At 52.5% G+C, this 500,638-nt stretch overlaps 193 protein-coding genes and 3 non-coding genes across 196 annotated transcripts in view; 94 read left to right on the top strand and 102 right to left on the bottom strand.

Annotated features, from left to right (window-relative positions):
* Positions 1-2,147: 2,147 nt before the first annotated feature.
* Positions 2,148-3,293, bottom strand: BKA58DRAFT_323586 (ribonuclease P 40kDa subunit-domain-containing protein; the record flags this gene model as incomplete). The annotated part of the gene is made up of 1 exon (XM_046167922.1): positions 2,148-3,293. One exon carries the CDS (start codon positions 3,291-3,293, stop codon positions 2,148-2,150), a length of 1,146 nt encoding a protein of 381 aa, XP_046021229.1.
* Positions 3,294-4,096: 803 nt separating this feature from the next.
* Positions 4,097-5,026, bottom strand: BKA58DRAFT_322864 (uncharacterized protein; the record flags this gene model as incomplete). The annotated part of the gene is made up of 2 exons (XM_046167882.1): positions 4,097-4,405; positions 4,466-5,026. 2 exons carry the CDS (start codon positions 5,024-5,026, stop codon positions 4,097-4,099), a joined length of 870 nt encoding a protein of 289 aa, XP_046021228.1.
* A 622-nt stretch (positions 5,027-5,648) lies between these two features.
* On the top strand, positions 5,649-7,183 carry BKA58DRAFT_323136 (DHS-like NAD/FAD-binding domain-containing protein; the record flags this gene model as incomplete). The annotated part of the gene is made up of 2 exons (XM_046167900.1): positions 5,649-5,871; positions 5,925-7,183. 2 exons carry the CDS (start codon positions 5,649-5,651, stop codon positions 7,181-7,183), a joined length of 1,482 nt encoding a protein of 493 aa, XP_046021227.1.
* An 859-nt stretch (positions 7,184-8,042) lies between these two features.
* BKA58DRAFT_392160 (uncharacterized protein) lies at positions 8,043-9,656 on the bottom strand. The gene is made up of 3 exons (XM_046170982.1): positions 8,820-9,656; positions 8,431-8,768; positions 8,043-8,370 (listed from the first exon to the last, which is right to left on the bottom strand). Exons 1-3 carry the CDS (start codon positions 9,500-9,502, stop codon positions 8,273-8,275), a joined length of 1,119 nt encoding a protein of 372 aa, XP_046021226.1. The 5' UTR covers positions 9,503-9,656; the 3' UTR covers positions 8,043-8,272.
* Positions 9,657-10,092: 436 nt separating this feature from the next.
* BKA58DRAFT_39673 (uncharacterized protein) lies at positions 10,093-14,353 on the top strand. The gene is made up of 3 exons (XM_046171378.1): positions 10,093-11,475; positions 11,528-11,904; positions 11,956-14,353. Exons 1-3 carry the CDS (start codon positions 10,359-10,361, stop codon positions 14,149-14,151), a joined length of 3,690 nt encoding a protein of 1,229 aa, XP_046021225.1. The 5' UTR covers positions 10,093-10,358; the 3' UTR covers positions 14,152-14,353.
* On the bottom strand, positions 14,353-16,550 carry BKA58DRAFT_39658 (uncharacterized protein). The gene is made up of 3 exons (XM_046171368.1): positions 16,044-16,550; positions 15,408-15,994; positions 14,353-15,354 (listed from the first exon to the last, which is right to left on the bottom strand). Exons 1-3 carry the CDS (start codon positions 16,457-16,459, stop codon positions 14,555-14,557), a joined length of 1,803 nt encoding a protein of 600 aa, XP_046021224.1. The 5' UTR covers positions 16,460-16,550; the 3' UTR covers positions 14,353-14,554.
* Positions 16,551-17,040: 490 nt separating this feature from the next.
* BKA58DRAFT_39678 (uncharacterized protein) lies at positions 17,041-18,460 on the bottom strand. The gene is made up of 3 exons (XM_046171384.1): positions 17,667-18,460; positions 17,460-17,618; positions 17,041-17,382 (listed from the first exon to the last, which is right to left on the bottom strand). The coding sequence occupies exons 1-3, from the start codon at positions 18,376-18,378 to the stop codon at positions 17,225-17,227; spliced, it is 1,029 nt and encodes a 342-aa protein (XP_046021223.1). The 5' UTR covers positions 18,379-18,460; the 3' UTR covers positions 17,041-17,224.
* A 1,871-nt stretch (positions 18,461-20,331) lies between these two features.
* Positions 20,332-21,918, top strand: BKA58DRAFT_39664 (uncharacterized protein). Its single transcript, XM_046171371.1, has 3 exons — positions 20,332-20,642; positions 20,758-20,962; positions 21,009-21,918. The coding sequence occupies exons 1-3, from the start codon at positions 20,459-20,461 to the stop codon at positions 21,802-21,804; spliced, it is 1,185 nt and encodes a 394-aa protein (XP_046021222.1). The 5' UTR covers positions 20,332-20,458; the 3' UTR covers positions 21,805-21,918.
* On the bottom strand, positions 21,838-23,300 carry BKA58DRAFT_39652 (Alpha/Beta hydrolase protein). The gene is made up of 2 exons (XM_046171364.1): positions 22,073-23,300; positions 21,838-22,016 (listed from the first exon to the last, which is right to left on the bottom strand). The coding sequence occupies exons 1-2, from the start codon at positions 23,154-23,156 to the stop codon at positions 21,871-21,873; spliced, it is 1,230 nt and encodes a 409-aa protein (XP_046021221.1). The 5' UTR covers positions 23,157-23,300; the 3' UTR covers positions 21,838-21,870.
* Positions 23,301-24,206: 906 nt separating this feature from the next.
* BKA58DRAFT_39640 (uncharacterized protein) lies at positions 24,207-25,276 on the bottom strand. Its single transcript, XM_046171355.1, has 2 exons — positions 24,987-25,276; positions 24,207-24,934 (listed from the first exon to the last, which is right to left on the bottom strand). The coding sequence occupies exons 1-2, from the start codon at positions 25,065-25,067 to the stop codon at positions 24,407-24,409; spliced, it is 609 nt and encodes a 202-aa protein (XP_046021220.1). The 5' UTR covers positions 25,068-25,276; the 3' UTR covers positions 24,207-24,406.
* A 795-nt stretch (positions 25,277-26,071) lies between these two features.
* BKA58DRAFT_39636 (uncharacterized protein) lies at positions 26,072-26,458 on the top strand. Its single transcript, XM_046171352.1, has one exon. The coding sequence runs from the start codon at positions 26,159-26,161 to the stop codon at positions 26,420-26,422; it is 264 nt and encodes an 87-aa protein (XP_046021219.1). The 5' UTR covers positions 26,072-26,158; the 3' UTR covers positions 26,423-26,458.
* Positions 26,459-27,647: 1,189 nt separating this feature from the next.
* BKA58DRAFT_367889 (pre-mRNA-splicing factor prp46) lies at positions 27,648-29,523 on the top strand. Its single transcript, XM_046168927.1, has 2 exons — positions 27,648-28,342; positions 28,397-29,523. Exons 1-2 carry the CDS (start codon positions 27,767-27,769, stop codon positions 29,318-29,320), a joined length of 1,500 nt encoding a protein of 499 aa, XP_046021218.1. The 5' UTR covers positions 27,648-27,766; the 3' UTR covers positions 29,321-29,523.
* Positions 29,524-29,662: 139 nt separating this feature from the next.
* Positions 29,663-33,646, top strand: BKA58DRAFT_367887 (PXA domain-containing protein). Its single transcript, XM_046168926.1, has 3 exons — positions 29,663-30,576; positions 30,622-33,410; positions 33,460-33,646. The coding sequence occupies exons 1-3, from the start codon at positions 29,713-29,715 to the stop codon at positions 33,527-33,529; spliced, it is 3,723 nt and encodes a 1,240-aa protein (XP_046021217.1). The 5' UTR covers positions 29,663-29,712; the 3' UTR covers positions 33,530-33,646.
* A 386-nt stretch (positions 33,647-34,032) lies between these two features.
* Positions 34,033-40,194, top strand: BKA58DRAFT_414192 (uncharacterized protein; the record flags this gene model as incomplete). Its single annotated transcript, XM_046172469.1, has 4 exons — positions 34,033-37,748; positions 37,902-38,517; positions 38,565-40,019; positions 40,069-40,194. The coding sequence occupies 4 exons, from the start codon at positions 34,033-34,035 to the stop codon at positions 40,192-40,194; spliced, it is 5,913 nt and encodes a 1,970-aa protein (XP_046021216.1).
* Positions 40,195-41,583: 1,389 nt separating this feature from the next.
* Positions 41,584-42,638, top strand: BKA58DRAFT_39573 (uncharacterized protein). The gene is made up of 2 exons (XM_046171321.1): positions 41,584-41,853; positions 41,993-42,638. Exons 1-2 carry the CDS (start codon positions 41,786-41,788, stop codon positions 42,474-42,476), a joined length of 552 nt encoding a protein of 183 aa, XP_046021215.1. The 5' UTR covers positions 41,584-41,785; the 3' UTR covers positions 42,477-42,638.
* Positions 42,639-43,953: 1,315 nt separating this feature from the next.
* On the bottom strand, positions 43,954-46,166 carry BKA58DRAFT_39499 (uncharacterized protein). Its single transcript, XM_046171240.1, has 4 exons — positions 45,661-46,166; positions 45,334-45,601; positions 45,143-45,274; positions 43,954-45,077 (listed from the first exon to the last, which is right to left on the bottom strand). The coding sequence occupies exons 1-4, from the start codon at positions 45,885-45,887 to the stop codon at positions 44,268-44,270; spliced, it is 1,437 nt and encodes a 478-aa protein (XP_046021214.1). The 5' UTR covers positions 45,888-46,166; the 3' UTR covers positions 43,954-44,267.
* A 1,463-nt stretch (positions 46,167-47,629) lies between these two features.
* Positions 47,630-48,893, bottom strand: BKA58DRAFT_323782 (uncharacterized protein; the record flags this gene model as incomplete). The annotated part of the gene is made up of 4 exons (XM_046167931.1): positions 47,630-48,278; positions 48,302-48,483; positions 48,535-48,629; positions 48,680-48,893. The coding sequence occupies 4 exons, from the start codon at positions 48,891-48,893 to the stop codon at positions 47,630-47,632; spliced, it is 1,140 nt and encodes a 379-aa protein (XP_046021213.1).
* Positions 48,894-52,012: 3,119 nt separating this feature from the next.
* Positions 52,013-52,817, bottom strand: BKA58DRAFT_39481 (uncharacterized protein). Its single transcript, XM_046171229.1, has one exon. It carries the CDS (start codon positions 52,621-52,623, stop codon positions 52,171-52,173), a length of 453 nt encoding a protein of 150 aa, XP_046021212.1. The 5' UTR covers positions 52,624-52,817; the 3' UTR covers positions 52,013-52,170.
* Positions 52,564-53,731, bottom strand: BKA58DRAFT_392135 (uncharacterized protein). Its single transcript, XM_046170981.1, has one exon. It carries the CDS (start codon positions 53,603-53,605, stop codon positions 53,012-53,014), a length of 594 nt encoding a protein of 197 aa, XP_046021211.1. The 5' UTR covers positions 53,606-53,731; the 3' UTR covers positions 52,564-53,011.
* A 340-nt stretch (positions 53,732-54,071) lies between these two features.
* On the top strand, positions 54,072-55,115 carry BKA58DRAFT_39472 (uncharacterized protein). The gene is made up of 2 exons (XM_046171217.1): position 54,072; positions 54,180-55,115. The coding sequence occupies exon 2, from the start codon at positions 54,315-54,317 to the stop codon at positions 55,077-55,079; it is 765 nt and encodes a 254-aa protein (XP_046021210.1). The 5' UTR covers position 54,072; positions 54,180-54,314; the 3' UTR covers positions 55,080-55,115.
* Positions 55,116-55,151: 36 nt separating this feature from the next.
* On the bottom strand, positions 55,152-56,436 carry BKA58DRAFT_443560 (uncharacterized protein; the record flags this gene model as incomplete). Its single annotated transcript, XM_046173990.1, has 4 exons — positions 55,152-55,575; positions 55,633-56,101; positions 56,179-56,222; positions 56,285-56,436. 4 exons carry the CDS (start codon positions 56,434-56,436, stop codon positions 55,152-55,154), a joined length of 1,089 nt encoding a protein of 362 aa, XP_046021209.1.
* A 929-nt stretch (positions 56,437-57,365) lies between these two features.
* Positions 57,366-59,453, top strand: BKA58DRAFT_39468 (uncharacterized protein). Its single transcript, XM_046171215.1, has 2 exons — positions 57,366-57,759; positions 57,833-59,453. Exons 1-2 carry the CDS (start codon positions 57,508-57,510, stop codon positions 59,438-59,440), a joined length of 1,860 nt encoding a protein of 619 aa, XP_046021208.1. The 5' UTR covers positions 57,366-57,507; the 3' UTR covers positions 59,441-59,453.
* A 329-nt stretch (positions 59,454-59,782) lies between these two features.
* BKA58DRAFT_392132 (uncharacterized protein) lies at positions 59,783-60,643 on the bottom strand. Its single transcript, XM_046170980.1, has 2 exons — positions 60,244-60,643; positions 59,783-60,198 (listed from the first exon to the last, which is right to left on the bottom strand). Exons 1-2 carry the CDS (start codon positions 60,553-60,555, stop codon positions 60,040-60,042), a joined length of 471 nt encoding a protein of 156 aa, XP_046021207.1. The 5' UTR covers positions 60,556-60,643; the 3' UTR covers positions 59,783-60,039.
* Positions 60,644-60,814: 171 nt separating this feature from the next.
* Positions 60,815-62,342, top strand: BKA58DRAFT_392131 (uncharacterized protein). The gene has a single exon (XM_046170979.1). It carries the CDS (start codon positions 61,287-61,289, stop codon positions 62,244-62,246), a length of 960 nt encoding a protein of 319 aa, XP_046021206.1. The 5' UTR covers positions 60,815-61,286; the 3' UTR covers positions 62,247-62,342.
* Positions 62,343-73,714: 11,372 nt separating this feature from the next.
* On the top strand, positions 73,715-75,537 carry BKA58DRAFT_448475 (uncharacterized protein; the record flags this gene model as incomplete). The annotated part of the gene is made up of 2 exons (XM_046174282.1): positions 73,715-73,740; positions 74,345-75,537. The coding sequence occupies 2 exons, from the start codon at positions 73,715-73,717 to the stop codon at positions 75,201-75,203; spliced, it is 885 nt and encodes a 294-aa protein (XP_046021205.1). The 3' UTR covers positions 75,204-75,537.
* On the bottom strand, positions 75,318-75,947 carry BKA58DRAFT_443554 (uncharacterized protein; the record flags this gene model as incomplete). The annotated part of the gene is made up of 3 exons (XM_046173989.1): positions 75,318-75,332; positions 75,382-75,888; positions 75,942-75,947. 3 exons carry the CDS (start codon positions 75,945-75,947, stop codon positions 75,318-75,320), a joined length of 528 nt encoding a protein of 175 aa, XP_046021204.1.
* Positions 75,948-76,184: 237 nt separating this feature from the next.
* Positions 76,185-77,168, bottom strand: BKA58DRAFT_39419 (uncharacterized protein). The gene is made up of 2 exons (XM_046171170.1): positions 76,731-77,168; positions 76,185-76,678 (listed from the first exon to the last, which is right to left on the bottom strand). Exons 1-2 carry the CDS (start codon positions 77,006-77,008, stop codon positions 76,465-76,467), a joined length of 492 nt encoding a protein of 163 aa, XP_046021203.1. The 5' UTR covers positions 77,009-77,168; the 3' UTR covers positions 76,185-76,464.
* Positions 77,169-77,552: 384 nt separating this feature from the next.
* On the top strand, positions 77,553-80,815 carry BKA58DRAFT_472585 (DDHD domain-containing protein). Its single transcript, XM_046175286.1, has 2 exons — positions 77,553-79,523; positions 79,573-80,815. The coding sequence occupies exons 1-2, from the start codon at positions 77,778-77,780 to the stop codon at positions 80,629-80,631; spliced, it is 2,805 nt and encodes a 934-aa protein (XP_046021202.1). The 5' UTR covers positions 77,553-77,777; the 3' UTR covers positions 80,632-80,815.
* Positions 80,816-81,791: 976 nt separating this feature from the next.
* On the bottom strand, positions 81,792-85,193 carry BKA58DRAFT_39371 (uncharacterized protein). The gene is made up of 4 exons (XM_046171115.1): positions 85,104-85,193; positions 84,976-85,044; positions 83,757-84,926; positions 81,792-83,709 (listed from the first exon to the last, which is right to left on the bottom strand). The coding sequence occupies exons 1-4, from the start codon at positions 85,116-85,118 to the stop codon at positions 82,033-82,035; spliced, it is 2,931 nt and encodes a 976-aa protein (XP_046021201.1). The 5' UTR covers positions 85,119-85,193; the 3' UTR covers positions 81,792-82,032.
* Positions 85,194-85,486: 293 nt separating this feature from the next.
* On the top strand, positions 85,487-87,359 carry BKA58DRAFT_39308 (uncharacterized protein). The gene is made up of 4 exons (XM_046171064.1): positions 85,487-85,865; positions 85,915-85,944; positions 86,572-86,813; positions 86,865-87,359. Exons 1-4 carry the CDS (start codon positions 85,635-85,637, stop codon positions 87,124-87,126), a joined length of 765 nt encoding a protein of 254 aa, XP_046021200.1. The 5' UTR covers positions 85,487-85,634; the 3' UTR covers positions 87,127-87,359.
* A 1,403-nt stretch (positions 87,360-88,762) lies between these two features.
* On the top strand, positions 88,763-90,434 carry BKA58DRAFT_322909 (aldehyde dehydrogenase; the record flags this gene model as incomplete). Its single annotated transcript, XM_046167883.1, has 4 exons — positions 88,763-88,821; positions 88,899-89,301; positions 89,350-89,939; positions 89,993-90,434. 4 exons carry the CDS (start codon positions 88,763-88,765, stop codon positions 90,432-90,434), a joined length of 1,494 nt encoding a protein of 497 aa, XP_046021199.1.
* Positions 90,435-90,738: 304 nt separating this feature from the next.
* Positions 90,739-92,093, top strand: BKA58DRAFT_39274 (uncharacterized protein). The gene has a single exon (XM_046171029.1). The coding sequence runs from the start codon at positions 90,792-90,794 to the stop codon at positions 91,860-91,862; it is 1,071 nt and encodes a 356-aa protein (XP_046021198.1). The 5' UTR covers positions 90,739-90,791; the 3' UTR covers positions 91,863-92,093.
* BKA58DRAFT_39273 (uncharacterized protein) lies at positions 92,094-96,436 on the bottom strand. Its single transcript, XM_046171028.1, has 2 exons — positions 94,391-96,436; positions 92,094-94,284 (listed from the first exon to the last, which is right to left on the bottom strand). The coding sequence occupies exons 1-2, from the start codon at positions 96,307-96,309 to the stop codon at positions 92,325-92,327; spliced, it is 3,879 nt and encodes a 1,292-aa protein (XP_046021197.1). The 5' UTR covers positions 96,310-96,436; the 3' UTR covers positions 92,094-92,324.
* Positions 96,437-97,437: 1,001 nt separating this feature from the next.
* BKA58DRAFT_405232 (uncharacterized protein) lies at positions 97,438-99,441 on the bottom strand (the record flags this gene model as incomplete). Its single annotated transcript, XM_046171896.1, has 1 exon — positions 97,438-99,441. One exon carries the CDS (start codon positions 99,439-99,441, stop codon positions 97,438-97,440), a length of 2,004 nt encoding a protein of 667 aa, XP_046021196.1.
* A 983-nt stretch (positions 99,442-100,424) lies between these two features.
* Positions 100,425-105,896, top strand: BKA58DRAFT_392114 (uncharacterized protein). The gene is made up of 3 exons (XM_046170978.1): positions 100,425-104,500; positions 104,554-104,645; positions 104,695-105,896. The coding sequence occupies exons 1-3, from the start codon at positions 100,440-100,442 to the stop codon at positions 105,618-105,620; spliced, it is 5,079 nt and encodes a 1,692-aa protein (XP_046021195.1). The 5' UTR covers positions 100,425-100,439; the 3' UTR covers positions 105,621-105,896.
* A 26-nt stretch (positions 105,897-105,922) lies between these two features.
* Positions 105,923-109,189, top strand: BKA58DRAFT_39255 (myosin-binding striated muscle assembly central-domain-containing protein). The gene is made up of 2 exons (XM_046171011.1): positions 105,923-106,043; positions 106,102-109,189. Exon 2 carries the CDS (start codon positions 106,283-106,285, stop codon positions 108,737-108,739), a length of 2,457 nt encoding a protein of 818 aa, XP_046021194.1. The 5' UTR covers positions 105,923-106,043; positions 106,102-106,282; the 3' UTR covers positions 108,740-109,189.
* Positions 108,885-109,900, bottom strand: BKA58DRAFT_39266 (uncharacterized protein). The gene has a single exon (XM_046171023.1). The coding sequence runs from the start codon at positions 109,677-109,679 to the stop codon at positions 109,029-109,031; it is 651 nt and encodes a 216-aa protein (XP_046021193.1). The 5' UTR covers positions 109,680-109,900; the 3' UTR covers positions 108,885-109,028.
* Positions 109,901-110,447: 547 nt separating this feature from the next.
* Positions 110,448-112,427, top strand: BKA58DRAFT_448463 (cytochrome P450; the record flags this gene model as incomplete). Its single annotated transcript, XM_046174281.1, has 3 exons — positions 110,448-110,549; positions 110,603-111,764; positions 111,828-112,427. The coding sequence occupies 3 exons, from the start codon at positions 110,448-110,450 to the stop codon at positions 112,214-112,216; spliced, it is 1,653 nt and encodes a 550-aa protein (XP_046021192.1). The 3' UTR covers positions 112,217-112,427.
* Positions 112,428-112,524: 97 nt separating this feature from the next.
* Positions 112,525-114,020, top strand: BKA58DRAFT_323113 (uncharacterized protein; the record flags this gene model as incomplete). Its single annotated transcript, XM_046167899.1, has 3 exons — positions 112,525-113,145; positions 113,244-113,589; positions 113,722-114,020. The coding sequence occupies 3 exons, from the start codon at positions 112,525-112,527 to the stop codon at positions 114,018-114,020; spliced, it is 1,266 nt and encodes a 421-aa protein (XP_046021191.1).
* Positions 114,021-114,156: 136 nt separating this feature from the next.
* Positions 114,157-115,479, bottom strand: BKA58DRAFT_39222 (origin recognition complex, subunit 6). Its single transcript, XM_046170987.1, has 2 exons — positions 115,254-115,479; positions 114,157-115,206 (listed from the first exon to the last, which is right to left on the bottom strand). Exons 1-2 carry the CDS (start codon positions 115,436-115,438, stop codon positions 114,303-114,305), a joined length of 1,089 nt encoding a protein of 362 aa, XP_046021190.1. The 5' UTR covers positions 115,439-115,479; the 3' UTR covers positions 114,157-114,302.
* Positions 115,480-116,451: 972 nt separating this feature from the next.
* Positions 116,452-117,188, top strand: BKA58DRAFT_39194 (uncharacterized protein). The gene is made up of 2 exons (XM_046170961.1): positions 116,452-116,819; positions 116,954-117,188. The coding sequence occupies exons 1-2, from the start codon at positions 116,563-116,565 to the stop codon at positions 117,078-117,080; spliced, it is 384 nt and encodes a 127-aa protein (XP_046021189.1). The 5' UTR covers positions 116,452-116,562; the 3' UTR covers positions 117,081-117,188.
* A 1,200-nt stretch (positions 117,189-118,388) lies between these two features.
* Positions 118,389-119,436, top strand: BKA58DRAFT_392106 (uncharacterized protein). Its single transcript, XM_046170977.1, has 2 exons — positions 118,389-118,700; positions 118,753-119,436. Exons 1-2 carry the CDS (start codon positions 118,635-118,637, stop codon positions 119,071-119,073), a joined length of 387 nt encoding a protein of 128 aa, XP_046021188.1. The 5' UTR covers positions 118,389-118,634; the 3' UTR covers positions 119,074-119,436.
* A 125-nt stretch (positions 119,437-119,561) lies between these two features.
* On the top strand, positions 119,562-120,754 carry BKA58DRAFT_392105 (U3 small nucleolar ribonucleoprotein IMP4). Its single transcript, XM_046170976.1, has 3 exons — positions 119,562-119,886; positions 119,940-120,159; positions 120,209-120,754. The coding sequence occupies exons 1-3, from the start codon at positions 119,604-119,606 to the stop codon at positions 120,591-120,593; spliced, it is 888 nt and encodes a 295-aa protein (XP_046021187.1). The 5' UTR covers positions 119,562-119,603; the 3' UTR covers positions 120,594-120,754.
* Positions 120,755-120,773: 19 nt separating this feature from the next.
* On the bottom strand, positions 120,774-122,927 carry BKA58DRAFT_367841 (cytochrome P450). Its single transcript, XM_046168925.1, has 4 exons — positions 122,326-122,927; positions 122,144-122,264; positions 121,047-122,087; positions 120,774-120,989 (listed from the first exon to the last, which is right to left on the bottom strand). The coding sequence occupies exons 1-4, from the start codon at positions 122,573-122,575 to the stop codon at positions 120,827-120,829; spliced, it is 1,575 nt and encodes a 524-aa protein (XP_046021186.1). The 5' UTR covers positions 122,576-122,927; the 3' UTR covers positions 120,774-120,826.
* A 104-nt stretch (positions 122,928-123,031) lies between these two features.
* Positions 123,032-123,887, bottom strand: BKA58DRAFT_345774 (uncharacterized protein). The gene is made up of 2 exons (XM_046168419.1): positions 123,550-123,887; positions 123,032-123,424 (listed from the first exon to the last, which is right to left on the bottom strand). Exons 1-2 carry the CDS (start codon positions 123,805-123,807, stop codon positions 123,182-123,184), a joined length of 501 nt encoding a protein of 166 aa, XP_046021185.1. The 5' UTR covers positions 123,808-123,887; the 3' UTR covers positions 123,032-123,181.
* Positions 123,888-125,009, bottom strand: BKA58DRAFT_392101 (uncharacterized protein). The gene has a single exon (XM_046170975.1). The coding sequence runs from the start codon at positions 124,947-124,949 to the stop codon at positions 124,143-124,145; it is 807 nt and encodes a 268-aa protein (XP_046021184.1). The 5' UTR covers positions 124,950-125,009; the 3' UTR covers positions 123,888-124,142.
* Positions 125,010-125,128: 119 nt separating this feature from the next.
* On the bottom strand, positions 125,129-127,719 carry BKA58DRAFT_472569 (pre-mRNA splicing factor ATP-dependent RNA helicase PRP16). Its single transcript, XM_046175285.1, has 2 exons — positions 125,499-127,719; positions 125,129-125,448 (listed from the first exon to the last, which is right to left on the bottom strand). The coding sequence occupies exons 1-2, from the start codon at positions 127,680-127,682 to the stop codon at positions 125,329-125,331; spliced, it is 2,304 nt and encodes a 767-aa protein (XP_046021183.1). The 5' UTR covers positions 127,683-127,719; the 3' UTR covers positions 125,129-125,328.
* Positions 127,720-128,048: 329 nt separating this feature from the next.
* On the top strand, positions 128,049-130,548 carry BKA58DRAFT_443533 (protein arginine N-methyltransferase HSL7; the record flags this gene model as incomplete). Its single annotated transcript, XM_046173988.1, has 3 exons — positions 128,049-128,165; positions 128,212-130,317; positions 130,372-130,548. The coding sequence occupies 3 exons, from the start codon at positions 128,049-128,051 to the stop codon at positions 130,546-130,548; spliced, it is 2,400 nt and encodes a 799-aa protein (XP_046021182.1).
* A 353-nt stretch (positions 130,549-130,901) lies between these two features.
* Positions 130,902-132,846, bottom strand: BKA58DRAFT_448459 (aspartic peptidase domain-containing protein; the record flags this gene model as incomplete). Its single annotated transcript, XM_046174280.1, has 5 exons — positions 132,383-132,846; positions 132,023-132,324; positions 131,560-131,976; positions 131,049-131,510; positions 130,902-130,988 (listed from the first exon to the last, which is right to left on the bottom strand). Exons 1-5 carry the CDS (start codon positions 132,468-132,470, stop codon positions 130,902-130,904), a joined length of 1,356 nt encoding a protein of 451 aa, XP_046021181.1. The 5' UTR covers positions 132,471-132,846.
* Positions 132,847-133,631: 785 nt separating this feature from the next.
* Positions 133,632-135,452, bottom strand: BKA58DRAFT_39092 (benzoate 4-monooxygenase cytochrome P450). Its single transcript, XM_046170867.1, has one exon. The coding sequence runs from the start codon at positions 135,258-135,260 to the stop codon at positions 133,725-133,727; it is 1,536 nt and encodes a 511-aa protein (XP_046021180.1). The 5' UTR covers positions 135,261-135,452; the 3' UTR covers positions 133,632-133,724.
* A 1,394-nt stretch (positions 135,453-136,846) lies between these two features.
* BKA58DRAFT_448455 (major facilitator superfamily domain-containing protein) lies at positions 136,847-138,801 on the bottom strand (the record flags this gene model as incomplete). The annotated part of the gene is made up of 6 exons (XM_046174279.1): positions 136,847-137,465; positions 137,527-137,851; positions 137,906-138,070; positions 138,129-138,290; positions 138,350-138,448; positions 138,510-138,801. 6 exons carry the CDS (start codon positions 138,799-138,801, stop codon positions 136,997-136,999), a joined length of 1,512 nt encoding a protein of 503 aa, XP_046021179.1. The 3' UTR covers positions 136,847-136,996.
* A 562-nt stretch (positions 138,802-139,363) lies between these two features.
* On the top strand, positions 139,364-142,238 carry BKA58DRAFT_323703 (FAD dependent oxidoreductase-domain-containing protein; the record flags this gene model as incomplete). Its single annotated transcript, XM_046167928.1, has 6 exons — positions 139,364-139,959; positions 140,011-140,129; positions 140,628-140,824; positions 140,884-141,273; positions 141,334-141,916; positions 141,964-142,238. The coding sequence occupies 6 exons, from the start codon at positions 139,364-139,366 to the stop codon at positions 142,236-142,238; spliced, it is 2,160 nt and encodes a 719-aa protein (XP_046021178.1).
* A 177-nt stretch (positions 142,239-142,415) lies between these two features.
* Positions 142,416-144,517, top strand: BKA58DRAFT_392092 (NADP-specific glutamate dehydrogenase). Its single transcript, XM_046170974.1, has 5 exons — positions 142,416-142,896; positions 142,955-143,230; positions 143,288-143,574; positions 143,627-144,128; positions 144,182-144,517. Exons 1-5 carry the CDS (start codon positions 142,857-142,859, stop codon positions 144,439-144,441), a joined length of 1,365 nt encoding a protein of 454 aa, XP_046021177.1. The 5' UTR covers positions 142,416-142,856; the 3' UTR covers positions 144,442-144,517.
* A 53-nt stretch (positions 144,518-144,570) lies between these two features.
* Positions 144,571-145,704, bottom strand: BKA58DRAFT_448450 (Sucrase/ferredoxin-like-domain-containing protein; the record flags this gene model as incomplete). The annotated part of the gene is made up of 3 exons (XM_046174278.1): positions 144,571-145,245; positions 145,298-145,356; positions 145,410-145,704. The coding sequence occupies 3 exons, from the start codon at positions 145,702-145,704 to the stop codon at positions 144,571-144,573; spliced, it is 1,029 nt and encodes a 342-aa protein (XP_046021176.1).
* Positions 145,705-146,917: 1,213 nt separating this feature from the next.
* On the bottom strand, positions 146,918-148,054 carry BKA58DRAFT_443525 (uncharacterized protein; the record flags this gene model as incomplete). The annotated part of the gene is made up of 2 exons (XM_046173987.1): positions 146,918-147,076; positions 147,131-148,054. The coding sequence occupies 2 exons, from the start codon at positions 148,052-148,054 to the stop codon at positions 146,918-146,920; spliced, it is 1,083 nt and encodes a 360-aa protein (XP_046021175.1).
* A 1,185-nt stretch (positions 148,055-149,239) lies between these two features.
* On the top strand, positions 149,240-150,660 carry BKA58DRAFT_448448 (uncharacterized protein; the record flags this gene model as incomplete). Its single annotated transcript, XM_046174277.1, has 1 exon — positions 149,240-150,660. One exon carries the CDS (start codon positions 149,240-149,242, stop codon positions 150,599-150,601), a length of 1,362 nt encoding a protein of 453 aa, XP_046021174.1. The 3' UTR covers positions 150,602-150,660.
* A 1,591-nt stretch (positions 150,661-152,251) lies between these two features.
* BKA58DRAFT_414157 (glutamate decarboxylase-like protein-like protein 1) lies at positions 152,252-153,977 on the top strand (the record flags this gene model as incomplete). Its single annotated transcript, XM_046172468.1, has 3 exons — positions 152,252-152,332; positions 152,385-153,578; positions 153,627-153,977. The coding sequence occupies 3 exons, from the start codon at positions 152,252-152,254 to the stop codon at positions 153,975-153,977; spliced, it is 1,626 nt and encodes a 541-aa protein (XP_046021173.1).
* A 655-nt stretch (positions 153,978-154,632) lies between these two features.
* BKA58DRAFT_392088 (MFS multidrug transporter) lies at positions 154,633-156,572 on the top strand. Its single transcript, XM_046170973.1, has 3 exons — positions 154,633-155,337; positions 155,391-155,538; positions 155,596-156,572. Exons 1-3 carry the CDS (start codon positions 154,884-154,886, stop codon positions 156,422-156,424), a joined length of 1,431 nt encoding a protein of 476 aa, XP_046021172.1. The 5' UTR covers positions 154,633-154,883; the 3' UTR covers positions 156,425-156,572.
* Positions 156,573-157,581: 1,009 nt separating this feature from the next.
* Positions 157,582-159,802, top strand: BKA58DRAFT_38958 (uncharacterized protein). Its single transcript, XM_046170755.1, has one exon. The coding sequence runs from the start codon at positions 157,902-157,904 to the stop codon at positions 159,741-159,743; it is 1,842 nt and encodes a 613-aa protein (XP_046021171.1). The 5' UTR covers positions 157,582-157,901; the 3' UTR covers positions 159,744-159,802.
* BKA58DRAFT_38968 (choline dehydrogenase-like protein) lies at positions 159,609-162,028 on the bottom strand. Its single transcript, XM_046170766.1, has 3 exons — positions 161,646-162,028; positions 160,777-161,588; positions 159,609-160,728 (listed from the first exon to the last, which is right to left on the bottom strand). Exons 1-3 carry the CDS (start codon positions 161,785-161,787, stop codon positions 159,862-159,864), a joined length of 1,821 nt encoding a protein of 606 aa, XP_046021170.1. The 5' UTR covers positions 161,788-162,028; the 3' UTR covers positions 159,609-159,861.
* A 1,419-nt stretch (positions 162,029-163,447) lies between these two features.
* Positions 163,448-164,629, top strand: BKA58DRAFT_414153 (uncharacterized protein; the record flags this gene model as incomplete). Its single annotated transcript, XM_046172467.1, has 4 exons — positions 163,448-163,549; positions 163,599-164,006; positions 164,056-164,150; positions 164,200-164,629. The coding sequence occupies 4 exons, from the start codon at positions 163,448-163,450 to the stop codon at positions 164,627-164,629; spliced, it is 1,035 nt and encodes a 344-aa protein (XP_046021169.1).
* Positions 164,630-165,039: 410 nt separating this feature from the next.
* Positions 165,040-167,294, bottom strand: BKA58DRAFT_392081 (heterokaryon incompatibility protein-domain-containing protein). Its single transcript, XM_046170972.1, has one exon. It carries the CDS (start codon positions 167,185-167,187, stop codon positions 165,208-165,210), a length of 1,980 nt encoding a protein of 659 aa, XP_046021168.1. The 5' UTR covers positions 167,188-167,294; the 3' UTR covers positions 165,040-165,207.
* A 510-nt stretch (positions 167,295-167,804) lies between these two features.
* Positions 167,805-168,794, top strand: BKA58DRAFT_38931 (SGNH hydrolase-type esterase domain-containing protein). The gene has a single exon (XM_046170729.1). The coding sequence runs from the start codon at positions 167,894-167,896 to the stop codon at positions 168,674-168,676; it is 783 nt and encodes a 260-aa protein (XP_046021167.1). The 5' UTR covers positions 167,805-167,893; the 3' UTR covers positions 168,677-168,794.
* Positions 168,795-169,137: 343 nt separating this feature from the next.
* BKA58DRAFT_405203 (uncharacterized protein) lies at positions 169,138-170,997 on the bottom strand (the record flags this gene model as incomplete). The annotated part of the gene is made up of 2 exons (XM_046171895.1): positions 169,138-169,995; positions 170,050-170,997. 2 exons carry the CDS (start codon positions 170,995-170,997, stop codon positions 169,138-169,140), a joined length of 1,806 nt encoding a protein of 601 aa, XP_046021166.1.
* Positions 170,998-171,227: 230 nt separating this feature from the next.
* On the bottom strand, positions 171,228-172,991 carry BKA58DRAFT_38923 (PLC-like phosphodiesterase). Its single transcript, XM_046170721.1, has one exon. The coding sequence runs from the start codon at positions 172,860-172,862 to the stop codon at positions 171,312-171,314; it is 1,551 nt and encodes a 516-aa protein (XP_046021165.1). The 5' UTR covers positions 172,863-172,991; the 3' UTR covers positions 171,228-171,311.
* Positions 172,992-173,293: 302 nt separating this feature from the next.
* BKA58DRAFT_392077 (NAD-dependent histone deacetylase SIR2) lies at positions 173,294-176,049 on the bottom strand. Its single transcript, XM_046170971.1, has one exon. The coding sequence runs from the start codon at positions 175,621-175,623 to the stop codon at positions 173,605-173,607; it is 2,019 nt and encodes a 672-aa protein (XP_046021164.1). The 5' UTR covers positions 175,624-176,049; the 3' UTR covers positions 173,294-173,604.
* Positions 176,050-176,619: 570 nt separating this feature from the next.
* Positions 176,620-180,006, top strand: BKA58DRAFT_345731 (mediator complex, subunit Med16). The gene is made up of 4 exons (XM_046168418.1): positions 176,620-176,955; positions 177,003-177,354; positions 177,402-177,648; positions 177,695-180,006. Exons 1-4 carry the CDS (start codon positions 176,813-176,815, stop codon positions 179,860-179,862), a joined length of 2,910 nt encoding a protein of 969 aa, XP_046021163.1. The 5' UTR covers positions 176,620-176,812; the 3' UTR covers positions 179,863-180,006.
* BKA58DRAFT_392073 (P-loop containing nucleoside triphosphate hydrolase protein) lies at positions 179,996-181,801 on the bottom strand. Its single transcript, XM_046170970.1, has 3 exons — positions 181,483-181,801; positions 180,865-181,422; positions 179,996-180,669 (listed from the first exon to the last, which is right to left on the bottom strand). Exons 1-3 carry the CDS (start codon positions 181,555-181,557, stop codon positions 180,121-180,123), a joined length of 1,182 nt encoding a protein of 393 aa, XP_046021162.1. The 5' UTR covers positions 181,558-181,801; the 3' UTR covers positions 179,996-180,120.
* A 35-nt stretch (positions 181,802-181,836) lies between these two features.
* BKA58DRAFT_367790 (PPPDE putative peptidase domain-containing protein) lies at positions 181,837-183,037 on the top strand (the record flags this gene model as incomplete). The annotated part of the gene is made up of 2 exons (XM_046168924.1): positions 181,837-182,508; positions 182,562-183,037. Exons 1-2 carry the CDS (start codon positions 182,170-182,172, stop codon positions 183,033-183,035), a joined length of 813 nt encoding a protein of 270 aa, XP_046021161.1. The 5' UTR covers positions 181,837-182,169.
* Positions 183,038-183,895, bottom strand: BKA58DRAFT_392070 (uncharacterized protein). The gene has a single exon (XM_046170969.1). The coding sequence runs from the start codon at positions 183,845-183,847 to the stop codon at positions 183,188-183,190; it is 660 nt and encodes a 219-aa protein (XP_046021160.1). The 5' UTR covers positions 183,848-183,895; the 3' UTR covers positions 183,038-183,187.
* An 80-nt stretch (positions 183,896-183,975) lies between these two features.
* Positions 183,976-186,132, top strand: BKA58DRAFT_367783 (uncharacterized protein). The gene is made up of 2 exons (XM_046168923.1): positions 183,976-185,037; positions 185,086-186,132. The coding sequence occupies exons 1-2, from the start codon at positions 184,055-184,057 to the stop codon at positions 185,759-185,761; spliced, it is 1,659 nt and encodes a 552-aa protein (XP_046021159.1). The 5' UTR covers positions 183,976-184,054; the 3' UTR covers positions 185,762-186,132.
* A 302-nt stretch (positions 186,133-186,434) lies between these two features.
* Positions 186,435-188,014, top strand: BKA58DRAFT_367782 (HotDog domain-containing protein). The gene is made up of 2 exons (XM_046168922.1): positions 186,435-186,760; positions 186,858-188,014. The coding sequence occupies exons 1-2, from the start codon at positions 186,577-186,579 to the stop codon at positions 187,640-187,642; spliced, it is 969 nt and encodes a 322-aa protein (XP_046021158.1). The 5' UTR covers positions 186,435-186,576; the 3' UTR covers positions 187,643-188,014.
* A 547-nt stretch (positions 188,015-188,561) lies between these two features.
* On the bottom strand, positions 188,562-191,629 carry BKA58DRAFT_38848 (uncharacterized protein). The gene is made up of 2 exons (XM_046170661.1): positions 191,594-191,629; positions 188,562-191,536 (listed from the first exon to the last, which is right to left on the bottom strand). The coding sequence occupies exon 2, from the start codon at positions 191,303-191,305 to the stop codon at positions 188,825-188,827; it is 2,481 nt and encodes an 826-aa protein (XP_046021157.1). The 5' UTR covers positions 191,306-191,536; positions 191,594-191,629; the 3' UTR covers positions 188,562-188,824.
* A 1,888-nt stretch (positions 191,630-193,517) lies between these two features.
* BKA58DRAFT_38825 (uncharacterized protein) lies at positions 193,518-194,114 on the top strand. Its single transcript, XM_046170632.1, has one exon. It carries the CDS (start codon positions 193,616-193,618, stop codon positions 194,018-194,020), a length of 405 nt encoding a protein of 134 aa, XP_046021156.1. The 5' UTR covers positions 193,518-193,615; the 3' UTR covers positions 194,021-194,114.
* Positions 194,115-195,885: 1,771 nt separating this feature from the next.
* On the bottom strand, positions 195,886-196,451 carry BKA58DRAFT_322824 (translation protein SH3-like domain-containing protein; the record flags this gene model as incomplete). The annotated part of the gene is made up of 4 exons (XM_046167879.1): positions 195,886-196,043; positions 196,097-196,190; positions 196,243-196,305; positions 196,356-196,451. 4 exons carry the CDS (start codon positions 196,449-196,451, stop codon positions 195,886-195,888), a joined length of 411 nt encoding a protein of 136 aa, XP_046021155.1.
* A 195-nt stretch (positions 196,452-196,646) lies between these two features.
* BKA58DRAFT_38734 (uncharacterized protein) lies at positions 196,647-200,657 on the top strand. The gene is made up of 2 exons (XM_046170548.1): positions 196,647-200,075; positions 200,147-200,657. Exons 1-2 carry the CDS (start codon positions 196,889-196,891, stop codon positions 200,467-200,469), a joined length of 3,510 nt encoding a protein of 1,169 aa, XP_046021154.1. The 5' UTR covers positions 196,647-196,888; the 3' UTR covers positions 200,470-200,657.
* A 112-nt stretch (positions 200,658-200,769) lies between these two features.
* BKA58DRAFT_443505 (Oligosaccaryltransferase-domain-containing protein) lies at positions 200,770-201,217 on the bottom strand (the record flags this gene model as incomplete). The annotated part of the gene is made up of 2 exons (XM_046173986.1): positions 200,770-200,981; positions 201,046-201,217. 2 exons carry the CDS (start codon positions 201,215-201,217, stop codon positions 200,770-200,772), a joined length of 384 nt encoding a protein of 127 aa, XP_046021153.1.
* A 142-nt stretch (positions 201,218-201,359) lies between these two features.
* BKA58DRAFT_323766 (uncharacterized protein) lies at positions 201,360-202,512 on the top strand (the record flags this gene model as incomplete). Its single annotated transcript, XM_046167930.1, has 3 exons — positions 201,360-201,951; positions 202,004-202,040; positions 202,113-202,512. The coding sequence occupies 3 exons, from the start codon at positions 201,360-201,362 to the stop codon at positions 202,510-202,512; spliced, it is 1,029 nt and encodes a 342-aa protein (XP_046021152.1).
* Positions 202,513-203,758: 1,246 nt separating this feature from the next.
* Positions 203,759-206,080, top strand: BKA58DRAFT_38760 (FAD binding domain-containing protein). The gene is made up of 2 exons (XM_046170580.1): positions 203,759-204,653; positions 204,706-206,080. Exons 1-2 carry the CDS (start codon positions 204,015-204,017, stop codon positions 205,957-205,959), a joined length of 1,893 nt encoding a protein of 630 aa, XP_046021151.1. The 5' UTR covers positions 203,759-204,014; the 3' UTR covers positions 205,960-206,080.
* Positions 206,081-206,181: 101 nt separating this feature from the next.
* Positions 206,182-208,482, top strand: BKA58DRAFT_392053 (uncharacterized protein). The gene is made up of 3 exons (XM_046170968.1): positions 206,182-207,778; positions 207,837-208,051; positions 208,119-208,482. The coding sequence occupies exons 1-3, from the start codon at positions 206,627-206,629 to the stop codon at positions 208,219-208,221; spliced, it is 1,470 nt and encodes a 489-aa protein (XP_046021150.1). The 5' UTR covers positions 206,182-206,626; the 3' UTR covers positions 208,222-208,482.
* Positions 208,483-208,716: 234 nt separating this feature from the next.
* Positions 208,717-208,821, bottom strand: BKA58DRAFT_t80. Its single transcript has one exon. It is a non-coding gene; the product is annotated as a tRNA-Met (tRNA).
* A 490-nt stretch (positions 208,822-209,311) lies between these two features.
* Positions 209,312-209,385, bottom strand: BKA58DRAFT_t79. The gene has a single exon. It is a non-coding gene; the product is annotated as a tRNA-Ile (tRNA).
* Positions 209,386-209,774: 389 nt separating this feature from the next.
* On the bottom strand, positions 209,775-210,817 carry BKA58DRAFT_38675 (uncharacterized protein). The gene is made up of 2 exons (XM_046170499.1): positions 209,949-210,817; positions 209,775-209,899 (listed from the first exon to the last, which is right to left on the bottom strand). Exon 1 carries the CDS (start codon positions 210,683-210,685, stop codon positions 209,981-209,983), a length of 705 nt encoding a protein of 234 aa, XP_046021149.1. The 5' UTR covers positions 210,686-210,817; the 3' UTR covers positions 209,775-209,899; positions 209,949-209,980.
* A 136-nt stretch (positions 210,818-210,953) lies between these two features.
* BKA58DRAFT_323070 (uncharacterized protein) lies at positions 210,954-212,213 on the top strand (the record flags this gene model as incomplete). The annotated part of the gene is made up of 2 exons (XM_046167895.1): positions 210,954-211,130; positions 211,182-212,213. The coding sequence occupies 2 exons, from the start codon at positions 210,954-210,956 to the stop codon at positions 212,211-212,213; spliced, it is 1,209 nt and encodes a 402-aa protein (XP_046021148.1).
* Positions 212,214-214,316: 2,103 nt separating this feature from the next.
* BKA58DRAFT_367753 (S-adenosyl-L-methionine-dependent methyltransferase) lies at positions 214,317-216,132 on the bottom strand. Its single transcript, XM_046168921.1, has 2 exons — positions 215,900-216,132; positions 214,317-215,753 (listed from the first exon to the last, which is right to left on the bottom strand). Exons 1-2 carry the CDS (start codon positions 216,014-216,016, stop codon positions 214,422-214,424), a joined length of 1,449 nt encoding a protein of 482 aa, XP_046021147.1. The 5' UTR covers positions 216,017-216,132; the 3' UTR covers positions 214,317-214,421.
* A 121-nt stretch (positions 216,133-216,253) lies between these two features.
* BKA58DRAFT_392045 (uncharacterized protein) lies at positions 216,254-216,917 on the bottom strand. Its single transcript, XM_046170967.1, has one exon. The coding sequence runs from the start codon at positions 216,773-216,775 to the stop codon at positions 216,317-216,319; it is 459 nt and encodes a 152-aa protein (XP_046021146.1). The 5' UTR covers positions 216,776-216,917; the 3' UTR covers positions 216,254-216,316.
* A 1,218-nt stretch (positions 216,918-218,135) lies between these two features.
* Positions 218,136-219,762, bottom strand: BKA58DRAFT_443497 (uncharacterized protein; the record flags this gene model as incomplete). The annotated part of the gene is made up of 4 exons (XM_046173985.1): positions 218,136-219,218; positions 219,267-219,507; positions 219,557-219,684; positions 219,739-219,762. 4 exons carry the CDS (start codon positions 219,760-219,762, stop codon positions 218,136-218,138), a joined length of 1,476 nt encoding a protein of 491 aa, XP_046021145.1.
* Positions 219,763-220,688: 926 nt separating this feature from the next.
* BKA58DRAFT_323172 (nucleolar protein-like protein NOP52 variant) lies at positions 220,689-221,573 on the top strand (the record flags this gene model as incomplete). The annotated part of the gene is made up of 3 exons (XM_046167901.1): positions 220,689-220,740; positions 220,797-220,904; positions 220,990-221,573. The coding sequence occupies 3 exons, from the start codon at positions 220,689-220,691 to the stop codon at positions 221,571-221,573; spliced, it is 744 nt and encodes a 247-aa protein (XP_046021144.1).
* Positions 221,574-221,775: 202 nt separating this feature from the next.
* BKA58DRAFT_443495 (uncharacterized protein) lies at positions 221,776-222,385 on the bottom strand (the record flags this gene model as incomplete). Its single annotated transcript, XM_046173984.1, has 2 exons — positions 221,776-221,804; positions 221,854-222,385. 2 exons carry the CDS (start codon positions 222,383-222,385, stop codon positions 221,776-221,778), a joined length of 561 nt encoding a protein of 186 aa, XP_046021143.1.
* Positions 222,386-223,095: 710 nt separating this feature from the next.
* Positions 223,096-225,700, top strand: BKA58DRAFT_38514 (uncharacterized protein). The gene is made up of 2 exons (XM_046170339.1): positions 223,096-223,253; positions 223,321-225,700. Exons 1-2 carry the CDS (start codon positions 223,146-223,148, stop codon positions 225,589-225,591), a joined length of 2,379 nt encoding a protein of 792 aa, XP_046021142.1. The 5' UTR covers positions 223,096-223,145; the 3' UTR covers positions 225,592-225,700.
* A 288-nt stretch (positions 225,701-225,988) lies between these two features.
* On the bottom strand, positions 225,989-227,075 carry BKA58DRAFT_38595 (Snf7-domain-containing protein). Its single transcript, XM_046170415.1, has 2 exons — positions 226,700-227,075; positions 225,989-226,643 (listed from the first exon to the last, which is right to left on the bottom strand). The coding sequence occupies exons 1-2, from the start codon at positions 226,745-226,747 to the stop codon at positions 226,008-226,010; spliced, it is 684 nt and encodes a 227-aa protein (XP_046021141.1). The 5' UTR covers positions 226,748-227,075; the 3' UTR covers positions 225,989-226,007.
* Positions 227,072-228,627, top strand: BKA58DRAFT_392035 (HSP20-like chaperone). The gene is made up of 3 exons (XM_046170966.1): positions 227,072-227,429; positions 227,608-227,936; positions 227,989-228,627. The coding sequence occupies exons 1-3, from the start codon at positions 227,408-227,410 to the stop codon at positions 228,352-228,354; spliced, it is 717 nt and encodes a 238-aa protein (XP_046021140.1). The 5' UTR covers positions 227,072-227,407; the 3' UTR covers positions 228,355-228,627.
* Positions 228,619-229,806, bottom strand: BKA58DRAFT_345672 (HAD-like domain-containing protein). The gene is made up of 3 exons (XM_046168417.1): positions 229,725-229,806; positions 229,629-229,675; positions 228,619-229,580 (listed from the first exon to the last, which is right to left on the bottom strand). The coding sequence occupies exons 1-3, from the start codon at positions 229,733-229,735 to the stop codon at positions 228,775-228,777; spliced, it is 864 nt and encodes a 287-aa protein (XP_046021139.1). The 5' UTR covers positions 229,736-229,806; the 3' UTR covers positions 228,619-228,774.
* Positions 229,807-229,854: 48 nt separating this feature from the next.
* BKA58DRAFT_38502 (uncharacterized protein) lies at positions 229,855-231,121 on the top strand. The gene has a single exon (XM_046170326.1). It carries the CDS (start codon positions 229,980-229,982, stop codon positions 230,781-230,783), a length of 804 nt encoding a protein of 267 aa, XP_046021138.1. The 5' UTR covers positions 229,855-229,979; the 3' UTR covers positions 230,784-231,121.
* A 1,612-nt stretch (positions 231,122-232,733) lies between these two features.
* BKA58DRAFT_392031 (uncharacterized protein) lies at positions 232,734-240,896 on the top strand. The gene has a single exon (XM_046170965.1). It carries the CDS (start codon positions 233,075-233,077, stop codon positions 240,485-240,487), a length of 7,413 nt encoding a protein of 2,470 aa, XP_046021137.1. The 5' UTR covers positions 232,734-233,074; the 3' UTR covers positions 240,488-240,896.
* Positions 240,897-241,510: 614 nt separating this feature from the next.
* Positions 241,511-243,226, top strand: BKA58DRAFT_324070 (major facilitator superfamily domain-containing protein; the record flags this gene model as incomplete). The annotated part of the gene is made up of 3 exons (XM_046167942.1): positions 241,511-242,238; positions 242,438-242,883; positions 242,976-243,226. 3 exons carry the CDS (start codon positions 241,511-241,513, stop codon positions 243,224-243,226), a joined length of 1,425 nt encoding a protein of 474 aa, XP_046021136.1.
* A 156-nt stretch (positions 243,227-243,382) lies between these two features.
* On the bottom strand, positions 243,383-244,779 carry BKA58DRAFT_414125 (uncharacterized protein; the record flags this gene model as incomplete). The annotated part of the gene is made up of 2 exons (XM_046172466.1): positions 243,383-244,673; positions 244,721-244,779. The coding sequence occupies 2 exons, from the start codon at positions 244,777-244,779 to the stop codon at positions 243,383-243,385; spliced, it is 1,350 nt and encodes a 449-aa protein (XP_046021135.1).
* A 1,041-nt stretch (positions 244,780-245,820) lies between these two features.
* BKA58DRAFT_443485 (uncharacterized protein) lies at positions 245,821-249,106 on the bottom strand (the record flags this gene model as incomplete). The annotated part of the gene is made up of 3 exons (XM_046173983.1): positions 245,821-246,385; positions 246,437-247,177; positions 247,227-249,106. 3 exons carry the CDS (start codon positions 249,104-249,106, stop codon positions 245,821-245,823), a joined length of 3,186 nt encoding a protein of 1,061 aa, XP_046021134.1.
* A 2,730-nt stretch (positions 249,107-251,836) lies between these two features.
* BKA58DRAFT_405172 (uncharacterized protein) lies at positions 251,837-253,334 on the bottom strand (the record flags this gene model as incomplete). The annotated part of the gene is made up of 2 exons (XM_046171894.1): positions 251,837-252,365; positions 252,436-253,334. The coding sequence occupies 2 exons, from the start codon at positions 253,332-253,334 to the stop codon at positions 251,837-251,839; spliced, it is 1,428 nt and encodes a 475-aa protein (XP_046021133.1).
* A 541-nt stretch (positions 253,335-253,875) lies between these two features.
* On the top strand, positions 253,876-256,850 carry BKA58DRAFT_367723 (heterokaryon incompatibility protein-domain-containing protein; the record flags this gene model as incomplete). Its single annotated transcript, XM_046168920.1, has 6 exons — positions 253,876-254,288; positions 254,341-254,429; positions 254,488-254,652; positions 254,775-255,968; positions 256,021-256,435; positions 256,469-256,850. The coding sequence occupies exons 1-6, from the start codon at positions 254,200-254,202 to the stop codon at positions 256,848-256,850; spliced, it is 2,334 nt and encodes a 777-aa protein (XP_046021132.1). The 5' UTR covers positions 253,876-254,199.
* A 41-nt stretch (positions 256,851-256,891) lies between these two features.
* BKA58DRAFT_38369 (uncharacterized protein) lies at positions 256,892-257,865 on the bottom strand. The gene is made up of 2 exons (XM_046170199.1): positions 257,228-257,865; positions 256,892-257,175 (listed from the first exon to the last, which is right to left on the bottom strand). Exons 1-2 carry the CDS (start codon positions 257,750-257,752, stop codon positions 257,062-257,064), a joined length of 639 nt encoding a protein of 212 aa, XP_046021131.1. The 5' UTR covers positions 257,753-257,865; the 3' UTR covers positions 256,892-257,061.
* Positions 257,866-259,941: 2,076 nt separating this feature from the next.
* BKA58DRAFT_38320 (transcription initiation factor TFIID 23-30kDa subunit-domain-containing protein) lies at positions 259,942-260,985 on the top strand. Its single transcript, XM_046170158.1, has 2 exons — positions 259,942-260,423; positions 260,477-260,985. Exons 1-2 carry the CDS (start codon positions 260,163-260,165, stop codon positions 260,882-260,884), a joined length of 669 nt encoding a protein of 222 aa, XP_046021130.1. The 5' UTR covers positions 259,942-260,162; the 3' UTR covers positions 260,885-260,985.
* Positions 260,986-261,127: 142 nt separating this feature from the next.
* BKA58DRAFT_323468 (uncharacterized protein) lies at positions 261,128-261,585 on the bottom strand (the record flags this gene model as incomplete). Its single annotated transcript, XM_046167917.1, has 4 exons — positions 261,128-261,170; positions 261,238-261,417; positions 261,468-261,483; positions 261,543-261,585. The coding sequence occupies 4 exons, from the start codon at positions 261,583-261,585 to the stop codon at positions 261,128-261,130; spliced, it is 282 nt and encodes a 93-aa protein (XP_046021129.1).
* Positions 261,586-261,863: 278 nt separating this feature from the next.
* Positions 261,864-264,241, top strand: BKA58DRAFT_323294 (Mre11 DNA-binding presumed domain-containing protein; the record flags this gene model as incomplete). Its single annotated transcript, XM_046167906.1, has 3 exons — positions 261,864-261,894; positions 261,947-264,111; positions 264,164-264,241. The coding sequence occupies 3 exons, from the start codon at positions 261,864-261,866 to the stop codon at positions 264,239-264,241; spliced, it is 2,274 nt and encodes a 757-aa protein (XP_046021128.1).
* An 881-nt stretch (positions 264,242-265,122) lies between these two features.
* BKA58DRAFT_323355 (uncharacterized protein) lies at positions 265,123-268,271 on the top strand (the record flags this gene model as incomplete). Its single annotated transcript, XM_046167910.1, has 4 exons — positions 265,123-265,225; positions 265,438-267,365; positions 267,483-267,550; positions 267,599-268,271. 4 exons carry the CDS (start codon positions 265,123-265,125, stop codon positions 268,269-268,271), a joined length of 2,772 nt encoding a protein of 923 aa, XP_046021127.1.
* A 1,235-nt stretch (positions 268,272-269,506) lies between these two features.
* On the top strand, positions 269,507-272,419 carry BKA58DRAFT_392005 (serine/threonine-protein kinase ppk14). Its single transcript, XM_046170964.1, has 4 exons — positions 269,507-270,694; positions 270,744-271,043; positions 271,091-271,475; positions 271,524-272,419. The coding sequence occupies exons 1-4, from the start codon at positions 269,818-269,820 to the stop codon at positions 271,918-271,920; spliced, it is 1,959 nt and encodes a 652-aa protein (XP_046021126.1). The 5' UTR covers positions 269,507-269,817; the 3' UTR covers positions 271,921-272,419.
* Positions 272,420-272,452: 33 nt separating this feature from the next.
* On the bottom strand, positions 272,453-273,295 carry BKA58DRAFT_392003 (uncharacterized protein). The gene is made up of 2 exons (XM_046170963.1): positions 273,127-273,295; positions 272,453-272,999 (listed from the first exon to the last, which is right to left on the bottom strand). The coding sequence occupies exon 2, from the start codon at positions 272,827-272,829 to the stop codon at positions 272,608-272,610; it is 222 nt and encodes a 73-aa protein (XP_046021125.1). The 5' UTR covers positions 272,830-272,999; positions 273,127-273,295; the 3' UTR covers positions 272,453-272,607.
* Positions 272,859-273,339, top strand: BKA58DRAFT_405165 (DASH complex subunit Dad3-domain-containing protein; the record flags this gene model as incomplete). The annotated part of the gene is made up of 2 exons (XM_046171893.1): positions 272,859-272,999; positions 273,127-273,339. 2 exons carry the CDS (start codon positions 272,859-272,861, stop codon positions 273,337-273,339), a joined length of 354 nt encoding a protein of 117 aa, XP_046021124.1.
* Positions 273,296-275,034, bottom strand: BKA58DRAFT_423806 (ribosomal protein S5, C-terminal domain-containing protein). The gene is made up of 2 exons (XM_046172877.1): positions 273,907-275,034; positions 273,296-273,831 (listed from the first exon to the last, which is right to left on the bottom strand). Exons 1-2 carry the CDS (start codon positions 274,952-274,954, stop codon positions 273,611-273,613), a joined length of 1,269 nt encoding a protein of 422 aa, XP_046021123.1. The 5' UTR covers positions 274,955-275,034; the 3' UTR covers positions 273,296-273,610.
* Positions 275,035-275,125: 91 nt separating this feature from the next.
* On the top strand, positions 275,126-276,990 carry BKA58DRAFT_392001 (S-adenosyl-L-methionine-dependent methyltransferase). The gene has a single exon (XM_046170962.1). It carries the CDS (start codon positions 275,164-275,166, stop codon positions 276,940-276,942), a length of 1,779 nt encoding a protein of 592 aa, XP_046021122.1. The 5' UTR covers positions 275,126-275,163; the 3' UTR covers positions 276,943-276,990.
* Position 276,991: 1 nt separating this feature from the next.
* On the bottom strand, positions 276,992-278,737 carry BKA58DRAFT_472521 (actin family). The gene is made up of 5 exons (XM_046175284.1): positions 278,603-278,737; positions 278,520-278,542; positions 278,193-278,467; positions 278,057-278,143; positions 276,992-278,006 (listed from the first exon to the last, which is right to left on the bottom strand). Exons 1-5 carry the CDS (start codon positions 278,635-278,637, stop codon positions 277,104-277,106), a joined length of 1,323 nt encoding a protein of 440 aa, XP_046021121.1. The 5' UTR covers positions 278,638-278,737; the 3' UTR covers positions 276,992-277,103.
* A 589-nt stretch (positions 278,738-279,326) lies between these two features.
* Positions 279,327-281,829, top strand: BKA58DRAFT_38221 (nucleophile aminohydrolase). Its single transcript, XM_046170082.1, has 4 exons — positions 279,327-279,627; positions 279,687-279,886; positions 279,936-281,192; positions 281,242-281,829. Exons 1-4 carry the CDS (start codon positions 279,452-279,454, stop codon positions 281,490-281,492), a joined length of 1,884 nt encoding a protein of 627 aa, XP_046021120.1. The 5' UTR covers positions 279,327-279,451; the 3' UTR covers positions 281,493-281,829.
* An 820-nt stretch (positions 281,830-282,649) lies between these two features.
* On the top strand, positions 282,650-284,126 carry BKA58DRAFT_431829 (uncharacterized protein; the record flags this gene model as incomplete). The annotated part of the gene is made up of 4 exons (XM_046173108.1): positions 282,650-282,777; positions 282,835-282,911; positions 282,945-283,124; positions 283,162-284,126. The coding sequence occupies 4 exons, from the start codon at positions 282,650-282,652 to the stop codon at positions 283,875-283,877; spliced, it is 1,101 nt and encodes a 366-aa protein (XP_046021119.1). The 3' UTR covers positions 283,878-284,126.
* Positions 284,078-285,028, bottom strand: BKA58DRAFT_323817 (Pyruvate/Phosphoenolpyruvate kinase-like domain-containing protein; the record flags this gene model as incomplete). Its single annotated transcript, XM_046167932.1, has 3 exons — positions 284,078-284,652; positions 284,718-284,898; positions 284,954-285,028. 3 exons carry the CDS (start codon positions 285,026-285,028, stop codon positions 284,078-284,080), a joined length of 831 nt encoding a protein of 276 aa, XP_046021118.1.
* Positions 285,029-285,373: 345 nt separating this feature from the next.
* BKA58DRAFT_38190 (uncharacterized protein) lies at positions 285,374-287,820 on the top strand. The gene has a single exon (XM_046170054.1). It carries the CDS (start codon positions 285,704-285,706, stop codon positions 287,351-287,353), a length of 1,650 nt encoding a protein of 549 aa, XP_046021117.1. The 5' UTR covers positions 285,374-285,703; the 3' UTR covers positions 287,354-287,820.
* On the bottom strand, positions 287,511-291,279 carry BKA58DRAFT_38183 (TUP1-like enhancer of split-domain-containing protein). The gene is made up of 5 exons (XM_046170044.1): positions 291,014-291,279; positions 290,873-290,947; positions 290,587-290,802; positions 287,834-290,536; positions 287,511-287,775 (listed from the first exon to the last, which is right to left on the bottom strand). The coding sequence occupies exons 1-5, from the start codon at positions 291,048-291,050 to the stop codon at positions 287,669-287,671; spliced, it is 3,138 nt and encodes a 1,045-aa protein (XP_046021116.1). The 5' UTR covers positions 291,051-291,279; the 3' UTR covers positions 287,511-287,668.
* Positions 291,280-291,301: 22 nt separating this feature from the next.
* Positions 291,302-292,626, bottom strand: BKA58DRAFT_423800 (U1 zinc finger domain-containing protein). The gene is made up of 2 exons (XM_046172876.1): positions 292,595-292,626; positions 291,302-292,544 (listed from the first exon to the last, which is right to left on the bottom strand). Exons 1-2 carry the CDS (start codon positions 292,616-292,618, stop codon positions 291,747-291,749), a joined length of 822 nt encoding a protein of 273 aa, XP_046021115.1. The 5' UTR covers positions 292,619-292,626; the 3' UTR covers positions 291,302-291,746.
* Positions 292,627-292,979: 353 nt separating this feature from the next.
* BKA58DRAFT_38117 (uncharacterized protein) lies at positions 292,980-295,825 on the top strand. Its single transcript, XM_046169982.1, has 3 exons — positions 292,980-293,592; positions 293,640-295,057; positions 295,106-295,825. Exons 1-3 carry the CDS (start codon positions 293,126-293,128, stop codon positions 295,723-295,725), a joined length of 2,505 nt encoding a protein of 834 aa, XP_046021114.1. The 5' UTR covers positions 292,980-293,125; the 3' UTR covers positions 295,726-295,825.
* On the bottom strand, positions 295,826-297,688 carry BKA58DRAFT_38128 (uncharacterized protein). Its single transcript, XM_046169997.1, has one exon. It carries the CDS (start codon positions 297,272-297,274, stop codon positions 295,925-295,927), a length of 1,350 nt encoding a protein of 449 aa, XP_046021113.1. The 5' UTR covers positions 297,275-297,688; the 3' UTR covers positions 295,826-295,924.
* BKA58DRAFT_38170 (magnesium transporter) lies at positions 297,663-298,713 on the top strand. Its single transcript, XM_046170031.1, has 2 exons — positions 297,663-298,105; positions 298,200-298,713. Exons 1-2 carry the CDS (start codon positions 298,050-298,052, stop codon positions 298,555-298,557), a joined length of 414 nt encoding a protein of 137 aa, XP_046021112.1. The 5' UTR covers positions 297,663-298,049; the 3' UTR covers positions 298,558-298,713.
* Positions 298,714-298,868: 155 nt separating this feature from the next.
* Positions 298,869-299,717, bottom strand: BKA58DRAFT_414107 (uncharacterized protein; the record flags this gene model as incomplete). Its single annotated transcript, XM_046172464.1, has 1 exon — positions 298,869-299,717. The coding sequence occupies one exon, from the start codon at positions 299,715-299,717 to the stop codon at positions 298,869-298,871; it is 849 nt and encodes a 282-aa protein (XP_046021111.1).
* A 1,623-nt stretch (positions 299,718-301,340) lies between these two features.
* On the bottom strand, positions 301,341-302,186 carry BKA58DRAFT_443464 (uncharacterized protein; the record flags this gene model as incomplete). The annotated part of the gene is made up of 3 exons (XM_046173982.1): positions 301,341-302,008; positions 302,070-302,113; positions 302,176-302,186. 3 exons carry the CDS (start codon positions 302,184-302,186, stop codon positions 301,341-301,343), a joined length of 723 nt encoding a protein of 240 aa, XP_046021110.1.
* Positions 302,187-304,703: 2,517 nt separating this feature from the next.
* BKA58DRAFT_405152 (uncharacterized protein) lies at positions 304,704-306,729 on the bottom strand (the record flags this gene model as incomplete). The annotated part of the gene is made up of 4 exons (XM_046171892.1): positions 304,704-305,464; positions 305,622-305,750; positions 306,039-306,128; positions 306,651-306,729. The coding sequence occupies 4 exons, from the start codon at positions 306,727-306,729 to the stop codon at positions 304,704-304,706; spliced, it is 1,059 nt and encodes a 352-aa protein (XP_046021109.1).
* A 609-nt stretch (positions 306,730-307,338) lies between these two features.
* BKA58DRAFT_37904 (glycoside hydrolase superfamily) lies at positions 307,339-310,793 on the bottom strand. The gene is made up of 3 exons (XM_046169779.1): positions 310,416-310,793; positions 309,980-310,359; positions 307,339-309,930 (listed from the first exon to the last, which is right to left on the bottom strand). Exons 1-3 carry the CDS (start codon positions 310,545-310,547, stop codon positions 307,404-307,406), a joined length of 3,039 nt encoding a protein of 1,012 aa, XP_046021108.1. The 5' UTR covers positions 310,548-310,793; the 3' UTR covers positions 307,339-307,403.
* Positions 310,794-311,711: 918 nt separating this feature from the next.
* Positions 311,712-315,329, bottom strand: BKA58DRAFT_38072 (fungal-specific transcription factor domain-containing protein). Its single transcript, XM_046169932.1, has 4 exons — positions 314,547-315,329; positions 313,426-314,435; positions 312,942-313,375; positions 311,712-312,895 (listed from the first exon to the last, which is right to left on the bottom strand). Exons 1-4 carry the CDS (start codon positions 314,934-314,936, stop codon positions 311,943-311,945), a joined length of 2,787 nt encoding a protein of 928 aa, XP_046021107.1. The 5' UTR covers positions 314,937-315,329; the 3' UTR covers positions 311,712-311,942.
* A 1,762-nt stretch (positions 315,330-317,091) lies between these two features.
* BKA58DRAFT_37897 (oxidoreductase domain-containing protein) lies at positions 317,092-318,557 on the bottom strand. The gene is made up of 3 exons (XM_046169768.1): positions 317,664-318,557; positions 317,473-317,574; positions 317,092-317,421 (listed from the first exon to the last, which is right to left on the bottom strand). Exons 1-3 carry the CDS (start codon positions 318,219-318,221, stop codon positions 317,332-317,334), a joined length of 750 nt encoding a protein of 249 aa, XP_046021106.1. The 5' UTR covers positions 318,222-318,557; the 3' UTR covers positions 317,092-317,331.
* BKA58DRAFT_38009 (HSP20-like chaperone) lies at positions 318,508-320,129 on the bottom strand. Its single transcript, XM_046169872.1, has 3 exons — positions 319,576-320,129; positions 318,979-319,510; positions 318,508-318,928 (listed from the first exon to the last, which is right to left on the bottom strand). Exons 1-3 carry the CDS (start codon positions 319,679-319,681, stop codon positions 318,616-318,618), a joined length of 951 nt encoding a protein of 316 aa, XP_046021105.1. The 5' UTR covers positions 319,682-320,129; the 3' UTR covers positions 318,508-318,615.
* On the top strand, positions 319,819-320,421 carry BKA58DRAFT_37972 (uncharacterized protein). Its single transcript, XM_046169836.1, has 2 exons — positions 319,819-320,148; positions 320,216-320,421. The coding sequence occupies exons 1-2, from the start codon at positions 319,954-319,956 to the stop codon at positions 320,327-320,329; spliced, it is 309 nt and encodes a 102-aa protein (XP_046021104.1). The 5' UTR covers positions 319,819-319,953; the 3' UTR covers positions 320,330-320,421.
* A 44-nt stretch (positions 320,422-320,465) lies between these two features.
* BKA58DRAFT_324174 (muts domain V-domain-containing protein) lies at positions 320,466-323,967 on the bottom strand (the record flags this gene model as incomplete). The annotated part of the gene is made up of 10 exons (XM_046167951.1): positions 320,466-320,814; positions 320,863-320,901; positions 320,950-321,064; positions 321,112-321,659; positions 321,710-322,103; positions 322,180-322,393; positions 322,482-322,559; positions 322,609-323,139; positions 323,186-323,532; positions 323,583-323,967. 10 exons carry the CDS (start codon positions 323,965-323,967, stop codon positions 320,466-320,468), a joined length of 3,000 nt encoding a protein of 999 aa, XP_046021103.1.
* Positions 323,968-324,109: 142 nt separating this feature from the next.
* Positions 324,110-326,898, bottom strand: BKA58DRAFT_37848 (P-loop containing nucleoside triphosphate hydrolase protein). The gene has a single exon (XM_046169697.1). The coding sequence runs from the start codon at positions 326,615-326,617 to the stop codon at positions 324,248-324,250; it is 2,370 nt and encodes a 789-aa protein (XP_046021102.1). The 5' UTR covers positions 326,618-326,898; the 3' UTR covers positions 324,110-324,247.
* Position 326,899: 1 nt separating this feature from the next.
* On the top strand, positions 326,900-328,325 carry BKA58DRAFT_37849 (elongation factor 1 beta subunit). The gene is made up of 3 exons (XM_046169698.1): positions 326,900-327,145; positions 327,373-327,758; positions 327,811-328,325. The coding sequence occupies exons 1-3, from the start codon at positions 327,066-327,068 to the stop codon at positions 328,038-328,040; spliced, it is 696 nt and encodes a 231-aa protein (XP_046021101.1). The 5' UTR covers positions 326,900-327,065; the 3' UTR covers positions 328,041-328,325.
* Positions 328,326-328,927: 602 nt separating this feature from the next.
* On the top strand, positions 328,928-330,998 carry BKA58DRAFT_324111 (major facilitator superfamily; the record flags this gene model as incomplete). Its single annotated transcript, XM_046167946.1, has 5 exons — positions 328,928-329,413; positions 329,493-329,798; positions 329,855-330,012; positions 330,074-330,701; positions 330,756-330,998. Coding segments are annotated over 5 exons (1,821 nt in total), but the record flags the coding sequence as incomplete, so codon positions are not given.
* A 566-nt stretch (positions 330,999-331,564) lies between these two features.
* BKA58DRAFT_37814 (uncharacterized protein) lies at positions 331,565-332,888 on the top strand. Its single transcript, XM_046169679.1, has 2 exons — positions 331,565-331,887; positions 331,943-332,888. Exons 1-2 carry the CDS (start codon positions 331,822-331,824, stop codon positions 332,822-332,824), a joined length of 948 nt encoding a protein of 315 aa, XP_046021099.1. The 5' UTR covers positions 331,565-331,821; the 3' UTR covers positions 332,825-332,888.
* A 242-nt stretch (positions 332,889-333,130) lies between these two features.
* Positions 333,131-334,330, top strand: BKA58DRAFT_448343 (uncharacterized protein). The gene has a single exon (XM_046174276.1). It carries the CDS (start codon positions 333,145-333,147, stop codon positions 334,144-334,146), a length of 1,002 nt encoding a protein of 333 aa, XP_046021098.1. The 5' UTR covers positions 333,131-333,144; the 3' UTR covers positions 334,147-334,330.
* Positions 334,324-336,315, bottom strand: BKA58DRAFT_37785 (glycosyl hydrolase). Its single transcript, XM_046169646.1, has 2 exons — positions 336,024-336,315; positions 334,324-335,969 (listed from the first exon to the last, which is right to left on the bottom strand). Exons 1-2 carry the CDS (start codon positions 336,172-336,174, stop codon positions 334,501-334,503), a joined length of 1,620 nt encoding a protein of 539 aa, XP_046021097.1. The 5' UTR covers positions 336,175-336,315; the 3' UTR covers positions 334,324-334,500.
* A 1,071-nt stretch (positions 336,316-337,386) lies between these two features.
* BKA58DRAFT_37793 (uncharacterized protein) lies at positions 337,387-339,752 on the bottom strand. Its single transcript, XM_046169658.1, has 4 exons — positions 339,563-339,752; positions 338,867-339,497; positions 337,968-338,803; positions 337,387-337,918 (listed from the first exon to the last, which is right to left on the bottom strand). The coding sequence occupies exons 1-4, from the start codon at positions 339,686-339,688 to the stop codon at positions 337,751-337,753; spliced, it is 1,761 nt and encodes a 586-aa protein (XP_046021096.1). The 5' UTR covers positions 339,689-339,752; the 3' UTR covers positions 337,387-337,750.
* Positions 339,753-339,995: 243 nt separating this feature from the next.
* BKA58DRAFT_37738 (arsenical-resistance protein) lies at positions 339,996-341,566 on the bottom strand. The gene is made up of 3 exons (XM_046169612.1): positions 340,925-341,566; positions 340,787-340,873; positions 339,996-340,735 (listed from the first exon to the last, which is right to left on the bottom strand). Exons 1-3 carry the CDS (start codon positions 341,333-341,335, stop codon positions 340,076-340,078), a joined length of 1,158 nt encoding a protein of 385 aa, XP_046021095.1. The 5' UTR covers positions 341,336-341,566; the 3' UTR covers positions 339,996-340,075.
* Positions 341,567-344,513: 2,947 nt separating this feature from the next.
* Positions 344,514-345,975, top strand: BKA58DRAFT_324100 (Zn-II 2Cys6 regulatory protein; the record flags this gene model as incomplete). The annotated part of the gene is made up of 3 exons (XM_046167945.1): positions 344,514-344,615; positions 344,670-344,749; positions 344,799-345,975. The coding sequence occupies 3 exons, from the start codon at positions 344,514-344,516 to the stop codon at positions 345,973-345,975; spliced, it is 1,359 nt and encodes a 452-aa protein (XP_046021094.1).
* A 4,020-nt stretch (positions 345,976-349,995) lies between these two features.
* Positions 349,996-354,961, bottom strand: BKA58DRAFT_367641 (uncharacterized protein). Its single transcript, XM_046168919.1, has 3 exons — positions 354,603-354,961; positions 354,297-354,549; positions 349,996-354,240 (listed from the first exon to the last, which is right to left on the bottom strand). Exons 1-3 carry the CDS (start codon positions 354,681-354,683, stop codon positions 350,351-350,353), a joined length of 4,224 nt encoding a protein of 1,407 aa, XP_046021093.1. The 5' UTR covers positions 354,684-354,961; the 3' UTR covers positions 349,996-350,350.
* A 543-nt stretch (positions 354,962-355,504) lies between these two features.
* Positions 355,505-357,445, bottom strand: BKA58DRAFT_324191 (uncharacterized protein; the record flags this gene model as incomplete). Its single annotated transcript, XM_046167952.1, has 4 exons — positions 355,505-356,777; positions 356,829-357,035; positions 357,089-357,284; positions 357,340-357,445. 4 exons carry the CDS (start codon positions 357,443-357,445, stop codon positions 355,505-355,507), a joined length of 1,782 nt encoding a protein of 593 aa, XP_046021092.1.
* Positions 357,446-360,964: 3,519 nt separating this feature from the next.
* BKA58DRAFT_37684 (uncharacterized protein) lies at positions 360,965-362,525 on the bottom strand. Its single transcript, XM_046169556.1, has 2 exons — positions 362,298-362,525; positions 360,965-362,248 (listed from the first exon to the last, which is right to left on the bottom strand). The coding sequence occupies exons 1-2, from the start codon at positions 362,412-362,414 to the stop codon at positions 361,256-361,258; spliced, it is 1,110 nt and encodes a 369-aa protein (XP_046021091.1). The 5' UTR covers positions 362,415-362,525; the 3' UTR covers positions 360,965-361,255.
* Positions 362,526-362,708: 183 nt separating this feature from the next.
* BKA58DRAFT_448331 (Sas10 C-terminal domain-containing protein) lies at positions 362,709-364,963 on the top strand (the record flags this gene model as incomplete). Its single annotated transcript, XM_046174275.1, has 3 exons — positions 362,709-362,901; positions 362,954-364,517; positions 364,574-364,963. The coding sequence occupies 3 exons, from the start codon at positions 362,709-362,711 to the stop codon at positions 364,764-364,766; spliced, it is 1,950 nt and encodes a 649-aa protein (XP_046021090.1). The 3' UTR covers positions 364,767-364,963.
* A 196-nt stretch (positions 364,964-365,159) lies between these two features.
* Positions 365,160-367,103, bottom strand: BKA58DRAFT_323545 (heterokaryon incompatibility protein-domain-containing protein; the record flags this gene model as incomplete). Its single annotated transcript, XM_046167920.1, has 2 exons — positions 365,160-366,522; positions 366,637-367,103. 2 exons carry the CDS (start codon positions 367,101-367,103, stop codon positions 365,160-365,162), a joined length of 1,830 nt encoding a protein of 609 aa, XP_046021089.1.
* A 307-nt stretch (positions 367,104-367,410) lies between these two features.
* On the bottom strand, positions 367,411-369,724 carry BKA58DRAFT_37625 (major facilitator superfamily domain-containing protein). The gene is made up of 3 exons (XM_046169502.1): positions 369,392-369,724; positions 368,001-369,184; positions 367,411-367,951 (listed from the first exon to the last, which is right to left on the bottom strand). Exons 1-3 carry the CDS (start codon positions 369,515-369,517, stop codon positions 367,615-367,617), a joined length of 1,647 nt encoding a protein of 548 aa, XP_046021088.1. The 5' UTR covers positions 369,518-369,724; the 3' UTR covers positions 367,411-367,614.
* A 3,026-nt stretch (positions 369,725-372,750) lies between these two features.
* Positions 372,751-373,673, top strand: BKA58DRAFT_37513 (uncharacterized protein). The gene is made up of 2 exons (XM_046169394.1): positions 372,751-372,953; positions 373,175-373,673. The coding sequence occupies exons 1-2, from the start codon at positions 372,842-372,844 to the stop codon at positions 373,351-373,353; spliced, it is 291 nt and encodes a 96-aa protein (XP_046021087.1). The 5' UTR covers positions 372,751-372,841; the 3' UTR covers positions 373,354-373,673.
* BKA58DRAFT_37517 (uncharacterized protein) lies at positions 373,582-375,691 on the bottom strand. The gene is made up of 2 exons (XM_046169399.1): positions 374,729-375,691; positions 373,582-374,679 (listed from the first exon to the last, which is right to left on the bottom strand). The coding sequence occupies exons 1-2, from the start codon at positions 375,320-375,322 to the stop codon at positions 373,993-373,995; spliced, it is 1,281 nt and encodes a 426-aa protein (XP_046021086.1). The 5' UTR covers positions 375,323-375,691; the 3' UTR covers positions 373,582-373,992.
* A 1,129-nt stretch (positions 375,692-376,820) lies between these two features.
* BKA58DRAFT_37493 (uncharacterized protein) lies at positions 376,821-379,120 on the top strand. The gene is made up of 2 exons (XM_046169379.1): positions 376,821-377,729; positions 377,798-379,120. Exons 1-2 carry the CDS (start codon positions 377,081-377,083, stop codon positions 378,961-378,963), a joined length of 1,815 nt encoding a protein of 604 aa, XP_046021085.1. The 5' UTR covers positions 376,821-377,080; the 3' UTR covers positions 378,964-379,120.
* An 814-nt stretch (positions 379,121-379,934) lies between these two features.
* BKA58DRAFT_423775 (uncharacterized protein) lies at positions 379,935-380,500 on the top strand (the record flags this gene model as incomplete). The annotated part of the gene is made up of 2 exons (XM_046172875.1): positions 379,935-380,050; positions 380,133-380,500. Exons 1-2 carry the CDS (start codon positions 379,990-379,992, stop codon positions 380,498-380,500), a joined length of 429 nt encoding a protein of 142 aa, XP_046021084.1. The 5' UTR covers positions 379,935-379,989.
* An 843-nt stretch (positions 380,501-381,343) lies between these two features.
* Positions 381,344-383,057, bottom strand: BKA58DRAFT_423774 (mitochondrial carrier domain-containing protein). Its single transcript, XM_046172874.1, has 3 exons — positions 382,945-383,057; positions 382,553-382,739; positions 381,344-382,381 (listed from the first exon to the last, which is right to left on the bottom strand). The coding sequence occupies exons 1-3, from the start codon at positions 382,975-382,977 to the stop codon at positions 381,525-381,527; spliced, it is 1,077 nt and encodes a 358-aa protein (XP_046021083.1). The 5' UTR covers positions 382,978-383,057; the 3' UTR covers positions 381,344-381,524.
* A 144-nt stretch (positions 383,058-383,201) lies between these two features.
* On the bottom strand, positions 383,202-385,370 carry BKA58DRAFT_391912 (uncharacterized protein). The gene has a single exon (XM_046170960.1). The coding sequence runs from the start codon at positions 385,071-385,073 to the stop codon at positions 383,529-383,531; it is 1,545 nt and encodes a 514-aa protein (XP_046021082.1). The 5' UTR covers positions 385,074-385,370; the 3' UTR covers positions 383,202-383,528.
* Positions 385,371-385,682: 312 nt separating this feature from the next.
* On the top strand, positions 385,683-386,531 carry BKA58DRAFT_443436 (uncharacterized protein; the record flags this gene model as incomplete). Its single annotated transcript, XM_046173981.1, has 2 exons — positions 385,683-385,870; positions 385,928-386,531. 2 exons carry the CDS (start codon positions 385,683-385,685, stop codon positions 386,529-386,531), a joined length of 792 nt encoding a protein of 263 aa, XP_046021081.1.
* Positions 386,532-386,788: 257 nt separating this feature from the next.
* On the bottom strand, positions 386,789-389,423 carry BKA58DRAFT_37429 (mitochondrial carrier domain-containing protein). The gene is made up of 8 exons (XM_046169317.1): positions 389,130-389,423; positions 388,997-389,077; positions 388,739-388,946; positions 387,955-388,559; positions 387,843-387,904; positions 387,707-387,797; positions 387,614-387,659; positions 386,789-387,566 (listed from the first exon to the last, which is right to left on the bottom strand). Exons 1-8 carry the CDS (start codon positions 389,254-389,256, stop codon positions 387,047-387,049), a joined length of 1,740 nt encoding a protein of 579 aa, XP_046021080.1. The 5' UTR covers positions 389,257-389,423; the 3' UTR covers positions 386,789-387,046.
* Positions 389,424-389,497: 74 nt separating this feature from the next.
* Positions 389,498-390,780, top strand: BKA58DRAFT_367612 (cyclin-like protein; the record flags this gene model as incomplete). The annotated part of the gene is made up of 3 exons (XM_046168918.1): positions 389,498-389,970; positions 390,018-390,224; positions 390,266-390,780. The coding sequence occupies exons 1-3, from the start codon at positions 389,811-389,813 to the stop codon at positions 390,778-390,780; spliced, it is 882 nt and encodes a 293-aa protein (XP_046021079.1). The 5' UTR covers positions 389,498-389,810.
* Positions 390,781-392,970: 2,190 nt separating this feature from the next.
* BKA58DRAFT_414081 (uncharacterized protein) lies at positions 392,971-393,622 on the top strand (the record flags this gene model as incomplete). The annotated part of the gene is made up of 2 exons (XM_046172463.1): positions 392,971-393,243; positions 393,317-393,622. The coding sequence occupies 2 exons, from the start codon at positions 392,971-392,973 to the stop codon at positions 393,620-393,622; spliced, it is 579 nt and encodes a 192-aa protein (XP_046021078.1).
* Positions 393,623-396,516: 2,894 nt separating this feature from the next.
* On the top strand, positions 396,517-398,550 carry BKA58DRAFT_448313 (major facilitator superfamily-domain-containing protein; the record flags this gene model as incomplete). The annotated part of the gene is made up of 3 exons (XM_046174274.1): positions 396,517-396,775; positions 396,849-397,302; positions 397,354-398,550. 3 exons carry the CDS (start codon positions 396,517-396,519, stop codon positions 398,303-398,305), a joined length of 1,665 nt encoding a protein of 554 aa, XP_046021077.1. The 3' UTR covers positions 398,306-398,550.
* Positions 398,551-398,595: 45 nt separating this feature from the next.
* On the top strand, positions 398,596-399,483 carry BKA58DRAFT_391902 (uncharacterized protein). The gene is made up of 3 exons (XM_046170959.1): positions 398,596-398,903; positions 399,006-399,118; positions 399,191-399,483. The coding sequence occupies exons 1-3, from the start codon at positions 398,795-398,797 to the stop codon at positions 399,275-399,277; spliced, it is 309 nt and encodes a 102-aa protein (XP_046021076.1). The 5' UTR covers positions 398,596-398,794; the 3' UTR covers positions 399,278-399,483.
* Positions 399,484-399,646: 163 nt separating this feature from the next.
* BKA58DRAFT_391900 (uncharacterized protein) lies at positions 399,647-401,682 on the bottom strand. Its single transcript, XM_046170958.1, has 2 exons — positions 401,194-401,682; positions 399,647-401,136 (listed from the first exon to the last, which is right to left on the bottom strand). Exons 1-2 carry the CDS (start codon positions 401,676-401,678, stop codon positions 399,762-399,764), a joined length of 1,860 nt encoding a protein of 619 aa, XP_046021075.1. The 5' UTR covers positions 401,679-401,682; the 3' UTR covers positions 399,647-399,761.
* Positions 401,683-402,460: 778 nt separating this feature from the next.
* On the bottom strand, positions 402,461-404,786 carry BKA58DRAFT_391898 (uncharacterized protein). Its single transcript, XM_046170957.1, has one exon. It carries the CDS (start codon positions 404,529-404,531, stop codon positions 402,477-402,479), a length of 2,055 nt encoding a protein of 684 aa, XP_046021074.1. The 5' UTR covers positions 404,532-404,786; the 3' UTR covers positions 402,461-402,476.
* A 117-nt stretch (positions 404,787-404,903) lies between these two features.
* Positions 404,904-406,980, top strand: BKA58DRAFT_391896 (U4/U6 small nuclear ribonucleoprotein Prp31). The gene is made up of 2 exons (XM_046170956.1): positions 404,904-404,952; positions 405,006-406,980. The coding sequence occupies exon 2, from the start codon at positions 405,116-405,118 to the stop codon at positions 406,769-406,771; it is 1,656 nt and encodes a 551-aa protein (XP_046021073.1). The 5' UTR covers positions 404,904-404,952; positions 405,006-405,115; the 3' UTR covers positions 406,772-406,980.
* BKA58DRAFT_391895 (uncharacterized protein) lies at positions 406,981-409,154 on the bottom strand. The gene has a single exon (XM_046170955.1). It carries the CDS (start codon positions 408,820-408,822, stop codon positions 407,341-407,343), a length of 1,482 nt encoding a protein of 493 aa, XP_046021072.1. The 5' UTR covers positions 408,823-409,154; the 3' UTR covers positions 406,981-407,340.
* Positions 409,155-410,515, top strand: BKA58DRAFT_391893 (uncharacterized protein). Its single transcript, XM_046170954.1, has 2 exons — positions 409,155-410,194; positions 410,264-410,515. Exons 1-2 carry the CDS (start codon positions 410,115-410,117, stop codon positions 410,460-410,462), a joined length of 279 nt encoding a protein of 92 aa, XP_046021071.1. The 5' UTR covers positions 409,155-410,114; the 3' UTR covers positions 410,463-410,515.
* Positions 410,516-411,656: 1,141 nt separating this feature from the next.
* BKA58DRAFT_37271 (uncharacterized protein) lies at positions 411,657-414,364 on the top strand. The gene is made up of 3 exons (XM_046169156.1): positions 411,657-412,615; positions 412,909-413,326; positions 413,375-414,364. The coding sequence occupies exons 1-3, from the start codon at positions 412,061-412,063 to the stop codon at positions 414,259-414,261; spliced, it is 1,860 nt and encodes a 619-aa protein (XP_046021070.1). The 5' UTR covers positions 411,657-412,060; the 3' UTR covers positions 414,262-414,364.
* A 1,332-nt stretch (positions 414,365-415,696) lies between these two features.
* On the bottom strand, positions 415,697-418,239 carry BKA58DRAFT_472479 (Inosine/uridine-preferring nucleoside hydrolase domain-containing protein). Its single transcript, XM_046175283.1, has 7 exons — positions 418,129-418,239; positions 417,873-417,976; positions 417,640-417,752; positions 417,523-417,579; positions 417,428-417,462; positions 417,069-417,374; positions 415,697-417,013 (listed from the first exon to the last, which is right to left on the bottom strand). Exons 1-7 carry the CDS (start codon positions 418,162-418,164, stop codon positions 416,195-416,197), a joined length of 1,470 nt encoding a protein of 489 aa, XP_046021069.1. The 5' UTR covers positions 418,165-418,239; the 3' UTR covers positions 415,697-416,194.
* Positions 418,240-418,704: 465 nt separating this feature from the next.
* On the bottom strand, positions 418,705-420,367 carry BKA58DRAFT_37195 (SURF4 family-domain-containing protein). The gene is made up of 5 exons (XM_046169078.1): positions 420,191-420,367; positions 419,855-420,123; positions 419,665-419,777; positions 419,037-419,595; positions 418,705-418,985 (listed from the first exon to the last, which is right to left on the bottom strand). The coding sequence occupies exons 2-5, from the start codon at positions 420,022-420,024 to the stop codon at positions 418,913-418,915; spliced, it is 915 nt and encodes a 304-aa protein (XP_046021068.1). The 5' UTR covers positions 420,025-420,123; positions 420,191-420,367; the 3' UTR covers positions 418,705-418,912.
* A 556-nt stretch (positions 420,368-420,923) lies between these two features.
* On the bottom strand, positions 420,924-422,568 carry BKA58DRAFT_37138 (uncharacterized protein). The gene is made up of 2 exons (XM_046169018.1): positions 422,271-422,568; positions 420,924-422,130 (listed from the first exon to the last, which is right to left on the bottom strand). The coding sequence occupies exon 2, from the start codon at positions 422,080-422,082 to the stop codon at positions 421,012-421,014; it is 1,071 nt and encodes a 356-aa protein (XP_046021067.1). The 5' UTR covers positions 422,083-422,130; positions 422,271-422,568; the 3' UTR covers positions 420,924-421,011.
* A 340-nt stretch (positions 422,569-422,908) lies between these two features.
* BKA58DRAFT_391882 (uncharacterized protein) lies at positions 422,909-424,487 on the bottom strand. Its single transcript, XM_046170953.1, has one exon. The coding sequence runs from the start codon at positions 424,211-424,213 to the stop codon at positions 423,371-423,373; it is 843 nt and encodes a 280-aa protein (XP_046021066.1). The 5' UTR covers positions 424,214-424,487; the 3' UTR covers positions 422,909-423,370.
* A 1,815-nt stretch (positions 424,488-426,302) lies between these two features.
* BKA58DRAFT_37134 (uncharacterized protein) lies at positions 426,303-428,643 on the bottom strand. The gene is made up of 3 exons (XM_046169012.1): positions 428,076-428,643; positions 426,814-428,016; positions 426,303-426,754 (listed from the first exon to the last, which is right to left on the bottom strand). Exons 1-3 carry the CDS (start codon positions 428,438-428,440, stop codon positions 426,547-426,549), a joined length of 1,776 nt encoding a protein of 591 aa, XP_046021065.1. The 5' UTR covers positions 428,441-428,643; the 3' UTR covers positions 426,303-426,546.
* Positions 428,644-429,298: 655 nt separating this feature from the next.
* BKA58DRAFT_391878 (uncharacterized protein) lies at positions 429,299-431,165 on the top strand. The gene has a single exon (XM_046170952.1). The coding sequence runs from the start codon at positions 429,651-429,653 to the stop codon at positions 430,944-430,946; it is 1,296 nt and encodes a 431-aa protein (XP_046021064.1). The 5' UTR covers positions 429,299-429,650; the 3' UTR covers positions 430,947-431,165.
* Positions 431,166-431,251: 86 nt separating this feature from the next.
* BKA58DRAFT_443418 (uncharacterized protein) lies at positions 431,252-432,531 on the bottom strand (the record flags this gene model as incomplete). The annotated part of the gene is made up of 3 exons (XM_046173980.1): positions 431,252-431,803; positions 431,866-432,220; positions 432,278-432,531. The coding sequence occupies 3 exons, from the start codon at positions 432,529-432,531 to the stop codon at positions 431,252-431,254; spliced, it is 1,161 nt and encodes a 386-aa protein (XP_046021063.1).
* A 1,559-nt stretch (positions 432,532-434,090) lies between these two features.
* BKA58DRAFT_37101 (uncharacterized protein) lies at positions 434,091-435,439 on the bottom strand. The gene is made up of 2 exons (XM_046168998.1): positions 434,226-435,439; positions 434,091-434,180 (listed from the first exon to the last, which is right to left on the bottom strand). Exon 1 carries the CDS (start codon positions 435,358-435,360, stop codon positions 434,227-434,229), a length of 1,134 nt encoding a protein of 377 aa, XP_046021062.1. The 5' UTR covers positions 435,361-435,439; the 3' UTR covers positions 434,091-434,180; position 434,226.
* A 556-nt stretch (positions 435,440-435,995) lies between these two features.
* Positions 435,996-437,550, bottom strand: BKA58DRAFT_391875 (Sec13 protein-like protein). The gene is made up of 5 exons (XM_046170951.1): positions 437,413-437,550; positions 437,309-437,347; positions 437,077-437,192; positions 436,571-437,020; positions 435,996-436,515 (listed from the first exon to the last, which is right to left on the bottom strand). The coding sequence occupies exons 1-5, from the start codon at positions 437,413-437,415 to the stop codon at positions 436,233-436,235; spliced, it is 891 nt and encodes a 296-aa protein (XP_046021061.1). The 5' UTR covers positions 437,416-437,550; the 3' UTR covers positions 435,996-436,232.
* A 154-nt stretch (positions 437,551-437,704) lies between these two features.
* Positions 437,705-438,536, top strand: BKA58DRAFT_322990 (uncharacterized protein; the record flags this gene model as incomplete). The annotated part of the gene is made up of 2 exons (XM_046167889.1): positions 437,705-437,976; positions 438,026-438,536. The coding sequence occupies 2 exons, from the start codon at positions 437,705-437,707 to the stop codon at positions 438,534-438,536; spliced, it is 783 nt and encodes a 260-aa protein (XP_046021060.1).
* Positions 438,537-439,419: 883 nt separating this feature from the next.
* On the top strand, positions 439,420-443,071 carry BKA58DRAFT_36979 (uncharacterized protein). Its single transcript, XM_046168974.1, has 3 exons — positions 439,420-439,920; positions 439,999-442,695; positions 442,747-443,071. The coding sequence occupies exons 1-3, from the start codon at positions 439,562-439,564 to the stop codon at positions 442,835-442,837; spliced, it is 3,147 nt and encodes a 1,048-aa protein (XP_046021059.1). The 5' UTR covers positions 439,420-439,561; the 3' UTR covers positions 442,838-443,071.
* A 695-nt stretch (positions 443,072-443,766) lies between these two features.
* Positions 443,767-446,419, top strand: BKA58DRAFT_36991 (kinase-like domain-containing protein). Its single transcript, XM_046168978.1, has 5 exons — positions 443,767-444,664; positions 444,711-444,954; positions 445,008-445,264; positions 445,311-445,790; positions 445,849-446,419. Exons 1-5 carry the CDS (start codon positions 444,051-444,053, stop codon positions 446,144-446,146), a joined length of 1,893 nt encoding a protein of 630 aa, XP_046021058.1. The 5' UTR covers positions 443,767-444,050; the 3' UTR covers positions 446,147-446,419.
* A 380-nt stretch (positions 446,420-446,799) lies between these two features.
* On the bottom strand, positions 446,800-447,267 carry BKA58DRAFT_443412 (DNA directed RNA polymerase; the record flags this gene model as incomplete). The annotated part of the gene is made up of 2 exons (XM_046173979.1): positions 446,800-446,824; positions 447,083-447,267. The coding sequence occupies 2 exons, from the start codon at positions 447,265-447,267 to the stop codon at positions 446,800-446,802; spliced, it is 210 nt and encodes a 69-aa protein (XP_046021057.1).
* Positions 447,268-448,016: 749 nt separating this feature from the next.
* On the top strand, positions 448,017-450,524 carry BKA58DRAFT_414063 (uncharacterized protein; the record flags this gene model as incomplete). Its single annotated transcript, XM_046172462.1, has 3 exons — positions 448,017-448,355; positions 448,481-450,409; positions 450,501-450,524. The coding sequence occupies 3 exons, from the start codon at positions 448,017-448,019 to the stop codon at positions 450,522-450,524; spliced, it is 2,292 nt and encodes a 763-aa protein (XP_046021056.1).
* A 2,095-nt stretch (positions 450,525-452,619) lies between these two features.
* Positions 452,620-454,056, top strand: BKA58DRAFT_423750 (3-oxoacyl-reductase-like protein). The gene is made up of 3 exons (XM_046172873.1): positions 452,620-452,870; positions 452,931-452,962; positions 453,014-454,056. The coding sequence occupies exons 1-3, from the start codon at positions 452,743-452,745 to the stop codon at positions 453,796-453,798; spliced, it is 945 nt and encodes a 314-aa protein (XP_046021055.1). The 5' UTR covers positions 452,620-452,742; the 3' UTR covers positions 453,799-454,056.
* Positions 454,057-455,696: 1,640 nt separating this feature from the next.
* BKA58DRAFT_472465 (uncharacterized protein) lies at positions 455,697-457,913 on the top strand (the record flags this gene model as incomplete). The annotated part of the gene is made up of 1 exon (XM_046175282.1): positions 455,697-457,913. The coding sequence occupies one exon, from the start codon at positions 455,697-455,699 to the stop codon at positions 457,911-457,913; it is 2,217 nt and encodes a 738-aa protein (XP_046021054.1).
* Positions 457,914-458,017: 104 nt separating this feature from the next.
* On the bottom strand, positions 458,018-459,957 carry BKA58DRAFT_367552 (MFS transporter; the record flags this gene model as incomplete). Its single annotated transcript, XM_046168917.1, has 3 exons — positions 458,018-458,728; positions 458,781-459,155; positions 459,212-459,957. 3 exons carry the CDS (start codon positions 459,955-459,957, stop codon positions 458,065-458,067), a joined length of 1,785 nt encoding a protein of 594 aa, XP_046021053.1. The 3' UTR covers positions 458,018-458,064.
* A 4,172-nt stretch (positions 459,958-464,129) lies between these two features.
* BKA58DRAFT_36918 (uncharacterized protein) lies at positions 464,130-466,511 on the top strand. Its single transcript, XM_046168957.1, has 2 exons — positions 464,130-464,329; positions 464,484-466,511. The coding sequence occupies exon 2, from the start codon at positions 464,500-464,502 to the stop codon at positions 466,099-466,101; it is 1,602 nt and encodes a 533-aa protein (XP_046021052.1). The 5' UTR covers positions 464,130-464,329; positions 464,484-464,499; the 3' UTR covers positions 466,102-466,511.
* Positions 466,512-469,082, bottom strand: BKA58DRAFT_36890 (uncharacterized protein). The gene is made up of 2 exons (XM_046168951.1): positions 468,301-469,082; positions 466,512-468,254 (listed from the first exon to the last, which is right to left on the bottom strand). Exons 1-2 carry the CDS (start codon positions 468,999-469,001, stop codon positions 466,922-466,924), a joined length of 2,034 nt encoding a protein of 677 aa, XP_046021051.1. The 5' UTR covers positions 469,002-469,082; the 3' UTR covers positions 466,512-466,921.
* A 1,771-nt stretch (positions 469,083-470,853) lies between these two features.
* BKA58DRAFT_t78 lies at positions 470,854-470,927 on the bottom strand. The gene has a single exon. It is a non-coding gene; the product is annotated as a tRNA-Ile (tRNA).
* Positions 470,928-470,975: 48 nt separating this feature from the next.
* On the bottom strand, positions 470,976-472,892 carry BKA58DRAFT_391850 (uncharacterized protein). The gene is made up of 4 exons (XM_046170950.1): positions 472,737-472,892; positions 471,897-472,674; positions 471,717-471,805; positions 470,976-471,647 (listed from the first exon to the last, which is right to left on the bottom strand). Exons 1-4 carry the CDS (start codon positions 472,852-472,854, stop codon positions 471,229-471,231), a joined length of 1,404 nt encoding a protein of 467 aa, XP_046021050.1. The 5' UTR covers positions 472,855-472,892; the 3' UTR covers positions 470,976-471,228.
* BKA58DRAFT_472462 (uncharacterized protein) lies at positions 472,856-474,195 on the bottom strand. The gene is made up of 3 exons (XM_046175281.1): positions 474,090-474,195; positions 473,464-474,033; positions 472,856-473,413 (listed from the first exon to the last, which is right to left on the bottom strand). Exons 1-3 carry the CDS (start codon positions 474,147-474,149, stop codon positions 473,009-473,011), a joined length of 1,035 nt encoding a protein of 344 aa, XP_046021049.1. The 5' UTR covers positions 474,150-474,195; the 3' UTR covers positions 472,856-473,008.
* Positions 474,196-474,582: 387 nt separating this feature from the next.
* Positions 474,583-476,131, bottom strand: BKA58DRAFT_36828 (uncharacterized protein). The gene is made up of 4 exons (XM_046168937.1): positions 475,725-476,131; positions 475,578-475,672; positions 474,945-475,529; positions 474,583-474,894 (listed from the first exon to the last, which is right to left on the bottom strand). Exons 1-4 carry the CDS (start codon positions 476,023-476,025, stop codon positions 474,697-474,699), a joined length of 1,179 nt encoding a protein of 392 aa, XP_046021048.1. The 5' UTR covers positions 476,026-476,131; the 3' UTR covers positions 474,583-474,696.
* A 1-nt stretch (position 476,132) lies between these two features.
* BKA58DRAFT_36820 (uncharacterized protein) lies at positions 476,133-477,858 on the top strand. Its single transcript, XM_046168935.1, has 2 exons — positions 476,133-476,589; positions 476,663-477,858. The coding sequence occupies exons 1-2, from the start codon at positions 476,234-476,236 to the stop codon at positions 477,678-477,680; spliced, it is 1,374 nt and encodes a 457-aa protein (XP_046021047.1). The 5' UTR covers positions 476,133-476,233; the 3' UTR covers positions 477,681-477,858.
* A 304-nt stretch (positions 477,859-478,162) lies between these two features.
* On the top strand, positions 478,163-479,712 carry BKA58DRAFT_36840 (cyanide hydratase). The gene is made up of 4 exons (XM_046168941.1): positions 478,163-478,420; positions 478,473-478,726; positions 478,781-479,342; positions 479,396-479,712. Exons 1-4 carry the CDS (start codon positions 478,391-478,393, stop codon positions 479,639-479,641), a joined length of 1,092 nt encoding a protein of 363 aa, XP_046021046.1. The 5' UTR covers positions 478,163-478,390; the 3' UTR covers positions 479,642-479,712.
* BKA58DRAFT_36862 (zinc-binding domain-containing protein) lies at positions 479,602-480,372 on the bottom strand. The gene has a single exon (XM_046168944.1). The coding sequence runs from the start codon at positions 480,248-480,250 to the stop codon at positions 479,783-479,785; it is 468 nt and encodes a 155-aa protein (XP_046021045.1). The 5' UTR covers positions 480,251-480,372; the 3' UTR covers positions 479,602-479,782.
* A 662-nt stretch (positions 480,373-481,034) lies between these two features.
* BKA58DRAFT_323331 (tRNA-splicing endonuclease subunit sen54 N-term-domain-containing protein) lies at positions 481,035-482,354 on the top strand (the record flags this gene model as incomplete). Its single annotated transcript, XM_046167908.1, has 2 exons — positions 481,035-481,138; positions 481,196-482,354. The coding sequence occupies 2 exons, from the start codon at positions 481,035-481,037 to the stop codon at positions 482,352-482,354; spliced, it is 1,263 nt and encodes a 420-aa protein (XP_046021044.1).
* A 188-nt stretch (positions 482,355-482,542) lies between these two features.
* On the bottom strand, positions 482,543-483,963 carry BKA58DRAFT_448249 (uncharacterized protein; the record flags this gene model as incomplete). The annotated part of the gene is made up of 4 exons (XM_046174273.1): positions 482,543-482,933; positions 482,984-483,250; positions 483,312-483,498; positions 483,661-483,963. The coding sequence occupies 4 exons, from the start codon at positions 483,961-483,963 to the stop codon at positions 482,845-482,847; spliced, it is 846 nt and encodes a 281-aa protein (XP_046021043.1). The 3' UTR covers positions 482,543-482,844.
* Positions 483,964-487,872: 3,909 nt separating this feature from the next.
* BKA58DRAFT_323629 (cytochrome P450 monooxygenase-like protein) lies at positions 487,873-489,523 on the top strand (the record flags this gene model as incomplete). Its single annotated transcript, XM_046167924.1, has 4 exons — positions 487,873-488,242; positions 488,295-488,363; positions 488,441-489,022; positions 489,075-489,523. The coding sequence occupies 4 exons, from the start codon at positions 487,873-487,875 to the stop codon at positions 489,521-489,523; spliced, it is 1,470 nt and encodes a 489-aa protein (XP_046021042.1).
* Positions 489,524-492,208: 2,685 nt separating this feature from the next.
* Positions 492,209-493,446, top strand: BKA58DRAFT_448245 (uncharacterized protein). The gene has a single exon (XM_046174272.1). The coding sequence runs from the start codon at positions 492,477-492,479 to the stop codon at positions 493,059-493,061; it is 585 nt and encodes a 194-aa protein (XP_046021041.1). The 5' UTR covers positions 492,209-492,476; the 3' UTR covers positions 493,062-493,446.
* A 366-nt stretch (positions 493,447-493,812) lies between these two features.
* On the top strand, positions 493,813-494,860 carry BKA58DRAFT_36735 (uncharacterized protein). The gene has a single exon (XM_046168909.1). It carries the CDS (start codon positions 493,953-493,955, stop codon positions 494,745-494,747), a length of 795 nt encoding a protein of 264 aa, XP_046021040.1. The 5' UTR covers positions 493,813-493,952; the 3' UTR covers positions 494,748-494,860.
* Positions 494,861-494,973: 113 nt separating this feature from the next.
* BKA58DRAFT_323192 (heterokaryon incompatibility protein-domain-containing protein) lies at positions 494,974-496,983 on the top strand (the record flags this gene model as incomplete). The annotated part of the gene is made up of 1 exon (XM_046167902.1): positions 494,974-496,983. The coding sequence occupies one exon, from the start codon at positions 494,974-494,976 to the stop codon at positions 496,981-496,983; it is 2,010 nt and encodes a 669-aa protein (XP_046021039.1).
* Positions 496,984-499,382: 2,399 nt separating this feature from the next.
* On the top strand, positions 499,383-500,462 carry BKA58DRAFT_36730 (uncharacterized protein). The gene has a single exon (XM_046168908.1). The coding sequence runs from the start codon at positions 499,646-499,648 to the stop codon at positions 500,390-500,392; it is 747 nt and encodes a 248-aa protein (XP_046021038.1). The 5' UTR covers positions 499,383-499,645; the 3' UTR covers positions 500,393-500,462.
* The window catches only part of BKA58DRAFT_36729 (uncharacterized protein), a 1,290-nt gene continuing 1,114 nt past the window's right edge, over positions 500,463-500,638 (bottom strand). Inside the window, exon 2 of the mRNA XM_046168907.1 lies at positions 500,463-500,638. This exon is cut by the window's right edge and continues 367 nt beyond it. Within this exon, the coding sequence (XP_046021037.1) occupies positions 500,533-500,638 (106 nt within the window). The 3' untranslated portion in view covers positions 500,463-500,532.

Raw genomic sequence — 500,638 nt, 5'->3', positions numbered from 1 at the left:
ATAGCGACAAGGTACTGTGCTGACTGAGGTCCGCAGCAAGGCTTCCCACGCTTGACTCGTGGAGACATGCACTGGACCCCAGTTCAGTCATCAGCCACTCAGACTGCATGCTTACATGTCTACCCACTGACACGACAAGGCCTGACCCAGCGGATCACGTCAATCTCTTGAAAGACGAGTGTGAGTGTCTAGGCAGCACTGAGTCCAAGACATTGACCGACTCTTCCCCCGTGGTTTGCAATGCTTCATCAAGCCACAACGATACTTTACGATCGGTACCATCGCCCCGAAGTCGTATCACGCTGACTGCTGCCTCTTCGTTCTTGAAATGGAAAATGGGCTCTCGTGTCAAATAGTTATTGCTCCACCCGGCGTCCTCAAATGAAGGCAATGCTGATACGAATATGCAGGCTCAGCAACATCGCTCACAGCCGCAGAATACGATAGTTCAATGAGCCCCGGATAGCCAGGCACAGCGGGGGCGCCCTTGACCTCGACCGAGTTCTGCGCCTGCACATGTGCTTCAACCTACTCATACCTCCGTACCACCATCGCCATCATCGATCCGTCCATACTAAACATATGCACGTAGTCACAACTCTAATAGAATCTCGCACACTCTAGCACCTGCACCTCACCACCCATCCCCCCCTCCCGAACTTCCATCACCCCATAGCGCCCCCACAGATCACACGAACTCCAAGCTCAACCCCCAAATCTAGACCCCCATAGCAGAACTGCCATCATCGCAATCTCAACCATAGACCCAAAGTACACCGAAGAACTAAGACTATCCACGTGCTAACACCCGCGATAGCATGACAATCTCCCGTCGCATTCGCTTCCCAAATTTCCATCTAGAACACCATTCTGAGCCTGCGCTTCGGTGACTACTCCGCACACATTCCGCGACTCTTGCACACCCGTGCGCCTCCGCAAGGCTTGCGGACCCGGACCTGGACCCTAACGACGCAGCATTGAGCCTCAACCGCACCGTCTCTGAAAGATCAGTTACTGATTAGTTAGTTGCAAATTCCCATGATTCAAGATTCCGAAACTACATGTAGCGCCGAGAATTGCGCCGTTGGGCGACTTGACTATCGAATCAAGCGTTTGGCGTCGTTGATGGTATCGAACTCTAAATTGCCGTAGCCACGTGCGACGGAGCGGGCTAGGGAAAGTTTGTTTGTTGCGAGACCGGCTACCCGCGCGATAGGAGATGGCGACGTGGAATGGAAGTGGAAGTTAGGAGGTGGGCGGCCATGTGGAAGCCACGCCGGCTAGGGTAGTGTGTGAGCTATCGTGGGTGTGGGTGTGTGCGTGTGGAGGGGTAAAAGGGTGTATGTGGCGTATCTATCACATGCCGAGAGAGGATGTTTGGGGGATATATTTGAGTTAAGTGGGAGGGTGAGGGCAAGGTTGCGAAGACGGGATAGCAGCGTGGTAGGACGATAGGTTGTGTTGGGTTGAGGGTATGCTCGCACCCCGTTCAAGGAAGAATGGAACACCCACCTACATCAGCGAACCTAGAAGTCTACATTGCCTTGAGATTCTGTAAATATTTCTTCTTATACTCATGGACTCAAGTAACGGTCCAGTGATGCAATAATCTAAGATGCACTTCTCAACCTCGTAGAAGCCCGTACAACCATCTAGACATACTACTACGGTCCACACACACCTTGGATCCTCAATCCCATCACCCCACCACAGTACCTGCGCTTTTCACGAACACAAGCTGTCGCAGGCGTACACCAGGACCCCCGCATGGTTTTCGGCAACGCTGTGTCCCACCACACACAGCACACACACCAAAGGTAGCATCAGCCGTCCCTTGAAGCCAAGAGAATCCGCATACTGCAGGGCCCAACAGGTCTCGGAACTGCCATCGTGTAGGGAATGCGTGATGGTTGCAAAGGGCGTGGTACGTGTGAACCCGGAATTGCTGGGCGAGAATGGATATCCCTAAAGGATGCAGGCCAAGCGTTGGTACTCGGAATGAGGCTCTGCTCTCCCGATTGAGGGCCCATGGACGGCGATGCGGGATGAGTACTCGTGCCCTTGACCAAAATGAGAACTTTCGTATGCGAAGCGAAATAGCTTTCTTGATTCAAAAGCATTGCGTTCATCGCATCCCCCACCCCAACTCAGCTCTCTATCTCCCAAACCAGCGTCTCTCGCCCTTCAAACTGCATCACCGTCCACGCATTCTTTCCCCCAAAAGCCTGTGCACTCATCGCGAACCAGTCTGTCTCTTCATCCTCCACCCCATCCCCTCCTTCCATATCCACATCCGTATACATATCTTGCGTCCCATTAACCTTCTTCTCTCTCCTCTTAAACCCTTCCTTCCTCGCCATAAGAAAAACCTCGCGCATAAACGCCGGTCCCATAAACCCCTTCCACCTGACCGCAACCATATTTCTCTCGCCCGTACCCTTCCCCAGATCAGGCACTTCGTAGCGCGACAAATGCGGGTTTATGTCATCGCCCGCCTCGACCCTTGGAGAGCCCAATGGAAGCATGTAAATCCACTCCAGTAACCCCGTCGCCTCTTCCTCATTATAAACATCCTTAAGCCCAGCAATCGACACTCGGGGCACCATCACCCCACTCAACCTCCTCTCTTCAGGTAGAATTTCACACACCCTCGGCGCATGCTTCTCAATCAGTTCCCGTCCCTCGCCCAGCGCCTCCCTCGACGTCAGACTCGCATTATAGAATAACCACGTCAAACTCCTATCCAAAACATTCCTCGCCGCCCATTCTAGACGTCCAAACCCTTTCTTCCCATGCTTCATACTGGGCTCACGGAGATTGTATTCCACGACCCAGCGCTGTTTCTGGTGTTTCCGCCCGCCGTCTTCCATCGGCACGCCTTGTAGTCCGCAGCGCTCGTACGTCGGTCGCGTGAGCTCCATGCGCAAAACACCGTTATGCAATTCGAATATATCGTCCAACAGCGGCCGTCCCTCGCTCAGCATCATGATGTTGCCCTGCTTGACATACGTATCCAGAAACTCGGCTTCCAGGATTTCGGACAGTTTCATGTGGACGCGTGCGTATTGTGCGCGGGCGGGGCTGTCAGCACGATGTAGTTCGTTCTTTACAAGCTCGTACATTTCTTCGGGGAGGATGAGGTCAAGTGTGTGGCTGTATTTTTGCGCGGCGAAGGCGGAGAACGGCTTCTTTTTTGTTGACACATTTTGCGGGTCGATGTACGTGGGGAGGACGCTGTGGGAGAAGTAGATTTTCGTGTCGGGTGCGGAGGAGGGGCGGTGGATATCGAGCATCGTGGGGAGGACTAGAAGGGTTGGTGCAGGTGGGAGTTGGTGTAGGTAAGAGTTGGTGGTGTTGGAGCTGCGCGAAGAATGCGGGCCGAACTTTTGTCGCGTGGGGTTTCGGCTGCGACGCGTTGCGCGGTGCTATGACGCATGGCATGGCGCGTTGACATGTGAGCCACGATTTGTAGTCTTGCCAATATTATCATCAAAACTTTGAAGGCTAATTAGATTGTAATATGTATCTCCAATCTAAATAGCCGGCCTCTGCGGCTGATGTGTATGGAGACACTCGTTCTCCATAAGTTGCGGGCATGACCATGAACGCAGGATGCGCTGCTGAAGGCACCTGCCCTTGAGCACGCATCATACGTAGTCGTTCAGATACAAACGCATCACGATGAGATCCAGGTAGTCATGTTACACAACGGCATAATCGCCAATGTATTCAAAGCGGCAATCGAAGCGTAAACTAGTAGGATGCCTACTTGAAGCTTAAGGAACAACCGTATCGAAATGGTATGCAATTTTGACATCATAGTCTTTTACAAGTAAACCCGGGTATACATGAGCCATGAATGCATTGGGCAGGCCTCATAGGAAACTTGTAGATGAAAAGATCTACAATGTACGCAATGGTGGACAAGGTGTATACCGACCACCTTGTGTATTTTGGGGTCCAGACGGTCGAAAGCAATCTGGATGTACGGTACATGAGATGTGCTAGAAGGATATGCGACATGTATTTGTAAGGAGAGGTTCGGTTCCAGCGGATGCGTTTATTGTTGTTGCGGTCGAGTGAGACTGCCGTTTACTCATGAAGATCGCGTCAAACGTCTCGTAGGCCGCTTCTTCGCGATTAAGCGAACAGATGTCTTTTGGGTTGGCCGCTGCTTGCCGATATGGTGCTCCGGTCTGAATCTGGTGATGGCACAGATGGAGCACGGTTTGCCGAATTGCTCCTTGCGGGCATTGTGGAACTCTCGAGTACGGTAGAGTTGTAGGGCAAGCGCTTCCACGTCGACGCGCAAGACCCATACTGAGCCGGGATTGCCTCTGATGCGGCGGGAGGCGAGAACAGTGGCTGTGGAGATATGGTATTGCATCTGTACTTCGTCGACTGTCTATAGATCTTTGTTAGCTTATGCAACCAAAGATGGAAAGAGCCAATAGAATGAACGCACCAAGGTCTGACGGTAGAAGCATCCTTCACAAGCCGTGATGAGACGCTTGACGAGTGGAAAAGGATAGGTGTCTAATGCCGCAAAGCAATAGATGCACCTCCGTGGGGCGTGTTGCAACCATAGTCTTCGATACACGATATGGCTCATATCCGGATGGACAGCACCGTACCTGTCCAACTGGGCGAATGGTAGATTGAACATGTTGCATTGTCGAACGAGATGCGAGCAGTAGCCCTCAACGAATTCGTTGCATCTTCTGGACGTGCACGACAGGGCATTGAAAGGGTGAGGAAGCACATGGAGAGAGAAGATATCGGCAGCCCAGCGATGACTGTCTGCACTTTGGGTCAGGTCTTCTTTGTTCTTAATGCTCCGCTTCTGCGTCTCTGAAACATCGTATCTGCTCTCAGTCTCGGTGAGGCCAGGCAAACGGCAATGCGGGTGGATGAGGTAGGACAGGATTTGGTCAACGATCTCGACGGGCAGTGTTTCCAGCTTGCTCAGCCTGCGGCGGGAGGGTGTAGGTGTGGCGTCGCTATGTTGAAGTGGATTGGGTAACATGAGTGCCCCGCGGTGACGAATTTTAGGCGAGGCCAGAACTGTATGTGGTGGTACAAGATTCTCGTGACCGTCAACCAGCAACCGTCCAGTGGCAGGAAGCGAAGAAGGGACCAGCCCTGGGGCAACGGTAGTGATGGAGGCCATGAAGAGCAGGAAAAAGAGCGACAGAATTGAAACGAGCAGACTCTTCACCTTGGTTATAGAACAGGCCGTGAACCTTATACAGGACGAAGGTCAAAAAGTGACGAGTAGAAGCATGCGGAACAGCGGAGTTTCCCACCAACGAGGGGAGAAATATGCAGAAAGCTGCATTGCAGCTGCTGTGATTTGTCTGTTGGTCGAGAATCCTGGGCAGCTGTGTACCAGTGTGCAGCTCATGCACATATTTTCGATACTGCATACTGATATATGCTGAGATTGGCGAAGAAGGAGACGACAAGTCGTGGTGCATGTGCACCGAAGTAGTCCGAGAGGATAGCAGACTAGCAAACAGATGCGGCCATCTCCGCCCGGCCCCTTATCGCCTAGCGTCATGTATCTCCAACTTACCCGACGGACCACCTTTCGCTTTGTCTGAGGCTCGTAACACTGGCCGACAGCAAGAAGCGCGGGAGACAACACCATGGCTGCCCATCCCGACGAGGGACCCGCCGTCGCCCAGCACCCCGCTCCGCCCCCGTCTGCGACGGTCAAGGCTGACCCCGGAGCGGGAGGCGCAACCAAGCCCCGGAACGAGGACGCGCCTGCGCCCGATCAGGATGAGGAAGATGGCGGCGCGTGGGACCAGGCCTCCCTGTACGAGGAGATTCTAGATGAAGTGGAAGCCTTTGAGTACTCGGACGATGGTGAGTCTGGCCAGTATGCGCCTTGCACGCCCACCACCATTGACACCCCATAGGCGTAGACACGTGCACCGCCGACGAGGCACGCCGCTTGCGCCAGCGACTCCATGAGATTGGCGCGAGCGCATTCGTCATGGAGAACATCACGAGCGAGAAGATGACGGCGCGCAAGCTGTGCACTGCCTTTGGCGTCAAGATACCCAAGTTTCTCGAAGAAGCGCCCGACGAGAGCTTCTACCAGCTGCTGGGACTGGCCATCAACCGCGAGTTGAACAAGCGGCCGCGGCTGGCCCAATACAAGACCATCGACGACGCTGCGAAACTGCTCCGCGAGCGCAAGAACATCATGGTCATCACGGGCGCCGGCATATCGACAAGTCTTGGCATACCCGACTTTCGCTCCAAGAACACGGGTTTCTACTCGCGGCTGCGCGAGATGGGCTACGACGAGCCCGAGGAGGTCTTTGACATCCACAACTTCGACGAGAACCCCCGCACCTTCTACGCGCTCGCCGGCGACATCATACCCGATCTTGAAAAGTGGACGCCCACGCACGAGTTCATCCGGCTACTGCAGGACAAGGAGAAACTGCTCACCAACTACACGCAAAACATTGACAATGTGGAGGCACACGCGGGCATACGCAAGGAGAAGCTCATCCAGTGCCACGGCTCATGGGCGACGGCAACATGTCGGAAATGCAAGTTCAAGGTTCCCGGCGAAGACATCTTCGGCTGTGTGCGCGCGCAAAAGCCCGCCGAGTGCAAACGCTGCAAAGACGAAATCGCCGCGCAGCCCAGCAAGAAGCGCAAGCGAACCTCCAACGGCAACGGCGCCCGCAAGAAGCGATCGAGCGACGAAGACTCTGAGTCCGACGGCGCCTTCGACATCCCGCAGCCCGGCATTATGAAACCCGACATCACCTTCTTCGGCGAAGCCCTGCCCAACGATTTCTTCGACCGCCTCAAAGACGTAGATAAAGACAAGGTCGACCTCGTCATCGTCATGGGCACCTCCATGAAAGTTGCCCCCGTATCCGAAATCCCGAATTTCCTCCCCCGCGACGTACCGCAGATCTATATCTCGCGCGATCCCATCCACCACATCAATTTCGATATCAACCTGCTTGGCGACTGCGATGTCGTGGTTGCGGAGTTGGCAAGAAGAGCGGGGTGGACGCTGGAACACAAGATGATACCCGAGGGGCAGACGACGGAGGTGGAATTGACGGATGAGGTGGATCATATTTCTACAGTCAAGGTTCACGTTCCTGTTATGACTACGACGAATGGTCATATCAATGAGCAGCCTTGAGCTTGACAGACGGCATGGCGTTTGAGCATACATATCGATGGCGTTGCAAGGGTATTTACCATGGAAGGGTGTTTATATGGATATCGGTTACTCGACCGCACGGATGGCGACCCCGTAGGATGGGCTCAAGATTCACAATATGGAGTTTCACATAGGCTTAGGGCGTTTGTGGTATGGATATGACAGGACAAGAACGAAGTGGAGGCATCGAAGATACCATGGACGAACTACATATAGTGGGGAAGCATAAGTCGCGGTCTCCTTGTGTTTATATCTTTTCCTTCGCGTACTTGCATATAGAGTCCCCTGCACAGAAATCCCGATTTGTTCAATTCAATGACAACTTAGTCGCAAATACAGTTCCGCAATGTGATACTTCGCGGTACAACATTAGAGTGGTCACAGATAGTAGGATGATTCCAAATAGATGAATGGAGTCGATGCCGGAGCAGATCCCACGACGAAATAGTAGTAACACAGTATAATACACGATAAAGGGTCTATATCCTGCCTCTTTCACTCAATAAATCAGCAGTGGATAGTAGGATGATACAGCAGAAGGTAAGACTCGGGACAGAAAAGCTTCGTCGATCATGGATGGCTGGCCATAGTTGGTCTGCTTCGACGTAATGGTGCAGCACATGTAAGAGGTGTTAGCAGCAGTCCATCCTATGAGCGAGTGCGTCTGGGATTCTTGTGCACGACACGTAGAACTTTGATAAGAAGATAGCGATTTACATTGGAAGAGAGCTCCACTGGGTGGAAGAGGTACTTACAAAAGAAGAATTCCCGAGGTCGTACCGTGCGGCGTGGGTTGCGTGCTAGCCCTCCCGCCTCCCCCTTGCTGAACGTCCCCAGGGTCTGCATCGCGCCTAACAACTTCACCTCACAAAAAGGTCCTGGCATTCATACAACAACGTCGCAGCATCAGTGTTTGTGGATTCAACAAAGTCGTTATGTCATAACACACGCGCTGCTTCCCTCTACGTCATCGGACACGCTCCTGCCCATCCAAACCTACAACCGAACGCGAACGCTTCTATAACACGAAATGCGATCATGAAACTACACAACATATGTGCAGGACAACTACGTCGACGATGAAATTGGCGAAGCCTGCAAAGCCTTTACAGCGACGTTGTATTGCAGGATGCTGTAGGCTACAGCGACAATGCCAACTAGTAGGCCTAGTAGACGTCAGCTATACCCCATCGACAGCTAATGGGGGAGATCATGGATATACACACTGAGGAAGCCAAGTAGGGCTGTCAAGAACAGGCCTAGGATAGCCACAGTCAGGGCATTTCGTTCCGACGTGTGCCTCTCGAACCATGCGACGATGCTGTTTGCTGGCGGCGGATGGTTCACTATCCTCAACAATGTCGCCAAGCGATCCCCCAAATACTTGTATTCGAACTCGTCTGGCAACGTACGAATATGTTTCTCGAAGTACGTGGCTTTGGGATCGAAACCGTACTTCTCGGTGAATTTATCAAGCGACTTAAATGACCTCCCATCGTTCGGGAAGAGAAGATACTGTATGGAGTCGAGGACCTCCAGCAGGAGCTGTGGTGGCAATGTTCCCCTGTGGAATGTGAGATCTGGGATCAAGCATGCATGTATGGGGATGAGCTACTTCTCCAGACTCTTCCGGAAACCAAGGTCAATATCCTCGTCACGCGATCGGCTAAGATGCGCTTTGAGGAAGCCAACCTGACGGAAGACATGAAGAATACGACGCTCTGGATCGAATACGAGGTGTTCGGCTAGGTTGTCGGTCGGCCGCAGCCTTACTTTGTACCTCTCTTTCAACTTCCAAGCTTTCAGCCTGCCTCGCTGCGCCAGTGCGGCCTGAGATTCTTGGCGGACTTTTCGGCTTTGGGAGGACGAAGGAAAGCACCGCTCCACAAAGTTGGCGAAGGACTGCTTCTCGCTCCATGTCCGAGGTACGTAATCGCCCACCCTGCGACCTTCTGGTAAGTTTTGCTTGGAGGCGCAGTCGATCATCAGTGACGCTTTCAACAAGGCTTGTATCGCGTGGTCCCGCGCTTCGGCGGCAACGTTTGTTGCGAAAAGGCTGCTGAAATCCGCCTTGGTCTGCATTACGTTCCCGATAAGCTTATTGAAGAACGAGATCACCTCCGCGTGACTGGAATACACCGGTGTCCCAACTCTTACCACGTAACCGCCGGTCGATCCTTCGATTGAAGCTTCGTAATGTTTGAAGAAGACCTCATGCTTTTCCGGTTCCTTCGCAGCCTCATCACTGAGGAATCTGCGCGCAATGTCCTTCTTTTCTGCTTGTGTTGGCGGTGCCATCGTAGCTGGGCATGCTCCTACGAAACTGCGTCAACGCTATCCACCTTATAGCGCCAACTTTTATGGCCTGAGGTCCTCCTTCCCGCCAACTCATTGTGCTTTTGGGCCCGTGGCTTCTTTCCATGTGGCTGTGTGGGCGCCACCACATGCGGCCTCTTCAGCTGATGCGTGATCCCCGCGTCGTCCTCCAACGTCATAGGACTCGAGCCGGCTGCCGCAGTTGGTTGCGACAACGAGCTGCGCCATCCCATATCCGCCACTCTTCTGCTTGCACTCGCTGGTTTGGTATTCCTTGAACCCGCTCAATTCACAGCCTTCTATTTCCTTCAACCCTTTCTTCGTGTCACTCCCTGTGTGAGCCACAGGCGAATTTGTTCAAGTCACGCAAAATTCGGGGCAAAGACACCGACAGCCGCTTCACGCTGTGGCTCATGTACGGGAAGACATGGCTACGTTAACCCCACTACAACCCGGCTCACCTCCCACGACATCTACGTCGGCTCCTCAGCAGCATGGGCAGTCTCAGTAAATGCTACCACAAACTAACGCGGGCTTCGCTGACAAAAAAAGGGCCTCTCCACCGAACACTACAATCATTCCGAATGCCCGAACTCCTCCTATCCCGAATGCGAATCGGACTGGCCCCTCACATGCGGTCGCGCATTCATCGACGAACCCGCTCACTACCCCGGCCCTCACTCAACCTATCAACACATCCCCACCCGATCCGCTGAGAAACCCCAAAGCACTGTTGGGATGCAAGCTCCAACCGACTGTGCATGAGTACGAGCACTTTCCGCCCAGCGCTGAACACTACGATGCTGCTCAGCATGTCCTCAACAGCTTGGGAGATGCCATGTACAAAACGAAGGAACATTGGATGACACCGACTTTAAAGACGAGGTGGCTTTCCGAGTATGCTCCACTAGTAACCTCCAAGTTCGCCATGTGTGGCACCATAGGCGCATCACCGCAGCCTGCAATCGTAGTGGAGTGCCCAAAACAGCTACTCAGTCGGGTGAAGAAATTATTCCAAAGTCGCCATATGAGGAACCAGTACGCTGCTGGCGTTACATCTGGCCCGGCATTCACACTCTACTATTGTGGTAGAGATGACCCTGCGTTCAAGAAAAAATGGTGCAGCAGCACTGTCTCTTTAAACGGGCCTGAGCAGTCTCTTTCTCTATGTGGAGCTCACATGTCATCAATCCAGGATATACAGACACCACCTTCAGGTGATGCAACGGTAGCGTGTCTCGTTGAGATCAAGGGCGATCTTTATGCTCTTGGTCCTGCACATCTTTTTGCCAAGAAAGATTCTACCAAGTCTCAAGAGCAATTGCTCGCCGAGTTGCTACAAATGGACGGAGGCGAAGACGACGACATCTCTTCCGAGGAAGACGACGACGATGATGATGATGATGACGATAGCGACGACAACGAAAGCGACAATGGTTTCTCCTCATTCAATGACATCATATCTGATGAAGATGCATTCGACTGCAATGCAGCATCACCCCATGGTCTCACCTCACCTCCATCAAGGGCTCCTGACTGTCCGAATATTGATAAAGAAGGACTTGAAGACCTCGCAGTCATGTTTCCTGGACCGAACGACCTACAGAATGACAATACGGACGGCGATTGGGCGGTCACACTCATCAAGAAGCCTGACCAACAGCTACCGAACCTGTATTTGGCTGAGCAGCAAGCATCCAAGCTGGACCCTTCTGAGCAAGAAGATTCTAAGCCCGAATCTCCCAAACAACAGGCTCACCAGATCCGACACATAGTACAAATTGCCGGAGAGCGGTCAAAGGACGATACCCGGCCCATAGAAGAGAAATCCGTCCATATACTCACCTCTTCCTCCATAAAGCAAGGCACGCTTCTCCCGGGAATTGTTAATATCTCCGGTCTAAGCGGACGTGGTCATTGCAATGTACATATTGTGTCGATCGGTGACTCTGATGGTAAGTACTTCCCTCGTGGCGGCTTCTTTCATCAACTGACTCCATGCTATAGGTATCGTAGCTGGCGACTCAGGGTCTCTTGTCGTCGATGCGCAATCTTCCGTGGCATATGGTCATGTCGTGGCCACAAACCCTCAAGGCTACGTCTACGTTGTGCCTCTCCACACAACAATCCGCCAGATGAAGGCATTTTTCGGGACCGCCAATGTCCGTTTGCCAGAGCCCCTACATTTATTATCCCGGATAGCACTTCACTACGTTAACACTAAGCATTTCTGCCAAGCTGAGGAAGCTATCATCGCGTTGACCGATCTCGTGCAAGACATTTGCAAATCTCGTCAATGGGAGCGACTTGCCCATTGGATCCGGACTTCCACGGCACGAGCTAGCCTGCTTGACATTTGGGATGATAAGCTGGCACAAGTTTTCGTAAGTCCATATCAGACAAGACCTGCAGAACTGTATCTAACGAAGCAAAAGTCTGACAAATACGAAAACCATTCTGTTAGGAAATGGTTGACGGTGACGCATGCCTTTCGAGAGCGGTTCCGAGCGGAAAACCTCAGCGTAGATGAATATCGCTTCACACCCCACCCCAAGCCCTTCTACGACTTTGCGTCGGCAGTACTCCCACAGATTTTGGAGGAACTCAGCGCGCCCTACAACACGACCTTACGAACGTGTCGGACGTATCGACATTCTCGCTATGACATCTTCGTCATCAACCCGCTTCTGAATACCGGTGCCGACGGCCTGACTTCCAACTCCTCGATCATCAATGCAATAATCACTCAATTGTTGTCTGCCTTGAACGTCACCTCTTTTAATCGATTCACTCGGCGCTCTGAGGTTCGACGTCGGTTTCTGTCAACGGGGTATCCTACTGGGCTGCAGAATCTAAAAGGTGCTTCTTCTGTATTCGACATTCACCTTAGCTTAATGGTGGCATGCTCAAAGGCCAGCCTTCAATGCGCCAACATCATGCCATTCAACGAGCGGCTTGAGTTTCTTGAACCGCTTACAAAAGGTACGCTCGCGTCTGTATACCGCGCGACGTCTTGGTGCGCAGATGCAAACGGAAAGATTGAGATCGCGGTGAAGAAGATCTCGAAGAGTACCACCACGGTTATCCGGTGGTTGAACGAAGAACGAATTCTCAAGCAACTACAGACATTCAACGACCCGCATATCGTCGAACTACTGGCATCCTATTGCACGCTGGATAGTTACGCACTTGTTTTTCCACTTGCGAACGGCAACATGGATCAACTCATGGAGCATGATCTTCCTACATCTAGTGCTGAGTTCACAACGACATGGGTAGTGGAACAGATGCAGGGCTTGGCTAAAGCATTGCAATATCTTCACACCGGGGACGACAAGAACAGATCCTACGGGAGACATGGCGATATAAATCCCGGGAATATACTGTGGTATTCCGCGGATCAAGAAGGGACACCTCCGTTGGGAACATTGAAAATTGCCGATTTCGGCCGTTCTGAATTTCGCTCCCTGAGTCAAAGACAACCGAGCATCCGCAAGGCTCTCTGTGAAGGAACCCCCCTTCATTGTCTCGATTATGCATACGGCACGTATGCTGCCCCCGAGTGCGACATACCTACAAATGTCTGTTCCGATCGCCGGGCCTCTGACATCTGGAGTCTGGGATGCGTATTTCTGGACCTCCTCGTTTGGTCTCTGGAAGGCGCAAAGGAAAGAACACGACTCCATCGGAAGCTACATTCAGACGTACCAGGACGTGGAATCTCTTTCTGGCACCTAGAGGTGACGACACATCAGCTCTTGTTCTCTCTCAAGCCTGCAATCAAGGAATACCTAGAGAGGCTATGGGAGTTAACGAAAGACAATGCTAAGCTACGGGCTATCACCGGTCTTCTCATCTTCGGGGGCGTACTAGACCCGAATCCTCATGCACGTCCGACGGCGAAGCAGTTGGGAGAACAACTGAGTAGCATTGGAATCGAGTCTTTGCAGTCTCAAACTGTTATCAAGCGTCCCGCATGGACACGATTGTGGATGTACATACCCGGATACACCTCCCAGTCCCGTCAGTCATTGGAACAGTACGACTACGAGCCCAAGGCTGTTTCTGGCACGCTGTTCCTTCCGTATCCCGATATGACGAGTGACGAACCATTTCTCGAGACCCAAACCGAGATCGATCCGGAGCAGTTCCAGAACATGAACGACGAACTGTTGTTGCGGGAATATGACAGCGATCTAGACAGCGGTAATGGATGCAGTCTCAGCTCGAAACGAACATGTCCTTACTGCCCTCTCGAAGCTCGCCCCGTTGCCCTCAAAGCCCACGCCAGGGCCGTACATCGTAACCGCACACTCCACGAATGTCCAGACTGTAAAGAGCTCTTTGCAGATATGAAGCAACTCAAGCAGCATCAACGACGGCTAGGGTTAACATGTCCCAGTGCGTCAATAGTCGATGGCAAAGACCTTTTCGGAAGAGAGCCGCAACTCTGTCCGCGGCTGCCTCGGACCGATAGCGCAACAAGTTTACGTGGGCAGCACGTTCCGGGCGATACTTCCTCTGTTCGATCGAGTACAGTTGCAACCGAGTACCCTCCTCAGATGCGCAGCGGTGGTCTCACGCATAGTTATCATCATCATGACGATGCAGGCGGCCCGTATGTGGAGTAATCATACAAAGACTTTCTCTTTACCTTCGGATGTGATATCTGCCGGCGTTTCTGTGGGCATCACGGGTGCTTGGCGGTAGCGATGGATGGTGTTGTTTACTGTTTATTTGTACATTTCTGTTGGTACTTTTGTATATGCGCGTTTCATTCTGCTGATTTGGTCGACTTGTGACGGCGTTCTCTTTGGCTCATTGGTTTTGGTTCGCTGTAGAACACAGCGTAAGCGATCAGAATTGGTGGTTTTATAATGTACTACTATTCCAGCTCAACGACTGATACCCCAATTACTTAATCTACGTGTGGCACACAAGGATTAGAGAAAGCAAGGAAAGCAAAGTGTTTCGTTAATACATGGCATAGGAAATCATATCTATCATCATAACGTCGTAACCCCCTCCACCCATTCACTCATCCCTAAACCACACCAACAGCCTTTCATTAAATTTTCTCACCCCCTTGAACGCCTCCGGCCCATTACAATCCGGAAACATCGTCAGCCTATCAAACATCATCATGAGGTCCTCATCAAACCCATTCCCAAGGACCCTTCCTCCCTCTTCCCCCTCCTCGGCATCCTTCAGATCAACAAAAGCCAAGATAGCCTCCGCATGCGGCACATCATCCAGCCCCCTCAGAAATTCCTCCCACTGCCTTCCCGGCGGGCCAAAGTAACCTGTCACACTGCGAAAAGCGGCGAGGCGGTGACGCATACTCATCCACTTTTCGAATGCGAGATGTAGACGGAGTGCGCTGTCGTTGTGATCGGCATACCAGGCATCCGCATGGGTACAGTGAAATTGATTAAGCAGGAAATCCATTCGTTCTTCAGCCGCGGAATCGTAGTTGGAGGGGTCGAAGTTCTTGATGCCATTTAGATAAGAGACGAGTAGTCTGTAGAGTTCGAGACGGTAGACACGTGTTTGACGGGTTGTGGAGGAGGGATCAGAGATGAGCGAGCGGATTATGGCGTCGGTGTATGCATCGCTTGATATGTCTTCGTCGTTTTGGTTGAGTTGGCCACTTGGAGGGTAGATGATGCCGTCTATTGTGTCGTTTTGCGTTTGTGTGTCTGGTATGACGGAGTCTTGTCTGAGCGGGTTTCGGTAGGTGCCTGATGGGCCGGCGATATTCTCGTTCTCATTCTCGTTCTCGTATTGTATCTCATCTGCGTTGGATGTAGCTATATCGTTTTGGATTTGCGAGTCTGATAGGGGTCAGCTTGGACGTTTGATGTCGCTCTCAGAGTAATAGACTTACCGACTTCTCCTGGATGAATATCTTCCGCATCGACCACCGTTTCCGCGTCTGCAGTCTCTTCACGAGGCGGCACCCAAGTCGCATCTGAGTCATACGTAGTCTCTCTTCGTCTTTCGAATGATGGGCGGGCTAGATTTGGGAACGCGGGCGGAGATGTGGGGACTGAGTAGGGATCGCGTTGCTGATGAGTGAGAACTGAGATCGTTCGACCGCCCTTTGAAGGCTTCGGAAGCTTCCCAGAAGGTGTTCGCTCATGAGCATACTGCGCTTTCCTCTTATTTGGTGTTATAGTCTTGTTCACGGAGCTGAAACTAGTGCTTGCAGTCTTGCCGTTGGCACTGGTGGATGCTGTATCTCTGCGCGGTTCCGGTGTTGGATACATACGTGGTGGCTCTGGCGCCCGAAATGATGCACCTATGGTTCTAGGGCTGTCAATTTCCGCGAGATCTTCCACGGTATCTTCATTTTGTTGGTCTTGAGATGGACTCAAGTCCCGGGTCCGACCTTTCGCTTTGCCTTTTCGTGGGGTCGCCCTGTACTCTCTGACCACGGTGCATATGATCCAGCATCGGATGTAGAATAGAATACTGTAAGGTAGTTAGTAAAGACGATTGTTATAACGCATCAAGTGCTCACTTCTTGCGGTCTTTCGGGTCGTCCCAGTCTTGCTCCTCGATCCCGTTTCCTTGTGATTCGCCTGAAGAGCGTATTTCACCATCTTCTATACGACCCCATATCTTCACTCCAAATTCTTGTCCGAGCCGGAGGACGTCGTCTGAGAAGGCGCTTTCTTCAGTTAGATAGTTGTGGAGCTCCTCAATGGTGCCACGATACGACGTAGTAAACGACTTTGCAATTCCCTCAACCACTCTTTGCAGTTCGTTAGCCTTGTCGGCTTTTCCCTTGTTGACAAAGTAGCCGTGTTGCTCATCGTGCAGCTTCTCACTGATCAAGCCAAGTGACTCCCAAGCATGCATCGCTTTCTTACGCTTATTGATACAAGCGTCCACGAACGCTGCACGGTCGTCTTGAGAGTTGAGTGGAGGTACCATAATGGAGTGAGATAAGATGATGAATATAGCATTTCAAGAACCGGTTGGAGTGGCGAATATATTCAAGAGCCCTATCGACCTTTTGGTGGAGGCTGCGCGAAACAACCTGTTGCACATGGCTGAGGCTACCCGCGCATAAACGAAGTTGTGGCGTTGACGATACCCAAAAACTGAATAAATTCATGCAATACACTCATAAACGTCTCCAAAAGGAAATGATATGCGCTGCCCAGTCGCTTGTTAGAACAGGGAACATATTTCGACTGGTTGTGTTGCTGCTGCCTACCCGACTGTTGGCGGGCTGTGCAGGCGGCGCAGCCTCGCGACGTGCGCCAGAACCCGGCTGCGCAATCCAAATCTTGTTACGGTTCTATCTTGGCACGAAGCCTGATAGATAATCGAGTTTGAAATCGCGATTAACTGTGTTTTTGAGGATGTCTTTGAATTTCACCCAGCATCCGTGTTAGACCTGGGGATGTACGTGGGGTAGCGGCGATGGTTACCAGTAAGAGGTGTGCTCTACGCGCCCTTACCCTGGAGAGTGACCGAAGTCGCTACACCTAGGCGAAGCGATAGGTTGAAGAATTCCGAGCCCATCACTGCCCCAGGAAGCCTCGCAGTAAATGCTTGATCAGTTGCTGGCTTCGCTTCAGCCCGCAGCTGACCAGCGAGGCGGCTCGGTCCGATGCCGGGCATTCTCCAGGCACTTCAAAGGCAGAGACTGGTAAACTTCGATGTCTTTCTTTTCGAGGCAGTGAGGATAGCTCATAATGTAATCCCGCTATGACTTTGTACGCCTTCTTCTACCAAGGTCTGGAGAAGCTTCACGGTCGTACTCGTGTTGTACCCAGTTTGCCGCTCAACCTCGTTCAAGACGTTCCATATACGCGCCTTTCTAGAGATCCCATGAATATGTTTTGCAGCTACAATACATTAGTGACCGCTCTGCTGTGATCGTAAAATCATCTGACTATGTTCAGCTGCAGGGATGGATACGCACCGTAGAAGAGACCGTGGGTAGAGAAAACCATCAACGATGGAGGGAAATCCGATATTGCTATGTCGGTAATCTTCATAGCCTGCTCCTGGATCAAAGGAATGTAGGCCTCGTCCTGAAGTTCTGGCTCTGCATAAAGCAAAATGTGTGTTATATGATACCCTGAATCTGTTAGATCACATTGAGCGTTGCGAGCTTCTTTATACGCACAAAACGCTGCAGCGGCTGCGGCAGCCACTGGGAAGTACACTTTGCAAAAGCCATCTTCGTCTTTGTCCCCGTACGCAATACCAACAAACGTGTCAGAAAGCCCCCTTCGCCACATTTCAATCTCGTGCAGGAAGTCTTGGCGCTGCTCTTTACCTGCTTCAGTTCGTCCATCGGGTCCGAAAATGAGATTGATCACCCGGGCTAATATCCAGAGAACATGGTTTCCTAATACATCCTCTCTAGTGTCACCCTCTACCCAAGATACCTCCCATTCTGCAGGATCTAGTATCAGAGGCTGCTCGCTCGCCATAGCTACGACAATCTCGTGTCGGATATAGATCCAGAAGTTGGCCAGATCAGTGCCGCTTGATTGTGCCGTAACATGACGCGATTTGATGAGTACCGTAAGGCCAAGAAAGTGACGCCGATAGTCCTCAGAACGCAAAGCTCCGTGAATCTCGTAGCTCAAGAGCAGCATACTTGCAGTCAGTGCATGTTCGTGCGAAGGCATGCTCAAAGCTTCTATGAGTAGGCGTAATGATTCGCCATAATGTTTGGAAGCTGTGACCTGCCAAGAAGGATCATGGCTCGAATTGGAAAGAGCTAGATAGTTGGCTGTAAAGGCGCATACACAATGAAACAGAAGCGGCGATCTGAGGACCAGCTGTGGGATTTTGTGCTGAAAGGTGCTGGCATGGTCAAAGATATCCATCCAAGCTGCGACTGTGCGTACGTAGGTCTGGAGCAGGAAGGCGCTTTCTGAGGTCAAGCGTACCTTCTCCAGACCGTTCGCTTCGTCGGACCCTGCTGACGTGACACCATTAGCAGGGATGTAGTTCTAACTTGATGACGTATCCTCAGGAAGGTCAAGATCATTCATCCGTGTCCTAAACACGTCAACGAGAAGCGGCGCATCATTGTTTGGTTCGTCCGGTGTGGTATCGACACGAGGGGTGGCCCATACGATCTCCTCGGATAGCTCGCAGTCGAGGTTGAGGCGTTCGCAATTCCCACATACTGGCCTTTTCTCGTCGCAGCGTGTGTGACGGCGTTTACAGGTGGCGCTGGGTTGACTTAATTAGCCAGAAGTACAAGTTTTCGCGAGGAGGACAGCAACTAGACGTACCAACCTTGATCGTATTAGCTTTATCTCAGCATAGCAGCAGAGTTTCACAGATCACGGCACATACCTGTTCTACTGCGCGGGCCGCCTCTCCGCTTCTTTTTCAATCTTGTATCGCCACTCATCATTGGTTGAGCATCAGTTATAGAATCGTGAATGGACAGTTACATAGATGCTTTCCGAGATCAGCGATCCGGCAAGTACGGATCCGCTCTAGTGCGACGCAGCCGTGCGCGTATGCGCGACATCCGCCGGGACGCCCATCGCATGCACACATCACATTTGGCAACCCCCACTCCCAAGGTTACAATGTGACTGTGTTCCTACTTTGACATGTGACCGAGCGAGAAGGCGACATATCACCACTAGTTGCAGGCAGAGATGGGCGGTCTAGCAAAGTCTCCATCGAGCTTGCGCGGGAGGAGCTGGCTGAATACACGCTGGGCGAACATGTCAGTCACCACACACCATTCACTCATATAGCAAGGGCCTAATAACGTGCCGCAGCTTCCTCTCCATGCGAAGCGGAAGGTTCTGCGCCTCTTTTCAGCAGTCTGGTGCCATTCGGCGATCGAAGACTACATTTGGATAGAAGTGCGATCAGCAGCATGGGCTATGACACGAAATTCCCCGTGGTTTAGGAGAGACCCCACAGCTGTTCGTGAGCTTCCGAAGTCAATCTGCTCAACTCATTCCTCGGAGCCACTGGTTCAGACTACTATGATTCAGCACCCCTGCAATCCCTGCCAGACCTGGGGGCCTGTATACCATTCTTCTTCACCAGGTCTCTCTTTCGAAGAGAGAAGAGAGGCGCAAGGCCCTGCTAATCACATCTTCGCATACCTCAAGAAATATCATCTTTGCATCACACTGGCTATGACTGTTCTCGGAGTGGGACCAGATTTTATCCGTGAGGAAAGAACAGACCAGTGCGACGTCGGCAAAACTCACCCTAGGAGCATCCGAAGCCAGGATCTTTCAGAAGAGCAAGAGAATGGTGCAATGGCGTTTGGCGGACTGTCGCAATCCCGATACGGCAATCTTGACTCCAAGAGAACGATGTCCAGTCAGACATTAGACTAGGATCCTCGCCAGGGGCAGCCAACAGGATTATCCGTTCGATAACGTGGCGTACGAGTGGGTGAAGCATGAATGTTGAGGTGTCGCGACATCTGGCAAGAATCAGCGAGCCATGACACCTGTCAGGTAGAAAAAGCAAAATACAAACCGGCCTCTAATACCGACCCTGTCCCTGACGGAGATATTTGAGAAAAACCGCATCCAACAGCTATTAGGAACGGGAGCAGCGGCACGCACGTGGATTTCCTACCGGGGATCTCGCATTCGAGGCCGAATCGGCCAGCCGGCTCCATCTCCGCATGACTAGTGTAAACCCAATCAGCCTCACGCAACATTGGAACTCGAGCAATACGATCGCCCCAGCGCCACAATACCTAGCAACTCCCGGCCGATCATAGACCTGACCAGATGATTTACGCAAGAAGAAAATAATGGAGCGTCAATTTGTGGGACCAAGACAGATGTTAGGTTGGAGATAGGGTCCAGTTAAGGACTCAAGGATCCCCAATCGTGTAATGTATCGATCGCGTCTTTCTTTCAGCGAACGCTCACGACTCGGCTCGCTATCGGTTCCGGATTTTTGTCAAGAATGAGGCTGTTCGCGTGCCTTTTCTTGATGCAGACGTTCGCTGCTCAAGCCTTCCCTGTACGGGCGCATGAAGAGGATCTTCGGAACTCGAACGTTTTTATCAACAATGGCGAACTTCCACAGGATAGGTCAATCTTCACGATCATATCACTGTTGTGCATGATGGTATGCTCGCTGTTACTGGGTAAGTTCTTCTTCAGTGCCCAATCGATCTCAAAGCCAGACGATGGCCTTTGCAACATGCATCCGGCTACCAAGTTTGGACCAGTCGTGCGTACACTTTCTAACACAGACCATAGGTTCGCGGTTGGAGAAACTCAGACGCCGTATTTTGAGAAAGCATCGTCTCATGTCTGCGCTCGTTTTCATGCTATACGTACTGGTCTTAATATTCATCATCTGCTCAGCCGTGCTTGTAGCAGGGCAGGGACTGTATACCTACGAGCTCTGCGTTGCGGGAACATGGGTTTGCTTGATCTTCTACACGCTCATCAAAGCTATCATGTAAGTGTGTATTGACGAAGCCCGGCTTCCTGCTAACATATGGCAGCTATATCTTCTTGGTCGAACGCATCCATGTCGTCCGCGCGCCTTTCGTCAACAGGCGGAAAGACAAGATATACCTTTGTTGCATGGCCATGATCGTCGTATTGTACGGTGCCGTCGCCATCAACTCCTATCTCAACCACGTCACCGAGTTGCACGAATCGGACGGACGCTGCCACTTTGGCATTCGCGGCATTGCATCGATACCATTCACCGTCGTCAACTTCTTTACGAATGTTATTTTAACTGTGGTCTTCTTTTACTTGCTCTATCCGGTCGTAGGGCTACCCGGTGCATCTACTCTTTCCAGAATATTCAAGAGGAAGTCGAGTCAGAATGAGGATACTGTGCACGGAGGGCAGGATACGCCGGCTAGGAAGAATATCAAGACACTGCTGTGGAAGAGCATCATTGGGTCACTCTTGATAGAGATACCAACGGCGGCGAATATGGTACAATTCTTCCTTACAAGGGGCGAAGAGCTGGGCATGATATGCCTCACCATCTGTTTGGTGGACGTGTGTTGGGACGCGCTTATCATCCACTGGCTTACGTTCAGCTCTTCGGCATCTGCCGCAGAGAAGGACTTGTCGCGATCGACATTGGTATCTAAAGAGGAGCTCGACCCGATACCGGGACGAACTTTCTCTCTACTCAAAAGTCGCGACGACGCCAGAAACATAACGCAATGCGCGGCCGAAAAGCCAAAAGATCCACATATGGGCGCATTGGACTTCTCGTGCGCAGGCGCTCGAGACTCGACGGCTGAGCTGATACGGCCGGCGCCTGTCAAGCAATGACATTAGATATAACATTGCTTGTCATTATATCGTTCCATCGAAATTGTTTCCATCCACAATCCCAGATCAATAGCCCGATTTCCCTGGTACAATACCGTAACACGGCCCGTCTTTCCCAAACATCTTCTGCAGATCCGCAACAATTACATCCGGCCTCTCATGCGCAGCAAAATGCCCACCCTTATCGTTGACGCTCTCATGAACAAGAGGGCCTAGTCATACGTGAGTCAGCATATGCCACAACCTCGTCGCCATGGGAGTATCTCACCTAACGTCTTCGCCCATACTCTCGGCACAACAGTAATCTCCTTGGGAAAGTGCGCAACACCCAACTTGACACGATCAATCCACGTCGTCGTCCGCTCTCGATTCGGAATCAGATCCGTAGGATTATGTTGCGCTTCGTAGTAGATCCTAACATGCGCATTGGGCCCTGCAGTACTGAACCAGTATACACTAACCCATGTGAGTACTTCGTCGTCAGTCCAGGGATAGCCATCCGTCCAATCGATAAGCTTCTCGTAGATCCATGCCAACAAGGCAATAGGACTGTCCGCGAATGCGTAAGAAAGCGTCTGTGGCTTAGTAGATTGCAACTGTCGATACGCTTGGCCCTCGGTGAGGAACCATTCTGAGCGCTCGATCCCTTTGCTCTCAGCTTCAGTGTAGGGAGTGATAGCGTGCTGCAGTGCAAGTGCAGGCTGCGATGTAAACGTCGGTGCTTGCGCGCGCACCATATTGATGTGACTAGCCAGGACATAGTCCGAATACAGTATACCCATCGATCTCGTGATCCAAAAACCCCAATCGCCACCCTGCGTAACGTATTTCTCGTACCCAAGGTCCTGCATCAACCTATGGCACGTCTCTGCATATTGCGACAAAGCAAAGCCAGGCTTGCTAATCCTCTGGCTAAACCCAAAGTTCGGCAAAGATGGCGCGACGACATGGAATGCAGGTTTACCCTCCTTCTCGCCAGCTTCGAGGAGTGGAAGTAATTTTGTGACTTCGAGGAAGGAGCCTGGCCAGCCGTGGCTGAAGAGGAGGGGTATGGCGTTGGGGTTTGAACTTCTCTTGTGCACGAAGTGGATATCGATTTGGCCGAAACCGTCAACCTGGACTTTTTTGCGGTAGTTGGGTAGCTCGTTCATCTTGGATTCGGCATCCCTCCAGGAGAAATTCGTTTCCCAGTGTTTTGCTAGACGCTTGATGTCGGGGAGGGGTGAGCCGTAGGGCCATTGGTCGGGTGTGTCTAATTCATCTGGGAAATCGGCATCTGATAGCTTTCGTTTGAGCTTTTCGATTGCCGATTCGAGCACTGATATCGTGTATGGTTCGGGTTCTGAAGCCATGATGAATGTCTACGAAGGGTTGAGGATGTTGAAGTTGTCGATGTTGCAGGTACGCCAGTCCGCTCTCTAGGTGATGCGACCCCTCTTTTACATCTCAAAGCACAACAGCACCCTCTTAGCTATCTATGTACGCAAGAATTGACGTCACGAATTAACTATGTGTGGTTGCCTTATCTGCTGCAGCGAGTAGTCATCTTTACAACGCTTACTAATGTCGCACTTGCAGCATGCACGCCGTTTAGACTTCCGCTGGGGTGGTTTTCCTTTTTCAGGATCATGTATTTCTTAAAGGAGTAAGCGCAGTTCTTGAAATGAGAGTTCTGTGGTCTTGAATTGCGCTGCTGATAGAGTTGTCACTCAAGCTGAGTATTTGGTGGTGGGTGAGATGACGCAGCTGGATATCGTCGAACAGTCGCTTAAATGTTGAGGGACTTGTTCTCTTTCAGTAGTATACCTTGCACGATCTAAGTAAGGGACCAGCTACCTGCCACAAAATTGCGATGTGAAAAGCTCCAGAGAAGTTCTGGCCAACAACAGCCATGTCTCCCAACAATTGGGCAGATACGGAAATCTCCGCAGCGTCGGTCGACTTCTCAAGTTCCCTTGACACACGTGTGATTGTTCATGATATTCGTCAACAGATCCCCAGCATAATCAATTGAGTCTAGAAGCCAACGCAAGAGCATTTACGAGAGCCAAGCCAAGAGTAAGGGCCGTCTACGGTAATTACCCAAGAAAATAGCAGTAGAAGAGCGCCTCTATCGCTTCCACTGCGGTGATTCTGCAAGAAGGCGCCGTGATGATTTGCATAAAAACAGTGCATTGAACATGCGCTAGCGTCTGTATACATTGACAGCCCGCGGGTAGCTTTAATCCGAACGAAGGCATGGTAACCCTTGTGTTCTCATTTTGGCGACACGATGGTGCTTACTATGACGTCACTGCGCTACTCCTCAGCTTCAGTTTGACCGAATGCAAAAAGCCACCGGAAGATTAGTTCTGACGCATTGGGGAGAAATTCTTAAGACCAAAACGGAAAGACGAGGTGGAAAGATACATCAAGCTTAGAATGTGAAACAAGGAATTGATTTGGAAAAAAGGCATCGAAGTTGGAAGTATTAAGTATCGCATTATCGGTTTTCGGTGGTAATACAAGATTCGATCCATCCATCCCAACGTGATTCCATTACATCCCGACTTTGACTAACCAGTGAATCCGTTCATGCTTGCCACCAAGGGCTTGAGGGTATCTACAAAGCGAGCATGGCAAGGGCGGCGGCACCGATGATACCGACAGCCTGGGTAGCCTGGGCAGCGGCACCGGTGAACTCGGACATGGAGGCAGAGGGGGTCATGCTCATCATGCTCTCGCTGGCAGTGGGGGTACCGGTCATCATGGCGGAGGACATCTCGGAGGCCATGGAGGAAGCGGCAGACTCAACAGCGGAGGAAGCCTCAGACATGACAGAGGAAGCCATGGAGGAAGCCATGGAGGCGGCAGAAGATGCCATAGAGGCGGCAGCGGATGTGGCGCTGGCGACAGCAGAGCTGGCCATAGAGGGAGCAGCGCTGGCGTCGGGGATGGTGATGGGGACACCAGCGGCCTTGCAGGTGTCCTGGACGGCGGAGATGGCCTTGGCCTGGTCCTCCTGCTCGCAAGCACCCTGAACACAGGGCTGGACCTGGCCGAGGAGCTCAGCACCCTTCTTGCAGTGGCACTCGAAGTCGGTGAGAGAAGAGCAGCCGTCGCTCTGGAGGGGAGCGAGGAAGCATTGAAGCTGGATGGTGTTAGTTTGTGATGAGTGCGAAGGTTATCATGGAGTGACGTACGGCGCAAGATGGGATGTTGCTGAGCTGGGCAGAGCCAACGGAGGCCAGAGCGGCGAAGGCAGCGATGGTGAAGGTCTTCATTTTGACGGTTGTCTTGGTGTTGATACGGTGATCGGTGTAGTGAAAGTTCTTTGATGTATGTATAACGACAGTTGAAGCTTGCAGGAACTCGAACAGAAGGCTCCCATAAGCTCTTTATATCAAGCGGAACCGTAGGCCACCCGTGTCCATGTGAGAAACAAGCTAGCACCCAAGTGGCTCCACAGTGGGCATGTTGTTCGCCCCCGTTCGAGATCTTCGCGCAGCCCCTGGAGGTATTGCTGAATCTGGTAGCGCGTGATGACACTACCCCAGACTACGCATCGCTAGCTGCGGCTCGTTGAGGCCGGACTTGTGAAGGTAGAGTCTATTGCCACACGGTAAGGTGCGCGGCGCCTTGCCAATGAATGGTCGTGAATCATGAAGAATGAAAGAAAGGAGACGGTACCGCGTAACTTTCTCTACATCTTCTTGCGTGTCATGTAGAAATTGCGAGGAGCGTGTAATACTATTGAACCGAGTAAGAAGCCATTCGATCGTCGATTGGATATCATTGGTGAGCATTGGCGTTGGGCGACGGCGAGCTCCAGCATAACAGGGATAGAACTGATCAAGGCGCCAAGAACCACGCCGTAGAGACTAGAAGCTTTTGCTGATTGGATATCATGCGGCCAGTGACGGTGCGGCCGTTCCCATCTAATCGCTTCCGGGACTAGTACGAAGCGAGAAGATCCGGGGCAGCCCTGAGTCTGAGAAGCTACGCAACGAGGCAAAACCAACTACTTTGCGCATCGTCGCTTTGCGCAGATCTTCAATCGTGAAAGTTTTTTTATCCAGTCCGGCTGGATGGCCATTGGATGGCGGCAAGCGCAAATGCGACACAGAAATCGATATATGGCGCAGGATCCAGCGTTACAAACCCCGCGACATCTCGACCATTCTCGGCCAAACATCCGGGATAATCCATGCTTACACCCTTTGGCTAAGCAGGAACATGGCTAACCCGCCGAACGGATGCGCCATCCGAACGTCCACCGCTGTCTGCGAAATTCCCGGCAAAAAGACGGTGGCATGGCGTAAGACTGGCGGCCTTGTTGTACCTGCATTCGTTTGTCTAGGCGGTTATCAGAAATATGCTTGTGTACTTATGTATTTATTCTCAAGGCAGAAGAAAGAGGACACTGTATCCTCTACTTGCTTTGCTATGGGTGTGCAGGCAATACGACCCTGTTGTTGAAGTGCAAGGATTTAACCGTTCCTGCGTCATTCCGTGCGGAGGTGGCTTTCCTCCTCTGGAAGGATCTGGCGACTCGGTCTGGGTCTCCATTCAACTTCCTCGGCAGCATGTGCTTGACCGCGCGCCGTTCAGCTGCTTTTGCGCAATCCTGGATCGATGAAGCGGAGAACCCGGAAGATCTGGGGAAACAAGCATCGTCGCGGTGACCGCTGGGTTTTCTGTATCCACACGTTCACGACAGTTTTGCGCAGTCCCAAACGTGTTCGTGTATACAGAGGAAATGTGTGCGATGCTGACAGCGTCTGACATCTGAGCTTTGCGGCGCAATATCGCAGAGCCATGCCGTACGAAGGAGAGGCTCACTCGCATCCCCTGCAAGTTCTGCGTTGTGTGCACGCGAGCGTTGGGCATTGGATCGTCTAGCCATGACGAGTATTGGACGATCCGATGTTGGTACCCATGTGAATAAGCAGATGAGGGCTCTTACGTACAAATTACCGGTCATGTAACCCCATTGAGCTTCCAACATTGCGTCCTGGTCTCCCGAAGACCAGTCGGCTCCTCCGCTTGGGATTCGTGCATTGGATTTCTCGTCCAATCGCGGTAGACCACCATCGTGTATTCGAAGCCCAGATTTTTTGCATTCAAGGCTTGCTGAGATGCTCAACTTAGATTGTGGGGCGACGAAGCAGTCGAAAGTAACATCAATTATATGTTGTAGAGTTCTTCCAACTTTCGCGCTCAAGTCCAATAAGCTTTTCATAGGTAGCTTGGGTTGGGTACTTTGTGTCGGTATGCTGGTGTTCGTTTGTAACGACTTTGAACGTCTTGTTAGAGCAGTTCGAGGTCTGGAATCATATGTTCATTGAAGGGAGTGATCAGGAGTTTGACAGGATGCTCTCCTCGAAGGGACGTTGGATATCAAGGATACGGTGCGGGCTGAAGCCAGGCGTCGTTCAAGGTCGGTGCGGAAAAGTCGAGGGCCATAATATATGTTCAACCTTAATACAGGTCCAATGAACATAAACGTCGCCTTCGCAAGATGGATTCAGTACCGCAAGATCACAAGCTCTGTGATGCTGTTCGAGACAGAGCCGCGTGACCGCGAGAAATTGCTCATTCGCAAGCGCACTAGAGACTTCCGCAAGACGGGTAATGAAAATTGATGTCTAGAAACGGCGGAGATCGCACATAGAACATGTAAGAGAGACTACCAAACCGAACAGCGCTGAACATTGTGTTGCGCGTAGGTTAATCTGTTGATGAGTGAGAGAGCGGGTGAGAGATCAATCAGATAAGATGGTGCTCGGCCCTAGCTCGGGTTAGCGAGCAAGGCGCGCTAGTGAAACTTCCGTTCGCGATGGAGTCGACGACCAGCGGTTGGCCTTCCGTAACACCATACCCGTCAAACGTGAGCTCCTTCTATCAGTGTCGCCTTAGTCGCGAAAAGCAGCAGCTAAACTTGTTGCAGTAGTTCTTTCTTCCCCAATATCACGTCGTCGCCATGGCCGAAACTGCAGCTTCGCGACCTCTCAGCACGGCAGAACAGCTTATTCGATCCTCATCGAAACGGACACGAGAGATATTCGCCGCCGATTTCGCGTCATCAACGGCGCTAGACCACGTTTCAAACGGCAGCTTCTCGATACACCCAACCACACCAGCGCCCTCGGCCGCTGCAGACCAGGCCAGCGTCGCATCACGCATCCGCAACGAATACGAGCATGTGCGCGAGCTACCACCTGCCCTAGCTGCAAAGATGGCCAGCGCAGCATCTACGGCAGCTGAGCGGCGCAAAAAGATCAAGGCACAGAACGCTGAAGAGAAGGCCTCGGACCCTAAGATGCAGAAGATGATTGAGGGTGTCTCAGAGAAGGCGGACAAGGCGCGCGATGCACAGTCGATGCAGTTGGCAGTGAGAGCAGGAGGCAAGGGCGCTGCACCAAATGCTCATGGACCTACGCCAAGTAGAGATCAGACATCGAGCGCGTTGGTCAGGAAGGACGTGGTTCGTCAAGCGAAGCCTGACTGGCATGCGCCATGGAAGGTCAAGACGGTCATTAGCGGACATATGGGATGGGTAAGTCATACAATAGCATTATGCAAGAGAGCGACAGCGACTGACTTTGTATAGGTGCGATCGGTGGCGATGGAGCCCGGCAATCAATGGTTCGCGACTGGCGCCGCGGACAGGACAATCAAGCTTTGGGATCTGGCCAGCGGTCAACTCAAGATTACTTTGACAGGACACATTTCGGCAGTCAGAGGACTTGCAGTGAGCCCAAGGCATCCATACCTCTTCTCTTGCGGAGAAGACAAGATGGTCAAATGCTGGGATCTCGAGACCAACAAAGTCATTCGACATTACCACGGCCACTTGAGCGGAGTCTATTCGCTTTCGCTACATCCGACCGTGGATGTGCTCTGCACCGGAGGACGCGATGGCGTAGTCCGCGTTTGGGATATGCGATCGCGTAGCAACATCCACGTTCTCGGAGGCCACAAGGGAACGATTTCCTCGATCCAATGTCAAGAGGCCGAGCCCCAAGTTTTGTCTGGAAGCATGGACAGCACAATACGACTATGGGACCTCGTTGCTGGAAAGACTCGCACGGTTCTTACCCATCACAAGAAGTCGGTTCGCTCTCTTGCAACACATCCCACGGAGTTCACATTTGCGTCTGGATCGGCGCAATCGGCGAAGCAATGGCTGTGTCCGAACGGCGACTTCATGCAGAACTTTTCGCCTGTTAACAGCATCATCAATACACTCTCTGTAAACGAGGACAACATCATGTTCGCCGGTAGCGACAACGGCGAAGCCTCGTTCTACGACTGGAAGACAGGCCATCGGTTCCAGCACACCGAAAGTATCGCACAACCGGGTTCTCTTGAAGCCGAAGCAGGCGTCATGTGCTCGACATTCGACAAGACCGGCCTGCGCCTCATCACTGGAGAGTCGGACAAGTCTATCAAGATTTGGAAGCAGGATGAGAATGCCACGGAGGAGACACACCCGCTCGACTGGAAGCCGACACTTGGACGACGGAAATTCTAGAAGGACACGAATCAGGCAAATGAAGAAGCTAGTGCATATTATCGGAGTTGGAACGGCGTCATAAATGTTCACTATTGGGATTATGGCATTATCTGCATAGGAGGTTATACCAAGACGAGGAGCCAGTCATTTTCACGGGTATTGGTAGCGCTTAGAAGCCTAGCGCTATATAGAAGATTCGTTAGGTGCCGATTATGTCTCATGCTCGTTGAGTAAACTTTGATGTTGCAGAAAGTAAGATACTAACGCTCGTATAATCGCTGAATACGATGTACGCGGGTCGACGTCAGCAGTGGTCTAAGCTTCAAAGTGGGTTGTCCAAAGAACACCAAGCCTCCCGCACTCTCAGCCATCCCGCGCAAGATGCAGAAACGGGCGCCACCCGCACGATTATGGCCCCCGTGAAGCGCAGAGATTTGGTCTTCGCCGCTATTGCCGTCTTCATCGCCTGGGGATACCTGACCCATTGGCAGCCGAAGCTGCACTACCTGCCCTACGCCTTCATCGCCGGAGTTCTTGCGACGCTTACCCTGCTAGCATGGCTCACCTTCACGATCGCCTGGGACACAGACCTACGAAGCGGAGGAAAGGTCGACTATGGGCCGCGCCATGTCGCTTTCGTTGCGCCGGACAGGTGGAAGGCTGAAAGGGAGGCTTTGGACAAGAGGAACATGTATATGATGGAGCCGCTATACCCCGCGTCCTTCATGATATCAGACAGCATCGACGTGCTCATCGGGCTGATACTGCGCGACTTTGTGAAGGGTTGGTACGGCAGTATCAGCAAAAGCCCAACATTCGTCAACGAGGTGGATAATGCGATACGGGCTTCGATGGGCGAGATTCGGGAACGCATACTGGCAGTAGATATGGTCGAGACAGTCGTGTCACGTATGATACCTCTCATTACCGATCACCTGCGGGCGTCATACGAGGCAGAGCGCATAGTTCGCGGACGCAAGCTGTCGCGGAATATCACAGATTCCGAGGAGCTTGATCTGGCTATTGCAGCCAAATACAAGGAGGGCCGGTTGCACCCGGCGGCGTCGTTGGCATACTCGAATACCAAGCCTATACAGCAGCAACATCTACGAAGCATCGTCACGCGACTACTGCCAAAGATAATGCCTGCGAACATGTCTACCAGTCCTGCCGTCAATGTACTGATCAAAGAGCTTGTGGCCTGCGCAGTCCTCTCTCCTGTGATGCAGATGCTCGCTGACCCAGACACATGGAACCAGCTTATGGAGGGCTATGTAAGAACTTACTCGCGTATGGTAGACCTTCACTAACATGGTCAGGGACGATCGTTACTGCAGGAAAGGAAGACTGTTCGCAAGATTCGAGCGGCTCTCGATGAACATGCTCCGCCCTCACCGAAGAACCCCAAGAACGTGCAGTTTCCGAAGCTTGCGCCCGGCGATAACGAACGACGGTTCGAACGTTTCATACGAGCCATCAGGCAGACCAATACCCTTGCAGATGCTAGACGATTTCGCAGCGAAGTGTCAAGTCAACTGCGGAAGGATTCCATGGTAGAAGATCAAGACCCTGTCTATCTTCGGCGTCTGGAAACAGCGCGACAAATCTTGGATACAAAGGTCAACAACCTCAGTGCTAGTGGCTCGGTTCGGGCAAAGGTTGCCGCACAGGAGAAGCCGAAGCACAAGCGTACTTCGTCCAAGTTCGCAAATGCGTCTCTGCGAGAAGTGCTATACGATGCCTCGGGGCTGTCTTGCTTCATGGAATTCATGGATCAGGCGGACCTGATGAGGCTGGTACAGTTTTGGATCGTGGTGGACGGCTTTCGCAATCCATTGGAAGTAGAGACTGAAGAAGCGCCGGATTACATAGGCTCGCTTCCTGCATGGACAGAGTCTGACCGTGCAGACCTGGCGCAGATCCATGACGGATACTTGTCGAAACCGGAGTTGAAGATACTTCCTGAAGCTCGACAAGCGGTCTCCGAGTTTCTCAAAGCCGGGCGGAAGGCGACTCCGCAGCAATATCATAATGCGCGGCGTTCTTTACTGCAAGCCCAGACGGCCGCGTACGAACAGTTACAGGAACCCTACTTTCGAAGGTTCAAGAAGTCCAACTTGTATTACAAGTGGCTGGCCATGGACGAGGCGGCGAACGCTCAGAACAGCAGTGTGAATACGAGGACTGTAGCGCAAACACTCGACAACTCGTCTACGGCGACACCTGCAATGGTCCGCACACAGTCAAGGCAGAAGAGCGCACTGCAGATACCACAAGGAGACTTGCGTCGAGCTGTCGCATCGTCATCAGATCTCAAGAGCCAAGGAGCCGTCAAAAACGCCGAGCCACCTGCACGGCGTTCTTTGGATGTACACAGGTCATCATCTACGCGCGCACCTCTCTTCGACGAGGACTACGACTCGGACCCTCTTGCACATTCGACTGCAAGCCTCAGCTCAGAATTTGGCCATGGCCGCTCTAATGGCAACAATACGCAGGTCGTCGATGCTATGCAGGCTGCCATCATCGACATTATGGATGAGCCTGAGGGTTCAATATTCTACGAGCCGGGTCTGAAGTCACCACTAGACGATGTTTCCATGCGAGGATCCGTCGATCTACCACGAGCGTCATCCCCAGCTCCACAAGCACAATTGCAGCAAAGCAAAGACAGTCTCAAGCCGAGCATAGCGTCCCTTGGCTTGGTCGGGGAGCCCAGAACGCGCGGTGTCTTTGATGATGACCTTTTTGGTGACGAAGAAAGGTTCATGGAGGACGAGATCGATGACCCAGTCCCGAGGAGTAAGGCAGAGGAGGAAGAGATCCACGAGGCAGCGCCTGGAGACCTGGGTCTCGCTGAAGCCATCGATGCGCTTACTGCTGATATTGAGCGCTTGGTATCCCAAGAGTCTATCGTCGACTCTCTTACATCGAAAGCTGAGTTGACAAACAACGCTGCAGAACTGAGGATCTTGCGAAAGTCGAAAGCCAGCCTTCAGCGAGAGATACAAAGAAAAGAGTTACAGCGTCAGCAATACATCGTTCAAGAGAGCGACAATAGCTTGTATGGACGCGCGACCGTGTTCATTCAATCAATCATGGTCGGCACAGAGGAAGACGGTAAGGAGTATGCTATGTACGTCATCGAAGTACGACGACGTGCCGGCGACCAGATGCCTGCCGCTACTTGGGTCGTCTCACGACGATATAGCGAGTTCCATGAACTGAACAAAAGGCTTCGCGCCAAATTTCCGCAGGTCAGAAATCTGGAGTTCCCGCGCCGGCAGATGATGCTGAAACTCCAGAAAGACTTCCTGCACAAGAGAAGGCTTGGGCTTGAGAAGTACCTGAGGGAGCTTCTACTCATCCCAGCTGTCTGTCGCAGCCGTGAACTACGCGCTTTCCTCTCCCAAGCTGCAATTAGCCCGGCCGATGCCTTGCGCAATCAAGATCCAAACTCCAACGACTTCGTAACTCGCATATACAACTCAGTCGCCGACGGCATGGAGGAATTCTTGGGCAACATACCAGTGCTCGATCAACTATCGGTGGCAGGCCAGAACCTCATATCAGCCGCGACGACTCAGCTTGCCAACACAAACGGCGCGACCGCCCAACCCGGCAATCTTTCTTCCTCCGGCGTCCTCGTCGCCGGCGAACCCAACAACGACGCAGAAGCGGAAGCAGAACTCCTCGCCTTCGAAAACAAAGAGCTCGAACCCTTCGTAAAACCAATCTGCGATATCTTCCTCGAAACATTCGAATTGAACCGTGAGAACAACTGGCTGCGAGGACGCGCCGTCGTCGTAGTCCTGCATCAGCTCCTCGGCGGCACCATCGAACGCAAAGTCCGCGAGTCCTTCGATAATCTGCTATCCGAGAACAATATCGTCAAATACATCGACACGCTGAAGGACAGTATGTGGCCGAACGGCAGGATGAAAGTTGGTGTCGAACGAACCAGTAAAGATAAAGAGAGCAGTAGGAAGGCTGCCAGCGAGGTTCTGAGTACGCTGGTACCGGAACTGGCGAGTAGTGTTGTGGGGAGACAGAATGCGCAGTTGGCGGCGAAGAAGATTGAGGGGACTATTAATAATACCCGGTTGAAGTAAGTTTACAGAGACGTTCTTGGGTGGATTAGGCTAACAGGGATGCAGTACGCATATTGCTTTTACGCTTCTGGACGAGATGGTGCAGGTTCTGTTTCCGGATGTTGGTGTGAAGTGATGCTTTCGCGAGCAGAGAGGGTATTGAAGGTGTTGCATAGCTGGAGCTCTTGTAAGTATATTGGGACCATCATGTTAGAGTTATGGATCCATTTGATATCGTATCTCTTTCTCGTTCTGTTTAATTGGTCTCTTCACTGCTCATCCTTGCTTGCTCCTTCCTTTCGGGATTATCATGGCGTCAGTCTGCAGTGCCTGCCTGGACATGCTGCAAGGCTGAAACATTGAAACGCTGGAATTGGCTGATAAAGGTGCCCACATGCAGATGCAGTATGCACGCGGGTTCATTCGTCCTTGACTGGTGCCCGCTGTCGTACCGCTTTTGCGAGGACGTCGTTATCTCGCCTTCACCTCTCACCACGTCGTGCAAGGTTTTCTCGGCGGCCAGCATCCGCACAGACAATACACAGTTGCTCCTTCCTAGCAGGAACTATCGTCGACACAATCTTAACAGCGACACATCTTCGCAAATCCCGCTCAAGCCTACGCCTGAAATCACTCACTATGTGGGAACGTGGCGGCGGGCGCAACACTCGTGGCGGACGTGGTGGAAGAGGTAGCAGAGGTGGAGATCGTGGTCGCGGTCGTGGTGGTGGTAGGCCTACCCAAGGCAGGCGCGACGGAAACTTACACTCATTGAAACCTGCCAGAGTCGAAGAGACGGAGGAGCAGAGAGAGGCACGAAGGTCTTACAGCTCATGGAAACGTCGCCTTGGTGAGGCAGAAATCGATCCAACGACCATGCGACGTCTCTGGGAAGGCGCCTTCGATATACTTGAAGCTGGAGACCGAGACTGGTGCCAACAACTCCCGCAAGATCTCAACGACGATTCGGACGATGAGAGTGGGCATCGTCATATCCTCGCCATTCTAAACTCGAAGGTCATCGGCACAAACTACGACACGTTCCTCAGTAACGCCCACCATTTTCTTTTGACGCTTACGCATTCCTCGCTCCTTCGATGTCTCGCGGTCGATACGCACGTTGGTTCCATCTATAACCTCTTTGGTGGTGTCGGTGGGCGGACTGCAGTCTCATATCTCCAGCGGGTTTGTAGGGCTCTACTAGCAGCTCGAACAGCTTCTTCGGCATCTACCAAGGACCACGAAACAACAATTTTCGCAATGTCGATGGCTCTATACGAGCTATTGAGACGTGAGCGTAGGGCACGGTTCCACGACGAGATCACACCATTGGTGAACTCTATCCAGGCTGTAAGCGACTTCTACAAGGATTTGGCATCGCTAGATACCTCGGGCTCAACACGAACAACCCATCGTCTCGATGATATTCGAGCCCTGGTAGCTAGAGCTCGCGGACTCCTTGCTGACACTGCGGGTGAGAACGAAATTGAAGACGACGACGATGGTGGTGGTAACGCGTCTTTCTACCCAAGAGACCTTGTAGTCCCCTCGGATCGTTTTGACAATGACAAAAAGGATATTGGCGACATGGTGGTCTTCCCTACACGGGACGAGATCATGAGCGATAACAAGGAGTTCCTGCCTTATACCGACCCCGACCAGCCACATTTCCTTGAGGATCGTGTGCAACGCCACATCGATACCTACTTCCGTCTACTGCGCCACGATATCTTCGGTGAGCTGAAGGGGTTATTGGCTGGAATCATGCATGCTGTATCGCAAGACGCCAACACGTTGCTTCACCCCAATCTCAATCTAGGGGATATGCGCGCCAACCAGTACACCAGCGCTCGTGTTAGCTACGTCACGCTCGATAAGCGAAGGGGCTTGCAAATCCAGATGGAATTCCTGCAACCTGCGATAATCTGCAAGAAGAGTGCTAGCAAGAAGGTGAAGTGGTGGGAGGAGTCAAGACGATTCGATGACGGGTCGCTTTTGTCTTTCATATGGATTCAAGACACTGTCGTACAACATGTCTTCCTCACTGTATCCAATAAGACTACTGATCCGACACAGAAGTATAGCTTGACGCACCACAACCAGATGGCCTACATCACCGCAAGCCTGATCACTCAAGATCGAACAACAGTCAAGATGCTCATGCAGGCCAACATCGGAGCGACTCGCGGCATTCTACTAGAGTTTCCGAAGGTCATGCCGGCGACCTTTTCACCAACATTGGAGAGTTTGCAGGCGATGCAGCGACTGAATTGTCTACCATTTCGGCAGTGGATCGTTCCGGACAAACACAGTGGCCGTCCATCAGCTGGTAGGATGCACAAAATTCCGCCGCCTCTGTACGCGCGTGCGCCTGGCTTCAAGTTCCCTGTCACCGCTCTCCTGAAAGATGGGAACAAAGGAGACTCGTTTTCTATCAAACCGACATCGTCGTGTGATGACCAGATATTGCTTGATAAGCTGGAAGCCAAGACGCAACTTGATCGTGGACAGTGTCGCGCGCTAATTGCTGCGCTAACCCGAGAGTTTGCCTTCATTCAAGGGCCACCAGGGACAGGAAAGAGCTTTTTGGGTCTCCAGATCATGCGGATACTGCTAGAAATCAAGAAGAAACGCGACCTCGGGCCTATTCTCATCGTTTGCTATACCAACCACGCCTTGGATCAGTTTCTCGAACACCTAATCGACATCGGCGTCCACAAGCTCATTCGGGTCGGCGGCATGAGCAAGTCCAAGAAGCTTGTCAACCATAATCTACGCACCATCGGCGAGTCGGAGACGAAGACCAAGTCTGAAAAGTACATGGCGGCGATGAACTATAAGGATCTGGATCAGAATGAGATGGAGGCCGAGATGCTCTTTGGTGGTCTCCATGGCTTATCAAAGCGTCCGGATTGGCATAAGCTCAAAGGTCACATGCACGAGGAGTATCCGAAGATCTATAATCAGTTCCGACCTGTCGATGATGAAGGCTTCAAAACGGCTGGCCGTCATCCATTCGATATTTGGATGGCAGGTACCGAGGTATATCAGTATGGTCCATCCCCGTCTCCAGGCGCGTTACGGCAAATCATTCGCCAGGCGACTACAGACGTATTCTCTTTAAAAACTGTTGAGAGAAGCGCGCTCGTCGCCTCCTGGGTGGCTGAAGCCCAGGGAAACAAGGTCAGTGAGCTTTACGAGATTGTGAACGGCGTCGCCAAGACCCAACGCCAACTGAACAACATCCATGAGGAGCTGAATCGGCGACTACTGGAGGGAGCGGATGTGATCGGTGTCACCACGTCAGGCTTGGCAAAGCGTATCTCGGTCCTCCAGCAGGTGAGGTGTAAAGTCATCATCTGTGAGGAGGCTGGAGAGGTCATGGAGAGCCACATGATCTCGACAATGCTTCCCGATGTTGAGCATCTAATCCAGATTGGTGATCATGAGCAGCTTCGTCCCTCAGTCAGCAACTTCCGTGACTTGTCGCTCGAGAGCGAGCGAGGAAAGCTCCATGCACTGGATCGGAGTCAGTTCGAGCGACTCTCGATCGGCGAACCCGGGCGGCCTCTGATGCCCGTTGCTCAACTGAATGTACAACGTCGAATGCGCCCGCAGATCTCTTCACTGATTCGCGAAACTATCTACGATAAGCTAGAGGACCACCCATCTACCATCGAGCTGCCTGATGTTGTTGGTATGCGCCGCAACGTCTTCTGGCTTGACCACAACAACTTAGAAAACGAGAAGGATGCAGATACGCACGATACAAAGTCAAAGTCCAACTTGTGGGAAGTCAAGATGGTGCATGCTTTGGTCCGACACATCGTTCGGCAGGGTGTATACAAGCCTGATGATATCGCAGTCTTGACCCCTTACACTGGCCAGCTTCAGAAGCTCCGCGCCATGATGAGTAGCGACTTTGAGATCTGCCTCAGTGATCGCGATCGAGAAGCACTTGAGAGGGACGGTTTCGCAGTAGTAGACGACGATACATCGAAGACCGCATTATCCGCCCACGAGAGTTACCAAGGCAAGCCGCTAGAAAAGAAGCAATTGTCCGAACTACTGAGAGTCGCAACCGTCGACAACTTCCAAGGAGAAGAGGCGAAGATCATCATTGTCTCTCTCGTGCGAAGCAACGATAGACAGAATGTGGGCTTTCTCAAGACTACTAATCGAATCAACGTCTTGCTGAGTCGTGCTCAACATGGCATGTATCTCATAGGCAATGCAGATACCTACTCTAGCGTCGACATGTGGCAGAAGGTCATCGGAATGCTACGTGCCACTGAATCAATTGGTAAGGGTTTAGCCTTGCGGTGCCCTCGCCACCCCGATACTGACGCCGAAGGGTAAGTAGCCGCCACGAAAACGTTTCAAGATATTTAGCTAACTTTTTGTTAGTATGTATCCTCCTAGCTATTTTACGCTGTCACGAGACTCCCTTGTTCCTTCACGAATAAGAAGTATTTCGTCTTACTGTGAAGTATCGTTTATGCTAACAGCTTGATAGTGCGGCAGCCGGACGACTTCCACAAGCTGAGCCCTGAGGGTGGCTGTAGGGAAGCATGCGCTGATCGCCTCGACTGCGGCCACCAGTGTGGGGCCCGATGTCACTCTGAAGCCATGCACGCGGTCTTCCTTTGCGAGCAGCTATGTCAACGCCGGCATCAGCCATGTGATCATGCTTGCCAGAAGGCTACATGTGGAGAACCCTGTGGGAAGTGCATGATCTTGATGGACCACGTACAGCTTCCATGTGGTCATGTCAAGCACGCCGTCGCCTGTCATCTCACCCAGAAACCTACCAGCATACCCTGCGACGTCAAGGTCTCGAAGCGTGTACCAGGCTGCAATCATGATGTGGTCTTGAAGTGCTCGGTAGATGTCTCCAAGAAAGACTTCAAGTGCCCTACACCGTGCCCTACACCTCTATCGTGTAGTCATCCATGTCTCGGGACCTGCGCTCAGTGCAACACTAAGGATATGTACGATCAACCGGTGGTGAAGCACGCTGCCTGCAGGAAGACTTGTGGAAGAAAGCATGGGACCTGCAATCATGATTGCATTCGCCGATGTCATGATGGTACGGATTGTGGTCTATGTCAAGCGCCTTGCGAAGTAAGTGATGCCTATACATTTTTGAACACCCTTCTAATCGTACCCAGGTACGTTGTAAACATACCAAGTGTCCACAGAGGTGCCACGAACCCTGTGCTCCGTGCGTTGAGTCTTGCACATGGTCCTGCGAGCACCAAGGCGATTGCAAGATGCCTTGCTCAGCTCCATGCAGCCGCTTACCATGCGACGAGCGATGCACCAAGCTTCTCCCATGCGGTCACCAATGTCCGAGCATCTGCGGTGAAGCATGCCCAGTCGATTGCTGTCAAGAGTGTGGCACGAAGTCAGACGAGCAGCCAGACATGATCATGATGTCTCGCTATGCTGATGTGGACCTGAATGAATCGCCTATCGTCGTTCTCGGTTGCGGTCATTTCTTCACCACTGAAACTTTGGACGGACTGGTCAGCCTCAAAGACGTGTATAGTGTCGATGCGAAGACAGGCGCCTTTACCGGACTGATTGAGGACGCCGAGCTTTCCGCATCAATTCCCCAATGCCCGAACTGTCGAGAGCCCATCAAGCAGTACGTTAGCCAACGATATAACCGGCTTATCAATAGAGCTGTCATCGATGAGATGTCCAAGCGCTTCATTGTCAACGGTCAACAAGACTTGCAGCAACTAGAAGATCAGCTCATGGAAATCAGGAAGGAGCTTGAAACGTCGCGCATGTCGGTGGTTCCGGATGAGCCAGTCAGGCTCCGCGGTGAGGAAGCTCACGAGTTCACCATGCAGTCCATCAACGACGAGATCATGAACCGTGCACAGGACACTGCTAAGCTACTGTACGCAATTAAGGCCTTTCAGCGTAGGATGGATATTCGACATCAACCAACGTACAAGCTGCACCAGGCGACTGTGCATAGTATGGCCCGAAGTGAAGCACTTGATATTGAGCTCGCAAGGTTAACAATCGACTCTTCCCAAAAGTCTGCCAACCGCGATCGCGATCAACGCATCACCCTCGGCGGTGGCCTGCTCGAAATCAAGTTGCGCTGTCTAGTCCTTGAGGAGAACTTCGAGGTTATGCGTACTGTGAACCAGAAGCATTTCCAGAGTACCTTACCTCTAAGCTTTCCAGGCGGATCGCCGTTGGCAAAGACGGACCAGTTCCTCAAAGACACGAAGAGACGCATTGATGACTGCACACGTGAGAGTTTGCCTAAAATTGCGGTTGAGGCAATTCTGCACTATGCCCGGATTGCCCAGTTCTTCGGTAGTGCCCAGTCTAGTCAGAACAACCATCGCGCGAAGGCTACAGACTACCGCAACACCGCTAAGGATCTCTTAACAAAGGCGGACAAGCTTTGTGAGAGTTCCTTCGGTGGGCGGGATAGCTTGCGACAAGCTGTCGTCGCTGCATCGAAGATGCTCAGCAAGGAGTTCTACGAGGCAGTATCCAAGGAAGAACTGGAGTCTATCAAGAAAGCCATGGTCAGCGGACGTGGCGGTATCGCGACTCACTCTGGGCATTGGTACAAGTGTGTGAACGGCCATCCAGTAAGTTTATCCTGTTCGATTTGACACGTCATAACCTAACACAACGCAGTTCGCCATTGGAGAGTGCGGCATGCCCATGCAGCAAGCGCGCTGTCCGGAATGCGGTCAGCCGGTCGGTGGCCAGAATCATACCGCCGTCGCTGGAGTATCACGCGCAAGGGAGATGGAGGATTGAGGAAAGACGGATTTGCGCTTCAGTGATATTACGAAGCTTTGTGCATCGCTCCAGCCTCATCTAAAGTGTTCTTTCGGTAGATGAGCGCCGTAAATCTCGATTATGTTCGCCCAAGCTCTTGAGGTGTAGCTGTTTACGCTATCATAATGCATCAGCACTGCTGTGAATCGTACTATCGTCGCAAAGGTCGCTCGTGAGTCGTGTTGTGAGTGAAACGATAGTACGTAATAAGGCGAGATAGCGAGAGCCGCGCTTTATCTTTGACCCTGACTACAAACAGTTCTCGTCGACGTCTTCCAGAACCAGGCCTGCGCCGTTGACGAACACCTGTAGAATTAGCCGTCAGCCGTTATGCGACGGTGCAAACACCCAAAGAGAATGCGTTCCGTTATAAACGAAATGTCGTATGCAGATCAATGCGATGGCCAAGTTCACGATGTCTTGACGGCAGATGGGAAGAAGGCGCTTGGTGTCTTGCTATCTAGGCAATAGTGCCGAATTGCCGGCGACTAATTGCGATGTGCGGTGTCGCTTGTCAGTTTTCCAATTTGGCAAACCTCCCTTGGCATATCGCGACGAACTTATGAGTTCGGCGATGGCTGGAGGAACAGCACGACAGGAGGATCTGGAGCGGATTCTCACTACGAGTGCACTCATGACGCAGCGCACGCCACGCACGCGACAAAACGAGGCTGCGAAGAGCACGATATGCACCTCATCCGTCCCTGCAGCACGCGAATTGAGGCCATGTGGGCTGCCCTGGAGACGGCACCTCGAACCCCTGCCATGCTTAAAAAGTGGAAATTTGACCCTTCCACTAGCGACGTCGCTGGCCGCTCTGATTGGCCTATGAAGAAGCTTCTCCGCGCTTCAAGGAGATGAGACACCTTGCCCCGAGCGCCGCCAACAGCCATCGCACGCCGGCGAGGCTATCGCGTGATCATGATCGAGTCGTGTTTGGAGTTGTTGTGGACGTCCAGCGGGCGAACAAACGAGTTGCGTGCAAAAGAAAGAAACTGCCAAACTGTCAAACGTCGCAAAATCCTGAAGGGCCCAACCAAACAGAAACACCACAGCATAAAGGAGTTACCGCGATCAGCGAATCACTTTCGCTTGCGCTGCCAATATCCCATTCCAATTACCATTCTCCGTCGCCCGCCTCAGGCCCCGTCACAAGATTGGTGTAGTAATCTTATATTTTTTTTCCCCATCCGTTAGCCGCTTTTCCCACGCCCCCCGTCCCCCAAGGGGAGCACACAGGCGAGCAAACCATCGTGAAGGAGCCAGCAGTGAGCCCTGTGCCCATAGTTTCAAATACAGCCGGGGATCCTCCCTTTGCTCATCTCTCGCTCTTTCTTCGTACCGCAAACCTTTACGCTCATTACTCTTCTTTGCTCCCTGCAGTTGTTACTGTCAGTCAGTTTGTCTGTTCAACGCGTCGTCATCAAGAAGCAGACTTTCTCCACACTCTCTTATTAAACTCAACGTCCATCGGTCCGTTGCGTTGTCCATCACGTCACACACGGGAGACCTAATCGCTCGCACCAACTTCTGTAATTACGATCATTCAACACGAGACAAGACTATCAAGATGAAGTACAACACTATTGCGTTGGCGTTGGGTGCGCTTGCTATGGGCGTGAGCGCTCAGGGTGTTGCGTAAGTTTGCCCATTCTCCACATCTTTTCATCTGCGCTGCTGCCTCACCCGCAAACGCGACGCGACTACCACGCGGCTCACCCGCGATAATCATCATGACTGCTACATGTAGATCCATGCTAACATGCTGGTGACGTAGACCCGAAGTCCAGTCCTCCGTCCTCATGGAGCTCGCGCAGGCGATCCCTTCTGATCAAGTCGCCTACGCGATCGCCTCGTCGTCTGCCTTCGCCGCTGAAATGGCATCCTCGCTCGCTGCCGGCAACACACCAGCCTGGTACCAAGCGCTCCCTACCGACGTCCAGAGCCTGCTGCCCGAGATCTACCCGGCCATGGTGACACCGACACCTACTCCCACCCCATCGTCTAGCGCGTACGTCGCGAAGAGCAGCAGCGTTGTTGAGACTTCCAGCTCTGCTGTGGTTACCCCTTACCCCACCGGAAGCAACAGCACCATGGCCATGCCTACCATGAGCGCTACCGGCAGTGTCACCGTCTCGCTGAGTCCCAGCGGCAGTGCTTCCCCGTCCCCGGAAACCCCTCCTTTCGAAGGTGCTGCCTCCAAGATGTCCGTCGGCGCTGGTCTCGGTGCCGCGGTCCTGCTTGGCCTGCTCGCTTTGTAGACATACCTTGGCTTGTCTATCAACTTGCTACTGTACCTTCGTAGCACTGGACCGCTGGGTACGATAGCGGCTGGTTGCTCCTCTTCACTCTAACGTTTCTTTACGACGCGATGCTCTTATCCTTCTTGGGAAAACGATTCGCAATATACCTTTTTGACTTTTTTTTTGCTTGACGAGGGGAGGAGAGCAAAAGGCAGGGTGGATTGATGCATCTTTATGCGGTGGGCTCTCCGGCTGGGATTGTCGTTGTCTGGTTTGGTGGATATGGAAGGCGAGGATGAAGCCGGATGGATGATGGTGGGTAGATAGTAATCCGTAGTAGCTTAATATTTAATCAGTCGACGCAGAAAGATGGAAGACCCGGTCATATGTGTGCCTGAGGATGATGAGATGTTCAAGGTGAAACGTCTAGTTATATAACGTTCGAGCACGTCCGTGAGGGGGGCTTGTAAGCAACACGCGTCGCCTCGTGTTGGGCTGAACCTAGACCCACGCCTATTCCCTACACTGACCCACATATGGCACTGACAGAATCGACGTCAGCTTGTTACGAAAATAGAACGATGTGTTGAGCGTACACGAAGGTTCAAGACTGACTTCCGTTGTAGCCAGTTCTGGTGTACTATACCTGGCTTGTGATGGTGTTGGAAGAAGCTGCTACGCATATGTTACTCTAAGTGTATAGCACGACAGCAGTGGCAGCTGAAAGGATTTGACGTTCATTACTTGGGCTGGAATGGTGATGGTAATGTGATTCCGGAATCTTGAAACGTGTGCAATCTGCGAAATTTCCGCATATACAGATATTGATAGTGGTGCCATTCGTGTGGATTGCAATTCACACTCGGCGCAGAATCGGTACTCAAGGCCGGGTCAAGACATACCGCAGACCGAACGGCGTCTTGGTTGCACGTAAGTCAGTGACTCCGCACGTGTGCATCTTCATGCCAACTCCTACAATTCATTCTCCTTCGCCCTCACTCCCTAGCCACACTAACCCTCCTCCAAATATATGCCCTACTAGCAACCTCTGTCCCATCGGAACCTGGTGGCCACCAGAGACGTGTGGTCTATTGGTAAGGCATCCACGACCCTATTCGTTAGGTGCAGCTCTCGGATTAGGGAGTCAATGGTCCTCTCGAATCGCGACGTTGCAATTGTAGTGGGGGATTGACGTTCGAATAGTCGCGAGTCCAGCTCTTTATCGTTCTTTTTTCTTGGCTGATGTGATGCTGTCTTGTAGTGACTTTAAGAAATTTGGAGAAGAGGAGATAGAGAAGGGTTCCATGATCGTGGTGAAGAGGGTACATTTTAGTTCAAGTTCAAATATCTACATGTCTACATCGACTCGTCCCGAACTAACCCAACCCATCATACAGCATTCCTATCTCTCTCTTTCTAACCCAGAATGAAACTCGTAATTACCATTAAAAGGCCCCTCAGCAGGGGCATGCAGGTCATAATCGTAAAGTCCCTCCTTTTCTGCAAGTGGCAGAACCCTCCAGGAACAACTGATCATGACGCTCATCGAAGGCGTGTAGGTATCATCATCTAAAGCGCGCAGAAAAATCGAAAACAGAGATCCAGCCGTGATATCATCGTCCGAATAGGAAACAGAAAACAGAAACAGAAACAGAGATAAACAGGTGTCCTCCAGGTATACACGCGCAGGTGTCGCAAATAGACCGAGGTCCAGTTCAGCACGGTATGCTCATCCGTCATGCAGTGCAATGTGGTACTCAAACCATAGCAACGGAATAGTGAGCGATCAAGGAAATTCGTGATAAGCGCTTAGAAGTACGTGTCGACAACATCGCGTCCACCGCGAATGGCCCATTCGACAATTTCCATGCCGCTGAGTCCACTAGCGTAGTACGTCTTCTTCTGGCCTTGCAGCTTATTCAGCTTAGCATACGCGCCGTTGGAAAGCGCGTCACCTTCAAAATGCGGGAAGTAATCCCACTTCTTGAAGGCCTTGACGTCGTCGTCACAGAAGGGCTGCGATGGCTCCGTGGCATTGCGTGGGTCCTTGTTGATTTTGGACAAGCTGTCGATCAGGAGGTTCTCGGCTGCGGCTTCAGTCTGGAAGTCGTAGGGGCCCCAGGACCAGGCTACGGAGACGTTGGATTCTTTGCTTAAGTGCAGGACGGCTACGGGCTCGCCGTCGTTGGGTGGCGGGACTGTCTCGTCGGAGCTGTTGGCGATGTAGGAGACGCCGAAGGGTAGTTCGAGCTCTACGGCGGAAGAGTAGTATTGGTGCGTTGTGATGTTGTTGAAGGTGTCGTGCTCCTGCTCTGTCATGTCTACACCAACGCGCTCGAGGTTCTCGATGCTTGGCGGGAATGCAAAAATGACTGAAGAGCATTCTTGCTTCTCCCAGGAGACGTAGCTGCCATTCTTCATGGGTGTAGTGTAAGTCACGACAGGGTGGTCGCCGGACCGGTCGACGCAACGCACTTCGGAAGAAGTGTGTATGGGAGTCTTGCACAACTGGTTCTTGGCGTACTCGACGAACATCTTGTGGAAGTCCATGTAGTACACGCTATGTAAGCCGATAAAGGCCGTGAGGATATCCGGGGTGAAGTACTGCAGAATGTACAGCTAATCACACGTTAGCGGCCTGCATGCGCGATCCCTGCAAATTTTTCTGGGGAGTGATGACGTACCGCTGGGACAATGTTGATATCGCCATAACCGTAGAGCGCGACAGGATTCACGAGAAGGATGGGCAGCGCAGTGAAGTTGTTCTGGCGGAACCATTCTGCGCCCGATACGGTAAATTCGTCTGGTACACCATTCTGTTCCTGCATTAGCCTACCCGGTTTTGTGCAACGGCGTACCACAACGGGTGTCGTACCTTGTAGTTCACGACACTAATCGGTCGGAAGCGCTGCGTCCACAGCTGAATGTACCTCGGAATTTCTGCAGATACCTGCGCGGTGAATTGCGGGGTCAGGGCGGGGTTGACCATGATGTCGCCGTCGGTGTAATTATAGCGGTACATTTCGCGCGCACCGGCAAGCGCAAAGGGTTCGATCGAGACATTGGTCTGGTTGAGGATGTCGATAGTGTTCGTGTACGTCGCATTGGAGAAAAAGGCGGCGCCGAGTGGGTGGAAGATGCCTCTGAAAGGGTGGTCAGCCGCGCCTAATGCGCTTGGAGGCGGACGCTGTGTAACACTTACTGGTCATCATACCAAGCCTGGCATTTACCACCAACTTCCTCTTGACGGTCGAACATGACTGCTTTGATGCCCTTCTCTTCTAACCGACCGGCAGCAGCTAGGCCGGCAGGGCCTGCGCCAATGATGCATACCGGGTGTTGCTCGCAATTGCATCGACGACCTTGAGGGAGGGCTGAGACTGTGAGCGAGGAAAGCGCAAGCAGCGGTAGCACTAGCGACGACCACATGTTGGTGCAGGTGAATGGGAATTGTGGTAGAGAGAACAATGGGGACAGCGAATGTTTGGGGAAAGGATGAGGTACCTAATGCTTATAATAGCAAGAGCGACGCGTTTGCAGGTCCCTGCGTGCCTTTGGGCACTTTCCACTTCGTTTGTAAAGGTGAAGGAAGGCATAGCTGGGGCAGGCGCTGCACGGTGCGTTGGCATTAAACGGGAAGGGGCCAGGCTAGCATGCTTTCTCGAAGCCAGATGGGCGATTTGCAAGCCTCATCAGGCCTAAAGGAGCATCAATGAGGTAAGTTTGAACGGCAACGGTCGTGCGGCGGAGCACTGAGCGCCGCTGTGACGTTTGAGACGAGGGTCTGCTACCGGAGCGTTGATTTTTATTAATCTTTACCCCTGGCATAGCTGTAGTCCAGGTAACCGCAACCGCCAGCGTAGAAAGCGCAGCTGCTATTCACAGCTTCAATTGCCGCTGAGTTGTGCCTCCTTGATGCGTCGGATGTTCGCAATTGCTAAATCCACACTGCAGGCGCTAGAAGCGGTGAACAGCTGTCTGCAGACATCATGCTGCAGCTGTATGCAGCCTGTCGTTGGTGCCAGTGGATTGGTGCCGAGGTTTGGCCTTCAGCCCTGCCACTAGCCTCCAAGCCACCGTTTGAGGCCCAGCCGCCCATATTCTCGGGAGTGGTTCCTGACTCTTGAAAAAGCTCCTATGCCCGACAATATCGCAAATGCGCTCGCTGTATGAGACACCATTTCCGGCATTGCGACATTGCGACAAGGCCATGATTCGGTATCTGACGTCCGTTGCGCCGTATGCCCGTATACACTGCGGCGTGGACGTCATCCCGGAGCGGGATCTCGCTGCGTTGGCCTTTCCGCGAGCCTGACAACTCACCGTCCAGCTCTGGGCGAAAACATGTTTAAGCCTCCACTGGATGGAAATTGCAGCTGCGATGGAAGGTTGCGTAGAACAGAGACAAGTTGGCAGAATGACGACATGCTCGCTGCACTGACCGACCGCCAGCCCAATTCGCGAGGCTGAAGCGACAAACTCAGGGTCCAGCTGGGATAGAAGAAAAGCAAAGTTCTGCCGTCGCACCATGCTCCAACTCTTCCACACCACTAACCTGTCTGTTCATTTCGACGATGTTCAATGCGCGCCGCATGACGAACCAGCCCCCGGTTTAATGATCTCACCGCATGATGACCGCTTCGGCAGTATCTTTCCGTGAAATCTCAATTGCCCGAAATAAAGCAGTAGACGACCTCTGAATAGTTTGCTTCCTTTCGGTACGAAGGAGGCAAAGCAATGCGGCAATGAGCACACCTTCAGTTTCAACTGGTGGCGCAGTCTTCGCGAGACGAAAAAGGAAGTTGCGGCATGGTTGTTGCGCGTCGCGAGAACACGTCGACACCGAACGAATCAGAGGCCAAACATAAAAGAAGCGACAGCCAAGAGAGTGTAGTGATCGTATGATTCGCTATCGTGCTCGACGCCTTTTAGGCGACGAGAAGAAGAAGCTGCTGCTGCTAAGAGCTTGAACTCGCTAAATTTGAGGAATCCGCCCAGCTGTCGTATCCGACGGGTATTGACAAGAGAAAACAGAAAGGAAAGAGATATAGTGAGGTAGTTGAAGAGAAGAGGCCCTTTGTGAGTCTGCTGCCTACAGAAAGCTGAAACATCGCTCGCTGAACGGATGCGCATATTAAACTAAATAATGTGAAAAGTACTGCGCCTCGCGATCAGTACATGAAGCTTTTTTGCTGCTCTATATCGATATCGAACCGGCTCTTATCGGTATCGTCGGTATCGCCACTCATCGGCCGTTCCGAGTGCGCACGGAAGTGGACCGGGGTGATGGCGGTGCCGGGCCGCGTCTCATCGTTGTCCGTGAGCTTGCGCGTGTCCATCTCGACTTGGTCAAGGACAGGCGTGATCTTCTCCTTCCTTCTGCTGTTTTGCGAGTTGTTGCCATACTTGGACCCTTGCTGTCTTGCCCGGTGCGGGAAGAGTAGAGGCTTGAGCGCTGGGATGCACCCGCAGATGACACCGACGTTTGTTTCAATGGCAGTCCAGACCCAGATCTGATACCCTTCCCACGTGGCATCGTATGTCTCGAAGAGTGTGTAGTGGACCCAGTAGGCGCGGAAGCTGCTTGCAACAACGATGACACCGCCGACCGAAAAGAGAATGACGAGCCCGATACGTTGGGTGGTCGGTAACGAGAGGCCGAAGAGCGTGGGAATAGGTAGCGCGTAGATCATGAAGTCGGTCACGACGTTGAGAACACTTTGCACAACCAATGGCGGTCCTTCTGGGATGCAGTCGCGGTGGTCGGCTTGGAGTGTCCAGTAGCTTGAGATTGGGCTATAGTCGTCAGTACTAGAATAACTTGATCACGTGGATATGCTTACATGCATTGTACCCAAAGTGCGACCAGGAACACGACGAAGGCGGCGAACACGAGGGCGAAGGTTGCCCAGACGAGCTTGCGGAAGAGCGACTTCTCTGGCGCGATGCGGAAATACGAAATGAGGATGGACATCTTGACGGTGGAAGAGGCCAAGACGAATAGTGTTTGGCCTGCCATAGAAGCCTAAAGCCGTCAATATCGGCGTGTGGTGACACGGGTTGCACACTGTCGTACCTGTCTACCGACCATCAGCTCGTGCGGCTTGAGGTCCCAAACGTGGCGATCCCAACCATACAGTTGGGACGCCATGATGACGATGACTGTTGTGCCTGTGGAAGGAGTTAGATGATAGAAGTCATGACAAGTTCGGGTTCCGTACCAATACTGAAGATCATTGCCACGATCATGAGGTAGTCGTCATACCAGCTCTTCTTGAGCCATGCTATCCGTACCCATAGTCGGAGGAAGACCACAATCATAGCAATGGGTAGTAATGTCAACTCGACAATCATGAGGCCGGAGCCCCGCGTGACGGGGTCGACGTAGTTCGGCTTGGGCCATGTCGCAAGGACCTCGGGTGGGGGAGACCTCATGGTGCTGGCGTATGTGTTTCGAAAGCCGTGAACGTTTGTTAATCAATGGTAGGATGAGACTGAGGAACGAGCGTCACCAGCGTTCAAAGAGCACGGGACTGGGAATGGACACGAATATAACCTTCACTCAGGGCGAGCCAGATCTCCACCCGTATGCTCCTGCTGCGCCGTGCACAAAGGCTCGAATTCCAGTGGGGCTTGGCCATCGTTGGGAAGCATGGTATGCTGGAGTAAAGAATGCTCATCTGCGCAGCACCATTGGCAGTGCACCACGGGAGCTCCGTTGCGGGTACGGAATGGTGTCGGTTTCGCCCGCAGGGGTCCAGGTACCAGCGACGTCCGTAGTCCCTTCAGCTCGCGCTGTGACTTGCTGGTACAAATGACCAGTGTGGATAGGTGACCAGTAGCCGGGAGCTGACTGTGGAGCGTTAATGTGACCGGGTTCAGGCAGGTTGTTGCTGCGGCTCATCAGTGGATAGAGACGCATTCCACGCATGGCCAATCGCTGTCCCGAAGCCGGGGTAGCTGAGCAGTAGTACCGAATCCGGCGTCTGGACGTTTTGCCGCAGGACAACCTGATTTGGAGGCCCGTATATGAGCCGATACTTTGGGTGACCAGCGGCGTCATCTAGAATACCGCATTGTGTCAAGCCGCAATGCTGCTTTTCCCACCATCGCGCGATTGTCGCGTGTCGTGAGCAGAGATCGAAGGGTCCAGCGTTGAGATTTTGCCTGTCGTGGCGAAGCGCTTTCGGATCGCCCGCCTAGCAGCAGGGGCCACCCCCGGCCTCGTTTATCTCAACGACGAATAACCTCACCGCATCACTCCAAGGTGTGATCCGCCTTCGCTCTGCGCGATGCCCTGCGGATGCGGGTTATGGACGGCGCCTGTTGCTGTCTCCGCTCTCTCGTGGCTTGCAATACTCCGCCCGCCGTCTTTTTCCAACTAACCTACTCGCCGACGTCTTCTCGCTGTCTAGTTGTCTTGGTGACGTCGCGTCTACGGTACCACCTACCCACTGTTTGTCGTCAGCACGTTGTGTCTTTGACCCAAGGAGCCACAGTAAGCGGTATCCCCGATCCAGCCTACCCTCAGGTACACATGGCTGTTGTTTCGAGACTCACGCGATCCACATTACGAGTCCCGTTAAGACCAGGGACGCCTGTGCGGGCGCCTCGGACGGCATCTATTGCGCCACGCAGAAACTTCGAGTTGGACGTACAAGGCCTCGATTGACTTCCACGCTCAAGAAACCTGATCCCGGTCGTGTGAAGACTTCATCCCTCTTCCTTGTAAAGATCACTCTATCCCAGCCGCTTCCCCGCCAGAGATTCCTGGCCTTTGGGAATACTCAGCCGTTACGTACTTCCACCGTCAAAACACTAATGATCCTTCCGCGGCTGTGCTCCACTCCCTGGAGGCATGCAGCTCATCTACCGACATGCACACGACGTCGTGTATACAGAGGCCACCGTGCTCGCTCGTTGGCAACGGTTTTACTTTTCAGCTCCCCAAGTATTGGCTACCAAAAAACCACTCCCACAACACGGGCTCAGCTCCTGTCCCTATCTCGGCACTCGCGTGGGTCCAGTGCTGTGGGGTACGGCCTGGAATTAGAGACCCGCTAACCTCAGCGGCTAAGTGACAAAGCTTCCCTTTCCCGTCTGGTGTCGGCTACAGCATACGATTGGACGTCCATTACATGCCCAAGCTGATCGATATCCCCTTTCGTCGCTCAACATGTTGTTGACTCCTCGGAAGTGTGTTTTGGTTGCACCATATTAGGACTAATTCAAAGCATCACAAAACCAGTCCCGTCCTAACGGCTAGATATGCGACTGCGGGACGGTTTCCAATTGACCAGCTATTGGCCCTATCATCACACCGTTGAAGACTAGAAACGTCCTCAGCAAGGGACATTGCTCTCAACAAGGATATTACGAGTCCACAGGAATGCATCACGGCCAGAGACGTGGTCATGATATCCACGGTGATCGATAATTGTCACGATCATCGCATCCGATCCACACTGCAATCTTGGTAGTAAGGTAGTTACAACTTAATACAGCATCTAGGAAATTCCCCGAAGACGGCGGCAACTATATCGGCTCGACATGCTCTGGCCCTTCCTTGCAAGTGCCACGCGGAAGGGTATGCGCGTCTGCACGTCCTTCAGTGTGCTGACTCTTGCCAGCCTCCAAGGATATCAGCGAATGACTACACGATACAACGTGATGAACGCCCCGTAAGGCCATCTCGCCTCCCCTGGTCAACCCATGTCGCCGACGATCATGAAGCCACACTCATCAGCAATGTCCCATGGCAAATACATCGGTAGTCGAGCACTGATATCGCGTTCGTCATGCATTGCACAGGTACCCGCGATCACGTACGGTTCATCACGTCGTCACCCATCGGTAGTTCTTCCGGGTTGGAAGCACGGTGGTATTTGCCTGGAAGCTGTCTTAGAGTTCTCTCTAGCATCTGGATATACTAGACGGGCGGTTATTTCGATCTGCCGACATATTAGTCGCGATAGTACACTTGGGCAAGGGGCAAGAGGCAAGACGGCAACTTCCAGCGAGTATCTCCTGAGTGTTCTATTTGGAAAATACCCACATCGCCCTCATGTGTCCGATTACTCCTTTCGAAAGTGCGGGTACTTACTCCGGCGGCCTCATCACCAACCCTTTCCACTCTGTGGGGTCCGTGCGAAGGCGATGCTAGAGTTCCATCTACCATCCCCTTCCCGATCCAGCACCCTATAACAGATCAGTAAGGCAATCTGAGCCCCCGTCCTAATCTCGTCTTGCGCGCATAGTGACGTGCCGACATCGTGGGGGGACTCCGGGTTCTCTCCTTTGTTTTCCTTCCCCAAGAGTTCGGATGCGCGGACGCCGAACGGAAAAGGAAAACAAGACACGTAGGCTGAGATTGCCACGAGGGAAACATAAAATGCATAGTCAGGTGGGTGTACGACTAAGCAGGACTAATGCAAGGTGTGGCTAATCTTGTCACTAAAAGGAAGTGAGCGTGGGAGTGATACTTGGGGTTGTTTTTCTGGGGCTATGGAGAGGTGTGCGACTATTACTATGAGATCGTGTAAATCGACCTCGCCGCGTCATACTCGTCGTTTTGTCCATCGAATCCGGCATCTTCTCGGTGCCAATCTAGGTGAGTAATAACACGACCGACTCGTGCAACTTAGATCTACCCTCTCTTTTCTGGTCCGATACTGTCTTCCGCAAATTGGTGATTGACGAACATCCTTGCTATCTAGCATAGCGATTCGCGAGCGTCTAGCGAGAATATTTCAGTAGGCCTCCAGACAGGCTCGTTCCACTCCTGCGGAAATAAGGTCCAGTCCCTCTGGTACCCCAAGTAAATACATTGCGTAGATGTTGCACGAAAGTCTTCCGCGAACTCGAGGAAACCGAAGAGTTTTGGAAAGCCAGGTCCGCCCAATGCTCGGCACTTGCAGCTATGAGACGACATTCTTGTCCAATCTTCCCTTTCGATATGCTGGCATATAGTTTGAGAGTTATCGCGCCAGCACCTAATCGCCATGGGCATAAGCTGCCGGATCTGCCGCAAAAGATCTCCAACGCGGATACCGTTCGCACGAAGAAGCCTTTTGACTGACTGTAATCCTTCAGGACTAGGACGCGCAGACTCCGGGCTTAGAGCATATATACCTAGAACCTTACACGGAGGACTTGTAAGAAACATGGTGTCAACGAGCTGCTCAAGCCTCGTAGGTAATGCATGATCTCTCAAATCATGCTGTAGGCGCAGCTCTATAGTGACGACGAAACTACCGTGGGTCAGCTGCAGACAATACTCAAACTAGTCGAGAAAATATGGGTTGATTTGAAATTAACTTAGATTCGTCCAACGGGGTCCACCTAACCGAGAGAGAAGCACCTCCACAAGGAAACGTCCACTCGTGTAGAAGACTGCGAATTGAGCTTCATAGAGTACGCGGAAAGCATTAGATGTTGATTGCGGAACCTTCTCTGCCTGCGGCAACCGGGCAGCGAGGAGGAAGGCATCGCCAAAAACTTCGGGCTGGGACGCCTGCGACAATCTGTCCACCGCTTACTGGAAATGTACGATCTCATCGTCGGATGGCTGCATCCAGCCTAATTTTTGGCGAAATAGCTCTACCACGATCGACAGGGTCGCAGGGATATGGACTGTGAAACCGAGTTTGCAAGATATAGCTCACCATGTCCCTCCAGCCTTTTGATACGTTCCATGCAGCGTACAGTGTGCATAGCGCTGCTTCACGGAGCATGTGTTCAAGCAGCTCTTTCACACCTAGGGCGCGATGAGGGAATCCATGTCCAGAGTCCGATACGGCCGAGCAAGTTGCAGGTCGAGAAGTCTTTTCGGAAGAGTCGAAGAGTGCCATGCGCTCGTCCATAATGCGTAGAGTTGACACTCGCCATTCTTCGACACCAAGCTCTATTTCTTCGCGCAGACTGGATGCTAGAAGAGGCCATGGTACCCGTGGCGGTGGTATCTTTAGTTCCTCTTGGATACATGCCACCTCGTAAAGTGCTTCAGGGTATGGGTTGTCTGCTACCTCCTTGGCGGTATAGCACTTGTAAATCAGAACGACGTGTGGATGGTATTTCTTTGGGTCAGCATACACGATATCGTCGATGAGGAGGTGACTTTCACCGTCGGCCATTATTTCGTCGGCCATGGCTTGGTTGTCAGAAGAACAGATGTAGTAATGGAGTTGGGGGAGAAGTAAGACTGCGGTGGTCGCGATAAACCGAGAGCATGTATGACTGCGTGCTACTGCTACCTTGCATACGTTGAGAAAATATTCGGGGTTTTGCTGCAAACCAAAAGTTGAGACCCCTCGAAGCCAAGGTTCCCGTGCGCACGTGCTGCTGCCTAATTGGGGTTTCATGGCTTGCCCGCAAGCACAGACCTAACACGTCGTCGCACCCATCACGACACCAGAAAACGGTACTGTGCCTCATCATCTACGAATCTCGTCTCTCCATCTTCCCGCTGGTGTCGTGAAGCCCGGCTAGAGCACTAGCAGTCATATCTCGACACAATGTTTGCAGTTCCTCCTGTATACATGCGGAGTCATGACGAAAGTCACCCACCCACCAAGGAAGGTCCTTTACACAGGCAAACGGCGTGACTACTGGAAAGGTAGGGATAGTCGCTGGGCACGTCACGCCTAAACACACTCACCACCAAGACGCGATCAGACATAGCCTGAGATGCCTCCAGCTAGCTTGGCTGACGAACCCGGCTAGCCTTGGTCCTGCACGTGCGCTGGCGTCTCCTCCGCGATTAGGCACCGACGCGCCTTCCCATCCTCTGGGCGGGCCAGTCTCCTCAGCCAGCAACAACTCGCTTGCATCCTAAAAAGAGACGACAGTTGCGCAACGATGAGCGGAGGGCTGGGGAAAATGGGTCGCATATATCGCGCCAAAATACACGTTCTTCCATTCACCGACCATGCTGGCAAAGAGGCGCTCATGGTGTTCAGAGGCAGAGAAACTTGTCCACTTCCTCCGCTCTACAGTTTCCACGTCTATTTCACCCATCAAGACGTCAACCCTGGGAATGTCCAGCCGGTCGAACTCCTCGAGGCTCTCGTCCGAGACACGCCGTACTTTGCCTATGGATGTCCCTATCGTCTGGAGTTACATTTCCTGCCTATGCCCGGTGCAACGGTCGAAGAATGCGACAAAGCCTGCATCGCCCACTATATCGAAGAGAAACGCCACCGAGGCGACTATGCGAGTCAAATCATACACCTTGAGACGTCCCTCATCCCCAGTGGTAGTCTACCTGGCTTCGTACCGAGTTACATACAATATGAAGATTGCGATTGGCTACGAGGGCGTCTCTACAGCTACCAAGGAGCCAGCTGGCCTATGGAGAAGCAGCCTGCACGCAGTATAAGCTTCGATCCTCTCCCGCAAGATCAGCTTCGTGTATTGGCCGAGGAAGTGATGGAAGAATGTGCGGTTGATGGTGTACTTCCGCCAAATCGAGTCACTCCACGAGCATTTCAAAAGGGTGAAGAATATGGTGTTGGCCCACAGCATGCGGGCGAGGATATGTATTACCTTTCCAACGGCGACACGCAAAACATCACGCTCGAGCCGTATCAGGAAGCGGTTGAGCGTGGTTGGTCAACGTGGTAGGACCAATGTGAGGAATCGGGTCGGTAGACGCCAAGAGAGATAGGACGTCAGGTTACCAATCGAAACCGAGCCTTAATTCGATACACTATTCGCGGTCGATACATCCCTCCCACTCTTTTCACTATCAGCGTCACATTTTCCACCTAGCGAGCCCCCGCGGTTCCCAGACATAATCACTGTATTCGTCACACCGTCTTCCACCCGAGTCAGCGGGTACTCATCATGCTCAATCCCAATCTTATTCCTCAACTTATTCCCTGAACCAATGCCTCCCGAGTAGCCCATATGGTCCGAGGTGCTGGCTTTGTTCGAAGCCCATAGCCGGGCAGGGGATATGAGTTTGAGCAACGGCCGGAGCGTCGCGATACAGCAATTTATGATGGCGATAGCGGGCTCGGCAACTGACCAGAAAGCCGCATCGTGCATGGAGTAGGAGAGGTCGGTAAAGTCGACGTGGAGCAGGACGTTGATGCGAATTATGGTTATGGCGGTGACACTACAAGATGGATCAGCTGACATCAATAATGATAGCGCGATGCTGGGAGTTACGCACAAGAGACCTATCCCAAAGATTGCCACCAATCCAAGCTTCGTACCAATAGCCATCTGCAGTTGCCTGATGAACGGTATAGGCAGAAACATGATGATCAAATCCGTAAGCATGTTAAAGATACCAATCGTAACGAACGCGACGTTGTAACTCGCGCAGTGTCCACCAGGGATCGTAGGGTTCCAGTTCATCTCGAAAGGCGTGCAGATGAGGAAGATCTGGAGCATGCTACCGAGCCAGTAGCCACCAACGAGGCCCATGCATATCCAGACCCATTTGCGAAAGGCCTCCTGGGGGAAGATGCGCAGGTAGAACCAGAGGTACGATAGCTTGACGCTGGACATGGCGGCGTAGTATACAGCTTGGTAGGCGACGAGTTGCTTGGCTATGAAGGTTACGTTGGCAAGGGGTAGTTCGGCGACGTGGTACCGCATTCCGTGGTTCGCGTAGGTGATGTGCATCGCGAGCATACCTGCGTTAGCGGTTAGTGTTGCGGTCTAATATCGTGGTATCGCATCGTGTAGGCGCGATGACCTGGCTCGTACATACCGACAGTGAAGACCAGCGAAGCCACTGCTGCAACATCATCCCACCTATGGTCTTGTCAGATTACATGTTCTTTGGGAAGGTAAACAACTTGTCAGTCTTCACATACCATACTTTGGTTTCGCGAAGTCGTCTTGCGACGAACCGCAACGCAACAAGTGTAGCAGCAAAAGCGACGAGAAAGAAGTTAGCAGCCAGCTGTTCAGTAACAATATCGAACTGAAAGATATCCGTCTTCGTCAACGGATCTGTGGGCAACATGCTGCGATGTCTCCCCGACGCGCAGGTGAAAGTATGAGAAGCGAACCACTTGCATTGGGCCTACTTGTTATTTGACAAAACTGACCCCATTCCTTGTTTGCATTGACACCACACAGACGGTACACCCGGTGGTCCAAAAACCCCAGCAAGTTGGTTCCTGCTTAAATCCTTCACGATGCGACGAGATCATTCGAGTGGAGCCATAACGGAAAGGGATATCGTCGAGCACAGTCCCGAAACGGAAACGTACCCCCACAGCACAAGCGCTGTAACGTCGCTTGGGCAGCACGGGTGTACGGCAACTTCCTGGTGGCTGGTAGACTTCAGGATGGAGGTATAAGTGTGCCGCTTGCTATCGTGTTGACCAACCACGACCATACGGGGACCAGATCATCCCCTCTTCCAGCGGCGTGTCGAGGTGGTTTTTGAGGCTGTAGTGGGTCGGGTGCGGGCCCGCGTGTTGGACCTGCATAACGCTTCGATATGAGAGCTGTTGGTTGAGCAGAGCTTTCCCGGAATCCGCGCCCGCCGCTCGGAGCGCGGGATGTCAGCCGCAACTTATCAAGGGTAAATCTCAACGTGTATCCAAGTGCAATTATGGAAAGTAGATAAACGTATATCTACCTTACTCGTAAGTATCCTGGGGGTTAGAATTTGCACTACTGTCGCAAGCCACAGGGTGTAATTGCATCTGTTCACCCTCATCTGTACACACGGTTGCCGTAGGTGTTGGGCGCTGTCTTGGAGTGTGTTGACGGAGACGCGGTGGATATCGTCCAGGAACATGACACGACAACGGGATTTTGAACGTGCCGTTGTGGAACCGCTTTCCCCGGTCCGTAGCTTTAGTGCGTTTTAGTCGTCGCTTGCCGTCTCCCGAAGTAGCAACCGCCCGTTGCGGCACAGTCGTGAATTGAGGCTACAACGGGTCCAGATCAAGAGCTCCTGTTCGTGCATGGGCTTGTCGGGCCTATGGTGGAATGGTCGCTTGGGCTTTTGCTATATACCGCGATGGTCGCGGTGCGTTCCTTGAGCCCACACTCGTAGGTACACTGTTTCACAACAAACACCATGGTCCAACACACCGGTTGCGTAACATCTATCGATGCACTTTCTACAGTAGAGCCTGACTTCATCGTCATTGGAGGCGGTATTGGTGGGCTGGTGGTCGCAAACCGCCTGACCGAGGATGCGGACAAGAAGGTGCTGTTGATCGAGGCTGGGGCCAATCGTCAAGGAGACCCCAAGATCGACACGGTCGGTATGCTGTCAACACTCTATGGAGACCCCAATTATGACTGGGACTTTATGTCTGAGCCTCAGGTGAGTCCAGCGGCACGAGCTGATCTTGTTGCGATAGGAAGCATCAGGCACAACTGACAATCGCATTTCAAAGACGCATGTCAACGGTCGGCAGATCCCGCATCCACGAGGAAAGGTTCTCGGTGGGTCTTCAGCAATCAACTTTGGCGCAACTGTGTATCCGTCAAAAGCCAACTTTGAAGCCTGGAAAGCATTAGGCAATGAGGGTTGGGATGCTGCCGGCATCGCGCCATACCTTCGCAAGTTCAGTCGCTTCACACCACCGAGTGCGGAAACGAAAGAACTCCTCAACATAGACTACATCAATGAGGAGCTGCATGGCAAGGATGGTCCTGTTCCGGTCACGATTCCGGATGTGTATGGACCGTTTCAGGCGTCGTGGGCCAAGACTCTGGACAAGATGGGCTGGTGCAATACGGATGATCCTATCGAAGGCGAGAAGCTCGGTACATTTGCGTGCGGACTGTCCCTCGATGCGGAGACGAAAACTCGCGGTTATGCTGCGTCGGCATACTACACCCCGGACGTTGCGAAGAGATCGAATCTCGAAGTCTTGACAGAAGCATTCGTCGAAAAGATATTGACGAAGGGCTCCGACAGCTCTGTAGAGGCGATCGGTGTAAAGATCCGGACAAAGGATGGGTCGACCCACGACGTCAGGGCGAAGAGAGAAGTTATCCTTTCTGCAGGTGCTATCCAGTCACCGCAAATCCTTGAGCTTTCCGGAATCGGCCAAAAAGAACTTCTTGAGAAGCATGGCATACCGGTAGTTCTCGAGAGCCCTGGTGTGGGCGAGAACCTCCAGGACCATGCCATTTCCGCCCCGTCCTTCGAGGTTGCCGACGATCAACTCTCTGGAGACATCATGCGCGATCCGAATATCGTGCAAGCCGTGTTGCAACAATACATGACTACCAAGACCGGCCCGCTCGTCGGTATCCCAATCAGCTTGACCATGCTTCCACTCGTCGACTCCAATGGTCGCATCAGCCACGAAGAAATTGCGAAATTGACAAAGGAATATATCAACGACAAGGAACTGCCCCTCTGGCAGAAGAAGCAGTACGAGCAGCTTGAGAAGCAGATCCTAGGCCCCAAGGAAGCAGCTGGATACGCGATGATGCTGCCACTGCAGCTGAACATCTCCTCCGGCGCCACACAGATGAACGCACTGCTTGCACCTACCCACCCCAACAATTTCATCACCATCATGGCAGTCAACAATCATCCCTTCTCACGTGGCTTCTGCCACATCAGATCCGCGGATCCAAAGGAGAAGCCCATCCTGGACCCCCGATACCTTTCTCATCCATTGGACCTGGAGATCCTCGCCCGGTACACGCAATACATCGAGACCATTGTCAAGACCGAGCCGTTCGCTTCTCTACTCAAGCCGAGCGGGCGCTTACCCGAGGGCAAGGAAGCCAAGGATTTGGATACCGCTAAGGAAATCGTCAAGGAGCGACTATTGAGCACCTTCCATCCTACGGGCACGTGTGCAATGATGCCGCGGGAACTGAATGGCGTTGTCGATAGCAGGTTAAAGGTGTATGGAACGAAGAATCTGAGGGTCGTGGACGCGTCGATCTTTCCAATGGAGACGCTGGGGAATATTCAGGCAACGGTGTATGCGGTGGCGGAGAAGGCGGCGGACCTTATCAAGGAGGATTGGAGGAAGTGATGGTGGTCTGTGAATGCATCTTGGCTCTAAGTATCGATCTCAATCTGTATCAGAACTGTCGTGCCAAAACTTCGTAGCTCTGAGGTGACGTCAATGTCTCGATGTCGTCCAAACAGACCACGCACCCGACTAGGCTTCACTGAACCATGTTCAGCTGTCAGACTCGAGTGGTGGAGCCCTGGGGATGTGTAGGCAACAGCGCAACACGTGCGGCAGTGCAACCCCTTAGCGGCCAGGCAGCAGTCACACGTGCGCCCGCCTAACGCAGCACGGCCCACCCTCATCGTCTACATAAACCCGCCCTTCCCCCGTCCCTCAGATGCCCGGTAGCTCTCTTTGCCAATCTGGCTTAGATCAAGTGTAGTATCTGTTCTTTATAGTTTAATCGCTATAATGCCACTACGGTGGCCTTTCCCGATAACAATTTTTGCAACCCGACCTCAGGTCCCTGAGCTCGCTCATACCTTGAGGCCACGGTGCCGCCAGTATCTCGCACTACCTCTGGCAGGCGCGACTTGTTTTTCATTGGGTGTTCTTGCTTGCGAGAACCTTGAGGAAGAAATATGTGTCTGCTTTGCTTATGTGCCATTTTCATGCCATTAGGCTGGTTCAGGAGAACTATACAGGCACGAGCTACTGTGAAGATAAGTACTCTGCGTAGTACTAGGCCAACATGAAGGTCTGCTTTCAAGGTGTGTCCATGTTGAAGCATGTACTCCGCACATTGCATGAAGTTTACCAATCGTATTCTTTTGGCACTTTCAATAGTCAGTACGGCTCAGACGGAATGAGCTCCTTTGTACCTTCTGCTTTGAACGACGCGTAAGAGCAGCTAGCGGAACGCGTCCCGCTGTCGGGTTTAACATGCGCCACACAATGGTGGCAGCAAGCGGCAGGACGCCTACCGATAGTTGCGAAGAACTTTCCCTATACATGCCCAAGCAGAGATCGGGCCTTACCATGCGACTCTGTTTTACTCCTAAGGGCCACCTAGACACGCGATACCTGCACGTTAATGTTATACAATCATCCTGATGCAGCGTGGCTCCTCCGTATAACGCGTGTATCACGCGCATGTCAGGGTCTCGAGCGCCATTTTCGTATCGCAATCGCATGCGCGATGAGACGGCAGGTAGTTGACTCGAAAGAACCGTTTGCGGAGAAGATGTGAGCAATCAATACATGTGCCAAGGCGAGCCCGACTCTTGTTCTGCCATAGCTATGAGCGAAAGTACGAGAGAGGGGTAGACAAGCTTCTAGTAGTGCCGAGCGTGCCGGGTCTGGGCGAGTTTCTATTTTCGGTCCCTGCCGACCTGACAGCGCGCTTCCAACAGCCTCACACAGCAGTTACGCGCCAACGACGCTCGCTGTCCGAGAGCATGAATGCCAACGGAGGGTTCAAGACACGGTGACCGAGATCCAGGAACGCGTCTTTTGTCCTGCATGGGACCCGGAGATGGGTACTTCGAGTCCATTAGGTTGGACCGATCGCACGCCGGGTTAGCTCGTATTCCCCTAGTGCCCACGGAACAGTGGGCGGATCCACAAGTCCCTGACCAGAACCTCGGATCCTCTTTGCCTTGACGGTACGATCGGATGTCTTTGGACGACTCCTATAAGGTGTCGGGAGTCGCCCCGATGATGGAGGAGGGGACGACGAGCGTACTGCCGTTGTCGTTGCCGCTTCTTCACCCACCACTCCTTACTCACCACCGTCGCTCTTTCACGCTGTGCCATCCTCCCTTTCTACACCTGATCCTACGACTACTCGGGTCCGCTCTTTATTGTAGTCGTTCCCTTACGCTCTCTTCTTTCTTTGTAACAATCATCATCTCACGACTTCAAAATGAAACTCTCTGGTCTTCTTCTGCTTGTGCCTTTGGCTAGTGCACGAGCTGTACGATACCACAATCAGATACCCATCGTTGAAGAGACCGTCAACGACCACACTAGCGCGGAAGAGCTCGATGCGACTCCCAGCATCGGCGTCCATTTCACAACATTACAAGCAGTAGCAGCTGCGCGGTACCCAAACGGCACAACAATCGACCTGGCCCAAATTCCCGGAGATGCCGAATACATAGACTTGATGTCGCGGTGGATGACACCACACTCGACGTTGAATTCTCCAGACGACAGCACAATTCTCACAACATTCCTGTCAAAAGTCCACACCACCCTCGAAACAGAACTCAACCACCCAGTCACAAACATCACATCAGCCATCACATTCCCCTTCTATGGATCCCATGAAAAGGACTTCCAAAACGCTCTACTATCCGCCGGCCTCGCTCCATCGGAGGACACCCCTCCGATACACTCTGAGGCATACGCCACCCACGCAGGATTACAACACGCCTCATGCGCTTCCGCAACCCTGCCCTACCAATACCAACACATCCTCGTCCTCGCCTTCGACTCCAGTTCCTTCAGCGCAAGCATGCACGAAACCACGTGCTCCCCCACCGCCACCCCCCAATCCCGCATGATTAACTACGCCGCGCGAACCGATCTCGGTTGGTGGAACCTCCCTGTCTACGAAGCCCCCCGCGCAAAGTTCTGGGCGAAGCTCCAGGAGGCTGTTGTTCATGCTGTGGCTGGGCTGGGTGTGCCGCCGGGGAAGATCGTGTTGCTTGGGAGTCATGGTCAGGATGCGGAGTTTATGGGAGTAGTGGAGCAGGCGCTTTGGAGGGAGTTGGAGGTTGATGTGGGAGCGTTGCTTGGGGGGAGACGGGAGGAGGGTGGTGAGTGGTTGCCTGCGAGGGGGGCGGCGGCGTTGGGATTGCGGAATCAGAATCGGAGGTGAAATGGTTTTTCTTTGTTTGGGCGCTGGGGAAAGGAAAATGTTAAGTAAAAAGATACCCATAATTTATAGCATCATGAACATTGTTACATTCATTTACTCCGCCTGATAACAAGTCATGCTACATTTGATACTACCCCAACAACATCTTCATAATTTCCTTGGGCGCAACCCTTTCCAGTCTTCGAAGTATTCCATATATGCGCCTGCCCATATACCACCAGACTGAAGTCCTTCGCTCAAGACCTTCTCTTCCCTTTCAACCACCTCTTCCCCTCTACAGCCTTAACCTCGAAGATCAAGATGTACGTGTCTACGAGCTGATCACGGACCCGTCGTGATCTCAGCTCATCTACGACACGCTATGCGTGCCTTGTCTGGGGTGCTCAAGCGGGCAAGCGCGTCGTCTTCAGTCGGATGGTATACCGTATGGGTATAACCGTACCGACAGTATCGCTTTCTGACATCTTTACTTTCCATGACTGGCGATAGTGTCTAACTGCGATACTAGACCCAATTGGGTTAGAGGTCGCGAGTTCGATCCACGACAGCGTTATACGAGAGACGGTATACAGCGTAGCAGCGCGAGTAGGTGTAGGAACGCGTTTTGTGTGAATCAAGTCTACAGCAAGACTTAGTCTGTCTTCGCGATAGGTCTACTAAGGACGTTGTTGTCGTGATATTATTATTGTCGTGTTTAGTGTCGTCGCGTTAAGTTTGGTAAGGGTGGCTGGTAAGTGGTAATGGCGGGTGAGTGGTGGAATACGTTATCTTAAGTAGGTTAGATTAGTAATCGGTTTGACGATCTCAATCTAGTGCCTACAGCCTACACTTCTTGCGATTACTATTTAAAGTAGAGCTTATACGTGCGTGAGGCTATTGCCTACCGTACCGCTTCCGTCTATATGTCATAGCTCGTTACTCCAACATTTTTCTACCTCTCTATCTCTGCACTGTATATCCCACGCGTATCAAAGTAAACACACGATGGAAGCTCGACACAAGCACGGCGGTGGCGACTTTACAGCCACACGCCATTCTACGACCTACGACTACATCTCGCCCTCTGTCACAAGACGCTACGAGCACGTGTTTAAGAGCTTACAAGAAGCGTTAATTGTAGCTACGTATAATATCTAGTGTAATACAAGACGTTGCGTAAGGAACAGAATAGAATGCAAAGTGTTACGGTAACCACCGTGGTTCCCCTAACACCTGAACGCACAGATTTCGGGTGGCTCGCCAGTCCACCCGAAATCTGTTAATTGGCCAGCTAAGGCCTGAGCGCCGCGCACGGCCCTAGCTATATCTTTCACCGCTTTGCATTCTGTTCTGTTCCTTACGCAACGTCTTGTATTACACTAGATATTATACGTAGCTACAATTAACGCTTCTTGTAAGCTCTTAAACACGTGCTCGTAGCGTCTTGTGACATTACGTTGCGTCACACCACTATGACTACTCAAGGGCAACCTGACGCGTTGCAATTGATCCTGAATCAGCTAAATGCTATCCAAGCTGATTCCGCTGCATTGAAAGCTAGCAACGAAGCACTACTTGCCAATCTAGCTGAACAAGAAAACCGACACTCTCAACAGATTCTAGAGCTTCGCCAAGAGCTTGAGTCTATTAAGACTAGGTCTGCTCCTGCTGCTACCCCAGCCATTACTCGAACCAGCGCTGAGGGAGATCAAGTTCGTCTAGAAGAGCTATCTGGAATTGGCTCGAATCCTGCGACGCCGCCCAACGCGAACCTGAAGGACCTTCCCCGAACCGACCGTCTGCCTGACCCGCCTCTGTTCAATGGCCGACGAAAGGACCTCCCTGCCTTCGTCCGCAAGCTTAGGTACAAGCTCGAGGGAAACGCAGACCGATACCCGAACGAAAGATCCCGCCTGCTATACGCTCACTCTAGACTTGAGAAGGACGCAGTAGCTCTTATCGACCCGCTTATGGACAAGGATATCCATAATGTAGACCAGCTTGTTACCTTTCTTGAAGCTACCTACGGAGACCCAAACAAGGAGCTGACAGCTCTTAGTCGATTAAGCGGACTCCGTCAAGGAAAGCGCAGCTTCACCTCCCACTTCGCCGAATTCCGACGACTAGCTGCTGACACTGGGTTAAATGAGATTGGCCTGATCGCGTCCCTCCGGAACTCTCTATCCCACGAACTTCAACGTGCAATGGTTGGAGAAGCCTTGCCTAGCGACCTTAACGATTACGCTAACCTGATATCCACGTACGATAATAACCTCCGTTTCCTACCAGACCGCCCACGACGCTACCCTGTAACCCACCCCGACGCAATGGAGATAGACGCATCAGCATACGCCCCCGCTGGTTCCTCCGAACGACAGAAGAGGATTAAGGAAGGCCGCTGCTTTAAGTGCAACCAGAAAGGTCACATCTCTAAGGATTGCAGCGCTCCCCTACCTACTCAGCATATCCGATCCTATAGCGCGCGTGACCACGACCGTACCCAGTCTACTAGTTCTGTCTCGTCAGGATCCTCGCGACCTTCGCGATCCCGAGGACGACGTTCTCGTAACCGATCCCAGAAGGGAAAAGCCTCGTCCCGAGGATAAGTCGCTCCCCGGGACTGCGCACCCACCGAATCTCTGCTGAACTCTGGTCTGAATCTCAGACTGATACCTGGAAACGTTGTATTACAATACCTTGTACGGTTCAACAAGGCGGTGTTAAGAGTAACCTTAAAGCCTTAGTTGACACTGGAGCTACTGGTATTGGATACATTCACAGAGACCTCGCGCGCAACCTAAAACTACGTCAAGACCCGCTGCCCTACGTTATTTACCCGACTGGATTTACTGGAACTGTACTCGACGGTGGAGAAGTGTCTCACACTGTCACCCTGAAGCTACAACACAACAATCACAACGAATCTATACGACTCTACGTCACGAACACCGGCCGTCATAATTTAATACTTGGCCAACCCTGGATGAACAAGCACCGAGTAAACCTAGACTACGACAAGGAAAGACTAATCTTCACCGCTCAACGATGTAAAGAACGTTGTCTTAGAACTACTAGAACTCCTGTTCTCTCTCCTGAGGTACAGTGGAGCAACAACAGGCATGATGAAGCCTACCCTCAAAACCCAAAACTTAAGCATGTGCCACGACAACGGCACGACCACTGGCTACCTAAGATGAAGCGCCAGTTGAACGAACTTGTACCCGAACCTGTACCCGACCCTGATAGTGCCCAGCCAACAGACGAGCAGAACGACTCGTCGAAGTTGCAGCCAGAACTCGACATCTACTGTATAGGTGCTGCTCCGTTTATGAGCCTAGCACGCAAAAGAGGCTATGAAATCTGTGCTGTTAGCATTGCCGACATTGACAAGGCACTAACTGAGAAGAAGCACACCGATCCACTCACGAAAGTCCCTCAGGAGTATCATGACCTGATAGACGTCTTTTCACGAGAAGAGTCTGATAAGCTGCCTGTACGACGGCCTTACGACCACAAGATCAAACTAATACCCGGCAAACAGCACGGGTTCGGCCCACTGTATGGCATGTCTCAGAACGAACTCAAAGTGTTGCGCAAGTACCTCGAAGATCACCTGTCGAAGGGATTCATTCGCGCAAGCTCCTCCCCAGTCGCCTCCCCTGTTATCTTTGTTAAGAAACCCGGCGGCGGACTACGCTTCTGCGTCGATTACCGTGCCTTAAACGCCGCCACTGTTAAGAACCGTTACCCAATCCCGTTGATCCAAGAGACCTTGAGCCGACTGAGCAAGGCCAAGTATTACACGAAGCTCGATATTATTGCTGCCTTCAACCGATTGAGAATTGCTGAAGGAGACGAATGGCTAACAGCCTTCCGCACTCGATATGGGTTGTTCGAATACCTAGTGATGCCCTTTGGACTAGCTAATGCGCCGAGCACGTTCCAACACTTCGTGAACGATGTACTACGCCCGTTCCTAGACGTCTTCTGCACGGCCTACCTCGACGATATCCTGATTTACAGTGAGAATCTCCATGAACATAAGGAGCATGTACGATCTGTTCTAAACGCCCTTCGAGAAGCCGGACTCCAACTAGACGTAGACAAATGCGAGTTTCACCAGACTGAGGTGACTTACCTTGGCTACGTAGTTGGAGTAGACGGAATACAAATGGATCCGAAGAAGGTGCAAGCTATTGTAAATTGGGAGTACCCAAACAACGTTAAGGACATCAGAGCATTTCTAGGCTTCGCAAACTTCTACCGACGGTTTATAGACGGTTTCTCCTACCTAGCTGCTCCGCTAGTAGCGCTGACTAAGAAGGATACTAAGTTCCTCTTCAATGACGACTGCCAGAAGGCTTTTGATGCTTTGAAGCATGCCTTCACTACTGCACCAATATTACGACACTTCGACCCAGACCTGCCAATTGTTATTGAAGCCGACGCTTCCGACTATGTTACAGCAGGAGTGCTGTCCCAATCTGGACCTGACGGCGTCCTCCGTCCGGTCGCGTACTACTCGAAAAGAATGAACCCCGCTGAGAACAACTACGAGATCTACGACAAGGAGCTACTTGCTATTGTTCGCTGTTTCGAACAGTGGAGACCAGAATTAGAAGGCGCTGCCTTCCCTATCGACGTGCTCAGCGACCATAAGAACCTGCAGTACTTCGCCACTACGAAGCAACTGAGCCACCGTCAAGCCCGCTGGTCTGAATACCTATCACGATTCCAGTTTACGATTACATACCGACCCGGCAAGCACGGTGAGAAGCCTGACGCTCTTACCCGTCGCTCTCAGGACCAGCTTGCTCAGGAGGAAGCGAGACAAGCTCGGAAACAGACCCTACTGCGTCCTGACCTGTTTCGAGAACCCGTAGCAATTAGACTGGTAGAGACAGATAGATCTATCCAGCAGATCATCGACGATGAGTACCGTCCTACAGGCGATGGGCTACCTGAAGACCTGTTTATTCGAGAAACGCTGAAGCTGCTGCGCGACGGCGCACGACGGTCTAAGACAGTTACACTTGGTGACTGCGAAGACCGTGAGGGTCGCCTCTACTATCGCAACAAGTTAGTGATACCTGACAGCGACGAACTTAAGATCAAGATCCTGCGAACAGTCCACGATTCCCCATCAGGAGGCCACCCTGGCCGAGGGAAAACACTTGAACTAATCCAGCGGGAATACTACTGGCCCCGACTGTTTGAGACCGTTCGCCGTTATGTTTCTTGCTGCCACGTCTGCCGACGTTCGAAGGCTTCTCGTGAGAAGTACCACGGCCTGCTGAAGCCGCTACCCGTACCCGAACGACGTTGGGCAGACGTCTCTGTCGACTTCGTCGTTGACCTGCCAGAATCCGAAGGATGCAAGAACATCATGGTCGTAGTAGACCGCCTGTCTAAGTACCGATACATGATCCCCTGCGATAAGATGGAGGCTTCCGACGTAGCACGTATGTTCCTGCGCTACGTCTGGTGTAATCATGGCCTCCCTGATACGATAGTCTCGGACCGTGGCAGACAGTTCGTATCTGCTTTCCATGATGAGCTGTGTGCTCAACTAAGGATAGACCCGCGCTTCTCAACCGGCTACCATCCTGAGACAGATGGACAAACAGAGAACGCTAACGCTGCGATGGAACAAGTCCTACGCGCGTATACGAACTATCAACAAGACGATTGGGTTCAATGGCTCCCCACCGCTCAGTTCGAAGCCAATAATACCGTCTCTGAGTCTACTGGAGTAACCCCGATGATGGCCTGCTACGGTCAGAATCCCCGAATGGGCTTCGAGCCGCCTACCAACAAGACACGTCCCGCCTACCAAGCTCTCCAAGCTCGTGAGGTGAACGCGATGGTGGATAAGATGCGCGACATTACTGAGTTCATCCGTGAAGAAATGACATGGGCTCAAGCCCTACAGCAAGAGTACGCGAACCGCAAACGCCTACCTGCGCCAACATACGAAATTGGCGACGAGGTATGGTTAGACGCGCGTAACATCCGAACGCAACGGGCATCTAAGAAGCTTGATTGGAAGAATCTAGGCCCGTACCGAGTAGCTAAAAAGATCTCTTCCCACGCGTACCGTCTCGAACTGCCCGATTCCATGAAGATACACCCAGTATTTCATGTGTCCTTACTCCGGCCTGCTGCGCCAAAACAGGAGTACCTGCCAGGACAACTTGTCCTACCGCCCGAACCTGTTGTTGTAGACAACGAAGAAGAATACTTTGTAGAAAGTATCGAAGACCTCCGTTACAATAAGCGTCGTAGACGACATGAATACTACGTTAAATGGACAGGCTATGACGAGATGACCTGGGAACCCGCTGCAGACCTGAAGGATAACGCAGCCGTAGCTGGTTTCCATAAGAGGTTTTCTGACATCTTGGAGCCACCCGAAGTAATGCAAGAGTAAGAGACATGATCTCTACTCACAGGAGCTCAAGAGTAAGAGGGGGGTACTGTTACGGTAACCACCGTGGTTCCCCTAACACCTGAACGCACAGATTTCGGGTGGCTCGCCAGTCCACCCGAAATCTGTTAATTGGCCAGCTAAGGCCTGAGCGCCGCGCACGGCCCTAGCTATATCTTTCACCGCTTTGCATTCTGTTCTGTTCCTTACGCAACGTCTTGTATTACACTAGATATTATACGTAGCTACAATTAACGCTTCTTGTAAGCTCTTAAACACGTGCTCGTAGCGTCTTGTGACACAAAGTAGTGAAAGATATAGCTAGGGCCGTGCGCGGCGCTTAGGCCTTAGCTGGCTAATTAACAGATTTTAGGTGGACTGGCGAGCCACCCAAAATCTGTGCGTTCAGGTGTTAGGGGAACCACAGTGGTTACCGTAATAGTACCCCCCTCTTACTCTTAAGCTCCTGTGAGTAGAGATTATGTCTCTTACTCTTGCATTACTTCGGGTGGCTCTAAGATGTCAGAAAACCTCTTATGGAAACCAGCTACGGCTGCGTTATTCTTTAGGTCTGCAGCGGGTTCCCAGGTCATCTCGTCATAGCCTGTCTATTTAACGTAGTATTCATGTCGTCTACAACGCTTATTGTAATGGAGGTCTTTGATACTTTCTACAAAGTATTCTTCTTCGTTGTCTACAACAACAGGTTCGGGCGGTAGAACAAGTTGTCCTGGCAGGTACTTCTGTTTTGGCGCAGCAGGCCGGAGTAAGAACACATGAAATACTAGGTGTATCTTTATAGAATTGGGCAGTTCAAGACAGTACGCGTAGGAAGAGATCTTTTTAGCTACTTAGTACGGGCCTAGATTCTTCCAATTAAGCTTCTTAGATACCTGTTGCGTTCAGATGTTACGCGCGTCTAACTATACCTCGTCGCTAATTTCGTATGTTAGCGCAGGTAGGCGTTTGCAGTTCGCGTACTCTTGCTATAGAGCTTAAGCCTATATCATTTCTTTACGGATGAACTTAGTAATATCGCGCATCTTATCTACTATCGCGTTTACCTCACAAGCTTAGAGAGCTTAGTAGGCAGAACGTGTCTTGTTAGTAGGCGGCTCGAAGCCCATTCGGGGATTCTAACCGTAGCAGGCCATTATTGGGGTTACTCTAGTAGACTTAGAGACGGTATTATTAGCTTCAAACTAAGCGGTAGGGAGCTATTAAACCTAATTGTCTTATTAATAGTTCGTATACGCGCGTAGGACTTGTTCTATTGTAGCGTTAGTGTTCTCTGTTTGTTTATCTGTCTTAGGATGGTAGCTAGTTAAGAAGCGCGGGTCTATTCTTAGTTGAGCACACAGCTTATTATGGAAAGTAGATACAAACTGTCTGCTACAGTCTAAGACTATTGTATTAGGGAGGCTATAATTACACTAGACGTAGCGCAGAAACATACGTGCTACGTTGGAAGCCTCTATCTTATTGTAGGGGATTATGTATTAGTACTTAGATAGGCGGTCTACTACAACCATAATGTTCTTGCATTCTTTGGATTCTAGCAGGTCAACAACAAAGTTAACAAAGACGTCTGCCCAACATCGTTTGGGTACAGGTAGCGGCTTTAGCAGGCTGTGGTACTTCTTACGAGAAGCCTTCAAACGTTAGTAGACGTAGCAGCAAGAAACATAATGGTGAACAGTCTTAAATAGTTGGGGCTAGTAGTATTCCCGCTGGATTAGTTTAAGTGTTTTCCCTCGGCTAGGGTAGCCTCCTAATAGGGAATCGTGGACTGTTCGCAGGATCTTAATCTTAAGTTTGTTGCTATTAGGTATTACTAACTTGTTGCGATAGTAGAGGCGACCCTTACAGTCTTTGCAGTTACTAAGTGTAACTGTCTTAGACTGTTATGCGCTGTTGCGCAGCAGCTTCAGTGTTTCTTAAATAAATAGGTCTTTAGGTAGCCCATCGCCTGTAGGATAGTACTTATCGTCAATAATCTACTGGATAGATCTATCTGTCTCTACTAGTCTAATTGCTATGGGTTCTCGAAACAGGTTAGGACGCAGTAGGGTCTGTTTCTAAGCTTGTCTCGCTTCCTCCTAAGCAAGCTAGTTCTGAGAGCGATAGGTAAGAGCGTTAGGCTTCTTACCGTGCTTGCCGGGTCGGTATGTAATTGTAAACTAGAATTGTAATAGGTATTTAGACTAGCGGGCTTAATAGTGGCTTAGTTGCTTTGTAGTGGCGAAGTACTATAGGTTCTTATAGTCGCTAAGCACGTTGATAGGGAAGGCAGCGCCTTCTAATTCTGGTCTCTACTGTTCAAAACAGCAAACAATAGCAAGTAGCTCCTTGTTGTAGATCTTGTAGTTGTTCTCAGCGGGGTTTATTCTTTTCGAGTAGTACGCGACTGGATAGAGAACGCTGTTAGGTCCAGATTGGGACAGCACTCCTGCTATAACATAGTTGGAAGCGTCGGCTTCAATAATAATTAGCAGGTCTAGGTCAAAGTGTCGTAATATTAGTGCAGTAGTGAAGGCATGCTTCAAAGCATTAAAAGCCTTCTAGTAGTTGTTATTGAAGAGAAACTTAGTATCCTTCTTAGTCAGCGCTACTAGCGGAGCAGCTAGGTAGGAGAAACTGTCTATAAACTGTTGGTAGAAGTTTGCGAAGCCTAGAAATGCTCTGATATTCTTAACGTTGTTTAGGTACTCCCAATTTACAATAGCTTGCACCTTCTTCAGATCTATTTATATTCCATCTACTCTAACTACGTAGCTAAGGTAAGTTACCTTAGTCTAGTAAAACTCGCATTTGTCTATGTCTAGTTAGAGTCTAGCTTCTTGAAGAGCGTTTAGAATAGATCGTACATACTCCTTATGTTTATAGAGATTCTTACTATAAATTAGGATATTGTCAAGGTAGGCCGTGCAGAAGACGTCTAGGAACAGGCGTAGTACATTGTTCACAAAGTGTTAGAACATACTCAGCGCATTAGCTAGTCTAAAGGGCATTACTAGGTATTCGAACAACCTATATTAAGTGCAGAAGGCTATTAGCCATTTGTCTTCTTTAGCAATTCTCAATTAGTTAAAGGCAGCAATAATATTAAGCTTTGTGTAATACTTAGCCTTGCTTAGTTAGCTTAAGGTCTCTTGGATCAACGGGATTAGGTAACAGTTCTTAACAGTAGCGGCGTTTAAGGCACAGTAATTAACACAGAAGCGTAGTCTGCTGCTAGGTTTCTTAACAAAGATAATAGGGGAGGCGACTAGGGAGGAGCTTACGCAAATGAATTCCTTCAACAGGTAATCTTTAAAGTACTTGCGCAACACTTTAAGTTTGTTCTAAGACATACTATATAGTGGGCCAAACCCGTGCTGTTTGCTAGGTATTAGTTTAATCTTGTAGTTGTAAGGCCGTTGTATAGGCAGCTTATTAGACTCTTCTTGTAAAAAGACGTCTATTAGGTTATAATACTCCTAAGGGACTTTCGTAAGTAGATCGGTGTGCTTCTTCTTAGTTAGTGCCTTGTTAATGTTGGCAATGCTAACAGTATAGATTTCATAGCCTCTTTTGCGTGCTAGGCTTATAAACAGAGCAGCACCTATATAGTAGATATTAAGTTCTGGCTACAACTTTAACAAGTCGTTCTACTCGTCTATTAGCTAGGCACTATCAGGGTTAGGTATAGGTTTAGGTACAAGTTCGTTCAACTGGCGCTTTATCTTAGGTAGCTAGTAGTTGTGCTATTGTTGTAGCACATGCTTAAGTTTTAGGTTTTAAGAGTAGGCTTTATTATGCCTATTATTGCTCCACTATACTTTAGAAGAGAGAACAGGAGTTCTAGTAGTTCTAAGACAACGTTCTTTACATTATTAAGTGGTGAAGATTAGTCTTTCCTTGTCGTAGTCTAGGTTTACTCAGTGCTTGTTTATCTAGAGTTAGCTAAGTATTAAATTATAACAGCTAGTGTTTGTAACATAGAGTTGTATAGATTTATTATAATTGTTGTGTTGTAGCTTTAGGGTAACAGTGTAAGACACTTCTCCACCATCAAGTACAGTTCTAGTAAATCCAGTCGGGTAAATAACGTAGAGCAGCGGGTCTTGACATAGTTTTAGGTTGCGCGCGAGGTCTCTGTGAATGTATCCAATACCAGTAGCTCTAGTGTCAACTAAGGCTTTAAGGTTACTCTTAACACCGCCTTATTAAACTGTACAAGGTATTGTAATACAACGTTTCTAGGTATTAGTCTAAGATTCAGACTAGAGTTCAGCAGAGATTCGGTAGGTGCGCAGTTCCAGGGAGCGACTTATCCTCGGGACGAGGCTTTTCCCTTCTGGGATCGGTTACAAGAACGTTGTCCTCGGGATCGCGAAGGTCGCGAGGATTCTAACAAGACAGAACTAGTAGACTAGGTACAGTCGTGGTCACGCGCGCTATAGAATCAGATATGCTAAGTAGGTAGGGGAGCGCTGCAATCCTTAGAGATGTGACCTTTCTAGTTGCACTTAAAGCAGCAGCCTTCCTTAATCCTCTTCTGTTGTTCGGAGGAACTAGCGGGGGCGTATGCTAATGCGTCTATCTCTATTGCGTCAGGGTGGGTTACAGGGTAGCGTTGTGGGCGGTCTAGTAGGAAACGGAGGTTATTATCATACATAGATATTAGGTTAGCGTAATTGTTAAGGTCGCTAGGCAAGGCTTCTTCAACTATTACACGTTGAAGTTTGTGGGATAGAGAGTTCTGGAGGAACGCAATTAGGCTAATCTTATTTAACCTAGTGTTAGCAGCTAGTTGTTAGAATTTGGCGAAGTAGAAGGTAAAGCTGCGCTTTCCTTGACGGAGTCCGCTTAATCAACTAAGAGCTGTTAGCTTCTTGTTTGGGTCTCCGTAGGTAGCTTCAAGAAAGGTAACAAGCTAGTCTACATTATAGATATCCTTGTCTATAAGCGGGTCAATAAGAGCTACTGCGTTCTTCTCAAGTCTAGAGTGAGCGTATAGTAGGCGGGATCTTTTGTTCGGGTATTAGTCTGCGTTTCTCTTAAGCTTGTACCTAAGCTTATGGACAAAGGCAGGGAGGTCCTTTTGTTAGCCATTGAACAGAGGCGGGTCAGGCAGACAGTTAGTTCGGGGAAGGTCCTTTAGGTTCGCGTTGGGCGGCGTCGCAGGATTCAAGCTAATTCTAGATAGCTCTTCTAGACAAACTTAATCTCCCTCAGCGCTAGTTTGAGTAATAGCTAGGGTAGCAGCAGAAGCAGACCTAGTCTTAATAGACTTAAGCTCTTGGCGAAGCTCTAGAATCTGTTAAGAGTGTTAGTTTTCTTGTTTAGCTAGATTAGCAAGTAGTACTTTGTTGCTAGCTTTTAATGCAGCGGAATCAGCTTAGATAGCATTTAGCTAATTTAGGATTAATTGCAACGCGTCAGGTTGCCCTTAAGTAGTTATAGTAGTGTAACGCAACGTAATATTATAAAACGCTACAAGCACGTGTTTAAGAGCTTACAAGAAGCGTTAATTGTAGCTACGTATAATATCTAGTGTAATATAAGACGTTGCGTAAGGAACAGAATAGAATGCAAAGTGGTGAAAGATATAGCTAGGGCTGTGCGCGGCGCTTAGGCCTTAGCTGGCCAATTAACAGATTTCGGGTGGACTGGCGAGCCACCCGAAATCTGTGCGTTCAGGTGTTAGGGGAACCACGGTGGTTACCGTAACACCCTCCAAACTGGATCTAGCCAGCAAGCATGTCTTGATCACTGGCGCAGCATGGGAAGATGGAGTCGGTTATGCCACAGCTATGGCGTTTGCGCGCGCAGGAGCAACTGCAATCGCACTAGCTGATCTGCATGGCGTATCAGACGAGTTGTCCACAACGTTGAAGCAAGCCGCAACGCAAGCTGGACGCGCCGAGCCTATCGTGGTATGTTGCACGGTCGACATATCAAAACTAGACAGCGTCCAAGCCATGCATAAAACCGTGTCGCAGGCTTTTGATGCGCGCTTTGACGTTGTAGTAAACAACGCAGCACATATGGAACCATACGTGTCGTTCCTCGAAACAGACGCAGATGTGTACTGGCGAAGCCACGAGGTCAACGTCCAGGGTCTGTTCAACATGGCACGTGTCTTCCTCCCCTTACAACTCTCAACATACACCACACACAACGGACTATGCATGATGATCAACGTAGCCTCCTCCGGCGCCCTAACCGCCCGTCCTGGAAGCGGGAGTTACCGCAGCTCAAAACTCGCTATCTTGAGATGGACAGAAACCTTACAGCTGGAGTACGGCGATAAAGGCCTCCTGGCGTTTTGTGTCAACCCTGGTGCAATCAAGACCAAGATTACGGAGACGGCGCCTGAGGAAGTGAGAAATAGGTTTCCGGATCGACCTGAGGTTGCGGGTGATACGATTGCTTGGTTGGGTGCTGAGCGGAGGGAGTGGTTGGCGGGGAGGTATGTGAGTTGTACTTGGGATATGGAGGAGCTGGTGAGCAAGAAGGATGAGATTGTGGGAGAAGATAAGCTTAAGATGAGAATGGCCTTCTAATTACATCGATTCATTGGCCTTCCCGCTACAGAAAGCAGGCGCGGAGCTTCTGTGTCTTCCTCTCACGCTGGCAAATGGGTTGCTCCGAATTTTTTTGATGGGCTGCCAGATATATCAACGAATACTGGTCTAGATCAAGTAAATTTCGATTTATTAGATAGCTAGAAGCTAGTCCTACAACTTTACTGGGCTTTGCTTGCTCATAGGCTTTCTTGATGACGTGTGCAATCAATTTTGCCTCAAGATCAAGCATGGATGTGAAGTTATATGAGGGTCCACTTCCACGTCCCAGGTGACCCATGAGAGTATGGAATTTGGGCATTGCTATGCCGAATAGAACATTACAATCCTTGTCTTTCCAGTGATCGGCGGCGGATACGCCGTTTTGTCCCTTTAGGATGCCATCTATCTTCTTAGCAGGATCTAAGAAGTTGGTAATTACGAAGCCGGTAGCTAAGACGATAACATCGACTTCATACTCGCTACTGTCGAATACGATGCCATTCTCTGGAAACTTGTCAAGACCCCTTCCGTTGGTATTGATCAGTGTGACGTTTGGTTTATTAAAGGTCTGGAGATATTTGTCGTTGAATGCAGGACGCTTGCACCAGCTGCCGTACCAGGGCTTTAACTTCTCTGCGGTATCCTTGTCCTTAACTTCGTTCTCTATGTGTTTCTGCAAGAACTTTGTGCGAGGGTAGTCAATTTCATATGGTTTGGCACCTGGTCGGAAGTGACAGGCATGTCTCGCGATCCGAGAAATCCGCAAAGGGCCCGAGACTGAGTCCAGCCATCTTGAACCAAATCGGGTCCTTGCCTACTTGTGCTGTTGGACATGTATGCGTTCAAATTGATCCTGCGCCTACGCTGCCACCCTTCCTCGGCTGCGATTATCCCCTACTCCTTCGCTGTAGTTAATTTCTGGTTGCGTGATCTAACGTACGTGGGCGTTCTCTGGACGACATACACATGACCAGCCCATTTGGCTAACTTAGGGACAACCTGGATAGCTGTTGCGCTAGTTCCAACGATAGCAATACGCTTTCCCTTTAGGCTAGTCAGAGCTGGCTTTGCCTGAGACCCGCTAGTGTAGTTGTAGTCCTAACGAGATGTATGGAATGCGTGCTTGTGTGCGCTAAATTCTTTCCAACCAGGAAGCTTTGGGATCTTGGGAATGGCAAGAAATCCTGCGGCGACAGGCGTCTACGGTAAAGCTTGCTGACTTTAGCGTTCTGCCTACAATACGTGTTATCTTTACAATTTAATGTTTCCGGTCGTTATCCCAAATCTGGGGGTCAATCTTTGTACAAAATTGACCTGACATTCCGTGATGGGACGCAGCTTGCTTAATCTGATTTCTGATCTCAGCACTATAGAAGTACTTATACTCTAGCATATATCCTGTTTCTTCAAGAAACAGAAGATAGCAGTAACCTTCAACATCGCACATAAGCCCCGGATAACGATTCCAGTACCTTTTATGATTAGCGTTCGACTAAGATTAAACGGAATGAGAACGCATCTTACCAGGTACTACCAAAGCTCTTAGCAACGTCAACAAGGACTGTATCTTTGCTGCTGAAACCCGCTTCAATCAACCGGCCTGCGTAATGAAGACCATTTAAACCAGCGCCGGTGATACGACACTTAATACTGTCGCCATCTTTGAGCGGGGGGCTTGTGATACGAGGATCGTTGTAATCCACCCTTGGATCCTTAGCAAGAGCATGCACTTCCTGTTCTCGGAAATTGGTATACTGTGCCATGCCATCCTTCCTTGGCTGCCCACGCTGCAATTTCGCCATCGTAGAATCCGGTGAGCTCGTCGACGACGCCTACGAGAGGCCCAGGAGATGGTGGCGGTGGTGGTTTTGGAGCAGACACACACAGCGTGTTACCCAGATTTCTTGGTGAATTATCTAAATGGACGGCACTTACTAAGGGTTAAGGAGATGATGGCGGTTTGAGGACAGACATGCACAGCGTGTGGCGCTGGTTACGTAGCTTTCTTGATAACATGGTCATGGTGGTGGTTGATGAGATGGTGGTGGTGTAGTGTGAATGTTGTGGTTTGCTCAGAGAGTCACCGAGAACGTTTGCTTGAGAATATTTATGTGGTGCCATGTTCAATATCTAGGTATGGTTACGATGTGTGGTGTAGGCCGATGGTGATGAATCGCTGACATTGCATATCGACGGTATGAACTTTGCATGCACAATTTAGAGCACATGCCACTTCGAATGGTTCGGCGCAATTTCGCGCAGATGTGGATGTTCTGTGTATAAGTTTGGTCGGTGAGGCGGCTGACGGACGGCTGTTCACATGTCGAGGCACGCGTCGTTTTTAGCGCGGCGGTTGCGTCAGTGCTCTGAATGCTGATCGGAAATATACCGCCCTAGAACAACAAGGAACAACATCCATCCTTAGGCTGCCACCTCCACGCCAGCTGTCTTCTTCACATGAACACGTGAGGGAAAGAACACACGCTAGCACCATGATATGATGCGATTCTTCCACGACTGCTTCTCTTGAAAGTTGCAGCTCACGCCCGACACCAAACCACGCCAGACGTCATGGCAGGCAACGAGCCCACACTATCGTCTCGCGCGAACCAGTACGTTCGTGAGGTACTGCACAACACCGAAGCGCCGCCCACGATACCCGTTCGCTACTTTTACACGTCGCCGCTCGCTATAGACGACCCGCTGTCGCCGCTCCCGCCGCCGCCCACGGGCGCCTCGACCGCAAAGAGAGTACCACCGCGGCCTTTCTCTGAATACGACAATGAAGCTATTCAGGAGTCGTGGCTGGAGCTGCGGAAGAAGATTCTGAAGCACACCGAGGAGTTTGGAGAGAAAGATGCGACGGGACGCGGGACGCCGACCAACCCGGCGGTGGAGCGGCTGAAGAGGAAGAGAGGCGCTAGTGCTTCGAGCGAGGAAGGCTCGATCCAGGGAAGAGACATTCCGTCCGGTCGGTCATCAAGCAGAGGGCAGTACTCGAGGTCTGCTGAGCTGGTGGACAAGAAGACACCCGGCTCTGGTGGTGGCAGCTATGGCCAGTCCATGTCTGGCTCGCTGAAGGCCTACGATCCCGGCCCAATATCGCCCCTCGAGCCTGCGACTACCGGCACGCCTTTCATCCGAGCCCCATCGAGAGGGAATCTGGCCAAGTCGTGGAAGCCTGCGCCTATGGAGGGAGGTCATCGGCCGACTATACACGAAGTGGACAGCTACAAGTGGGATGATGACATGGAACCTGCTCTGTCGACGGCGAAAGATAAGGCGCCTGCGCGAAGGTCCTCCAAGCCAAAACCAGGGCCTTCCGCAAAGGTGCCCGTGGGAGTCTCGAGACTGCATCACGTAGTCATGGACACAGAGTCAATACGAATGGAGCCTATATACTGGTCACCGCTTAGCGACGTCGCTCAGATAGTGCGAGGAACATGGTTCTACAAGGACAGCATGATGCCTGTCGAGGTGGAAGTCGCCAATATGCTCGAAGCTGGATACATCGAACTGAGACCCTGGACGCAGACGTGGACGGACGAGCTCAACAGTGCTGTTGAAGTCGGTGCATTTGGCGAGATGAAGATACTGCATCACCTCTGGCCCGAGCGACCGAGGAGAGCAGAGAGCAGGCCGTCGACTTCGCAACAGATGATGCAAACAGCAGGTCTCGTACAAAGCACCCTCCCCGAAGAGGATGATGACCCCGAGAAGGAGCGCAAAGAAACCGTGGAGAATGCCTGCGACTTGATCGACATCTCCACAGGTCCAGAGGGGCCAGATCACAAAGCAGCGGGAGATCTGGAGTACGGTGCCGACGGAAGGAAGCGCTTGTACCTGAAAGCGGGTGTGATTTACTCTAATGATAAGGAAGCTTTCATCCTCAAGCCAGCACTCCAGCCATCGGACTACTACGGGCGACGACCATTGGCGAACTACATCCGCAAGGGCAGAGCGATCGGCGTGCACGTAGTACGCGGTTTTGACCAGGCCGTCTGGGACAAGCTACATCCTAACAAAAATTCGCCTAAAGCACAAGCAGCACGCGAGGGTGTCTCGTCATCACAAGGCGGCGCGCCCCAGTATCGAAGGCAGAAGTCGGACCCCGAGCTCGCGCAGTCAGAACGACCCAAGGTGTCTGATTTGGTGCTGGTCATACACGGTATTGGACAGAAGTTGTCGGAAAGGATGGAGACGTTTCATTTCACGCACGCGATGAACGCCTTTCGAAGAGAGATGAATGTCGAGCTTGGAACTCCGGATGTCAAGCGGCACCTGCGAAAAGATATGGGAGGTGTCATGTGCCTGCCAGTAAGTCATCATCGCAGTGATCCTTGATCAACATACTAAAACAAGATAGGTCAATTGGCGGCACCGCGTATCCCTCGACGTCGATAACACCGAAACCCCCGAGCTCGAGGACCCTTCTGCGAACAAATATACACTTAAAGACATAACACCCGATACGCTGCCATCCGTACGTGGTATCGTTAGCGATGTCATGCTCGATATTCCATACTACCTCTCGCCGATGCACAACCCCAAGATGATATCAGCTTGCATAACAGAGGCAAACCGTATCTATCGCCTCTGGTGCAACAACAACCCTGGTTTCGCAGAGTACGGGCGAGTGCACCTGGTCGCTCATTCGCTCGGCTCAGTAATGGCCATCGATATCTTAAGCCAACAGCCGACCTATGTCGATCCGCAATTTACCGACCCATCGTTTCCCGAGGCCGACCTGCCCCAAGACCAGTTCATATTCAACACAACTGACCTCTTCGTCTGCGGTAGCCCCGTTGGCCTCTTTCTCCTCATGAAAAACGCAAACCTACTACCCCGTCGCGACAAAGAGAAGCCGGGTGCCGACTCATACGCCGCTCCCGGTATCGCCGGTGAGCAAGGCACATATGGCTGCCTGGCCGTCGACAATATCTACAACATCATCAACCCATACGATCCCGTCGCATGCCGGATAAACCCCACGGTAGACGTAGTCTACGCCTCGATGCTAAAACAAACTACGATACCATCAGCCTCGACATCCTATTTCGCCGCGCTCAATCCCTTCCGATCGTCCACCTCCTCCGCCAACAACGCCGCAAACGACAGGCCCACCACTATCCGTCTACCTAGCAACGTCGAACTCGAAACGCACAATTTCACCCGCGAGGAAATCGCTGAGAAAAGAGCCTATCTGCTCAATGATAATGGCCAGATCGACTACTACATGAAGTACGGTGGTGGGCCACTTGAGATTCAGTACTTGACTATGCTAGGCGCGCATAGCAGTTATTGGCTCAGCAAGGATTTTGTTAGGATGATTGTCGTTGAGGTGGGGAGGGGGTTGGGAAAGGAGGGCACAGTTAGGGAGATGAGGGCTGTGAAGAAGAAGATTGCTGTTGGTGGGGCGGCGTAGTGGCGCTATTGTGGATGGAGGGGGCTAGGTGGACTGTGGGGAGGTGATTGCATTGTGGTATCGGAGTTCGTGTTTGTTGACAATTTTAGAAGTTATACCCCGTTTTATATGTAGTTTAGTAGGAGTTCGCATTAGTGCTCGTTTAACTAAGATTAAAAGCAGTTTCATTCCTAGTCAGATGTCGTGACGAGAGTCTTCGAGATTTGTTGCAGGACACTATGATACAGTACAATCAGTCGACGAAGTCAAATCGCCAACATGAAAACGCAACCTGGAGGTATACACTATTGGTCTCTCAGTTCAGAGGCTGGTGTAAGACCAGGCTTGGAGTGCAGACACTTGATAGCATCAATATATTTCTGCCTCTTAGGCTTCGATAGCTTTGACCTGGATCAATGTTAGACTTGCAAAGATATCTTTGTATTCCTAGTTACATACTACTCTTTTCGTACTGACGTCGTCTCCGGAGTACATGTACCTGGGTTGGGAGAGCCGTTCTCGGCTACATAACGCTGGAGGTTTTCTAATCCAAGTACGGCCAGCTTGTCGTGCTCGGTAACTTTAATGGCGGTGACGCTGCTGGCAAGCGCCAAGGACGATATACTGAACAATTTCATCTCCAAATGGCGAGGAAGATGTTCTGTGTCTGTAAATACCAGGACGCGAGGTAGGAGCCGAAACAGATATTGATATGAGCACGAAAATACTCAGGTCTCGACGAGACGGCACTACAACGATCCTACCTTATATATCCCCATCGCTTTTAATATCTTCGCCGCTGCACTGATCCATCTTCTTGCATTCTCCTGCATGGAACTCTGCGATATGCAGCTGTGCCACAATGTAGATTTGAGAGCGGAGTTGCGTGGGATCCATAGCGCTGCTACTTGAACGTGAATAGACGCAGCTCCGGAAGCTTGGGCGAGAGGAGATGGAATATCACTTTCCTTGCGCACTCAACAATACTCTTTTACGTGTGGATGCCGGGGGATTCTGGCGGGTATTAAGCCCACATGCCAGGGGTCCTCGCCGGCATTGCCGAGGGTACGGTGTCTGATCTTGCGTTTGAAGCGGCACGAACTGATCTCTCCAGTAATGAAGGGAAATTTTGCGTCATTTCCTTTTGATGCTGGCAAACGGTGTTGATAAGGTGATGAAGAGCGCCTCGTGGGATGGTGAGATGGCGATGGGGATACCTAGTAATGGATCCACTGACACGGGCGCGGGCCGGTCGCCAACGTGGCACAGGCATCGAGCCGCATCCGCGGAAGGCGTTTAATATCTACATCAGATCGGTTGCAGAGTAAACTCAGTCTAGCTCACATGTATACTAACTCCCAAACATCTGATAGTTTCTCCGTCTGTCCCGCGTTGATACTAATTCTGTACATACCCAGGCCCCTAGTCCGCACCGCCAACCCCCATAACGCCTCTCCCAAACCACTCACTAATAACCGCAAACCCATCCCTCCCCCTCTTAAGCGCATCCTGGAAAAGATCATGCCTCTCCGCACTCTCCACCTGCGCTCTCCTAATCGCCTTGACCGTCGCATTACTCGAACTACAAATCGGACACTCCACCTCGGCATCATGCACATCCTCATCTGTACTCAAACAACTCTGGTGATAACTATGCTTACACAAGAAGTGCACAACGGGCAACTCGAGACTCTTCATGCAAACCTGACAGCGTGAGTTTTGAAAGACCGCGGGCTTGGTGTTGAGGTTTTCCAGCTCGGTTCTCTTGGTTGAGGTATCGGCGCGGAAGGTCTCGATGTTGCGCCGATTAGAGGCGATTTCGGCGCGCTCGCGCTCGATGGTGGTGCTGAGGTAGGCTTTTATCATGCCCATCGTTGCGACACCGTTAGTGGAAAGTGTTTGGATTACTTGAAGGGGCGCCATGAGGCCGTCTTCGTCAATTTTTTTGAGGACCAAGTCTAGTTCGTCGCCGGCTTCAGCGAGGATGGAGGGCGTGGAGGTGAAGTAGGCGAGCGCCGCGGGGTAAAGTGCTGGTTCTAGGGGACCGTACTTGCGGAGTGCGCGTATGGCGCCTTGCGTGTCGTTGGCGGCCGTGTATGAGCGGAAGATGTCGAAGTGGAGGCCTTGCTGTTCGCGAACAAGGATCGCGCCATCGCGGAAGTTGGACAGATGGGAGAGTAGCAGTACGTTGGACGTGTCTATGGGTATGTCCTTGCCTTCGACAAGCTTCTTTGCTTTATTCTCCCACTCTTGTCGCTCGCCGTCCTTCTTCGACGAGGCAGTGTGGAGGTACATCTCGAACAGGGTTGTGTAAAGGTCGACCTTGTCATCTTCGCGCAGATCATCGGATGCGATGCAGGCCTCGAGGAAGACTATGAGCTCTTGAGGGTGGTCAACGAATGCGGAGAACGCAGTCCGCGGTTTCGGTACTTTGTACTCTGGAGCGGGCTCATCTGAGGTCGTCTCAACGATCTGGGCTTGGCTCATGGTACTCTTCTGTTCACCACTTGGAGGCGATGCCAATGCGTTGGTGTTCATATATGGCAGCGGAAGTAGTGCAGCAAGGTTTTGTACAGCGCTAGAAGCGACTCCGAGACCCATACTCATACCACCGCCTCCTCCTGTTGCAGGCGTATTGGGTATGACTATAGCATCCTGCTTGGGTCGGAATGTTCCGGTGTAATAGTCGATGAACAATTGCGTCGTATCCTTGGGAAGGTGCTGCAGCAGTACTGTCGCGTACTTCATGAGGTTGAAGTAAGCCACCTCGGGCTCCAATCGCCATATGTAGGCAAGAGCTTCAGCGTATCGTTTCGAATCTTCGATCAGTACATCGACGACTAACTCGTGCTCACCGTGTTTCCGAGCAAGGAAGGCCGCTTGGTCGTAGTAACCGCCCTGTCGACACATCAAAATGGCGGTATCGAGGTCGAACTTCAGATCGTCCGGTGACTTGATAAACTCTTCAAGCTTCTCCACATCCTTCAACTTGGCATAGCAGTTTAACAGGAGCGTTGTATGATCTGATGTGGCCTTGTGATGGTCGTGGAGCTCCTCAAGGTACTCAATCAAGTTATGTATCCGTTGCGTATCAAGGAACTGCATGATGTTAGCATTAATCGTATCGCGATGGAATCATTGCATACCTTTCGGATGACCTGAGATGGCTCTGTGTTATCGATAGCCTTCAGATACTGCTGCATAGCTGTATCGTAATCTTGCTTCGAATACAAGTAATCACCGAACTTCCGAAGGATGATGTTCTGTTGTGACGAGTCTAAGCCGGCCTTCTGGGCCAAATTGATGGCCAAAACATATAGATTGCGCTGGTAGAGTATGTCGAGTTTCTGAGCGAAGGGCTTCTCATGGTATCTGAAGATCTTGCCGTCGATCGTGAAGACGAATAGGTCGCCCCATTCGGATATGACGGCCTTCACTTGCGAAGTCAACTGTTCCTGATGTGCGACGAACCTCAGCTCTGTGTTGAGCAGGGTGAAGCTCGAAGTGTTGAAGACGTCGTCGGCGGCACCGACGCCGAAAGCACGGAGAGGATTCGACCGAGGCATCGCATTTGATTTGGGGGGTGCGACTATCGCGACATAGTCCTTGAATACGGATATCATCTTCTTCTCACCCTCATATGTGTACGGTGGTCCGCGGCCGTGCTGACCGTAGTAGTATATGGCATCGTTTCGTGCGACGACAACATCCCGCGACGCCTTATCCACTGCCATGCAACCCACACCGCAGCCATACTCGTCAAGCGATTTGGCCGGCTGTCCTTGCCCCCTTCCAGATATTACAAGTGTCATTATACGTCCGGTCGTTGCGATATACAAGGTCGTGATGCTCCCTTCTCTAAACTCGATGCCTGTGATGGGCTCTTCCGACTCGAATACCGTCCGTTGTCGCGCGCCGCGGTCGTGTATGAGGTCACCTCGAACGACAGTAACGGCACCGTTGGCGAATCCAACTGCAAGTTGTGATAGGTCGTCGAGGGCTGCGAAAGCTGATATGGGGAACTGCTTGCGCCCGTTGTGAACGGTGAGAGTGCTCTGACATCGCGGAATGCCCGTCTTCTTTTCCAGTTTGTCCAGAGCCCATACTTTGAGTACTGGCTCGCCAGAAAGGTCTTCGGCAATCGTAACGAGAAGCGAGGTGCCTTCGACCTGCTTCATGTGGGTAATTGCGCCTGCGTCATGGGCCTTGAATGCGCGCACGACCTTGAAGGCCTGCGACACGATGCGGACGATGCCATCTGCGCTGCCGAGGAAGATGCTCTCTGACCCAGATACTATGCAAGTGATGTTCCCGATCTAATGGCATTTATGAGACTATGCACACGCGGAGGAGGTATCGTCATACCTCGGACAGGAAGGAGCTCTCGTCGTCGGGGAGCTTGACTTGCGAGACGTCGAAGAACTTGAACTGCCACTGTTCGCGCATTAGCCTGGACATGTTGTGAGACGAGATGTGGCTGAGCCAATACGCACCGGAGTGACTGCCATACTGCTATTGCTCCATTATCATCGCCTACTGCCTGAATGGCAGGAGCTGTCGCCATTCGCGACTCCCATGGAAGCTGCGGGCAAGTGCGTCCGTGCATGGTCGGCCAATCACCAGGCGGCAGTGCGTGGCAGTGTCGGGGCTTGGCGCGTCCCTCTGTCTTGACTGCTGCCTCGCGCTCTCCCTTTTCTTCATCTCACTCTCACACTCCTCCCACATAATACACCCACACCCATCTGCTCTTCATCAACAGCAGTTACCACAACCCGCGCAACTCACTCTACATTCGCGCAAGCCCACTCTGACTCTCCTTTCACGAGTCTCACCACCTGCGACGCGCCTTGTTATCGAACAGCGCGCCCCTTTGTCCTCAAAAACCTCACCGGTTCAGTCGCGCCTCCATCAAAGAGACTCTTAGCCTTCGCTACTTATCTCCTTCTACGTCGCCCACTCGACACGAGCGCGCCTTTCCATCAACGCCCGCTTACCCAAGTATTACCATCCCTCAACCACTCATCATGTCTTCAAACAAGATGGAGCAGAGCCTCGACGACATCCTCCAGGCTTCCAAGACCTCCCGCCGTGGTCGTGGCGCTCGCCGCTCTGGCGCTGGACGACCGGTTACCGCTGCCGCTCCTGTAGGCGGTGTCGCCAAGTCGACCAAGCAAGGCAACAAGCCATCAAAGCCTGCGCCCACTGCTCCCGCCGCTTCTTTCGGTGGCGAGACAAAGATCATGGTATCCAACTTGGTATGTTCAGCCTGACAAGCAGATATAAATCACCGCTAACATGTCGCAGCCACGGGACATTGACAACGTCCAACTCCAGGTATGTAAGACCGATGCAGGTCTTTGAGCCTACTGCAGCTTCGCTTTTGCAAGCATGAACGAGTTCGATCCGACGAACCGAGCCTTCCTACTCCGCACCGGTATGGATGTTGAGCCATAGCTTGCCCAAAGTCACTTCAAGATCTGTGTTGGGCACACAAGACAGGAAGAAGACTAGCAGCATGCGAACATTCCGAGGTACCGCCGCGACGAAAGTGGGTGATCCAAGTCAATATGCTGCACTTCACTGTGTCAGCAAGGACGGCAGCGCACCGGTGATATTCCCGGTAGCCTTGCAGCAACACTAGCCCGATACAGAGCAGCGAGAAGCGAAACCAATCCGTTCGGATAGCCTTTTGGCTTACAGATGGGTGTGGGCAGACACTAAAAGATTGGTTCGCAGCGTTTCAATACGTTACTCGCAACAACTGCTCTCGCGCTGAGTATGCTTCGTCTCACGGAACTTACGGTCATTGAAATCTGACCAGGACACCCACTTTCTGAGCGGTACCTTCTGACCGAGTATATGGAATCGACGACCACCCACCGCCGACGCCGGAACCTCATTGTCGATCTTGCTTTGCGCGCGTGAATGCTACCCTGGTACGACGACTAATACGCCTCATAGGAATACTTCGTGAATGCTGTTGGTGTAGGTCGCCCGAAGAAGGTTCTTCTCCAGTACGATGCCCAGGGCCGTAGCGTTGGCAGCGCTACCGTCATCTTCAACAAGCATGACCAAGCCGCCAAGGCCACCTCCCACCTCGATGGCGTCAAGATTGACGGCCGCCCTGTTCGCGTCGAGATGCTCGTCAGCGCCGCCGCCATTCCCGCCGCCACTCGCCCATCTTCGCTCGCCGATCGCGTAACGTACGTATCAAAGGTTCCTCGCTGTGTAATCTGCAACTAACAAGCTTTCAGTCAGCCGAAGAAGGATAAGCCCAAGCCTGCTACCGCTGAGAAGGCTGCCCCCGGTGCCGCACGCGGACGTGGCCAGACCCGAGGCAAAGGAAAAGGTCGTGGTGGTCGCGAGGCCCGTCCCAAGAAGAAGACCGTCGAGGAGCTCGATGCCGAAATGGCTGACTACTTCCCTGGTGGCGAGACCAATGCCGCTGCCGGTGGCGCTGAAGTTGCACAAATCACCGCCGGCGGTGACACTGCTATGGACGACGAGATGCTCTGAGCTCCTTTCGCTTCGAGACGCTTTCCACTCACTTTACTTGTCACGGTTTAATCCAGCATCCAACGGAATCGGTTCGACCCTTTTGCTAGTCGGTCTGCTTCAATCTTTCTTTTCTTGGAGGCGTCATCTTTTCGGAAAATGCGTTGTCACGAACTTCTGCTGCTGCCAACGGAACGTCAGCACCGCACACAATTCGGCTCTTGTACACTATTCATGGACGTTTATTCACGGCTCCTAAACTGCACGCTGGGTATTTGGTAGCTTCAATCAGAATGGCTATGAATCGGAAACATGATTATGAAAACTTATCTCTCGTCGACTTATCCATTGTGAAGTATCCTTATTCGAATGTCCACATACACCGACCTGCTCCCGACTCTCTCGATATCGAGGACGGGACGTAGCCATCGTGCTGGCTGAAACCTACCAAAATGAAGAGCTGCCACATTCCGAGAGTGTGGCAACATGGCAACACTGGGGCTTGCACGAACCCAAGATGGCAATGACATGCTTCAGAGAGACGATCATATAGAAGATCAGCAAGGCTTAGAAAGCTTGCTAGACAGTTCGACTCGGTACAGCGGAATCGCTCCGTGCTTTCCTCCCCGGAGTACTCCGCAACAACAAAATGTGAACTCTACTTGTGCTGACCAGGTCGGCGCTTCCCAGCAGCCCGGATCGCACCACCATCTGTTCATGTGTAATGCTCTCCGGTTGACAGCTATTCGGTCCTTGAATGCTCCTATTCGCGCCGCAGTACCCCTTCGTGCGAAGTTCTCACGCCAATGTCATTAGCTCAAATTTTGTCGCACCTTCCCCGCGATTTACTAGGTGGTGTGGAGGCCCGCGGCTACTCTAGCTTCTGACTAGGATTTGGCTGGGTGAAAGGAGCGTTCATCCGATGCAGCTGACGGACCGGATGAGCTGAGTATCTTGCGCTCTCAATGTTTGCAATCCAGGTCGCCCACGTGCATCAAGCGATTACTCTAGCTCGGGGGTGTGGATCAGTGTTATCCTCGCCATACCGGTGCTCGCTCGAAAAAGGGCCGAGCTAGCTGGGGGTACGATGATATGGTCCATAGGGCTGCCCCTTCGGCTTTAGCGCAGTGGCTCCGATGGTGGGTATGCTTTGCTTGGATACGTGTCTAGAGCTCCGAGCTTAGTCCTGCGGTATGCGTTACAGAAAGATGCTGTATCGAGATGACCACGCGCCGCAAGTGGAGAAATGCCTTTTGCGGATGCGCATGAGTTGCCAATAGGTGTCTATTCCAAATTGGAGAGTCCAGTACCGCGTGTAGCAAGGTTAGCTGCGGCTTCGACGACTTCCAGAGCAGAACTGCGGGGGAGGGGTAGCTTACCACTGGCTACGAAAGCGGGGCAAGAGCTTCCGCCGTTGCATCAAGCGCCACCCGGCCATGCATTGTCGAGACACGCAATAGGCTGCAGCGCTTTCCTGAGACTGGCTCCTGATGGCCGAGGCTGTCTGGGCGATCGTGCTGTTGTCCTGTCTCGAGTGGAGATAACCTCTAGTGTCGTCATGCGGAGCTCCTGAAAGTACTTAAGGATTTGCTGGTGCCTCTACCCCTCCCTCACTTCACAGCTTTGTTTTGTCCATATACCCCAATTTGTTTTCACAATGACATCTGTAAAGCTATCAACCCCCCAGACGGGCGAGTACGAGCAGCCCACCGGACTGTAAGTTAGATATCCAATCTCCGATATTCTTCGGAGACTTTGTCATGCTTCGGATTGCCCGTACTGACAGCTAACAGCTTCATCAACAATGAGTTCGTAAAGGCTGTTGACGGCAAGACCTTTGAGGTCATCAACCCTTCCACTGAGGAGGTCATCTGCAATGTTGCCGAGGCCACCGAGAAGGATGTTGACATTGCTGTCGCTGCCGCACGCAAGGCCTTCAACGGCCCATGGCGGAAGGAGACACCAGAGAACCGAGGAAAGCTGCTTGTCAAGCTCGCCGACCTCTTTGAGAAGAATGCCGACCTTCTCGCCTCAGTCGAGGCTCTCGACAACGGTAAGGCTTTCAGCATGGCCAGGAACGTCGATCTCCCCGCCGCCGCTGGTTGCTTGAGGTACTACGGAGGATGGGCCGACAAGATTGAGGGCAAGGTCGTCGACACAGCACCCGACAGCTTCAACTACATCCGCAAGGAGCCTGTAAGTTTCATGTTCAACCACTCCAAGTCCTGTGACTAACATCTTCAGATTGGTGTTTGCGGACAAATCATCCCATGGAACTTCCCTCTTCTCATGTGGTCATGGAAGATTGGTCCCGCCATCGCCACTGGTAACACCGTTGTCATCAAGACAGCTGAACAGACTCCTCTCTCCGCATACGTAGCCTGCAAGCTCATCCAGGAGGCCGGTTTCCCACCAGGTGTCATCAACGTCATTACTGGTTTCGGAAAGGTCGCTGGTGCCGCCATCTCCGCCCACATGGACGTTGACAAGGTTGCCTTCACTGGTTCAACCGTCGTCGGTCGTCAAATTATGAAGGCCGCTGCTGGCTCCAACTTGAAGAAAGTCACACTTGAGCTCGGAGGCAAGAGCCCCAACATTGTTTTCGCCGACGCCGATCTCGATGAGGCTATTCACTGGGTCAACTTCGGTATCTACTTCAACCACGGACAGGCTTGCTGCGCTGGATCGCGTATCTACGTTCAAGAAGAGATCTACGACAAGTTCATCGCGCGCTTCAAGGAGAGGGCCGCCCAGAACGCTGTCGGTGACCCATTCGCCAAGGACACCTTCCAGGGACCTCAGGTTTCGAAGCTCCAATTCGACCGTATCATGGGGTAAGCAATGCCATGTCCTGCAAAACTGAAGCTCATGCTAATATGAATTCTAGCTACATCGAGGAGGGCAAGAAGTCGGGCGCAACCGTCGAGACCGGCGGCAACCGCCACGGCGACAAGGGCTACTTCATCGAGCCCACCATCTTCTCCAACGTAACCGAGGACATGAAGATCCAACAAGAAGAAATCTTCGGCCCCGTCTGCACAATCTCCAAGTTCAAGACAAAGGCCGACGTCATCAAGATCGGTAACAACACCACCTACGGTCTTGCCGCCGCAGTCCACACCTCCAACCTCACCACTGCCATCGAGGTTGCCAACGCGCTCCGCGCTGGAACTGTCTGGGTCAACTCTTACAACACTCTCCACTGGCAGCTGCCATTCGGTGGTTACAAGGAGTCTGGTATTGGCCGCGAGTTGGGTGAGGCGGCGTTGGATAACTACATCCAGACTAAGACTGTTTCCATTCGTCTTGGTGATGTGTTGTTCGGTTAAGTGGGTCGTGGAGATGGGTTCGAGTGAGTACTGTGTATAGTTCAAGTAGTCATGGAGAATCTGAATGAATGTAAAGAATCATAAGAAGTTTTTCGATGTGTGATCTGCTCGCCTTTGATACGTTTTCGACGATATCGACCTACCTATCTAGGAAACCTATCCAGATTGACTTGACTCTGGAATGAGTCACGTATCACCTGCCCTATCCAGAGTTACAAAAATTCCGAGACAAGAGAAAGCTTATCATCCCACCCCACTTTCACTCCAAAACCCTAAGATGACACATTTCCTCATACACCTCTCTCATCCCCCATATCACCACCACCACCCAAACCACATTCACGAATCCCCATCACAATGCCCCTTCCACCCATTACCCCACCTCTCCTCAACTCCGCAAACCCATGGTGCACAACCGTTGAACAGCTCCAGGAACTTTACGACAGTCCACATACAGGCGCCATCACAACGCGCACATCGCTCCTAAAAGGCTTTCCACACGACCCCACGCACCATCAATTCACCTTTTTCGATCCTTCCACGCACAGTGTCAGCACGCCGAACAAAGACCTCGCCGGCGATGGGCATACGACGGGAAGTTTGAATACGTTGGGATACTCACCAATCCCCTTATCCGAGTATCTAGAATATCTAAAGACGATTAGTGATGCCATCCCCTCCACCCCACCAAACGGAAGAAAGACCTTCAAGCCAGTAATCGTGTCTGTAACAGGATCCGCGGAAGAAATAGCGGAATGCTATAGCCTCATCTGCGTCCACCAGTCTACCGTTAACATGCCACTAGCCATGGAAATCAACCTCTCGTGCCCCAACATCCCTGGCAAAACACCGCCAGCGTACAACCCCGCTGCTCTCCGCGAATACCTGACTGCGCTCAAAGTCGCCATCGACATTGGCTTGACGAAAAGCGGAGGCGTAACGCAAATTCCCGTTGGAATCAAAATCCCCCCTTACACATACAGCGAGCAGTTCGAGGGCTTAGTAGGCGTATTGGCGGAAAGTGGGGAGAACAGCATGAAACCCGTATACCTACCCACACCAATATCCTTCATCACAGCTGTAAACACACTCGGCTCTTCTTTACTCCTCTCAGATGGAGAAAGTACAACACCCGCCCTGAACTCCGCAAACGGTACCGGAATAGGCGGTCTAGCGGGCGCGCCGTTACATCCTCTTGCGCTGGGTAATGTGGCTACGTTACGGCGGTTGCTGGATGGGTCTGGCTCTGAGGAGTTGAAAGGCATTGTGATCATAGGGGTGGGTGGTGTGGAGGATAAGGGCGGGTTTAAGAGAATGAGGAGTGTTGGGGCTGGAGCTGTGGGTGTCGGGACGGCGTTGGGGAGGAAGGGTGTGAGTGTATTTGGGGAGATTGTTGGCGGTGCTGGTGCTGGAGGGGTGGTTGGGTAGATGAGTAGCTGGTCTTTTGTATTTTTTTTTTTAGGATAGGGCCGTGTTGAGCAATCTGTACATGATGTAACACCACTTCCACCACTAACATGACGAAAAAACTATCAATGTTCAAAACGCTGCATTAATGAGGCTAGCGCTACCCTACTCTTTTCATGATAATATACAAGAAACCCAACCAGACTCCAAATCACAAACTCGCCCTGTCTCGATAAAACCCAGAATGAGAAAAGCAATGCAAAGGATTTGCCGCCCACGAAATGCTATGCGCCGATGCATGCCAGAGTAGTTACCAATTTCATTACCTTTGTCTTTCCGTGATGCGCCAAAACGCCATGCTTGCATCCCCAAAGCCAAACACATATAAGTAGAAATCGAAAACGCCGGGGAAAAGGAAAAGAGGAAAGACGTGTCCGGAGACCGACTCTTCTGCTGCTCTGTTGTCTTCGCTCGACTTCTTCTTTAGAAGCTGGCATACCCTGTATCTTCACCACCAGCATCGTCCATCCAGCCTGCACCAACCTCACCTAGGCCAGGCCCATGGTGATGGTTGCGTGCCATACCCTCGCCTTCACCTCGTTCAACCCACTCTTCGTTGATGTCGTGCCAGATACGCTGGAAGTAGAGACGCAGCGACCGCAGACCACGAAGGTAGCCTCTATCAATACCGTCTGGGTTCTGGGGCGGGCAAGGTAAGTCGTCTGGTAGCGGATCTTCTGCGGTGACACAGTTGGCGAAATCGACAATCTTGAGCTTAATCTCTGGGAGTTTCTTAGGTGTCGGTTTGGAGGCGGTTGTCGGGCCAGGTGATGTGGGTCCAGACGCTATGACGGAGACGTCTTCGCTGCTCGGGTTTGATAGACCATTGGGGAGAGAGGGTTGCGCGTCTTTTTCCTTCGACTCTCCATCTCCACGATCGTAGAGCATCAACAAGCTACTTGCGTAGAACCGATAGCCTGGAAGCTTCCGTATCATGCGCTCCAGCTGACTGATCTTCTCCAATATGACGGGAATATGTCTTGTCGCTGCTTTGTAGCTTGTCCCATCCCAGAAGAATCGCTTCAGTGCATCCTGGAACTCTCTACCAGCCTTCAAGTCGCGGCCAAAATACTTGTCTTCAAAGATGTAGCTTTGAGTTTTGGCGTTCCAGATCTGCATGCCACAAACACGTACGCCGAGCTGGGCACTGGTGGTCATCTGACACTTGCGTCTTTGAGATTTCTGTTTCTTCTCATCGGCTTCCACTCCGTACTGCCGCGTGCCCATTTTCAGGTCCAACACACAGGGCCTGGACATGCCTGCGGTAAGGTCTTCCAGAAGGATGAAGTGCTGAACGCGCTCGTCGGGTTGTTGTTGCGCTTGTTCGGGATTAGAAGGCTCCTCGCCCAGCGGGGCGCCATTGCCATTTGGTGTGGCAGGGGCTGGTAGCATGGTGCCCTCTGATGGTTTCTGGAAATGGACCCCGTTTGTTGCGCCAGATGTTTGCACAGATCGGCCTCGGTGCTGATCTTTTGCGTCTGACATGGCATTGCGATCTTCGTCCATAGCAAATACTTCCTCCTCTGCGTCACCACCGTAACCATCCTCTTCGTAGTATTCCAGGTTGTGTCTCTGGACAGTATCTATTCCCAAGGGCCTTCTAGTAAGTCCGCTGCCAGAATGACGACGGCGGGGAAGATTGTTCGATGGCGGCTTCAGGGCATCGGCATTGGTGTCTGGCTGTCCAAGAGAGCTGGAAACGGCGGCATCAGCGCTCCTTTCCGAGGCAAAGCGGTGCGCTTCAGCTTTAAGAACTTGTTTCCGTGTAGACTCTTCTGTGAGTGGTGGATGCAATCCAGCTACATCTGTGCTGTTCCTCCTGATAGTAGGCGCAGAGCCAGCAACGTGCTGCGGAACATCTCCTCCCGTCTTACGAGATGAAATTCCGTGGTGATGATGGCGCGGCCGATGGTGAATGGTTGGCGGCGCGAAAACCTGCCGGAGTACCTCCTCTTGTAGCTTTCTGTTGATCGTCGTCACACCCCAGCTGCTAGCATGCTGCAGTGGGGGCCGAGTCGGGCTCGTAGAAATGTGACCATAGTCACTTTGGTTTCGCCGATGCTGTTGTTGCAACAAGGAAGCATTGCGCATCCATGGGTCTGGAGTGGTGGAGCGTGGTGGCACGCGAAACAAATTGTCTGGGATGATGTGCCGGTTGTTCTCAAAGATTACCTGAGGGATGGGCATGATTTGCTGCGAGTGGCTGACCACTCGAGGTTGTTCCGCGTTGCCCCGATCTTCGGGAGCCTTTGAAGCCTGTCTTGAGGCGCTTTCTGACTGCGTCGCAGAAGTGGTGGGAGCAGTGTCGGATTTCGCTTTGTCTTTGGCTATCTTCTTCTTCTTGGGTGCTTTTCGATAGGTCACGTTTAAGACGCCGATGTATCTTAAAAATGTCCACGTTAGCAAATATCCTGATCAAGAACCGAGGCGAGGGCAATGATCTTCGCTGATGTCTCAGCCTCGATCAATAGCGGGGGGAAAGTTCGTACCTTGGCAAGAATTCCAACAGCTCAGGATGCTGCCGCTCCACTGTTTCGTAAAACTCATTCTCTCGATTGTTTAGCTGTTTGCATACCGCTCGCCTAGAGAAACGGTAAACAGTAGAATGACCGCCAACTTGGTGATCGTATGGCTTCAGCTCCACAGCACCCAGTGGGGCCGGCGGCTGAGCCACCTGAGGCGCAGCAGCCTTAGCCTCCTGCTTGTGCGAAGTCGCAGTGGGCGTCGTTCCTAGGTCATCAGTCGCACTGGATTCATAACCAAGATATGATTGAGTAGACTCGGCATGCGACTCAGACTCAGATTCAGCTGAAAGCGCATCGGGAGCGGTCAGCGGCTGCTCTTTATCTTTCTTCAAGGAAGTCGCCGTGGAGATATCACCATGAAGGCATTGATTGGTATCTTGGGCCTTTAGAGAAATTTCTACTTCTTGTGGAGTTTGAACATCCTTCTCTGTGGCCCACCCTTTCGGCCCCGCAACCTCGTGAGTTGAAGCCCTCTTATCGACAGCATTCACCTCTCTATCTCGGTTCTGTGGTTCTGTAGGGATTTGCTCACTTGTCTTAAGTCGGCGATGGGGAAAGTAGAGGGCCGATGAGATCTGTTCTTTTTCCGATTCTTCATCCTCCTCTGAGCCTGGCGTACGTTCTTTACTGCCTCCGTCTTTAACCTGAAAGTAGTCGGACGGCTCGTCATAGGGTGTCGCTCCATTCGTTGGTGCGTGCGCGTGAACCTTTTCGACAGCTGATGTGGGTAGACTGCGAGAGAACGAAGACCGTGGGTCCGCACCAGGAGTCAGGTTGCCGAAGCCGCGAATATCCTCGAGAAGACGCCGTGGGAATTTGTGCTTGTCCTGAGAACTTGCGTCTGGTCGCGTGCTTCCGTTGGGAGGTGTAGAGGCAACGCCTGACTCGGTGCGAGGCGCCGCTTTCGCATCGAAGTATGACTCAGTCGGACCGCCTAGAGGCGACTGTATGACGGAGGAAGCTAGTGATGCGCGACGCAGCTGGTCGATGAGACCGACTGTCTCGGTCGAACCTTCCTCTGAAAGTGCAGACAGGGTCCTCTCAGCAGAAGGACGCTCTTTTGTCTTGTTGTCCTTCTTCTTCGGTTCTTCGGTAGGATCGCCATCCTTGAATACGCGCAGGTAGTGACTTGCTTTTCGACTGCGTGCGGAAGTGGGTTGTTCGGTCTTGGCAAGTGTTGCTTCAATCTTCTTTTCCATCTCCACGTCCATGACGGGCTGGTCTAGGACCATGTTGCCCTTAAATGGCACGGGCTTCCCTTCGCGCCATTCCCTGTTCCTGCGCCTCTCTTCGCTCTCCAGCAAAGCCTCGTATTGGAGCTCAGGACGTGGTGGGGTGGAGGGGTGTTGTACGGGCGAGTCGACTGGGCTCATGTAGGGCGGAGGACTGTGATGGATGGCGTCGAAAGCCATACCGGCTGCAATGGCTGCGCGGGGGTTAAAGGGGGTAGTCAGGACGGCTTGGTGGTCGATGGAAGAAGGCGGAGGGAGGGTAGAATGCTTCCTACGTATGATGGGCGGATCCATCAATCGCCTCTGGGGAGGTGCTGGCGCTGCCATCTCAGCCAGACTGTGTTCGGGAGCATCGTTGGAAGAATCTACATTGCGTGCGCTGGCCCGCGGGGAGGAGATGGGGCTGTCGGAGACTAGGTACGTGGTTGCGAATATGCTGTCGCGCTCATCGAGCTGGGGGCGGTCAATTGACGACTTCCAGAGGTTGCTCTCGTTGACAATGGGCGCGGTGCGTGAACGGCCCGTCTGCGCGAGGCTCTTGGGCGTCACTTGGTCGTGCTCGGCGTCGGGCGTGGGCAGTCCATGGCTGGCATTCGACCTCACCGATGCGGGGGGTGAGGTATTTCCTTTGGCGTCCGGCTGGGGTGACATGGGCTCGACATTGATTCGACCGTCAGGTAGGCACCTCGTGGCGGGATGGGTGGCAGATATTGCCGGGCGGGCGCTCAGGACGTTGGCCAGGATGCGGTCGTTTGGGCGCGGCGGAGACACAGCGGAGGGCCAGCAGGGGCGGATCTTCTAGATTAGCGTGCAGAGCACGGCGCTGGCGGATGGGAGGGCTGCAGGCGTGGTTCCAGGGTGCTAGCGAGCGACGAGACCAGTGAGAAGGGCGAGAGGTCCACGTTCTAATTCTGTGTGGTTTGGCGTCCAGTCCAAAGTGGCGCAAAGATTATCCCAAGCGAGCGGCCCAATGACGTCTGCCTGACTGCTACCGCGTAACAAAGCGCGTCAGTGCAGGTGGTCCGAGTGGTGGTGGTTGTTTCGCGACGCCGAGTGCAGTGAGTGGGTGCAAGTTTGTTTTGATGCAGTACTGAGGCAGTGAACAGGTGGCTTGTTGATAGCGACAAAGGCAATCGGGCTTGGCGGCAATTGCGCGCGCGATGCTGGCAAGTCTTGTCATGGGTTCCTGTCTGGTGAAGACGAGGAAGGAGCGTCCGTGCACGAAGACGATATCGGTTCACGGACAGCACTAGCACAACGTTGACGCTACAACCCACAACACATGCTGTCACGATAGGCCGGAGACATTCCCTGCCGCTTCACTTCGCACGTTATTTGGACAGCACTGTCAATTTCCCAAGCACCGCGACACAAGCTAGACATCCTCCCGCCTCCGCGCCCTTCTCAGCGTGGCCGTGCAAAGGCCCGTATACAAACTATGCGGTACCGGCTATACCGTCCCATCGCGATTGCCTCACCCCCTTTCGCCGATATCAATCCGTGCCCTACCCAAGGTCTGCTGCTTGCATCGACTGTGCATGGGCTCCAGGTGTCGACGACCAATCACTCGAGAACGTGGCCTCTCACCGCCTGCTGCATCCTTACGTGACTATCGCTGCACCTCGCTGTGATACCGGTACAGAATGCTTCTATCTGGCAATATTCAAGTGCCACGGCGCTCAAAGCCAGTTGTAGTACGTAGCCATGCCGATGCTTCCGCGGGGCTCCTACCAGGAGTGCATTGCGTGCAGAAATGATCTTGGTTCTTTGTCATAGTATTCAAGTGTCGTCTATATTGCGAAGAAAGCGATCTGTGAAATCCAGGCTACCGGTAGGGCCGAAGTCACCAAGTGACGTGTCGATATTCAGCGCTGGGAATCCGACCTCATTCAATACTCCTTGCGACCTGTCACCAAAGGATGCGTGAGATATTTGGGAAGCTTTGTCCGTGGTGAAGCTCCAAAACGACGTGATGTTGTCCTTGTTCTTCAGCGGGACCCGCTCAGCAGTAGGAGTGGGGCTCTTAGCGACCGCGTCAGCTCTCAATACCCCATCACTAGGGCTGAAAGCGAACCTCAAGTTGCTTCTTTGCGTTTCTTCCGGCTTCTTTTTCACAGTACTAAATGCGAACGGAGATGCTGCGCCGAAGAGGTCTTGCGTGCTAATGGGTGGGGCTTGGAGAATAGTCTCAGGTGCAAGTGGCTCGTCTCGCTGGACAGTGAAGGCAGAAAGAGGTGTGACGGCTGCACTGGCTGTGGCTAGTATGGGACGGGGTGTATCAAGAAGTGAGGTTTGCGAATCCAATTGGAGAACCTCCGGGGACATCATGGGGAAGGTGCTTTGCTGAAACTCAAGCTGAGCTCGCATCATGGCGGCTTGTGTAGACCAGTCAGAGTCTCGACTAGATCGACTCGTGCGCAGTTCAGAGCTTTCATTCTGGACCACGCTGGCATCTTCTTCGACTTGTGGAGACGCTTGTACATGGACTACATTTGCTTCTGTTGGATCCACCTGTAGCCTGTCGTCGGCGTCGTTGTGTGTGACGCCCGCCTCTGCACATGACTTCTTGGCAGAAGGAACTTTCTCTGGCGATGAGTCGAAATTGACTGCTCTTGGTTTCAGCCTGTTCTTTCTGCAAACTTTGCCAGTCGAAGAAGCCGGCAAAGGCGAGGTCACGGGACCGTGCTGTGGATCTGCAGACGTGGGCGCATCCTGCGTATTCCGACGAATGGAGCGCTGTGACTGTCTTTTTGATATCGATGCAGGTACTTGGCGGCCAAGACATTCTGCAGAATGCTGTACGTCTTGTCTTGCCGGCTTTCCTGGACTGCCCATTGAAGAAGTGATGATCGGTACAGTCCGTTGCGAACGTGGTGGGCTTGCAATTGGTTCAGGCTGAGCTTGACCATGTGTATTAGCATCCTTGGCCGGCGATGAGATGATCATCGAAGCTGAGGCACTTGATCTCCACTCCTCTTGTGCTGGAGTCTCGGGAGCCGACTTCTGAGCCTGGATGGGCGCTTTCGGCAGACTGAGCCGCAGTTCTGCAAGTGTTTGGGTTTGTGTTTGCGAGGCGCTGTTCCGCGACCGGGACCGCGTTGGGGACGTATCGGTATCCCTATTCGTAGCCTTGCGCATGTCGACTCGTGCTGACTCAGGGCGGCGCAACCAGAACGGGTTGGTCATAGGGGAGCGGTTTTGTATGCGTTTGTTCGTGTTTGTGCTGAAGGGCTCCGCGGTACCGGATGTGTCATCGTCGTCGTCGGGTAAGGGCGCTGTCGCGGGCGGGACTTCGATTTCGTCGAGGCTATCGTCGCGTTCGCGGTGGTCCAAATCGTCCCTGACAGCTCTAGATGTTTCTGGTGACGCCATCCGGGACGCAACATCTTCCACCCCATCCTTCCCATTGGCTTTAGTTAGCCTTGAGGTGCTCCTCCGTTTGGTGATCTTGTTGTGGCCGGCAGCGACCTTCTTGCTTTTGGCGTTCCTTGTTCCCGCTACCGTATTGTTCTTGCTTGATAACCCCCGCTTCTCTACTATAGATTTTGTCCACGGGTTCTTCCAGCCATTGTCGAACGGTCCTCGCAGCGCGGCTGTGATTATGACGGGCGGTCGGCCGCGTAGGTATCGGGATGCAATCGCCTCGATTCTTCGTCGCTTCGCTGCCCTATGCGCAGGGTCTTCGTATTCCGCCGGCGGTTCTTCGATGATGTCTTCAGGGTCGACATGGAAGGAGTCAAAGTCCAGTCCCCGCTTCAAATGAGGATGCAAGCTCGACGGCATTGCTCTGAAGGGCACAATCCACAGGCCCTTTTTTGTTCATGCAACCAACCTCTTTGAGTATAGTTCCAACATGTGACAGTATTATATGCGCAGTGGTGACGATGTTGTAAAAATGGGTGGGGCCAGGTAAGAGCGCATGTTCGGGCGGCGTGTGTGTATCGTGGCTGCTACGCGGCGTAAATAGAACAAGGCCTGGAGGAGCTCGGGTGTCAAGCGAAGGATATCGCCAAGACAGTTGTGGAGGATCTGCTACGCCTCCGAGAAGGAATAGCCGTTTTTTTCGGAGTGGCCTAGTTCTTTGGATTATCGGGATAGTCCTCATCGGCGCATTGTCGCGAGGCGGGAGATCGATGTGGTTGCCGTGGTGATGACGAGTTAGCGCACTCATTATGGCCGTGCAGTCGGGACGAGATGTCATAGTAGATGCTAGCCCTGGAGGATATCGATAAACAAGTCAGCACGACTCGTCGACGCGTTGCAGCACCTTTCCTGCGCCATTGAGACCGCCGCTGCAGAAGCAATGCCGTTTGCGCTAGCATAGCATTCTTTCGACGCGCATGGGGACTCGCCAACAAGTTTCCCTCTCACCGCATCTTCAGCGTCACCCTTCCGAGACATCACGGCCACCCGGCCTACGCGAGACAACCACCACCACCATGGCCACCAACACCCTCGCCTACCTCGAGGGCCTGTCCGAGGAGTGGGTTGACCAGCCCTCGCCCGACACAGTCGCCCACAATGCCCAAAGCCCGCCAGCGACTAAAACGCCCCAGAGCGCGTCGGCGAAAGCCCGCAGCCGTCTTCCCCGCATGCGGCAGTCCTCAGGCTCCTTCTCCGAGATCCAAGTGCGCAGCATCGCGAAAGAGCTGCGCCCGCCCAAGCAGCGAAATGCCCTCCTCGAGCGCAGCCTCAGCGACATCAACGTGCCCCCCGCCCCGTCGTCGCCCAACGCGTCACACGTCGAGCCCCCGCGTCGCGCCTCGTATTCGTCCTTTTCCATGTCGCAAGGCTCAGGCATGCAATTTGGAACAGTAGCACACCACACCGTCGCAAGATCACCAACGAAAGTGCAAGGGTCCCAGGACACGCCCGAGTGGAGGCGCAGGCTCGTCAACGGCGAAGTCGGCTACGGCAACCAGACCGACCTGTTCGGCCCCACGGGTCTCGAGAACATCTTCCAGAGGCCGGCTCCAGGCGCATCCGACGACTCTGCGCAGCCAAAGCGCAGGCTCGGACTGCTGAAGAGCCTGAGTGCCGTGCCGTTGCCGTCGAGTCCGCCGCCATGGCCCAAATCGCGACCCAACGCGCAGCAGACGGAACAAGACGAGGACGCCAGACTGGACGAGCAACAACAACAAACAGACCAGGAGGGACCTTCTCAAGACGGAACAGTGCACGAAGAGGGATCGTCAGAATGCACCACAAACCTCATGCCACCACCAAGCGATCCTGTTCGAACCGTCAGCGGCCAGATAGAATACGAGAACGAGAACTTCAGTCCGGTCTATCTCACCATGACCGCCAACATGAAGGTCAGCCAGGCTGCGAAGCCTGTTCCCAATTTCCGAGGATCCGAGCTTGCCAACCGCCTACGCCAGATTGGATCGCCGCCACCAGAACAGTACGAGACTGAGCACGAGGAGAGTGCTCTAGGACACAGTCGCGAAGACTCATCCTTCGCCAGGCTACAGGACGAATCGCTACCGGAAGGCCTCCCCGCCGGTACCCCAGACATGGGCGAGGTCCATCGCAATGTGGAGCTCCGAAGAGGCGGATACTCTAGAGATGGATCATTCCATCGGAAACCACTCAGCCCATCGCCCGAAAGAGTAGCTGGAGCACGACCGTCTAGCAGCCGTGCTGGCACGGCCCAGTCTAGCACCACCGCGAAGCACCCTACTCCTCCCCCAGCATTGAAGACCAACAACCCAACGACTCCACATCGTCGGCGCGAACAATTCCTCAGCCCGGATCGCGCAAAGGGCTCTGGAAGTCCTTTAAAACTCTTCGATGCACACGACACATTCACTAGCAACCGGATACAGCGACGACTTAGTCAGTTGGAGTACAAGTCCGAGAAAGCTTCCAGCGTGAAAGCCCCTAGTGTCAAAGAGGGCACAATAGAGTCAACCAAGGCGGCGCCGAAGCAATCGAGATTGACTTCTGTAGAAGAGAAAAGCTTCCAGAACCTCGATCAGGATCAGTCACAACTACCCTCCAGAGTTGTGTCTTTCGGTCAAGGTCAACTAAACCAATACGAGTACTCCGGCGACTATTCGGCGATATGTTCTGACGATGACTACGATGCACACGACGATAGCGCACCCGATGCTTCGCCTTCTACAGACATCGCACCCCCGGGCAGTCGTCAACCATTCAAGTTCCAGCTTGACGAATCACCAGGCAAGGTGGAACCTTCAAAGGCCAAGAGGCACCTGTCTAGCCATACAAGGAATTCTTCTAGGAATGTTAGTGCTAGTCGGCCAAAGTTCGTACCACACCGAAAGGTCTCTGAGCCTGAGCCAGAATCCTTCTCAGAAATCGTGCACGAGTACGCAGATGGGAAGAGAGGTCCGACATCTCCTTTCAAGAACCCGACGCCCAAGCGTAGAAGGACGATAACCGCCGTGGATGAGGATGAAGACGACGAGAATGCGGCTAGTGACGCTGAGCAGGGCACAGTACAACGCTCGCACGCAGCCATACAAGCCGTTGTTGGACGTACACGACAGGAAGCTGGCCAAGACCCCTCGAAGAAGATTGCCGATTCAGAAACACTGGCACGCAGACACATACTGAGACCTCGGAACCCTACGCCTAGTCAACGGAGGCGAGAGGAGATACAAGCAGAGATTATGGAAGCTACTGAAGCATTCATCCTGTCGTCACCGAAGCTCAACACCATCCGCGAACACCTAGACTCGTCAATCATGTCAGATACTGACTCAGAACGAGATCGGGCAAAGGCAGTTGCCAATCAGATTGCCGCTTTTACCTTGAAGAGACAGCCCAACATACGCGATAAGAACCGCAAACGATCTGTCACAACACAGGATTTCCTCGACGAAGCCCTCAAGATCATGGACTTCATCCGCACCAAGGGTAGGCCAACTAGCGGTTTGGGCAGCCTGGAGGAGACGGAAGCCGAGACGCAGCTGCTCGAGGAAGTCAACGACCATCCTTCTAGTATGTTAACATTTGAGAGGCCTCCAAGCAAAGAGGGCCGACAGTCCTCCTGGCAGGACCAAAGAACGCAACGCATGGATGCGGATATTATGGACCACCTCCGCAAGTACCAAGAGCACGAGAACGATACATTCTTGAACTCTTCAGTGAATTCCATACGAGTATCACGTCTCAGAGGATCTGCGACGCCGGAAGACGAAAGTGTGGTGGTTGAGCAAGATGATATCCGGATCACCGACAATCCCAATAGGCACCGGGCCGATAGCGAAGAGCGGCCCAGCTCTCAGCCTCGCGGAAATAACACACTTCTGTCAACAGCTTCATCATTCGGAAATACAATTGTCACAAACGCATCACGCCGTTCCGAGTGTGTCGCGACCCTTGCACCCGAAGCCGTCGCGCATCTGATCCCTCAGCAGGTAGCCGGAATGAGCTTTGATCGCGACAAAAATATCTGGGTCCGTCAGAAGAGCCCTTCCAGACAACAACACCTACTGGAGGACGAGCCAAGTGGCATGAACGCCAGCGAAGATGATCCCTTTGGCAACATTCCCGATCTGACAGTGGAAGATACCCATGACCAGGACAACAAAGCAGGGTCTCCAGTTCGCCTTCAGCCTACAGCAGAAACCATTCTTGAGGACACAGAAAGACCCGGAGTCGAAGAAGACTCGCGTCCAGTGACCCGTGAAGGCAAAGGTGTCGCTTACACAGATACAAGCTCGGCTCCTTCCAAGGCCTCTAACTTTGGGTGGAGCTTCCCTAAGACTGACACACGGGCCACTTCTTGGAGCACGCAAGCTCCGCGAAACTACAGTACACATAAGATGCCTCATGCACCTACAACATATGCCATACCAGAGTCGGAGGAAGATGGCATCGAACATGAGATCCAGTACTTTGAAGGAAGAGACCATGCTCCTGCAAGTGTGCAACGTCCGCGAGTGCGCAACGTTACTATTTCGATCGCTGAGCATGAGGCTCCTACGCGGGACCAGCATTCCGAAAGCGCACCACCACAGCGCCGCCAAAATCAATGGGGACCATCAAGTGCGCAGCAGAGGTCAGAAAAGAAACAATCTGCTTGGGAACAGACGAACGGTACCCGTATTGTATCGCATGGGCGGCCCAGTCGTTTGCCAGTTTTCAACGGAGATGGCGATCTGTCGATTTTGGACGATGCCCCGTCAAAGAACTATCGAATGCAGCTGTCAATGAACGTCGCGCCTCCGCTTAGACATGAACGACGAGACACACTTGTGGCCGCACCGTCATCACCTGTCAAGGATGTTACATTCATGCTCAGCGATCTCCCCGAGTTCACCCTCAACCAGATCGACGAGTTTGACCTTCCGGATCGAGTTGTCGTAAAGCACAACGGGAGTCGATTTTCCAAGGCCCTGGAGGACCGCTATGCACAGGGTACTGCGGAGCTCGTCAAGGCGCTGCAAGACGTGGAGCCTGATGAGCCGTACTGGGAAGATCTTCGCAGCGTCAATCTTCGGAAGAAGGATCTCAACAGCTTACACCGCCTTGATGAGCTCTGCTACTCACTCGAAGAGCTCGATGTTTCGGACAACAAGATCAATCAGGTTGAAGGTATCCCCTACACTATGCGGCGACTACAAGTACAAAACAACTGCCTGAACGGACTTACCTCCTGGACGGCACTCGTCAACCTTCAGCACCTTGATATTTCTGGCAACGACATCGATAGGTTGGACGGTCTCGCTGAGCTGGTGCATCTCCGAATTCTCAAGGCCGACAACAACAAGATCAAGTCTCTCCAAGGCATTCTACATCTCGATGGCCTGATGGAGCTGAGTGTTCGCGGTAACGAGATCGACATGGTTGACTTCACCCGAACGAATCTGTAAGTATACATGAACTCTATCCTGCTTTGCTCTTTGCTAATTCATGTGGTAGAAAATCTCTCACAGACTTGGATATGCGCAAGAACCGATTGCTTGAAGTGCGGAATCTGCATTGCCTGCCCCAGCTTCAGCATCTCAACCTTGGTATGTCTCTTCTTGCTACGCTCGTTCGACCATGACTAACTCCGAGAAGATGACAACGAAATCGAAGAGTTTCCTCTTCTTGATGGGCCTCTGAAGCCATGCAGATTCCTACGATCGATCCGGATGTGCCGAAACGGAACCACGCTCCTCGACGTCGATCAGTACTTCCCCAAGCTCGAATCTCTCTACGTCGACGGCAACTGCCTGACGCAAGTATCTGGGCTAGAACATCTCCGCCACCTCCGGACCTTCTCCGCCCGCGAACAAATCCTAAACTCCGAATCCGACATGGAAATGTGCGCAAGCAACCTAGTCAGAAACACCGAAGTCCGCAACCTCTACCTCTCCCTCAACCCAACCTACGGCCTACAGATATCTTCACACCTACTCAGTCTCCAACGCCTAGAACTAGCTTCCATGGGCCTGAAAGAACTCCCCGACAACTTCGGGCAGCTAACCCCCAACATCCGCTCCATAAACCTCAACTTCAACTCGCTCACCGACCTACGCCCCCTCCTCAACATCAAACGCCTCAGCACCCTCCTCCTCGCCGGCAACAAACTCGAGCGCCTTCGCGCCAACGCCATGGTCCTCGGCAAACTCGCCACCCTCTCCGCCCTCGACTGGCGCGACAACCCGCTCACCCTCCGCTTCTACGCGCCCACCTGCGAAAACCGCATCCTGTCTCTCCGGCAGAAACCCTCCGACGAGCAACTCACCAATCGCTTCGTGCTCCCTGAGGGCGAAGTCGAAGCTGATGTCCAGCACTTGCAAAGATTGGACTACGAAACCCGGATTAGGCGTAGGGTTACGGAGATGATGCTGGCGAATCTTTGTAGGAGTCTGAGGGAGTTGGATGGGCTGCCGTTTGATAAGACGAGAGTGCTTGTTAAGGATGATGTTTGGGAAAGGCTGTTGTTCCTCGGGGTTATTCAGAGGAAGAGGGCGGATACGGCGGTCGATGAGGGGAAGTAGGGGTGGTGGGTGTGGTGCATCAGAATTTATGAGTTTGGAATTGCGGGGGTTGGACACACTTTTTGCATAGCGTTTTGGTAGGGCGTTTTGAACGACACTCTCAGGGTGTTATGGGCGGTCTCATTGTTTTCATCGCAAAGCATTTAGTACTTGAGCATCTTCTGGGCGTGGGTATATATTTTTAGACCTCGCACGCTTCACTGCGGGAAAGCGGGGATTAGATCTTTTTAATGACGGGATGAGGAGAATTTGGTATTGAACTATACTTTTCAAACATCGCGTTCCAAGTGCATTTGAAGTGAGTGATGATGCCTTACAACAAGTCACCCGTGACTAATATCAAAGGGTGGGTGGGAGAAGCGGAGGGGAGGCGGCGGGGTGGAGGACGGGCGGAGGTGGAAGTCTCTTTCCTCGAGGTCTTTTGTAAGTTCAAATAGAGAGCACGTACGATCTATGGTTCATAGAGCTGATGTATTATCAGAGGTGTAGTTCCAAGGTTGCTTCTAGTGTAGAGGTGATCAGCATCCCCCGCGCTCCACTAAACTTCTCCGCTGAGGCCCGTGCGGCGTGCATCAAAACGATCCAGGCCCCGTGACACGTGGGCATCCATAAACCCACATGGCTGTCACTTAGATCGGTCTTCGTCCATCAAACAATCAACAATGGCCTCCACATCCGAAGAAGACAGAGCGGTGCAACTTGCCGAGAAGGCAAGCGAGAGCACCAAGTCAGGCGATTTAACCGTTGCAGCTCGGTACCTGCGTGAAGCTAGTACAATCGCACCCGAGCATCCGCGGATCAAAGAAGCATGGATTGCGCTGAAAGAAGAGGAAAACAAGAGCGAACTCCTAGGCCACTGTCGAGCTTGGGTACGCAGCAAAGACGAACACGATGGCGAAAAGGCACTCAAAGCAATACGATCGCACGGTCTGAAGCAGAACGAAGCAGAACAAGCAATGGCCATCCTCTTCGACTTCAAAGGCGAAGACGACATCCTCGACCAGGTCTCAGGCGAACTACTCCAGAACCCTGGAGCACAGATGTGGCTCGCCAAAGCCGTCCGCGAGCAGCCGACACGAATTTACTACGAGATGTTTGAGCGCGGCGACGACTCCATCGACGGTCTACTCAAGGTCCTGCTCAACCGAGCGCTCTGGCCCGACGACGAATCTTTCAAGACGGGGCATAGAGACATCTTCATGCTCAGTTTGGCGATGATGATGGAGGAAGCGCTTGAGCACCCAGAAAGGGCGATGAAGGGTATTGCGCAGCTACTTGCTCATTACGCGGAGCATCTTAAAGGTATCATCGATGCGGATAGTTTCGACGTTATCCTCACGTCGCTTGATATCAGACTGCCTGCTAGTCTGCGTAGTCAGGCCACTCTGGCGAGTATCAAGCTGTTTGAGCTTGCGCCGGAGACTGCTAGCGAGTTGATCTCGAAGTTTGTTACGCACCGGACGAAGAAGGGGGAAGCGAATGATCTGGTCATCGCTTTTTCGGCGGCTGCGGCTATATTTCCGGTAGCTGTCAGTGCTGCTGCTGCGCTCTTCCTCACAGATGGCTTTGTCAGCACGTTGGTGTCAAGAGTTCAGAGCAAGAAGTCGCACAATCTTGAACAGGCGACTTTAGAGCTGATCAGCGCTGCATGTGTCGACAAGAACTGTCGAGAGGCGATCAGCAAGAACTGCAGAGAATGGTTGGAAGACGTTGTTGCAGAAAGCCAGAACAAGAAGCGTGCCAACTTGGCCGCGCTCGTACTCGTCAAGCTAGGCGAAGAGCAGCCGTCTGAAGATGCACCAAGAATCGTGAGGGCGGAAAAGGTAGATCAAAGCGACCTGATCGCCAGCTTCAAGTCCATGGTCATAGGTGGCGACACATCCTCAAAGCAAGACTCAGTCGAAGGACTCGCCTACGCCTCGCTCCAACCCAAAGTACGAGAAGACCTCTCCAAGTCGCCCAAGTTTCTCAAACGCCTCATTGAAACCATGAGCGACCCTTCATCACCCAAGAACATCGTATTCGGCGGCCTGACAATCTTCGTCAACATCACACAATACCTGCCCCTACAATCAGAAGAAGAAAAACGCATGGCCCAACTCAAAGCCTACGCCAATGTGCAAAAGCCATCGACCCCCCACGTCCTCCTCAACGACGAAGACGTCGCCATACGCTGCAAACGCGTGCTAGACGCGGGCGTCGTCCCTCTCCTGGTACAAGTCTGCAAGAAAGGCTCTCCATCCATCCTCACCCAAAGCAGTCTGATCCTGCTCTCCCTCTCCAAAGACACAAAGTCTCGCGGCACAATGGCGCAACAAGGCGCGGTGAAACTCCTCATCCAAATCCACGACCACATATCTAGTACAAATGACCTCTCAACAACCGGCACCACGCCCTTCCCGCCCGCCGCCCTCCCCACAACAGCCCAAGCCCTCTCCCGGCTCTTGATTAGCATAAACCCCTCCCACGCTTTCAACGCCGCACTACCCAGCGCATCAGCTATCCGACCCCTCCTCAGCCAACTCACACGCACAGAGTCTTCGACATGGCAACTCCACGCCTTTGAAGCGCTCCTCGCACTCACGAACCTCGCTTCTCTGGACCGGAATACGCAAGACCATATCATCCGCCAGTCTTTCGACACAGTTGTTGATGATTTGTTGCTTAGTTCAAACACGATGATCCGCCGTGCGGCGACGGAACTCCTATGTAACCTCATGGCCTCACCAGTCTGCATTAGTAACTTCGCAGACGGCTCACCGCGGGCGAAACACCGACTCCATCTCCTACTTGCTATGACGGATGTCGACGACTCTGCAACACGATCGGCGGCTGGGGGTGCGCTGGCGATGTTGCTGAGTGTGGATCTTGCGGTGCTGGAGTTTCTCAAGCAGGATAAGAGTGTGGAGTGGTTGGTGGGGTTGTGCAAGGATGAGGATGAAGGGATTAGGTATCGGGGGATTGTTTGCTTGAGGAGTGTGGTGGATGTTAAGGAGGGGGTGGAGGTGTGTAAAAAGAGGGGGGTGGTGGAGGAATTGAAGGGGGTGCTGCAGGGGAGTCGGAGTCAGGAGGTGCTGGGGGTGGGGGTGGAGACTATGAAGATACTTTTGGGGCAGTAAAAGGAAGTCGACAGATATGATTGTGTGGTGAAGGAAAAGGAAGTCTGTATATCATCTCTTAGTAAAGAAGATCCATGTGTTTTCTGAGTTCTACCTATCTACGACAACATATTCTTTAGCCTATCATTTCCACGGTCCCGTTCCTCAATCACACAAACCAAGACTAGCACCTCATACAAAGGAAATACTAAAAAGGTCTGCAGATTACATCGAGATCAACACGTGCAAAGTAAGCGAGCCAACGTTAATGTAGACTCTAGGGTGCCCAGTTCTTCCCTAGGTCAACGTGCTAGATATCCAAGAGCCTAACATGTCTAGTATTCATCTCTTCAACACACTCCCCGGTATCCGCAGACACCCTCCCCTCCTTCGACTTCCCAAACTGCTCATACTCTCCCTCACTCCTCCACGGAAAAATCGTCACAAACACGTCATCCTCTCCCTCCTTCTTCCCAACACACCATCCACCTCCAAGTCCGCCCTCCCCAGCAAACCTATCCAGCTTCTCCTTCATCTCGCTGAACTCAACTTCAAAAGCCTCTCGCTTCCCAGCCTTGATAGTGTAATGAGCAATACTCCACACCAGTTCCCCTCTCACAGCTTTCTCCCGTGCCTCCTCACTCCGAGGCAAGGGCAGCTCCGCATTCGGCACATCGAGATGTTCGAGGTTGGAATCCACAGTAATATAATCTTTCAAGCTCTCCAGCAGCGCTTGGTTATCTGCGCTAGGAATAAAGTCGTGCAGGTGCTGGTCTAGCGAGTCCCATTCTCCCACTACGTAGATGCAGCTCGGATCGGAGATCTGCTGCAGATAGTAGAAAGTACGGTTTGTGTAGTTTTGCAGGACGGTTTTTGCGTGAGAGAGGTTGGCGCGGAGGGTGAGCGAGGATAGGGTCGTGCCGGGGGTGAGGTGGAGGAGGGCGAGTTCGGTGATTGGCATTCTGAGTGGATGGGATCGTTGGAACAGTGACTGTGGTGAGTAGGTTAATGCGGTTTTAGTAGGTGATTAAAGCGCATGTGCGACTCTTTATAGCAGAGATGAGATGAGTGCTGCGAGTTTAAGGTAGACATGGCCGCGTAATCGCGTTCAGGCAGAAGGATGGTTACGCGGAATGGGAGGAATCGCGTAGGAGCGCGTTGCATGACGCAACAGCAGGATGCCTGAGCTGGCTTAGTCAGCGGCCAACGCGACTTTGGTGTTTTCGACTCGCGTCAATGATCACTACGACATAGACACGTACGAAGTAGCTCGTTTCTTATGAGTGATACTATCCATGGTATTTCCAAGGTACAACACCTGCTTGTGCTACTTGAGTTGGAACTCATCGCGTATGTTCCCTGGGCACCTTCTTAGTCGAGGATGCCAGTCAAATCTCATACGGTTGCATCTACCCACCGGCTTCTTTCGGTAGTTGTACGCGGAAGAGATACTGGGCTCTTAATGACTTCTTCCGTATTGGCCAAGAGGCGATTCGGCGCGTCGCGCGGTCTCCAATGAACTCAAAGGTGGGAGCTGTACTGATAAGCAGCCCGTTATCTTCGGAACGTTTCCGAATACACCCCTCACGATCATGCATGAAAGCATTGGATGCCGGTAGTGCCTTCGCACACCTGGACGATGGCATCTATAAGTAACCGTTTTATTGCTTTGCTAACAGATATCTTGACTTGCTATTGACTTCAAGTATTCGTCTCACCAAATTCTCATATGGAGCATCTTCCGGATATCGTACCTCATGCTAGGTATATGCCCTCTGGCCACATAGTAGTGGTATCAATTGTTGCAGCTGTTGTATTTGTAGCGTACAAGGTACTCATTCTATTCGAATCCAGCTATCATCAGCCATGTTGACAGCTACTTAGGTACTCACTCGCACAGACATCCCTTACATACGCGGTATACCAGAGATACCAGGTGCTCTACCGATCACAGGTCATCTCACCCAGCTCGGCGATGACCATGCTACAGTATGCGAGAAGTGGTGGCGGCAGTATGGCAACTCGGTCTTCCAGGTTCGACTGGGCAACACACGCGCCGTGATCGTCAACTCCTTTGAAGACTGCAAGAAGATTTTGGTTTCGAACTCGCAAGGACTAATCGATCGGCCAAAACTATATACCTTCCATGGCTTGATCTCATCGACACAGGGATTCACTATCGGAAGTTCGCCATGGGACGAGAGCTGTCGGAACAAGCGCAAAGCTGCATCGACTACCTTGAGCAAGGGCATGATGAAGAATTACTACGACATGTTCGACTTGGAATCTTATTGTATCCTTCGAGATCTCAGCCGAGACAGCAAGGGTGGGGATATCGAAGTCAGCATCCGACCGTACATCCAGCGCTACGCCCTCAACACGACCCTCACACTATGCTACGGTATTCGAATGGACGCAGTCTACGACGATCTGCTCCGTGAGATCCTCGAAGTCGGCTCAGCCATCTCGCTCCTCCGCTCCGCTTCGGAGAATTATCAAGACTACGTCCCCATCCTGCGATACCTACCTAACAACGAAAAGAACCGGCGTTCGAAAGAGCTACGCGAAAGACGAGACAAGTACCTGAACGAACTTCTAGACAAGGTCCGCGAAATGATCAAGAACGGCACTGAGAAACCATGTATCAGCGCCGCCATTCTCAAAGACGAAGAAACCCGCCTTACAGGTGTCGAAGTGAGTTCCATCTGTCTCTCCCTTGTCTCTGGCGGTTTCGAAACCATACCGGGTACGCTAGTCTCCTGCATCGGTTCTTTGTCTACGCCTGAAGGCCAGATCTACCAAGAACGCGCGTATGCCGAGATACGCAAGATGTACCCGGACGATGCGGCGCTGAAGCAAGCATGGGCAACGGACTTTGAGAAAGAAACTGTGCCCTATCTGAACGCGATTGTAAAAGAAGCGGGGAGATATTATACAGTCAGTAACATGAGTCTACCGCGTAAGACGATGAACGAGGTGAGGTGGGGAGATGCTGTTATACCGAAGGGGACGATGGTGTTGATCAACGCTCAAGCTGGAAATCACGGTAGGCCTCTCTTCCACTATACTCAACTCAAACTCCTTTCGCAGAAGAACTAACAGCCCGCAGACACCGACTACTTCGGTCCCACAGCCGCAACCTTCAACCCCGAACGCTGGCTCACTCCCCCCACCTCCCCATCTTCCCTCTACACACCAACTTCCCACGCCAACCCCCCTCACCTCTCCTTCGGCGCTGGCTCCCGATCCTGTCCCGGCGCTCTGATAGCAAGCAAACTCATCTATGCTGCGCTGTTCCGTTTGCTCGGTCTGTATAAGATTGAGGCTAGTGTAACGAATCCACCAAATACGGATTACGTGGATTACAACGCTATCAAGAGTGCGCTGGTGGCTATTCCGAGGAACTTTGGCGTCAGGCTTGTTCCGAGGGATGGGGAGATGGTGAAGGCGGTGCTGGAGGAGGGGAGGGTGAGGACGGCCGAGTTGTATAAGGAGTAAAGCGTAGCGTGGCGGCAGCATTGGCTTCGTAGGTGTGGTTTCTGATGATTATGCTGCGATGTATCTCTTTTAGGACATGATGACCGCAACGCTTCAATCATGTTATATCTGACCATGATGTGACCTGATTTCACACAGCCTTGCGTCAGCAAGGCGATCTGTTCTCGCACCTGCTCATGATTCCTTCACTCACTTGACTGCTGGGTACGGTTAGCGTATACCGAGCGACAAACACTCTTACTTTGTCTACCTCTCTCCACCCAGTCTTCGATAACACGCCACCACTCACCCTGTAATTTCTAGTTATGATGTTGCGAATCACTCTAGCCAGCACTATCGCGCTCGCTGCCTTGGCAATCGGTAGACATGTTGATAGGTCTGTTGTTACCAAAGTCTTGGGTGTCGATTCCTCACAGGCTTCTCCTCGATTCAGTCCTCCTGACTTCGATGCTCTCGAGTTTAGTCCTGCCCTTGACGCCCGAGCCCCTGATGACTTCAATAAAGGCGTGTATGCCACTAAAGCTCTATGGAACAAATACTTGGATAAGGGAAACCGCTTGATGTGTTTCATGGAGGCCACCGATAGAGGCGCTGGGTGGCTCTCTCAAGATAATAGACAGCCGCCTTCTGCAGCGAGCAGATGGACCGGCGATCTCAGAACTGAGCTCGGAACATGGGGCTGGCGCGAAGGAGAGGTGGACAAGAGCTGGGAGTGCGAGTTCACAACGCTCGGGCTTAAAGAGACGTTCCAAGGCCTCAATCTGGATCCACGATCCATGTATGAAGAATCTGGCCAACCTCAAGAGGGAGCCAATGACTGCTACTATCTTCAACACTACGACGAAAGGTCTAAAGACTCGGAAGATGAAGATGGCGAAGCGGAGGAGATTGTAAACCAGAAGTATCACGTTGGTGGCAAGGAATATACTGTATGTCACCTCTAACCTAACAGCACGTATAGCCGTCACGGACTGCCATGAAACAGGCATTCCTTCAATTGTGATAGGACGTAGCTGATACGGTCCAGGCAACAGGCGCGTACTATAAATTCGCTGTCAATCACGGTGGAGGTATGATTGCTCAGAACATCGAGAGTCCAAGCCATGCCGTTATTATGCCGGGGTCATGGGGTCGACCAGCAAACCCTGGAGAGCTTCCTAAACTCAAGACCGCGTCTGACGTCTTCTGGGGATATTGGGTTCGTGATAACCCTGATGTCAAGAACTTCCGCGTCTATGGCGCTCAACAAGTCATCAACACGGATACTAATCTTCTGATCGCTCGGGCTTTAAAGAATGTGGGTAAAGCACAGTTATCGGTATGGCCGGGTGACGTTTTCTCTCTTGGAACTGATGAATTTCGAGCCTTAATTGGTAAGTTGATTACTTTTTGCAGCATACATTGTCCCTTGAAGAGTGCCTTTGACGTCTGGGATATCCTTGACGACCTCCCGGCATACTTTTCAGCTGACCGCCAACCTCGATACTCACATTGAATGTCTCCAGGCTCCCCTATCGGCGCGACTGCTGCGCACTTGCTCGTAGCACACAAAGCCGAACTCGGGATCAAACGCATCGCCAATGTGGTAGTTGTGACCGATACGATAAAACCGTACAAGAGTAAACGTCCTAACGATTCTTTGCATATGTTCTTCACTATGGAAGACGTACCGCCGGACGACGTGACCAAGCCAGGTGGAGATGCCGCTGCCGTCAAGAGAGAGACCGCACGAATCGGTTCCATGGTCATCAGTGTCAGGGATAACGGGAAAAATATGGTTCGCATGCATACCATGTTGGCCTAGAGCTGGGTGTTGCGCGTGGAAGGATGAGCATAGCTAGAGGGAGACAGTGGGCTTTTTATGAGTAAGAATGGACGTGGAACATAGTGCGGATACCCTCAGACTCTAATAGCACTTGCTGCAATCTCTTTCTGAATGACATCGGCATCCTGGAAGGGCTACAATGTGTGTCGTATTCTGCAAATTTATTGATAAGCCAGAAGTATACACTGCCTTTGGAAGTACACACTTATTAACATTTAGTGACGTGTATTCTGCATCACGAATTCTAGCCACATCCCACGACTACGCGGCTCCCTCAAGCTCGCGCACTCTCGCCAGAATCTCAGCCCTCCACCTCGTATAATCCTCCTGCTGGCGCTCCCCTAGATAATCAGTCGCATCCTGCATCATTGTCCCCAAACCAATATAATCACTCCCCCCAGATCTAAGCCCCATGCCATTCGCCTTAGCCACCGCACCTTCGCCCATCTCCACACCTTCCATCTCCTCCCCCTCGTCCTGCGGCTTAACACTATCGAACCACTGCATCTGCAGCCACCCCTCCTCCTTCGCCATCTTCATCGTCTCTTCTATCTTGGCTTGTAGCTCACCATCCCCGATATCCTTAGTAGCGGGGAGTACCAGAACGGCTTTCACGGCTTTTGCTAGCCATTCGTTGTATTGTTGGATGGAAACGTCGATGTCTTTCATGCGCGAGTATACGAGCAGGAAGACTACGACGATGAGGCTGAGAACGCGTGTGTCGCTCACTTCTCCTGAAGAGGAATCGGTGGTGGCTGTGGTTCGTTTTGGTCGCTTGCTGGGTGTTTCGGCGGCGGCGGCGGACATGCGGGATAGGAGGGGGTAGATAGATTCCACGCCTGTGTATACGTGTGGTATAAGACTGGTAAATTCGAACGTTTTAGCCAGGGAGCGAATCGTAGGCATGACCCATTCTGGTGCTTCGCCATTGTTGTCGTCAAGCCTCCTTGCAGTCCTCGGTGTTTTCCTCGCGCTCAACGGCGTTTTCGGTGTGTTGCGTGCTGATGCGGGCGCTGAGGTCGTTGGCTTCCGTGGTGTTGTTGGTTCGCGAGGCGTTGTGCTGTCGGGCAGTGCGCTGCTGAGGTAGTTGTATAGTTTCTTGTATATCCGTGGAGGACAAGGCGGCCGTGATGCGATGGTGGGAAGGTTCAGACGCTTCTTCAGCCTGCGGAGGTCAGCTTAGAATTTGGTGTGCCATGCAAATCTTCATACCTTTCACATGCTAATTGCGCGCATGCGTATGGTCGCGCGATCTCTTCATCTGGCTTCATGGAGGTCGCGACGCTTCGCGAACGCGTAAGCAGGGAAAGCGCCAATTCTATCAGTTCGGGAGGAAGAGGGCCGCTCAAGGTGGGTATTAGACCCGTGAGGGCTTGTTCAATGCTTGCTCGACTCATTCTGAAAAGTTGACAGGCTGGGTTTCGATGTTGACTTAGAGAGTTGGCTCTTTGTCGATATGTTGGCGCGTCAAGATCTCGCGCTATCACGTGCACGCCAAGGCCGCCCCTCCTTATTGTTTGCCAACTTCGATGCGTCTTCCTTCCATTTCTCCTGACCACGCCTACTTTACGGTCTACTCCACGCGTCACGTCACATCAACCTTTTCGCCGTCAAGACCTGGTCGTAGGTCTGGCGCAAACAAGCCTATGCGCAATGGCACATGTCCAGTCTTCTCGACGCCAATTCTTGATATCTAGAACACAGCATTCGCTGTAATATCACCGCTTTTCGTTTTCGGCTGTATTCGTCCTGATGCTGCTAAACTCGTTCGTAATACACCCGCATAAAGGATTGGTACGACTGCGTCAAGCGCTACTATTTTTCAGTCTCTTTCGTCATACCGTTGCAGTACCACCCATAACTATACTCACCGCTGCCGACATCCAATCGGTGATCGCGCTTTGGCAGAGACGAAGTAGCAAACCGCGCCAAGCACACCAAAGCTATGTTATCGACACAGATATTACGCCATACTAATGCTACTACTGTCTCGAATACATTCCAGCGTCGCACCGGAGAGGCGCGGTTCGGCGGTCAGGCTGCTCCCACTTCCGAACACGTCAACTCGGCTTGACCGACATATTGCGCATATGGCTCCTGATCGTGTTTACCGTGCTTGATAGGGCGCCGTCGTAGGCGCATTCGTCAAGATGGCGAAGGTGACATGGAATCGGTATATGTGTGCGACGCTCAACGTCCATGATAGGCAAGGGAGGGAGTACCAAAGCCACGCTGACGACGGGATCTTGCATTTTGACAGCTCGGTTACGACTGGCGAGAATGTCCGGGATGAGCTCATCGCGATTCAGATGTGGTATTTAGGTCTGCTTCGCATCCTCTCCGTTAATGCACCTCAGCCATCAATACACGCAAGTACATCCAATTGCGACACCAGAGCTATCTTGAAAGCCCCTCAGGTCTCTTGTTCCATCAAGTCTTGCTTTGCACGCCAAAACCGCCTTCAAAACAAGAATAGTTGCATATCCTATCCTTATTGAAGCAATACTCATCGACAGCTAAGATGTATCTTGCCACCTTTCTTACAAGCTTACTCTCCAGCTTGCCCATTACGCTTTCTGCTCCCATCTCAACCACCTCCGAACTCTACGGAGAGCCATACAACTGCGGTTATGTTCTCACCGAACGGAACAGCAGCACCTACGCCAGTGTTTCCGCATTCTCCGAGTGTACTGCAATCTACTACAACTACACGATCCCAGGATTCCAAGACGCGTACGCCTACAGTTTGTATGGGGGATGCCAATGTTCGTTTCATCTGTGAGTACAGGTCCCTTTGAGGAATACGTATCCTTCGACACCGCGCCTGTGCGAGAACATGACACTGCCTGACGACTACATGCACTTTGAACTCATCTTTAAGTGAGGTTATAATAGTGGCTGACGACTACTAGGAGCGAGGACGACTGCAAGGGATCAGCCAATCCACCCATGTATGAGGGACCGACTGGAAGGCCTGGCGAGGAGCCGTGTTTCCAAGACCCAAATCCCAAGTGGTACAAGTGCGCGACCACGGGTTGATAGTATTGCGGAGGGTTTGGATACGATCGGAGACATCGGCGGTTATTCCATTTCTGAGTATCTTATCGGCATGGTAATGGAGACTGGGGCGGCGGCTTTGTAGTGACGATGCTTGTTTACGGCGTTGGTAGGTCACATCATGTTTCACATAGCAGAACAAGATCTTTCTCGTCATATTCTCTGTCTTCACATAGGGGTGTGAGTGATACATTAGCCTAACTATCTTACATTCGACTCGCGATATATCAGCCTGACAGCGTCATGGTGTTGTCACCTGTACGTATAACGAGTAGATAGACTGCAAATATCTCCACGCTTCACTGAACCGCCCACGGAGATCTCTTGTCGCGACACGGTGTCCTCAAAGCCCCCTCCGTATACCACAAACAGGGAGCATATATTGAACGACTGGAGTACGCGAGCGCTGATCAATCCTTCAAAGGAACTTATCTGTAGTTCCCCGCACAGTTTGAACCCCGCGGCGCGGCCCGAGCCATGGGGTTCGTTTGCGCATTCCAAGTCTTCTCGTGTGATTCACCCATCGGCGCACCGCCTCAGATATGCGTATGTATACACGCGGCAAGGGACGCCTGGCACATTCCAACAAGTCGATACATAAGACCCCGGGGAGGCGCAAGGGTCGTCTCCTCCACTGTGTCCCATCAGCTCGACCATTCTACTGGCCGACCAGAAGCTTCCTGCCAACAGTTCAAACCCCCTGAAAACATCAACAACATGCACTACTTCTACTCCTTACTCAGCGTTTTCGGCTTTCTTTCTCTGACCCTCGCAGCTTCTCGATCCTCACGAGCACGCAGCGTTTTCGTTCGTGATGAATGCCACACACGAGGAGATATCTGTGCCGAGACCTGGATCGGAGACAAAGTCCATCAGCGCCTTGAATGGGGTGGCTGTATACCGGTAGCCAATTACAAGGAGATCAGTGGATTCAAAGCATTAAATTGCGACTGTAACTTGTAGTAGTAAGTGGTGCGAAATCAGAACGACCTACCATAGTGTACTAGTTCCCCTCCAGCGCCGTCGACTCGGGTACATGCAATGACGGCGGAGACGAGACTATCGATCAGTTTCCGCTTCGTAGCGGGCTTCTTACTAAGAAAGAGCGGCGTTGGAAGAAGGCGCCTAACTACTACAGCTGCTCGCCTGCACCCCTCACTCAGGGCTGAGGGCTGAGGGCTAGCGTGCGCATGCTATACAGGTTGGGGTTTGTAGCGCTCGGAACTTTTCAGGCTTGCCGAATACATACTGGCTACGCACTTAAGTAGCTACTTCGAGGCGCCGTTGTAGCTTCCAGAGCACGCTAAGACATCTTCTTTGTTTTTTTCTTCTGTTTTTTGCTTTATCTCGCGTTCCACGGTAACGGGCTCGTGTTGGGAAGGCGCTATCACGGTCTCGACTTTGTGCAACGCTGTAGCAGTAGTACAATGGGAATCGGCTTCCTTACACCCCAGGTTATAAACCTCGTTACAGTCACAGTTCTTCTTCTTCAGTTCAGACCCAGGAATCACACATTCTACCAGGCAATTCTCCACAATGATTTCCACACTATTCATCTTCGCTTCCGTACTCACCTCCTCCATCGCTATTGCTTCAGAGGCCCTCCCGTAAGCGCCTAAAAAACCTCACCTCAGTCTCAGCCTTACTAACCCACCTCAGCTCCATCGGCCATGTCACCGACTCCAACGGCAAAACCTACATGCTCGACACCACCGGTCAGAACAACGTTCGCGTCATCACACAGGACCGACTAGATGGCTACTACATCCAACCTGTTAGCTACCACGTAGACCCAGGGAGCACCTGCAATTTCTACAGCGAATCGACGCGTGGGGTTGGTTATCTCATCGGCAAATATTATGGTCCGGTGGACGCCGACTTTGCGGGTGACTGGGCTGCGTTTTACGAGTGCTGGGATGTAGAGTCTGAGATCGAGTATCCTCCTAGGCGGAGAAGGCAGAGCTTCAGAGCCTAAGTGAAGGAAAAGCGATGGATGGTAGCATGTGGATCTTCCAACGGTACGTGTAGTCTTCGAACGGGTATGATGCTGCAGCTTGCTGATCACACCTGCAGTAGTGGACGTGGTCTAAGCGGATCAACCTCGGACTTTGTGGTTGATGATTGCGTGGAATTCGAAGTGGATGTTTGATCTCGAGATCGGGTCTATGAGTATTCCTTCGGCCAGAATATGTCTAGAGCTACATGAGGGTTATGAAGGGACTGGGCTGGGAGAAGGAAGGCATAGAAGTTGACATTCTTGTACATAATTGAGCCGTGTCCGGCAGATACTTAATGCACATTCTGATAACAAACGTATGTAATGACGACAGTCTTGACCATCATGATGTCCTTTGAGTGAAATCGGAGGTCCGAGGTATTCGCATTGGCGTAGCCTTATCGATAAGCAGCGCGACCCACTTTTCTTTTCGTCGCCATGTCGCGAACTTTCCAACTTCCTACATGCGCCCCAAGTGACCTTTCCAATCTACACCACACACCGCCAACATGATCCGAAAACAAGCCCGAGAACGTCGCGACTATCTCTATCGCCGTGCGCTCACCCTGCGCGATGCCGAACTCGCCTCCAAAAGAGCAGCGCTGAAGGCTTCCCTCGCCAGCGGCAAGCCACTCTCCAAAGATGTCGCCAACGACCAGAACCTAAGACAAGACTTCAAGTACGATGAGAGCAGAGCGGATAGAACGGCAGAGGAGGAGCTTGGACTAGACGACGAGTATGCGCAATTGTCGGGTGTGGTAGATCCGAGGATATTGGTCACAACCTCGAGAGGTACAGAAACCCAGGAAGGCTGGGAAGGCAGAACAACACTAATGCTGTAATAGATCCATCGAGTAGACTGGGGACGTTTGCCAAGGAAATCAGATTACTGCTACCTACGTCGATACGATTGAACCGCGGAAACATGGTCCTGCCAAACCTCGTCGAGAGCGCCAAATCAGGTGGACTAAGCGACATCGTACTTCTCCACGAACACAGAGGTACACCGACCGCCTTGACGGTATCGCATTTCCCCCACGGCCCAACCGCCAGCTTCTCATTACAGTAAGCCACCTCCCCCTAAATCCCACCCCATCTACTAACACAATCCCAGCAACGTCGTCCTCCGCGCCGACATCCCCAACGCCTCGCGCGGCACAGTCTCCGAGTCTTACCCACACCTCATCTTCGAAGGCTTCTCTAGCAAACTCGGAGAACGCTGCGTCCAAATCCTAAAACACCTTTTCCCGCCCCGCGAAGCCACCGCCAAAGTGGGAAACCGCGTTGTCACGTTCAAGAATATTGAGGATACGATCGAGGTCCGGCACCATGTTTTTGTCAAGACGGGGTACCAGTCTGTGGAGCTGGCGGAGGTGGGGCCCAGGATGAGCATGAGGTTGTTTGAGATTAGGGCGGGGACGTTGGATAACAAGGAGGGGGATGTCGAGTGGCATCTCAATCAGTATACGAGGACAGGGCGAAAGAAGGAATATTTGTAGAGGGCATCGGAGAAAGCCAGAGCGCGTGTTTTGTGTGGAGGAGAGAAGAGGAGAACGTTTTTGGACGTTACACCAAGACGACGAATATGGCGCAAAGGAGATTTATTTTCAGTATGAGATACCACAAATCAAAAGCGATATCCGGACTCTGATAACGAACAAAGATTAGGAATTCTTTCTGCATGCATTGAGTGTTTTAACACATTTAGATCATAGGGTGACTATTTACTACACTATTCGATTGTAACCCTTACACCTCTATTATCCTTTGTCATCGGCACAAACATGTCATGATCATATGCCACATCCTCTTTTGTCGTATCGAACAATCGCATCTTCGGTATCACACGCAGCACCAAAGCGGCGAGACACAGGTTCAGCTCACATAAGGCCAGACTACAAGGTCAGTGTTAGTCATTCATCTCCAAGTCAGGATAAGCACAATCCACTTACTTCTTCCCCAAGCAAGACCGACTTCCTTTTGACCAGGAAAGTATACTGCGCTCAGGTTCTTTTCTCCTCTGATTGTTCTCATCCAACCACCGCTCAGGCGCAAATGTATAAGAATCGGGAAAAGCGCGTTCATCGTGGTGTGTAATGTACGATGACATGCCAATCGCATAGCCTTTGGGAAGAACGTGTTCGACAGGCTTCTTATTCCATTCGCCACGATAAAGCAGAGTCTCCTCCGTGGGAATACGAGCAGTACGGCTAGAGACGCCATAGGACAGTCTCAGTCCTTCCTGAATGACAGCTCCGAGGTAAGGCAGTGTTTCCAGGACGGTCCATCCAGGTAGGTGTTGCGGGTCTTCTACGACAGTTTGAAGTTCTCGAGTAAGCTTAGCAAGAATTTCAGGTTTGGTCAATAGATGGTACGTCATCACGGCCAACGCCCAACTCGTCGTCTCAGTGCCAGCACCCAGTACAGCCTGTGCCTCATGGACTAGGCGCACCACGCCCTTATCCCCAGCACCAAGGTCAGACTGTAATAGTGAAGCAAAGATCGTTGGTCGGTCGTACGTTATGCCCGCGTCTACATCCGCCTTCGCCTTGAGCACTCTGTTGGGCAAATCAACCTGTAAAGTCTTAACCATCAAAGCGATATCCTTGGGTAAATAGTCGATAAAAGTCGTCGCGAGCGAAGCACTAGCCGACGTCCAAGGAAAGAAACGGAATACAAAAACGGGTCTGAGGACTGCGGCTGTTGGCTCCCGAAAGTTCGGGTACCACCCTTCCTGGTCGAGAAATCCAAAGCTTTCGCCGAAGCTGTAACTGGAGATGGCGTCGGAAGTGAAGCAGCTGTATGCCATGGCGATATCGAACGCTTCGTTATCGCCGGATTGCCGCAGCAGTTTGTCACAGAGCTGTTGGACCAGGCTGTGGATTTCAGGTTCAAGCCGTGTTATCATGGCACGAGAGAAGAATTTCGCCAGGGGTACGCGCCGAAGTCGATGGAGATCGTGCTCGGTAGTGCTGAACCCGGATAACGTGATACTGGGAAAGGTTAGTGAAACTACCCGGCCGATATACTGGTAGAAGTAGAGACTTACGAAGAACCGTTGACCTGGTGCTTTGGCTTGTCGCGTTTTCGGCTACCAGTTGCATATATCTCGTCTGCGAAGCGGATATCGTCGCAGTGGACTTCGTTGGGACTGATTCGCACGATGGGTCCTGGTTAAGAATCAGACGATTAGCTTGCGGGCTGGTGCAAGGTAGCCGGTGATAAACTCACCATAAACCCTATGCATTTCACTGATCTCCTTGGTGTAACAGCCAAACTTGATGACATCGTGGTAGAATTCAGGCCAGTATGTCGCTGCTGCTAATCTTGGTCCCGGGATTGAACTCAGCGGGTGGAGGGGCGAGATGTTGTAGATGGCTTCTAGCACTTTAAACACTAGCCAGAGGACAGCAAGACCCAGGATCTGACGCGTTGATGGCAGCCATGTTGTTGATAGCGTCTCCGTGCCCGTTGGATTCATTTTGTACAACAATGTGAGGAAAAGAACAATACCCTCGCATGAGAAGACATTGCTTTTACCTTAGTTCTCTTCTCTTGCAAGGTAGAAAGCCGCTATGCCATGCAGCCGCTTCCAGCGGCATACGCTACATGTCTAAGTGGGGGGAAGTCCCGGAGCGTGTCATAATGGGAACTTGTTTGGGGGCCATAACGGCTATTTGTGCCCAAACGAGCGTTTTGGATGTGCGACATGTGACAGAGCAGAGCTGAGCGGAACGCCAGCACATACTTGGCTGGGATGGACGTTGAAAATGATGTTCTAGGCTTGTGGATGTGGGGTGCGGCTCGTCTCGAGTCATGGGAGCTAAAGATCTTGATCTGGGCTTGTCATTCGCGAGTGGGCGCAAAGGAACCAGTGTAGCTATTTTGATCTCACGATGTGTTTGTAAAGAGCTGATGTACGGTGAAAGATTTGAGTCGGTTGCAAAATTTGCCAGAAGCAATTCGTTGTCATTCATCATGTTCATAACCAATGATTTCGTACATCCCATGACATGCCAGACCTGCAGGCGGTATTCGATTGTACAACTGTACATTTCCCGGTCCCTCAACCTATTGTCTTCATCCATTACGCAGACCTGGGCCTAGGCGTAACCATCTTCCCCCTCGCGGCCAGCATGAGCCAACCAGCAATCAAACAAGCGCCACCAATCGGCGTAACGGGCCCCAACGACTTGTACTTCTTCGCATCCAGCACAAGCAGATATATGCTTCCGGAGAACATGGTCATGCCGGCGGTGAAAAGACCCATGGCGATTGTGTTTTGCGGCGCGACGACGGATGTCATGGTTAGGACGACGGAGTGGACGAGCTGTCATATCCATTGTTAGTATAGATCCATAATTGGCGAAAACAACATGAGATGCAATGTGCAGCGCGAAGAATACCATAGCAATCGCATCTTGTGAGTGATGGTGGCGGTGCAATCACACATACCTGATACTGCGCCGCAGTCCCCCAATTCGCCAACAGCGCGGGATCCCTAATCCTGCTCTTCAACCCATGCGCTCCAAACGCACCCAGCGCCACACTGCTCGCCCCAAGCAGGGTACCAATCGTCCAGAAAGGCGACATGCTGCTATACGTCGTACCGTAGGATCTGCTACTGCTGCTGCTGTAGCCACTCTCGTAGATGGGGTCGTGGCTGCGTGATTTGCGGGATGAGGAGGATGAGGATTTCTTGGATGAAGACATAATATGGTGGGTGAAAGAGTGTGGGTGGTTGGGGTTGGGGTTGGGGAGGGGAGGGTGGGAAGGTGGTGGGATGGGAGGGTTTGATGGGGGATACCGCGGTTTGGTGCGGCGGGCGACGGAGGTGTGCGTTGTCTGATTGGTCTGTGCTCATAAAGACGGGAAGTGGAGCGTTGATGAAGGGTGTTATATTTGTCTGTGGTGGTATCGTAGATGCTGGAATTCGCATCCTGTTTGTTCGATAACGCCATAACGCCGTCCTAATGCAATGACTTGTCGCGCATCTTGCAAAGTTTGCGACGAAATAGACGCATGTAAAGTGTCCCATCGCCCAACACCTAGTACGAATCGATCTCCATGACTTCTCCCTCTGCCTGCTTCGGTGGCTGTGCCTTCATCGCGCTCGTAGTAGCTTTCCTCTTCCCCTTGCCAGCCTTCTGTTGTGCCGCTTTGATCTCCTCCTCAGAAACCAGCGCTCCATCAACGCGCAAGAAACCCTTGCCCTTTCCTTTTCCGTCCATTCTGCCCTCAACGTCTCGTATCCTCACTCGTAGCTCTCCTTCCACCTTTTCACCGTCGCCGTTCACCCACCAGCCTCCCTCGTCCGACAGTTTACCATCCCAGCTCTGCTTCACTTGACCGGATTCTTCCGAATGCCACGACCAGTCTGAGGGCAGACATTCCCTGAGTATGCTAACGGGGAAAGTGTTGAGGTGTGCGAGTGTGAGATGTGTCTTCGCTTGGTCGGTGATGTGCGCGGTAAGGTATGCATTTCGGGTCGGGCGCCACACGACGAAAGAGGCCGTGACCCAAAGAAATGGCGCTGCGTATTCATCGACATGCCTGAGTAGTAACGGCTCAGCAGGCACGTTATCGTTGGAACTGGATTCGCTCTGTTGTTGCGACTGTGACTTGTTCTTGGATTTCGATGCCGATTCAGCTGGTGGCGAACTCTGCAAGTCTACATCTTCGTATGCGAGAACCACACCCTTTGCAGGTGGGAAATACGTGAGGAGCAGTGGTGATAGTACCGTTGCGCATACTGCCGAGAAGGGATCCGCGAGACATGAGGGTGGGATGCAGACGTATTGCGATATGCGCTCGATGTGAAATAAAGAAGCGTCTTCACTTTGTACTGGCGCCATTTTCGAGAAAGACCGAGTCTGTACTGTCGCGTAACGTGGTTTGCGATCGCGTTGTCGCGCAAATGCTGAGCTTAGAAAAAGTTGGAGATGTCGGCACGCGCAAATACCGACATGTGGGGGGTCAATGCTAGCGTGCATACGGTTAGTCAATACCAGCAGCAAGAGTGAAAGGTGAAGATGGCATAGTGATTTAATTAGAATGACGCTCATGGCAGCGTCCTGATCTTCATTCATGTCTTCTGATGCACAAGCAAGCCTAACGCCAAGCGGCATGACACCAGATATGAGTGCCGTCTATACGACGCTCATGATGCTACCAATGTTCAGCTCGCCCTGGAATTCTGTTTTACATTCGCTTTCACAGCGTATCCGGAGTTAATCATCTCCGTCCTCCCTTCTCCACCTCCTTGCGCTGGAGCTTGGTGACCACTCGCTGCAAAGCCGTCTTGATCTCGCCCTTCTTGAACTGTGACAAGTCGTAGTAGTTTGGTGAAATGTCCTGGCATAGGTCAGTAAAATGTTCGTTAAAGCAGGAAAGGATGCACTCACCATGAGCCACTCTGGCTTGACGGAGGTCACTGTCCGGATGTAGTTCTTGGTTGTCAAGACGAACTCGTTGTAGATGACCCATTCACTGTCCTCTGCGAGAACAGTGCTAGGGTGCAAGAGAACATTCTGTTCGTCCTTGACGGTGATGTAGCTCTTACCGTTACCATCGCGCTTGGCAACTTGCATGAAGAACCCGGCAACAAGTGCACGCTGAATGTTCTCGTAATACTTCTTGTTCTCGAACGGCGTCGACATCAACTCTAGTTCCTCACGCTCCATTATGCGCTTGAGTTGGAGACGGACGTTGTCAGCTTGTTGTAGCGCTCGGTAAGAGAGGAAATGGTCGTGGCACCACTGCTTCGGGTTTGCTTGCGCCTCCTCGCTCTTGAATGCATGGTAGACGTTGAGCATGGTAAGCTGGTCACCCTTGGGGTGTGCGAACAGCTCCTTCATCTCGTCTGCGCGCTTTCGGTTGTTGGCTGGACGGACGAAGATTTGGGGTACAGAGAGGAGCGCAGTGAGCGATAGGATCTCGTTTGAGCAGTAGAACTCAGGCGATGTGATGAGCATGACTGCCAATGCGGGGTCCAGAGGGAACTGCGAGGCGAGCCCTCCGAGTGTGGTCAGTTCACCCTCGTCATCGAGACATGCCAGATAGTTGAGCTCTTCCAATGCACGCATCAGGGTCTCGGGCGCAGGCGGGTCCATCAGATCGAAATGTACCAGATCATCGACTCCAAGCTTCTTCAACTCGAGCACGGTGCTGGCCAGATTTGACCGCAGGATCTCAGGGTAGGTCTGCTCGATGAGCTCTTTCTTGAAGGCTTGCTCGGTGTACAGGCGGAAGCATTTACCAGGACGCGTACGTCCGGCACGACCAGCTCGCTGTTGTGCTGAGGCCTTGGAGATGGGCGAAACGAGGAGGGATTCGACACGGATACGGGGATTGTAGACCTTTTGCTTGCTGAAACCGGGGTCCACGACGTAGACGATACCGTCAATGGTGAGAGACGTCTCAGCAATGTTGGTAGAAACGATGCACTTGCGTCCGGGGCGGCCGCCGGGTGTTGCTGGCGGAGGCGCAGGGTTGAAGATCTTCTGCTGCTGTGCGGGCGGCAAAGTTCCGTACAGCGGGTATACGACCAGTGGTCCAGCACCACCCTCGCGAGAAAGGTCTTGGGCCTCGAGATTTATCTTTCTGCACGCATCCTCAATCTCCTCCTCACCAGTCAAGAACAGCAGGATATCGCCTTCGGGTTCGGTGGCGTGGATCTGGAGGACGGTTCGCAGCGCGGCTTCGACGTAGTCTCGCTCGGGCGCGGGTGTGTAGAAGACCTCGACGGGGTGAGTTCGTCCAGGTACGGCGAGCAGGGGCGCGTTGTGGAAGTACTTCTGGAACTTGGTAGCGTCGAGAGTAGCACTCATGATGATGAGCTTGAGGTCCGGCCGCCTCAAGACGACCTCCTTCAGCAGACCCATGAGGATATCAGTAGCCAGGGTTCTCTCGTGGGCTTCATCGAGGATGATGGTGCTGTAGCGAGTGAGGTTGTGGTCGTTCATGGCCTCGCGCAGCAGCATTCCGTCGGTCATGTACTTAAGGATAGTGTTCGGCCCTGTCTTGTCCTCGAAACGGATGCTGTATCCGACCTCCTCGCCCAGCTCGACATCCATCTCCTCGGCGACACGCTGGGCGACGGACATGGCAGCGACACGACGCGGCTGGGTACAGGCGACCATCTTGGCATTCTCCTGCGGCAGGTCGTCAAAAAGGACAAACTGCGGGATCTGTGTCGTCTTTCCGGAACCCGTCTCACCGACAAAGACGAGGATCTGCGACTCCTGGTAGAGCTTGAGGAACTCGTCGCGCTGCTGGTGAACGGGCAGGTCTCGCCTCTTCTTGAGGATGCTCATGTAATTGCTCGAGAGCGGCCGGCCGGTGAAGGCGTTGTTGGGGCCGTCTTCGGCGGCGTTGGCCTGCGCAGTCGTCGTCGCATGCTTCTTGAAGCCCTGGAGGCCGGTGCCGGTGCCGCTGTACTCGCTCTTGACGGGCTTGTCGTCGTTCCAGTGCGCCAGGTAGGGATTCGCCGCTGCGTCCATCTTGCCCTCGCCGTTGGACTCCGTCTTGACGCGCTTGACACGGGCACTGTCGTCGTCGCCGTATTCGCGCTTCGTCATGGCTGTCATTGTTGTGCTGGCGGTGTTTGCGCGTGTGGATGGCGCCTGCACTCGCCGTCCCAGAAAAAGTTATGCGACGGGCCCAGTAGCTCCACTTACCGCGACTGCTCGAGCTTGGCGCAATCGACGACAGGCTGCAAGGCACCACAGCAATATCCACACGCCGCCATGTAGCGAATATACCTTCTCCACCGCTGGTGGTCCCTTCTGTCTACTCCACGATCTTGCCGCCGTGATCACGTTCCGCATCCCTGGTCGCGCGCCGCAGCATTGCATTCGCGACTTTGCTGACCCCGCGGTAGTCCGCAACATTCACCAACTTTTCTTCCACTAACACGTTTTCTCCATATTGGCCTGACTAACCCGGATACTGTTATGGACTACTCAGAAGGCATGGACGAACATGCGCCCGTATTTTATATTGGCCAACATGAGTCGAAGCGGAGCCTGGATGTCTCGCCCGAGCTGGTTCAGCATGCCCAAGATCTCGGAGTACGTGCCCCCAAGACTAGCAAGAACCCGTACTGACAACCTCCAGTATGATATGCTCACTAGCACCATCACCAACGACCACTTCCAGAACCGCGTTCTGAGTCTGCTAAACTCCTACACCCAAGCCCTCGTTGAGTCGCAATCGCAACCGCTGCCCTTGATACCTGCCCTGGACAACTTCGATACACCACTCAGCCCGAATGAAATCATTGGTCAACTGGTAGCATTCACTAGCTCGTGGATTGACCTGTCTTCGCCCGACCCAATCATCTCACATTTGTCGCGACAAATTTTCCACCTTGAGGTTGCCTATGCAGCTTTCTGTGGTGTTACCAATCTGGTCATCCCTGGACCAAGACTCGCTCACGGCCAGACCGGCGTATCTCAGTATGCTCGCTCTATCAAGGAGGCGCTTGTCACTGGATCTTACATCCAGCTGCACATCCAACTACCCATGGATGGAACGCAGTCAGACTCCAGCAAGGACGACATGGGAGACCTAGCGCGCTTCGCAAGATCTGAGTTCGAGGCGAGCAGTGAGTCGAAGAACATCGACTCTTGGAGCTCATGGGATGCTTGGAACACCATTCGATCAATTTGCAAGTACCACAACAGGTTAGCAGTCATGCTCGATATGCCGCGTCGCCTTCCTTCATTGGCCGTCCAGTCACGTTGGTTCTCTGAGCCTGTGCGACTTCTCAACTTGCAAGCTTCGTCTTTCCTAGTCAACGCTCGTCAATCTTTCGTCCTGTCCAAACCACACCAGGTGTTCATCTTCCGCTGTATGCGCCTGCAGCGCGGACCCTGGTTACTCATCTCGGATGTCGGCCCACTACCAGGTATTGATGACCCGGATATGATAATGTCGTACTCCACAGGCCACCTGTCTCCTCGAACTGTGGAAGATGCACCGAGCCCAGGTTCATCAGGCACGGTGGCACCAACGCCAGCTGAAGCAGCTGAGATCGCAAAGAAGCTGCCCAAAAAGAGCAGTAGCAACAATGACCCAACTCCTCACCTGAGCTACATGCGATACTTGCAGCGTAACCAGCCTCCTAAGAGTCAGATCGAACGGTTCGGTGGTGGATTCCAGGACTATCTCCAGAGCCCGCTGCAGCCCCTAACGGACAACCTCGAATCTATTACATACGAGGTCTTTGAAAAGGATCCGATCAAGTATGCTTGGTATGAGCGCGCTATCGCTCAGGCTCTGAAAGACTGGCACACCGAGAGCAGATCAACCAGTTCCAACAACGGCGCTGTCGTTGTCGCGGTCGTGGGATCAGGTCGAGGTCCGCTCGTGACGCGTGCGCTGAATGCCAGCGCAAGCTCCGGGGTACCCATCCAAGTCTACGCCATCGAGAAGAACCCCAACGCATACGTACTACTTCAACGACACAACATCGAAACATGGGGTGGACGTGTCACAGTCGTCAAAACCGACATGCGCGCCTGGAAAGGCCCAACACTCGCGGACGGCACATTCGGCAAAGTCGACATACTCGTCAGCGAGCTTCTCGGCTCCTTCGCCGATAACGAGCTATCGCCCGAATGTCTCGACGGCGTTCAACACGTCCTGAACCCCACTCACGGCATCTCGATACCCTCCAGCTACACCGCGCACTTCACCCCCATCTCCACGCCAAAGCTCTGGTCCGACCTGTATACTAGAAGTACCAGCGTCGATCCCAACGCTTTCGATATCCCGTGGGTCGTAATGCTGACTCAATTCGACTACCTCTCTACTTCATCTGAAGAAACCGTCGCATCCAAACAACTCAGCAACGGCACAAGAATGCACCATTTTAACCTCGAGGCGCCCCTCACACCCAATGTTCACACAGCCTGGGAATTCTCACACCCACTCCCTTCTGCTGTTCTAGCACAATCCTCGCTGAGAAAAGGTGGATCGGCGGTAGGTGGCGGTGGTGGCTTCAGCGGCGGCGATGGCGCAAATGAACACAACCTGCGCTACTGCCGCATTGCCTTCCCTGTCCGAGAACCGGGTGTGTGTCACGGTCTCGGTGCGTACTTCGAAACGGTCCTGTACAGCGGTTCGGAAGGACCGGTGGAGTTGAGCACAAACCCGGTGACTATGGAGGCGAAGAGCAAAGATATGATTTCTTGGTTCCCCATTTTGTTCCCGCTCAAGGTATGTCATTCACTGACCATGAGAATTTGAGGATGGTGACTAATCTGTATACAGACGCCCATGCAACTTCCTGCCAACTCCGAAGTTGAAGTCAGTTTCTGGAGGCAGACGGACGACCGCAAGGTTTGGTATGAGTGGCTTGTGGAGAGCTATCTAACAGTTGAGGGACGAAGGATACGCTTAGATGTTTCGGATTTGCACTCTAGCAAGTCGAATGGGTGTATGATGTGAGGAAGGGATGTAGTCTGGTCTCATGCATGGTTGTGTAGTTGGAGAAATGATAGTGGCGCGTTGACTTAGTGTCTGTTAGATGCCTCCTCTACTGTGAGGCAAAAGTTGATGCTTTCGTTTTCGAAATTTGGATCTGAAGTCAGTATGTGGAAGCGTCGTTACGAACATTCATATGACCATTCCGCATAGCATTCATTGGCAATAGAGGCATTCGTACTATACCCGAAACTACTTGCTGGGGCCTGCAACAACAGACCGACTACACATGAGAAGTGTATACACCTTCACATCACGGATCAGGTGAAACCGCAAGTCCGAGCTCATCATCTCGAAACGGCGTCCTTTACAATCCTCTACGAAGGCGGCGCATCCGTATTCTGGGTCTTCTCCTTCCTCTGCACCCAACCGAATCGCGGTGATCCATTGTTCATATCGAAGATCTGTCATACCACATTAGCCCAATACAACCACCGCCATCGTTCAGGTTCATCACGACTTACCGCATACATAGCCTTCAACACCGCGTCACCGTATATGTCCATATCCATGGAACCCCTACTCTGGATACTTCCATACACCATACCGTTTCCAGCATCAGCGAAGCCCAAATCCTCCTTCTGGAACGTCACCATCGCGTCTCCGATTGCAAGCTTGATCTCGGGCAAGTCGGCTGCGGAGGTGGAGGTGGGGAAGACGTAGCCTTGGTTGCTCTGGTCGTACTTTGCGCCGGGGATGGCTTTGTAGACGGCATCGACGAGGGCGTCGTCGACAAGGCAGAGGGTGGTACCCGTGTCCATGATGGAGGTGTTGCCGGAGCGGTCGACGGTCTGCCCGTTGATGGTAGCGGATGTGGATTGGATTTGCCAGAAGCCTTGACTATTGTCTACGTCTGCGTAGTTAGGTTCAGATGCGCCGGAGGCGGTCATGACGTCTTGGTCGATGAAACCGAAGGTGTAGAAACTCTGGGCAGATGTCAGAAGGATGTGTGAGTTAACGGTACGAAAGACTTACTTCTCCCTTGTCGGCCTCGTTCGTGTCGCGCCAGCTACCCAGATACGCGGTGAACAGCTGCTCCTTGGCGCTCTTCTGTGCAATGATGTTGTCGACTGGCGTCTTCTGCGGTGTGGGAGAAACAGTGTTGATGGAACTGAACGCCAGACCAAGGAGTCCGCTTCCATTGCCTTCGGCAAATTGCTGCGAAAGCTCCTTTGCTAGCTCCACAGCTTGGTTCTCAACTTTGAGGCCACCCAGGTTCACAACATCGGTACCGACGTCACCGCTTGCGGAAGAAGAGTCACCGTACGAGATCTTCCATGTCTCACCGTCAAGTTTCTTGAATGTGCTTGACTTTGAAGGGTCGAAAGCGACCTGCTGCTTCGAAGCATCTGCTGAACTCAGAATCTTCTTGGGGAGTTCAGTGGACCAGACCTGTGTATATTAGTAATAACACCGATGTCATCATAAGAAAACGTACCCAGAGATCTGAAGAACCAGTATCGAAATCAAGGTAGATCTTCTGCTCGGGTGTTCCAACGCCAACCTCACAGAGATACAACGAGTCATTCTGGATGTCTTCGGCAGGTACTTCACCCTCGGTCGGATTACCGTCGCTTGGAGCTGCGGCTTTGCTTTGCGCACCACTTGGTGCCGATGCTTCGTTGCGCTTCTTGAGAACGTAGCGTGATCGCATGCGGCCACCGATTCTGCCGAACTTGCCTTGCTGCGACATGACCTTGGCTTGGAAGTATGGGCCAGGCTTTGTAGGGTGGAAGCCATCTGCGCATGTCAGTTCAACAGTAAACGGGGGTAAATATGGAGAGGACAAGTGACGGACACTTGGTCATGGCATAGACGTAGCTCTTGACTCCAGCAGGCTTGTAGGCTGGGCTACGCTGGATCGCGAGGCGTCGTAGGGATGCCATGATGATGTTGGGTTGTTGAGTTCGAACGTTATTGTGGATGTCGGTGACGAGAATCTTATTACAACACTGAAGCAACAGGATAAAGTAGAGAAAGAATTACTTCACTCGAAGCAACGACGACGACGACGACGAGGCGGCATATGTACCTTCGTGCCCTCCACCAACGCATGCATCACGCCCGCCTTCAAAGAAGCAAACCTACTTGCCCAACTGCAAACGCTCCAATCACCAGCGCACGACCAGGAACAGGCGGTCACACCGGCCGGATTGTCGCAGCCGCGATCATGGGCCTACAAGCATGCGACCAAGCTTTCCAAGCTTTCATCAAGCTTTCGTTAAGCTCCGGGTGCCGCATATGGTGCGTCTGAAACAACGCATATGTAGATCACACGCACGATGATGCGCGATGGGAGTACGGCTGTAGCGTTTGCTGATAAGGACCCGGACAGCATGACAGGTACAAAGGCAGCTGCGGCTGCGGCCGAGGTATCGACGTGGTCGTCCCTGTGAAGGACATCGGATTGGGCGACCCGCGAAGCGTGGAAGTAATCTGATTGCTCCGAGAGCAATGGGAAGCCTGCTTCAAGATGCGAGTCGAGGCCCTATCGAGGGCCCCGCAGGAGAGCTTTGTCCCCGCGTTGTGGATGATCCGCGATGCCAGAATGTGGCCGCGTACTCCTACATGCGGAGTGTGCACCATAATACAGCGCAAGACGTGAAAGAAGTTCCTGGTTCGTGTAATGTCTTGACTTTGGCTCATCCTCGTGAAGCGTTGTGCGTACCTTGGTATTTGGTGGTGGGCGGTGTTTCGCAAGTCATGAAGTGACGTCATTGAATACGCGTCATCGCTCGCACCTACCTGTTGCGGAGTTAGCAGGCATCTTCTTGTCGCCAGCCACCACCACAATCATGCTTCTCGCCCACGAGTCAGTATCCCTTCGATAATATACCTGATGCACGTAGTATTTGTAGGAATCGGATGGTGAATCTGATCATGCCATAATGTGAGTAAAGCAAGGCTTGAATTTGACGTTATTTTACAAACTTTCTGTGCTTGTAGAAGCACCATCTGGGTATATCTTGTAGCAATTTGAATGAGAGGCACATCCGCTGCTTGTTAGAGACGATGTCCAGATTATCAGAGCCACTCATACAATGAGCACGCTTTGCTCAAGTGAGTGATGTAAGTACTAGAGGAGACAAAAAGAAAAAAAGGAAAAGAAGTTAGAGTGTCGAGAGCCATAACACCCGTCATCACGCCGTCCTGGGCTTGAAGATCAGATCACATCGATCGTGCCTGCTCCTGTATCCATTCGCCTCAAAGGGCGCCATCGCCTCCGGCGTTGTCTCCGGCGCAAGCTCAACCTTGAACGCCCTGAATGTAGCTGCCAAGATGACTCGCATCTGGTACGTCGCCATGTTGCCTCCAGGGCAGCGTCGCGCTCCTACACCAAAAGGAACGAGATGCTTCTTTCTCTCGGCGCTGTATTCATCCTCGACGAGCCATCGTCGCGGGTTGTAGGTATCGAAGTCGGGGAAGAGGTCGGGACGCTGGCGAGACATGCTGAGGGACTGTGTGGTGACGACCGTGCCAGCGGGCAGGTGATAACCAAGAACATTGATACCACCCTCTGGTACGAGGCGGGAACCTGTTAAAGCGACTGGTGGGCGGAAGCGCAGACCTTCGTTAACGCATGCACAAAGGAGCTTCAAAGAATCAAGCTCTTCGTAGCCCTCGTGGGCGGCAACTTCCTCGTACAATTCTTCTTGCAGACTTGGGTTCTTTGCCAGCTCGTAGTAAATGAATGCAAGAGCTGATGACGTAGTTTCAGTAGCAGCGAGCACCTGGCCTGCCATTTCCGCCCCGATTTCCGGGTCTGTCCATGAATCCTCGAGAGGGTACTTTGCGTCTGGGTCAGTGAAGAGTTTGAAGACGTTGGCGGTTGAGTCTTCGGCTACTTCCTTGGCCTGCTTGCACAGCGCTGCGCCTAGGTCGAAGAGCTTGTCACTGGATCGTACGCGGAAGCGCGCATGAGCGAATGGGCCGTACTGAAGCCATGCAAATAGCCATTCTGGGAGGCAAAGGCGCCAAACGACGAGGAAGTTGTACTCGCCGACAACGTGTGGGAATTCGCTAGACTCAAGATCGACACCCGTACCGCCCATGACGACTTGGGAGTTCTTGAGGGTGCAAATGCGCAGGTGGTAGACAATATCTTCGGACTTTTGGCCCTCTGTTTTTCCGAGATTGCGGACCATGGCTTCGATGTTGGTCACAAAGGTGTCGTGCCAGAACTTCATGTTCTTCGTTGTAGTAGCAATCATAACTGGGTGACGTCGTTGTCGTGCGATAGGGTGCTGTGGGTAGGTGACAGTCCAGTCATGGCCGCCGACGCGAAGGGCTCGGATAGATTTGGGCGAAGTGTCCAGATCTTTCCTAACGAAGATCTTTTCCACTGATTCGGAGTCGTTGAGAATGACGAGATTCGGCGCGATCCTGACGATGGGTCCGTACTTTGTCATGAGCTTGTCTGCCTCAAAGGACAGTCTGCCATGCCAACGCTGCCAACGGATCCAGGCAGATGTTGCCGAACTGATCCAAGGTCCGGGTATGGCCCGCAAAGGGTCGATGTGGGCTCGGTAGATCATTTTGGTGATCTGGGTGATAACTGTGGATACCAAAAGGGCCCCGACGAGCTGCCAGCGAAGCACGTAGGCGTTTGACAATACGCCTTGAACCATACTGGGCTTGTCAGTGACCAGCAGGTCGTGAACAGTTTCGTTCAACATGACGAATAATGCAAAGACTGATCCTCAGTGAATGAGGTAGAGATGGTTAACCGCGGGACGGCATTATATACTTTTTGTTGGGAGTTCAACCTGTATCACCGTTCCTCTACCTTTTGCCCCGACTGTGAACCATGTTGCTTCGAAGCTTGTCCTATCAGCCCGACACCCGGGGGTCCCTAATCCCCGCAGACCCCGGAGCCTCAAGGTTCGGACCTACCTCAAACCTTACACAAAAAAGGGTTTCGGTAGTTGATACGCTAGAAATAGCTGTACGCTAGAAGCGCTATAGCGGCCAGGAGCATAATACCAGGTAACGGAAGGTTCGAAGCGTCCTTGGCAACTTCTGCGCTTCGCGAAACGTTCTAGGTAATCTGATCGTTCCTTCTCAGGTTGTAAGTCTCTTGGATGAGGACAAATGGTCTTCGACAGTCCTATCATTGTAGACGGCAGTTGGGAGGAAGACATCTGCGCAGCCGAGGCAAGTGGCGACGTAAATCGTGTGGAGAGCATATAGACGGCCCGAGGTATTGCGACGAAGTACCGGAGCACCCGTGTACGTTCGCCTTGGGTACCCAGTTAGGTGATGATCGATCATCTGAGGGCTCTTAATGCTGAACGATCGCCCGAGTTCAAACGCGTAGCCAACAACGTAAGAGTTGAAGCGCCAATGCAGGTGCCGCAAAGCCCGGGGAGCAATCCGCCATAACATCCCCAGAGATCAGGGTGTATTGTTTAGGATCGCAGGTTGATTAATGCCCGATGTCATGGTGGCAAGTCGGTCTCCAAGTCAGCGCAGTCGAGATTACTCATGTTCACAAACGGTCCACGTCATGGTGATCGCTGACTGCGACGCGTAGTCGTTGTACCGTCGGCGCTCGAAGCTCGAAGGTGTAGGTAGGATTTGGCGAAATTGGAGGACTCCTATCCACGAGAACTCATTTCACATGGAAGACAGTACTTGTGCCCAACCTGGACCCATATTTATTTGACCGAAGTGGCGCACAATACGAAGTTCATGCTGCTGCTTCAAGAAGCGAGTGCTCCTAGCGCTGAGGTTATCGGACGGTGTCGTTTATGACACCGTGGGGTAAACAAAGTTATGGTGATGTAAATTATGCGGTCGAGGATTGGCTAATCTTCCAAGAGAGATCGATTCCTGTTAGAGAAGTCTAAACTTGTGCACGTGAGCACTGTCGCTGAAAGCCAACATCTAAGCGACGAACGCACAATCAGGTTTGTTTGCCTTGGGCAACGTTCTCACGTTGCGCTACCAGACGATATCCAGGAGCAAACAAGGACGTTGGATTGGAATGGTTTCAGTAGTACTGCTGTACGTAGGTGCGCGTTGCTGGGTTGTAGGCATCGCGCCGCCCATCCAGAGCGTGCCTACCAGAGTAGCCATGCGCGATCCGCATGAACAGGAGATTGGCAGGAGGGTTCGATGAATTGGAAACACCTGCATGTGTGGAGCCTGGAGACGAGCTTTGACATGGCGCTCGCGGTCGTTGTTGAGCTCACTAGGGACCTCGGAAGGCTGGGCAGGAAAGCTTGAGAACAGAATGCGCTTCACCGTTTCCGGCGCGCCCCGACACGCGTTCCGCGAAACCTTGAGAAGCTCGGACCATGAGACGTCGCTGACCCCCGTCCTCAAACCTCTCCCTCCCACCATCGCTACCATACCTCGCCTCATTTTCCATCGAACGCAACTTCCCGTATGCTTTTCGGTCCGTTTCAGATTACTCATCCCGTTTCTCGAGCTGGTCGCTGTCAGCAGTGTGGACCTCATGTCCGCGCAACATTCCATCAGACTGCGGCTTCGGTAGATAGGCTGCAACCACTGGCATCAATGCAGCGATCAACACGCCAAGCCACAGAACGGCAGTCGATACGGCAAATCCCTTCAAGTTGCGTGGTCCCTCAGCGCTGGGCCACAAAAAGCTTCCATATATAAAACTCGTGTGACCGAAAGAGTTGACCAACGCGATGGCTATGGATCGCTTGCGTGTTGGCTGGGACATGACTTCGCTCGTCCAGTTGAGAATCAGGGGTACTGTTGTGTACATCGCGCCAGTCTGAAGGCACAACATGGCATATTTGACTCTATTGTTGCTGACAAGGAGGGCTACTAATGTAGCAATGCCTGCGAAGGTAAGTAATCCAGCGTTGTGCCATCTACGGTCTTGGGTTTTGTCAGAAGTCCAGGACCTACCAGCATGAGTGCGGTTAGCGCGTGTCTCTTGCTGTACCTTTACAAGGGTATACTCACCAGAACAATTGAAACACAGCACCGCAACTCCAGATGGGTACCGTCATCCACTGGGCACTGGTGCTCGTGTAGCCCATTCCTCGAAGCATGGTCGGAATGAAGTACGAAACAGTCAAGGCCAGACAATTCGAGGTGTAGATGATCATGAACAGATATGTTCGCCCGTCTCTAACCACTGCAAGAAAAGCTTGAAAGGGTGTGAGAGCGGCCTCATCGGTATCCCAGGACTGGTCTCGATCGCGGAGGATGCGGACGTGAGCAAGAAGGCGTTGCTCCGGAGAAAGCATCTTCGATTCGATCGGCCAATTGGGAAGAATGAAGTACACTGACGTGTAGGCCATATTAGCAGTGCTTGCACCTGCGTGTAAAGATCACTTACGCCCAAAGCCACAGGCGATGGTAATGATACTCTCGATTATGAGCAACCATCGCCAGCCCGGAATACCACGAGCACCGTCCAGACTAGAAATCACGGCACCCGCCATAATCCCACCCAGCGCTGGCGATACGCAGCCGGAGGTGTAGAAGATGCAAAAGCGCTTGCCTGGGGAATCCGGTCAGCCACACCTCAGATTTCGAAGAGTCTGTGGCTAGGTACTCACCGACTTCCTTCTTCGTGTACCAGCAGGTCAGGATGAACAACGCGCCCGGGTACAGTCCTGCCTCGATTGCGCCTAGGAAGAAACGGCCAATGAGGAGTCCTGTTGCGCTCTTTGTCTGCGACATCCCGAGAACGACGCATCCCCAAACCCATACAATGGTCGCTAAATCGGCTTCGATCAGCTCTCCACTCAGTACCCTCCGGCTAATGGGGTACACGTACACAAATAGATCGACGGTTTCACTTTCATCAGGATCATGTTCGAAGGAACCTCAAAGATGACGTAGGCCACAAAGAAGAGCGATACCAGCATTGCATATTCTACGCACTGTCAGCTTCCTCACCTCCGACACTACTGTGTGGTCTTTATTGACAGACTTACGATTGTCCGATAGGCCAAGGTCCTCACTCATGCCCGCCGCGTTGGCGTTGGCGATGTTGCTCCTGTCGAGATGGGCAAGTATGTACATCCACCAAAGGATTGGGAGTAAGATGAAATCGATCTTTCGGACCAAACGTTTCTCTGCCACCGTACCCGGCACGTAGTCTTGCAACGCCGCTATCATAGCTGCGTCTTCCGCCTCTCCATCTTGTATTTTCGGGGTCTTCTCATCGCTTGGATCAGAGGCAGTTCGTTGTGCCAAACTCAATGCTTCACCATCTTTGGAAGTCATGGTCTTCGACTTTTCGAACTTGCAGAGGGTCGATAAGGCGATTTTGGTACACCACGAAAGGATAGTGAAGCCAGGCAACCGACAGAGACAACAGATCCAAAATGCGTACATATGTTCTAATTTGAATGGCTGCAGTCTTCCGGAAATCCATTCGCATGGCACCAGTCAACAGCTCGACGTTATCGCTATCCTACTCGCGACGTACTGAGACCGCCACTGTTGCGATGTCATAACCCCGCTTTCTATCTATTCCTATAGGCCTAGTGAAACCCAACAGGATTGCGAGTGGTCGTGTCCCGAAGCAATGCTGGTATTGTGCGGAGTTCGCCAAGACAAGGCCCCTACCCGGCCAAGATGCGTGTGGAGCAGTGCTTATCATGCCCGAAACTTCGCTCAGCTCTGTCCCGATATTATCATGGGATACAATGATCCGTCATAGCCAACCGAGTAATTCGAACTTGACCAACAAGCCCGGTCTGCTGTCAGCTTCTACCATCACCCACTCCAAAGACTCATAAACCACCACGGAGATTTCGATTTTTCGAAGCGCAACACTACCGTAATGTCTATACCCAGCAAACATGTAGTGTTCGATATTGTCGGCACCTGCGTCTCCTATGATGCCATATTCGATGCTCTGGACCACTGCTTAGGTGACAAGATGCGTGCCGAAGGCATCAAGCCACGACTATTCGGCTACCTCTGGATTGAAGTCACCGAAAGAGAGTACACTTATCTCAGCATGAATGGTCGCTACATCGCTTTCCGAGACGTCTTCAGCAGCCTGTTTTACCGCATGCTATACATGTCCGGCATCGAGGAACCTCAGACTTTCGCAAGCGACAAGGATTTACAATACATCCTAGAGCAGTACAAGAAGCTTGAAGCGCGACCCGGTGTGGCGGAGTGCTTCCAAATGCTTCGGGATGCTGGCTTTACAGTCTGGGCGTTGACGGCAGGGGACGTTGAGCGTGTTGGAGGATACTTCACGCACAACGGTATCCATATGCCCAAGGAGAACTTCATTTCATGCGACACGGCGAAGATTGGTAAGCCGGATCCAAAAGTGTATCAAATGATGATGGAGAAGCTGGGCAGTGATGAGAAATGGTTTGCAGCTGCGCATAACTGGGATGTTGCGGCTGCGAAGATTCACGGGTGAGTAGAGACTATCAATCTGCCTGCATAGCTTTGCTGACCAAGCGATAGATTCAAGGCTGCATATTGCACGATATGGGAGAAGATACGCTGCGATGATCTCTTTGGCGAAATGGATGTCACCGCGGATTCCTTTCAAGAGATGGCTCGTGGTATCATAGCTGCATCTGGTACCAGCTCAAATTGAGACGTTAAGTACTTGCAGCATGGCGATGTCGAAGGATCTGACGTGGTCTGGTCAGTCAATAAACCCCGAATTATCAACAGTCATGCCAAGTTATCTTCGTGCAGAAGGATTGCCCAGAACGCCGCTAAACATCTTTGTATACTTGATGGGATCATATGTGCATGAAATCCCCAGTCAAGCGAGTAACCACCCTTGCCGATCTACATCTCGGCAAATGTTCTCCGTTGCCGTTATCAAACACATCCCCCACTCTCTCATCGATAAGGAAGAGCAGAGGTCGCCAGGACCTCTAAGAGACTCCACACGTTGGAGACGCTCATGAAGTGGGGAAGTTACCGGCGCGCTTTGCGCCGCGGCCATCCGCGTGCACCGTCAAGGTGCATACATGCGAAGCGTAGTCAGAAACACTCCGTATTATGTCTGCAACCACATCAAGTTACCAGATAGACGGAAGGTTGATGGGCTTCACTTTAATTGGGAGTCCTTTTCTATCGGGCGCGAATCGGTTCACACAGCACATATCAACATCTCAACATGACAGTCGACCGCACACCGGTCGCGCAACCCGTACACTCATTCTGGACTTCTGAATCCAACCCTCTTGATGAACTACGGAGTACGGATGGTCTTCCAACCGAGGCAGACATCGTAATCATCGGTGCGGGATTTGCCGGAGTTGTGCGTCTCTATTGTGTACCATATTTTTTGACACATACAAGCTAACTGTATTCTACTAGGGGACAGCTTATAACATTATCACAGCCTCCTCGTCTCCAAAGCCATCCGTCCTCATTCTCGATGCCCGCAAGATTTGTTCTGGTGCCACTGGTCGCAATGGCGGGCACGTGAAGCCGGATCTTTACTTCAATGTCTCGAAATATGTATCAATGTACGGCGCAAGCGCTGCAGCGGAGGTTGCAAATTTTGAAGCAGCAAACGTGTACGCAATGAAAGAGCTTGTTGAGGGCGAGAAGTTGGATTGCGACTTCCATCTTACAAGAGCAATCGATGTGTATCTGGATGCTGATCACGCAAGGCAAACGGAAGAGGCGTGGGATAAGCTGAGAAAAGATAAGGTTGTCGAGCTGAGAGACGTTGCTTGTATTCCCAAGGAAGATGCTGAGAGGGTGAGTACCCCAGTCTTCTATAAAGATCTACGAAATATAAGACTGATCGTGCTTACGAAGGTTTCGGGAGTCAAGGGCGCTCAACTGGCTTTCAGCTTTACCGCGGCGCACTTGTGGCCGCGAAAGATGGTGCATCAACTGCTAGCGAAGCTACTCAGGCAAGACCATAAGCTCAACGTCCAAGCGAATACACCAGTAATCTCTGTATCCGAAGTCATAGATGAGACAGGAAAATGGACAATTGAGACACCGCGTGGTACAATCAAAGCCAGAAATGTCATTCATGCTACCAACGGCTACACAAGTCAAGTCCTGCCTGAATACACACGAAGCATCACTCCGATCCGTGGCGTTTGCAGCCACATCGATAGCCCATCGAAGCAGAAAACACCGCATCTTAACAACACATACGCACTTCGTTTCGACGGCCGAAATTACGACTATCTCATTCCTCGGGCAGACGGAAGCATCATCGTCGGAGGCGCGAGGCAGCGATTCTGGCACAAGCCCGAGCGTTGGTTCAACAACGTGCGCGACGATGAGCTAGTTGATGAAGCATCGTCTTATTTCGATGGATACATGCAGCGTCACTTTCGCGGGTGGGAGGAAACGCACGCGGAAACAAAGAAGGTGTGGACCGGAAGTGAGTATTGTAGTCTCCTTCCTATACGCAACTAACGGTGTGGACAGTCATGGGTTACAGTGCAGACTTCATGCCACATGTTGGTCCAGTTCCGGATAAACCTGGACAGTTCATCATCGCGGGGTTCAATGGCCATGGAATGCCGCAGATATTGCTGTCGAGTAAGGGTCTGGCTGCTATGGTGCGGGATGGAGTGCCGTTCGAGAAGACAGGGTTACCGCGACTGTTCGAGACGACGAAAGGGAGGATTGAGAGGCGTGATAGTCCCCTTGAAGACTCGTTCCGTCCGTTGTGGGAAGAGCATGACAAGTCGAAGCTATGACAATACCTAGGTGGTTTCTCCACGGTCGAGACAACTAGCCTGTTGTAGCCCCGGGTTCAGCAACTGCACTTAGTGAGAGAGTAAATCCAACTCGCAGCAAGTGAAATTGAGATGGGTTGTTACTGCGTAAAGACATGGCACGGTAGTGAGCGATGGAATCGGGGTGACAAAGGAGATGATGATATACGCTAACCTGATTTAGCTACCTCGGCATGAGCCACTGCGAAGTGGGGTCGTGCTGAACAGCCTCAACTCCTCATCTCCTTTTCTCTCCTAGACGCCTTTAACGATCCCTCTTATCAACATACACACTGGCTGAGTTGGAGAGCTCGCTAGTGATGAAGATGCCAACACATCCTTACCAACATCTGTACCCGAAGGACGCGACATCCATGTGCCCACTTCACAGCGCTGATTCGCGTGGTACAACATGCTGCAGTCAGCTTTCGCTGTTGCATGTTGCAGACAGCCATGGTCGATAGCGTAATAGCGCGCTATCCTCGTTCTGATCAAGCCCTTTGGGTATACATGTGCGCAAGCCGCCGGCGCGTCGTACATAATGGAGTGCGCAACCCTCGCTATTAGCCCTCTATCAATCCTGTCTTCGGTATCTACAACATGGCTTCCTTCGAACCGGAGTTCGATCAAGCCTACAATGGTGCGTAATGGATATTCATACCCATCATCGATGTGCAACTTCCTAATGCGCATCCCAGACCTTGCTTCGTCCCTCAAAAGCTCCACAGTGCTGAAATATCATCCGGAGTACAGAAATCCTCTCAGGGTATTTGCCATCCCCGAGCGCGTCATTCAATTTCGAGTGATCTGGGAGGATGACAACAACTGTGTGCAAGTCAACTACGGTTATCGTGTACAGTTCAACTCAGCATTGGGGCCATACAAAGGCGGTCTAAGGTTTCATCCGTCTGTCAACCTTTCTGTACTCAAGTTTCTGTCGCTGGAACAAACGCTGAAAAATGCTTTAACGGGATGTGAGTCTTGCATTTCTAGTCATCCATTATCCAGTCCTCTCTGACCATTTGTTACAGTAAATCTCGGAGGTGCCAAAGGAGGATCAGACTTCGATCCCAAAGGCAAATCTGATCATGAGCTTCGCCGTTTTTGCGTGTCATTCATGCGCGAACTGAGCAAGTACATCGGTGCTGATACGGACGTGCCGGCAGGCGATATGGGCTGTACACGACGCGAAGTAGGGTGGATGTTCGGCGCGTTCAAGGCGGCAACTACAAGATGGGAGGGCTGCATCACGAACAAAGGCGATGCGTTTGGTGGAAGTCTGATGAAGCTTGAGGCAACTGGTTTTGGACTAGTTCATGTAAGTCAAGCATGAAAACCATTAGATTTACTCACTAACAGTACAATCGTAGTACGTGTCTTTGATGATCGAATACGCTTCCAGTACCACCGAATCTATGCTCGGAAAGAAGGTTGCGATCTCAGGCTCTGGCAATGTCGCACAGTACGCCGCCATCAAAGCCATTAATCTTGGTGCAGTCGTCCTTACTCTCTCCGACAGTAAAGGCTTGCTGAAAGCTGTGTCTGATGAAGGCTTTACAAAAGACGACGTAGCACTCATTGCCTCAATCAAGGGGAAACGTCTCCCGCTTTCCAATATCATGGCAATGGGACAGGGTCAGAGGTTCGAGTACCTCGAAGGCGAAAGACCCTGGAAACATGTGAAGGAAGTTGACATTGCGTTACCCTCTGCTACGCAGAATGAAATGTCCAAAGACGAAGCGGAAGCACTGATGTCTGCTGGCTGTCGCTTCATCGCCGAAGGCAGCAATATGGGCTGCGCGCAAGACGCTATTCAACTTTTCGAATCGCGCAGGGCAGATGATCCGAATGAACGTGTGTGGTTTGCTCCAGGTACTTTGGCAACATCATCTTCGGTCTCATCAATTCGCTGACCCCGTGAATAGGTAAAGGTGCCAACATTGGCGGCTCGGCAGTATCAGGGCTCGAGATGGTGCAAAACAGTCAGCGCCTCACCTGGCCGGCCGCACAGGTCGAGGCTGAACTGTATCGTATTGTCGAATCATGCTTTCACAGTGGTATCGAAGCTGCCAAAACTTATACCGACATGCGCGCGGAAGAGTTGCCAAGTCTCTTTGTAGGGAGTAACATTGCTGGCTTTGTCAAACTGGCGGATGCAATGCATGCCCAAGGAGATTGGTGGTAAGTCAAAGTATCAGGCATTCAATAATGAGTGACTACGAGAGTATTGCGAGATCATATTATTCATTACTAGAACATCGGCGAAAAGCGCTTGCAATGATTGACAAATCGTGATGCTAAGAAACCCAAGTCATCACCAGCTCGTAACGCAACGCTCCCTGTCGAACCCACCACGCAACTGCCGATCAGGCTTGACAACTTTCCCTTGCAAAATGGTGTATCGAACGATGTTTTCGCAATCTTCAGGCCGCACTCTCGCCAACCATATACACTGCTTTGCCTCTCTCAGTGGAATTGATGCAGCACCATCCGTACTATCTCTAGCTTGATGAGGAAGCACAGGTGTACGACGATACACAATGACGTTCGCGGCAAACTTATGCCCACCAAAATGACTGACAAAGTGGATACCAACGCCACCAGGCCTCTCGTCAAGCAAGTCGCGATATAGATCTTGTTGCCGCAGATGGCGCTCAAATTCTTTCTTCAGCAGCGGTGCGGATTGGCCGCACCGAGAATCGCGAGTCCGGTGACTACACAGCAAGATCAGGTAGTCGTGCGGACAGGAGCGTATCTTTAGCCCTGATTCTGGTGGTACGCTAAGCGAATTCAGCGGAAGCAGTGAAGAGGTATTGCACGGGCTGGGGTTGACGAGATGCGTGATGAAATCCTGTGTGCGAGATGGTGTGACGCAGTCAACGATGACGAAAGCGGGAAGAAGGAGGACGGAAGAAATCGGTTCGTCGCCACAACTGTCTTCGCCGCCGTAGTTAGGTATGGGGATGTTGGATGCGGAAAGCATAAAGTTCTACAAGATGATATTAGTCACTATCCCCGTGATTTAGGGTGGGCTTTGGTACCTTCTCGACCATATGACCGTGTGTCTTGGCTATCGCTTCGCCGATGCTGCCTTCTTCACCTTTTACGTATGTCAGTGGCAGTTTTCAAGATCGGTGATGGTCAGTGACTCACTCATGAAGTTGTTGATCCAGTTGGCTTTGCCAGTCGCAACGAGGAGATGTCTCTCCCAAGGCATGACTGTACCGTAAAGATGCTCGGTCTCGTTGATCCTGAACTTCTCCGGGTATGTGATGTCACATGAGGAACAGTCTTGAATGCACTCCAGTCCGTCTTTTGCCGGGTTGGTCGGCTCGAACAGTGGTGGTGGTTCACGGCTCACTTTCGGAAAAAGATTTGTCAAAAGACTCTCAATTGGTGCGACCTTTTGCGTCACTGGGGTGATGAGGAGGGGGAGTAAAGACGCCATGGCAAATGATATAATTGTGGAAGGTTTTCAAAAGAGGCAGTAACTCGTGAAATGAGAACTGTGATTGTGTAGCTATTCGAAAGACACTATTATACTTTCTTATACGTCTACCATCGAGAATGACAGGCTCGTGGAATAGACGCTTTGATCAGTGACATCATAGAGCTATCCGATGGAAGCATCGTAATACCTATTAGTATGCGAAATGGGTTCATCAAGATCGCCATCACGAAGAGTTCCGATCTCACTGAAGGTGAGCGATGCTTAGGATGTTGCACGTCAAAAGTCCTCTTGAGGTGACATCATTCTGCCTACGCAGTCCCAGATCAAAAGCCTTACCTTGACGGACATCGTAAGCTTGGGCTTCGATCGAGACTAGAACTTACGCTATTGGACATGGTGGTACGAAGCTCCACGCCACAGTGTACACATAAAACTGCTCACGATCAGCAATGGGCCAAAGATATGCAGGCAGGCTGATCGACATTCAGCCAAAGTGGTCCAAGTCTTCATTGGGAGATCCCCCGCCGCCCATGCTTAGCCAAGCTATGCAAGTCGTGATACCTAGGTACGTATCAAGGTTGCACCGAAACATCAGCATGCACCCGATGCATGGGGTGAAAGTGGGAAGCTTATCCTGCACTCGATCGAACCAAACCCTCCGATGTGCTGCAGGCGAGCTCCGGCGTTTGTCATGCGGGGAAACAGATTGTCTTACAGATAGGCGTCAGGGGCGTCAAAAGGATGTGGCGGGATATACGGGTTTAGCATGCACTCACCGGTTTCGTTCCATACCCGGGCGTTTATCCCCAGATTCTTTGGCCCAAGTTCGATGCGAATAGTATCATGATCTAATAGCGGATCTCGTTTTGAAGTATACGCATTAGAAACGGTCGGGGTTTACTCGCTGCCCAGACTTATGTAGCCCTCAAGATCCAAGTTCACCCCATAACTAGCTTCAGACGCATTCCGACATACGTGCTCATCGGTGATATCGATTTGATTGCAGAGAACTTGATAGTGCATGATGTGTCTCATAGGAGAATTTCTTCAACGTAAACACATGTTTGTTGGTATGCTACCTATGCCGTCTACATGCAAAGAAAAGCCAAGGAGAAAGTGACCTCCTAGTGGGTCGAAGCAATCTTAGCGAGTGAGGGTAGACGAGGAAAGCCAAAGAAATGACAAATTCAGCAGGAGAACACTTATTCGCCTAATGGGCCTTGTGTTCCGTTGGAATAACACCCGCTCTTGCGTACACTTCATCGTACTTACCCCGGACGAAGTCCTCAATCCTGATGGGCCCAAACTCTGGTCCTACGGCGGGGTCGTAGCACGACTTCTTAGCCTCAATCATGTAATCAGGGTTGCCCTGTGAATCGTCAGCGGCTGTTCTCACTTCTAGAATGTTCGTGCTTGAACTTACGTGGTACAAGTGCGCAATAGAGTGGCGGTCGGTACCAGAGAAGTTCAGTACGCGGTGGACATTCGAAAGGTACTTGCTATTGGTCCAGCGTTCGAGCAGATTGCCGAGGTTGACGACAAAGGCGCCTTCCGTCGGTGGCACGTCGATCCAGGACTCGGACGGCGCGTCCCAGACTTCGAGACCGGGATTACCATCTTGCAGGAGGAGAGTGACGAAGCCAAAGTCTTTGTGTTCTCCATGGCCCTTCTGGCCGATGTCGTCCATTCGAGGTGGCTTCGGGTAATGGTTCATCTTGAAGTAGGTGATGGGCCCTTCGGTGAAGTGCTTGATGAATTCGTTGGTCTCTTCGACGTTGCCGTCTACCGACATGGAGACAGCTCGGAGTACTTCAACACTGAGGAAGTTGAGTTGCTCAAGGTAGTCCATGCAGACGTCCTGGAAATCTTGTCCGAGGCTTTCGGGCCAGTAGTTCGGTCCGTGAGCGAACTTCCCAGCGACAACTTGCGGGTGGTCCCACGATAGCTCAGGGCCAACGTAGTAGCCCTCCTTCAGATCTGGCGCTGTATCTTCTTCCTTGTACTTCTGCGAAAGAAGAGTCTGGTAGCCCCGGTTGTGATCGTTCTGGCGCTGATCCAGCTTTGCCTTCTCCTCACGTGGCAGTGTGAAGAAATCAGCGGAAGCTTTCAGAATGGCCTTTTGCGTTTCGAGAGACACAGGATGGTTGATGATCTGGAAGAAGCCATGCTCGACGCAGGCTTCGTGAAGCTCGCTTAGGCAAAACTTCACCCGCTTCTCGTCTCCTGACAAGAAGTCACTGAAGTCGATCGTCTTGATGAGACTAGGGTCAGGCTTTCTGGCCCAAGTTTTGATGATGCCTTGGGCTGTTGGTTCAGCCGGAGAGGTCAAAACCTGAGTGTTGGCCATGTTGCTTGTAGGTTTGAACGAGATGGGGCAGTGGAGAATGAATGAAATACGTCAAAGCTTGTTTCTGATACACAGATACACCTCATGTTTACCTATGGATCATTCATGTTATATGAGAGCTCAGACAAGACTGTGACGTCAGTAGTAAGTTAATGTAAATACAATATGCGAGGGGATATCACGAACTGGATTGTTGCGAGCTGTGTGAAGCTCATGTGTCTCACTTCCACGTCATTCTGCACCGGTGAAGCGGTCCAGACTTGTGCCAGCGCTACCTACGGAGTCCAATCTCCGCATTTATTACCGAAGCAAAATGTGAAAGCGCTTCAATCTCATGCCTCCAATAGCATTCAGGCACGATGAGGCAGTCTGAGTGCTCATCGCGCGAGACGCTGATGATGCATGCTATCGACGATTCACAGTACCAGCTGATGCCATATCAACCCAGATGACGTTGTATACGCGTCGACTGCTGATGGAGAGTCGACACGTATGTACTCGATCTGCTCATAATACTCGATGTCGCTGGAGAGCACTACGCACCTTCTTCCAACCGATGTCCCCATGGGGAATGAATGCACAACAGATCCATGGTCGGGTCTGTCCGCAGTGACCTAGCTTGGGGCTGACGCATGCTTTACCTTCCTGCATCTCAGATCACTTGATTTGTGCTAATCCTGGTGAGTACGCCTGCATCGAGAGGTGCACGTTGGGCACTGCTTGGTTGACCTGGCGGTCACACCAGATCCTACGGGGCGGCCGAGTTGCTCATGTAGCAGCTTTATTCGTTTGGAAAATCTAGGCTCAATGCAAGCCAACAGTCATGTTGACATGCAAGGACCGGATGCAAGTGCTTATGGTCGTACTAGGTAGACGGTTTGGCGTTCCGTCTGCGAAGGTTTCACCACAACCGGTGGACACCTGGTTACACAAGCGTCTCCGGCGTCAAGCCTCACGACATTTGCGGAGAATCTCACCTGCATCGCTATCGAAGCTAGATTACCTCACAACTCTCAATCAGTGGGGAAATTGATCAGTGATCCCATACTGCGCCGTTGGACTCATTTAAACACGAGTTCACCAGATGTGCTTTTTCATCCATGAACAAGAAGCTTCACCAGCTTCAGCCTTCAACTATAACTCACTTCTGATCTAATCATCATTCATCATTAACCTCCTCCAACCATGGGTTCGATTGACACATTGGACTCCTCTGTCACGAGGGCCACGATGTGCAAGAAATGCACCAATGGCAACAAAGTCACTATCGACTTTCCAGATGAGAGCTTCACCTTCCACTCTCAGTGGCTCCGCGATGCTCGTTTCGACAACGGTGCAGCCCGAAATTTCGAGACTGCAATGTGCCAGCAACCAATCCAGCTGGCCCAAGTCGAAAAGGTCCGCACTTCAAGCTACGGCCTCAAGGAAACGCTTGACATCAGCTGGAAGGATGGCATCAACACTCAGATCCCACTTCCTTGGCTTCGCGTCATGGCTCCTCTTGTAGCTGCTCCAGCAGATGACCTCACCGCTACGCCAACCCAAGCTGAGGTCAAAGGTTGGACAGTCGACTGTCTGGATATTCCAGAGATATCCTACTCGAAACTGTTTGCTGGGGAGTCAGAGCCGAAGGATCTTGAGGAAACCACTCTTTCCATCATCGACAAGATCCTAGGCTCTTCCGCGCCTGGTATCGTGAAGATCGTGGATCTTCCTGCTCCAAACATGGAAGAAGAGCACAGCCACAAGAAGAATATCAACACCCAAGTCCTGAAGCGTCTTTTTGGTGCCGTCTTCGTCCACCCAATTCGCGGTGCCGATCAGACTTTCAACGTCTCGAGCCACTCCGGCGATGCCAATCGTAAGATTGGACTACCCAATTACGATACCACTCAGATCCTTCTGCCGCACACTGACCACGCCTTCTACGACAACCCCATTCAAGTCCAAGGGTTCTATGGTCTCGAAGGAACTAGTGAGAACACGTGGATCTCATCCCTCCAAGCGCTCGAGACGCTGCGCAGCGAAGACCCAGAGTCTTATCACCACCTATGCAACGCTCCTGTAGCATTCGGGCGAGTGTCCAAATTCTACGGTGAGCCGCTGTATCAAGCGACCACTGATACGGCTGTCACCATGCACCCAGGCTATTCGGATCGCGTGAAGCGCGTGCGCTGGCATCCGAACTTGACTGGCTACCTGTGTAGCCCATATGCCGACTACAAGGCCCATCGGCTCGCGCATCAGAAGTTCGAGGAGATCATGAGGCGTCCCAGCCACCAACTTAAGATAGTGCTGAAGCCGGGAGATCTGTATGTTTGGGACAATTTCCGGCTCATGCATGGCAGAGAAAAGGTTCTGACCACGCCGCGTACGGGTGTTGGCCAGACGGTGCCTGAGAATGTCGTTCATGACCGATACCGGGCGCTGTGCGTCAATATGCTCAAGGGGCATATTGATGGTGATTGGCTGTGTCATATGCCCATGCAGCAACTGCGAGAGCTCGTCAAGCTTTTCCAGGGTGGCCAGGAAGACATCGGGATGTGAGACTGCAGATGAAAGCTCGTAAGAAGGTTGTTGAGGTATGCCTCTTCGGTCTAGATTGCGGAGATGAATCAAGCCCGGGCTTCCACGTACCGTGGTTCTTTTGCATTTAGTAGACTGACCCACACATTCTTTCACAACCACAATGCAAAACGTCCTCATTTGCTCGTGATTCATGGTGGTAGTTCTGCGTCTTGATTGGTACTGATCATTGTCCATTCTGAGCGATAGCTCCGTGGCTGCCGACTGGGATACGTAGATAATCAAGAACGATGTCTTTTTGCTAGCATTATCCGAGATGAAATGCCTATCATTATAGCTTCAGGCGTTCCACACGGGCAGTTTTGAACAAAGGCCAGCGACGCAGGATATCTCACTGGTCTAGACTACATCTTTCTCGGGTCCAAATTGGGAGCGATCCTCGTGGGACGGTAATGTTGTACATGGAAATAGGCCATGCACATGCTGAAGCGTCAATCCGCCACGAAATATGCAGATAAAGCCTAAAGCGCGAACCGAGACTTTGATGAATGCCATGTAGAGGCTGTCAAGGTAAGCGTATACAAGGATGAGCCCGAGATCTCCCTTGTCAGACTGCCTTCGGGCGCTTGACTCAATATGAGCTTCTGGATTTGTGTTGTAACTCTGAGCAATGGATGTTTGCACTTCCTGCGGAAGATCGGTCAGGATTAACAATGGCGCTCTGACGAAAGTTGGTGGACTTAAGCGTATGCGAAAAGCAGACTGTTAATATTGGTGGCTGAGACATCGCATTGTACTACACGCATTGTCGTAGTACCTGCTCATGCAATGGACGTTCGGACCACAATTTCGTCCCAGGTGACTGGTCTAATTGCTGCAGTCGAGCCCAGCGCGTGGACAGTAGATGGCACGCCATCTGGTACCAACGTAGTTGCATGGGGCGAGAAGCGAAGCAAGATAAGAACACGACGCTAGTGGTGGGCCTGACCGTGTTACATGAACCTGTGGCGACGAGTCTAGAGTTCCTTTGTCTCGGTCGCGTAATCCTTGGAAAGTTCTGACATGCAGCATGCGGGGTAGCACAGGATGCGCCTGTGGCGATGTTAGAGACAGCAACAAGCAAGCTGGCTTGGTTCGTTGTTCCGCTGCCATTCTTCTTCGGGTTGAAGACTAACTCAACTAGGGCAAAGACATGAGAAATACGATTTGCTTGGCTTGCTTGACGTGCTTGCGACATTTCTGCACGGGTTCCGTCGACCCCGGGCCGCACCGCATAAAGCTTGCATGGACGCCATAGCTTGGCTTTTAGGAAAATATGCATTTCGAGAGCAAAGTGCATGTTACCAATGACCATACTACTCTTAGCCACATGCGAGTATGATCACTGTCGCACAACCACATTCGACCGTGAACCGCAATCTCATCGGTATGGTTAGTGCCGAGCTGTCAGATCGCTTGACAGTGAAGCGTACCGTACGTCGAACAGATTGAACGCCATCATTGCATAGGCGAGGAGTATCATCAGCACCTACCGCATTCTGCTGATTGTCATGTCCGTCCTATGCATGGAGAGGAGCTCCATAGTAGCCAGGGAATGTTTTCGAAAAGATTTAAAAAGGAGGCCTTGTGAACCTGTGGCAGCTCAAAAGTTCAACACACCAATACTTCATCATGAGTCCTGCCACTACCCACGCTATCGACTCTACGGTAGATGCCAACATTTTGACCTCGCGTTCTGAAGAGGTCGGGAAGGTTAGCAGACCAATCTGCACCTGTGTAGAGGAGATCTTACTGACATTGGCAGTTGTTGGACCAAGTCCAAGATCTGATCATCCCTTTCATTCGCTCAGCAGACAATCACAAGTCTCACAATGACCTTCCGAATGGTCACTCCAACGGAGTGAACAAGAAGGGGTTGCGCAAAGCATTAGTCGAGCAGCATAGCCCGGAGGAACTGCAGAGGCTTATGGCATTGAGCTTTCCCACTGCTGGACTTCTTGAGGAGGGCTTCTTGGAGGAAGTCGACAAAGTCCTTCGCTACTCTGTGAATACCTGGGATGCTGGTTTCATGAGCAAGCTCTACGGCTCCACCGACGCACCCGGTCTAGCAGCTGAAGTAGTGTTGGCCTCTCTCAATACCCAAGTCCACACCTTCCAGGTATCGCCTGCACTGGCCGTCATCGAGAAGTTCACCGCACGCGCTCTCGCGAACCTTTTCGGACTCAATGGGGCTTTCGCAGGCGGCGTGACCACCTCGGGAGGATCAGGCTCTAATGCGACTGCTATGCTAGTAGCCCGTCATACTCTGTTCCCGGAGACAAAGCAGCTGGGCAACAGCGCTGGTGGGCTTCGACTTGCCGCTTTCACTTCGGCCAACGGACATTACAGCATCGAAAAGGCTGGGTTGATGCTTGGCCTCGGCACATCGTCAGTGTTTGCAGTGCCTGCCGATCCAACCACGCGTAGTATGGATCCATTAGCGCTTCGGTCTTGTATTGAGAAAGCTATCTCCGAAGGATATACCCCGTTCTTCCTGAATGCCACAGCTGGTACAACTGTATTCGGTGCTTACGACAATCTCCGCCCACTCCATGCTATCTGCAAGGACTTCGGGATGTGGCTTCATGTCGATGCCTCCCTGGGTGGACCCGCTATCTTCAGCGCGAAGCACAAGTACAAGCTGGACGGGAGTCATTTGGCCGACTCCATCACCATCAATCCACACAAGATGATGGGTGTTCCCGCAACTTGTTCCTTCGTGCTCAGCGCGGACATACGTCAATTCCACACCAGCAACACACTACCCGCGAGCTATCTGTTCCATAGTGCCGATAGCTCGGAGGAAGTGTTTGACTTGGCTGATCTCACCATGCAATGTGGGAGGCGTGGCGATGCGTTGAAGATGTACCTCAGCTGGATCTATCATGGCTACGAGGGCTATGCCAAGCAGGTTAACGCAGTCTTCAGTACCGCTGCATATCTTGCAAGTAGTATCCGTGTACGAACTGTTGTGAGAAACTTACTGACTTCGTATATCGATCTCTAGGCAAGGCTCGTAGAAGATCATCCAAACCTGGTATTGATCAGCCCAAACCCACCACCTTGTTGCCAAGTGTGCTTCTACTATGCGGAAGGGGGACGACTGAGCGAGGATGCCGGTCGCAATGAGGAAGTTACGAAGCAAATAGCGGCGAAGCTCGTGCATCGGGGGTTCATGGTTGATTATGCTGGCGGAGATACCCGTGGCGCGTTCCTGCGACCAGTCGTGAGCAGAGGAACTGGCATTCAGAGAGTGGAAGAGCTGATCGAGATCGTGGATCAGATTGGGTCCATGATCTGGGATAGCAACGTAGAGCCCATCATGGAGTACTCGACGGGTTCAGAGGCTTCACTCTAGCGCTGTAGTACTACTACCACTACTTCGTTTCTAGTTCGAACTGATGATAGCGCACAATACCACTCGTTTGCCACAAGCTTCATCTGCGGTCTGAGGTCAGCTGGATGTCCAACCATCAAGGAATGAGCTAGCCAGCGAATCAATGCCACTTGAGATGGAAACATGCGTACCCTAATGCGCATGCATGGACCATTTCCGCATGTAGCATGCCACCGCGAAGGAGGCATTCGGCTACAGGGCAATGCGGAATATGATAACAGTCTGTAGTGGTCCAGAAACAGGGGTACAGAGATCATGGTGACAAAGGCGTCACAGGCGTGTGGCAGTTGCTTACCCACAACATTACCATTGGTGTAGAAAAGGGGTCTGATCCGTGACAACGCCTCCGAACTCGGGGTACGGGTGGCAGAAGCTGCATATGGGCAAGTAGATTAAATGAAGGGCGTAAATGTAAACGCCATGTTGTCTAGATGCAAATGCGTGCTTAGATTTCGATGTAACGTCGTAGAAATATGGGTGATCAACAGGTCCGCGCGAGATATGCAGTTGGACGAGGTGCAGCGGCAGGGTCCGCGGGAAGGGTTAGTGCGGTCTTAGTGCGGGGCGATCGCCGATATGTGCACGAAACCATGCGCCAATCTCTCTACACGCCTCGCTTCCGTATCCTTCACGCTGTAAACGCTACGCCTGTCTTCTTTGGGCGATGACTGTGCCTCTTCCTTTGTTCTGGTCGTTGTTGTGCGACAATAGGCACCCGTTACGATGACGTGCGATGTCTGTGCGCGAAATCGCACGTTCACCGTGCCCCCCAACACTGAGGTTCGTTTGCGTTGCATCTTTTTATTTTGTCCTTCCAAACTGTGACGAAGATGCCCAGCGCACATCGTCTCGCTCACTCTCATCGTTATGGAGTCTAAACCACCTCTACCTATCTCAGCGGACTCGTATGTCTCGACTCACAGCACTGCCCTTGAAATAGCTAGTTCACAGGCTTTGGTCGGCGATGAAAACCCGCTCAACTGGTCGGCAATGCGCAAATGGCCCTTGTCCATCATCGTGATTATGATGTCAGCAACGATGGGCTACTACTCCGGTGTGCATGCTGCCTCTATCCAGGCGGTCGCAGATTTCTACGGATGTTCGGTACTCGCGTCCACGTCTGCAGTGTCATTCTTTCTGCTCGGATTTGCCATTGGACCTCTTTTCTTCGCACCGTTGTCTGAAATGCTGGGAAGGAATCCGATTCTTAGAGTCGCGTTTGGACTCTTTGTTATATCCAATATCGGAGATGCGCTAGCGCCTAACATCGAGACACTGTTGTTCTTCCGCTTCCTGGGGGGCCTCTTGGGAGCGCCGACAGGTACGGAATCAAATACAGGGAAAGGATACTCATATTGTGCTAAGATTTTGCAGTCACTAACACGGCAGGGTCCCTCACTGACATGTGGGCTCCTCACGAACGAGCTGTTCCACTTGCTCTGTTCACCGCAGCAAGTTTCCTGGGTTTCGTCATCGGTCCAATCTGCGGCGGACCGATAACGCAGTACGCGTCGTGGCAATGGTAAATAAATCCTCCTTCTACCAACTGTGCCGAAACGGCGTCTAACAGTACCTTAAGGGGCTATTGGACTTCCATGATCCTCGGCGGCATAACCTACATCTGCGCCCTCCTTTTTCTCCCAGAAACATACGCCCCACAACTGGTCCGCGCGAAGCAAATCAAAGCTGGTAGCGACCTCTCCAACGTTGACTGGAAGAAACGCGCGCGCGATAACCTGGTTCGTCCATGGGTTATGCTCTTCACCGAGCCCATCGTTTGGGCCTTGTCAACGTACATGGCATTCCTATACGGGATCATGTGTCTCGTACTCGTCGCCTATCCCATCGTCTACAAAGAATATCGAGGCTGGTCAACTGCCAAGATGAGCATTGGATACACAGGGCTGGCAGTGGGAATGGCTCTTCCAACAATCCTATCGCCTCTGCTGAACCGCGCTCATACACATTTTGTACGCAAACTCGGTCCGCAGCCCGAAGCACGCTTTCCACTTCAGATAGCCTTCACGTGGCTCACGCCCATCGGCCTTTTCTGGTTTGCGTGGACAGCGACAGCGCCTATACCGGCTGTTGTGCCCATCTTGGCTGGGGTTCCGCTTGGTATCGGTCTTCTGACGGCTTTTCTGGATATCGCAGCGTACCTTACTGATTGTTATGGTATATACGGGGCAAGTGCCCTTGCTGCAAATGGACTTCTGTGTCGACTCTTTGGCGCAGCATTTCCGCTCTTCTCGAAACGGTTGTATGAGAGCTTGGGTGTGCCGTGGGGAACTAGTCTGTTGGCTTTCGTCGCCACGGCTATGGCGCCTATCCCGTGGATCTTCTATCGCTATGGGCCGGCGATCAGAAAGAAGAGCGCATACCATCAAGCCGCAATGGGTCGTATATAGAATGCGATACGCGTTTCGTTGTGTTACATTTTGGAGACTGGAGAAGCATTGCGACCAAAACGTTTGAGGATCCTATGGCTTTTCTATGTTGCCTGTATCGTAGTCACTGATTGAACAATGCGAATGAACTGAGAACTGATGAACGCGACGGACCGTGTTGCTACACATAATGTGGTCCGTGCTCAAGCGCGTCGAAAGCCTCCAACCGCGCTCCGGCCAGGACGATTCCCTTTCTAGGACGCTTGCTCCCTCGTCACAACACTCCCATCCGCTCGTCACCAGAGAAAGCCTTTTAATTTCCTCAGGGACAACTTGCCCTCACCATGAAGTATCAACGCACACAATAGCTGGGCCTCATTCGAGCCTGTACTGCTCGACTCCAACGCGCACCTGATGCCACCAGCCTGGCAGAAGCGCCCTGTCCGAGCTTGTAACGTCCAACCTCGTACCGTTCGACCCCTACGACCTGTCTGGTTAAGATAATGGCCAAATCCATTGAGCACGCGAAGGCACCAAGTGCACAAACGGCCTCGGAAGTTCGTCAAGGTCACGATTGTCCCGAAGCCATTTCTTGCGCATCTTCTCCGTACAACACTGTTGACCAATTAACCATGATAGCGTATCGTCCTGGGCTTCGTCGCAGCCAATACCACCCAATAGAGTAGTTGCGGTTCCTTTCCATCGCCAGCGGCGTCCTGCTTCCTTCGAACCCTTACCACCGAGACCCCCGACAGCAGAAATGTTATCCTCCACAGAACGAATACCGCTTTCGCACCACGATAGGTGGAACGACAGACATGAGGGCATCTTTCGTATATAAGAATAGGGCAGAGACATGATACATCGGTCGTGATCAGACTGTGGGTCATGGTAATTCTATGTCTGCACACCATAGTTGGACATGTAGGCATCCTACATATTTCAACCACTCACTGTGCGGAGGTTATGATGCTGTCTGGTATCTGCCTTGACCTTTACTTTGTATACTCAATATGTCTTCGTTACAGCTACAAGTTGCGGACAGTTTTGCTGCTGCCGTTGCCGCTCAAACGTGGAAGCGGCGGCCCACGTGCTGCCGTGGACCCTGATTTTCACGCCGTTACTGTTATCCCCGCAAACGCCTCTCGCGACATCTAAAACACATAGCCTGAGTTCTAGATGCAGGCTATCAGTATACATTCTTCTCTGACTACCCATAGTGGTCTGATCCGACGGGTAAACTAACGTAGTTTGTACGCACTACTACTGAAGCAGCGGATCTGGGGGCCTAGGCTCCTCTTGAACGAATGGCACAAGCGCCAGGCGCGCATTAGACTCAGTGATTTCCACTTACACCTACCTAAACCTGCTAGTATATTGTAGTGCTTATCTGTCGTTTAGTCAGGGCGCAATGCTTAGTATTATTATGAAGTGGCCGTAGACGCCTGCGCAGCCTCAAGCTTTTCATCTCTCAACATCCACCATCTTTCTTCTAACAATGCCAGGCAGAGATCACACCGCCGAGGCCGAGATCTTCGACTTCATTTTGGTAGGAGCTGGATCAGCGGCATGCTTGATCGCGTCACGTCTCTCGCAACGGCTGCCCGATCGCCGAATCCTCGTTCTGGAAGCCGGGGAACATGTCCGGGATGACGCTATAGTCCAAACGCCCGGTCTGTCGGCGAGGCTGATGTCATCTGACTACGATTGGAAATACATCTCGGCACCGGAGCCGGGCCTAAACAACAGGAGGGTGAAGCATCCGAGAGGGAAGTTGGTGGGTGGAACCAGTGCGATTAATAGTCACAGTGTGGTGTTTCCCAATCACGAGTGGCACGATCGTGTTGCGAGCGAGCTTCTGTCAGATGCAGGAAAAGAAGAATGGAGCGCAAAGGGCATGGGAGACTGCTACAGCCGATGGCAGGCAAAACACCCCGAGTCTAAAGTGGACGATGATACAGGATCTCTGGATGGTATACAGACATCATACCCGCGTACCATGGACTATCTCCAATCTCGCTGGACGAAGGCCTTTGAGGAGCTTGGCCATCCAACGGGCACTACGGGATTTGCCGAGAGCTCTGCCGGCGCAGTCACTGTCACCAATGCGATCGATTCATCAAAAGGCGAGCGAAGCCATGCAGGCCAAGCATTCCTAGAGCCCGCCTTGAAACGGGGCAATGTGACAACGAGAACTGGCATAAAGGTCAATAAAATTGCTTTCGACGAGGCATTGACCGCCGAAGGCAAACTCAGTGCCACGGGCATTCACTTCACATATGAAGGCAGGGAATATATGATCGGTGGTCGAGAGATCATTCTCTGCGCAGGCGTGTTCGAGTCTCCTGCGTTATTGGAACGATCAGGTATTGGGTCCAAAGAGGTTCTTGCGGCCGCGAATGTCCCGCTCCTTTACGAGCTTCCAGGTGTCGGCGAAAACTTGCAGGATCATCTGAACTGCGGTCTATCAATCGAAGCTGGAGAAGACACTCCGACTCGTGACGACGGGTTGCGGGATCCTATGGTGCAGAGGGCTGCATTGGAGGAGTATGGAAAAAGCCGCACGGGTCGACTGGCGGAAGGAGGAGCATACAGTTTCGCTTTCACACCGCTGCAGTTACTTGAAACTCCAGAAGAGACGCAGGAGCTCACTCAAATGGTTAAGCATTCGGTGGAAGCAGAGAATAACCCGAACCTGAAAGCTCAGTATTCCGTCATCCAAAAGGCCGTCGAAAGCCCTAGCGAAGCGACAGCTACCACATTCATGCTTCGTTCACAACGTCACAGGGACCTTGAATCGATGCCTCCAAACACGCCATCTGTGGTAGATGGCAACTACATAACCGTTGTTGCCATGTTGGCGCACCCCTTCTCGCGCGGAAGCTGTCATATCTCCCCTGATCTTTCGTTTCACCCAGAGATCAAGTTCAACTACCTTACCCATCCTCTTGACAGGGAAATCTTCGCTCGCCACCTCCGTCTCATTGAGAGGCTTTTCCAGAAGCCTACCTTTACCTCCATGGCAAAACCGAATGGAAGACGGTTGCCGCGAAGCTTTCCCCACCCGGTAACATCGCTTGAAGATGCGAAGGGGATTCTTCCTATCAATTCAGCAACGAACTATCATCCTTCCAGTACTTGTTCGATGATGAGGGAAGATCTAGGGGGCGTTGTTGACGAAAGGCTGAAAGTATACGGAACGAAGAATGTGAGGGTTTGCGATGCTAGCGTTTTACCGATTATACCACGAGGAAACATTTTGACCGCTGTCTACGCTTTCGCTGAGAAAGCGGTCGAGATCATATGTGCGGAAGCGAAATTGGGTTCTTCAGCACCCTAAGGTATTCGCTCTTGGGTCAAGCATTTGGCTTGTCTACGACCATAGCTCGAAATTTCAAGCACCACTGCCGTGCGTCAAGAATCAAAACATTTTCGGACACAAAGTAGTTATGGATTTTCTAAGCGCGTTTCTTGATAATATCCGCCGCCTTCTCCGCAATCGCGTACATAGTGGCCTGTAGATGTGTCGCAGGAATCATTGGAATGATACTTGCATCCACGACACTCAACCCCTTTACACCATACACTAACAACTCATCGCTAACACATCCACCAAGCTCCTCGGGCATCATACTGCACCCACCACTCGGATGCGCAAACGTCGGTTGCAGCGAGCCGGATGCAACACCGCCCTGAATGATCTCCTCATCAGTCTGGTACTGAGGGCCAGGAGCTGTCTCCACAGGCTTGTATTGGGCGAGTTCCTTCGATGCCCAGTGTGCGCGATTGTATCGTGTAAGGGCTACCATGACGTCTGCATCAACGGGATTCTGGAACGTGTTCCATTGGACGATCGGATAGGCGGCAGGATGCGTATTGTTGAGTGTGATAGTGCCTCGTGAGAGTGGCTTATTGTTCGCGATACCAGAGAAACCCCATGGCTGAATGACAAGCTCGCCTACAGCGGCGTCGGTGCCCAAGAACTGCTTCACGAGGATATCGCGCTGCTTTGTGAAGCCGGCGAGGAGCTTCTTGTCCTTTGCGTAGCGTTCAGGGAGGAAGTTAGAAGCTAATTGAGATCGAATTTTAGCGACAGTCTTCTTGAAAGCGGTATCGAAGTGTTGCAGTGCGATGAAGACGAGGCCGTTGGCTTTGCCGACAGAGTAAGGGCCGGTACGCGATTTCAAGTACTGATCGTAGGCTGTTTGATTGAAGGCTGAATCTGTGCTGAGGGCGTTCATGTTCTCCGGGTTTAGATTTTGGAGGTCAAAGTTCATATAGTTGGCGATGTGGTCTTGAAAGTTTGAACCTACGGCTGGGAGATCCTAGGAAATGTTAGAACATGCCTCAGGAAGTATCACGACTATGCTTACCTTCTTTACGGTGATACCGGCAGCTGTCAGAACGTCCTTTGGACCAACACCAGAGTACATGAGCAAGTGTGGTGTAAATACGCCACCAGCAGCAAGAATGACTTCTTTCGCGGCGATAGCTTCAACCTGCTCATTCGTGTCTTTTGGTGTGTATTTGACACCAGTAGCGGTCAGAGCGCCTACTCTGTTTTTCGTGAAAGTGATCTTGTCGACATGAGTGTTTGTCAACAGCTTCAGGTTCTTCCTTGATACGATGGGATCGTAGTATGCAGTGCGCGAGGTACTGCGCATAGCCGTCGCCTTGTTGATTGAGTTTGGTGACCAGTAGTGACCGACAGGCTCCGCGAAGCCCTCCTGTGGATGCGGTATGTCGACATGATCCCACGAATGATAGATAGTCTTCATATCGGGGAACTGGTAGTCTGGTATTGACACTCTCAATGGGCCATTACCGTAAGCCTTGACATCATAGGTAATTCCAAAGGCCTTGGTTGTATTCTCCGAAGGCGCATCGAAGTCGTTGCTCTTCATGAAATATGGTTTCAACCCCTTCCAATCCCATCCTTTGTTTCCGAGCTGGCCCCACGCGTCGTAATCAGCATCGGCACCTCTGTCGAATTGCATTCCATTCACGTACGACCCGCCACCGACGACGTTACCGACTGTTACTAGGAAAGTTTGGTTGCCAAGATTTCGAACGGGTGCGCTGTAGATGTCGTACATAGCAGCGAGGTTGAGACCTCCCGAGTTGCCGGGGATGCTGGATAAGGTACCATTGTTGAGGGCGCCGTTTTCGATGACCAAGACCGTCTCTGTAGATAATGGTCAATTTCATTACCCGAAGCAATTCTGTACTTAGCGGTGCTTACTCTCAGGGTCTTCGCTTAACCTATTCGCAACAACTAAGCCTGTGGTACCTCCTCCAACAATGACATAATCGTATGTGGTTTGGGCTGATGCGGCTGCCAACACCGCTGCACCAAAAAAGGAAGGAACGATGAATGAATGCATGTCGAATTGAGTATGAGGTGAACGAAAGATACCAAAGAACTACGTCGCTTGCTGACCCGTACGGATCACGGCTGACTATGAAACTGAACGATTGACGGCGTGCAGAAGAAACCACGAGGCCTTCCTAGCAGCAATTTAAAGGCTCCCATCGCACCGGCCGCTGCTAAGAGATCATCGTGCGTGGTAAGGTCTGGACGTGTGGGTCCCTGGCTTCCATCATTTTTCGGACGCATGTTCATCTGCCGGCCTTAAGGTGGGAGTCCGAGGATGGCGAAGGACCTGCGCCTTCGAGCGATAGATTGAGGCAAAAGGCCGGGTCAACAGATGGCGTGTGTCAAACATCGGAGGGAATCTGCCGGAGAGAATGCTGATGTGTAATCGAAGAGACGGCACATTACTAGTCATGACCATCAATGCCATGAAGGACGGGACGCGGTGCCAATCCCGTGGAAATAACCTTGGAAGGGTACGCGGGGCGCCTGTCAGGCCCGTTTCCACGCGCAACCGGCAACGGAAACTACGAAACGGTCCGGCTGGTGGATCTCGACTTTACCACCATGTAATCCATCGATAGTGACGGCGATGGGTATCGTGTTCTCCTTCAAAGAAGGTCTTCTTCGCAGCTGCGTCGCCAGAATGCTGCCCAGTCTTAGCTTGCCAGTCGGGGAGTTCGCTGCACGCTCAATTGGGTATAGCGCATCTGACATCGTGCCCACCCACCCACGCGGAGCCAAATGCCGTCCCAGAACTCCAACCGAGCCGCCTCGCCAGGGGCGGGACGCAAGCCCGCGTGGATACTCGAAGACACTGCTTACCAGAAACACCCACGTCCATGAGCTCCAGTACCAGTCATTCAGTGAAGGAATGCATTTCGCTTCCAGGCCCGAGCCCAGCGAGGTAAACACTACACTTCTCTGGTGGCACGTAGAGCTTCAACACTCAATCACGGCAGTATCCTCTTCTTCCGAGGATAAAGACTAGAACGTATGGCCTTCGTTGTGTCACCTTAATAGGTTAACTCGCCGTCTGCAGGATTCAGCCACACCCTTGGAACGGCAATTGAGCGATGCGACGGCTTCGCTAAGACAACAGTCGCATGAGCACAGACATCTCGAAATGTCAAAGATTGACATACACTCCAAGATGCAGATACACATGTGCATCCTTAGCGTCCTCGATCCATGTAATCCCCGTCCGTTTCTGGGGTCGTTCTGCAAATAAGAGCATGCATTGAAGAGCCGCGGATGAGAGTGTGCCGGCACTGTGGGATGGAGGGAGCGATACTGTCGGCAATGTCCTTACACAGAAGTGTTGCAGGGTAATTGAAACGTAAAGCTGCGTGGGATTGAGTGGCTGGAGGCCTCGTTCGGAAACGATCAGGAGTCGGTTCCTACATGCAAGCCCTCGCAGGAGACTTTCTTCCTATAGGATCTCAGACGACTGGGTTGGTTGTTATCTTACGGCCTGGCCTCGTACAGGTTAGATATGCACTCCCGGCTACCTGTTTCCACCTCCTGAAAACACCTAGTCATCACTGCTTTATGAACTTCTCGCAGTTCCTTATTTACAAAGAAGTCTACACCCCTTCGCAATGGTCGATCCAAACTCGACTGGAGAATGGCCCAATCGAGGAGGAGAGCTCATAGTAACTTGCTCGATCATGGCAACACTCTGCACATTAGTGGCAGGTTGGCGCATCGTCGTTCGGTTCCAGATGAGGCCGTGGCTTGGGCTAAGTGACTGGCTCATGATAGGAGGTGTTGTATGTTGGAAGCTTGTTAGCGCGGTAACATAACGCTGACTATGTACAGATACTCAACTTCGTAGCGTGCGTCCCGTATGCCGCCCTCGCTGCAAAAGCTGGTCAAGGCCGCTTGATGGCGGATCCATGGTGGACTGTCCCCGGGAATACATCCAAAGAGCTACACTTAATCTTTATTACGCAGTGTCTAAACGTCTACGCCATGTTCTTGGTCAAGGCCTCGATTTGCGCATACCTCATGGCTCTGGACTTTGGGCGCAGCTACCGAGTTCTCATATGGGTATCCGTCGTCATCGTGGTACTTTGCAACTTCGTCATGATGTTGATACTGCACTTTGCATACTGCCGACCGTACTACTCTCGATGGGACTTCTCAGTACAAGGGGAGTGCTGGCCAGAGGCAGTGAGTGACGCCACGGCGTATGTACAGATTGCTTCGAACGTCTTTACAGATCTGGTAAGTAATCTGAATGCTTCTTCCGCATGCACAGACTGATGCGCTGTAGATCTATGCTGCTGCGCCGATCGTATATATGAGGCACGTGCAGCTCAGCAAGCAGACGCAATGGGGTGTCAGAATCGTATTCCTCCTGGCCCTCGTGTAAGTATCTCCTATAGTGTTCCCGGTTACCATCGCTTACGTACAAAAGTGGAACTGGCCTCTCGATCGCGAAACTCTTCGTCACGATGAAATTCTTTCGATCTCAGGAGATGATGTGGGACGCCATCGATCTCAGTATCTGTAGCATCAACGAAGTTTGCGTCGGTATCATTATTGCGAACCTGCCACCATTACGAAGGACTATACTCGGCCTCTTCTCAAGATTCCTTCCTTCGAACTACGCTACCAGCCTCGGTGTTTCGCGGAGGAATACCAGCCAGTTCCACCCAACATCCTCGCACTATACTTCCAAGCTGCGCACCAAGCTGGATAATGAGGGCGATGATGAGAGCGAGCGACATATATTGGAACTCGAAGACAGGATACAATGCGCAGGGATTATGAAGACGACGCACGTGAGCATTCGCGAGGGCGATGCGCAGTCACAGAGGACGCTGTCGCTCAAGCACAATTTTTGATGTTCTGCGTTCTCTTTTGTCGCGCATTCGCAGTACTTGATGCAGCACTTTTCTTGGTGTTCTTCATAGGTTATATTGATAACTAAATTTGTATGTGTTGATACGTACGTATCCAGGTACTGTACGGAGCCGACACCTGAAACCCACCTGGACAGGCTCTAGATGAGGAGCTCTCTTCTTCAAACTACGTTCTGCGTGAACACACCCTATTTTTATGAGCTTCGCGTGGATTGTACGCACATTTGGTTAGATCTCACAAGCTTCCGCTTCCATATGAGCCTCGATCCTTGCCGTACCGCGAACCCAGCCTTCGCATCTCCATCCACTAATCACGCACTCAACCACCCATTGGATTATAGTCATGCACACGCAGCCGAACAAACGGTAGGCATACAGCTGACAGGGCCCTTCTTCGATCGCTACAGCGCTAGGCTCCGGTACCAGTGAGGGGAGTTCATGTCGCGCCCAGCGCGCACTTGTGTTATTCAAAGGATGTGCAGACAAGAAATGATACGTCGCTAAACCTCATGGTATTTACACGGATATTCTGGGGCGAAGTATTCCGCACGCTTCAAGTTTCAGATGAGATACACGGTCCGTTCTTTCACCTCAGCTGTCAGCCACTTGGAGATCTCGACCCGCCCCACGCCAATCCGCTCGGATACACGCCGCACGTCTGTCTTAACGATCAGGCAGTTCACATATAAGGGCCCTTCTTGTTCTTCCCGATAGAACTCCTGCGTAAGACCCACCACTTCGATCGTGAATGCCTCGTGGTCATTGTAGGTCAAGAAGAGTGGCCGAAAGTCGCTGTGTTCCAAATCTTCACGAGATGATAATGACCCCTCCAGATCTGGGAGATTCGCAACATAAGTATCCAATACGAGAAGCTTGTCCAAATCACTCGCTAAAAGCTGCCGTGTATCAAAGCCGGATGCGTCGCTTTTGTGATCATTTCTTAGCGATAGGATGTCGATCTCGCACAAGGGGTATAAATCAATATTGGGCCCGCGGTCATGAAACTTCTGGTAACTCTTTCCTTGAGCGTGTGGTCGCCTCCAACCTAACCAGCACCAACTTGGGTAGTCGGGCCTTCGCTCCAATCCTTCACTCTCGAAGTCAAGACCGTCCAGCATGCGGCTGATAGGTGTGGCCCAGAAGAACTGTGTGCCGTTCTGCTCAAGCCATGCTATGACACCTCTGCATGCATTGAGAGCATCGGAATCGTATGTAAGCTCAAGCTTGCAGAAGCATTCTACAAAGGACAAGAAGTCGAAATTATCTCGGCTCGCTGGCAAAGACATCCGAATCGAAGCTTTTGCCTTCCAGATACGCCGCCCGCTGTAGTCGAAGTTGATGCTCTCGTCGTTCCACCCCCGATTACACTGGAAAACTACTCGATCGTTCAGGAAGATCAGACACCTTCTGGAGAATATGTGTTCCTGGAATGTCCAGCCACGCTGAGTCCAGCGTGCGTTCTCCAACGCAGCTCCTGGTGGTGTCAAAGCTTCAATCAGAGCCGTGCCTCTGATAGACATTCGTTGTTGCGACATAGGACGCGCTATCGACACACCGCTAAGGCCTGTCCACGATGAATTGGCACAAGCGGCTACGATGGTCATGACAGCCGCGTCATAAATCTCCGTCATTTTGTCCAAATGTCGTGGGAGATCCGGCGCATCTTGAATCAAGCAGAGAGCGTCGACCCAGAGGTACTGAATGCCGCATTTGATACAAACTCTGATGGCGTCCTTGATCGTTGTTGGCACCTGTTTCCACCGTTTCCTCAATGCGTTGGGCTTTGACATCGTTTTGACGTTTCTTTGGAGCAACTTCAGTTGTGTTAGGTGGGATGGGCCCCAGACATAGCTCAGGGCAGTGTACTCTGTTGGTAACAGCTTTACGTTCAAGCACATTGCCTTCACGTCTATCAGCCGAATTGTTTCCAATGTGTATGTCTCGAAGCGGCCCCTCCTACAATCGAAGTGAGACCCACAATCTCTTACCCACGATGATAACTCTGTGAAGTTACAGTACGGCTTGAGAAGCTTGCCTCCACATTCGTAATATGTACATGATTCTGGCAACACAGCGATCCATCCGCGGACAGAAGCCCCTTCGTCATAATCAGAGAAAGGGCTATAATGTGATGCTTCGGCGGATTGTCGATCGATTATTCGCAGATACAGAACACCGTGGTGCTTGTCCAACTGACCCTTGTTGAACTGAACAACGAGGTCTTTTTCTGAGTCCGAGGTACCCCCTTCTTTGATCTGACCTCGGGCAACAAGCAGAGCCACAAAGAAGCTACACATTGGGCAAGTCGTCGCAAGTCTGAGTGTCTCTAGGGAGCGGATATCCCAGAGCTGGTATTTTGAATCGTCTTTGATGACTCCATACACATAAGCAGGATATTCTTTACCACGAAACACGGCTGTACAGTTCCATTGTGCGCAGAGCTCGCATAGTCCACATATTTCCGCTGATTTCGGTATTTCGGCTTTGTCCTTGGATGTTAGATGCAGAAGCTTGTTCAGCCATGCGTTAATGGTGCGCATCTTCAGAAGTCTTCGATAGAGGCGCTAGAATCCGAGAAACTTAGGTAGCAGTCGGACGGGTCGGGCATGGGTAATCCGCGAGCAATGTTGGAAGAGTTACGGAGATGCTTGGTAGGCAACAAGAATCGCGCGCCTGCCTCAGTAAGAAGATGCTGTGTGGCTGGCTGAGTCAACCCGCCTCAAGCAAAAGCGTTCCAGGCCCACGCGAAGCCAGCCTCCTCATGACCAATTGGCTGACCACGCAGCAAGAGTTCGGCCAGCATCGACAGGTTTTAAGGTTGTCACAAACAGACAAATCATGCGCAATTCAACTTCGCGAAGCCAGGCGAACGCGAATCATACGTCTACCAGGATCCTTCCCCATTTTCCACGCGGTCGGATCTCCTCCGCAAAACAGCACCAAGGACGCAGGCATTTATTTTCCCGGGGCCGATTGGTGGAAATGGCCCAGCACAAACGTTGCAAGCTACCCCGGACGATCTACTCTACCGCATCGACCATCAGCGCCGAAAAGGAAATTATGGGGTAAAATTCCGGAGGACCGTCATCTAGAAAGTAGGTCATGTAGGGATGGAGCAGATCAGTTCATGGGTATATAAGTAATAAGCATCCTTCATTAAAACCAGCAGGCAAACCATCAGGGCGAGATTTGTCATTACATTCCAATTCTATTCATCTCACAGAAGCACATTCAAACAGCATCAACATGCATCTCCCAACAACCCTCACCTACATCACCCTCCTCGCCTCATCCTCCGCCCTACCCTCCCCCAAACTCAAACCCAGCGCCCAAAAACCACCTTACTTCCTCCTCGCCGGTGACTCAACAACGGCCGTACAATCCGCCGGCGGCGGCGGCTGGGGCACAGGTTTCTTAACAACCACCCTCACCAAAGGCGCTTCAGGCACAAACTACGGCCACAATGGCGCAACAACCGTGTCCTTCCGCCAAGGCGGCGACTGGGCCACCGTGCTATCCTCCGCGAAAAACGTCTCAAGCAAATACACGCCCTACGTCACCATCCAATTCGGGCACAACGACCAGAAACCCGATAAGAACATTAGCGCCGCAGATCTCACAAACAATCTGATTGCGTATGTAAACGAAGTACGGGACGTAGGCGCAACACCCATCCTCGTTACATCCTTGAGCCGGCGCAATTACGATGCCGATGGGAAGATTAAACTAAACCTTGCGGATGTGGTGGCTGCGACGAAAGAAGCGGCGAGTAAGAGCGGAGCCGATATCATCGATTTGAACGCGGCGAGTACGGCGTATTTGAATGCGATTGGCGCGGAGAAAGCGCATACATATAACCTCAAGGCGGACGATAACACGCATTTGAATGCAGAGGGGAGTGTGGTGTTTGGAAACTTGGTAGCGATGTTGCTGGATGATGCTGTGAAGAGTGTGAAGAAGTACGTCAAGCCTGTACCGAGTGTGCAGATGGCGCTACAGAAGGGTGTTTATATTTTCCCTGTTGTTTAGGGAGGGTAGGATAGTCTTTGCTATCATCGTGTAGCAGTGCAGGATTAAAGCACAAAGCCTCACTTCCAAGAAGAGTAGCTATCTCATGTGTCTGATGTGATTTGCGCCAAGTTTCGCATGACAGACTGAATGATGCTAGAGGACTTGTTACTTGTGGTATTCATCTGAACCGAGAGTACGCATCCCATTTGCCCCATTTACAGCATCACACTTGAATACTATCGATGTGCACCTCTCTACGATCTTAGCTTATTATCTCTCCTCTTTTGACAGCATAGTATGGTAGACTAAGAGTCAGCATAGAGATGGTCTCCACCACCGCCCTTCCGCCTTCCCCACCCACCCGGTTTACATATTCCCTGATGTCTAAGCCATCGATGACAGGTCTGTTGTGATGAGTTCTTTTGTACAAATAGTATACTACAATACCATGGTTCGATTTTATACAACGGTGGAGAAGCTTACTTCCCACCCCCCGTCAAACTCTCCCTAACCTCCTTAACCCCTTCTTTGACAACCGCACCAACATCCACCGTCTTCCCATCCACGCCCGCCCTCTCCTGAACACCCTGCTCAACATCCCCACCCTCTCTGTCCACAAAACGCGGCCTATTCTGCCACCCATTTGCGTGCATATACCCAGCGGTCACAAACCCCACAAATATGCCACCAAAATGACTAGCATGGTCCGCAGTCGACGCGCCCTTCTTCAACGCGTTGATAATCTCAAGCACGATAAAAGCACCCAGCAGCATCTTAGGCCAAAACGCCACCTCGCCCTCTTTCAAAAAGGGAATTTTGAGCTTCTCTTGATCGGTGAGGAGGCAGTAGAGAACGGAGATACCCCAGATAGCTGCTGAAGCACCAACGGAATGAGCAGTAATATTTCCACGGCCGAGATTAGCCCAGTAGAGGGAGAACAGCGTACCCACGGCACCGGCGGAGATATACGTTCCCATAAAGGTGCCGCGGCCAACGAGGTCGCAGCATGCGGGGCCGACGAGACAAAGCATCATCATGTTGGCGAGGAGATGCTCGTACTGGACGTGGCTGAAGACGTTGAGCACGCTTTGGACGGCGCGCGGGTAGCCGGGGACGTGCATGAAGTAGCGGGTTAGGATGGGCCAGAGGGGCATCACGCGCCATGCTACTGCTACACCGACGTTTATGAGTAGCAAGGCGCCGATGGTGGCGGTTGTAGGGCTGAGGTCGGGGAGCAGGCGGTAAGAGGGCGAGGGCGGGAGGTAGTAGTGGGCGAAGCCATAGCAGATTAGGACCGTGAGGAGCACGAAGGCAGACATGGGGTAGAGACGTTGCGCCTGCGATGAAGTTAAGAGGTGTCATTTTGAGTAAAGAGGGGAGATGATGCTTACAAGAGTTGTTTGTGCGAGCAACTCTTCTTCCGTCTTTGCATCCGTTATTACAGCAGCCTTGCTGTATTTCTCCATTTCCTCTTTCCGTCGACTGACTTGTTCGCGACCGAAGACGTCGACGTAGGCTGTTTGACCGGGCTTCATGAGCTGCGTCCCAGTTGGTGTACGCACATACTCTCCAGTCGCAAGTTTCTCCTCCATCTCCCTCTCTTGTTGCTCCTTCTCTTCTGCTTTCCGTGTAATCTCCTCCAATCGTTCTCTCCTCTTCTCTTCGATGTTGAGCTCAAACTGACTCTTGCCTGCGTGCAGTATGCCAATCTTCCGATTGTCCTCTTCCTGTTGTATCCTCTCTGCCTCTTCCTTCTCCATTTGTTCTCGGAAAGCGCGAGCGGGGTCTTTGTATTTTGACTCGGTTTCTGGGTCGGCCAGCCATAGCTCGTAGGCTATGCGGTTTGCCTCCTTCTCTGCCCATTCCTCTGCTGCACGCGCCTCATCTATTGGGTATTTCTCTCGCAACCACTCCAAGCCCTTCAATGCCGTATCTCTGCTCACGTGTGTATATTGCTTCCCCAGATTGTCTACGCCATAGTCGGCTAGCGAGCCTGCTGTTCTCCGATGGTGTAATATCCGTAGAACATTGTTGCCGTCATGGCCAGATAGTCTTCGCCCGAATATCCGCTGTATTGCTGCATCGCTGACTGGTCCTTCGGGTAGAGGACCTATCCTAACTGTGCGCTTGCGTGATTGGGGGATGCTCGGGTTTTGCGGGGTGTCTATAACTCTTGCTCGATAGCGGGGCGTGGAGACGAAGGCACGACATTGCGGTCGCGAAGCTCGATGTCGCTGTACAAGAGCTAATAAGGGCGACCTCAGGGTTTGTTCCGAATGCGATTGCGCGGTACAGAGTCGCCGCGCGAGAGATGCGCACGTTGGTCGGAAGAGTGACATGGTGTGAGATGCGCCGGCCCACCACAATCGTTGCACTTAGGGTTGGCGCTGAGTAGCGGCTATCGTCGAATTGTCTTGTTGACAGCCGTATTTGCTAGGGCCGAGCAATGCATGGTACGCACGTCGTGGGCTATGGAATGCCAAATGCATGATGCGCATCGCCAAAATGTTCCGTCGGCATCTCGGAGATGCACAGACGCTCCCCGTCAATCACTTGCACATAGCACTCACGAGCCAACATGGGGTGTAGGTGTGACCGGGATCTTAGATATCATATATACACATTTGTGATCTTCTATTGAATTTGTTCTTCGTCAACTCTCCCCCAGTGCTTTCATCTTCGCTAACACTCCCATGTTCATGCCCACGATCAGCTTGACCAACTCCCAGTCTCCATTCTCGCCCACATTATCCATGACAATAATACCTGTGCTTCCATCGCCACTCTTAGCCCTCCTCACTGCACTCTCTTCGCTCTCGTCTGTCACCTCCGGGTGGCGAGGCGTCGTATTTGGAGCCTCCAAGTGATGCCCCTCACAAAGCCACTCTTCCATGCCCCTGTTGACAATCTTGGCGATCGCTCCAGGCCAGCAAGATTTCTTCCAGAAATTACTACCAGAGAGAAAGTTCAGGTACAGAGGACCTGGTGGTACTGGGTTCGTGACATCGGTTGTTATTCCAGGAATGGGGTGAACCGCAGCAGCCGAACGCACGAGATGGTCGTTACAATGCTGTATCTTCGTCGGTATGATATCCGGTACTAGGACCTCGCAGAAGTCTTGCAGACAAAATGTCGGTGCGGAAGAGTGCGATGGGAATACGGCGTGGGTTGCGTTGTGCGGCCAGGCTGTTGCGTCAAGGCCGCCATTCTTGCAATTCGAAGTTGAAGATGAAGCCACAGTCCGCGCTACATTGTACCGCCGTACCAGAACCAGTTTACTCCTGACAGCCCCCAAGTACGGTATTGCGTTCTCCGTATACCAATGGCGCGCGTTGGGCTTGATGTAATGCTCCTCCAGAATGCGGGCAAGATGTTCGTCCGTCGCGCTTCCTACACCTTCTCGCTTCAAACTAACCAATACCGACTCGCTAGGGTTTGCTAAGAGAAAGTCGTAGCATGTCCTTAGGATAGGCTCAAGGTACTTCGGTCCTGTCAGACTCACAGGGAATGCGCCGTGTACTAGGTAAAGATCTTTCTTCGATGCATCCGTCGCGTGCGTTGGCTGTACACGTATATCAAGGAACCTAATCCCATTCTCTAGCTGTGCCTTTACGTCGTGGACCTGGCATCGAACAGACGGGAGGGCTCGGTAGTGTGTATGCGCATTGTGCGATCCTGGGATGCTTATGGCTGATAGAGGCAGATCATCTGGTAACGAGCCCATCCACGAAGAGTATTTGGGAAGGTGGTTAACATGGATCGAGAGATGGGGAACTGGCTTCGATGGATGAAAGAGGGCTTTGTAGGTTGTTGAAGAATCTGCGGACAGCGGAATAAATGACTGTGTTGCCTTTTGAGTATATGACGGGTGCGTATCAATGCGATGGCGTTCACCATTGGATGTCTGGATGGTGAGACGGAGGGTTGGATTTGATAATGTAGATGCGTCGGACTGCTTCGAATTTGCGACTCTTAAAGTGTACGACTCGAATGGCTGCAAGGTGGTTTCAAGGTCTTGATCATTGAAACTTTGTGCATGGCTGCTGAGCTCAGGTGAAGTCGGCGCCGCGGATGGAGCGCTTTGAGCACCGAAGAAGTACTCGCTTGCTTTGGACTGTAGCGTACTTGGGTCCTCAAACCGCTCAACACGCTGAATTGAGAAGATTGTAGATGTCAAGTTTCGTACGATAAGGGCTGAAGCCATGGCCGAAAGTTCCAGCTTCTTGCTGCGATATTTTGATGCCCTTGGTACTGCAAGGGTAAGATGTAAGGTCTCTCAAGACACGTGGGCGCGTGTGGAAGTTGACAAGCTTGAGATGCCGAATGAAGCTGTTGCAAATGAGTGACTTCGTTGCGAGGCTGGAGACTGCGATACGATCGAGTCTCGAACAAAGGGCACAGTCCTACCTCGCTAAGGTGTAGATGCACGAACAATGAAAGGTTGAGAAATGGTTGTCAGCCAATGTGCACAGGCCGAATCGAGCGCCAAGGCGCCAGTCCTAGGAAGGCGCGCAAGGGAGGCGCAATATCTGGGGCACAAGATCTAGGTATAAGAGAGAAGGGTGCAGTTATACGCGGAAAGTTCGTTCAAGTCACTAGGATCACAAACATCACATGGCTCGTCTCAACACGCTGTAGTAGTAAATATCTCGCATTTGTCACGAATATCAACAGAGGCCTAAGCCTTCAACTATCATCGGAACCACTACACTGCGTCGAAAAAGGACCCCAAAGCGTCCGATCTGCCTCTACCAGGGGTTCCTCTGGGTATCATGCAGCCAAAAGGTAAGATATGCATGTCCAACAATGAGAAAAGTACTGGTACAACTGACACCTCAACTGTACACTTGGAAACCCACAAACGCCTCTCATGCAATGCACCGCGCACATAGATACGGCGTCTGTCTGAAAAAAGAAAGCCGGCCAACGCCGAGAAATGCAGTTCGCTAGCAGAGAAGGTGATTCATGTTTTTGGGCACCGGGCCAGTTGGGCTCTGGATGATGTGCCGCTGTGCGCTGCCGGAAGATGAAGGACGAGAATCGCTCGTAGACGACGTCGCATACGCGTACGCCATTTCTTCCTGAATTTGAGCACTAGGTGTACGATCCTTTGTAGGTGTGAAGCCTTCCATTGGTGGTCGCTTCGGTGAATGGTTGTTGCGGCTGTCTGCACTCGAAACAGGCTGGAACACAAAGTCTGACTTTATCCTGGTCAATCTTGCTGGCTTCCTGGGGGTCGATGGAGTCCGTCGCTTCTCGATGTGAATCACGTCGCTGGCATCATCCTTCGGGTTGAGCTGAGTTTGCTCGTTGAACTTTGACTCGATAATGGTAAGGGCCGGATCGGATGCTTTGGCCAGAGGCTTGCCTGTAGGTTTGGCGCCGCCTTTGGTAGCCTTGAAGACATTATTGATGGCGGGAGCCTCTTTCTTAGGCTCCTTCTTTGCCTTGGTCTTGCTCGCTGCTGTTGCCTTCTTTGGCTGTGCTTTCGGCTTCCTTGCAGGTGCTCTGGTTGCGGGCTTGCCGAACAGATCCATCTGCCCGTCTGCTTTCCTCTTCGTGCCTTTCTTGGACGGTGTGTCTGGTTCCGCTTTGTCAAACGATAGTGGTAATATGCGGGGACTTTGCCCAGGTGTGAGCTGGCCTGCATTGCGTAGGACACCAGGTTTTCGAGGAGTTCCGATGATGACCTCTGCTCTTTGCTTCTCCCTAACTTTGTTGAGATCCTCTTCTGTGACCGTCTTGTAGTTCATTGGGTCGTCCCATCGTCGCATGTTGGCATGGCGCGCGACTTCATCGCAAGGACCTTTGACTACTAGGTCCCACTTGTCCTCGAGATCTTTACCCATCGGCTCGGGGTCGTTATTCAACCAGACGGTGACTCCATCCTTTCGGTCGCGAACGATGTTGCACATCTCGCGAGCTATGCGCCGCACACCGGGGACCTTCAACGTGGTTCCAGCCACGATAACAGCGTCTGGCCTCATGCGCATGTCATAGGATGCACAAGAACCAATCGACTCATCGTCAGGATTGTGTTCGTTGTAGAGAACCATACGAGGACGCAGCCGGCCAATGCCGTGGCTGCGCTTGTCTGCGACTTGGCGGATCTCATCGTTCTCTACACAGCTTGGGCAGGGAGGTGGGCTAGGCCCGTTGAACTGCTCGGCGTCGAAAGGCTCCACCTTTTGACACTTGGAGCACACCATGTAATCCAAACCACCATGCACTTGGACAGTCTTAGGCCAAGGTCCCTTCTTAGGCAAAGGCACCGTTGTGCTCAGAGGAGGTAGTGAGGTATCTATGCCATCGACGTTCTGGGTGTAAAGCCGCATGAGGCGCCCTTCCTGAGCTAGGGTTGCGAGAAGATGGTGGAAGGCGGTGGGCTGCGCTGATTTTGTGTGCTGGGATAGCGTGCGCACCATGTCGTGGAATGTCGACGTGGACGTGTCATCTTGGTATACAGACGCGTCGAAGAGGTCCTTTCCGGAGGACTTGAGCTTGTGCTCCTTCTTGAGCGTGTTGAATAGGCCAGTAGCTGATCGAAAATCGGGAATGCCTGCCGAAACCGAGATGCCTGCACCTGCTATAACCACAATCTTGCGCTTCTTGTGCAGAACGCTCAGCAGGCGTTGCAGCTGTGGTAGCTCGTCTTCTTCGACGTCTGACCTGGAAAGGTCAAGGTATTCTGCCGTGCGCTCCTTGGGCTCTGCCGTCTTCCTCCTCTTTACTGGACGTGGGTTGTCGTCGTTGCTGGAGGGGGGAGAAGGCATGTCTTCTGGCGCGGGTGACGTCTTGGCAGAGGAGCGTCGCGAGGAGGATGGGGACATGTATGCGCGACGTTGAGCGAAGGATTTGCTAAGCTCAGGCGGTGGAGTGGGCGACCGAGAAAGGATAGAGAGATCTGAATCCGAAATCTCGGTCAAGGGCGAGCTTGGCTCGTTGTTTAGCGTGCTGTAAGCCATGGTGAAGGAGCGCGGTGGGTATTGTGGGGTGGACAGCAACAGGCAGTGACAGCCGTGTGTCGCGAGGGAGGTTCAATGTCGAACGCAAGGCGCCTGACGGCTTTCAGGGACCCGGCGCGTCTAGTACTACAAGAGTCCTTGCAGCTTGATCAAGACGGTGGAATTCCGCATTAATTTCTGCGCATCTATTCGAGATATGCCGCGTGCGGAGAGTGTTTGGAGTCGTGATTGTATGCAGGGCGTAGGTTGGGGGCTGTCGGTCGTGGCTGCTGTGCTACCGCTGCTGCCGTCGTCAGATCGGGCAGGTGCGCTAGACGACCATTGTGACGCTTTGAGAACGCGCGATAACAATAGGGCAGGCGCGCGTCCGGAGTAGACGCGTTTGTGGGCGGTGGTGAAGGGGGGTAGGAAGGGTGAAGAGGTTGGCGGTGGATGCGATGACGGGCGAGCGCTCGTTGACCTGGACAACCATGGGCGCCGGGTAGGTGTGCCAAGAACAGAACCTAAACACTCGACCTGTTTACGTTTGCAGCACGTCTGTGCTGGGCCGAACATGACACTATCTGAACGGGAGCATCATTGTAGTGGTAGACGTAGAAGAAGCATGTTAAGTCGTGTCCATAGAGTACAACAGCGAGCTTCGAAGCAAGTCTTCGCTCGTCATGCTTCCAAGTGGACGGCACAATGGCATGCTCTTCGTGACAGCCACAGCGCATGCAGCCCCTCCCAGGTTCACAGAGATCGGCGCAATGCGCTTATTTGACCGTCGCAATCCCGGAGTCGCATAGACATCCTGAGCTCTTTGCAACATTTCTTGAGCTCTTGCGATAATTATCATTAGCATTCTGGGAAGGATGACTGCCCGAATGACGATTGTGCGCGAAGCTCTCACGAACAGCACACCAGATGGGACCGCGCTAGTCGATCGTTAGCTGCATCGCTTACTGCCGCAACTGATCCCAGACAACCGGGGCGCAGCCTCACCAACCCTCGACCCTCTCCACGTCCGTCTTTGTCTTGAATTTCGTGCCTCATTTCCTTGTATTCTCTGTGATACCCGACGACTCGCTCGTCATCTCTTCGTGTTTGTCTAGTGCGACTTTCTTGGCGGGGTTGCTTCCCACCTCTTGTTTTCTCGACTGATCTCACCTCCAGCCGACCTGTCGCCGGGCGCAGCTATCTCACCACAATGGACGCCGCAAGTTATAACATGGATGTGGATGATCTCTTCGGAGACTCAGAACACGTCAACATACAGTCTATCAACGCAACGCCGCCAGTGAAAGGGCTCGACGGGCGCATCGATGAGCTAGCGTCTAGCGGCTGTTGCCAGTAAGTGAGTCTTGGCTAAGTCTGCCAGCTTCACTAACAAGTGGTAGAAAGATATCATGGTCTAAGAATGGCTGTGTTGCGTACATAAGTCCAGACGGCTACTCTGTCCACCTTAAGATTTTCTCGCGAGACCCTGAATCGGGCAAATGGGATCTCGGAAGAAACGTCCCTCTCGAATTCCCACAGGGCCGCGAGATCTTTCGTTTGACCCATCTCTCATGGAGTCACTTGGGTAACGATCTCGCTGTTATGGACGAAGCGGGTCGGGTAATGGTCTTCTCATGCGCCATGGCCTTGGACCGCATGCATTTCACCAGAGCGGAAGTAGCTCATCCAGAGTCCGAAGTAGATGGTGTGGTCGGCATGCATTGGCTTGCGATCCTGCCCTACGCGCAAAAGGTAAGATCTCTTGGGTGTTTGCAAGACTGCATCTAATCTCTACTCAGAATCTCATTGCTTGGTCAGCTTCGCAAGAAAAAGGCAAATGGAAGTGGAACATCAAACAGCACATGTTCAACAATGCGCACCATCCTGTGGAAGGCAAAGCATGCTTCACATATCTGAAGAGGCATGGCGAGCTCAAGCTTCGCTTCCAGCAGATTGACAACAGTTGGCAAGAAGTCTCCGCTCAATTAGGGCCTATGATCTCAACAAAGGAATCCTTCACACACGCAGCCTTTACGTCCAATAATGGTACGGTCTCCTGTATGCTTTGGTGCTATCAAACTAACTTCTTTAGATAATACCCTCCTACTGGCTGCCTACGATGTTAAGAGACGGTTGCACTTGTATCGTATCGAGACAATCTGGAATGTTCCGACCGACAAGCGTAGCCAGAACGCCGGTCCATTCGAGAAGCCAACCATCCAAGTCTCATTGATCGCTTTGGAAGATGATTGCAACCCTGTCGAGCTTTCAAATGACGACCTGGGTGACGGCACAGCATCGAGAGGTGCGGCTGCCGCTCAACTGACACACCTCAACTTCCTTCCCGTCACGCCCGAGCAAGACGATGGCTCAGTGCCTACCATCCAGGCCATATTTTGCAAGCCACCGAATCCGATCTCGTATGATCTGAATCCGCAAGAAACGCGGTACAGCATCATCGTCAAGTGGCAGGTGCATCAAGAGCAACACAGTCAACTGCATTCCAGCCTCGATCAAGTGACATCAAAGAAGAAGAGCGTAAGCTCGGTACCTGTACAGAATATGTTCCTTCTAAAGAGACAGCCTGACTTCTCATTACACGCCGTTGTCTTAGGGTTCTACCCAATATGGTACAGCATGCTCCTGGCATTCACCTACAGCGATGGAGCTATCGAGTTCAGGAAGAGATCGGGCATGGAGATAGTCATGCCAGATGGCAATACCGACACCGTAAACTCGCTGTTACAAGCTGGTTTCATCTTTCAGCACGCCGAACCCTCGCTACACGTCGCTCTATCGCCCAATCACTGCTTGGCGGTATGCATGCAATTAGATGGAAGCCCAAAGCTGCGCTCCATGGAGTACTCTCACGGCACACTCTCATCAGACGATGATGACCCTCGCCATTCCGCCGCTCTCGCAGCACTCATTCTACAGTCCTCGTCAGCAGCAAATCAATACTATTCCAGTGACGACATCTTCGCTCTTGTCAGCTCCCTCAGCGACAAGCGCAAACACGACTTCATCAACCTGCTCTTTGAAGGACTTCAAGTCAACATCGACTGTGGCGTAGACGACACATCAAGCAACCACTTCCTTCTCCTTGGCCGTAGCCCCTTCTTTGTAAAAACGCTCTCAGCCATGAACATCCTTGGGCTTCAAGGCAACATTGACCGTTCTCTGAGCAGCAAAATGGCCTGGCAACTCATCAACATCAGATTCGTCACTCAGACCCTGACGTCCATCGTCCGCCTACACGGAGATCCATCGAAGAGCACTCTGAGACCGGAAGCCGCACCCCAAATGATTGGAATATGCAGATGGACAATGCACTACATGGTCTACATCCTAGACGACCTCTTCGCCCTCGGACGCGCCCTATCCGACATCCCCCCAGCAGACCTCACGCGCCCCGTCCTCGAAGCCAAAATCCGCGAACTCAACAAACCCGCCCTCCTCCTCATCCTCTCCGCCTTCCCCCGCGCCATGATGAAACTCTGGTTCCCACCTATTGCGTGGGTCCGGCGCAGCGCAGAAGCCTACGTGACGCCGCCCAACCCTGCGGCCGCGAACCCCAATGCACCGCCCCAAACACCTGAAGCAAAGAAACTCTACGCCCCTCTTTATGCCGCTATAACCGACATCCCGTTCGATTACCGCTACTACGAACTCCTGCTCAGCGAGACCCAAAACCACGTCCGCGGCACCTACAAGCAGCGCAACTTAACGGACATGCAACGCAACAGCATCGAGCGCGAGCTGCTCCTCGGGAAGATCCCCGATATCCTCTTCCCTGTGGCGAAACGCCTTGTGACGGATTACCTTTGGAAAAGCACGCCGCAGGTGACTTGTCTGGCGGATAGGCTCGACATGGGGAAAGTCATGTTCACCGATACCACGTGGTTGGGCTTCACGGACTCAAAACGTGCACGGTATTGGCATGACACACATGTGGTGGATGTGTGCCAGAAGATGATTATCAGGGGGACGGGCACGTGGACGCATCCTGTGGGGTCCGCGACGGGGGGCGGGAACAGGTCGAGGAGTGATAGTATTCAGAGTGCGGGGGCGAATGGAGAGGGCAGGAAAAAGAAGAATTTGCTCAAGCAGTGTACCAGGTGTGGTGCTTGCATGGAGGATGTTGTGCCGGGGTTGCCGGGGTATACTCCTGCGCACTCTCAGTACTTGCTGGGGTTGAGTAAGCACTGCATCTGTGGGAATAGCTGGATGCTTGTTGAGACGAAGGGAAAGGCGAAGTAGCTAGACTGAAGGAGAGGTGTAGAGAAGACGAGTGAAAACTTGTACTAAACAGACTTTCAGCTTTGCGCTATGCATCAATGTTCAATAGCAATTTAGCAGTCAGACATCACAGCATAATATTGGAAGTAGGTGGTTTGTTCGTGATCATGTTTATTCTCATTCATTCAGTGCAGTCTAGCTGCTTTTCATATAGCTCATCATAAGACGCGCATTTAGATCATAAACACATACACACATGGCCAAGACTCATCAAGCTGTCTATGCCTTCGCGGCACCAGCCTTGATGAGGAGAATATCACCATCCTCGACAACGTAATCCTTGCCCTTGGTCATGATCTTGCCCTTTGCCTTGCAAGTGGCTTCATCACCCTCTTCCAGCAGCGTCTTGTAGTTGTACACGACGGCCTGGATGAAGGTCTTCTCGAAGTCACCGTGAATGACACCAGCAGCTTGTGGCGCCTTGGTGCCAGTCCTTATTGTCCATTGTCGGACTTCGTCGGTACCGGTTGTGAAGAAGCTACCAAGCTGAAGGGCCTTGCGCATGACCTGGATGGCCTTGGGCAGCGCCGACTTGGTACCAAGGTTCTTGAGCTCTTCGGCGGCCTCCTCGTCGGACATAACCGCGATGCGCTCCTCGAGCTGCACAGAGATGGGGATGATTGGGTCACCGGGGGCGTTGGTCTTGACCCATTCGGCGATCTTGGGGAGATGCTTGTTCTTCTGGCGGATGTAGTCCTTCTCGCTGAGGTTGACAAGAGTGACGACGGGCTTGGCAGAGAGGAGGAAGAGAGGGTTGATGTGCTCGACCTAGCAAACTGTTAGTACGAGCTTGCGAAAGATATCTCATGTAGATAATGTGATTGGGATGTTGTTAATCAGAGAAGGACTTCACTTCAGAATAGCCCAGCGTTAATGGGCCATCAGAGAGCTGGGATTATAGAGCAATCGCTCTTTGTCATCTTGTAACAGGGTGTGTAGGAAGAGGATGTGAGATGTACATACCTCCTTTGGCGACCAGTTGCCCTTCCGGACATCCTTGCCGTCTTTGAGCATCTCGAGGACCTTCTCAACTGTGGCTTGCTCCTCCTTGAGCTTCTTCATCTCCAGACTCTGACCGCCTCTCCTTGTCTCTTTGACAAGCGCGGCGTGTGCCTTCTCGGTGAACTCAATGTCCTTCAGGCGCAGCTCCTCGGCGATAATGTCCAAGTCACGGATAGGGTCGACGTCACCCTCAACGTGGATAATCTCGGCATCGTCGAAGCACCGGACGACTTGGAAGATGGCATCGACGGCGCGAATGTGCGACAAGAAGGCGTTACCGAGACCAGCACCGGTCGAAGCACCGCGCGTGAGACCAGCAATATCGTAGATGGTCAAGTGGGCAGGTACGACCGACTTGGGCTTGTAGTGCTGTACTAGCCAGTCGAAGCGCTCATCTGGGACAATGACGCGCGACTCTTCTGGGTCGATTGTGGCATATGGGAAGTTGGCGGGGTTACCAAGGGAGCACTTGGTGATGGCTTGGAAGAGGGTCGACTTGCCGACGTTTGCTAGGCCAACCTGGCAATCACTGTTAATGTGAGAACGCGACAAGACCAGCTAGGTAGGGCTCTCACTCACGATACCAGTCTTCAAGTTGTTTCCTGGCCTGCCGAGCGGGAGCTTCTCCTCTTTGACCTGCTTCTTGGGAGGCATTTTTTTCTTCTTGGGCGCGGACGCGTAGGTGCGAGCTGCAGTGAAGGAAAGGAAAAATTTGGTGGGGGAAGATGAAGAGTGCAAAGAGGCTGGGAAAAAGCAGGCAGTGCTTGCTGCCGGGTTGTAAAAAGTGGGTATCAGAGAAGAGAAAGAAAAGGTGAGAGGCCTGGTGGGGGGCGTGATGAAATAGAGGGGTGGGAGAGCTACCTAGCAGCCGCTCTCCTGCGTTTCCTGGGTTAATTGACGGTGCAGCGAGTCCAATCGAATTTTCTTAAGTTTATGTGGCTAGGGCGGTGTCCGTGCAGCGCTTGCTCGAATCAGCAAGCGCCGAAGCCGCGTCTCCAGCTCTCGAGATCGCCAAACCGACGGTCATGGCGACTACGAACCTCCATCTCCATCTCCCTCCCCACACCTGTCTCTCCGCATATTACTTCAGGGCTGGCCCCATTCACTGACCTCCGCCCTCCCACCATTGTACCAGTACCTCGTACCACTCAACGTCCCTTCACAGCGTCTATGATACCCCACCCTTCCTCTTCGGTACCGACGTAGAGACCTACCGCAATACATACCACACTCGATTTGTACATACATCAACCACACACATAGAGAATGTCATCTTCTACCCGTCCCAAACCATCGCGCAAAAGTTCCAGCCAACATAGGACCACGCTGTCGCTGCAGAGAACCGAGGTCTCCATACACGTCTATGACCTGTTACCGCCCGGCAAGGTTGCCACCGTACTCTGGGCAATTGGCAGCTCTCTCCTTCACACGGGTGTTGTTATTGGCGACAGGGAATATGCGTATGGTGGACATGACCGGCGAGACTTGACAGGCGTGTACTGGACGAAGCCTGGGCAAGAACCCCCGGGTGGCACGTTCAAGCAGGCAATCCTACATGGCTTCTCTTTCCGACCTGAAGAAGAACTGGAAGCCATCATACAAGAGGTGTGTAATATCAATCTAAGAAGTGCTTTCCGAAAACTAGCTAATCATTCCAGGCCTCACACGAGTTCCAAGGAACGTCGTATAACCTCCTCACGAAGAACTGCAACCACTTCACGTCCTACCTCTGCGAGAGGCTCACGGGTCGCCCAGCTCCGAGCTATCTCAATCGTGCCGCTAGCATCGGCGTCGCTCTACCATGCGTTGTACCACGGGAATGGATAGCGCCACCGGATTATGATACTGCTGATGGAGAGTTGCTTGACGAGGAATTCGAAGACGAAGGAGCGTCGATGCTACGTCATGATCGAGAGCGAGAACGCCAGAGGACAACTGAGGAAGCACGGGGCTGGGAAAACGCGGGCTATCCTGCTGGAAGTAGTCGTGGTGATCAAGGAAGCGCAAGAGGGCCTATTAGGTATGAGGCTGGAAATCTTGCACCCAGGCTCGTCAACATCGCGGAAACGGATTCTAGTGGTCGAACTATTCCACCCGCTGAAAGGGCGCCATTGCCGAAAAATCTGACATGACTCTTGAATTGGTCTGATTTGCCCTGGCCACTATATACTGCTCTTGTGATGCATGCCCAAGTGCTCATAGCCGCTACCCATGACGCCTGGTGAACCCTACTATCATCGTACACTTCGTCTGATTTCCATTCCCACATACTAACAAGCAGTCTCTAACCCAATCTCCTCGGCTTCTTGCTCCTTGTGCCACCAAACTTCAACCTCGTCGAGTCGGCCAGCTTCACAATCAGCGGCCGTATTCTCTTTCCCTCAGCGCCCAGTATCGCCTTTGTGACTGCCTCCCTGCCTGCGCCAAACCCTCTGTACACCAACTCCAACTTCTGAATCTGCGGCAGCAAGCCCTTGTCCTGGATTCGGTTCATGAGGAAAGCTGCCAATTGATAGGCTGCATCGTATGTTCCGCGCCCCGCTTTCCTGAAGCCGATGTTCCCGCAAGATACCGAAATCAGTGGGTTCCGGTTTGGCTGTGTCAGACACAGATGTGTGTTGTGCTTGGTGGCGTAAACGTGGAGTTTGTGTTTGTCGTCTTCGTCCCATTCGCGCGACGCGAGGTTCTTGAAAGGGTCGAGTTTGTTTTGGCCGGGTATTATTCCGGGGTATGGATTGGTGCCAGCGTTGTTAAAGTTGTCATCTACATTGCTGAGCAGCTGGTCGAGACTCTTTGACTCAGGCTTCTTGCGAACGAAGGGAGGAGCTGCAGCGAGGACTTGTGTGCTGTGGGAAAATGGTCGCAGAGGTTGCGTGTGCCGACATGATGAGCGAATTGAGCATGTGAGGGATCGAAACGTCTGCAGAGTTGTGTTGCTGGCCATGTTGAAGGCGGTAGATGCCCCGATTGAGGTTCGGGGATGCAGCGATTTGCTAGAAAGTCGCAGAAGGTTGCAAGTCTGGCTTGGCATTCGGAAAAAGATGGCGATGCTTCTCACCCACCTTCGCCGCGCCCACCTTCCAACGCTCACTGCTTGGGCCGGTCCTACTTCAATTTGATACCCAGATTCAATTGCGTTCAAGTCCAGAGCATGAGGCCCCAAACAGCAAGCACATTTGCCGCCACTGCGCGATGGAGCATACAACCCGCCGCTGCCACGCCTGCAAGCGCATACGGAAGAGCTGCAGCGTATAGACGGATATCAACACTACCAAGAACATCGCAAGTCTCTTCCACACGCACATCACTACCGTCCACATCTACACTCTCCTCCCAACGCTTCCTCCGCAGCGAATTCTTGCCCCAAGATGTCCTCTTCCGCACATCATCCGCATACGCCCGCCACTTCTCTTCTCGGCCCGCCCTAAACGAGCAAGCGCAAAAGCAAAAGGACGTAAAGGACCAAGAGCCTGACACCACCAAATCAACAGCCTCCGAGGGTAGCACCTCAGAGCAGGCTGCAGACGACCAGGCAAAGAAAGAGGGCGAGGAAGCCAAGGAGAAGAAGGAAGGAGAGGAGGAAGCTGGTGAACAGAAGGAGGGTGAAGAGGGCCAGAAGAAAGAGAAGAAGGATGCGCCCCCACCTCCACCTCACGGCGACAAGACACCATGGCAAGTCTTCACCGAGACCTTGAAGCAAGAGTTCCAGGCCTCGAAGGACTGGAACGAGGGTACAAAGCAGCTGGGTGGTGCGCTCCACGACTTCCAGCAGAACCCAAACGTTCAGAAGGCCGGCCAGATCTCTGAGGCTGCCAAGACAAAGACCACAGAGGCATTGAAGGCGACGGCATCAGCTGTTGGTCACGGTGCGGCGTGGACTTGGGATACTATGCCCGTCAAGGGCGTTCGTGCTGCTGCGAGGGTCACTGGTAGCGGACTTGAATACGCAACTCGGCCAGTGCGACAGACCAAGGCCTTCCAGGCCGTGAAGGAGACCATCGACGATGGCAGCTCGTCAAGATACGGTGGTTGGGTCGAGAAGGAGGAGCGCAGGAAGAGGCGTGAGCTGCGCGAACTCAACGAACTCCAGCGAACTGGTGGTAAAAGCCTGGGGCCAATGGAGGAGGACCCAAAGTAAGACATTCCCTCAAACGCTCAGGATCATTGACTAACGATTAGCAGTGCTGGCACAAATGTCACCCTTCACAAAGACGCCAAATACAAGGAAGTCTGGAGAGAATGGAAGGACAACTCCAAGCTCGCTCAGGGCTTCTTCAACATGAAGACCGTCTACAGGGAGTCCGACAATGCCATTATCGAGACCGCGCGCAGTATCTCCGACCGCATCACTGGCTTCTTCGCCGAGAACGAGACGGCCATGGTCATCAAGAGGTTCAGAGAGATGGACCCCAACTTCCAAATGGAGCCCTTCCTGACCGAGATGCGCGAATACATACTCCCAGAAGTCCTGGACGCATACGTCAAGGGCGACATTGCCGTCCTGAAGGAGTGGTTATCAGCAGCGCAATACTCAGTATACGCAGCGCTCATGCAACAATACCAGGCCGCTGGCCTGAAGTCTGACGGAAAGATTGTCGACATTCGTGGTGTTGATGTCCTGAACGCAAAACTGCTGGAACCAGGAGAGATCCCAGTCTTCATCCTCACCTGCAGAACCCAAGAAGTGCACGTCTACCGCAACGCCAAGTCCGGAGAACTGGCCTCTGGCATGGACGACAAGGTCCAGCAAGTCACATACGCCATTGGTGTCACTAGGATACCAGAAGACGTCAACAATCCCGAGACACGAGGATGGAGATTGATCGAACTGCAGAAGAGTGCCAGAGATTATTACTGAGCAAGTCGCCACTAATCTCTTTTTCCTTCCCTCTGCGTTCCACCCTGTACGATTACACTACCTTCTCACTGCACCTTAATGTTGGTGGTCATGTTCTTGCTGCATCTTTGGCGTCCAAAAAGGCAGTTGTTGCTCTGTTATTATAGTCCTTGGCTGGCCTCTATATGGGGTTATTATGTTTCGTCACCTGGGTCATGGAAGTGGATAGATGGACGCCGCAGATGGGTATGGCGTTCTACATGACGCACTTCTCTACTCTGTATGTATAGTATGATGACTTGATGGATTGGTCGAGTGGAAATACCACGTGTAAAGCAAGTGGAACAAGTTTCCAAGGACAGAACTGAGAAAATCAAACCTCAATTCACACATGATGTATCGTCTCGAGCCAGTTCATAATTGTTTTACACAATTTCCTAACGTAGACTGAGGAATTCAGTCGCCAGCATACATAGGTGGGCACTGACGACAACCCGTTCAGAATAAAGGGGCACCCACGCCACGAAACAATTCATCATCATCGGCCGAAGTACGTACTAAGAGGTGCCAATATACATAATGACAAAACCCATGAATAGTACACCATCTTGGCAGTCCATTGTCCCAAATTTCCCTTGTCCGCACAGCCAACAACATTGCGCTCTCTGAACCTCGGCACTTCCTATTCCGCAGCGTCCGAGCTCAGGGACAAACGCGCGCGCGGAACCTCCGAGTGTCCACGGGTACTACCAACGTACTCACCGCCGACTTACGCTCTAGCCTAGCCAGAAAGAAAAAAGTCTCTTCTTCGAAGTCTAGGCGCTGACTACGTAAGTATGATATCCGCAAGGTCTGCCTTATCTGGGCATGTGGGTCGCAGAGTGTTAGGTTTCGGGGCATACAGAGCATTGGCCCCGCTGCGCGAAGTCCGCCCGTCTTGTATAAAAGGTGGGAGGTGGCCCGGTGGTGTTGGGAGTTTGGATAGAAAGATTGGTATCGTTAGGTGGACGAGTAGTATTTGTAAGTTTGTTCCAATCCTCGTCTAAATGAGACTTGTATCTGCCATTGTTGTGGAAGACTCGAGAAGGAAGAAATTGGTAAACTAATACTTTCATAGCAGCAGAACAATCGCAAACCACACAACACACATCATCACCACCGCCACCACCCAATTCTACTCCCAAACGACCCCTCTATATCCGCCTCCCCATCGCCCTCGCACTCACACTCCTCACACTCACCAGCGGCTTCGTAATCGCCGGTTTCCCCGCCATGGCCTCCCTCCAAGACCTCGCGAACCCACCTACCGACGCCGAAACCCTCGAACTCTTCACCCCCTCCACAGAAGCCATTGCAGAAATAGAACGAAGCATATTCGACCACCCTCTCACAAAATCTCTATTGGAGGATCCCAAATACATTGCTTCGCGGCCACATCTCAAGATACCAGAGGGCCTACGGGCACAAAACCTCACAGGCGGTACACTACTCGGCCCGGATAAGATCGCCGTCCCCCCAATCCAATTCAGCACAGCCGACGGCTCGGAATTCGTGTCATTGCAATACTTGGGAGAAGCGCTGTGTGGCCATCCTGGTATCGTTCACGGCGGCCTGCTAGCCACCCTTCTCGACGAAGGACTGGCACGATGCTGCTTCCCCGCGCTGCCGAATAAAGTGGGTGTGACAGCAAGTTTGAAGATTGATTACAAGGCGCCGTGTATGGCGGGGCAGATTGTTGTGCTAAGAGCCGAGACGACAAAGGTTGAGGGGCGGAAGGCGTGGGTTAAGGGACGGTTGATGACGCTGGGGAGTGAGGAGAAGGAGGGGGTTGTGTTGACGGAGGCGGAGGCGCTGTTTATTGAGCCGAGGCAGGCGGCGCAGATGAAGAGGGTTGTTAATTAGAGGGTGTGTTTTGGAGCAAGGTGTTCGCGAATGTCGTGGACGTTGGTGGATTGCTCAGCGATAGACTTCTAGAATTCCGATATGCGGAGAGGTTCGTACAGCACAATTCCTCTACGACCTCAGATGTGCCATCAAAACACGGTGTTGAGAACGTTGTAGTCTGAGTCGATACTGTGAAACATTGATCGAAAGACAGTGGTATGCCGGGTGGGAGGACGTTGGATATGCTTACCATGCATGATGACAGTCCACTTTACCACTGGAACAAGACATCTCACTCAAGGTATATGTTGAGCGTCAACGCGTCTACTTCATCAGGGCGAACATCACATGCAGACTAAATAATTTGGTACGACACTCGCTTCTTTCATTAAAGTATTAACGTCCGATCCAATCCACCGTTCCAGCCACCACGTCAACAATAGACGTTTCCCTCGCACTAGCATCCCTTGCCCACTCAGGGTCAAGCCAGCCAACATCGTTCCCCCCTTCCCTCCCTACTCGACACGCGAGCTACATACAACAAGAGGAGACAAGACAGTGAGGAGATCTTTCCAACCATCTTGCACGACGACGCCATTGAAAAAACAAAACATATCCAGATCCGTAGATCTGAGACAAACACGAACAATAACAACAACAATGATGATGATCATCAACAAGATACTGCGATCTTCCAAAGATACATTTGGACACAGACCAAGTTGAAAAGTATGTGGGAAAAAAAGAGATATCGGGAAACGAGGTTGGTGGGAAAAGAAAAGAGTGTGTGAGAAAAGAAAGTGTCTGGGTGTGGGGTAAGAGGCGTTCTATTTACAACTGAGACTCGTCCGTTTCGAGAGGAGAGAGTGGAGGAGGCGCTGGTGGTGGAGGTAAAGGTGTGTGGGAGGTATGGGTTGACGCGCTGTGGTGAGGTTGGCGTCGGGTATCTGTAGCGACTGAATGCCAAAAGCTGACATCGGCTTGCGGCTGCTGCGTTGGTGAACAAGGGGATGTGGAAAGAGACGCCCGGCGCTGATGAATGCTATGCTCGAGAAAGAAAGATCTGCTGTACAGGGTGTGATGCGTTCGCTAAGTGATACTACTTTTCGAGAGAGGATGGTGGTGATGTGTGAGGTAGAGGTAGAGGTAGAGAGGACTCATTATAGGCGTGACGACAGACTACGTTCAGACTCGAGGGCTTTATCGGCTTTGGCCGAGGTTCAGCCATGACATGTCTGATTGCTCCTTTCCGTTGCCTTGGTTGGGACCCGGGCCGGGGAAGAGGGTTGCTGAGCTCTCGTGTCCCACTTTGGGTGGTGGGTAGAAGGAGTTGAACTTGGGGCTTGGTAGCGCCGCCTCAGCCTGGCCTCCTTGTGCACCACCGGGGCCACCTGGGAACACCGTTGCTGTGCTCTCGCGATCTTGTGGGAGGCCGAGACGTGGTGGCACGGGGTACATCGAGCTGAACTTGCTCTTGGGCATTTCCTCTGTCGGTGCGGGATGTGCGTTGCCTGATGGGAACATGGTGAACGTGCTGTCTCGCATGTCGGGAACAGTGGATGCATTGTTGCCTTGGCCGGGGTAGAAGGAGGAGAAGTTGCTCTTGGGGTAGAATGAATCGGTGCCGTCGGGGTAATACGAGCTAGCACCGTCGTACTTGTTAGAGTCGATGACCATGCTACCAGTGTACTGACTGCTCGTCCGTCGGTCATCGCCCACTGGAGTCCAGCTTTCTACGGGGTGGCGTAGATAGTGATCACCGTCGTGACTGAGAGCAGATACTGTGCTGGCATTTGAGTTGGCGCGAGCAAGCTCTGCTTGCATCGGTTGAACACCATGTGGAATGACACTGTTGGGGGTTCCAAGCGTTGGACTTCCACTGGCAACTCGGCTCAAACGCTGTCCGTCGTTGAACTTGGGGATCTCTAGTGGAGCGATGTGTTGTGATGGACGCGAGCTGTACATGCGCGAGTTGGTATATTGTGACTGGCTGGCCGTACTTGTTCGGTCTGAAGCGAAGGTAGAACGGTCGGCAGGTGGTGCACTTGCAAGATTTGTAGCTTCATTATTGGCGAAGTACCGACTCCAGCCTGAGCTGCGTGCTCTTGGTGCAGGCTTGCCTGTCCGACTGGAGTTCTGGCGAACCATGGGCGCGACAGGCTCCGGCTTGAGGTCAAACTTGGCAAGCTCGTAGGGCTCGTTGTAGCCTTCAGAGTAGCCAAGCGGACTGCTCTTCTTCACAAGTCCTGCTGTGCTGGCATCGCTCGCAACATTCTTCTTGTGGCCGTTATTGCTACCACGTCCCTGGATGATGGCAAGCGATGTGACAGAGTCGTTGTTGTGTTTTGGCTGGTAAGTCACGACAGCTCCACCGGCCTCCTTCATGAAAGCAGCGCCGCGGTCGGCAAAGCTCATGCGGTCGTTCTTCTCGATGTAACCTGGGTTCTGCTTGCTCTTGTTCTTCCTGTACTTGAGACAGAACAGAATGAGAATCAGGATAGCAGCGATGCCGAAGATCGTACCTAGTGTAGCGCCAAGAACAGTGAGCATCTTTCCCTTGTTGCTTGGGGGAGCCGGTGGTGGGCCGACTGCCTCTGTGGTGCTAGCACTGGGCGTGGCCGATACGGATGCAGTCGAGGTCGGTGTGGATGACGCGCTCGAAGACGATATTGAGTTCACTAGGATCTCTTGTCCAGAGAACAACGCTGTCGCATTCATCCACGCGTTCTCCTTTGCGTCAAAGACAGCGATGGGTTCATCGGGGTTGCCTCCACTTGCGACGGTAGTACCATCCTCCCCTTGTGCTAACGAGTAACCGTTTCGTGTCACCGTCGGTGCGTATGTCTCGTTGTACTTCGACCAGTCATCCAAGACTACTCGCTTCACCTTGTCTCCGCCAGCAAGAGTTCCCGGGGCTGCGGGCGATCCGTCCTTGTTCACGAGGAGGATTCGTTCCACAGAATTTGGTGTTACACTCATGTCGAACTTCTGCAGAGCGATCCTTCCGTCCTTGTTGGAGACTACTGAGCATTTGACAGCATCTGCGTTGACGATCGGTTGTTCCAGGCTGACGCCGAGATCTTTCCACCCTGACGCTTCACTGAACTTCCATACCGCGGTGTTGGTAGCGCCACCACCGACTAATAGCGCAGTGTTCGCGTCCGAGTTCATCAGCATGGGCTTCACTGAAAGTGGCGCGCCGGATGGCGGCATACTGGATACCGAGTAGGGCTCGACAGTAGACATCAGGAAGGATTCCGACGATGGCCCATTGTTCCCGTCTGTCTGCGACCCTGCGTATACGAGAATCTTCTGTGAGTCTTGGAGGTAGACAGCGTCATGGTTGACTCGATTTTGTGTGTTCCAGCTCTCAGACCTTTGCCAGTCCCATTTCTTCTTGGAGAATGTGTAGTGCATCAGTCCGGGATAGTTCCACGTTGAAGCCGTCTCGTTGACGCGCCCTCCAACAATGAACAGCTTAGCCGCCTGGGTATCCCCCTTGGGGACTGCCTTCACGCATTGCGCTCCAGTAAGCGATATGTCCATAGGCAGCGCCTTCCATTCTGCCCCCTCTTCAAGCTTTAGCGATTGAAATCCAGATGGCGAATATACGTAAAGCGTGTTCTCGTAGATGATTGAGCAGTGCTCACTCAGCGGGTATACGGGCTTTGGGAGAGCCATGGTGATGTGGATCGAATGATGGATCCGGTAAGAAAAGCGAACGTGATGTGAGTTTATTCTCGACTCGAGACGTAAAGCAATAGACTAATTATGTTTCCACTCGACTTCGCATGACTAGGTGTAAGGTCCAGAATTATTAGTTGTCCGAAGATGGTTGGGTCGACCGCGCGTTGGGAAGGCGAATGCGACGACTGAAGGATACAATTGGCTCGTAAAGACAATCGTAATCGTCTGTAGTGCGACAAAGCGTCAGTATGGTCCAGCAAGTAATGACCGTGTCGAACGTACTCGAATCCAAGACAGATGTCGAGACCGAGCGCGACAGTATGTTCGATCTGGCGAAGGACGACGATGGATTGATCCGACTAGTGCAAAGGGAGCGACGGGGCAACCCTCTCTCAAAGAGGCGAAGAGGTATACGAAGGGTAGGGCGAAATGAGAGGCAGCACAGCTCAGCGGTGTGCGGGAGTCGAGATGGAAAGCCGTCTAGGTGAGGCTGTTCAGGCACACGGAGGCTGAAGCTGGGGAGAGACAGGTGAGCCTGAGCGAGAGGGAGACGTCCAACCGGCCGCTGCGAGGGTCCGTTCGCGCTCACGGTCGTGCAAGGGCAGCTATCGGGTGGGCTTGGGCATCTCCCAAATGGCCTAAGCGGCGACGGCACGAGCGAGGGTGTGACCATGCACACGAAGAGTGTCAGGGGCAAATGGTGAGACAAACCAATGACGTCCCGCAGCTGTCGTCGTTATTCGCCAGTGCCCCTGGCCTTAACCAAGAGTATTTAGCGTCTATTTTAGCCAAGAGACATGCTTGCAGCGAGGAAACAGCCCCAGTGTCGGAACATGTCGCTGGGTTTCTGTGCAACCGCAGCACCAGCAGAATCTGCACCGTGAGGATGTTGAGAGCTGCGGGGTCAACGGCGAACAGTACCCGGCGCCATCCAACGCTGCATTATTGCAGTCGAATACATGATGGCATCACTTCGCCCCGACTTTCGCTGCTGCGGTGCCGATCTTGTCGCTCGTTGTGCATCCCACGCTCTTTGCGCATGAAACTCCCAGGCTCGACACAGCAAGGGTTCTGATCATTTCCGCTCCTTCGACCATTTCACGAATCAAGACAGACCGCTTCCTCCTTGCCTTTTTCTGCTCGCCTGTCGCACGCCATTCCACGATCGGATGAAATGCTCCGGTACAGAAAGACTTAAAGAAGGTTCCGAGGACTCGACCTCAGTGCTCGCACTCGCATGCCTAAAAACGTGTGCAGCCGTATATGCATGCACGTAAAGTAGTACCTATCGATAGTGCGCGTCCGGGCGACGTGCCCGGAAGCTATGGCGAACAGTTTGGCGGCGCTGGGCAGACTGTGCACTTTGTGCACTCTCCTAGCCTGTTGTGGGGTTTAGGCACGACAACACGCCGTTTGTTGGTATCGCCCACCGTCGTCACATCTACATCACATCTATGTGACGACGATTCGAGATTACTGACCGTGATGGCATGATGGCAATAAAAAGAATGGGAGGCGCGCGCGCAAGTGGGCGGCTTCGTGACGGGAGGGACACGAGAGACGCTCTAGCGGGCACCTGAAACAGAAACACGGCCCTTCTCATGGCGTGCATACCCTGACTCAGCGCGCAACACACCAGCTGCTAACCACGCGCTTTACGACGTAAGCGCATCACGATGGCCTCGACATCACGATCTACAGTTGTCTATGAGATCACTAGCGACCACGGAGCCTTTTCGACGTTGCTAAAAACGCCCTGCATGCAGCCAACCTTAACCGTGACCACATTGGTGGCACAGTGCACATCCTCATTAACCATTCGGATGCCTACCCCGCCAACTGCACTAGATCAGGACAGCAATATCCGGCTACGTGCTAGGCACGCATGGGATGCAGTTGGTCGTCATCAATTTCATGCGAGCTGGAAACGACGTTCCTTCAGCAGACTCATGAACTATCGGCAAAACAACTCTCTGGCAGCTACCGACTCACCAGGCGATCCTGGTCCCCTACTGTCACGAGATTCGAGACGGATCTTCTCAGATCTTCAATCTTGCTTTGCCACGTTGCTAAGCCCCGAGGCATGTGTCCAGACTTTTTGGTGGTGAGCCTATCCCAAAGTTTGGGCTTGGAGAGACTTTACGGGGTCGAAAGGCTCGGAGCGTTTGAAGAAGACGGCTGGTCCCTACCCACATGTTCGCTATGCGAAACAATGCCTCCGCTGGCAACTCACGACTCTCTGTTTCGCAGTGGTATGCCTGCTAATTAAGTCTTTGCTACGCAACTAAGCCAGCATGTTTCTTCATGCGTCCTGGGGTCTGGGGAGACACTTGGCTGACCTTTCTTCCAATGGCTCTATCGGCTGTCATGCGTGCGCAGATGCCCATGCATTGGACATTGGATTCAACGGCATGTGAACGGCACTTGCAGCTGTCACAACCATCATGTCGGGCCATACAAAAAAGCATCGAGACGTTGTTACCCGAGGGGGGAAGAAGCAAAGGAGCGGACCGCAGCGTTCGATCTATACTCGGATGCGTTTCATCGCTAAGTAACGGTTGCTTTTTCCAGATGAACTGTTGCGGAAACTCGGCATCGCCGCCACATCCCGCAGTCAAAACGGATGTCATTACACGCTGTCGCATGCTGCACGTATGCCAGGCACTCACCATAACTCAATGGCGAAATGGTCTCCTCATATATCGGTAATCACAACCGCTCTCTATGTGGAACCGATCAATCATGCACGCGATCAAAGTGCCGTATTACCACTTTACGCCCTCCGGCACTTACACGCATCTGACGCCTTGCTATTTAGAGACGCCGCACTTACACTATACATGGGCTGGCGCCTGAAACATCTCTGCTATTCATATGAGTGAGATATAAGATCGACCTTATGTCAGATTCGTATGGTAAGATTTGTGTACCGTGCCGCAGCGGCTGCTGATATCACATGATGCGTGGTCTAAAGCTATCTTCTTTGATAACATGGATGATGCAAAAAGCATAGAGTCTTGAGTAGCGAGGTAGAACATGTTCGGTGTGCGTTGCATACCAGAAGAAAATCCTTCCAATAGTGTTCGTGTCCAGATATAGAACACGAGATGAAACATGAAGACATCCAGCTCACGCAACATCATTATCAATACGAATATCTCAAGATCGGTCGTATCGTGTATCTAGCCTTCGTACTTAATCGTGCAGTGCCATAAATGCACATACCACACGTGTGCCAATTCGTATGTCGGTCTTGAAATATGTTCTCGTGTTCCGTAGCAGTAGCTCAATTGCTTTGACACGCAGTTCACGAAGAATATTACCACCCGACTACACCACGAGAACATGACTCAAAGAGCAAGAATAACAACTCCATCTCTCGCCGAAAATTCCCTTTATCTTTCGTAACACACCCGTCGCATTCCTGAGCGAAAAGACCGCTATCTGCATCTAGCCCTCAGCCTCCGTTAGCACGAAATATGGCACCCTCCAGACGATATCCGATTCGCTCACGCCTCCTACAGTAGTTCGCAACTCCAAACACAAAGTCCCATATATCCTTATCGATTAGTTCTTGCTGGCGTTGGGCAGCTTTTAGATGGTGTGGTAGGTACACCACAGTTGTGGCGATGTGCAGTAGCCGAAACGATGGTTGGCATGTACAAGCAAAATGTGATGAACGCCACCATGTTCTTTTGGGGCACTAAGTATGTAGGTTGCACAAAGGAACGAGCGGAGATGCTACAATTGGGATAAGATACGATGTGATTTACAAAGAGGTGATAGTCATGAGGAGAAATGCGGACGTGAGGCAAATGAGTTGTATTGGTGTAAGGTCTATAGGAGCGGAATCTCCTCCATAGTAAGGAACGATGACTGCTAGCAGCCTATTGTAGAACGGTTTGTTAATCGCGACAGGACGTTAGGTGATATCCGAAACCCAGGGAATCGGGACTTCTAAGGTGCTAAACCAGTATTTGTAGTTACACTAGAGATCACTACGAATGCGAATGGGTGCGATTGAGTGGTACGCTGCGCTCGCCAAACATGGCCATGGTTTCAATCAAAGTTTACCAGTTGACATTGTAGTCATACTGACTTACAAAAACTCTGTGTATAGTTGAGGGAATGTATCTCAGCGTCAAACCATCTCCGTCATGGGAAAATCTCAAAGGTGGTCTGCATGCGAGCAACGACTGCTGTCGTCTGGCGTTCTTCTCCGCTAGTCGTATAACTCACGTCAACCATCAGGTTCGGTTGGGGAGTAGATATACTAGCGTGTGTGTCAAAACATCACGTGCAGTGTCACGACGACGGCTGGAGTAACAAATCTCATTCGTTGCCAAACTCCATTCCATCGTGGTATCATTTCGAACAGAAAACTTCGACGGGGCCGCATGATGGCAAGTCCATTGTTCGAGCTAGAAGCCGGTATAACGCCCTGCTTTTCCATGCGCGTGTCGCATGCCCAAACCGTGAACCCATGATATGCATTTCATCCTCTAGGGACGGGGATGCTCGTGTCGATGTCCCTCATAGCCGTAGTGTGTCGTCAACAGAAAGGGACGATACGCTTATTGCTGCTCCCTCTGCTTCTTCTTCTCCTCGCGACCGGCGGACTTGCGCTCCAGGATTTGCTCACGGTCCTTGTCGAGCTTGAGCTTGGTGACGACGACCTTGGAGGCAGCGATGGGGATGGGGACGGACTGGCCGTTGCTCTTCTCGCGAACGACTGTGTTGTGAATTAGTAAATCTGCTGGCGTGTGGAGATGGAGGGCTACGCACTGCCGTTGACGTGGAGGCAGTACTTGAGGCGGTAGACGGAGGAGATCTTGCCCTCACGTCCCTTGTTGGAGCCGCGGACGACCATGACCTCGTCCTAGGAAAAGTCAGCATACGACAAAATTGGGGGAGAAGATCTAGATACTTACATCCTTGCGGACGGGAATGCTGCGCACTCCGTGCTTCTCGCGGAGCTCCTTACTCAGTGGCGCCTGAAGGTTGTTAGAACATGTCCCATGCAATGTTCCAAGTCTCTTCATACGCTCATGATGACCCGACGCACACTACTCGGCGCACTGAAGTGCGCCTTTCGGGACTTGCGTCGAGAGCTCGCGACCATTGCGTTAACCTTGGTCATTTTTGCTGTGGAATTGGCGGGTTGTCGGGTTAGTAGACAAAGTTCGTGTCGCGATCACAAAATTGGTGTCGTGAGATGTGCCTCTGCTAGGGCGGGTTCGCTTCGCTAGCGCGGCCGGAGGGAACGTTTCGCCGCGCCGAATAGTCCGGCGCAGCAAGTCGCGTCTGCATCATCGAGCGCATCGCCGAGCCGGTCGCGCACTTTCAGCATGCGTCGCAGTTAGTCTGCTCTCTCGACCAGCGCATACATTGCGCCTCGGTGCAGCCTCGGTACGGACGATACCAGAGTGCTGTATTAATGTTACATCTACACCCACCTGAATCCCCGCTCACGCCTACCCGAGCCCATTCACGCGAACCACGGTCCCCATGCAGCGATCCAATATTTCCTACATAGTGGCTCCGGAAGGGCTGGCAGACCTTTAGGAATACGCTGCTATGTCATCGAACAACTACAACCCTTATAGCTACCCGTATCAACAAAGCCCGGCGCAACAGTATTCGGCATACCAGACAGCACCCGCTGCGAACAGCGTCGCGCAACCGAGCCGCCAATATCAGCAGCCGCCGACGACCCAAGTCCAAGACTACGTCTCCTACCAATCGCAATCGTACGCGAATCAAATCAGTGGATATGGAACGGTGCAAGATAATCCATGGAGTAGCAACAACTATGGCGGGACACGAGAGACAACCAGAGGCGCCGCCGAGGTTTTGCGGAACATGAGCAGCTCGACATCGTATACGAACAATACCGCGCCAACGAACACCCAAGCGGGCTTCAGCGCAACTAATACGGCCGCCTCTTCGAACTCCAGTCGCTATGCCGCCGGCAGTTCGCATTCGCCCCAAGTACAGGCGCAACAACCCCACGCTGACTACGGACAAGCGCAAGCGCGTCCACGCAGCGTTAACGACAACCGCGCGCAGCCAACGAGTCGAGGCTTGCCATCACCGGCCGTGACGACAGGGTACCCTTCCCAGACTCAGAGAGCCCAAGCGATGGACACCCAGCAGCAACAGCGCTCTGCCAGTCCAGCAGAACCCCAGTACAACAACGCGCCCGTCAGCAACTCACGGAGCGCAGGTATGACCGCTACGGCGAACCAGCACTATGGCGATTACAATGCTCGACAGCTCCCTAGCGTTGCTGCTGAAGCTTCGCGTAACTCCCAGAACGCCACATCGTCAACGGCCTACAACTATGGCAACGCGCAAATGCCTTCTGCGATTGTGCCGCCACCACCGGCACCCCCCGCCAGTATGGCGGACACATACAGTGCACAGGGCACCACAACCGTAGACCCCATGGCAGTTTATGACCCATGGACAGAATATCAGCGAAAGCAGGCTGCGCAAAAGGCGATCGAAGATGCAGCGCGCGCAGAAGAAGGGAGGATCACCGAGGAGATGCGCAAGATAGAAGAGCAGAAGAAAGAAGAGGAACGCAATCAACAAGAGGAGCAGGCGAACGCGACAGAAGCGGCTTCTGCAGCACCTGACAGCGACGGCCCTGCTGAAGCACTGGAGAGCGAGATCCGAGCAATGATGGCTAAGATGAGAGAGCTGAACAACAAAGACCCGACACTCCTAGCTCGAATCTGGGAAGAAGAACGCAGAGCGAAAGCGCCCAAGTCTCCGACTGCGCAAAATAAACCCGCTCCTCAGTCTGCTACCCCGCAACCGGCACAGGCTGCTCAAACCGTCACGCTCCAAGCTACAAACTCAAAGAAGAAGACGACATCCAAACAAACAGTGAAGCCAGCTACGCCTGCCGTACCCCAAGCTGTCCCCGTCAGACAAGCTCAGCCGACTCCCACTCGACCCGCGGGTAACCCTCACTGGCCACCCGAGAAGAAGGCACATCTGGCGAGCGCAGCAGCAGCATATCTCAACGCCCAAAATGACGTTCACAAAGTTGAACCAAGCCAGATATTGGGCCTACTCAACAGTAACCCTTCCTACATTGAGTTATGCGAACAACTAGAGCAAATGGGACTGAAGCTAGATCGTCCAGTGTTCGCTAAGAGCTTACTCATGGCAGTACCAGATGTGAATTCAGCATCTCGCAATGCAGTGCAGGCGGCCCCAGTTCCAGTTCAGAAACCGCCAGTTTCGCCTGCCGTTATGAGAAAGGAAGTCGCGACCCCCGTTGCGCCAACTCCACAATACACGCCAGCAGCTGCCTCACCAGCGAACGGAAGCTCATACCCGTCATTTCCAGGGAGCGCGTCGGCCGCACCTGCACCTGTGCCTGCACCCGTCGCCGAAATGGTGCCAATCAAGCCTGAGCTAAGGAAGCCAGTAAACAAAGAAGAAGCCGCTCGCAAACGCAACCTGAGCGATTTAGTTGATTTGACCCAACTTTCAGAAGAAGAAGACATGGGTCCACCCCGCAAGAGAATGAACGCAGATCCGTACGCATTATACTCGCATCAGGATGCCATGGCCGTCGATGAAGAACCTTCAAACCCGAATTTCCCCATAGCAAACACTCGTTCATATCCGCCACAAGCGTCTGCGTCGCAGCTAGTTCACCCGCCTCCTAATGAACTCCGGTATCAGGTCTATGTTGAACCACTCGAAAAGAAGAACGCTCTTCGCCGGAATATTTACAATCCCGCAACAATAGCGAGAGACGTACTCCTCGCTTGTGGACGCCATCCGTCTGAGCGCAATCTGAACCAACATCTAGATGGACTGAGGACCATATTACCACAGATAACTTGGGAATCGGATCTCAGTACAATTAGGTGGGATTTGATTGATCCAGGAAGACCACCGCCAGGGTACTTCAAAGACAGCGTTCAAGCCTTGACGGGGGATGCAGACGATGAGGAAGATGATTCCGACGACGATGAAGCGCGTCGTGTCCGCGCTCCGCCAAGTGCGATTGGTGAAGGTGGGGCTCAGAAGGCCCAAGCTCTTCCCGAAGCTATCAATCCGTTTAAGCAGAAGCGCCGCGGTCGCCCTCCTCGACACTCCCTCCCCAACGGTGCGGGTCCAGTGACACCTAAACGTCCGAGTAACCCCGTTTCTATGAGCCAAAGTGCCCCACGTCCTACTTCCGGTGCTGCTGGTGTTGGATATCAAGCATTTCGCTCCGCTACGGAGTATGGGCCTGATGGCAAGCCACTGCCGAAGAAGAAGGGCCGCCCAATTGGGTGGAGGAAGGCAATTCATGGATCTGCGGCTGCGCAGTCTCGCCCAGCTATGAACGGTCACACCGGTCCTCTCAGGCACCAGCCGTCGCAACCGAGCTCATTGCGCAACGAGCCCATTCGTACCAATCCCCGGTCGCCGAGTGTTGCAAACCATATTCCGCAGTATCGATCGTATAAGTGCAAGTGGCAGAACTGTCAGGCGGATCTACACAATCTAGAGACGCTTCAAAAGCATATATACAAGGTGCATCGCAAGGAGACAGTTCACAACACTCTGGAATGCTTGTGGGATGATTGCGGCAAAGAAGTCACCAACTACGACCCTATGACGAATATGAGCATCGAGCGTCATCAGCCTCATTCCTTCGATCTAGAGAGCAACTGGCGCAATCACATACACGAAGCCCATATCAGTCCTCTGTCATGGCAGCTTGGTGATGGCCCGACTGGTGGTCTCTCTGGTAAGGAAGATCATTGATGGGCTTAGATGGTTAAACACTTGGAAGAAACGATCTAACACTCTCAACCATAGACTCGCATGATTCTGAGGCATATCTTAGCGATGCGCAAGGACGTCAAGTCACACCACGTATTGCAGTCGAGCGCGAGCGAATAGAAAAACTGAGCATGTCGTCACAGGCACCCGTTGGCCAGGGTCGCGGTCGCGGACGTCCACCCAAGCGCTCAGCGGAAGAAGAAGCCCGCGATGCGCAAGAAAGATTTGTGTCATTCAAGAAGCGCATTGGTGGGCCCGGTATGGATCGTGGAGGCGTAACGCTTGCCAACGAGAAGCGTCGAAGGGGTTTCATCGAAGGCGAGGAGGAGGAGGAGGAGCTGGTAGATGCCGAGGATTGAGGACTGCGAATAACTTCAGATTTGATAATTTTGTATAAGTACGCGTATACCCATAGCGAGGACAAGGCGCACTGGGAGTCTTTGTGGGCGCGCAGTCGAAGGAAACCGAAGCATGTCTCCATGCGTAAGCCATAGCCAATTCAACCATGTTAAATCCATCAGCGACCAAACCACTATATTGATACGCCAAAACTCCATGCTCCCATTCGACAGATGTCTCCGATCTGCAAGTAGTATCCTTCATCCTCATCCCAGCCTCTTTCCTTGTTGTACCCCTTCTTCCACGTATGCACCGCGCGATCATGCCTTGACCTTGCCTGACGCGGCCTTGGGCTTTTCCTCCACCTTGTGATCGTCGGAATTGACCTCAAGGAAATGGTACAGGACTATGAGCAGCATGGCAGCGCTTCCGAGGAAGATGGCAAGCGAGTAAAGTTGGCTGTCGGTAATCATCTTGGGTGCGACCGCGCGTCGAGTGTAGCTGGGCGAGAGGGTGTGAAGCGTCAAGGGCGCTGCGGAGTTGTTAGTAAATCCAATGGACGAGACGAATATGCCAAGAGCTTACGGAAGCTAGACGCGACAGAGTGACTCGGGAGACGGGAATGTCGCGGTAGTATTGGATGCGCAGCGATTGACTCTTGGGGTTCATGTGAAGGCCACCTTGAAGCTTCGGGAATGTCGGCGAAGGTAGGGCTGGCTCTAGCGCCAGATGCTCCGCCACTCGAAATTCCACCCCACACAGCGTCATTCTCACTTTGACACACACGATCCAGGTCCCATACCCCCCGCCAGGCAACGAATTTTCGACTCTTCAAGGCGCCCGGATCATTGGAATCTTCCAAACCAGCCCACCCCACTGTCACTTCAACGTCCGTAAACACTAAGCCAAGATGCCACCCAAAGGCAAGGGCGAGCAGCCCAAGGTGAAGAAGGTCGCGGTGGACAAGACCTTTGGTATGAAAAACAAGAAGGGAGGAGCCGCCCAGAAGCAGATTGCGCAGATTAAAGCCACCACCGCATCAGGTGGCTCGCCCGAAGAAAAGCGCAAGGCCGCTGAGAAAGCCCAGCGCGAGAAGGACAAGGCGGCGGCAGAGCAGGCACGCAAAGAAACCGCTGAGCTCTTCAAGCCGGTGCAGGTCCAGAAAGTACCCTTTGGCACCGATCCCAAGACCGTACTATGCCAGTTTTACAAAAAGGGAAACTGCGAAAAGGGCAAGAAGTGCAAGTTCAGCCATGACCTGGCCATTGAGCGCAAGACGGAGAAACGGAGTTTGTACACCGACAACAGAGATCAAGAAAAGGAAGAGGAAGAGGAACGACGGAAGAAGGATAACATGGATGAATGGGACGAAGACAAGCTGCGACAGGTCGTTCTGAGCAAGCACGGCAACCCAAAGACAACAACGGACAAAGTGTGCAAGTACTTTATTCAGGCTATCGAGGACCAGAAGTATGGTTGGTTCTGGACATGCCCGAACGGAGGTGAGTCTGGACAACGAAATGTATGTGAGGCGCGCGCTGACCTATATTCTAGGCGACAAGTGCATGTATAAGCACTCTCTACCACCTGGGTACGTATTCTCATCCTTTTTTCGCCATACGGCATGTTCATGTCCTGGAATCGAAACTAACATATTCTTCAGATTCGTCATCAAGACTAAGGAACAGCGCGCCGCCGAGAAGGCCTTGATGGCTAACTCACCACTCAACACCCTCACCCTCGAAGACTTCCTAGAATCTGAACGACACAAGCTCACCGGCAAGCTCACACCTGTCACACCCGAAACATTCGCCAAATGGAAGAAGGAGCGTATCGACAAGAAGCAGGCTGAGGAGGAGGCTAAGAAGATGAAGGAGGCCACTGGTAGGGCTATGTTCGAGAAGGGCGATTGGGCACAAGACAGCGACGCGGACAGTGATGACGAAGAGGGTGACGGCGATGAGTGGAACCTGGAGACTATGAGAAAGGAGACCGAGGCAGCGCGAGCGCGAAAGGAAGAGGAGAGAATGGCCGCCCAACTCGGCAACATGACAGTATCTTGAAGATATCCATCCACTTTGGATCGAACACCACTGGCGGAGATGAAGCGGGAAAGCCTCGCCGGCTGCCACACAATGCTGCAAAAGCTTGCGGGGCATTACCGGGACCTGGCTTCGATTGAAGTATGTGGAGGCGACAGATTGACTTGATGCAGCCTTTGTGCATCATCAGCATGTTTGGCCGTGTCTGGGCTTCAGCGTTCATGCGGCATGTCCCATCATTATACACAAAGCTTAGTCGGCTTTATGTGAACGGCGCTGGCGTCTGGGTTCTGGTATATATTGGTATTATACATGATTGTACGAATACAGAAGTACAATTACCGGGGCAAGTTGCTCTACGGACTCGCATTATCTTGGTACTTACTGGATGCATTTGAATGAGCGTATGAGGAATACGAACAAGATACAACATGAATGCCGATCTCTAAACAAGCTCGCATCCTGGAAGATTTGTCGCCTCGCAAGCATTATGAAGATCTATTTGATTCAAAACTTTCCTGAAGAAATCTCGTGATTCGCGATTCATTCCACTTCCCCACGGCCAATTTCAACATCTGGACGGCACATTTCAGTATCTAGACGGAGGATTTCAAGACCGTCACGGCGTAATTCAGATTGTGTTCGATGACTAGCAGCACAGGTCCAGACGAAGCTATGACACCTTGCGACAACAGCCACGAGATAAACATTACGGGAAGCACACTCGGGACTCGCAAGCGTAGTCTTTCTTACACGTGCAGTCTTATCTTCATCTCAACGACAAGCTTCGGCCCTATTATCTGCACCATCATTGGCAGTCCACGCTCCCTCGTACGAAATCAACAAGCAAGAGGAATCCTTCTCACACACCGAACATCAAGGGAAGAAGAAGCGGTAAATGTAAGCGACCGAAGCACTCCACTTCACGATACTCCATGTCAGCTTCGTCTGCCTCGCTTGATCGCTGCTGCGCGTCACAACCTCACTAGCCCCCTATCAAGGAAAGCGTGAGATGAGTCTTGGCACCAAAATGCCGCGCATCAGTTCCGCCAACGCCTAGTCAGACTCCCCGCAACATGACGGCATGCCCATTCGGCGCACGCTACGACCCACGTATGCCAGTCCCCCAGGCCCTGGGACATCCGAAATCGTGTGCCGGCGTGCACTACGCACTCCCGAGTTGTCTTGCCATGACGAGACGCGGCCGACACTAGCCTTGGTCCGTGGTTTGATGGCGTCGATGATGGATTTCTCGATTCTTCTTAAAGAGCCGGCGATGCTCGCTGGGATCGTCGGTTACTGCTGTTTGAGTTAATATACTTTATACCCTTTTAACAGACTTTTATCGAACTCGTACTTTACGCCTTGTCGCATGCATTGAGCATTTCGGTGTAGCTACCAGCGAAGACATTGCTTGATCTTTGATCGTCGAGTGTGGGGCCTCCCATCATCCGTATTCCCGGATCCGTTACCGTCACACCTGTGTCTCTTGAAAGCCATCTCCTTGGGTGGGAAAAACAGCAATGGCGGTGGAAAATTACGATATCGTTATCGTAGGCGCGGGACCTGTTGGTCTCTGTCTGTCAACATGTCTCGCGAGATGGGGTTACAAGATCAAGCACATTGACAATCGACCTGAGCCGACCGCCACTGGACGCGCAGACGGAATCCAGCCGCGTTCTCTCGATCTTCTACGCAACATGGGCCTTAAGCGCAAGATTATGGAATATGAACCTGCAAAGGTCTACGAGGTGGCTTTCTGGGACCCGGCGCAAAAGGGTATTCACAGGACGGGTACTTGGGCTAGTTGTCCCAAGTTCATCGATGCGCGGTATCCGTTCACTACGCTTCTTCACCAGGGTTTGATTGAGAGGACGTTTATTGCGGATATCGAGAAGAATGGTGGTCAGATCCAGAGACCCTGGACGATCAAGGGCTTCAAGAATGATGGCAAGGATCAGACGTATCCTGTTGAGGTCAACTTGGCGCATGTTGATGGTACCCACGAGGAGACTGTACGCGCAAAGTACTTGTTCAGTGGAGAGGGAGCGAGGAGTTTTGTAAGGGACCAACTGGGTGTCAAGATGATCTACAAGGACCCTATCGCGCATGTTTGGGGTGTGATGGATGGAGTTGTCAGGACGAACTTCCCCGACATCAAGGTATGTTTTTTTCCAAGTTTTTTTGCTCTTTTGAGTACTAACAGCGACGCAGATGAAATGCACAATCCACTCAGATAACGGTTCTATTATGATCATCCCACGCGAAAACAACATGGTCCGCTTGTATATCCAAGTCGCATCTTCCACAGACAAAGACTGGGACCCACGGAAATCTGCCACCGCAGAAGATGTTCAAGCGCGTGCTAAGAAGATCTTTGAACCATACACAATCTCTTGGGACCGCGTGGAATGGTACTCTGTCTACCCTATCGGCCAGGGTATTGCTGAACGCTATACACTCGACGAGCGCGTCTTCATGGGGGGTGATGCATGCCATACACACAGCCCCAAGGCCGGCCAGGGCATGAACACAGCGTTCTTGGACGCAGTAAACATTGCATGGAAGATCCATCATGTAGAGAGCGGCTGGGCGCCCCGGTCCCTCCTCTCGACATACGAGTCCGAACGAAAACTCATCGCCGAATCGCTCCTCGACTTCGACGCCCGCTACGCAAAGCTATTCTCCGCACGGATACCTTCAGCCGGTGAAGTCGCCGGCGCATCCGCAAAAGAAGCACCGGAAGACAACGAATTCATCAAGACATTCAAAGCCAGCTGCGAGTTCACCAGCGGATACGGCGTAGCGTACAACCCCAACATGATAAACTGGGGTCCCGAACACTCCGCACAGCACCCTCTCATACTCTCCTACCAAAACGGCACAAGCCAACGCACAGGCAGAATCATGACCCCCGCAACCGTCACACGAGTCGTAGACGCCAATGTCGTACATCTCGAACAAGAAATCCCCATGAACGGCTCGTACCGCATGTTCATCTTTGGTGGTAGCTTAGACAAGAGCGCAACGGCACTTAAGGATCTAGCGACGCAGATGTCATCTCCTACATCCTTCTTCAGCACATTCCTCCACCGCGACATCAAGGAGAAAGACCGGTACCACGAACGCCACAACCCTCACACCGATTTCCTCTCTCTAGCACTAGTATTCTCGGCACCACGCTCAAGTATCCACATCGACGAACAACTACCTCAGCCTTTCAGCCGGTACGCAGATCACGTCTACGCCGATGATGTCTGGGACCAAAGGGTGCCTGATGCAAAGGCTGCGGCGCATGCCAAGATGGGTCTTGATGAGCAGACAGGTGGTGTTGTTGTTGTACGACCTGATGGCTATGTTGGTGTCGTTGTTAAGCTGGCGGAAGGTAAGGGGACGTGTGAGGCGTTGGATGCGTGGTTCTCGGGGGTTACGGGGAAGAAGCTTGGGGGTGAGAGGGCGAGTTTGTAGATGTGAGGGTGGAGGTGGAGTGAGATCTGCATAGCGTTTCAAATTCAAATAAGTTCGAGATTACACGTACAATCAAACTTGCATATCATGCTTTTGCGCAATAGTGAGGCTCATCGTGATAATGACTTCGAGGTGCAGGTGGACGGTGATGTCATTGCGCATGGATGGAAGACACGCTTGAGTCTTGCAGGCCAACTCGATCTACTGGACAACACGCGATAACACACATTGGCTTCTTTGCCAGCGGCTATCGCGATTCTTCTCAGCTTTATGCCCAGATAGGAAAACGAGTATACGCGCCGTGCAACAAGCGATGTAAGCACTACGACGAGTACTGATACGGCCACCGATGATGATCTGTTTCCGGGTTTACTTATTGGCTATGAACGATGTGACAACAAGTCTACGCTCACACGAGGAACGGGGCTTGATCTGACAGGCAGCATTTGCTTCGAATGGCTTGAACGCGTCTCCGCAGAGTGAGAAATTGGGAGTAAGCCAAGTATGTTGTGGGAGGCCTAAATGCCAGCGCGCCGTGCTACCTACTGGGCGTAAGTTTGAGGGGAGGGGTGACATAGGCATACAAAGACGTGGAGAAACACCCAAGTTGTCATACCCACTTCTCTCTGCTCGAAGAATTCGAGATTGAGCTCTGTGTAGAAACACCATGGCCCAGAGATCACTGTACGTCGCCGGCCTGGTGCCCCTACTCTTCGCCGTACTCTACTTCCAGCTAGGCAACCTCACCTCCATCTTCAACCATGCAACACAAATCCTCGGTCAGCAGCCCGCACTCACCAAACCCCCCATCATCATGGCCGCAACCCCCGCCTTCAGCCACATGGAAAAAATCACAACGATAACCCAAGGCCTCATCTCCCGCGGCTACCCCGTGCACTTTATCTCTGGCCCCGAATTCGCAGACTACATCGAATCAATCGGCGCAACATACATCGGCATCGAAGGCCAAGGTCCTCAAATCCTGTCCAACGAAGACCTAGGCCAATTCATCAGTCTACGCGGTGATGAACAAGAAGTTTTTGCTTTCAAAAACATCTTCATCAAGACGATTCCAGCACAATACCGCACTCTGCAACGCGCATTCCGCGAATTCCGACAACAGTACGGAGAGAAGGAGAAAATGATATTCCTCTTCGACTGCACATTCGGCGGTCTCGGACCCGTTATTCACGGCGCACCTGGTCTCCGTCCCGACGCATCTATCGCCATTGGCCTAGCTCCCTACGCAGCAGCCAGCAACGACACATTTCCTTTCCGCTCAGGAAGATACCCAGATACCAGTCCGGAGAGCCAGAAAGTACATTTTGAAGCTCAGCAAGCGCATAACAGAGAGCATCCAATTGATACGCCCGTTAAAGCGGCTATCGACGCTCTGCTCGTTGAGATGGGCGCTACAACAACGACACCCAGTCTGTACGACATGATGGTGCACGCTTCGGATGTTTATCTACAATACGGAATCCCGGCTTTCGAATGGGAACGAAGTGACTGGCGTCCTCATCTCCGTTTCATGGGCGCGCCCGTTGCCGTGGGTATCGCTGAACATAGTCTCCCCGAGTGGTGGGGCGATGTTCTTGAAGCGAAGGCCGCGGGGAAGAAAATCGTAGCTGTTTCTTCTAGCAGTGTGGTGTATGATACTAGTGCGCTTATCAAACCGGCGTTGCAAGCGTTTGGCGCGAGGGAGGATGTTTTGGTTGTGGCTACGCTGGTTACGTCGGATGTGGAGATGTTGGATTTCGAGATACCAGCGAATGCGAGGGTGGCGAAGTTTATTCCGTTGGATTTGGCCTTGCCGGACGTATGTATGCTCCGGGTTGGAGTTGGACGTGAATGTATACTTGCTGATACTCAAGTAGGTTGACGTTCTGGTTACTAACGGCGGATACGGTACCGTTCAACAATCGCTTCGCGCTGGTGTGCCTATGATCGTCTCGGGTACTGGACAGGATAAACTGCATACAGGCACCCTGATTAATTACAGAGGCTTCGGGATTTACCATGCCCTGCCGCAGGTAACGCCCGGACTCCTCACCGAGACTTTTGATCAGGTCATGGGAAATGATACATACAGGTACGTCGTCTGCTTTCATCCACTATGATAAGAGCGAGTGACTAGACACGGAGCTGACGAAGAACAGGAAAAGACTCGATGCCGTGAAGAAGGAATATGAGAAGTATAACGCTGTTGATGTTGTCGAGGACACGATCAAGAAGGTAGTTAATGGTGATTTGGCTTTCTAGGTGTTTAAGTGGATGTTAGCAACGCACTGTCATCGTGCGAGTTGCGTAGTGTCCGCGTAGTTAGTTGACGAGTGAGTGTTTATGAACAAAGAGGTGTATAACCTGTGTCGCGGCTCTTTATGTTCTGCGTGCAACTGTTGGCGTGTTTACCTCTCTGTCAACGTCTGTCACTGCTGTGCCTAGGGAATCATGTGGCGCAGTGTGGGCGAAGTAAGAAGCTGAGTCCGGTAGTCCGCCAAAATTGTACTTTGTTGCTGCCTGCAAAATGCTACTGTTGTCAACGTCTCTACAAGTTACGTGTAAGTGATACTGTAGCCTACCCTTCGAGAACGACAGTGTGCGACGCATTTAGTGAGGCAAAGAATGCAAGATCTCCTGCAATATCCATCTCACGGAGTTGACATAGTCAAAAATCAAAATCAAGATCTAGAAACCAGATATCGTCGACACCAGCAACGCTATGTATCTTCGCAACGCCTCAACCAGCAAAAAGAATGTCCCCTGCCAGACTCGAACTGGCGGCCTTGGGATATCTGCTCTACTGAACAGTCATATGTGAAGATATGAGACCCACGTGATAACCAACTACACCAAGGAGACTTTTTCGGGCAGGCACTTATTGCGAAACTGCTACACCACATAGTTGCTGGTGTGATTGATGACAAATTCTTCCATTAGATGGTTGTCAATCTTGGTATCTTAAACGGTAGAGTAAGTTCTGAGAAAATTGTGGTCGAAATATTAGCAGCGGTTTTGATAGGTTGCGTTGATTCGGTGTGCTGGTGGGGTGACACATCGCTGTTTGCAATGTGGGTATTTGCCACGATTTGCGATGACTCCCGAAGCCTGCTGTAATTGTGGACCCAAATCAGAAACCTCTTACTAATGAAACCAAACAGTATTGTGACGACGAAACAGTGTTCGTAAGGTTGCTTTCTATTGTGTAGCCCCTGGGGAATGCATGCAGACATGGAGTGGTGCTGTTTTCCGATCCAAAAAAATGCATTTTGGACCGATTTGCTCCGACAAAAAGGTATAATTTCGCGGGCAAGCCTTCTTGAACGACAGGAGCCTAAACCCGCAAAAAGAATGGTCACTACGAGGGTCGAACTCGCGACCTTGGCGTTATTAGCACCACGCTCTAACCAACTGAGCTAAGCGACCGATGTTTGGTTGTTTCGATGGAAAATTGCCAAAATTGTCGAACTATGAAGGTAGAACGTTGATTGCATTCCTCTAGATCGTTTGAACCTTACAAGTCTCGCTGATGATGTTAGTATTGAACGGGCGAAGTATGGTGGGGTGAAAATTTTGGTTCGGAGATCTCGGATGACTGTCATGGTGGGGCAACCGCAGAGCCTGCCGTCTTCGAGAAGCAGACCTGGTAAGTCTGACATAACCCCAGGGCTGACGTTGACTGGTCGTTGCTGATGTGGATACGATGTATTTATACTTTGACGTAGTTGAAGAAAATGTTGTTGAAAGGGGCTCGATCGTCGAGCCACGGGTATCTTGAACGCGAACCAAACCAACGCCAGCGCTATGCGCTTGTAAACAAAGTCTATGGGAAAATTAACAGTATGCTCGTAAATGGTGATCGGTCATTCGTCGTAGTCGTCGTGCCAGACCGTCGATGTATGGCCCGAAGACAGAGTATTCGATGGACACCGATGATGCGCTGCGACGCGAAGTCAATATCAGACAGTCTGAAAGACTGAGAAACACACGTCGTTATGAATCGTCAGTCATCGGTCTTCTTTCAGCCATCCAGCTGTCCCAAGTACTTCTCCACTTCGTCATTGCCGTAGAACATTCTCTGCAACTTCGCGTCCTTCTTTTTCTGGACCTGGGCAAGCTTCCTAACTTTGCCGGCATCAAGCCTGCCCTCTTTAACATCTGCACGGCTTGCGCCACCTAGTGACTTCCTCTGGATGTGCTCTTTCTTGTCTATGCCCAAGCCTAGCTTGTCCCGCTTCTCCTTGGGAACCAGTGGGAATAGCATGCCCTGACCACTCGTACCCAGGCCTTGTCGCGCATCGACATCATAGCCGTGTTTCTCCATATATTTCAGTCCCATTCTGGTGCGGTCGATCGCGGAGGGTATGGGCGCTCGCGGTAGTGCCGCCTGGTGTGCAGGGCTTAGGTAGTGTATGCGCTGGTCGGTCTCTTTGACTGGTTCGCCGCATATGCCGCACCGAGGGTATGCTTCAGGTGCTGGTTGTGGCTGGCCGTTTGGGAACATTATCGCAAGGTACTTCTCGGCCATGGTCTTGCCATTTGTGGACGTGGTAGGTGGCTGTACTTCGGGGGCGGAGGAGACGAATTTGATCGGGTTCTTCCAGAGACCGCGTCCAAAGGCGCGTTGTTCGACGAAAGGCTTTGTAGAGACATCGGGGTCTTCTTCAAGAAGTTCATCATCATAGCGCTCGTCCGCAGTTGTCGGTGTTGTAGTGGGAGCGGACATCGTGGCGGTTTCGTTGTGGGTCGCGTGTGGCGCGTCTGAGGGGGACAAGACGTCGTGGATTAAAGGTTTTGCGGCGGTGGAAGGAGCGACACCGCCGGGCAAGAAAAGTCGAGGTGAAGAGTTAACTCTGGGTGGTGAAGCCAGGCGACAATCTTATCTTCGACGCGCAATCACATGCTATGACGCCACGTGGATCCGATCTGCTTAGCGAGCCAGCATAGATCCGCGTTCCTGAACCTTCCCGCTTCCCGTCCCACAACCAGCCAAGATGCCCGTCAACATCCTGGCCACAGCCTTCGACGAGGGTCTCGACTCTATCCCATACGGCTGGGCCGTATTAAAGTTCGCTTCTGTTTGTGCAGTCCTGTATGTGTTGAAATGGTTCTTCAATGGAGCAACCAATGGATCCGAGAGGAATATGCATTCCAAGGTGGTTATGGTGACGGTAAGTTTGACTCATGTGCATGCGTGAAACTACTGTACTAATAATGTATAGGGAGGAACAGCTGGTATAGGCGCTGAAGTGGTGAGAGGCCTGGCAACCCGAGGTGCACAGATTGTTCTCCTGGTTCGGCAGCCCCTTGCCGACCCCTTCCTCGTCGACTACATCGAAGACCTCCGAACCCAGACAGGCAACGAGCTTATCACCGCCGAACATGTCGACCTCGAGGATCTGTATAGCATACGTCAGTTTGCAACGAAATGGGTTGACAACGCACCGCCACGACGACTAGACACGATCATTCTCTGTGCGAACACAATGACACCACCGGGAGGCAAGGCCACCCAGACAGAAGATGGGCTAGAGTCAACATGGGGACTGAACTACATGGCCAACTTCCACCTGTTGAGCATACTCAGCCCAGCACTACGTGCTCAACCTCCTGATCGAGACGTTCGAATCATCTTCGGTACATGCCCAGCATACGTCGGCGGAAAGCTGCCAGGTGTCGATACAAAAGCAAATAAGGATGGAAAGAGAGATCCTGGACAACTCGACTTCACCCCCTCCACCGTATACGCAACCTCCAAGCTCGCGCTCATGACCTTCGCCGTAGCTTTCCAGAAGCATCTCTCAAACTACGTCCGCCCTGACAAACAGCCCATGAACGCACGCGTAATCATGGTCGATCCAGGCTGGACACGGACGCCTGGCATGCGGCGATACCTTACCTTTGGCTCGCTGTGGGGGCTGGCGATATACCTTATCACATGGCCGCTGTGGTGGTTAGTGCTGAAGAGCCCTGACCAGGGTGCACAAACCTTCTTATACGCGGCCATGGAGGCACAGTGGGGTCGTGGAGAAGGAGCATACTTCCTCAAGGAATGTAGGAGAAAGATATGGATAAGGAAAGAGATCGATGACGAGCTGCTGCAGAAGAAGCTGTGGGAAAGCAGTGAGAAGACGATCGAGATTCTTGAGAAAGAGAGCGCAAAGAAGAGGGCGGCTGAGAAGAAGCAGAAAGAGAAGTCTGAGGGCAAGAGCACTGCGAAGGAGACCAACGGTGATGCCAAGCAACGGAAGTAGAGACTGGTGGCGCCATGCTCCTGAGGGGCTCACAACGTTACTAGAACCATCAACATAAAACCCAGATACTGTTGCTCAAGATCTCCAACAACATCCCACGTGAAGAATCTGGAACATGCTGAGAAGTGTGTGATCTCGTGAGTCGGCTCAAGTTTGCTCACAATCAGCAAAGCGATCTCCAGTCATATATCAATGCATTCGCCGACGAAAGCTATCCACAACACCCCAACCATGTGCGAACCCAATTTTACAGGTCTTCCGGTTGAGTTGAAGGTTCTGGTTTTCACCGGTGGATGTCTCGAATACGACGATTTGTTCCAATCCTCCTTGGCAAACAAAGAGTGGCATGAAATGATCTGTAGAACGAACGATATCCGCCAGAGTATGTTTCTGCCACGCCTTCCGAACACTGGAGTTCCGAAGATACTACCATCCACACGCGGACCAGTCGCTGGATTGAGCATCTTCCAGGGTTTACCAGACGCTACAAATAAAGAGAAAGCATCTTTGCATGGTACCGCATGGACTGATTTGAAGCTACATCCGCTGCTTTCAAAGTTCCGCGCTCCTAAACGGCAACCTTAGTTGCCGACAAAGGAAGGCACATACAGAAGCCAACGCCTGGGATTGCAGCGTCCGGGCCATCTGGAGATCAGCTATCAGCTACTAAAGCACTGCAACAAGCCGCACCTGAAGGAGGATGGCGCGGAGTGGCGGGACGTACCCATTACCTACCCCCCAATCCGGCGCTTGCTTCTCAGAGTGGAATACTACGACTGTCCGGCGCCATTGGGTGTTATCCAGTCCAGTTATTTCTGCGTCACATTGGAAAACCCGACCGGAGTAACTATGGGAGACGTCGTTGACCGTGCTTGCCAGGGTCGAGTACCGTACAACATCGGTCTCATCCCCAACGATGGAAGCTGTGCTGGCTGGCATTGTTCGAGAGGTCCTCCGGATAAATGCCGTATTTACAACTACACCTACAAGTTCGTGAAGAATGTTTGGAGAGAACCTTATAAGTATACGCATTTGAAGAAGAGCGAATACGACTGGACCGATCATCTTGACGAATTTGACACAGAAGACACAATACAGAATTCGGAGGAACAGAAGGAACAGAAGAGGAGGGGCTATTGCGGGGCCTATAACGAATGAAACCAACGATAGGAGAGCGAGATATGAGCGAGGGTTGTTCCGGAAGCAAGGTGCGTGAAGATATGTCTGTCTAACTTCCAATTGCTATAGAGGATGTGAAGAGGTTGTTGGCTTCGTCTTTCAACTCAATGCGAATTACCATGCAGAGTTGTGTCTTCGAATGAATATCACACCCTGCTTTGAAAGGTCCAAATAAAGGCTACCCAACATAGGCAACCGTTTTATGCATTCGCAGTCAAATCAGTCCGCAGCATAGTCCAGTGAAAATGATCTTAGTTAAGCTACAGGCTATGTACCAGCGCAAACTCATCTAGGGAAGTGCCGTTGACAATGCTACACCATGTTTGGAAAGTTCAGTCTCCATTTCCTCTTCACTCTTTCTTCCCAACGTCCACCACGGTTCTTGACAACATTTGCAAGATCAACTAAAAATATAGTAGCATCGAACCGAACACACCGTTGTTTAATTTATCGAGATTATCTTGTTCAAAACATCAGAAATATGAGCTTTCTATTCCGTCTTCCAAAACCTATGCCAAAGGGCAATCTTGATATCCCACGCCCCTTCTCCCCCTTCTCTCATTCGCTTCTTCGCACGCCCATCAAACATCTCAACTCCCCTTCTATCCCTGCCATCGCCCCCACCACCTCCGTTCCCATTTCCTCCCGGTACACCCATCATCAACCGTCTTCAAACCCACATCCATAACAACATCACAAAGTCCAGCATGCGCCCAGTCCTAGCGGCTGGTGCACTAGCCCTTGCTGCTGGCGGTACGGTGGTTGCCCAGACAGATGTGCTGTGTATATCGAGAGCAAGGCAGGGGGAAGTGTGGTTTGAGCAGAACAAGGGGGGTCTGGCATTAATGGCGGCGGAGAAAAGAGTTGTATTGGAGAAGGGGGAGGATGGGAAGTGGAGTGCGAGGGTTAATCCGGGGGAGGGGAGTGAGAACAAGTGATTGGTATGACACTTATTGATGACCGAACAGGCATTTTCGGGCTTGTATAGTTCGTAATGAGTTTTCAAAAATTGGATCTGAAGCACAGTATCTATGTTTTGGTATCATCCTGCTTCTCCACACTACTTGTCTCTTCACCAGCCTTAGCATCAACCTTCATGCGAATAAACTCCTTCTTCATACTCTCAAACTCCTTAAACCCCTGAAAATACTTCCTCCTAAAATCATTCAATTCACTAGCCCTTGTCCCCTTCTCATACTCCTTCCTCACAGCCTCAGCCGCCCCCTCAGGCACCTCCTCTTCCCTGCGCCTTCGATATGTCAGCAGTCTGCGTGACCACTTGTTAAACGCCTGGACGCAGACCGACGTCAGTTCGAGACAGGGATGGCTTGGGATGATGAGCTCAATGTCCTCGTCATTCGCCGTGGGCATCCACATGCTGATTCGGCCGTCGGGGACTAGTGTTGCGACTGCAAAGGCTAGTATGTCATCGAGCAGCGCGGTGAAGGAGTAGGGCCGCTTCGGGGGTATGTACCCGGGTTCTTTGAATTGGTCTTGGTGCGATTGTCGCTCTACGTCGAGTAGCGCTTGCCGGGATCCTAGCACTTTGAGGCCTTCGCGGATGCCGTAGGGTGGGTCGCATACGATGCCGTCGAGGTAGCCTGTCGTCTGGTCTTTGTTGGGTGGCGGTATCCTCAGTGGGGTGTTGGTTAGGTCGGAGACGAAGGCGCCTAGGTAACTTGATTCTAAATCGTACTGCTTGAAGTTGCCGACGACGTCGTACTTCCCCGTCTGTCCTCTTCTCGCGCTGCCTCCTAGGCCGCGGATAGTGCGCCCGTCAATGTCACTCCCAAACACTACTGCTCCGAAGTGAGCGCATGCTATCGGAAAGCCGCCCGTGCCCATGAAAGGGTCGTAAAACAACTTCCCCGGTGCCACGTGTGCGATGTTAGCCGTCAGCAGCGTGAGCTCGGCGTCCATCGATGTAGTGCTGATGTAATGTCTCTTCTTCAAGTCAAATGTCTTCTTGGCTTCGTTGCGGCATGAGTCGGCAATGAAGCGACCAAAGTAGATGTACTTCGGTTTCTTAACATCAAGGTCGTAGTCTTCAAAGACACGGAATGCGACATCTGGGTTTCGCATCCGCGGAGGTCCTTTGAAAGCCATGTAGGAAAAGCTGTCGATGATGTCGCGTTGCTCATCGTTTGATCTACTACCGCGATAGCCCTCTATGGTAAAGCGGAAAGATGCGGTGATGTACTGGGGCCACCAGGATGTGGTCAGACTGCGGACGGAGTCATGAAGGGCGTCGTATGTTGATCCCTGGCCCCATAGCTCGTAGATGCCCTGTGCGAGGATGCTCCGTGCGATGGCTTTTCGTGCCGCAGCCTCTGACGGCAGATCGACAATGCAGTAGGGTGACTTTGATCGTCAGAAATGTATGCTTTTGTAAGCCGTGACGCGACCCTGGGATTGCTTTTCCGGGATCTGAACCAAAACAACACTGCGAGAGACGCGACTGACGAAGTTGAGACAGCGAGACTGTCTGGTGGATGAAATGTACTTACGTCTTCTTCATACTTGACGAACTGTAAAGGCACTCCTGCAATATTGGCTAGCGCCTGTAGTTCGACTTTCCGAAAACTTTCGTGCGCTTGCGCAAGCCGAACAAGATACTGAGGCATGTTGTTGTTTGATCAGAGAGATTCCAGACTAATAGAACCCTTCCGTGTAATACGCGTCTCAGTCAGGTATCGGCATGGCAGGCGACGATCACCGCGTCGACGCTTTTATCAGTGGTAGTCCCTTTGCGTCGGAGTCACGGACCAGCAAAATGGGGCACGAAAAATGGTGGGTCAGGGTCCCGATTGTTCATTGGCTCCCGACGTCGCTTAAAGTTTAAACTACATCTTTCTCCCAACCTCGCCTCGCCTCGCATCCATCCCGATCCGATCTTCAAGACAACTACAAGATGCAGGGTAAGACTAGTCTACCACACTGTCTCTACGCTTTCGATCGATGAATTCCACATCCGCTTGCGCTTCTGTCATGTTGCAAACAAGGTTCTCCACTAACTCTTCTTTTGTCGTGAAGCCTTCGATCCACCAATCCCGGAACTTCATCAGCTCACCAACCCATGCGTCCCAGAGATAGTATCCGCCCGCGTCGTCTCGTAAGATGAACTCGTCGCCTTTGGTTTCTTTGACCACTGGACAGAGACCGTCAATGTTGTAGTCTTTCGCAACATTTGCCTCGCGCTTCGGGTCGAAACACGCAGATAGGTATAGTTTCTTTGGGTCATTTGTCCATGATAGTCTGAGGGTTGTGTCATATTCGTCGTTGAGTTGGACGTATGGTATGCCTTCTTCGTTTTGTGTCTTCCCCTCGTTTGTTGTGTTGGGGATAAGCCGTAGTTTTTCCAGAATGGCTGCAAACATTTGCATGTCGGTGTTGCGGCGAGGTTATGGTGGCACAGTGAGACCGGAGTCACTGTTAAGGAAGTGCTTTGGTTGCGCAATCTTGAAAGTAGACTTGTGGTATGTAGAGACCCTTACCGGGTACAACTGGCGGATTTAATAAGGAAGACTGTGCTTGACTGACGTATACCTAGACTTACACGGTGTAGATACATCTATTTACTTTTTTCTTGTACCAGACATCGCGATATCTACGTGTCGACGCAAGGGCGGGTCATCACGACGCTACCGTGCCACAGCTGCACGACAGTCACAGCATGATTGTTTTACCCAATCGTAGCGCTCCCACAGCAATATTTCGGATATCTTTACCAAAGTATGATCCAACTCCAGGCAAAGACGATCTTCGGGTACACAGCCGTGTGCCTGAACCGCTTCGTCAGGTGCCGCGGGGCCGGTCACATGAAGACCAGGATCATCATCAGGGTCATGATCCAGATGGATGGGGCGGACCTTCAGATCTTTGACGGCCTGTGCGATGAACCTGAATCTTTATTCTCCAGATGTCGTGGATTGATGGCCTGCAACTTGATCTACAGGATTTGCTATCACACATGTTCTGTGAGAAGAAGTTGCTAGCAGCCATCACACTTGCCAACTATGGCTCGAAGGCCTCCGCCGCTGAACTATGAGCCCAATGTTGCCACTTTGCGACCGAGCCGTCTCTCCACAGCGAGGTCACCGGTATGGCACGACTGCTAAGAGAAGAGAGCTGCGTACTTCGAATCCACCCGAAACTACGGTTCCTGACCCACTGGCATGTGGCATCCTCACCCCCTTGGGCTGACATGGGGCTAATCCGTGAAATATTTGGTACGTGTGGTAGACTATCGAGGGGTTCACTGGTACTTTTTCGGAGACTTGATGTCAGTCTTACGAGATCTGATACGTGTCAGTCAATGAGTGGCAGAACGTTGTAGTGCGACGCTATATGTTACGTTCCAGACGATCGTGATCAATGTGGGTGTGCACTATTGTGATGGTCGTAGTTCGGGAAGTAAGTCAGTGATGATACTGTTGGTTCGGTCTAGATGACACTGAAAAACGAAGGACGAGAAGTGTATGCAATTAATTGCGCCTTCTCGTCAGCATAAACACACATAACTTTGGAGACGAACGAAGTGTTCTGGAAGGGGAACTACATATGAAGTCGTAGCATGGTTGAAAAAAACGAAAAATGCAGATGTTAGAACGCTCGTTGCTGATGCAGAGCAATGCAGCCGTCACATGAACATAACCCCCTCACTTGTCTGACAGCCATCCAAACTTCTCTCGGACGCCGACCTAAACTTTCTCACATGTCGTGTGCACTTGTATGACACGATCATTACGTCCAAAGCCACTTTCGGCAATTCTCCGCACCACAAAGACAAGGAAGCGCCCCCTCTCCCGGCTCGTCCATCTCCTCCTCCTCTTCCTTGTCGAGATAATCAAACGTCAGTTCTTCACCTTTTGGAATGAACCTTCGTGCAAAGAACGCGATGTCATAAACTCTCGGATCGTGCTTGTTGTACGAAACCGTGTACTGCCGGCAATTCGGATCACATGAGTGATTGATGAATTTTGTTGGTCCGCCCATGAACTCACCATCCACAACGTAGAGGTCTTCTTCTTCAAGACCTTCAGATTCCGCGAACTTGTCGAGGGAGTAGAGGTAGGATGCTTTTGCTTTCGAAGACGAGGTTTCGCGATGAGTGGCTTCCGCGTCGGTTATGACCTCTCCGCGGTAGGTGTCGATGAACTGGCCTTCATGCAGATCTTGTTTGCAACGGAGACCCCAGCCACGCCCGTCGTTCGCCCTAAAGATCTCGACCTCGACTTGTCGCCCGAACTGAACGTTCTTGTTGCGACACTTGGGACCGCATTTGCACCGGTCGTTGCACTCGTAGATTGGACGACGGGAGTTGAGGTAGAAGGGTACTAGGCAGCCAGTCTTCTCTCGTTTTGTGCCCTCGGCAAAGTAAGGGAATTTCTTTGGAAATCCCATTGTTGAATCTCCGTTCTCGAGAGCAAGTTGATATTCTCGCCTGCCTTCCTCATCCAGGCGGCTTTCATCTACTGCGGCATATTCGAGACAATCACACCTCTTCGTGTACTCGCATCCGATGTCACGACCCATGTGCGGCGAACACTGTTGACACCCTTGCTGTGTTTCGACTGACGCACGGTAGATACCTTGTTGCTCATCTAGCACATATTCGGAGATGTACCGGAAGCGCAGTGAAGGAGTGGCTCTGTCTACCACATTGAACAAGTGAATGGGTTTGCCTGGAACTTTCGCTAGTCTCCGGACATACTCATTTCGGATGTACGTAAGCGCTTTGTCGACACTAGAACGATGCGCAATGCGGTTCATCTCTGGCGTGGACACAGTACGAATGTCAAGTTCGGGTATGTCGTGACCTGAGACCTGTCGCATGTCAGTGAAGTACACGAGGGGAACTCGATATAAGATTACCTGGCGGCAGAATATATAGCCATATTGATTAGCATCCAAGACGCCGTTGTATATGTCACTGACTGAAGACGTGATTGTTGCTGCGGATGATACGGATGAAGATCGAGAGAGTGACGGCGTATGGCTCTCTTGTAGTCGGCGATCGAAGGGTGAAGAGCGGCGGTCATACGATGAACCCTCACTCGGACTCTTCCTTTTCCTGGAAACTTGTGTCGCCGAAGTCGAAGGTAGCGGTAGATTCCTATATAGGTTAGTAAAATGCCGAAAGCCATGATACAGATGCCGCCTACTTCTCCCTCACTTCGAGGTAGTCTTGGATCTTCTCTAGACACCGCACTAGGTCTTTAACCGAATGCCAGCTGAGCGGTGGCTTCGTGGTCAACGTTTCTGACGTCCAGCGTACTAGATACTGCTCATCCTAGACCCTGAGTTCAGTATCGCGCACGAACCATTTAATTGAAGGAGTACTAACGCCATTCTGAACGCGATTTGACATAATAGAGTGCACCTAAAGATAGTTTCCGTATTAGAACGCGTACATTTGACGTTTGGAAGATACTGACGCGGTCTACTAGGACACGACGCCTCTCGTGTCCGTTAGTCGGGATTACGACCATAGATGGCATTTCCTACGATGTGACTGCATCGCGTTAGTCTTCTTTCTCGGCTTAGCCAGCATGCTTGGAATCTTTTGTAATGAATTCGAGCTGCGTGTAGAGCATTTGTTGCGTTACGCGATAGACTGCGAGTGTGAGATAAACTAACGATTACTTACCAAGAGAACGATAGAATATCTAGGTAGTTAGGAATTCTAAATCCTAGCAATGATACTATGTAGAACAAATAGTTAACGTAGAAAGTTTACGTTAGATATCCTTTCTCTTGCGTTGCTACAAAGGTAAAGTTAGGCACCTAACTGCTAGAGTTAGTTTGTTACTCTAACAGCAGGCATTACTTAGTAAGCAGACGCGCAGACAGTACAGCTAGCGTGCTAAGCTAAGTCTGCACTAGTTAATTCCTAACCACTTGAACAGTAGTTTAGTAGATTTGCAAACATCGTTAAACATTCTAAGCGGTTTGTAGAGAGACGCTCTTCGGGTCTCGCACCATTAGACTTTAGTTACGCGTCAAGGTCGGTGGAACCGTAGTACAGGCCTTGCAGACCCGTTAGCCGTGCACCGTACATCTAGTCGTCATATGCTTTAGAACAAGCTTCTCAAGATCACGGTGTAGAGAAAACTTAAGTTGAATCCCAGCAACGGTAATGCGTAGTGTAGTTCTTCAGCGTGCGCTAAAATGCATGTGGCGCGGCCATGGTGCCTTATCGCTCTATCTTAGCGCCCTCCAAAAAAAGTTCGGCCCGCATGTCAGGCTTCTGAGCAAAGACATCGTCGCGACATATCACACATACTACAGCACATCATGGCATCAGACGCGCAAAATAACCCTTTCATAAGGAATCTAGCTTCTAGCGGTATGAGCACAATGTACGTTGGAGCCACTTGACTAAGTGTCTAACGTTTGCGACAGACAAGAAAGTTCGCGACAATGCACTCGACTCACTCAAGACGTACCTCGGCGCGCAATCAGAAATATCGGAACTGGACCTGTTGAAGCTATGGAAGGGACTCTTCTATTGTATGCGCCCTTCTTGCCTTGACTCAGAACAGCACGATAAGGCACTTTGCAACACATCGTGCAAAGGCTAACAATAAACTTCTAGGCCTGTGGATGCAAGACAAACCCGCCCTTCAGCAAGGCCTGTCGCGCGATCTCGCCTCGTTAGTGTCAGCCCTCCGAACCCCCGTCGTACTACCCTTCATCCGCGCCTTCTTCCTCACCATGTCCCGCGAATGGACCCGCATTGAAGCGCTCCGGCTAGACAAGTACCTCTACCTCATCCGCCAATACGTCAACGCGTCCTTCACCTTCCTCAGCAGAAACAAGTGGAAGAAGAGCTTGGTGGAACAATGGAATGCCGTCGTTGAAGAGACACCACTTGAGTGCGAGAACATGAGGATCCCCAACGGACTGAGATACCACGTTATGGATGTTTGGGTCGACGAGATGGAGAAAGTTGAGGGAGAGGCATGGGAGAAGGAAGATAAGAAGGAGACGCTGGAGACATTAGTGTTGCCTATTGAGAAGATGACGAAGGAGGGCAAGTTGAAGACGCTGAGGAATGCGGCGAAAGAGGTCCTGGCTGATGATAGGTTAAGAGGCTGGAGAGGGCAGGAAGTGGAGATGACAGAAGAGGCTGAGGAAGATGAGGATTCTGAGGCGGAATGGGGAGGTTTCGCAGACTAAGCACTACACCGTCTGAAGGTCTGGATAGACATATTGCATGTGATTTCAGCGAGGCGTTTAGGGAAGATTTGTCCTGTGCGTAGGGCATGGAAAAGTATTATAGTTCGGAAAGCAATCTACAGGACACAGAATTCAAAAGAGAAGCTACGAGGAATGAGATGTCACGCCCATGGATTAGCCTATTCCCACTTTCTCCACCGTCTTAGTCTTCCCGGGTACTGATAGCACCATCTAGATCAAATCAGCGTACATCTTCGCCCATTCCGCAGACAATACTTACATCCATCACTCCTACTCGCACCACCCCCACCCGTCTTCTCCTCCGTATACCGACCTAGCAAATCCGGCCTCACAAAAAGTACATACAGCCTCCACAAAAGCGGCGGCACCAAACAAGCCACACTCGCCGCCGCAACCTTCTTACTCAGCGCCGCACCCGGGCCCCCTCCCTCAAACAAATCCAACACGATCATCGGGATCAAGAGTGCCTCCCCAAGTCCCAGGAGCATATACGTAGGTCTTCGGCTCTCGACACCATTGCGCGTATTGGTGGCGCCTGCGAGTAAAGCGGATGTTAGACCGGCCACGACCAGACCGCCGAATAGACGGGCGAAGAGGATTGAAGTGGGGTTTATGTCGCTGGAGGGGTTGTTGAGGAGGAGGGACAGTGTCCAGCGTGTGTTTGTTATCAGAGGGATAGTGAAGAGGTTTGCAAAGGCTTCTAGGAGGAAGGCTTTGCGGATTGTGGAACCGTTTGCAGATGGGTCGGGTATGATGGTTGGGTTTGTGGCGGGAGATTTGGTGTTCGGCATTTTGGAGGTAGGATTTTTGTGCTGAAAGAGTGAATTGGAGGTCGTGGGTATAGATATGGATTAGGAGTTTGTTTTGGAGTATGTCATTGTTGCAGTGGACGTGAAGCCTAGTCTATTTGGCGTGACTAGCGCGGACGTCATCATCTGGGCATCTGTTACCCAAGAAAAAGCACCAATAGACTGACATCGTCATCTTGATCAAGTGGTCATGATTAAAGCTTAGCTGGTCATGGATCAGGTGGATGCCTCGATCTCTCCTGACTCGTTCCGTACATATGTATACGCATGCAGGGTGCATTGCATCCTGGTTAGTCGCGTCTCTAGTCAGGAACGCGTCCACAATGTTTCGAAGACAGACGCATGGCTTGCAGTGATGCATCATATATGTGTAATACTGTATGCGCCTGCGATCTTTTCATCTCGTTGGTTCAGTAGACATGCGACTGCAGGCATGCGATGTCGTTCTTGGTCGGTGGCGGTTTCAACACTGCCAGCGCTTGAAACACGATGCATCGGTCAGATATGTAGAAATTGTTGCCAGTGAAAATCATCCGGTATGCAGATTAGGAGCTGCTTGCGCAAAAGTGATGGTGATAGAAGGTGGAGTAAAACATTCCCGATGATGTCAGGGGTGAGGGCTGAGTGGACCAACCATAGCAGACCTCAGCTTTCTTGGACCGCCGGCTACTGACCGCCAAATACTTCCGGCAGTAATCTTTCGTCACCCACCACACAATCGAATGCAACTTTTGGGCCCATCATGGGTCGCCGACCCAACCAATTGATTCTCGAGTACTTCGAGCGCGGTCCCAAGCTGGAAGATGCAAGCAACCGCTACCAACACACGTGCAAGTCGTGCGGCGAGAAGGTGAGTGACCCCGCTCCGCAAAAAAGTTGACGGTGTAGAGTGAGCGATAATAGCTGACACATCGCAGTTTCCCAAAGGTCGCATAGATAGTCTCACGAATCATCTCGTCAAGAAATGTCCCGCCTTACCGCTTCAAGACCGCCAGCGCGCGCTGCTGCAGATGCACGAGCTGCCACTCCCCGACAATATGACGCAGACGGCCACCACCAACGCACCCGGACCGAGCCAAATGCAGCATGGCCAGAAGATGAACCTCCCCTTTGCGCCGTCGAAGCAATTGTCTGCGCTTGAGACCTTAGCGGAGGTGTCGCGACAGCATCTGGACCTCTCTGGGAAGCGCATGGCAGAGAAGCAGCCGTCGCAAGCCCACAACAACCATGGCAACCACAATCACAACCACAACAATAATGCGAGCCATGCAGGGCTTTTGGAAGAGTTTTTGATACAGGATGATCGACCCGATGGCTCTGATATGGGCGGTCTGTCACATGGGATGGACATGTCGCATGCGCCAGCAATGCCCTCGATGTACCAGTTCAATGGGCCGTTACATCACTCTCCAACTGCCTCACCACACATGGGTCATATGCCTCTGTCAAGCTCTGGGTCCATGTCACACATGGTTCCTTCGCTCGTCATGGCAGCATCGGCAGCGAATGACCTCATGCCGCTGTCAAATGGTATGTCGATGGAGTCTGACATGAATCTCTCGGCACACAGTATGCAGGGTATGTCGGACGGGAAGTTCTTCCATCCCCAAGGACGAGGACATTGGCCGAACATACAGCCCAATTCACTGGACCCGATGCTACAAGACCATGGCAAGGAGCAGATGCACGCGAACGACCAACTGAACAAGGGAATGAGTCATCAACGACCGCTTGCAATGAGTCCAGGCAACCAGGCTCACTTCACCACCGACTTCAGTATGAACCAGAAGCCGACTAAGCCCAAAGTCAGGGGACGTTTCACAGACTCCAGACGGAAAGAAGTACAGGAAGTGCGAAAACGGGGCGCGTGCATTCGTTGTCGCATGCTCAAAAAGCCATGTTCGGGAGACAATCCATGCAACACATGCCAGAACGTCGAGAGTGCGCGACTATGGAAGCAGCCCTGTATCAGGACAAGGATTGCAGAGGAGTTCGGTCTCTACTCTGCAGGTCTTCATAGCGTCTTAGCATTCCATGCGACAAATCAAGCCAAGGGCCAAATACGGCTCGACCAAACCCCAGGACGCATAGAAGCAACCCACTTCCCTCATTCCGGCATCTTTGCTACTTTCACGCCGTTGAAGTGCCAGCAGACGCAGACAGCGCAGAATGCGGACATCGATCCTGCGATATTCGCTGGACTGGCTACTCCGGATCTCGAGCTCATAGACAGTGATGATGATGTCAGTGGGAAGCTAGACCACTACATCAAGAAGATGGGTGGCCACTTCGCCGATACCGAGGACTCGAACTTCATGAGGATGACTGTACAGACCGCCAAGAGCATTGCATCGTCTAGCGCAGATGGGCTAATATCAAAGGCCCTAGAACTCTGGAATCTCACGCGCGTGCTCACATCCCGGAACTTTGAATGGTTTCTCTTCTCAAATCCATCGCTTGCGCCTACCATAACTCCGTCTACATTGTCACCAGGAGATATGGAGGACGCCATTCGCACGCCCATCACACCCCTCGAGCACGAAACTTCCTACAGCCTCATCACTACACAGCTCATGGGCGCGACAGAAAAGCGAGCCGCGTGTCTAGCGCGCATCGTAATGAACGATCTGGAACGACGCCTCCTACAGCGTCAACAAGCAAACCCCTTTGAAACGTTCCTAGTCGCCGTCATCCTCCTTGCATGTGTAGAGCGCATGTGCTGGCTGTTCCGCTCCTGGGAAATGCCATCCACCAACCTGACCGCCCCCGAAGCTGCTGACGCGTTCAAACACCCACCCAATGCTGACAGCGACTTGGCCTCAGCTCTGCAGTCCACTTCATCACCGCCGGCCTCTCAACTAGACCTCCCTCTCCACCAAGCACCCCGCAACCCCAGATGGCCGCTCGACAAGTCCCCCTCGCTTCTCTCCCAGCAAGGCGAGAAGTTCAGTGACATCCTCAACATGCTCCTCAAAATGCGCGGCGTCCCTCCTAAACCCACGCTACGCACTCCAGATGGCGTGCTCACTGTATGGAGCGAAGACACTACTGACAAAGTAAGGGAATGGTACGATGGTATTGGTGTTACAACACAGATGCTAGACCAGAAGGCAAATGCGCGCTTTGTAGGCGAGGATCCCAAGGAATGGGAGTTGAAGTTTGTTGGAAAAATCATTAGAGGGGATTGAGGAACTGTTTATGTAGGGGTATCAGCCTCCCTTTTCTTCAATCGATGTACTGGAAGAGATGGACAGTGTTGTCACGACGAAACGAAGGAAATTCCTGCTGTGGATGGGTGAATGTACGTGGGAGGATGTCTGAATTACGAATTGATACCAAACACGTTATGAGCCATGTAGTTTGACATGGCGTCATGAGTCGCGTTCGTGCGCTTTGAATGAAGAGATGTCAATACCATATGATCCTGAGAGAGATGTTGTGATCATGCTTGCTACGACAGATGGACTGCGCCATCTTGTCCGCACTTCAGATTTGGGGGTATGCAACTGCTCCTATAGTACGCCTCAACACCATATCAGCGCATCACGCACGCTCTGTCTAGTCTAAAAACCCAAAAGATGCCCGTATATATAGCCCCTCCCACTCAGCTCTTGAGCGCCTCAAGCCTCCCCCGCATCTGCGCCAACATCTCCGCCTGATCCTCTTCCTCCTCCTCTTCCGCCTGCGGCGCAGCCGGCAACTCCTCCTCCTTGGCCTTACTCTGCGGCAACCGATCCTTCAACACCTCACTCAACACCTTATCTACCTCCTCCTCAGCCTCATCCGCCTCACCCTCTAGCATCTCATTCTCGCCCAGCGTATCATCCAGCATCTCCTCTATGATCCCCGCCTTCATAAGCTCAGAGCTAAGTTCGCGCATCGTGCCCGTCAGCTCGGGTAACCTGACCAAACTATTCACGTCCTTCATGATGCCCGTGCTAGCCTTGATGCTGCCTTCGATTTTTCTTACCGAAAACGCTTCGTTGACTTGCATCTGCACGCTGTTGAGCTGCGCTTTGGAGGTCATGAGGCGGTTGTTTTGCTTTCGTACGCGCAGGAGTTCGCGCGCGAAGATGCGGACGTCTTGGTTGGCTTGCTTGGCCATGGATGGGTTTCGCTGCGCGCGTTTGGAGGATTGTTGGATGAGCGTTTTGGTTTTTTGTTCAGTCGCTTTGAGTTGTTGGATGTCGCGGTCGAGTTTGCGGACGTTTTGGCGGACGAGGGCATTGCATTTGCGCTTCTGGGGGAGGTTAGATGTGGTGTGGAGGAGGTGGGTGTGGGGTTGGGGTTGTGTACTTGTTCCTCTGGTGTGGGCTTCCACAGGAGACCTCTGATGGTCTCCATGGTGGGCGCTCAATCTGGTGTGCTCTGCGCGATTGAATTACTTGATGCCTTAGGTAGGTGATGTATGCGCAAGTGATGCGGGTAACGCGGGAGTCGGTGAAGGTGTTGCAGATACAGCGTCTCGTTCACGTGGCTAATGTGCTTGAAGGGGATTGCGTGAGTGGAATATGGCTCAGAGAGTTGTGGTAGATTGAAGAATGAAAGAACTCATGTGCACGTGTAAGGGCCCGAGGCGTTGTTCGGGTGCCTTGCAACCGCTCCAGGATCGAGCTCGGGCCCATTGTGACGTTGAGCTCTTCGCGGGGCAGTCGCAACAACCCGCTAGCCCCAAGCATCCAGCATTGTCTCGACGCAGCACTGGGAGAGACAGTCAGGCGCATCTAAGACACCTATAGAATCTACCGCTGCATCCTCCTGCGAGTTGCTTTCCGTAATTGATCGACCAAAACCGGGGCCTTCAACTCTAAGTTTCCATAGAGCTTCTATTGCTTTCCACGCTAGTCCCTCCACATCACTGCATTTCTTCCGCCCTCAAACTGCTTCGTCTACACAAACACTACACCACAACTACACAGCACACTCCCCGTAAATCTACTCCTACATCCTGAACGACAGTTCGAACTCGATTGGAAACAACAACAACGAACTACCACCCTCAACATGACCACTGTTACTCCCGAAGGTAAGCTGCAGCCTTGCCCGCTATGCAAGCTCTGAGATGTTATCGGAGCGCACCACATGGCTGTTCGCCCGCTTTCAGCCCTTGGTCCCATGTGCGCCTCGCACCACCTTTCCCAACCGATCTATAGCATCTTCAGAGCCTGCAATCATTATGTTCAACAAATACTAACGCGCGACAGTCACCTGGGCGCAACGCTCGTCCGCTGACGACCCGGAGAAGAACTACGTATACCTCACCATCGTCGCCGCCGATGTACCCGAGTCAGACCTCAAGCTAGACCTTAAGGAGCAGTCACTTAGCTTCAAGGGTACCTCAACATCCAAGAAGTGCACATACGCCATCGACCTCGAGTTCTTCGCCGAGATCGACCCCAAGGAGTCTAAGATTAGCCACAGCGGTCGCGATGTCACAATGGTACTGCGTAAGAAGGAGATGAAGGAGGAGTTCTGGCCCCGTCTGCTAAAGGACACCAAGAAGATGCACTTCTTGAAGACCAACTTCGACAAGGTAGGCTGAGCGATATCGGAGCATTCAAGAGCAGCACGCTAACGCATCACAGTGGGTCGACGAGGACGAGCAAGACGAGGCACCCGAGGACGAGTCCATGAACCAGATGAACCCAATGGCCGGCGGTGGCGGTGGCGACGGTGGTTTCGGCGGTATCGACTTCAGCAAGCTTGGCGCTGGCGGCGGCGGCATGCCTGGAATGGAGGGCATGGACATGGCCAGCATGATGCAGGGTATGGGCGGTGCCGGCGGTATGGGAGGTATGCCAGGTATGGGTGGCATGGGTGGAGACGACAGCGACGACGATGACGACGACATGCCCGAACTCGAGAACGACGACGAGAACAAGGCCAGCCAGGACAAGGCCCCCGAGGCGGCCGCATCAGGCGACAAGCCCAAGATTGAGGAAGTGGCGTAGTTGCTCCATCTTCTTGCGACAAGCGTATGACTGCACGAGATGGATTGGGTGGGCATGGCGCGCATGACTGGTGACCGGCGTTTCTGCCTCAATATCTTTTTGAGGCAAGAGGGGTTGGAGTCTGATACCTGACTGAAAGATGGAGAAGAGAGGTTGCATCTATAGGTCGCTTGCGTATTTCCGGGTCCTCTATCCTAGTGTGCTGGTGCTGGTGCGGGTTAATGATCACATCATGGAGTATATGACAAAAGAATACGAATCATGTTTTCATGACTAAATTTGAATTGCAGCAGGTTTGACATTTAGTGTTCAAGACTCGATGATCTTTGGGATCTTCCTCATATCCTATAGTACACGCATCAACTGACTGACAAACCCATATTCTACGTTTAGCAAAGCAAACCAGCCCATCTATACCTCTTACGCCTTATCACCCATCCCATAACTATCATACGGAAAGTCTTCCAAGCTCTTATGCAACCTCCCCCACCCATCGTCAATCTCCCCCGGCATACCAACCTTCCTCTTCCCCTGTGTCACCTCAACCTCACTCTTCTGCAACTGTTTCTCCTCATCCTCTTTATGTTCGCCCGTCAACCCCGCCAGAACCTCCTTCTCCCTCCCCTTATACTCCACCAGCAACTCCGGATGCGGACACCAAACTACCTGCATACCCGCTCTCCTTCCCGACTCAACGCCCGGCACGCTGTCTTCAAATACAAGACATTCTTCTGGTTGAATGGGTGCCTGGCCTTCTGCTTCGAGGGACTTGTTGAGTGTGGAGAGAGCGAGGAGGTAGATGTCCGGCGCGGGTTTCCCGCGTCCAGAAGGTATCCTGGGGTCGTCGCCTAGGACTTGATGTTCCTTCTTGAAGTGCTCAAACAGATCGCCCAGATGCTTGCTCTTGATCTCGAAGTTGTTCTTGTTACTGCTCGTCGCAAGCGCCATGTGTACGCCCCTGCTCTTCAACCCTGCAAGCAAGTCCATAACACCTGGTAACGGCTTCGTGTTCTTGAAGATATCTTTCTGAAGCTCTTTTTGCTCGACAAGGAATTGTTCGTGTGAGATGGGGAGTTGCGCCCAGTCGTGGAAGATCTTGCCGGCTTGGGGGCCGGGTCGGCCTTGTAGTTGCGCTTTTATGGACCATGGGAGGGGAGGGCGACCGTAGCGTTCGAGGATCTTGTTGGTTACTATGCTGTAGAGGTCTTCGGAGTCGATGAGGAGACCTGGGGAGGTTGTTAGTGGTGGTGAGGGGAAAGTGATGGGTGGCTTACCGTCCATGTCGAAGAGCGCTGCTCGGATGCGGGGTGGTGGGGTGGTACTGAGGATGGTTAGGATGGGTGAGTGTTATATTCGAGGATGTTGCTTACGTAGAGCTCATCTTGGACGTATCTAGGGGGCTTGTAATCGAAAATCTGGCTGTTTCAAAGTGTTATGCAGGTTCAATTGAGGCTTGTCGAAAGTTGGGGTTAGGTGAATGTTTACCCCACGTGGCCGAGGCACGCTAACGTAGTCGGACCCCGACCACAGACGTCACTTCGAAAACAGATCGACCTTTTCTCCAAACACACTCACGTATCCTATACACACTTTACGCGTCAGCTCTACTTTAGAATTAAGCCACCATGGCATTACGGGAAGAAACAGCGACCAAAGCAGAAGCATCTGCAATCGAAACCTCAACACCAGAAATCTTCTCTCCAGACGAGGAGAAGAAGCTACTCGACGAGTCCAACACCGAGAAAACTTCAGCGAACAAGATCTTCACATCCGGCGAATACAACGGCGCGATACAAGGCTACGAAAAAGCTTTAGCAGTCTGCCCCTCATACCTCGAATACGACATCGCCGTCCTCCGTTCCAACATCGCAGCGTGCCACCTAAAGCTCTCAGAATGGAAACAAGCCGTAGAATCCGCAACACAAGCACTTGAAGCACTAGACCGAATAGACCCACCAGCACAAAAAGACACCGGAAAAGATGGCGCGAACGAAACAACAGGCGGCGGCGCAATCGCAGAAATCGACGACACGACAGAACTTTACCTCGACGCCCTAACCCGCACTAATCACACCATAAACGACGTCCATAAACTCCGCACGAAAGCCCTTCTGCGCCGCGCAAAAGCCAGGCATGAAGTTGGGGGTTGGGCGTCTCTTCAAGGCTCATTGGAAGACTACCAAGCCCTTTCCAAACCACCACACCAGCTCTCGAGCCTCGATCAGAAAGCCGTACAAGCCGCGTTGCGAAAGTTACCGTCGGAACTGGATGAGGCGAAGAACACGGAGATGGCAGATATGATGGGGAAGCTGAAGCAATTGGGGAATGGGATATTGAAGCCGTTTGGGCTCAGTACGGAGAACTTTCAGTTTACTAAAGATGAGAAGAGTGGGGGGTATAGTATGAATTTCAATCAGGGGGGGAAGTAGATGATGGCGGGGGTTTAGTGATATGGGTTGTTCAGAGCTGCGTCTCCAGTATGGGAATCGTAGACTCCATCGCATGACCGACTACATCCATGCAATGTAGTTACGACCTAACCATGCATATCAATACGCCAACTGAGTAGTTTTTGCGATAAGGGAAGCAACTGACCATGGATGTCTGTCACAACGCGATCTGCTCGCCACTGATCATAGCTCCACCACTGTATATACCATTCATGAGCTAACGCCCTACCGTTAGTTACAACCCCATATTATCAGATCAGAAAGGCATATACCAGAATCATCATAGACCTGCCGATAATAATGACCCGCCATATCTGCCCGCCATTTGATCGGTCCTTGAAGTTTTACATGAACACGGTGGCGTCGGTATACTTTCGGCGGGGGCTGGTTGTATTCTTGGTGCTGTTGACCATATAGTCCTGCGATCCGTGTTAACGTTGCTTGATGGGCTCTGTTCCGGTCCTTCTTACGCTGGCAGGTGTAGATGTCTTGCGGAGCTGGAGGTGATTAGATGGTTCTCTAGAAGGTTTCCGTTGCTTACGCATTGGAAATGGCGTTCTTGAAACGACGTAGTCTTCAACGAGATATTCGGCGTCGGCCTGAGGGATGGTGACTTCGAAGGACCGTACCGTCCCGTCGGGGGTAGGGGAAGGGAGAACTGGCAGTGGGTTCTCAAGCATTTCGGCACGGCTGAAGTGACACCAAAAGGTGAGTATATAGGCTAGTCTGAACATCATCTTGTTTGATGCACTGATATGAAGACTAGGTTGTTTGAAGTGTCACTTTCGCTTGGGTGTTGTCAAAAGAAAGACTTTGATGGAAAAGTTTGCAATCGTGAAGCTGCTACATCGCTCCCACTCTCTCTTCTCTCTTCTCAGAACCCGTCATGCTCCATTTACCACGGGGCTGTGCTTCAACATGACACGATTTCATCAAAGACTCCAGGTCACAAGAAGTCTGACTGTGAGGGCGTATGGCCGTAAACGAGCTTCACCGGTTTGCCAGGCTGATTGATCGCGTAGCTGACTACATAATTGACGTGTGGCGCAGCAACACCAGGAGAAATGTAAAGGCTCTTGCTGACAGGTTCAGGTTCACCTCCGTACAGGTTATTTTGGTGGGCGGAACTAATGGCGAGCGCGGACAGTGCCAGTGCGTCTAGTAATATTGGATATGCGACAAAAGGTTCCAGTTCTTGATGTCACGTCCGTCCGGCCATTTGCACATAATCACTCCAAGTGAAAGTGGAAGAACATGCTTTTTCTTCCTCATCTGGCCGTACAAGGGTGCATGACAGAATTTCTAGAAGGGTGTGAGACAGGCTTGTCGAAGCATCGCCATCCTTGCAGGGCAGCATTAGCTCCCGTTGTCTAACGACTAGTCAGGTCCCCTTTCTCAATGTCGCTGCATCATCCTCGTCGCGTCTGAGAAGGCGTTGTGAGCATACTATGGTTTTATACGACGCGTGTGGCCGCCGGGAAATATCCAGGGCTGGAGTTGGAATGTCCGGTAGCCTCTTCGGCGGGGTATCAGGATCTGTCGTCCAGTCGTTGGAAGCTGGCAATGACGCATCCAGACATGACGTGCCGGGACGCGATTGGCTGCGAGGGTTTGTCCCGGCAATGAGGCACCCATGTCATGTCGAAATGTCGTGTTATTAGCACTCGTAGCAAATGACTGGAGACGCGTCGTGTACGACAAGAGGAGACTGCAGATACTCTCAAACGTGAGAGATGATGGCAATAATTATGACGATCAACAGCGAACGACTTCTGAGGGTGTCGGATATTTGATGCATGGCGTCTGCAGCTCTTTGTTCCCATGTGGCCTCGGCGGAAAGGCCCCTGACGCCAACTGGCATAGGCCGCTAGCAGCGTGCATGGCTGACTTTAGCCTCGCCTGCTCTCCTGTCCGTGTCCACATTTTGTCGACGACACTGGCACGCCTCTGACTGCCACTCTTCCTGCTTCATCCGCTGTTGCTGCTGCCTCGGGATGTTCGCTCGTCCTGTAGTCTCCAGAATCGTGCATCTATCCCACCTTATGTCGCTCTTTTAGCCACCTGCACCCAGCCTTTCCTTGATATATTACCTTGTAATCCTACAGCAGCGCCCAACAGCCTGCGCGCGAGTCTCTCTACGCGCGTTTCTTTGCCCGAGCACTGACTGCAGCGTCGTCGGAACATTTGTCGCCTGTTTGACGCGCGCAATATCCGAGACGGAAAAAGAAGAGTTGCAGCTCGTCGAGTTGTACTAACGCGGGAACCCTTGGATGCACGCTCGACGGTCCATATCGTCCTCGCAGCCGCCGCCCTCATCGCCTCCATTTGCTCCCGAGCACTTTGGCGAAGCGTCGACTCCGCCCGAGGCGCGTGAAGCAGTCTCTCCCACCTGGACGGCCCCCTCACCGGCTCGCACCCTTGCCAACTCGAGCCCAGAGCTCCCTACGCTTCCGTCCTTTTCCATACTGGGCAGCAACCCGCGTACCCCGTCCAACGCTGCGAGACACGAACGAACCGACACCTCCTACTACACGGCCAGCTGGGGCAGTCCATACAGACACCCGCCTCCCGTCTTTAATCCGTCGCGTCAGGTCTCGACAAACTTCGGCAGCGACGACTTTGAAGAGGAAAATTCTGGACTCACATTCGGCCTCGGACATCTACTTCCATCCCGGCTAGATCTTCAGGAAGAGTCGCCGAACCAGTTCAATCTCGAGCATCTTATACCGCGTCTAGAACGGAACGCCTCGCCGAACCAGTTCACGCTCGAACATCTAATCCGATCTCGACTGCCAAATTTAGTCACTCCCACCAAAGAACCGCGAGCTTCCGGTACTACTCCCCGCGCGTCTGACACGAACCCGACTTCGCAAGAGTGGGTTGAGCGATTCTTAGAAGAGCGTTGGAACCGCGAGACAAACGACTGGCGGAGCAATAACAGCGATACAGAGGGATCAGGTGGAGAACCGGACATACCAATTGCGCCTCCGCCGAAAAGAGGACACAAGCAGAGGAACAACAATAAGACTCTGAACCAGCAGGACTTTTGGCGCCACTTTAGTAAAGATCAGAAGGAAGCACTCGGCAAGATGATGGCCTCAAAGTACGCGGATCCTGAGCTCGTGACAGCCAGGCAGAACTCCGCATCAGGTCCCAGTACGAACGGACACAGTGCCCAGACTGAGAAGACGCCGGTACCAACACCTTCAAAAACAGCTAAGCCGGCAGATGAAACTCCCAGCAAGCAGTTGAACAAGGACGCATCCAAAGTAAACCAGGAGTTGTCGAACAAGCCACTTCCCGACACCCCAAGCAAGTCGTTCTTGGCTCCTCCAAGTGCGGCACCTGCGCAACCTCGGATGCGAAAGAAGGTCATTGTTAAGGGCAAGGGCTGCATCATCTCGATACCGCGGGATATTCCTAGGGGCAACCCTGGGTTCCCTCCGAAGCCGATGACTGCAGAGGCTGTTAACGACAAGCTCCGACAGCTTCAACAGCAGGGCTACGACACCCGTGGCTTCAGTACTGGAGGCTTGGAGACGCACAATCGTGCCATCTGGCCCGCAGAGGACGATGTCAAAGCAGAACGCGCCAACTCCAACAGACAGTACAAGGTCCGCGTCTCCAAGGAATCAGAATGGAAGGACTACCAGAACTCCTTGCTCGAAGCCAAGCTTGCAGCACTTGGTGTCAGTACTGGTGGCGAGGAAGATATCCCTCTGCCGATGTCGCGAACCGCGTCATCACAGCAACACCCGGGGCAAGGGTTCACTCCACCGATTCCTACCTCTTCAGCTGGCAGTCTTCGCATGGCCAGGCAAGGCAGCATCGCCGGCGCCTTTCCGTTCGGACCCTCGCCAGGGCACATGTCCCGACAATCGATCGCGTCTCCAGCTGCTTTTGGAAATCAGCGTCCCAGCATGCACATGCATCGCCATTCGACTTTCGGATCGCCTGCCAACTTTGCTCAACATGGTTACTCACCTTCAGGCACTTGGTCGCCCGCTGGATACTTCAACTCTCAAGATGGACGCAGTGGGTCCCCTGCTCTTGCTTTGAGCAGGCCTGACCTTTCTGGAATGATCTCGCCACATTCTCCATTCGGCATGAGACCCAACCAGCAGTTTCCCATTACGCCGACGCAGAGGGACGACTTCCAACTGCAGATGCAATTGCAACAGCAGCAGCTACAGAACCAGCTTCTACAGCAGCAACAGCAGCAAGTCCTTGGCTTGCGCCCGTCCTCCACTCTGGCAGAAGTACCCGAAGATGAAGACGAAGAGGATGAGGTTCCGGCTATGAAGCATGCCACTAAATCTGCACCGGAGATTGCTGTACCAACTCCTCGCAGTCATCGCCATAACCTTAGCGAGAACCTTGAACGCGAGGCGGCGAACGAAGAGTATCACTTGGAAGAAGCTATCGACAAGCAGTTTGCGGAAGGAGGTGACTTCAGTACGGAGCCAGAGACTAACGTATCCTACAAGCCTTCCAATGCTGTGGCTAACCCTACGTGGGAGGAGCCGCGAACGATCCTGCACCAGCCTCAGCCGCACAGCAAGTCGCATTCACTCACCAAGTCGCAGAAGCCTGTCTCCTTCTCGTTCCCTGCCCAGCAGAACCCTCGCTCCGACAGCGACGGTGCGAAAACGAACATCTCAGAGAACACAAACCCCAGCTTGGAAGATGGAGAGGTACGCAACCCTACACAGAGCTCTGCGCAGCACTCCCAAGCACCGTCTCAGGTCAGCAACTCATGGAAGGACAACAAGTTCGCATTTAGCAAGCCTGCGTCGGCGATTCACAGCAAGCACGCTTCGCGTTCCTCCATCTCGAAGCTCAATGTTGAGGCCAAGGAGTTCAAGTTCAACCCCGCAGCGTCTTTCCAGCCAGGATCCTTCTCCTCAGGTTTCAGCTTTGCACCCGCAGTCAAGCCACCTACAGCTGCTGCTCCTGCTGCTGTACCAGCCAACAACAAGCCCAGCATCGATACATTGACCAACTTTAACGTGTCGGCTCCTGCCTTCAAACCGGATGCACCCGTATTCAAGCCTGATGCTCCCGCGTTCAAGCCGGTGGCTGAAGCTCCTGTGTTCAAACCTGCAGCAGACAGCTCTCCATTCCCGTCCGGTGGCTTCAACTTCTCAAGCCCGCCAGCCTTCAAGCCGGATGCGCCCGCGTTCAACCCTGGGGTATCTACCTTCAACCCTAACAAGCCGGCTCCCGCTCCAACAAGCTTCTCATCGAAGATCTTTGGAGATGTCAACCTATCTCAGAGCGACATCATCAAGCCCGCCACACGCTCGAAGGCCGTGCCGATCATCCGTCCGGACAACACGCGCTCGCAGACCCCCGAGACTGAAGGCCGTGAGGACCACGAGGACGAGTCTGGCCGACCCAAGCAAGCCGACGGTCGCGAAAAGCGAGCTCGACGTGACCGTGCTGATGGTGACGATGTTCCCAAGTTTGCACTCCAGCCCGTGCTTGCGTCGCAGCCTTTGGCAGAAGTCAGACAGCCCAACGCTAGCAGGCAAGAGCCTCAAGCCGAACGGGAGGCCGTCGCAGAAGACAAGGAGAACCTGTCGCCCGAACGTGAGCAAATCAAAGCTAAGTCGAAGAGCCCCGAGCCTCTGTCGCAGCCAACGGAAGAGGTCATCATGGAGCCCATTTCGCCTGCACCAGAGAGTGATCTAGGTGCTGACGACGATACACCTCATGCGAGCGACGTGCCTACGCCAACCACCGAGGAGCCCGAGCCATTGGGCAATAAGCACTCTCACAAGAGCACTCTTTCTGCCAACGCCAAGCCATTCGAGTTCCGACCGCAGTTTAACAGTGCTGGCTACGACTTCGGCTTCCACGTTACGAAGCCGTCTCAGGTTGAAGACCCCGAGAAGTCTCAAGTATCTCCACCAAGATACGCCAGCAGAAGCCCAGCAACTACGTACAGGCCTAGCGACGACGGCTCATTCAAGACTGCTATGGAATCTGGCAGGCACAAGGGCTACCCTGAAAGCGAAAGTGCTGATTTCGACCAACTTGGTGATGCTTCCTTTAACGACATTGATGCTGTCATGAAGCATATGGATGGTGAGGGCTCGGACTTTGGCGTCGAGCGCGACGAAGCCTCTTGGGACCAGTCTTCCCCCCAGAGAACGCCAAACGTGTTTGAGCGCAATGACCTGCAACCCAACTTCAAGATGCGCAGTGACGCCCCCAGCCCCAGCCCCCGCCGGGGATTCTTCCCGGGACGGCCGATGCAGGGTTCTGCAACATCAGTGCAGGATCCGTTTGACGATGAGCGGGCTGCGCTCCCATACGACTCGCCTGTGCGCCACATGAACAATGCTGACGCCGGACCCATGAGCGATTGGGACGAAGGTCTCCTTACTGAAGACGAATCCAAGGTCCAGACACGCAGTGGCTTTTTCGACAAGCATGTTGATGACCTCATGGGCCGTCTCCTGCAGGACCGTCTTGGCCCGCTAGAGCAAAACCTGCAAGGCATTCAAGAGGCACTTGCAATGATGTCGCAACGTCCGGGACGCGGCCGCCGTAGCATGTCAACTAGCGCACGCCTGGACAGCGATGCAGATGACGAAGATGACGAAGCCGGCACCGACGTTGACTACCGCAACCGATCTCGTGGAAAGGACAGGAGGTTGGAGAAGATCCGATCTATCGTCCAGGACGCGCTTGAGATGCACCAATCACAGATCACGTCTATCCCGGTGCCCGTACCCGAGCCAATGATCCCAGAGAAGATCCGGGAGATCGTCACCGATGCGCTTGCACAACACCAGCCATCTGTACAACCTGTCGACCCTGTTCCTGCTGATCAGATTCGCGCCATTGTCCAGGATGCAATTGCTTCTACTACGATTGCATCCTGGACTGAGTCTCTCAAGCCTGAAGACCTTCGCTCCATTCTTGCTGACATGCTCGCGACCCATCTTCCTCAGCCCGTGGAACCGGTCAAGACTGATGACATCCGCTCCATCGTGTTGGAGGCGTTCGAGACGCACGCTCCTCAGCCAATGCCGCCTCCAGTACCTGAGCAGATCTGGCCTGACGACCTGAAGGCAATTGTTACTGAGGCTCTTGCGTCACAACAAACGCCAGCCGTGGAGCAATTGCAAGCGGAGACTATTCGCTCTATTGTCGCTGAAGCACTCGCATCCCACCAGCCTTCAGCTCCTAGTGCGCCATCTGCTGAAAACGTACAGCCCGATATGATCCGTTCAATCGTTGCCGAAGCTTTGGCCAACCAGAAGCCTGCCGCCACTCTCGAGGCTCCCGTCGATATTCCCCAGCCACAGGTCGATATGTCCGAAATCTACCAGGTCATCGGTAGCCTCAAGGCTTCTATTGCGCAGACCACTAGCCGCCACCTTCAGGCTGAGGATGTTCGTGAGCTTGTTGAGGAAGCCCTGAAGCGCCACGGCGAAGAGGTTGCCGAGCGTGAGAACTCCAAGGCCGTTCAGGAGAGGGATGTTCGTATCGCGGACCTTGAGGAAATGCTCAAGGAAGCCACTCTTCGTTTCAACGAGGAAGCTGAGGCCCGCCAAGCCATCGAGGCTCGTGAAGTGGACTCTGCTCGCCTGCTCAAGGTCACTGAGGAAGAGCTCACGCTTCTTCAGCAGACTTCCCGTGATGACGAACACAAGATTGGTACATTGACAGAGGAGCGAGATGACCTCCGCCGTAGCCTCAACTCATACCAGGCGGATGCAGCTGAGATGCGCGATAGACTAGCCACTCTTGACATTGAGAACGAGCAACTCAAGCTTACAAACATCGCCCTGGAAAGCTCGGAGGAGGACCTCAAGAAGAGGCTCGATTCAGTCACCGCGGAGAACGAGGCACTCAGCTTTACGCTCGAGGAACACCGTATCTCCGCCAACAAGTGGCGTGGTGACCTTCAGGACGCTCACGAGGAAGGAGAAAAGCTGCGCAAGGCTATCGGAGAGGCGCGCTTCCAGGCCGAGGAGGCGACCCGCGTACGAGAGTCGATGCGTACCAAGCTCGAAAAGCTACAACAAGATATGGTTGCCGCTTCGGAGCAGATTGCGTCTGAGCGTGCTCAATGGCAAAAGAATGAGGAGGCCTCCGCAACCAAGTACGAGGTCCTCAGCGCACGCATTGAAGCTGAAGGTCGCACACGAGAGCGTCTGGAGAGGGAGCTCGAGCGCTTGGAGACCCAGGAACGTGAGGGTATGAGACTTAGGATTCATCTCGAGCAAACGCAGAAGCACAACGCCAGACTTGAGGAGACAATTGAAGAGCTGAGGAGGGAGTCTTTGGAGCACCAGAAGAACGCCCAGCGCTACGAGCGTGACATGCGCGAGGCTAGGGATGCTGCGCACGTTGAGATCCGCCGCACCCGCGTGCTCATGGAGGCCGATGTTGACGCAGCTAACAACCAAGTCAACATCGTTCGCCACGAGCTTGAGAGCGAGATCGCTCGTGTCCGCGCTGAGCTTGACCAGGTCCGCTTGGATGCTGATACAGCCAAGGAGAAGCACGAACTGGATCTGGAGGCGGCTTCCGACCTCAAGAAGCAAGCCGTACAGGAAGCGATCGAGAACAACAGACATAGCCTGCAGGAGCAGCAGCGCACTTTCGAACGTCAGCTTGAGCATATCCAGCATGAGCATGCTCGTGTTCTGGAATTCTCCCGTGAAGACAAGGATCGTGCCGATGCTTTCCACAACGACAAGCTTGCGCTCGCCGACTCCAAACTCGACCACTTCAAGGACAAGATCGCACTGCTGGAAGAGAAGCTTCAGGTCGCGAAGGAAGCCGCCAATGCCGCTGTCGCAGCAGCATCCAAGTCTCCTGCGTCTAGCTCTTCTTTCGCTCCTAGCGGCGCAGAGAAGATCTCGCCTCAAGCTTTGCGCGAGTCTATTGGTGTTCTCCAAGAGCAGCTACAAGAGCGCGAAGGACGTATCGAGTCTCTTGAGCGTCAGCTTGAAGACGTCGACACTGAGGCTCCAGCCAAGTTGAAGGAACGCGACACTGAAATCAACTGGCTCCGTGAGCTACTTGGTGTACGTGTTGACGACCTGAACGACCTCATCAATTCCCTTGCGCAGCCGACCTTCGACCGCGAGACTGTTCGTGATGCCGCAATCCGCATCCGTACCAACTTGCAGATGGAGCAAAGTGAGAAGGAGCGACTCATCTCGGGCGGACAAAAGTCTCTCCCAACCCTGAGCTCGCTCTCTAACTTCGCTTCACCCAAAGCAGTCCAACTTGCTGCTGCCATCGGCAACTGGCGCAAGGGCCGCGGCGAAGCTACCTCAGCACTCGCAGGCAACTCGACCACCACGCGGACCCAGACACCCTCCCGCGCGCAGCCCCACTCTGCACAGTCCTTCCTCTCAGGCCTCATGACACCGCCGACCTCGAACGCGCGTCGCGGATCTGAACTCTCATCTTCATCGCAGCGACCTCAGCCCCTGCGCACAAACTCCAACAGCTCGCGCGCGTCAACCGAAGCCGGTTTCCCCGCCTTGGGCAAGCAGCCCCGCACACCACCTCTGATGCGCAAGCAGGCGTACGACCAAGATGCCGAGATTGAGCCTTTCAGCGAGAGCGGCTTCTACGACGATGAAAGCACTGTCGATGGTGAACTCACGCCCCTAGCACTGAACTTTGGCCGAGAACTACAACAACGGTAGATTCTTTGCCCATAACAAACAACAAGAACGACGAAACTGCAGAACCAACAACTTTTCCTTTGTAACAAAGACTTTTTCCTTTTGCGTTGCTTTAACGCTCTGTACGAGCTGTTCTGTCGCTGCCGTTCTATTTCCAATACTTAATGCTTGCTTCTCTGCTTGCGTTTTTCTTCTGTTTTTTCACTGCACAGCACAGCGACCTAGGTTGGCTATTGGAATATATACCCCCGCAAGACCGTTTTTGACGTTATAGCTCAAATTGTATACAACACAGATTTCTTAGTTATATAGTTTCTTATGTATGGTTGGGAAATGAACGGGAGGGATACTGGAAGGAGAGAAGGTGTGCGATTTGGAATTTAGCATGAGTGACACCAAATTGACTAATATATTGTTGTTCTGTTGAAAACTGAGGTGTCTTTAAGAACATGGACTACGGTGGTGACGAGTTACAAATGCCCATAATCAAAAGCCATCGGCACGGCTCTTCATCTTGACTGGTGGTGCCGACAGGCGACATTCGCGGCATCATCATGCTAGCCGAGCGGCCTAGTTCCGTCTCTGCATTAACCAGAAGAAGCAGGGCGTTAGAAGCGTTAACGTAAGAAGTTCGGGTTATGAGTTTATTTCCGGACAAGGGCGTAGGCATGTCGAACCTCCACTTTTTTTTGCTTGCTTCCTACTCTTCAACCGAGGGAGGCGCAAACATGACTCTTGACATACTTCTACGGACTTGCGAATTGATCTCAGTGTGTATCTCGGTGCGTAGGGTATCTGGGTGAACACTACGGGTTTAAGAGATTGGAAACTGTGGAATCGTGGGATTGAGAAAGGATTGTGCCGTGCGGTATTCCCGGGAGAAGGCGAAGACGTGCGACGACAACAGACGGAGAGGGTTTGCAAGGCGTGGTCATGAAGATGACGGCACTGAAACGTGAAGAAGAAGAGGGACTCCACGTCCATCCAGGAAACAACATGTCACCATTAGAAAAGAGCATGACCAACCCAACACCCCAACCAGCCATGGAACTCCACAGCACCAACGAACCATCAGCTATTCTCAACAAGGCCTCAGAACAAGGAAAACAGCAACCTCCAATTTCATACCCAACCAAAACCACCCCACCTTCATCTCATCACCCCATCGACGTGCCCCCCAACGGCGGCTATGGCTGGGTCTGCGTTGCCGCCGTCGCAACAATAAATGGGCACACCTGGGGCCTAAACTCCGCCTACGCCATCTTCCTCGCGCACTACCTCTCGACCTCGACCTTCCCAGGCGCTACACCCCTGCAATACGCCTTCATCGGCGGTCTCTCCATCTCACAAGCCCTCATCGTAAGTCCCGTGGCCACATACACGACCCGCCGCTTCGGAACCCGCACCACCCTCTTCATCGGCGTATTCTTCGAAACGGTATCCTTCATCGGCGCCTCCTTTGCCAGTTCAATCTGGCACCTCTTCCTATCCCAAGGCGTGTGTTTTGGATGGGGAATGGGCTTTCTCTTCGTGGGTAGCGTGGGCATCGCAGCGCAGTGGTTCACCACACACCGGAGTCTGGCAAATGGGTGTTGTGCGGCGGGGAGTGGACTCGGCGGGCTGATTTACAGTCTAGCGGCACAGGCGATGATTAGGGATATCGGGTTGCCCTGGGCTTTTCGCACGCTCGCGGTTATTGCGGGCGTGGTGAATAGTGTTTGTGCGTTGGTGATACGGGATCGGAATAAGGAGGTTGGGAGTCGTCAGGGTGAGTGAAGATGTGTAAAAACGTTTCTCGGGGACCTGAGGCTAACGAGTGTGCAGTATGTGGGAGTTCTTGTTGTTGTGAGATGAGATGGGAGATGTAGCGATGATGCATGCCTATCCTTTCTTCCCGCACTGCAAACGCTGTTGCAACAGCTCTAGCATGATTATTGTTATAACCCTCGTACTGACATCTCAACAGGTCAGCTTCGACTACACCCTCTTCAAAAAACCCCAATTCGTCGGCCTCCTCACATTCGGCGTGCTAAGCATGCTCGGCTACATCGTCCTGCTCTTCAGTCTGCCCTCCTACGCCCGCACCATCGGTCTCTCCGCCCAACAAGGTAGTATCATCGGCGCCGTATTCAACTTGGGACAAGCCCTCGGCAGACCGCCAATAGGCTACTTTTCTGATTCTATCGGGCGGTTAAACATGGCAGGCAGTATGACGTTCCTGGTCGGAGTGTTTTGTCTGCTGATCTGGATCTTTGCAAAGAGCTTTGGGGTGTTGGTCTTTTTTAGTCTAGTGGGTGGGATGGTGGCGGGTACGTTTTGGGCGACGGCTGCGCCGGTTACGACGGAGGTTATGGGGTTGAGGGATTTGCCGAGTGCGTTGAGTATTACTTGGTTGGTGCTTGTGTTGCCTACTACCTGTAAGTGCAGCCCTCTTTTCGCCTGGTTCTCTGTTCATTTTCTCACACGGTTCTGTGAGTCTACGTGGAACGTATGCTAATATGCAGTACAGTTTCGGAACCCATCGGCCTTGAGATCGTCGCATTCAATGGAGGAAGCTACACCGGGGCTATCCTCTTCACGGGTTGGATGTACATTGGAGCCGCGGTTTGTCTGTGGATGGTGAGGACGTGGAAAATTGGTGAAGATGAAGAGGATGCTGCGGCAGCTGCGAAGGGTGATGTTGACCCGACTGCGGCTGAGACTGGAAGCTTCCAACGGAGTCCGTTCGTGAAGAGGATGTTTATGATTCGAAAAGTCTAATACCATGCTACACAAGACATCTGTTTCAAGCATTGGAAGCGGTTGCTATTTGATTTATTGATTCGTCACTACAAAGGAGAGGAAAATATAGAAAACGCTATTCTAGCAATCTAAGCCAAGAGGTATCATCATTCGTCAACGCATTCATATATCCATCTATCGCGACTCACACTGAGCCATGAACCTATACATGCCTTCAACACCCTGGTATTCCAACGGGGTGTGCATGTCCATCTCATCGGCCTCACTAGTATGCAAGCTGTCGTACCCTGAAGGCGATGAAGAGGATAACCACGGGTTTGGCTCAGTTTCGAAGTCGTCTAGCTGGTCGTAGCTTTGCTCGGAATGGGTCGAGAAATCTTCTGAAGCTGCGACTGATGGCGAGAGCATGTGCGTCCAGTCGATGTTTGGCTGTACGTGTTGGCGATCGGCAACGGGCTTGTCGTAGAATGAACATTCGGAGGGGGTTTGGCTTGGTGCAAATGGGAAGAGTAGCGCGATATCAGTACCGACAAAAGCGTCGAAATCCGCATCCTGATGAACTGCACCTCTGGAGACCTCGAAGTCGTTACATATCGTCTCTACTGTTTGCGCATCGCATCCAGGAAAGTGGACTTTGAGAACTGAATTTTCATACGAGATCGGGAGATCGCCCAATGCCGCCAGTCGTTGCAAGTCGTTCAAAACGGCAGCGAGTTCTTTGACGGCCCTGGAGAAGTCGACGGACAGGACGTCGAGGAGACCCTCGCTGTTCAATGTCTCCTTCTCCTGCGCGAAAGAGGTGAAGCCCTTGACGGCCTTGAGGGGAGTAAGAGCGGTGACGGTGGGGTTGACGTTGAAGCTAATGTAGGATCCGGGGGTGGCCTTGGGAACCTTGTTCAGCGTACGGTTGACCTGATCCTGCAGGGCAGACACAGTCTTGAAGCGCTTCTCACCATTGTGAGGGTTGACGCCATCGAACTGAGCCTTTTTTCCACCGACGAGGAACGCTCGCACAGCCTGAGAGACGTTGTTGATGACTTGGGCGGGCGATGCGGGTCCATGCGAAAAGTAACGCGCGCCTCCGGCCCTGCCAGAGCCCCAGCCGTAGCCTCCTGCGGTTCGTCCAAGTGCGCCACCAGTAAGGTTCGGGCGGAGGGTCGATGCGAAGGGTGCGCGGCCAGCCTGAGCGTTGACGATGCTTCCGATGCGTGACTTGGGAAAGGAAGCCTTGTCGTACTTCACGCCCGAGTTGCGAGCCGCAGAGGTGGTGAAGCGACGAACGGCGGCGCTGATCTGGCTGTGGGTGGTGTACCAGCGGCCCTTGCTCTGTTTGAGGTAGGCAATGCGGTGAAGAGGATGCTTTGGGGCATTTCGAGCGAGGACAGGTTGCAGTACGGCATCGGCAGGTCGTGCGGATTCTGGAAGTTGTTTCTGTACGAGTTTCGCAGCATGTTTCCAGGCAGCCCTTCGTCTGTCAGTACGCGACCTCTTTGAATAGCATTGCGGACTTACTTGAACGCTCTCGCGTTCTTGGCCACCGAATTGTATAAATGCACCACGGCAGGTGCCATGATGGGTGTGTGTTCCAAGAGAGGAGAGAGTGGTGATGCGTCGAACTGTGGGGAAGGCGACGTTAATGAGGCGCAGGGTCAATGTCGCCACCGATCGGCACCATTGGTCTGGAACGCCGAGCAATGACGACGATCACATGCCAACTCACTCACCGACTGGCCCCTAGTTTCGTTTCAGAAAGCCAAAGTCTGATCCTCTCCGCCTATAAACCACTGCTGCAAGGTCGGATATTTGTTTAAATGATGGCGCAGCTAGTTAGCGATGCTGCTTTGCTGTTGTGTGGCGGAGTGTGCCGGCTGCAAATCCTGATCAAGAAATGAAATGGTAGCGGCTGGAGTGAACCGCGAGAATCGGAGTAGCAGCCCTACGACTGGACACCAGTAAACACTTCACGATACATGAGCGTATCATCCTGCGACACCTGAAAGACCGAGGTAAGACTTCACTATACGGATCTGTAAGATAGATACCGGGTACAGAAGGTATTCATTTTCGTACTTTTACAAAGCAAAAGCCACATCCGCAGACCTTGACATCCGCTTATATACTTTGCTTTATGGAAAATAAGATTCCCAAGCAACCACATCCACCTATAAGTAAAGGAAGCACACGATTACCATATATGCCTGAGAGGAGAGAAAGCTGCCATCAAGTTTTGTATGCTGAGTCGGATGAACATGCAAAAGGTAAACACGCATAAAAAACGCCAGCTTTCAATGCTACGAGGTCCCTAGATCCAGGAAAATGAGGGGGAAAGCCAGATGTTCCCGAAAAGGGTATTTCGTATTGTGGGATTGGTAATTCGTGTGAACATTAAAGAAAAAGATTTCCGAGACGCGAGGGCATTCTATCGAAGGAGGAAAAACAGGTGGTCGGCCGCCGACCGGGTAGAAAACGCCAGAACATGAACTTTTTGTTGATGTATACACAGTCCGAAAACTCGCAAGGGGAAGATGAGAAGCAACAAGACCAAAGACCGGGACGAAGAGATACATAAACCTTGGCTCATACGACAAAGTTGCCACAGCACCGAGAAACGATCACGGCGGTGTCAACAGAGCCAAGGTATCTGCATCGAGCATATCATCAATACGCTGTCGGCTTCGAGGGTCCATGCCACCGCTGCGATAAACTGCTTTTAGCTGATCGAAAGCTGGACGTCGCTCGTCTTCGGTCCTGATAAGTTCAACAAAGTCTGAAGCTACCCGCTGTCGAATCACGCTCTGTGGCGAAAGCAAAGACTCGCCGTAAAATTTGGCAAGATTGGAAATGCCAGCATCCGTCATCCGGTGGGCGGCGTCTTCGAAAGCCAAATGGCGGAACTCGTCATACATTGATTGATTGAAATTCCGAATCAAGAAATGCGACCAGAATTGGTAAAGAACGTTCATGTCGTAAGGGGTTGTGCCGAGGGGTGCGTTGGAACGCTGATGAAGAGCTTTGGATCGGAGGTGAAAATACGATTCATGCGATGAATCGGAAGGGATGGTGTGAACTGGGCTGTGGTGATCTTTGACCCAATAGAGGCGAACAGGGGCAATTGGAGAAGTCGATCGGAACGGGTCGGTGTTGAGTTGCGGGTGATAAAGATGGCTCTCAGGACTACTATCGACGTGATCAGCGCTTACACTCAACTCTTCTCAATCCTCAACTTACCCATGAGACATTTCGGTACCGTTGACCCTCAGTTGGCAGGTGATAAACTTCTCCGGCTCATCTGGCACGCCATGTTTACTATCGATGGAGCCGTTAGAAAACGTTCGGGAAACGGAAGGAGGCAATGACATTTGCGACGGGTCTTGCTTGCGCATGACGACTGTCAAGCTGTCGAGTTGCAAGTCGGAAAAAGAATCAGGAATATCTCCACTCACAGCCTTTGTCGAGCTCTCGATTGGGTGACCGTTCGAGACGGCCGCGTTCACTTCTTCGGCAGCCACACCATTCGTCTCCGCCGGCACTGACCCGGCATCCTGGGCAACGGGATGGAAACCGTTCATCTGGGGATACGCGCCCTCGTTACCGAACGGGCTAAATGCTGGGGACATGGCCGACCACTGAGGAGGGTTGGACGGATCGAAGCCTGCAGGGCGAGAGACCTGAGGCTGATTAAGCTCTTTTGGGCCCTCGTTCTGTGCAGATGGATCACGCTCGGCCATGTCAAGAACCCACTGCTGCCAGCCGTCCTTGCGACGTAGTCGATCCTGGCCGTTCTCGCTGGTGCGGTACTCGATGACGGCAGACTGTTGACAGACGAGCCTAATCATGTCGATATCAGGAGACAGGCTCTTGATGCGGTTGAAACCGGCGATGAATTCGAGACCAACGAATCCCTGGGAGTCCATGTGGCGACGAAGGTACATATCCTTAAGCAAGTTATCAACAGAGAAGTAGTACTCCCTAGTAATCTGTTAGCATGGTCATTGTGACGGGCGGATAAAAAGCATACACTTGGGCCGTGATCATAGAGAAGATCGAGTACTGATCAACGCCGTATGGGCTATAGGGTAATCCAGCGCTCATAGGGGCAGGCATGCCATAAGGATACATCTCATGCGACGTCTGAATAGGAGCTGGATACCCGGGCTGGAATGTTGGATACCTGTATGGATCGGTGGTCAATGACTGTGAACGATGGTTGTTGCGACCGAATTTGCCGTGAGGCGCGGGGAAAAAGCTGTTGCTCTCAGGTACAAAGGTCGTGGGCGAGCGTGGGCCCAAGGGGAAGCTCGAAGTGGAGTGCCCATTGGTGAAGTGGTGTCCATTGGTGTAGTTTCCACGACCGCCACGGCCTCCACGGCCACGTTCGCGACCGCTGGAGAACGAACTAAAGCGCTTGGAATGGCCATGCGAGGAGCCATCCTGGAAGGTATGCGCTCTACGCTCACCATCTCCAGCAGCGTCTGTCTGCGTTCCAGCAGAATTTTGACGCTCACCCCAGGTGTTATCCTTGGTAGGTGAGGATGCGCCATCTCTCCTTCGTTCTCCGGCACCGTGGAATTCGCCTCGGCGGCCCTTGTGAGGCTTGCTGGGGTACTGACGTTGGTAAGCGCCGTTTTGAGCGGGCATGTTGGACAATGACGATCTCCTGGGCTGCGCCTCAGACTCGGAAGCTACAGTGCCAGCGGCTTTGCCAGCGGCGTCGCCGTTGACTACAGGGGCCTGGCCATTCAGTGTAGGAGCGTCTGCGCTACCGTTACGCTTTGCCTTGGGAGACGCATCCTGAGTAGCTGTCTCAGCGCGCTCGCGCCTCGTCTGTTCGCCGTTCGGTGCGAATCCATCCTTCTCGGCTTGTTCAGCACCGTTGCCAAAGCTAGTAGGCCTGCCGCTGTTCACTGCTCCACCGCGTCCTCCAGGACGGCCACCTCTCCTAGCGCCTGCCGCGTTTGGCAGAGGCGTGTTGAACACAACTGTTGGTGTGTAGGGGATTTTCACCCACTCATGCTTGCTAGTCGAAGCACCATCTTTGCGCTCCTTCTGCTCCTTTTCGCCCTTCTCTTGGGCCTTCTTGCGGTCCTCGTCGATGACGGTCTCAGGAGTTGGCCATGACTCCTGGTCGCGGTTCGGTGGAGGAGGCAGCGCGCTCGAAGCCGGAGCTGCCTTGGCATCCTTCTCGGGAAACCTGCCCCTAGCACCGTTCCTCACATCGACGTCACCCTTGAACTCTTTTCGGCCCTTGTTTCTGCTCTCGCCATTTGTAATCTTCTCTTGGGATTTCAAGTCGCCGTTCTTGGCCTGGACTCCATTTGCCCCATGGGACACTCCATTGGGAGTTGTTTGAGGCGCAACCTTCTGCACCTGAGACTTGATCGTGTCCGCTCGTATCTTCCAAGGGTTCACAGTCGGTACGGGCGCCTCTTGGAGAGGCTTAGCAGGTACATTCTTGGCCTTCTTGACCTTGTCAGAGGTTTTCTCGACCGGCTCAACCGACTTGTCAACCGAGGTGGAGGCCTGAGACTTGTTGTCCCAGGTGGTCGACTCAGAGGAGGTGTTCGGTATCGAGGAAACGTCGTCGTCCTTGGTGACTGTTGACGAAGTGGAGGCTCCAAGATCCGGCGAGGATACGTTGGAGGCATCTACGGGCTGTGAAACCTTGACCACGTTGGGGCCGGTTTGCTCGGGTCGCGCCTCGCGGACTTTCGCAGGCTGCTCAGGGCGCGACTCAGACTCGACGTCTTCGGCCCAGTTGCTGGGCGACGCGCTAGTTTCTGGAACAGATGCGCTGTTGCCGTCCTTGGCTGGCGTAGCAGAGCCGGATGCCGACTTGCTCGTGGTGGTTGGCGTAACGACGCCCTTCGCGGCTTGCGCATATGAAAATGTTGAAGCCATTTTTGGAAGTTGTGTAAATCTCGACTGAAGTCCGGCTAGTAAGACGAGAGTAAGCGCTTAGGATCCCCGATGGGAGCGCTGCGGCAAGCTGGCCAACAGGTGTTGACGCTGGTATGTCCGGAGAGGTTGCTCTTGACCTCCCCGCACGCAAGTCTCTTTGCTGCTACCAAGTCTTGCGTTGACGAATAAGCGATGCGGCGGCGATACAGCTCTGCACTGATGGAGAGCTGGGCAGTGTGCTAGACGAGGGCTTTGTACCGAGGCGGGCTCGCACAATGTGAGGAAAGTAAGTGCTTCCTACTTGACTGTTTGGCGACTGTGACGGTAATTGCGCGTACTGCAGTGGCTGGGGTTAGCGAAGGACAGACGTGCTACAAGCGCAGTGTGGACAGCATATAAGGCGTGGTGGTGGTGGAAACAAGTGACGTGGGTAGTTGTGGTGGAGGTCTGGGAGCGAGCGCACGACAAGTCGAAATGACTGCGTGGGCCGCCGAGGACCAAGCGGGAAGGAGCGCGAGTGAAACACAGAACGCGACTGGGAGAGGCTCAAAGGCGGAGAATGGGGGGGAAATGTTGCGCAGCGTGCCGAGCAAACTCGAGGCGGGGAGCAAGGCAGGAAGCACGCGTGCGGCGGGCGTGGGCGGTGCTGTGTGTGTGGAACTAACCTCTGGAGCGAGTCTGCGTGGGCGGTGGGGTTGGCAGTCGCGCAGAGAGGGCAGCGAAGACTGCGTCGGCGGAATGCGAGGGGTGGGTGGTGGGTTGCGGGCGGATAATGAGGGTTGGAGGGTGCAGTGAGGTACGGGCTCCAGGCACACGAGGGTTGCGGTACAGGCTCGTCTGGCGTGCAAGCAACAGCGACGGAGCGGGCTGAGGCGGCGTCTGAGGGTCGGATGCGACGTGATCAAGGCAGACGGGGCGCCAGGCAAGAAAATTGGCTGTCGTGTGTGCGGGAGAAGCAAGCGTAGGTGGGAGAAAGAGGGTCACTCTCAAGCGCGAATTTTTCTTCGTTAAGGTGGTGCTCTAAGAGAACCCGACAGCCCACGCTACTTCGGCGCATTCACCACTCCCTCGCCCAGGGCCCGAGAGCCGCCGTGTAGCTGCTAGCAGGTGACATGTCGCTTGCTCGTTCTATGGCTGCATCTGCGTTGACGACCCTCCGCATTCATCGTGGTTTTACATTCACGTTCCAGCAGCGCAGTTTGACGCGCTTCTACACGCCAATGACGTCTCGCGAGTATCTTCGACCCCTCACTTTGCCAAAGGCAGCTTTATACATGGCTGCCTGCGCTCCAACAAACAGCAAATCTCGCCGTCTGCTCATGTCAGCACACCTGCTTGCACCCAATTGGCCTTGAATCTTGGGACATCGGGCGCCTCGGTGAGGGCCGTGTTGTGCCGGCACTTTCACGTTCCTATGCCAATGGTCGGCAGCACGAGCGAGCCATCTATGGGTCCCTGTGCCTACGGGAAAACGGAATTGCGGCCATTGACCTTCCCGATTTCTGCCGCGAGCTCCTACGCAGTCCGTATTGTCTGTCTGCGATATACAAGCCTTCATAGTTATGCCTGGCCAGCTAGTCCTCAACCGTCCACCTTCTCCGCTCTTCCAAGAGCACCACTATGTCTTCACCCATCCTAGCCGCTGTACCCGATGCATTGGAACTGATAAGCTGCGGATGCTAATCCCGCTGTAACTATATTAACTCCATGAAGCAAGACCGAGACGCATGTTGCTGCACGTCAACGTCGATATGGTGTTCATGCTATGAGGTTTGGACGTTCCGCCACACCTCGAGGCCGGAATGCGCCTCGGCATCCACACATGATGTATGGCGAGCTCGTCCTCAAACATTTTCAGCCAATAACCAGGATACAGTAATGTCGAAATGGCGCCTGTCCTGCGCATCCTAGGTATCAAACATTGTCGATATAGATTACGTCATAGGTGCTGCCCTGTTCAAATTTCATATTCCTCCAGGCTTACAGGGCTTGGGCGTTAGATCGATTGTTCCTCTTAACGACCTCGGGACAGCCACAATCCCAGCCACACTGCCTCGCTCCGGCCCGCAATTGTCATAGACTACATACCCAAAAATAGTCACGTCACCTGATGGAATATGCTTGATGCAATAGAAACATACATTAATATATTCGCGTTTCATCATCAAGCTTAGATCCTAAGTACTTTCTTGGGCGACATGATTTTACTCTTGCCCGTGACAGAATAACGAGAAACACGGGATGTGGATACTCACTATCGTATGGCCAATACACATCTCATGAGGAGAACGAATGTAATCGAATCTGACACTGTGCGGTCACGAGGCAGTCAAAGGGCATGTTGAAATCAGAGTGAATCGGCGTAATTGAACGTCCTTTTATTTGTTTTCAGAACCATGAGTAGTAACCGCTACGTACCCTGGATATCGGGTACGCGTAGACGAGGCAGTTGACCACAGATCTTCCTATACTTCTACTACTGGGCCTATTTCAACCCGAACTGACCTCAGTCTCTGAGTGAATGGGCTATCTTTTTTTTTTTTCGATATGAAACTTCGCCATTCTTGTACACTCTTGAACATGAAGTGCCTTGACTCCAATGAGCCTATCACAGCCATGTGTTACTGTTCCACATTTCGTCCCATCCACACATACATCGACCAGTATCCATGCATCAGCACCACCTATTGATAATTGAACAACGATGCATGCTTGCAACGATCCGCCATACTACGGGCCCACTTCCAATCTCAATCTCTCCATCTTCATCCTCGCCTTCTCTTCACTGCTCGCCCACCACCAAACACACCACCTTATGTCTTCCCACGCCTTAGGAAACACAGCGCGTATATCCTTCAACTCCATCCGCTTCACCTCGCACATCTCAAACGCCACCATAGCCCGATCATAGAAATACCGTTTCGCGTGATCAGGAACTTTGAACAACGCCTCGCCGAGCGCCGGATGGCTGATGACACCTTGACTCATATCGTACCGCGTTTGGTGGAAGGAAGAGCGCGTGATGAGCGTGAGATGCAACATCGACATACTCTGAACATGCGCCTTGTTGATTCCATAGCAGAGGTTACTACTGGGCCGAAAGAGAATTGGTCGGGGGTGTCTCCATCGCTCGGTTGAATGCGGGGTGTCGAGAGAGGGGTAAGGCAGCCGGCGGCATATCGTGGAGCGGATGAGGAGGTCGATTAGATCGGGGGGTTGGAGGTAGGTTTGGCCGGACATAAGGAAGAGTTGAAGTAGTCTGGCGCAAAATTTAGTACAGGTATGATTGAGTATTGTATCAGATGGAGTTGTAGACGCCGGGAACGTACCTGGGGCAGTGAGCCCAGTCTTTGGAAAAGTCAGAGACGAATGTGAAGGGTAGGTTCGTGGAAGTGGCGTCGGCGAGGAATGAGGCATGAAGTGGGAGTAAATGCTGGTACATGAAAGCAAACACAGCATGTCGATCCAGCTCATCAAGCAGTGGGGTATCTGCCTCTGCTAGAATCCTGTTCTTGCACGACTCCAAGATCCCAATCTGGACAGTGAAGTTCGCTGGGTAAGTGAAGTTAGTCAACACCCATCTGATCTCGTTGAGAAGCCAGACGCACACCACCGCGGCATAGAATCGCCCTCTCTGGTCGACGTTGAACTTGCGGTAACACCATGTATGCGGCGTGTCTACATTGCGCGGAGGCATACCTTCATATGCGAACTCTTCGCCACGGCCAACGAGCGTTTGGAATCGATGTACGAGCCGCTGGGCATCCGATGTATGATCCACAGATAGGAAATCTTGCTCTTGGAGTTCCCTTTCCAACCACGTGTTCTGCAGCATGCGCAACCCTTGGTACCGGGCTAGCACGTCGCAGATCGCATCATCTGTCCATTCGTGTGGCGAGGAGCATGCACTAGCCGTATTGTGTAGATAATACTCCCAGTTATTCCTGTTGGCTCCAGGCTGGCTGGCGGGCAGGCGCAACGTGTTGTGTGCAAAGTGCGCAACGATCTTGGAATGGAGGATCAAGGCTTTGTTGAGTTGGAAGTCGTAGCGATGTTGGGGTGACGAGTAAATTATCGAGCGCATTATCTCGAGGTAGATGTTGTGATGTTGGATGACTTTGTGGATTTTAGTACATGTGCGTCCGAGATGGTGAACGTCGTCGATGCTTCCAAGGAAATGGTAGATTTGCTCTAGAATTTCTGGGGGTAGATCAGTAAGAACGGCCATGATTTGGGATACGCTGTCCGATAGATGGCTCCTTCCACAAGAAGACTTGCAGCAAGTCGTTTGCAGATTGGTGTCCTGTTCCCGCATGGTGCCTTTATGTTAGAGGGAAACGGATATAGCGCAGTATCACCCGCAGTTTGTCAATAGTAGCGAAGGAATCTTGGCAGCGTCTGGAAAGTCCGGTTGATGTATTAGGGCCTGAGCACATCTCAGGTTGATCTGGCTGATATCGATATAGGGTGTCAGTGAATCGGAAGCGCGCATTTGCTGCAGGGACTTATGGCACTCCGAAGGCTACTTCGGGGTGCACGTAGCTGGAGGTGCAGCTGGGACAAGGCTGAACCCTCATTTTGGAGCTGGCTCTTTGCCTGGGTCAGGTGCGGTGAGCGTTTGTTAAAGCGGGGGGTTCCGAACATTTGCGCGGTGCAGCCAATTAGACCCATCTCGTTTGACTTCGCATCTATATCATAGTATCGCATGTAGGTTCAATCATCAAACAGATGATAGGTCTTGCAAGGTGAGGTGGAGAAACGCGCTGGAGAGAGACGCGATGCTGGTGGTTAAGCTATGACCACCCGGATCGGCAACCACAGTAACCTCGGAAGGCAAGACGGCTTTCTGGGAATATGGCAGTGTGCTGTAAGTATTCTCGCTCACCCTAACCAGAACACGGATCAAAGCGATGCTACATGGTTAATTCAACTAGCAATTACACTTCCAGGATGCAGTGCGATGCAGGACGCAGTTGAAACAGTCCACAGGTCCCATCACTACCGTCTTGTAGGATGTCGAAGATGTTGCGCAGTCGGATAGATGAGGACACCGTGGACCAAAGTCACGTTTTACAACCGTTTGGCCAGAAAATATGCTGTTGGTGAAATGGGATGGTCATGAAAACCGGCCTATTGGAGAAGGCCTAAACCGTTGCAATACTCTAGCACTCCTGCAGTATGTGTAAGTGGTTGCCAAAACGAAAGTGCTTTGCCGGACATAACGAACTGCCAAGAACGTCTGACATCAGCCCTCTTAAGACTCGACGATATTTGACCACAAGCGGCTCTTTCTCAGCTTTAAGGCAAACCTTTTCAGGCAAATGTACTTGGACGTTCCTACGATTTGTCGACGGAGAATTGGTCTGCTAAAATCGAATCAGACCGTCTATTCGAAGCACATGCTGCACACAACAAGGCTGAGCACTGTATCAATCACGCATGGCGTTCAGCCTGTCCACTGTGCACCTGTACCTTTATCGCGTCCCTCGTTCACGACGCCCTGCTTCATATTATCGCCTGCTTGGCAACAGCAGAGATGCGTCTCGGTAAGCCCAGCTGTCTCTTTATCTAGCGCTCGGTATCTCGCAGAGATGGAGAGAGTCATTCAAACAAAATCATTTCTGTTGCACATACAAAATGCAATACAGATCGCTGAATACACAAGCAGATGAGCTCCGTCTTATCTCCATCCATCCTCGTTCGCCCTCAGCCTTACACCGCCAAGAGAACGTCGATTTAGTGGCTTGTACACTGGACCATTACTCACTTATAAGGGAGCATGGGAAAGAAATATCCCAGATCAGGGATCCAGACGTCTCGCTCGATTGGACGACCAAATATCGGCTTGGTAAAGAAAGTTATCAATATCGCAAGGACTCTGGACTATCTTTGGAAGAGACAGGAATCCATAACCCCATCAAACATGAGGCATACTTTGATGGCTACGACACAACATATCAAATTCACGATAGACGCAGCAGGGTTGGCGGCAGGTTTGAATGGGGCGACTATGTCGCTCTGTCCTACACATGGGGTAATCCAGCTGATAGGAAAGACATATGTATTGACGGCGAAATCGTCAAAGTGCAGTCAAATCTAGAGGCGGCACTACGGGCGCTACGAGATAAAGAGCCTATGAGATCAGGATATAAGGTCTGGGTAGATGCTCTGTGCATCAACCAAGATGACATCAATGAGCGAAGTCGTGAAGTACGTCGAATGCGATTGATCTACAAGATTGCTGCAGATGTCGTGATATGGCTCGGGAGTGAGAACGACGAGAGCGATAAAGCCATGAATTTGATTCACATCCTTTCGCATTCATGCGAAGACGGCACCGACAAAGCGTTAGGGGCGAAGCTACAAGAAGACCCCGGATATCTTCAGCCCGGTGCTTGGCTCGCCCTCAGTTGTCTACTCGAGCGACAGTACTGGAGCCGTATGTGGATCATTCAGGAGCTTTGTTTAGGTGGTGCCAATGCTCCGATCTTGTGTGGACAGAAGAGCGTGACTTGGAGGGAATTCTTCACTGCAATTTACTCTTTCGGAAAGCACAACGTCGATGTTATCTTCCGTTGCATCGATCACGAAAGAGCGACAGTGGGGAAAAGACCGTTTGGCCTGAACAGGAACAAAATCATCCATATCAACATGGAACACCAAAAACAGACCGGAGCTGGGAAACCCCAGTTCATGTGCCTTCTGGATCTGGCCAGGAAGTCAGATGCTTCAGACATGAAGGACAAAGTCTACGGAATACTTGGACTGATGCCTAGTCCAGTGATCTCATTGGTCGACCTGGACTACAGTCGCTCCGTTGAAGAGGTGTACACAGAATTCGCGAGAAACTACATTGTTGGAAGTGAGTAGAGTTGCAAGCATTAGTTGCCGAGACATAGCTGACCAAAGGCAAGCACATAGTCTGGAGTTACTAGAACAATGCCGATTGACGGACACTAAGATGCCATCATGGGTTCCAGACTGGAGGAACGGGGAGCACTATCGCCTATTCAGCGGAGCGCATTCCACATATCATGCGAGCGGTACCTCGGTCGCCTCCTATCGCTTTAGGGACGATGGCAAGATAATAGACGTTGATGGCGTCATGGTTGATGAAGTTGATGGTCTAGGATGTGCATACCTAGAGTATGATGTCAGTTCGCAGCCGCAAGACTGCGTCAGTCCTTCTCATCATGCGGCGAACGCCTATGGTTGTGATGAATTAATGCGGGATGCACTTTGGAGAACTTTAACGGGTAGCCGTACTCCGGGAGGCCTTCCAGCCCCAGATACTTTTGCCGAGATACTCAACCTGCCACTCAGGGAAACGTAATCCAATATTTTACCCTCCAGAGGGGCCAGAGCCTTCAGTCGTTTCCTTTCGCAGAGCGCATCGCTTTTTGTCGCGGGGAAGAAGCTCGATACATATTTTGCCAATCGAGCCGACAGTTTTCCGAGTACAGATATCGATGCAGTTGAGCGTATCTGGAGGTTTACCAGGACACATAGAATGGCTACCACATGCAATGGTAAAATTGGCATGGTTCCGAGAGAGGCACGCAAAGGAGACCTCGTCTGTGTATTGTTTGGTCTGGATGTACCTGTTCTGCTCAGACCTGGAGCAAATAGGAGAGAGCCGCTGATGCTTGTTGGCAGTGCTTACTTGCACGGCATGATGGACGGTGAGGTTATTCAGTCGATCAAAGATGGAGTCTGCGAATCGGAAACATTCTCTCTTTGTTGAAATAAGTCTAGATTTAGGAAAAGCACGGCATTCGAAGACACTTTCTAAGATCAAGATGAGTTTGATGAGTTCTCAGACGACTTCATTGTATCAGGTCGTTGTTAAGCAACTCGGTGGTATGTAACCTTGAATGAGAGACTTCTCCACCGCCCGACCTTACAATCCCCCAAATCCGCTCTTTAACACTTCTGACCCAAAACCAACCAATAATTTAACCAGACTTGCAGACGAGGTCACCACGCTTGGGGGTACCCTTGTTGCACCTGCAGATCTGTCCAGCTGCGCAGCGGTGGTCAATGGTCCAGACACCGCCCTTGCAGTAGAGCTTTGCAATTGTCAGCATTCAGTATTGCCAGTCATGTATTGGAGACACTTACGACTACCTGGCGGTCCTTGACACCGCAGGCGTGGGGGTCGTTCTCGCCACCACCGAAGGTGCAAGCAGCGCCAGCAGAGCGCAGATCACTTCCGCAGAAGTCCTTGCCACCACGGGCCTCGAGGGGGAAGCTGTTGACGGAAGTGACACCGTCAGCGTCAACTGGAGTGGCGGCGACCATGAAAGGCGCAATGGCGAGGAGGAGGATCTGAGTGAACTGCATTTTGAAGGTTGGCGGTTGGGGTTTGGCGGTTGTAGAGTGGATGAAGTGGTCTGAAGAGTGAGTGGATGATGAATTGAGGAGAGGGAGGCAGGTTCCTTTATAGATGGACAGTGGCTGTACCGAACTTCCGGCCCATATGTTGAGAGCTGCAGCAAAAAGCCTCGATGGGAGGAGTCCGGTCATCGAGAGGCTGGCACTGCTTGCTTGTGGGTCAGAAACACCCATCAAGCCGCTGTGGCACTCCACAAAGCGGACAATCCTTGCGATCTTGTTGGTGGTTTTCGGCCCGTCGGGCTCTTCCATCCATAGAGCGACGTTCTTGTGATGGCTTCACATAGAGACAGAAGCCGCGGAGATTCCTATGTCATCTTAACGTTGGAGGCCTTGCATGAGGTTTGTCTATGAAGTGAAACCGGCGTAGAAGTCCGGGTGAGCCCTAGAGACAATCCGGTCAATTCAAGTGTCGATTGCTGTACAACGTCGGTCGAATCCCACTGTGATATCGACGGCCCAGAGTGCTAGCATACCTCTACTCCACGTCTGGGGCCTTTCCACGGTTTGTGACAGGGTTCGTGTCCAACGGAATAAAGGAGAACGCCTGACAGTAGCGCGCGGAGCGGGCCTTAGTAGTCGCGGTGAACGCAAGCCTTGTCCACATGCTGCGCGACGGTGCGATGCTGTGGCACCGTCTTATAAAGACGGCCTTGGAATCTTTGAAATAAGATGGTGTATTGGCTGATAGTGACATGACCGTGACAATTGTGGTGATTCTAGTTCTCAATAATCCGATCGGATATCCAAGTAGCTACTGCGGTGTTCGTGCACCATTTGGTCTTGATCATTTTCATGAGGTGGTGGTGCAAACCTAGCCCGGTGGGGCCAGGCCAGCGCCACACCTGTCTCCAGCCATCCGCAGACTACTAGCCTAGCCGGGTAATTAGCGTCAGGCCTCGGGCTCCCTTTTCGACCTCCAATATAGATGCGTTCCGGCGCTAGACACCTGAATTGTGGACATGCAGACGCAAGGCCCCCAGATCTAGATCAGGTCGCCGTCTGCATACTTCGTGAGGCAAGGGAATAGAAGTGAACTGCCTCGAAACAGCGTGAGCACTACGGCTGCAAGGGCGGGCGAGGCACCGCGCGGACGCGGGCCACGGGAAGGATGCGAAGCTTTCTTGGTGGAAAGCACTTTATCTGCTATGGTACGATTTTGTAAGATCGCCGACCTACCACGATGCCGGTAAGGTTCTAGTACGGATATAATTCAAAATTACGTATCTGAGAAAACTGTGGAATGCGATCAGCAAGCGGCAAGAAGACCCTTCAGGTTTACTCACAAAACTGGATCCAGCTAGCTGCCTCTCGAATTGGAAGGCGAGGAGACAACTCGCACCATGGAGCTGTAAGTAGCATTTGTGTCGAAGCGTGTCTCAATTGCCACAGGAACCTTCTTGCGCAAGGCGCAGTAGCGCAATCTCGCTGCGCTGGCCGGTCGCTCTGGAGGCGTCTACAGACATTCTTCCGCTCCGTGCTCATATTGTCCTCATATGAGGGCATAGCCTTTCATCCAGCTCTAGGCATGACTTACCTGTTCGTTAGGTCGCAGCGTGTGTTGTTCGCACCAGAATTGCCCAGATCTTCCTCGTACTCTTCGTCTTTGTGGTTTGGGTCGGCGTCATCACCGCTTTCCTAGTCCGTACAATGATAGGCTGAATTGTCGATGGTAGATGCACTTGGTTCAGTATCATTAGGTCGGCGACTCAGTAGCATCCACGGATCCGGTGATAGCGGTGACACAAAGGATGATGTTGTGGCACAAGGCTGCCCGGGCATGTGGGGAACGAATTGAGGTTCCCGCAACGTTTTAACGCTGTCATGGTAGACAAGCCTTCCGACACGCACTAACGCGCGAGACCGTTTATCTGACGGGCCATGTGTGTGCTACATCTGCTGTTGATGTTGGGTTCATCTTCAGCCCTCCCTCGGACTGATGTTGTGGACAGGAGGATTTCGTGACTGCTGGGCACCTGCCCGATGCCGAGAGACTGGCGGGACTCTGACAATGCCCGTCACGGTGTCATTGTCGGCGACGTTCCTTGGGTTCGTACGCGAAGGACAGTTCGTAGGCTGTTACGCTCCTCACTCCAGAAACCTCCCGAGGTCTGGCTGAGGCTCCCGAGGTCTGCGGGGCGCCGCATTGACTTCCCTGAGCACATCTGCATTAGTTCCCTCAAATCTCCCCTTACTGGTGTTACTTTTTCTCTTCCACTCCATCCGGTTCCAGCTTTGCACTTTGTCGCTCTATTGCTAAAGGACCGGAAGGCTCAGCAAAATATGACAGCAGAGGATGGACGTTGAGGTTGTTTCCCATCCAGGCGTAGTGCGAACGCCTTCCGCGAGGACCGGAGTACCCGAACGGGGCGTATCCGTTCCTGATGCAGAATCACTAAGGAACTACAAGTAGCATAAGCTAATCGCAATAACTCAATTACTGCAACTCTCCAAGATTATGAGATAACAGCTGTCGTACGTGATTGTAGAATCGTAGTGCAGTCAAGGTGGCTCATCCAATCACGCATAAGGTCACGTGACCGTCCCTGCTGCTCGGCGCGTTCACTCCCGCGCTTGTCTCCGCAGTCCGCAACCCGAACAAACCACCCCACGTCATACCTCGCACTATCACGTCGCAATACATATCACTTGTATCGCAATCATGTCCGAAATCAACTCTCAACCGCCGGACACGAACATGGAGGTCAATGATGAACTAGACCAGACCGTAGACGACGAGATCAAGCAAGACGCGACACGACTGGAAACCGACGCTATGAACCTCGACGGCGCAAACGATGCAGAACCCGCAGCGGTCAACGGCATGGCAGATTCGGCTGCCGCGTTTGAGGCGCGCATACCTGCGAAGAAGGACGCAACATTACGCGAGTTCCTAGGCAAGATGGATGACTATGCGCCGATCGTATGCCATATGCCGTCTCCATCCCAAGCATCACGCGCTAACCAGGCCACCAGATACCCGATGCAGTGACCAACTACTACTTGACACGCGCCGGCCTGCCACCGCCACCTCAGACATCACAACACCTCGCACGTCTCCTTGCTCTCGCGACACAGAAGTTCATCGCGGACATCGCAGCCGACGCCTACCAGTTCTCTCGCATCAGGTCATCCAACACCACAAGTAACAACCCTATGGGTGGCGTAGGAGGAGCACCGGCAGCAGCAGCGCCTGGTGGTGCGCCTGGTGGCAAGGACAGCGGCTCCAAGGCCAAGGACTACAACCTTGGCATCCAGCGTCCAGGATATGGCGGTGGAGGCCAGGGCGGCAACCAAGGACGCACCGTGCTCACCATGGAGGACCTGGGCATGGCAGTAGGCGAATACGGAGTCAACATCAAGCGTGGAGAGTTCTACCGCTAGGATTTTCAGCCATCGGACAGGAACCCATGAAACTGGAACACGACGGGATGTAGTAATTTGGGACATCGATATGCATTTCAGGCGTTGGACGGCATCACAGGCGCAGGGACTGATCATTCGGAATATGGAGGCATCCAGCCCAACAAAGGGCTCATCATATGTGTACAATAGCAGTACAGAATGGCTTCTAGATAAACCAAAATGATACCCAAACTCCCATTTGATGCACATGCGTTCCATTGCTCATTTGTTCTTAGTCTGCTTATACGTGAACTGCTTCCGTGTCCTGGATTCAAAGTCAGCACTCCGTTGCCCCTGCCCTCCAACAAAGCTAGTGGTTGTAGTAGACATACGGCGCAAATTCCCCAAGCTTTCGTCCTACCATGTCCTCCGTTATGGTGATATCCAGATAGCTCTTCCCGTTGTGAATCTGGAACTTGAGGCCGACAAAGTTTGGTAATATGGTAGCAGAGCGCGCTTGTGTCTTTATCGGTGGCATCCGTTCACCCGCCTTCTTCTGTGCTATCGGGAGGCTTCGAGATGATTAGGGCGCATTTCGCAGGGCTTGATAGTAGTGGCTTACGGGACGATATTGGGGCCTGTGAAAAAGTTAGATTGCTAGTCATTGAGGATCGAACATCACTGGACATCATCTCACCTTTCCAGACCGATCGAGCGCAGAGCGCCCGTGTGGGAAACATTGCGACGTAATGTGTGAATGATGATGTCGGCGAATGTTTTCGACGCCTTCCGATGGCTTCGAAATGCACGTGAGAGCGCGGGGGACGCTAATGGCTTGGCTTAGGCGGAAGCGCGTCGCGAATGGTGAGTGATTGCTCGCGGTTATCAGGCCTGCAGTGGCGTTTTTGCTCAGAGCATACATCTGCAGTGCTCCAGGGGAACTTTGAGTCGCCGAATTGCCTCTATCAGCACTACAAGTCGATTTGCCCACATCTACCCGATCAACCAATCGCCCACCATGCCGCCACGCGCACGCGGTCAGCCGCGAGGTATGGAGGAACCTGAGATGAGACGAGAGGCATGCGCTAATGGGCTGTGCAGGTGCAGATACCATTCGGATCCTCGTCGCCACAGATAGCCATGTCGGATACAACGAGCGCGACGCCGAGCGAAAGGACGACAGCTGGAGGACGTTCCACGAGGTGATGTGCCTAGCGAAAGAGCATGATGTGGACATGGTGCTACACGCGGGAGACCTCTTCCACGAGAACAAACCGTCCAGGAAGTCCATGTACCAGGTCATGCGGTCGCTGCGTATGAACTGTCTCGGAGAGAAGCCATGCGAACTGGAGATGCTGAGCGATGCGAGCGAGAACTTCGGCGGCAATTTTGACCATGTCAACTACGAAGACGAAGACATCAACATCGCCATTCCCGTGTTCGCCATTCACGGGAACCACGACGACCCGTCGGGCGAAGGCTCGTTCTCCCCCCTCGATCTACTGCAGGCGTCTGGCTTTGTCAACTACTTCGGTCGCACACCCGAAGTCGATAAGATCAACGTAAAACCGGTGCTACTACAAAAGGGTGGCACCAAGCTTGCTCTATATGGTCTTAGTAACGTTCGCGACGAGCGGTTGTTCCATACCTGGCGGGATGGTAACGTCAAGTTCTTTCAACCTGGTACGCAGAAGGACGAATGGTTCAACCTCATGAGCGTACATCAGAATCACCACGCACACACACCTACCAGCTACCTTCCTGAGAACTTCCTACCTGATTTTATGGACCTTGTCGTGTGGGGTCACGAACACGAATGTCTGATTGACCCACGATACAACCCCGAAATGGGTTTCCATGTCATGCAGCCTGGCTCTTCAGTGGCTACCTCACTCATGCCCGGAGAAGCGGTCCCCAAACATGTCTGCATTTTGAGCGTCACCGGCAAGGAATTCACGACTGAGAACATCCGCCTGAAGTCTGTGCGACCCTTCATCATGAAAGAGATCGTACTTGCGGAAGAGAGGGAGATCAAGGAGAAGGAGCTCTGGCGCGTCAGCGATAACCGTGCAAAGATTACCCAGTATCTAAATCAGGTCATTGAGGAGCTCATCGATGAAGCGAAGAGGGATTGGCTTGAACTACAGGAGGATCGACAAGAAGACGACGACGACCCTCCGAAACCACTCGTCCGGCTTCGTGTGGAATACACAGCACCACAAGGAGGCGAGTTCCACTGTGAGAATCCGCAACGTATCTCGAATCGGTTCATGGGCAAGGTGGCCAACATCAACGACATTGTACAGTTTCATCGAAAGAAGAAGCCGTCAAGTCGGGCGTTGAAGAACAACGCCGAAGAGCCGGATGCGGAGATACTCGCTGAAATCTCAATTGACTCAGTCAAGGTCGACAAGTTGGTGAAAGAGTTTCTCACCGCCCAAACTTTGACGATCCTGCCCCAGAACTCCTTCGGAGACGCAGTCTCACAGTTCGTAGACAAGGACGACAAGCACGCCATGGAGCAGTTTGTAAAAGATAGTTTGACGACTCAGCTCAAACACCTCATGGACGCCAATGATGTTGAGGAAGAGGAGATCGTCAAAGAGATGGCAGAGTACCGAGAGCAATTAGAGGATATGTTTGCTTCAGGGCAGTTGAAGAAGACCCGGAAATCCAAGGTCAAGCCCAAGCCAGCTGGCTGGGACAGTGACTTTGATGGGTCCTGGGTCGATCAGCCAGCCGCTATCATTAGGTCTGATAACGAAGGCGAGAAAGACGATGACGAGAGCTTAGCGTCGATACCTGCAAAGAAAGCTGCCACCAGCGGTCGTGGCAAGGCAGCTGGCACAACCCGCAAACCAGCTGCGGCTACTAAGAAGGCAGCAGCTCCCAAGAAGGCCGCACCCACAGCCAAGGGCGGCCGAGGCAAGAGAAAAGTCGTGGAAGAAGAGGAGTCCGACGAAGACGACGACATCATCATGATTGACGACGATGACGACGAAGAAGTACCCGAAGAGGAAGAAGACGATGACAGTGGCGAAGACCTGTTCGTAGCTTCGCAAAAGAAGAAAGCTCCCGTAAAGAAATCCGCAGCGAAGACAACAAAAGCCCCGGCGCGAGCGAAGTCACCAGCCAAGAAGACTACTACTGCGAGAGCAAAGGCGCCAGCGACTCAGACGAAGCTGAACTTCTCGCAGCCGCTCACGCAGCGCAGTCAGCCCACACGACCTGCGGCTTCGAGAGGAAAGAAGGCTGTACAGGAGCCGGTAAGTGAACACGGTAATACTTAATGATGGGTGTTTGCTAATGTCTACACAGAGTGATGATGAGATCGAGTCTGATGATGCTTTCGAGTCGGCGCCGCCGCCTAGTGCCCGGGCTACTCGTAGGAGGTAGACCATACTATGGACATACAGATGACTAGCACCGCAAAACCTGAGTGGAAGGAGTGGTGCACAGCGGCGTATTCGATCTAGCATAAAGCATAGCGCAGGCGTCTAGGGGTTTCCAGCTAGGTATACCAGATTTTAGGAAGGAAACATGTCTAACCGTCTGCTCTACGAAAGTATATACGTGAGGAGTATCGTAAGTGTTTGCATCATTTGAAAAAGCCATGAGATCTCTTATTCCCAAGCCTTCCTTCTCCTTGCACTAAGTATCATTATGCCACTGTCGCACCTGATCACTCCGGAGCTCAACACCGAGGTGTGTCGACCGCTCTCTCCTCATCTATCTCACCTGGCAGCTGCGCTTGTCCGCATCCCCACTTCTACGAAACTCACGGTGCTCGTCTTCAACCCTTCCTACATCGTCGTTTTGTCACCTCTTTCCTCAATGGCCAACTTCGATCGGTTATTCCACAAGAAGTCGCGACAGTATGCGGGCTATAACAACCTACCCAACAGCGTTTTCCGTCCTTCTCCTCAACACACACTCGTTTTGGTTCCATCTTCTTGTTCCGCCTCTTCTTCTTTCGCATTGCTGCGCTTCGGCTTTTTGGATAGCTGTCGCTCGCTCGTTGTTCACATTGGCTTCCCATCGATCAGCTTTGAGGCATGTCGCTATCTTGCCTATCCTCTATCACACAAGGACACAACATCACAGCAGTATATGAGGTAGGGAACCAATACTAACGACGACAGGATATTCGCATCACACCATCTCAGTCGTCTTCGTTTCCCCAGCTCGACGTCTTATTGGTCCCGTAATACCAACGGCTCAATCAGGTCGGCGGCTCGTCACCTACGATACACCCCTAGAGTGACGGACCACTCATGATGTCTTTCGCGTACAAGGTGGACGAGTTGCTTGCACTTCGCGACTCGGTGTCGGAATCAGCTGTGTCGATTGAGAAGTTTCCTGATGAGGATGTGATCAGAGGTCAGTGCCGGGCCTATCCTCTTCACCCTTTCACTTTTCACCGTTCACCTTTCCTATCGAAGAACATCATACCCGACACGTCTCGTTTTCGCTTACCCTACCCACACTACACCCGACCGACCCTATCACACCCTCTATCGCTAGGCTCGTAGCCTTCCTTTCTTCCTACTACTGCTACACAACGGGCAGTAACTGATTGCATTTCTTATTAGAACACGTCCTTCGCCCGTCAGCGTCCGCATCGGCGAATCTACCTAGCAGAGCATCAAACAGAAGCTTGCGTGTACCCACTCCAGCCAATCTTGTGCCTTTCGGACCCCACAAGCGGCCATCACCCACGCCGTCAATCAAGCGCGGCAAGGCGGAGAAGCTTCTCAAAGAGCACGGCAGTCCACCCGGTATACGAGTCACTGCAGGCGGCCGTATAGTTCCTAGCGACCTTCTACCGCTCGGCACGTCCCGATACGGAGACGCTACTTACAGACCACCACAACCACCGCTGCGCGTCGCACCAGGAAGCGTCATGCAAGCACCAACTCACCAGAACTCCAATAACACCGCTCGCATTGAAGTTGTCGGCGGCCAGCCTGTCATCTTCATTGGCGATCGCATGTTCGCACTGCCAGCAGTCAACGCAAGCAACCCTACGATGCCTCCCACCGGCCCCGCTGCTATGGACCCCATAGGTAAGCAGACTCAGGATCCGTCTACCATGACCACTCACTGCGCTCTGTCGGGGGCCGCGTTCGGGCCGCCACGCTCCAACACTCATACACCGTTTGCTGGCTTGGACCTTGCGACTCTCAAGACGCAACAAGCTCTCAAGAAGCAGGAGCTCCGCACTGTAGAACAGACTGAGGTACTGCAAGCCGGTCAGCAGAGCGAGGCGTGGCGTGCAGGTATGATTGAGAAGAAACGGTGCCTCATCGTCGAGCTCGACGCACTTCGAAAGCAGATAACGGCCGTCGAATCGGACAGCAGTACGACTCAGCACGGCGCCTTCTCTGGAGCAAATGGTGCAGGCTCAACAGCTATGTCGCCTTTCGGAGCGCAATTCCAGCAGCCGTTTGCTCCTCCCATGTACCCCTTCGCAGCACCGTACCCGCCCATGCCTATGTATCAACCCCAACCTCAGCCTTTTGGTACATTGTCCGCCTTCTCTGCGGAGCCACCACCTTTTGTTCCAACCGCGACAAACCCGCCCCATTCTCCTCCAGGATCCGCTAACCGTCGCTCTCGAGCTATCGAAATCAAGCCACCACCTCCCGAGGAAGTCAAGAAGGGGTCTGCTCTGAATCCGAAGAGCCCTACGTACGAGCCTGTCATGAAGTCCGGTACCACCCACGGCACTGTTTCGCCCACTCCCTCACTGGAGAAGCGGTCTCCTTGGCGAGGACAACAGATTCCAGTGGCTGGCAAACATGATCGCCGAATGTCTTCGCAGAAGCATAGTCTGTCTAGCGTTGACACCATGGACTTCTTCCCTACAAACACGCATGAGCATTCCTCAACACGAGTAGCGCCACAGATCAAGGAAGTTGAGCAGTCATCCAATGAAAACACTGCAGTACCATCTACACCCGAGAAACACTGGCCGGCTAGTCCATGGAACGAAGGCGATTCTGGTCGTTCCAGGACTAACGATGTTGCGCCCAAGCTCACCTCGTGGCCTGAGGCATTTGGTAAACAACCTTCTCTGCATTCCATGCGTCAAGGCCTTTTGGAGCAGCCTCTCTCCACTATGATAGACCGCGCTCCTGTAATGGGCGCTAACATGTCAGTCTCTGCTTCTAGCAGCAACATGGCGCCGCGGACCAGCTCTACTCAATGCACCGGCACCGACGAAAACTGGCCTTTCCATGGCAAGCCCGTAACACATGTTCCGTCTACATACCAGGAAGGCTACCAGGCCGGCTACGACCACGTTGGCATTCCTGACAGTCCCGAGGTTCTACAAGGCTACATCCAGGGTCTTCTGCACTTCCTCACAGACGAGTCGAAGAAGCGCCAAGCTGAGTATCGACGCGGTACCGATTCTAGGACGCCTTCGCTTCGAGGGCTCGTTGCCGGGTCTCTGCCTCACAACTCTGATGTCGAGATGACTTTCAACTACAACAACGCTAGCGGAGGCCAGGAGAACGTTCCATCAGCGAAGGGTAATATACCAGATGATATCCGTCGTGACTCAGGGTATGGTCAACAAGGAAACGTTAAGGATATTTCCGTCCAGTACATGGTTCGCAACGAAGCCATGCAGATTCCCAATCGTGTCGCCTCTGTCACGCAGTATCTGAACCCTCCGGTGATGTTCCCTCAGAGGATGACGTCTGGATATCGACAAGTAGTTCCAAGCATCGAGGATGATGCGAGCAGGGGCATGCAGGACAAAGGTATTGTGTCCAGGGTAGACACTACGCCAAACGGCGGCGTGTCCAACCAGTCCTTCGGCAATCAAACCCAGAATCGCAGCTACAGCACCTCGCTGAACATGCAACGCTTCTACCCAACGCCCAAGGAGTTGAGTCCGAGCGAGATTGGTGGCTACAGCGCGCCTGCTCCTCGGCACTTTGCCAACCAGCGCTTGTCAGGGCTCGATGGCGCCATGGACGATCTGTCGGAGATGATCAACGACACACACATTGAGGAGCGTCGTTCATCTGTTGCGGTAGACAGCCGTTCTGCCGAAGCGCCCATGACTGTGGAATACGAGGAGAGCAACGCAAGCTGCTTCAAGGTGTCCAGCAGCAAAAGCAAACAGAAGGCGCCATCTTCTCCTGCAAAGGCATCGGATATCGAGCGTGGCACCGAAGCATCTTCACCCGCCAACCCAGCGAGCTCTCCCAAGAAATCTGGAGAGCATTCGCCTGCAAAGGCCAAGCTCGAGCAGGTGACGAACAAGTTCCGACGCAGCAAGAAGGACGATCCTCGCACCATGTCTCCAGACGAGAGGAAAACGCGTTCGGACAAGTGGCGACAGCGCTTTCAGCAACTCAAGAGGACCGAGATCGATGAGATAGAGGCGCATCGTAGGAACTCGCGCACCTGATCGCTCATCGTGCGTTGTCGTCCGCGTCGGACGGCCTGGTTTACTGGTTGGATACGTCTTCGGACTCGATACGGTTCACCCCTCTTGACGCTCTTCTCCGTCGCAGAAATTATCATTGGATTCGCCCGAGGATTACCCTCATCGAGTACGCGACACCTTCGACATCTTCTCTTAACGGCAACATTCTCAACATCCATGAGCTTTCTTTGCAAGCTTCAACTGTGGCACGACGACAACCACAGCGGCCCAGACATACCTCCGACTGCTTTTCTCCAACATCTCTTCTGACATAGGTGGACTGGCAGAACGCGGCAAGGGACGTGTCATGGGCGGAGACGAGTCATCTGGCCAGCTATCCACCTCTTATCTCCTTTCGGTCAGCATCTTGCGTATAACTTCAGCCATTGTATGAATAGATAGTCAGTATAGTCATGCGTTGCGAAGTAGAACAATGATAAAAGCATCCCTTGCAATCAGCGTCCCTGTCTTGCAGTCATCTGGTGTGCATTGTCGGAGTGAGCTGACGAGATGAATCGCGCACGGCCGATGTGTCGGAGTGACGGATAGGGTCCGAAAGGCACGCTAAAACCGAAACAGAAATGGTTCTAGAACAGATTGGCGTCCTCAGCCGTCGTTAGTGGACGAAACAGCGGAAACATGCGCGTCTTCATCACCAGCCAGTATGTACAGCCATGTTAAGCAACATGTGTATGTATGTGCGTGAGGTTAATGCCTTTCAATGGCATGGGACTCAAATCAACAATCACGATGGGAGCATGTGTCTCGGAGTCGCACAGCCGTGTTTGGTGCGATGACGTGCCATTATGCTTTCGCGTTGCTGATAAATCGGGAAATAGCGTGATTTATCGACAGCTGCGGTCGTGGGGAAAAGAGGCACGGTGCTAGAACGGTTAGATGGGTGCGTTTCTTGGCTGGGAGCGCGGCACAGGGTTCGGATGGCGGGTAGGGAATCATCACGAAGGCGCAATTGTGCACGAGCAAGACTTCGCCTTTGTCACAGGATATGTATTTCCAAGCATTGCAAACCCTGGCTGATTGGTGATGCATGCGGTGGCTCCGTCTCGCTGGCTGGCTAGAGTGAGGCTAGGTGGCTTCGCACGCGGCTTCCCTGGGTAGACAGGGATAAGGGCGGTCCCACTTGGCCTCCGCCATCATTCGCCGCAGTCCGTACTCGTCGCCGGCACGGCTCTGGCTTCCTTCCTTCCTAACCTGCTGGCTGGCCCGACTACACCACCACTACTCCTCGCTCCCTGCTCCCTCGTCCTCCCTGCTTGTCTTTGCAGCGCTGCCAACACCATTCACGCGCACTCCTCTCTCCCACCGCCTGCGCCTTCGTGACGGAGCCATTCTTTCACCGAGCCGCCCCAGCCACACGCACCGCGACCCTGGACATTGACTTCACCCAAAGTGACATGGCCCATTGATCGTGCAACTGCGCAAACATCGTCTCCCTGTACCCGCCCAGCTTCCGCCCAAGACACCAGAGTCGCCCGCTTCATTCGCCCTCCGACCCTGTGTAACTGCTATGACGCAGCTCTTCAACTCGTCCACATCAAGCCACTCCACCATGGCCGAAAAGACGGAGAAACGCACCTTCTCGGGCAAGGCACTGTCCACCAACAAGTCAGTCAATGCAAAGGACGGCCAGGTCTCGCAGCGCATCAAGAACTTTTTCCGCATCAATAGCAGCAACGACACCAACAAGTCTTCCGACGATGGTAGCACAAACTCCAAGAACGAAAAGTCGGGGTTCCGCCAATCAAGGTTCATTCCCCACATCTCGCGCAATCGCTCCCAGACCATCGCCAGCGAAGGCAACCCCCTGGATGACAGCGTGTCGCCGACCGCGCACGCAAACCCGTATTTTGCCCACCAAGGACCACCGGCGCTGCGCCATCACAATGCAGGCAGTGTTCCTCCGTCACCCCCAGACACCCCCGCAATGCCTAAGACGCAAGTGAATGGCGCAGCTACCACCGACGATCACGCTACAACTGCTGGCAAGGAAGAATTGGCTAGGAAACTACGAAGGGTGGCTTCCGCACCCAATGCCCAAGGTCTCTTTTCGTCGGGAAAGAACACTGATAGGCCACAGACCGCAGAACTCGGCAAGCAGCCCGTATTACATCACCCGAACTCGTCCACTTTGAGCATGGTCGAGACGAATACCCAAGATCCAACTCACCTCCTACCGATAGAAGCTGGCAAACCCATACCCTCGGCAGGCCAAATCCGACAGTCTGTGGCTTTCAGGAGAACCTACAGCTCGAATTCCATCAAGGTCCGCAACGTCGAGGTTGGACCAGGAAGCTTCGACAAGATCAAGTTGATTGGCAAGGGCGATGTTGGAAAGGTTTACTTGGTGCGGGAGAAGAAGTCCAGCAGACTATACGCTATGAAGGGTGGGTGAATCGGATCTACAAGTCAGACGACATATGCTAACAAATCCAGTGTTGAGCAAAAAGGAGATGATCAAGCGGAACAAGATCAAGCGCGCGTTGGCCGAGCAGGAAATCCTGGCGACCAGCAACCACCCCTTTATTGTTACTCTCTACCACTCTTTCCAATCCGAAGACCACCTCTACCTCTGCATGGAATACTGCAGCGGTGGTGAGTTCTTCCGAGCGCTTCAAACACGACCGAACAAGTGTGTTGACGAAGATGCTGCGCGATTCTATGCAGCTGAAGTCACGGCTGCGTTGGAATACCTCCACTTAATGGGCTTCATCTACCGAGACTTGAAGCCGGAGAGTATGTTGCGTCTCACTTTTAAGGCATTCCCACGCTAACAGTTGCAGATATTCTCCTCCACCAGTCTGGTCACATCATGCTGTCAGACTTCGATCTATCGAAACAGTCGGAACCCGGCGGTCGCCCGACCATGATCCTCAGTGGCCGAAGCGGTACTTCCTCGAACAATCTCCCAACCATCGACACGAAATCATGCATAAACAATTTCCGAACCAACTCGTTTGTCGGAACCGAGGAATACATTGCGCCCGAAGTCATCAAGGGCTGTGGACATACGAGTGCGGTCGATTGGTGGACCCTTGGCATATTGATCTACGAGATGTTGTACGGAACTACGCCTTTCAAGGGCAAGAACCGCAACGCGACGTTTGCCAACATTCTTCGAGATGAAGTGCCCTTCCCCGAGGGTTCTGGTGCGCCGCAAGTGTCAAAGTAAGTTCTAATCAGTACCTAGTGTGTGTCTTGTGCTAACAACCGCAGTCTCTGCAAGGCCATTATTCGCAAGCTATTGATCAAGGACGAGACCAGGCGACTTGGATCCCGTGCCGGCGCTTCCGACATTAAGACCGCACCTTTCTTCAAGACAACATCATGGGCCCTACTACGGCACATGAAGCCACCGATCGTCCCTCATCAAGGCCAAGGTATCGAGACACCCAACTTCCGGAATGTTAAGGAGTCCCAGAGTGTTGACATTGGAGCCGCGAGAGTCAAGGGCGTCCCACTAGACTCTGGTCTCGCCACGCCGATGGGCGAGTTGGCAGATCCATTTGAGGAGTTCAACAGCGTTACTCTGCATCACGACGGAGACGATCACCACCACGAAGATCAACACTCGTCGCATCTTCACCTCACACAAACCAACTCTCAACGATAGACCGAGCTTTAATTCGTATGATAAACACGCGCACTGTATTCATCACTCGCCAGAGGACCGTCATATCGGAAAAAATCGTCCTCTTGACTCCACTCATTTGTTGCGACGGATCATAGACAAATGCGTTTCTTCCTCATCACAGCGGCGTTCCAGGGGTTTTGTTTTACTTCTTCGTTTCCGATCGCGCACGGATCTCTCTTGAGCTTTCTTATCTCTCTTACCAATCGGCATTTTCGTGTGCTGTAAAATCTTTCTGGCGTTGTCTGTATTTCTTATTGTGAACATGGGTGTGGATCATGCTGGTTCAGTCTGGTCTAGTCTAGTCTGAGAGCGGAGGCAGCTTGGACAGGGAAGATGGTGGTGGTGAAGGCGATGGAGTGGGGGTTGAGGGATGAGGGTACTGGAAGGGCGTAGCAGAAGCAATGAGAAAGATATCTTTGAGATACTGAATTTGCTGTACCATGTGACTCTGAGAGATGTGACATGATGTCATGTTTCGAAACTTCTGGTTGAGCATTGTAGGTTATAATGGAGTGATTTGAGGGTAAGAACGCATGGACCAACGCGGAGTTTGCGGGGAAGACGCGACAACGATTCGCGAGAACCCTTGTTTCTTGTCAAACAACGCGATAGCGACGGCCAAGACACGATATAGTTACCTTGACAGATACCGGCACGCGAACCACCCTACGAAATCGAAATCGAGAATCTTGTATCGGGAATCATTCTTGAGCAAGCTACGCAGTACATTCCAAGCCGCACACGAACGCGCATCCAGCGAAACCAATTCACCCCGCCGCTGCCCGATCTCCTACACTCCCTGTCTTCTATACACACGCACGCGCACACGCATAGCAAGAACCTACCCACCCATCCACCCATCCACACAGCTACCTCAGCTCCACGCATCGTATACAATTCACACAAGGGAAGCAATCATGGCTTCAGAACCCACAGCAGCATCCGGCGCAGAACAAAACTTCGCGACATCACAAACCTCCGAAGGAGAAGAAACTCTCAGTCCGCTGGAACAAGAAGTCTTGGACGAATATGCGAGGTTATTGGGGAATTTGAATAATGTCAGTTCCTCCTCTTATCCACCTACTCCTCCTTCCTCCTTCCCTTCCCTTCCCTTCCCTTCTCTCTGTTCGCCTCTGTCCATCCACCTGTTTCGAGATAGCTAGTCCCTCGCTAACACTCACCAAGTTATCATCCCTCCTCCTCACGCTCTCTAACAACCCCAGCGCCGCTATCCTCGATGGCCTCCGCGGATTAGAAAGGAAAACGAGTTTGGTGTTTACGTTGCTCAAGGCGAGTGTTTATAGTATTGTGCTGAACCAGCAGATTGATACGGAGGGAGGGGATGGGGAGGGTGAGGGGGAGACGGAGGGGCTGAGTAGGATGAGTAGTCGGGGGTAGTGGTCAAGGAGGGAGAAGGTTTGATGTTAAATGGGGGTGCTGAGATGAGAGCGTTTGACGATTATGATACCCCACTAGATGAGCAAGACCGACCGATACTTCAACACAACGAGCAAAACAAAAAGAAGATATGCATATGCAAGATGACATGATATGATACAAGATATCTACACAGGCCCCACATGGGCATTTCCCACTCATACCATGCCTATGATACATCTCTATTTCCTTTCCCTTCTCTTCATGCCCACAACCCGGCATACAACGCCATCTAATGTATGCTTCCTCCATAGTAAACCTTCCTCACATCCACCAGCTTCTTCCCCCTCGCCCTCGCAATCTCATCCGGTAACCTCTGATTCGTAAGCGCTTCCCACGTCGCCTTGATGACGTTCATTTTATTCCTCGACCGTGGTGTCTTGGCCGACAAATCCTGGAGGCCCGCTGCACGAGCGAGTTCGAAGATGAGATGTTGAACGCGAAGCCCGAAACCTACTCGTAGTCAGCCATCATGTTTGCAAAAAGTGGTTTACAAGTAAGCATATGATAACGAGGAGAATGACTTACCAGGCGGTCTCGCAAAAATCTGTACCTTGGTCGCACCAACCTTCTTCTCCAGATCTCCAAACGTCGTTCTGTTCTCGTAACGAGGAACCGGGCGCATGTTTCGTATCGCACTCATGACGCTTTGCTTGCGGCCTTCTTCCGGTTCTACGGATTTGCCTTCTCCGACGCCGAGGAGGCCGTCTTGGTTGCCCGCAATAGTCAGGTAGTACAGACTTCTTATCTTGCCCATGCGAGTCTGGTTGGTGACGCTGTGCGTGACCAGTGTCTTGACGCGGATTTGACGCAGCTTCTGCTTGTCCCAGCCTAGGTATTGCAGCAGGCGCTTTTGCCGTGGGTCCTCTTCTTCTTCGGTCGAGAGACGGCGGGTTTGGCGGACCATGCGATTTTCGACGCGGGGAAGGTCGGGCGCGATCACGGAGTGGCGTTCGTCGCCTAGGGCTTGGAGAGCGGCGGGGTTCTTGGATGTGTAGGTTGCGCGGGGGTCCAGGGTGGCTTGTGTGACGGCTGCGTCCATGGCTTTCTGTAGGTTCTCGTCGTCTTCTGGTATGCCATCGGGGTACATCTTGGCGAGGTTTTCCGTGGCAATGCGGGTTATGTTCTCGTCGCGCTCGACTTCGTTGGCGATGCGGAAGGTTTTTGGGCCTTCGATGTCGTCGCCTGTCAGGCGCTCAGGTCGGTCCGTCACGGGGTCTACTTGCGCCAGGTCGTCTTCGTAGTTCATACGCCATGGGTCCGTTCTTCGCTGGCCCTGGGTGAGGACATCTCGGGCGTCGATTGTAGATTCGGCGGCTTTGATGGCGGCGATTTGCGAGGGTGTGTATCTTTTCTCCAGCAGCGTCGTCTCCGAGGTGTCGTACTTGGGATACTCTGCTTCGGCCGCTTGGTTGAGGAGCTTGAGGTCGTCGGCCTTTATTGACGGGTAGTGCGGTCTCTTCTTGCGGGCTTGTCTGGGTGCGGAAGCGTGGAAGGTGCGTTGCGGAGGTGGTTTAGGAAGCGTCGTCGACGCTGCTTTGGTGAAGAGACATCTTGCGGGGCGGCAGACGCTCATTGTTGGCCTTGGACCTCCGGGTGAGGGCCAATTGAGCGCGGGGAGGCGGTAATAGCGGGTGGCCTGCGCGGCGTTGTGATGGTCAAAGTGAAGTTCGGAAAGTTCAGAGTGACTAAGCGGGATGGCAGTAATTGCTCCAGCCAATCGCCGTCTCTCTATCCCAGTGACTAACGTAACTTTCTCTTTTCTCCAATTTCACGATTTACTACATGTACTCTCGGATCCTTACTCGACCGCTTCGGACACTACTGGCCAGTGGCCGATACACCCAGATTGCTAGATACAAGATGGCTTCGTCAGCAGATAATGTCGCGCCTATTGAGAGCAACGGCGCAAAAAGATATGCCGAGACACCTCTACGGAGCGAGGAAGGACCACGAGGCAACTACAGATTCAAGAACAAGCGCATGAAGAATGGACATGCTGAGCAGAGCAAGATCCTGAAAACAAACGGCACCAATGATGAGGTCTTGTTGCAGGATGTTACTGCGCTCATTAAGAACCTCAACATAGAAAGAGAAGGAAAGGAAATCTCGACAACATTGGCAGAAAAGTTCAAAGAGATCCAGGTTGAAATCAAAGAAATCTCTTCCACTGGAGATGGTCTCGGTTTCCAAAAAGATTCAGATTCGGACCAGGTCTATGTGGTACCCTTCAGCGCACCAGGAGATATCGTGACTGCACGACCGCACAAGCACTTTGAGAAGGAAAAATACTCCATGGCTGATTTCGTCAACGTGATTACGCCCTCATCCCAACGCGACGATTCCCTAGTAAAGTGTCCCTACTTTGCCAGCTGTTCCGGCTGCCAATTCCAAATGCTACCCTACGACACGCAACTCGCGCACAAGAAGACCATCGTCGAGAAAGCCTACAAGAACTTCTCCAACCTCCCACCAGAACTCATCCCCACAATCGGCGACACAATCGGTTCCCCACTGCAATACGGCTACCGCACAAAGCTAACCCCCCACTTCGACGGCCCACCCGACGCCCGCCGAAGTGACGGCCGCAACGGTATCAAACGCACCTTCAAAGAAGTCCCACCTATCGGCTTCATGAAGAAAGGAACCCGCAACACAATCGACATAGAAGACTGTCCAATCGGCACAGACGCCGTGCGCGCCGGCAACAAGCGCGAGCGCAAACGCGTCGCAGACACCATCTCTTCCTACCACAAAGGCGCCACACTCCTCCTGCGGGAATCCACTACCCGTATCCCCAAAGCAGAATACGATGCCACCAAAGAAACAGACAGCGACGCTGTAATCGAAGACAGAGGTTCTCACATCCACCGCAAGATCTGCATCACAGATCCCAACGCCAAATCCACAGAATACATCTCGGATGAATTCCAATTCGTGAACCCAGCGGGTTCTTTCTTCCAGAACAACAACTCCATTCTCCCTGTTTTTACACAGTATATACGTGAGAACATCCTTCCTTCTCCGGGCCAGGAGCACAAGATTACGCATCTCATCGACGCGTACTCTGGTTCTGGTCTCTTCACCATCACGCTCTCTGCGCTGTTCAAATCGTCGCTTGGAATCGATATCTCATCCAGCAGCATAGAGTCTGCGAGTACGAATGCAAGGTTGAATAACTTGCCGGAATCTTCTACGCGGTTCATTGCTGCGGATGCGGCGAGACTATTCGCTTCTATTGAGTCACCGGCGGAGGAAACGGTCGTTATGCTGGATCCGCCGCGCAAAGGCTGCGATGAGTCTTTCTTGCGCCAGTTGGTGCAGTATGGTCCTGCGAGAGTGGTATATGTGAGTTGTAATGTGCATACGCAGGCGAGGGATGTGGGGGTCCTGGTCGGCGGGATGACGGGTGTTGATGGGGGTTTTGGGAAGGGAGAAGGATGCTATGAGATTGAGAGTTTGAGGGGCTTTGACTTTTTCCCGCAGACAGGGCATGTGGAGGGGGTTGCTGTGTTGAGGAGGAAGGATGGTGGTGAAAAAGCTGCCAAGGTCGCGGAGTCATGAGGTTGATTACGGTTTCTTCTGGGTGTGGTTAGTGAGCGATCATGGGCATATCGATCTGATGTGTTGATTGTCTTCTCATTGTCAAATGTTTTGCTGTCATCTCGTGTTCGCTCAATAAGCCATGCCAACATCTACACACATTCCCTACAATATCTCGCCGCTTACGTGCTTCCCGGTCCACCCAGCAGCGCGAACCTTCGGACAATGCTAGGGCCAATCTCGTCGTATTCCGCCTTGGTGTGGCAGTAGCTCTTGAACTCGGGTGTCTGACCGAGCAAGCTACCACCGAACCATGGGCCGTGTCTTTGTCTCTTGTGCGTAATGACTTGTACGTCCAGCCCACCACTCTTTGCGCCTCCGCTCTTCGCTTCTGAAGCTTTGATCCTTGCGTCGACCATGTGCCTAATGTCGCGCTGCAGGCGTCGACCAAAGTCCTTGTATAGTGTTGAACCACCAGAGAGCACAATGTTCTTGTAAAGTCCTCTGCGTACGTCGATAGGGGAGGATTGGATGACAGTGTCGACAATCGTAGGTAGCGGAGTGAGGAAGTCGGAGGAGTAGATCTCGGGGTTGAAGAAGATCTCGGGCGCGAGGAAACGTTCGTAGCCGACATCGACTGATGTGGTCTTGCCGTTGGGGTAGTTGACGGTGTGCTTCTTGAATCGGTCGTCTGACTCGCGATCGAAGCGCGCGAACTCCTTGACAATATCAGGGCATACGTAGCAGTATTCCTCCTTGATGCGCTCGGCAGTCTGGAGGGAGGAGTCGGGTTCGCCGCGTTCTCGGAGGAGCGATTGTACGAAGTTGGTGATGTCGCGACCGGCAATCGGGACACTCTTGATTGAGGAACCAATGACGTAGCCTTCAGCAACGGGGATAACGTGCGTCACACCAGCTCCGGAGTCGATGACAGTACCGGTGAGGGATCGGTCCTGTACCTTGGAGCTGGTCCATGACGCGGCCAGGGCGAGCACAGCTTGTACGGCAATGTAGAGACCGGCGACGTTGAACGACTCGAACATGATCTCGGCGGTGGCTTCGCGGTTCTCGGGAGGGTTCAATGGCTATGATTTGTCAGCTTCATCCCTCCAGCGATTAGAAAAAGGTAGCGTACGGGCTCGGTGAGGAGGAAGTGGTGGTCCTCAGGCTCCACTCTCAGGTACTTGAATATCGAGTTGGACCAGAAGCGTTCCATAAGGTCCTGCATGCCATTAGTACACCTTCCCCTCTCTTGGAATGCCTCTCCATACCCAGTTGTCTATCTGACCATGCCTGATCGGGTAGTTGATGCCATAGCCCGCGCCTCCAGCTGCGGCCAGAGCTTCGTCGCCGATGAAGAAGTCGAGGTCCTCGGTGCCGCGCTTTCCAGAGAGATGCCCACCCGGCCCAGCTCCACCGGTCAGGAATGAGGGTTTGTTCGCAACGGCTGGGCGTCCAGAACCTGATCCGCCGCTACCGCCTGTTGGGCCTTTGGTAGCTATCGCAGTGGGGAAGACGAAGGAGGGAGAGTCGTTGCCGGCGAAGCCTGGTGGATCGTTATTAGAGATGAACCCCACGAATTGAATTGGGTAGCGTACCGAGCTTCGAGTATCCCGTACCGCTATAGCCAGTGTCAGTAATGGATCGCAACGTGGGTGCCCACGGCCAGTGGGTAGCTTACTTGTCCATGACAACGGCGGGGGTTTGAGACGCCATCTTTGCTGCTGCTTGGCACAAAAACGAATATGCAACGCAGCTCAGGTGAAGCCTGGTATGAGAGCAGAAGCGCGTGGGTTGGGTGTCGAGGTGGCTTCGTCAGAGAGGTGACGGCGGCGGTCGGTGCATGTTGTCGAATCAGGCACCGCCCCGCTCCGCCCTTGGCAGCGGAATGAGACGAAATAGTGGGGAAGACTTGCTCACTTCGTAAACACGATCGCTCCTACCTCCCTGATCTGCCGTGCCTGTCGCTTCGACAGAGTCTGTGTCATATCGAAAACCACTGCGACCACATGGCTTAGGCTGACGCACAGAGGAAAGAGCCATCGCAAGCTCATTTTTGACATCGCTGCTAACCTCCTCTCCACTGACTGTGCCCCTACAGCGCTCATCGAGCATCTCTCCCACTCTCATTGCCCACCCCACCGCCACAGGTCACCATCCCCTTTACACCGGCTCATCCTCTTCATCAATTTCTCATTGTTCCCCTCCCTCAGTCACCTCGTCTATTCTGGAATTACCTATCTTCTCTCCCGAACCTACACCTGCACGTGTCACGAATGACCGCTTAACGACCGTTTCCACAGTCAATATCACAGCCGTCTGCCGCTACTGCCCACTTTGGAGCGACACCGGATCATCCCAATAATCGGCCAAACGTCCCCGCCCCGGCGACAAACGCCCGTCGCGTCTGTACAGACCCAGAACTGCAGCCAAGCCTCATCTGAGAACCGTCATCTCTCACTGCATTGCACTGGATACGTTCGGCCTGAGATTTCGCGACTTTCGTCGACGCTTTTCCACACATAAAGGCATGTCGGTCCCTAGTGGTCACTATGCACCTATAGACGGAGCTTATCATATTGATACGCACACACGCAAAGCCTCGCGTAGTCCGCCAAACGATGATGTATGTTGCATATATGTTCATGCTGGCGCCGGCTACCATAGCCACCAGAATGAGAGGATTCATCTGGAAGCATGTAACGAGTGAGTTTTCTGGCGCCATCTCTACGAAGTCTCAAATACGCTCATGCTGACATGCGCAGTGCCGCACAGCTGGCTATGTTGATTCTGAAAAACGGTGGCTCTGCGCTGGATGCTGTCGAAGCTGCAATCAAGACATTGGAAGACCGAGAAATCACCAATGCGGGCTATGGAAGCAACCTCGCAATGGACGGTGTGGTTGAGTGCGATGCCTCTGTGGTCGACCATTACGGGCGTAGCGGAGCTGTCGGGGCTGTTGCTCGTAAGTCTAGCAACTAGAGGTCATGGCTCAATGTTGACAATGATTACAGAGATCAAGAACCCCATCTCACTAGCACGAATGGTTCACGACCACACGATGAGTCCACTGACGCTGCGTCGAGTTCCTCCAAACCTCTTGGTGTCGCAGGGTGCCACCGACTTTGCTGTGGAGATGGGTATGCCGATTCTGCCCCATGATGCACTCATTTCTCCCGCGGCGAAAGTGCGCTGGATGCGATGGCGTTCCGACTTGAGGTCTGCCGAGCGCAAGTCCAGGAAGAGCGGCGCCCATCCGTCTTGCTGGAAGATCAGGGACAATGTGGCACCAGCCGATGAGCGAGCGCACGAACGCGTGCGCGAACAACACACTCAAAAGCTATTACGCACCCACACATCCCTACTGCAGCCACAGTCACCTCCGCTTTCTGACGATGTGATGTACGACCAAGGTGAGAATGCCTCTTCCGACCCTTCAGTCCCTCCTTCAGAGCGGTCGTCAAGCTCTTGGATCAGCGATGAGCAGACTACTGCACCCGGCCTGATCGATCAAGCCCCATCGCCTGCTGACGTACGCCCACCCACTGCTGCTGATGCTTCTCGCAATGCCTTCGTCAACAGCACGCAACAGATCCCTACCCTGAAAGAGTACCGTCGCGATGCAGGCTACGAGAGCATTATGGAAGATGCGCAGATGGAGGACATGACTTACGCATCAAAGCCACGCAAAGCATGGGCTGATGGGTCTGGGGCGGAGTTTGACTCTGATTCGATTGCGCATACAGCAAAGGGCAACCCCAAGGAGAGCTCTCAGTGTGATGGTATCGACACTCGTCTGCCACAGACTCCTGACGAGAACTCAGTCAACTCGAAGTTCGCTACCGCATCGACACCTCTGAGTCACGTCAAAGAGACCGCCCCACTACCGCCGATGCCATCTAATTCGAGCCGCCATGAACCCGAGGAAGATCACATCACCGACACCGTTGGGGCTATCGCAATAGACAGCTGGGGCAACATTGCTTGCGGCGCATCTTCTGGTGGCATTGGCATGAAGTACCGCGGGCGTGTGGGCCCAGCAGCTCTCGTCGGCGTAGGTGCTGCAGTCATCCCCGTTGACCCCGACGATCCCGAGCAGACATCTGTTGCGACTGTCACAAGCGGAACCGGTGAGCACATGGCAACCACCATGGCCGCTACGGTATGCGCCGAGCGCCTCTATCAGAGCGTGAAGAAGAGCCGCGGCGGTGACTATGTTGAAGTTACCGAGGACGAAGCTCTCAAGGCAATGATCGAGAACGAGTTCATGGGTAAATAGTTCTTGTCGTTATCATGTGCGATATACTAACTCCACGCCAGGTCACCCAAGTGTCAAGCACAGCAATTCCGCAGGCGCCATCGGCATCCTTGGCGTCAAGAAAATGCGCTCTGGCATGTTGCTCTACTACGGACACAACACCGACTCGTTCGCCATGGCATCCATGTCATCCGAAGACGATCGACCCGCCTGCTCAATGTCGCGCAGCAATGGCAACGGCCAAACCGCGCAAGGTGGGCGGATGATGTCCACGAGGCGCAACAAGAAGACCAAGTCTACCCCGCGCCGATGACCGTGGTTATGCGCCGATATCTGAGATGCTGCCCTATGAGCCTATATTTCTTATCACCCTAAGTCTCACACTCCGCACGCTGGTGGAGGAGCGCTTGTCACTGCCCGTATTCCTGTCCTCTTTTCATTCGTGTAAAAGCATATGCATCTATGGTAGTTCTATACCCCTGCACAGTGGTTGTCTTTCCTGTCCTTTCTCACATAGTGAGCGGTATATCAAGAATTGTTAGAACTGTATCATTAGCCCAGAAAAGTTATTTCGTGTTCGCCTGGCCAGTCATCTACAACTCAGTGGTTCAGATGCCGCCCAATCATAGCAGCCAATCTTGAGATACAACATATGGGTTGTACCGAAGTCCTATGCCCTGAGTGTCTACATTATCGGAACGCAAACTGTACGGCGCCTCAAGTAGGGGTCTGACTCCTAAGAGCGTGGCAAATATTCTGAAATTATGAGTCCATTCCAGATTGCACACCGACTTGATGAGTTTCCATGTCGCTTAGCGGTATTGGTGATGCAATACTGTGAGTCACGGCGCGCGTAGCCAACTACTGATCGGCGAGGGTCAATGAAGGCCCACGAGTACCAGTATCTGCTCTTCTGTTTTGGAATGTGAGTGCAGCCATACTCAATGGATCTCGTGATGCAGCACACTACATAAACCTCTGATCTCGTAGCGATATCTCTTTCTCTAACCATGACGTCCAAGAAGTTCGCTTATTGGAATGGCTTCCCCTTTATGACAACCCCGCGAACGAATACTACTCTGGTCAGACGCAATTCCCGCTCTTCCGGCTATCCCGCGAGATTCGAGATATCATCTATGGATACTACGCTCTAGGAGAAGGCGACAATGGTTACCATTACTGCAGTGAGACTGGGAAGATGCTCTACACGACTGAGCCAAAACAAACGGTCCGTCTGGGTCTTGTCATCGCCTGTAGAATTGCCCATGAAGAGCTGAAGTCCATGGTATTTAGGAAGATACATTTCAGTACCCATCTCTCTCACAACGACGGGTGTTCCTATATGGGCTTGCGCTCTCGAGCAGGCCGCTTCAAACGCAGTAAGTCTGCATCCACTCACGAACTCTCACCGTTCTCTCACTGACGTTATCTACCCTAGTACTTCGGTACACTGAACGTCAGAAACGAAGAATGCTGATTCAGGTGTTTGATCTGCTACAACACGACGACTTCCTTGATCTCTATACTCGCTACCCATCTGTCAAAGCTTTGTTCAGAGAGCCTTTGCAACGATCAGTGGCGGAACAGTGCGACTTTTTGTGAGCTTCTGAAGGTCCTGGCGACGAAGGCGAATTAGCTGTCGGCGCATTCGACAGGGCTCTCCAATACGCACTACTTCGTGCAAGAAAGCGTAACGGTCCGGAGTTTGCGAGGCTTGCTGGCGAGACATCTGGTGCGAGACTGTGTCCCATCGACAGGTTCCCAGGTGAATCGCAAATAAACAATTTTGTCGAAGGCGCACTGCACGATGTATATTCTTGGGAGCCCGAGCCATGGGCAATGCCGGACGATGACGAGCTGGCAAAGCTTGAAGCCCTTATCTGCCTTCCCGGCGAAACCGACACTCAGCTTCCCATGACCGACGAGGGTATCTTATACTTTCCGGGTATGAATACCCACCTGATAGCAGCTGCGGAACGAAGACTTCAAGTCGGTATCTCGGCCTGAACTCCATGCCCGCGGCCTAATTCCTTTCTGTCTTGAGAACCCAAATCTTCACATAGAAAGGTGCATCGATCTGTTCGACAACCTACTTCCGGAAGGCTTCATATGGTTCGATACATTCAATCCCGATCTCGAAGTTGACTGGCTGAAACCTACGGAATGTTTCTGGGTACGGATTCCTTGGATCGAAGAGGCCTATGAGCTATCTTCATGCGGGATGTCACCCCACTCCTTCAGCTTAGTCATTAATGGCTCGACCCCAGAGATCTCCGAGATCTGGAAATTAATCAAGTACGCTGCGGCTACACAGGAAGCGCGACTCGAGCAATATCGGCTTCTGAAAGAGGACCCACCTCCTAGGTCACATAGGCTGGATTACTATTTCTGCTTGGCTCTCCCTACGAACTTTGCAAAGATGATCCGCGAGATAGTAGAAGGCTCGTCAGTCGTCAAGTTTGAAGGAGACGTAGGTGAGCTCTGGGATCCAGATGTGTTTTTCTTCGAACGCAAAGATTGGAGCGACGAGCAGTGGGACCAAGATTGGATCGATAATATCGTTTGCTACGGGATTCCATCGAATCGATTCCGGCAGGCGGCAAATAGGTACTCTATCGAGCCATATGCGCTAAGGACGACACATCGTCTCGTCAGACACGGAGAGCGTGACCCGAAGGATACACGCTCAGATCTGTGAGGGGTATACGTGCTCTACAGTAGCTTTAGCTTGAGTGCCATCACGCCACATCTTCGCGACCTCCGACACCCATCTACAGCAAATACAAATCGTCTTTTGCGACAGCATCACAGCCTCTATCGTACTTCTAATACAAGAACATGGTGTCTCAAGTAGACATTCCATTACAGGATCAACACTTCAATATATCGCTTCCGCATCTACTTGCCATCATACCCCTTAACCCCCTTAACCCCACTCCCCTCCACCTTCCCACTCGCAACCCCCAGACTTCTCTCAAACGCCCCCGTAATACCCATCTGATCCGTCAACACACTTACCATATCAAACCCTCTCTCCACATACCCCCTCGCATCCTCCCCCGAGTTGCAATACATAGCCACCTTCTTCCCCTCCGCATGCGCCGTCTCTTTGATCGTCTCAATCGCGTCTTCCAGCTCCTTATCCATCTGTGGAGTCAAAATAGGATGACCAATGTTATTGCCGAGATCAAAGGGTCCGATCAGCAAACAGTCGACGCCGGGCAAGGCGGCAATTTCCCGACAGCAGGCTAGTGCCGACGCGGTTTCTATCTGCACGATTGTGAGGAGCGAGGTGTTTGCGTGGCGCAGGTAGTAGGTGAGTGGTTCGTTTGAGAAACATTGGGTGGGTAGGGGGGAACCGAAGCCGCGGGTTCCTTCTGGGGGGAATTTTGCGGAGGAGACGAGTTTCTTGGCGTCGTCTACGGTGTAGATGAGCGGGACTATGACGCCGTGGGCGCCGCTGTCAAGGGCGCCTGGGGGATGTTAGATTTCATCTGGAGATCTTGAAACGGAGGCGTAGGTGTCAAAGGTAACTTACGTTTTACCATCCAGGGTTCGTTAGCGGCGATGCGAACGAGCGGGCTTACGCCAGCGTGGGCTATGGCGGTTACGGCCTCGTGCATCTGGCTGTCGTTGATGTTGCCGTGTTCGGTGTCGACGCATATCCAGTCGACGCCTGAACGGGCAATTGCCCGAGCGTGGTTTGTTCCGGGAAGCATCTAACAAGTTATTGGCATCTATACCAACGAAAAAGTCATGTAGGGTGTTGTTCACCTGCCATCCTCCGAAAGTCGGCCCTCCTTTCTGGAAGGCCTTGTATATCCGGCTTGCTTCTTGTAGGGTGTTCATGTTGCGGATATGAGAGGATCGTTGATTGTTTACTGGGAAGAAGGAAACGGGACTTTCAAAGAATGCTTGAGTTCTTGCTCTTAAAACGTTGAATGTTCCGGATCTTCGTAGGGCGTGCGATACCGTCATGGCTTTTGTAGGTACGAGAGGGGTACCGCCGCGTGGAGAGGTTTACCCCACAATGGGACACGCTAGATCATGCGCGCTGATGGGGAACGGCAATACACCTTTCCTGCGTTTACACGTCACGATCTTGAGGAAGCTGCCTATTCGGGAGATGCATGCGATCATTTGAAGCATGTATGTCGGTACTCGAGCATGATAGCGTGGACGCCCGTTCCTGCCAAAAGAGTCAAGGCGCGCAGCGGCTACGACGCCCTATCGGATTTTGTGGAGCCTTCCATCTCGTGTCATCAACATCGACGTGATATGGCTATCGCCCTACCTACCTTCATCACACTCCGCGATGGCATCGCCATCTAGTGGATGTGATAATTTTCCGGACCGCGCGCGACGAACATGTCGTCTACTAGTATTGTCGCTTCGAACCAGCATCCTCGCAAGCACAACCCCAAGGTCAAGACAGGATGCAAAACCTGCAAGTATGACCACGCCTTAGTCGTCACTCGAGAGTAAACTTGCCAACACACGCCAGGAAACGTCGCGTAAAGTGTGATGAGAAGCGCCCTTATTGCCTCAAGTAAGCAGGCAAGCTTCCTCGTACGTAGACTCAAAGACCACGATGTTTACTCCTGTAGATGTACATGCACCGGCCGTAAATGCGACGGATACAGTCAACCAAAGCATGATTATCAGACCAGCATCATCAGCTACGCACTCGAATCTTCAAATAGCCCCAAACATGCGCTTTCACCATTATCCGAGTGCGACAACGTACACCACATCGAGTTCTACTATCACTGCGTCGGGCCAATGCTATCCGGCAGGTTCGACACCGATTTCTGGTGTGGGATAGTGCTCCAAATGGCACATGCCGAGCCCGCCGTCCGCAACGCCATGATAGCCCTTGCTTATCTGAACCAACAGCAATGCGGCAGCTCAGCACATGCACATCAACTCGCCGCAGCACAAGACGAACAGAACAGTCGACAGTTTTGTCTCTATTACAACAAAGCCATCAAAAGCCTTGTAACACGCATGACCGACGCATCATACGCACCAGAAATGGGGCTGGTGACTTGCCTTCTCTTCGCATGTATAGAGTTTCTCCGAGCAGAGACACAACACGCACTGCTTCACATGCGGAATGGTCTTCGTATCGTTTCTGAGCTGCGGAGGAACCACGCTGTTGCCTCATCATCCTTATACCTTACAAAACTGGTACGCAACGGGGCTAGTGGACCTCTAGATCTGATTGAGAAAACGCTTGTACCTGTATTCACCCAGGGTCTGATATCCACGCTACTACATGGCATAGACGTCGACACGGAATTTGCTTTCCTCGACTCTCCGCTCCAGGGATCGCACATGACAGGCTTTACTAGTATACGCGAAGCACGCTTTGCGTACTGCGAGCTACGCAACGCATCGATTCTTTTGGCGCGCAACATGGCTATCAAGATATTCCAAGGCCAAAAGCCGTCCGCATCAGATCTCGAGAGACAAGTACAAGTTTTGTCTTGTCATTGCACGTGGTCTGAAGCTCTACTTGCGTTCGAAAGCTCGAGGAACCTGTCTGAAGAAGACAAACGTTGTATTAGTGCGCTGAAGATAGGATACTACGCGACCTACACAGCAACCGCGTGTGTGCACTCCGCACGCCAAACATCATTCGATGCGCATCTCAACAGCTTCAAAGCCATTATCTACCACGCGACCCTCCTCATTAACGCCATGACCGTCGCAATACCTTCACGCCCACAAGCCCACCGTCTAAACGCCGCAGCAAACTTCACATTCGACACATCCTTAGTCCCTGCTTTATACTTCGCTGCCCTCCGCTGCCGCCACCCCGCCATCCGCCGCGAAGCCATCGCGCTACTTTCTCGCAATCTACCCCGTGAAGGGCTCTGGGATCCGGAGCAGTACCGCATCTTAGCTGAGCGCATTGTGCAGATTGAAGAGATGGAGGTTGATGAGGAGGGGTGGCCGGTGGAACGGACGAGGCTTTGGAGCGGGACTGTGACGCCGGATGCACGTGAGGAAAGTGGGTTTAGAGCGGATTTCTTGTTTGCGAGGGATGTTGAGAGGGGTTTGGGGATGATGTGGGAGAAGGGGAGTGGGCGGAATGGGGAGGGTGGCCTGGGGTTGACTGTGGGGGAGCTGTACGTTGATGTGCCTGTGCAGCGTGACTTGAACAACTAATACACGACTCATGCCTGCCTGTACACAGAACAATCGGGCCCGAAACAGCATCCTAACCTATCCCATTCTCTACAAGGACGATCGCAATCGCTTACAGATTACTTCTCGCTCCGTTCCGTTGCCAAGAAATGTTCTACAATTACGTGATATCCACTCCTTTCCAAAAAAAAACAAAACACATACGATACCATCTTTACCACGAACGCCGATGGACGCCTGACGTGTTACCGGACCCTCAAGCCACCTTGTGTCGCCATAGTGATGCTTTTAGTACAAGGATGAAGTGAATCAACAAATGAGAGAAAGAGAGGATGGCTACATGTCCGTGATCATAGCCTGGTCATCCTGACGCTGGCCCTCGGCCACGATGCCAAGAAGCCGTGCGTAGGGGACCGTTATACGCTGGAGGTCGCGGTGTTTACCTATATCGGACATTAGCATACTGAACCGGCAACGTCGTAGAAAAGACAAGGAACTTACCTAGAATCAACACGGCTTCCTTGAGCAACTCCTCCCTCTTCCATCCACAAATCTCCTCGGGCTCCTTCATTGCCTCTTCTTGTTCGTCAATGCCTTCTTCCTCTTCCGATACGAGACTACCCATCAGACTGCGTAGGAGCTCTTCGATCTTGCCCTTGAGACCTTCGGCACCGAGACGCTTGACGTACATGGTGAGGTAGATTTTGAATTCTTCCCTTGCACCCAGTGTACGGGCAGCAGCGACACGGTTCTCAAGATGCGCGACACTAGCAGAGCTCTCAAAAGTCTCGTAGCCTTCCGCAGAGACGAGGATCTTGATGAGACGCTGGAGGTGGAAGGCACGACCTTGGAGGAGGGATTGGTTCGTTGTGTTGCGCTCGAGAGCGGGGATGATGCCTGCTGAGATGTTCTCCATTGAGACCTGGTCGTCTTTTTCTTTCGGTGCAGCGTTCTTCTCTTGTGAAGACCGAATGTTGCCGACGGAGGAATCGGTGGAGTTCCAGTACTGACTTGTGACGCCCCACCAGGGCTCGGATATGCGTTGCCAGATGTACATATCGGGGTTGTAGGCGTAGCCCTCGCCGTTGGACATGGCTACTGTGATGCGGCCTGCTGAGTTTAGACGGGCGAAGACGATACCGGGGGACCGGGTGAGGTGTGGTCCTTGGGCGTAGGCTGCAACGTCAAGGATGGGTGCTAGGGAGATGGGTGGGTGAGGTGCAGACATCGTCTTGAGGTTCCAGACGTAGCACATGCCAACTGCTGTTATGCACATTAGCCACCAGCCACGGCAGTCCATGATGACAGATTGAGCTTCGAGGACCATGGCGTTCAGCGTTCGCCGGCCGGCTGGCGTCCATGCGTATACTGATCCATCTTCGCATGCTGCTGCGAATAAGTTTGTGTTGCCAGTCACTAAGAGCACGGCCTTTGGTAGAAAATCTTGCCAAAGTGATTGTCCTTTGCTAGTGCATGTCAACCGTGTAGGATCGTGATCTTGTGGCCGTCCCGTCCGTGATGGTCCGCTGGCATTACGCGCTTCTAGAACGACTGTGTCTGGTATTTCCGCCTTGCCTGTGTTGGCATCAACACCACTTTGCGGTGGCTCGCTGCCATCCATAGTCCGCACGATGACGCTTCTCACTTTCGGCACGGCTAACCGTACCTGAGCGAGGGCCATGGAAGGGTTGACGATGGCCGGTCTTAGGACTTTTGGAGGCTCTGTCAGTTCGTTGTTCTTAGAAGCTGCAGCAGCGGGAGGAATAAGACCATTCTCGCTGTTTAGCACAATTGCTGCACCTCCAGGCTTCACTGAACCAGCCAGTCTCTTTTCCACTTGCCGGTCCTCATCGCCTTCGATCTCGGCGAATTTCCGCTTGTTCCCTATCAGCATGGATGCAAGTCCGCCTTTTGGAAATCCATCGTATGGCTTTGACAGATCTAGGATATTGTGGGGGTTGTCACTTCTGCCCCCTGAGGTTGTCGTCGCAGAAAGAAGCTGTGTTTGAGGTAACGAAGATTCGCCAACACCAGACGAAGATGACATGAGCATAGGTGCTATACGCTTCTTGCCATCCTTGGTGACAGTTACTCTTTGCTTGAGCTTCTCGACCCTCACGTCTGGGGGTGGCTCAGCCGGAGCCTGTGGTGGTGCTGCGGCACCCGATCCGTTGGTAAGGTTTGTTGAGGGGGTGACGCCGTTGGTGCCGTTCGTGATGGTCGGTGGTTGAACGGCACCTCCGTCGCCCATTAGTGCACCCATCCTGCCCTGAACACCCTTCAGTTCCCCACTCTTACTGCTCTCTTCCAGAAGTAGCGCGTCTGTACCCTCGATGATACCAACTCTTCTGCCGGCACCGAACTTAGCGAGTGTCTTCTCGTTTTCCGCAAATGTCGCTGGGTAGCCGAGTTCTCCGGGTTCGAAAACAAGAGTCATTATGCTGCCGTCCAAGCTCGTTGCGTATAGCGTCTCTCCGTTTGGTGACCATGATAAGTCGGAGATGGATTTGCTAGCCAACTCTTGCGAGATCATGAATGGCCTGGGGAAGCTCGTATTCCATACACTCAGGCATTTGTCCTGTCCGGCGCAGGCGACAATAGTAACAGTCGGCTGGTTGATAGTTCCGTCTTTTTCTGGCCTTGGCTCATCCCGGTAGAACAACCTTGGAGAGAAAGAGGTTACTTCAACGGGCCCTTCGTGGCCGACCAGACTGATGTCTCCATCCCAGGTTCCACGCGCAAGAATAGCGACGGAGCTGACTGGCCCATTTGTAGCGTTTGCAGCGGCGATGTGTGCACCGTCGGGTGACCATGAGCAGCGACGGAAGTATGTGGTGAGTGGGGAAGTTTGGAAGGGTGCGGTAATGGTGTGGTCCAGGACGAAGTTGTTGACCTGGTCTTGCTGCGAAGCGTTCGGGGGCGGGGAATTGAATCGGTAGACTTTGATGGTGCGATCATCGCTGGCAGTTGCGAAGTATTTGTTGGCAGGGTCAAATGTTATGCCTTTGACGTGACTCTGGTGATTTGATAGCGTCTTCAGCTTTTCGAAAGAATGCCCAGACCAGACTACCACTTTCGAGTCCAATCCGACCGACACCAGAATCGACGAGTCAAATGACCAGCCGAGATCTTGTACGTCGTTGTCGTGTCCTATCAGGCGACGAATGACGCGCCAATTCTCGACGGGCGGCGGTTCGTTCGATCCTGTAATTCTATCAGCCTACGTCCCTTGTACCTGCCTAACGTATACCCACCAAATGCTGTATGTGTCGGCGCATTCTTGTCGAGCGCATAGACACACACTATCTTGTCGTCTGCGCCAGACGCCAGGTATTTGCCGTTGGAAGAGAAGCGGACCGCGTGTATGGTGCCTGAATGGTTGCTGACAGCCGCGAGCTGCTTCGGCTTCGTATACGAGGGGTCGTTGGAATTCAGAATGGCTTCGGTAGACCAGACACGTACGTATCCATCTATAGATGTGTGTCAGCGTTGTTCTACGGTGCAGCGCATCGCGTGGGAATCGAGGGTGGGTTGACGAACCTCCGGCGGCCGTGGCCAGGCGCGATCCATCAGGGGATACGTGGCAGCTGTATACTTCAAAATCTTTTTGTTCGCCTAATAGAGGTACTTGTCAGCAGGATGCTAATAGAAAAGGGCATGTATGCGCGGAGGTGCACCCACCGGGATGTGTCAACCACTGTGGTTTAATGAGATGCATGGTCGCGTGGGTGTTGCTAGCAATTTAATCATGCTAATGCGCGACCATGAAAGTAGTATTGGGAGTGCTAGGTGCAGTGGTGGAGAGTTGGTGGTTGAGGCGCACGTTCTGGTGGAGCGCGACAGTTGTCTGGTGTTGGCGACGCGATCTCGCGGTTGACGCTACTTGGCAGACGTTTGGGCAGGGGTTTAAGGTTTAGGTGCATGCGCCGATCGAAAAGTGGACGTTAAACAAGCGGCTCATGGTTGTGGAGACAATCAAACATCAAAAGTATTTGGAGTATGGCATGTACTGTGATAGCACGGTGAGCTTGGTGTTCCTTCACCTTGGTCTCGCTGATTCTGAGAGGTAAACGTCCCAAGTTCCTACTTTGCACTCTCCGCTCCGCCATTGGTTGCTCCTTCACAAAGACACCTGAAGACAGTACTTCACTAACTATATGCGGCTGTTTTCTAATCAGCATGGTCATCCAGGTAGTCACTCAGACCCTTGTGGTGGTCAGTGATGATATCCTGCTGCATGCGCATGTCCATCCTTATCGGCAAAACTCATCTGAGGCTTCCCTAAGCTTATTGAGAAAGTCTGCTATGGACGGGGATCCAAGTTGAAGCTTGAATACGCGAGTTTCGGGACGAGGAGCGTAGCAGCGTGAGCGGCGAGTGCAGATACTGTGGGTTGTATCGCTGGTCATGCCCTTCATTTCGCCTTCTTCCTCTTCTTGAATACCACAGCTGGTGCAGCTGGCGCATCTTCTTCTTTCTTGACAACAGTCTCGGCAGCTCTCGCCTCCGCTTCCTCGGCCGTAGGTATATCTTGCAGTGTTGTCGTGTCGTTGTCTTCTTCAGCTTCAGCTTTCACCCCATCCTCTTGTTTCTCCTTCTTGACCTCGGCTTGCGGCTTTTTCTTCCCGAGCAAACTCTCGATATCGTCGTCACCGCCCTTGCTGCCTGGGAAACTCTTGTAGGTATGTCCCCAACCCTTCCGTTTCGTAATGATTTCACCAGCGGCCTCCCGTTCCTCCTCATCCTCGTCAAGCTGCCTCTTCCGTACGCCCTTGTTCAGCGACGTCGCCTTGAACTCTCCGTCTTCCGTCACTTCTCCCACGACTTCTTCCTTGACCGTCTTCCATTCACCTGCTATCGCCATGTCGCCTCTTGCGGCCGCAGGAAGCGCCACACCCATGGCGGCTAACTGCTCCCATTGCCGTTTTCTATCGTCTACTGTCGCCTTCTGTTGTGGTTTCTTCTCGTATGTAGGTTTGCCGCCTACGCCGGTTGCGACGGAAGGCGTGGATGCAGATGGCACGAGACCATTTAGACGTGCGACTTCTGCTTGTGCACGCGCCTGGTTGCGCTTTTCATTCTCTTGTTCGCGATGGAGCCCCTTGAGGCTGCGCTGGATATTGCCCTGATGGCGGCCGGTCGCTTCGTGTTGCGCGCGTTCGAATTTGGTGTCCTTCACAAATGTGGAGCAGAACTTGCACCAGTATTTTGGCTGCATTTGTGTTAGTGCATGATGCGCTTGCCAGTCTTGGTCTGACTTACTGTTGATTTCCAGTACTCGGCCATGGTCGGGCGTTGTGGAGTGACGTGCAATCAGCGACACTCTGGGAAAGCTTACCTAGCGCACGGCCCACCTCGGCGGTCCGCAAGGCTAGAAAAGACGAGTTCGCATAGCGTGAACCACGGCTGCGGGTCTTTCACCGCTCTCCACTCCCAAACCCTATTCCGTCTTCACATGCCTTCTAGCTTATTTCCTTCTTGGTCACAGTCTTCGAATTGAATTCCCACATTTGGCAAGCCATGCCCCTGCCATCAAAACCTTGCACGTCATTGGGATGACTAACAACGGCATGGATTTACTTGAGGGACACCGGGTAGCAGCAGAAAAGCAAGCCGTTGTTATCATCACGCCCTTCCTTCATACTGACTGGTGGACTACACCATCATGGCTGAGCTAAAGGATGCCAGATGCCTTAGCGAAGCGCGTGAACACAATCTTCTGCCGCCTTAGCCGTCATTCTCTATCCTGCCTGACCGCATACACAATGTCGCTCTGTAACACCTCGCACATCCATGGAGCCTCTGATGGCTGTGTCACTGGCTTCAGCTGTCATACAATTGATTGACGTTTCGACGAAAGTGATCCAAAAGGACAAAGTGGGCAAAACATACAAACCCACCGGCACCACCCTAGGAGAGGCTACACTGCTCGATGACGCCATCGCTAATCTCGGCGACTTATTACAACAACTTGAAAAGGCACGGCGAGTATACTACAAGTCACACATATCTCCTGATCAGGAAATTGCAGATGCGCAACTGATTGCACTGGCGAAAGATGGTGGGGGCAGGGCAAGGCTCTTACAGGCCACACTGGATCAGGCGAAGCGCAACAACGACGTGGACGAGCGGACAGTACTAGCACAAGGACTACGCAGCGTTCTGAACTTGTACTACAGTCAGAAGACGATATGTGATCTTGCGGATAAACTTGGCTCTATTCGTAAGCAAGTAGATGTCGCTCTGCTCGCCTCGCTCCGGTCAGTGAGATGTCACCAGTACGATCACATATTGACCCAGATCATAGACAGCATGCGGTTCGACGGCATTCAGTTCATTCAGAGAAAACACAGATTCCGGCGGACGGAACTACAGGACCCGACATACTCCTACTCCGGTCTATCGCGCATCACGATTGGAAAACTACGGAAACGGTCGATGTCTCGGCATTTTCAAATGAATTCGAGAAATCCGTCGTAAGCAATGATATGGAACGCCGTTTTGCCAGCTTGACGTTGGCGCGCTTGTATTTCACTGGTCTGCACGATCGATACAAGGCGATTGCTATTGCACACCCAGGGACCTCGGAATGGATATTCGATGCAAGTCCCGATCAGTCCGCTACTGGTGACTTCGACTCCTTTCCTCGGTGGCTCACTGCAACAGGTTGCAGTAATACGTATTGGATCAGTAGCAAGCCGGGTACTGGGAAGAGTACGCTGATGAAATTCGTGTCTAGTCACCGTTGCACCACCGCTCACCTGCGCGCCTGGGCCAAGGGAACGATACTCATCAAAGGGAGCTTTTTCTTCTCTAGTCTGGGCAACGACATGCAAAAATCGCGTAGCGGGCTTCTACGAACCTTGATCCACTCTGCGCTCAAAGGCAACACGGAGACGCTGGTCCAGGTATTTCATCACCGCTGGCAACAATTCCTTGCTTCTGGTGGAGGTAGACAACCTTTTACATGGCTTGAGTTGCGTCAGGCCTTCTTCGCAATGATCTCAACGCCTAGCAAATCAAGATCGTTCTTCTTCACTATCGATGGCCTAGACGAACTCGAAGGTGGCCTGAAAGACATTCTTCAATTGATCAAAGACATAGCCAAATATCCACATGTCAAGGTCTGTATTGCCAGCCGATCGTCACCAGAGCTTCTTCGCGCTTTTGCAGGTCAGCCTTGTCTACGCCTTGAACTCTTGAATCGCCAGGATATCTACAATTACGTCGCGGCCTCACTGTCAGGGTCGCAAGTATACGACAAGCTCAGCAAAACGGATCTCAGTCGCGCTACTGAACTGGTCAAAGGTATAGCTAAGAAGGCAGCTGGTGTCTTTCTCTGGGCATACATCGTGGCGCAGTTGTTGCTTGATGATCTGTCGCCTACAGCCCGCATAGGCAGTCTCATTGCTCGGCTCGAGACAGTACCATCTGGACTAGAGCAACTATTCACCAAACTTCTCGGGCGTCTGGACACGGAGCATCTGAAGCACGCGTCGGAACTTCTCCGTTTGATGACGATAAAACCGCGGCCTCTTCTGCTCGAGCTATGGTTTGCGGATGGCAACAATGATGACGCGACATTGAGGAACGAGGCCCGACCGCTGTCAGACAATGAGATATTCGAGCGTCTCGAAATGATGAATCGTCGGCTCATTTCTCGAAGCAGAGGCTTTCTAGAGACAGAGAGCCAGAGCAGAAGTTCAAGAGCTGGACTTTCGAAGGGTAAGTTGAAGTTCTATCACAAATTAGGTCACATCTGACCACTAACAGTATCTCATGTTATCTGGACGCACCGGATAGCCAAAGACTTTGTTCGATCCCAACGAACATGGAACATCATACTCGACAACACCGGACATGATGCATTCGATCCTGAATGGCACTGGGCCAACGGTCAACTAGGTCTATTTAAGACCGTCGTCGAGACCATCAGCACCAAGACCTCCCAATTCCTATCTTGCGTCGACTACGCACTGCGGCTAGAACAGCGGCTCAACATTTGCCCAGTCAAGTTTCTAGACGAAGTCGGACGTACTGCGGGGATCTATCCGGCTGTATACGACGATATCGTGCCCCGGAAACTCAAAGGAACTGTCAAAAGTTTTTTTGAATTTGCCGTGCTTTTCAACCTTGCCAGCTACGTTCGTATCACAGGACTCACGCTACCAAGAGAGAACCTATTATATGCTTCTCGCTTGCTAGGCGGGCTCGATGCAAAAAAGTGGGAAGTATTTATACAGCGTTTTGAAAACCCAGGAATCTGGAATGATGAGTTTGAGGAGAGAAAAAGAGAGATGCATCAGGCGATAGACATCTTGCTTGATCGCGGAGGTGGTACATCAAGGTGGCGAAGAGCGAGGAAGAGACTATCTGGGCAGAAGAAGACATGAGTCGTTATGTGTCGCGTTCGGATCACCTTCTTGAAAACGACGGGGCAAATACTACTGGCGCGATCGTGTTACATCATTCATAATATGAGTCGGGATTGCTGTCGTCGCATCGTAGCGCATGCATACAGTACAAACTCCGCCCGCCACAACCTTACAACACCTGTCACGGCATCAACATCCATCTTCCTCCCACTCCATCTCACTCCGTCTTCGGCGCCCTCAGGTTCAAGTTCTCATACTCCGGCAACTCCCACCTCTTCTCCTTCCCCTCCGGCAACCACCCCGCAAACCATCCCAGCACCTTATCCACCCTCATCGTCGAAATCGACCAAAGCACCCAGCCCACGACCCAAATCCCCCAAACCGACTCAGGAAAGAACCTCCAATCCTCCACCAACGCCCCCAGTTTCTGACACTCCTCAACTGGCTGCTTCATCTCCTCCTGATACGCGTCCAGCGCCGCATCAACATCACTGCCACACCGCGCCAGTTCACCAGCGAGGACATACGCGCCGATGAGCGACAGTGTGGTCCCCATACCCGTGAAAGCAGAGGGACAATACCCAGCGTCTCCGAGTAGGACAACCCGGTCTTTGTGCAATTGCTGCTCCGGCATCTTGACCTGCCCAATCTCGGTTGCATAGAAATCCTTCACCCCTTCCAAACCCTTCAGAAACCGCGGACACTCCCACCCCGCATCACCATATTCCTCGCTCCAAACAGTTTTCTGCTCAGCTGCTGGCTTCTTATACGTATCCTTCATGCGACTCCCCCGTTCCTGGTTGTTCCTCAAGAGGAAGAGGTAGACTTGTGTGACGGGACGATCACCCGTGCGGGTCATCACCATGCGGTTTTGCGGACCGAAGTAGATGCGTGCGAGACTGTTTTCTGAGGACAGGCGCGGGATGTTGTAGTATGCGGCGTGGATGTTTAGGGATCTGAAGGAGGCGTCGCTGGTTTCTTGGCTGAAGGCGAGACGACGGGTTCGTGAGGATTGGCCATCTGCGGCGACGATGAGGTCGAAGGAGGATGTTGAGCCGTTGGAGAATGTCACTGTTGTTTTTGGTGTGCCTGTTGTTGGGTCTGGGCAGAGTGCAGTGATAGTCGTCCCAAAGACGTATTTCAGACTCCCACTGTAGCCTTGCGCATCCAACGCTTCCCTCTCCTGTAGACTGATATCGTAGATCATCTTCACAAAATCTCCTCTCATAAACTCAAACTCATTCGTCAGCGCCAACGACCCCCGTTCCCCCTCTGCAGCCATAACACCAAACTGCATCAAACTCTTGCCATTCCGATCAACAAACTCCATGCCGCTTTCATGGACACAGTAGGGGCGCAGTGTTTCGAGGAGACCTAGTTTCTTCATGATGGGGATGCCTTGGGCTTTTAGATCGATTTGCTGGCCGCCTGTGCGGAGCGTGGGGTACCGTTCTATAATTGTGATGGTGTGAAGAGGATTGCTGCGTTGGAGTATGAGGGCGAGGACGGGGCCGCAGACGCCTGCGCCGACGATAAGGATGTTTAGAGGGGGTTGTGTGGTAGACATCTCTGCGATGGTAGGACCAGAGAGTTGCTTTGATGAAGTACTAGTACTTGAACGCACGCACAATGCAGTAGGACAAGAGAATGGGGTCCGTGGGTAGAGAAGAGTAGGCAATATCTTTGAAAGGCAACGATATCAGCTGAATGACAACCGGGTCTATCCTTCCGGGCATGTTCGTTTTTTATATTACTATTGCTACACAAAGCCGACGCAGTACGATGCTGCTCCGAACGAAATTCCCGTACATGGTGTCGGAGACCGTATTCTCCGACCTCTTCTCCGGACGCAGTTAATGCGGACATAAAAGGCGATAATCTTCAGGAATCCAACGGTGGAGCCACATATATTGCTGCCTTAGCATCCTTGCTGATTCTCCCGCAAGCGAAGTGAGCGCGCATGAGCGCTTTTATGCGGCCTTTGGCTCGATGAAGAAGGCAATGTGCCTTTTACAGACTGTAGCCTAGATATCGTACTACGGTCTATGTTCTGCTAGTGTTGGCGGGGTGATTGACGTTGTTGAAGAGGTATAGTTGATAATTGATTGGATGAGTGTCGTGGTGTTGCGGACTCCACGCTCTGCGGGCAGATTACATGTTGGTGCCAAGCAAAAGTGAAGCTCGTCGCTTCGCATCACGAACGCCGACCTCCACCAGCCCACCCGCATTCTATCCACACCATCGACACGTCGGTCACGAGACCCTGTAAATATCAACTTACAACCGACTAACGCCGACGTGACAAGCATCAACAAGCCGCACACGGTCCACCGAATCTCGCAATGGCCATCTTAGGAACGGCCCTCAACGGCATCGGCGCGCTCTTCCTCACACATGCGTACGTGTACACGTAGCTCACGTCTCCATATCCTCAAACAGAGAGTCACATGAGCATCATTGCACACTTCTTACCACAAACTAACCCCCACCAGTGTCTACTCGACCCACGAACACACCGCAACCTTCGCATCCACACCCCTCCCCCTCGACATCTCGCTCGAACTCCTCACTTCCATTCTCATCCTCTCCCTTGGCATCGTTATATCGTTCGCGCCGCTGAAGCCAATACAATACGCGCAATGGGCGGGCCAGATCTCGCAAGAAGGACGACACGGCGAGGGCTACTACACAAAAGAGGGTGAAGAGGTTTTGAGTGAAGGCGACCCGTATGCGTTTTTGGGTCTGGATGGCGGAATTGGTGGGAAGGGTGAGGGGAGGAAGGGGTTCTGGGATGTTAAGGGGAAGAGGAAAGAGTATGAGGAGTGGGTTAGGCAGGGTGGGAAACAGTAGATGGTTGTAGGACAGCGGGGGAGATTTGGGTTAAAGAGTTCCAGCGGAAGGTTGAGGGCGTGGTATATGGGCAACGCGCACCTGTGGGACACTTCGAGCGCGCAAGTCGTCACGATAAGCTCCAGATTCGATACCAAACATAATTTTGTGTCGACTGCCGTTGTCTCCATCGTCCATCACCCGAATGCCCAGTCTCGATATCCAATGCCGTGTCCCGAATGCGCAAAAAACCCAGACGCCATGCTTGAACGAGCAAAACCAGCAATCCCAGTCAATCTGTTCCATCAAGCCATTCCCCTCTAATCCTTCCCTCACGCCTCGCTCGTCATCTTCTCAACCTGCTTCCCTCCACACCCATTCACTCTACAAGCCCAACACTCCTTCCCCTCCATCTCCCTCCCAATATCTGCAACATCCTTACTCTTCCTCCTCGGCCCCTCCTTATCACCATCAACATCAACACCACTAACCCACCAAATCCCCGCCGCAATAACCTTTGCCACAACCTCCACCTCCGCCTCATCCCTGGGCGCATACACCAGCATGAACTCTCTCGGCACAAACTTCCTACACCAACCCCCCCTCGCGAGCGGATGTCTCTCCCCCCAGCCCATTGTGATTAGGAGATTCGCATCCGCAGGATGCAACGTCATATGCATCGATCCGTCACTGGGATGCGCATGACAGATTTCCCCTCCACACGTCCTCGTAATCGGTACACTGGTGAACAACCCTGAACTATGCTTCTCAAAACAGCTCGTGCGCTCCAACAACCGATTCCTTGGATCCCTCGCAAGACCCTTGATTTTGCTTACCAAACACCCATAAATCTCCTGCCCGCTTTTCTGCGTCTGCTGCCTTTGCGGCGCGATACCGCGAATGAGCGGTTTCGTGCCTTTGCGAGTGGGCAACGCGTCGGCGGTGAAGTAACCTTTTTGCGGCCGGAAGTGTGGTGGTATGGCGATGGGGCGGAGGGGGTCGCGCAGGCAGATTAAAGAGAGAAGTTTGATCTTTAGGTAGCCCAAAGGTGTGGCTGGAGTGCCGCCGGGACCTAGGGAGAGGAAGGCGCAGTAGTCTTTGTGGATGTAGAGGGCTGTTAGGGTGGGGAGGAGGAGGGCAAGGGTTGCGATGAGCATGTGGATGTGGGTTTCTGTGAACATGCTTGGGTGGGGTGGTGGTATGGTGGATTCGTAAGATGGGTGTAGGGCTGTTGTCGTGAGGTTGTGTGGATCGACCATGTTGGGTATTAAGGTGATGTTGTTGGATGAACGCCCTGTAGGTACCTAGAAAATTGAAGACGTGGAAATTGAACAAAGAAGGCAGCACAGATTTTGCTGACAGTCTTCTTATGACTTCCTCCTCAACAAGACAAGAGAAATACAGACCCTTGGGCGTCACAGCAGCTCCGTGGCCCCAGTAAAGAAGGAGGATCAGCCCCACACGTGCACTGCAGGGAGGAAGGTCGGTGAGTACCACGCGAGACTCAGGGTCCGCGGAAACTAACAGGAATGACGTGGAATTGATACAACAAACAAAGCTACTCAGATACCGAACGAAAGCTTCGATACTGTAGAATTCCAGAAGCAGAAGCCTAAAAGCCTCAAGTACCAGCTCACGGACACCACGAGCGTACGCAACCCTTCTTATAACCCCTCGGAAACGCCAGCAAACCAACGCAGCAACAATAGCGACCGACCGACCGACCGACGTCAACCCTCCATACCCCGTGGTCCCAAAACCACAATCCACGTGCCTAGCCCCGCATCCGGTTAGCACGGCCCACCTGCATGTTTGTGGGGTTAGTAGCCGTCTGCGCTAGCAAGCCCATTGGCCCACATCACGGTACCTGTGACGTTTGACCTAAATCAACATGCTGGCGTTCGCTTCGATTTCTCTCTTTTTATCCACTTGCTGCGAGGTTCTTCGTCATTCTGCCGTGGGTGCGTTGATGAGAGATGGTCTGGGCGCTTGACCGTTTGCATCGCCGATTCGGGGGAGTAAGGGTGCGAGACTTTGGGGGTGTACGAAGGGAGCGGGCATTATGCGGATGAGGGGGATGCTGAGATCAGCTCTGTTCACGTGGTGTTGTGCACGGTTATGCCTCTAGAAGAGGGGTTTCTGGAAGCTGACTCTCGTGTTCAGCCTCTTTCTTACGTATGCCCCTTCTTCAAGGTATGTCCTCGTTCGCTCTTCGCGGCATGAATTGGCGAGGTACGTTGGCACGCTTTGACCATCGGCTGGGTATTCTAATGCCCAACGGACGAACCGGAAGCTTGCCAGAAGGTCATCAGGTGCAGGACTAGCTTCGTGGTATCAATACCCGCTAGTTCACGATAGCTGGTGTTGGCGTTGTTCGATAAACACCCTGCAGCGTGCAGCATGCAGTGTGATCGGAGGAGCGGTGATGCGTGGCGCGCTGTGAGCTCTGCGCATTATCGCCGAGGTCGGAACTTGGGTTCGAGAACATGGTCGTGAGTACACGGTCGTTCATTCTTAGATTGAGATACCAGGTTCGTTCATGGGTTTGCGTACTCGCATCTATGAATTCCACAGTTGGGAAAGCAACTCAGTCACCTCTCGATTACATCGACACTCATAGCGCATCGGTAGAAGCGGCGCAAGAGCGAGACTAGAGAAGAGCAGAATGATTTAGAATCAAGACTTTCGGAATAGTAGGGCTGTTTGCTATTTGGGAAGACGGGTAGGTGATGGGCACGTACCACACAACGACGAAGGCTCTACAGCTTCCCGCGCTGCCCAGCTCATCACGCCGCAATCGTGAATCAGTCTTCCCAGGTGATCCGCACCTTAAGGAGCTTGAAGTTGGCGGTGAATCCAAGTTCAGTAAGACCATTACCCACATGTTCCTGCCGTCTGGGCCGCAAACGACTATTCCACGACACCTTCTCAGCTCGTCTTTTTCCAGTAATGTTGACGAATACCGCCGGTCGCATCTTGGCCTCTCTCTGATTCTCATTCGGCATGAAGATTTCAAGCTCGGCGGAGACCACTCTTTCGGCTTTTCGCGTGTCCATGTTTCTCAAGACCAACACCGCGGAGCGTATCTCTTCCACCATGTAAGACGTGATGAGGACATTCCTTATGCGCCCTGGGTGGAAGTTCATTCTGAATGAAGGGAATTCCTTCAGGACTTTGACCAATCGAAGAAGGTCAATTTTCCGTTCTTCACCGATCCCGTAGGCGCGGAGGCTTATGAAGACGTGACGGTTGATCGTTTGTGGACTGGCATGCGGGCGCTTTATGAAGAAGACGTGCAGGTAATTGTTCAGTTCTCGGAAATCAACGGCGAAATTGCATAGCCTATTGGACGGAGACATGAACAGAGGCGCGAACTCATCGTGGACTTGCTCATGAGTATTGACGAGATTGATGGCGTCGGTAGAATCTGGTTTTAGAAGGAGGAAGTACGTGTATATGGCGTTGCGTAGCTCTGTATGGAGGACCTGAAATCAGCCGGGGCAGCTAAATTACGGGATCTGAAGACCTCGTACCTCCAGGTAGATCAAGGAAATTTGCTCTGTCGCGGTAGTGTGCGCTGCTTCGAAGTTCAATATTCAACAACTAGCGCTCCGATGTTACATAGCTCTTTTGACATACTTGAGTGCCATACTGTTATCGCAACGAGGAATGGAGTACGCCTTTGACTCAAACTCGGGCCATACTATTATCGCGAAACCACATTCAGCCTTTCAAAGAGGCTTGGCTATGATGTTCGGCGGTTCGATGATGTTGAAGAGGTGTCGTAAACAAGACTGAATGGTGTTTGTATAGCGACACTTGCACCTAAGTCCAAGATGAGGCCTCCCGCCAAGACCACGCTAAACCTAAGAAATCGACGACTGGGCCGGCGTTAAGCTGCGGGCTGATTTCTCACGTCCTCAAGCTCATCACATAATCTGAACAGTCATTACTCGTACATTGCTCTGCATTCTACCTGGCACTATTCCCTGCGTAATCCCCACCCACTACAGTGAAGTCCTATTCATCCTCCTTACTCCCAGAGACATTATATTCGCTTTCTGGTTCATGGGCTATATCAAAAGTCACTTTGATGCCTCCACATTCAATACCAAGTCCCACGTTTTCGAAGTCTTGTTTCGTGCAATTATCCATCAAAGTGATATCAAGAGAGGCTGCTAGACCTGTAATGTGCTTCTCAGGAGAAGGGGGCCTGAGAGATAGGGACAGCTCAACAAAAGCCAACTTCGCATGCATTCCGTCCTCCAATTTCCTGAGTATCGACAAGGGCGCGTCGATATCTATGTCATCAACACTGAACCTAAATAGAACAGGATGGCTCGGAATCGCCTTAATCTCTTCTGCCTCGGACACTTCTTCGTCAGCTTCTTCCCCAAACTGTGCCCCTCAGATTGTGCTTCCTTAGATTCTCCTTCGTCAGAGTTTTCTTCGTCGGATTCTTCTTGTTCTTCTTTGATTTTGTAGAGACAGACGGAGCGGGTGGAGCGACTAGAGCGGGCGAAAGGGTTCAGGTCCCACTCAAATTTGAGTAAAGGATATTTACGCATGAATGAGACGACTGCAAGCAGATCGAGTGTCCATGAGCCCTCGTGCCGACAGACCTCGTTCCAGTTGAGCTCTACACGAAAGCTGCAAGGATAGTCCCTTTGCATGTAGTAGACGAGAGGGTGGATAGTATGGCGAAGGCAGGGCATAATCCTGTCAAAAGGCACTGTGGCACTGCCCTGGCTCAGGTAAAGTGACCCAAATTCGGCGTTGCGCAGTTCTGTAACGTGATGCGTCAGTTTGTGCTAGTTGGATGAGTTGGGAGCGTGATTACTCGTAAAATCTCTCAGATCTCTATATGCACTGTACATTTTGAACTGCCCTCCTACCACAGTCCTACGCATCTTCCTCACTCGCCGAGACATTGTGTTTGCTTTCTAGTATGCCTGATCTTTCTCTCACATCCACAATGATCCCCCCGCATTCATATTTAAGTCCCCCAATTCTGAGTTCGATATCCTTAAAATCTTGCTCCGTACAATAATTCTTCAGAGTGATCTCAAACACTGCACCAAATGGCTCATCATGAAGAAGAAGAGCGGCGGAAGATAAGTTCTCAAAATCTCGATTATCCATTCTCTTCAGGGTGGAAACAAGGGTAGCGAAACTCATGTCATTGTACCGCTTAGAGTGACCAAATGGGACCAAGTTCCATTGAATGTTGACCAGAGGAAACCGTCGCATGATCGAGACGACTTCAAACAGGTCGAGGTCCCAAGAATTACATTCGGAGTCGCATTCGCAGAGTTCCACGCAGATCTTGCAAGCAACGTCATTGAGCACCAAGTTCGCAGGAGGGAGAACAAGGGTGCGTAGGAAGTCGGCAACGTTGTCGAAATGAACCTTAGCATTGCCCTTACTTAGATACAATGATCTGAACTCAGTGCGAATCTACTGATTAATCCAGAGCAGCCTCATGGCCTTACCGGTACACGGGTGTCTTTCGAAGTCGATGAAGTGCTCGTAGATGGTCCTGCGCAGTTCTGCCATCTCATGTGTTAGCCTGCGGTAGTAAATCAGGCAGGAATTGTAGCAATTTCCTCCAGGCAAGTCAAGGAGCGACTTCCCACCATGGTGATGTTGTCTGTCACTTCGATTAGTGTAGGCTCATGCAGACTGCTGATTGGGCACAACTTACTTGGTTGTCATTGCGACAGTATAAGATACTAGCTCGATTTCCGGGCAGGTTTCGTCGGAACAGACAATTGCAAGTTATGTTTAGTGAGGGTTGTAAGCAAGGTGAGTAAGTTGGTATAAACGGCGAGGTGTACTTGCACCTCTGCTAAGACTACGCTAAGGAATTCAAGTGAGAGAAATGATGGTGATTCTCTCGAAGAGTAGGTTCACGGACTCGAGACAACTGCCCAGCTTTACATTTAGCTGATAACACAATTTTCACATTGGTGGTCAATGTGATTGAAGGGCATGATTACCGTAACTGCGTTTGTTCCAGACAAAACTGACCTCGCCGCTATCTCGTCTGCACAAGAGAATAGCACTGTGATATCAAGGAATCTTAATTTCGCAGATCAGAGTCTCTCATCTGCGTTCCGCTCCGAGCATCTCAGCATGGACCCTCTATCGTCTCATACTCATCCCCATTACAGACACAAGATCTGGTCTTCGCTCTCGTGGTCATCTTCGCTGCTCTCTGAGCCTTCTTCCTCATTACTTGAACACAGTAATTCATGGTAAGACCACCCGCGTACCGCTCCCCAAGAATTGCCTTCCCAATAGATCTCTACTTCAATGCCTCCCCTTCCGTAACGGAACTTTGAGGCCTCAAGGCTCTTGACGTCTTGCTTAGTAGCACCCTTCTTCAACATGAGAGACAGGCAAGCCTCTACTTCGATCTCTGAGAACGGGATCGTTTTGTAGAGCTCATTGTCGTACAGGCAGAGGTGTGCAGATTCCAACACTTCGAATCGGTTGGCACTCATTTCTTTCAGAGCAGCCACGGTGTACGCAACCTCTATATCCTGGAACGCCGCCTCCTTGCAGTCGTCAACCAACTTCCATACAACGTTAATCAGCGGGTAATGACGCATGACTGAGACGACTTTGAGCAAATCGAGCGACCAAGCAGGCGTTACGCCTTCGATGTCGGATTTAGAGGCACCGAGTCCCACCGCGAACTTGTAGGGGACGTCTTTAGGAGCCGAATCGGGATATGCGACGAAGAACGAGTGGAGGAACTCATGGACATGTTCAAATGAAACCCCAACTCCATTTTCGAACATTCGATGTAGGTAAAGCGTTAGGAACTCGGCATGAATTTGCTGGTTGATACAGGCGACACTAGCAGCATCACCAGTCAATGGTCTAAGGTTCATGAAGTGCTCGTAAATCTTGTTACGCAGTTCTATGATATTGTATATTAGTTTGCGGCAACAACAGAATGTACATAAATGTCACCTCCAGGTAAGTCGAGGAACGTCTTTCTACGGCAAGGGCTTCCGGCGCTGTGAGTGTCAGTGTGTGGTCTGGGTCCTCAAGAAAGGCTTCTGGGCATGACTTACTTGGTTGCCATCGTGGAGTCGCGCAATTGCAGTACGCCACTTGATTCGCATCCAAGAAGCAAATGATTATGAAGGTAGTGTGGGGATCAGTAGAAAAGTTGTTGCGTGCGAAGAAGCGTTTGTTTGTGCCTGCGCCCAAACCACGCTAAAGATCTAGGTGAGTGAGGAAAGTGCAAGGAGCGAACACAGCTAGGAGATGGCACGAAGAGATCCTGTCATTCATCTCATCTCGAGATTGGCTGAGCTTATGGAATGCGTCTTCTTCTTCATGAGCGCCACGTCTATCCACTCTCCTTCCGTGAAAGCCAGGGTGTGTTACAGACTAAAAGCTCCATGCCGCTATGCGCTTCATCTTGCTAGCCAAAATCCGAAAACTCATACCCAAACGCGCTAAACGGTAGAGCCGACTCTACTCACTACCCTCCGAATCATCCTCGTCCCAGTCTACTTCGTCATCCTCGCCAGCCCAAAGGTCTTCATAGTTGTCCGAATCCTTCTTCTCGCTCTCTGCATCGCCGTCATCACTGTCCGACTTATCTTCCTAAATAATCTTGACCTTGGTGTTGCTATATTCGGCGTAGAACCTCAACTCGTTGATCTGCTCTTCCGTAACGTCGCTCTTGACGATAATAAGCAGGCGATCGCCCATGCGGGGCATTAGGACTAATCGAATGTTGCGTGGCAGTTTGTACAGCTTAAGAGTGACGAAGGTTATCCGCGTAAGTTTCTGGGCATCTATGTCTTTTGGGATCTTAACGATCTCGGCGATGTCCTTGTTCTACTTAATAACGAGTAACGAGTATTAATCCATACAGGCTACGACATTGAGCAGATTAAGCAACTAGTTCTAATACTCAAATAGGTTGATGCTTACTTAGAACCTGCAGGGAACGTTCTGTAGGGCCAACTTAGGGTAGTAGAGGAAAAAGATGTTTGAGACGTGGTTGATGCAGTTTAGCGGAACTTTGACGTTGCCGGAGTATAGGTAGAGCGTGCCAAATTTAGCATGAATCTGTTAGTTAACCAGACCTAAGTTGGCAACGTCCTCGGTCGTTGGAGTAAGATCGATGAAGCGCTCGTAGATAGCGTTGCGTAGCTGTACTCGCATGTTAGATTGTGACAACCAGAACACTCGATCAAGGGATAAGTTACCTCCAGACAAGTCCAAGAACGACGTTCCGCCGCAATTGTCCCAGCTGCTTCAACCGTTAGTTTGTGCGGATTGGGAACGCTGATCGAATCCGAATTATTTGACTGCCATGGCGGTATCGCGCGGTGATGTTTCAACCTTCACGTGAAAGTGGACGAATTGAATCGCCTAGTGGGAACAGTGGAAAAGACTGTAAAGACGTAAAGTTGTTGTCGACGACGACGCGTTGATCAGGGTCTCATGCTGGAAAGCCCAGGTAAGCGAAAAAAAAAGTGAGAGTGAGGACGAGAGTCACAGTCTCCTTCCCGGTTTGGGCGCGTATTGTCTTTAGGCTGCACGGACCTTGAACATATCTTTTATAAGAGGAAATATCAAAAACGTTACGCACTCTTACCTGAGAAGGACTGTAAACAAAGCTCTCACTTTCCGTCCAAATCTAGTAATCACCGTGCCATACTGGAAATACGCTTAGGAGTCTATACCAATATATGCGCACAAGAGGAACGACGTGCGCACATCATGAGCATGGCGTTTTGCGCAAAGATTCAGAAAACTTGTATAGTAAAAGTTCATTGTACATACCGAACTGAGTAATGACGTAGAAACGGAGTATTCATATTCTTTCCAACATCTTAATAAGCCCCATCTCTCTTCTCATACTCCATCCCCATCACAGTCCCCACCTTCTTCATCCCACTCCAAATCTCCGCATCAACCTCCAACTCCAACCCCTCAACCTTCGTCGCCCCACCATCAAGTCCCCAAAGCGAGACACCCAGGTAGTTTGTTCCGTTGTAGTTCAGAATACCCTCGGTAACAGGGAACTTAACCTGCGGCCCAACATTGCTGACGTATTTACCGTACTGCCAGCCATTGACGTAAAGCTGGACGCGGTATGCAGGAACACTGGATCCATCGCTGCTGCTGTTGCCAGAAGAAGTGCCGTTGGTGAAGGCGAAGCTGAGAGGGATGTCGTAGCCGGATGGCATGTTAAGATCGAATTCCGTAGCGAAGAAACCGATTCCAGGGGCGGAGATGCCGTCGGCGACGGGGCCGGCGGAAGCTGTCCATTTGGCGTCGGTGGCGGAGAGAGCACCGGGGAGGTGGAGACCCTGGCGCTCGACGAAGAGACCGCCTTCGTTGAGGGGACCACGCGAGATGTCGCGGTAATCTTCTCCGCCGAGATTACCGGTGAGCTTCCAGCTGACATCAGACGCGTCGTGGCCGGATAGCTTGTAGTCTAGGATACCGCGGGGGTTCTTCATGGTCTCGGTGCCGATAGTCCAGTTCTCGTCGAGACCTTGGTTATCGACTACGACCGTGATGGTGTACTTCTTTCCCTTGGTAAGGTTGGGCATGGTGAAAGTGGCGCTTCCGTTTAGAGCTGCATCGTATCCGCGCCATGAGCCGAGGAATTGGTCGCCGATCCAGGCGGACGAGCCGAATGCTGAGCCACCTTGGGTCGTAAGGTTGAAGGTTGTTTCGTTTCCGGATGCGGTGAAGGTGCCACGGAAAAGTAGAGTGCCGGTATGGTAGCCGTAGTCGGAGCTGTATAACGATACAGGGGTATCAAGGGGACGCAGAGAGTTGTACGTCATCTTCAGATCGGCCGCAGTCCACTCGCTGTCATCGTATCCGGGTTGGATCTCAGGAAGCGAGTCGACGTACTTCCACTCGAGTTCGCTGAGTTTGGGAAGGCTGACATCTGGCTTGGTAAATTCGATGTCGGCGCTCAAAGTTCCTTGCTCAGAGGTGGTGAAGTCGATATCCTGACCGTTGAAAGTCATCTTCGAGACATCAGATGATGCGCCACCAAGGACTTCGACAGTGGTGGTAGCGTTGAGATCACCAGTGAGGGCGAGAGTGTCGCCAGTGACCTTGGCAGTGCGCATCAGGTAGCCTGCCTTGAGAATGACAGGGTTAGACGAGTCATGGGCAGCCTGATCAACAGCCCAGTAGTTGAAGGCTTCAACACGATCGAGCATGTAGACGTAGACGGGGCTGTCCGTTCCGACCTTTGCCACCTTTCTGCCTCCCTCAGCCTTGAAGTTCAAGACTGTGACTCCACTAGTAGTAGTGCTCTTGACATCGCCTTCGACGACTTCAAGTCCAGTAGCAGCAAGGGCCAATTCGTGAGTCTCTCCAGGTCCACCGTATACAACCAAGACAGTCTTTTCTTCATACTTGTGCCAGGTGAAGACTTCGGCAGTAGAGTAGACAAGGGTAGTGCCACCAATATCGTAGTCGCTAACATGGATCTTCGAGTCGCGGCCGTTCAGCGTAAGCAAAGTACCGTTCATTTGGGGTACGGTGATATTGCCCAATGTCGAAGTTGCAACGTTGAGCTTGTAGGTCGTCGATTCGAGAGAGTTATACTTGGAATGTCTCACAAAGTAGAATGTCGTCTTCTCGTTAGTAGCAGGAGTGACGCTCAGATCGCTGCTAGTCGTCCACATAGAGGTCGAGGCATTACCGCGTGCAGCAGTGAGGTACGCAGGGCTGACCTTGAAGAAGTTTGCCTGGAGCTTGAGCTCAGAGTACTTCGCACGGTCGACTTGACGGTCCTCCTTGATTGGTGCAGCGTAGTCGTAACTGGTGTAGCCGCCTGGGTGACCAAGATTGCCCCAGTTAGTACCACCGTAAGTCATGTACAAGTTCAGGATAGTAACACCGAAGCTGTAAAGTTGCTTGTAGAAGACACGGTTGAACTCTGCGCCGACTAGAATGCCACACTTGTCAAAACCTGGTCCGCCCCAAGGGTCGAAGCTGCCAGATTGAAACTCGACGATGGAGTAAGGAGTAGTAGGGCTCTGCTGCTCATGGAGCTGATGCCAGTTTGTTGGGAGATTGCCGTCTGGCCAGGTGGTTGGGTTGGCGCAGTCGAATCCGAGAGGGTAGCCGTCATGTCCGTAGATGTCAACAGCTGCAGGTTGACCAGGTGCGTTGTTACCCTTAGCGGAGGCGTCGTTGCTAATCAAAGGTACGATGATGCCGGCGTCGCGAATCTGGTCTTCGACGTATTGCATGTAGACCGGATCCGGGAAAGGCTTGATAGCCGAAGTAGCTTGTGTGTATTCATTCTCGGGCTGAACAAGAATGATTGGTCCACCGTTGGTGATTTGCGCAGGCTCAATTGTCGCCAACACGTTCTTCATATAGCTAGTCTGCTGTTAGTAACGCGTCGCCTAAATTTCATGAGAATACATACTTGTCAGTCGCCTCCAGGAAATCAGGCGCACGCGTTCTTAGCGTGCCATTGACCCTCTGAATCCAGCCGGGGAAGCCTCCACCGGATACCTCAGCGTTGATGTAAGGACCTGGTCTAGCGATAAGATAGATACCAGCTTCCTGTGCAGCGTCGAAGAAAGGCTTCAGGTCAAAGACACCCTCTTCGCGGTAAACGCCGGGTTTGCCCTCAAGCAATGCCCAGTCCACGTAGAAGGAAACACCGTTGTAGCCAAGAGCCTTGATCTTCTGAAAAACGTCGGAGTAGAGATCAGGCACCGGCAGTCTGTACGGGTGGACTTCGCCAGAGTACAAGAAGATGCGTTCTCCATGTACGAAGAGCGAATCTTCATCCCATGTGACCTGTCTATTGGTTAGCCATCATCATCCCAAAACATTCATGCAATTCAGCAACATACGATGTCTTGTAAAGCCTCTCTCTTATACGGCTTAATCCATTGCTGAGGCGAATACCCCACAGCCCTCGCCGCACTCTCGACAGCAAAACACCCCAGCGCAACCGCGCTTGCAAGCTTTGAAATGCTCTTCATATTGACCAAAATACGAAACCAAAGGTCAAATTGCTTGTAGCTCGGTCAAAGTTCCGCGGGGAGCAGCACGCAATATAAAGCTTCACACGGTATGCATGTAGCCGAACCAGGATCTTTCCTCGTTCCTGTCAAACAATGACAGCATCGTTTCCGCGCTGCTCGTGCCATTGCCATCCGAGCGCACATACCTCTCTTCCCCAGTCAACTTCCCCAGTTTACCCCCATGTTGAGCGTGCTAAGACCGCGTGTTGAACCGGATGAGTAGCCGTAGCGATACTAGTCTGATCTAAGCGACTAAACGTGCGAGAGGACGCAAGTACCCATTCCACCAATATCGCGGCTGGAAAGCTTGTTAGTGCCGCTAGGTGGAGTCGGTGCCCGCATTTCGGTTGACGCAGGCGGGGAAGTATGTCCGATGTGCAATCCCTCCCCTGGTCGACGTACCTGGTACCCTCGGACTTTATCCTGTACAGCAAAATACCACTCCAACACACGTGCCATTACCGACACAAGATTCCGACATCATACTCCAGGATGCCTTGCGAAGATGGCTTCCACCTCCGCTCCACCGCCTCCTCTCCGCCTCCCCCACCCACTCTAACATGTCCGATGTGCGCCATGACCGTTGCCCAGGCGGTGCAGATGGGTGGCGATCAGTGGGGTTAGCGCGAGGGTTGATGCTTGGTCGTATAGTTGTGGATGCTTGCGGAAGCTTGGGTTGAGGTCTTTCCGCCCTGGATTGGGAAAGGCATCCGCAGTGTGATGACGACGGGCATCGGAGTATTGGCTCGGAGGTGTCTTTTTTAGAGATGGGTAATTGTGCTGGGATGTGGCATGGGTGATGGGATGGGATTTGATGGTAATGGGATGGATGTGGGAGAGAGTTACCGAGGTACAGCAATTTGGGACCTGACGTAACAGGACACTGATCATGGCGAAAACCAAGCAAGCATGCGAATTCAGCGCGCGCAGTCAGAGGAAAGTGCAGGCCAAGAGTACCACTAAATCCATTGCCATGGATCTAGAAACATGCTATATCATACGTGTATATACAGTGCATAAAGCAACCGACCCGCCCGCAACTGTCCCAACGCACCGACCCAGGCGCGCACGTCATCGAATAACAAGGCCCGCCTATAAACAGACAAACTCCGCTACATAGTATCCTGTCGCCCTTAGGAATCTAAATGGCACACCAATGCAGCCAGTAAAAGCACCACTATCGCAGCATACGCCAAAGGAATAAGAGGTTGTGGATGAGAAGAAGCCAAAACAGATGCTAGAAAACACGAATGACGAAGGATTTTCGTCGCAACACCGCTCATAGACCAGGCTGCCTTTCCGCCAATTCGCGCTGTCAGTAGCAAAGAGCAAAATACTCTTAATCCCATCTGACTACTGCGGTGGATACGGGTAGCCAGACTGGTAATATGCCGGATTGTTCGGGATAGTCTGAAAGCCATATGTGTCCCAGTCGATTTGGTGACCCCCACCACCGTCACCTATCATCGCATTGGTAGCCCAGTCGTTGCCAAATGTGGCGCGTCCATCAATCTCCATATTCACCTTGAGCTCCTGTATCTCCTGTGGACGTGCTTGCGGCCATCCTTGATAGTGAACAGGGACCGATGCAGTGGCTTGTATGGGCTCTTGATTCGGGGCTGACTCGAAGGGGCTTCGTCCGGTGGCCATGGATTGCTGAGGATTGGCATACGGATATGGTGGAAATGATGGGTTTGTTTGTGGTGAAGGCTGTGTTGGAAATCGATGGGGGTGGTTCGAGTCATGAGAGGGCTTATGACCATGGTGCGCGTAAGTTGAGGGGTTCGGGGCTGGGGGTGTTTGTTGACCATTGTGGTTGACGGCAGTAAAGCCGGGCTGTGGATTGGACCTATCGTCAGCCGCCCCTTGCATCTCAGGCTTGACCGAAGCCGAACTGGTGGGTAAGGTGCGCTCTGCGGAGTCCTCATCATGCGTCAGTCTTGTATCAGCTAGATCTTTGTCCTTGTTGGACCATTGGCCATCGTTATTATTGACCATATCGCCGAATTGCTTGTGCGTTCTTTCAAAGAGCTGTGCGTAGTCTTTCAGCCCACCATTAGCGACACCATCGCTGGAGTTACTCTTCGGAGAATCATCGATCTGGCCGCTCAGTTCTCGGTACTTCTTCTTCTCACGACGGTAATACCGTTGCCATTCTGCTAGTTGACTGAGCCACGAGCGGGCCATCTTGAAGCGACTGAGGATGCGAAGCAGGAAGCCATTTGCGATGTCGTGAGCTCTGGGATCCTTACGAGATGAGAGAACGTTATCAGGGTCCATCTGAGGGAAGTAGTGGCAGTAGATGGCTGAGTTGGTTAGCAATGCCCCGCCAGATGAGTTTTAGATACTTACTGCCTATACCTACAGCAAAGCAAGAGAAAGCTACCGTCGGGGTTTGCACCAAATTGCTATGAACTCTTGAAGTCTCAATAGAATGAAGTAAAGTCGTGAAATCTTCGCAGGCTTTCCAACAGTCCCTGGCTTGGTTGCTCCAGTATGCGGGATCAGGGGGTTTCTCGTCAATTAGTGGTTCATCCAATGGGCCGCGTGGATGCGTCAGGGCCCATGGTGATGTTGGCATATACTCTCGATACAGCCAAACGAAGCACAATGTGTACATTGCGTGTATCGCCACATATTTTCCGGGCTTGTTGTATATACGGTCCTCGGTGTTATCCGGGGTCAGCTGAAGGTGGTCAGGAAGATCGCGCTTCAGCTGCTTGAGTTTATCCTCTAGTTTCTTGAAACCAGTCGTTGCGAGCCATGGAGGGTTCTTGCCTTCTTGTCTTCACGTTGTCAGTCAGATGTCGCAGCGGTTCCAATGAAGCGGACGTACCTTCTTCCGCGTTTGCAGGACCATTGCGAAACCTCGCCAAAGATCACAACGACTTTGATGTACCACGTCAATTCAGCCTCATGCTCAGCAACTTCCCACCTTCCTCCTTCTAGAGGATCAGTTCGGAGTTCTCCATTGAGATCATTACGTCGTTGCTCAGTATACTCATCCCATCGCTTCCTTCTGGCAGCATACGTCGCGTCGTCTTCGCCCAGTAGTCTTGTTGTCGCCCTCTTTCCAAAGTTGAAAGCGCCATCGCTACACACAAGTTGAGTTCTTTGCAGTTGGTCAGGGGTGAGCATCCTCGGTCGATCCTCTCCCCAGCTCAGATAGCAATCCATAAGTACGCAGCTCCAAAAGGTACGCCGCTGAGTCTCGCGAAGAATGAATTGATCCTTTTCCGAAAGCCCCTTCTCAGACTCTTTCAGTGGGGCAGGTAGCCCGTTTTCATCGACATCCAAATGCGGGTACCCAAGACATATGGCACTTCTGATAGCAAGACCGATCTTGAGCCAGCCCTCAGTACCTTGCAAATTAGTCCATTCATAGTACCCCAGCATGAGGAGTGTTTGAATCTTTTCCAGATTTGGAGACCCAAGGATTTCCGTTCCCATCTGCGTGCGCGTAGCTGCGGCATAAAACTCGGCGGTCCTGATGGGGTCATTTCCCATCTGCGCCGTGAGCTTGTCATGGAAACGAGCAGTCTGAGTCAGGAAAGCTAGGAGCAAAGGCGCATACAGCCGAGGCGTTGGGGATTGGGTGGGAGTCTTGACGTCAGAAGAGCTGCCAGATGGAGGTGGGGGCTGAACCGAGCTGAGGAAAGTTCGCTTATGCAAGAAGGGGAAGTCGGTGGAGAAGTGCTTCTCGTAGATATCAAACAACTCTTCCCAGACCTGAGGCGTAAGTAGGGGTGATTGGAGAGCATCCTCAGGTGAGCCCAAGCCTTCTACCGAGCGTTGTGCTGTAGTTGATGTTGGTGCTAGCAACTTGCGTCGCTTCTTGGGCGGGGCCTGGGAGTGTCAGCACTAGCACGTGATAAGGAGGACGTGAAGTCAGCCACGAACATTGATATGCACGACGGCTAATTGAGTATTTCGAGACGCGGAAATGGGATGACTTACATCAAAATCGGCCGTGCTATCACGGCGCACAGATGCTGTAGTGGTTGCGACAGCTGCATGGTCCCAGGTACAGTCGCGGTTGGTATTCGCGCAAGCCTTGCACGTGGTGCCCTGACCGGTGTTTTCGCATTTGGTCTTGCTCCGGCGACATCTGGTACATGCAATCTGCGAGCGCATGCCTCGCTTTGTTGAAGGCTCAGCACTGCCGCCGCTAGCCTCAAGGGGCCCGGGAGTCTGCTGCGGAGACGCCTTGACGGTGGATGGGGAGAGCTGGGTCAGGGGAGACTGAAGTTGCTGATGCTGTCCAGGAGGAGATGGTGGTCGTTGGTGAGGCCTTTGTTGTGGGTAAGCAGGCAGTGCAGTTAGCCGCGGTGCATTCTCTCCGGTCATGGGAAGCTGCGCGACGGCGCCCAGGTCAGGCGGTGCGCGAATATTGGCGATGAGTCCAGCGAGTTCTTAGAACGGGGGTTGATGAAGAATTGCGGTGCTGCGAGGCTGCGCGCGTCTTGTTGATCGAGTCCTTCGGGTGATGTTGCTGCGATGTGCGGGCCGGAGAGATGGGATGGTTGCCGGAAACGCCAGTGACGGGCTGGGGCCGAAGATTACCAGACGACGACGACGACAAGATGCAGGTGCACGTCGGACGTGGTGCGCAATCGTCGCGTATTCCAAGGCGGCAGGCAGCACAATCTGCAGTAGCTCGGATCGTGTGGTTCCAGAGTGCCGTGCTGGCTGGCGTCTGCTGGATGATGTTGCGGGCACACGGGTATTAACGTTGGACCTTCCCTTCCGACGGGACGAAAGCAACTTGGCGTTGGTCCTTGCAGCGAATGCTGCCATAGCATCCCGTGGTATTTAAGCGATCGCTTCATCCGACAAACTTACCAGTCACCGCGATTTCTCTGCCGGTCTGCCGTCATGAGCTTATGCTTACCCTGACAGCCCACTGCCAGACGACCCCAGACACCCAGCTGTTGGCCGGCGCGCAGTCACAGCAGCAACCTCCCACTTCACCAACGGCCCGGTCAGAACCACAAGTCCATCGCTAATCCCACCTGGCCCGAGTCTCTCAAACGCATTCACCTCTGCTTGCCCCGGCGTATGAGCTGTCGCACGCAGAACGGGCGCTGACACGTGGGCGGGCCTGCATGCAGTAGTAAGGTGCCGCGGAGCCTTATGGCGCACGTACAAATACGCCCAGTCGATTGCGTTTGGCTGTCAGCCAGGCGCTTCACAGTCACCTTACTCTAGTCCGTCAGAACCATGCCCATCGTCGCCAGCGCATGTCCCGCATGGTTGTATGCAAGGCTCCGAACGGTGCAACATCTTCACATGATGCGAACCTCTCGTTTATCTTTTGCCCCATCCAGCCAACTACGCATATCGCTACCTATGACATCGCCTGGCTGTGGTGGCCGGTAGACGTAGCCTCGTTGTCTTACTTCCGCGGGTCTGAAAGCGGCATCAATCTCGATGGCTCGGCCTTAGCATTTGCCTCTCCCCGACAAATGATCTCGATGCGCTCCAAAGATGCTGCGTCTCAAGAACGTTGTAGATGAAGGAGGCCAGGGGTTACCGACTACCCAGGGATACGCCGCACTCGTACGTCAGGCCAAATGGGACATTCCTCCCCTCGCCACAGTCAGCGAACTATGTCGCGCATGCGCATGCGACCAAGTTCAGCCTGACATTGATGAGTGAGATTTTCTGCAAGTGGCCCAATCTGGCTGCTGCACGATCGGTGTAGACCTTGTATCTTATCTGCCCTCGGGAATATTATGTCGCACCCGGTTGCGTCTGTTGAAACTGTGGTACGTGGAGTCTGAATCAAGTTTTACTCATTTTATCGCCTATGGCGGGATGAAGCCAGGAGGTAGGTAGTGTGCTTTAATTGGTCATCCTAACTTCCAAACGTAGCTGACAACTCTTCGCCTCCTCCGAATGGTACGGTTTTGATGTCTCGCCGTTATGCGAGGCAACTACAGCCTATCTATCCCCTCCTAATGTATCCCTCGTACGACGCGCTTGGACCACGTCCAATCCTCGCATCTGCCGTGGAAGGGCGATCTTGACGACGTCGGTCAATGATTTTGGTCATCTGATCTCGAGTCGCCTGGATAGCGGCGGTGACTCTGGACTGCGGCTTACCAGTCTCGACCATGGCGAGTTCTTGACCAGGAGCAACATCGACCTTGACCGCAGGCTTTTTCGTCTCAACAGACTTGGCCTCAGATAATACAGACGAGCCGACCTGAGACCGCGCAGCCGAAGCAGCTGGTGTATATTTCTTGTTGAGAGTAGGCATCGTGAACCCAAAAGATGGGACGGCGATGTGTTTGCTGTAATACTGTCGATATGCGATCCCCGTTGAGGTAAAGTGAAAGAAACTTACGGTTTGTCGTTGATCTACTAGGTATTAGTATCGCTTACCGCATACAGGACGCGTTCGCCAGTAAGTATACCTCAATGTGTTTGGAATGTAGTCGTCAACGAGTATACTGATTTGCGTGTTTTCGGACACGGAATGTTGCTGTAAGTAGTAAAAAGAAGGAAGAAAGTCAGATTTATAAGATTGTATACACCGAGGGCCTCCTAGCGTACTCATCTTCACCTTGAAAGAGCGCAAAAACGAATTGAAGGCATCCACGGCGACGCAGGAATTTACTGCGACATCAAAGCTATTGTCGCAGTGACGCAGGATCACATGATTTCGGGAAATGAAGAGTGTTTGCTACTGGTACTGCTGATACTCTCATGCGCCATTTTCCTATCGCCTCATTTCAGCCTACCACCTTTCAACCGCAGGCCTGAGATCAATCTCCCACGTAAAGTTGGTCTTGGGCTGGGTATGCAGCCACCAATAATCATTCGCAATCTATTCACGTGTCAGTCTCTAGATATCCCCTCTCCATCACGCTAAACTTACCGCATCAGCACTCAACTTCGCCTCCTTAGGCATATCCTTCAACCACTCCTTGGTCCTCGGAATATCAATAACCCCATCAATAATCGCATGAGCGACGTGAACCTGCAAACAAACGCTCAAAGTTAGCAAGACCGCCCACTCCATATATCAATCACAATCACCCATACAGAGAAAAGAGAAGAAGTACTCACACCCTGCGGTCCAAACTCCCTCGCCAAACTCTGACTCAACGCCCTCAACGCCCACTTGCCCGTCGAGAAACTCGCCATCTGCGCATTACTCTTCACACTCGCGGTGGCCCCCGTAAAGATAAGACTAGGCGGATGTTCAGACCCCTTCTCCACACCCTTTAGTAGGAGCGGCAGGAAAGTCTGTGAGAACAGCACTCCACCCATCCCACTAACCCCCAAACTCTTCTCGAATGTCTCCACGGGGATCTCAAGGAATGGTTTGCGCATAAACGCTCCGGACGCGTTGAACACCGCTGCCGCAGCAGCTACGTCGTCACCAAACTCCTTCTTGATGCCAGCTAGGGCAGAGGATATGGATGAGGCGGACGACACGTCGGTAGCGATGCCAATCGCTTTCCCGCCGTTCTTGTTGATTTCCTCAGCGAGAGAAGAGAAGGATTCGGGCGTGCGGGCGAGAAGCACAACAGGGTATGTTTGGCTGAATTTGCGAGCGACGGAGGCGCCGGTTCCGGGGCCGACGCCGGCGATTATGGCGATGAATTTGGATTTGGGGGACATGATTGGGTTTGTTGATGGCTGTTCGGTGTAGAGATGGGGAGGATAGTTGGTATGGGGATGTGTTGGGTGCGAAGGGAATTGGCAGTCGAAGAAGATGGGCGTGATATGTAACAACAAACGTGAACAATGGTCTTATATCTTGCTACAATCATCGGTACCTTGGTTTCTGTTTAGTAAACCCACTCGGTATGGTCGACAATGTTGTAAGGCTGATTGCATAACATGCGGAGATAGCTGGAGGGCGAGGTGCGTCATGATTAATAAGCACCCCTCTCGAGCATGTATGTCCTCCGACCTACACATACACACATAACCACAAACTCACAGCAGTATGACTGACATAACGTAACTTCGTTTTTGCATTATCTCATCTATGCAATCCCCGCACTTCCATCTACGCCCTACCCGCCCTACCCACCTGAATCATCTCCCCAGTAGGTTTATCGTCGCTCCTCAGAACCGGCCAGCTAGCTCCATCCGCCTTGACTAGCGTCATCTCAAGCTTTGTGCCTAGTATTCTGAACTTGCTTTCCTCAGGTTTGATGGTTGAGAAGAGGGGGAATTCAGTTTGGTAGCGCTTGCTGTCTGTGGTGGGGAGGTCGAGCTTGACGTGCGTGGGTTGGAACTCGACGACGGCGGTTGCTTTGTCGATCTTCTTGAGGTAGAGGGATGCGACGACTGAGGTGGCGGTTTGGTAGTAGTCGTGTCTGGGGTGGGGTTAGTGACTGGTCTTGTACAGTCTTAATGGGAGACATACCGAACTGTCTCCAGCTTCTCCTCGCCCTCCTTCTTTTTGCCGCTGCCGACGAATAGATGTCGGTCTTTTGTCTTACAGCCCTCAATTTTCATGAATTGATCAAACTCCATCACCCGCCTCTTACAGCAACTCCACCCCTTGCTGCCCTCGTGGAAGATGGGTGCACCAGGGTGGTGTATGCAGCTCTCTCCTTCCCTATCACCCCCCTTGTGTGTCGCGCCGCATCCTTTCCGCCGACATGTCATGCCCTCCCTGATCTCTAGACTCGGGTCGTCGTCTTCCGACTCTGGCGGCGGCGCAGGCGAAGCGCTCGGCTTGGGTGTGGCTTGTGCGGTGGGTAATCGGGGAGCTGGCGCGGGAAGCGATTCTTCGAGCGACCCGAGGTTGACTTGGGTGTCATTGGGTACGTCGGGGGCTTTGACGGGCTCAGGCTTGGGCGTGTCGTCGACGTCAGAGTGCTTGCCCTTTGTGCAAGGCTCAATTGCGAGGAACTCGTCGAATGTTAAGACGCGTGGTTTACAGCATTCCCAGCCTAGCGAATTGTATGAGCATCTTTTCTGGTCATGTTCATATACATGTCTGGTTGTGCTGACCTACCTTTCTGCCCCTCATGGAATTTGGGTGGGCCGGGATGGTAAACACACTCCTCGTTCTCGTCTTCGTACGTCTTGCCGCAGCCCTTGTGAACACACTTCTTCGCCATGATAGTCGGTTTGTGTGAATAACGCGCTTAACGAGTGGTGAGAAGGTCGATTGTGCACTGCTCGTCGTGTTGCGATGCCCCAGATTTTGTTCCGAACATTCTGGAAATCAGCCGTCATCATAGGGTCCAAGCGCGAAGCTTAATCGATATCCTGGCCGTTGAAGCTTTCCATCTTCGGAATTACCGTCGCGTCAGCCCAAAGTTCCCCGTCTGTATTGCACGCTCGTAGTCATCGTTACCGAGAGTGTGTGGGTTGCCAACACGTCGCCACCATGTTCCGCGCCACATCCCGTCTGCTCGCTTGCCGGCTCACCTTCTTCACCCGAACGCCATGCGGCCTATGCGACACAGCCAAAGCTGTTGTGCAGAATGTCAAAGCGAAGAGGCCATTTGACTACGAGGAGATCAATGTCATGGACGCCAGGCAAGAAAAGTGGAAGAGCGCGTACGAGTTCGATACTCCGGTGGTAAGCCGACCCGGACTACGGGTCTATATATGCGTGTAATGCACAGAGTACCTGAATGTTCAACTAGATCCACATCGACAAAGCCGAAGCTAAAGAGACGACCACATCTTCGCTGAAGCTTATGCATCGGTTCAAGGAAGAAGACGTGATCAAGGCCATGGATCAGGTAGAGCATTCTTGAAAGCATCGTCACGTCGTCTGCCCCAGTCAAATCTCATTTTACGTCTACATTTTGAATCATTCGATCTGCCGCTGTGATCTCTCTCGTGGGATAAAGCAGAGTAGTGTTTTGCACGATCCATGGTCCTTCCCACGCTTCACACCTCCATCCTGTTCATGCTCCGCTTATCGCAGACCATCGTCGATGCATTCTCGTCTAACTGCGCGAATCCGTGGTCGTAGATACAATAAGTATGTTGGCCAGCGTAGTCTTCGGGTTCCGGTACACATCGGCTTCGAGAAAGTCCCTTGCAATTTGCTCCTAGTACAATGTCAGCTAATGTAACGACTTGCATAGCTTCACATACCGCTTCTACAAGCTCTGTGGCTTCGTCTTCTGGCATCTGACAGCACGCAGCGACGAGATCTTCACCCCGAACAGAGAGGAGGATGAGGTTCTCTGCACGTTGGATGATCTCCTGAGGGACGCCGTTCATGGCAGCGCAGCTATGGTTCTGTCAGTAAAGATAGATCACGCCAAAGCTATCGACTTACCATGTACCAAAGCTTGAGGTGCTTCGACCTTCGCGAAAGCTAAAGGCTGTTAGCATGCACCATTCCATACTGTTGTAGCAGACTTACTTGTAGAGATATGTTATCTGATCATTGACTTCCGAAGCATCGGCATCGATGCGTACCTCCATGTGCCCGAATGCAAGAGCAGGCCTCGGTTTAAGCAAGTTCATTTCGAAGATTTCTGGTACGCATTAGCAGCTGCCAAATGCATGGTCAAAGTTCACGCACCATGGAAATGTGTAGCGCCAATAACCTTTGGTCGTTCAGTGTCTAAGCTCAGTAGGTGTTCCATCACTGCGCATGCCAGACCAGCGCCGTCACTAGACTCAGTTCCCTTGCCGAACTCATCAATGATGAGCAAGCTGCGGCGGGTAGCTACGCTCAGTGCGAGTGATATCTGCTGAAGGTCTATCATGAACGCGCTCTGAACACGAGACACCGTCTCACGCGTCGTGACTCTGGAAAGAATCTTGTCCGTTAGCCCGATATTTGCGCTATCTGCTGGCACAAAACACCCGACATGGGCCATGTATACTATGAGAGCGACCTGCTTCAGGTACACGCTTTTGCCTGAGTAATTGGGCCCAGTCAAGACGAGCATGCTTGCGCTGTCCTTGTGCGCGTATGTATGACGAGTCGCGGAGTTGGTAAGTGGCTGTGTTCCGGTACCATAGCTCTCATCGGCATCTTCTTCAAAGGTTGCGTCGCCTTCGCCACCTCTTAGAGTCGTATCGTTCGCGACGAAGGATGATACTGTCAGCTCTTGCAGAATATGGCTACACAGAAGTCAGTGATTGGATACCGCATTCAGTATTATTAGACTCACCGACCTCCCTTGATACATATGACATTGTTGTGGGTCATCCGAGGGCGACAAAGCTTGTAGATTTTCGCGCCTTGTGCTAATGCCAGAAGGCTGTCAAGCTCTCCGCATACGTCCGAACAAGATGTCAGCAGCTCTTCGTATTGCAGTAGATACTGTGCGAGATCATGGCTGATCTCGATCTCGCGATCTGAGATGATGCCGTACACGTCGCCGAAATGATCATCCATCTCTCGTGTTTCGCTATTTTTGAAGTAGACCTGCTCTTCAGTGGCAAACATCCTCTCCCAAGGACTGTCGAAGGTGCCCTGATAGACGGCATCTCCACTCAGTTCATTGACGGGAGTGGTACAGAGAAACCCGATTTGCGGGAAGTAGATGACGTTCAGCGTGGCGCCTAGTATGGTCAGCTTTTGACGTGGTGTGACTTTGGAGTACGGATGTTGAGCATTGAGAGGAGCATATCGACGTACGAATGTCAGAGGGCATCTTCTCAGACAACTTCCGCGCTACTCGGTTGAGAAAGTCGTCGAGACTATCCAGGGTCCTCTTCATCTGGTCCAGCTCGTCGTCAACGCCTGGCATGATGATAGTTCGGCCTTCTTCTGCCGAACTAGCCAAGTCGATGGTCTCACTGATCTTCCTTCCGATCTGAGCCAGATGATAGCCTTCAAACTTCTCAAACACCTGCGAATATCAATATCTCAATCCCATGAACTGCTTCAGACTGCACCAACAGCCTGGCATCTGTGACCAGACAGGTGATTGTAATTACCTTGTTCCTGATTGCTAACGTCTCACCGCTGAGAACATCTTGCAATGTGTCTTTGATCTTGAGAGCATGAAATGCAAACTATCACGATCAGTCTGATGACGTATGATGGTGGTTTTGCGAGACATACTGCTCTGATGGATGACCATATGCTCTTGGAAAAGCCTCCGCCTGCTTTGGTTGAGCCGCCCACACCCTTTCTCAGGTTGACCATCATAGCACGCATGTTGCTGATGTTCTTCAAATTCTTCGCAAGTGCTTGTAGAGCGGGATCGTTGTCTGGGCGAACGAAGACTGCTATCGTGCTCAGCCTTTCGTTGATGGCATCGATATTGAGGCTAGGGCGAAGGAACTGTTGACGAAGCAAGCATCTTCCTTGTGGCGTTCGAGCGAGATGGTGGAATAGCCCATACACGGACAGCCCTTCCTTCTCGCAAGAGCTGGCTTTGGTCGGCCCCTTGTTGTGCGAGTGCGGATGCGATTCCGCACCCATGATTTGTAACGAGTGAAGCGTATCAGCGTTGATGAACATAGTCTCTCGAAGACTGAACATTTCCAGTGTCATGATACGGAACATCAGGTAAGCTGAGCGATCGCCGGGAAGGTATGCCGCAGCGCGCCGGCGTTGAAGATACGATATCAGCGCTCCAGCACAGCCGACCTATGTAGTATTAGCGACGTATCTTCCACAGAAAGCGTGAGAATACCGTTGAACGGCTGTCAAGTTCAATCCACCCTGCGAGCCGGAGCAGTTGTCCTTGCTGGCCCAATGTGCCCTCTTCATCCAGACAGTTCATTGATGCAAGCTCTCCTGGGATGTTGAAACTGACACGAGTACCACTCTCATTACCCAGGCGAAGGCTGACAAGCTTGCTCTTTGCGGCATCGTAAGAGAACTCGCTCGGTGGTCTTATTTCCAACAGAAATGGAAGGCGAAATTGGTCGTTGTCGCTACTTGCGCACTCGTTCCTGGCTTCAGGATCGAACCTTTCGATCACCTTGTCATCAATCTTCGTCGATACTAAGATCACTGTAGGCTCGATGAATGTTCTCACTGCGACCTAGTTAGCATGTGCTCTTGACTTTAAGATAAGCAGAACACACGAGAGTCAATGACGTCGACGTCACCGCACTGTATATCCTCCATGAAGTACAGCTTCTCGTCTCTTGCGACGTAATAACAACATCCTACTGTACCACGTGGTGTCATATCAACAGCCATGACGACCTCGATCAATGTGTCCTCGTTTTCTTCGGTACTATTCCGCTCTTCGGAAGGCGTGTTGACTGGTGTATCCGGGCATGGTCCTCGATGAACTTCAGCCCGTGGCCTGCTCGATCCTGTCGGCACACTGGAAACAGAGCGTGTGGAAAAAGCATGCGAGTCGGTAGTGTAGGCGGGTGTACGGTGGTTCTGACTACTGCGATTTCCGCGCGAGGTAGCACTGCTGCGACTACCTCGATTCCGGTATGAAGAGTTGCGCGCCATCACGGTGATCGAAGATAATGACTTTGGTGGGGCTGAGTGCCGGTGAGGTGAGAGAACACTAAGCTGTATGGGTTGAGATAGAAGAGGAAGTCGCGCATGGCAGCTTACGCGACGCGTGCCTGCCGCGAGGTACTGAACCAAATAAGAGAATCTCGTGCATTGATGCAATCTACAGAGAGGAAATGTTCCACCTACAAACGCCATTGATGCTACATTATGTACATGCAATAGTATAGTCTACATTCTGTTATACAGTCATACCGTCGTTAGTCATACTTTTTCATGCGGCAGCAACGGTGAGACCGGTGCCGTCCGCGTTGATGGCGACCTTAGCCGTGTCTCCGCTGCGGATCTCTCCACGTATTATTCTATCCGCCAGGCTATTGCCGATCTCACGTGCAATGAGCCTGTTGAGCGGCCGAGCACCGAACTTCGGATCGTATCCCCTGTCGCATAGCCATTGCTTGGCCTCATCTGGACATTGTAGCACGATCCTACGATCGTCCAGTCGCTGCTGTAGTTCCTTCAGACGAATATCCACGATATCTCTGAGTGCTTCGCGTGACAGACGGCGGAAGATGATAAACTCATCGAGACGATTGAGGAACTCCGGTGGATATGTGGCGGACACAACATCCATCACAGCGCTACGTACTGCGGGTGAGATTTCACTAGAGTCCTTGTCGACCGAGTGCAGGACATCGTCACCAACGATGATATCAGCGCCCAGATTCGATGTCATGACGATGATGGTGTTGCGGAAGTCGACCTTGTGACCTTGGGCGTCTGTGAGGAAACCTTCGTCAAGTACCTGCAGAAGCAGCGTCGAGATGTCCTTGTGAGCCTTCTCCCACTCGTCAAACAGGAGGACCGCGTAGGGCTTTCGTCGGACAGCTTCGGTAAGCTGGCCAGCGTCCTCGTATCCAACATAGCCTGCAGGTGAACCAATGAGGCGGGAAACCGTGTGCTTCTCACTGAACTCGCTCATGTCGAATCGAATGACAGCCTGGGGAGTACTAAACAGATACTCCGCCAACCTCTTGCAGACCTCGGTCTTTCCTACACCAGTCGGTCCCAACATCATAAAAGAAGCGATGGGTCGGTTCTCGCCGGACAAGCCAGCTCTCTGCAGACGAATGGCGTTTGCGACGGACTTCAATGCTTCGTCTTGACCCTTGACGTATTGCCGTAGGGTATCCTCCATGTGTATGAGCTTCTCACTCTCGCCCGAGTTGAGTTTGGATAAGGGGATGCCAGTCGTGCGAGAGACGACGGATGCGATATCGTCGGCAGTCACAGAGTCGTGTAGCAAGGAGCCCTGTCGGCTGGCGCCTGCAGTCACCTCTTCGTCTCTGGGGAGCTTCTGCTCCAACTCGGGGATCCTGCTGTACTGCAGCTCACCGGCTTTGGCGAAGTTACCCTCTCGGCGGGCTTGTTCGAGCTCAAGCTTTGCCCTTTCGAGGTTCTCTTGCGCACTCTTGATTTCATCAAGCTCCGCTCGCTCCTTCTCCCATTTCTCGGTCAAGCCCTTGACTTCCTCTTGTTTTTGCTTTAAGGATTCCTCGAGGCGTTCACGGCGCTCTTTGCTGGCAATGTCGGTCTCTTTCCGCAAGGATTCCAGCTCGATTTGTATGGTCATGATCTGACGATCTAGTTCCTGAATCGCATCGGGTTTACTCTCTTGCTGGAGGCGTAGGGCACTCGCGGCTTCGTCTACCAAGTCAATGGCCTTATCGGGAAGGAAGCGGTCGGTGATGTATCGATTGCTGTACGCAGCGGCGGCGACTAAGGCGTTGTCGGTAATGCGGACACCATGGTGGACCTCGTATCGCTCCTTGATACCGCGCAATATCGAGATGGTGTCTTGTACGGTTGGCTCGCCCACTAGAATTGGTTGGAACCGTCGCGCAAGCGCCGCGTCCTTTTCGATCTGTCGATATTCGTTGAGTGTTGTTGCGCCACAAAGTTGTAGCTCTCCGCGGCTAAGAGCGGGTTTCAGCAAGTTGCTGGCATCGATGCTGCCCTCTGCCTTGCCCAAACCTAACAACGTGTGTAGCTCATCCACAAATAGTATGACACCCTTCTTCGCCTCCTCGACCTCCTTCAAGACGCTCTTGAGGCGCTCTTCGAAATCCCCGCGGAACTTTGCGCCGGCAATGAGGGACCCGAGGTCAAGAGATATGACGCGCTTGTCTTTGATCGATTCGGGCACGTCGCCTTTGACGATTCGCTGGGCTAGGCCCTCAAGGATGGCAGTCTTTCCTGTTCCCGCAGAACCGATCAAGACGGGATTGTTCTTCGTTCGTCTCGACAGAATCTGTATGGTGCGCTGGATTTCGCCGTCTCGTCCGATGACTGGGTCCAGCTTGCCATCACGAGCTCGCTCCGTAAGATCCACACCATATTGTTCCAACGCAGGCTTTTCCGGCTCACCACCCAGGTTCATGCGATGTGTTCCACCTGGAGGATGTGGTCGGCCTCCACTGGCATAGCTTCGTGACGATATGAGCGGTCTCAGGAGCTGCTGTTGTTGAGGCAATCGTATCGCGGAAGTTTTAAGAAATGACGGTGATGTGCGAATAGGAAGTCCTCGTGGGATGGAGGGGGAGGCGATGCGCCTCGCGGCTATGCGTGCTCTACTGGTCAGCATGACGATGTCGGAGTCAAAAAGCAAGCAAAAGTCAATTTGGTGAAGATGGAGATGGTATCATTATATTCGTGGTGGACGGCGGGAGCACAGGCTTCGGCGAAGATGCGCGGTGGTTCGATAGATTTCTACGCGTCTATGAGCAAACACTCCAGGCTTCCAGCGTCCACAACCGATACAGGTGGAAGCTGGGTGCGCAGACGAGAATCTATTTGCGTGAGTATAATGCGCAAGGCCTAGATGCATAAAGGTTGGCATGAGTATGACTTGGTCTGACTCTTGCTGTTCGTGACTGTCGCGGGCAGGGAGGGGCACGTGCTAGCGCCAAGGCTAGCGCGTTTTTCTCAGTGCAATTTCCTCCAGCCTCCATCAAAAACTGCAGCCGTCCCTCTTTCTCTCAACACAACACCTTCGATTCTCCCATACCATACTCGCAACCACATCTGCAATTATGGGTTTCACCGATCTCGTTTCCGAAGCAGGCCTGACTCTCCTGAACAACTATGTCAAGACCCGCAGCTACATTGTTGGGTAAGTTTCTACCCCGCCATACAATCCCCTCGCTTTGTACCTTCCCCTGCATTGCATCGCACTTCCAAGTTTTCAATGATGAGAACAATTGGTCCGTGTTAATGAGGCGGCTTAAGACCCCGCTATCTGAATACAAAACCACGCGCTTGTCGCAACTCTGATCTATCTTCCCTCCTTCTGCCTCTTACCCAGACACCTTGAAGGAGTCATTGGCTAACATGCCCCAGCTACTCCCCATCGCAGGCCGATGTAAAGGTCTACCAGCAAATCAAGCAGATCCCCGCGCCTGAGAAGTACCCGTACGCATGGCGCTGGTACAACCACATGCTCACCTTCGAGGGCGAGTTCGACTCTCTTCCTGGTGACCCTACCAAGGACTTCACCGCCTACGGCCCCGAGTCCTCTGAGCTCACCCTCAACCCCGCCAAGGCACCTGAGAAGGAGGCTGAGGACGATGATGACGAGGTCGACCTGTTCGGCAGCGACGACGAGGAGGAGGACGCCGAGGCTGCCAGGATCAAGGAGGAGCGTCTGGCCGAGTACAACAAGAAGAAGGCCGGCAAGGTCAAGCCTGCTGCCAAGTCTATCGTCACCCTCGACGTTAAGCCATGGGGTATGTGTCTCACCACGTCTCTCAAGTGGCTTATATGCTAACGTTTCTCCAGATGACGAGACAAACATGGACGAGCTCAAGGCGAACGTTCTCTCCATCGAGAAGGATGGTCTCGTCTGGGGTGCCTCCCAGTTGGTCGCTGTCGGTTTCGGTATCAAGAAGCTCCAGATCAACTTGGTCGTTGAGGACGACAAGGTCTCGCTCGACGAGCTCCAGCAACAGATCGAAGAGTTCGAGGACCACGTCCAGTCCACCGACGTTGTTGCCATGCAGAAGTTGTAGATGACTTCTTCTTGTTGGCGCGCCCTTTTATGACCTTTTATGCGTGATCATGACGGACGGTTTAACGTCTTTATGAGCAGTCGCTAGACGAATGAATACCAAAATCACGACATGGTAGAGATACCACTCCCACTGCGGGACAACAACACACCTTGCTATATGCACTTGTGACTTAATGAATCACATAGGACAGGCGTGGGCGTGGTAACGGTACGCCTGATGCGTGAGTGGCTCATACAGGAACCGTCCAGGCCGCGTAGCAACGGTAGGTGGGCTGCGGTAAGGTCACTCCTTGTCGGGCAGCGACTTGTACAATTGTGCGTCGTCTTACCTAGACATTGGCGACTGCAACTCTGACTGCATGACTTTGGTGTACAAACCCGGACTTTGGGGCGAACTCCCTATATACAAAGGACTGGGGAGAGCTTGGGTGCATCTGGCAGACTAAAGTCAGCTCGCTGCTTTCTTAGCCATGTTCGACGTCCCTTCGGGGCATCCACGGCGCCGTGATGGCTCAACAACCAACAACACCAGAAATACGACGCGTCTCAGAGGCCGCGAGCAGCATCGTCAGTACTCAGGATTTGTACTAGACGAGGATGTAAAGTGACATAGTATTAATACGAAACAATAGCAATATACATCATTACTCGCAAAGACCGAATGTTCTCTCTGGCAAATGAAATCGCGTCTTTCATCGGTGCATTTTTATATCCCCGATGCTCGCGCTCTGGGATCAACACTGTTGTGGAGTTCGGGGCGGAGGAACGGACATTGAAAATACTATACTGACCGCTAAACATGTGGGAAGAATGCCATATGTATAGCATCGGGTCGCAGTATCTGTTGTTGCACTGGACTCGTTGTAGTCATCTTGGACGACAAAGAACCGCTACACGGAGAAGATGGCCGTACGAGATGCTAGCCCGGACAGCTTCACACAAGTCCAGGCCGGAATTCTAGAGAGAGATGACGAGAAGGACGGTGGTATTGTGTATACAGGATCTTCTTCAAGCACAGCGGCCACTTCGTCCTCACGCACCCCTCCGCCACCACACACGGAACGCTCCCATCCGCATCCTCAAACCTCAGACGTCGAAGCCCTTCGCCATGATGCCTCGTCCTTGGACCGCGTCCACACATCAAAGAGCCAGCATTCGCAAACTGTCGGCGGCGGCGACCGTGGTGGTCTCGGTCTCTTCCGCAGCAAATCTTCCCGCTCTCGTCCCTTACCTGCCTTCGGCGCAGGGAAACCTTATCCTCCTCCTCTCGGTAACCAGGAAGATTATGTCGTCGATTTCGATGGAGAAGATGACCCGCTGCATGCGCAAAATTGGATGTTGGGGAAGAAGTTGTTTACTGCGCTTATGTTGGTACGTTAGATTGTCCGGAAACAGGACGCGTTAGCCTTGAGATGATGGATATAGACTGACGTTGTGTGCTATACGACAGGGCTTTACGACAGTCACAGCTTCATTCGCTAGTTCGATATTTAGTACGGCGACGAGAGCTATCGAGCTACAATTCAACGTGGGTTATGTGGTCGCTACGCTGGGTACATCGTTGTATATCCTAGGCTTCGCGACTGGACCTGTCCTCTGGGCACCATTCTCAGAGCTCAAAGGAAGGAGACTCCCGCTTATTATTGCATCGTTTGGCTTCTCGGTCTTCAACATTGCGTGTGCGACGGCCAAGGATCTACAGACTATCTTGATCTGCAGGTTCTTCGCAGGCTTCTTTGGCGCGTGTCCGATTACCGTGAGTGCCTGTGTGAGCTCCTAGTGGTAGAAGCAGCGGTACTGATGTGAACATAGATCGTTGCCGCAGTCTTCGCCGACATGTTCGCCAACAGAACGCGTGGAATAGCCATCTGTCTATTTAGCGTGATGGTCTTTACAGGTCCCTTCCTCGCTCCTTTCATTGGCGGCTTCATCGTCATGTCGAATTCCTGGCGATGGACTCAGTACCTTGTGTAAGCACTCTCTCCCTCCTCCCCATAAAAGTGAACACGTATACTAACCATCCCATCACAGCTCCTTCATGGGTTTCGCATCGTTCACCCTCATGCTCCTCTTCCTCGACGAATCCTACCCACCCATCATCCTCGTCGCCAAAGCCGCCGAACTGCGCCGCCGCACAAAGAATTGGGGCATCCACGCCAAGCAAGAAGAGATCGAAGTCGATTTCCGCGAACTTATCGAGAAGAACTTTTCGAGGCCGCTAAGGATGCTGGTTACGGAGCGTATCGTGCTGCTACTTAGTATCTACATCGCCTTCATCTACGGATTGCTGTATCTCTTCCTCACAGCGTACCCGATTGTATTCCAGGGAGTCCATGGCATGAACCCGGGGGTTGGTGGTCTGCCGTTCTTTGGCATGATCATTGGGGAGTTGTTCGCTGGAGTGTTTATCTTTGCGAGGCAGCCGGGGTACCAGAAGAAGCTTGCTGCTAACAACAACGTTCCGGTTCCTGAGTGGCGGTTACCAGAGGTTATCGTGGGTGGTGTCGCCTTTGCGGGAGGCTTGTTCTGGTTCGGATGGACCGGGTATCGCGCGGATATCCATTGGATCGTGCCCACGTGCTCTGGATTGCTGATCGGATTTGGTATCATGAGTATCTTTTTGCAGTCGTTCAACTACATCATTGACGCTTATCTCATGGTAAGAAGAGCCCACATCCCGATGTATTCACGATTTTGCTAACATGTCGTCTAGTTTGCCGCTTCGGCGATCGCAGCGAACACGTTCCTTCGTAGCATATGGGGAGCAGCGTTTCCTCTCTTCGCGAAAGAGATGTTCGAGGGCATGGGCGTTGAATGGGCTTCAACTCTACTTGGATGTTTTGCTGCTGCGATGATACCTGTGCCAGTCTGGTTTTACCTCCAAGGTGCGAAGATTAGGGAGAAGAGCGCGTATGCGCCGACAAGTAAGCCGGCGTCGCCGCCTTCGGAGGAATAAATTGGGAGAGCTGGGGAATGGATATCAGCACTCCTAGGCCATTTGCATCACCCGATTTTACTCAGCTATAGCCAATTTGTTCAAGCATTCAAGACCCTGAACAAAGTTGTATGTCAAGAAATGAAGGATTAGCCGATAAAGTTGAGATCCCCCAAACCGCCTCCGCGCTACGCACCACGCCGGCGGACCCTTCCGGCAGCTGCACGCCCACCTCTCCCCTGCGCAAGCGCCCTCGCACCTAAAAACACCTACAAGCTCCACTCTCCTCTCACAATCATCCTCTACGCATAATCCACCACCATCGTCCATCCATGGAAAAGCCTACCCCGCATCTCTAACTGGCCCAGCACCTGTCGCAGATTGCGCGCTTACGCCACAGATGTCAACGGGCAAAGATCGGCTATTGGCCGGCAGTACCGCCTTGTTTCACGCTGTCGATCTTTTTACCCCTGTGTTGGTGGATGGTATGGGAAAGGCGCAAGCGTACCGGGCTCGCCAATATGCCTTAAATTAGATGGGAGATGCGATGGAGGGAGGGACCCTGGTAAGGTATGATGACATTGGTGTGAGGCTGTGCTGAGGTTCCTACTTTCCGTTACTTTTACTTTCGCTCTCTATCTCTTGTTGCTTTCCTGGTGAACGTCTACTTGCGCGATTCGAATCGACTCTTTCCTTAACGTTTCTCTGTTTGTTGTGCGTATCTGCGACTTTGCGATTTGAACTTCGCGACACCAGAACTCGACTCCGCGTATGCTGGCCTGACGCACCCAAACTCCTTCGACACAACCACAACCGCCCGGACAGAGAAGAGCAAGACGTCACCATGGCATTCAACTGCTCCACCGTCCCCGAGACGACAAACACCGACGCGGGAGTAGCAGGCGCAGGCGTACGTCCCCCCACCCCAATCCGACTCTCCCCCCAACTAATTCAAAACCTTGCAGACCCTCCTCTCCTTTATAATAACCAACATCCTCTCCATCCTTCTCTCCGCCACCATAATCCTGCTCGGCCTGCGAAAATCCACCTCAGCTCCCATTTCGCGAAAGCTCCTCCAATCCTTCTCCGACCAACAAATACTAACGGGAATCGGAATCCAGTCTGTCGGGCTAGCAAAGATGAAAACAATGGTGCCTTATCACTTCTTCATCATCTGGCTCCTGTCTTTACTATCCACCGCCACAAATCTCGCTACCTTGCTCGCGCTCGTGAACGATTTCAAGAGGGACTGGGTGCTGCGGTGGATTAGACAGATACTCATGTTAGTGAACATGTTTCTGGGTATCCTGAGTGGGGTGTTCATACTGCAGACGGTCATGAAAGATATGGAGCCAAGACTCCCCATTGCATGTGTATGGGAGGTGGAGAGCAAGGGCACGAGTGGAAATGCAGCGCTTTCCATTGCAGGCACCATCGCAGTTATCGCAGGACAGGTCATCACCTTCGGCTTCGCAACGTGGTACCTACACAACCGGTCTAACCCCAAATGGCTCAAAACCGTACAGGTCGTTGGTCTCTTCGCTTGTCTCGCCATGGGCGTCGGCGCCACCGTGCGCGTCGTTCTTGAATCCCAGGCTTTTGGACATCCACCTGAGTCTGTCCATCTCGTTGGGCCCAGTGAAGGAAACTGGAGTTTCGGTCAACTGCTACCGTTGCTGTTGTTGGCACTGCCCATCATTAGCACGATTGAGATTGCTAGGGGCGAGGAGCTCAAGCCTAGGAGTAGGGTCGATGATGATAGTGTGCCCCTTTTTGACGGTGGGAATGATATGGAGTTTCAGCCTAATCCGCTGGCGGGGAGTGCGACGAGCTTGTTTAGGAAGTAGAGGGAAGGGAGTAGAGCACAGCTTTACAGGCGTTCTGGGTCGCGTGAGTTTTGTATGGATACCCTGGAACTGAAATTCGCGAATCTAAAGCTCCCCTCTTTGTCCACGTGATGCATGGTTCGTAAGTTCAAGTGCAAGTAGATAGGAAGTCGTTGTTGTATCTTGAGACGTACCCGCCATGATGTACACTATTGACTAATCGTCCATTGGTTACCAGAGAACCCCACAACCAAGATACATTCTCCTCACTAGCGCATCGCACAGAGTCATATAAGAGGAACGTCACCCCCATACTGTTCATACAGCACACAATACCCATCATGGCTTTATTCGCGCCCCAACTCCAGATCGTCTCCGACCTCCACTTGGAGACTCCCATGAACAACCCACAATACTCATACGTCAACCTCCAGGTCACTGGCAGTGCACTACTCCTACTTGGTGACATAGGTCTAGTCAGCAACGATGGCCTTTTCACATTCTTGCGAAACCTGCTCGACCAAAACCGCGGCTGCCGCATATTCTACGTCCTCGGCAACCACGAAGCCTACCAAACAACTCTTGGGCATGCTGTCAACCAAATGCGAGACTTCGAAAATACCGCAAAACAAGACTACGGCGGCCGCTTCCGCCTCCTCTTCCGTGACCGCTACGATCTCAACGAAAACGTAACAATCCTCGGCTGCACACTCTGGAGCAACATCCAGCCCGAACAAGCCGCCGAAGTCGGATCCAGAATGACGGATTACAACGAAGAGCGCGGTATACAAGACTGGACGCCAGAGAGAAGTTGCATGGAGCATGCCCGAGATCTGGCGTGGCTTAACACACAAGTTACCCAAATCCAAACGGATGAACCGCATCGAAGTGTAATCATCGCGACACATCACTGTCCTACTATCGACCCCCGCGCAACTGATCCAAGACATTCGTCTAGTTCGATGAACTCTGGTTTCGTGTCTGAATTATCAAGAGAGATATGTTGGATCTCGCCGGTTGTGAAAGTATGGGCGTTTGGTCATACGCATTATAGTTGTGCATTTCGGGATGAAGTGACGGATACATTGGTCGTGTCTAATCAGAAGGGGTACGGTGGGATAGCGGGTAGTGGTGGAAAGGGGAAGGCGGTTAGGACGGTTGCTGTTGAGCAGAGGGGAGCTAGGTGGGAGGTTGTGGATAAGGGCCAGGTATTTAAACAGAAGGATGAGGGGAAACAAGACGAGTTTGGGTCAGCTATGGTAATAGCGACATCGAACGCAACGGGCGATACGGATGTTGTATTAGATGATCATGCAAGGCCAAAGACAGGATTTCTTGGTTAAGCAGGCGAGCGAGCCAACGCACTTTTGCTATAAGCACACTCAGAGTAGATCCGCATGACAAGCTGTATATGAAATTATTATCCTTCCATGTAATAAAATGAGGCATTACCAATTTGACCTTGCCCAAGCTCTCAAACGCCAGTCGAACCCAGTATACATTGTCACCTCGACCCAATTAAGCATAACACCTCCGTAACTCCAGAACACTCGGCGTTAGCATCAAAACCAAATAACGTAAAACCAAACGCCCCTCTATGCCAGAAGCGATCTCAGATCAACAAAACAACTCCATCGTCCATCCTTGCGCCAGTCGTTATATGCAGAGTAACATTACCACATCCCTTCGCCGTCCATCTACCGCCTGACCTCAAAATCCCGAAACGTAACCTTCTGATCTGTAACATCGCTCCCGCTATCGCAGCCATCCCTCGGGCTAACATTCAGCGTCGCATTCCCATCCGTCAGCGCAAAGATACCCATAACCGTACCTGTGAAATCCCTCGCACTCAACATCCTCGTATCCACCACGTCGACTTGGTTCCACCTTCGGTCACATTGAGGGTCGCGGAACTCGAGGGCGTAGCGCTCTGCCGCGGCTATAATGCGGAGGTCGATGGCTGTCGAAGAACGGGAAACGGGCTCTGGGTAGGAAGCCGTGTATTCGTAGTCTTTGGATGCGTCGACGAAATGGACATGGATGAGGCGGGTGGATAGGCAGACGGAGATGCTGGCGTGGCGAAGGGGGTCTTTGTAGATGGTTAGGCCGCCGATGGCGTTGGAGTGGGTGGCTTCGTTGTCGAGGAGTACGGTTGCAGTTGCAATGGTTGTTACGCTTCGTTGTCGGCGGGCGAGTAGGGCTAGGGGTGCTGATGTAGCTGAAAGGGTTGACGTAGTGGGCGTGAGCGTTATTGAGGATGCCTTTTTGTAAGGCCGTCGTAGGGGCTTTTGCAGGTACACGTCGTCAATGTGAGGCTTTAGCTGCCGGGAATTTCTGATCAGCTGTGCGCATGCAAAACCCATTTGCACTGTGCGCGGTGTGCTGAACGACATCTGTGGCTGATCTATCGTGGGCCATTCATCCTGCGGCCACTCGACTGTTGTGAGAAACGTCTCTCGACCCATTGGTGCTGATTCCTGGTCTCCTCGAACACCCAAAACAGCAGCCCACCATTCTCCATTCACGTCTTGAAAGAGCTCACCGTGGCCAACATTCTGTACATATTCGTTCGTGCCATCTGCAGTCAGTACAGGGTTATGCGGACATTGCTCATACGGGCCCCATATATCTTTTGAGCGTGCCATCGATAGCATGTGATGCGCGAACGTTCTGCCCTGTGCTACAAGTAAGTAATACCAGCTGTCTTTCTTGTAGATGTGCGGACCTTCGGCATCGCCATCTGGAAAGGCACCCAAGATTTCTCGAGTCTCAGATAAAGGTTGTCCAGTATTCACATCGATCTCAAATTGCTTGATCGTGCAACTAGGCTCTCTTATGCGGTTCATCATCCATGAGCCTTGAATGTAGGCGCGATTATCGTCATCGAAATAGAGAGAAGGGTAAATGCCGTAGAACTCAAAGGGTATCGCATCGCTCCAGACATCGGACCAGATGTCTCTTGTATGAATTAAGAAATTGTCTGTTCGCCAGTTGTTGCTTTCGGGATAGCAGTTGGTACAGACGACGTAGAAGACGCCGTTGTGATAACGGATTGTGGGTGCGAATAGGCCTCCAGATGCTATCATGACATTGCCGTCGTTAAGCGGCATCGCAGCTGTGACAGCATGGCTCAGATCCAGCTGTGAAGACCTATTGATTGCGTTTCCTGGAACGCTTCAGCCAATGCCCACATCTTTGCAGTATGCGCGCAGAAACGAACCGATGTGTTTCCAGTCTTGGAGGTTTGTTGATGCATAGATTGGGATACCCGGGAACAGATGGAAAGAAGAAGTCGCGAGATAGTAGATTCCGTTCACAAGGACAACAGATGGATCAGGAGCGAAGCCGGGTATGATGGGATTCTGGAACATGGCCTCAAGCTTTCAGTGTGCACAGTAAGACAGCGATCGAGAGGTTTGCAAAGTTCGAAGATGACGCGATGTGGACTGAGTCGCGTCGAGCGGTTCCGATCGGAGAGAATTGCCAATTGCGGGCTTGATAGCAGAGTGGATTCGTTGTTCGGTGTCGGGCTGGATTACTACTCCGTCAAGTAGGATTCCCACTCTGTCATGTCGTATTACTCCATGGGGAAATTTGGATCCCGTGTTTTGCGCTTTTGTCTCACCACGGAGAAATTCTAAGCGCTATACCGAAAACGCACCGGAGTTGGTTGCTCCACTGCCCATTCGGCCGTAATCCGCAGCCACAATCGCCGGCAGGTGACAAATCGTCAATAGCGCATGTGCATGATTCGGGGGTCGCCATTTCGCCGTGGAGGAATTCCAGGCCACCTTAAACTCCGGCACGGGTGTAGTTGAGTATGTGTTTACACGACGATTATAAGTATTGCGAGTGCGACAACGTGTATGTGTATTTTGAAGTATGGCATTCAGGTTGCGAGCAAGCTTCTTCCGATCTTGTGTGGCCACACTGGGGATGCGCATCGCTGGAAGGGTCGACTGAAGCAAACGCCAATGGCAAAGACGCGCCAGTACAGCCCAAGAATTACAAACGTTATCGTGAAAGCCCAGGTTCCGCAATCTTGGGCAGCGAAGGTGGATTTTGGCTTGTTGTGTGTTTTTCCATTTCCTCTCCGATCAATAATCGACTCGTTTAGAACGTGTTTCGTCTTCTTCGTGCTTTCAGTCGTCTTTGGCTTCAAGCTTGCTTTGGTCGGCAACATCATCCCGATTCCCGCTTTCCTAGATTGTTTTGATTGAGTGACAGCTGATGGCGCCATCGAGATAAGCACACGCAATCAGCAGGTACTCAATACTCTAATGATTGTTGATATCTTGGTGGCTGCACTCGACGGTGGCTCTATCGCAGACAAGATTGTTCGTCGCAAAGTAGTCTTTTCTGGTCGTTTGCTTTACGTTGCTGGTGTGTTCCTTCAAGATTCCGTCAACCCCAATATGATGCTTTCATGGGGCACGCTCGGAGACAGCTTGGGGCATGATCTCGCTCCCGCACATGTCAAGATCGTACCAGGCGGGGTATACGCTTGACTTTGGTGTTCGGTTCGTTCGTAGGTTGGGCGGCACCACAACTCCTGCTAGGATGTCATGAACGTTGCCGACCAGTCGTCTTGCGTACTCGTCGGCTACGATAGATAGTACATTAAATTTGACTGGGGATGGCGCATGCCTATCCTTGCGTAGCTACTGGCTCCAGCGGTGATTATTGTCCTGGGCACGTTACCCCTCCCCTAGTTTCCTGGATCGCTGAACCTTAGCTAACAGCATAAGAAAGCCATGACGGGCCTTCGTACGCTCAACGGTCAAAGCTCTGATGTCGTGCAGCTGACCGCGGTGATTAAAGTGGCGGTGCAGAAGGATAGCGCATTTCCATCCGAGAGTGTGTAATGTCTTGTAAGCTTAAAAGGCGTGGATTTGGGTTGTACACTATTAGCTGTAGTAGTACGTCTTTGATATATCGCCGAATATTTCAAAAGCCCCGATTATAATCGAGCTCTTCGGAGACGCGAGAATCCAGTCTCGATAGTACATCCAAGAGGGTGAGAAACAACGACTTCGCGCGCTCCTTCAGGGATGAGTTATCGGTCTCTTGTACAATTTTGAGTAGAGTCGCTCCCATGCGTCGTATCTGCTCTACCTGCGACGTTGTCAGTAAAATTGCTTGGATTAACATGACGTCAACCTACGCAAGGCTCTCCATTCACTTGAAGGGTCTCAAATGATGCTTCTGATAGTATGCGAACCATGTCACTAGCAACATCGATCTTTCTCAACGCAATCCCATATGCCCTCCCTGGAACGCCGAGATGCTCAGCTACTCCGCCATCGTAGAATCTCTGAAGCAGCACTAGCTTCAGACAATAGTAGGTGATGCATAGATTTACCCTTTGGATGTCAAAAGCCCGTTGAATCCTGGCTATGGTTGCTGGATCAGATGTATTCGTGGTCTCTGGCACCTTGACGTCAAATCGAAAGTGATCGATCATGCCAATAAAATCGAGATAGTCAGTGATAACTATCGTGTGTTGAGGGCCAACCAACGCAGAGCCATCCGAAATGCCTTCGTTCCAAACATCCAAAGTATCGAACTTGATGATTATGTCAGATGCTTTCGTCCATAGGTCTTGATAAAGATCAAATCCCTGGCTGATCATGCTCTCTATATCGAGAGCGCTTGGCGTGGTCGAATGGTCCAGCAAAGGCGCGTCGGATGAGGGGCGGCGCCAGTAAGATGTGGTGGGTTTAGCTCCTACACATAGGCGATGGAGCGATATTGGACGACTGTTTAGGATGGATGCAGATCTGTCAGCAGTATGAAGCTGCCAGAATATGTTCTTCAACAGATGTTCCTCCACTGGATCAAGATTCTCGAATGAAGATTCTTCGTAGAGCCGCATTTCTTGTGTCAGGCGTATAGCTTCCCCTAGTATGTGCCATGATATCCGCGTTCTGCCAACAGCACGTAAGGCGTTGGAATGGTAGTATCTCGTCACCAAAGCAGTATAGTCGGGTTGCTCGATATCTTTGAGATTCATGCCAAGTCAGCCAAAGTCTTCGTTCAGGGCATTGAGAACGTTTCACAAACCGTAATCTTGATGTAACTTCAGCGTCTCGCGTGAGGCCGTAAGGAATTGACGTCCTATCTCTTCCCGCATTGGAAAAACAGACGCAGGTAACATGAGAGCCGTGACCGCACAAATCGCTGTCAACATTGTGCGGTTACGTAATGGAACCATGCCTCCAATATCGTGATATGGTGGTTGCGATGCTGGTAAGGGACTAAGAACGCCGTGGGCTCCATCACCTTCCAGCAGGGGTACCATGGCGCGAATCGACGGTTCGTGAACAGTGGGTGCTATAGGAAAGAGGTAGTGCATATACAAGGTGATTAGTTGGTCCGCAATGATGTGGGGCGCAAGTTCCGTCTGCAGTTGCACATGAGGTGAGGACTGTGAGCGTCTCGCCGCAGTCGAAGAAGCGCCTCTTGACGTGATTGTCGGCGTCCGCGCTTGGGTTGTGGTATTACCAGAGCAGATATCACGTTGATGCGCCTGGACACTTGCAGCTAACATCGACCCATTTTCAGAAATCCTGAAGGTCGGTTGCGTGGTCGCATCTCGTTTACGCTTCGGTCCTCTCTTCTGAGGTGCTATCGTGTAAACGCACTCCAATCGAGAGATGTGGCAATTTGAACATGGTGTAGATATTGCATCGCACTGATGGTGTTAGCAAAGATTCTAGATGTACCTTCTTTCCGTCGCATGCGCGTTCAATGTCTTACCCTCACTTTGCGACGTTTACAGGCGTCGCAGGCTCTTTTTGTGACAGGTGCGTTCGACCTGGTGGTGTCATCAGGCACATTTACATCACCATGCGAGGCGTCTGGAGGTTCATGAAGAGATGTCATCGATGTGTCGCCGCTCCTGAAGAATATAAGCTGCGGGCGGAATGGTCGCAGGGGTAAATCTCCGTGGAGAAATGATGATGGAAAGATGTCCGGGGTCGGCGAAATTCAGACTTTGGGCCACGTTGAGCGATAGCGCGCAGCTACCCCCGGTTGCCCCATGCACATGACGTCGCGATTTGCTGGGGTTCATACACCTTCGCGGAACTTATCAAGCATAAGTAAAAAGCGATGAGAGTAAATTCGCGTTGCAAGTACCTAGGTAAGACGCAGAAGAGATCAGTCCCATATTCCTCTGATCTTTACGTCCAGCCTCCTGAGCAGCGCAACATGCCGTTTCAATGGTAAACGAGTTGTATGTTTAATGGACATGATCGTAAAGAGTACAAACTAAACCTTCTTCCAAGCCCACCTCTTACCCACCCATTTCACCAAATAAACCAACCCAATCAACACAGGAACTTCGATGAGAGGTCCTACGGTAGCGGCGAGTGCTTGATCGCTATTGGGGCCATACGTAGCCACAGCCACGGCTATTGCAAGCTCGAAGTTATTGCTCGCAGCTGTGAAGCTCTGGGTCGCTCCCAACTTGTATCCATACCCAAGCTTGTTGCACACGAAGAGCGTAAAGAAGAAAATTACGACGAAGTAGACGATCAGTGGTGCGGCGGTTCGAACAACGGAGACGATTTGGTGAACGACCTGTCGACCTTGGGAGGCGAATAGGACGAGGATGGTGTACAGAAGACCGATGAGTGACCATGGCGCAAGCCACTTGAGGAACACTTTCTCGTACCACTCCGCACCTGCCAGCTTGCGAAGAAGAAGTCGTGTGATGATGGCAGCGCCGAGGGGTATACCGAGGAACACAGCGACGCTCGTAGCCACTGTTTCGTACGATACGGCGACGGTGCCGGTTTCGCGGCTGATGAACTTGATGAAGAGGATGGCGAGGGGAGCGTAAAGTATCATCTGGAGGATGGAGTTGACTGCTACTAAGATCGCGCAGTATTCGTCGTCGCCACCGGCGAGCCCGTTCCAGATGAGGACCTGAAAGCAGGTGTAAGTAAGCGAATAAAAAATGAGGGCCGGGTAACGTACCATGGCAATGCATCGGGCCAACCCGACTAACACTAGCCCTGTCCGTAAGTCGCTCTTGTCTGGTAGGAAGGCCCACGCAAGACCCAGCTAGGATGTGTCAGCCAATCGTATACAAGGCCGGTTTGGGTGAATACATACCATGAGGAGCGGAGCGACAATCCAGTTCATGACAATGCTAAAAGCAATCTGTACCCAGAGGGCCCGAGTGCGGAATAGACGATGTAAAGTTTCGTAGCGCACTTTGCAAAGGATAGGGTACATCATGACGAGCAAGCCTAGAGCGATGGGGATGGATACCCCTACGAACTTGCCCTTCTGAAGTGCTGGTCCAGTTTCCTCGACGAAGTTTCCGAGAAGGATACCGATTGCCATAGCGAGAAGGATCCAGAGAGCTAGGAAGCGGTCCAGCCATCCCAGTCCCTTTATGACGGAGATGTTGTTCGGTACTGCTTGCTCTTGAAGCTGCAGACTTTCTGGGTCTGTGCCTTTGTCTGATGTAAATGGCTTGGTAGAATCAGGCGGCGGCCCTTGATTCGGCGACGAGGTCATGATCCTCGTGCTGGCGGGATGCGGTTTTTGCGTCGATTTCTTGAATGGAGAGTAGCGCTGATGGAACGACTTAATAAGGTGTATGCGAGATGGACTGATCTGATCTGTCAGTATTGAGGGTGTTCTAAAGGTCAAAGCAGTAGTTGCTAAAAGAAGAATGTGTTGATGCTGCTTCAAACCTAGCTTTCTCTTCTTTTACGTTGATTGTCGTGGATTACGAAGGTGAACGGATCATATCGAGGCCAATCAGGTTTCAGCAGTGACATACTAAGGACGACGTAGGTCAGGTAAAGCTTAAGGTAATCCAGCTGTCGTTGAGCCAATCATCGTCGACCAGTGACCTACTGGAGATTTTGACGCTAACATACGGAAGGGCCCCTAGGTCCGCAATTGCTTTCAAATCCTACGAAAACTTGCAATATTTGCGAATAATCACCAAGATTGAATATTGGCCACCTGGTGGATGGATGACACCATCTTACCATGGCACGCTGACTATACAGTGCCAAGCACGCCCGCCTCCATACGCCGGGACGACGTTCAGGACTCGACGAGGCAAAGCGAAGGATCTTCCAGCAGGATTTATATCTTTACTCACTTGCGTCATAGCAATTACGACGTGACTTGTACTTTCTTTCAAATCCCTCGTCTGTGAAGCTGACCATTCGGGATAGGGCCGCGCAATATGCGACGCTATCAACCGTTTTACACGGAGTCTGTGCCTTCGTTTTCGGCAGCACTTAGGTTTCAAGCAATAGCGACGCTCGTCAAATCCTACTTCCCCGAAGGGATGTGGTACGCGTACCCGTGCCGCAGGTTGATGTGCCGACCACAGAACAAAACAGGGGGGCAACCAGTCGAAGAGTTTCGTACTTGTCGGTGGCGTGAAAGGAGGACTAACAGCGGGCAATGAGTACGTGCAGTGGATGATGAAACATGATGCCAAAATATGGGTACCAGGGAAATATTCTCTCCGACGAGCGACAGGCCAGTGAACAGTAGCATTGAATGGAACGTGTTCGGCCCAAGACGTTTGCAGTTAGTATCATCGTCAGTCTGTCGGTTTCTTCGCTCTCCGATTTCGACGCCACAGAACCCAATCTCGAGCCTCTCTTTTGTTCATACCAGTGTCTCCCCATGCCCTTGTTCGGGACGAGGTCTGGATTTCGACAGCCGGTCGTGTTGAATGGGATCATGCGCTCTTAGCCGCACTACAGGTCGCTTTAGTGACATGCTCTGGCCTCGGAATTGTGCCGTCATCGTACAGGGTGAACTGCCTACTCAGAGAGGTAGTGCGTGTTTCAACCTTCAGTATGAATGCAGTTGAATGCAAAGCAGGTTGAAGTCGGGGTTCGCCTTGTATCCGCGCTAGACGACCTAGCTCGGGTTTGCATGCTTGGGAGGTGGTCCTGGGCCGGAGCGAGTGGTGCGTATATGGTAAGATGCACTGTAAATTGCGATGCCTTCCAGGTCGTGAGGCGCATATCTGCCATTGAGATAGAGAACGATGGGGACGGCTAATGCCCGGCACCCTAGGCTAGTTTGATCGCTAGCGCGGGCGCCTAGTGGCGTGCCGTTCCCCAACCTGCCCAGGTGCCAGGTGGAGTTCACACACTTTCAACAACGTCTGCGCCCCAACACAGCTCCATGCCTGTCGTCATGCAGACTCTGGCCCCCCATTTTCAGGGTAGTTCACATCCTCCCACTTGTGGCTTTTCGCGTTAGAGCGTCATCGATGCCTCCACTATTACAGCATCGCCCATACTGCAGCCTTGACGCGACAATGTGGCTCACGCCCTGGCTTTCTTTTATTATGCCCGAGGCTGAGCGTGCCTGGAGTAGCACAGGTCTGCGACGCCTCGCTGAGTACTATTTCTCGACAATGTGGTCGCACAAGATCAGTAGCCTGAAAACCAAGGTGTCACGAGACAGGCAGCTGCGGTGTGCACAGGTGAGTGTTGGTTGATGATCGGCCCGCTATACCTCAGCGTCGGCCAGACAGCTCCTCCCAATACACCTGCGCGAACCGAAGAATCTAACGATCGTACGGTTTTCAAGAGCACGTTCAGTCAAAGAGTGCCCTGGTTTATCTGCAGCATGCAACTGGTATCTCAGGCTATGTCCATCGCTATCCAGCCAGCTTGAGGATAGAGTTCTACCTGTCCTACGTGGATCCAGTTCTACAATATGCCGAACGCTGCTTAATACGCTATTGTGTACCTGTACATCGGGTATCTTACCAACACATCACCAGATCAAGCATGTGAGGCTTGGTTTGCACCGTAACAAAATCGATTAGCGTCGTTCTTTTCGTGCAGCAAAGCCGAACTAGGTAGGTCAGCTAGAACACCCCACGCGTCCGTCGAATCAGTCACATAGGGAGACACAGTCCGTAGGTGATTTGCAAGGGTTCATGTCTGGGAGGCCTGGCACCGCGATCCTGTCCCAATGTTGCTGTAAGACAGGAAGAGCTTCCCGAACAGGCGGAAAATTTCTAAGACTCTCGTGGAGGTTCAATCTGTCCAATGCGGTCGACTCACTCTCTCGCGACCGCAGCCTCAGGTCACCGAGCCTCATCAAATACCGACTGTGTGGCACTGCATCCATTGTGTTAGCCACCTTTGCACAGGGTATAGCTTTGAGCATGCGATTTCTTCATCATTGAGAAGCCACTACCACAAAACGCACACGAAACGCTTCTCTGGAAAACTCTTAGTGCACACACAGTTCAAAGTTCTTCGGGGGGACTTTTCAAACAGAATCGGCGAGCAACGACACGCACATGTGGTCGGCAGCCTGCCCGGCATACGCTAGGCTCGATGAAGCATGTATGTTCGCCTGTAAGCCTTCAGCCCCCATGTTGCCATTCAAGGCACTTCCGGCGCGATGGTTGCAGCATTCCCTGTTCATGCAGAGCCAAGCATCAGCTCAACGCCTAGCCTAGCAGCCACCTGCATCGCGGATACGCCTGTAATGGAGTGGGTCCGCCACCATCGTTCTTACATCAAACCTAGTCCAGACTGAAGCTATCTGATCGCCCATCATTCTATATAATATGTGCTTCCTCATGTCTACTTCCGCACTCCATCCCACGGTCACACCATCATATAACACAATGTTCCAGCCTTCGACTCAAGCTATCGCACCTTGCCCGTCACAATCACCTCCTACCGAAGACATGGTCGCTGGACCAGGAATCACCTTCGTATCGACTGGTTCGCATGGGGAACAAAAGCCTCGCAAGATGAGAGCTTCCTGCGACGCTTGCTCCCGTGCTAAGGTACACGATCTACCCTTTCATCAAATTGGCAACGCTTCCTAACGCCGATGCAAGGTCAAGTGCGACAAAGTCAGACCAATATGTCACCGGTGCGGCACCATGAGTATCTGTTGCAATTACTCACCCTCCATGAGGTATGTCAGCTTTGTGTCGACTACAGCATTCGAGCTTACGCTTTTACAGACTTGGAAAGCCACGCAAAAGTAGGAACATTGACGGATCAATCATGCGCGAGATCTCACCAGCGGGCTCCTACGTACCTCTTGGAGCTAGAATGGATCATTTTCCACGCACTGCATTATATAAGTACGAAAGCTCTCCGGAACCGATAGACCCTTTCTACTTCGGCCCCCGTACCCCAGAGTACCATTATCAAGACGCATTCATCGGTGACACATTCAGTAGTAGTCACTCTTCCGTGGGTTCCGAAGGTGCCGATCCGCGCGTCAACGCTTGGCCAAACGGTGAACAGATGTTGTATACAAACAACACAGAGATGTTTGCTCCAGTACCACAATATCCTCCGCTATCCACGGCTTTCCATGGGCACGTTCACGTTCGGTCGCCTAGCATTTCTAGTCAGCCTGATATGGTGACATCGCCGGAGCGAACTCAGACTCCGGCAGCTATCAGCGATCAGTTTCTTGGCATGTCTGTCTTGCATAATGCACAGCAAGAAAAGATCATGGCTTCTCCACCGCCCATGGCATCAGCGCCTTTACCGACACCACCAGATTCCAACATATTTCTGAGGCATGACTGTACCCAGTTCGCGTTCCAAATACTTTGCAGCTTGTATGTCCCACCTGAGAACCAGTCTACTGCTGGTGACTTCAATTCGCTCAACAGTCTCCCGACTTCAGGGTCTGTACTTCCAACCAACATAGCCGCCGTTGACAACCTTTACACACTCTTGAGCTGTGGTTGCTCATCGAACCCCCACTTCTCAGCTACAGTCAACCTGGCTATTATGAAGATACTTTCCTGGTATCAAGCAATGGCAGGTGACGATCAGCAAGGCGATAGCTATTCCATCGGAACGTACATGAAAGTCCTGTCGCATCAGCAAAATTTGCGCGGTGCCTTGGACTCTGAGCACGAGGAGGTCTATCAAACCAACCTTATCCTCGCCGAGCTCTGCAGAATTGAGAAGCTTGTCGACAAGTTCTCCGAGCGCTACTGCAGCGTTGCCAACACAGCCGAGACAGGCATTGACTGCAGTGTGTATGTGGCTATGGAGGCTTCGCTTCGAACTCGCGTCCGCGATACTTTCAAGATAACCATGTCGGTCGCTCCCAAGAACGTCAAGCGTGAGATGGCATCACGAACACAGAGCCATCTGCGTGTCAACACAGTGTAGCTTTTGTTCCCTCGCCCTTGATGAGCTTTCTTTCCTTCTCTAAAGCTGCACTATACTGCCGCTTCAGTGGGTGCGATCGACGCACACCTTCCTCTAGCTGCATCATCTTCAAGCATGTTTCGTTCACTTCCGCCCGCTCATTCCACAACCACTGCCGAATCACAGATCGACCTCAGACGATACAACGTAGCAAGTTGTAATCTATCGTCACCGCATCTCATTGGTGCACTTGTAATATATTAATTATCATGGACCGTATCTTCATATCCGATACAGAGAAGTACGACCAAGCCGACTTCGTTATGTATACCCATTTCGGGCTACCTTGTTTCTACATCTTGCTTCTTGATACCTGAATCAACTGTTCTTTACCCAGCATGAGTTTTCCTCACAATGCAGCGTCCAAGAACTACACCACTGCGAGCTTGCCTCCGTTACCGGAGCACAGAGTCCAAAGCCAGGCCGGATTTTCGAGCCCAATCTCGCGCGGAGAATCCCTCACAAGACTGTACGCTTGAGTGCTACAACTGCAGCAAAATGTGCCGCAATGTAGCATTACCGCTATTGTGCGCATGCCATTGGTAGCAAAACGCCCCCAACGTCCAGTAATCGGCCAGACTGGTTGCATGTCGCTTGCGAGAACTTTACCCATAGGCCGGGCCCGCCTTCAAGTATGCGCGTGGGATCAAAACAGGTTATGCTGACTGCCCGGGTTTGTGAATTACTGGGCCAGGCGCTTGTAACGACAAGGTACGTTTCCGCTCGTACTTCGCCAGATCGAAATAGAGGACGATCGAGGGAATGATGGGCAGTCATAGTTATGGAGGTCAATTCGCCGAAGATGCGATTGGCGATGGGTAGCCCACGTTGCGAACGTGCGTTATGATGGCTGGAGAGTAAGTTCTGAGACTTGTCATATCAGCCAGTCGATCGCCCTGATACCGAACAGCTATCACCATCATCTCGACAAATTTACCTCCCGCCTTTTTTAACCAGTTACCACTAGACCCTCCTCACTGCGGTCTCGCTACATGCCAACACATGCCACAAACAGATCCTGTCCGCGCTCCTCGCCGAACATCATTATGTCTCGCCGAACACCCGCACCCAACTACAGCTTCTGCAGGATGCGTGGGAGTTTACGCGCCACATACGCACACTAATCATAGCCGAACATAGCCTTACTGGATACTCACATGCTTTCGCCAATAGGGAAGGCGGGGAAGTGTGGAAGTGTGGGGATCGTAGGATAGCAAGGATTAGCGGGGCCGTTCCTGTACAGTACCCGGGTAGGGTGTAGCGCTGACACATTTGCAGGGCGATCTAGTGCTGAGGCAGATCAGCTGTTCAACTCCCCATCTTGCTTGTGGGCAATGATTAGCGTTTGAAGCAACGATAGCCCAGAAGATGCGCCATTGCGATCTGGAAGCGCTTTGGTGGGTGAGTGGAGCGTGTGGGCAAGCTTTTGCGGGCCGATTGTGAACGGTGCGGGACAGTCGCGGCGGGCCGATGCCGCCGCGTGCGCGCATAGCCACGCGCACATCTACCGACAGGAAAGGGCGCCTAACATTAGATTACATGATACATCACGCTATCGGCTCTACGACGAGGAAACATCATGACGCGTCGCTCACTTTACATTCACTCTCACCTCAGCCTCCGCCGACCATTATACCGGCACCCCACTCCACTTTCTTAACCGCCCCAAAGCAGTGCGAACACTGCCTTCTTCGGTATGTGAGAAAGGCTAGTCTTACCACAACTAGCTGGGCAAGGCGTTCTTCTTGGGCGCTCATTGGCCTAGTTAGATTAACTGCATGTGTAGGATGTCGGCATGGCGGGAAGGATGGCGAACCAACGGTGCTATAGATGGGTTCTGTACCCACACGATATGATGAGCCAGGCTTGAATTGGGTCAATTAACACAATCAAACCTAGAAAAGTGGCTAAGCAAATATCGATACTGTGCTAACGACCCCAAAGTTCCCATCTCAGGTGTTGATGGCACGGAGGAAGGCAGATATTCTGATGACCCCGTCTCGATAACATCTCTCATTCGGCACTCTGTTATCACTCTGCATGAAGGCTTGACTTGCGCACCACATGAGTACACTATCCACTTCGCTAAACCAGAACGCCTATCGCTCGTCTAATGATTCTAATCTTGGCACCTTTACATGTAAGACTACTCAAAGACACACTTTCGCCAGTCGTGCGTGTGAAGTCACACTCAAGTCACCGCAATTTGAGCCATATGGCTGCTCGTGCACTGGTGGCGCGAAAAGCCGGTACAATGTTCAGACAGGGTATCGGTGAGCGGAAGGCAGGGCAAGATCGTTACAAGGGAGCAGCCTGTCTCCAAGGTTACATAAGCGCACGGTTCTCGGCGCCACTACTTGTCGTAACACCAATCAGCGTAGCAGAGTTGCTCGCATCTTCGTCTCCTCCGGTATCGACGATGCCAACAACAAACAACTTCAGATGTGGCAGGTAATTAGCTGGCGAAAGCACTGAAAACACTGGAGACTGATGGTGCTACTGATCAAGTGGCCGCAGAACGGGCTACATACTTCATCTCAGGTGACGCACTGATAACGCCAATCGAAAAATAGCTATCTGCTGCCACCTCCGTTCTCTAACTTCAGGTTAGCGGTAACTAGCACGTGACGATATCCTAAAAAGGTACCGGTCTCTTCTTCATGCCTCAATTGTTTTGATACTGGCGCGGGTTGTCGAGTCCAACATGCACGCCTTTTGCCTGTTCATTCCTGAAAACATCCCATCACTACTTCACAATTCACATTCGCCACGCTTCCAGTGTATTCCAAATCACCGGTATTCAGCTCATGCACTTGGTACATCTCCTTACAGTATCTGCAAGCCATAAACGTCCAACACAGACCCTTCATCCCACAGTATCGCAGCTTCCATCAAAGCTTCTAGAAGGTCGCCATATTTACACAACATAGCATCCCTACCTTGAGCATATTTGCACTTCGCGCTCGGCATGGGATGGGCTATCCACTATAGGCTCGGGTTCTACAAGGATTCATACCCTAGGGTCTACATCATCTACGCCACCGTCGTATATGCCTGGACATATACTGTGCATATGCTTGAGAACTGCGTGGTTTTGATGCAGAGACTTACTTCGATTATGTCGCTCATTGGGTAGACATCATGTACGCTTGAGGCGTGATTTCAGATTGTCCCGACGAGTGAAGTGAAGGATGTCATCTAGCCCGACAAGATGGGTGGGCTGGAATGACAGAAGTGGTATCGACCTGATGCCAGTACATTGGGTGCCACTAAGGTGCATGACGCACTACTAGCAGGGTCTAGTCTACAATGTCCGATCCTAGCGACCGTACTGATCAACCACAGGTATACCAGAAAATATCACTGAACACGCACTCGACACCCCCCACTTTTCATCCAGACAGAGACTTCAGCACGGCAGTGTAACATCAACAGTCATCTACCTACCAGATTCCCGCTACAAACACCGCGGCAAATCCTACGAAGTACCCCCACTCCACCCGAGTATTTGGAATGAGAAGGGCTGCATGTTGCAGACCCACGCTTTTTTTCGACTACGCGACACTCGACGTACAGGATGAATCGGGATACCGCGACCACGGTAACCGATGCCATACCGGCTTTCCTTTTGGAGAACAAATGCTTTGGCTTGCAACAGACTACACCGGCGGCTTGATCGTCAAGCCACCAATACTGCCAATGCTTCCGTGGAAATAGCCCAGACTACTTCAGGGTCTACATACATCTACGCAGCCCCCAATGCTGGAGGGTATCATGGATGATACTTCCGCGGATTTCACGTCCCAATGTAGCACACACTCGCAAAACAACAGTAGTATGTCACTGATGTAACCTGCCACACCCCTGCCCCGATCTTCCTAACGCGGCACGTCGGTCAAGACAACGGATATCTGGGGGCAAATACGACAGAGCTCAGGTCTATATTGAGAAAGGGGCTCTGGGTAGCTACAGAAGCGCAAGGACGGGTCTAGGTCAATGAGATGGCAAGGAAGTGGACGATGCAAGCTCTTTCAGGAAGGGGAGCAGAGGAGACCAGAAGAGCATAGGAGGTGGAGACAGTCATACGATGCTCCAAGATGGGTTGTAGAAAGAAACATGAATACGAGACTAGCTATTACTATTATCTCTCTCTAATACCCATTTCATCGCTTTCCATTAGATAAACGCCATCGCTGAGCCCCCGTGTACCCGTTCACGTCACGCGATCATGACATCCACCCGTCTAAGCCAAAAGGAAACGCGTTTGAAAGTGAAGCAGTAGAAGGAGAAAGCGAAGTAGAAAGTCGAATCAGATACACACTCCACCCCCCATCTCTCAAACCACATTTTTCCCACCGTTGACACCCACATTCATACCCCCAGCTCCCGTGGGCTTAAACCCTCCATCGACTTCCAAATCCAACTCATCAGCAGGTGGCACTTCTTCCGCCGCAACTTCCCCGTTCGACAGCACAACACCCTCGCGTTCTACATCTTCCACGCCACCAGGTCCCTCCTCAATGTCTTCATCCGTAATATCGTCCAGTCTGCTTTGCGCAACTAGCGGGTCTGAAAGGTCCATAGGCAACGGTGTATGTGGGGCGTTTATACCGTTGACCATACCGTTAACCATACCGTTAACCATACCGCCATTCGCGAACTCCCCAGTATGACTAGATGTGAATGCGGGTTTAGGCGGCACTCCAATCCCCAACTCTCTCACAGCCCTCTTCATACTCTCCAGCCTTGCCCGCTCAACAACACACATCCTTCTTGCCAAATCGCGCAACGCCACCCGTCCCGTCTCCACCCTATTCTCCTGCCAACTCGCCAACTCCTGTGCTACAACCTGTTGTGTATACCGCAATTCCCTGCCCAAATCCTCCAGTTCGATTTTACTCTTGTCCATTTTATCTTGGGCGTCACGCTGCACGCGACTACGCGCGTCGTCGAGAAGACCAAGGGGCCAGCGGTCTGAGCGGCGGACTGACAGGTTGTGCCGGTCTATCGCTTTCTGTGTGGTGGACATGGAGGTTATGAGTGTTGAGGGGCGGGAGAGGGCGGTCAGGATGGCGGTTGTTGTGCTGGATATTGCATGCATAGAGTAGTAGAAACCGGACATGGGGCTTGCATCACTCTGCTTCAGCGTTTGTGTATACCGATCTAGCGCTTTGAGATGTTTGGCCGGGAGGAAAGTAAGGGAGTGGAGAGCTGTGTTTGCGATTTTAGCGGCGTCGTTGAGGTCCGAGGATGCGGAGCGGACTTTGTTTGCGCGCCGTAGGACGGAGCGTGAGGCGTGATGCAGGGCGCGGACGTTTTCTCGCATGTGTTGGACGAAAAGTTCGACTTCGCGGACGTCGTAGATGGGGGCGTACTCTTCGCGGAGGCGCTCGACGCGTAGTTCGGCTTTGCGGGCTGAGCGCTCCGCGAGCATCGAGGAGTCGATGTCGGGGACGAGGAAGAATTCCCACACCATTTCGTGGGTGGAGAATGTGGGGTGGCGGAGGAGTATTTTGAGGAAGGCGTCGAGTCGGAGCTGCATGTCGCGTAAGATCGACCGCGATGGTCTTGAGGGTATCAGATAAGGCGATGCTAGATTCTGAATAGCGGGTAGCCATGAAGCAGGATGTTCCTGTGCAAGCCATTTTGCAAGGTTCTCGAAATCCTGTGATGACCTCCGACATGTCGTGACGGTGATAGTCTTGTTATCGTTTGGCGCTCCAGACTTCAGCACAAGGCGTACTGTTCCGTCCTCGACGAAGAAAGACCGAACAACAGTAGTCGTACGGCCGTCCGGACCAGCTTCGTTCGACAAGAGCACCAGGTCATCGATACGGTTCCGAACGTCGTCGTCCTTAGCGAGCTCTACAGCAGTGAGACCACGAGCGTCCCTGTAAGAAAGGTCTACTCTTGGATCTTGGAAGAGCACCCGTACCATATCTGTTCGACCGTATTTACTAGCGACCATGAGTGGTGTAAACTGTCGATCGTTGGTCGCGTTGGCGTCCGAATCACAGCGATACAGCAGCTTTGCGGCTAGCTGAGGGTCAGTGATGATGTGAAGCAGACTATTGCCCTTGTTGTCAACGTGCTCATCAAGATGTAGTGGTTGTCCATCATCCTGATCTTGCGTTGCAGCAAGTAGTGCCTTGTCGACCATGTCGTGGTACTCATCGTGATCGTACGATCTACATAAAGCGAACACTGGCGTCTGACCGTTCTTATCCTTCAGCCGCCAAGGAAGAAGATGTCCAATGCGGTCGATGAGTCGAGGCTGATTGAAGAGATAATGTGCTACGCATCTACCCTTCGCGTCTGGTTTTGAGAGATATTCTTGCAGTGCCTGGGGGCTCGGACTGTTGTCCAGAATGTAGTTGAGGATCGTGTCCGTCGTTCTGGCGTGGCCTAATTGGATTGCTGCACTCAACAGATTGGTGCCTTCATTGTTGTAGTCCTCGAAGACAAGGGAAGGGGTATAATACTCGGTGAGACTGAGTAGATATTGCAGGGCCTTGTCCTGCCTATTCTCAATCGCCATCATAAGTACTGACTCGCCATCGGGTCCTTGTGTCATGGTGAGCTTCTCTATCGAAACATCGCCCTCGATGGCGCTGACGCGGGAGTCAAGGGTTGTGCGCGAATGGTATGATCGTGCCGAGCCACTTGACATGCTCCTAGTGTCCGTAATAGAGACCTTCTTCTTCATCTTCGGTCTACCAGGTAGTGGTGGCGTTTGAGCGCGCTGGAAGGGGAAAATATGCGCCAAAGGGCCATCTTCATGCGCACTATTTCCGCGAGATGGGCTTCGCGGTCGCATCGAGAATTCGTCGTCACCGTTCAAGGTCGTGCCGGCTACAGAGTGTAAATCAGATAAACTTGCAGCAAATCTGACTGGGCGGTATCTCGGTGGGGTTTGGCTTCCATCTGAGAAGCTGTCGACATCTGCGTTGAAGGATCTATCGGGTTCCAGTATACCTTGCATTGTCGCAAGATCACCAGATTTCGTGGCCTGCCACAACGCCCTATTTCGCCGACTCGCTCTTCGCAGGCCGCCCGAATCTGTAGTGAGGTATGAGAGGACAGCCTCAAACGTGCTGAGTGCGTAGCCCATCTCTCCACTCTCGACATCATCGATGAAGATGAAGTGCCGCATGTAGGAAAGTCGCGCCTGCAGATGTCGTACTGGCGCCCTTATCACTACTATGAGCAGCAATGAAACAAGGGTATCCGCGTTGATGGTGAGGAGATGATCCTGCTTCTCCGACATTTGCTCTCCGTTTGTCATAGTCCTCGCCTGCGATTCATCCGGCATTGTGATGTGCTTCTGCACTCCCAAAAGTATCTCCAGCATCTCTTGTGGACTGCCTGCTACACCCATCTTCTTGAACATATCGACAGCCTTCGAAAGCCGGATGGCTAGCTCTTGCTTGCCCTTGCGACCATGGCCAATGTCGATTCCAACTTGCGATATATCGATGTCCACCATTTGCCGCGTGCGGCGCTCGAGATCCTTGTCTTCTAGAAGCCGTATCTCTTGTATCCGTGGGAAGAGGATTGTATGGTGTACCTGCTCGGCGATATATCGCTCAATCATGCGCTCGACGATTGGGCCGGTCAAGTCGGTTGTCGCACCCAGTAATGACAGTTGCTGTTTGTCTACCATCTGGAATAGGTCAATAGCCGCTGTAACTGCCGTCTCTAACGATCTCCGCATCTGGTCCTCCTCGTCGCTGATTTCCAGATTCGACACAAAGCCGTTCGGGCCGTGGGACATGCTGCTATGCAAGGACAAAGGCGTTGTCTCTGCTGAGGATACGGATCCTCTTCTCCGTGAACTCATCGATGAGCGCCGCGATCTCTGTGATGGTGTCGCCGGCAAGGGCTTTTCTAGCTCCTTGCCAAACTCCTTGAACAGTCTCTCCAAACCCGGTTGCATCTGCCGAGCGATCATAGGGAAATGATTCAACAGGTCGCTGAACGACTTGACCTCCTTCTTCCGCGGCATCGACGAGCTGGCGGCTCCAGGTGGGCCCGCTGCGCCTGACGGTCCTGCAACTGGTCCCACATCTTGTCGCGGTTCTAGTGTCGCCGGTATTATGGGGTTCGCATCGAAGGTGCCTATGAGGGGACGCGAGATAAAGTATACGAGCCAAGGCTGCGCATCGAAGGAGTCGGGGTAGAAAATGGTATCGCTCAAGAGCTGCGCTTGGTTGAGTGTCTTGAAGCCTGTGTCCTGATTAGCATCCAGAAAACAATCCTTACTGCGACCCATATCTACGCACCTTTGTTGCTGTAGATGAAGGCATCCTTGACTATCACCGTCCGACCATTTGCGGTTGTGAACTGCTTCGCCTTCCCCCGCGTCTCCCTGAAACTACCAGAGTCCTTGACATGATTGTTCGGCCCCACTCCGCCCGGTACGCGCAGCACATGGCTTGCGAGGAAGTCTTCGGAGCCGCTGAGGTCGATGTACGAGGTATTTGATTCCTTGTCGCGCGATGTAAGGAGGACTTCGGTGGTCGGGACGAGGAGGACCTATGTTGAAAGTGTCAGTATCTGCGCTTCCCCTGTATTCGCGGGTCTCGTACGTGGTGCTGGGCTGGCTGGCACTGGCTGGGGAGTGCACTACGGAAGAAGGCCCGTAAGAAGGGATTCAGCACGGGAGGCATTCAATCGACATTAACGATGCTCTGGGGGTATTTCGGCATGCGCGGAGCATGTGACTTGGCGAATTAGGCGCGCGATTAAGTATAGGCTTCAGGAGGGCTGTGGTCGTGAATAGGAGCCTGGTGCGATGATTCGGAATGCGATGGATGGCGACGGCGTTGGCGCAGCGGCGGTGGTGTTTACGGTGGTTGCGCAAGGAGCGGAAGTGATGCGAGCGGCGAGGCTAGCACACAAACAGGCGGTCGATAGCAGAAGGTTCGCAAACAATTGGGATGATGGCTGATACCAGCGTCGCCAGATCCATTGGCTTGTGATGGTGATTACTGCTAGCTGCTCACGGCTAGCGCTCGACGCGACTCTTTCGTCATCGCTCCCGCCCTTCCCCAGCTTTGTCTCACCACGCCACGTTGGCACCAAACCTTAAGGAAACACTGTTGAACGCGTTGGAGACTCCGAAACGCGCTTTCGTCGCATCTCCAGCTATGCGAATGTTTTCCCTTCTATCTGAGAGCGCGTCATCGCCGCCCTTGCGCCACAGCTGTGGCTGAAATGTGGCCATACACGGTACGCCCACTGTGGACAGGATAAAGCGACCGAAGGCGATCATTTATAAGCACTACTATACGACAGGCATTGCCTGGGTAGATCCTCGTGTGTCATCTCTCATCTTCCATCCCATGGGAGGGCGGTTTCACGAACCTGTCACGTAACGCTTGCACAACGACAAGCAACTGAGTGCGTATCATCGCGTTTTCAAGGTGAGCGATAAAGTCTTGTATATCGAACAAGATTGATCTATAGAAAGAAGAAAGAACACACCCATCTACTTGGTAGACTTCCTACAAAGCTTTGTCCCATAATCCAACACACTCCAGTTCTCCGTACCAGGCGTCGTCTCCGTAAAGAAAACACCCTCAGGATCCCACTTCTGGCGTATCTTCAACAATCTAGCGTAATTACTTCCCCAATAGGCTTCTTGCCAGTTGGGTTCGTTGAGGTCGCCTTCGTTGACATAGCTAGCACCGTTAGGCGAAACGTCCCTCAGCCTCTTACCAAGGACATTGGTGTTGAAGTTTTCGCGCTCCTTCTTGACCTCCCACGGCTCATTACCCTGCATGATTACATTCGTAATAACGAAACTACTAGCGTTGCGCCACTTAGGATGAATCGCATTGTCGACTTTAGGATACGCACGACCGGGGTTGACGATGTGACCAACGTTGAAACCGAGTTGAGTGGGCTCAGGCATCGCGGCGTAGATGAGTGCATCTGCGATTTCGTCGCCGTGGGTGCTGATATCGGCTTGAGTGAAGAGGCGGCCGCCGACAATGGATTGCTGGTTCGGCGGCTCGTCTTCGAACATGTCGATGTAAAATTCGAAGAATGTGGGGAAAGCCTTTGTGTGGGTGTCGTAGGGGACTTTTGCGGCGTCGAGCTGCTCGTATAGGGGGGCCATGACCTTTTCCAATTGTTCTTTGTTCATCTTGGGGCCGACAAAGGGCGCGATGTGGAGGCGTTGCGGGCCAGGGCCAACCTCGAAGTACACAAACATGCCATGCTCGCTGTAGTGGTTGGCTAGGTTGTGGAAGATGTGCACGCCCTTGGCGAAGAGCTCGGTGTCGTTGGTGTGGGTCGAGTTGATGTTGAGGATTGTGCCGGCGGTGGGGACTTCTGGGAAGGTCTTGACGGTGATGGCGACGACGACGGCGAAGGAGCTAGGGCCGCCTCCCTTGAGAGCCCAGAAGAGGTCGGAATTTTCTTTCGCGTTGGCAGTTACGTATTTGCCCTCGGCGGTGATGGCGTCGAACGAGAGGACGTTGTCAGCGCCCATACCGTAGATTCCTGTGAGTGGGCCGTGTCCACCTCCTTGGATGTAGCCGCCACCCCAGCCAACGGTTGGGCACTCTCCACCCACGATGACCACCTTGGGGCTCTGGTCAAAGCACTGTCGGAACAACTCGCGGCCCTGAACACCAGCACCAACGATAGCGGCAGTGCCCTTCCAGTCACCGGGTCCAGTGTACTTCTTCAGGAACTTGACATCTCTGAAGCTGTGGGTGTTGATGATGAGCGAACCGTATCCGGTCGAACGTCCCCTGCGTTTTCGTCAGTCTCGTCGTGCTCTAAGACGCAGAAGATTGTCTTACATGAAGTCGTGACCAGTATTGCGGATGATCAAACGAAGGTTGCGCTCTCGTGCAAAGTCCACACCAGCTTTGATCTGCTCCCTTGTGGTTGCCATGATGACGTACTTCCCGTACATGCCTTGTGTGCAGCTACCCGATGGGTCGTCGGTTGGCATGCAGGTGTTGTTCGTCTTGAAAGGCCAGAGTTCGGCGATGGGATGATCGGTTCTGGCATTGCGTTAGCATCGACGCGTGTGTTTTCTCAAGGAGGTCATTCATACAGCCATTGCTCGTTAGCCCAATTGGCTTGAGTATCCGCGCACTTCGCAGCATCGTAAACGCTAGTTCCATTTCCGAAGTCCTTGTAGCAAACAGCGCCGGGTGGTATGGCGAGCTGCAGTGCGCCAGAGACGGTCTGGTTGAGCTTCGACCAGTCTTTGTTGGTTGGCCAGCAAGAGTTGTCGGAGTAGCATTTGCCTGATTCTAGTTATCAGCACACATTCCCGAGAATCGAAGAGGAGACGTTGCTTACACTGATAGTCAACGCCATCCACCTTCTTGACCTCGCCGATCCATTTGGCGCCCAAGACACCGTTGGTCGCCAGCAAGAGAGGAGCGAATAGTGAGAAGCGACCCATATTGACGAAAGGGGATGAGTTCACAGATTCGATCAACTGGCCGCAAGGTACCTGTGGGCTTCCCGTCTATTTATCTCGACCATGGCTGCAAACGCCTCGCAGTTCCCTACGTAGCCTAGCGCATCGTCCTGGAGAAGCTCTAGCCTCTGCCATTAGCAACACGGTACGCCCTGCAGCATACTCTTCTACCCTGAGATTGGCCTAATACTAGCAAAGCGCAAGAAGTAGTACTGCTAGTCTGCTGCCGTCTTCCAGACCCAGGGTACCTGGAAATACAAGCCGCACTCAACAGCGGGAGTAGAGCCACAAGAGGTGATTAACTCGCACTAGAACCCATCGTCGGTACCGGGCCGCTGGGAAACACAAATGAGTTGGCGTCTTTGCGGCGATCCTATTCACCCGGGTAATCTTGGGGGCCTGGTAGACTGCTCGCCAAGACAACGGTGCTGCTATGGCTTATTCTTTTCGCCACGATGGAAACCACTCAGGAACCTGAATCTTGTGATTGCCACGTTGTCGATGTTGGCGAGGCTGGCAGAACTGCCGCAGCGAAACGCTGCACTCGGCCTCATGTCCGGTATGCTGCTTATGCGTGTAGCATTGCGCCTCGTCTAGCCAAGCCGGTGCGATCTAAACGCTCGACTAATTTAGCTGCGTACCAACAGATCTCGCGTCGCAGTACTTGCAGTATGTCCGGTAAGCATCGAATCTGCAATCGAATCAGAACTTATTGCGGCGCTTCTCAATTGAAGACGTGCAATCAACGCGCGCTTACGCGCATATATCGAGCAACGGCAGTCGGCGATTTTGGTCAACGTAGATGCATCTGGAAACCCTTTGATCTGCAGTGGATCTATATCGCGCTTGTGGGGTCAAACCATGGGGTACCCTTTGACCATGGGTGCAGGTGAATGATTCGGTGCGGTTGAGTAGCCTCGTCTGTAAGAATTAACCTTTCGCTGGCATGAGCGATGAGCATGGCGACTTCATGCAGTAATTTTAGCCTCGGGACAGCAGCTCTCTTTCTGTGTAGTCTCCGCATCCGCCTGTCCACGCGGTTCGCAGCTCCACTTTACTCTGGGGCAAGGGTCCAGCGGCTCGCTTCCGGAGGACCGCTATTGGATTTTGCTACTGAGCCGTCAATCAGTCTTTTCACGCACATGGATAGAGCTTTGAGAATACCATGACATCGGCATTTGTCTCGGTCGTATTGATGTTCTAACGAAGACGATGAGACGACGGCCCTCTGGATGATCGTCGTGATCGTCGATAGTAGCGCCGGTTCCATGAGTCCGCAGGTCCGGGAGACTGGACATGACACGCATCCGAGCCGTGTTTTCGTTCGGGGCACTCCACGCTAGCGAACCTGACTTGGCTCAATTCCATGTGATAGTCAACGCTGGAGCCCCTGTACATCTTCTATAGCTGCATCCGCCGAGGTAGATGCTCAATTCCACGTATGGAACTGGGGGCCTTGGAGGCGAAGATCTGGTTCCAGAACCAGGCTCATTCACTTCCTGGCTCGAACCAAAATCATCGCACGGTATGCAACCTCTTAGGCCAGGCGATCTGCTACCCGAGTGTCGGTATCGTAGTCAAATATATACAGCTCTGGAAAGTCCGCTCGAAGTCGGCTTTGGGTGACTCTAGTCGCTATGATTTGGGGGGTTCCATTGTCGAGCTCTACAACCTTCTTTACGAAACACTGTTGCGCTGAATTCTCCACGATGTTGTAGGAGAATTCTGATTCTGCGTTCCCTCCGTTGGGCTCAGTAAATGCCTCGAAACGAAGGGTCACCGAATATGGCGCGATTATGAAGATCTTAAGGGAGGAACATCGTGTATGTGTCCATTGGAAAAACTGTGTCGAGAGTTGGTGCTGGATGTCGCGAGCATCTACCCCAGGCATAGATGAATAGCGACTTTAATGTTGCGGCTATGATAAAGATGCAGCGTCTTCAGCTTCTTGAGCTTTTCGATTGGTTCCTAGGAAGTGTGCGATGTCATCAAGTCTTCCGGTGACAACGCTGGTGAGTAGCCTGGACTCGCCAGATAGCGTACGAGGGAATGATGTCGTTGCTCTACCTCAGGTGCAGGGAGATGATTATCATGAAACCACAAACCGAGTTGCCCCAAAAAGCTGAATCAGCTACATATGTGTCTTAATTCCCATAGTCCTGGAAACAGAGTGTGAACATCTGCATTCTGACACGTTAGGTCGAACAGTGACAGAGCCCTGAGCTCTAGGTGCAGTCGCCACATATAGAGTGGATCGCGCGACGACGTTTGAGGGTCTATAGACACATTTTGGACTCCATGCATGTGGAGAAAAAAGTGCCGAAGATTTTGATTCCTTGTAACCAGCACTTTTGCGTCGTCGCTTACAGAGTTGTCGAAACGTTGGAATTGTCGATCTTTCGTAGTCCGAAGTACACTAGATTCCGCAGTTCGGATGAGCTGGACAGGTATCCTAGTGGTTGATACCTGCACATGGATAGAGACAGCTCAGTTACCCGAGACAAGTCGAACATGTAGGGTATAGAGGCGCCGAATGATTCTGGGAGGCAGCCTTCGAGTGAGAGTTCACGCGCAACAATTTGACGACGCTTCGTCGAACCATCATAGCACTCCCTGTCCTATTATGTGTTTACGTCCCCTGTCCAAACATTCACCGGGAAAAGAACGGAAAATAATTCGAGTTCAGGTAGTCTCTCCACGAATTGGGCAAACCCATAGGTCTGTTGATGCCCAGTGTGGAATCCGTTCGTTACACGACGAAATTTTGCGGATATCAGCTGGTGCACATCGCCACACGAAACATGTAGACTATCTATCAATTGCTGGCGTTCTCGAAGGTGGCTGATTATGGCTGGGAGCCCTGCTTTGGAGCATGTGTATGCTACTATTGCCAACAGTGATCCCATCTCAGATCTGCTTGACTGTCGCAAAAGCCCTACCAGTCTGCATCTCGTCTGGACTACAGATTGCAATCTAGACAAATTCTGGCGCATGCTTGAGCGCAGAGACCCTGGACTAAAGAGTTTCGGCGTGCAAAAACAATACAGTGTAAATCATTTCGGCGATTGGAACGATCAGTCATCGCGCCTTCTTTCGAGATGCCAGAATGTGCAACATCTTCGCTTACCAATATCTATTCATGTTATGGTTGAAACCACATGGGAAGATGCCGAAGACTGGGCGGAGTTTGTCGTAAACAGGGTTCTCTTGCGCGCTGCAGCGATATAGCTGACGATTGGTAGACATGATTCGAGAAGACGTCGCAGTTACGCTCAATCCTGTTCACATACGATCCAGTAATTTTCGATGGAGACTGCGATGGCCCTAACAACGAATACCTGAACGAGTCAGTTCCCAACCTATAGACTTTGCTACCAATCTCTTCCAATATCTTGATGCCCGTGGATGGTATCCCAACTTAGACGTTCTGGTTACGGGCAGACCGGTGGATATTGAGGGCACAGACGACAACATACAGGGTTATGGACATCGACTAGAGCACGAGAATTCATACCCATGGCACTGCTTTATCAAAGGCTACCGAATGCCAGGTCGGACCAGAATTTCGTCTAAGAAAAAGACTGCTATCGCGGTACGTGTACCGGCACATGTACTGCGATCTCATCAGCCCGGATGCAACATGCCAGACATCATTCCACGAGCGCATTGGGTGGATTCCGCTGCTGGAGAATCCTGGGGGTTCCTGGCTGATCTTAATATCTAACATTCCATTACCATAGTATAATTTCATCTCGGGTATAGGCTCAAGCAGTTCGCAATATGAAACACCATCTATTGTGCATTCGGCCTGAACACGCTCATACCGTTCTTCTTGCCCCAAGCCCAAACCTTACCATTCAGATCCGGCACCATGACCAACCAGATGATTGTCGCGATCCACGCTCCGATGGTATCAAGAACGACATTATTCCTCTGGCTACCTGACATGGAGCCATAACGCATCAAATGCACTAGCCAGTTTGTAGGGGTCATGAAATCGCCACCTTCCAGTCCTTTGATCGCCGCCGTTGCAGCTTCCAGCTCAGTCTGCTTGGGGTCCGACGACTCTAGCTCGAAGCTTACGGGGTGTTTTGTCTTGTTCTCGTTTTCGAAACCGGGTGACAGTATGCTGCCTGGGAAGACAACGTGGATATCGACGTCAAAAGGCGCAGGTACAACACCGGTGTTACTCGTCTTGGAGCGGCGCGCCGCGTTGTAAAGCTGGACTTCGGAGCGGAGACCGTCGGCGAGTGACCGGATCGCGGCTTTGGCGGGGGAGTAGGCGGAGTAGCCTGCGAGGTTCATGAAGGCGAGCGCGGATGAGGTCATGATGAACTTGCGAGGTAGTTCAGGAGCAGAGCCCTTTTCTTGCGACTTATACGGTACTTCGGGGTAGAACCACGCCTGCAGTGTCTTGTGTGCCATGTATGCTGATGCAAAGTAATTCAGCTCCATCTGTCTCCTCAGCGTATCAGTGCTCGTCTCGATGAAGAGCCCTGGCACTGAAGACCCCGCGACACACCACACTATCTCTGGTACGCGTCCGTCATTCCAAGCTGTGGCTTCCTTCAGAATGCGCGTGTTCTCAGACTCTGAGGTCACGTCGGCGGCGATATAGGTGAAGCGTTGGGTCGAAGGATTCTTGGCATGGGTCTTCGCGTGGGCTATGGCGGCTTCGAGGTTCTTTGCGGTACGTGCGACGAGGATGAGGTTTGCGCCGCGGGCGGAAAGTAGACGGGCGATTTCGCAGCCCATTCCTTGTGAGGAGCCTGTAAGCAGGACCGTCTACTTACGCCATTAGTGAGCTGTATAGAGAGGACGGTAGAAAACTCACTCTCCCCTCCACTGGGAATTGGTTGCCCTTCCAGAACGCGAAACCCATGATGTCCGCACTAATAATTCCAACGAGCACCAAGAGGATGATGGTCGCTCCCAATAGCAATTGGGACATGAGGAAAGGCACTTTAACACTCCAATAAAGGAGATTATCGGACGCCTGATGTCTGACTCTGCTTATGCGGACGAATTGGTACCGCAATGCTCAATTGGTGTACGGTCAATCGCGTGTCGGTATCGCACGAATTCACATGCGGCGTGCTTACATACGCCCTGCAGCTTTTAGCTCCACTCCACTAGTGGAGACTTTCCGACCTCCGCGGTAAAGCCAAGACTTCTTACCGAAAAAAAGTTCCCGCGCGACATTTGCGACCACCACATACGCCACGCCACAACACATATCGCAATCATGGCAAAAAAGAGAAAGGCTGGTAGCGGCGGGTCGCGCGCGCCAAAAGCACTAAAAGAGGAGGATTCCAGGATGGCAGTCAACTCGTATGAGGATGTCGCGGATTCGGAGGACGAGTTCCATATTAATCGGGACAAGATACTGTTGGATGAAGGGCCGGCGGCTAAGAGGCTGAGGAAGTATCAGGAAGAGGGTTAGTCAGGCCGTGTTACAGGTATAAAATGCGACAGCTAATCTGGATCTAGATAAGTTCTTAGAGGCCTCGGACGAAGAAATCCTCGATGCCGGCAGCGACGACGACGAAGATGAAGACGACTTCGACGACCAAGATACCGGCGATGAATCGGGAGACGATGTCACGGGACAACGTAAACCAGTCGACGAGGAAGATGAGGATGTGGGTGGATGGGGTGCCTCGAAGAAGGATTATTACAACGCCGATGCGATAGAAACGGAGCAAGATGCGTTGGACGAGGAGGCGGAAGCGCGGCGCATACAAAAGAAGCAGCTACAGAGCATGACAGAGGCGGACTTTGGTTTTGACGAGGACGAGTGGATGGCGCAAGAGGGAGAGAAAGATGTAGAAGGTGGCGCTGTGGTAACGGAAGTTCTACCCCAACTTCAGATCACGGATAGCATGACCGAGGAGGAGAGGATGAAGATTATGCGCACGCGATACCCCGAGTTCGAACACATTTCGAAAGAATACTTGAGGCTGCAGCCGCTTCACGAGGAATTGGCCGCCGCCGCGAAGGCTGCCGAGAAGGTATCGAAGGCACAAATGGCGAAGTCGGGGAAGACAGACAGAATTCCACCAACACCAAAGGCTGTCACAAAATACCGGGCTTGCGCCGCATATCTCGCAGCGATGGCCATGTATTTTGCTGTACTTGGCTCGACTGCAACGGACGATGGGTCACCAGTCATTGCGATGGATCCTACTGAGCTACACGAACACCCAGTTATGGAGACTTTACTAAAGTGTCAGAAGGTGTGGACGCGAATAGAGAACCTACCTATCGCGGATCCCATGGTCGAAGCCGATGAAGATGACGACTCGGCTATTGAGGATGTGAGCGCCGAGGAACTCGAAAACGATCTGACCATTAAGAAGCCTACAAAGCAGAAGAAGACCAGGGCGGAACGAGCAGCAGAATTGGCGCAAGCAGAAGCAGCAGCTCGACGCGCTGCTAAGCTCGCAAAGACAGAGCAGGACCTGGCATCACTCGATACCCTCACCGACAAGGCTGCCCTCAAGAAGGCATCACGCAAGAAGAAGACCGCAGAACCAAAGCTCAACCTCCTCAACGCAGACGACTCGGACTTCGGCGAAGAAACCGAGCTCACCGCCCACGAAGCCGCCGAAAAAGCCAAGAAGAAAAAATCCCTCCGTTTCTACACCTCGCAAATCGCCCAAAAGGCAAACAAGCGCGATGCCGCCGGCAAAGATATGGGCGGCGATGCCGACATCCCGCACCGCGAGCGCCTCAAGGACCGACAAGCACGTCTGCAAGCCGAAGCCGAGAAACGAGGACAGCACAAGGACGCTGGTCCTGGTGTTGCTCTGGGCGAAGACGATGGCGCTTCGTCTGCTGATGAAGCGCCAGCTACCAAGCGCGACGACTTTGAAGATGAGGATGGTTACTACGATATGATCGCTGCGCGCTCGGAGGACAAGAAGCAGACTAAGCTTGAACGCGCGGAGGCTTATGCCCTGGCTAAGAAGCAAGGTGCGCAAGTCATTGAAGAGGAAGTCATTGGCGATGATGGTCGTCGTATGATTTCTTACCAGATTCAGAAGAACAAGGGGTATGTTTTCTCCGCTTTTTCTACTTCCCTCGAGTAAATGCTAACAACCCACCTAGATTGACGCCCCACCGCAAAAAGAGCGTGCGGAACCCGCGTGTCAAGAAGAAGGAGAAGTACAAGGAGAAGCAGAAGAAGCTCAAGAGTATGAAACAAGTGTTTGATAAGGGGGCTGCAGCAAAGGGCAGTGCGAACTATGGGGGTGAGCTTACGGGTATTAAGTCTGGGCTTGTTAGGAGTAGGAAGTTGTAGGAGACTTTGTGTTGGATGGAGATACCATGGTTGTGCTTTCCAAAAGTCCGAGAGTGCAGGTGTTGTGTGGGTGCGATCACAGATTTGGCAAGAGCACATGTTGGGATGTAGTAACTGACAGGAACTCGTGATGAAAGACGATATAGTCCTTGTATCATTACTACAATACCCTTGCTGTAAGAATTCCCGCCTAGATATGAGATATCGGTTCGCCTTTGACAATTTCCACTTCCCCTAGTGTTCATCCGATAAAGCAGGTAATGAAAGTCCTTTTGCCACTCTTCTGAAAACGATGGAAAAGTCGTGTGCTTAGCGCAATGTGTTTTCGTTTCCCTCGCATGTTCATGTAGTTCTTTGCGTCAACAATTGCCTCTGAGTGTTTAGTCCAGCATTTCAGTGAATGACGAACGTAGTGACGGGTCCCCTGCGCGCTGCATCTCTTTGATATTGCTCCATGAGATGAGGGATGAAGGCAGCGCCCATATACTGAACGTGATCGGATGCTTGTCCGGTCGAGTCGATGTCGTACTTCGTTGGGGTCAATTGCCGAAGAATATATAATGGCTGGCCACTGTAGAATGTGGCAACGTGATCTCCTGGTTTGCATCCAGGGTGAGCGAATCCAATGCGACCGCCTTTTGTGCTGAAGAACGTATGTCCGCGCCTATATACCCACCGTTGATGACACTGCTTCTGCTCCCAGGTAGGCTGAAAGCGTGATGGTGAGTACCAAGTCATCAACTTAGACAACATTTCACAGTATACGTTTCTCGCTTTCGCGCCGATAGAGCAATCCGCAAAGTGAATCATGAGGAAATCGTCCGGTATATCGGCTACGCCTTCGCTCTTCCCATAAAAGACACGGCGAGCTAGACTTAGACATTGCATGAGGTGGCCAACGGCAATATCATACAACAATGTATGCTCTTCCGAATCTCTATCATAGCGCTCGTATGCAAAGTCGAGAATTTTCGTATGTTCAACAACCTCTTCAATGGTGTCTAGCACAAAACCTCGGATCCGAAGCAAATCGTCATGTCTTACGGTCCCAATGAAGGTTTCATCATGACACTGGATTTCCCAAGCTCTTGCTGTTACTTTCGCCCTCTCTATTTCGCTGTTTTCTTCACATAAAGCCCAACGATTGATCGCGTATTGTCTCTCTGTCGTATTATTCCACTGCCCATCAATCACCATATGGCATGCTGATGCTCCGGAAAGATCTGGGCACCAGGATGGCAAGTATGAAGATCTAGGTCCCAGCGTAGGCGGAATTTGCAATAGTCTCATCCCACCGGGTGTGTCCATCAGAGCTTTGGTAAACATTATCCATGTCTTCCAGTATTCAAAGCGACCCCGTTCACTGTAGTCAACCTTTGAAGTCATTGCATCTCGAAAATCGGTCTCTAAAAGTCCTACAATCGCCCAGACACGATCGACCGGCTCTTTCACGTGTCGATAACGTAAGCTGTATAGATTGATTGCAACATTCTGAGAGTGTATCACGGTGCCCCATCCTTGTTGAGAGGTTAAACTGCGATAAAAGTGGATAGAAATGCAAGTGACGTTCGCAGTACTGGTTCTTGCATCTCTTCCTATATTAGACAGTTTTCCGATGTAAGTGCTACGATGAAATCCTTCCGTAACGAAGTCTACGAACTCATCGAAGTCCGCCCAAGAGCCACCACAAAGTAGTGTCGCTCTGGGAGGAAGGATGATCTCCTGATATGTCCATAGACGTCTGAACCACTCGCCCCTGAGAAGTTGGGATAGTCCTTCAAAGAATACGTATGCATCGCAGAGAAGTTCTTCTTTGACTGGGTCACAACAATTGGGATCTATGGTATAATGCGCTATCCATTCTTTTGACTTCTTCTTTACGTCTGGGAATCCTGCGAAGAAGACATCGGTTTCGAATGTGGAAGGACCCATCCATACGATGACAGTTGTGGTCCAGGCATAGATGTCGCGCATCAGGGATATCTGATTACTCTTCTCTTTCTTATCGTCTTGGTTGATACATATTGCATCAATCCAGATTCTCCTCTTTTTTGTATTTCTTTGGTATCCGTGAAGGTAATGTAACATCTCGAGTGCGGTCGGTGTGATGATGAGCGGTTTGCCGTTGTATAGAACAGTCTCAGTAGCTGGCGCGCTCCCCCACACATACGAGATCGCATCGTAATCAAGATCTTGGGCCAGCACGTGTCGGCGCGACTTCAACTGGATGATGCCGTCGATATATGCTATCTTGAGGAGACGAATTTCATTGTTGGCAAGCGCTTTGCTTTCATATGGGGAGACCGGAGACCTGGGATCGGGTTCGATTGTGGCCATCATGGAGATCCGTAGAAGTCCGACTGGTTGAATTGACCGTCGAAGTCAAATGTCGTTGGAAGAGAAGTATGAAAAATTATCAGGTTGCTCGAACTGACAGCCCGAAGGCAGCGACAAATTCAACGATCACAGTCGCAATAGCGTGATCAGGCTGAGTGGGGAAACAATGCTTGATAGATAAGTCGGCATCGTAGTCCTAAGCCTGCCGTCTCACCAGAATGCACGCCAAGTGAGGAGCAGTGTTAGCCAGATGAGCAGACCATTAGATCGGGGAAGTGGTGGGTAGAAGTTTGTGAAATTGCGGGGACCAGGATGTCAGCCTTGTGAAGTGCAAGGTGGCTAGTGTGTGTGTTAGCGCCTTGGTACAGTAAGAGACGGAAAGCGCAATGGAACGTGTATCATGTTTATCTACTTCATTACTTTCGATACAAACCCCGACGCTATGAAAACATTACAAATACATTATCGGGTATCATGAATCTCAACGCACACTTCCCTTCCTTCTCCTAATCTAAACCTTAACAGGATACTTCTCCCTGATAACCTTTCCATACCTAAATAACAGCGCCGGCACAGGGATAAACGCAATAGCCAGGAAGCCCAGCAAGCTGTTTCCCCAGCCCAAACCTAGTGTCTCGTACATTGTCGGCCCCGCAAGCGGCAGCAGGGCGCCGAATAGACAGCGCAGGGCTGTCATACCGGCGATGGCGGAAGCGGCGAACTGGGGGAAGCAGTCGATCATGTAGGTCTGGAGGGGCGCGAAGATGCCCATGAGACCGAAGCCGAAGGGGACGAGGGAGATGATGGGGACGATCCAGTGGATTTTGTTGTAGGCTGTCCAGCCGTACCTGGTGTTGTTAGTGAGTGATAGTAGGGTGAGGAGGGGAGAGGACTTACCAGAAGAAAGAGATCGGGATTAGGAGACCGAAGAACACGCAGAGCGGTAAGCGCATCTCTGGTTCGTAGACGCCCTTGTTCTTCTTCGCTAGTCGGATGATAGTCGCGTCGCTCGTCTTGGCTACGAACGCGATGCCCATGAAGTTGCCGATTCCGATACCTAAGTATGCCAGACCGGTGATTTCGGGAGACCAGCCGTAGGTTTGGATGAAGACGGGTGTGATGGTCGTGAAGAGGAGGAACAGAAGGCCGAAGAGGAAAGACATGTAGAGCGAGCAGAGCAGTACGATGGGCGATCGGGTGAGCATCTTGAGTGGGCGCGTGATGCCGTTCCCGAGGATGTGAAGAGGACTGAGGAGAGCCGCATCCTTCTCGTAAGTCATGATGTTCTGAAGCTCAGGGCGGTTAAGCTCCTTGCGTAAACGCAAAGTCTTGCGGTTAAGCAGCACAGCGTGGTACGTCTCGCTGTTGAAGACGAAAAGAGCCACTGTCAAGAGACCACCAACGATGAGTACGACCCACATGTCCCATCGCCAGCCTGCGCGTTGCGCAATGAAGCCACCGCAGATAGGGCCGAGGATAGGGCCGAAAAGGATACCTGTACTGTAGAGCGAAACAGCTTTTCCTCGCTGCGCAGGGACAAACATGTCGGCGATGACACCGGTACCGATTGTCAAACATGCGCTGCCTCCGACGCCAGCGAGGAATCGCATGCCGATAAGGCCACCGAGGTTAGGTGCGAGCGCGCACCCGAGGGTGAAGCAGCAGAAGAAGAGGTTGGAACAGTTGAGTACAATGTATCTGCCGTAGATCTCGGAGAGCGGACTCAGGAAGAGCGGGCCGAATGCGAAACCTAGGACGTAGACACTGACGGAGAAGGATCCAAGAAGCTGCGATGTGTTTCCGAAGTCTGCATTGACGAACGGGATGCCTGGTGCGAAGATGGAGGAGGCAAGTGGACTGACGAAGGTGATGGCGGCGACCAATCCAAGGAGTGTGATCTTTCTTTTCGTTGTGTAGTTACGTGGGTTCGCGGGATCATCTTGGGTATCCCAGCCGACGAGGTTGTTGTCGAGATCGGATAAGGGGTATTTCTCTGGTGCGAGCTGGTCCTTCTTCGTGCTCTTTCTTGATAAATGCTTCTCGAGGTTTTCTCCGATATCATCGCTTGCTTCCTGGGGTTGCTTCAAAATGTTAGCTCTTGTTCGGAGTGTTTCAAAAGTGACGGCTGGCGATGATGGTGCAGTAGCCGACCACCCGATGCCAGGATAACTTAGCCTGAATGCCTTTCCGCATCATGCGCAACAGGTCGCACACTGACGCCAAAGTCTTCAGGCCGTAGCAGAAGTGTTCTGACGGAGATCCTGTCCTCAAAAGTTATTGATGCTTACCTTTTCTTCCACAGCCTCTTCCTCCTCTTTGTTTGGTCTCGCGTCGCCCTTTTCTAAGTCTGGGACATGTGTATCTGAGCTACTCCTCGAATGTTGGCGGTATGCTTCTCGTGTTGATGAAGACATGCTGTGCGATGGCTGTAGCTGTCGCTACGATATCCGGGTGAGGTTTCCGTGCGCAAAACTTTCCCTGCAATCGTGTTTCTCAAATTTGGTGTTTGCGGCTGTAAGGGACTCGAGAACTGTTTTGAGACGGTTACCGTTGTAGTGTGCACAATCACAACGCCAGGAGTCAGCCGCAGGTATATAATAGAAAGACAGCAGGCAGCTGGATTACGAAATGAGTCCCCATCGTTGCCCGCACCCTGAACGTATTTCTGTCCGTTAACCCCGAGGTTCTCGTACAAGACTAAGCCAGGTTTGGGGGGCATGATCTCGGTGAACGGCGTTAGCGAAAGCGCGAGACAGCGACGCGGGGAAAAAGGCGCCGTTCGTTCATACTCCCACGAAATCGTCCGCGCTCGATACTAATTGAATCCCATGCTTCTGACGAGAGCAGAATATGACGCGAGAAAGCCGACTTTGGTGACTGTAATCCTTCGGCGCATGTACAGTGATTGCGGTGCGTCGGTTTTCAATAAGCACCGGGACTTCGTCGGGGCGGAGCCAGACCCCTGCCAGCCGGCTGGCTTGTGAAAGCTTGGAAGGGGCCAAGCAATATTCAGACTCCTTGGGCTCTTTCAAGTGGTATGACTCTGAAAAGGGCGCAGGGCGTAAGAGATGATGGTGTGGATGCTCATGCATAAAGTCCGATCGTATGTCCGCCCGGAGCTAGGTACCAAAGTTAGGCATACCGCGAATGTCGGATGAGTCTTCACAATCTCCATAGCGCAATCTCTTGCTAGCTTTCGCACTGCAGTTGTTGGCGGCGGTCGTTAAGACGGTCGCGAAGCTGAATGAAATGTGGACTGGAGAAGCGAGAAAATTGGATGGAACGATCAAGGAAAACACCCACCACTCCTATCTTTTACCTTATGTTTGATCGTCAGCGATCGCCATGTTCTATGGAGCCACACTGCGACACGGTTGTACGTCGCCTCCTATACCTAGGTACTCGCAGCTACACTGTCGGTTGCGCAACAATCGTTACGTCGCGAGATCTTTTGGAGCTGAGAGTGTGAAGAGAGAAAAAGACGAAGCGGCCACTCTACGGAAGGGTGAGATGTCGTTACCTTTAAGTTATTCGGAGACGGTGCTACTGCGGCTGTCATATCCAAACCGCCGTTTGATGATGCCACGGTTCATGATGCTGACGACAGCCAAAACCTTCAACAATAGCGATGATTCGATGAGCGTACAGTACCCACGCATGTTGACCATGGGTTTGGAACTTGCGAGAGAGAATGTTGAATCGAAATCGGGAGGTCGCAAAGGTATATAGTTTCCGTCACAGACTCGGCTCTCCTCTCGGAACCTGCGCTTGCCGACAGAGCCAGGCAGAGAAGCGCCGCGGCCAGACTCATGGTCACTCATCCTAAGGACAGTAGCACTCTGCACTTGTGAGTTTCAATACCTGTTGCGACAGATGCGACAAGGGATTGCGCAGAGACCAATACCAATTTTCTGGCGATAGACGAGGCAAGGGCGCTAGAGCCATTGTACTTGCCGAGTCTGACCCGCGGCAGCGACCACCTTCGAACACATCGACTCTCGTCATAACCTTTACGTTCGATCGTAAGGCACCTCGTTTGATCTTGATACACAGATTCTACCTCTTCTCTTTATAAGCGTTAATGCGGAGCCTACGGCACGGCACGGTCCCTCCCAGCCGCTGGCGTTAGTGGACCCCTTGGAAAGGTGCATCCTGAACGCACGAAAGAAGGCACGTCCAGACGAGTATCGCGCACCTCACGCACGTATGCTGGACCTTCAGCTCGATCTTTATGCCACCTACGTCTTGCCACAGCCACAAGAACACATAATTCCAATACGCCCCATGTTAGCGCAAGGCAGCCGCAGAGTGTTTGTGGGGAACCAAGCCCATCGTCTCCAGCTCCAGAAGCTTGGCCGTAAGATCGGAACAACTTTCAAGACAAGCTGACGAACTAGACTGAGATTCGATGACACATCAATGATTGACCTTCAATGTTCCTTAGCCTGGACCTGGGTTGCGGCAGCGCGTCGGCGCCCTGGGAGATCGACAGCGGCTTCGTTTTTGCTTACTGCGTCCGAGCGGCTCAGTGAGACGACGTCCGATGCTTCACGACCTACCATTGTCCATGCTGGCAACTTTTGTGTTACGTACAGGTCTGTTGAAGCGGGGAAGTGAAGATGAGGGATCTCATTGGTAAGACTTCATCGCTTAGAAGGTTGTGAATTGCTGACCGACCAGGTCGGTCTCGTAGTCTTTCGATCGAGCTACTCGGGGCGTAAGGCGCAAGTCCGGGGAAATCGCCGATATCAGGTCATCCGTCATGGCCAAGGACGCAAGGTACGACGCCTGTTAGGATGGGCTCGATCAAGCCCTCCATTCATATGTTCTTGCAAACGTATCACACTTGTTAAGGTACAAGACCTGTAGGATGGGAGAGATACGCCTCAAAAGAAGAGACCAGGAAAGTACGGCCGGATTGTATGACTACCAGGGTTTTTGTATTCTGCCGGCTTGACGAGGGCTCCACCGTCTACAGGCCCGTTGTTATACGGCCGGTTGAATCCGCATAGGGAACCGCAAGCTGCTGGGCTAAGACACTCCGTTGGCATCGACCGCAGCAATGCCTAAAAGGTCACCTTAACAGACTGGGTTGAAGGTTTATGAACAAAATGATGACCCGAGAGCAAATAGTATGTAGGTATTGGGGGCCAGCACCACGAAAAGAGCTGGCGTCTCGCGGGTTCATGCCAACCACCTGCCTGATCATCTCCACTGTACGACCTCAGTCAGTAAACAAGTGGATATAAAACAAGGCGTACCTCTTCATCCACTGTCAACCTTTTACGCCCAACTCCACATCACGGTCCACAACCTCCACCTACGCCCGTCCCACCTAAGCCCTCGAGATGCAATCAAGGTCGCCGCCTTGGATGGTATGCGAGACTCAGCCTTTCCATGACGATCTCAATCTCAGTACCGCAAAGATCCTCGCTGCGACCATGACGCCCCATCACATCTCGCCTTCTCATTGCATCTCGGACCGAATGCAAGACACCAGGCCAACTACCTCCCTTGACACCGGTGACGAAGCTGTGAGACACGGGGGGTTCTAATAACATCATCGTACAGTATGAATGGGCGATATGGGATGCCTAAACAGCAGACAGATGAATATATAAGAAGGTACTTTGCACCGAGCAGAGAACCATCATCACAACAAGTTCTTCAATCATCACACACACACAACAAGCCTTCAATCTCAACGTTCCACGAACAACACTTCCCAACAAATCACCATGTACTTCTCCAAGATCGCCATCCTCGCCGCTGCCACCATGGCTAGCACTGTCGTTGCGGACAACTGCTTTGCTGGATACGCGTACTGCGAGGGTAACCTTTTGACTCAGGGTTCGTCTTCCCCTCCCCCATATTCCTCGTCCTCCCTCCTCCCTGCTCCCCTCCTGCTCCCCTGCTCCGTCTTCCTCCCTACTCCTCCTTCTTCTCCCTACCCTATCTCCATCTCTATCTCTCTCTCTCTCTCTCTCTCTCTCTCTCTCTCTCTCTCTCTCTCTCTCTCTCTCTCTCTCTCTCTCTCCGGTTCCTCAAGTCTCCATCTAACACACTGACAGGCGACTACGCCTCCACCATCTACCAAGTCCTCGACGCAGCGGGCCAACCCACCGACGCCAACGCGCGCGCCAAAGCCCTGTTCAACTGCGTCAACGGTGGGGCTATCCAGTTCATCACTCTTTGCGGTGGCGACTGCAAGAACGAGCCTTTTGGTAGCCAGGTTAGTGATCACTGCTAGATCACTTCCCTAGTCACTTTCTTGGTTACATAGAGTTCCCGAGGGAAGAGAATAAAGTGGAGTAAGCTCGCGATGTGGGGGATGGGGGATGGCAAAGGGGTCGGCAAAGGGGAGATGGGGGATGTGGAGGCGAATGAGAATGTGGAAGTGGTTAGGTAGAACTGAATGTTACGCTCGTTACTCTAAGTTTTTTTTGTTGCTGTTTTGATGTTATGGCAATACACCAGTGATGTTGGTGGGGATGTCAGGTTCCGATCATGTTATTGGTGAATATGGTTCACTCACAATGAAAAGACATGGTAGCAAGACTGTCATGTTTGCTCATCATGCACAACGAATGAGGAGTAGAAACATGTAGGGAAACATGTCAGTCATCTTTCGTGTGTATGTTCATCGAGGTATGCTGCATCAACTTTTGTCGTACGTGAAACGAGTCGTCCGCACCATTAACCTCCCTTCGTCCGCCCAGAAGACATAAACATATGAAAAGTCTACCTAAAGCATGAGAACATAGCTCCAAGAAGCTAAACATCAGAAAAGCCACCAGCGCCAAAACAGTAAACAGACATCCACCCAGTACCCATTTTTACTAGCCCCATTGAACGCCACAGCGTTCGTCATACGTCTCGTACATGCGACCTATCCACTAAGAAGGTCCTTCACACTCATACCCCTAGCACCACTCCAGCTACGACGGTCGGTATTCAACATCATCAAAGCCTCCGTAGCTTCCTGGTCCTCACGATCAGCCTGTGGTTTCAGCGCCGGTGACGTCAACGCGAAATGGACGGAGCCATGCGATGAACCAGGAGCAGCTACAGGACCTGTGCTAGGAGGGCCGTTGTGGAAGGGGTTGCTGAAGTGGGTTGCAGATGGTGTGTGAGCGCTGAAAGCAGGCGAAGGGTGGATCGAAGGCGAAGTTACTGTGGAGCGGACTGAGGCTGGCCCGAGCGAGTAATGGTGTGGGTCGGACGGGCGCAACGCGGGGGAGGGGTTCGCCGAGTAGTGCCCGTTGCGATCGTGGGGCATGATGGCTGGGGATGTGGTAGTTGAGTGGGTGTATACGCTTCGGTCGGAGGGGTAGATGGCAGGCGAGGCTTGGGCGAAGGTGTATTTGGATTGGGCGGGTGGCGGCTCGACGTAGGTGGGTGATACGGCGTCTTCCATCTCTTCGTCTTGCTCTTCGTCTTCGTCGTCGTCGTGCATGCGTCTGACTGGCGGTGGAGGGAGCTCGGAGGTAGCAGATGATGGGGAGTCGCGGCGGGAATTGGCGGTCTTGAGGTCGGAGACGCAGTGCTCGAGGTATCGCATGTACTCGATGGATGCCTGAGTGTGTTAGTATATGAATGTGTTATAGGTAAGTGTCGGGAAGTACCTGTAGAATGGCCAGCTTATGCATCTCTTGTCCTCTACACGCCGGAATCATGTCCTTGAGTACCCCAAACTCCTCGTTCATCTTGGACCTTCTCCTCCGCTCGATCAGACTGTGTGCCGTCTTCCTTGCAATTTTACGACCTGCAGCAGTGGCGTTACCCGCCTGCTTCCTTTTGGTACCATTAGTGGCAGCGGTCGTGGTCTTCGCATCCTGTATTTTAGACGAGGTCTTGGGCGTTTCTTGGGTATCCTTAGGCTTCATCTGAATGATCTTACGTGATCGGGTAGGCGGAGGCGGGAGAGAATAGTCGTCCCTGGTGATGATGCTCTGCTGGGAGCGTTTGCGCGCATGACCGGGCTTGGAAGTCGCGACTGGGGACGACGGGGAAGGCGGCCGGTAGGACGAATCTGAGGCATTTTCGGATTTACCAGAAGAGCTAGCTACACTTCCTCTGCCACCCAGTGCTGCAGGTGGCAAGTTGAAGCTCGTCTCCAATTGAGGGGCATTGGCGCTGCTCTTGCCGGTGATGTCTGTCGACGGCTGGGGAGTCGGAGGGAGGTTTGGGCGAGGCATGATGGGAGTAAAGGCGCTCATAGAACGTCTTCAGCCTGTGTCCCGCGCGTAGAATAAGTCAGAGAGCGACAAAGAGGGGATAAAGGAACGACAGAGACAATGTATGGCGTGCATTATCAGCATTGGGGTGTCGCGTGGGCTCTTTCGTGTCGCAGCGCTGGGAGAGGGATCCCGTGGGTGTCCTGCGCTCCCATGATTGGCTGGCCGGCCAAGATGCCTCAGTAAATGGCGCCAGTCCCTCGCGCCTCCTATGAGAACGTCACCCTGGGAGCGTGGGCGTCGCGGCCGCTGTAGGCCTCTGCGAAGCTGCAGCCTCTTGAACGAGTGGGTCGGCCATCGAGTTGGGAGTAACCGTGGCGAACGCTGTTGAGGTCCAAATGGAGCACGTGCTCGACTTTCTTCCCCTCCGCCGGGCGAGGATACAGCGTCGCTGGGTTTACCCGCAGGCGCAGAGCGAAAAGGGCCGAAGCATGTCTATGGATCGCGTTAGGCGGTTGCAATATTGATAGAGCAGCAGATTGTGGGTGTTGGTGGCATGTGTGCATGTGAAGACGGCAGTAAGCTATCGAACCCTTATTCTGTAGTCGCGATAATGCCCCACCATTATGAGAACGTGGTATAGCGGCTTCGTCTTCCTTGAGACGCTGCAGCGTACTTACTAGGAATGATGGCTTAGCGGATGAGCTGTTCACCTCACCCTCGAGGTTCTGCAATCGACAGCTGTCTCAAAGTTGCCCGTTGCGGACTGTGTCCACGTTCTACAGGCGCGGTGTCGGCAAATGAACAGTAGAAGATGGGGGAGAGTGAATAGAAAACCACCGTAATCCACGGGTTTGCTAGTTGCCTCTTTGGGCTATCATTCGAACGTGTTTGAGACGGTATATCGAGTCAGCTGTCGTCCACCTCTGTCGCGAATTCAACACGACGTCATCTATAAGCTGTAACTCAGCTTGACCTCACTGACTGTGATAAAACCCTAGGGTTTTCGATGGCTTTCGAAACTTGCCTGTTTGGGAAGGTGTACAAGGCACCCAATAGGGGCAAGCGCAATCTTTCGACCCCACAAGTCAGCTGGGTGTCCATCTCGATGCAGACCACGCGACACCAGGTCATCATCCTCCATCTAAGCCATGACTGCTGCGTAACTTTCCTGCGCATCTATCCTCGCACGAGATCAACTGGCGGTGTTACCTTGACGATATCGCCTAGTATCGATCATCTGCTGTTCACAATGCACGAACGTCTCCGGAGTACCTAGGTACCTTGACCTAGCTGCTAAATTTATTCTAGGTCGAACTAGCTACATCGTCGCATTTGTGCATCTTACCCAAGTTCGCATCTCTCTGTTCCTGTTACTTTGTCATGAAAACACTATAACTGAACGAGGTCCGTATCCTCTTAGCTGCCTCCAAAGTACATTCCACCTATACGCGCCGTGATCCACACAGCTACAAGCAAGCGTCAGCCCTGGCGAGTACCTTTAGAGGATATTTTATGTTAGGTACAAACTAAAATGGTAGGAGATGTGGAGTTGCACAGGCAGCTGCGAACCTTTTAGCTCGCCTTGGGTGAGACTTCTTGCCGGCATGAGCCTCAGGAGCACCGCGTGACCTCGCACTTTAAGGTACACACGACACATAACCACGTAGATCCTAGCACGAGCTGCAGTCACATCGCCAGTTCAGATGTTCGGAGCTATTCGTCATCCAAACAGATCGCTTATTCCTATCGCTATCATCTACGTCGCATACGATTCAACAAACTCCACATTCTCTCATTATGGCAATTCCTTTCCGGCCCGCGTCACCTGCCGAGGACCTGCCCCCATACTACCAAGATACAGGCAACGACGATATTCAACAATGCTTCCGTAGCTTCGATGCGGACCGGAACTTTGACCTCTTCGACCGGCAAACAAGAGAGCACAGGAGCCGCAATTTCTGTGTCGATTTTGGAGAAGATGCAGGTGATGCCTTTTGCGCTTTCGATCTCAACGCACAGGCGTACAAAAAGCTGCTGGAATCGCCACGGCCGACTGAACTACACACGCGATGGATCAATATCTGGATGCCCTACGACCAGAAAGAGCTGATCCGAACGCTAGCCTCTCACTTCGACTTCACGCCACGACTGCTGGGCATGATGACAAGCGATCCCATGCCACCACGAAACAACCCGTCATTGCACATGAAGAAGAGCTCTTCCACACTGAGATCGGTGTTCTCCCACAAATCACACACATCGAATCTGTCCAATTCGATCAGGGAAAAGGCGAAGCAGGCGAATGAACAAGCTTTAGACTCAGAGTCCAGTATCGGTCTAACCGAGATGATGCAATCTACACAGCTAGAGCTGGTTCGGGATCTTAGTCACTACCAGCTGGTAGATGATGTCTGGCATTGGAGCACTGTGGATCAGGGTCGGAGATGTAAGTTGCTCTTTACTTGCCTGGAGAGATGGGCCTTGAATTAAAGAGCTCTGCTGACAGTAACACAGACATTTGCATAGGCTACAACTCGCTACACAACGTTCGCAGCAAAGAAACCAACACCCGCCCTGCGATCTCGGATAGAACCCGAGACATGCCCCACGGCAAACGTGTATGGAATTGGCTTCTTTTATGCGAGGATAAAACCGTCATCTCAATCTCCGAAGACCCATTCCCGTTTGCTAACGGCGCATTAAACAAAGAAGACCTGAAAGTACTCTTCACAACACGTCGCAATCTTGTGAACGTCTTCAGGCAACTTACGAAAGCGCCGACGCCGCTAAGGGAGGCAGCACTCACTCAACTACCCATCCGTCAACGCCTCGGCAGTAGCGATGAGGAAACCGCCCACCGTCCCACGGATGCCCCGGGCCTACTGTTCTACTACCTCTTCGAAGACTGGGGCGCAACCTTCGATCTCATCTCCCGCCGTGAACACGGCTACGCCGCCGAGCTCGACCGACTCCGACAAGAAATGCTTCAAACAGCCAACCTCACCCACGTCGACCAACTCCACCACATCGGCTGCCAACTCGCCGTGCTAAAACGCGTCTACCAAAGCTACGAATTGATCATCGAACGTGTCCTTAAGAAGCAAGAAGCCACATTAGCGTCACTTAAAAACTCGCACATCCTCTCCGGCAACGCCTCACTCATCTCCTCCCACCCAATAATAAACGACTCGCCCGGTCCACTCGTCCCCGAAGCCGACAGCCTCCTCGGCGTAGCTCTCAGTTCCGCCGCACGCGTCCGTTTCGAACGCCTAAAAGACCGCATCCAGCTCTACGCCCTCTCCGAAATAGCCGAATGTCTCGACCAAAAAGAATCCCTCGTAATGATGAACTTCAACCTCATCGCCATCAAAGAATCCTTCTCCGTCGAGCGCCTCACCTGGGTTACTTTACTACTGGCTAAGATCACTATCCTATTCACGCCTGTGACGCTGATGACGGGTTACTTTAGCATTCAGTTCAAGGGGCTGGAGTTTGAGATGCAGAGCTATTGGCAGGCGTTTGGCATTACCTTTGGGTTGAGTGCGGCGTTGTTGGTGCTTTTTAGTTGGGTTAGTGGCACTTTTGAGGGGAAGATTATTACGAGGAGTTGGACTAGGGCGGTTTATGATGTGGGGAGGAGGTGGGTTGTTGGGAGGAGGAAGAGGGGGAAGATGCTTTGAGGGCGGGTTGAATGGGGTGATGGATGGTGGGTGGTGGATTTATGGGCTGTTAGATCCACGGGATGGAAACGAACTGGACACTCGTGTGCCCAAGAAGTCATGAAATGAATACTTCAAGGTACTCATCGTGCCTCGCATCACCAGGCTCCTCTAGTAGAGCAATTTTGCAAGCTTTAGTCTCATGGGCGGTTGCTGCTACTAACCGTGACCTACTTTAGCGTACAACAAACTCGCTGGTCACGAGTCGTCCTTCCGGCCATAGAGAAGAAGTCATCGGCGAAATATCCTCCATACACAATAGTCCACTGCATCAATGACATCAACTCAATACGAGGCCATCATGTGGGAAAACGAAATGAAGAAAAAGATCATATCTCATGCACGCGCTGTGTTCGCCGACCAAGTCCGTCCTAGCACCGCCGTCGACGTCGTCACTAGTACGAATGATATTATGAAGAAGGGTCAGGAGTACACAAGCTATATCTTGCATGTCATCGCTCTCGACGAATCATCTGTCCAAGACCAGTACAAGGTTCTGATGTCTACGAAGCAGAGGTCTACCGAGGCGGAAGGGCTGGATCTACTCGTGAGGGGACTACAGGGCAGGCTTTCTAAGATGATAGGCGATTTTGAGGATGTGTAGAGAGTATGATGCTGCCGCCGTGGGAATTGATGTATTGCCTGGACCGCCGATGCGGGAGAGTGAAGTGTAGGACATGTGCTCGGTATATTATGTATTACACCTTCAAATATCTTTGCAGATGAACAAGGACTATTTTTTTTCCCTACGACCCTCGCTGTGAGACGTTACTAGATAATGATCGTACATGCTAGAAACTTACATCGATACCGGTGGGTTGCTTGTTACTCACATCATTAGACAAGCACTATTCACAAACAGTAATGTATATATATATCGTGGCTTATTCTCTCGAAACTCTTGATATCATAGCTGCAACCGCTGTACTTCACTCTTATCGACACTTCCTAACACATACCGCCGTCCCTCCACTGAAACATACTAGCATGTCCATGTCCAAGTATGACACCATCTTGTGGGAGAAGGAAATGAAGAAGCAAATCACATGTGTGTGCCCCCAGCCCCCAACTCCCAGTCATTCCATACCCTATATGTCAATGAATGCTGATAACGCCGTCCTGCCTCAAAGCTCACGCCCGCGCCCTCTTCGGCGCCTACCCCTACGGCTCAGACTTTGATATCATCCATACATATTCCAGAGACGAACAAGACAAAGAAATGCCTTACAATATCCACTTGATTGTATATAAGCGGCCGCACAAAAGCGAAGAGTGGGAACGAGCTCATTCGGTTGACGGTAACGTTGATGTCGCGCAGGGATTGAGTCGTCTCTTGGAGTCAATGAGAGTGGGACTGGGTTGGAAGCTCGATAAGCCGAGAAGTAAGCCACCGGCTTCGGACCGGAATGATGACGTTGACAACGCTCCAAAGGGCAGCTGGAGGGAAGGTGTGGATGATGATGGCCGAAGAGAGAAGAGACGTCGTAGTCGCAGATGAATGTTCGATTGCGAGTGGTGCAATGACTCTTTGCTCTTACACTACCGCGGCTTGACGACGGCATTGTTGTTGGATTTTCGAGTGTTTGTTACTGCCAAATGTGGACTAGCTGAGTATGAGCGAGGAGGTGAAGGTTAATCCAAAGTAGCACTTTGCACAGTAACTAGATAGGAAACTTTTCGCCCAACCTTTTACCCTGCGCTTTTACTACATCTAATACGAGCAATTATCAGCGATGGCTTAGTCTGCGCCCACAGAGGCCAAGCCCATGAACAAGTACGAGACCATCATGTGGGAGAAGGAGATGAAGGAACAGATCTGTAGTATGCGCCCTATTTCTACTCGTCTATCCATTCTAAAAGGCTGACCCAATCAGCTCACGTCCGTGTCATCTTCTCAAAAGAGCTAACCCCGAGCTCCCCCCTCGACATCGTCAACGCTAAGGAATCCGGTTGTCAAGTGGCACTCATCTTCAAGCACTGCGTGGAGATTTCTCTATTCGACTCAGTCGAAGGTGTCTTTTGCAAAGAGCTTGGAGGTCATGCTGGAGGGTCTACGTGGCGATTTGAGCCCCATCTCAGGTAAGTTTTTGGTACACACGCTATCAGAGATCTTGGGTATATGGCGCTAACTGTGTGGTGACATAGGATTTGACGCCCAGAAGGTATACGAGAAGACGTCTGCTGCGACCCAGGATCCCGACCCTTCCCAGGCTCATCTTCCAAGCTTGTGGCACCCGAACCCTGGGTATCGCTTTTTAAACATTTGATTTACCTTGCTACCAACTTCTCATCTCCTAAGGAAGGCACTTATTGAGAGAACATTGTAGGGGGGAGATCAAAAGGCGCCTCAGATTAGTGTGTCGAGTGTAGCGAGCCTACAATCTCAGTGGCACATGAAGACTCAAGGGTACGAAGTAGTGCTGCTTAAACTACTAGATAGCTTCAATGCACCTCAACCGAGAATACCATCTCACAAACCACGTAATCTCATGTCCTTCCAAATCCCTTTCACACCTCCTCAACTACAGCAAATCATCCTCATCGACCTTCTCCCCCCTCCTCCCCGCAAGCCAAACCCTCCCACTTTCATACGCCCCTAGATACAACCCCGCCCCAATAAATGTCCAAACACCCCTCAACGCACCGCCTCTCCACAACCCCTTAAACCCCTTCTCCTCTACAATCTCCTTGCCCACCGCCCAACTACTCTTCCTGCCTTTCGACTGTGAAGACGAGGATCTGAGAGGGTTGAGAGTATCCGCCGCGTCCTTCGCCACGTTCTTAACCGTGTCCTTCGAGCTCCCAGCCGACTTCCCTAGCGCGTCAACTAGTCCATTCTTACTTTGCCCACCGCCGTCCTTTCTGGGAGCAGGATCACTCTCAGCAGCAGCAAGCATAACCCTCGTCTTGACAACATCAATCGGCGTCGTAATCACCGCACTGACCGCCCCCGCACTCCCTGCACTCACCGCCGTTATCCAGCCCATCTCGAATATACCCCCCCTCGTCAACCCCTTCTCATCCCTATACTTCTTGATCCCCTCTTTCAGCCGCTCAAACATCGGGAACTGCATCGCTGTAAACGGTAGGTTGCGGCCTGCGAGTGCTGTGTAGCCGCGCCAGAGGGCGAGGGGGTTGGACCGGAACTTTTGGAGGGTTTGTAAAGTAGCGTTTTGAGATTGAGAAGTTGAGGACACCATCTGTGCATTTTGCTTTATGACTTCTGCGGGAGTGAGGATGGCGCAGGAAACTAGTTCTGCCAGAGAGGATGCAGAGGCGTGGACGAAGGCTATAGGTAGAATAGCCTCATTTCTCGTATTGGTATTCAGACGTGTGAAGAGAGATTTTGTGTGTTCGTAGGTTGTGAAGAATGCTCCTGCTGTAGGGATTGTTAGTAGGTATACTTGTCTATCTCCATATTGCCTCTTCTGGGTCTTTTGCATCTCTCATCTATATCTCTATATTCTCCTCCTCCCTCTTTTCTCTGGCTTCCTCTCAAGTGATGACGCGATGGATGAGACATCTCACGAATTGTGTTGGGATTACTTACAGCTAGGCAACGTAGCAATGATCACACTCCCAATCCCCTGATACACACCACGGAACAACTTGGGATCCACCTTACCCGTCCGCGTATCCGTGTAAAGTTTTGCATATTCCGGGCTTTGAATGCGCGTCTTTATTGTGTCGAGAGGGTAGACGAGGAGATCAACTGTGAAGGCTGCTATGGCACCGGCCTTTTCTCATGCCAACGTTAGTCGGTTTTCTTGAGTTTCTTCGTTCTAAATAAGCTGTAGATGATGCGTTTGTTTGGTTCCATCTCTTTCCCATTCTCTATTACTCGCTTCAGAGGAGTCCCGAAATCCGTCGCATATACACGGATACCAAATGCCAACGTCCAAGCCTCTCAGAATCCCACAAAAGGAAAACAAGAAAACTCACAATCAAAATATCAGAACTGGTATTCCCTGCCATTGCAAAGAAAAAAAAGGACACGTCAAGCTGCCTGTCGACGCAAACAATGAAGATCAGTTGTTTTCGCCAGGATAATTTTGGTCGCCTCGTAATCGATCTTCAGGTACATACAGGGTCTGATAAAACCACATGCATTACGTCACCGATGATCCGCCGACACGACTTTGCAGCTAACGGCATACACGACTTCAAGTGCCGGAAACGACGAAGGACATTTACTTGATGATGATTGATAATTGTCTTGATTATTTTGTATAATGTTTTGTCTTGTCTCATCTAGCAATTTCGATTCCTGCCATGTCGTCGCTGCTCAAGCGACAGTACCCCATTTCCGTGCAGCAGCATCCACGATATCAAAGAAGAAGGGGTATATAGTCCTAATCCCACCCAGGAACGAGTTTGTCGTACATCATCCCAAACCTCCATTTCCCCCATTCCCTAAACGCCATAAAAACACTTTTCATAAGCACATATCCATCGTAGATCGAACCTGCGATCATTTCCATTTCCATCATGAAACGCAAAAGAAAAGAAAAGAAGGGATGCTACTACTACAGCTTAGTATCCTGCCTATTGGAGTCACTCAACCTGCGGAAGGGCCCTTGCATCGTGGCACTAGGACCAGGCCTAGCACTACCCGCACGTGTAGCGTTACTCGCGGCGCTCGCACTTGCGCTTGCGGTACCTGGTGTTCTGGAACTGCCGGCAGCGTTGGACCTTTGTTGAAGCGTTGCACTAACTACCCATTGCAGGTGCATGCGCATGTTGCTGATTGCGGCGTTGACGTGCAGCATTTCGTCTTTGGAGCGTTGGCTTTCGTTGATGATCATCATGTTGGTGCGGCCGTCGAGGTCGGTGAGGGCGTTGGAGATGCGGGATACTTCTTCGCGGAGGGAGTCGTGTAGCGTGAGGAGGTGGTGGACTTGGGAGTCGAAAGGAGGTTGGGCGGAGTTGTTGTTGTCATTTCCCCCTGGTGGAACTGGTGGGAACGACGCAGGTGGAAGGCGGAAGTCTGGTGTGGGCGCTTGGGGGTTGGTGTCGTTGGGGTCCAGGGGATCGGTAACAGGGAAGGAGGCGTCGTTTCCATTGGCTGGATACAGGTAGTTTGTGATGTTGGTGAGACCGTCTTCGAGGATGCCGACTTTCCTAGTCAGGGGCTCCATTCGCGCCTCGTTCCTCTCGATGCGGGCTTGCTGTTCGCGGAAGTGGGGCGCCATGGTTGCCATCGCACAGGTCGGTTCGTGGAGTACGACGTCGGCACGCTCGGCCTGGAACTTGCATCCGACGATGGTGCCCTGGCATGATATGACATGTTTGGGGCAGTCGTTGTTGATATGAGGCTTGAGGTCTAGCCGGAGTATCTCAGCCGAACAGAGCGTGCAGGTGGTCAAGCGGTTAGCACAGAGGCTTCGCTGGTGCTCGTCGAGGTCCTTCTTGAGGAGCGAAGCGTGACATTCCTCGCAGCTGACGGTGTAATGCAAGCAGCCCTTGTGAAAGTCCTTTTGCGATATCTGCAAGCGACAGTCCGCGGCAGAGCATTCGACGGGCGTGTATTCGCAGTACAACATGACGTGGTCGTTGACGTTGACGCGTTGGGCGGCCCAGTTGCAGCCTGCCTTGGTGTTCGGGCACCTGACGACAAGCTCATCCAGCATCGTCTCGATAATCTTGGGCACCGGGCGAACGTCACTGTCGCTTTCGACAGCATGCCGGCACGTGGGACATGTCCTCTTATGCTGTGGCGCCCATGCGTGATCGAGACACTCGCGGCAAAAGTAGTGGTCGCAGGAGAGCTGTACGGGCTTATCAAAAGGGGCGTGGCAGATGAGGCAGGTGAGGTTGCTGTCGGGCGTGGAGACGTATTCGAGGTTGGCGAACTCGGGGGGTACTTTGACGATTCGGCTGTGACGGCGCTTCGTTGATGGTGAGTTTGACACGCGGACGGCCAAGGGCGAGGGGCTGCTGGGAGGGCCGCCGACGGGCATTCCACCAGGATGCTCTTCGGCCCAGCCAGTCCGATTGGCGTTGCTAGACGAGCGCGACGAGCGTGAGGACCGGCGGTCGTTCGGGGGTGGGATGGGGCTTGGAGACGACATGCTGGGGGAGTTGGTGTGAAGGGTTGGCGAGAGTTGTCGTGAGGGTTGGCGACTGGTAGACGCTTATCACAACAGAAGCGCGTTCACTCGCGTCGGGGCAGCGACAGTCGGCGGTGAGATGCGCTGTCTCGGGTCTCCTCTTGAGTGTCGATCGAGGTGGCTGCGGGTGGGCGTGTTGGGAGGATGGTCGCCCTGCCAGTCATCCACGGGCTGCAGAGCGCCAGAAGCAAAGACTATATAGGGCGGTCAGGATGGCACATTCTCCCGAAGCAGAAGGGAGCATGCAGTGGCTTGGTGGTTGCGCGACAGAGAGACATGGTGCTGCCCTGGCCGCTCCCCACCAATGATGCCCCAGCCGCCCAGCCACGGCATAGTGGGCCTGTCGTCAGCGGTCCGCTCCTGGAGTGCAGCAGCCTTGCCATCTCCACTCGAGCTTTAGCTGCAACGTCGTGTGTGTCTGTTTCGCGTTGCTGTACATAGTCGCATCCACTCTTAATTATCAAAGTCATTCGCGCTTTCCCTCGCATCGTTCGCGCTTACCATTCACGGCGCATCGCACTCGTCACCTATCTCCACCCTGAAGCCACCCTTCCACCCACCACAGCCATCATGGCAACCAACCCCCCACAGCTCTTCCTCCTCGCCGATCATATCAAACTCTCACTGCTCGAGCGCCAACGCGCCCTCTCCCTCAACCTTCCCTCCAATAGCCAGGATGGTCAGATCTCACGGTCCTTGGAGCAATTGCGCTCCGGCATCGAGTCGCTGGAGTCGCAAGTCCAAGACACCTCAGACGAGTAGGCCACCCGATATCCCTTTATGCAATAAGATTCATTGTACTAATATATCCTTAGATCGATAACATCACAACTCCCCCGCCTACGCACCCAACTCGCAGAACTAACCGCCCAATTCACACCTGCCACCAAATCCAGCACCCCAACACCCACATCACCAACCCTAACCTCCCCCAACAACCCCTCTCTAACCTCCGACTTCGCCGCCGCGCAATCCAAAAAACCCGTGCCCGCGCGCCAAACCTCAAAGTCCGTCCGCTTCTCAGACAATACCGATGAAGAAGACGACCCAAACCGCTCCTCCCTCTTCCCCTACCGGGACGACCCCTCCGATTCCACCCCAGACCAATCGTCCCTCGACAACGAGCAAATCCACCAATACCACAGCCGCGTCATCGCAGACCAAGACAGCCAACTCGACAGTCTCGGCGCATCAATTGGCCGCCAGCGCGAACTCTCTATGCAGATAGGAGATGAGTTAGATGGGCAGGTTATGCTGCTGGATGATGTGGAGGAAGGGGTGGATCGGCATGCGGCGCAGTTCGTGAGAGCGAGGGGACGTTTGGATCGGTTTAGTAGGAAGGCGAGGGAGAATTGGAGTTTGACTGTTATTGTGGTTTTGATTATTATTCTGGTGTTGTTGATTGTTATTACGAAATGAAAGAGGGTGAAAGGATGGGGACGGGCGTAATTTTAGAGATTGAATGGACGGCGTTTTTGGTGGGATGGAGGTATTAGATATTTGATCGAGATACAATACCCCGAGATATGGGTAGTTAAGTCTGACACTGCACTTAGAATGAGACACTCATCCACTTCTTACTTTTGCTCATTGCTACCACAGCTACAGCCACGGCATACACATACTCTCGCCAACACATAGCCACAACCTCAGACCCTCCGTCGTCCCCAACCCGACAATTAGCAACACCAAGCTACGTTTGCCGCAACCACTCACGCCCAAACGCCACGCCATGATGCAAAAAAAGAAAGAATATAGAAAAAGGCTAGAGCACACGCTGATAGTGATGCTTGTAGAGCTCGAAGGGTATCGCTGTATTTTGATATGCAAAGGGACAAGGCCGTTTAATACTTTCTTTAGTCGGCGGCGTAGGAATATGGCAGACGCCATCTTTCCTGTATCTTGGAGACATAACAGTGAAGACTCTGCTGTCTTCACGGTATGCCGATTGCCTTTTTCGATTTGTCGTATACGACATATGTGATCGACACAGCAGGAACGACCTTGAGCAAGTTCGGCGTGAGACCCTTGAACAGCCCTCTAACACCCTCACCCGCGATAGTCTGTCTCGTGACATCCATGATACCTGTGTAGGTCCGTGGATGAAGGACAGTACCTTGACTCTGTAGTCGTGTTCGTAGAAGATTGAGCGGGTAAACGGCACTGGCTCCGAATGCGCCAGAGAAACCGCCAATGGCTGCTGTCATGAAGCCACCTGGCTCGGCGTCTTGTTCGTGGCATCCGAGTCGCTTCGCATTGCGGCGGGCGACGTAGCGTTTGAGGTACTCGAATGTGCCTAGATCGAGGGCTGCGTAGGGGAAGATCCCGACGATGCCCATGGGTAGACCGCGGTAGTATGCGGGTATTCCACCAGCATTCCACATCTTCTTTGCTGTGGCCCAGATCAATCGGTTGCCGTGTAAGCCACCAGAGACGGTCTCGCATTGCATGCGACTGGGTCGGGTTAGCGCGCGTTGGGTCGAAGTCTTGACTATACTTACAACTTCAGGGTATCGATGGGGTAGACGGCGAATTGTGAGACCATGCCTGAGGAACGTCAGCGTTGGTCCGATTACATCATCCTCAAAACTCACCTGCTAGACCACCAGCGACGAATTTCGACCATGAATGTATTATGGCGGGGTCATTATGTCCTTCTATCTTAGCGAAGACGCGTTTCGCAGCCTGCGCGAGTTAGGGGAAGCGGTTGGTTTACTTGACTATACTTGCCTCGTAAGAGCCGAATTTGATGGCCGATTCCGGCATCACTTTCACGACGTTCAAACCGTTTCCTATTGCAAACGTCAACTCCAGTCGGCAGAAAGCATTGACAGATACTCACCAGCGTACAAACTGCGCATACCGCCAGCCTGCCAGAGCTCCTTGGTGGCGGTCGCAAGTGGCCTCCAAGCGTTCATGGCAGCTTTAACGATATTGCCATGCTTGGCGGCGACGACAGCTTCTTCCGCGACATTGGTCTGGGCGATGAGGTAGACTTTCAAACGATCGAGCGGAGCAGTAGAGGTGCGAGAAACAATGCCTGCAACGCCTCCCGCCACGAAATAGCCTGGATTGGGAACACAAGCAATCAGCATGGTTCCTAAGCTCTCTATAAGTCCTGCCCGTATCTCTACGAGAGAAGCGCTGCTCGTCTCGTTTGCAGATCGTGGCGGGAGGGTACCTTGGTAGGCAAGTGTCGAAGTAGATGAAGCCATTGCGAGCGGTGCGCTGGGTTCTGGCGGAAGGGGATTGTAGGGCGGTGTGTGCGCTACAATGAAAAGGGAACCAAAGAAAAAACGAAGAAAACGCTGTGTAGTACCTAGGCCTTGGATTGTGTCGTCACTGATGAGAACGTCGCCTTCTTGGTTTACTTTCATGGTGGCGGAAAAGTACGACATTACGGCGCCGAGGGACGGTGCGCTGACCGGAATGAATAGAAGAAAGTCCCTGGTATCCGTCAGTATGGTTTCGTGAAAGTCACAACGCGACGTCTGCACAGCATCTTGAGATCTTGTCGCAGTTTTAGGCCAAACGACAATGATCTCAGTCTGTCCGCACTTCCACCATGTATGATGCTCATCCAAACTTCACCCGTTGTGACAACCGCAAATTGACTGGATACATACCGCCATTCTTCAAAACTGATGGTGCCATCATTGTTGGTGTCCACTTCTGAAAAGAACTTGTCGAGATTAATGTTGGGGACTGTAAGGCCAGCCGTTCGCAAAGCTGAGCGCAGCTCGTCCTTGGATATCTTGCCGTCGTGGTTGTAGTCGATGGTCTGGAATAGGTGCTGAAGCTCCTTTTCGGTTTCGTGTACGAATTTGCGGAATTCTGGAATCGCGTCAGTATACGTGCAATTGGGTCTAGAAAAACGCACCCACCTTGGTATGTGATCCTTCCATTCCCATCGGTATCTACAGCCTGCATCACCTCGTCCAGGAGCTGGTCCGCATTTTTCAAGGCTACAATGTCATGTTAGCGACCTGAAAGTTTGCGCGCAACATGCTCCCTTACGATGATCCAGCTTCCGCAGACCCTTTTTGAGGCCTGCGAGGTCAAGATGGCCCTGTTTGCGCGTGTCGAGAGTTGCCCATAGTTCGTCCACCCTGGCGTCGGCAACGCTTGCGCTCTGTGTGTCCATTGTCGTCCTGCTATCTCCGGTCTATCATGGCTGAGGGTCGCGACACACACGGGAGGGCGACTATCGACAAGGGGCGAGGTGAATTGCGAGAGGAATGGCTGGCTGGGAGGGACACGGGCTCGTGTAGGCTTCGACGTGGGGTATGAGGTCAGTCTCAAAGCTTGGAGAGGGCGGCTGAAAGAGGCTAGCTCCCCATGCCGCAACACCGAGGGAAGCCACGACAGGAGCCTAACATTCGCTCGCATCTGATTGGACACCGCGTCTGAACCCCGACACTTCCTTCTACGCTCCACATCTCGTGCACTCACTTCATATTGATACATTACCCGATAATGCGTTGAGACGTCCTTTCTTTGTCGCCGTGCACCCGGCTCACACTGGTCCACTGGCGTTGACTCCATACAAAATCACAGCCTGACGAGACCGTGTTCCATACTGAGGCGATATCTGAGAAAGCCATTAATTCGCTTCAAGGGCAGACAGCTCAATACAACAGTCGCTTGAGCGATTCAGTGATTTCGTCTTACGCTACTCCTGCATCACAGCCGCCCGTCATGTCTTCTAGTTACTGGGAGTCAACCCAGCGAAAGTTCTGGACTTTTACAAAGCAAGAGCTAGCGCTTGAACGAAAGAGAATGGAAGATGCAGAAAGAAATCTGGTCAACCTATATCCCTTGCCAGATCGAAGGCATCTCAGCATCTACTTTTCGCACCGTACGTAACGTGATGTGGTATGTTGGGTTCTTGCTGACATACCGTAGAATTGTCAAAAATGGCAAGACCGCTGGGAATTCGACAGCAAGCTCTCGCTACTGCTCAAGTATACGTCCGACGATTTTATGCCAAAGTAGAGATCCGAAGGACAAATCCAGCGCTCGTGCTGGCAACAGCATTGTACCTAGCGTGTAAGATGGAGGAATGCCCCCAGCACATTAGAATGGTACTGGCAGAAGCACGACATTGCTGGGGTAAGTCATCCCATACACATACACGAAACGACCCTAACAAGCTCCAGACACATCATTCAACGACGTCTCTAAGATTGGCGAATGCGAATTCACGCTCATCTCCGAGATGAACTCGCAACTAATTCTCCACCACCCATACCGCAGCCTCGCGGAACTGCAGACCCAGTTCCAGCTGACGCAAGAAGAGAATGCTTTAGCATGGTCTATCATCAACGATCACTACCTCACAGATCTCCCTCTCCTTCACGCACCACATGTCATTGCCATCACGGCGATGTTCTTGGCAGTCGTTCTGAAGCCCATCGGCTCACAGGTGAATGCAGCCGGGATGAACAACGCGCTCCAGACGCTGGGAAACGCTCGCGGTGGACAGGGCATGCAGGCGAGGATACAGAAACTCGTCGACTGGCTTGCTGAGAGCAGTGTGGATATCGAGGCTGTGGTTGAGTGCACGCAGGAGTTGATATCATTGTATGAAGTCTGGGAGACGTATACAGATAAGACGTGCAAAGACCAGATTGCGAAGTTTGTCAAGGCAAGGGGTTTGGACAAGTAGATTTTGACTTTGGCTCGAGGGTTTATTATTGTATTAAGCACATTCAACGGCGTTTTGATGTTGGTAGCTCGACGGTACTGTGAGCAGTACATGCACCTTGAATAAATAAGAAGCTGAATACAGGCGGACAGGTATTCACTCCGCAGTCTACAACGTGAGGGACTAGACAGATCTGATTATTCTAACATCGGTGTAGATTTTTGGTTTGTCTACTCATATACGTGGTGCTCCTTGCTTTCTGATGTAATAGGTGACGCGTTTAGCTCTTTTTCGAGTACGCAAACATTCGACCGTTGTGTTTCCGAAGACCTGGTGCCAGACGAAACGGATCCAAGAACATGCAATGCTTGTCAATCACAGCGGCCATGCGCCACCCGCCGCAGCATAGGGCTTCCCCAGGTATCATCACTCCGCTGTGCCACCACGAGCTGCGGCCACCCTGTCGGCGAGCTTATCGCTGTGGTCAGCACTCTAAAGCAGTAAGCAGCCTCACGGTGCGCTTCTCATCGATATAAGTTATGCATCCAACACATGCACTTCGCCTGCTTTCATATAAATTAACACACTCGCGTCGAGTTGCGCATCGCACAGGGTGGAGAGGCGATCAAATGAGCGTGTTTCGAGCTGAAGGTGGTTCTTCATGCGATAAAGCTTGGCCTGTCGCAGGAATGTTTGCGAGTGATGGACGTCACGGCACTTTACTCTGGTCAGGGTCCGCCGAGAAGCTCGCGATGCCCGTCATGGAGTACCCATAACACGACGACATCACACGAAGATGGAGTGACGACAGCCTGCTGCTAAGGCTGTCGATCACTGGACAGGCCGTCGAACGTCCGGGCCGGGCAGAACGAAGACATTGCGCTATTTTGGTCTCAGCTAGTGGCGGCGTCCCATTGGCCAGGGCGCTGTATCCCAGCCGTCGGGACGTCACACGAGATGAAGCCCGGGCGTGTTCGGAAACACTGACGGGTGGAAAACGTCTCGCATGGCCGTCGGCATTTAGACGCTGTTCTCGGAGGTGCAACGGCGTGGACCAGAGGCAGATGTTCGCATGGTGTTGCGCTGGTCAGCAGGTGGTCGTGGTGATGGACAAGGTCTCGCAGCGCGGGCTCAACAAATTCCCATGGGCAGGCGGGTGCTTGAGCTGGCATTCCAGAACATGGGCAGTGCGTCGTAATGGTAGGGATTGGCAGGCGCCGTCGGCAGGGACTCGGCGGCCACGAGCGAATCCTGGCATGGGCTCAACCACGGTGTCAAGCTGCTGCTGGCCGTCGCAGGCACAGGTGCGTTAGCGTTCCAGCGCGCAGCCCTCGAGGCCGCTGTTCAGAAGGCTTCGGGACTTCCACTTGCGATGCGGCCGCCTTTGCCGACGAGGGGACAGACGGTGGTGGCTCGGATGGCCAGCCTGCATTCCCCTGGCGACGGCGGTAGAGGAGCGGAAGAAGCGGTCAGGGCGCAGAAGACGGTGGGTGGTCACTTGCCAGCCAGCTCACAGCCTCGCTGGGCTGGCAGCTCCTAGCGTCATGTGTCGCATAAGGGCTGTTTGACGATGCGCCGCCGCCCGGGGATTTACTTTTGCGCGCATCCTCATCTGAAGTTTATCGATCAGGTGGCCTAGGAGTGCGCGATAGGCCTGGCCGACTATTGAACCAAGCTGTCTTGATGCTGGAGGGATGAAGGCGATGGCTCGGGAGGCGATCCGTCTGCGCACACCTGGCGGCGCCTTTGACCTCGCAGCGCAGAAGCGTGCAGAGAGCGCTAACGGCTAATCCCTGCGACGCTAGAGCGCTTCGAGTCCAAGGGGGCGCGAGGGTGGCGAACTAGCAGGCACCAGAGCCAATCAGGTGGGCTTCGCACTAAAATCGAGGCACTCGGACACCACACATCTCGTTTGACCCAGCCTGTTCATCTCCAGCCCTTTCGCTCTTCCTGCTCCTCGCACTTCTGCACCGCATCTCTCACCACATCTTCTCAGCCTCACATCGCAATACCCGTAGTTAATAACTAAAACCACTCGCATCTCACTCGCACACCTCAGCTGCACCTTGCACCCTCGCCAGCCGCCCCTTTCCGAGCTATACCCCTTTGTTTCGCCTTTGTTGTGGTCGCGCTGCCTGGCTTACAACACAACCCCTCCCCGCCCAACAACAGTCATCCCAACCAACACCACCACAAATCACCACCGCCGCCATGTCGCAATTCTTCAACTATGGTGCCCAGCAGCACCACCCCCAGCACCTCAACGCTCACACGCACAACCACCACGGCGGCCGATCGCGGAGGGCGCCCCGGATCTCGGCCCAGCAGCACAACAAGCAGTTCCGCCAAGTCCGCACCCCCAAGGAGTTCAACGTCGAGCCCCCCACCCTCATCGCATACAAGCGCGATTTCGAGGCCGCCCGCTCATTCGACATCGAGGACGACGAGATGTTCTGCCCCTTCCACCTGCTCACGGAGGATGATGTAAGTCGCCAATATTTGCCACCCGCCCATGTCGTCGACTCCGCCTGAACAGGCGCTGACACTCGATGAACAGTTGCAATCCATCCACTCGTCCGGCTCAGACCGCTCGTCGCTGTCGAGTGGTTCGCCCGAACAGTCGCCGCTCCAGCACCAGCTGCAGCCCACCCCCTCGTTTGTCCTGTCCTCGGCTCCCAACCCGTACACCCCTGTCGGATTCCAACAGAACAACTCGCAAACCAAGCTGCACCAGCCGCTAGCCCAGCGCACACGCAATGCCATCCCCATCGTTGACCCCTCGACACGCGCTGTTGCCAGCCCACCTCCCTCTGTTTCCCCCAACCGACAGATGCAGCAACAGTTCATGTCGCGACGCTGGTAAAGTCTTGCAGGCACGCGACCGAGCGTCTTTATTCGGTCAACATTGCGGCGTCTGTGTTGCTAGGCTAGTGGCTACCTGGATCTAATCCTCTTCTTCTCGATATCCACCGGAGCATCACAACCTCATACTACCGGCTCTCCCTGTATAAATCTACGATATCTTCTTCGACATCTTGGGTATACCACTTGAACGGGGCAACGGCGTTGCAATTATAGCGAAAAACACATCATTTCCGGATAGAGCGCTTTGGTCCTTGCTTTACAAGCGCTAACGCATTAACGGCGGTTTGCACATAACGGTGTTTCTGGGTCTCGCATTTCTGGCCATTCCTATTGGAAAAACTTGTTGGTTACAGAACGGTGTTTCTGTATCTTTGGTGCCCGGCGCGTCTCTACGACGTTGCCATTACAAAGGGTAGATTTCCTATGTGCGGTTGGCTTCTCTCTCTCTCGGGTTTCAAGCGGTCGGTATATACCATTTGTTGGGCGCCTATCTTGCGAAAGCGACGGTGTCTGAGCGTACATGTTGTAGGAGTCATCAATCGGGGTGTTGTCTTTGGGTTCCTCTTCGCATTGTCACAAACACTACTCTTGTTTGGTAGTAGTTGTTTGTTGTACTACGACGCTGGGATGATTCTACGCAGTCATTGGCGCTGGAGTCGCTTTTCCGTCGGTGTCCTCTCTTCTCCATCTCCCTATCTTTTTGTCTTGTTTTTGCCATTTTCCACTGTACGAGGATTTATACGACGACACCCCCCCAAAGGAGTAGGCGTGGGTTGTGTGGTTTGCGATTGATCTTTCTTTCTTGGATGTCCTTTTCCTTACTCGCTATCATGCGATACTCTCTCCTTAGATGAGAGCTCTGTTCTCTCTCTTACCTTATATCTACACGCCTCGATGCTCTTTGGAGTTGTCGGGGGCAGTGACATATCCTAGGAATGGAATATACGCAATCTTTGTTCAAATCATCATATCCACTACGATCTTGCACATTGTGTGAAGTATTGACCAGAGATAAAACAAATATTTGCGAACTTACTATCAGTATGGTACCGAGCATTCTCGTATGGTACCGAGCTGGATAACTCGAGACAGATCGTTATCTAACCCCGCACGCCAACACCACGCCGCGCCCCCCGTTCAAACTTGCTCAGCTCAGCTTCCCAGGGACCATTCAGGTACTAGGCACCTTGCCCCGGACTTCCGACTCGATGCTAGTCTGTGTCCGATCTGACTAAGATCACTGGATGCAGGCTAGTTCAAGGAGGAAGCTATGCCGACCTATAGCCCCCTCTTGGTAACCAATCTGCAGCTTCCCCAGTGGCAGGTGGCGTGAGTTGGCAGGCCACTTTGGTGATGGGTAGAAACCTTAGATAAAGGTGCCTAGGGAAGTTGTCACGAGGAAGCGGGTTGACCGGTGGGTTTAGTCGCTTAGTTTGGTAGTTTGTCTGGGTGGCGCGATGGGTGTGGTGGATTGGTGTGTTATTCTAGATTTGATGCTAACTGGTTAGTGCGCCGCTGCCCTGAGGTGGTTTGCGGCACGTGGTTGGGTTAGCTTGGGGGGTGGTGTGGTAGGAGGGGGATTGAGTGTATTGATTTGTTGTTTGTTTTTGTTGATGGTATTGGCGTTTGAGCTGGGCTGGAATGTAGGAGGAGGCATGGGGAAGGATAGTTTGGTGGGTAGATGGTCAGGCAGTAAACTGTATACTTGGAAAAGAAGGCGTGGAAGAGAATAGGAGTGAAGCCCAGGTAAGGCAAGAGGTTCGAGATATGAAGCTTTTGCTGTGGTTTGCTGGTGACGCGGCTTCTCGGAGACCAGTAGTTTGTATAGTGGCTTAAATTAAGTTTGTCAAGATGTAAGTATGCGTTGAAGGTGCGAAAAGTTTGGGTTTGTTAGGACAAAGAGTGTGCCGAATTCATGTATGTTTTGACAATGCCGAAGAGTTGACTGCGCAGATTGGTTCAATAAACGTAGTTGGGATAGATCTTATATGTATACTTATATACGTATGATGCGGGCATTCTTCATCAGGACAGGCGTACAGGACGAGACTACTTGTTACACGCGATGCATTGTCTGGTCAGCCGCAGCTAGTTAACTGCGAATTCTCCATGGTATTATCATGCAGCCTGTGTTCCTTACATTCACCTCAACAAGCATTAGGCGACAAGGGACGTCTCCTAGCAATCGGATTTCTACATCACAATCATCCACATCATGTTAGAGAATGGTATCACTATGGCCACTCCACACGAACATGACGGAATAAAGACGCGACCGCTCGAAAAGCTTCGTTGTGCTTAGCAATTACTCTATTCTTCGTTCTCTCGGACAAAGTCGCTTTGGACATAGCTTGCCCTGTCTTGTTAGCGTACTAGCTCTGCTTGGGCAGACATCAGAAAATGCTTGCACTAGCATGTACGTCAGTCATCAGTATCACGATGCCAGATTTCATTCCGGTTAATGTCGCTCTTTCTCGATCCTTTTACACTGACGTGTGGTATATGATGCTGAGGGTCAAGACGGTGGCATGGGTGGGTGCTCGTGGCTGGATATTAATCATCCGAGTGAAGATGCGGTATCAACAACCAATGGAACCAGGGGCCTATCTAAGACGAGCAGTAAGTGCTCCGTAGATGGCATATCACATCCAACCTGAACAGGAAACCCCCAAGCGGGTTCTCTCGCCTAAGAGTGCAAGGTGCTGCAAATCTAGGCCGGCGAACACGTCGAATTAGGACAAACTCATAGTATGCATGCAAGCTTTTCTGACGTATATACAGAAGTAGCGTCATCGACGTCTGCATTCCTGGACCTGGTACATAAGAAGTCACGGGGATGGCTTCCTGGTAAGACCTACCTCGTACCGTACGTTATCTAGGACCGACCTCACGATGTTTCCAAATGCTACCGGCGCCAGTTCGCTCACATCCCGCTCACCGTCTACACTATCGTCCACGATAATCGCACACACTCCTCCCCCTACGCAGCATGACCAAACGCCCAGCAGCGGGGACGGAGGACAAAATGCATCGCGAGATGAGAAAAACAAGGAGACCGACCTAGAGAGTGCAGCGCACACTGTAGAAAAGATATCCCTCTTCCAAGAGATCATGTTCGTCACAACCGTGTGCACTTCACAACTGTATACCCGTAATCCGCACCTTTCCTGCTCACAACAAAGAACCGTTGCTCCCCAGACACATCTTTTCTAACACCAACACAGAGGCTGGTATCGGCCAAACCATATCCATCATTCACGTCATCGGCGATAGCTTTGGTGTTACGAATCAGCTTGAGCTACCCTGGCTCATCGCAGGCTTCAGTCTGACTGTCGGCACTTTCATCCTCTTTTCCGGTCGGCTGGGTGATATCTACGGCTACAAGCGTATGCTTATCATCGGTTTCGCGTGGTATGCGCTGTGGTCTGCTGTCTCCGGATTCGCGGTATGGTCGAATAAGGTGTTGTTCATCTTCGCCCGCGTGCTGGCTGGCATAGGACCGGCCATCTGTTTGCCGAATGCACTTGCCATCTTGGGTGCTTCATACCAGCCTGGTCGGCGAAAGTCGATGGTCTTTGCCATATTTGCAGCAACGGCTCCGGGGGGTGTTGTGGGTGGTGCGTGTTTTGCTGGCATTTTCGACTTGGCGTGGTGGCCGTGGACGTTCTGGTCTTTTGCGTAAGTCGGGTGTGATACATACGTAGACGGACTAGCTAACGGTGCTGGCAGTATCGCCATTCTTTGCTCTATTGGTCTTACCATGGTATTTGTACCCAGTCCTCCGCCTAAGCTGGCCGACAGAGTGGGTCAGTCCATCAAAGATCATCTTTTGGAGCTCGATGTCGCCGGAGCGACTACTGGCATACTCGGTCTCATCCTGTTCAACTTCGCATGGAACCAGGCGGCCATCAGCGGCTGGGACTCACCAGAATGCATAGTCACACTGGTTTTTGGGATTGGCTCTATGGCACTCTTCTTCTGGGTCGAGATAAATTGGGCACCATCGCCACTGATTCCCTTCGAAGTGCTCGGCATGGAGAACGTGTTCATCATTCTGGCCATGTTCGGAGGGTGGGCCAGCTTTGGTATATGGTTCTTCTATACCTGGCAGTTTGTCCTGGAGATACGGGGCACCCCTCCGCTGCTGGCGGTGGCTTACTTCTCGCCGTGTGTCGTCTCGGGTGCGATGGCTTCGATATCGACAGGGCTGCTGATGCATCGGCTGGGACCCTCGATCATCATGATACTGGCAATGATGGCATTTCTTGTCGGCAACTTTCTTATCGCTTTCTGGCCCACGGAACAAATCTACTGGGGTCAGCTGTTTGTCGCTATGCTCATCATGCCTTGGGGCATGGACATGAGTTTCCCGGCAGCAACGCTCGTGTTGTCGAACGCGCTTCCCGCCGAGCAACAAGGCGTGGCTGCAAGTCTCATCAACACTGTAGTTAACTACAGCATCTCGCTTGGTCTGGGGTTTGCCAGCACAGTCGAAGTCAACGTCAATCACAGCGGTGCTGATGTGGAATTGGGGTATCGAGGTGCAATGTACACAGCCATTGGGTTTGCGGGTCTTGGTTTGTGCATCTCCATCGCCGCTTTGGTATACGAGTGGTACAAGACGGGCAAGCAGATATTGGGAACTGCGACACCATGGCCGAGACCGGGAGCTGAGGTGTAGCCGATACTTTGTTTTGAGCCAGGTGGCATCTGAGCAGCTGACCACAAGATCCAGATGGCTACTGGTACGTTATGCTGAAAATTGGGTGGGCGGCATATTCACAAGAGCCTCTGCAGATCTAGGCCTCAGCTAGCCGTCGCAAGGGCATGACTAATGAGGCTCCGTCGAGTGGCTGACAGGAATCGGCCAATGTTCGTAATGGTGATTGCCGGCTGGGGAAAGTATGACGTCGTGTGCTGGAGCTAGTCACGTCTACTAACCGAGGAACGTGTGTTTTCTCCAGCATACCAACCTTTCCTTCTGAACTGTCCATCTGCCAAGTTTGCAAGCTCTTTCCATACTACTCAAATACTTCATCGACTCAATTGACCTTCCTTCCTCCTGTCAAACTACACGAACACAACGAAACACATCCGGAGTTAGAAGCCCCGAGCTATACCGCCGAAACCCCGCAAACTTCCCTCCACATAAACACCCCCGAAACCAGTCATGTCCGCTATCCGTGCCTTCGCGACCCGTCGCGCTCCCTTTGCCTTTGCTCAGCGTGCCGCTTTCTCCCAGTCAATAGCCCGCACCGCTGGCAAGGAGTCGGCTCTCCGTACGTCCGCCCGCCCAAACTCGGCTTAGCAACCAGCACAGCAGACCTGAATGCGTGCCAATGCTATGTTGAGAGAAGGAATTGAGCTGACATAGTGCACAGACTCCGAGAACCGCGCCGAGGAGATCGAGAAGAAGAAGCAGGAGCAGCTCAACAAGAAGAAGGACGGCAAGCAACACTGGGAGGAGCAGCTTGCCAGTGACAGCGAGAGCGCTGTAAGTTGCATCACCCTCTTCAGGAAGATGGAAGGACAGAAACGTGAGGGCATTGGCTAACAGAGAGTATAGGTCAAGGCGGATCGTTCCGAGACCGGCAAGGACACCAAGGAGCAGATCAAGGAGCTGCAGGAGGAGACCAAGAAGGTCGGCCAGTAAATATGATGCATACGACATACGAGCTCAAGATATAAGACCTCCTTGCGAGCTACAAAAGTACGCCGGGCGCCAGATCACCCTGGCTCATACTGAGAAGGGAGCGGCGGAAGGGAAAATGGGATCATAGCATGATGAGCTATCTGCAGTACCCAATTGATACGATTAATTCAGTCACACTTCACGAATTACCTCTTGCTCTACGAATACCACGTTTTCTCCAGATTATGTTGCTTTTCTCCACAATAGCTGACCTCCTGTCACAGACTACCTTGCAGCGACAAGCCCCACAGTAATGCCAACTGCGACCCACCGTGTTCCTCCAGACGCGTAACACAACACATGAAAGCCGGATACTATCAACGGCACCACATCAGCGCGTCATGTCGTCACCAGCCACCAAGGAATCAAAGGTGCACTATGATCCATTGGACATCGCATCTAGAGTGCAACTAATCTACCAATTTTACGACGTCCTGGGACCACTTTAAACCCTACACAACCTCCCACTATCAAGATCATACTCCCACCCCTCGGTCCCCACCCCCGAAAGCACAAACAAACTCCCACTCGGATCATACTTCCTCTTCACCTCCACTAACCTCTCATACCCCTCCCCGTAAAACACCTCCTGGAACCCGTTCACATACGGATTCGCTTCATTCATATACGCTCCCGAACTCGGCGCCCACTCCTCCCACATCGGCTCTTTCACAGCGTTGTGCCATTCGGCGCCGATGCTCAACGCGCGCTTCGCAGAGCCCGCGGCACGCGAATCGATGGTAGCGCCTGTGGCGATGAAATGCAGATATGCGGTGCGCCAGCTGGGGTGTAAGGCGCCCCAGTGCTGAGATGGGGTGGAGTGCACGCCGGGCCCGCCTGAGAGGCCGATGGTGGCGTAGTTTCCGGGGTTGGTGTTGTTTTGACTTGCCATGGCGGTTTTTAGGTAGGAGATCATCTTGGTGTGAGGTGTGAAGACTAGTTCGGCGCGGCCGAGGAGCCGGGAAGAGGTGAGGGATTCGCCGCCTGCGACGTTGTCGCCAGATATGGTGGTGAAAAAGGAGGGGTAGTTGGGGTGGGTTGATGTTGAGAGTGTGGTTGTGACTAGCGAGGTGTTTGTGCTGGTGGTGTTGGTGTTCGATGCTAACAATTCTGTTAAGATGGGTTGAACGAGCGCCTCGACAGCAGCGGGCGTGGTGTTGAAAGCCCAGAAGACTTGGTTGAGTCCAATACCCGTGAACGGACCGTTTGAAATATCGATATCAGGGAAGAATTTCGGTGCCGTACTTCCTACTGCAACGGTTGCGGCGCCTGCGAGTCCAGCGTCCATGAGATCGGGTAGTGCACTGAGCCAACTGGCTACTGCCGACCATGACGCTTCCATACTGGCGTTTGTACTACCTTTCGGCTTGATCTGTACACTTGCCATGACGACGTTGCGCGGAGCTGGGTAGTGCTTGATCACGTACTCGGTTACAACGCCATATTGTCCTGCACCACCACCGCGCAGTGCCCAGAAGAGATCTTGATTCTGGACTTCGTTGGCGACAAGCACATGTCCGGTGGTAGTTACCACGGTCATCTGGAGTACCTGGCTTGATGCCAAACCGTAGGTCGAAGCCAACGGGCCATGACCACCGCCTTGGATGTAACCACCCAAACCCACACTGGGGTCCTGGCCTGTTGTCACGACCCGACCTTGGCTTGTTGCGAAAGAGAGGACGTTGCCCCATTGCTGGCCGCTGCCGACAATGAAAACATCTTCGGCTGGGGAAGAGCTGTTGGAGATACGCCAGGCTGTGTCGCGAGTCAAGTTGCGGAAGTTACGGGTCCAGATTGAGAGGGAGAAAGCGCCGCTTGACCTGTGAGAGTGTTATCAGCTTCATGTCCTCCACGTGTTCAAGAAAACAGATACGTACCGTCCATTAAGATCATGACCCGTCCCCTTAACCACAATCCTTATATTCCTCTCAGCAGCCCACTTCATCGCAAAAGCCACATCAACCTCCTCCGTCGAATTAACAATATACTGCGGCAATCCACCTATCGTACACCCTTGCTTCTCTGAATAGCTCCCCACTTCATCCGGTAAACAAGAGTTATTCGCGTAAAGCTGGTAGTCAATTGATTCAGGCTGCTGAGAGTGCCAGGTTCCGTTTGACCAGTTATCGTTGACTTCTTGACACGGTAGAGGGGAGGTGAAGGTGGTATTGGTGGAGGGCCAGCATGATGATGCGACCGGTACGGTGCGGATTAGAGATCCGTTGATTGTGTTGTTTAGCGACGACCATTCTGAGAGCGTAGGCCATGATGCGTCGGAGGGGGTTGTGCGACAGAATGGTGCAAGTGGTGTTGATGCTGCGCTTGCGAGAGCAGGAGCGAAGAGGGTGAGGTATCGCAACATGATGAAAATGAAGCGACGAAAGGAACGAACAAGTATTTGATGAGATGACTCGAAATCCGTACGGTGTCGACATATTTATACGTCGTTGAGATTTGTTCAACTCTCGTTTACTCGTGTTACCTCTCTTTCTCGTATTCTCTCTCTTCTCGTATTCGCGGCTCTTACGCACTTCGCCACAGTGGGTTTACCAAAGCGCGTCGCGAAAGCCGCATCTTCGACTCAGTGTTTTCTTGTGATGCCCTCCCATTTTTCGAGATATTTGAGAGAAAAGTTGAACACCCTAGAGCCTACTTTAACGTCAGATCATCTACTTTGCACATTTGCGCCGTGCTGGGGTTTGGGTGGTAAACGACCCCATTAATGAGATATTCGCCCTTATCATTGATGCCAGAGATGAGATCGAAGACGGAGCCGGTAGGGTAATGGTGACTGTAGATCGCGCGAATGTGGGCTTTCTGTTGCGTTAGTCATGTGATTGTGAAGGGAACAGCCTTTCTACATACAGATGATGGTAGCTTTGAGCGCTTCTTCTTCCTGTGCTGGGTTACGCATGCTTACTGTTAACAATAGAGACTCCAGGCTGAGTGTAGTGTAGACGCAGAAAGCAGGAGGTACAAGACGAATCCTAGATACTTGTGCGCTGAGAGCAGAGTTTGTATCCGCACCTTTGCATTTGCTATGGTCCGATGACGCGCTTGCAATCAAGCAGAACAGGCGCGAACTTGTTAGAATTGAGACGGAGGATTGTGATTCCTCTTATGCTACATACACACCCCCTCCCAAGCACCCCAAGCACCCCTACTCTCCACCCCCATCCATCGCATCCCCATTCTCTTCTGCAGCCGCCTTCGCAGCCTGCGCCATCTTCCACTTCTGCGCATTCGCCATAAGCTTCGCCAACTTCGCCGCGCTCTCGTCGTCCGCCGGGAAAACATAATCGACATACTCCTCGAAGCTGTCGTCGTCCAACTTTCTCCTCTTCTTGACCTTGCGGGGCATTTGTTTCTCGATCTTGTCCTTGTCCTCCGCTGTTCCATGAACATCTTCGAACGCTTTCCACGCAGAGAGGAGTGCCACGCGGTCTTCTTTAAGATCCTTCTCCTTGAGTCTGGTATGCGCTCGGGTGAAGACTTCGCGAGCGCGGGATTTGGCGAGCTCGCTGATTGTTTCGTCGTCTTCGGGGGTGGTTTCGTCGGGTACGCCAAGTTCGAATTGCGCGTAGGAGAGCCATACTTTGACGTGGTCTGTCTTTTCGAGGAGGCGCTCATATAATGCGCGTGTGCGGCCGTATTCGCCTTCTTCCTCTTCGAAGTCGATGTATGCTTTCCATAGAACTTCCGGCATGTCCATCTCTTGAGTGTCAACAGCGATTTCAAAAATGCTTCGCGCACGGTCAAGGTCGTCGAGACCACGCTCAAGGTTGGCGAAGTTGATCCATGTGTGGCAGTTCGAGCCGTTCCACTCGATGTACTTGGTGTAAAGCTGCCGACAACGGTTGAACTCAAACAGCTTCATCTCCAGTTCAATGTAGCCCTTGAAGAGCTTGTCCTTAGGACACATGCCCAGACTTTGACCCAGTAGCTTACGTGCAGCGGTGAGCTCACCCTGTCGCACCAAGAAGTGAGCAAAAGCCAACCATACTTTGGCGAATGTGAAGCGCTTGTGTGGCAGCAAACGTATGCACTCTTGGTATATTTGACGCGTTCGCTCAACGTCGTGCGAAACTGTCTCCTCCCATACTGCGTAGAACAGCCAAAGATATATGTAGCGTCTCCAGTGGCGCTTCTCCTGTGTGGGTGGTATCTGGGCGATTGCTCGCTCGTATATGTCTCGGACTCGGTCGGGGTTGCCAGACGTTTCTTCCAGTCGGGCAAAATCAATCCAGCTGTCGTAGTTCTTGGGGTTCTCCTTGATTTGCTCCTCGTAGTGTACACGTCGTTTGGACAGGATTACGTCCTCGATACCATCCCGGTCTCCGTATTGCTTCTCGAAGGTTGTGAAGGCTTTGTGTAGGTTGACCGATTTCGATCGTGGCATACGATCCAGAGCGAACTTGTAAATGGCTCGGGCACGTTCCAGCTCTTTCAGTCTCGCTTCAAACTTCGCGTATGCCATGAAAAGCTTCTCGTCCATGAACTCATCTCCAAGTGTAGTGACGGCGGTTCCATAGACATCGCGCACGAGGTCGCTGGTGCCATTCTCCTCCTCAAACTTGGCCCATTTGATCCAGTTCTTGGGTTCCGGATGAACGACCGTAAAGCGCTCGAAGATTGCCCGGCATCTCTCAAATTCGCCGTGTCTCTTCTCCAACTTGATGTATGAGCTCCATGCCGCCTCCTCAGGCTCCCACTGCATCCAGCGTTCGAAGACTGAGCGGGCACCGTCGATGTTGCCGAGCGTCTCCTCCATATAGACATACTTGTACCATAGCTTGTCGACTCGCGGAAGAATGGTAACGGCGCGGTCGAGAAGGTTACGGGCATGCTGGACATTGCGGTGCTTCATCTCACTCTCAATGTATCGCAACCATAACGGGACGGAGGTTGAGTCCACATCGAGAGCTCGTTCGAAGATGCTTCGAGCACGTCGAAATTCCTTCTGCTCCAGCTCCCAGGAAGCATAGCGCATCCAGTTGTTCATGTTGATACGGTTCCGCCGCACATAGTCCTCGAACTCCTTCCTCTTCCTCCCCTGAAACTCGTGCAGCTCCTCAATATCGGCAAAGCGCTGGGTTGGCGCCTTGAGCTTCTCATCTTGACGGTCGACGGCTTCCCTCAACAATTGTTCGGCAGAGATCTGGACAGCCGCCGCGGCCTTGTTCTTGACCCGCGGGGGTCCTCGTGAGGCCTCCATATTGGCGTTCGAATATGGCGATCGAGGGTATTATATGGGAGGTAATGGTATGCGCGCGATGGTGAGATCGGAGGAGGCGCACGTCGGTCGTAAAGGCTGTCGCGCCTTGCTCGTGTGGTAGTAAGAGAGCTCAAAAGGTTGGTCCGGATCGCTCCAACCGCCGAACACGTGATCGCGGATGCCTACGCAGTACGACTACGGTACAATAGCTTGGCGATAGCAATTGTCGTATGTGTGTCGTCGTTCTGCGATGCGACAAGATTATTCTGTAACGTGAGAACGCGACTGCCTTAGCGCAACTTTTATCCGCTGCACGCCAAGCGATTAGCACTTTCACGTCACTGCCGTCGCAACTTCTCTCTCCCCACGACACTCACCCGCGCGCATTCACAACTCGACCGGCGGCCATCCCAGGCAATAGGTACGTAGTATACTGCACGATCCCGAACTCAACACTCAACCGATATCCACTAGGAGGGTAACCTCTGGCCGCCGTCGCGACTTCCTCGATACCCTCGACTGCTATTGCCTGGTAGCGACGCTCAACCGCACATACTCCGAATACCTCTAGACTACACCTTATCATGGCGACACTCGAGCAAGAGCTCCTGGCGGACTTCGCAGACAGTGGCGATGAGGATGTTCAGGATCTGGAGAATGACTTCGCCGAGGGTTCTGGCGACGACGATGAGATGGTCGACGAGGAGGCGCAATATCGCGAGAAGCACCAGGATAAGGACAAGGATAACAAAGGTCCAGCCGACATTCGATCCGCGCAGCAACTCAAGGCAAACCTGGACCCCGTCCTTAAGCGCATCGAAGAGGCTAAGGACCAGATGGACATAGTCGAGGGTGAATCGTTTGAGGAATCTCCCGAGTACCAACTCCTTACTGAAGCGAACGAGTTCTCTACACAGATAGATGGTGAGACTGCTAGCGTCCACAAGTTCATTCGCGACCATTACTCCGCCTTCTTCCCCCATTTGGAGGATCTGATCAAGAACCCTGTTGTCTACGCCAAAGCATGTCTGGTTATCGGTGGCGGACCTTTATCAAGCATCAAAGACATCAGCCCCAAGTTGAGGCAAATCGAAGGAATGGAACCTGCCCAGGTCATGATTGTCGAGATTGAAGCCACGCGTGTCGAAGGAAGGCTTCTTGAACAAGCAGAACTCGACTTGGTGTCGAACGCCTGCCATCTGCTGCTCGAGCTGCACGCTGCAAAGTCCAAGATTCTGGGTTTCGTCGAATCCCGAACTGAACTGTTTGCGCCCAACCTCACTGCATTAATCGGGAGTTTGACCGCCGCCCATCTCATCTCATACTCGGGCGGTATCGCGAACCTGGCCAAGACCCCCGCTTGCAACATCGCGCCTCTAGGTTCTACCAAAGTCTCTGGGGCTACCGTCGGACTTTCGAACATGGGTCTGAGGCACGAGGGTTACCTGTACCACAGCGACATTATCCAGAACCAAAGGCCAGACCTTAGGAAGCAGGCGCTACGCATTGTGGCTGCTAAGGTCATTCTCGCTGCACGTGTGGACGCCCATTCCAACTCCGGCACTGCCGATATAGGTATGGACCTGAGGAAGGAGTGTGAGCGTCGGTTGGACAAGTTGGTGGAGATGCCGGCAAACCAAAAGGCCGGAGGCAGGGCTCTACCCGTACCAGATGAGAAGCCGTCGCGGAAGAGAGGAGGTAGGAGAGCCCGCAAAGCCAAGGAAGCAACAGCGATGACCGAAATTCGCAAGGCCCAAAACCGGATGACTTTTGGCAAAGAAGAGAAGGAAGTCGGATACGGTGACTCCGTAGCAGGTATGGGCATGATTGGAGCCACAGATACCGGACGACTCCGCGCGCAACAAATTGACCCTAAGACCCGCGCCAAACTCAGCAAGAAGAACCCCGGTTGGGGTACTGATACCACACTCGGCGCAGCTTCCTCCCTCAAAGGCTTTGGTGGAAGCGGCACAGCGACTAGTCTACGTGCGCAGGGCCTACGTACCGGCGGTGTGGGTCTTGGTGGTGCAGGAACGAACTCCATCGCGTTTACACCTGTTCAAGGCCTGGAATTGGTTGACCCCAAGGCGCGCGAGGAAGCCAACCGTAAGAGGAAGGCAGACGAGGATAGATGGTTCAAGGGTGGATCGTTCACGCAGCTCAACGGTAGCTCGAAGGTGGATGCTGGTGGTTTCAAGGTTCCTGCGCTGCCGAACAAGAAGCCCAAGACGGATTCTTAGGTGGCTGGCTGTCATGGTTGTGGAGGGTTGTGGAGGCTAATGTGGTATCTGGTCAGTATATATGGCGTTTTCGTGGCATTGCAGTGGGTTTGAGTGCATTGGGCGGCGTTTTATTGCGGGATACTCTCGATACCTGTACGTTGGGATGTTTCAGGGATTTTCAGATAGTGTAGCTTCAATACGATCACATTCATCAAGTTGTGTCTACATCATGGTTAAATACGATGCTAAAATTATTCTAGTAGCCTACGCCGACGCTCTTCCTTCGCAAGTCATCCAAATCTAAAAGGTACCCTTGCAAATACATACCAACCCACACTCATACTCTAATAAGACGGACTACCCCGTATACTTCCAACCACCGTATCATCGACCCCCGTTTTCCATGCGCACCCATTGTACTCACATTCCACGCCATCGTGTACCACCTGCATATCCATTACCCCCTCTACCTCCTTGAACAACCCAGCAGCCTCCTGAAGCTGACTCAACCAATCCTCCCCTGTCCCTGTCACTTCATCCTGCTTACCCACCCCATACGCATGATTCGCCATGTGCCTTCCGATCTCTCAGGGACGTGCAGACAAGATAGTGGCATTGCAGGTCTCGCAGTAGAAGTCTTGTTGTTGGGAGGGACTTGCAGCACAGGCGGGAGTTGAAGGAGGCGAAGAGGCAAACGAGGCGACGGAGGATGTGAGTGAAGGAGTTGAGGCGAGGTCGGCGACTGACGTGCCGTCGTGGGAGAAGGTTATGGGCGAGACGGATAGGAGAGAGGAGGAGGAAGAGCGTGAGGAAGAGGATGATGGCGAGGGTGATGGCGACGCAGATTCCTCATCCGTGGCATTATCATATACGATAATCTCCTCATCCGTGGCGGAATCGTAGTTTGCCATGCTTTCCTCCTCCTCTTTGACCTTCGCCACATTCTTCAAATGCGCTCGCGCCTTCAAATGGCCACCCCAATTGTTTGAAGTGAAATGGCGATCGCAATTCTTGCAATACCGCTTTAGGCTTTTCACGTAATCTTCTCGAGTCTTCGTGCCCTGTAAAGGAGGAGATTGCTTGTCCCTCGCAGCATTGTCTTGATGCATTCGACCTTTGATGTGGCATGTCCAGTGGGAGGCTAGAAGCGTGCGGTCGCAGTCGGTGCAGTGGCGCTGTGGTCGCCCGAGGGCATCCTTTTTCACGCGCTCTTGTCGCTGGCTAGATGCCTTTTTGACGAATTTGATGTTTGGTCCTTTGCGCTGTAGGCACCCTGCTACCTTATTCCGGTGCATTGTTCCCTGTAAATGCCGTGTGTAGTTTTGAGCGTAGTGGGTCTTGAAGTCGCAGGCTTCGCAGGAGTAACCTTGTAGTCGCCCGGGCACCTGTACGGGGTCCGACATAGGGCTGTCGACACCATCGTAGTCGGCAACCTCCTGCTCGATCTCGCTGACCAGAGGACTGAACTCAGCGCTTTTCGGCGACGTAAGCGCAGAGCTAAGCGGAGTACTGCGCGCAGGACTACTGTAGTCCTCCAACTCCTTCAACATCCTCACCGGGGTTTCCGCAACACTGTCCGTAGTCTTCACAGTCGGTGTGACCTCTATGGCATCCTCATCCAGAACAATAGGGTTGCTCCGTTGATCCAGCGGCTCCTCAACCATCTTCAAGGTTTCGAATTCCGGTATAGCTTCTGTCTTGCCGAGATGAGCAGCTATCCTCATCTGACACCTCGCAGCCCGTCGATTCGCCCGTCTCTGAATCGCCTTGACCCTGCGCATCTCGCTCTTAAGCTGGCGGGCATTCCTAATCGGAGCGTCGTCGTCAGGACTGGCTTCTGATTCGTGTTCGGGGCCGAGGTCAAAGACCCTATCACCTATGTGAAAGATGTCTTGTTTCTTGATTGCGGTGATGGGAACTGGTGCTGGCTTGGGAAGGAGTGCGTCGAGGAGGGCGGACTGTGCCGATAGGCGGTCTGTTATTTTCCACTCTTTTTGTAGAACTGTTGTAAGCATACCAGAGAGTAACGCTAGTGCGGCCTCTTTTTGTTGGTCTAGTGTCGTGGACATGGTGGGAGTTGGGTTGTGGGGAGGTTAGATGGAAAGAGTTTCTGGTGAAGTGCCGGTCGAAGTGAAAGGTGCCAGTATATTAAGAGTGCACTGGATGAAGACCGGGCGAGGATTTGAACAAGTAGAGGGTAGAAGGCGTCCCCTTATTGTGTACGAGTTTTACGATTCTGCTGCGGTGCGTCCCACGGCACCGAAATGGCAGCCTGAAGGTAGAGGCCACGACAACCAAAGTACCATTAAAAAAAGGGACGAATCAATGAATTCATATTGGAAAGATGTGTGCCCGCCAGAACTTACGCGGTCCATTTGGATTAAAGTAGACACTGTAGCTTGTGTCCACCTACCTTGGTTCCTGAGTCTTGCGATGATAGAAAGCATCAGCCCTTTCCATACGCTAGTGTTGCCTCTCAACGCCCTCGCATGCATGACGACCCTTCTTTCCATGACTCTTTGGATGCACCACAAACCATGGTCTTTCATTGCATGTTCAAACTATGGTTGCACATCATATCGTCGCCGCATAGTATTCTCCCATACTTGCAATGTAACTCTCAACCACTCAAAAAAAGTTGTTGCTTGGTTCTTGTACACGTGTTGTGCTGGCAGGTCATACCGATATTGATGAACCGCGGGAGTACTGGAATTTCCCAGTGTCCTGAAGCTACGGGGTTTGTCTGTATTAGACATGACTCTGGTTGACACAATGTTAGGGTTAGTGTGGGAGATGTGCGCGGCCGTCGAGGTTGTGGAATGAACGAGCAACGTGCCGATGACCTATACCGTGAATGTCGCTTGGCCGACGTCTGTGCTGCTGACTATCCCTACTCATGATTCTGGGATACTCCAGGGTAAAGCCGAGTCGGTTCGCGACAGCAAAATTTAGTGTGAACTCAATGGCGTGAACTTATTCAGGGTCTGCAACTTTGGGTAAGAAGCAGCCACCACACGACTCAGCCATTGTTGTAAGATTAGGCATAACAAGACGAAGAGTTGTTGTGCGAAATTCAACTGAACAAGGGAGAAAGTCATCCCTTGCAAAGCCCGATGTATCTCGTATTGCAGCGATGATCAAGACACTTGTCGCTTCAGGCGGTCTGTAGGCGAGAGCGGGGCGGAAGGATGATGCGCAAAGCTCGCTCGGTTGGCGTTCAACTTTGTTCGAGAAGCGTTCGATGCTTTCGTGTGCGGGGGTATCCCTGACCTGGCTTTTCTGCGCACTGCGATAGACGAGATCTTACCATGTCTCAGCGGGCGCCCGCGAAAGACACTCTGCGAACGAGCGACAATCTGCCATGTTCCACAGACTTCTCTGGCGCTGTATTCTTTGGGTTGCATCGAGTGCAGACTTCCCTGCGCGCGCACTTGTAGCGGCCTGTTAGATGCACCTTGTCAGCCCTAGGACCAGGGTCTTTGCTTGTGCAACATTGGACAGGGGATTTACAATGCAGCATCGCTCGTCGCATCGCATGTCGCGTCGCAAAGTCCAACCAGATTGTTTGGCGCGAAGTTTGTTCGGCGACAATGGTGAGGTGTCCAGTAGATATCTCGACACGTGTTGGCGGCCTCCTAGTGCTACCCAGGCGGAAGGACAAGTCTTGCCGGCGATGCACCTCGTACAGGTTGGTCACACTCAGCTCTAGCAGGCAATGGCTTAACCCGATGTACGTTTATTTACCCGCAGATAACCCATGGGTACCGCCAGATGTCTTCAGATACGGCGTTGTGGCTGGCAATGGAAGCCGCCCTTGCGATATGCCCATTGCGGGTAAATAGGCAGGGAGATTGAATTGGACAGGCGGAAGTTGATGTCAGCGCGCGCTTTAGATAGGACGAGGCGCGCCGCTGGCAATCCTGGAAGGGAAACCGGCCCGTAAGACGCAGTCTGGAGATCGAATGCTCGTGTGCTTGATCGTTGGACAGCGCACCATTGCACGATTGTCACATCGGGAGCTACGTCACCCGCAGTGGAAGCAAAGGGTCAAGGCGAGGACGCCGAGGGGCGATTGCGCAGTGAAATAAGGGCGGGCTAAGAATACGCGGCATCAGAGATGTGCAAGCAGGCACAGAACGGTTCGTCGTGACGATGCAAGAGCAAGCCACCGATAGCTAAGCGAGCAGTGAGGGTGCAAGAGGGAGGTGTTCTCGAAGAGATGCCGCACGCGCCGGCTGGACCGGGACCCAGGTACTGCGCAATCAGCCTTAATCAATTTTTCCCAGTCCGGGTCGGATGAGGGCTGAGCGACGCAAACGGTGCAGTGTGGGTGCTGTATGGGAGTCTGCATGGTGTGCATCCAGCGCGTCCCAATAGCACCGAGGCCCAGGCATACCACACAGCGCAGCGGGTGACGGAATGTCGCTGCACGCCGCACGAGGCTCGGCTCACTAAGGTACTTGGGCAATAGAGAGGTGCAGCAGACGGGCGGGACGAAGCTGATTGCAGGAAGAACAGTGTGGCGGGCCCCAGTGCGCAGCGCAGGCAGACACGTGATTGGCCCGATGCAGGCTAGCGGCCCTGGCATGCTCAAGTTCTTTTGGCGCTGGGGAGCGGTCTGCGCCTTTAGCCTTTTGCTGAAGAAATGCCCGATTGCTCTGGCTGCATCGGCCTGCCGCCATCTCGTCGCTAGAATTGCTCCTCTGCCGCCGCTCTGCTCGGCCAGCTCATCGTCGCGCCTCGCTAGCCCGTCGGACAGCAGTACCCTGTTCGCTACCTTCCGCTCAAGCGAGACTCGCTTGTAGGCAGCTTGTAAGTAAAGTCGGTTGATTCCTTCATGCACTGCCACATGCGCCCTCATTACCTGCTAAAGGCGGCTAGCCAGCTGCAGCCCACCACTCCACTCGCTGTCTATTGCTGGGAGGGAGGAGATGAGGGATATCGCGCTCGACGCATTTCTGCGAGCTGCAACTGGCATGCCAGGCCTTTCCATCATCCCTTCATCACCCAGCGTTTTCATTTTATACGTCTTTGACGTTGTTCCTTTTCCAGTTATCCACCCCAGTTATCCTGTATCAATCTATGTAGTGCACGCACAACTACGTGCAGCGCGGCGGCGTCGAACCGAGCGAGGCCAGGCCCCTGTTCCGCGGGTCATAACGCCTTCGCCAACTCAGCTAATCCCAGTTCCTTGCCAGGCTTGCCGTCCCTCTTCCCATCCGCCTCAAGCTTTCTAGCGCTGCCGTGCTCTTCAAGACATCCCCAAAAACTGAAGAGCGCCCCGGTGGCAGACTCCATTGCTAGCCCATGTCGCACGACTTTTCCACCCACATCTCCCAGGCGCCCTACTCGCCGGCCCCTTCGCACTTTTCCCACCAGAGCATGGCCGATCCTAACATGCAGTCGCGCCAGCAGCAGGCCGTCGCCTATCCCTCACCGCACTCGTACCCGTCGCCCTCGATGCAGCCCACGTATACCTACCCGCCGCCTCAAGGCCAGCAGAGCAACGATGGCTACCGCAGCTCTCCCCAGGGCTCCAACATGTCGCTGCCGCCCCTCAATTTGCCGCCAATACGTCTGCAGGACGGCCAGCAGCCCCAGGCGCAACCTCAGCAGCCGCCCCAGCCCATGGGCTCTCCACTCCCACCGCCGCAGCACGGTATGCCGCAGTACTATCCTCACCCAGCGCATGCGCAGCCCGGGCAGCCCATGATGGGCAACATGGGCCCGCAATTCAATGCCATGCGATACCAGCTGCCGCCGCAAAGCGACCAGAGAGTGCTGTCTGGTGGTCGCCACAAGAAGGAGATCAAGCGTCGCACAAAGACTGGCTGTCTGACATGTCGCAAACGGAGAATAAAGGTGAGTGCATACGTCAATGGAACGCGGTGTAGACGCGACGCGATGTCAGAGGAGCTATTGCTTGTCGCTTGCTTAACCGAGCGAGGAACCCAAACTCCTCTAATCCAACCTCTCGCGTGTCAGAAGCGACCGGCTATGCAGCAACACAGTTAGTCAGTGGGCTGCAGCACTTTGCCTCGCAACATCGTTGTCGGGGGCTGCGAACACACGTGTGCTCTGCTTCTGGCAAATTTTCTGCATCGCGCACCAACGTCACTACTCACCTGCACATGCGCTAACCACCACCCCGACAGTGCGACGAAGCCCACCCCATGTGCCGAAACTGCCAGAAGAGCAAACGAGAGTGCCTTGGTTACGACCCGATTTTCAAGCAGCAATCCGGTCCCGCCCAAATACAACCTGCTCCCAACTCCGCGCCTGCACCCCACGCGACAAGCGCACCGGCGCCCGCTCCTTCCTCCTCCAACTACAGTCAAAGTCCGGTGCCTCAAGGCTACGCGCCTGCCTCGTCCGCCGGGTACGCGGCTGCCGCTCCTGCTACGAGCGGCGAACACCAGCAAGGCAACTTCCACGCCATTGACCCTGCACTTGCGCAAGCCGATCCCAACCTGCAGCCACCCCCACATTACAACGGTGTGCACGCCATGGATCCCAACATGAGAGGGCCTCCAGGCGCCAACTACCATCCGCCTCAGCCAGAGCCCATGAAAGGTTGGTATCCTGCTCCCCATCACCATCACAATCCTAACGCAGATTCAGGCAAGCGGTTGAACATTCAAGACATCTTTGGCATCTGCAACCACAGTCCGCCAGAGGTTCCTCAGCGGACCTCGCCGGTACCCCGTGAAATCGACGACGAGTTCACCCGTATCTTCATCAACGACTACTGCCAAGGGCTCGACCTGGTACTTGAGACCAACTGGTTCTCGACGAACAACAATGCTCTCAACAGAGTCTTCAGCGACCGCTCCCTACATGAAGAGGCTGCTTTCTTCACCGAGACCATCAAGTACAAGGCTACCGCCGATACCGATATGACCGGCGTCTTTAGTCAAGAGGCTCGCCTGTTATGGCACTTGTTGAGTACCTGCAAGCACAACCTTCCAACCACCAACGGATCACAGTCGGAAGGCGAAGACTTTGCGATAAGAGAAACTCGTGCGCGCCTCGAAGTTCTGGAAGCTCTCATGACGAATCAGAATCTAGAGTCGAATCCTACACGTCAACTGGCATACCCTCCTACGCTTGATGATGTCAAGAGGTCGCAAGTCGACTTCTGGCAACATCTCGGAGACTTTGTTCAGTTCTCAGGCTCAGAAACTGCCCCGCCCGGAGCAGCCGAAGGCGCTCTTTCAGTACTGCGCAATGTCCTATGCATGCACGAAGTGCGCGATGCCATCTACTCCATTGCGATCGCTCGTCATTACGGTAGCCGCATTGGTGGTTTCCCCAACGCTCTGCCACCTGCGGTCGACCAAGGTCAAGACAGCGACTTGAACAAGCTCTGTGTCGCTATGTCGTTCATCAGTCACGAGAGCCGTTCGGCTACTCAGCAGGTTCTTGCGCGCATCTGCGATATGGCCATGTTCTCGTGGACCGCCTCGCGAATGCCTCCAAGTCATCAACAGGGTGGCTTTCCTCAATGACGACATGCGGACATAGGAGCAGCGTGAGAAGCAATCAAAGCTGCTGTAGCCTTCGGGCCACATTACAAGAATTGGAAAGTCCGCGTTCATCATTTGCATCATCTCAGCGGTGGCGTTTCATCCCACTTTTGCCAATTGCTGGCATTTGCGTTCGTTTATGAAGTCTTATATTCCCAGGGGCCAGAACAAACCTTTCTCATCCCCCAATGCACGTTTTCATGATCTCGTTTACAAAGCATGTATCCCTTACTATTTCCTTTGCAGCAGGCATTCACAAGATATACCCGGTTCGTATTGAGATCGATCGTGTCCTGTTCTTTCTCTTCGACCATAGCAAACCTAGTATACGGGGCTCTGGCTTTAATCTATTTTCGACTTTGTGGAGTCTCATGGCATATGTGAAGACGGGTTTGCAGACTACACTATGATAAAACATGCAAATCGAAAGATGTGGGGTTAATGTAGGCTCCAGAGTGTTTTTTTCCTTACATAAGGTGATCCAAACGTGAAGAGATTATCAACAGCATCAATGATCTTGAATGTACGATGATGCCTGACACCCGCCTCTTGGGGCTGATCGGATCTCTTCAGTGATCTACTAACGATGCTCAGCTACCTAGGTAACACTAAACCAGCGCTAAATCTACTCTCCTCCCATCTCCAATCCCAATCACCCAGATATCTCCGACGCACCGTCCCAGTATGTTCAAGAAAAAAATTGAACATCTGCTAAAAATTGACAACCCAGAAGTCTACATCCCCTCCAACTTCACGCAAACTTTTGTTTTCAGAACCATGTAGCCTGCACGCACCTCTGCATTTCCTTCCTTCCTTCCACAAGCCAATCCCCTCTTCCCCCAGTTTGCCCAGCCGTCCCCAAAAATTCAGCCCCAGCTAGCTTTGTCCTCGTTCACCTTTGCACAACGCAGATGACGCAACGCGACAACGTCTCCGTACGACATTGCACGAAGCGGAGAAAGTGCCGGTGGCGGAAATTAGCTTCCCTTTACGATTGCCGGGAAGGATGTGGTGAGTAGCTTGATGGGGGAGGTGGAGCCGGGTTGCATGCGTGCACGGCAGGAGTAAGGAGAGGGAGTGGAGTGGGCGGAGATGAGGTGGGGACAGAGAGAAGGAGAAGGGGCGTGACGTGATATCTCAGTTGGTACTCACTGTAGTGAGGGATTGAGGGGATATTTGGGAAGTTAGCACATGGGCAGAGTAAGATTTTCTCATCTCCAATGCCTTCCTAACCTATTCCTTCCAGTCCAACCTCAGACCTCTTCCAAACACCTACCAACCCAATCTCCCCTTTCCCCAAAGTCACTCTTACCACCTAACCCAACATCACGGAACAAGCGTACATCAGAGCGCAACCGCCCCCGTACCACCCCCAAGCCCACCGCTTTGTGTCTTCCCATTTCCCCTCCCTGACAAGATCCAACACAAACTACCCTCTAAGCGAACCACTCGGAATGACCGCCGTTCTCGCATCACAATGACACAAGACGTACACAAACCCCCTCTTCCCTTCGGAGAATATCCACTCCCTCGGGAAACCCAGCTGCCACACATGCTGTACAGCTCTCTGTGACCACCCACCTACCCAGCCCCATAAGCCGTTGTGTAAGGAAGGCACGGATAGGTGAATAGGTGATGGCGGGTAGGCCGACGGATAGGTAGCAAGCTTGCTGGGTTTAGATTTGTGGATGTATAGGTTGGAGACGAATGCGCATATGCCTTTTGTCTTTGACTTTGCTGACACTTCGATGGTGGAGGAAAGAGAATGCTTGTGCCAAATCTAGTCTGAGTACGAAGCTGAACCACGTGGCGCAGAGTGCAAGATTGGCTACTCAGCATCTCCACACATGCCACTCTGAAGACCACACATCCTCTGCCAAACAGCACTCATCTACTCAACCCCCCACAAACCACTCTACCACTGTTCACCATCCCCCAGCACCCTATGCAACAACACTCTAGCAAACTTCCCCTCCCCAGGACTCCTCGTACACCACCCAACCCGGTTCCCCCTCCGACTATCCCTCCAACCCCCCGCATCCCCCACAACCTCCTCATCCAAACTGCTCTCTCCCTCCGTAATCGGTCTACCTCTCCGATCCACAATCGTGCACCCCCTCGTCCACTGCCCGCTCGTCTCAACCCTGACATCTTCCTCTTTGAACTTCCATAAGGGGTTGCTGGGACAGAGCGCATACCATATAGTTAGCGGGTCGTGGAGTTGGAGTCCGGCTTTTGTGGTGTCTTGTTGAGGGTTCAAGGCGGCGTTTTTTGCGAAGGTGGCGGAGAGGAAGAGGGCGGTCCATTCGGAGAGGGGAGAGCCTTTGATGGGTTTTAGGTTGATGTAGTCTTCGTACATTGCCTTGGGCAATACATGTAACTCCGTGGTGTCGAGCGGGAAGAGTTTGATGGTTAGTCTTTTGCTCAACGATTTTGGGTAGGGCGGTAGTTGGTTCTTCTTCTGTGGGTTTGACAATGCGGGCGGCATGGTTAGGTGCGGGTTGGCGGATGTGAGGGCGAAGACGCGCGCGCTGGCTACGGAGTCGGCGTAGGTGTTGAATTCGGCGCCGGGTGTCATCTGGTTGCACAGGTTTAGTGAGTGGCGGAGGGGGGTGTTGGGTTGTTTTATTAGGTTGAAGGGAGGGACGGGGATGGAGAGGATGTGCGGGTTGTAGATTAGATGGAGGGGTGGGGGTGGACGACGCTGTGGGTGGCTTTTCAGAGCTGCGTAGAGCTGGATGGGAAGTGGAGAAAGGTAAGGTTATTAGCTGGGAATGGTGGACACTTACGTTTCCGGGCGCGTCGATGGCACCGCCCATGACGACGACTTCCTTGACTTTCAAGAATGTCTCAGGATCTTGAGCAGCAGCGAGAGCAAGATTTGTCAGTGGTCCAACTGCCACAATGGTAACCGTATCGGGCTCGTTCTCCTTCAACAGGTCGAGCATGACTTCGTGTGCTGGCTTTAGCGATGGCGTGAAGAGCGAATGTTTCTCCTTGACTTTTTGCAGCGCCGCAGTTTCTTCAGCCGACATGTTCTTCGGCTGAGGTGTGAAGAGCGATTTCCACGTCTCTTCTGGTGAGAGGTGTGGGTGCTGGATCATGTCAGTTTCAACTTGTTCAGGTCTTGGTAATTACGCGTTCTTACGCTGTGATGGATACCTCCCAGCCCATCAATTCCATCTACACCATGTCAGCCATTCACTCTTCCCATTCAATTCATTGCAAGATCCATCGACTTACGGAAGAAGTCCGCGACCATCATATGTTCCGCCAATGGCTCCTCAGCACCAACAGCAACTATCACACATGTTAGCACAAACTACCCTCCACCACCATGACCTTGTATCAAAGACTCACCAATAGGTTTCCTCGCACTTAATGTCTCAAACCCCTCTGGCCTGCTATTCTCCTTCCGCCACGCCCTCTCTTTCTCAATGTAGTGGAACAGGGTGACGACATTTCGTAGACAACTGTTATTTCGTCAGTCAATCTGTCACCTCTCTCGAACTCCAATCATAACACAACTCTCCTCATACACAAACGAAAGGTGAAAACGGAAGTAAGAAATGAGATGGGATAATCAAACATACTTCTTAACCTCGACATTCCCAAACGTCAAACTCAACATCAAAATATCCAACTCCTCGCTCTTGGCCGAAAAGGCCAGTAGCATAGCCAGGATATCATCGACGCCCTATCATCAGAATTTCTTTGTTAGTAACAATTCCAATCACCACTTATCCCCGTTCTCATTGACATCCCCATTCCTGCGCTATCCCCCCCCCCCCCCCCACCGCCTTTACTACCCCGCACTTTCAAGTCTCAAGTTCCTGTAGAATAACTTACAGGGTCCGTATCGATGATAATCTTATTCGGCGCCATAATTACGATATATTCAGATGAGATGGTAGGGTGGAATTGGTGGTGTAGATGAAATGGCCGTTTGTCGTTTGCTGATATGCGAATCTACAAAGGTACGTATGGATCATGTACGATTAGATAACTAGTGGCGCGCCTCGCGCCTAGAATGTCCCACATATATACCCTACCCACACTGCATACATACACCAAACCGCGCATGGCAGGTGTGTGGCATGCCGCATACGCGGAGTTCACCGACACAAGACTCCCGAGGTCCACTTTCACTTGTGGGTCCGCCGGAACCCGTGTTGTGTTCACATCGAAAAGGCGAAGTGGGAATTGGGGGATGTGCATTTGCGATATATGTAAAAGAAAAGACGCATCTCCCCTTTAGAACGTGCGATTCATAACCCAAATCGCATCATCACTCGAAGAAGAAACAAACGCCGGATTCGTCCATAATTCTTCATACGTTTGCCACTCCCAGATACCTGGCACAAGGACACATCCTGATGCAAGGTTGACGGTTGGAAAATCTGCCGCTTTTGAAGCCCAACATCCTTTCTTTCCCAACGCCCAATTGCTGTCTTGTCTGGTCCGGTCTGGTCTTGAAAGTGGGATTGCCCAAGCCGCCATCATCTCTCGCTTTTCCCACCACGTTCGTTTTTTTCCAATTGATATCATATATGCGTTTATATATCGAATATAAGGCGACCGTTTCGTTCAAAAAAGCCGAAACACGTGTCGTGATGCGTGAACATGTCCGAGTCTAATAGACCTTCTTCTTCTCGTCGACGGAAAATTGGCCGGGGCCCATGTTGACCAGCAAGAGGAGACCGCCACTGGACAATTGTTAGCAATGCGCTAGTGGAGACCGGAAAGAAGGTACTTACACAATGGACAGGATTTGGAAGAAGTCGTACTTCGCAAAGTCCTTGTGGGGGTGGTGAGGGTGCAGTTTCCACCAGTTGTTAACGTAGAGGTTGAAGACGCTGAGAATAAGCACCAGCATGACAGCCGAGAACTTGGCCTTGAAGCCCACAACCACCATGACGCAAGCCACGAGTCCCAAAAGACTAGCGATGATTCTCCAGAAGCCCCAGTCGCCGCGGAACACGAATCCAACAAAGAGGAAGATGAGCAGGACGCGTCCAGCGAGCTGGAAGTACATCTTCTTGTCCTTTTCGTCGAGCTGGGGAAGACCGGCCGGGGCAAACTTCTTGCGCACCCACGAGTCGGAGAGCACCATGAGCAGACCGCCCATGACGGACAGGTTGCGCAGGAAGAAGTTGAGGTCAAAGACAAGGCCGTAGCCAATGCCCTGCAGGACCACGACGGTCATGAGTCCCGCAACGCTGTACTCGGAGTACTTTCGGAAAATGACGCCGAAGGAGCAGATGGTCATGAGGACGATGTTGGTAATGAGGAACATGTGCGTGACGCCGTTCCAGACTGCAAACAGAGAGAGACCGTGTTAGCCAATGTTCACGCGCTGCTGCGAGAGGGGTAGTGGGGACGTACTGTGGCGGTAGTCGTGGAGGTACGTGAGCTGGTCGGTCCATTGTGTGACAATGCGCAGGGCATCTTCGAGGAAAGTAACGACGATGAGGAAGCGGCCGATGCCAGGGAGGTATCTACGGGGCGAATTAGCCGGAGTCGCAAGCGGGCAGCGCCGTGGCACCGTTTCCGGTGCACAGAGAGCAGGACTCACGGCTTGATGGGGTCGAAGACAGTGTCCAGCAGGTCCTCGAGCTTGCTCGTCTGGGCCCGCAGTTGGTCGAGCGGACTGGGGTCATTCGTGCTGTTGTCGTTGCGCCCCGAGTTGCCAAAGGGGCTCTGGTTGCCCAAATGGTAGCCAGCTGTGCCGCGTATCTGCGCCATGGCTGGTTGTGTAGTAGAGGAGAAGAGAGGGTGGGCGGCGGCTGTTGTAGAAGTGATTGGGTTGCGCTGCTCCGAACAGGTGTCCTTCACGCGATTGACCTTCGGAACGTCAGATTATGTCAGCGGGCTAACCCTTTGCGCGTTACTTTTCAATGTTGAGTCTCACTACTTTGTTCTGTTGCAGGCTAGTAAATTGCAGGGTGGATTGCTAGCTGGCAGTTGCGCGTGATGGCTGTGAATATATTGTATGCACGAGATATTGCGCCGTGTGGGCTGTTCCCAGGGTTGCTGCGGCGTTGGTTCCTCGGTTCGCGCAACCTACTAGAGTACTACTTAGAGGCCAGATTTCTGCTTCTCGACTCTTACTATGGCGTCAGGAGTAGGAGTCGGTACGAAATACCTCCGGACCAATCTTGACTAGCTGATTCACGACTTGGCACGGGCACTTTCAACACGGTGGATCACGGTTGTATTTATAGCTTTCACCAACAAAGGCGCACGGCTGTAGTACAGACACGAGCTTGGGAGGTTTTGTATGAGGAGCTGCAATTCAACAACTACTTTTCTACCCTGGCGCCTCTACAATCATTATTCCAGCGTCGGGTACTGCGATTGATGTTTAAATGTGGTATTGAAGTGTACAGGACGCGAATGCAAGGAGTTTTTGCAATAAGATCAGATGCAACCCCATACGCCGATGCTTCCATGGCCTGGATAGCAAAGCAGTGGAAGGAACCCATCCGATGATCCAGCCATACCCATGCTTACAAGGACAATTCCACCGTCGTATTGAGCTATGCCCGTCCGTCATGCCAAATATGATGCTATCGTGATGAAGGTTGAGAATGGTCAGATCAACGCCTGAAGATCTCACGTGCACCAACAGTCATCAATATGATAGAAATCGAAAGGTGTGTCGTCGTCCAGGGTACGTAAATGTACCCGAGGTCCTGAGACCAGCTGTTGGCTGAGTCATGTTTGCCAACTTCACATGACGGCCCAGTCATCGGCATCGTCGCCAGTCTTGGGGTTGAACTCTTCGGCAAGGATCTGGTAGCGAGAGCTGGGGTTCTTGTTCTCCTTGATGGCTTCAGTTGGTCGAACTGGCTTGGCGGACTGTTGTGGCTTCGTGGTGGTGGTGACTTCGCTGAGCTCTTCAGCGAGCTCCTCGTTCACGGTCTTGCGCTTGGGTTTGCCGCCTTTGGGGACGGTGGTCCAGGCAGAGTCCTCCATGGCAAGCCTCATCTGCTCTTCCTCTGAGGGCAGGGTGTTGAGAGGGGCAGAGGTCTTCGCAGCGCCATTGGTAGGGGCGGCGGTCTTGGTAGCGGTTTGGGCGGGAGCCTCGAAGGTGTCGAGAAGCTGACCAGACGAAGCAGCCTTGGGAGGCTGGACAGCGCCGCGAGAGGGCACCTCTGTCCAGGGGTTGGAGGCTGGGGGCTTGCTTTGTCCGAGACCGTTCTTGGCCGGCTCACCGCGAGCCTCACGGGCGACACGACGCTGCTTCTCCTCGAGAGCCTTGCGCGCCTTCTCCTCTTCCTCGCGCGCGGCCTTGGCTTCCTCGACCTTCTTCCTGTTCTGGCGCTGCTTCTTGGACTCGGTCGCAACCTCGGCCTTTTGTGTCTGAGCCTTGACTGACTTGGCTGGCTTCTCGGAGGGCTTGATGCTCATGACAGCAGGCGAGGCGGCGCGCTCACCGAGCATGTCGGAGACGTCCTTGCCGCTCGGGGCCTTGTTGGTGTAGGCGGCGGGGGGCTCGACGGCGCTGTCGTCGGCAGCCTGCTTGGGTGCGGCTTGTGAGATGGTAGCGGCGGCCTTGTTGCCGACATCCTGAACGGCCGTCTTGACCGACTTGCGAGGGGCCTTGGGCTTTGCAGCCTTCTGTGCCTTGGGCTTCTTCTCCGGGGCGTCCCAACCGACCGCGTCCTTGAGCGAGTTGGTCGTCGACTTGCCCGTGGTTGAGCGTCCTCGGGTATCCGCCGTGTTGCCCTGGTGCATGTAGTACCAGTAGGCGGCGCCTCCAATGGCCAGGAACACGACCCAGCTCATCCACGGCTCCATGATGCAAGACGTGTGGTATGCAACGCTTCGAGGGTGCGGTGGTGACTACTGCAAGACGTCCAATGTCAACACGGTACAATGGGGCAATGGATTGTGGTGGCAGGCAGGTGAGGGAGCAGACGGCCAGGGCAGTAGGATGACAGAGTATAGGGAGAGGGAGCAAGGAGCAGGAGCCAAAAGGGGCTTACAGGTAATTGATTTTGTCTTAGCCCGGGCGTCGTAACGTGTGAAATTGACGCGTCGCACCGGCTGCTCTGCTCAACGGTTTCGATGGCGTTGCGAGAAGAGGCCAGGTAGAGGTCTTGATCCGCTTCGGGAGCTACTCAACCGTCGAGTGCAACCGCCGAATCGCCCACTTGACACGGGCGGCGCAGTTTGGGGGGTTGGGTTGGTTCACGTGCTACACTTTCACATCGACTCGGCGTCGAGGCTAACAATGTAGGGCGGGAAACGGGGAATTGCTGGAGGTGGCAGAGTGAAGGCGCTCCATGTGGTAGTGAGCTTAGGAGTGCTCCCCCGTTCTGGATGCCACTAAGCAGGGGTCGACGGAGACGCTGCAGCGGGTGAGTGCGTCACAGCAAGGCGGATGATGATATTTCTTATATACGCCGAGTGACTTCTATTTAATCTTCCTCTTCAACTATGCCGCCTCACACGCCTGTCTTGCCCATCATCATTCAATGGCTCCATCCGCGCCCATGGGCACCTTGGAAAGGACACGAAGCATCAAGTCCAGCGCGCGCGGAGGGCTAACTCCGAGTCCCGAACCCCCGACGGCGGCCTCTAACGTTTTAGGCGGCTGAACACCAAGCCATTCACAAGCCACTCACACATTATTCATCATCTGCCGCTGCGTCATTGGCATCTAGCTGATATTGCACCCTCTCACACAGCTCCATCGACACTCTGTGCCACGCCCTTACTTCATCTAGTACTTGCGCTCGTCTGCTTAGCGCAGCAAGAGCGATGCAATGGGCTGTGAGGAGCAGTGACATGTGAAAGGCTTGGTATCGCCTTGCAGTACTCGACTTCATTCGGGAATAACACAGGGGAATGATAGAGATAACAGAGGTTACTCAAAGGCTATGTTGACATTATTATAGCTCCATCGTGTATATCCAACATTATCCTACAAAGCCATGAAGGCCTTCATACTCATAACTCGTTATTCATGAGCCACCCAAGAACGCCAACCCAGACTCTAGAGGACTTGGCTCGACCGAACCGTATCCCTGAAAGAGGAGAGAAACCATAATGGTCATCCACAGAGTATCTAGCTATCCGTGCCTCAACTACGCCTCTTCGCAGCGGCCCCCTCCCCACTATCCTCACACTTCCTTTTCCTTCCTCCAAGTCCCACCTCACTGTTCAAGCTACAGCTACGACTCATCGGAGGTGTCGCAGGCTTCATTGGGAACAGGACTCCGTTCGGCGACGGCATCCTTGGTGGTTGTCCTCCCGCCGCCGCCGCCGCCGCCGCAAAAGCCTGTTGTTGCCGTTGCTGAGCCAGCAGCGCCGCCTGATTCCTCTGCGCCATCTGCATCTGCCTCGCGATATCGCCCAAGCCCGGTCCAACGATATTCCTATCCCCAATGATTGTCGCGCCACAGTTGACCGTGACATTAATATTACACCAGCGCTTCACGCCTCTAACCTGCGTCGTAGACGTACACTCCCTCTGTGCCGTCGCAGTCGTCTGCGTCGTTGGACTCTCTGGTGTAGGAGGTCTCGCAGCAGCATCATCTTCCCCCATCTTGCTGGTCTCGATAGTCTCGCCGCTGAGTGCAGTGGCGATGAGATTTGCTATCCTTACGCTGTCCATCTGTACCATGGAGATGATGTTTCCGTGACCGCGTATCTGTGTTGCGGCGTTGATTGTGATTTCGGGTGTGTCGTCTGTGGTTTCTTGACTAGGGTCGCAGTCTTCTTCTTGGGGGTCGTAGGGGTTCGTCATGTTGGGGATGGGTAGGGTTGGTTCTACGACATTGTGGTAGGCGGGGGGTGCTGGCATGTCTTCTGTATATGCTTCAGGGCGTGCAGGAAGTCTGTTCGTCGGTATGGACGACGAATTGCTGTGAAGTGTGGATGCTTTTGCGATGTCTACTGCTGTGTTTTTGTGGAATGGGTCCATGGCATATATCAACGGATGTTCTTTTGGCCAAGCAAGAGCTTTCCCGTGTTTTGGAGGACACAGATTGTGGGTATCGTGATCGTGGGGTTGTGGCGTGATGTTGGTGTGACGGGTTAGGCGGCGGTCATGCGAGTTCGGTACCCGTACTGGCAAATGTCGATGGTTAAACGCTTTGCCGGTAGATGTTGCGCGACCACGAGGATGGAAAGGATGATGTAGTAAATCGCTATATGATCGTGATGTGGCGATGCAGTAATGCCGTACATGCCGTTTGTCAGCCGGTGTTGGTATCCTCGACTTGTTTGCACTGTAACTCTGTCCCAAGTCAGCAAAAGCCATCCATCAACAACACCCTCAATACCAAAAAAACTACTCACATTAAACCTCAAATAGCTACTCACAAACCTCACTCCCCGAAGCATACCACCAACCAACCTATATATACACTTCTCACCCGCTGCACTTCAATCCTCCCGCCCCGCCCGCGAGCCTTCAGCCTTATTCATACCTGCCCTCCCACACCTGAAACACCCAACACAATACGCAGCACAATAGGAAGAGTCACCCACATAAACAGTTGCATACACAAACACGCGCCACATACTTGCTGCGCATAATAGCTAGGAGTAGTAAAGTCTAGCCCGTTGCCGGCATTCAACCGCCCTGCATGCCTTGCGTACCGGGCCTTTCCGACATTGATGGATCCATTGTTGCTATTGTGTTCAATAACGGTGGGCTAGGCTGTTTTCGGACGCTGTCTCGATTGTGGTGAGGTAGGAATTAGATGCTTGATTGGATACTTGAGTGGGCGGTACATGAGACGGCGGGTTTGGAGGATTGAGGATTTTATTGAATGGGTAGGGTTCGGCTCTGGATTAGCGAGTGAGTAAAATGGGAGGGAGGATGTGTGTGGATGGGATAAATAGGATGGGTGATGGATGTGGTAAGCGCGCGTGTACAGCCTTGCTGAAGCTGGAATGATGATAGCATTAACGATTCGCTGATTTAAGATACTTGAATAGAGTATTTGGTTGGTCGATAGGTGCCTACGTATCGTCGCACAAGGATCCATCATCACGTTCTCTATGCACTGTTTGTGCAATGTCGTACGAAACCGGGTAATCTGTGCTGGTCATCTTCCTTCATGATGGCGTGTTCAATAGGACACAATAGCAGGCGAGATAGTGCAGGATTACCACCACCCAACCAACCCATGGATACGTTCTGCACATGAGGTGTCTAGCTGGGGTGTGAGAAGCGTTGAGTACGTGTAATGAGACGTGTGTGTTGGCTCATGCGTTGGATGCCTAGGAGTCATGATGATCGTTGATGCAAGCTGTATGATGACTAAGTACGTGGACGAGAGTTGACGCTTCGGGTGCACAATAGGAAGATGAACTGAGACAATAGGATGGGGTCTTGGAATGGTGACGCATGAACAAGTTCCTCTGCGGTTTCGTGATACGAACGTGAAGCCAGAATCCTTCCCGATAGCTGACTACTTTTGCATCTTGAACAAAAACAGGACCCTACGCATCTGATATTGGAAGTGGTATTTTTACAAAAGCCTCAAGGCTACTGCTTGCGAACTCCTCCGAAAAAGTCACTTCGCTGTATTCCTCGTGATACGATGCCACGATGACTGGACACGCCACCCACGCGCACTCCCACCGCCATCAAGCCACATAACGTGCCCAAATCTGGCGCTCTTTGGCAAGAAGCCTCAATATCATTCTCCAGATCGGCAGAAGAGTTGTGATAGGCTGGATGTGATACGGAAGGACGCGTGGCCAAGGCAACATACAATAAGGCGCCAAGAAAGGAGGAAGAACAATAGGAATGCATATGCACTGCCAGCTAGTAAGTATACACTATCTGTCCTCTGTCGATCGTACGATTCCGTGTGTACAGGCAGGGGGAATGAGGATTGGACAAAACCGGGCTATGCCGCATCTTCGATGGCTGAGCCAGTTTGTTGGAGTCCACTGCCGTACCGTACTGTGCCTGCAAGGCAGACATGTGCCGATGTGTACGAACCAACCCAATGGCAATAGTCCTCCAAGTGGCCTAGATGTCGGAGTCTGAACCCAGCCAATTAGGCGACATTATGCTGCAATCCGCAGGGACAAGAAAGTTACGTTGTTTTACAAGCCTGCTGTCGTGATGAACACGATGTCAAGCCCAAGACGCCACGCTCCATGAAATGCGATAGAACATCAAACACCCACCGTCGGTGTCCAGAAACGGAAAAAAGTGTCGTTCGAATAACTGCGATCCGGGCTGAAACTTTAACACCGATGAAGTAAACCCCTTCCCAAACAGCAGTGAGTCTATCACCGCTGCGGTCGGTATTGTTGGACCTCGTGTTGTGGCCGTTCGTGGTAGAAGAGGTTTTCAGACCAAGGTGGAAGCTTCTTGTCTCGTTCGTAGAGGTAGCCACAGTTGTTGCAGAGAGTACGTGGGCCTTTTGGACCGTCACGAACAGCCCAGACGGCAGTTCCCCAGACCCAGCAGTGTGCGCATCTCCATGTTTGTCGCTCCCTGTTGTTGTTGCTGTCAGTACCAATATCACCATGCACAATGCCAGTATTGTCACATACCCTTCTTGAAGCCCTCCACCCTGCCCGCCATAGCCAGATCCTCCCTCGGCGCTTGGCGTGCCTCTTCCAACCGGGCTCAAACTCCTGAATCGTCTCTTCTTCTTGCTGCGCTCGCCACGACCCATGTTCTCCTGTCCTTCGATGTTGTTGAAGAATTCGTTGGCGGGTTGGCCCGTCATATTTGCGGTCGAGGAGAAACGTGCTGTCTCTCTGCGTAGTCTTCGGATCTGCCTCTCACGGTCGCCTTCACGCTTCTCGATTTCTTCAGGTGATAGGATTTCCACCTTCGGTTCCCATTCGTCGCAAAGATGCTCTTGGTCGTATCTCCAACCTGCACCAATTGTAGGCTCCACCGCATCGTTGTCGATCTCGCCGTCACCCACTAATCCGCCGTTCTCGCAAGCTTCCTTCTTAAGTCGCAGGACTGCTTCGTAGATGCTATGTGTCATGGCATTCACCCACTCTCCCGATAGCCCCAGATCCGCGCACGTAGTCTTAGCAAACATCTCGGCGAAACCTGGTGGATGTAATAGTGACCATTCGAACTTATCGGTGTACAGTCGGTTCATGAGGTTAATGTTGAGCGTAACGATGCACCGGTACGTGTCATCTGGGTTGTGAAGCTCCTCTGACGGCATTGCGGTCGCAGTTGCGCTGATGCCATTTGGAATGCCCGCAGGCGTCTGTGCGCCGTTGGTATGCGATACACCGTTGGTCATAGGGGTCGACGCGCCGTTCGTGGCTGGTACTTGTGGTGTTGAGGTGCCATCACGGGACGATGCAGGCAGAGCGGCCTTTCCGTTGGTTCCTTGGACAGCGGGTGAGTTCGCGGAATGGAATAGAGGGTGCAGCGCAACACCAGCATATTCCTCCAGCTGCTGACGAATCTGATTTGCGACTTGTGAGATTATAAGAGGCTTTCGGTCGTTTGGCAGATCTAGTTCATCGACGAACTGCTTTGCGAATTGATCGGGTGTCGTCAAGGCCTCGTGCAGGTTCCAAAGGAACGAGTCCTTGAGCCTGTATGCGGGAGTGACATCGGGTTGTTTGTACGCGGGTAGGTTCTCGTTGATGCCGAACTCTCGCGCGTTGGAGGGCGTTGGCAGCGGTGCGTCAGGCCGGAAAGCCTGGATGTCCATGTCTATTCGGATCGGTATCAACGTGACAGGCAAGACTGACTGCGTCTGGACTTGCTTCTCCGTGCTACAGTATGTTAGCTTTCTATTGCGAGATGCGTGCCGTGACTGAATCCTGCCACATACAGTGTGCGCTTCGGCCTGCCCATCCAATCTCGCCAGATTCCTTGTATATCGACTGGCGCAGTGAGCTCCTCGCCCAGGGCTGCTATTTGCGCCGTGTGGTCTGCGCTGTTCGGGTCGATCTTCTGTACGCTTCGCAGGCCTGTCGCACGTCGCGGCCGATCGCTATCTTCGAAATCGTCATCGTCGTAGGCATCCTCCGCGTAACTGAGAACAGCAGTTCCGCGTTTTGTCACGCGCGGCGCAGGGAGGGTATTCGAGGGTGGAACAATGGGCGATATCAGCGAGTTTCCGTGGCTTCGCAGTCGCGGCGCATAACTCGACATGAAGGCCTGGGGCGGCGCCGTCTTTCCCGTACTCGTAAACATGGCTGTTGACACGGTCGATGGCTCGTGTAGGAGATGTGAGGAAGTTCAGCAGAGCTCGCGAACACTAAACGCGTCGCGATGTCGACGGGGCCTCTGAAAGCGGCGACAAGGGCACGAGGTCCGTCAGAAGGCCTGTCGATTCGCGATTACCCCTACTCTGCGGCCGATAGGGAAGTATGTTCGAATTGCGACTGCTTTTGCGCGTCCCTGGCTGGTGACGGATGCTTTCGCGGTTGCGGTCCAGCTAACGTTGCCAAGACCCGCTAGTCCACAAGCGTCCCAAGGTTCTCTGGGCTCCACGGGCTCTTTCCTTCGCCCTTCACCTCCCGAGGTCGCCTGCTCACTTCACCATGCATGATAATACCCTTCATATACCACCATACACCATCGATGCACCAATCACTGCGCATTATGAACGTTCCGTTGCAACACAGCGCTTTACGACTCATGAAGACTCTGAATTCATCCACATTCATCAGGTCGCCATTCGCACGTGCCTGAAGTCTTCCAGTCACACGAGCTCTCTGCTCGCTTTCTGGGAGCGGAGTATGGATAGCAAGAGTTGGGAAATCTGAAACGAATTATGCCTTCCTTCCGCCTGGGTAACTGGTGGCGCTTAAATCGTCTCCACCAGGAATTTTCTTGCCGCTGTGCACCCCAGATATTTCTCTACGGATCTAGGGTCTATCATGGCCGGACACCCAATCAAATACACCTAATGAAACAAGCAAGGTAGGAAGTACATGTCTTCGGTGGACCTTTGGTGGGTCATTTATGCTTGCTCAGGCCTTTTCAGTCTTCGTCACAAACTCATGATCACAGCGCCGGCGCCATGATGGCGCGCGCTTATTCGCCGGGAGACGTTGAATACTCACCTTCACCTCCCAACATCAAGTATATAGTCTCCAAGCTTTGTCTCATTGTGAAGCTATTGTACATTGCGTATGACTAAGGCTATTGTATTATGACTATACAACGCCCTCACGATCCTTACCATTGCGACTACTAAAGACTTTCGTTATTCTTCCTACACAACTCGCCACAAACACGAGCACGACAGCCATACCAACTACGCAACTATACGAAACATTCATTTTACTCTTCCAAGAACTACTTGCGTCAAGTCTTTGACAAGACATCTCTCCATTTCAGACATCCGAAACACCATTTCGACTTACAGGTATATTCCTCAGCTGGTCTAGGAAACACCATGTCCTTCAAGTCGACGCTTCTCACCGCGGCAGCCATGCTAGTCATGGCGCCGCTCTCTGCAAACGCGCACATGATTCTCAAAAGCCCCGTGCCATACGGCAATCCCAACAATTCGCCTCTCGACGCTAGCGGTTCCGACTTTCCCTGCAAAGCCGTACCATACACGGTCAACACTATGAATGACTGGAAAGTCGGTTCATCCCAGACTCTTGCATTCACTGGTACGGCCGTCCATGGTGGAGGGTCATGCCAAATAAGCGTCACCACCGACAAAGAGCCTACAAAAGACTCCAAGTGGAAAGTCATCTACTCCATTGAGGGTGGATGCCCTGTCTCTGCAGAAGCCAACCTGGATGAAAAGGGTCCCAGCCTCGATAATACCTTCCAGTTCACTATCCCTCCGGAGCTTCCCAACGGCGTCATGACAACAGCATGGACATGGTTCAACAAGATTGGAAACCGCGAGATGTACATGAACTGTGCGCCGATCACAGTCTCTGGCGGTGCCGACGATACAACCGCATTTGATGCTCTCCCCGACATGGCAGTCGCAAACATTCCAGTCCCACAATCTTGCGGTACGACAAAAGAGAGCAGTGATTTCACGTTCCAAAACCCAGGAAAGTACGTGAAATCTGTCGGGAAAGGCCCTTTCGTGGATCTTTGCACTGGTGCGACTTCACAACCCAACACTGGCGGTGGTGGTAGCGGCAATGTCGACCCTGGCGCTCCAGCCGCCAGCTCTCCCCCCGCTCCAGGAGCCTATCAACCTGTTGCTACGCCTCCATCTGCCGCCAGCCCAGCTCCAGCTAACCCCCCTGCCGCTTCACCAGCTGCTCCATCTGGCAGCATATCCGCCGGCTCACCCAATCCTAAACCTGTTGAATCTACCCTCCGCACACTCGTGACCGTCACAGCGTCAATGCCACCTGTACCGACCAAGACTGACGGCGTCTTCCCACCTGGCCCAGAAGCCGGTACCGGTACCGGTACGGCTCCCGCTGTGGCTCCAGCGCCGCAACCAACCGGCCAGTCTCCAGCATCGCCCGTTGCGCCCCTGGTGCCGACACCGTCCGGTGCACCCGCCTCACCCGCACCCGCAAATCCAGGTTCGGGCAAAGAGGCCTGCTCCTCAGATGACGCTGTCATTTGCTCGTCTGACGGTACGAAGTTCGGTCTCTGCGACCACGGGAAGGTTATTATGATCCCTGTGGCTGAAGGCACAAAGTGTGAAAGCGGAGCCATAGCTAAGCGTGGCGATTACTCTCATCGTAATCAGCGCACCGCTATCTAGTATGAGCCTGGGTCTCCTTTGGATGGTTCGATTGTATATACCCGTGTCAGCTGGTTCTGTTTCGAGTTTGTCCTTTTAGCTTTCTTTACGGGACGATTGTAATCCTTAGCTTCGATCGTTTCCTAACCTCAATTGTTAGCTTCACTGTCGTATAACAGGGAAGCATCCTTTCGCTATTCGCTTAAGCGATTGAAGAGAGATTTCGCATGTAGATTTGTATAACATGTAATAGTCATATTACTATAAAACCAACAACTGTTCCCTTCGCACTCCGATCGTCAAGTTACAATGACTATATCCAGAATTTAGGGTCCACCAACAGCATAAGGAGTAAACTTGTAACAACCACTCGCATCAGCATCACTAGCAATCCTCCAATAAACGCCACAATCATAACTCGTCGTACCCCTCGCAGCCTGGCAAGACAGCGGGCAAGTCCCATCAGCACTATTATACGTAACCTCGCAGACTGTATCCTGTAGTCCACTAGCCGTGTTACCAAAGTAAACATAAGCTTCACTTGCCCCAGCGTTGGGATCTGTTTTGCCGATGGAGCCAGCATCCGGCCCGTTGAGCACTTGTAGCTTGTTGTTGTCGACTGTGGTGAATTGGAGGACGGGGCTCAGGCCGCGCGAATTGCCTACGGTGTTGCCGCCCGCATACCCAATGGGGTTTCCGCTGTTGTCGCCGCCGATGGCGTAGACTGTGAAGGTGGGGATGGCGATGACTTGCGATGTTCCTGTAATGATGGTTGTCCGCTCCGTGACGGTGGAGGTCTCGGTTGCTGTGTTTGTGATGGTGTTTGTGACGGTTGCGGTATCGGTATTGGTTGCGGTTGCGAGGATGGTCAGAGGTACCTGATGGAGGAGGTGTTGATTAGCAGGGGACATGATGACTCGTACGGCTGTTAGAGACTTACTGTAACTGAAGTCGTGATGGTGGTGGGCAGGCTCAAGGTCGTTGTTGTAGTTGTGCTAGAGGTAGGCACAGACAGACATTTGCATGCTGAAGAAAGGGCCTGGCCTTCGATGTAGTTGTTAAAGCATGAAGGCTTCTTCGGGGGGACATAGGCGCCCCGCTTCTGTATAGCGCCCGGGGATGCGCATGCAGTGATTGAAGAGTATGCGACAGTGTTGATGGTTTCTGTTGTTGTTGTCGTTTCGGTAATCGTGGCGGAAGCCGTCACAGTGGCTGTGTTAGTCGCCGTAATCGTGTTGGTTGCATCGGTGGTCGTAATTGACCCCGACGTAATTGTGGCCGTTGCGGTAATGGTCCTAGATGTTGTGAGCAAAATCGTTATGACGGTAGAGATTGACGTGGTGTAAACTTACGCAGTGAAGGAAGTCACCGTGGAAGTCTTCGTAACAACGGGGATCTTGAGGTAGGAAGAACAAAAGCTTGTGGCTTGGGGCTGCTGCTTTGCTACGGTGACAAGACCCCCGACAATGTCGCAGAACAACTGCGCGACGATCTTGCCAGCGACGACCTTGCCAGCAGGCTCAGGAGCTGCATCCCGAGGAATAGAAAGGGCGCCAGTGGGGATAGCGAGGCCCAAGGCAAGTCCAGCTACGTTGTTGAAGCGCATGATGAGAGTGTATAAGTATTGAAAGCTCAATCGATGGAGGAGATGCTGTAAGCTGTGCTCTGGTGAAAGCAATAAGACGCCGTGAAGCAGAGTCTTATATACATCTTGTAAGACAAGAACATTCTCTACTCACCCTCTCGTGTCGCTCTAGAACTCAGTCCCTTCGGCACCTTGAGGTCGGTGGAAGCGACGCTATCGGTATATTGCAGTGGAAAAAATGAGGAGCTGAACTCTAGCTGCACGATCTCGACAGCCACTTTCCTCCTCTTCTTCCTCGTCGAGTTAGAACCCCAAGCCACAAAGGTTTGTTTGTGTCTAGAAACAGGAAGACCTGAGTCGTAGGACGACGGTGAAGAATTGTTCAGCCAGCCTCTGACAACTCTCTAGCTCTGGAGAACATCCTGGTATCGCTGAATCTGGAAGCATATCTGCAGAGCTTCTAGGCGATGTCGGATTCCAGGTCCCGGTGAGTAAGTAAGCCTGGGAATGCTCGACTTGGTAAGACTAGAGGATGTCTACCTTGCCTAGGTAGACATAGCTCAATCCAATCCGGGGAAGGGCGCCTATCTAGAACGCTCGATCTGTCTATGATCACCAAAGAAGCCTGAAAAACCTGGGAACTGGCCTGTGATGTTGCGACTGGATCTTAAACCTTTCGAGCCTGCTGGCGCGGAATGATACTAGCGGCATCGCTTCGCCTGGCGCGGCCTGAGAACTTCCCGAGTCTCTTCGATCTGGGGATAAGGCCACGCTAAGAAACGGACCGAAGCTTATTTACCCTGTAGTAGCTTGCCCGCACTGTTTGTGTTCAATTTTCCCCGGAACATGCCAGCGCCCACGTTGTGCTCTGGATCTCGGGGTTCCCGTCATGCCAGGGTCGAAGGGGAACACCTGACTTGAGGGTCTGCAGTTGAAGGCCTCGAATCAGCTCTATCGTCAAGGGCGCCCCTGCTATGATCCTTGCCTGATCAAATGCCTGCCGTTCGGAAGCATGTAATCCGTGCTGTCCTACTCGTCTTCAGCGAGAAATGCGGAGTATACTCCTACAATGCTGTGTACATGGGCTAGATCGTCTTCTTTTCGCACGCTTTGCGGTGATCATAGGTAGATCTGGCGAAGTAGACTCTGAATGGCAGATCAGAACGTTCGCACGCGCCGCGTCGTGATCGAAGGGAGATTTGGCGAAGTCTCTCCCGGATAATAGTTTAGAAGATCCGCAGTCGACAAGCGAGTGTGATCCGTCAACACCCAAGCGGACGGTCGACCGGTGTCGGGGGCTGGTTGCGCAATGCAATGTTGTAAAGACTAGTCCGTGCCTTTGGCTCACACCACAGCCCGCACTCTCACGGTCGTCACGAAGTCGTACGTGAAGAGACAGCTGAGCATGCTTGAGCCGTGTCGCGGAGGTCTTGATGTGCCACTGCGGCATAGTAGAAGCTGTGATGTTTGAAAGGCTGTGAATTGACATTCGGCTTGTCCCGGAGCCGAGGTTTGCAAAATGCCTCTCATCTCCACGCGTTGAGATGTAACCACCTTTTCGATGAAAACGTCGCTTGCCATGACGATCGCACTTTGTTCTGACGCAAGTTTGCGGGTCGCTTCCTCAGGCGCCCTTTCTCTACGATGACTCAATCGACGTGGATCTTGCTCTTTTCGTGTCAGACGAGAACTCTAGGGAAGAAGATCCTACTCACCTCATCTCCACCGTCCTCTTGCTTGAGGTCCCCCACCACTCCTCAGTAGCATAATCCCCACACCTATCGCCACAGCACCAAGGAAAACCCACTGCGGGACAACGATATCCGTATCCCTCCGCTGGTACCTCCGTGCTTTCTCCGCATACATTTTCTTCCTCAGCGCGCGCTCTTCATCCACTTCGACATCCTTCGTGTTCTTTTCCTTCACAGGTTCCCCAACCAGCCCATCGCCCCTCTTCCTTTGTACCTCCTTCAAGTAATCCTGTATAACGGGGTCGTCCTCTTCACTCAAATCCACGAACTTCCTTTCTTTCATCTCCACACCCTGATCAAGCGGACTCGCTACATTCAATCCACTCACAATCCCCTCTTTCGCGGTCAATCTCTTCTTATCAATGAGCACATCGTCTGGTAGCCAATCTTTCAGGGTATTCTCAGGTAACGAACGGAAGACGAGACACATCCACATCTCCAGCACGTTCAGTAAGAGGGTTGGGTCGTCCATCCCCGGCACCGCGTTACCATAACCACCTGAAGGAAACACAGCCAGTACACCAAACACATTATAAATGCTCCACTCCAATGCGTAATAATGCAGACTCGGATGATCCCTTCTATACCTAAAGTTGAGATGCTGCGCCACTCTCACCCGTAGATTACTACTCTGGCCAACGTAGATCCTCAGCCTTTTGTCGACGCCCAGGATACCGTTGAGGTAGATGGCTCGGCCTTCTTGGCGCAGGTCCCCGCCGAGATGTTTCAGAGCGTCGAGAGAAAGGCGGGAGGAGAGGAGATGCCAGACTTGGGGACGGATAAGTGAGTAGATTGATTGAGTGAGGATGGAGATGCTGTGCTGAGAGATCCATAGGGCGTATTTGTGGTAAGGGCGGGTTTTGTCGTTGTCGGGAAAGGAGACTGGGAGCTGAGAGAGGCGTGTGAGGAGTTGTGTGAGGATTGCTCGGGCTTCAAGCTGGGCCGGTGTGTAAGTTGATTGAGATGTTCGGCTAGATGGTGTTGGTGTTGGTGTTGATGGTGTGCTTGACATCGCGGTAGCTGGAGACATTTGATGTCGTGATGGCGTTGAAGGAAAGGGTGAAGAAGTGGGTTCCTGGTAAATTTCTGCTGTTGCCATGGTTTATATCCTTTGTAGAACGACACCTGTTGGTTGTGATTGGATGATGTTTGTGAGAAGTTAGGTAGTCGACCTGTAGAAGGCTAGCGTCAAGGCACCAATGTGCAGGTGCGATGAAGCTCGGAAGACACACGCAAGCTCGATATCACACAGCTGCTTCAGGTGTATCCTTTCCAGAAAACTACAACTGCATGTCGGACCTGAATGCGCAATGTAGCTGTGAAGTGAAGACAGCGTAGGTGTGTAGGTCTACATGTCAGCTCCACCTGGGCGATGAGGCTGAAGTTAGCGCCTTTGCACATACCGTATCAGGTAACTTCTGAGAAAACCGTCGATAACGGCATCTCTCGAGCATAGCGCCTTAACCACTCGGCCATGACGAATCGCATGCAGGACCCCGTATTCCTGTCGCAATCATTCGCCGGCCCTCGAACACACTCACGTGGCTTAATCCGCACAAGGCTTCTGATCGGTCTTGCAGTCTCTTCGGTACGTTCGTCTTATGAGTGTAATATGTTGGGTGCTGGCATGGTCCATAGTCCTGACTGAGTAGCTGCATCGCATGTCACTCTACGTATTAAGCGAGGCCATTGGAAGAGGCTTGATAGATATCACGTAAAGCAATAGCAAAGCTGCAATCGTGATGGATCATTGAAGACTACGCTCGTGCTACACCTATGCGTCACACTATGCTCTCGTGCCATGCTCTTGCATCAATATTGTTCGTAAGTGAACTGATAACACCCATATTCAGTACACCATGGCCTGTCGTCCTGGTATGGTGGCCATTGGTCGGTCCTGAACTTGAGGCCGAGACGTACAGGGTATTGCAAGAGTGTCCCAGGCTCTGCTGGGTCTTGTATAGAGATGTTCTACTCCTCGATCGTCTTGACGCATTCCCATCCGCCGCTCAGCCTCTCCTTCCACAGACTGACCCTGTTGTCGCCAGTGCTGACTGCGAGCGCATTGCCGCTTAGACTCCAGCTCACGCGCCATGCGGCAGCGTCGACGTCAAGCTGGGTGCGCTTCCACTCGCGTAGATCTGATGATGTCCAGATAATGACAGTCTTGTCCTGGGATGCGGAGGCAATGTACGATTTGGAGAGGACGGTAGGGGACCACGCGACGTCGCGTACCCAATCTGCATGACCACCACTAGCGTATTGTGTTAGCCAATGTCCCATATCGTCGATCCGCGACCATGACTTACAGCGGTGTCGCGTTCCAGCTGCCGCTCTCGGGGCTGAACTCCCAAATTTTGACCTGGCAGTCGGTTCCGCCGGTGACTAGCCTTTTCGCAGCGCCTGCCTGGTTTCCGCTTGCGCTGACGACCTGTCCTGGTGCATATGCAGGTGCCCAAGAAACACTGTTTACGCCGTTACCGTGAGCAGGGAAGGTCTGATGTGTCCAGTTGTTGTCCTTGAATTCGAGCACCGAGACGTTGCCGTCGGATGATGCACAGGCAAGGAGGCAGCCTGCCTCATGAGGAGCCCATGCGACCATGTTGACCGACTGTGTGTGTAGGGCGACCTCGTATATCTTCTGCCAGCTGCCGGACTGCTCGCGCCAGATGAGGACCTTGCCGTCGTATGAAGAAGAGGCGAGGATGTTTCCGTATTTTGGGTGTGCCCATGCTACGCTCCAGACGGCGCCCTCATGTCTATGAATGTCAGCGTCGAGTTCCGCACGACTATAACTTCTTCGGGATTGACGTACCCTCTCAGGGTCTCAACCAGTGTGTGCTTCTCGCCCTCAACCTCGAAGATCTTGATGGTCTTGTCCGAAGAACACGTCGCGAGCCGCCTGCCGTAGTAATCCAGTACGGCGTCATGCTGTACCTCGTTAGAATCAGCCGTCGGTGGGTCGACGCCGCCCATTGCGCTTGCTGGTGGTGTGGAATGTGCGAATGTGGGGTGAAGATAGAGGCGGATGTGTGCAGAGAACGTACAATCATGTCATCGTGGCTGGAGTTCGCTATAACGTTGGCCTACAGCGGCAGTCGCAAGTTAGCGGACATGATCAGGTTGGGCGCGTCAGTGGGGAAGTGCTTGCCATTTTTGTTGTAGATCAGCTGCGATGGATGGTGCTGGAGGAGATGGAGGTCGAGTCGGTATTTGAAGGCGCCGAGAGAATTGTGTAGGCAGAAGTATGAGCAGGCGCGTCCAGACGTGTCCACAGCTACACAGTGCCCCAAAGTTGGTTGATGCTGCTGTGGCCTCAATGCAGGGGTCTTGATGAGATAAGATTAGATCAAACCCAGGTGGCACCATGACGCGCTAGCATACGCAGCACTACCTACTATGTAAGCATCACATGCAACCACTACCATCACTCATCACTCATCATGGCCTATTCTTCTCCACGCCACTCGCAAAACTTCTACCAGTATGACGCATCAACCCCTCCGCCACCTCCGCCCAAGCCAGGACGGTCAAGTGGGAACGCAACTCCATCACAGGGACCTCCATTACCCCCACCCCCACCAGGTCAATCATCGTATTCGGCAGATCAACAGGGCTCTTATACACAGCAGCAGTACTCACAGACAGGTCCCGAACAACCGACGGTTCAACCGCCAGACGATGGCTGGCTACCTGAGGTGCTCAAGGACAAACCGTATGCCAACTCTGCGCCCTTGCTAAGCGCACTACTAAGGTACGAGCAGGACCAAAGACCTGCATCACATACTTCAGATGCCAGAACTTCAAAATGCCATAATTCACAATCCTGAGACAACACATCCATCATTACCTGCATCGATTGCGCCTCTGCAAGCGCTTCTCGCACAGAATGTAGGGTTGGCAGAGTCACTCAAACAGCTGGAAGCACATGTCCAGCACCAGCGAGATAGTACACAGTCACGTCTACTAGCACTTCGGGCTTTGGAGCGCCAGTGGAAAGCAAAGCAGGCCGAACAAGATGAGGCACTGCGAGAGTTCAGTCCGCCAGCGCTCTATCAGAGACTGAGTGCCTCGGTAGGCGAGCAAGAGGCGTTATGTCGAGGACTAGAAGAAAGCTTCCTCGAAGGCGAAGGTTTCGGTGGTGGGGATGCCGTGGCTAGCGACCGCGAAGTGACGGACTTTGTGAGGCGCTTAAGAGAGGGCCGAAAGATCGCCTACCTTCGCGCAGAGCGCAAGGAGCGATGGGATGAAGGCCGCGTCGGCGGCTGGCGATGAGCGCTCCACCTTGAAGTAATTATAAATACTAATATCAGACCACGCACCCAACGTCGCACTTTGTGCGGAGATGTCAAATTGCCATGGCATGATAGTTATGCGGCGTCGGCAGTCGGAAGCACGCCTGAGAGTCAAGGCCACTGGCACATGCGATTCAGGCGGCGAGATATGCAGCCGGCTGTGAATCTAAGATTGCATCTCAGGGGCCTCGTCACCTCCATAAGAAGGATCCTCGCCGTTAGCATAGGTCGAGAGGCTGGACTGGTCGTCATGAGTCGTTGTCGTGAGCACTGTCGTCGTTCGCGGCAGGCGAATATCAGCCACATCCTAGTACAGCTGCCCCTTAGCGTGCTGGCTTCCTCATTTGGGCACATCCGTGGTTGTCGGAAAATTGCGCGATGCCAAAATAAAGGTTGCATGCAATCCACTGCAAGCCACCCGTTGCGGGTGTCACATGGCAGGGTTGCAGTCGCTATGCACATGGTGGACGGCTGGGATCGAGTCTGGGTGGTTCAGCGCCTCATGGAGTGTTTCACGTCGCCAGGCGAAGCGCCTCCACACGTCACCTGGGCAGCGAGCGTCAACGTCGACATTCGATCGGAGCGCGCGACTCTGATATCAACACCCACTTTGCAGCTGATCGTGTCCCCGAATCACACTCCACAACCCACTCCCCACGACTACAGACGAGGCGCCCTCTTGAGCCTCCCCTTAGTCCGCGGCGCCCATTGGCTGGGTAAAAAGTGTACCTGCAGCGATTCTAACCCTAACAAGCCCCCTGGCGCGGCTCGCTCCACCTCGAGCAGCGCGAACCGCCCATCACGGTCAGGTAGAGCGCCTGAATCGACCAATTCGAGCGCTGCGATCGGCTCAGAGGCCCCTGGGCGCCCCCTTCGCCGGCAGCTGTACCTGGCGAGCTAGGCGGGTCCCCTTTACGAAGAAGCGACTTTTGGCAGACTCTCCACCTCCCTCTGCGCCCATCATTTGTGCACGCCATGTCTATCGCGGGGGGATAATACGAAAATATGCAAGCCGTCCAAGCGTCCCCCGAGGGCGCACAACCTCCCAACGCCTTTGCCTCGCCGCCTCGCCAAAAGGGCTCGTCCCTGGCCTCGATTGCCATCTCGTCCTTTGCTGCTTTTCGGTCCCAGTCCTCGCAGCCTGTACCTGTCGCCGTCCTCCAGTCCCCGGTCCGCAGGAAGCCCCTTCCCGCGAATTCCCCCGTAGTTGGTCGCTTTACTGCCGATCAACAATCTAACCTCCCATCTGCTGCTGCACCAGATAAGAGCGTTGATCTCGCTGCTCAAAGAGGACGCGCCCCCGATACCACGCTGTCGCCGCCGGTCACTGACGAAGACCTCTTCCTGCCCCGGAACCTCGACGAGTGAGTGCCCGACACGCGCTTTCCTTTTTATCGCGCCTTCCTTCCTTTCCATCAACACGCCGCTAACAACACTGACAGCAACCCACATGGAAGAACCCCTCTGACGGCAACCGCACCCCGCCAATTCTCAGAGCGTGACCGTGGGAGCTCGCTCTTCATCGCAAAGCGAGACCCTCCGACCGCCCCAGCCGTCCCGTCTGCCGCGCGGCATGATCGATCAGCCAGCGGCATCAATCTCCAACGACAGAGCAAGACCGAGGCGCTGAAGGCCTTTGGCATCCGAGGAGCACACGCCCGATCTCCTACCATGCCGAACATGCCAGTGTACAACAACACATCGCAACCGCCGCCAGACCTCAAACTCGACTTGAACGGTGTCACCGAAGATTTCATGGACGATTACAACTACGGTCCCGAGGACCCTTCACTTACACGCCAAAACACCAAGCCCAAATCACCCAGCGGAGGAGGATTCACCTCTTTCTTTGGCTGGAACTCGCGTCCCCAAAACGAGCCTGCGTCGCCGGCCACCGCTTTCTCAGAACACTCATCACCCGACTCTCCACGCTACAGACAACCCGGCATGGGCTCGAAGTCAAAACCCAACGGCCTAGACATCCCGGCCGCCAATTCGCTCGGCTCGTACTTCACCGTTCCCGGAACTCCACTTCTATCGTCATCGCCCCAGATGAACGCTCACGTCGAGGAGCTGGAGCGCGAGTTGCGCGAAGTGAGCTCCGAGCTTGCTGCGTCGATACAAAGAGAGATGGAGCTAGAAGACGAGGTCGAGCGCTGGAAGGCAGAGAGTTCCACTGCCATGTCAGACAATCGTAGGACTAGCGACTACTACTCGGATTCTGGCACAAGCTCCATCCGCTTTCCAATCAGCGATCCTGAGAGCAAGCTCGAAGAGGTCGAGATGCAACGAAGGAAGGCAGAACAGGCGCGTGCAACAATAAAAATGCAAATGGCAGAACGCTTACAAGATGAGCTGCGACGCCGAAGAGATTTAGAGGAGCAAGTGCAACAACTCGAAGACCAGGTCGGCGACAAGTCAAGGGCTGGCTCAGTTGTTGAGACACCCAAAGTCAAAGAGCTCTCCATGTCGCTCGAGGATGCGAAGAGGCGCTTGGCCGAGGAAAGGCAGGTCAAGGAAAACTTCGAAGACCTCCTCACAGCACTCCGCGATGAACTGGAGAAGCATCGCAACGAGGCCGACAACCTGCGCGACGAAGTGGTACCGCAACTCCGGGCGCGGCTTGAAGTGCTTGAAGGCGATGCCGCCGACACAGAGAAGCTGGTATACGAAACTACCCGTATGCAACAGGAGATCCAACAACTTAAATCCGAGAACGAATCGCTCGTCAAACAAAGGATGATGCAACAACAACCACCGCAACAGTCCCGGGTCCAATCTATTGCAGAAGAAGGAGATCTTGGACCTCTACCGAACCTACGTGTTGGTCTAACCCGTTCGAACTCATTAGCTCGTAGCTCCGCTGGCCTTAACTCAAAACGGGGTTCATTATCACGTTCCAACTCCGTCAAAGACAGATCGGGTGATGTATCACCTGTCGGTGCACCGACAGTCAGCAACCCTATGAAGGAGCTAGAAGAGCAACGAGATGCACTCCACAAGGCATTGAAACATATATTACAACGACAAGAGCTACAACAGAAGGAATTCGCGCGCCGCATCAAGGAGGTAGAGGCTGAAAGGGACGCTGCTCTCAATCTCACTCCTCGCCGCACTGCGTTCCACAAAGAGGTTACAGTCCTCAGACAGGAAGTCAACTCTTTACGTCGCCGAGCCGACGAAGCACTTGAGCAGAAGTGGCAATGCGAGAAGGGTCTTGGTGGACTGCGAATGGACCTGGATCGTGCACAGCAAGAAACTGGTTCCCTTCGCGAGCTACTTAGAGAACACGATATTTCGATACCCGAGATCCGGATAGAGAACGAACCTTTGGCCTTGGACAAGGCCTACAACGAGCTACGAACTACTCATGCCCTCTCGCTTGCTCGCGTCAAGCAACTTGAGTCGAACGACGGAGATGCACTCGGCGCCGCTGGTGCCGAAGCTGAACGAACCCTGGACCTCCTGAAGCAGAGCATTTCCGATGCAGAGGCAGAGCGCGATTACGCCCAGAACGAAGCCGAGCAGTACCGCAAACAGGCTCGTGCCCTTCAACAGTCCGAGATCGAGCACTTGGGTAGAGAACAAGAGCTTAGCAAGGAGCTGTTCGCTGCTGCAACTCGCATGGACGAGCTCTCTGCTAAGATCCAGCAGCAACTCACTGCTAATAGCGCTCTGCGCACCCGTCTTACCGACGCGATTATGCGCGGAGAACAGGATCAACGCAGGTCAACTGAGCAAATCATCCAGCTTGAGAAGAGACTCAAGGCAGCTGAGGACAAGGTCATGCTCGCCCAGCAGTCCTCAGAAGATGCTGTCGCGCGCCACGAAGATGAGGTCCAGGCGATCAAGGAGAGCCACACCAACCACCTACGCCGTGTCAAGTCCGGACTGCTCAGTCCTTCGGCATTCTCTCCTAGGCTTCCATCGTCTCCCGTCTTTTCGCAACGGTCTCCTCGTCTCGACGTAACTTCAAGTGGACCCGCCATGAGCCTCGCTGAAGCCACTAAGACGGAGTCGCTTGAGAAGCGCGTAGAGGAGCTCGAGAGGGCTCTTCGCGATGCCGATCACGAGATGGAGGAAGTTGTTGGCCGCATGAACACTGCTCAGATGGAGGTCGCTGACCTGCAATTCGAGAGGTATGTCAATCCAACACAACAGATAACAAGAATATGCTAACATGTTTCTAGGGATGAGGCTATGAGGCAGACACGCAAACTGCAAGCCGAGATCGTCGCCGAGCGCGAAAAGGTCAAGGCTCTGATGGCCACAACCGCATAATGATCGTACCGACACCCGCTGGACTCAACAGCTATACATAATACCTTCTCTTCGACAAACTTCTCGATACCACCGTATCGTCTTTGGGACATCCTTTTTACATCTTCGGCGTTTTACCCAGCTCCCGCATTTACATGGGCCTCACGATCCTACGCATACTACACTTCATTTCACCCTTCAATATTGTCTTAGTATACTTTTCCGGTCGAACGGGCCGGAACACTTTTGTTTGACAGACAGCCTTTTTGTCGTCAATGTTCTATACCCGTCGATGGTACAGCGTTTCTCAGCGCTACACAACCTTGCATGGCGGACTTGTTGGGATTTGGGCTTCTGGCTCGTTCTTTTGGATTGCTACTGTAACCCTCGCTTAGCGATTGCATGGTAATTGTACTGTAATGGTATAATGGATGATGGTTGGACGTGTTACATCACTTGCGACTATTGAATGACAACGTGCTTGTACCTCAAGAATCTGTTATCCGATGTTTTACCGTTATTTCTGTGTTGCTGAACCACGCTGCTTCCTCGTGTGGCTGCTTTTGCTTTGTGTAACATGCTCTTCTTTGGGCTCCAAGCTCGCTATCGATAGGTTCATTCATCTCAAGTCCGGGGTTGCAGACGCACAGTAACGGCGTGACAGGCTGTCGGATCTGTACCGTCCTGACCCGATTTGGACAGGTGGCACAAGCAAGGTGAATGGTCAGTGTGGGCGAGCACATGCCTCAACTCGGCCGGGTGTGTCTGAGACGCAGGAAGGTGTTGGCATGAGGGTGGGTGGGGGGGAAGGATGCGAGGCGGAGGGGCGGCGGAGGAGTCTCCTGTTAGCTGTAAACTGCAAGAGTGTCTTCTACCTAGGCATGTATCGAGATGCGTTCCTAACTTGCGCTCCTCCGAGCCCGTCTGAAACGTGAGTTGGGTTGCTGGCACAGTTCCCCGCCTGGTGGTCCCAGCTCACCCTAAAGTTGTTATCCCTGACCGAGCTACTGCGGCACTCCCCAGCACCTCCCTCTCCTTGCCAGCGCCGCACTGAAGAATCCTCTGCAGTTGCCGTGGACCGCTAAGACGCCCGTGAGAGAGCGGCATTGTCACTGTTCCTAATCCAGCCGTCTCCACCGCCCAGACTTAGACTTGGTGTTCGCTCCGCTACTTGACACCCGACATCCACCACGACTACACCGACTTCCCCTCCGAAGCGATTGCGGCCGCCACGATGAACAACAACCAGCAAGGCAACCGCCTGCAACTCAACTTTGGCTTCGGCGGCGGTGACCGAAACAACCAGCAGTACCAGCAGGAAGTCGGCAGAGCATTCCCGACGACACCTTCGACGTTCCCGCAACCTGTGTACCCCAACCAGGCCGGCCAGCAAGAAGTCTGGGGCGCCCAGCAACAGCAGCAGGGCAATGGCTACAATGGAGGCGGGGGCTACTTCATGAATCCCTACCAGCAGGCACAATACCAAGGGCAGCAGGGCAACCTCCAGGCGCCAGGCAGCCAGCGCTTCGACCAGAGTGCCAATGGGCTCGCCCAACAACTGTCGCACCAACACCTTGGGGGCAACGGTCGCTCTGGAAGCCCCTACGGCCGACAAGCCTCCCCGAACCCTGGACGTCCTCGCACCGCAGACAACAGAGGAGGCTATGGCTACGGAAGCCAGGGTGGCAGTTCAGGGCCCCGACAGCCCTCGTTGTACGATGAAGAGGCGCCGCAACGAAACCCCACCAAGTACACGGAGAATGTAGACAAGCAGGCTATGGTATCCAAGAGTCTCATCAACACCTTTTTCAAGGACAGCGTCCAGCGGGCTCGCGACCGAAACCAAAGGTGGGTTTTCTGGACTCTTCGCTGAGCACTACTGACCTCGTTGCAGAGCTCTCGAACTCGATGCCCTCATGAAAGAGACCTCCATCTCCGACAGCCGGAAACGGTCCAAGGAGGACAGTATGCGCCGCGCCGAAGTCGAATACCTGCGATTCCTGCGGACAAAGGAGAAGCCCGAAAACTTCTCGACACTGAAGATTATCGGCAAGGGTGCTTTCGGAGAAGTCAAGCTAGTGCAGCGGCGCAATGATGGCAAGATCTATGCGCTCAAGTCGCTTGTGAAGCAGGAGATGGTAGGCAGTCCTCATTCGATACCCACCTTTGGCATTCATCTCACACGCCACAGTTCAAGAAAGACCAGTTGGCGCACGTACGGTCAGAACGTGACATCCTCGCCGAGTCCGACAGTCCATGGGTTGTCAAGCTGCACACGACCTTCCAGGACAACACCTTCCTTTACATGCTTATGGAGTTCTTGCCAGGTGGTGATTTGATGACCATGCTGATCAAGTACGAAATCTTCACTGAGGATATCACACGATTCTACATGGCCGAGATCACGCTTGCAATAGAGGCCGTCCACAAGCTTGGTTTCATACACCGGTACGTGTTTAGTGGCGACACCAAGACAAACCTCTAACTCTTCCAGTGATATCAAGCCTGACAACATCCTTCTCGACCGAGGCGGCCACATCAAGTTGACAGATTTCGGTCTATCGACAGGCTTCCACAAGGAGCACGACGCTAACTACTACAAGAAGCTGCTCGCCGGCGGCGCACACAAGTCGAACCGCGATAACCGACAATCAATGAACCTAGACCAGATTCAACTGACTGTCAGCAACCGTACCCAAATCAACACATGGCGTAAGTCTCGACGACAGCTCGCCTACTCGACCGTCGGTACACCCGACTACATCGCGCCGGAGATCTTCAGCGGTCAAGGTTACGACTACAGCTGTGATTGGTGGTCGGTGGGCACAATCATGTTCGAGTGTCTGATCGGCTGGCCGCCGTTCTGCGCTGAGGAGCCACACGACACTTACCGCAAGATTGTCGACTGGCCGCGTAACCTGCACTTCCCACCCGACCAGCAACTCGGCGCCGAAGCTGAGGACTTTGTCCGACGGTAAGCGCCTCCATCCCGCACATTCTTCCCAATCATCCCACTAACTAAACATGTCCAGGCTCATCTGTGATGCCGAACACCGCCTCGGTCGCATCGGTGGCGCCAACGAAATCAAACAGCACCCCTTCTTCCGCGGCGTCTCCTGGGACGGTCTCCGCCGTATCCGCGCGCCCTTTGAACCCAAACTGCAGTCCAACATTGATACTCAATACTTCCCCATCGATGAAATTGATCAGAATGATACCTCGGCTGCTCACAGGGCGCAGGCCGCACAGGCAAACGAAGACGAGTACGCAACGAGTTTGCCCTTTATTGGGTACACGTATAAGCGCTTTGACGCGTTCCGCGGGTCGTAGATTGGTATTCTGTTGGTGGATTGATGAAGGAAGGGAGGTGTTTAGGGAAGAATGGTTAGGATTTCTGGGGTCGAGAACTCTCTCTTACCGTCTGTCTGCCATTCCCTTTGATAGCATGAAGCCTGAAGGGGGCGGAAAGTGTCCTGGCTGGCACCACTGTCACATCATATCTTGACCATATACTACATAAATCTTTGCGCACAGCGCGCGAATGGAGTAACGGGTTGTAATCCTTTCTGATTCTCTGTGCGGAGAAGGTGCACTGGTGCTAATATTTGGAGTTGATGAGACGAGAATTGAAGTCATAATTGAGGAAAAAGAATACATGGTTCGAGCGGAGTCGTGGTGGCTGATATGCATTTCTTGGCTGAAATCTTGGGAATTGCAACTATCACTCCATATCGCATTCAACTTGCGACCAAATGTCCGAATTGAAACTCCTGTACTAATGCTTCTGAAATGCCAAGTCCTCTGGTTCATGCTCCTCCGCGTGCAGATATCGCTGTCATATATGAAAAGCTCCGTCGCTGGTTCTCATAACCCCCCATGCACCTGTCTGCCTGTCCCGAGATTGCTAGACTTTTATCGTGTCGCCGCTTCGCCGCTCCGCTGTGTAGTCTTGTTTTGTTGAGAGAGCTGGAGAAGTTACGCGTTCATCGGGCTTCGAATTGTACCATACTGCATGTTGTGTTAGTGAGATTGTTCGTGAAGAGCGCGCTGTCTAGATTTCGTCTTTGCGGCTGCAGCGTGCTTGACGCCCTCTTGCATCCTCTTCTCGTCCTTTTCAATCTCCTCCGACATGCGCTCGGTCGCGCGCATTCTCTCATTCTTCCTGCTTTTTTCTCTCTATTTTCGCAGGATCTACGCGCCTGCCCTGCACTCTTCTCCCTCCTCCCGCGCTCTGCCTGCGCCCTCCCAAAACTCAACATCACTTACCGGTTAGTCCTCTGCTTGTAAAGCACACGATGACCACAGTTCCTGCACCGAATCGGCTCTCCGCGCTTCAGCGGGACATCCATGTCGCAGTCGCCGCACTTGTAGTGGACAGTGCGCGCGGTTGCGTCGATTTGGCTGACGGTTGCTGGGTCGGTGGTTTGCTGGGGGTTGTAGGCGGTGGACATTTTGGCGGTGGGTTGGTGGGGTGAAGTTGGTTGGTTGCTGGGAACGGTGGTAAGAGGGGAGGATGGGGTGTGTAATGTGAGATGTGTGGTGGTGTGAGAGTTGGAGGCAGAAATGTGCAGGTTGCGATGATGGTTTGCGCCGAAAACCGAGGGTCGCGATGGCACGTGCTTGGGTCTTATCGATAGTGCACCTTAGGCTTTATCCAGCCGTTTGGGCCGTCTGCAGCAAGCCACTCACCACTAATACCTCGAACAAGGCTGAATCATAGGCAGACTTCCGATTGTCATCATATGACGTCTGAGAAGTCTTCATGATTTGCGCCAGAGATGCCTCCTTCGATGATGGGCTTACCCGGGTAGTCTCTAGGGTGTGACCCATCGGATCTGGAACTTCACGCATGTACACTGTGCGATATGCCTCGACAATCCGCGTTTGGGTATGGTGAGATGTAATCTACAAGGCTGTGCTTACCCCGCTTCGTAGGAGGGCTGTGCTATGGATAAGAGCTGAACGAAGCTGCCTCGCACTCTCTGCTGATCATACTTTACCTCCAGACCTCACTCCAGACCTCAACATGCGCAGAATAATCCAAGATCTCATCTAGGTGTCCAGGTCTGGCTTTTGTTGGCGCTTCCGATTTTCCCCATACATCTTGACGCACTCGATTGTCCATCAGGCCGCCTCTCCTCCATGTGACCGTCTTCCTAGCCTCCAGGCTATTACTTCATGCACTCGTCCGACCTCCTCGATGGCTCTTACATTCTCCAAAGCGGGACCTTTGAAGCCAGAGATTCGACTAGCTCAGGCCGTATCCCAATTCGAAGCGAGCCTTTCCGCTGGACAGAAAGATGCATTCAGGAGCCAACGGGAACAGGCGATGAAGTCTTCTCCGAGTACTATGGATGTTATGCGAATCACGGCAGAAATCGATAATTCGCGCAAAGTGGGAGAGCGCTGCTTTGGAACTCGGTTTACCAAGTTTCTCCATGGAGCGCAACAGTTTGCTTCTCTTGGCGACGTGGTCGTGGGCAGCTCCCAGAATGTCGTTGCTTGTGGTGTGTGGGCAGTGATACGGATGAGCTTATTGGTACGTGTTCTCATGTTATATCCGTGTTGATCATGAAATTGAACTTCGGTTCATCGTCTAGGTCGAAGGACCCATTTCCCAACAGTTCTTGCCTGGAGGAATATCTAACCGCATGATGACTTTAGGCGACTACTACCCGTTCAGTATACATCGAAAGCCTGTCTTCCCTCCTTATGGAAGCTGGCCATTCGACTCGACAGCACTCAGATTTGGCAGTATTATACCCCCGCTCAAAATCTTTGCAAACCAACATCACCGAGTTTTTCATTGTTGTAGTACAAATATGTTTTCGTTTCCACCGGTATGCTCAGAAATCTGCTTTGGGCAAGTTCACATCGTCGCTCAATGATAGCGATATCAAAGAAGCACGATCGAGCCTCATAGCTTGGTCAAAATCGATCCAAGAAGAGATCACGACACTTATCGCACAAAAGGTAGAGAAAGAAGCTGAGAGCAATTCGCGCTTCAGAGCACTGATGAGCTTGAACTCTAAGAGCGCTTCTGAACAGCAAAGGCAAATTGCTCTTCAAAATATCTTGAATCGCTGTTCGACCAACGACTACGAGACCACACGTAAACAGATCCGCAAGGCTGGCAATACCTGTTTGTATAAGCGGCTCCCTGAGTACAACCAATGGGTAGTGGCACCAGCTTCAGCGACCCTTATCCTGGTTGGCAAACTGGGATATGGGAAATCCGTCACGCTTGCGAACATCGTGGATGATCTCATCCTGCGAATCGACCCTGAAGCTTCTGGACTAGCATATTTCTTTTGTCGACACGATCTTCCTGAGAGCAAACACGCAAAAACGGTGATGGGTGCACTCATACGCCAGATCATCAGCCCACTCAAACATCTCCTAGATGAATCGAAAGTCTTGGAAACGTCTTATCTTTCTCAACTTCTTGGTCTCATGCGTCACGTCGTCCCATCCGACCATGTCATTTATATCATACTAGACGGCCTGGACATATGTCCTCCCTCAGAACAAAAGACAATCATGGAGCACTTGGAACTTATGACGACACATCTCAACGTACACGTTTGCATTTCCCGCCGACTGGAACCTGAAACTGAATTGCAGTCTATCGGGAAAGACTTTTCAAAGGCGACTGTGGCCAGGCTTCCCGATAACTCTTCGGACATTGAGACTTACATCGTAGCGCAATTGGAGGCCGCGTTATTGGACGGATCTCTGGCCCTAGGCAATCCCGCCATTATCCTGGAGATACAAGACGCTCTTTTGAAGGGCTCACAGGGTATGTTCCTTTGGGTTACTCTCCAGATTCAGTCGATTTGCACGATGCAGACTGATCACAGGATTCGAGAAGTGCTCACCAACTTGCCGCAAAGTCTTTCACAGATCTACAGCCAAATACTGCAGCAAGCAAAATGTCTTGACCGGGCACTACGATCAAACATATTTAAACTTCTATTGGCTGCGAGACGGCCACTCACGCTTCCCGAGATGCGAGAAGCATTGAGCGTCACCCCAGGCAACACTACTTGGAATTCTTCCAAGCTTCTGAACAGTATATATCCGGCACTAGCAACCTGTGGTTGCCTTGTCACCGTCGACGAGGAGGAACATACGATACGTACAGTTCATCCGAGTGTGAACCAGTTCTTGCTCCAGGATAGTCTCACAACCAAAGACATAGTCCAAGGGACAATCGAGGATGCGCAGTTACTAATGTCATCGATCATCATCACTTACCTCGGTTACGGCGTCTTTGGCACGGAGCTTGTTGTTCGTCTGCCTGTGTTCAATGTAGGATTAACGCCCGCTCACATCATGAACTATACGACAGGGGCAAGCAAGAGTGTTCGAGCTATGGCTTTGAAGCTATTGGGGTCAAGAAAGCAGGCCAACTTCGATGCTTCCAACACTTTTGCTCAAAACTTCAAGTTGCCAAGGGCGCCAAACAGGGACGACTTCGCCTTCCAGCATTACGCAAAGCTGTATGCTCTACAGCATCTATCAGAACTCCCTGCTGTATCATGCGCTTTTGCAGAAAACTTGTTACGGATGCTCAAAAGTGGCGCAATAATGGTCAAGACAAACGAAGAGGCAGTCGGACTGCTGTGGCTCATGCTCCAACCGCCTGGAAGATCGGACGTCCTTGACCTTCTTACGCATATAGACTTGGAGGCAATTGAAGCTCTGAGGTCGCCATCCGGGGATGCACCGATCCGTCTGTTTGGTGAGCTTTTCTGTTCGGCCATAGCCAATGGTCGCACGCAGGCGATCAGGTATCTAATGCATTTGTATCATCCACTCATTAGCAAATATTCCGATCCTATGCGGTCAAGAACGAATCTTGCTTTCCCCGCACTCAGGCTTTTCTGTATTCAACATGGACTGGCATCGAGTGCATATCCCGATATGTCTGCAACGGTGTTGCTTGGACCTGCGCCCTTATATCATGCCATCGAGTGTGATCAAGACCATCCGTTGGAGATACTCATGGGCTATGATGTCTTTGATATCAACGAAGGTAATGACCTGCGGGGCAAGCTAATTCACGTTGCCGCCAGGCAGCAGAATGTCAGGGCTCTGAGAGTATTACTCTCAGGACAACACAGGGAAAAATTACAGCTGACGCTAAAAGAAGTGGAAGAGTTAATGGCTCTGATCGAACCTATAGAAGACTACTCTGACCCTCCGCTACTAAGCCGCATCAAAGCAATGCATCCGACCGCTATTCTACGAGGTGCTTAGAAGTTGTACACGGCGGTTTCGCTTCTTCATAGTATCCATCAGAACCAGCATATTTCTTCAGAGTACGTTTTGCGAATGTGTTATTAATAACTATCATGAGCCTCTTATGAATCTTGCAGGTAAACGTGTTTGCTAAATGTCCTATAACTGCAAGCGACCAGGCATTACTAGATACGTTTGCGTAAAGAAGATTTCTCTACAACCTTTTATTCCCTCTGATTCCTCGCAACCACTTGACGACCGAATGGTCACTTCGCGCACTCAGTTCTTAAATCTTTTCTCCGGGTCCGCATTATTGTCTTGTGCTGTTCATGAAGGTCAGGTTGCTGTCGCTCGATTTCTTATCGACATCGAGCTAATACACATCAATCACAATGGAGCAACTCTGGATTCTGACTAATCTTATGGAAGGAATGCGTTGGCGTTGTCACAATGCAAGAGAACGCAACTATATCGTTTGAATTGAACTTAGGCAAGAGCTTCATGGCGTACAAGCAAGGTACCTGTAGCATTTCTCATTCGCGGTATCATCATTTGCAACCAGCGAATTGTTCCGGGGTACGCTCCTGTATACACGATGAATTAGGCCTCGCTAACTGGTTCTCGGTCTAGTACAGCAGTGCGTTTGCTCAGTCGCCTTCACCACCACAAGAAGTTAGCCGTCAACAAGACTTTCGCAGACAACGACGCGCTCAACGTCTAACCTCCCCCTCTACAAGCCCGAGTCGTCCGTTACCTTCAACTGCCACCCAGTGCCCACGATGGCGCCAACTTCATCAAAGACTTCGCTTCTAGACTCGCTCAAAGTCGTCGGAATTTCTCAAGAACCTGATCCTTGATAGCATTTCCTAACTCTTGTACGATGCGTCTTTACTAACGTACTATGAAGACTTAGTCTGCGCTGTTCACGGTCACTCGTAACCCACTCCCCACTACACGTTCTCGGTAACCACCTCCGCTCACGACGTGAGCTACAAAGAAACTCTGATCATTGTATACTACGCTCAAGCTAAAGAGCACGGAGTGGCATTCCCATAGACGGATGATGCGAAAAGTTGTTCATTACTGTGGCAGTGGACGGTGACCCTTTCGTCATTGGGTTGATTGCTTGACAATCGTTAGCCGGCACAGAGAAACATACACTTTCAGTAGAAGCAATGGCGCCCATGCGACGCCCACAACGAGATTCCACTTACACCGACTATCATGGCTCTCACCATTTTCATATTATGTGACCGAAACTTTGCTCGGTCGTCAGTGGGATGCCTGTACCGTGAAGTACACGCCTAATGCGACGTGGAGGAAAGTTTCAATGGACGGGCCGGCACACATCGTCCCAGGAAGCCGTGCAGACTTGAGGTACCCAATAATCAAGAGCTCATCCCATTCAGGGACGCAGTTGATCATTGACTGAACATGATGATGCTACATGGTAGACGTCGGGATGTAGCTAAGAATCGCTGCGCCGATGACGTTATGGCGTTCAGCCCGAATTGGAGTTGCCTCGGCATCTTCCCCGGATTCCGCAACCTCCGCAACGAACTCCGCAAGTCTACTTACTACCCGTTCGACATCTCCATAACACACGCGACTGCGACACTTGTAGTCATTACGTTACATTAAACCTCAAAACTCTCCCCATACCCCCAAAGGAAGCTTCCACGATGCCAACCGCAGTTGCGAAGGTCCAGCGGCAGGGAGTGAGCAAAGAGCTTTCAGAACCTCTACCCGAGCCGGAGACTTTCGAGGGATTGAAGGGAGTCAGGGAGATTGCAGGGGATCTGGGAAATCAGTGAGTATGGGGAGAGTCCGAAGAGCTATAGTTGAACGCGCTTGTGCTAATGGTATGCAGACGCGTCAAGGACAAGGTCATCATCGTTACTGGTATGTCTCTAGCACTCCCCACACAAAGCCAAAGTCTTACAGCAGTTCCAGGCGCGAACTCGGAGATAGGCATCGGCCGCGCAAGTGCGCATCAATTCGCGCGTAATGGCGCTCGCGCAATTTACGTCTGCGATTTCGCGAACAACCACCTCGAGACACACAAGCGCCAACTCAACAGCCTATACCCCTCCACCGAGGTCCACATCCGGCAGTTCGATGCTGCAGACGAAGCATCAGTACAAAAGGTCTGCCAAGAAGCTCTAGACACCTATGGCCGTCTCGATGTCTTCTTCGCCAATGCAGGCATATCATCTGGCAAGGTGTTCTGGGAGGAGTCAACAGAAGGCTTCATGAACGTCCTGCGCACGAACGCCTTATCCGTGTTCCTCGCAGCAAAGCACGCATCCCGCGCTATGCTCAAGACCTCGGATGAGAAACCATACCCGAAGGGCAGCATCATCGCTACAGCAAGTGTAGCGGGTCTACGCTCCAACGCCGGCCCTACAGACTACTCCGCCTCCAAAGCCGCCGTCATCAGTCTCATGCAGACGTGCGCATATCAACTCGCCGGATCTGGTATCAGGTGCAACGCTGTTTGCCCTGGGCTGATCGAAACTGGTATGACCAGGGTCACGTACGACGCGGCGAGAAAGAGGGGTAGCGAGAAGAAGATTGGCCAATTAAACCCACTGCAAAGAGGAGGGCAGCCGGATGAGATTGCGAGGGCGGTGCTGTTCCTGGCTAGCGATGAGGCTAGCTATGTTAACGCGCAGGCTTGGGCTGTGGATGGTGGGTTGAGTGGAGGACTTCCTTTCGTACCGGGGAAGTTGGCATAGATCTGGGTAGAGCGCGCGAGGGTCTTGGTACGAGTGACTCAGTCAGTGGTCTATCATAATTCGATCGCGACGCCTATCAAGCGACATGAACCCTATCACTATGCAATAAAAGACTCCAATATCCCGCAGGCTCCTCGCGTCAGTGCACTCGGAATTCATTACTGACAGGTGCATCAGTATCTGCAGGCTGTTCTGGTCACATGCCATTACGCTATCATAACCCTCCAGTCGTCGCTTAGCCAGCCACGAACCCGGACTTACGAACACACACCCAACGACTAGCCGCGACGTCCCTGGACCCATAGTATGCAGGTACACCCCAGTCTCAACAAACCAAGAAGCTTGGTATCGATACATCATATCGATACCGTGCTTTGGCTCAGGGTAACCGAATCGTTTGCACATGATGTTCAAGACTCTTCCTCTCCTCAGCTCCACACAATTCATCTTACTACCCGCTCATCTCATAAGTTGAAGCATCGGCAACGCCTTCCTGCTTCAGCAAGACACTTTTTCCCAACAATACTACTCGTCAAAGTTAAGATGGCAGAAATACCAGTATGTTCCCAGAAGTCCCGAGCATAATACAAAACTCCTCCGCCGATCTTCCATCATTCCCACGCACACGTCGAGCAGCAACTACCAGTCGCCGGTCACCATCACCACCAGCCACAACTATTTATCTCACAGGCTTCAACTGAGTGGCCAGCGACCGAGAATACCAACTCGCACGAAGAGTGACTGGAAATGTTCAGCCGTACTGGTTTGAGGAATCACAGAGTCGCGTAGGCTACTATGGCACCTCCCAAAAACAGAGAAGAGAGGACCCGACGCGACAAGCTGATCGGGTGGAAGACATCCGTCTGGATGGTCCTGGCACCAAGAGAGATAGGCGGGCGGACGAAAAGAAGACGCAGCGAGAAAGGGACAGAAAGACATTCCTAGAGACTATGTGGCCAACAGTTCGAGAAGAGTATTTTGCTATCTTTGGCCTCACAAAACTGTCGCCAGAGCAAGAGGTACGCATGAGGGATGACACAAGGATCCTTCTGGAAGAAGAATGGGATATCCTGGAGGAAGAGCGTAGGGCTGAGAAGCGGAAGAGGAAGGAGCAGGGAAAGACTATTGTTCGATTGCCGACTCGCATTATTTCGGATGGAAGAGGCGAGTCGGAGAAGAAATTCACGATGAAGGGAAAGGCCAAGATGAAAGACGGAAGTAGGGCGGAGACGAAAGGAGACAAGATAAGGGGCATCTCGCAAAAGCTTAGGGAAGTCGTGCATTTGCCAGCGAGGCCAACACCGCAAGACCCTGCTGTCGCGCCTCGATTTCATCCGATACTTTAAAGTCAGTTGATGACCAGTCTCGACACACCACGGCGTACGGTGCCACCATGATGATTATAACGCAGTATTAGACTGGAACACGTCGTTGAAGATAAACGAAGGCGATTTATGGACTCCATAGTCGAAAGGGCCAAGTCATCTACTTCCTCCCACGGTACTGCAGCGATGCCGAGTAGACGAGCCACCCACGACATCCGAGTTGCATATCACATCTATTTGACTACACACCCTCGAATAAAGAGTTATCGTTAAAATAAGGAGCCGATTGTGTGAAAACTTCGCTTGATGTTGACGTATTTCGCGAAGGGCGTTGTGCGCAAGTGCTCTTTCTCGGACACGTGAAGCCGCCCTCCAAGTTCACCACTCCCCGTGACCATTTCAATCCACATTCACCTCGACACCCATCCCAAAGTGCTCCGCCACCGCATTCACATTTGGTCAACTTTCGCTTTGAGCTATGACCTCGCAAATATTCTTACCTTGAGCTTCTCTCACTTTTGCGCCTACCAATTTCTCTCCACACACTGGCCCAACACGACCACCGCAACGGCCATGGAGAGTCGCGATCCACCGCCCGGGCGCTCCAGCTCAAATGGCTACATCGATGAGACACAATCGTCCTTCAACAAGCTTGAGGCGCAGAGATGGGAGCGCGCACTGGAGAGCTCACAGCGCGCACTCAACCAGTCAATGGACTCGCCCACTTATCAAGACTTTTGTAATTACAGCGCGCCCATTCGGAGCCGCGACTTTCAAGGGAGTCAAGATTGGTCTGAAGGCACAACGAGAGCTAGCGGAGGTGACGACACTTTCCAGTCGCCTTCCAGCGACACTACTGTCAAGATGGACGACGGCTGCCGCTACAGTCAGGTCGACAGTAACTATGCCCGACGTCCGGCACTCAACATCGCAATTCCTACATCAGAGACAGGCGCCACGAATGGATCTGCGTCTTCAGATTCTGACGTATCACCGTTATCTCAGCGCCAGTCTTTCGCCAGCGTCGCAGTCGACTCACCTGTTCAAACCCGCCTCGGGGGCCCAGTCCAGATTCCAGCGAGGGAGGACATTTACAACCCACACGCCATATGGTCCTCTCCCGCTCAGGTGCAGAATCAGGAGTCAGGAGGCTCTGCACGCTCTCAACTCAGCTCGAACAAAGCCACATTCGGTAGATCCGCCCTCTTGCAGTCGAGCTTACCCATTCCACGAAACACGTCTCTCGAGGAGATGATCGTACCGCGCGGACCGAATCTACATCAACGAAGGCTCGATGCTAGAGTGTCAAGCTCACCGGGTATACCGTCACCGCTGAGTCCTGGACGTATGCGAGAGCAGCTCCATGAGGGAGAGGTTAGAGGTTTGTCGCTCTCTCCGGTCCCGAACGGCCGTCTCCACACGAGCGATCAGATGAAGTACGGGAGGGCCAACCCACATGATAGAGAGATGAAGCGAATATGGCAGAACAACCCATCTCCGCATTCCCCTACCGTGCAACGCTACGCATCCAGCGGCTCAATGGACCCGCCCATGTTCGACGTATACCCGCGAAGCGCTGAGATAAACGACGCAGGAAACCTGACCCTGGGTGGGTCACCGTACAGTAACGGTTCTGGACACGCGCGAAAGCAATCGGATCCTTTCGTGGACCATAAGCCGTTCCAGTACAGCACGAGGTCTACAACTCGCATGTGTGGAGTCGGTGCGCCTTTCCTGCCGCCTGGCACTCGTCCGCCGCCTGTCCACCCTGGCATGCATGGAGTTGCTAGGCCGTCTTCCCAGAACCCGGCTGGCATTCAGATGTGTGGGAGTAATAGTGGGATTAGCTTTGATCCCCGATCTCCGCAGTTCGTAGGTCTGCGATCTGTTGTTGCCCGTACGTGTGGAAGTAATAGTGGAATTACCTTCGAGCCCAGAAGCCAGCCGTTCAACCGCCCGCCGTCCGCCGATACTCAGACATGTGGAACTACGCCGTTCAACCGCCCATCTAGTAATGTTGTGTGTGGGGCTACTCTACCCATACCATCCCCATCTAAGAATCGCATGAACGGCACTCCTACGCCCTTCATACCCCCATCTCAGTCGTTCACCCGACCGCCTCGTACCCCATTCACTGGGACATGGCCTACCTCCGCGCCTGCAACATCCAGATTCGCTACCCCGGCCGAGACAGAAGGCCCTCGCTCCGCACGTGAAACAGGCTTCCAAGCCCGTCTGCCTCTTCGAGAAAACCTGCCCATCCCGCCTCCACCGCTCTCCTCCATTGAAGGCCAGTGCGAGCACACCCCCGAAGCTCGCGCTCGTCTTGACGCGCAGAAGCCCATTCGCGAGGCGTGGATCCGCGAGGAAGCCTCCAAGATAGCTCAGCTAGCAAGGCTGAGGCACGCAATGGAAAAGCGCTACCAAGAGACACGTTCCGACAAGGACTACGAGGCCTGGCAAAACCTTCAAGCCGCCTATGATGATGCTACGAATCTGGAGAAGAGACAGGAAGAGAGGCGGAACTTGGTCTTGAAGGATAAGAAGATGAAGGCATTGAAGACGGATTGCGCTGAGGACATGTCACTTGCGAGTCGTGACAGCGTTGGTACGCATGGGGAGGAGAAGCTACTCGGTTACAAGATGGCGCTTATGGAGCGCACGTGTGCTGAGGTCAAGCCTGATGAGGATGCTGAAGCTATCACTGCTGAAATGTTGGAGACGTTGAGCAAAGAGGAGAAAAAGGCTATCCGGAAGCTCCTCATCACCCGTCTTGGACGAAAGCCTTGAACACTCGTTGTGTCTGTACGTCTCGCCTTTCGCGGGAATGTAGCGTACCAAGAGCAGATTGTTGCGGTTGAGGTCTTATAAGTAGAAGGAGAACTTACTGCGGCGGTCTGCTGCCAAGAAATAAAATGATGTATACATTGCCTACACATATCTATGCCGCACCACCAGCCAGGATCTTCTTTCCTTTGACACTCTTCTGCTCCATACCCAAACTAATGAAGAACGCCACACTGCTCGTTGCAATCGCCAATATGAAAGCCGTGACTATCGCGTTGTTGTATCCGTGCAAAACCCCCGGCAGTGTAGCCTCAGGCACAACACTTCTCAAGTTCGTCGCCCCAGCATTCGCCACAATCCTCGCATCGAAGCCCGGCGCATACTTCGGTACCTCCTTCCCCAAGGTATTGACAAAAATGTTCTGTGCAATAGAGATCGAAAGCGCGCCACCAAGCGAATTGAAGAACATAACGCACGCGTTCGCAGTCGGCATATCCTTCTCGTTCGTAACGACCTGCACTGCGACGAACGGGATTTGAACACCAGCTCCTGCGCCGATACCCGCGAGAATCTGGTAGCCGATCCATTGGCCGGGTGGTGAACCGACTTTGAGGGTATAGAGCATGCCTGCGCCGATGGCGAAGATGGCACTGCCGAACCACATAAAGGGCGCGTACCATCCGACGACGGTGATAAGGCCGCCTATGACGATGGAAGAGCAGGTGATGCTGACGAGGTATGCGATCGTGCGGATACCGGATTCTTCGGCTGTGGTCCCTTTAATGGCTTGGAAGTAGAAGGGGAGGTAGAAGATGTGCCTGATGTAAGTTAGCTTTCAAGCTGGTTACTAAAATGATGATGCGGACTTACGTGTACAACGCCATCGACAGCAACGTCGAATACAAGCAACTGACCAGCACAGTCCGCTGCGTAAACACACGAACAGGTATCGTCGCGCGATCTCCCTTGCGCATCTGTAGCCCGATGAAGACAGATATGAGCAATCCAAACCCCAACAACGTTCCCCAAACTTTCGAATTACTCCACGCGTAACTGAACCCACCCCACTGCAGACACAACAACAAACAAACAATTGCACAGATCAAGAAAACAGCCCCCACGATATCAATATTCTTCAACCGCTGCTTGACCGGCAGATGCGAGTACATCCTCTTGGGATTCGTAAAGAAGAAGAACACCACACCCAACGACACCGCACCGAAAGGAAGGTTGATCCAGAAACACCTAGAGGTAAGAAGTCAGTATATGTCTCACATGCACTTTGTAAATCCAGAACTGACCATCGCCAAGAAGCCCGATCTGTCAGCGCACCCCCGAGGATAGGTCCAACAACTGACGCAATACCAAACATGGATGATAGCGCAGCGATGTAAATAGCTCTTTTCCTCAACGGTACTGAGAAACCAATAATCGTCATACCCCCCGAATACAATGCCGCAGCCCCCGCGCCCGCAACAGCCCTACCCACGATAAACATCGCTGAACTAGTCGCTGCAGCACAAATCACACTCCCTACTTCAAACAACACCAAAGCAGAAAGATACGTATACTTTACATCGAAGTACGTGTACACTTTTCCGAATGAAGGTTGGAGGGATGTGGTGGTGAGTAGGTAGGAAGACCCGTACCAGCCTACATCTTCGAGACTGTTGAAGACGGTGGTGATTTTGGGGATTGCGGTTGCGATGATGGTGTTGTCGAGAGCGATTACGAAGGTTGTCAGGCAGAGGCCGATGGAGAGGATGGCTAGTTTGGGGCCGTGGAGATATTTCGATTCGTCTTCGGGGGTGGTGTCGTCGGTTTTGGGGTCGCTTGCGATGGCTGATGTCTGGTTTTTCTCGTTATCCGGCTGTTCGGGGTCGGTGGTGTTTGGTGATGAAGCTGGGGTTGGGGCGGTCTTTTCTGGGTCATGGGTATGTGCTTGGTCGGTCGTGTCATCGTTCGCAGAAGCACCCTCAGGACTTTGCTTTGGCTGTTCCAATTTTGGTTTAGAATCTCCAGATACTTGTACGCTGTCGTCGTTCATGCTTGCGCCGGCCGTCATCTTCGTAGTATCGTCCGCCTGCATACCAGCAGCGGGCCCAGTTCAACACAGGGAGGACTTGCCGTCTGCGGGCCGCGGTGAACTATGTGGAACTTGTCAAGAGGTATCTACTCGGTCGAATCAAACAATATCCCGGCAGTGGCAGGGAGGTCGCACAGGATACCGAACGGTCGCCTCACTCTGCGAACGCAGGAAAAAGCTTCGAGAAGAAGAAGCAGTAGCAGTAGGGCGACCCTTTCTTTCTGTATACAACCCATGATCACGCGCCGCATTCAAAGTGCAACCATTTCGAGCCGTGCGACCGTATTCTGTACGGTATTCGCAAGCCAAGCGACATGTCAGATGGGCATCTGCAACCGAGGAAACATGAATTGGGGATTGGGGCGCGGGACGTTGGGATGCCGAAAAAGGTGCGACCAATGGAAAAAACCACAGGAAACATCCTTACCAGGATGATCAACATTGAGTCCGGTTAGGATTGCAGGCTGCAGGTTACAGAGGCCGTTTGCATCGCTAATTGGAGACGTCCTCGTGAGCTATCATCCGTTCTTTATGACAATTCCGTCATCAGGACAGCATCTCGCTGAAAGTGCTTGGCGCATGATATTGTGCCTGTCAGCAATACAGAATGGGCAATCAGAATGCTGTCATGGTAAGGAAGGAGCGACGCTGCCGTCGCGAATGCGAGTGTGGTCATGTTGTCTCGCAACTTCCGTTATCCTCGGCTAAACACCCCGACCATGATGATCGCCTACCAAAAAGTCTAGAGCAACCTCGAATCCGAATGCGAGCACGTGTAAAGGAACCCCTGTCTTTGACTGTTACTCGCGACCGCAGATCTGGGGTCGGGTCGCTGTGGGTATCATGGTGGGCGTGATCAGCCGGATGGTGGGGTAGCTAGGGCTTTCCTTTTGCGAAGGAAGGTGCTTCAAGCTTCATCCTTGACAATGACCGAGAATGCGCTGCGGGCCGTTTCGCTCCCGTAAGTGTGCCATTGGAGGACGTCACGTTGGGATGGAAATTGAGGGCTTGTTATGAATGTTTGTTTATTGTAGTTCTAATAGCTGTTGTGTATGTGACGAACGGAGCTGCAGTCAAGATGTCGGATACATGTGAGGTGGAACATATGTGAACAACGTAGCGACCCTTTTTCTATAGTTCATCTTCCGAGATTCCACATCGGAATATTCGTGCTTCATGTTGACCCGTTGGGACTCCATTTACTATGGTAGATACACCAATCTACTATTGTATAGCAATTAGCATCGCTTGAGTGCCGTGGGAAAGAGCGCATTACCTAGCCCGGACAAACACCACAAGTCGTCTCAACCTTGACAGTAGCAAGAATTACGCCATCATGACCGCGCGCGCACTTTCACTGCGAGATCTGGCCCTTGGGACACATTTGCTGGAAGATCATCTGGGTGTGTCCACACTTGTGGGAGTAGGCGTGGTAGAAACACATTGCGAGATAGTGTTGGCGTGGTCTTGGTAGTGACAGTGAAGCTCGATACGCTCGGGGTACAATAACTTGGAATGGTGTGACTTAGCGTTTACCTCATGGTTAGCAGTGGTACATCTCCAGGATACACTGCGACTTTGGGGCTCTCCTTGCATGTATTACCTTGTAGAGAAGTCAAATCGGACACTGATTGAGTCGAATGAACGTATGCTGGAACGACTGACTGCGTAGTAGTGACGAAGTGATGGTCTTGGATAGAAACGCTCGAAGAAAGCCCAGATGATCGACGTTGTGACCATCTCTCAATCGCATCTCCAAGTCTTATACTACCACGTATGCCTCGGTCGATACATGATTGCTGTCAATTGCTCGAGTTTGCGCGGCTTGACATCCGTGAGCAACTAAGCAATTAGAAACTCATCCGTCTGGTTGAACAACCACGGCAAGGCGTTTCGAAGTCTAAGCGAATGCCAGTCCCGCAATAGTAATTCCCAAGATGGTTCACGGCTTATCGTCGACTGTTGGCACTGAGGTTGTACTAAGCCGTTTGATGAGAAATGTGAGCATTCAACAAGTGCTGTCAGCACCTATGCTGAAGATGCTGCGCCAGTGTCGTCGCACAACCAGTGACGGGCGGCTCCGGATAGGCGAGCACGAAGCAACCGTTTGGCTTATTCAAGTTCCACGAACACATACTCGCCGTGAGACAGCCATACTAAGAGGTGACCAAACATAAGATCTGACAACAGCGAGATTTGCTCTTCTGCACCTGTGCCACGGTGGCGGCCGCCATCAATGTAGTTTGTTTGATTTGAGGACCGGAAAATCGCCGCACTTATTCGTGCTTCCCTCAAACCCGCCGTACCGTCGGAAATCGACCGACATTTGTTGCGACGTTTGGTTCCGCTGAAGTTTGCGCAATCGTCTTCGTGATTTGCGGCCACCTTGCCTCGGTATGTCCCGGTCACACGGTGCTGGAGTCCCAACCGCTTCAACTAAGTTGCGGAGCTGAAAGCTCAGACATACAATCTAGTGCCGTCATGCGTAGTGAAATCAAGAAGGCTGGCTATCAATAGTAGTTTTTTAGCTGTCGACGATATTAGGCCAGCATTTTCGAAATTCTAGCCAATGAGCATGCGGCCTCACCGCCAATTCGTGTGGAGACTTTCGATGCAGATACGCCGCCAGATCCCGCAGATGACGAGACGATAGCTCGGATCTATCAATGGATACTAGTTTCTTGGATGTAAAGATGGTGTGTAGGGTTCCCAATGGAGGTATCGGGTCCATGTCGCCTTCGAGACTGGGAGTTGCAGAGAGATCCACTCGGGCATATTGCTAAGCCTGCAGAATACATATTGACATGCCAGGGACGCCCGTCTACATCAGTGTCTCGTCAGCATGCATCGTGCTAGTCCTCACCGTGGGGTAGAGGGCCCGAGTGACAACGCAAGCGCATGCTGGCCGTGGCGGAACTGAAAGCGCCATGGTTAGGGCTGTCGAAGCGTCTCTTGCGGCAGACCGACAAGTAGAAATGATGGCATAGTACACCCCACCCAGCCGTGGAACGATGCGCTGGCAAACGGTGTGGTTCATCTGAGACTGCAGCTGAGGCACAGGCGTGCATGGGCTTGTTGGCGAGGCTCTTAAGCGGGCGTGTTGGAGAGGCGTTGAGGTCGAGTAGGAGAATAAGTGAAGGCAGCTCTAGGCTGGGTGCCAGCTGGCAACGCCCCGTCTGAACTATTAACGGGAAAAAGGACATGCGGCGACGTGAGCAGTTTAGCGGAGGAGTTCGACGCTTGACACGTAGCCCACCATAGCTCGCCTGTCTGCAGATTGACGCAGGAGCTGCACCTGCGTCTCCAGCAGGCCGGATAGAGTGCGCGGGTTACTACTAGCATGCGTTTCCTCAGCGTTCGCCCTGCCATTTCCTTTTTGCGCCGTTGGTGAAGTTGTCATTTTCGCATCGCGACGGCCGCTCGCTCCCTCAACACCAGGCCGAGCGCAAGGGTCTGCGCATCACCAGAAGAAGCCCCACCGCCTGCCCTGAGCGCGATCGAACGGCTATCCGCACGCACAGCTGCGAATCTCGAGGCATTGCAAGTGTGCGCGGCCCAGTTTCGCTTCCTCGGCGTCCCAAACAGCTGCACTGACCGCTGCCACACCGCCTGCCGACGTCACGGCCCTTAAGACGGTCGCATTGCCTCGTGCGCGCTGGACGAGGAAAGCTGGCCAACGTCGCAATGAATGCGCTGTCCACGGCCTCGCATCCTCCTCGCCCGCGCCCATCCACCGCGCAATCGACGTCTGACGTCTGCTAGCCTGTCGCAAAAGGGTCTCGCAGCGCCTCACCTCTTGCGTCCGCCCATTGGCTCCGCCATCACCCCCGTCGTCGAATAAGAGCACGGCACTCGCCCTAACCATCGACACCGTCTCGCCCTATCCGTTTCCAGATATCCCGATCTAGGTGAGCCGTTGCTGCCATCCACCATCTGGAAGCAAGACTGACAGTTGGCCAGACACTTCATCATTCGTGGCGCACCCACGAGCTTCTTCCACCGCTTCATCTTTTCTGCGCCCACCATCATTCTCCAACTTATATACGCTGTATCATGATCTTCGCCTCCATCGCAATCGCCTAATTCAACAAATCTCCGAGTAGCGCTTTCCGACTTGGGCCATCACGAGAATCGACCTTCACCCGTCCAAGGGTCGCGCACGGACATCCCGTCGTCTACCGAAACATATCAATTGGCCAGCACGCGCTGCATCGGTGCCAGAGCCTCATCTCCAGGGCGGCATCATCGCGCGGTGTCATCGGTCAGCCTGGGCCGGGCTGCACTGTGTCTATCTCTAGAAGATACAGCGCAACGGTCCGGGTTGGCGGTTAAGGTTAGTGCTTCATGAATCGCGCATTGCCATTCACTTCACGATCAACCTGTACTTGGCGCAGGCATCTCTTCGACTCCTTCTCATTGCCAACTCCAACCACCAATCCGCTCGTCTCTCCTGTTGCATCTCAGCGTCAACTTACGCAACATACCAGATTACATCACTGAACCATGGCATCTCTGGACTTCGACCAGAAGTTCCTTGGTCGGATAGCCAAGCAGACTGAAGAAACAAGTCCATTCCTGTCCAGCGCTCTCTATCAGATTCTGGGTCTGTCAGTTCTCCTGGCCCGGCGACTCATCCGCGCCCGGAAGCTTCGCAAGCTGGACACCAGTCGAGACACTCCCTCGCTCTCTGCCTATCAACATATCCTATGGATGTCCCGAGAGGGGCTGTCCATACTCGAGCTATACGTGCTGCCATATGCGCAGGACAACCAGCATGGGCCAGAGTGTAGAGTGTTGAGCGTAAAGTTGCGGGCGAGCTTCTACCACATCTTCTGCCTTTTCCACAACCAACCGCCTGTCACAACGATGAACATGACAAGCACTGATCCTCGCAACCCTGCCCTACCCCCTTTACCAATGTCACCACCAAAGCATAGTAATGGCCACGGTCGCAGGACCGACCCCCCGGGCTTGTCACCCCCTTCGAAGCGCGCAGGCAAACAACCCGCATTACGCGAACCCATCGACTCCATCGTGTCCGAGACATCATTCGTCACGAACCCCTATGCAGCAGGAGGGCCAGTCGGCACACCATCACCGGGACCGACGATCAATGCGCCTCCGGGCCTCAACCCGGTTCCCATTCCGCAGCCCTCCTCCTTCATCCTTCCACCGCTGAACTTCGTTCCGTTAGCTAGTGGATACTTCACCACCGCCACGCAGTACGCTACCTCGTTTCTGCCTGGCTCACATCCACTGCGTTTATCGGTTGCGCTTGAGCACAGCGCGTTCTTGTGGGATTGCGTTCATGACCATGATGCGTCGCGGCGCGTCGCTCGACGTGCGATCAAGGATGTCTACCGCGCGCAAGAAGCAATGGACGACACCGAGTTTGAAGATGCCGCCGAGCTTGTGGGTATCCTGGGTCGCATGATGAAGCGCAAGAGCTGGGAAGGTACGCCACGCGTCGGAGGCATGGCGAGCCCCGAGCCTGTCGCACAGAACACTCCCCAAGCAGCTGGTGGCAGATCGGAGCCTGCAACTAAACCTCTTACTCCTCCCAAGATTCCCAATCGGCAAAGCAGCAGAAGAGCGGCAGAGGCCCCACCACTTACAGACCCGTCCACACAGCCGCAGTCAACACCTCCTACACGCAGTCGAGCAAATACAGCCAGCAAGTCTGTGCCTCGGCAAAAAGAAAGCAACGGCCACGAGACCACGCCCAAGTCGACGCCGCGACGGCGTGCGGACAGTGATGGTCGCGACACTACACCCCGAAACCGGCATATCAGTGTCGAAAGCGGTGCCAGTACAACCCCCCGGGCACCGCAGGGACTAGGTGGTCGCTCTCCCGCCACACCATCGACGGTCCGAACCGCGCACCGAACCTCAGGCAGCGGCGGCTCCTCAAAAGGAACACCCGTCGCCGGAACCTCAACGCCCCTAACCCAAAGCGCGGCCGCGACCCTTGTCTCCGACAACATGCGCAACTCGCCCTCGCTGCGTCGCTCACCCCCAATCCCACAACCACACTCACCCTCTTTTCCCTACGACTCGCGCCTCTCGCCCTCGCAAGAAAGCTCCTACGCCAGACAACAGAGGTGACTAGTAGAGACGGGTCGGGAGAAGCAAAGAAAGATGGAAGTGCAATGGACCGACTCCATGCATGAAGCCGACCTTGTGCTCCTTCCCATGACACAGCCCTCTTCGGTTTCATCGACTCCTATTGACTTCGCCGGACAGACGTACCCTGAGTACCCGGTCCGCTTTCGGCCTTGAGTTCACCGTCTATCGGGACGGTAAGAGTGCCGATCGACAAGAGCGGAGCACTTCCATCCATCCCTTCCCGTCGCAGAAGCTACATACCTCGGCTCGTGGAGCCCAGATCCCTTGATACCCCCCCTATCATATCATCTCATCACCTATTCCGAATCTCTCTTGTATTGTATCATACCTATTGGCGTTCTTTCGGCGTATATACCTCTTCAACGACATACACGTCCGTCCTGTCTGTTGGACTGTAGCATATCGGATACCAAAAGTCGCCCTTGCGTCTCAAGGCTGGGCGGCAATAGTGCATAATGTTTTAGTTTTCCAATCAGTTTCTCGTTTCCGTTTTGGGCGTTTGTTTGGGTCGGCAGTTGCTTCGGCGAGCTACTGATGATACCAGGTCTGGGGTTACGTTTCCTGGAGGTTGTATTACGCTGATACGTAGTTAAAGACTTCTTGTTGATGTACGCTAGACATTCGTAATTTACGTCATTTTCTGCTTTCAACAAAACGATTTCGTGTTTTGCACTGCGATAATCACGAGGCAAGTTCAGATCCTCAAACACAGTGACTTCTTGTTGCCATGCTGTACTATCTTCGTGATGATACGCAGTCACACCCCAAAGATACATTCGAGAGATCCCAGCTAGCTAATTTACGGACGTTTTGTCGACTGAAATGCCCTCCAAACTCTTTTCATACCAAGTACATACGGACTTCGGCGTGGTACATTCGTCGTGAGGATCGGTCCTGGAGCGTCTAGTCCTAGTTCAACGCCTGTGCTGAATTCTTCGAAGTTTCCACGAAGCTCTTCAGTAGAATTGAGCCGTTGACGCTCGGCGTCTGAGCTATTCGTAGTAGCCAGGTTGAGCGACATAGCGCCTGAGCTGCCATCTTCAGAGCTTTCATGACCCTCCTCAGCTGGATTGAGCCGTTGCAATTCCGGTTCCGAGCTACCTGTAATCCCCAGATCAGGTGATACAGATCCAATCATTGAGATTACGCGACGTGTGCTATCTCCAAAGCTTACACGACCCTCCTCAGCCAGATTAAGCCGTTGCAACTCCGCGCCGGAGCCATCCGTATCTATCAGATCGGGAGACACGGATCTGGTCACTGAGCTTTTACCACGCGGGCTTCTCTCGACGATGCCGATTAAGCCACTCACAGTCTGTAAAGCATCGAGATCTTCCTTGCTCACTGGGCCGATGGCTGGAAGTACGCCTTTGTCATGCAGGCTCGCTCCGATGCGCGCCATAGCCATGGCGTCTATTTGGTCTGACCAGGTTGGGATGCGATACAAGTAATAAGTTATATAAATTAAGCCGAGTAGTTGGATGCCTATTAGGACTGAGAGTATGATGACGGTTCTGTTTGAAAGCACAGGCTTTTGCACGGCGAGACCTGAAGAAGCGTAGATTGTACGATGCGGCAGACTCTCGTTTCTTACCATCTCTTGATCGCCGACATCCTGGGAATATAAGGTAAGAAAGGCTCGATTGGCGACAAACATGGAGACATTCAGTAGACTCTCTGCTTTCTCCAGTGTTCTTACTTGGCTGCCGCTCCATTGGTTGACGGGTGCAAAAGCGGCTAGTAAATGATGCGTAGCTAGCAACACATCGTCCTCTCGTATCTTATAGCCATCGAACATACGCTGATCGACTGAGCTGCAAAGAGACACGAAATCATCGCTAGTAGGACCGCCGACAGGGAATAGCTGCTCAAGTCTCGCGAACGGCATTCCACGACAGAAAAGCTGCCATGAAGAGTTCTCGTATATTCTTGCACCATCAGTAATATTAGCTGGCATCTTCAACATAAAGTCCGTGGCTATGCTTAGCCAGGACCCTCTTCCAAATAAGACAAGTGCGCTCGTCATTAGGGGACCAGGGACTCTCCATGTCGCGGGTTTAGACGGTTCAATGTCTTGTAAAGGCGGATCCTGGTTTTCAAATTGCTCATCCCTGTCCTGAAAAGGATCATCACTGTTTGGCGTTAGTACCATGTTACAGCACCTTTGGGCTCACATACGCTTCGGAAGGGATGTAGCCTCCTCTCCAAGCATTACCCCGGTCATTAAAGTCTTCTTCCATCTGTGCTTGACCCGGCCACCGGTCAAGAAGCGGCCCGTATATATTGTTATTCCAATTGCTACCAAGTTCAAAATAGCCTCTAGTAGTCGTTGCTGTGCAGCGAATGCTATAGCTTGTATTAAACTGTGGATGCTCTGAGTTCCATTCGAGATTACCGATGTTTGTGTCCTTGAGATCAATATATATCTCTTCGGTGAGATCCTGACGGCTGCGGCTGAGTGACCATGGGAAGCTAGTGTAATTACCAGGAACGCATATGCGTACATTTGCGTCTATAACGCGTTCCCAGAATACAGTGAAAGGCTGATCACCAGGACAAGGTGATGGAAAATCCCCGGGTTCTATCTCCTTGCATGATATAGAGGAATTAAGCCTCATAAGATGTTGGCGCAAAACTCCAGTCGTAGTCCCTGCTGGGAGACCCGCTACAAAGAAATCTGGGGGAGAATTGTAAGAACTGCGAGAGAAGACCCAATTACGCAACGATCTTGACGCAAAGCCAAACCCATCATTCATAGCAGCAACCGGGTGGTATGTCGCATTAACACTCCATAGATAAGACTGCGCCTCGTCAGGGGTGATCGATGCTAGTCCCAAGGCTACCCGAGACCGGATAAGCATGTGTGGTATGATGGCCATTTTTGCAGGCTCAATATCCCGTCCGACCTCCCCGGTGTTATACCACGAGCGAGCGCCACAATAACTATTCCAGTAACGAATATCCCTACACGTAGCCACGGACACTGTACCAGATCCTACTAGAATCTGATACAAAGGTTGTTGTATAGCTCCGAAGAGGATGAGGCAGGCTGCAGGAAGTAGGAAAGCTGCGCTCGACTTGCCCCCCGGGATTGATGGCCGAGTCCGAATTGAACGCCAGATCAAAGATGGATTCGTCCACCCCCGATCTGCAATTGTAAACAGGTCTCTGAGACTCAGAAACTCATCCGGTTTGCGCCTTTGACAAAACAGCACTGCTGCTTGGGCCAGAACTGCAGATAAAACTGGAACTGAATAGTAGTTCACACAGTCAGCATGAGTACCTACGTAGGTAGTAGGGTACTATATGTATGTTGCTTACTGGTGATGAGTCCAGCAATGGAATTTAGTACACCAACTGCGGTGTTCCAGTTGCGCATGTTCGAGACCTCATGATCGTGGAAGCCTTGTTGTCGTACGTAAGAGCTCGCATTAACCGGCCGATGCGCAAGCACACAAGTTAACACCCATGGAACAACAATAACTAAGACGTAGAAGCCGAGAAGCCAAAACGCCCTGGTGCGATAGCGCAGTGGTTGCGCTACATGTTCGTCGCTGCTTTTAGTAGAATTGTCGCGCTTCTCGCCGTTATTATCCATTTCGCAATCGTCTCGAGATGTCGTGGTAAGATCAAGGAACGCGAGCGACAAAGATGTAGATGACGATGGTAGTAAGGAGGGACCGCAATTGCGCGGCAGGCTGAGCATGTAAGCCGCTCAAGGTGACAAGGTTGACCCATTGAGCGACTACGTACTTTGCTCATTGGTCGAATAACTTATCCGGGCTTACTTTGCATAACAAAAGCAACATCCAACAATGGGGCGCAGCGCCGGGCGCAGGAAGAAATGTTTCTTTCCAATACGATCAAGATTGCCTCCATCGTCTCTTTGGTGTCATAAGAGCTGATCGAGGCGTTATCAATCGGCTGGCGCTTGATGGACCTCAAGAACATACTTACTGTGTCTTTCGCTACGGCCTGTAGAACTTCGATAGCTGCTGGAATCACTGCGACAGCTTCAAAGCAGAGTCAGGATATACTCGTAGTGATTTCACCGACCTGTTTCAGCAATGGTAACGTACTGACATCTCCCCGGTACGATGTAACAATCCTCACGTCAACTACTATGACTGCGCCCACTCAAACCGGCCCGTACTAGATCTCCACGTCAACGAAAGAGACGTTCTTTCTCTTCAAAAATTGCGAGCCGCCTTCGAAGCGCAACACAGCTTGATTCTTTTGCTGGTTTACTACCGGCAATGCGTAGTCTAGAGCATACATGTACATGTTCGCGATGTATGTGCTACAGATGAGTGGCAGATCGCACGATGGAAGAAAGCTAGCTACCGCGTTCGAAGCTCAAAGTTCATCTTAAAGGAAACACGCATACGCGCGAGAAGCAATTGCGAAGGGCATTCAAGAAAGATAAGGCGAGCGATGGTAAGGTGGCGTGTCCGTTGTGTCCAGGTAAGGTTTGAAAAGAGAGTTAACATTTATTTAGACATGAGGAAGGCGCACCCGGAACAGTTCTGGGAAGACGATGAGGAGCAAGAAGAGATGCATGATAGAGACTGAGACTGAAGTAGAGTAAGTTCCGCATGTGCTTAATCTCTTGTAGAGGACGCGAGTTCCAGCGAAGTTTAAAAACTCAAGGAGACCAAAAACATAGGTTCCGCTTCAGACCCGTCTCTTAAGCACATAATATCGGCAAAAAAGAAAGGACAACGACTGTGATGGTCACTACGAGGGTCGAACTCGCGACCTTGGCGTTATTAGCACCACGCTCTAACCAACTGAGCTAAGCGACCGATGTTGTCTTGTAATTGGATGGAAGAATTGAAAATTGCAAAATTTATATTGCGCTTGACCAGCGTTACAAGCCTGAAAAGCCGCTCTCGTGACGGCCGAGAAATTCGTAGGAAAGTGGGGTACTTCAGCCGGAAGGAGCGAACACTGTGATTGGAAAGTATCTTACACTTTGTAACTCTTCACATTATGGAGTAAGAGGAGGCCTTGGAATACCAATCGTTACGAGAGCGGAGCCGCGACCAGGACAATCGCAACATATACTGATTATTACCGCAGCATCATTCCCCTGTTCAGCGCCCCCTACAGCCTCCGTCTCCAGCTCCAGTGCGCCTCAACATCCCCAATCAACTCCTCCCAAATCTTCCAGTTCTCCGTCCACATGCCATCCTTCATCAAGATCGCCTCCTGTGCTTTCTTTGCAAAGTCAACTGCCTTTTCTGCATCACCAACAGCACTGTGCGCCAACGCCGCGAACCCGTACGCCACATCCATGAAGCCTTCTAGCCCTTCTCCTCGGTAGATCGTTAGCAATCCTTCCGCCATAGCGGGTGAGGCGGATGAAGTGGGTGACCAGTCATTGAGTTGGGATTGGAGGGAGTGGATGTGAGATAGCGTGGCGTCGGAAGAGGGGGATGTGCAGCGCGGGCAGGTGCATGTGAAGTGGAAGCCTGCTTGGAGATGCTGTTGTCGTTCTGGTGTTGGTTCGATGGGGGAGGTATCTGCGGCTGTCAGTTCTTTCAAGGGGAAGCCTTGTGGCGAGTGGCGCATTGCCGTGAAAAATTGCTTACATGAGATTGTGATCTCTTCACCCGCAGCAATTGGCCGTGTGACGCGCACCGTATGAGTCAAGAGGCTGGTGTCGATAACGTATTGCGCACTATCGTCGCGATGTCAGCATACGTTCCACACCCCTTCCCATCTTCGTCTTCATCCCCCATCCCCAACCCTCATTCAAGGAACCAACATACTTGGGCGCACACGCATGATTCAGCCGACTCGTCTCCGGCCAAACCGCCAGATGATTCCTCCCCCTAACCAAAACCTGAAACGTATTCGCCTTAACCACATCTTGCACCTTTACCCTCTCATCCCCATACACCGTCGCCAGCCCCAAAAACCCTTCTCTTAGCCCCTCCGGCAACTGCTCAATCGCAATACGCCAAAGCTGTTCCCTATCCAAAGTAGAAAGCTCGGATTCTAGATACGCAATGAAAGCTGGTGTGTAGCTTGTCACAGTGTCGCCAAAGTTGAGGGGGCGGGTAGCGAGCATGCCGATGCCTTTTCCTGGGATAGACGTTGCGGTGTAGATGTTGGTTGGGGTGTTGATGTCCGACGAGGCGAGGGCTGAGGGTTTAAGGAAAGCAGGGAGCGCGGCGAATTGTTGGGCTAGCGATGGTGTTGTGACGATTGAGATTCCACGGCCTTGGCTGAAGGCAGAGTCTGTGTAGATGCAGAGTGTGTCGTTGAGGCCGGGGAGATGGGGTGTGCAGAGTGGTTGGTGGGACCATGGTGCGTAGGGTGACTCTTGTTGCTCGTCTTGTATATCTGATATGTGAGAAGACGGGGAGCAGGATGCAAAGTCTTGTGATCCATCAAGTGAGGTTTGGAGAGAGAGGATGTAGAGTGGACTTTGTTGCCAACATTGTTGATGCCAAGGTATTGCCGAAGACGCAACGCATGCAACGTGTGCTAGGAAAATGGGATGGCTCCGCATTATGGTTTGACTCCGGTAAGGCCACACAAGAACTAACCAGGCTATTAATATGGGTTCGTGTTAACATAATGAAGAACGCGCGAAGTCGACTTACGTGTATTATGGCATGTTCGCGGATGAGACGCAAGACGTTTGGCGCGTGTCGCTAAGTATAGAGCGCCAAGCCGTGAGCTTACTTGAGCCCGGAAAACGTTAACAAAGCGATACATCATGGTAGTAATACAGAATTGGGTATTTGAACTTATCAAGCTAACCTAAACACCTGTCAATGCTTTTTTGATGTTCTCCCAAGAAGAAGCAAATGCGCCCATACTCCACGTCCAGCAGCACTCACTGCAGCGTCGAACTTGCATCGCATAATACAAATCAAGCAGCATCGCCATTGACTTCGCCATCGGAACTGCGCTTCTTCTTCTTCTTTTCTTTGCCCTCGCCTTCTTCCCGTTTCCGCTTCTTCTTTTTCTTCTCGCCGCCATCCTCCTCCGGCGCAACATACTCGGCCATCCGCTCTTTCCTCTTGGCGTCCATCTTGTCCTTCATCTTCTCCTCCCGCTCTTCCTGCACCTTCCTCTCCTTTGCATGCTTGCCCAAAAAGTATTCTCCACTCTCGATCTGCAGGTCGACCTTGCTCTTCTCCTGCGGCGGTGGGAACGGTGTGTATGTCTTCTTCGTCTTGTCGGTGACTCTGTGAGGTACGCGGCGCTTGCTGAGGGAGCGCTTCTTGAAGTTGGGTAGGAAACGATCCCAGCTCTCATTGACTAGCTCTGGGTCCTGGATAAGGTCAGTGTGTGGTCCATGTAGCTTGCGCATATAAAGCCTACCTTGGCGAGCTCCTTCTTGATCATGAGCTCTTTGATAGCGTAGATGGGATGAATGTTGTGCATCGTGTCCTCGACAATGCGCCGTACCTGCTTGAGGCCTTTGTAAGGACCCATGGCTGCGACTGTGTTTCCTTGCACCAGCAGGTATGTTTCCGTAAGCAACTCCAGCGCCTTGAGCGTCGATCCATTTGGCCCCAATATGCGCTGCCGCCTCTTGACGAAGCGATCCTTGTTTCCAACTAGATTCCGTATCTTGATGATATCCATAGCCACCTCATCTTCCAGAATCTTGATAGCTTGCGGTGCCGGTACGCTTCGCGCGAGCAGCTTAATCAAGTCGCGCGCATTCAATATCGCCGCCGGGTCGTATGTCTTTTGTGTCGTCCATACTGTCATGGAGCCCTCGACCAAGTTGAGCTCACAGCCCACACCCTGTTTCTGCAACGCTTGCGTAATAAACTTCCAGGATCCCTTCAGATACTGTTCGCGATACTTGGGGAAAAGCGTGCTGAAGCGAGACTCGTCGGTGAAGGCGCCGGCCGTGTTATCCTCGGGCTTGAAGGGCTCGATCTGCGCGAGCGTTAGAGACGATCTTCTCGATGCGCGCAATTCCGGCGCAAACGTACCTTCCACTTGTCGATGTCATCTGTATCCCAGGGCTTCTCCGCATTGTGAGTGGACGGCATGGTGGGCGAGTCGGTGTTGGTTGGTTTGCGATTGGGTGCGGGTAACTTTTTTCTAGAAGTTGCACTTTCAATGCCAGGCACGCTAAGATTCTGTCACCGCCCGGACCTGGCAGCGCTAACTCCGCAACATCTACTCCTTTACTCAACCTAACATGATCTCATCGCACACATCCTCGTTCCAAGTGGTCAAACTCACGTTCTCGCCGTACTGCAGCCAAGGCGTAAATTGATCTAAAAGGATTTGTAATGTGGGCGTATGGTCCTGAAACTGAGGGGAGGATGTAGGTTATGTCCAATGGATTGGTCGGATGCAAGGGCATGTAGCGGTCCAGATTCTGAAGTGAGCGATCAGAACATGTGATTCTTTGTTTATAAAGGAAACTTGCAGACTGCCCCAAATCTGCACTGTACGATGATGAGAATGGACGGAAATGAAATATGCCATGTTCCTCATTCTGCTTTCGCGGAAAGCTATCTACAAAACTCCAACTATGAGTCTAAGCCGTGCTGTTCCCCATCAAACGGTCATTGCCGTCTCGACAACATCTTATAGCACCTCAAATTCATAATAGACGTACGCCGTATACTCTTGCTCCATCTGACCGGCTTGTGCCATGTCCGTTGACAGAGCCTGGTCGTCCTTCTGGATGCGACCTTTGCTGTCGCGGCCGAAGGCGTTGCCGCCGAGATATGCGTAAGCCGAATCGAGATTTGACTTTGCCTTCTTTGCCGACTTTGGATCGGTCTGGGCAAGTTAGCAGGTGCTTGGTAGGTTTCGTGGTACGTCAAACTCACCTGGACAATACCGCATACGAAGTCGAGCGGTAGACCGTATCGCAGCACCGTCTCGACAAATACCCTCAACGCCATGACGTGGATCCAGATCATGGCGCTCTCGCTGTATCCTGTGCGGCCCAGCCGTAACGCCTCGCCCCATAGCTTCTTCTCGTCTTTGGCTAATTGTTCCGCCTCTTTGGCCTCCTCTTCCTTGTTGCCCTCCTTGTACTGGTATTCTCTGGGTGTCCACCGCTTCTCTCTGCACTTGTGGACAAACTCGTTGGAATGCTTCTTGAAAGTGGTGACAGCGAACAACGTGAATTCTGAGTCTTTGGCGAGCTCGTTGGCGGAGCGGGGCACGACCATCGGACATAGCTCCTCGTAGTCTTTGTAAAAGTCCTTCACGTTATTGTTGGGGACGGCGATGAGATGCGTATCGAGGTATTCCGAGTCGCGGACGATGGATTTGGGGTTTACGACGTTGACGAGGGACTTGGTCGCGAGGTTTCCTGTGCGCTTCCGCTCGGCGGCTTGGAGGGCGCCTTTGGTCTGGTTATACTGGCTGAACTTGGACTTGACGTCGTTGTCGATGCCTTGTATTTCCTGTTCTCGTTAGCCATAGCTACAGCGCGAATCGTGTGTAATGTTCACCTTCTGCAGTGCGTCTATAAGGTCTGCAATAGGCTTGTCTGCCCGGTACTTGACCTTGTTCCACTGGAAGTTGCGCAGATACTGGTCGACAGGCTCTACATCATGTGAGCTGCTAGACAACAATCGCATACTGCCCATTCCACCTACTGTCGTTGATCGTCTTCTGCTGTTGTATCTTGCCCTCGTCGCCGTCGAGTATCTGCCTCAGGCTGTCGCCCACCTTGGCGACTACCGCCTCGCAGGCATTGTTAAGCTTGGAGAGGTCGTCCGCCTGCTGGACGAGTGCATCGAGGGTTCCGATCTTGAAGTTGGGTATGGCGAACGGGGAGGTGGTGCCCACGTCATTGGTCACGGTGGAGCGCAGCGCTGTCAGGGCGTCGTCGGCGTGGTTCGAGGGCGAGATGGACGTCGGCAGCGACACCAGCAGGTACTTGCTCCCCTTGGACATGGTTGCTGCAGTTCGTCTGGGGCGATCGGGGCGCGATATAGGCGGTTATGGGAACGATGGCCGTTTCGGTGGATGGAATCCAGTCGGGGGAGCTTGGGCCTCGTCGGGGCCTAGGGTGCTGGGAGCTGCCGTCATTGGCGTTTATATAGGCCGCCGTGTATACCCGTCGGGGAACTGAACAACAGAATTCCTCCCTCACCCACGCAAAATGGCCTCGAAAAAAGCTGTTCTGGCGATGCGCCCGGCCGTCAATGGTCTTGCGCCGCGGATTTGGAGGACAGAATATTCCCAGGTCGCGAGTTACTCCACAAGAACGCGCGCGATTCGAGCCCCACGTCCCCGCAACCTCACACGACTATCGCAGCAGCAAGTCCGGTATGCTTCCTCTGAAGGCGCAAACGAGCAGCTGGGCAAGACGGGCTTGTACGAGCTTCACAGCAAGTATGGCGCCAAGTTTGTGCCATTTGGCGGATATGCCATGCCCGTCCAGTACAGCGACATGAGCATTATCGACTCTCACAACTGGACGCGCGAGAAGGCCAGCTTGTTCGACGTTGGGCATATGTAAGTTGCAGCGACTCTTGAATTGGCCGATAGTCAATTACTCCAATCATGTTCCGAGCGCTAATTCATTCAGGGTCCAGCACCACTTTTCCGGGCCTGGCGCCGAAGCCTTCCTCGAGAGCATCACGCCGTCCTCGCTGTCTTCACTTCCCGTACGCCAGTCCACTCTGTCAACACTGCTGCACTCAACAGGTGGAATTGTCGACGACACCGTTGTCACGCGTCTACCCGACCGATTCTACGTCGTCACCAATGCCGGCTGTAGGGAAAAGGACACTGCATACTTCAAGACGCAGCTAGAGGCCTGGAAGAATGCACACCCCGATCAACCCGTGGAGTGGAACGTACTCGATGGGCAGGGTCTGGTCGCCCTCCAGGGCCCGTTATCCGCCGAGATACTGTCGCGCGTACTTGACGACAAATCCAAGAAGGATCTCGAATCGCTTTACTTCGGACAATGCACAAACGCCGTGATCAAAGGTACTGATGCCGAGGTGCTCGTCAGTAGAGGTGGATACACCGGTGAGGATGGTTTCGAAATTAGCATTCCTGCATACGCCACCGAAGCCGTGACCCAGTTCCTGCTCGATTCTGCCAAGAATGAGCTGCGGTTCGCAGGTCTAGGAGCGCGTGATACCCTCAGACTAGAGGCGGGCATGTGCTTGTATGGCCACGATCTTGATGACACGACCACTCCAGTCGAGGCTGGACTATCATGGATCATCGGCAAGGACCGCCGCGCAAAAGGCGGCTTCCACGGTGACTCCGTCATCTTGCAGCAGTTGAAGAAAAAGTCTGAAGGCGGTGGTGTATCGCGGCGCCGTGTCGGTCTCATTGTAGAAGGTTCGCCTGCACGAGAAGGTGCCGAGATTGTCGACGAGGCTGGTGAGAAGATTGGCACCATCACCTCTGGCTGCCCTTCTCCCACAATGAAGAAAAACATCTCCATGGGTTACGTCAAGGACGGCATGCACAAGGTAGGGACTGAAGTCGAAGTCATCGTGCGTGGCAGGAAGAGGAAGGCTGTCGTGACTAAGATGCCTTTCATTCCCAGTAAATACTACAAGCAGCCAGCGAACATCAAGGCATAGACCTCTCATCGAAGATGGAGCTACGAAGAAACTAGTATAACTTCATTTCGTCATCTTTCTCATTCGTCTCAAATATGCTGTTTTCTAACATTTCAAGCATGGGGGTAGTCACTGGCAATACGTGCTCGATTTTCGAGCAGCGCAAGACCAGACGCCCACAGACCCGACACTCGTCGCTTGTTCGTCGGCCTTTCTATCAGAGTCAAAAACGCATTACATCAACTACGGCGTTGTTCGGGTGCTACAGGACGTAACACGGCGAGATGCCGACCGGCGCCGTAACGATGCCGCTAACACTGGGTCGCGGCATCTGCGGCGTCTACGGCATCAACGCTTTCGACTGAGCATCGACATCGATGTTGAACATCAGTCCACAATTCTACTGCCTGGTGCAGTCGTTGCACCTACTGCTGTGTTTTCATTCGACTTCGTTATCGGCAGATCACACCACGTTCGCAGAAGCACGTCAATTAACCGGCTGCAGGCCCAGTGCAGGGAAGATGCTCCTGGCGCTACTCTGACAAACAGTGAGTGTCTAGAATGAGCGTGATGGTGTATGGAGACTGTTGTGTAACCATAGAGGAGGGGGTTGTAGATCACGACAGGTATTTAAGAGTTGACAACAGCCGTGACTCTGGCTATCATCCAGCACACTTTCAACTTCTATCTACAACCCAAACATACAACCGCTCAGTTCATATTTCGCAACCATGCCTCTCACCAAGTACAAGGCTGCCTGTGTAAGTACCTGATGTCACTTTCCACACCAAACTCCATCTCATCAAGTTATAGGTCACTTCCGAGCCATGCTGGTTCGACCTCGAAGCCGGCGTCCACAAGACCATCAACTTCATCAAAGAAGCAGGCGATGCAGGCTGCAAGCTCATCGCCTTCCCCGAGGTCTGGATTCCCGGTTATCCATACTGGATGTGGAAGATCAACTACCAGCAATCGCTTCCGATGCTCAAGGGGTACCGTGAGAACTCGCTTCCCATGGACTCCGAAGAGTTCCGTCGAATCCGCCGCGCTGCTCGTGATAACCAGATGTTAGTTTAGTTGCCTTGGATAAGTATTGCAACTCGTATTGACGATGCGCATAGCTACGTCTCCCTCGGCTTCTCCGAGATCGACCACGCCACACTCTACCTCGCGCAGGCCTTGATCGATCCTACCGGTGAAGTCATCAACCACCGCCGCAAAATCAAGCCCACACACGTCGAAAAACTCGTTTACGGCGACGGCGCAGGCGACACCTTCAAGTCCGTCACGCAGACTGAACTTGGCCGCCTCGGCCAGCTCAACTGCTGGGAGAACATGAACCCCTTTCTCAAAGCCCTCAACGTGTCCGAAGGAGAGCAAATCCACATCGCCGCCTGGCCTGTCTACCCGGGCAAGGAGACGCTGAAGTATCCCGATCCGGCGACGAATGTCGCGGATCCGGCAAGTGATCTTGTTACGCCGGCGTATGCGATTGAGACGGGGACGTGGACGTTGGCGCCGTTTCAGAGGTTAAGTGTTGAGGGGCTGAAGAAGACGACGCCTGAGGGGGTGGAGCCAGAGACTGATCCTTCGACTTACAACGGGCATGCGCGTATCTACAAGCCTGATGGTACGCTTGTTGCCAAGCCTGACAAAGATTTTGACGGCCTTCTCTTTGTCGATGTAAGCTCTCCTTACCACCAACCCAGCCTGATCGGACCACTGACATATCCTAGATCGATCTTAACGAGTGCCACCTGACCAAGGCGTTGGCTGACTTCTCTGGTCACTACATGCGTCCTGATCTCATCCGTTTGCTGGTCGACACTCGTCGCAAGGAGCTCGTTACTGAAGCTGATACGAATGGTGGGATTGCGAGTTACACTACGAGGGAGCGCTTGGGGTTGAATGTTCCGCTTGATGCGCAGGCGCCTAAGCAGAAGGCGGGTGCGGTGGATGGACCGGTGAGCTCTGCGTTCTAGACTTGAGATGATGCGACAAGGGTTCTGGAATCATCCATGTGTCGAATTTGACGTAGCGACAGCAACATATAAATCGAACATCTCCACTCATATTACGTAAGAAAGCAATCACAAGCATGATATTCTGAACATCTCTGCTGCTTACAAAGACTCTGGGCATATACCTCGTTTGCACCCTTCACACAGATCCTTCCTGTGCGGTGGTGTGTATTTCTCCGTGTACCCACGTGAAGCCTGTTGCACCCCACTCCAAGCCAGAAGCCTGTACGAAACGCGATCAATGTAGGAGGCATTGTCCAGTTTCAGCTTCCCCAATCTGTTGCAAGATCTGCAGCGTTGTTTGAACACCTCGGCGTTGTAACTGCCGTTCGCATATCGCCGTATGAGTATCGTCACTTTCCCGCTTGTCCACGCATGCGTTGGGCACGTGTTGTTGTGACAGCGGAATTCGCCAATAACAAAAGTGGAATAAGATTTGTTGGTTCCTTGGCTGGTGTTCGTCTCGTTGAAAGGGAGTGGAGTCATGTGTTCCGACACTGCGAGGGCGACGTCTGGGTGTAGAGATGGGTACATGCGGGTGGGTTTTGGTGGACCTTTCTTCTTTGCCATCTTTTAATCGTTCTTGGAATGGAAGTTGTATATGGTTGACGCTGGGGTTGCAATCAAGTGGTGGGGAACTATGAATCGACGTGAATTTGCTCAACGGCGCATGCTTTAATGAACCACAACTCACGAGATTTTGGATGAATGTCACCAATCTTTCCAGCAGGCGACAGCCGCAGACGTTACCCCGCGCCCTGATGAGTTGTACTGCAGCGTATGTTACACAATATGCATACCCCTCAGCGGTGGCATGCTCTGTAGAGGCGTGGTTAGTCGTTCCTCAAATCGCGAGGCGGGGTGGCGCAAGGCTGGCAAGGACGGTCTACGCGACATGCGACCTCTGTCGACCCGACGTGGGGTCTTATCTATTGCGATGAACAAACGCAGACAAAACCTGCGCCTAGACTCCATGCGCAAGATTCCGACAACTACATGACGCCACTCTGTCTACTGTTTTCGGTGTTTCGCTTTGCTGGCATGACTAAAGCGCTCCGGTCGTCCGCAGGAGGTCGTGTTTTGGACGTGCTAGAACTTGTTGTTTTTTGCAGTATCTCCAGGGGTTAAGGATGGGCGCTCAATGTGCAGCGATGAATTGCTGCTGGGCTCAGATGTCATGACCAGGAGGTGTCGTGATGATAGCGGAGTTGTAGGCGAGATGCCAGCCGCCACTAGTGCAAAGGGCCGCCGCGGGAGTCATGGATCCTTGTCGCAACTTTACTTTATCCAAATCTTCCCCACCATCACCGAACTTCCGACTTATGACAGCCGCTACAACCTCACACCCATAACAATGGCCGACGCAGACGAAGATGCGTCGCACTTGCGCGTACCTGACGCTGCCGACTACGACCCGACAGAAGAAGCGCAAGATTTCCTGAAGCTCGACAAACTCACGTAGGCTTTCACATGCCCACTCATCCTCTTGTCGCATTGCTGACATGATTACCGCAGAGCACAAGACAGCGCGCATCCCACATTGCCTAAGCGTGGCGAAAAGGACTTCGAAAGTCATGAGACGAACCTCCAGCTCGACACACTAGAGGCTTCACGCCGGGCCATGCACGGCGTCCTCTCATGGCAGCGGACGCACACGCAAAAGGGCCACATTTTGGCCATGTACGACCCAGAGCGCAACATGGCATGCGTCGACAAGGTCCGCTCACAGCACTTCCAAACAATCGGCACAAACAAAGGAGGACGAGAGTGGCTACTGCCGGAAGAAGCCTTGTTCCTGCTCGAGCGAGGGACATTGGATGTGCGATGGCCGGTCAAGCGAGAGGTGGGCGACAAGACAGTATATAGGACTGAAGATGGCGCGCCAATGAGCTTGCAGTCGGCGTATGCCGCCTTCATCGGGTTTGAGAGCGGCGTAGGGGGAAAGTTGACACTGGAGATGTACAATGTCTACGCGGGATTGAAGAGGTCGGGATACGTCATCTTCAGGACAGGAACTTGGGACCATGACAGAGGGGACGTCGTCTTAGCACCACCCAAGGCGGAAGAGGAGACCGGAACAGGACCAGGCATAGTCACACGCTTCTTCTCCGAACTATGGCGGCGACTGAATCAGCCCATATACCAGATCTCAGCCGAGAACCTTGCTTTTGGCCCGCTCATCAAGCCCGGCTTGTACCGAAGCTACAACGATGTCTACCGCCTACTCAAGCTGATACCCACCTACGACCGTTCCGTCCCACCGACCTTTATCCTCCCACCATCGTCAGAAAACCCATACCGCGTTCATTTCGACGTCTACCGCACCACGGCCCGATTTAAGAAGTCTGCCCGCGGGCCCCCAGACTTCCGCATATGCGTCGTCGACGCACGTTCGACACCCATACCAACAAGTGCACAGCTTAATGATCTCATGGCGCAGGTGCCAGAGGATAGACCCAAGGGGGATGGTCACCCGAATCAGAGGCTGAAGCATGGGTGCAGAAATGTAGTAGTGGCAGTAGTGGATAATGGCATACCGAGCTACCTGAGGATTGCCGATAGTCCGTTCGACGAGGTTAAGATTTATGAGAGGTCAGCGCCGAGAGGGAAGGGTGGTGGTAGAGGAAGAGGAGGCGGTAGGGGGAGAGGGAGGGGAAGAGGACGTGGTCGCTGAGCATGAGCATTCAGCTTGTCATCGCCACAATCGCCAACAACGGGCTGCCATCGAGAGTGCTCAACCAAAGGCTTCGCTTCCACCGCAGAAATATCCCGCCAAGCAATCTTCCCAGAACCATTATGAGTTTACACGGGACTGAGTGCTCGACCAAGTCAGCCCCACTAAGGGCGGTGAACACTCGGCTGATTTTGGCGTCAAGCGGAGTAAGGAATCTGGGCAACGATCCGCTCACGCCGTACTGTGATATGAGGCATTTGTCTTAGGCAGAAGTTATCAACCCTGTCAAAGGCAAGAGAAAGAAGAATCATGTCGCTTTGAGCCTATCGAAACAGCTATGAAAGTAAAACCCAAAGCAAGCACGAGATTAGGCAGGCCTATACACCCTGACAGATAAACACTCGACACAATACAGAATCTCTTGTCCTCCTCGGCATTACCTTCCTTAATTGCATCGAACCGGCCAATAAGCTCATCTCAGTCATCTCGCTCAATACATTGGGTCGCCAACAGCTGTGATAGATGCAGTGCACACACCATTCTGGCAGTATCCGGCGGGTGTGAGCCATCCCCAGAGTTCTATACGATATTAGCGTCGAGTCACGATGTAAGGATGGATGAAGACCTACCAACTGACTGTCCATTCTGGAAGATAGCATTCGCGGCGCCCGAGATTGTTGCGGAGCAAACTTGCGTACCGCTGAGCTGATCGCAGGTGATGACGAAAGGAGCCGTCGCGGTCACGGGCGCACTAGCGGTACCATAGCAGCGTCCACCTTCGCACCAGGCTACCACGCTGGTGTTGGTGCCGTAGTTGTTGCCGTCGACGAGGAGATTGCTGATCGTACCGGCTACGGTGATGTTGCACCTGTATGATGCGTCGCATGCACCAGACACTAGCCTACGTGTTAGTTGACTGAACATTCTCAAGGCTGGTGATTAGCTTTGAAGACTTACTGAGGCCATAGGCAGCACCAAGAACACCGGAGAAGGTATTGTCGATCACGGCGGGCATAGCAGGGAGGTTGTCGAGGGTGAGCTTGCCTTGTCCCTGGACAGGAGCAGAGAAGGTGGACGGTAGAGCAGTGGGAGCTGCAGACGGAGCAGTTGTGGGCGCCGCAGTAATGGTGGAGGTGGTGGATGCCTTGACAGATGAAGCTCCCAAGCTAAGGTCGACAGCCAACAATGTTGACGATGAAACCTTGACTCCCAAGAGAGGTGAGGAGGATCCACCGACATTGACACCGAGCAAAGGTGCGGTGCCCGAAGTAGTGACCGCTGCGCTGCTAGCCTTGGAGGTGACCACTGCACTGCTGGCCTTGGAGGTGATGACTGAAATGACAGCACTGCTGGCTTTCGAGACAATAGCGGAGCTGCTGGCCTTGGATACGACCGCTGCGCTGCTAGCCTTCGAAGTTACTACTGCAGCCGCACTGCTTGTCTTCGAAGTGGCCACTGCAACCGCACTACTGGACTTGACGACAGCTGCTGCGCTGCTGGTCTTGAGAGCACTGGAAGTCTTCGCGGTGGTAGTTGCAGCGCGGTCTTCGAGAATGGGCGCAGCTGCAGCCAAGGCGCCGAAGAAGGTGATGGTAGCGAGAAGCTTCATCTTGATTGATATGACGGACCGAGCGAGTAAGAGTAGTGATCGAGGAAGCGAGAGAGATGCCGAGGAAGACAAGAGATTAAGAGCGAAGGTAAAGCTGTAAAGCTTGTAAGGCGAGAGCTGGAGATGCTGGAGATGCCTTCTCCATGCAGCAGAACTGGCTGGTCTTTATGTATCTCTCCAAAACAAGAGCCGTCACCCTGGAGCATCTCCTGGACCAGCATCATTTAGATTTGTTCCTCAGCCACGAGCTCGATCGATGTTGACGAAGAATGCAAATTGCCGCATACTCCCTTGGTCTGGCCCTCCTCATCGCGAACGTACCCTGGATCTAGAACTTTGGTATCAAAAGCGTTGACGAAGAACGCCTGTTGTACGCCATCGGGAATGCGCGAGGCTGCCGGAGCTGGGTACCTGCGTTGCGGCAACTTTCATTGGCCCGGACCAGATCCGCTGCGCGCAATTCTGCTGAGTCGCGACGTCTAAGCAATTCCAAGGCACGGGTGCCGTTCCGTCATAGGCCTGAGTGGAGTAGCAAGATCTCGAGGCGGACCCTGCAGCTGGGAACTAGCGCATTGCGCAAAGGGCTGGCCCGTCGACCTGGTTGCTTCGTGAGGCGATAAGGCGCCAAGAAGGCGATTTGCAATCCATCGGACACGGTCATTTTGCTCGAATGCCATTCAAGGTTTGACACTAGGAGGGCTAGCACTAGTTCCCGCAACCATAAGTGCTCGCCAGGGATGGTGCCCAACGCGGGGTTGGTTTTCAGGGTGCAACACCATCTCCATTCCTGATGATATTGATGTGCAAACAGGGTAGAGTTTTCCTTCCCGCCATCCAGCCGTTGGATACGATAGAACGTCTTCGTAGAGGAAGTAGGTCTTTGATCGACAATCTTTCGGCACTCTTGTCTTGCCCGATGGTTGATTCACTTGACAACCACAGTCTCTCAAGGATTTGGTGACTGGCAAATACATATCGAAGTCATAGTTATCTGTTGACATGCAGCCTCTATCACAAAGCCTGCAAAGGTCTCACTGCAGGTCTAGAGCAGACAAGATACGTCGCCGATATCATGTCCTTGCTTTGCGCAACGATAGTGCCGAGAATTGGATGCACCTTTGGATCATATTGGGGGTTGGGCTTGTTTCGCGCTGACCATCGAAGTTGTAACTAGCTGTGCGACGATAGCGCAAATAGCGTGGAATTGAAGCCTCGTTCTCGCCGGCATGACGGTATCACAGATCGTCACCGCTAGCGTAGCGAACGGTTCGATCGACTTCCCACGTTTGGATCGCCGCAGGGGTGACATTTCGGTAGCGATCGTGGAATTAGTACGGTGAGGAGCGGGACGAATGCCGTGCGGACGATTGGGCTGGTGCGCGTGGGTGGCGCAATACCTGCACCTTGAATGCGTCTTCCGGGGGCCCTGCCTTCCATTGTACTGCGGAGAGGCAGATGTTGTGGACATCCAAAACAAAGCTAGGAAGAGCCTCTTCGATCTCTGCTATGGAGCATGAGAGATGATGAGGAATCTGCGCAGGGCGTTCATTCTGTTGCTTCGCTCAGATTGTCACGCGTTTTCCAGCGATCCAGATCCTGCTGTCGGCTCTGTGTCAGTGCTCACTGGCCAAAGCTCTACATCTGTACACACCCAGGTGTAAGCTACTGCGACTTGCAGACACAGTCGGAAACACCCGAGAGGCCTCGAATCGATGTTCCGTCAAAGCTCGACACAACGTTATTTGAAAAGACCAGGTACTTGGGTATGATATGAGCGCGTGGCGTATGCAGGTTGACTAGTAGTGTATGCACCAGGAGTGGGTGTGCCTGAACGCCTCAGCAACCATCCTATGGCCTGGCCCAACGTTATCCTCCGGAGTTCTTGCCGGCGATGCGCTGCCTCAAGTACGCCCCTAGTTGAACCCTAGGGAACAACATACATGCTGCCACATCTTTTGTAGTTAAGTAGAGAGAACCTGGGCCAACACACTCCAAGAAAGGCTGAAATAAGTCTGTAGTCGAGTGTGTGGGTGTGCGTGCACAACGTACAGTGATACTCAAAGGAATCTACTTCGATCGATCACTAGAGGATAGCGACCACGAATGCGGCTTGTTTATTAGCACTGTGTGAACGACGTAGCCGCATATACCCTCGACACTATGCCGGTTCGTTCGACTGCCGTGTGCAAGTTCCGAACTCCTGAAATCCATGATAGTGCTCCTTTGTAGCGACGATGGAGATACCTTATAGCGAAGCGGATGATGTTTTCGGTGAGGAGTTTTGTATCATCAGAATCATCGTACTTTGCTGTTACTCAAGTCTCTTGAAGTACAGCGCTGTATGGACGCTAGGTAGGGCTAGCAAGACGGTAGCGTACGTGATGCGCTCAATATAGTACGATTGAAAAAGGTGGTCTATGCAATCGTATGTGTGTGAAGTGATCGTAAACATGCAGGAGCGAAGTAGCAAAGACCATGCTAGACTTTGTGTCGATTGTCCCTCAGGCCCTATAAATCGCTTCCAGTACGACCTATCTTGCTACAGACGTTAGATCACAACTCTATAGCTGTCAACGATGTTATCGCTTAGCTATGCGCACGGGGAACGAGCGCAGCTGTACTTGATCTTTGGTGTGGGTTCGCATCATCTTGTCTTTCGACGCAGTATTGTAAACTCAAGGAAAGCGCATTACTATTAGGAGACGCAAATGACACCGTGATTCTTAACCAAGACGTTCTGTATCGTGAGATGGAGGTGTGGCGAATGCGCGCCGAATGGCATCACAGAGCGGGACATCTTGGACGCCTAAAATGTCTCTCCAGTATCTGGCCGCACGAGACCAAAAACAGACCATACCCATTGCGACTGCATCTATGTCTGTGTTCGAAGGCCATGTCAAAAGCGGCACTTGCGGCGCCGCGCTACTCGACTCCTCCAACACGTCTCTACACAACGCTGGTGCTGAAAATTTTACAAAGATTGTGACCGCTTGGGAGTACGAACGCTATCGTCAATGCTCTATGCGCTTTCCAAATCTGCCACGCCCCTATCAGACCAAGTTAGTTAGCATGTTCCGCCCACGCTGTCATGGTTTCTTGGTCTCCACTATAATTCAACGGTGAATACTTCTCGGGGGATTTCGCAACGAAGAAAACAAATCCGCTAGCCTGGCCTCATGACATCAGGCTCCATAAAAATGGGGCATCGCTGTACTTTCCATTTCGACAATGCAAGAGAACCTTTACGTCTTCGTCACTAGGTATTGTGGGAGTTGCAGTTGGCAAAAGCTGGTCTGCGTTATCGTAACAGAACAGGGGAAGACATCGCACACAGCCTATACAGTGCACACGATGCAAGTTCTAACAAAGGCCTTACGATTATAGAGTGTCGTCGCATCGAAGACGTTATCGCCCCCGTGAACTGGGGCTAATAAGTGGGTTGATACAGCATCGAAATTGGGCGCAGTACTGGGTACAGTCCGCAGTACAATCACGAATACGGCGTGAATTGAGGACGTTGCCAGATAAGAGCCCACGGGTATGTTTGTCGTGATGAAGAATTTTCTTTCAGAATCACCTGGGCAGTATTTGTAAGACCACGAAGTGGGGCTCTGCACCTATATTGATTATACATATATATACCGTTGCATTCAAGAACAACTCGATAGATACAGAACAACGTGAGACCGCGAATTTTCAGCGCCTTTGATTACAGACTGTTGTCTAAGTCTACTTGTTGCGCGTTCTTTCACGCGCTAAACAAACGAACCGTTCGCGATCTATGCAGTAAAGATGCTCTCCAGCATGTCGATTTCCGGACTATCACGAGTCGCATATGCTCCGTCGGACCTGTCCCCGCATGCACTCGCGCAGTCTTTCCCAACAATGATGGCTATCTTGCTGGGCGTTATGGTTGTGCTCTGGATCGCTATTGGTACCAGCAAAAAGCCGAAACCACCGCTAGCAAATCCTCCACGCTGGAACCAGACGACCCTCTCAAAACGGATTGAGTTCCTCAAGAACGGAAGGGCCATACTAAGCGACGCTAGGAAACGCTATGGCAAGCAGCCCTATAGGTTGATTGTCGATACGGGTGAATGTCTTATCCTTCCTCCTGAGTATGCGGTAACGATCCGTAACAATATGGATCTTAGCTTCGCAAAGGCAATAGAGAAGAACTTTTCGGGACATGTTTCCGGCTTCGAAATGTATGCCGTCTTGCTCCACGAGAAGAGACTTGTACAAACCGTTGTGCAGGACCAACTCACCAAATACTTAAGTAAGAAGCAAGCTACTACGTGTATAATACGGAACTAACAAGGTTCTCCAAGACGTTTTGACAAAGCCTCTCTCAGAAGAAGCCACTTATGCTATCGACATGATATTCGGCCATGATATGGGTGAAATGACTTTTCTATTCGCCTCAACCAGATAATACGAGCTAAACGTCTATCAGAGTGGAAAGAAACCGTTATAGCAAACAGCGTTCTCCAACTGATCGCTCGCCTTTCCACCAGGGTCTTTCTCGGCGACACCATGTGCCGGAACACGGCGTGGCTCGAGGCTTCCAAAGCCTACACGGTAGCAAGCTTTACCATGATTCTCAAGATGACTGCCCTCCCATCCTCGGTCAAGTTCCTCGTTCCCTGGTTCTCCTCCGAGGCGAAAAACGTCTTCAAACACGGAGCCACATGCCGCGCAATCCTCACCCCCCTTCTGGCCGAACGTCGAGCTCTAAAAGCCGAAGCTAGAAGAAACGGCAGACCGGAACCTTTCTTCAACGACATGATCGATTGGTTCGAGCAGAAGAGCGGAGGGAAAGGGTACGACCCGGCTCTTTTCCAGATTGCGCTATCTTTTGTGGCGATACATACAACCAGTGAGCTGCTAACGCATGCTTTAACTTTGTTGGCGAACGAACCAAACTACGTAGCGGCATTGAGGGAGGAAATTGTGAGGGTACTCACAGCTAACGGGCTGACCAAGGCGGCGCTTGCAAATCTAACGTTGATGGATAGCGCGTTGAAGGAGTCGCAGAGGTATAGGCCTGCTGCATTCCGTAAGTTGTTCGATTGGTGACGGGGAATCACTCCAAGCTGACCCTGCTCTAGTAACAATGCGTCGTCAAGCTCGGCGCACCGTCGTCCTCCCTGACGGCCTCGTTATCAACAAAGGCGAGCAGATCGCTGTCGATGGCTTCAACATGTCAGACCCCGATATCTACCCTGATCCACACAAATACGACATATACCGCTACCACCGCATGCGCGCCGGCGCCGACCGTGCCACAGTCAGTCAAGCGCATCTCGTTTCTACTGGTCCCAATAACCTGTCATTCGGGCATGGCGCACAAGGCTGCCCAGGGAGGTTCTTCGCCGCGAATGAGATGAAAATCGCCCTGTGTCATCTGCTGCTCAAGTTCGATTGGCAATTGGCTGAAGGGACGGACTTGGAATCGAAATTCTTGTTTGGCGAGACGGAGGCGCTGAGTAAAGTGAACAAGCTGAGATTCAGACGGAGGAAGGAGGAGCTTGATTTGGAGGGATTGGCTTACGTATGATTGTACTCGAGGCAGTGCATGTAGAGCAGCAATACACCTATCAACCATTTGACATCATGTCACCATCTTGCAGCGGATCTTGCCCTACATAGTATATACCGTTGATGCAACAACAACTTGATGAGTTCGGAACAGCGTGGCGGACCCTGCGGCTAGGTGTTTACCACAGAGCCCAAAGGGCTGGCCTGGAGACCCGGCTTGCCTCAGGCTGCGACAAGCCGCGAAGCGGCCAATTTGCATTGAGTCAGGAGATGGTGGTGTTGCTCGGATGTTACCTAGTTATCTAAGGTTTTGCACTAAAGTGGCCGGCGAGGCTTTCCGGAACCTTAAATGCTGGACTACAGGGTAGTTGCCCAACGCGTGGTTGGTTCTTAGGGTGCAATACTTACTCCATTTACATCAATAGTCCGCAAATACGAAGCGGGATCTTCTTCTCCAGGATTCAGACGTTGGTTGCGCCATAACGTCTTCGCAGATTTGCGTAGATGTTTGATTGGTACTCTCACGATGCTTCCGTTCTGCTTCACGTCCAGCCTTGTCTTGCCTGGCGCTCAGTCACCCTGAGAAGAACACCCTCAGAGATTTGGCGCCTGCCAAATATCTTCTGTATTTGTGGCTGTCTCTCAACATCTCTAATTCGAAGTCTGCAGAAATTCGGATACGGTCTAAAGTGAATAGGGTACGCCGCCAATGTTATGTCACCGCTTTGCGCGAAGATAGCGTAGAAGCACAAAGCTCCGTTTTCTCCTGCCGGACGTTATTATACCCAGGTAGATTGTCACCGCTAGTGTACCGAACCGTTCAATCGACTTTTCACGCCTGGATCGCCACAGGGGTCACTTTCCGGTAGTCGATAGCGATCGTAATCTCACTAGGGTAATGGTCGGGAGGACCGCCGTGCGGACGACTATGTTGGTGTGCCTGGACCATGGATAGCGCACCACCATTTATTAAGCGTAACTCCTTGGGTGCCTCCGCTTTGTATCATATCACGGAGGAGCTGGTATAAAGCACATCTAACGAAAGGTTCGAAATGAGAGTTGTTGCAGCCAACGGATGCGCCGCTAAGAGCAAATACGATATCACGCGGCTCAGAATTTACACACCATGTCTACCGGCTTAGCCCTCGACAGTAGCTTCGTGCCGGCGCTTATTGCTAGAAGTTGACAAATACACATGCCCAATACTAAGTTACTTATCGCACGGACCCGTTCGGCAACAACCAAAATGCCCCGGATTGATCCACGCATCCAAGTTCAGGAGAGCTTCGTCTGGACCAATTGCCAGGTACCAGGATATGGTCTGAGCGTGTGGCATATGCGGGTGGCCATTAGTCTGTACGCACCAAGTACGGGTGCGCCCAAACGGATGCGCTTCACTCCCGCTTCATACGATAGCTCACGATACGGTCTGACATCATTCTCTGGAGTTCTGGCCTCGGATGCGATGTTTCATCCTGAATAGCTTCTATCTAGGCATGCACCAAGGCACCTAAAGTCTTATAGTACTCGGTGATCGACTAGAAGAGGGCCGCGGCAGATGTGTCTCTAAGGGGATTAGGGGGAGACGCGGAGATAGAGACGTGTGTACGAGACATGGTAACACTCTGAGTGACGTATGACTTCGTTTGTCGAGAGAATGACGGAAGGTCTAAGGCTTTGCCCAGCCATGCGGTGTTCACGGTGCAGCTTTATCTGCTCTCCACTCGATTTCCGTTTGGATGATCGTCTTCAACTACTCTATGCAAGTTCCGAGCTCTTTAAAACAGCGACACTGGTAGCTTACGATGACGACACAGGTGTTTACCACCGAAGCGGATGGCGATGCCCAGTAACAGGGCTTGCATGACTGGAATGATTGTGTCCTCCCGCTACATAAGTTGCATGAAGCTAGGCGCTGCGTGAATGCGAAGTCGAACTTGCGCAGGTCTGTAGCGCGCGATGCGCCCGTTATGTTGCGACTCAATACAATAATCTAGGCGGTCCTAGCACACCTGCAGCACACCAAGGATGTAAAAGTGCGGACAGAATAGACATAGTGACCGACGGAATAGTCGAAGATGTAGTAAGCCTCGTCGTTAGCGAACCCCAGGTCAGATCTGAGGTGGCAGGACAATGCCGTTCTCGAGAACATTAGCTGTAGCGACGGCCCAAGGAGGCTCCATTAAACGTTAGCAAGAAATCCTTGATGTGGCTCTCACACCTGTCATTCGTCACGTATGGTCGCCTGGATACGTATCACAGCTTCCTGTCTTGGACCGAAAGCCCGCGTCAAGCAGAAGGGCCTCCCGCCAAGATCCCGTTCCTAAGACCATCAGTTCATCCAGGACCTAACAACCTGCCAAGAGTTCTTGATCAGGACTACGCCCCCCTCGGGTAAATCCCTATTATAGGAGAAGTGGGGATCGCGCCAGGTGCCGAGGTACTCGTGGTGCGCTGACTTACTGCGATCCTTTAGGGTGGAGATGCCAAGACTGATCAATGTAAGACGAAGGCTCACCGGTCGAGCACCCACTGTGACTATGCTACCGCATCTTGTCATCATAGACGGCGACTATGTACTCTGTCTTTGCAAGAATAGTTCTAGGTCAAGAGTAGATAATTAGAACAACATCTCTCTGCTACCATAGTCTTTTCTCTGCCATAATCTTTTGCGAACTATTATATAGTACGCCAAATACTTCATCCTCATGCTAGGTCCTGCACTCATGCAAGCTTCCTACTTCGTGCGAATTGCTGACACCCTGATGGTTTGCCAACGCTGGTGTTCAGCTTCATACTCTAGGCGTTTATGAGATCGGTATGCGGTAGTCCAGCGCTATGTGTGCTGTGATCAGTATAAGTACCACACCGTCTATTCAACTTCCTGCCATCATCAGAACATCAGCGCTCACATCATACGCCTACCTGAAAATCCTATCAAAACACCCCATATCTTCTCCAAGTCACGCATTATGGTCGGCATGCTCTACAAGCTCGCTGCTGTAGCTCTATGGCTAGGCTCGACAACCACCGCTGTGACTATCACAGCCCACCGTGCGCGGGTCCTTGGAAGTTCTCCTTGCTTCGCGCCTGTCGTGCTCCAATGCGACAACGTCCCACCCCGCAACTGCTGCGGCGTCGTTCGTCCTGGCTCACCCTTCCGTGCCATGCTATTTTCTGGTCTCGACAGTTCAGGCGTCCCTGAACAGGCCACCGTCTTCGCAACCGGACAAAACACGCCCTGCGGCCGATCTTGCAACTCTGACGGCGGCGCATCACGCCTATGCGTCAGCTGCAGCCAGACCAACCCGGAGATTGCAGGTGGTTTCTATTTCAGCCCTGCGTTGAAGAGAGAGGAGCAGAACTGCACGAATGTGCTGCCGAACTGGGCTTTTATTGATGGTCATAAGTTCGCGGTCTATCACAATGTGCCGCTAGATATCTCGGAGCGTATTATCGACTTTGCGCTTGGAGAGGGTAGCATTGAGCAGGTTGATGCTGATCTTTTGGCATGGGAGGTGCCGAATGAGGCCGAGATTGATGCAACTGCTGAATGAACGAAAGAAGGATGCTGTCAAATACGGTGCTCATTTTCTGGGTAAATTGTGGTTCAATCATCAGGTCTTCCGATAGCAGTCATAACGACTCTCCATATCTTTACTTGCCTTTAGTCAGCAGTATATTGGCGAGAATTAGTAGAGACTCTCGGTGGTATCGAATCAAACAGTCGCTAGCGATAATTCATACTCCAAACAGGCATGTTGAGAGGATCTTCGAAGCCTCGGATTGTGAATGAGATCGAGCTGGCACGGTAACAAACCCTCGGGAAGATGCCGCAGCAACGATGCCGCGACTGCTGAAATGAAGCCAACGCATCGCGCGCCATCGTGTAGCACTAGATGAGCAAGAGGAGGGCGGAGCGAACAGACTATCAGTCTCACCACAATGGTGTGTTGTGATGCGTGGTGTTGCTGCGAGCGGGCGTGATGAGGGCCGCCAAGACTTGGCGCGTGTGGGGTTCGACCGCCTTTGCCCGAGTTTCCGCGCACCGTCTCACTACCTCATGCACCCCATTCACCACCAGTGAGCGTTCCGATGCTGGTCGTGAGACTTTCGCATCTGACTGTCCTGTTGGGATGCGAGTACTGACGAGACTTCGGACACTATGATGGCCTTGCTCGGAAGGAATCGTTCCACACCAGTACCCGGCGAGTTGATCAAGTCTCCGGGATGATGCGTCGCGGTGGTCGACCTTCGGAAACATTACAGTAATCAGCACTCGAGATATCTCAACGTCAGTCTCATAATTGAAATATACGAAAAGGTTCCGTTCTTTCAAACGATGCTGAACATGTAGGGATGTATAAATACGTATCACGAAACCGGACCAAAGATGCGACACACGCATCGATCTAGTCACTCTTCAAGCTCACCCTCTCCAGCTTACCATGTTGTCGCAGGACCAGCAGGATGCAACAACCGTGTGGCTCTGGCCGACGGGCCTGTTCCCTCGCCGGGTCGTCTACTACCTCCGCGCAAAGAACATCACCACCTCGATGCTTCACAAGAAGAACATACGTCTTATCCCCATCTTTCTTGACAAAGACGCGCCGATGCCAGACCTCGTCCCCTACCCCGGCCTCGAAGCCCGTCCTCCCAGAACCTCAGTGCCGGCACTGCGCATCACGTACGCCGATGGCACGACGTTTTGGATAAACGAAACGAACGCGATCATGGAGTACTTCGAGGAAGTATTCAGCGTGGCTAATGGTTACCCGGACTTGAGGGGCACAACGATGCAACAACGGGCTAGGACGAGAGACATCTTGAGCTTGCTCTCCGATGCCATCACCTGGAGCAGCGTCGCGCTTGTACATTCGGATCCCGACACGATGTGCTGGTCGGGCTTAGCAAAGGATGAGATGAGTGAGAGTGCGGCAACGCATGCGCGTGGCAAGTTCCACATGCTTCTGTCGCGGCTGGAGGCTCGGATACAAGGAGACATCATTGGTAACAAGAGCCAGTGTTTGAGCGGTGACGGCACGGACGTCACATTAGCGGACATTTGTCTCATGGCTCAGGTGGAGTATATGCAGGAGATGTATGGTCTCGATTGGGTGGCCGAACATGGGTTATTGAGGGTTTGGTGTGACAGGAGTAAGGGTCAGAGTTGGGTTGTCAGTAGGAGTGCCTTGGAGGAAGTTGAGAGAACGGGTGACTGGACTGGAATGCTTGGAATGTAAGAGCCGCGGTATGTAGTTGCAAGATGTCCAGTCATTGCCGTACTGCTCTTAGTCGAAATTGTGTTCTGTGTCGCCGTTGCGCTGTTGTTGCATCGCTCTCCGAGTGCAAGGCCTTGGGGCAGCCGCTAAAAGCGAGCTCAAGTGGGGCGTCCATCCCACGCATCGAACCAGCCACTCCCGCGGTCATGCACACCATCCCACCTGCCACCTCGCAGCATGAACACCTATGGAACGTGACGCCCGACCGCCAGCCAGAACCTCGGTCTTCTCGGAACCCGTCGATGAGAGCTCTATTCGTCTTTTCCGCTTCTCGCAGCCAGAAGATGGCGTCTTCGTTGGCAAGCTGCAAAAGTTCCCCATCGCCAGCGCTCCTCATTATTACACGGCCAGCTATGTGTGGGGCGAGCGCAAGTACAAAGGCGCAAAGATCAATTTGAGGAATGGAGGACTACCCATACTAGATAGGCTGGTACCATTCATCCACATGGTCACCCGCCATGGCGACTTCAAGAGCACAGACTGGTGGTGGATTGACTCGCTGTGCATCAACTTGGATGATCCCAGCGAACGCGAAAAACAAGTGCGCATCATGGCAGATATCTACAAAAGAGCCAGGCGAGCAATAATTTGGCTGGGCGAGGAGAAAGACGATGGCAGCGACTGCACCGATGCCATCGACTTCATGCACTACCTGTCCACTTTGCAGATCGCGTTCAATGGAGACGACCAGGCCATGCGTAGAAAGCTCGAGAATCCCGAGTTCGCCGAGAAGTGTGTCGCTGTCAGCAACCTGCTCGCCAGGCCATGGTGGACAAGGGTCTGGACGTTACAAGAGTTTGTCCTGCCAAAAGAGGCGAAATTCTACTGTGGCGTAGACAGTATCAGCCGCGGCAGGTTCAAAAGTGCGATCTATAGCATCTTCCTGTGCAGCACCATCAGCAAAGATTTCGAACACGAGCTTGTTCCGCGGAAGCTCTTTGACGGTGCCTTCAACCGCCGCCGCATTCATCAATGGCACACCAAGCCAGCCTCAATCGGCATCAATCTGATCGCCATCATGGCGTACCTAGGTAATCACTCCGCCACTGACAGTAGAGATCGCATTTACTCCGTGCTAGGTCTGATCACTGAGCAAGACCGGGACCTTATCGGGCCTGCCGAATATACCACCGGCGTTGCGCATCAGTTCGCACGACTTGTTCGCTCTTTCTGGAAAGTTCATCGGTCCCTGGATATTGTCTGCTTTGCGCATCTATTCTGTCCCAACGCTGCAGTCAGCGACCCGGGTCTCGAAGATCCTGTGCCTACCTGGGCTCCAGACTGGAGAACAACAATCGATTTCGCTTCACCTGTACCGCTAATGGCAAGCCAAAGTGCGTGTGAGCACATTGGGAACTTCAGGCCGCTGCGATCGACACGCTGGAAAGCAATTTACGATGCTCCTGGAGGAACACTGAGGAAAGAGGCAGACGTTTCCTTCGCCGAAAACTTGAAAGAACTCCACTGCAACGGTGTCATATTGGACACTATTCACGGGCTCGGGGGACTTGACGAGCAGGAACTGCGATGCCAGAGCTTTGTCTGCCGCGAAGCCGGTCATGACTTGATGCAGTCGCAAAAAGACCAGCATAGCGCTTCGCAAGTCGCAAAGCCGCCTTCCGAGTGGCTTGAAGCCATAGCACGGTCCTTGGTCATCGACCGCCGCGACAAATACCTTTGCTTCCAGGCGCCATCACACTACATCAGCGACTTCCTTTTCCTCTGTCATGCCTGTGTCGACGGTGATCCAGTCGACTGGAGCTTTTCCACATGGTTTGGGCGCAACAGGCAGTTGATGCTCGGCAACACATCGCTGGAGGACATCGTCCAACAGATACCGACCGAGTTCACTTCACCTCCCCCGACACTGCATCGGCCACCGTCGCATCCCGTACACCAAATGAACGACAAGCTAGACACCTTTCTCTCACGCTTCCACGATACTGTGCGAAAGAAAGCGCGCCGGTTGATGGTAACCGAACAAGGCTACGTTGGCATGGCACCGTGTCGCGCGAGACCCGGCGACATCGTGGCTATCTTGTTCGGATGCAGCATTCCACTTGTTTTGCGAAAAGTGGCGCCGCAAGCTGCATGGCAGGTTGTCGGTGAAGGCTTTACATATGGTCACATGAATGGCGAGACTGCAGACGAGCTGAAGAGCGGAAGGCTCAACGTACGCCGGTTGAGGCTGGTTTGAGCTTCAGCAGCTACTTCTCACGCGCGTGATACGCCGATAGAAGGAAGGAACCAGCGAGCGGTGCGACGCATGCAAGGTAATCGGTTCCTCTGCTGTAGCTCAGCCTTCTGGTCGGACATCAGCCTCGCCAGTCTTGGTGCACCTCTTGCTAACCAGACAACTCGAAACATCTCACCATCAAGATATCTCGAGCGCGGCCCACCAAGCCGCTACACCCCATCTGCAACGATCCTCGCTTGCTTCCAAGACGCACGACGCTGCCGCAATTCTCCTGGACTTTATCTAAGGCTCGCGACTTTCTGTTCCGCACCAGGCTGTGCGCAAATCTATAGCAGTGCAGATGAAGAGCCCACATCCCGTCGCTGCTCGACGATGTATGGTATCACAGGTCGGATGGCCACCTCATTGCGCCTGGCAATGATTCTATTCGTTTCGCGAAGGGTAAGAGTTATCCTTGGGCATCAAGCTTGTGCCGATTGGGGGCCGTTTCGCTGTGTGATACTACAGCCTTTGCGCCACCTCGTATCGTCATCCGCAACAGTCGGCCTAGGCTGCAGTTGACGTACTAGACATTGACGACTGGCTTATGGAGCGCCTGTACAAAGGCATGCCTCCTGCGCTTGCTTACGGCGGCCCACTTGCCGTGCCTGCTTCAGCTTCAGACCCCCATACCTTGCCTTGTACCGAACGAGCCGCGCAAAGACCTTTTCAACATGTCCGGTGACTTCTACTATGCGCTCATCCCACTCTATGCTAACGTCAATGACAAGGTGGATGTGTCGTGGTAGTCAACGTTTGCCGAACGACTCCAGTTCTGGTGCCATGAGGGCAACATCAATTCACCTCCAGGTTATAGTGCGGCCCTCATAACACATCTCTCAAGATCATCTTTGGCCTGAAAAGATGATAGTATACCTGTACGACATCCCGCAGAATGGTACTCAAGACCTGTCGCAACCAATGCTGGAGCAGGACGTGAAGGATTAGAGAAAGTCTATCGTTTGCGGAATTAAGTTCTATGAGAAGGGTGGAACTACAGAAATCTTCGCCTCTTCAGTCACCATAAGCTCCATTGCGACTCAGGCCGCATCAATCTTTGCTTTGGCGTCGACCATCACGTACAAGCGGACCACGACGAGCGCGTCTGCTTCAGGCACGGCATCAAACCCCGTCAACACAGGCACTACAGCATCGCCAACGGTGACGCCCACCAACCCGGTCGTCACCACAAGCCTGAGCGACAGTGCTGGTCTGTCCACAGGAGCAAAGGCCGGTGTCGGCGCCGGCATTGGTGTTTCCGCGTTGCTTACCGCGACAGCTGCATACCTGCTCTATCGCAACCATCACAAGTTGAAAGACCTCAACGCACGACTTAGCTACCAATCTCAAGCCGAGCACTTCAACAAGCCCCCAGGCGTCGCGGTCGCGCCTCACGGAAGCAATGGATACGAGAGGCCGTACAGCGAGGCTACGACGTCGCAGGTTCACTCTTCGCCGCAGGTACCGGCGCAGTTCTCGTAGGCGTGCGCTCTGGGCGCTCCGGGCGCTAGTATTGCGTGCTGCGTTCGCAGGGTCTCTTGACCATTTTTGTGGTTATAGTATTACCGTATACTCTTCCGTTCGATTGCCCCGCTTGCACAGCTCTGAAGGTTGCGACTAGAAAATGAAGGCGGAAAGTGTATTCAGCCGGACTGGGATCGTCTCTGACTCGTCTCCAAAGGCTTGTCTGAACCCCAGACGAAGCCACAGCAGCTCTGGCCAACCACTGTTTCCGACTCCCCAATTCCCCCAATGCGCATACCCAAGGTATCTCTCAAGAAGATTGTAGCTCGAGCGCGAAGCCCAAAAGCCTTGTCTGGGTCGCTGTGCTTCCCGACACTGCCAATCAGCGACGATGCCAAATATATGGCGCAGCCCATGTGAGGTGGCTACCACCCGCGTTTTCGGCTGCCGCTCAGCCTCGCAGAAGCAATTTCAGGCTTCCCTCAACAACAGACGTCCCAAAACCGCAATTGCGCCGACGTATCTGAACCTACAATCTGACAGATCTCAGATTCCTAGATCAATGGCGTCTGCCACCGTGCAGATGCACGACATCGCCCCGACTTCTATCAGCGTGCCCAGGCCCGCGGCATGATGTTCCGCATCGTGCTGCATCGTGGATCCACTCCGCATTATGGCAGCGATAGAACATCGCATGCCGAATCCCTGTGATTCCAACATGGCGTTCATCTCCATTCGTCGTCCTGAAAAAAGAATTCGCTTCCAAATCAGTTAGTGTACTGATTGGGGGCCATTTCGCTGCACGGCGTTCTCAGCCTTACGCCACTTCGCCTTGGGATTCGCGCGCTATTGATCGAGGCTGCAAAAGACTTGCTGGCAATACAGCTAGGAACATGCGAGATAGAGATAGGCGAATTGCTGGCTTCTTCAAAGTTGCTGCTGCAGCCGCACTTGTGAACAACCACCTTTCCGTTGCTCCGTGTAACTTCTCACTTTCTCTATCTCCTCTCTTCGTTTACCTTCCGCCGCCGAAAGCGTTCGAATATGTCAGGCGCTTTCAACTATCCGCGCGAGGAGCACCACGTTGTATTGAACGTCGATGATGTGGTGGACGTATCCTGGTGGTCGACCTTTGCTAATACACTCGTGATCCAATGCTATGAACGAGGCGACATCGAAGCAGGGCAGGAAGAGAGTAAGATGCACCACAGCCTCTCTCATCATCGTAGCTCCGCTAATTTGCAATGAAGCCTTCAACATAGTGATTGACCAGAACGGAACGGAACCATGGTCGCCAATCTACCTATCCCGACGATTCGATGACTGGTCTATCCCCGCAGGGTGCATACTTTCGATGGAGGAAGCGGGCGCCGGGAACATTGGAGGTGCCACGATAGGCGTTACCTCCGCCACCTCTTCCCAAGCTGCATCGATATTCGCATTGTCTTCGACGGTAGCGTTGAACACCGAGACTTCGTCTTCATCAACGCCAACACCGACACCATCCACGACCCCGATCTCAAGCCCCGCTAGTACAGTACCTTCGGCACCATCGACACCGACACCCACAGGGCCGATCGATACCACCGCGACAGGTGCAGATAACAGCGGCGGCTTATCGGCTGGCGCAAAGGCTGGTATTGGTGCTGGTGTCGCGGTGGGCGCACTGCTTGTTGCAGTAGCGGCATACGTATTCTACCGTAATCATCGCAAGATGAAAGACATGAATACCAGAATGAGTTATCAGCCCGAAGCTGAAGCCCAGCAGTACGAGAAGCCACCTGGTGTTACGGTCGCGCATCACGCTGTTGACGGCGATACAAAGCCATACAACAATGCCCCGACTTGGTCACAGGAACTCCCATCGCCGCACGTGCCGCCGTCGGAGCTAGCCGCTACGCGGTAGGAATGCAAATGCTCGGTGTAGAACAAGGATGGATGTCATTGATCTGCTATGCGTCTGCATCGCGGAGGTACTGAGGTACAAGATGAAGGAGCTGAAAGGGCAAAGGGAAGAAACATACCACGCATGTTGGCGTTACAATCTCAATAGTACCGATAGACTCGATAAAAATCGCTGGTCAGATCGACAGCATGCTGCTGGCCCTCCCATTTGAGCTCAAGCCCTGCCCGGTTCGCCCGAAGCTTTTCC

Source organism: Alternaria rosae (assembly GCF_020736505.1).
Source record: "Alternaria rosae strain MPI-PUGE-AT-0040 chromosome Unknown BKA58scaffold_10, whole genome shotgun sequence".
Taxonomy (NCBI): Eukaryota; Fungi; Ascomycota; class Dothideomycetes; order Pleosporales; family Pleosporaceae; genus Alternaria; species Alternaria rosae.
Note: the sequence above shows the minus strand (reverse complement) of the source record. Positions and strands in the feature narration are given on the sequence as shown.

Bases quoted from the DNA above. Each gene is read 5' to 3' on its own strand.
- BKA58DRAFT_392160 (XM_046170982.1), bottom strand. From the start codon at position 9,502: ATGGCACCGCCAACACAAGCAGAAAAGAAGGACATTGCGCGCAGATTC. The intron at 8,769-8,819 runs GTAGCTCATCCC...CACATTCCACAG, and splicing joins TTCCGGAAGAGTCTGGAGAA to GGGAACATTGCCACCACAGC. The intron at 8,371-8,430 runs GTGTGTATATCC...GACGTCTACTAG, and splicing joins AGCCCTACTTGGCTTCCTCA to GCCTACTAGTTGGCATTGTC.
- BKA58DRAFT_39673 (XM_046171378.1), top strand. From the start codon at position 10,359: ATGTACAAAACGAAGGAACATTGGATGACACCGACTTTAAAGACGAGG. The intron at 11,476-11,527 runs GTAAGTACTTCC...TCCATGCTATAG, and splicing joins GTCGATCGGTGACTCTGATG to GTATCGTAGCTGGCGACTCA. The intron at 11,905-11,955 runs GTAAGTCCATAT...ACGAAGCAAAAG, and splicing joins ATAAGCTGGCACAAGTTTTC to TCTGACAAATACGAAAACCA.
- BKA58DRAFT_39658 (XM_046171368.1), bottom strand. From the start codon at position 16,459: ATGGTACCTCCACTCAACTCTCAAGACGACCGTGCAGCGTTCGTGGAC. The intron at 15,995-16,043 runs GTGAGCACTTGA...ACTACCTTACAG, and splicing joins GACCCGAAAGACCGCAAGAA to TATTCTATTCTACATCCGAT. The intron at 15,355-15,407 runs GTAAGTCTATTA...GACCCCTATCAG, and splicing joins TATTCATCCAGGAGAAGTCG to ACTCGCAAATCCAAAACGAT.
- BKA58DRAFT_39678 (XM_046171384.1), bottom strand. From the start codon at position 18,378: ATGGATATCTTTGACCATGCCAGCACCTTTCAGCACAAAATCCCACAG. The intron at 17,619-17,666 runs GTGCGTATAAAG...TAACAGATTCAG, and splicing joins CGCAGCCGCTGCAGCGTTTT to GGTATCATATAACACACATT. The intron at 17,383-17,459 runs GTGCGTATCCAT...AATGTATTGTAG, and splicing joins TACCCACGGTCTCTTCTACG to CTGCAAAACATATTCATGGG.
- BKA58DRAFT_39664 (XM_046171371.1), top strand. From the start codon at position 20,459: ATGAGGCTGTTCGCGTGCCTTTTCTTGATGCAGACGTTCGCTGCTCAA. The intron at 20,643-20,757 runs GTAAGTTCTTCT...CACAGACCATAG, and splicing joins GGTATGCTCGCTGTTACTGG to GTTCGCGGTTGGAGAAACTC. The intron at 20,963-21,008 runs GTAAGTGTGTAT...AACATATGGCAG, and splicing joins ACGCTCATCAAAGCTATCAT to CTATATCTTCTTGGTCGAAC.
- BKA58DRAFT_39652 (XM_046171364.1), bottom strand. From the start codon at position 23,156: ATGGCTTCAGAACCCGAACCATACACGATATCAGTGCTCGAATCGGCA. The intron at 22,017-22,072 runs GTGAGATACTCC...ACGTATGACTAG, and splicing joins AGTATGGGCGAAGACGTTAG to GCCCTCTTGTTCATGAGAGC.
- BKA58DRAFT_39640 (XM_046171355.1), bottom strand. From the start codon at position 25,067: ATGAAGACCTTCACCATCGCTGCCTTCGCCGCTCTGGCCTCCGTTGGC. The intron at 24,935-24,986 runs GTACGTCACTCC...AACACCATCCAG, and splicing joins GCAACATCCCATCTTGCGCC to CTTCAATGCTTCCTCGCTCC.
- BKA58DRAFT_39636 (XM_046171352.1), top strand. From the start codon at position 26,159: ATGCTTGTGTACTTATGTATTTATTCTCAAGGCAGAAGAAAGAGGACA.
- BKA58DRAFT_367889 (XM_046168927.1), top strand. From the start codon at position 27,767: ATGGCCGAAACTGCAGCTTCGCGACCTCTCAGCACGGCAGAACAGCTT. The intron at 28,343-28,396 runs GTAAGTCATACA...GACTTTGTATAG, and splicing joins TTAGCGGACATATGGGATGG to GTGCGATCGGTGGCGATGGA.
- BKA58DRAFT_367887 (XM_046168926.1), top strand. From the start codon at position 29,713: ATGGCCCCCGTGAAGCGCAGAGATTTGGTCTTCGCCGCTATTGCCGTC. The intron at 30,577-30,621 runs GTAAGAACTTAC...TAACATGGTCAG, and splicing joins ACCAGCTTATGGAGGGCTAT to GGACGATCGTTACTGCAGGA. The intron at 33,411-33,459 runs GTAAGTTTACAG...ACAGGGATGCAG, and splicing joins ATTAATAATACCCGGTTGAA to TACGCATATTGCTTTTACGC.
- BKA58DRAFT_39573 (XM_046171321.1), top strand. From the start codon at position 41,786: ATGAAGTACAACACTATTGCGTTGGCGTTGGGTGCGCTTGCTATGGGC. The intron at 41,854-41,992 runs GTAAGTTTGCCC...CTGGTGACGTAG, and splicing joins GTGAGCGCTCAGGGTGTTGC to ACCCGAAGTCCAGTCCTCCG.
- BKA58DRAFT_39499 (XM_046171240.1), bottom strand. From the start codon at position 45,887: ATGTGGTCGTCGCTAGTGCTACCGCTGCTTGCGCTTTCCTCGCTCACA. The intron at 45,275-45,333 runs GTACGACACCCG...ATGCAGGAACAG, and splicing joins TTAGTGTCGTGAACTACAAG to AATGGTGTACCAGACGAATT. The intron at 45,078-45,142 runs GTACGTCATCAC...ACGTGTGATTAG, and splicing joins ATATCAACATTGTCCCAGCG to CTGTACATTCTGCAGTACTT.
- BKA58DRAFT_39481 (XM_046171229.1), bottom strand. From the start codon at position 52,623: ATGTTTCTTACAAGTCCTCCGTGTAAGGTTCTAGGTATATATGCTCTA.
- BKA58DRAFT_392135 (XM_046170981.1), bottom strand. From the start codon at position 53,605: ATGGCCGACGAAATAATGGCCGACGGTGAAAGTCACCTCCTCATCGAC.
- BKA58DRAFT_39472 (XM_046171217.1), top strand. From the start codon at position 54,315: ATGAGCGGAGGGCTGGGGAAAATGGGTCGCATATATCGCGCCAAAATA.
- BKA58DRAFT_39468 (XM_046171215.1), top strand. From the start codon at position 57,508: ATGGTCCAACACACCGGTTGCGTAACATCTATCGATGCACTTTCTACA. The intron at 57,760-57,832 runs GTGAGTCCAGCG...CGCATTTCAAAG, and splicing joins ACTTTATGTCTGAGCCTCAG to ACGCATGTCAACGGTCGGCA.
- BKA58DRAFT_392132 (XM_046170980.1), bottom strand. From the start codon at position 60,555: ATGCGATTGCGATACGAAAATGGCGCTCGAGACCCTGACATGCGCGTG. The intron at 60,199-60,243 runs GTACAAAGGAGC...GACTATTGAAAG, and splicing joins CGCGTCGTTCAAAGCAGAAG to TGCCAAAAGAATACGATTGG.
- BKA58DRAFT_392131 (XM_046170979.1), top strand. From the start codon at position 61,287: ATGAAACTCTCTGGTCTTCTTCTGCTTGTGCCTTTGGCTAGTGCACGA.
- BKA58DRAFT_39419 (XM_046171170.1), bottom strand. From the start codon at position 77,008: ATGGCGAAATTGCAGCGTGGGCAGCCAAGGAAGGATGGCATGGCACAG. The intron at 76,679-76,730 runs GTAAGATGCGTT...TAATCATAAAAG, and splicing joins AAGAGCTTTGGTAGTACCTG to GTACTGGAATCGTTATCCGG.
- BKA58DRAFT_472585 (XM_046175286.1), top strand. From the start codon at position 77,778: ATGGCAGGCAACGAGCCCACACTATCGTCTCGCGCGAACCAGTACGTT. The intron at 79,524-79,572 runs GTAAGTCATCAT...AAAACAAGATAG, and splicing joins GAGGTGTCATGTGCCTGCCA to GTCAATTGGCGGCACCGCGT.
- BKA58DRAFT_39371 (XM_046171115.1), bottom strand. The intron at 84,927-84,975 runs GTATGACGATAC...AAATGCCATTAG, and splicing joins AGAGCTCCTTCCTGTCCGAG to ATCGGGAACATCACTTGCAT. The intron at 83,710-83,756 runs GTATGCAATGAT...AACATCATGCAG, and splicing joins CATCTCAGGTCATCCGAAAG to TTCCTTGATACGCAACGGAT.
- BKA58DRAFT_39308 (XM_046171064.1), top strand. From the start codon at position 85,635: ATGTCTTCAAACAAGATGGAGCAGAGCCTCGACGACATCCTCCAGGCT. The intron at 85,945-86,571 runs GTATGTAAGACC...TACGCCTCATAG, and splicing joins TTGACAACGTCCAACTCCAG to GAATACTTCGTGAATGCTGT. The intron at 86,814-86,864 runs GTACGTATCAAA...ACAAGCTTTCAG, and splicing joins TCGCTCGCCGATCGCGTAAC to TCAGCCGAAGAAGGATAAGC.
- BKA58DRAFT_39274 (XM_046171029.1), top strand. From the start codon at position 90,792: ATGCCCCTTCCACCCATTACCCCACCTCTCCTCAACTCCGCAAACCCA.
- BKA58DRAFT_39273 (XM_046171028.1), bottom strand. From the start codon at position 96,309: ATGTCACCCCAGCCGGACGCCAAAGGAAATACCTCACCCCCCGCATCG. The intron at 94,285-94,390 runs GTACGAACTTTC...GACATTTTTAAG, and splicing joins CTGTTGGAATTCTTGCCAAG to ATACATCGGCGTCTTAAACG.
- BKA58DRAFT_392114 (XM_046170978.1), top strand. From the start codon at position 100,440: ATGTCGCAAGGCTCAGGCATGCAATTTGGAACAGTAGCACACCACACC. The intron at 104,501-104,553 runs GTAAGTATACAT...TTCATGTGGTAG, and splicing joins GACTTCACCCGAACGAATCT to AAAATCTCTCACAGACTTGG. The intron at 104,646-104,694 runs GTATGTCTCTTC...AACTCCGAGAAG, and splicing joins GCTTCAGCATCTCAACCTTG to ATGACAACGAAATCGAAGAG.
- BKA58DRAFT_39255 (XM_046171011.1), top strand. From the start codon at position 106,283: ATGGCCTCCACATCCGAAGAAGACAGAGCGGTGCAACTTGCCGAGAAG.
- BKA58DRAFT_39266 (XM_046171023.1), bottom strand. From the start codon at position 109,679: ATGCCAATCACCGAACTCGCCCTCCTCCACCTCACCCCCGGCACGACC.
- BKA58DRAFT_39222 (XM_046170987.1), bottom strand. From the start codon at position 115,438: ATGAGTCGAGCAAGCATTGAACAAGCCCTCACGGGTCTAATACCCACC. The intron at 115,207-115,253 runs GTATGAAGATTT...TGACCTCCGCAG, and splicing joins GCGCAATTAGCATGTGAAAG to GCTGAAGAAGCGTCTGAACC.
- BKA58DRAFT_39194 (XM_046170961.1), top strand. From the start codon at position 116,563: ATGTATCTTGCCACCTTTCTTACAAGCTTACTCTCCAGCTTGCCCATT. The intron at 116,820-116,953 runs GTGAGTACAGGT...GACGACTACTAG, and splicing joins TGCCAATGTTCGTTTCATCT to GAGCGAGGACGACTGCAAGG.
- BKA58DRAFT_392106 (XM_046170977.1), top strand. From the start codon at position 118,635: ATGATTTCCACACTATTCATCTTCGCTTCCGTACTCACCTCCTCCATC. The intron at 118,701-118,752 runs CTCCCGTAAGCG...TTACTAACCCAC, and splicing joins TCGCTATTGCTTCAGAGGCC to CTCAGCTCCATCGGCCATGT.
- BKA58DRAFT_392105 (XM_046170976.1), top strand. From the start codon at position 119,604: ATGATCCGAAAACAAGCCCGAGAACGTCGCGACTATCTCTATCGCCGT. The intron at 119,887-119,939 runs GTACAGAAACCC...ATGCTGTAATAG, and splicing joins ATTGGTCACAACCTCGAGAG to ATCCATCGAGTAGACTGGGG. The intron at 120,160-120,208 runs GTAAGCCACCTC...ACACAATCCCAG, and splicing joins ACCGCCAGCTTCTCATTACA to CAACGTCGTCCTCCGCGCCG.
- BKA58DRAFT_367841 (XM_046168925.1), bottom strand. From the start codon at position 122,575: ATGAATCCAACGGGCACGGAGACGCTATCAACAACATGGCTGCCATCA. The intron at 122,088-122,143 runs GTAAGTCTCTAC...AACCTTTCCCAG, and splicing joins CACCAGGTCAACGGTTCTTC to TATCACGTTATCCGGGTTCA. The intron at 120,990-121,046 runs GTAAGTGGATTG...CTGACCTTGTAG, and splicing joins CGGTCTTGCTTGGGGAAGAA to TCTGGCCTTATGTGAGCTGA.
- BKA58DRAFT_345774 (XM_046168419.1), bottom strand. From the start codon at position 123,807: ATGTCTTCATCCAAGAAATCCTCATCCTCCTCATCCCGCAAATCACGC. The intron at 123,425-123,549 runs GTATGTGTGATT...TGGATATGACAG, and splicing joins GGACTGCGGCGCAGTATCAG to CTCGTCCACTCCGTCGTCCT.
- BKA58DRAFT_392101 (XM_046170975.1), bottom strand. From the start codon at position 124,949: ATGGCGCCAGTACAAAGTGAAGACGCTTCTTTATTTCACATCGAGCGC.
- BKA58DRAFT_472569 (XM_046175285.1), bottom strand. From the start codon at position 127,682: ATGACAGCCATGACGAAGCGCGAATACGGCGACGACGACAGTGCCCGT. The intron at 125,449-125,498 runs GTGAGTGCATCC...GACCTATGCCAG, and splicing joins TCAAGCCAGAGTGGCTCATG to GACATTTCACCAAACTACTA.
- BKA58DRAFT_39092 (XM_046170867.1), bottom strand. From the start codon at position 135,260: ATGTTGAACGAAACTGTTCACGACCTGCTGGTCACTGACAAGCCCAGT.
- BKA58DRAFT_392092 (XM_046170974.1), top strand. From the start codon at position 142,857: ATGGCTTCCTTCGAACCGGAGTTCGATCAAGCCTACAATG. The intron at 143,231-143,287 runs GTGAGTCTTGCA...CATTTGTTACAG, and splicing joins GAAAAATGCTTTAACGGGAT to TAAATCTCGGAGGTGCCAAA. The intron at 144,129-144,181 runs GTACTTTGGCAA...CCCCGTGAATAG, and splicing joins ACGTGTGTGGTTTGCTCCAG to GTAAAGGTGCCAACATTGGC.
- BKA58DRAFT_392088 (XM_046170973.1), top strand. From the start codon at position 154,884: ATGGAGTCTAAACCACCTCTACCTATCTCAGCGGACTCGTATGTCTCG. The intron at 155,338-155,390 runs GTACGGAATCAA...AAGATTTTGCAG, and splicing joins CCTCTTGGGAGCGCCGACAG to TCACTAACACGGCAGGGTCC. The intron at 155,539-155,595 runs GTAAATAAATCC...CAGTACCTTAAG, and splicing joins CAGTACGCGTCGTGGCAATG to GGGCTATTGGACTTCCATGA.
- BKA58DRAFT_38958 (XM_046170755.1), top strand. From the start codon at position 157,902: ATGCCAGGCAGAGATCACACCGCCGAGGCCGAGATCTTCGACTTCATT.
- BKA58DRAFT_38968 (XM_046170766.1), bottom strand. From the start codon at position 161,787: ATGCATTCATTCATCGTTCCTTCCTTTTTTGGTGCAGCGGTGTTGGCA. The intron at 161,589-161,645 runs GTAAGCACCGCT...CATTATCTACAG, and splicing joins GTTAAGCGAAGACCCTGAGA to AGACGGTCTTGGTCATCGAA. The intron at 160,729-160,776 runs GTAAGCATAGTC...AACATTTCCTAG, and splicing joins CCGGTATCACCGTAAAGAAG to GATCTCCCAGCCGTAGGTTC.
- BKA58DRAFT_392081 (XM_046170972.1), bottom strand. From the start codon at position 167,187: ATGCGCACCATTAACGCATGGCTGAACAAGCTTCTGCATCTAACATCC.
- BKA58DRAFT_38931 (XM_046170729.1), top strand. From the start codon at position 167,894: ATGCATCTCCCAACAACCCTCACCTACATCACCCTCCTCGCCTCATCC.
- BKA58DRAFT_38923 (XM_046170721.1), bottom strand. From the start codon at position 172,862: ATGGCTTCAGCCCTTATCGTACGAAACTTGACATCTACAATCTTCTCA.
- BKA58DRAFT_392077 (XM_046170971.1), bottom strand. From the start codon at position 175,623: ATGGCTTACAGCACGCTAAACAACGAGCCAAGCTCGCCCTTGACCGAG.
- BKA58DRAFT_345731 (XM_046168418.1), top strand. From the start codon at position 176,813: ATGGACGCCGCAAGTTATAACATGGATGTGGATGATCTCTTCGGAGAC. The intron at 177,355-177,401 runs GTAAGATCTCTT...ATCTCTACTCAG, and splicing joins TCCTGCCCTACGCGCAAAAG to AATCTCATTGCTTGGTCAGC. The intron at 177,649-177,694 runs GTACGGTCTCCT...TAACTTCTTTAG, and splicing joins AGCCTTTACGTCCAATAATG to ATAATACCCTCCTACTGGCT.
- BKA58DRAFT_392073 (XM_046170970.1), bottom strand. From the start codon at position 181,557: ATGCCTCCCAAGAAGCAGGTCAAAGAGGAGAAGCTCCCGCTCGGCAGG. The intron at 181,423-181,482 runs GTGAGTGAGAGC...AGTGATTGCCAG, and splicing joins ACAACTTGAAGACTGGTATC to GTTGGCCTAGCAAACGTCGG. The intron at 180,670-180,864 runs GTATGTACATCT...ACAGTTTGCTAG, and splicing joins GCAACTGGTCGCCAAAGGAG to GTCGAGCACATCAACCCTCT.
- BKA58DRAFT_392070 (XM_046170969.1), bottom strand. From the start codon at position 183,847: ATGGCCAGCAACACAACTCTGCAGACGTTTCGATCCCTCACATGCTCA.
- BKA58DRAFT_367783 (XM_046168923.1), top strand. From the start codon at position 184,055: ATGAGGCCCCAAACAGCAAGCACATTTGCCGCCACTGCGCGATGGAGC. The intron at 185,038-185,085 runs GTAAGACATTCC...AACGATTAGCAG, and splicing joins CCAATGGAGGAGGACCCAAA to TGCTGGCACAAATGTCACCC.
- BKA58DRAFT_367782 (XM_046168922.1), top strand. From the start codon at position 186,577: ATGATATCCGCAAGGTCTGCCTTATCTGGGCATGTGGGTCGCAGAGTG. The intron at 186,761-186,857 runs GTAAGTTTGTTC...ATACTTTCATAG, and splicing joins TAGGTGGACGAGTAGTATTT to CAGCAGAACAATCGCAAACC.
- BKA58DRAFT_38848 (XM_046170661.1), bottom strand. From the start codon at position 191,305: ATGGCTCTCCCAAAGCCCGTATACCCGCTGAGTGAGCACTGCTCAATC.
- BKA58DRAFT_38825 (XM_046170632.1), top strand. From the start codon at position 193,616: ATGCGTCCTGGGGTCTGGGGAGACACTTGGCTGACCTTTCTTCCAATG.
- BKA58DRAFT_38734 (XM_046170548.1), top strand. From the start codon at position 196,889: ATGTCATCGAACAACTACAACCCTTATAGCTACCCGTATCAACAAAGC. The intron at 200,076-200,146 runs GTAAGGAAGATC...TCTCAACCATAG, and splicing joins CCCGACTGGTGGTCTCTCTG to ACTCGCATGATTCTGAGGCA.
- BKA58DRAFT_38760 (XM_046170580.1), top strand. From the start codon at position 204,015: ATGGCGGTGGAAAATTACGATATCGTTATCGTAGGCGCGGGACCTGTT. The intron at 204,654-204,705 runs GTATGTTTTTTT...ACAGCGACGCAG, and splicing joins CGAACTTCCCCGACATCAAG to ATGAAATGCACAATCCACTC.
- BKA58DRAFT_392053 (XM_046170968.1), top strand. From the start codon at position 206,627: ATGGCCCAGAGATCACTGTACGTCGCCGGCCTGGTGCCCCTACTCTTC. The intron at 207,779-207,836 runs GTATGTATGCTC...ATACTCAAGTAG, and splicing joins TGGATTTGGCCTTGCCGGAC to GTTGACGTTCTGGTTACTAA. The intron at 208,052-208,118 runs GTACGTCGTCTG...GACGAAGAACAG, and splicing joins ATGGGAAATGATACATACAG to GAAAAGACTCGATGCCGTGA.
- BKA58DRAFT_38675 (XM_046170499.1), bottom strand. From the start codon at position 210,685: ATGTCCGCTCCCACTACAACACCGACAACTGCGGACGAGCGCTATGAT.
- BKA58DRAFT_367753 (XM_046168921.1), bottom strand. From the start codon at position 216,016: ATGCCTCAGTATCTTGTTCGGCTTGCGCAAGCGCACGAAAGTTTTCGG. The intron at 215,754-215,899 runs GTAAGTACATTT...TGACGATCAAAG, and splicing joins TCGTCAAGTATGAAGAAGAC to TCACCCTACTGCATTGTCGA.
- BKA58DRAFT_392045 (XM_046170967.1), bottom strand. From the start codon at position 216,775: ATGCAAATGTTTGCAGCCATTCTGGAAAAACTACGGCTTATCCCCAAC.
- BKA58DRAFT_38514 (XM_046170339.1), top strand. From the start codon at position 223,146: ATGGGTCGCCGACCCAACCAATTGATTCTCGAGTACTTCGAGCGCGGT. The intron at 223,254-223,320 runs GTGAGTGACCCC...GACACATCGCAG, and splicing joins GCAAGTCGTGCGGCGAGAAG to TTTCCCAAAGGTCGCATAGA.
- BKA58DRAFT_38595 (XM_046170415.1), bottom strand. From the start codon at position 226,747: ATGGAGACCATCAGAGGTCTCCTGTGGAAGCCCACACCAGAGGAACAA. The intron at 226,644-226,699 runs GTACACAACCCC...AACCTCCCCCAG, and splicing joins AGCCCACACCAGAGGAACAA to AAGCGCAAATGCAATGCCCT.
- BKA58DRAFT_392035 (XM_046170966.1), top strand. From the start codon at position 227,408: ATGACCACTGTTACTCCCGAAG. The intron at 227,430-227,607 runs GTAAGCTGCAGC...AACGCGCGACAG, and splicing joins GACCACTGTTACTCCCGAAG to TCACCTGGGCGCAACGCTCG. The intron at 227,937-227,988 runs GTAGGCTGAGCG...AACGCATCACAG, and splicing joins TGAAGACCAACTTCGACAAG to TGGGTCGACGAGGACGAGCA.
- BKA58DRAFT_345672 (XM_046168417.1), bottom strand. The intron at 229,581-229,628 runs GTAAGCCACCCA...CAACCTCCCCAG, and splicing joins AGCGCTCTTCGACATGGACG to GTCTCCTCATCGACTCCGAA.
- BKA58DRAFT_38502 (XM_046170326.1), top strand. From the start codon at position 229,980: ATGGCATTACGGGAAGAAACAGCGACCAAAGCAGAAGCATCTGCAATC.
- BKA58DRAFT_392031 (XM_046170965.1), top strand. From the start codon at position 233,075: ATGCACGCTCGACGGTCCATATCGTCCTCGCAGCCGCCGCCCTCATCG.
- BKA58DRAFT_38369 (XM_046170199.1), bottom strand. From the start codon at position 257,752: ATGGAAGAGCCCGACGGGCCGAAAACCACCAACAAGATCGCAAGGATT. The intron at 257,176-257,227 runs GTAAGTGTCTCC...ACAATTGCAAAG, and splicing joins TCAAGGACCGCCAGGTAGTC to CTCTACTGCAAGGGCGGTGT.
- BKA58DRAFT_38320 (XM_046170158.1), top strand. From the start codon at position 260,163: ATGTCCGAAATCAACTCTCAACCGCCGGACACGAACATGGAGGTCAAT. The intron at 260,424-260,476 runs GTATGCCATATG...CCAGGCCACCAG, and splicing joins TGGATGACTATGCGCCGATC to ATACCCGATGCAGTGACCAA.
- BKA58DRAFT_392005 (XM_046170964.1), top strand. From the start codon at position 269,818: ATGACGCAGCTCTTCAACTCGTCCACATCAAGCCACTCCACCATGGCC. The intron at 271,044-271,090 runs GTATGTTGCGTC...TAACAGTTGCAG, and splicing joins CCGAGACTTGAAGCCGGAGA to ATATTCTCCTCCACCAGTCT. The intron at 271,476-271,523 runs GTAAGTTCTAAT...TAACAACCGCAG, and splicing joins GGTGCGCCGCAAGTGTCAAA to TCTCTGCAAGGCCATTATTC.
- BKA58DRAFT_392003 (XM_046170963.1), bottom strand. From the start codon at position 272,829: ATGCGTGGAGCTGAGGTAGCTGTGTGGATGGGTGGATGGGTGGGTAGG.
- BKA58DRAFT_423806 (XM_046172877.1), bottom strand. From the start codon at position 274,954: ATGAGCGTCTGCCGCCCCGCAAGATGTCTCTTCACCAAAGCAGCGTCG. The intron at 273,832-273,906 runs GTAAGTCATTCT...GACTACGAGTAG, and splicing joins GATTTTTGCGAGACCGCCTG to GTTTCGGGCTTCGCGTTCAA.
- BKA58DRAFT_392001 (XM_046170962.1), top strand. From the start codon at position 275,164: ATGTACTCTCGGATCCTTACTCGACCGCTTCGGACACTACTGGCCAGT.
- BKA58DRAFT_472521 (XM_046175284.1), bottom strand. From the start codon at position 278,637: ATGGCGTCTCAAACCCCCGCCGTTGTCATGGACAA. The intron at 278,144-278,192 runs GTATGGAGAGGC...AATGGCATGCAG, and splicing joins ATGGTCAGATAGACAACTGG to GACCTTATGGAACGCTTCTG. The intron at 278,007-278,056 runs GTACGCTACCTT...GACAAATCATAG, and splicing joins ACTTCCTCCTCACCGAGCCC to CCATTGAACCCTCCCGAGAA.
- BKA58DRAFT_38221 (XM_046170082.1), top strand. From the start codon at position 279,452: ATGTCGGTCCCTAGTGGTCACTATGCACCTATAGACGGAGCTTATCAT. The intron at 279,628-279,686 runs GTGAGTTTTCTG...TGACATGCGCAG, and splicing joins CATCTGGAAGCATGTAACGA to TGCCGCACAGCTGGCTATGT. The intron at 281,193-281,241 runs GTAAATAGTTCT...ACTCCACGCCAG, and splicing joins GATCGAGAACGAGTTCATGG to GTCACCCAAGTGTCAAGCAC.
- BKA58DRAFT_38190 (XM_046170054.1), top strand. From the start codon at position 285,704: ATGAGAAGCGCCCTTATTGCCTCAAGTAAGCAGGCAAGCTTCCTCGTA.
- BKA58DRAFT_38183 (XM_046170044.1), bottom strand. From the start codon at position 291,050: ATGCATCTCATTAAACCACAGTGGTTGACACATCCCG. The intron at 290,948-291,013 runs GTGGGTGCACCT...TACCTCTATTAG, and splicing joins ACAGTGGTTGACACATCCCG to GCGAACAAAAAGATTTTGAA. The intron at 290,803-290,872 runs GTTCGTCAACCC...ACACATCTATAG, and splicing joins CCTGGCCACGGCCGCCGGAG to ATGGATACGTACGTGTCTGG.
- BKA58DRAFT_423800 (XM_046172876.1), bottom strand. From the start codon at position 292,618: ATGGCCGAGTACTGGAAATCAACA. The intron at 292,545-292,594 runs GTAAGTCAGACC...ACACAAATGCAG, and splicing joins CCGAGTACTGGAAATCAACA to CCAAAATACTGGTGCAAGTT.
- BKA58DRAFT_38117 (XM_046169982.1), top strand. From the start codon at position 293,126: ATGGAGCCTCTGATGGCTGTGTCACTGGCTTCAGCTGTCATACAATTG. The intron at 293,593-293,639 runs GTCAGTGAGATG...CCCAGATCATAG, and splicing joins GCTCTGCTCGCCTCGCTCCG to ACAGCATGCGGTTCGACGGC. The intron at 295,058-295,105 runs GTAAGTTGAAGT...GACCACTAACAG, and splicing joins AAGAGCTGGACTTTCGAAGG to TATCTCATGTTATCTGGACG.
- BKA58DRAFT_38128 (XM_046169997.1), bottom strand. From the start codon at position 297,274: ATGTCTACCACACAACCCCCTCTAAACATCCTTATCGTCGGCGCAGGC.
- BKA58DRAFT_38170 (XM_046170031.1), top strand. From the start codon at position 298,050: ATGGCCATCTTAGGAACGGCCCTCAACGGCATCGGCGCGCTCTTCCTC. The intron at 298,106-298,199 runs GTACGTGTACAC...AACCCCCACCAG, and splicing joins GCGCTCTTCCTCACACATGC to TGTCTACTCGACCCACGAAC.
- BKA58DRAFT_37904 (XM_046169779.1), bottom strand. From the start codon at position 310,547: ATGAAGAGCATTTCAAAGCTTGCAAGCGCGGTTGCGCTGGGGTGTTTT. The intron at 310,360-310,415 runs GTATGTTGCTGA...ACCAATAGACAG, and splicing joins GAGAGGCTTTACAAGACATC to GTCACATGGGATGAAGATTC. The intron at 309,931-309,979 runs GTATGTATTCTC...ACAGCAGACTAG, and splicing joins TTCCTGGAGGCGACTGACAA to CTATATGAAGAACGTGTTGG.
- BKA58DRAFT_38072 (XM_046169932.1), bottom strand. From the start codon at position 314,936: ATGACCGGAGAGAATGCACCGCGGCTAACTGCACTGCCTGCTTACCCA. The intron at 313,376-313,425 runs GTACGTCCGCTT...GACAACGTGAAG, and splicing joins TCCTGCAAACGCGGAAGAAG to ACAAGAAGGCAAGAACCCTC. The intron at 312,896-312,941 runs GTAAGTATCTAA...TAACCAACTCAG, and splicing joins CTTTGCTGTAGGTATAGGCA to CCATCTACTGCCACTACTTC.
- BKA58DRAFT_37897 (XM_046169768.1), bottom strand. From the start codon at position 318,221: ATGTCCCCCAAATCCAAATTCATCGCCATAATCGCCGGCGTCGGCCCC. The intron at 317,575-317,663 runs GTGAGTACTTCT...GTTTGTTTGCAG, and splicing joins GGGAGTTTGGACCGCAGGGT to GTTCACGTCGCTCATGCGAT. The intron at 317,422-317,472 runs GTAAGTTTAGCG...ACACGTGAATAG, and splicing joins CGAAGTTGAGTGCTGATGCG to ATTGCGAATGATTATTGGTG.
- BKA58DRAFT_38009 (XM_046169872.1), bottom strand. From the start codon at position 319,681: ATGGCGAAGAAGTGTGTTCACAAGGGCTGCGGCAAGACGTACGAAGAC. The intron at 319,511-319,575 runs GTAGGTCAGCAC...ACAATTCGCTAG, and splicing joins ATTCCATGAGGGGCAGAAAG to GCTGGGAATGCTGTAAACCA. The intron at 318,929-318,978 runs GTATGTCTCCCA...ACCCCACCCCAG, and splicing joins GAGAAGCTGGAGACAGTTCG to ACACGACTACTACCAAACCG.
- BKA58DRAFT_37972 (XM_046169836.1), top strand. From the start codon at position 319,954: ATGTTCCGCGCCACATCCCGTCTGCTCGCTTGCCGGCTCACCTTCTTC. The intron at 320,149-320,215 runs GTAAGCCGACCC...ATGTTCAACTAG, and splicing joins ACGAGTTCGATACTCCGGTG to ATCCACATCGACAAAGCCGA.
- BKA58DRAFT_37848 (XM_046169697.1), bottom strand. From the start codon at position 326,617: ATGCTGACCAGTAGAGCACGCATAGCCGCGAGGCGCATCGCCTCCCCC.
- BKA58DRAFT_37849 (XM_046169698.1), top strand. From the start codon at position 327,066: ATGGGTTTCACCGATCTCGTTTCCGAAGCAGGCCTGACTCTCCTGAAC. The intron at 327,146-327,372 runs GTAAGTTTCTAC...AACATGCCCCAG, and splicing joins ACCCGCAGCTACATTGTTGG to CTACTCCCCATCGCAGGCCG. The intron at 327,759-327,810 runs GTATGTGTCTCA...ACGTTTCTCCAG, and splicing joins CCTCGACGTTAAGCCATGGG to ATGACGAGACAAACATGGAC.
- BKA58DRAFT_37814 (XM_046169679.1), top strand. From the start codon at position 331,822: ATGGCATTCAACTGCTCCACCGTCCCCGAGACGACAAACACCGACGCG. The intron at 331,888-331,942 runs GTACGTCCCCCC...AAAACCTTGCAG, and splicing joins CGGGAGTAGCAGGCGCAGGC to ACCCTCCTCTCCTTTATAAT.
- BKA58DRAFT_448343 (XM_046174276.1), top strand. From the start codon at position 333,145: ATGGCTTTATTCGCGCCCCAACTCCAGATCGTCTCCGACCTCCACTTG.
- BKA58DRAFT_37785 (XM_046169646.1), bottom strand. From the start codon at position 336,174: ATGTTCCAGAATCCCATCATACCCGGCTTCGCTCCTGATCCATCTGTT. The intron at 335,970-336,023 runs GTTCGTTTCTGC...GAAGCGTTCCAG, and splicing joins CCAAGACTGGAAACACATCG to GAAACGCAATCAATAGGTCT.
- BKA58DRAFT_37793 (XM_046169658.1), bottom strand. From the start codon at position 339,688: ATGACATCTCTTCATGAACCTCCAGACGCCTCGCATGGTGATGTAAAT. The intron at 339,498-339,562 runs GTAAGACATTGA...TAACACCATCAG, and splicing joins GTAAACGTCGCAAAGTGAGG to TGCGATGCAATATCTACACC. The intron at 337,919-337,967 runs GTAGGTTGACGT...ACAACGTCGCAG, and splicing joins AAGTGAATGGAGAGCCTTGC to GTAGAGCAGATACGACGCAT.
- BKA58DRAFT_37738 (XM_046169612.1), bottom strand. From the start codon at position 341,335: ATGACCTCGTCGCCGAATCAAGGGCCGCCGCCTGATTCTACCAAGCCA. The intron at 340,874-340,924 runs GTATGTATTCAC...GACACATCCTAG, and splicing joins TTGTCGCTCCGCTCCTCATG to CTGGGTCTTGCGTGGGCCTT. The intron at 340,736-340,786 runs GTACGTTACCCG...ACCTGCTTTCAG, and splicing joins TGGCCCGATGCATTGCCATG to GTCCTCATCTGGAACGGGCT.
- BKA58DRAFT_367641 (XM_046168919.1), bottom strand. From the start codon at position 354,683: ATGCCTCCCGTGCTGAATCCCTTCTTACGGGCCTTCTTCCGTAGTGCA. The intron at 354,550-354,602 runs GTACGAGACCCG...CTTTCAACATAG, and splicing joins GCCAGCCAGCCCAGCACCAC to GTCCTCCTCGTCCCGACCAC. The intron at 354,241-354,296 runs GTGCGTAGATAT...ATCAGGACACAG, and splicing joins CTTCATCTACAGCAACAAAG to GCTTCAAGACACTCAACCAA.
- BKA58DRAFT_37684 (XM_046169556.1), bottom strand. From the start codon at position 362,414: ATGTCCCAATTGCTATTGGGAGCGACCATCATCCTCTTGGTGCTCGTT. The intron at 362,249-362,297 runs GTGAGTTTTCTA...TGGCGTAAGTAG, and splicing joins AATTCCCAGTGGAGGGGAGA to ACGGTCCTGCTTACAGGCTC.
- BKA58DRAFT_37625 (XM_046169502.1), bottom strand. From the start codon at position 369,517: ATGTCTTCATCAACACGAGAAGCATACCGCCAACATTCGAGGAGTAGC. The intron at 369,185-369,391 runs GTAAGCATCAAT...AACATTTTGAAG, and splicing joins AAGAGGCTGTGGAAGAAAAG to CAACCCCAGGAAGCAAGCGA. The intron at 367,952-368,000 runs GTAAGTCCTCTC...TAACAACACCAG, and splicing joins ATCCCGATCTCTTTCTTCTG to GTACGGCTGGACAGCCTACA.
- BKA58DRAFT_37513 (XM_046169394.1), top strand. From the start codon at position 372,842: ATGTACTTCTCCAAGATCGCCATCCTCGCCGCTGCCACCATGGCTAGC. The intron at 372,954-373,174 runs GTTCGTCTTCCC...ACACACTGACAG, and splicing joins GGGTAACCTTTTGACTCAGG to GCGACTACGCCTCCACCATC.
- BKA58DRAFT_37517 (XM_046169399.1), bottom strand. From the start codon at position 375,322: ATGAGCGCCTTTACTCCCATCATGCCTCGCCCAAACCTCCCTCCGACT. The intron at 374,680-374,728 runs GTACTTCCCGAC...TAACACACTCAG, and splicing joins ATAAGCTGGCCATTCTACAG to GCATCCATCGAGTACATGCG.
- BKA58DRAFT_37493 (XM_046169379.1), top strand. From the start codon at position 377,081: ATGGCAATTCCTTTCCGGCCCGCGTCACCTGCCGAGGACCTGCCCCCA. The intron at 377,730-377,797 runs GTAAGTTGCTCT...ACAGTAACACAG, and splicing joins TGTGGATCAGGGTCGGAGAT to ACATTTGCATAGGCTACAAC.
- BKA58DRAFT_423774 (XM_046172874.1), bottom strand. From the start codon at position 382,977: ATGGCAGGGAATACCAGTTCTGATATTTTGATT. The intron at 382,740-382,944 runs GTGAGTTTTCTT...GCATGAGAAAAG, and splicing joins CCAGTTCTGATATTTTGATT to GCCGGTGCCATAGCAGCCTT. The intron at 382,382-382,552 runs GTAAGTAATCCC...CAATCCCTACAG, and splicing joins CATTGCTACGTTGCCTAGCT to CAGGAGCATTCTTCACAACC.
- BKA58DRAFT_391912 (XM_046170960.1), bottom strand. From the start codon at position 385,073: ATGTCGTCTCCAAGCCCCATCCCACCCCCGAACGACCGCCGGTCCTCA.
- BKA58DRAFT_37429 (XM_046169317.1), bottom strand. From the start codon at position 389,256: ATGGACACACAGAGCGCAAGCGTTGCCGACGCCAGGGTGGACGAACTA. The intron at 389,078-389,129 runs GTAAGGGAGCAT...ATGACATTGTAG, and splicing joins TCTGCGGAAGCTGGATCATC to CCTTGAAAAATGCGGACCAG. The intron at 388,947-388,996 runs GTGGGTGCGTTT...ACGCGATTCCAG, and splicing joins TGGAAGGATCACATACCAAG to AATTCCGCAAATTCGTACAC.
- BKA58DRAFT_391902 (XM_046170959.1), top strand. From the start codon at position 398,795: ATGTCCGCTATCCGTGCCTTCGCGACCCGTCGCGCTCCCTTTGCCTTT. The intron at 398,904-399,005 runs GTACGTCCGCCC...CATAGTGCACAG, and splicing joins TGGCAAGGAGTCGGCTCTCC to ACTCCGAGAACCGCGCCGAG. The intron at 399,119-399,190 runs GTAAGTTGCATC...CAGAGAGTATAG, and splicing joins CCAGTGACAGCGAGAGCGCT to GTCAAGGCGGATCGTTCCGA.
- BKA58DRAFT_391900 (XM_046170958.1), bottom strand. From the start codon at position 401,678: ATGTTGCGATACCTCACCCTCTTCGCTCCTGCTCTCGCAAGCGCAGCA. The intron at 401,137-401,193 runs GTACGTATCTGT...ACACTCTCACAG, and splicing joins GGTCATGATCTTAATGGACG to GTCAAGCGGCGCTTTCTCCC.
- BKA58DRAFT_391898 (XM_046170957.1), bottom strand. From the start codon at position 404,531: ATGGAGGCCTCACGAGGACCCCCGCGGGTCAAGAACAAGGCCGCGGCG.
- BKA58DRAFT_391896 (XM_046170956.1), top strand. From the start codon at position 405,116: ATGGCGACACTCGAGCAAGAGCTCCTGGCGGACTTCGCAGACAGTGGC.
- BKA58DRAFT_391895 (XM_046170955.1), bottom strand. From the start codon at position 408,822: ATGTCCACGACACTAGACCAACAAAAAGAGGCCGCACTAGCGTTACTC.
- BKA58DRAFT_391893 (XM_046170954.1), top strand. From the start codon at position 410,115: ATGTTCCACAGACTTCTCTGGCGCTGTATTCTTTGGGTTGCATCGAGT. The intron at 410,195-410,263 runs CTGTTAGATGCA...CAGGGGATTTAC, and splicing joins GCGCGCGCACTTGTAGCGGC to AATGCAGCATCGCTCGTCGC.
- BKA58DRAFT_37271 (XM_046169156.1), top strand. From the start codon at position 412,061: ATGTCGCACGACTTTTCCACCCACATCTCCCAGGCGCCCTACTCGCCG. The intron at 412,616-412,908 runs GTGAGTGCATAC...CCACCCCGACAG, and splicing joins GTCGCAAACGGAGAATAAAG to TGCGACGAAGCCCACCCCAT. The intron at 413,327-413,374 runs GTTGGTATCCTG...ACGCAGATTCAG, and splicing joins TCAGCCAGAGCCCATGAAAG to GCAAGCGGTTGAACATTCAA.
- BKA58DRAFT_472479 (XM_046175283.1), bottom strand. From the start codon at position 418,164: ATGGCGCCGAATAAGATTATCATCGATACGGACCCT. The intron at 417,580-417,639 runs GTGAGTCTTTGA...CATGTGTGATAG, and splicing joins AAGTGCGAGGAAACCTATTG to TTGCTGTTGGTGCTGAGGAG. The intron at 417,014-417,068 runs GTAAGTGTCCAC...CTTCCCATCCAG, and splicing joins CCATCGACGCGCCCGGAAAC to CTCTACGCAGCTCTGAAAAG.
- BKA58DRAFT_37195 (XM_046169078.1), bottom strand. From the start codon at position 420,024: ATGGCGCAGATACGCGGCACAGCTGGCTACCATTTGGGCAACCAGAGC. The intron at 419,596-419,664 runs GTACGTCCCCAC...CTCTGTTTGCAG, and splicing joins CCTCCACGACTACCGCCACA to TCTGGAACGGCGTCACGCAC. The intron at 418,986-419,036 runs GTAAGTACCTTC...ACAATTGTCCAG, and splicing joins TTCCAAATCCTGTCCATTGT to TGGCGGTCTCCTCTTGCTGG.
- BKA58DRAFT_37138 (XM_046169018.1), bottom strand. From the start codon at position 422,082: ATGGAGCCGTGGATGAGCTGGGTCGTGTTCCTGGCCATTGGAGGCGCC.
- BKA58DRAFT_391882 (XM_046170953.1), bottom strand. From the start codon at position 424,213: ATGGACCCATTCCACAAAAACACAGCAGTAGACATCGCAAAAGCATCC.
- BKA58DRAFT_37134 (XM_046169012.1), bottom strand. From the start codon at position 428,440: ATGTTTACGAGTACGGGAAAGACGGCGCCGCCCCAGGCCTTCATGTCG. The intron at 428,017-428,075 runs GTATGTGGCAGG...AACATACTGTAG, and splicing joins GGCAGGCCGAAGCGCACACT to CACGGAGAAGCAAGTCCAGA. The intron at 426,755-426,813 runs GTATGTGACAAT...CAACAACAACAG, and splicing joins GGTGGAGGGCTTCAAGAAGG to GGAGCGACAAACATGGAGAT.
- BKA58DRAFT_391878 (XM_046170952.1), top strand. From the start codon at position 429,651: ATGTCCTTCAAGTCGACGCTTCTCACCGCGGCAGCCATGCTAGTCATG.
- BKA58DRAFT_37101 (XM_046168998.1), bottom strand. From the start codon at position 435,360: ATGGCAACAGCAGAAATTTACCAGGAACCCACTTCTTCACCCTTTCCT.
- BKA58DRAFT_391875 (XM_046170951.1), bottom strand. The intron at 437,021-437,076 runs GTACGTCAATCC...TGACATTCATAG, and splicing joins CTGGTTGAGACCCTGAGAGG to ACATGAGGGCGCCGTCTGGA. The intron at 436,516-436,570 runs GTAAGTCATGGT...ACAATACGCTAG, and splicing joins AGCTGGAACGCGACACCGCT to TGGTGGTCATGCAGATTGGG.
- BKA58DRAFT_36979 (XM_046168974.1), top strand. From the start codon at position 439,562: ATGCAAGCCGTCCAAGCGTCCCCCGAGGGCGCACAACCTCCCAACGCC. The intron at 439,921-439,998 runs GTGAGTGCCCGA...CAACACTGACAG, and splicing joins CTGCCCCGGAACCTCGACGA to CAACCCACATGGAAGAACCC. The intron at 442,696-442,746 runs GTATGTCAATCC...ACATGTTTCTAG, and splicing joins GCTGACCTGCAATTCGAGAG to GGATGAGGCTATGAGGCAGA.
- BKA58DRAFT_36991 (XM_046168978.1), top strand. From the start codon at position 444,051: ATGAACAACAACCAGCAAGGCAACCGCCTGCAACTCAACTTTGGCTTC. The intron at 444,665-444,710 runs GTGGGTTTTCTG...ACCTCGTTGCAG, and splicing joins GCTCGCGACCGAAACCAAAG to AGCTCTCGAACTCGATGCCC. The intron at 445,265-445,310 runs GTACGTGTTTAG...TAACTCTTCCAG, and splicing joins AAGCTTGGTTTCATACACCG to TGATATCAAGCCTGACAACA.
- BKA58DRAFT_423750 (XM_046172873.1), top strand. From the start codon at position 452,743: ATGCCAACCGCAGTTGCGAAGGTCCAGCGGCAGGGAGTGAGCAAAGAG. The intron at 452,871-452,930 runs GTGAGTATGGGG...AATGGTATGCAG, and splicing joins GCAGGGGATCTGGGAAATCA to ACGCGTCAAGGACAAGGTCA. The intron at 452,963-453,013 runs GTATGTCTCTAG...CAGCAGTTCCAG, and splicing joins CAAGGTCATCATCGTTACTG to GCGCGAACTCGGAGATAGGC.
- BKA58DRAFT_36918 (XM_046168957.1), top strand. From the start codon at position 464,500: ATGGCATCTCTGGACTTCGACCAGAAGTTCCTTGGTCGGATAGCCAAG.
- BKA58DRAFT_36890 (XM_046168951.1), bottom strand. From the start codon at position 469,001: ATGGCCATCATACCACACATGCTTATCCGGTCTCGGGTAGCCTTGGGA. The intron at 468,255-468,300 runs GTATGTGAGCCC...AACGCCAAACAG, and splicing joins GGCTACATCCCTTCCGAAGC to TGATGATCCTTTTCAGGACA.
- BKA58DRAFT_391850 (XM_046170950.1), bottom strand. From the start codon at position 472,854: ATGATGTATCGCTTTGTTAACGTTTTCCGGGCTCAAGTAAGCTCACGG. The intron at 471,806-471,896 runs GTATGTTGGTTC...TCGCGACGATAG, and splicing joins AATCATGCGTGTGCGCCCAA to TGCGCAATACGTTATCGACA. The intron at 471,648-471,716 runs GTAAGCAATTTT...TGACAGCCGCAG, and splicing joins TGAAGAGATCACAATCTCAT to ATACCTCCCCCATCGAACCA.
- BKA58DRAFT_472462 (XM_046175281.1), bottom strand. From the start codon at position 474,149: ATGCCGTCCACTCACAATGCGGAGAAGCCCTGGGATACAGATGACATC. The intron at 474,034-474,089 runs GTACGTTTGCGC...ACGCTCGCGCAG, and splicing joins ATGACATCGACAAGTGGAAG to ATCGAGCCCTTCAAGCCCGA. The intron at 473,414-473,463 runs GTAGGCTTTATA...GACCTTATCCAG, and splicing joins TCAAGAAGGAGCTCGCCAAG to GACCCAGAGCTAGTCAATGA.
- BKA58DRAFT_36828 (XM_046168937.1), bottom strand. From the start codon at position 476,025: ATGTCCAAGGGGAGCAAGTACCTGCTGGTGTCGCTGCCGACGTCCATC. The intron at 475,530-475,577 runs GTGAACATTACA...TAACGAGAACAG, and splicing joins TTATAGACGCACTGCAGAAG to GAAATACAAGGCATCGACAA. The intron at 474,895-474,944 runs GTGAGTTTGACG...TAACTTGCCCAG, and splicing joins TCGTATGCGGTATTGTCCAG to ACCGATCCAAAGTCGGCAAA.
- BKA58DRAFT_36820 (XM_046168935.1), top strand. From the start codon at position 476,234: ATGGCCTCGAAAAAAGCTGTTCTGGCGATGCGCCCGGCCGTCAATGGT. The intron at 476,590-476,662 runs GTAAGTTGCAGC...TAATTCATTCAG, and splicing joins TTGTTCGACGTTGGGCATAT to GGTCCAGCACCACTTTTCCG.
- BKA58DRAFT_36840 (XM_046168941.1), top strand. From the start codon at position 478,391: ATGCCTCTCACCAAGTACAAGGCTGCCTGT. The intron at 478,727-478,780 runs GTTAGTTTAGTT...CGATGCGCATAG, and splicing joins GCTGCTCGTGATAACCAGAT to CTACGTCTCCCTCGGCTTCT. The intron at 479,343-479,395 runs GTAAGCTCTCCT...GACATATCCTAG, and splicing joins ACGGCCTTCTCTTTGTCGAT to ATCGATCTTAACGAGTGCCA.
- BKA58DRAFT_36862 (XM_046168944.1), bottom strand. From the start codon at position 480,250: ATGGCAAAGAAGAAAGGTCCACCAAAACCCACCCGCATGTACCCATCT.
- BKA58DRAFT_448245 (XM_046174272.1), top strand. From the start codon at position 492,477: ATGGTCGGCATGCTCTACAAGCTCGCTGCTGTAGCTCTATGGCTAGGC.
- BKA58DRAFT_36735 (XM_046168909.1), top strand. From the start codon at position 493,953: ATGTTGTCGCAGGACCAGCAGGATGCAACAACCGTGTGGCTCTGGCCG.
- BKA58DRAFT_36730 (XM_046168908.1), top strand. From the start codon at position 499,646: ATGAACGAGGCGACATCGAAGCAGGGCAGGAAGAGAGTAAGATGCACC.